Source organism: Meles meles, chromosome 2 (assembly GCF_922984935.1).
Source record: "Meles meles chromosome 2, mMelMel3.1 paternal haplotype, whole genome shotgun sequence".
Lineage (NCBI taxonomy): Eukaryota > Metazoa > Chordata > Mammalia > Carnivora > Mustelidae > Meles > Meles meles.
Window position 1 is genome coordinate 102,311,961 of NC_060067.1, and position 509,733 is coordinate 102,821,693.

Sequence of the window (509,733 nt, forward strand, 5' to 3'; positions counted from 1 at the left end):
CCCTTCCATGTCTTTCCTTGTCTGGTGAGTAATCTCCCTAGAATCAGCTTCTTTATTTCACACACTTTCTACCATCGACAGTCTAGAAAAACTTCAAAGGAGGACCAGGTGCACCAAGATTAACAGGTGTTTATTATTACAATTAATTTACCTGAAAGAATTTAGTTCCATAACAGTCCTAAGGAGATTGTGAACCCAACTGGAACAGTAAGCAGCCTATAAGCATACTCAACGAAGATCAACTCTACCCTACAACTCACAGCAAGTTGATCTTTTCAAAAGTGACGGGAAGGGAGAAGATTCTATTTCCAAAAATTGAAGGATAGAACTTGGGGATTCTAACTCGAGGTGAATTGCCTTTCTTTGGAATGCTGAATGAATTCCAATCCAGCTTGTGGTTTCGTTTTCTCCATGGATAGAACATTTTAGGACTAGTGACACTGTTTCTGATGGAAAAGGGCAGATATCTAAAGACTAGGTTTCAAAGGATATGGGAAATAAGTTCTCACAATTTTAGGTTATTTTCACTGAAGATCTGGCAGCAATTGGCCATTTTTTGCTAGTTCCCCAGCCTATCCCTTTCCAGAAAGTACTTAGATATTTTCAGACATTTTAAGGAAATGTGCTCTTAAATCTCTTTCTTAATTTTTTTGCTCAGCCTATGTTGAGTAGCAGTGTCTGCAGGGAAGAGTCGAAGACAAGTACTATACATGATGCCTTAGAGTAGTGTCACCCTAAAAGCAGACCAGAGGCCAACCCGATCTGAAACATCTGCTGTGCTTGTTCAAATGCAGGCTCATGAACCTCCAGAGCTTCATCAATCAGCATCCATGGAAATTGGGTCTTAGAATCTACATTTTAAACGAGCTCCTGGGTGATTTTTTTGCATGTAAACTACTGCTTACAGCTAAAAGTCAGTTGAATTTCAGATTATGAGAGCACTCCAGCTTGCAGAGTGTTCCATAACTATTTCCAGACTATTTAGTCTGGGGTTTGAGTGAGCCTGAGGTGTCTTACTATCTTTAGGTGTCCCAGTCCAGCCTACGTTACTTCTCCATGATCAAGTGTTAGAGGAAGAAACAAAGTATATCAGGGATTCCCCTGATATACTGAAATGCTTCCCTGGTGATCTAAATTGTAGCTGGGTGGATCTCCAACCCAGGTTCTCTCTGCCCAGCTGTAAGATTTTTCTATAAGCAGGTTCTCTCAAACTGTGGGATTAGAATGATCACTGCAAGAAAGAAGTGGTATGTCAGCTAGATGGTTGAGGAAACCCCTAAAGTTTCACCTAGATTTCCTAGGAACATACAAGGTTCCCAGGTGGTCCATGCCTGAAATGACCTTGCAACTGACTGGTCCTATCTTAGGTTGTTTTAGGACGTGCACCAGAATTGTGTTTTCATTTCTTAATTTCTACCCTGAGAAATGAGTAGGCTTAAATTTCCCATCTGTTCTGGTCAAGAGAGCCTATTCACCAAGCTCTAAATTCTCTGTGTTCTTATCCCATTATTGGTGTTTCTTTTGTCTTTCCCTTGTAGAAAATGAACATTTTTATGAATAGTAGAAGATGAAGGTTACCCAGGAAGAGAGCCATTATAATCAATGTTTATAAGTGAATATTAATGCTTATTTTAATTTAAGCTCCAAAGACAACAAGAAAATCAACTACTACATGTTCTAAACCACTTTTACAGTAAGTGTTTTTGTTCTTTTCAGATTCTCTATTTCTTGTCAACATAAGTTGAGTCTTTCACTTGAATCGGCGATGAGGTAACAGATATTGGGCAGGGTTTTCCCATTAACTTATACACCCAGCCCAGATTCATAAGCCATCATCTGGACACCTACATATTATGATCAATAGTTAATGGTCTCGTGTTTCACTTAATGTGAGATTTCCTCTTTGAGGTCCTGTATTTTTTAAAAATACACGAAGAATTTAGTTTCGCTTCAAAGGAGTAATAAAAAGAAAGTTATGCTTGGCCCAAGAACTAAATGATTTCCATCCTCATGAAAAGCAGGCAGACAGTTATATGTCCGGGCTCCTAATACACTGCTGTCAATTCTTTTCCTCTAGAATGACTGATTTTTGTCCCTATAAACTACTCATAATTAACTATACTCAGAATGTGGTAAGCTTGCCATTTGCATGGCAGGAAGTGAACACACAAATTTTGAGGGACAAGTAGCCACTCTCACCTAAATCTTAACCGTGGTCTTTATGCTCCCAATATCATCGATATGCAAACAGCTTTATTCCAGATGACTCAAGAAAAATTTTATTCACCTCAAAAAGCTGTTTATTATTTGGTGTTTCTGGATTTGAAGTGCCCAGATAATTGGCCGATTCATTTAACACAAAGTTGTGTGTTTAAGTGACAAAAGAGTAAATGGTGAGGTAGGGGACATGGCTCTTTTCAATATACGCTTTTTTTTTTTCCAATATAAGCACCCGTTTACAATCAGACAGGAGTGAAGAAGTTGCTGCCTGAGCATTAATGATGCTACATGGAGACAAGGTTTATTCCAAGCTCACACTGCTCCTAGCAAAGGTGAGTAGTTCTCACTGGTCATCAGTTTATGAAATTACTAAGGGCTTGTTTGCCCTTATTTTCCTAAAGGATTGATAGGAAATCAAATCAAAGATTATCACTACGTAATAAAACAAAAAATAGCACTTTTCAAATAAATTGTGCAATTTGCCTCAAGTTACATAATAATTCCCTGCTTGGTCTAGATTAGAACTCAAAACACAGAGGGGTCTGGGGAGAGAGCTTAGAGTATGTTCTCTGGGTCCATACCTTATCAAACAGGATCTAACACCATTCTTACAAGAATCCTGTGAGGTAAGTTTTCTTATATCCATTTTACAGGTGAGGAAATATGGACTTGGCATAGGTGATTTGACTACCTTCACTCGGTTGGAAAATATCACAACCCGGAATGAAACACAAGGCTTCTCTCTTTAAAGCTCATGGGTTTCAGCTCCAGATCTAGTGTTAACCCGAGTGTAACACTCTCCCCACTCTTCAGGTGGTACAAGGGACAACTCTGGCGCAGTAGTTCTCAAACTTTACTCTGAGTGAGAATCACCTGTGAAGCTCATTAAATGGCTGAACCCCCACACCCTTCCCAAGAGCTTCTGAGTCAGCACCACCCAGGCCGTTCTGAAAAAAGCGTTCAGATGGGTCTCACCGTGAGAAATGCACAGGGGATGAGAATGTAATTAGCACGACAAACCCACTTCACAGGCATTTCCCTTTCCAAATAAACTTAAGTAAAAAAAAGGGGGGGGCACCTGGGTGGCTCAGTGGATTAAGCCGCTGCCTTGGGCTCAGGTCATGATCTCAGGGTCCTGGGATCGAGCCCCCCCCATCGGGCTCTCTGCTCGGCGGGGAGCCTGCTTCCCCCTCTCTCTCTCTGCCTGCCTCTCTGCCTACTTGTGATCTCTGTCTGTCAAGTAAATAAATAAAATCTTTTAAAAAAAAAGCTGGGGCAGGGGACTTTACACACATTCTTTTTTAAATTTCACTTTATCTGAAGAAGAAAATGTCAAGGAAATGATTGTGGAGGTGGTGGCAGACCTGACAAAGATTGTCTGAGGTGATATTCTAACGACCGAGTTATCTGGTGAATAGCCCGTGACCGTGACCACTACCCAGACAGAATTTTGCGGCCACCGGGCAGCCCCTCAGTGTGCCCCTCCATGTGCCGCAGCCCACCATAGCCCCCCTCCCTCCCTCCAAAAATAGCCACCACCTGAGATAAGAGCAATCATTTCTTCAGAATTCTTTCTAGGTTTTCTCACCCAAGTGTCCATCCTGAGATACGGTCGTTTCATCTTGCCCATTCTTTAAAATCTGGCATATATTTTCAATCTCTTTTGATCTACTGGTTATCTTTTTCCCACTTATAATTTATCTTTTGAAGAAAAAAAAATCTCACACTAACTCAAGTTTCCCACAGACTAGATTTTGCTGATTGCATACCCTTGGTGCAGTTCATTTTGTTTCCCTGTCCTTGGTATTTCCTGCAAATTGGCAGCTCGGTCCAGAGACCGACCAGGTTCAGTCTGGCAAAGCCCTGGGGGGTGTGCTCTTCCATCGAGCAGCATATAATGTCTGATGCTGCCTCCTTTTGGATGTAAGTAAACCATTGCCTCAATGCCTGGATCTATTAATTCTTTAAATGTTACAAAATTGTGATCTTCTAATTGTTATCATTTTGTTTTCATTTGTTAGCTCTGCTGATTTTATAAGGAGATACCTAGTAGTATGGTTCAAGAAAGAAAAGCAGATAAATGATTGACCGTTTTACCTACCCAGTTTTTAAAGCAACAGTTTGGTCCCTGTTATCTTCAGAAGGTGACCAACTAGTGCTATATATAAATATATATATATGTGAGCTCACAGATTTAAGCATACTTAATGGATTTCAAGCCTTTGCAATTCTTATCCATTTTGAAACTAATGATCATTGAGAGTCTTGTTTTCACGGGGGTTCTCAAGTCCATTAGACATGACCCTACTCGTCTTTGACAGCTTCTTGGCTATCTGGTATTACGAGATCTTCCAGGCTCATCTAATAGGTCTCCTGCCCCAGACTTGGGATCAGCCATTTCCCAAGAAATTCTGGTTTCTTTCAGAGGAGAATGGTATTTCAAGACTACATCTGGGCCCTTGTAATACTCATTGTTTCTGAGTTGATTATTATTTCTAGGCCTTTTCAGAGAACAGTGCTAAGAAATACACACACCAAATATGTACATATGTTTTTAAAAAATACAATACCTCATAGATTTACACTACAATACAAATCTAGGACAAGATTTTTATAGGACATGTGGGACAATAGTTCTTGAGTTCTTCCATGTTGATTACAAATTTTGTGCCCCATTTTCCATGAAAGTCAGTTTTGCTAGATATAAAATCTTGGTGCTCATTTTCTTTCCTTGAGTGTCTTTATTTTATATTATCTCCTTCTGGTAAAAAATAAAAACACTGCTGTTGAAAAGTCTGTTGACAACCTTTTTGGATTTTCCTTGTATGTCATTTGCTTACTTTGTCCATTCACACAAAGGATTAGGGTTTTTTTTTAAAGTTCAGTAATTTTACATTTCCTTTAAAGTTCAGTAATTTTACAAGACTTTTTCTTGGTGTTGTTATTCTAGTTGATACCCCTTTTTTTTTAAGTCAATGTCATTTTATTATTTTTTTTATTTCTTTTTAAGATTTTACTTATTTATTTGACAGATAAAGATCACAAGTAGTCAGAGAGGCAGGCAGAGAGAGAGAGAGGAGAAAGAGCCCGATGTGGGGCTTGATCCCAAGACCCTGGGATCATGACCTGAGCAGAAGGCAGAGGCTTTAACCCACTGAGCCACCCAGGCACCCCTCCAGGTTGATACTCTAAGGTTCATGGTGTGCTTTGTAAAATGTTGTTTTTTTTTTTCCTGTTTCAGAAACATTTTCTTGAACTTCAGCATTTGTTCTATTCCTATGCATTGTTTTTCTTCTTTAGGGATTTCTGTTATCTTCAGGCTTTATTTTCTTTGTCTGTCTTTAAATATCTGCCCTATTATATTGAATCTTTTTTATTTCTTTCATTATTCATTTTTGAACTTTAGTCTTTTTCTCCTTTTTACCCTCTTCCTCTTCACTTGTATTTCTTCTAATTTAGTCTTCACTTTTTCTTTTATTTTGAATTTTTGGACACCTATTCCCTGACTTCTGAGTTTTTCAAAGTACAATTATTGTTATTTCATGTTTTTAATAATTTTCTTGAAATATTTAGCTTGTTTTGAAAGAGCACATTATAGTTTTTATCTTTTTTTACTTATGTCTTTCTAGTATGATTTATTGCCTGTAGAAATATTATTCTGCTCTCAATCTCTTTTTTCTTTCAATAGCTTTGTATAGAAGTTGACCTTAAAAATTTTTCTGCTGCCAATTCTTCTGTAAAATCAGTTTTCTGAAACTTTTCAGAAGGGTTTGGTTCATACAAATTTTCTAACTTCACAGAGATCTCTCTTCTGTTGTTTTTGTAGATCATTTAAAATATATACACATACGGCAGCTACGAATACCTGACTAGTACTCCTCAAGGTCATGACAAACCAGGAAAGTCTGAGACACTGTTAGAGCCCAGAGGAGTCTCAGGAGGCATGATAACGAAATGTAATGTGGTATCCCAGATGGGATGAAACAGAAAAGGAACATTGGGTAAAAACTAAGGAAATCTGAATAAACTACAGGTTTTTGTCAATAATAATGTATTAATATTGCTTCCTTAATTATAACAAGTGTACCATACTACGATCAGATGTTAAAGATGTTAGTAACAGGTGAAACTGGGTGGGAAGTATATGAGAACTCTCTGTCCCATCTTTTCCATTTTTCTATATCTAAAACTTTATTTCTGGGGGCGCCTGGGTGGCTCAGGGGGTTAAGGGTCTGCCTTCGGCTCAGGTCACGATCCCAAGGTCCTGGGATTGAGTCCTGCATTGGGCTCCTTGCTCAGCAGGAAGACTCCTTCTCCCTCTCCCTCTCTGCCTGCTGCTCCCCCTGCTTGTGCTCTCTCTCTCTCTGTCAAATAAATAAATAAAATCCTTTTAAAAATAAATAAATAAAATTTTATTTCTAAAAAATAAAGTCTATTTTACACACAAACACATCCACAGAGCAGCTTGCTTTCTAACATTTCCTGGCTGTTTCCGCCACTTATCCACTTTTCTGCACCTCTTCAGTGTGTGGCCTGTGCTGGAGGAGAGCCCTGGTTGTCAGTTTCAAGACTCACAGAAGCCTTGTTACCCCAGGCACTTAAAATCTTAACATGGGACCCTTGTATCAAACACCTGACAATTTCAGCTGTTATCAAACTGACCGGCTTAGTTTCCAGTTTTATCTATTTTGGGGCTCATCCATTATTCCCATATTTATCAAATCCAGCCCCATTACTTCCCTCTGTTTTCTTTTACACAGATGCCAGAGAGGTACAGATCTTATGGCTCATATTCTAGGGGTCACTGGTTTACCTCATTCCCTGTTTTTTGCATCATTTTCCATGGATTTTTGGCTTTATGATCTAGTTGCTCTGGTTTTTTTTTCCTTATAGTTTATGACCCTGAGTGTGTGTGTGTGTGTGTGTGTGTGTGTGTGTGTGTGTATATATATAATATATATATAGTATGAATATGTATGTATACATATATACATATGTATATGTATATATATACACACACATGTATATATATATATACATATACATATGTATATATGTATACATACATATTCATACAATTCACCCTGTGGTTTTTGTGTGAGGAATTTAGGAACACCCAAATCATGCTGCCTCCACTCTCTCAGCATTCCAAACTTTAAAGCAATCACCAACATTATAGACTACTGAGATAGTGAGGATTTTATTATGGTAGAAGATCCAATGTCTTGTTTAAATATAGGCTAGAATGTGCTATGATGGCAAAGATACGGTGCTGTGTTTTTCCACATGCTTTAAAAGCAGAAACTCAAGGGCTTCCTGCCCCATGTGGTTTATAACCAGTTCACAATTCCTGAAGGTGCTGTCTACGAGGGCAGTGTTGGCAATGACATTTGAAAGTTATCATTTATCCCAATAATCTCATTCACTTTACTTTATTGAATTTCTCTCAGTGGATTTTTTTTTAGGAGTCAAAAGAAAACCCAAAACACACACGAGTGTGATTTCATTGCCTTCTGTCAAGGGATGATGCCTGGGTGGAATCTTCCTCCTGTCACCCAGGAAACACAGCTTTGCCCTGGAGATGGTCTCAATAGTACAAAATTCAGGTGACATCAGAACAGCTGACAGACTGAGAAATAATCTACCTTATTTCCACGAGCCAGGTTTAGAGAGTTTTAATAAAAGAAAGAAAGAAAGAAAGAAAGAAACTCTCAAAGTCACCTCTGAGGTTCATTCTACCTTTCATAACTTAGCGTACACACAGAGACTATAATATCATCTCGAAGAGCATTTCCCAGGCCTATCTGACATGAAGGCTGTATTTTTGACCCAAGCCCCATGAAGCTGATTCTACTACTATTTTAAATGGACATTTTTAACAAGGTCTGCTCACATGACAGTCGGTGAACTGCTAACTAAGCAAAACCAAACTTGTTAGAAAGAATCCACTCCAAAAAAAAAAAAAAAATCCACTCAGCCTCCAACAATTTCTCCCTAAAGTATTAGTAAGTCTCAAGACAAACTTATATAAGTTTCATTTCATCTGTCCACCCCCTGACCATTCTTTAGGCAAAGTGCTAAAAGGCAACCAAGAAGAAGTAGTAACAGGGGCCCTCACATAATCCATAGCCTCAATAATGAAACCCTAAATAAAGGACATAATATTCTATTCTAAAGCCACAACTAGACCTTGTTGGAATTAGACAGGCGCTCTTTCTCCCCAGAACATTCTAAGGATGAGAGGCCACCCTCAGAATACCACCCTAACACAAACCGATCCCCATACACACCACTAGTCATGGTTTGTTTTCTTATATGGCAAAAGTTTATTTTGTTTCACTGCTCCATCAAAATTATTTATCTCATTTATCATACAGTTCCTGCCTAGTGTGTTTCGCCAGAACTAACATGCATGAAAATTATGTTAATGGGCCTTGGACTGGTTTTAATGTACTTCATATAATCAAGAAACTAAACAAACAGAAAGGGCTCTGAAAGGTGTTCATTCTTCTCAGAAGAACCACTTGCTCTCGTAAGACACGTTTTTGAGGAGAGTACCTGCCAAGCATCAAACCACCAGCCGTTCCCTTAGAAAAGACCTGTTTATTGAGAGAAGAAAACAGACTAAGGGACTTATCATTGTATCCCGCCCATCAAGTACCCTAGGTTTCCATTAACCAGTGGTGGTTTCATGGAGAGAGACTGAGAAGTGATTTGGAAAAGATTCTTAACACGAAAACTGACCAAAAGAAAAATTAATTTTCAATTTTTGAGGAGAAGCCAGCTTGGTGAAAATCATCCATTGCTTGATGAATTCAATGTGTGTGTGTACACAGGGGTGTCACTATAATGCTACCTTGGTGGTCTATTTCCAAACACACTGACATCGGGAAAAGCGATGTTATAAAGAGTTCTTTCTGCTACTTTTGAGAAATTGAATATCCCAGGATTTAGTACAAGATGAGCCCACACTATCACAAATTTTCCTCCATAAATAAGTTTTATGGAAAAATTCCATTAAACTTGCCGAATAACTGAAATTTTGAGGATGAGTTTTAAGTAGCTTTGTGATACTGCTTTGAAAATGTCTATCTACACACTATTTTTTTTTTTATAAAAAACTGCAAAAAAAAAAGTCTTGAGAGCCAGGATTGGGTTAGTCTCTGGGACACAAAAACAACCACACACCCACACATTGCTTATTAGCAATATCGAAAGAATGCTAAAACCAGATAGAAGGTATGTGTCTGAAATGAAAACAAAGACATTGGTCTGCTATTTTTAGTCATTTAAATGATAGTATCAGATAGACGGGTTGCCCAATCAAACCTATAGAGCTGGACTGTGGTTAAAAAGGGCTGAAGGACGTGATCTCGAAACGACTACAGTGTGTAAAATATGGAACTCTTGTTCTTATCTTGGATACCATCCAGGACACTGAGGTCATCTCTGTCCCAGTGACAGGAGGAACTCTGTGCTTTTCACAGGAGAAATGTTTGTTTTGTTTTTGTCTACTCTGTCTTCCATTGAGAACAAGAACTATTTTGCTTCCTGAAGAATAAGAAGGCAAAAACACAGCTGGACATCACCAAGTTCAGAAAAGCAGGCTGTAAATATGACAGCTGGCAGTGGGAGCAGGCTGCTGAAGCAGGACCCCGGAGATTGGAGACTGGCAAAGAGTCTGTGAGGAAAGGGGGCCTGAAACATGATACAATTTCATGAAGCACCTTCTCAAGGTGGCTCAACAACAGCAAAACCTCCACAACTGGATCGTTTGTTCTTTGACTCAATTAAACAAGGCTTTGTCTATGAAAATAAAAACATATACTCCTAAAGATAGGTGGTGCGTGAAACTTATCATTTATATGCACTTGAACTCAATATATGGTCAAACTCTTTTCTTACTTTTTGTTTAACTAGGAGCAGCTGAGGGGGTGGGTCGGAGTGGTGAGATAGAGAAGAGGTAAAGGGTGAGATGATCCAGAGTGCCTGGTGCCTCAAGTTGGTTAAGCAATTGCCGATCAGCTCAGCTTATGATCCTGGAGTCCTGGGATCGAGTCCCATATCAGGCTCTCTGCTTAGCGGGGACTCTGCTCCTTCTGTCCTCTCCCCTTTCATGTTCTCTCTCAAATAAATAAGATCTTTTTTTTTTTTTTTTTTAAACAGTGAGAACACCCTTGGGGAGAAAGAGAAATAAACCCGAAAGCACTGAAACAATTGAAAGAGAAGTTTAAGTGAAAAATAGAAATGGAACCCAAATTTTAACCATACACTTCCTCCTTTAGGCATTTCACAATCAGTCCTCCTGGTAGAACAAGATAATAATCCCTCTTCCCTCTGTTCAACTATGTGACAAATATCAGGTCTATACGTAGGCCACATTTTTAAATAGATGTTGACCAACTGTTGTACATCCATAAGACTGTGACTGGAGCAGTAAGAACATGCAGGATCCTTGCAGAGACTAATTCTGTTCATCTAGAGAAGATTCAGCAGAAGTGTGATAATTAGCTCAAAGTTTTTGAAGGGTGAGAAGGCAGATAAAGACGTAGGCTTAGAAGTGTTGCCCTTGATAACACAACCAAGACCAATAAAAGGAGAGAAATTGGGGATCAGTGCAGAATTTTCTGATATCCAGAATCCTCAGAAAGCAAATGAACTGCTTCGCAAGATAGTGAGGCCCTTATCTCTAGATGTACTCGAGTCAGCTGCTGAGTACTCATCAGAGTTACTAGAGAAAGGATTTAGATTAGTGAGAACTCTCAACTGCAAGCCACAGAAAACTAATTTAATTCAGATGGCTTACGCAAAAAGGAAATCATTTGGTTCAGTATAATTCTAGATTCAGCATAGATGGATCCAGAAGCTCAAGTGATATCATCAGAAATCTTTTATCACTCAGTTTTGCCTGCCTTTGTGTTGGCTTCATACTAAGGCAGGTTATTCCTCAGCTGGTGGCAAAGATGGTAACCTATGGTTTCAGTCTTACACTACACCAACTAGGTAACAGGAATGGAAGGAGTGTCTTCTTTCTTGAGAACCAGCAATTGCTGGAATTCACTTCAGGTCCCATCAAGTGTTTCCTCCGAACCTGTTGTCCTGGCATTGGGAAAGCAGCAATCCCACACGCAAGACCTAAGTCACATGCTCACCCCTGCGCAGTCATTGGTGGTCATGGCACACAGGTCTGCGTCATGGGCACACCCTTAGAGAAGGAGAGGAGGGTGGGCATGGGGTCAACAATCCCAGCCTCCTAAACCATGTAGACTGAGAGTTGCCAAAGGAAAATCAAGATGCTTTTGTCAAAAAAGAGGGAGGAGTTTCAGGATAGATGAAAATGACAGCAGCCATCCTGTAGCAAGGATAGGAGCCAGGCCCGCAAAACTTTTACAGCCTTTTCCAGTTAAAATGTCATTTATTGCTAACTCATGCTTGCTAAGTCAAGAACTGGGTACTCATTCTATAATTTAAAGCCAAACTGTTGACTTTTAGTGACAGAATCTCTTAGATATACAGTTACATCAGCTCAGAAAGTAAATTATTCCAGTAATAGCCTATTCATCACCTCCCTTCGTAAGATGTAAGATGGAAACCAGTGGTGCACTAGTAAAATGGCTCTTGGAAAATAATAGATTAGTGAGAATTTAGTAATTCTCGATTATAGTATTTGCCGATCTCCATGGTGTAAACACTCCCATAAAGACCAACTCCAAGCTACCAACATGAGGTCATTAACAACAGAGATGGGAAGAGATGCTCATGTTTGTCAATGCTGAGCTGTACCGCCCAGCTGCAGCACCTGACAAGAGTGAATAAATGTTCCAAGCCCATGAAAAATGATCTCAGATGATGGAGTCCAGATTCCCCCCTCCCATTTCATTTGGGGATATGGTGAGAGAGCACTAATTTAAAACATGCCATAAAAGACACAAATTACGTACATCCATTTCTCTACAGTGGATGCTATTAACCGTTACAGTGTATTTTTTCAACATGATATACCATTTCCTGGTGAAGTCTTCATAAAATCATTCTCACTTCTTATGACTGGATCTTAAGAGTCACGAAAGAAAACAGAGGCATTGTTAGTTGGTGGCTTATTATGATACCTCCAGATTTGTTTGAAAAGCCTAAGACCCCTCTCCACCTGGCAAAAAACGGTATACTTTTTGGCAAAAAGAACCACGTCTAATGGGAAAGAAAGCATATATCTACAACAGCTTATCCATGACTTGATTTGTCTTGTGATAAATGCAGAAAAATCCTACAAAAACAAATATAACCATTTATGAAAGTACATGGCAGGCATTCGGCAAGAGAGAAAGAGAGCACAGGCTGGCACAGAAATTCAATGGGAGAGCCATTCCTTACACGTGAGAGCACATTGAAGGCACCTCTAGCAAAGCTTCTTAGTATGTCTCCTCCCAAAAGGTCTCAGATCAAACTTCAAGTATCCCACATCCCAACAGACTATCGCAGTTATTTCGAAAGGAATTGCTTCTAATTCAATCTTTTCAAATACTGCAAAATCGAGTGTGGCTAAGTATATATTCCCTAGTTTGTTTACAGCATCCTGCTGGAGTTTTAGAAATTGATTTTGTCCTTACTGTCAGCAGCCTGAACTATTGAACCACTTTGAACTTTGAAAAGGGCAAGTTCAAGTCAACACTTGGAAATAATAATAGTTAGCAATTATGTAAACCTTCCTTTATCCCAGGTGCTGTTCTAGTTAATATAGGCCCTTTGATGCATTCACTCAACAAACAGTATTGCACTGGACTGAGGTCTATAGCTCCAGGAAGCAGGTTCTAAGAGGCCATCCAAACCGGTGAGACCTGACTCAGGAATCAGGAGCTGAAGCCAAAGTCAAGTCAAGCGGTTCACAGAATGACAGGAGCGGGGGAAGCATGAGGCCACCAAAGGAGGCCAGAGATAGGATCTTTCCTGGCTCCCGGAAGGTGTGTGTGTGGCTGGTTCCACTTAACATGTCATAGATGGAAAAAATACAGAATCCCTTTTGAAAAGTAGAAATCTAAATTGTAAAATGGATGGATTTTTTTAAGATTATTTACTTATTTACTTGAGAGAGAGAAAGAAAGGAGCACGAGTGGGGGGTGGGGAGACATCAAGAAGGGAAAAGCAGACTCTCCCCCTAAGCAGAGAGTCCAATGTGGGACTCAATCCCAGGACCCTGGAATCATGACTTGAGCCAAAGGCAGACACCTTATCAACTGAGCCACCCAGGTACCCCTAAAATGGGTGGATTTTTAAAAAATTCTGTGGGGAAGTTATTTTTATGGAAACTATAAAACCCAGAAACCATAAGAGGAAAGATTGATCTCTCAAACTTGTCTCAAAATTTAAAACTGTAAGAAAAAAATACCACAAAGTAAAAAGACAAACTTGAATAAAACTTTTATAATACATACTGCTTATTTAAAAAAAAAAAAGACTCTCTTGTAAATCAAAAGGAAGAAAAAAGAAAAAAAAATTTTTTTAAAGGAAGAAAGAAAGGAAGGAAGGAAGAGGAAAGGAAGAGGGAGGAGGAGGAGGAAGGAGAAAGGAGAAAAGGAAGAAGAAAGGCAAAACAGAAAAATAAGCAAAGGACAAACATGAAAATCTTCTCAAAATTTTATATACATCACTCATAATTTTAATAATGCAAGTGAATACAACAAGGAAGTATTCTTTTTTGACCTCCACATTTAAAATTAAAGCAAGCATGTCAGCAAGTGTGTGTTAAGAGATAAATAATGAAATGTTTCTCAAGGACAATTTGGCAAAACGCCAAAATTTAAAATACATATATCCTTTGACTTTGCAATTTGGTTGAAATCCAGCATCCAGAATAATAATAAATCAATAAAATCAGGATTTTTACTAATGAAGAAGCAGTCCAACTAAAAACGAACACTATTGTTCCTAGATGATTGATGATGTAATTTATAATATGAGAGAATGTGCATTTCTTGGACTGGCCTGATGGATAGCACGTCAACTTAGAAGAATATTTATAAGCAGAGCTAATAACAAATTCTGAGCCTACTTTGATCTGTGATTTGCTTGAATTGGTTTCTCCTTCGCCCTCCCCCGGACTGGTCATCTGGTAGAAACTGAGACTGCCCAACACCCAGCATATCACATAGGTTAGCAAGCCAAGAGCGGCACTGTGCTGGGACCCAGGGAGGAGAGAGTGTGCAAATGCTATGTGATTGCATGGGTGGGAAAGGCTTCACAGAAGCATATTACCAGAAATGGGCCTTGAAGAGGAAGAACAGAGGATTGGAAAAGCCAGTCCAAGTGTAGGGAAGAGCAAGATCTAGAGTCAAGAATGGACAGAAAGGGGCGCCTGGATGGCTCAGTGGGTTAAGCCTCTGCCTTCGGCTCAGGTCATGATCTCAGGTCCTGGGATTGAGCCCTGCATCGGGCTCTCTGCTCAGTGAGGAGCCTGCTTCCCCCTCCCTCTCTGCCTGCCTCTTTGTCTACTTGTGATCTCTCTCTCCTTGTCAAATAAATAAATAAAATCTTAAAAAAAAAAAAGAAGAAGAAGAAAGAATGGCCAGAAAAATTAGACACTTAAAGACAAATTTAGGAGATACTGGACCAGGAGCCAGGAAATTCTTAGCACTTACTGCAACCATCAGTAGATTGAAGAAAACAGATTCCCGGGGTCTCAAGGTGTCCTATATGAGTGGGTCCCAAACTTTATACATTCATGACTCTCGCTCCAAATTCTTGCCCTATTGGAAAATAGGCATATTTGCTCTAAATTTTTTCCTTTGGGTCTGCTCCTTTTGTATTTAGCCTTGTCCTAAGGAATAGTACCCACAAAATAGTAAGTTTTTATGTTAGAAATAGGTCTTCTAAGACAAGTTAAATAAATATATAGTTAATACCATATTTTTTTTCATTTTATAGTTAATACCATATTTTTAAAAGTTACCTGATATACTGACATAGGAACCAGAAAAGTGGCACATATCCTACCTTCAGAAATGCTGGTTGTCAGATATAGTCACTTTGAACTGATGTGAAAGCTGTCATTTGTTCATGTTTACATCACATGTGACAACCTAGACCAAACATGAAGCGTGAAATTGAGGACACCAGATGGCCTTTTTAAACCATGCTGAAGGATAACTGAGCAAATTACAGTACAGTGAGAAACTAACATTTGGGGGGCAACTATGATGTGTAGTCTATGTGCTGGTTATTTAAAATATCTTCTGAATGGACATGGAATTTTCACAAAATCCAATAATGTAACCAAGCAAGTAACCTGCAAATACAAACACTTTCATATTCCTAAATCCTGACTACCTGATATTAAGTATCATTTCAAAGTACTTTGGGCTCAGTTTTACTTCCAACCTTTGAGGAAGGTTGTTGGATCTCACTTGAAAGGATGACTATCCTTTAAGGAGGAAGACCACAATACCACAAGAAACAAGAAAAAAATACATAACCCTCAATTATCTTACAACATTTACTAAAGGCGGGAGAGATTGCAAAATAGTGTGACAGCTGTTTGGAAGCATGGCGTGGTTTCTCCTTTATCTGTTTAGTTGCTTAAGGTACATGTATTCATGTCTCCCACCAGCAGAGTTTTTGGGGTGACCAAAGAAGATTTTTAACTCAGGTTGTAATTGTGACAGTACGGACCAGTCTTCATAGAAAATGAAATGACTTCTCCTCCATTGGAATCAGGGATCACTGTGGCCTTACTCTCCTGGTTAAATGAGCTATGGTCTGGGGGATTGGGACAGAGTGTCTTTTTACTCTCCTGTTTATCCCTAAACCATACAAAACCCCTCTTCTTGATGCATCCAGTGAGGCTGAAATGGGATGGGGCTGAAGGTGCCAGGTGAAGAATGTTCTGGAGCACTGGGAGAGGACAACCAAAATGATTAAATGTTTGGGAAACAGTCCTCACAATGAAAGAAATAAAAGAATTTGATCACTTGTGTCTTAAGAGACGTTTGGGAGGACGGGGATAGGACTCTCTTCCCATGGGATAGGACTCTCTTCCCATGGGATAGGGATGGTTATTAACAGGCACATGGCAAGGATCCATCCACCACATGCACACAAGTGGAACAACACTGAACTTGACAGCAGATGCTTCTTATGAGCTGCAGTTCCCTGACTGCTTTCTGGAACATCACCAGTATACGAGAGGCAGGGCAGCAAACGGTGTAGACACACAGACTCTGCGCCAAACTTAGCCTCAGTCCCCTTGCCTGTAAAGTAACAATGATAAAAGTGCCCATCTCATTAAATTATTTGAGGATTATATTTGTTACTATATGTAAAATGCTTGAACGAGTTCCTGGCATGCAGTTAGTGCTATGCATTTTCTATTGTTGTTCTGTCAGTGTAACGTTAACTATAAGCACTTGCTCTATCTCCTTCAAGATTAACAAGTTGGGGGATTGGTCTTGAAATTAAGAGTGTTAAATGGTGACAGAAGGTAGCTCCGCTTGTGATGAGCATAGCATTAAAAAAAAAAAAGTTTGGAGTATCAACGAAAATGCACGAATTGGGAGGTAAGATGTTGAATAGAACAAAGTGGGCTACTAAGGAGGAGTGGGAATTTTATCCTCTAGGGGTGACCTATTTTTGTTGTTGGAGACAGACTTTCTGAGTTGGTGTGAACATTGTCCTTCCTAGAGTAAGGTGTATAAGAGATGACCCACTGAGCTCTTCCCAGCCAGCTGGTTTGCTATCAACAAGGTGATCACAGCATCCCTGGATGAAGAAATCTTTCCTAAATGCAGCTACAAGAACACCTCCTATCAAGGTCTGTGTTCTTTTTACGCACATGCATCTGGCCAACAGACCTTGCTATCTCCCAGTCAATAAACACGTGTGATGGCGTCTCTCCCCATGGCAGGAGGGGAGTGAAGAAGTGTCTCTGAATCCAGACTTTACAAAGGATGGAAGCAGGCTCTGTGTGTCTCTGCTATTCATGTCAGTCAATAAAATTAGGTCCTTACATCTCCCTTTTCTTGAAGGCATTTAATGAGTTACATATTCATTGTTTTGAGAAGCACACTCGAGTAACAATACCGCTTGAGAGCAGAAAAAAGAACTCCTCGGACTGGGTTCTGATGCCGTAAAAACTTGGTGATAGGAAGCAACCTCAAACACTGGTGAAATCTTCTGAACGAAGTGGGAGTCTGCCTGCTGAAAGACCGCACAGTCCCATCTGAGCGGGAGCTGCTTCGTGGTAGACAGATGTGGCTCCGTGGGAGTTAAAATCCTAGAGATCCCTGACATTTGCAGATTCGGCTATTCATAGTAGACCATTGGGGGAGCAGCCTCCATGGGCTATGCCACGTAATCATCTGTAATTCTGTTGCAAGCCTGGAGTTCCTAAGAGACCACATAGCTAGTGATGGGGACGTGGCACACTCTACTAGACCAGTCCACCACCCTGTCAAAATTGGGACAACTTTTAAGAGGAAAAGAGGGTGGGGTGCCTGGGTGGCTCAGTCAGTGAAGGGTCTGCCTTCAGCTCAGGTCATGATCCCAGGGTCCTGGGATTGAGCCCCAAGTCCTGCTCCCTTCTCAGTAGGAAGTCTGCTTCTCCCTCTCCCTCTTAATGCTGCTCTCCCTGCTTGTGAAGTCTCTCTCTCTCTCTCTTTCTCTGTCAAATAAATAAAATAAAGATCTTAAAAAAAAAAGAATAAAAGAGGGGGCTATTAATAATTACAGTAGGATAGCAGGCATAAACTGAGTCTGTCCTGGGCAAATTAAAATGTCTGATCACCCCACCCTAGGTCCAGCTTTTGGATCTCCTGTGGGTATAGGGCACATCTCCAATTAATTATTTTTTAAACAATATATTTACTTAAGATAGCAATAAAATAAGAAATAAATTTATATTTCAGGTTGGTTCACATACGAAGAGTTACAGGCAAAATGGATAACCATAGGAAAGCTCGGGAGCTCCAGAAATATGTCCATTTTGGAGATTCATCAAAATCTGGCCCTGGAACTTTGTGGGACTTCCAAGAATTTACTGACTTATGAAGCATAGCATGAATCTGAATCCTGTGTGTCTACCAAATGGGGTCGGGCCACTTGGACAGCAAGATGACCACCTGAGCACAACTCCAAATAACATCACCAAGGCTTGTAATTCGGATCACTAAAGTAAGTGATCACGTGGGTCACTGGTGACACCGATGTCTTATAAGGCACTCACTGAGAGCTGAAGTTAATTATTAAACTTAGAAAATTCTTGGAATCAGGAGCGTCATATAAAAACAGCCCTACTAAGGCTTCTGGGTAAAAGGAAATAATTGACAACGCACCACAAACTCAGAAGGTACGAGGCTCTTTTCTAGACTCTGCCTATATGCTCTGCTGTAATCTTCACAGCTCTAAAAAAGAGATAGAATCCCCATTTAGCAGCTTGAGAAATTAGAAAGTTTGCATAACTGACGCAAGGAAAAGTCACTTATAAAATCAGTAAATGTTTTTATACAATCGAGGTCAGGAGCTACGCTTAAATTCGGCAGCAGAAAATCAACTTCCACCCTCTTCTCCTGGGAAGGGGAAGAGCTATTAATTCTTCGCTGCCTCCAAGAAACCATGACCACTCAGGCCATCATGTACTAATAGAAATCTAGAGACTAATTAGACTATGACTGGTGCCTTCCTACAAGCTGTTTGTTGGCTGTGATTTTTTTTTTTTCTCCATGCAATTCCAGGAGAACTACGGGAATTCCGGGGCATCCTAAGCGACATAAACAGGGCAGTGGTTTACAAATATCTTATTACCAATAGTAAGAAAGCCCATGTTGGGTCATGGTTTTCTGAGTCTTCAATTCAACATCTGTGCTGTCATTAAGACAAAGAGGCAGAAACTGGCATTAAGGGGTGTAATGGAGAGACAGTAACTACAAACTGCGCCAGGAAATGACTAAAAAGCATTTTGTCACAAATGCAAGGATAAAGAAGAGAGGATGGCACCAGCCTGTTGAAAAACCAGGCACCGCTCTGCATATATGACTCCGAGATGAACTCGCTTTAGGGTAGAAGGTGAACAGACTGAGGTTTACACTATAGTAATTACCTATAATTATCATTTGGGATTTTTTTTTTTTTTGTATAAAAGGAAATAGGTTGTAGTTAGGCAGCAATAATCCCCTTACGCAGTTTTTGTTCATTCTGTCTGTGATAGGAGATGGGAGCGTGTAAGGGAGAATACGCGCCAGTTAATCTTTAAATGAAAATGTGTTTCAAGTCACCACAAGTTGGCTAAATACAATGATCCAAGGTTTTTAATGCATGTACAGAACACCGGAAGGTGGGCATTGGCAGATTTCTAAAGTAAAAGGAACAACTCGACTAATCTAGCCAAGGTTGCCTGGATCTGTATGTCCAACTGAGCAGACGAAAAATAGTGTTTGTGGCTGACTTTGTCCAGGACACACCTTTGCTCTAGACAACTCCTTTGGCAGAAACAGCCTTCTCCCACCTCCCAAGCCCGCTGGCAAATGCCTGCTCATCATTTAAAAAGCATCTCAAATGTCACAGTGAAGTTTTCTGTCAGCTCTGCTGTGCAGCCTTCCCTCAGCCCCAAGGCAAAGGTTTGTGATGTCTTAGCGGGCTCCTTTGTCCCCTTGTGCAGACATCCCTCCCCCCAACCCCCGCCCCCGCTCATCACACACCATGTTAGCATTCAGGAGTGGTCTGCCTCCAGCGTGTCATCCCCCTGACCTCCAGGGCTGATTCTCGTGACCTGAAGGATTAGACACGGGATCTCTTCCTCGTTCAATACCCAAGAAAATGACATGCACACCTAGTGGAAGGCTTCTGTTCAATACAGGGCAAAGAAGTAACTCACAAATAGGTGCCTGTTTGTGTGTGTATATTGTCCTCTGGGCTGGGAGTTGTTTGAGCCCAGGAACTGGAGCTTGTTGATTTTTGTAATTGGTGCTTACATGGTACAGATTATATGCACCTCATACCTCCATGTATGTTCACACAATAAATTCAGGGAAAATAACGTAACCGTCCTCCTTTCCTTTTCCAAAATTTTTGTTTTCAAGGACCCATCAAGACCTTAAAATGTTTTCATTTTTATTGTAATTAGGGTAGCTGCAAGTTTGTAAAGGAGGCCAAATTTATATGGCCAGGCCTGATGTCAAGACACATAGGAGCAACTTCTGACGTACTCTCCATTTCTACATCTAACAAGCATCTCAAGACTATCATGGCCAAAACAGAACAATGGACTTTACTTTCACCTCCCTCCCTGAAAGTGACCCTCCCCACTCTTCCCATTTCTGTATCTCCAGTACGTTCCTGGTATCCTCCATCTCAAATCTGCCTCCTGCTTGCCCTGGTCCCAGCCGCCAGCATCTCACCAGAAGGACCTTCAGCTAGTCTCCTGTTTCCATCTTTGTCCCCTCCACATAGAAACAACTACAGCACTCTTCTTAAAATATCAATCAGATCATGTTATTCCTGCACTCAAATATCTCCAGTGATTTCTCCAGATACTTGGTACAAAACCCAAACTCTTTCCTGGGAGCCTCCAGTGTTCAACAGCACCCGTGGCCTGCCTACCTCTCTGATCTCATTTCCTACCTCTCTCCACCATATTCATGGGGTCCACATGCCCTCTGTCCCAGGAACCTGTCATGTTCTTCTCCTCCTAGAATTTTGTATTTGTTCTTCTCTTTTGCCCACGAGGCACTGACCAGGTCTTCTGGGTGACTCTGTCTTGTCATTCTGGGCTTAGGTGAAGTATTAGCTCCTCAGAGAAGCTTTCCCTGAGCAGCTTTCTAAAGTAGCTCTCCAAGTGTCCTCTAGAACAATCCTCTTTTTTATTCACTTTGAAAAATTGTTGAGTTCATGGTCTATTTCCCCACCAGAACGCAAACCCTGTGAGAGCAGGGATCTTGCCTGTCTCCCTCATGGCTGTATCCCCAGCTTCTAGAACAGGGTGGGTGCTCACTTGTGGAATGAAGAGGGAGCAATTCTGGGGGAAAAGGCTGTCAACAAGAAATTTGAATTTTAGTACAGTCATCAGAAAGGGGCTGTCCTGAAGACACATGTGCTTCCTTTGTTGTCAGCCACGGGAGTATTGTGAGGCCTACACAGAAGGGACAGTCTAGTGACAAATGTGCAACAGTTTGCTCCACGACAACTTCCAAACTACATGAAAGTCTGTCAGTGTGCTCGTAGAACAGATGTTATCCCAGCTGCCTGTAGGGCCGGCACAGCTGTGTCAGACAGGTGGTCTGCTCAAAAGAGAGGAGGCGGGACTGTCACCTCACAGAATAGATAGATTCCCACTGACTGGAAGTTCCCCAGCAGCTCTAAAATATGCTGCACCAAATGAACACCCCCAACCCTTTAGTATAACAGGAGAAGGAAGAAGAATTGATCTATTTTATAAATCACAAAACTTGATCCTACCCTGATGGAAATCCTGGTCACGGTGACTCCTTAGCTCCTACTCCACTACGAGTATTAGCCTCTGTCTCTCTAATTCTATCCTCCCCGTACCAACCTCACACCCTCAACACCTTGTCACCCAGCTAAGATGGTGTTTATATACTGAAAATACCCTAAAGGCCATCGCACAATGAATTCCACTACTTTGGGCCATCTTCATGGCTAGCATGAAATACGGGTCAATCTGGGGAATGAATACGTAACAAGAGCTCATCACTGTAGTACTGAGCTACCAGCGTGACACTGACCATACAGGGATTTACGCGGTTCTGGCCACTTACAGATTCACCCAGCCTCTGCTCTACTCTTAGAAGCACGTGATGTGCTCTTCATTGAGAATCTAGAACACTCCCTCCTCCCACCACCCATTCCCCATCCACCTAAAGATATTTAATTTATCGCTTCCTAGTCATATCTTAGAGGACACGGTGGGGTGAGTGAGGGACTCAGAAGTCCTTATCCTGCTTCTGGTTGAGTCCTTCCTTTTATGTGGCGTGGAGGAAGCACGGGGGCTTTGAAATCATGCACATCATGTAACCCAGGCAAATGGGTGGACTCCTGCCATCTGTGGCTGCCTCTGAGGTTTAACGTCACTTTTTTGGGCCTTTTGGGATCCATGAGTCACAGTTTGGCTGTCACCTGTCACACACAGGAAATGCTGTACATCTCAAGAAATACCTCTCTGTGATGTTCCCTGTGTCACACAGCACACCTGCTCGTGACAGGTGCCATGGAAGAGAGCCACCTCAAGGTTCTGTGATGAGGTTCTTGGAGAAAGAAAACAGAGGGCCCACCCCACAGCTTTACTGGCTGTGAAAGAAATGAAGGACAACATGCAGCAGAGCTGAATTTTCAGTTGAGGTAGTGAGGTAGGTATTCTAGGTCTGGGATTTAAAAAAAAAAAAAAAAACAGGCTTTGCCACTTACTGGCTGTGTGATATCAGAAGACAAACAACCCTCCATTTCTGAAAATGAGAGAAAAAAATACAGCACCTACCTTGCAGGCTGCTGACGGATTAAATTAGGTAATATATGTGAAGCATTTAACATAGCTCCCGGCAGATGGGAAGTATGTCAACAAATCTTGGCTTTTGATTTGGCAGTATAGAGAATTTGAGTTTCCAGATGCCACTTATTGATAAATGGTAATTAAATGCATCTTTTTAAAAAAGGTTATTTATTTATTTGAGAGAGAGAGCACGAGCAGAGGGGGAGGGAGAAACAGACTCCCTATTGAGCAGGGAGCCCAATGCTGGGCTCCATCCCAGGACTCTGGGATCATGGCCTGAGCTAAAGGCAGACGTTCAACCAACGGAGCCACCCAGGCGTCCCTAAATGCATCTTTTTTTTTTTTTTTTAAAGATTTATTTATTTGACAGATAGAGATTACAAGTAGGCAAGTAGGCAGAAAGGCAGGCAGAGAGAGAGAGAGGAGGAAGCAGGCTCCCAGCCAAGCAGAGAGCCCGATGCGGGGCTCGATCCCAGGACCCTGGGATCATGACCTGAGCCGAAGGCAGAGGCTTTAACCCGCTGAGCCACCCAGGCACCCCCCTAAATGCATCTTTAGTTATACTCATTGTTTGATGATTTTGTTAAAAGTGCTCACATAAGATAGGCAGAGGCTCTTCCCGACCTGTATTTCCAATATTCCTAGAAGGGTTAGAGGAAGGAGGGAGTGTGCCAACAGTGGCATTCTTCCACAGAACTCATTGCCTGAGAGTCTACAGCACAGGTGTCCTGGCATGCGTACCGTGTGACAGAGCACTGATAGAAATCCACTTCGTAAGATAGCTGTGACTATTAAATGAGGTAAAGAATATGAAACTACTTAGAGTCTACGAAGTCATCGCCTTTTCCCCTTTCCTTTGCATGGTTTGGGGAAATGTCTAAAGTCTTTCTTTAGTGACTTACCCCAAATTTTTTCACACACACCCCCAAATCTTACATGACCATTTCTTTCCATGATAAATTCTTGAAATGCTATGTGTTTCTTAAACATTTTTTTCTAATAATCTCCCTTTCCTTTCTCACCCTTTGATCCTTTCTTTCCCTTGTAGTCTCTCCGTTTCTCACATTCCTTTAATTTACATTTTGTTGCAGAATCCTGGTACAAGAGCTTTATCGTGGCAGCAATCAGAGAGTGACTTTTTTCAATGGTCAGTTTCTACAGAAAAGAGTAGACTCCTTACAGGATGCATCCTGCAGTTCTCTGATACTCTTTTTTTCTGAATTTAAAAAAAAAAATGGCTCTTTTGGTATTCTATGCAAATGAACATTGACTATAAGTTAGAAACACATTCAGCTGCCTCCTCAAGCAAAGATGTCTTTTCAGTGTCAGAATTCTTGAAAGTCCTTGAATAAAAATTCACTTCCCTCTAGAGTTGTATTGATGTATTTTTAATATTGCTATTTTTCTTTTATTGTTGCATAGAGATGCATTCTAATTTTGTTTGTAGTTTATAATCAAAAGGAACCAAGGGGTAAAAACTAGTAAGGGTCTATTGAAAGAGTTAAATCATTTCCCTACAGCTTTCCTAAGCGGAACTGATAGTCTTAGTCTGACTTAGAGAGCTGGAATAGAAAGGCTGCCAACATCTGTTTTGGTCAGAGACAGATAAAAGAGACTAATTCATAGTGGGAATAACCCATGTGTGGCATTCTGTATTCCATTACCCTTTTCACAAAAAAAATACGCATGATACAGATAGACAGATATATTTCTCCCTAAACTTTTCCACAGTAAAAATAAAAGAAAGGTGAAAGGCTCAAAAGAGTTATTATTGATTTATTTACCTAGAATGAAGCCAGGAGGCACAGCATGTCAATATCCCCACCATTACCAGGCAAGGTTGAGTCTCAGCCATTTGACAGAACTGGTCTTGAAATCTAAAAATACAAAAGTGAAAATAACTTTTCAAATATCCATAGAAACATGGGTTAGGGCTGACATAAACAACTGAAATGCAGGACTAATGTAAAAATCTCTATTTTATCTATTAGTTTCAACCTTCTCTCCACTAAAACTAATTCAAGAACTGCTAAAATCTAGCCAAATAAATTTATCTGAGACCCGCTTCTCTCATTACTGGTAAAAATGTTAGCAGGCAGGCAAGAGAAGTCGTAAGCTATCTAGATTATTGATGAAATGAATTCAAAGAAATAATCAGGGCATGGCCGTATCAGGAGATCGATACGAGGGTGGGGGGGATGTTTTGCATTTGACAGGAATGCAGCTGTGGAGGTGGAGGAGAGAGATTTGGTTTCTTTGGTTGGTTGGGTGGTTGGTTGGTTGGCTCGCTGGTTGGTTTGTTGGTTGGTTGGCCTGGAATGAAGCCTGCAACTTCCTTTCTTACCTAAGAAAACACGAAAAGCTGCCAACATCCAGGGTCATCAAGAAACTTGCTCAACTCTAAATTACTTCAGGTGAGTAGCTTAACGTTTAAACTCTACTTTCCTTTTTGACACTAATCCCTGCATGGCCAATGGTGTTGTATGAGTTTTATGATATACCTTTTTAACAATGAACAGGAAAAGCTTGAGTCGAAGCCCCCCAGGAGACCAACTATATGCCACAGTTTTGACACCCAGAGTCCACGATTCCCATGAGAGGAAAAGTTCCACTTTGGCTACTCCACAAGTGGAAGGGTAAGTGTTCTTGTTCTTCCTGAGATTTGGATTCTCTTCTCCTGCTTAAAATTAAGCAAAAGCTCTTCATGACTAATCATACTCTTGTTTTTCTATCTCTTTTCTTTCTTTTCTTCTTTGTCGTCTTTTTCACCCGCCCCTTTCTCTTCCGTTGCCATGGAAATTGGTCATGGTCTGGGTGGGGAATATGCCTTACACCTGAATACTAGAACACAAGCTCATTGAGGTCTAAGACTATACAGAGAAGGTGCTCGAACATGCACTTTTAATTAAAAAGAATAAAACCAGGACCACGTCAAGGTCTTATACTGAGGAAGTAGCTATGTCAAAGGGGGAGCAGCCCCTGAACAGGGAAGTTCAGGCTGATGTGGCACATTGTTTCTCCTATCTCAGAACCCAAAAACATTTGCTTATGAGCGACTGTCTTGTTAAATAACAACTGTAGTCTTTGATAGAACGCAGTACAAATGTTTTTATGTTTCTAAATTCTTTAAGCATCTCAGAGCCTTCATTAAGCAGAACTTGATGAAATGGAACACTAACTACCCCCACCCTCCAAAAAAATACGTTTTTTTTCTTGTTGTTGTTGTTTTGTTTTGTTTTGGTCATCCTGCTTTTATGAGAAAGATCTAAATTTTAAGGGACTCACAGAGACCACAGATGTAATCGATGAAAATATCTCCATGTACACCTAGGACAGTAAACATTTAGGCCAATCTCTTAAATCTTCTACAGGCAGAGCATGGGATACTGAATGCCTAATGAACAAACGTATTCAGAATTTTAATCCTGAAGCAGAACAGAGCCATGATAATGGAAGAAATGCTGCTATCTTCTCTCTGTTCTTACTAAAGCAAGAAAAACTGCTACTGCCCTTCAGAAAGATTTTCAACAAGAGAGAATATTTTTTTTTCTTTGCATTCCAGATAATTGAATTTCTTTTTTCATCTGCCAAAGAATGTCAGTGCTCTGATCCTTCTAAGAAATCTGGGAGTAATAGCCTGGAATTATTTATGATTTATGCCTACTGCCATAAAGGATTTGAAGCCCATATTCAAAGAACTGATATGACCAGTATGCTAGACTCTGCCCTTGACTTTTTGACCAAAAATGTGTGCTTCTTTTACTCTAACTATAAAACAAAAGACAAAGAGTTATAGGATGATGGAATTAGAAGGGATCGTTACTACTGGAAACTGTAGATCATTTGATAAAAAACCAAGTTCCAGAAAAGTAAAATAACCTGTCCAAGGCCAAAGGGCTCATCAGTAGCAGAAGAAAGAGAAGAACCAGGTCCCCTGACTCCAAGTCTTTTCCCATTGGCCCAGAGAGTCTCCCCACTGCACCCCTCTCAGGAGGATACTGCAATCAGGATGAGACAGACCATTCTGTGAAGTAGAATACTAGAAAACATGCCCCGAGAGTATAAAATATTAAGCCCAATTTTCCTCTAAACACCAAGTTCTACCCTCTTACTTAGACTAACCCAATGGGCACCTCAAATGGGTTACAACCTAGCATCTCAGCTACCATGTGGCCTTTCCCTTCCAGTGTCCCCAGAGTTACTGTCCCTGGCAAATTATTTTTGATAAATGCAGTCCAAGTAGCACCTGCCTCTGAAAGCACCGGTGCCCATCATTAGGCTTCTGGATTGCTCTCCCTGGACGGTGGGCTGGGCAGTGGTGGTGGTGGAGTCCAGCTCACATACTGTGGACCAGAGCTGGTAGCATCAGGGTATACCAGATCATTAAGCCGGGAGAGGGGGCGCATATAAGAGAAGGAAGTATAATAGGTTAGTAAACTAAGGAGGGTCTGAAGCATGTGTTGGGAGTTGGAATATGGGTCCATGGATTCAAGTACTAGAGAAAAGGATTCCAAGGGAATGCAGTCCAAGGAAATAACTGGATTTTTTTTTCTCTTTCACATGTAGTTTTTGATGAATCAGGTCCACATGTAGGGCCTAGGGGTAGGGGTATGACTTTTTTTCTTCTCTTCTGGCAAAGCTATAGTTAATTTGGGATGGTGGGGGTGGTCTCAAGAGCTATCTCAAGCCATTTCACCCTCACTTCACCTCTCACCCCTGACCTCACCAGGCCGTAGATGGTCTTCCGGTATCTAACACAGAAGAAACTCTGGCTCTGGAAAAATAGAGCAGGAAACTCTGGAGCGACTGGGTGGCTCAGTTGGTTAAGGACTGCCTTCAGCTCAGGTCATGGTCCCAGGGTCCTGGAATCGAGCCCCGCATCGGGCTCCCTGCTCAGTGGAGAACCTGCTTCTCCCTCTCCAACTCTCCTGCTTGTGTTCCCTCTCTCGCTCTGTCTCTCTCTCTGTCAAATAAATAAATAAAATCTTTTTAAAAAATAGAAATAAATAAATAAATAAAAAGAGTAGGAAACTCAACTTCATTTACAGACAGCAGTGTGCTAGTAAAAGTTTAACAATCGGCTCAGTAGGAAAATCGTATACATAAATACCTGCATAAGTTTAATACAAATTTACTGATAAGAATGGCTATAATGTATAAATAAGACATTCAAGCCTCTGTATTAGAAATTCTATATAATCACTTGATTTCTCACAGAATGCTTTCCGTGATTTTTATCTTACTGTCGCATTCTTAGCCACCTATGGTTACAATTCTCAAACAAGTATAATTCTCACATGAATATTGGTTAATATTTTCATTTCTATTGAGGAGTAATAAACAATAAAGACAGATGTCAGAACAACCCTTGTTCATTGATGATGTAAGCTGAGTCAGATAATAGTGTCTAAATACCCAAAGATATTTCCTCAGTTTAGAGGGCTATCCACAATGTAATGAATACCAGCAGAAAACACATGAAATTTATTATTAGTTATGTTATTAATACTTTCTCCATCACGGGAGTGGGTTAACTCAGTGGGTCAAAGTCTCGGCCTTCAGCTCAGGTCATTATCCCAGGGTCCTAGGATCCAGCCCCGCATTGGGCTCTCTGCTCAGCGGGGAGCCTGCTTCTCCTCTCTCTCTCTCTGCCTGCCTCTCTGCCTACTTCTGATCTCTGTCTATCAAATGAATAAATAAAATCCTTAAAAAATATATTTTCTCCATCACTTTCTTACATCTAGATAATTGACAAAATGATAAATTAAGCCATGATTTGTAGCCAGTTTCTGTGATGTACTTACTCCCATCATGCAGACTTCCAATGACCCATGTGATGTCACTGAAAATGGTCGTGAAGATATGGGAAAGAGCACAAGATCATACAATCTGTCCGCCATACCATATAGGTATGAGAGATATAAATAACCTCAAGAGCACGGATCATGTTAAAATGCAGTAGAATAGGGGCACCCGGGTGGCTGAGCCATTAAGTGTCTGCCTTCGGCTCAGGTCATGATCCCAGGGTCCTGGGATCGAGTCCTGCACCGGGCTCCCTGCTTGGTGGGAAGCCTGCTTCTCCCTGTCCCACTCTCCCTGCTTATGTTCCCTCTCTCGCTGTGTCTCTCCGTCAAATGAATAAATAAAATCTTTTTTTTTTAAATGTAGCAGAATAATTTAGAAGTGGTGAGTTGGGGGGTTATTCATTACCTTTGCTTTTCATTTACCTTATGTAATTCTAAGTTTATACAATTTAATTCTTAATAGCGGCTGTATTTAACAAGTGACTCACAAAATGCCAACAAACTTAACAATCAGCTCTCGTAAGCGGGTACACATGGGCTCTAGCACGCCACTGAAGGGAAAAGACACTCTCCTGAAAACGAGTATCAGGAAAAAGATCACTAATTTATAAATGTTCTTATAAAAGATCACTAGTTTAGGGGCATCTGGGTGGCTCAGTGAGTTAAAGCCTTTGCTTTCGGCTCAGGTCATGATCCCAGGGTCCTGGCATCGAGCCCCACACCGGGCTCTCTGCTCCTCTCTCTCCCTGCCTGCCTCTCTTGCTTACTTGTAATCTCTGTCTGTCAAATAAATAAATAAAATCTTTTAAAAAAAAGATCACTAGTTTATTTGTTCTTATTAAGTTATAAAGCCAGTTCAGTTATTAAGAAACTGAATTTTCCAACCCTTGTCCAGTCAGTAGACTTGGCTTTTCTGGCCAAGTGTGTGTGGGGTGGGGGGCGGTTTGTATTCTCCTACTTCCCCCACAGCCTGTAACCACCCCCACCAACTCTCCCACAGACACCCACCGCACAGAAGGGATTCATTTAACACACCTCCTGAGATCTTCACCTTGTCCTATCCAAAATAACTCTTTCTGGAGCCAATTTTTTAGTGTGATTTATTCCAAACCTTTGATGGGGAAACTTGTACTCTTGAAGCTGTTCAGATGTGCAGCCAGTGGGGAGCTCGTGGGCCACATTGGCTCCCACAGCTACAGATGCTGTGGCCAACCCCGATGCCCAAGGACACCACGTGGATTTATAACATTCCTTGAGGGGCAGCCGATCCGTAGCCTATAAATGAATGCATTATGCTTATCCACGTACATGTTTTTCATCGGTGACAGGTATTTTTATGGATTGGAGGCTTCATTTAAATGTTACATAATCCTCCTTTAATAAATAATGTGAATATTCAATAGAATTGAAACAAGAAAGGCCGCCTTTGTTTCAGCATAGCTGGTTCAAAAACAGAAGGACTCTGCGCCCATTAGAGACAGATCATCAAAAAGATGAGTTAGATTAGATGGTATGATCACATGTCTATCAAAGTTTACTCATAATGAAAGAAATACAAATGGCTTAAGAATTTTTGCCTCCGTGTATGGTCATCCTGAACTCTTCAGGCCTAAGAAGCTGGAGAAATGCACCATTTGGTCAAATCACTAATTTGGCTTACCTAAAAGCAAAGTCAGGATGAGTTAATTAAAAATGCGAAGTTACAAAACACTTTTCAGAGAACACTTTTTAAAGGAAATTAAGTTGCATGACTCTGCAGGATAAGACATAAGTGAAATTCTATCCACACTGTCAGGTAGAGATTTGACTTCAACAGCATCAAGTGCACGAGACTGAGGTCAACCAGGCAATCTGTCACCTAATCTTAAAGAGTTTGTACCTCTAGCATTTAGCACAATGCCTGGCTAAACACTCAAAAGGAATTCCCAAAATGAACGAATGAATGAATGTCTTAATGACCGAAGACAGTTTATTAGCGTTATTTTTTAAAGTTCCTCCTGTTACATTGACTACAAAATATGTTCGTAATTTTACTCATGGTACTAATCTTTTAAATAAACATTTTCCCTATTAATGTTAATGAAATTTACTAAGTTATCATGTTTTCAATTATGGGAGTCTATAATTCAGAAGTTATAGTATGCCTCTGTTGTTTTTTTTCCCCATCCAGGATTCACCTCCCTTTCTGCCTTTAAGAGCCCCCTGACTTTCTCCTGGGAAAATTGCCCCTTCTCAGGGTACACGGAGGTATCTGACCCCAGTCCATAGATGGACGTCGGATCCAAACCTGGTGTGGTCAGCAGTTACTATCCAGGGGCTTTATACACAAATCTCCCATCTGTGTACCTGAGACATACTTAGGCAAGGATCTAAGTAGCTTTATTACACGGTGGTCCTCTGCTTGGTGAACTGTACATAACTATCAGTGGCATGGGAAACCTTGCTTGTCTATGCAAGGCAGTGTGCTAAGCCTTGGGTTACAAACACTCGTAAGACAGTCTCTACTTTCTAGAAGCATAGAGGCCAGCAGTGGAGCCAAATGCATCCCACACCAAGCACAGCATGAGAGCTAGGACAGATGGGCAAGCAAAGGGCTCTCTCGGGGGAAGGAAGAACTCATTCAATCTAGTTGACCTTCACTAAAAATGCACATTTCTGCACAATTTCAAAAGTGGCTTGGTTTTTAACAGGTGCAATGGAAGAAGTCTCACAAGAAAAAGGAAAAGCATCCATGGAAAGGTGCTGAATGGTGAAAATGAATAAGGGATGCACGAAGGGTTGGGGTAAGGGAATAAATTAGGATGGAGCCTTCATCAGACTGAGAGAGGGCTGAACACCCGGCAAAGGAGTTGGGCCTAATTCCACAGGCAATCCCGAGTTACTGCAGTTTGTAAATGAATGAGCTATAAAAACTAAGCTGAAACTGAAGAGGAAAACTCAAGCCGCAGTGTGAAGGATTTCATGAATAGGAGAAAGTGTGTTGGCAGGCGGAAAAAAGTAGGGAGGACTAGAGTTTGTCCAGGTAAGGAAGTTAGAACCCAAAACGTGCACACACCAGAAGGCACGGACGCAAAGAAAGATATTTCAAAGGCTTCTGCACACTGACTAAAAATACTCTTTGATAATAGATATGGGAAGTCAAGGGAGGTGCCACACTTCTTGACAGGATGACTTGGAAGCTGTTAATACTGCTAATCAAGTAGAAAACTCAAGTTGAAGAACACAGCAGGACACAGGCCCATTTTGTACTTTTCAGGTGTGAGGTTCTGGTGACATCGGTAAGAGGTATTGCAAGGCAACCGCAAATGAAGGTGTCTAGTCAGGATGACGTTTAGAGCTGGAGGTAGAGATTCAGGAATCAGATCTCTGGGGGCGTCTGGGTGGCTCAGTCAGGTAAGCGTCTGCCTTCGGCTCAGGTCGTGATCCCAGGGTCCTGGGTTGGAGCCCCAAGTCAGGCTCCCTGCTCAGCAGAGAGTCTGCTTCTCCCTCTCCCTCTGCCTGCTGCTCTCCCTGCTCCCCCTTGTGCTCTCTCAATCTCTCTCTCTCTCTCTCTCTGAAATAAATAAATAAAAATCTTTAAAAAAAAAATAGAAATCATGAGATCTCCCAAAGAGAAACTGTACGATGACATATAGGGGTATGTGGAAAAGAAAGAACCACAAGTGACTCAAAAAGTAGAATTCAAAACCAAAAAGAATCTAGAATCATTGAAGTGAAGGGATGGACAGTTTGAGGAAAGGCGCGATCCCCACATAACAGGTGGCAGACAGGAGGAAGGTGAAGAGCGTTTGTCCATTAAAAGCTCAAGTTTGCTCATTTGACTTTAACCAAAAGTTGGACATTTTTTATACAATATTGTTTTATATATACATATATTTTAGAGTTTTTTCTTCCCCAGGACCAGGGCCAACTAATACACTAGTAAAACTAGATATTACAGAAAAGTGATTTAAATGAGAATGATCATTAATATTCCTTAAATCCCAAACATTCTCTCCAATGTTATTTTCCTGGTTTTTCTCTCCCCAAATTACTCTTCCCCCCAAACTCCCCACCCCTCCCAAAAAAAGTAACATCAGTGATTCAGGCAACTTTTTTTTAGTCTTGCTCTTTCAAATGTTTTTCTGTTCTTTTATTTATTTTTATTATTATGTTCAATTAGCCAACCTATAGTACTTTCAATTATTTTAATCAACTTTACTTATAAACCACTAACCTAGGAATTATTAGTCTCCAAAACTTCCATTTGAAAAAGTATATAATCACTTGCATAATGATAGAGGACTCAAATTTACTTTAGAAGAGAGACAAAAGAGTCTTCGGTTTCCCGCTGTGTTCTGGAAACTCAGCAATGGGAGGGCATCCAGCCTATGAGGAGGAAGTTAAGGAAAACTCCTTGTTGGAGAAGTATTTATTTTGATAGAAGACTATCACAGGCCAGGAATATTGCTTGCCAGCAAAGATTCTCAGTGTGGTCCATACACACTTTCTGGACATGCAGAAACAAGGACTTTATTATTTTTTCCACAAGTGTTCATCTAAGTTTAAACGTTTCAAAAAATTTACATTCACAACAAAGTGTTTCTCCCTTTCTCTATGCAGTTGAGTTTCAACTGAGTGTGAACTTTTGGACCAAAAAAAAAAATTATCCAAAGTTCAAGGATTACCACCCATACTGTCATTTCCCCCAAGAAATCTGCAGCAATGAGGGCTTACACTCAAGTGTTTAGCTGCCACAGTCTTATACAGCATCTCTAGAAGAAGCCAGAGGCACAAATCCAAGGCAGTTACTGTCTCTTTGTGGCTCATAGGGCCAACCACAGCTGCTTCTAGTTGCCAGTGTCCCAGGAGCCACAACAAACCGAGTAGAACACTCTACGGAATTCGACCCCCACCCAAGCCCAGTAGGAAAGCCCACCAGTTGAATGGCCAATGGCAAAAGAGCAACATATCAAAAATGGAGCTGCCCAGTGTTCCTTCTTTTTCTTCTTCCTCCTTCCTCCCCTCCCTTTCTTCCTTCCTTCCTTCTTTCCTTTCCTCTCTTTACACTTTATTGAAGGATAACCTACTCAACTGCTCACTTTTAAAGTATACAATTTGATGAGCCTTGACATAGATCTAACCATAAAGCCATCACTACAACCAAGATAACAGACATTTCTGTCACCCATCAAGTTTCCTTGTGACCCTTTGTAATTCATTCTTCTCTCCATCTCCATGCCCAGACAACCACTGGTCTAATTTCTGTTACTGTAACGTGTTTGTATTTTAGAATTTATGTGAAGGGAATAATGCAGTGCTGTATATCTATTCCTTTCTGTCTAGCTTCTTTCAGCATAATGATTCTGAGATTCATTCATGTTGTTCTGTGTATGAATATTTTGTTCCTTTTATAGTAGTGTTCCATTACTTGGATATACCACAGTTAAACTGTTTACCTACTGATAAGGCAAAGCGTTGTTTCCAGTTTTTTGAGCAAAGCGTTGTTTCCAGTTTTCCAATTTGTTGTTTTATGAACAATTGTAGACAAGTATTCCTGGGGAAATATGCTTTCTTTTCTCTTGGGTAAATGAGGAATAAAATGACTAGGTTATATGGTAGATATATGCTTAATTTTTAAGAATGGCCAAATTGTTTATGGAGAATTAGTAATGTTTTTTCTTTAATGTTTGGTAGGAGTCACAAGTAAAGTCACATGGACGTGGGGTTTTCTTTGTGGGAAGACTCTTAACTAATTCATCATCTTTAATAGGTATAGAGTTACTTAATTTTGTCCTAAGGTTCACTGATGCTGTTTGGTCTTTTGTTCCTCTTTGTTCTTTTTGTTTGTTTGTGGTGGTCTTTTTTCTTTTTAAAAATTTTTTTTCAGTGTTCCAAAATTCATCATTTAGGCACCACATCCAGTGCTCCTTGCAATAACTGCTCTCCTTAATACCCACCCACCCCCCCACAAAAAACTCTCAGTTTGTTTCTCAGAGTTCACAGTCTCTCATGGTTTGTGCCCCTGACCAATTTCCCCCAACTCACTTCTCCTCTCCATCACCCCATGTCGTCTATGGTATTCCTTATGTTCCACAAATAAGTGAAACCATATGATACTTGACTCTCTCAGCTTGACTTATTTCACTCAGCACAATCTCCTCCAGACCCATCCATGTTGATACAAAAGTTGGGTATTCATCCTTTCTGATGGTTGAGTAATATTCCATTGTATATATGGACCACATCTTCTTTATCCATTCATCTGTTGAAGGGCATCTTGTCTCTTTCTGCAGTATGGCAATTGTGGACATGGCTGCTATAAACATTGGGATACATATATGACTCTTTTCACTACATCTCTATCTTTGGGGTAAATACCCAGTAGTGCAATTGCAGGGTCATAGGGTATTTATGCTTGACTTATTTCGCTCAGCATAATCTCTTCCAGTCCCGTCCATGTTGATACAAAAGTTGGGTATTCATCCTTTCTGATGGAGGCATAATACTCCATTGTGTATATGGACCACATCTTCCTTATCCATTCATCCGTTGAAGGGCATCTTGGTTCTTTCCACAGTTTGGCGACCGTAGCCATTGCTGCAATAAACATTGGGGTACAGATGGCTCTTCTTTTCACTACATCTGTATCTTTGGGGTAAATACCCAGCAGAGCAACTGCAGGGTCATAGGGAAGCTCTATTTTTAATTTCTTGAGGAATCTCCACACTGTTCTCCAAAGTGGCTGCACTAACTTGCATTCCCACCAACAGTGTAAGAGGGTTCCCCTTTCTCCACATCCTCTCCAACACACGTTGTTTCCTGTCTTGCTAATTTTGGCCATTCTAACTGGTGTCTGGTGGTATCTCAATGTGGTTTTAATTTGAATCTCCCTGATGGCTAATGATAATGAACATTTTTTCATGTGTCTGATAGCCATTTGTATGTCTTCATTGGAGAAGTGTCTGTTCATATCTTTTGCCCATTTTTTGATATGATTATCTGTTTTGTGTGTGTTGAGTTTGAGGAGTTCTTTATAAATCCTGGATATCAACCTTTTGTCTGTACTGTCATTTGCAAATATCTTCTCCCATTCCATGGGTTGCCTTTTTGTTTTGTTGACTGTTTCCTTTGCTGTGCAGAAGCTTTTGATCTTGATGAAGTCCCAAAAGTTCATTTTCACTTTTGTTTCCTTTGCCTTTGGAGACATATCTTGAAAGAAATTGCTGTGGCTGCTGTTGAAGAGGTTACTGCCTATGTTCTCCTCTAGAATTCTGATGGATTCCTGCCTCACGTTGAGGTCTTTTATCCATTTCGAGTTTATCTTTGTGTACAGTATAAGAGAATGGTCGAGTTTCATTCTTCTACATATAGCTGTCCAGTTTTCCCAGCACCATTTATTGAAGAGACTGTCTTTTTTCCATTGTATATATTTTCCTGTTTTGTCGAAGATTATTTGACCATAGAGTTGAGGGTCCATATCCGGGCTCTCCACTCTGTTCTACTAGTCAATGTGTCTGTTTTTATGCCAGTACCACGCTGTCTTAGTGATCACAGCTTTGTAGTAAAGCTTGAAATAGGGTAACGTGATGCCGCCAGTTTTGTTTTTGTTTTTCAACATTTCCTTAGCAATTCGGGTTCTCTTCTGATTCCATACAAATTTTAGGATTATTTGCTCTAGCTCTTTGAAAAATACCAGTGGAATTTTGATCAGAATGGCGTTAAAGGTATAGATTGCTCTAGGCAGTATAGACATTTTAACAATGTTTATTCTTCCGATCCAAGAGCATGGAACGGTCTTCCATCTTTTTATGTCTTCTTCAATTTCTTTCATGAGTGTTCTGTAGTTCCTCGAGTACAGGTCCTTTACCTCTTTGGTTAGGTTTATTCCCAGGTATCTTATGGTTCTTGGTGCTATAGTAAATGGAATCTATTCTCTAATTTCCCTTTCTATATTTTCATTGTTAGTGTATAAGAAAGCCACTGTTTTCTGTACATTGCTTTTGTCTTTTTTCTTTCTGTTTCATTCTGGATAGTTCACTAATATTTTCTTCTCTAGGGTTTAATCTACTATTAATCCCATCTGGTGTATTTTTTCATCTCAAGCATTGACTTTCATCTTTAAGGTTTGATTTGAGTCTTTTTTATAATGTCTTCCACATTTCTCCTTATCATGCTCATGTTTTCCTCTATCTTCTTGAACATATGAGGCATATTTATAATAGTACTTTTAATTTCCTTATCTGTTAATCTTAGAATCAATGTCATTTCTGTGTCTGTTTCTGTTTATTTCTTTTTCTCCTCATTATATTATGTATTTTCCCATTTCTTTGCATGCTTAGTCATCTTTTATTAGATGCCAGACATTGTGAATTTTGGGTCATGGAGTGATAGGTATTTGTTGCTGTGTTCCTTTAAATATTCTTAAACATTTTTGTAGGAAAGTTAAGTTACTTAGAAAAAGGTTGAGCCTTTCAAGGTTTGCTTTTAATCTTTGTTAGGTGGGTCCACAGTAATATTTAGTGTAGGGCTTGACCCCACAGCTACAGAAAGGCCTTTCTGAACAGCCTACTGAATGTCCTATGGTCAAGAGCTCTTTCCACTGTGAATGGTGGAAAGGTAAATTATTCTGGGCTCTGTGTTAGCTCCATAGATCATTCTACCTAAGTCTTCCCACTGACTCCAGAGACTCAGAATTTTCCTCGCATACATAAACTGACCAGTTCTCAGCTAAAGACTTGAGGGTACCCTCTTCAAATCTCCACAGCTTTTCTGGTCCTCTCTCCATAGCTTTCTCCTCTCTGGAGAGGAGCCCTGAGAATTCTGGCCACCTTGGCCTCCCCTTTCTCCTCAACTCAGGGAGGACGGCAGTACATCCCAGACACACTCACCAGGCAGTGACCTGGGCTAATCATGGGATTCCCTTCATTTGTTTTTCTTCTCTCAGAGATCACTGTCTTGTACTGGCTGTTTTATTTTTTTAAAGATTTATTTATTTATTATTTGAGAGAGAGAGAGCACACATGGGAGGAAAAGGATGGAGGGAGAGAGATCATCTCAAGCAGACTCCCTGCTGAGCATGAAGCCCGACATGGGGGTCAGTCTCACCACCCTGAGATCATGACCTGAGCCGAAATTAAGAGTCAGATGCTTAACCGAATGAGCCACCCAGGCACCACTTTTACTGCCTATTTTAAAATAACTAAACATGATTGTTTCACATATTCTTGCCCTTTTTTTAGTTGTCTAATATAGAAGGGCAAACTCAATCCCTGTTACTCCATCATAGCACAATGTGAAACTGATTTAGGAAACTTAATGTCAGGTTCAAAGAACTTAACTATAAATTCTAAGGGTTGATATTGAGCAATTGCTAGAAATTTGTCAGTCCAATCCAGAGCCACGCAACCCAAAAGTAATAGTGTGTGTTGCTCCATATTTTCAGATACCAGCCTAATGATTGGTGAGATTTTTCTCTCTAGTTCTGTGCATGCAAGCATGGTTGGGGGGGCGGGGGGGGGAGTGTATGAGTGTATATTTTGTATCCAGCTTTGTGACTGCATTTTAGACCCAAAATTTATAAGTAAAATTTCTTTAATGCACAAAAACAGGAAATAGCCACTTGTGAATTCATATGTTGGAATTCTGGTACTAGAAGTATTGTAAAGAATGATGCTTTGTTCACGTGAGTGAGATCCTGCTGTCAGTAGAAAAAAATATGGAGTGAGCTGCCTTCAGGAGCCACCTTGGACCTTCACTACACAGCCCACCAGTTTCATTCAAGAGCTCTCTGCATTTCCCATTTCCTAAGATTGAATTTTACTCTCAAAAGAGTAAGCTCTTGACCTGACTAGAGCCTTGCATGAGAATTAGCTGCCCGTTCACCTGCACCCACAACCCCCCCTCCTCTGACTCTGTTCCTAGAGCTGCCTTGGCTGCCTGCCCAGACCCTTGACTTCTTGAATTGGGGCCCATCGTGTTTCTCATGGCTGGCTGAACCCAAGGCCATCCACCTTTCCTTGACCTTCGGTATAAACTTTCTAGACTCCTGTCTGCCTGTCCACCTGGCCATTGCTTGGCCTGATGCCCAGAACATGTTAAAAGCAAAAGGCAAGATTTAGGAATCTACTTGTTTCTTCTGAACCACAGAAAGGTAGCTGGCAGTCAAGAGAGATGGATATGGTATGTATTTATAAAGTTAAGTGAACCAAGGACACAACTACAGTATTAATGCAACTCAGCAAAACAGTTTAATCCAGGCACTGTGCAAAGGTCTAGAATACAAGCTGAATAAGACATTAGCCTGATGAGGGGGACTCACCTAATTTGGGAGACAGACAAGCAAGTAAGAGATCATAATATAATACAGCTTGTGAGAGAACCACAGCTTCTCCTTGCCTGCCTAATTTTGAACTCTCTACTTTTATTTACATACACATTTGGATAACAGACGATATATATGACTACGAGATGACACCTACAACATGTCCATTTCTATTCCCACAGCTTATATGTCTGTCTTTCTCGCTAAGTTTTAAGTTCCCTAAGGATGAAGGCCATATCTTATTCCTGTCTTGGCACTTCTAGTGACTAACATAAACTTTCCTTGAATTGAAATACATGAAGCTCACATATATAAGGGTCTACTCTAAAGTATTTAATTATATAAGTAACACATAATAAATTAAAGCATGCCTCTTAATAAATAGCAATGATTCCAATTATCTTAAGAGATACAGGTGGTTACAATTCACAACGGGAAGTTAATAGGTTAATTAACTAAGTGGTTAAAAGGTAAAGCAAATGTATTAAAGTTTTTTAGTGCTTGTTCACCTTACCCCAAGTTTTATCTTTAATATATGTGTGCAGTAAGGTTATATCCACATATAAGCAATTATAACGCTGTCAGTGCCAAGCCTCTGGGTCCCTGACACGATGGCAGCTAGAATTCATATTTTCAAATAAGAAAAATTCTAGGTCTTGCCATTGTTACAGTTTTCCAGTTTTTTGGTCATTACCCTCATCTATCATACCTTGACTCTATATGCAGTTGTCTAGAAGGAGGATAACCCTAGATAGTTTTGGGCCTAGGAAGAGAAAGCAAGGGTTTAGCGAGCAGCCAAGGAGGGGTAGGAGGTAGGAAGGACAGTCAAGTTTAGGGTTTCTGCAAGGAATAAAAAGTCAAATATATAATAAAGGAAAGTTCTGTATGCTTCAGTGCAACTAGATTTGGAGACTCAAACAACGTCATCAGATCCCACGTCTTTACCTCCCAGCCTCCCCTCCTCTGCATTGGCTTCACTCTCAGCCTTCATCCAGCTCCCTGAACAATTTCACCCTTTGAGGAAGCTAAGCGCAGTGTCCTATTTTCCAGAAACTTAACATTGTATCTAATAGTGAATAAAGGATGAATGAAATTGTTTAACCACTCTCTGCTTTGATATGCTGCAACGTAAAGCTCATTGACAAAAGTATTAAAATGTGATCTAAGCAAGGGAGGGGTAGCACTTTCAATCTCGACAATTGCTAAGCTCCGTGGTAGCTTCAAGTGTCACAAACACACAGTGTATTATACTAAACGACAGAATTCTATAGGTTTGCTGATGGATCTGAACTTTAATAAGCAATACGTATTCAGTTTATCTCTCAAAGACTTTGACGGGATTTATAATCTAGTTTTTTATTACATTTTTTGTCCTCAGTTGACCATTTGTTATGGTGAAATAATATAATTTAGTTCTCGCCTTTGTCTTTGTCTGGCCTGGCCTGGCTTAACACATGTAATTTACAAGGTCAGACTGTGTTTTATTCAAGTATTTATCCCCATCAGAGTGTTTGTCCAAAGTAGGTGGGTTATAAATACATTTTAAATGAATTGCCTCCCTCTTCAACAGTCCGACTGACTCTCAGTCTCCAGTGCTTTGCAGACTCTGCCGGTCCCTGCATTCTTGCTCAATAACTCATCTGTCTAGTGCCATGCCTGTATCTCTCAAGATTCCAGATCATGTGCACGCTCTGTGTGTATGTGTGTATGTGTGTGTTTCGGTGAAGGTATAACTTGCATAGAGTAAAGCAAAAAAATCTCAATTGCTCAACTGTTCAATCTGATGAATTTTTACTAAGTGAATAGACTTGTGTGACCATCCACAAGCTCAATAAGTGAAGCCTTTTTTTATTTTTAAATATTTTATTTATTTATTTGACAGAGAGAGAGATCACAAGTAGGCAGAGAAGCAGGCAGAGAGAGAAGGGGAAGCAGGCTCCTTGCTGAGCAGAGAGCCTGATGCGGGGCTCGATACCAGGACCCTGAGATCATGACCTGAGCTGAAGGCAGAGACTTTAATCCACTGAGCCACCCAGGCACCCCAAGTAAAGCACTTCTGAGAGGCTTCCTTATGCCACCTTCCGGCGTCCCACCAAAGCTAACTGCTTTTATGACCTCCCTTGTTATAAATTATCCTATTTTTGAATTTCATACAAATATAAAGTCATACACTATAACAGTTATCTTTCCAAAATAACAAACCACCCCAAAACTTAATTGTTTAAAACAACCACCATTCTTTGCTCATAATTTTCTGGGTCAGCAGTTTGGCTTGGGCTCAGCTGGGACGTTCCCCTGTTTGTCTCAGTTTGGGTCACTCATGTGGCTACAGTTATGTGGCAACTCAGTTTAGTGGTTCATGGCCTAACGAGGCTCAAATAAATACCTAGTGGTTTTTGCTATCATTTGGTCTGTGTGTGTCCAGCAGGGCAGACCAGACATTTATCAGGTGACATCCGTGCTCTGAGAGGGTGAGGCCTAGACTGAGGCGTCACACAGTGGTCCTTCCCCTTCACACTCCCTACCCCCACCATATTCCATTGGTCAGAGCAAGTCACAAAAGCACTGAGATTCAAGAGAGGAATATATAAACTCTATATCCTGTTGAAAGTAGTTGCAAAAAAAAAAAAAGTGGCCGTTTTTATTTCACCACAGATTATATGTCCTATTTATGTCTGACTTTTTCACTCAACGTTATGAGATTCATACATGATATTGTATATATTATTAACTTGTTCTTTTTTTTGGGTGGGTGTTGAAAATACCACAAACTATGTATCCATTCTACTGTTAATAGGCATACAGGTTGTTTTCGATTTGGAGCCACTATGAAAAAAGCTGTTAGGAACATTCCTGTATGTGTCCTCTAGTGGACACAGGTACTCGTATCTATTGAGTATATAGCCAAGAGTGAAAGTGTTGGTAAATATATGGTATGTGTATATTTAGCTTTAATTATATTGATAAATATTTTTCCAAGTGGTTATTTTGCAAAACGCTGTGACCTATAAGTTTCACAGTGACTTGGAAAACTTTTTCAATACCATTCCTTTTATGTCTTCTTGGGTTCTCAAACAAAACTATGGATTTTTTTTCCCCTCTGTCGGTATTCCTATTTCTCTTATAATGGTAAAAATGATTTCAACATAGCCATCTCTTAATTCATTTGATCTAAACACATTTCCTTGAGCAATCAAAATATCAACCTCTTTTCTGAATGGCCTAGAGGTAGAAGACAAATCGAGTATGTCTAATTGACAGGGTGTACAGCAACTGAGTCAAAGAGACATGATCAGAATCACACCACCACCAAAGTGTGAGAGAAGGGTAAGGGGAGCGTAACTAACATTTATTGGAGACCTACTGTGCGACAGTCCCTGTGCTATGCATTCTGCCCATGGATCACTGAGTCCACAACAATACTGGAAGGTATGTTCGATTATTCCTATTTTAGATGAGTAATGGAGACTCATATACCTACCTAAAGTCACATTTCACCTGCTAAGTAGCAGAGTGTAGATCTAGATTGTCATATGCACTACCTAGCATTGTATCAAATAATTATGAAATAAAGATCTTTAAGGTGAACAAGATGTATGAATTGCCGCAGAGTAGATTGTAACTGATCCCTTGACCAGCACTCAAATACACTGAGGTCAGAGAAAGCCAAAATGGCAGGAGTTGCAAACTCTTCAACGTGTTCCCAGAATACACACTAAAAATGTCTCATATAGTTTATTATGAATTATTTTTCAAGCCAAATTTCCTCCCACTGCCTCAGGTACTGGGGGGTGAATAGCTCTTTCCACACAGCCAGGAGTGAGGACCACCATGTGGTTGAAAATAACCCAGGGCACCAGGAGAGCATATCTGAACCCGCATTCATGTGACCTTTTTCCTAACAGTATTCTCCCAATTCTAAATTCCTCTTGGCCGACACGTGATAACCTTTTGAGTTCCCAGATGAAGCTCTTTGTGTTCTCTTGGAGTCCCCATTTACACCTTCCCCATTCACTCCAATTCACTCAGCCCCCAGACACTGGACCAGTGTGTGTCTCTCTCTTGTGCATGCCTGACACCCCATAGGCCCTTCTGTCCTTGCTCAGCCCTCTCACTGAGCACAACACAGCCCATTCAAATATACACGTGAGGCCTGATTTACAATGAAGAGTATTTAATTTGGGCTTCCTTCAGTTTTGTCACCACAGAAAAACACTTGGTTCTGCCTCACGTACTATCAAAACCGTGTACCTCCACACACAACTGTTATTTCTCCCATTCGGCAACACACACACACATCTCTTCACAGAAGTTCATCAATGCCTTTTGTCTTTTTTAGTCTGTTATTAAGGCATTTTTTTCTTCTGTCAAAGCTACACATTTTCCATAAGAATAAAATAAACGAAATCAATAATCTATATATGCTGCAATTATCTCTGTCTTTGAGGTGCTTTCCCAAGCTGTGACTCACCATGGAGCTCTGAGATCACCCACCGTGGGCTGAACAAAAATGAATGTCCTTCTCCTGATTACTACCTAAAAGAACAAGGGCCTGAAATCTCCTGAGTTCTTAGAACTTTCACCCCTGGATGACACATGGGAAGTGTCTGTGAAAAAGCAACACTACTTGTTGGAACTTGGGGGTTTATTTTGAAGACAGAATGCATAATGAATGATTAAGAGAATAAGAGCTGGAGGTTTGAGTCCTAGGCCAGCTACTGTCCAACAGTGCGGACTTGGGAAGGTTACTTCACCTTCCAGAAAATAGAAATGATGTTATCTAGCTCATATTATTGCTGTGGAAATCCTTGAGATAGTAAAGTGTTTCTTACAGTGCCTACCTAGCATATAATAAGGTCTCGATCCTTGTTAGGTAGTATTATTTCAACAAACTCTGTCTGAATCACCATTGCACCTGCAGCCTGCCTCCCAATCTTCTTCCTCTTTCCTATTCCTGGACTATTGCCCTACAGGGAAGTTTCCACAGTTTGTGATTACTTCTCATACTCTATTTCCAATTTGGCTCAACTCCATCCCTCCCCACAACATGAATTCCTGCACCCCCACCAGGCTCTTTCACATGCCCTGTGGAACCTCTGTCTCAGTGTAAACACGCATTTTGTCCTTTCTCCTCAACGCTGGCTTTTCCCTGAAGGTATCATTTCTCTTACAACCCTTTCTAATGGTAACCACTCGTCCCATAACCCACCACCTTTGAGATGAGCATAGTTCAGTCACCTCCCAACATGTGCTTACCTCTGAGTTCAAAAACATCCATATATATCACTTTCCTCCATTTATTTTTTTTGCTGTCATGTTTCTTAGCTCTTTCATGAATTATACCTGATTTGCATTTTATTCTTACTCATGTATTTAACAATTATGCTGTATTAATAGGTGCATGGAACTCTACATCATGCCTTAGGAATATAAAAGTAAATAAGACATTATTCAGGTTCTGTGAATTAGCAGTCTGGTGGGAAAGCAGACGCCTAATAATAAGAGAACATTATTTATTATAATGAGTGCTATAAAGGAGGTAAGTACCGATATAACAGAAGTTCACACCCTGCAGTCACCTCCATGCCCATTATGTCTCCCCTTCTAAGCCCTGTGTCTTGCATACCCTGATCACCTCAACTTTCCTATTTGTCTGCTTTATAAACAGAAGCCCCTTTCCCCTTAAGATCTGGTTATCTGTAATTTGGAATTGCTCACCTCTAAGATCTTAAACTCTTAAATGTCCCTCATTGAGGATAACCTTGAATTCCTATGAAATCTGCTCTCTGCCTTCATTTTCCTCCATTTCCTAGAATACGCCCTACTCTTACTATTTGTTGGTCCCTTTTATACCATTTTAATATCTCTATCTAGTCCCATTAATTCTATTAGCCCATGTTCTCCGGTCTTAACTTACTTGGAGAACCCCTAACCTGAATCTTCAAACCATCCATAGTCACATTTTCTTCTCCCAAGCTTCTAACTATTATTGGAAACATTGAAAATAAAAATAACAATAATTTAAAACTGAATAGTTCCATTAAATCCAATCCAACCTCAACTGGCAACTTTTCCTACACAACAGTGCTTTCATTCAGTGAAACCGAATTGCATTCCCTACAAAGCCAATTCCACATCATTTCCTTTCTCCAAATCCTCCCACCACATTACCTCAGCTGAAGCCATAGGACAGCTCTTTTAACTTGCCCAATTCCTCTTCAAAATATCTCCAAACTCCCATTCATTTTTCCTTTCTTCCTACCCAGCACAGAGAACAGAATAGGTTCCCACTCTCCAGGGCTAACCACTCTGCTTGTGACACTGATCTTACCCAGTTCATCCTCTTGGAGTATCATATCAACTGTCATTGGCTTGATTCTTCCCTTTCTCCCTGTCCACTGATCCTTCCCCCTTCAGCCTATAAACAAGCTACAGTCTCTCTTCCCATCCTATAAGAGCATTCCCTTGATATGCTACCCCTCAAGCTACCATCCATTCTCTTTTCTCTTTTCTTTTTTTCACCGCCAACTTCTTGAAAGAAACCTATACTCATTGATTTCCACTTCCTGACCACCCTATGCCTGGGCAATCTGCCTTCCAGCCATGTGGCTCTAATAAGAGTGCCTAACTTAGCACAGATCACCAAGGGAAATACAAGATACTAGAGAAATAATTTGAAACCAAGATTAAATGGAATAGAGTTAGGCCTTTCCAGGGAAATTCTCACCAGAATTAAACACCACTCAATTCTCACAATTGTGTGTTGTTGATTTAGAAGGAGGAAAAAAAAATGTTCTTAATTGTTTTTCAGAGAAAGGAAGAAACTTCAGGATGTAAATTAGAAATCATGCGGATTCTTTTTCTTCTTTCCAGGAATACTCTAATTTTTAGAGCATAATGACAGTATATGGTGTTTTATATAACCATTTTGATTAATAATATATAAATCCATTTTGTGTGAAATGAAATATATCAAGCCTTAGAGTTCATACAGTAGTCCTTATTTATAAAAGTAGTTCCCAGGAATAGCAATGAATCAATTGAACTAATTCTTTCATTATTCTGAAGAAAGGTAAGCAATAAAAATGTGGGGGAACCATATCTAGAATCCAGATATAATATGTTTATAACCTCTAGTCCTTGCAGTCGAAGACCATGACATATACTCTTCTAACTATGACAGAATGAAATTCAAGATTAATAACATGTTTTCATGAGTTTTAGGAATTTTTTACATGTTGCTGTTTCTGTCCACACCTTTGCTATGACTCACTTTCACTGGGATTCTGCTGACAATCTGTTCTAATGCATTCTTATCTTCCAGAGTGTATCATTAGTTCTGCCTTGACATATCCATATTAGTGTCATCAATTAACCCCATGCTTGTCAGTTTCACAATATAAATGCTTTATAATTAGAATAATGACATTCAATCATAGTATAAGAATCAACTGAGCCTTCAGAAAACTGAGGGTGTGGTCTCTCTGTCTGGTCTCTCCAGGTTTAAGACAACTAAAAACATTTCTATTTCTACCTCATGCGATGCAGGGTGACATCTGAGAGTGTCTGAAGCATGAGTCTTTGTCATTTGAGACAAATTTAAAGTGTTAAGGTTTACACATTGAGATACCACCTTACACCAGTTAGAATGGCAAACATTAACAAGACAGAGAACAACAAATGTCAGAGAGGATGTGGAGAAAGGGGAACCCTCTTACACTGTTGGTGGGAATGCAAGTCGGTGCAGCCACTCTGGAAAACAGTGTGGAGATTCCTTAAGAAATTAAAAATAGAGCTTCCCTATGACCCTGCAATTGCACTACTGGGTATTTACCCCAAGATAGAGATGTAGTGAAAAGAAGAGCCATATGTACCCCAATGTTTATAGCAGCAATGGCCACAGTTGCCAAACTGCAGAAAGAGACAAGATGCCCTTCAACAGATGAATAGATAAAGAAGATGTGGTCCATTTATAGAAAGGAGTATTATTCAGCCATCAGAAAGGATGAATACCCAGCTTTCGTATCGACATGGATGGGGCTGGAGGAGATTGTGCTGAGTGAAATAAGTCAAGCAGAGAAAGTCAATTATCATATGGTTTCACTTACTTGTGGAGCATAAGGAATAACACGGAGGACACTGGGAGAATGGAGAGAAGAAATGAGCTGGGGGAAATTGGAGGGGGAGATAAACCATGAGAGACTGTGAACTCTGAGAAACAAACTGAGGGTTTTGGAGGGGCGGGGGTGGGGGATGGGTGAGCCTGGTGGTGGGTATTAAGGAAGGCATGTATTGCATGGAGCACTGGGTATGGTACATAAACAATGAATCTTGGAACACTGAAAAAATAAAATTAAAAAAATATATATAGAAAAATATTAAGTGTTATGGTTTAATTCTACTAGAAGAAAGGTAGGAGGAAAGTATGACTTGGAGGGTGTTAAAAATTCTTGGTTCACAGATTTTATTTCTTAGAGTGCCCCTTTTATGGGTGTATTCTTGTGCTTAAGAAGAAGGACCTCTTTACAGTGTGTCTTCACCATCATATCACATAGTTAAGCAGGAAAGAGCTGAATGCTGTTTGCAAGTACATAGAAAATGCCAGAGCCAGATAGCCAGGTCTCATGGAGGTTACCCTCTCTACCGCAAAATCACAAAGGGAACAAAGTACAGAGAGCCTGGGCTAGCTTTTAGTTTTAATGATCAAAGAATTGAGAGTTGAGAAATTGCCTTTTTCTTATATTTCACCAAGACTATATTCAGTTAAGAGCCTTAATTCTGTTAATTGTGGAACAATAATGCACCTTTCCATGGCTATTTCCTGACAAATGAAGAAGCCTAGGGTAAAACTCCTCTATACCGTAATTAAGGCTGGAATACATCTTGTCCCTTGTCCAACACTGCTTACTTATACAATGTTATTCACACACCAAAGGGAATTCTAGTTACCATGAAAAACAAGCCACAGGGACACTATAGAAATTTCCCACAATTATTTGTTCCAAAGTAAATACATTTCCTTTGATTTTGACAGAACCATAAAACACAGAAGTGTATTGTGAAGCTCTGTTTAGCTGTGTGTTTACCAATACCCTGGAGGCTTTACTCTTTGAAACGCAGCAAGATTACATCATGCTGTTTCATCTCTCATCACTTGGCATGCATGTATGTTATACCTAACAATCAAACATCAGCAGGGAGAAACAATGAACTAACTCATGAATCAGTATTCCGTTTTATACTCCATTTGTGAAGGATAACCATGACTTAGCTTAAATAAGACTTTATGTCTTGATTACAGGTTTTAAAGCATGGACGTATTGACCAAGTCTGGGTCCCTGGTAGAACACATGAAACACAGACTACTCGTACTTTCTTTGCTGAAGGAGCATATAGGTGTACCTCATGTAACAGGATAGGAAAAAACAACAGAAATACAGAAGACTGTCATTTCTCAATTTTATCACTGTTCTTCTCATCCATAATAACAATAGTTCACTGAACTTTCTTTTCTCTTGAGAAGAGTTTCAAATGTTTGATCTCCTGTAACTTTCTCTCCAAAATCAGTCACTTCAGGGAAGCATTTTTTTTCATTTTTGATGGCAAACTTGGGTTTTCACTTCATTTGATTATGGGTACAATGGGATTATAAAAGAGTGTTAAATGATCACAAACCACACAAGAAGTCCCATTACTTTATAGGGGGTGTGTGTGTGTGTGTGTGTCTGTGACTATCCTCTTATTCACTCAGTAAATATTGAAAACATCTAAACTGTGGCAGGCACTGACCTTCCAAGAAATAATACAGAAGGATCTTGTAGTTCTATGGTCTCCTTAACGCTGATTCATTCGCATCCATTCCCATGGCCACATTTTAGCTTTACATCACCTGGAATTGGGTCAAATAAGTCTCCTAAAAGCAAACCACACCTTTCTATCTATGCCCTTGCCCTGGTCCTTTACACTTTTAAAGCTAATCTTTGATATTGCTGACACCTTTCGTTTTTTGTCACTTGGGAGGCCTCCAAACATACCTGGATTCAGATACTAGCTCATCTAAAGCCACATTTAGTCTATGGCAGCAGGCTGGCCAGTACCCTTTCTATCCTTTCTAGTTTCCTTTGTATCTTACTGCCTTCACCATGACAAAGCCAACTCAGTTCAACCCAACCAGATTCACGGAAGCATCAGTGGAATGACATGGCCTCAGATAAAGTACTAGCCTTTGGAATCAGTCTGTGGTTTGTTTATGCCTTAGCGAGTGGTCAGCTGTATGACTTTATTAAGTTGTTAATCTCCACAGACCTCAGTTTTTCCATCTGTATCATGGAAATAATAATTACTTCATCACATACTTCACTATGAGGAATAGAGAATGGGCACTTTAATTATATACCATAGATCCTGGGATGAATAAATAGTAACTAACATTATTTTGTCTATTTCTGGTTTAGGTCTGCTAAACCCTTCTGGAGAAAATTACATATTCATGTTACTGGGCGCCATTATAAATTTATGAACTCCAATCTTAACTGGGCCCTCAAGGGTTTCTCATCTACTCCATTTCCGTTCTCCATAACAGCTGTTCCAAACCTTTACCACTTTCCTCCAGGGTCTGACCAGCTCCCTGCCTCCCCTACTCTCAGTGGGTGGCTTAACCTCCCCTTCACTGAGATAACAGTTGCCTTAGAGCAAGTCTGCTTCTGTCCTGACTTGTCCAATCAGCCTTGTCATCGCACCTCCTCTCCCACTTCACTTCTATCTCAGGAAAAGAGGTATCCTAGCTCACTCGATCACTAACTAAATGACTCAGAAAGTATTTATTGAACGTGAACTGAGCATACGTCAGGCCCTGAGCTGGCTGCCAGCCTGCCCTCAAACAGCTCTAGCCTTGTGGAAGAGTCAGACCCACAAACAAACTAGACCCAAACAACAGGATATGTGCTACAACAGATGTGAAGACAGATACCAGCCAAGACTTGCAAGGTCAGCTATGACAGCTTCTGGTAGGAGGTTGTATCTGAGCTGAAAACTGAAGAAGAAAAGGAGTAACCAGGGCTTTCAGACAAAGAAAGCAAGATATGTACCAATCATGGAAACATGGAAAAGTCAGATGCTATCCATGAGTCAAGTACCAAGGGAATGAGCAACTTCAATGTTTTTAAGTGTAATGAGACAAAAAATTCCAAGCATTAAGGGATAGAAACCAGTCAAGTGATTTCAGATTCTTTTATTCCTTTAAAAAATACTATTTAAACAACATTCAGATAGGACACAAACTGCACTGAGCCCTCTGCCTGAAGATAAGAAGATCTTCTGTGAAAGTTCCCAGACCTCATAGTGAGGGTGGATGACAGAGGATTGCCATAGCCCATAGCACGTCCCTGAAGCTTTTCCAGGATGTCTTTCTAGTAAATCATGAAGGTCTCCAAACTTTTTTATGCTTTCCAAAGAAGAAACTGTGGGTCCACATTATCTGTATTCCAATAAGTCCAAGGAGCGTTGTGACTTATAGTAAGAAATACATATCAGGTCTTCATCCCCACCTCTGGCACAGAGCCCTTAAAACCATTGGAATTTCCTAAGTAATGAGAGCAATAAAATTAGGTGATTTTTGTTATGTTAATGAGATGATTTTTGGAAAGCACCTAAGGAGGAGGGCTGCTTGCCAGCAGAACCAACCAATGTGACTAGGGGGTTAGACCTTTCAGGCCCACACCCCTGACCTCTGGGGAGCAGAAAGGGGGCTGGAGGTGGAAGCACTCGCCAACGTCGATGATTTAATCAGTCATGCCTATGTAATGAAGCCTCTGTAAAAACTCAAAGGGAAGGAGTTTCAAGAGCTTCTGGGGTGGTGAAAATGTGGAGACGTGGGGAGAGTGGTGCCCTGGGAGAGGGCATGGAAGTTCTTCACACTTCCTCACATCTTGTCTTATGTATCTCTTCCACCCAGTTGCTCCTAAATTATATCCTTTTATAATAAACTGGTAATCTAGTAAATAACTGTTTTTCTGAGTTCTGTAAGTCACTCTACCCAGTTAGCCAAATCCAAAGAGGGAGTCATGGGAACCCCTGATTTATAGCTGGTCCATCAGCAGCACAGGTGACAACCTGGGCTTTCTAGCAACACCTGAAGTGGAGGGTAGTCTTGTAGAATTGAGCTACTAATCTGTGGGATCTCATGCTATCTCCAGGTAGAGAGTGTCAGAATTGAGTTGAATTGTAGGACTCCCAGCTGGTATCCAAGAATTCCTTGGATGTGTGGTCTTCATCCTCAAACACTTCATGCTGTTAACAACCTCCTTTGTTGTACTTTCATATTTCCCCACGGTTTAGCATTATTGTCATTTTGAATTATCTACGAAGGGTACACTGATCTTTTTCATGGTAAGGGCCTTCCAAAAAGAAATTGTACCCAAATTCATCTTTGTGTCCCAACACCAAGTACGACACTGAGCACATATATAGTGCTTTGACATTTGTGCTTTTTTCCCCCATAATGTTATGGAGATCATTCCATATCATTGCATACCTCATTCTTCTTAATAGCTGCATAGTATTCTATTATAGGGCAAGTCTTAAAATTTAATTTCTGCTGATGAACACATCAGTTATTTCTAATTTTTCCTTACCACCAATAATGCTATACTGAATATCTTTATAAATATGTTTTTGTGCAGGTGTGTGAATGTGTCTGTAGGATAAATTCCTAGAAATGGATCCACTTTAAATTTTTCATAAATACTGACAAACACTTCTCCAAAAATAAATATTTTATCGGTCCACATTTCCACCAAAAGTTGTTTGAGAGTACTGATTTCCATATCCTTACAAACTATCATAATTGTGTTTTAAATTCTTTGCCAATTGGATATGTGAAAAATATATCACTGTGCCTTTAATCTGCATTTCATTGAATATAAAGAGGTCAAGAACCTTTCCATGTGCTTAATGGACATTTGTATTTGTTCTTTTATAAACCACCTGTTAGTATATTTTGCTTATTCTTTTTTTGCAGTGTTGACTTCTAATTAATTTGTAAGAATTTTTTTAACTTTTCTAAATTTTCTTTTGCCATAGTGCTTGCAAATAGTTTTCAATTCAGTAAAACATTTTTCAGTGCATAAAGGTTATATGTTCTGAGTGGATTTCATCTTTTATTAATATTAAAATAGCCCCTCTGTTCTTTCAGTGTATTTTGTCTTAAATATTTCCTTTCTCTTATATTTCACTCCTAATTTCTTTTTGTATGCATTTACCTGATATATCTTTTCATGTCTCTTTTTAAAAATAATTCTTTGTCATTAACTTTTAAGTAGTTTCTGTAAATGGAAAATAGTGATCTTGCTTTTTCACCTACTTGGAAAGCCTTTGTTTGTGAGTGTGTGCATGTGGTGTTGAGCAGTGCGGGGAAGGGAAGGAACTCATTCACATCCATTCTGCCCACTCATATATTCTTACTACTGACGTCGTCTTCTTGCCACCTTCTTTTTTTTTTAAAGATTTTATTTATTTATTTGACAGACAGAGATCACAAGTAGGCAGAGAGGCAGGCAGAGAGAGAGAGGAGGAAGCAGGCTGTCCGCAGAGCAGAGAGCCCGATGCGGGGCTCAATCCCAGGACCCTGGGATCATGACCTGAGCCGAAGGCAGAGGCTTTAACCCACTGAGCCACCCAGGCGCCCCTTCTTGCCACCTTCTTAATTTGTGCTTCAGTTTATTGTATCTGCTTTTTGCTTCCTTCCTTCTTTATTAGCTTGTGTTTATTTCAAATATAACCAAATATAACCGAATTTCTTTCTCTATCAAAGTCAAGAATTATTCAAAATCTATAAACTATCTCCATACAACCACAAGATCAGAATTCCAGCAGAATTTTAATTCCTCTCCCAACTCCTAGACTTCACTGAAGTAAACTTAAATTTTAGTTACAGATTGTTTTATTGTTATAATCTGTCTCCTCTGGCCTAAAAAGAAGTCCTTAAAATTTGCATTAAGCTTACAGTGACACTATCTCTTAGTTACTATGAATTTCATACTCACCATTCTATCTTTTATGACTTGGTTTGCCTTCTTGATGTCTTTATTCTGATTTATTTTTCATTTGGCTGGAGTATTTTCCTGAGTAACTGTTTTTATGAAAGCTATGTAGGTAGCATGTTTTCTATGTCTTCTTACGTCTTCACAATTGAATGACAATTTGGGTGGATGTGGATGGGACCATGGTCCTTTTTCCTTAGAAACCATCATCTCTTAGTTTATGCTATCTGCCTATGAAAAGTTGATTCCAATCTGATTATCTATCTTGGTGAGTAATCTGGGTTTTTTGCCTGGAAGCTTGGATTGAGAATTTTCAAAGGATATGAAGTAAAAAGTTACTCAAAAAAAATTAACGTCTGTGCCAAGGATTTAATGATTTCACAAAAGCAATTTAAGAATACTTTATATTCTACTTTAAAAAGTGGCTAAATTTTACCAAAGGCATAATAATTAGTCTTTTTTAGATGAGCAGCAAAAGAGCAAATGTGATTTATCTCTATGATTAAAAAAATTAGGTTATACCGAATGAATTATTTTCTAATAGCAAGGGTTTTGAGAGAAGTTTATGAAACTAAGCACTGCAAGAGAAGTTTCTTAAAAGCCCAGGAGGCCCACAGAATTGGGAAGGAATCCTAGATTCAGTTACATAACATTAAGCAATGGAAGAGAATGTGTCAGGCACTTCACTTACATTATTTTCTTCAGTGGTTCTCAAAGAAGTTAAACACTTAGTCGAGACCCCACCACTGGTAGATAAGTGGCAGAACATGAATTTGAACCCAACATTCTATGCCTCCAGTACATATCCACTTTTCAGCATACCGTATCATGAGGAGTGTCAACAAAGTTCAAGGCACTTGGCTAAGAGCTGTGAGGGACACAACAGTGATGTCACCAAGTCTCAGCCTTCAGGTTGGGTACATCTCCATAGTGGTTATCTACTTAATGAACTTAGCTTTTTAAAAAGTAGCACTTTTCTTCTTCGTAGTAAAAATTGGGCCATGAATCTGTGATTCAGAAGAAAAATGTCCTTATCCAGGTGCATTTTTATACATTAGCATTTAGGGCAAATTGCCCAGAAATTCAACCTAATTTACTCCCAGGATCTCAGCCTATAGTTACTGTTGGAATTTTTGGCAAGTAGATTTCCCCAAGGGTAACAGTCAAATTAAGAAGTATTTTTAAAGAAAAGGTGTGAGAGTCTTAGGCAACAGTTCAAAGCTTGGGGTTCAAAGGTGGGGATGGGTACTCAGCCAAGTGGTGTTTCAGCGGTAAAAGTGGTAAGAGGTTGCCTATATGCCTTTCCTAAACCTCTGCTTAATGGATCATTGGTGGAGTTTGATATGCCATGGTAAGAGTCATTACTTTGCACTCAAAATTAGAGTGGACTATGTTTCAACTCCTAACTCCAAAGTTAGTATAGCAGATTTGGGAGAACACGTCCAGGGTCAGTCTTGAACTCTCTGCCAATAGGAAATACCAGTGTGGGTTTGGCAATCAAGATACACATTTCCCACACCCCTGCTACTCTCTAGGAACAGAACCCAAACTGATGAATTCTGTCCCCATTGAACTGAGAGTACCCTTAGACCAACCAGAAAAATAATATTAGTAACAATAATATTGTTTTACCATTAATTTACCATTATTTGCCAATAATATTGCTTTGCCATTCGTTAATCCTCCCAACAATGCTATGAGCTTATATATCTATTTTATACATGAGAAAACTGAGGCTCAGTGAGATTAAGTGATTTCCTAAAGATTATACAGCAAGTAAACGACAGATCCAGGATTTGAACCCACATAGACTGGCCCTGAGCATTCATTACTAACCACCACCATTTACAAAGTTTCATATGGACACGTATGACATAGGACACACAGAGAAAATTTTCTCTCACTTGGTTCAATCATGCTCAGGCTGAGTGAGAATTTGGTTGAGGAAACTGACTCACTAGAGGACCAGCTCCTACAAAGTTAAGAGCTTTTACAGATTCCAAAGAGATCTAGAAGACGGAATGTCAAAATTTAAACATCAAGATGGGATGGGGTAGAGATCAATGGGAGGACAATATTAAGGGGAAGCTAGAACTGAATGGGCAGGTCAGTACTCATCCCCAACACCGTCCATAACAACAAGATTAAGTCATGCCCAAATACCTGGTAAGCCAAGGATACTGAACCTGCTCACTGACCTCCTCAGAACTGATTTAAGAATGGAGTATGGTTGAGCCAAATGGAAGCATTACAAGAAAGGGCCTGAGAAAGGGCAGAGGCTAGACACTAGAATAAACATAAAGGGAATAATTTTCAGGTCCATGGCCAATTCCAACTTGAGGAAATATCCACTTATACTTTCCCATTTCGAGTTAAATTTCTGCTGTCAAGATATCTGACCTACTTTAATGTCCCTTTCTTTTATACTTCACATAAAATAAATGTTTAATACAAACTTGTTAATTGATGTCAATTGTAAGGTAGAAAGGACAGCCCCCAGTGTCATTCCCATTCTCCCCCCCCCCCCCCCCCCCCGCCACCCCGTGATTGCCTTGGAGACTCACTTCCTCCTTGCCAGTTAGCACTCCCCAGGATAGGATATCCACTCTAGAAAGCTTGCAGTTGTACTCACAACTAAACACTGGCTAGATATGTTACAACTGATTCAGATGAGCTTGACCAGTAAGATATGGGGTGTGGCAAACCAAGGAATCCTCTGTCCAGCCTAAGACAGCCAATCTGGTTCTTTTTTTTTTTTTTTTTAAAGACTCACAGAAGAGTGTATCACGTTAACTAAAATTATCCTCAGCAATGTAAGACTGATGAGAAACCTAGAGGTAAGAACCATAGGTATGGAATTTCCTGGCTGGCTTTTTAACTTTATATGCTGTGAAAAACCCAAGGTTTTTTTTAGTTATTTGAATCTTCCCATATTCAAGGTTTTCAGTCAAGGATGTCTTTGGCTGTCAAGAGAAAATGCTGGCAGCAGGAAGGGGGAGATTGGCCACCTTTTATTTCTATCAGCCCTAGAGGCATTGCTTTGTGCCAAAATACCCACCCCACATGAAAGGATTCTCTTTCTTCTGGTTTTGATCGAGCTCTCTGGCAAGACAAATATGATTTTTTTTAAAGATTTTATTTATTTATTTGACAGAGATCTCAAGTAGGCAGAGAGGCAGGCAGAGAGAGAGGAAGGGAAGCAGATTCCCTGCTGAACAGAGAGCCTGATGCGGGGCTTGATCCCAGGACCCTGGGATCACGACCCAAGTTGAAGGCAGAGGATTTAACCCACTGAGCCACCCAGGCGCCCTGACAAATATGATTTTTCTTAGCACTTCTCTTCCTCCAGCCAAGGCATAGACTGTTTGTTTGGATACATGGTCTCATTTCTTTAATCCTTTAACCTGTGCACCAGAGTGGATGATGGGTCTGCTGGAGCTCCAGCTAGAGCAGCTGAGGAACCAGGGGCCCACTTGCTAAAGAGGGGACACATGTCTAGAGAAAGATATAAGCTCCATGAGATGAGGGTCTGTGTCAGTCTTGAACAATCCCATGTTCCCACCACTGGTCATAATACCTGCCGCATGTGGACATCCAGTGAATGAGGCTGGGCGTTCAATAATTTCTACAAACTTACTTTTGTACAGAAGCTAGTGATGCTAGATGGCAGTGCATGAGAGAATCTGGAAGAAATTTTATCCCATCTGTATTCTCAGTGGCCAGCACTATAGATTATAACATCTTTTCCCAAAGTACTTCATGAGACACTAGACTCAAAATGTGCTCAGCAAAAATTTGATTACCCAATCAAGTCAGTTTGAAATACTGCACACCACAGCCCCTTTCAAGAGTCCCTATTCACAAGAACCTATGAAGGAGACTTTACAGTTTTTCTGTAAAGAAACATGTTTAACTTTAATCCAAAATTTCTTAAAGTGTTTTTGATCATGGACTCTCCACCTTGCACCTTTACTACCCCATGGAAGTAGAGCTCCTCTGAACTCACTTTGGAATTATATTTGGAAACACAGAGTTATGTCATGACTAGACTTCTATTGCCCCCACTAGTCTTTGGAGTGGATATTCGAGATTTCCCTCTAAAATCATTAATTACATGAACTTGATGAATTATAATTTCCAAATCAGGTTGCATGAACATAGAGATAATGAGTCCCTTCTGCCTTCCTCTGAGGAGAGGCTGACACTCCCCTGTCTCAGAAAGGGAGGAGTTGACCAAGAGCAGCTTCTCCGTCAGCTCAGCAATCTTGTGCATTGCTTGGTGTGGAGCTCCCAGGGCCTCAGGCCCTACCTGGTGAGAGAGGGAATCAGACCCCCGTTCATGTGTTCATATGTTCAAGCCTCTGTTCAGGCTTCTTCTTGTGACTGCCTGTGTGTCAGCTTGGCTAGGCTAATAAACCCTTCATTAAATACCGGTCTACGTGGTACTGTGAGGGTACTTTGTAGATGGGGTTAACATCTGCAGTCAGTCAACTTTAAGTAAAGGAGATAGTCCTCAATAATCTGGGAGGGGCTTTTCCACTCAGAAGAAAGACCTTAAAAGCAAAACCGAGTTTATTTTCTGGGAGGAAGAAATCCTACTTGTGGTCAGCAGTTCCGGCCCCTGCCAGAGAGTCTCCAGTGTCCCGTTGGTTCTGGTCTCTGGTAGAACCCTGGCTGATATTCTGCACACGGTAGCTGTCCCCCACCAGCAGCCCTGTCAGTCAGGCTAACAAACTTTTCAAGCAGAGTAAGGAGCATCTTTCCCTCAGGCGTCTGAAAGGATCTGCCTCAAAGCAGCAGGAAGTGTCAGGATCCGCAATCTGTCCTGATAAGAAGGCTGGCAAGGAGAGACAGGAATGCCCTTTGCCCTCACCCTGGAGGGACATGTTCTCCCTGAGGCAATTTGTGTCTCTTCCACTGTTGCTGTCCAGCAGTGGGGTTGGGTAGGGGGCGGTTTGGAGTTTGGGGGGTTACTGGAGATGGGGGAGGTTGCTCAACACTGATGTATTTCCATGCCTAGGCACAACCAGATGAAATAATTTGTGGGAAAAAATAATACTTGCTTTCGATTTAATTATTTTTTCGCAGTTTCATAGTATCTCAGGGCATTTATTTTGCATTTAAGATGAAGAGCATAGATTTGTATACATTATGGAAATAGACTGTGTTTCTCATTTTGATAAAGAATGTGAAAGCCCAATCTACTCAGCGGCATTGACATGAGGGAGAGTTGGGACACGTTTGCTTGTGCATTTACATGGATGTTGTTTATGCTTTATACAGAGAGGACTTTAATCTTCACAATATAGTTTAAAACATTAAAATGTGCATACTCAGTGATTCCTGGTCTAAGAATTTATCCTGAGGATATTTGTAAAGTTGTAACTTATGAAAGATTTCATCATACTTGTGAAAAATTAGAAGCACTTGGGGCACTTGGATGGTTCAGTCAGTTAAGCACCCAATTCTTGATTTTGGCTCAGGTCATGATCTCAGGGTCATGAGATCATGCTGGCATTGGGCTCTGCACTCAGCAGGGAGTCTGCTTGTCCCTCTGCCTCTGCTCCTCCCTCGCTCATGTTCTTTCTCTCAAATAAATAAATAAAATCTTTTTTAAAAAATTAGAAGCCACTTGCATGTCTAACGGTAAGATTAGTAAATTATAGTATAATGATACATAATAGAATAAAAAAAATAGCTGCCATTCATTGAATAGCATGTCAAGCACTATTCCATAAGGGTTTCATATTATTAACTCACTTAGTTCTCACAACAAACCCACAAGGCAGGTTCTAGCATCTTCTTTTTACAGATGAGCAAGCTAAAGCAGAATGGCAGGATAAAGTACCCAAGATCACACAGTTCGCAGGTGGAGCTGGGATTCCAGCCTAAGCACTTTGGCTCCAGAGCTCATGCTCTGTGTCTCCACTATGCCTCATTCGCAGAAAGGATGATGTTATTTCAAACATCCATGTATTCAGAAACACACACATACACACACACACACACACACACACACACACACACAGCATAGCAACAACAAAAAATGAGAATTCTTCACTTTAAAATCAATGATCTTGGTGCGCCTGGGTGGCTCAGTGGGTTAAGGCTCTGCCTTCGGCTTAGGTCATGATCCCAGGGTCCTGGGATCAGGCCCCACATTGGGCTCTCTGCTCAGCGGGGAGCTTGCTTCCTCCTCTCTCTCTCTTTCTCTGCCTGCCTCTCCACCTTCTTGTGATCTCTGTCAAATAAAAAAAAATTAAAAAATTAAAAATAAATAAAATCAATGATCTTCCTTTTTTCTTTCTTGCTCATCTATATTTGCTAAATTTTCTACAATAAATTTAGTAAATATTTTATAGTTTAAAAATAGAAACAAAGGGGCAACTGGGTGGCTCAGTTGATTAAGCAGTGGACTGTTGATTTCAACTCAGGTCATGATCTCAGGGTCCTGGGTTTGGGGGCGGGGGTGGTCCATGCTCAGCAGAGAGACTGCTTGAGATTCTCCTTCTCCCCCACTTGTGCGCGCACGTGCTTTCTCTCTCTCAAATACATAAATTTTTTAAAAATTAAAACAATAAAAACTCGTGTTCTTATTCTGACTGAGAACAGATTCCTCATTTGTCTGGTCAAAAGATTAGAGTCAGCTCAATGAAGACTCAACATTCAGGACAGCTACTCAAGCCAATTCATTCAAGACAAACACGAAGCAGGCAGCATGAAAAGGGCTCCTCCAGGGCTCCCATGTCCAGGCCCCCATGTCATACGCACCATCAAGAAGCCAGTCAGCCAAAAGCCCTCTGCTAGGAACAGAACTAATCTGAGAACATCTCCTGTACCCTCCTTTAGCTAGTTTCCAAACCTCAGTTCTCTCCACACAGCCAATTATCATGATTACCAACAGTAACCGTGAGTTTCAAGTCTATAATCTTTTGAAAAGTCAGGAAATAAAATAAGTAATAAATGCGGTGAGCTGGGACTTCACAAAACTCCTTGTCAGTGGGTGTGCTCTGGATCTTCTGCAGTCAGTATACATGTTGAATTCTATGAGACATTATCAGGAATGGAAAGGTTAGAGCCGAATAGACTCTCACAGTTAAACTCCAAGTATCTTCACTTAACAAAGATCCCAAGGCTCAGAGAGGTTAAGTAACTTGTTCTCAGTTACCCAGACTGTCAGGGGCCAAACCAGAATTAAAAACCAAATTTTTATTGCCTAGTCCATACTCTCTCTGCCGACCCATGCTACTTCAGGGGTTTGGGTCCAGTTGGAAGGAGTAAAGGGAAGTATTAGAAAAAAAAAAAAACAATAGATACTTTATCAAAACCATCATATATTCACTTTTATTATACTATACAAAAGAGAAGTATGCAGAGTAAAATATGAAATTCCCTTCTATACATCACAACTCCTCCACCCCCCCCAAGAGGTAATTACCACAGGAAATAATTTGGGGTGTGACCTTCCAAACCCCTTTCCACAAATGCCATATGTGTATTTAGTGGCGTGCTAGAACCAGATCATACTGGTTCTTGAGAGCCAACTTAAATATTCAGGAAAAGTTGTGAGCTGGTTGTTAAACACAGTCATTATTAAAAATTAACTTATACAAACTTACAATTAAATTATATTAAAAACAAAGATAAAAAGTACTCAAGACTCATCACTTCCTTCACCCCCACCCTCAGCTTTTTACTATTGTCTACATTCCTGGGGTTTTTTGCCTTTATTGGGTCTTATGATGGAAAGAGTAATGGTGTGTTACTGTACATCTCTTCCCAGGTCCACGTGTTTACATTTATTGGATCCGCCATTGTGGGAGCCTTTACACCAAGGAAACTGACAAACACTACAAAACCGAGCAGCCCTCGCCTCCGCCAAGACCTCAAGTTTTGGGGCATCTGGTATATACCATATATATAGCTGGTATATACCAGAAAAGATCTTTTTTTCAAGTTTTTTTTCTTTATAGTAAACAGACTATTGACAATTTGTATAAATCTGTTAAATGCATTTCTTTTCCTTGGTGAAAACAGAGAAGCACTCACCGAAATATGTAAAATCTCCATTTTTTAAACTATGACTCATTTTCTCTTCCTCAATAACCTATTTGCTTGATAATGTAAACTTCTATTTTAACTAAATCCCTGTTTCTTTTAACTTTCCTCTTCAGGGATATTCTGCCTCCCCGCCTCAGTTCACCCCCACACCTGTCAAGCTTTCTTAAGAGAGAAAGAGCATTTTTAATGGCAGAGGTGAAGTTTTCCAAAGGTAATTACTTAATAGGCAACAAAACAAGAATGGCTGGATTTGCTTGGCCATGGTAAGCACCAGGTCCTCCTAGGGGCTACTTGGGCAGTCCTAGCTCCTGGATGTCAGAAGGAAAGCAATCTACTTAGTCCCTTTTGTTTACACACCAGAAGATTAGGTTTCCTTAAATTCCTAAGGAATTTCAGAAGATTAACTTTTAGATAGGAAACTTCATAGGCTGAGCAGGCTGAGAAAAGAAAAAAGAAAAAAATCATGTCACCCTCAAGCAGTTCCATCAAGGGATGAAATTTTAAATCACATCATGTCTCACACCCATTTCTTAGTGCAAAATAAATCACTTGAACAGAGGGCAAGCCAATTTTTACTTTAAAAATGTTGTGTCCTAAGGCTGTCTTCTTGAACTTCAAAAGCACACTTTGTAATTACTCTACCTATCAAAGGAAACTCAACATTTCACCTCCAATTTCTTCAGCTTGTGTTATCACTTTTAATTGTTAATAAACCACATTAATTTTAAACTGATTATTCTGTTTGGGAATTCAATGTTTTCGAACAGAATACCCTGAATTATATATAAGTGGACTTATTTATGTACCAGCTAAAGTTAAGTGGGCTTTTTCTCACTACCTGTCATTGGTTTAATTTTTAGTAATTCCTGCCGTTTTGGAGACTCACAGCAACTCATATCCCTCATTTTTTAAAGGAACTTTTCCAGGAACGAGAAAGACAAAAAATGCCAAGGATTTATTGGGGTATTTGCCCAACATTGATATCATTTGATTGCGGGACATGAGCCTGCCTGTGACTTTTTTTTTTTTTTTTAAAGAAAGTGAAGTGCTAAAAAATAATTTGCTAAACTTGGACCACACTACCAACCTTCATTCAGATTTGTTTAAACCTTTCATTTGCCTAACAAGATTTTCCCCAACCTGGGATTAATAAGATCAGTTCTTACCATCAACTTCTCTACAACTCTAGGCACTGACTGTGTCTACTTGACAGAAGCATTTATTTGCTTGCAAACCATATTTTTCCAGCTGGGCCAGTTTTTTCTCATGGTAACAAAACATTCTTGAGATGGAAACATGCCATGTTTGTTTCCACTTTGGTATTCAGGTCCGAATTCAGGAGCTGAGAGCAGTTCCTAGCTGACTAAAAATTCTCGGAACATTCTTCTCTCTACCTTCACTGTGCCCATAGTGCTGACCCCTTCCCATGGAAGGGCTCCTGCTCCTCTGCCCAGCAAGCCCAGTTCTGCAGCGCCTTTCCAGGCCTTCCACAGGGGAGCAATTCTCACCACCACACCCACGATCAGCATCGCCGTCATCATCCTCTCGCAGGGGTCTCTGTGATGTGAGGCACTGTTCTGGTTTATGTGTGTTGATTTAAGTAATCCTCAGCACACCCATTATTATTACTGCTCTGTAGCTAGAGACCATCAGGCACTGAGAGGGTGGTGCCCAGGGCCACTCTGCTGGGAGATGACAGAGCAGGCCATCCCCAGAGACCGTGGACTCCATCACTCTGCCATCCTTCCTGACTTCATCAAGCTACTTTGTTACCCCCATATTTGTTTCTCTACTGGCCCAAGCCCTCCCAGAGGGCAGGGACCATCTGTTATGCATTCCTACATCACCCGGGGTGCCTGCCATGGTGCCTGGTGAGGAGTAGGGACTCATTAACTCTTTATGGAATGAATGAATGGATTTTTCCTATGATTTCCAGGTATGTGAACAGGGAGATGTCTCCTCAAGGTGACAGCCCAAAGTGGCACCAGGGAAAGAGCTCACCAAGCTGGTGGCCCTGGAATGGTACATGCCCTAAAGTCAAGATCTGCCCACTTCTGGGCTACATACGGTGAGCAACATAAACTGATTTTGTCAATCAGGTAAACATTGATCAAGTATCACCTCCCCCAGGAAGTTATGGCAAGGAAAGTGCCACAGGCAATACTATGATGTACTGTAAGTCAGTGACTGAGGCTGGTGTAAGCTAGCAGTGTTGGTCCTGGGATGGTGGTCAAGTGGGGAAGGTTGAACATTAGCCTACCTTTGCTTCTGACTCTTCAAGCAATCCCCTAGCAAAATTTAAATTTAAATTTATTCAGTTATTTATACATACTCTATCTTTCCCCCAAAATGGTTTCTATATTCAGCAGATTTATAAATTGGAAGTGGAAAGAAATAAGAAAACAAAAGTAGGGACAAAAAATGGAACTCAGAATAAGGCTAACACCAAAAGAAATGTGTAATAGTCTTCATATATTTGCTATGGTTGGGACAGAAGATTGAAACGTATACAGTAGTTTATAACATACATTCACAAAGACTCTCATATTGGGTCCTCAAAGCAGCCATCCCCTATAGCTAATATTATGATGTGCAGGTTATAGGTCAGGAACTAGAAGCTCAAAGAAATCAAGAAGTTTGATCGAGTTCCCACAGAGAGTAAGTGTGACTAGAACCAAGGCTGAAATGAACCCTTTGGGGTAAGAAACTAATTCCAAAGCCGTTGCCTACGACGCATCGCAAATCAGCCACACCTGAACCATCTCTTCCAAATGGGAGAACATAATGAACCGTAGTTTGGGTAAAATCTTTATTTGTCCCTTTAACCTGCAATTACTTATAGCATAATAACAATAATTTGGCAGATGTGCAGAATCTGAGTTTGACTCTAGAACCAGTGTTTTCTGAACCTGATGGTGCATCTCCATACACCGCTGTTGACAGACGTCAGACTCCTCCTCACTGAGCAGGTCTAGGGAGTTTTCCTGAATTTGCTCTCTGGATAAGATCAGACTCTACCTCCCCCTCCTTTACTGTAAGTTCCTCGGGTTTGGGTGAAATATCTTGAGGGGAGGATTACTACAGGAGGGGTTTGCTCCCCAGGGCACAGCAGGTCTTCTCTACACAAGGCATGAGAAAATGTGTGAACCAACCTCCGGACACCTTGGCATAAACCTGATGCTGCCCTCCTCACCTCTAATTAGATGGAACCAAGACATGAATCAGAAGGGGCTCAGACTCAGTGCCTGAAAAAAGACCAAAAAGCAAGCAAAGGAGATTTCTGGTGATGAGGAAAGAGGACTTCCAGGCAGATCATTTCTGGGAGAGCTGCTTCCAAAGAGGTATCTGTATCTTAACTAGCCTTGGGGGACTCTCCTTTCCCTTTACCCCTCCGACCTCAGCACCCTGTCCCTCCCCTCCCCTCCTCCCACCACCACCTCCAGGCCTGTTCCCCACCTGAATAACCCTAAGAAAAGCTCTTCAGGGGTGCCTGGGTGGCTCAGTGGTTTAAGCCTCTGCCTTCGGCTCAGGTCATGATCTCAGGGTCCTGGAATTGAGCCCCGCATCGGGCTCTCTGCTCAGTGAGGAGCCTGTTTCTCCCTCTCTCTCTGCCTGCCTCTCTGCCTACTTGTGACCTCTCTCTCTGTCAAATAAATAAATAAAATATTTTTAAAAAAGAAAAGAAAAGCTCTTCAGACTCTGATCTGCCGCTTCTGTCCTCAACATGTATGGAAGGTTTCTCTGCGGGCTACCATACGCACTTAAACGTGGGATTAACTGCAGCCAGACGCACTGAAAAACAAAAATTCCTTGGCCTCCCTCCTGCTGACTTACTGTGTGAAGGAGGGGTCCTACTGATGTGTTAGCAATCTTTTCCGAACAAAACAATCTAATGCTTTCTGTTTGGGGAACAGATCACCACTAACAGGATCTAGCCAATGACATGAGCACCCTTGCTGCCCTCACCTTCCTGACTTTCTTTCCATGGCCCCCTTCTGACTGTGATAATGTATCAGCATGTACAGATATGGAGACTTCTCTTCAGAAAACTAATTGCAGTTCTAGGGGGAAACCCCAACACCATCTTCAGACTGTCTGAAGTCCAACAAATTTGCCTAGCTATAAAACCGTCTATGACCAATAGACTGTGCTTATTTTTTTTTAGTGCTTATAGAGAAACATGAAATAAAATCCAAAGATACCTCAAAAAGGAAAAGGGAAATAGTTTAATCATTCTTCTCAGTCAAATACTCTGATAAGATGACCACAAAATAGCAGACGCTTCATTTACTGGAACAAACTTGGGAGATAACGTAGTGTACCTTCATTTTATAGTTGACGAAACTGAGGTCCAAAGAAGTCAAGGGAACGCTCCCAGGCCACAGTACAAGTTTGTGTTATGACAAGAAATTGAATGGGCAAGACAGGCAGTAGCAGAAGAAAAGCGGTCAAGAAGGCAGCTCGAGAATCCAAGAGTATGGGGGTTATCCCAGCTGCTCCATTACTTAGAGACACACACATCCTGTCATCTCCTGCTGGACCCACACATTCTCTCCATCTCCGCTGCCATTCCCACTGTTCACAACTCTCTCACCCATTCAGGAGCGGGTGCCATTTCCCACTGACATCTGTGACAGGTAAGAAGACACAGAGTGGATGACAGTGGGTCCACTCTGTGGGTCCACTTTCCACACCCCCGGATTGGGTGTGGGGAAGAGTACAGCAAAGAGCAGCCATGGTGGCTTTATTTAACCTTATTTATATATGCCCTCTCCCTACACCTCCCCCCGCCCCAAAAACCTATCTTGTTGCAAAAAGATTTTAAGCCAACCTATCTTTTTTTTTTTTTAAAGTCTTAAGCACCAGGAGTTTATGACCGTTGGTGTTTGAATTTTTTTGAAAGTGCCACAGTGAAACATGAGTTCAAAGTGTCATCACCCTGTTGCAAGTGGAAAGCTAAAATGCCCTGGTCAACGTGTTTACAAAATTAAGTTAAAGAGACTTTATAGGTTTCTTGGAAAGAAGCCTATAGCACGTGTTACTGAATTTTAGGGTTTTTAAAAAAATGAATGCTATCACTTAAGAACTGGTTTCCTTTTTCTATAGTCTGGCACTTGCTGCTTGAAGTAACAGCTGGCCTTGGTGACAGCCCGCTAAGGAAGCCACGTCTGCCTCTGACGATCTTCATAGAGGCTGAAGACGGAGGCTGGAGGCCTTAAAGAAGTCCTAAAGACTATTCTAACTTACTGCTGACTTACTGACAGACTTTTTCCTAAATGTCTTTGTGATGTTTAGTTAATACAAAAAGTTGTTTTAACATATAAATAAAACTGATCACTACTGCCAGCTAGATCAAAGAGAACTATTAAACTATGAATCTTTGCAAAGAGGGAGAGGGTTGAGAGCCTGGAGTTGCAAAACGACATCTAATATTGCAAGTTACCAGCAACCAAACACATCTGGGGAAAGAAACCTACTGCCACTTAAAATACCTGCTCTATTCTCCAGCACATCTGTGGTGCAATTAAAGAACCTGCTGCACAATTAAAATTCAGGTCAGCACACAGCAACAATGGGGCTCTTTGATGTGAGGTCAGCTTTGGTCATTCTCATATACTCATTAAGCAGGTTAATCAACTTAGTGCAGGATATAGGACAGGAGTGACCGAAAATCTATTTAATTACCATTACCCTGAAAGCATTGGCAGAAAGACCTGTTTTATTTGTTTGACATAGCAACTATTGTTACATTGTCACTGCACGCTGGAGCTGAAGGTGCCACTTGTGCTTTGTTTCCAGCTAACGAAATGTAGATGTAATACAAATATGTGTTTGCATTTATTCTTAGCGTATTCTAAAAGCAGATGGTTTGGTGCATGCCTTTCCTTTTTCTCCCTGTCCATTTCTCTCTTGGTCAAAGTAACGATGCATGAGATAAATTGATGGAGTAGTCTCGTGCTCTTTGCGTTTGTTTGCCTTGCCTTGAGTCAAGAAGGTGCTAATGGAACATATTCAGTCTGGATGAGTAAACTTGACTCCTGTTCTCCTGATGGGTTTTATACAGCCCCTGCAAGGAGAACAGGTAATATGAACAAGTAACACCTGTTGTGAATGCTTTAGTAGAAGGGCCTGGACTTTCAGTCAAATAGACTGGGATTTGAATCCAGCTCCCTAATCTGCACTCACTAATGAAATGAAGGCAATAAGATACTTCGCAGCACTGTTGGGAGGATACAATAAAATAATGTAATAAGGTGCTTTGTGCAGTGTTTGGAATGTGGTAGAACTTAATGATGACTATTTTTATCATTAAGAAAATGCTTTAGTCACATCATTAATCAGGGTATAATTTTCTTCTCCTCCCTAAAAACAGTATTCAGTGTGTATCAAAACAAACCAAGTATTCTTTTTTTAAACAGTTATTCTTTTTTTAGTAACCTCTACACCCAACATGGGGCTCAAACCCACAACCCCAAGATCAAGAGTTATACACTCTTCCAAATGAGCCAGTCAGGCACCACCACTAGTTTTTTGTTTCTGTTTTTGTTTTTTTCTGATGATAAAACTGAACATACAATATATAATGTTAAAGGAAATAATGAAACTCTTTCTCTAAACTTTCAAATAATAGGGTCTAAATGACTTCAAGTGGAAGACACTGTGAGTGCGTGCCATGGGCATCCAAATGCTTCTTGCGTCATGCCCGAGTAAGATATAGGGAGTCCCATCTTTGGGGAGCAGGAGGTGACATGGGAACATTCGAGGTTAAAAAACGTAAGTAGCCCCAATAATATATCACTTAGGAAAGTATACTTGATTCCTGTTCTTTGTGGTAGTTCTGTTCTATAAAGTCACTATAAACACTGAATTAGCACATACTGAACCATTATTCCTGGGGGAAAAACAGGGTTCGGTTTCTATGAATCTCTTATCACAACATTTTTGTCAAGAGATCAATACATAACCTTGTTTTTTGTGTACTTCTGTTTAAAAACATCTTATTTATTAGGTACTGTCGGGTCACCTGGGTGGCTCAGTCAGAGCCTTTGGCTCTCGTCATGATCCCAGGGCCCTAGGATCCACTCACCGCCCCCCCACCCCGCCCGCCTTCCAGGGCTCCCTGCTCAGTGGGGAGTCTGTTTCTTCCCCTCCCTTCATCCCTCCCCTCTCCTGCTTTCTTGCTCACACTCTCTCTATACCTGAAATATATAAATAAAACCTTTTTAAAAAGAAAGCTATGTACTGGTGATTTATTAACATTAAACTCACAGCCAACAGCATTTCAACGCATGTCTGAACAAAGCTTATCCAATACACGTAGGTTCTTCATAAGGCATGGTCCACAGCCATCTTGCACACAGACAGTAATTCAGCAGTGTGCTTAGGGGCCATTTTAAACAGCAAAAACACCAAAAAGCACAAAAATACAAAAAGCAGGGCATTAAAATGACCACAAAAGGACACTTGTTTATTGACTGCAGCAGAAACAAGAACGCAGAGTATCGCACTGGTCAACCTCAGCTGAGAAACTTGTGTGCTGGGCAACTCAAATTTTTCACCATTCCACCCATGTCTATGAACGAGCATGAAAGTACCACCAATATTGATTTGGAGGTATAAATAAATGTTAACAAGTAGGTGAATTCACAAGTATAGACCATGATTTATGAGGCTTAACCATGTCAACTTGAAAACTGACCTGTCTCTTCTCAGTAAGCCCAACATAGCAAGTCTTCTCTTCTGTGTTTGACGGAAAGCTCTTTCTGTGGGAAATGACCAAATAAAGCCATTAGATTGCATTTAGGGGCCACACTGCATGAAAAACACTAAAATGAAACTTTAAACATGAGAATGAAATTCTGGAGAGTCTCAGGGCAAGGAGATCTAACTGTATGAGAAGCAAGAGTGAACTGAGACCCACTGCAGGACCAGAAGGATCAGGTCACCCATTGCCCATTTATTATGGAATAACTAGATAAGAGACTAACTGCAAAAGATGATAATAACTATGTCATGTTTATTATGTGCCAAGCAGAAGTCTAAGTTTAGCTTGTTAATTAAATATATGTTAATATAGTTATTTATTAAATACTTTTGCTGTTATTATTTAATGGTACAAGTTGTTGTTTTCCTCCATTTTTTTCTTTAGAAGAGTTAGTTTGGGTGATTAGAAGCAGAAAAGTATACCGGTAGGAAGCCTAGAAGCCACAGATTTCTAGAAGTGTTCTTACATAAGAGTATCCACTGATTCATGTCAAAAGTCACCACTACTCGGTTCAACAGGGTCAGCCAAGAGAAATCTTCTTCAGACAGCTAGATAATTCTTAGGATGACAACGTGTTAGACTGGATAGGAACCCAATAGTCACCTGACTGAACCAAAGAAGCTCACAGATGTTAAGTGACAGATCTAATCACTAACATACCTCTGAACTGATCATTTAGAAAAATTATCTGACCATGACAATAAATGGTGAAAGTAACTTGGTGAAACCCACTACTAATTTAAAAGAAGAGAGATGAGGATGGCCACTTGTCCTCTTACAAACTAAAATATGTTATAGGAGCACATTATTTTTTAAAATGTGGCACTGAGGATAGGACACGCAGACAAGACCAGTGGAGTGGAATACATGGGCCACAAATAAAATATTGCAAGTTTAAATGGATGTATGGGTAATCATCTATAGCATCATCTGAAATTATTTACCAAAATAAGTTATAAAGAACTAAATAAGTTATCAACCAGAAAACACAGATACAATATAGGTTGATTAATTTTACAATAGTGGAAGAAATTACAGAAGAAAATATCTACCATGTAAAATATTGAATCCTCTGTTTAAGAAAAATGACTAAAAGTTATTTTTTTTTTAAAGTTTCATTTATTTATTTGACAGAGAGAGAGAGAGATCACAAGTAGAGAGGCAGGCAGAGAGAGAGGGGGATGCAGGCTCCCTGCTGAGTAGAGAACCCAATGTGGGGCTCGATCCCAGGACCCTGAGATCATGACCTGAGCCGAAGGCAGCGGCTTAACCCACTGAGCCACCCAGGTGCCCCAAAAGTTATTTTTTTTTAAGATTTTATTTATTTATTTGACAGAAACAGAGACAGCAAGAGAGGGAATACAAGCAGGGGTGTGGGAGAGGGAGACACAGGCTTCCCGCTGAGCAGGGAGCCAGACTCCTCAGGGGCTCAATCCCAGGACCCTGGGACCATGACCTGAGCCATAGGCAGACACCTAACGACTGAGCCACCCAGGCACCCCTCTATTATTTTTTGATACAGACCATATTGAAACAAAATGATGGTTGCCTACCCAATACCCATTTTCTCCTATTTACTTACTAACAGAACTCCAATTTTGTCAAAGGAGCAAAGTGTCCAACTAAAAACCCTGTTTTAGACATCCTTTTTTTTTTTAAGATTTTACTTATTTATTAGACAGAGAGTCACAATCAGAAAGGGAACACAAGCAGGGAGAGTGGGGAAGGAGAAGCAGGCCTCCTGCTGAGCAGGGAGCCCAATGCGGGGCTCGAGCCCAGAATCCTGGGATCATGACCTGAGCTGATGGCAGATGCTTAATGATTGAGCCACCCAGGCAGCCCTGTTTTAGACATCTTTGCAGCAAGAGGGTGGCTATGTGGTAAGTTTAGAAAGAAGCAATGTGTCGGAGATATTAAAGAGGGCATCCAGAGGAACTTCATAAAAGAGACAAACTGTTAGTGAATGCCTGGGCCCCTCAGAAACCCTTTATCTGCTCTGTGTGCCCCATGCCCTCGTTTCCGTGGGTTCTGATCCAGCTGGCACCTAGTACTTTCTTCATCTACCCTTGAGCTATTAGAGCATCTTTGCCACTGTGATTGGGGCAGAAGTCTGAACGTGGGAGCTTCTTGGCTTTAAAAGGACACACACCTACATGATTTATGCTCAGAGTCCAACGTCAGGCTGTAGCATCCCCCTTGCTTGGCTTTACCTTCTTCTCTATGCTGTTTCCCTTACTCTCTTTATCAACTTCTCCTAGAAATACTTCCCTAGTCTGCTTCCAGGGAATCTGACCTAAGACATATTCTCAACTGGCCTGCCCATTCATCTTTTGTTCCTTCACACTGCTACATTTTCCCCTTTTTAGCGCATGGATGGAATGCCTGAAAGTCCTGCAGCCATCAGGCAACCACGAGGCAGTAAGTACCAAGTCACAGATCCAGACACTAGGGATCATATAGCAGAAAGATGGAGAGAGCCATAATACCTGACGGTTTAATTAAGTTGTCACAGTAGCCCTGGAATGACATCCCTAGACTTATTTTTGCATGAAACAAGTAACGCTTTGTTGATATGTCTGGTGTGGCACATAATAACATCCCCCAAAGATGTCCACATCCTAATGCCTTACCCGTAGCTATGCCATGTTACATGGCAAAGAGGAAATAAGGGTGCAGATAGAATTATGGTGGCTACTCTGCTACCTTAAAGCAGGGAGAGTATGCTGGATGATCCAGGTGGGCCCAGTGTAAACACAACAGTCTTTAAAAGTGGAAACAGGATGCAGAAGAGAGGTCCAAGCCAAAGATGATGTGATGGGGAACACCTGGGTGGCTCAGTAGGTTAAGCATCTGCCTTTGGCTCAGGTCATGATCCCAGGCCCTAGGATCGATTCCCACAAGGGGATCCTTGCTCAGCGGGGAACTTGCTTCTTTCGCTGCCTCCTCTGCTTGCCCCTCTGCCTGCTTGTGCTCTCTCTCTTTCTGACAAATACATTAATTAAATCTTAAAATAATAATAATAAGATGATGATGATGTGATGGTGGAAGCCGAAGTGGGAGTGACTACGTGAGAACGACCACCCACTTCTGCTGCCTGTAAAGAGGGAGGCCACCAGCCAAGGGACAGGCAGCCTCTGGAAGTTGAACAAGGCAAGGAAACAGATTCTTTTCCCTTGGGCCTCCAGAAGGGAACACAGTGCTGCCAATGCCTTGATGTCAGCCCAGTGAGACTCTTTTTGGACCTCTGAGGTCTAGAATCCTAAGAGAACAAATTTGTGTGGTTTAAACCACCAAGCTGGGTAATTTGTTACAGCAACAAAAGACAAGGAGTACAGCCATGTGTATAGGAACTTGGCCAAGAGAGTAGATCTTAAGCATTCTCATCCAAAAGAAGGTTACTGAGTGAGGTGATGGATATGTTAATTAACTTGATTGTGCTAATGACTTCACAGTGTATACATATATCAGATCATCACGTTGTACATTTCTAATATATACAGTTTTGTTTGTCAATTATTCCTCAATAAGGCTGGGGAGAGGGGAAGAAAATTAATAGACCTGGTTTTCTGTTACTTGCAGACTAATTCAGTCCTAAATGTTATTTTTTAACTAAAAACAGGTAATTTTTTTTTCAAAATTTTATTTAAATTCAAGTTAGTTCACATATAGTGTAGTAATAGTTTTAGGGGTAGATTTAGTGATTCATCAGTTACAAGTAGTATTTTTTATATAAGAAAAATCTTACTCAAATTAAAAAAAAACACTAAACCAATAAGTTGGTGGGAAAATAACATATGTAAAAAAAAAAAAAAAAACCCCACAGATGAGTAATTACAGGTGCTAAGAGATACCATGGAAATAGGTATTCCACAAACATACATGAAACATTTTTAAATATCCAGAGAAAATAATTATGTTAAAATATTACATAAAAAGCAAGACACAGAATTTATATTGTGTGTTTCCAAGTATATCTTTAAAATAAGCACTGAAAGACTTTAAAAAAGAACAAAAGGAAATATTTTGAGCTAGTGAGATTTGGGATGTATTTTCCTTCTATTACTTTTTTTTTTTAAAGATTTTATTTATTTATTTGACAGAAATAGAGACAGCAAGAGAGGGAATACAAGCAGGGGTGTGGGAGAGGGAGAAATAGGCTTCCCGCTGAGCAGGGAGCCAGACTCCTCAGGGGCTCAATCCCAGGACCCTGGGACCATGACCTGAGCCATAGGCAGACACCTAACGACTGAGCCACCCAGGCACCCCTCTATTATTTTTTGATACAGACCATATTGAAATGTCTAGTTTTCTCACTTTATTTAGTTATCTTTAATAGGAAAAAGAAAATAAACTTTGCCTTAAAAAATGATTACAACACAAATACAAAATAATTATAACCCCAAATGCTATTTGTAATAATACATGGAAGGAAGGGTAAGGCCAAGTGCTGGTACAAAGGAGGGGTGAGGCTTTGCCTGGGAACAGCGGGAAGGCCTCGCAGAGGAGCGGGCAGCTGAGTGGGGTCTCCCACAGGCCCATGAGGAGAGAAGGGCCCTGCAGACAGAGGAGTGCACGAGCCCAAAGTATTGAGTAAACTGTCAACAGCTGTGACAGCTGGAATGCTGCGTGGGAAGGAGAGAGCAGTGGAAGATTAGGTGTGACAGGTAGAAAACCCACCTGAAAGGGTTTACATCATGAATACTAGAGTTTGACCTTTCCTCTAGTGGGGATGTGACTCTTGGCAGGAAAGAGCCGTGATCATATTGGTATTTTTGTTTCAAGTTTCTTTTTTTTCATTTGTTCAAGTTTATTGCTTTTTTTAAAAATTTTCAAAGATTTTATTTATTTGTTTGACACAGAGAGAGAGATCACAAGTAGGCAGAGAGGCAGGCAGAGAAAGAGGGGGAAGCAGGCTCCCCGCGGAGCAGAGAGCCTGATGCGGGCTTAACCCACCGAGTCACCCAGGTGCCCCCATATTGGTATTTCATAAGGATTTTTCTGCCACAGTGTGAGGACAGACAGGGGACCAAAGGCAGTGGTAAGAGTTAGCTCTCTTGTAATTAAGAGGTCTGAACTGAATGAGGAGTTTATGAGCCAAGAGAATGAGTTAGAGGAAAGAAGGAGGCTGACTCCCAGCGTTGACTGATCTTCTTTTTACTAATAGTCCCCTGGTTTTTTAAATGAGAGCTACCATGCATACAGGAGGCCATGGGTATAAATGCATGGCATGTGCCGCTCCATGGATTATCTCAAAGGGAACCCATTCTTGTAATCACCCTGCAATGGATCATAGCTTGGACTAGTGGGGTCTCAGAGAAAGGCCCACTTGCTTGGGCCAAAAACCTAGAAGTCATCTTTTATTCTTTTCTACCCCTTGTATATCACACATTTAAGCCATCAGGAAACCCTGTCGGCTGTACCTTCCAAATATATCCAGAACTCAACCTCTTCTCCCCATCTCCACTGCAATCACCCCACTGCGAGCCACTGTCATTTCCAGCCTGGACTGTTGTGGTGTTCTGTTACTCCACTCATGCTCTCCACAGTCTGTTGTCCACACAGCTACTGGAGTGGCCCTTTTAATATGGGGGGAGGGTCATATCACATTGCTCCCTGTATCAGATCACCTTTCGTGACCCTAAGTCTTCACCCCTCTCTGCACTGGTGCCCTTTGCCAAGTAACTTGGGAGTGAACTCCCTTACTCTCTTTAATTCTGGGCTCAGCTTTGTGTTTTGCATAGTAGATATGACATAAAGAGATGTTTCAACTGGGTTTAAGCATTAAGGGTTTTTCTTTCGCAAAATGTGCTGAAGTCCATGCTTCTCCCAACTTAACTCAGGTCTGAATTTAAGCCTCACAAGATGCATCAGATTGGGAGAACCTAATTCACATCCAGAACTCCAGCTCTGAGGGTGTCCACGATTAGTAGGCTCTGCCATATGGGAAGGAGCACAAAAATCAGATTACCATCAACAGGAAGGGTCACTTCACGGTATCACCATGTCACCCTTTTCCAATGTGCCTTTCCAGATTGCCTTGCACAGTCTTGTCCCTGCACTAGCCCATCACCTTATGCTCCCCTCTTTTACACGCTGGCTAAAGGTCCTGGTCAGAATCCCACCTTTCCCCTGAGCCCTTCCCTACCCACACTGGCTCCTGTTGGTCTCTGTCCCACCCTGCACAGTGAGTTTTAGCAATCTCTTTCCAAACTCCACAGCTGGCATCAGATAAAGGGGAATCTCTGGTCTCTCTCACCGTGCACCTGTCCCCCTTCCTTCCCACTGTCCTCTGGACTTCACTCAGCTGCCCATTCCATCTTTGCCTTGTCATGGAAACTGACTGCTTAGCATCATCTCTTTGGCTAACTTCAAATCCTCAGAGTCATAGTTCAGATCAAAACAATCTCTTTCTCCTGATTTTTTTTCTCACTGAGTCACTTATTTGTAAACAGGACCAACTTATCCACAAGGTACTGCAGAGTACCTACAGGCCTTCAAAAATGTTTTTACACATTACTTTCTTTTAAAATTAGAAGAAAGGGGCACCTGGTGGCTCAGTTGGTTAAGCATCTGCCTTCAGCTCAGGTCATGATCCCTGGGTCCTATGATCAAGCCCCAAGTCAGGCTCCCTGCTCAGCACAGAGTCTACTTCTGTCTGTCTCTCCCTCTGCCCCTCCCCTCTGCTCATTCTCTCTCCCTCTCTCTCGCAAATAAATAAATAAAATCCTTAAAAATAAGTGAAGTGAGAAGAAAAAAGAAAATAATAATAATGAAGATATAATAATCCAACCTGTATTATATTCATCTTTGTACCTTTCACTTGTAAAATTTCATATCTACTTTTCCTTTCCTTTCCTTTCCTTTTAAGTGAAGGAAGGGATCCACAAAGATGAAAGCTGCTAAGGCCACCAAAAGTTATAATGTCCTAGCTGCTTTTGAATATGTTGCTATCTTCTGTGGGTATATATGTGCTTCAACTTAACTATAAACGCCTTCAAATTTTGTAAAATCTATTTTACATATTTGTTTTCCCTAGAGAAACTGTCTCTTTATTAGAAACTTGTTCTGGGACGCCTAGGTGGTCCACTCAGTTAAGTGGCTGGCTCTTGATTTCCACTCAGGTCATGATCTCAGGGTCTTGGGACTGATCCTGTCAGGCTCAGCAGGGCATCTGCTTCAGGATTATCACTCTCCCTCCTTCTACCTCTACTCTCCCTCCCCCACCTCACCCCAGCCCGTGCATAGGCTCCTATGCAGCTCTCACTCTTTCCCTCTCAAAAATAAATAAATAAATCTTCAAAAAAAATTTTTTTTTGTTTTAACTGGCTGACCAAGTGTAACATGCTCCCCACAATACAGAAAGCTCAGTAGCTGCATTTTCCTTTCTCCATTGTAGGATCAAAGCCACCAATGGCAGACTAAGTAAGGCCCACATAGTTTCTTAGTCTACATGAAGACAGTAGAGATGATCCACTGTCTTTCAATCTATTGCCTTTCTTTTTTGTTTTGTTTTTTTTTTAAAGATTTTATTTACTTCAAGGAGTCCAGTGTGGGGCTCAATCTCAGCACCCCAGGATCATGACCGGAGCCAAAGGCAGATAATTAACCGATTGAGCCACCCAGGCACCCCTCTACCATCTTTCAAACACTCCTGTGACTGAAAGTTCACAATCAGGTAAGCATTCTCACATGTTCTTAGAGGCAAATAAGAGGAGGCAGTAGGTTTTGCTCATTTGCTTACTCATTTATTCATATAGTGGAATCCTGGCTCCTTTTCTCTTACCAGTTGCACACCATTAGCAAGTAATTTAAACTCTCTTTGCCTCAGCTTTCTGTTCTAGAAACTGGAGAATAAATAACTATTAGTTTCAGAGAGCCATGATGAAGAATAAATGAGATCATCTACACCAAGACCTACAATGGTGTCTGAAAAGGACTCCAGAAATGGTGGCTGTCAATTAATTGGACAAAATTTGAGTGCCAATATATTTATTGAATGGATGCACATCAACAGAATGAACCAATACTGATCAAACCTCCAAGGGCCTTGTCTCTGCATTCTGTTTCTCCCCAGCTCTCCCCTGGTGAGCACACAGGCTGCTGAAACCTCAGGTCACTGTCACCCAGCTATGTAAATCAAGCACATTTGTCTTCACTGGTCTTCAGTTAGAATGAAGGCACCTCGAATGTATCTTACCCTGCCCAGTGTTGGCTGACTGAGGAGAGAATTTGTCCCCATCTCTATGGGGTTACAAAAGGAGCATCCCTGATGGTTGGGGGATGACTACAAAGGCACCCCTCTGATCTTCCCAGCTCCACTTTTGCCTCCACTTACAGACATACTCCATAGAGCCTCAGACCTATCTTTTCGAAGCTGTGCATTAAATCACACCACTTCCCCGATTATCCCTTTAACGGCATCTCTTTGTGTATAAAGTACGAACTCAATGGCTTGGCAAGCCCTCCTCTCCACGCCATCACTCCCATTTTCCCTCCAACTCCACACTCTGGTCTTGACCTTCATTTTTCAGTTCCTCAAGCAGCCTGTTCTCTTTATTTCACAGACTTTCTATCTGACTCCCCTTTGGAGTTCCCTCTGCCAATAGCCATCTTCTCTTTTCTCTTCATTGGCAATATCCCACCCTATCACTGGGAAATGACTCTGACCCCTAGAGCAGATTAGATCCCCTGGCTTTGCTCTCCTGTAGCACCTAGGGTTTCCCCAACCAGCACTGGAGTCTATTGTGATTATCTGTTTAATATCTGCTTTTCTCAACAGAGTGCAAGCTTGCTCACGCTCTCTCTCTCTACACACACACACACACACACACACACACACACACACACACACATATTTTTTGTCAGAGAGAGAGAGCGCGCGCATGCGTGGGCACAAGCACGGGGAGTGATGGGCAGAGGGAGTGGCAGGACCCTAGGATCATGAACTGAGCTGAAGGCAGACGCTTAACCAACTGAGCCACACAGGCGTCCATAAGCTTTTTTCTTTTTTTTTTTTTTATTGGGTCATCTCTATACCCAACATGGAGCTTGAACCCACAACCCCAAGATCAGGAGTCCTGTGCTCCACCAGCTGAGCCTCCTCCTTACACTCAGAGTGTAAGCTAATGGGGCCACTGTCATACCTGTCTTGTTCATGACTACTGTATCCTCAGCTCCTAACCCTGTGCTTGGTCCATACTATCTCTCAATACAGATGTGTTGACTGAAAGAATTAATTAATAAATTAAAGAATAAAGTCCCAAGGGAGTAATACGAAAATGAATCTCAATGCTGACAATCAGCCTGCCTCCATTAAAGTGACAAAATGCTGGGGCCAGAGAATAGGAGAGGTGTCTAGGTAAACCCCTCTACCCTTCAGTTTCCTCATCTGTAAATGGCGGACAGTTAAAAGCCTATCTTCTGGGGTCGTGAGGATTAAGTGAGTTAATAGAAATAAAACTGGCATTGTATGTGATTATTATTTTTATTATTCACAAGGGGTCTTTTTCCCAGGTGATGTACCTCATTCCACACAGTGAAGGCAGAGGCACTTTACTGAAACAAGCCTGTGTGGGAACGGCTGTCGGGGGACCGGCGGTGTCCAGTGCCCCACCCCAGAAAGGCAGGCAGCAAGAGTGGCTGAGGTCACTACTCCCTGGAGTGTCCCATTATCTACAACATGGTACAAAGTTGAAAGTTATGACCCTGCTCTGTGAAAATGCATAGAAGCCGCTGCTGCATTTTCAGCCCATCTGGAGAACTGGGCCCAATGAGTATTCCATCTTTATCCTCTCTAGTCCCTAAGAATAACACATCAAAGAGCATGTTTGCATCCCCGCAACAGATAACAGCACTGCCATAAGCTTCAGGGTCCACACATGCTACAGACAGAATGAATAATTTCACATATTTATAAAATATGAATTAACCTAAGAAATACATAACTCCAAGTAAAATGTCTGCTTTTTAAAACTGAACAGGGAAAGACACTTTGATAAATGAAAGGCTAGTACATTTTCATTATATAGTATCACCAAATTGGCATTTATCACAAGAAACACATCACTCAGATAAACAGATGTTGACAAAACGGACGCATCAGGTTATTTTCAGGGTGGGTGGGGGAATCCAGGCAACTGACTTTTGAAATTATATTTGATTATTTGGCTTTCTTTTTAACAATAGAAAAGCAAGTAATATGATCAGTAAGAATTCTAGAGGCTCTAGTGGATTTATATAAGAACAGTAAATTACTTGTAAAGACTGTGGCGTATTTACCTTTGTCTCGTGTATGATATACCATGTCTGTGTGCAGCCCAATTCGCTTTGATGGTACACAGCCATTCTCTCGGAAGCCCTGCCTTCTCTTGCTCTGCTCTGTGTTGAGAGCTTCCCTTAATAGCCGAACTGGTTTCCCTGGAAGAAGAAAGAGAAAGCAGTCTGAGAAATGCATGTGTTAGATTTCTTCCTTTTCCATAATACTGTAGTGACCACTTACATTCATAGTCCAAGGTGTAAAGATCCATACATCAGCTTTGTAAACAAGTGTTAAAAATGTAAAGTAGGATCCTATATTATCAATACCATAGCAAAGAAAAAATTTGCCAGTCTATTCTACAAGGACATAATATACTAAAAATCAACGTTCTTTCTTCTCATGTCCTTGATCCTGATACAGTACTATATCTGCAAGAATGCTTAAACATGTGGATTTTTTATTACTGGGGCTTGGGGATTATTTTGTTGCTAAATAGGCTTGAGGGGGGACTATGTATTATCTATGAGATGTTTCTAAACGTTAAGGGCACACCATTAGAAAAGAGCAACTTTGTAGCTTAATGTTCTACTTCCTTATAAAGAATTTTCCAACCGGAACCTGAAATAATGCTGTTATTATATATAATATACACATATAAATATATGTAAGTGTATACACACACACACACACTCACTCACACACCTACACAGACGCTCTATAACCACAACAGAAAAAATAAGATTTGAAGAAGAAGAAAGTATTAGTATCACCTCCAGGTAAAGAAATATGTGACCCAAGATGGAAGGCCTTTATATATAAAGCCAAGAATACTTATTTCCACATTGCAAAATGTCAAGTTTTGCAGAGATAATAGCACTGGCTGGAAAATGTTAATTACAATAAATCTCCCAGAAACCCCCTGAGCTAGAATCTCTCCCTGTAGTTCAGGATGGTCTGTGGAGCGGACCAAGGAGCTGGCTCCTGCCTTCCTCTCCTGTTCTCTAGTGTTTTCTGAATGCTCCCAGGTAAACTAGAAAATTTCCTTGTGGCATCCAAAAGGACCCGAAGTTACCCTTAGTGGAAACTCCCTAAGGACCCCCCCCCGCCCCCCGCAGCCACAGCCATGAGCACCCAACCAGAAAGTCACCAGAATCAGGCTTGAGAGACCTATCGCAACTGGGGCCACCCGGTCTGTTAGCAATGCCCACCTGGGCAGACACTCAAGCCCTGCCCCCACACACGGAGCCACCGAGAGAAGGGACAAGATCCTTCCTGCTCCACACTCCTCCAACCTCCACATGGATCTGAGCTAATGCGTTCTTCCCACTAGCACACTCAGGGAAAACCTGTTGAGTACAGAATCAAAGAGCAGTGCACAGAAAGAAGAGAAGCTGGAACAGTGTGGGGTATCGGCACTTGCTAGAACCCTCAGTACTGAAACGTCTTCATACCTGTTCCTTCACAGCATAAAGGGTGACACTGCTGAATTCCAAGCTGTGACCCTGAAGGATATGTTGCATAGAAAGCTTATTTGAAAACAGGGAAGAAAAAGAAAGAAGAAAAAACGGGGAAGAAGGGGGATGGCCAATGTATAAAAACTACCTTGAAAAAAAAAGTTAAGTAAAAACTACCGTTTTTTGGAAATTTCTATTGTACTAAGGACTCTGCATGCATTATCTCTAGACGTTTCTGTGATCATTCAATTCTACAGAGGATGAAACTGAAGCTCAGAGACATAAGTAATTTGCCCAAGATTACATAGCTGGTGATATCTGAGTTAGGTTTGAACCAAGATTTTTAAGACTCCGTGCTTTTAATCACTAAACCAAACCATACTGCTTTATCTTTACAGATTAGGCAAATGTGGACAGTATGAAAAAGAACCCACTTATTGATTTAACAAGCAAGACTTTTTATCAAAATACATGACAAGCTTATCGATAGTGTTTGAAGGAAAATATTATGAAGGTGTAAAGAAATGTGAGTTTGTCTTTATATTGTACACATACAAATATACACACAGTGGTTAACTTAATGGAATGGTGCAAACACAGGAAAGCACATGCAGGGCAGAAAGGCTGTATCACGTGATCAAATGATCTGATTCTGTGGTCATTAGGGTTTCCCTCCAGCCATATGACAAGAACCTACATGGTTAACCCCAGAGGCAGCAAAGAGCAAGATTGCTGCCTCCTTCTGTGGGTTAATCAAAGAATAATACTAAGTGTAGTGTAGTTTCCTGACCGGATTCTGGAACAGAAAAATGACACAAATGGGAAAACTGGTGAGACCTGAGTTTAGTTAGAATTAATGTACAATCAGTGTTAATTCCTTGGTTTTGACAAATCCCCCACGGTTATTTAAAATATTAACATTAGGACAAACTGGGTGAAGGGTACACAGGAACATTATACTATCTTTGGAATTTTTCCATAAACCTAAAGTTACTTCAAAATTTTTTAAAAATGTGTTTAAAAAGATAAGTAAAATTTAAATGTAAAAATAAGAGAAAAAGAAAGAACACAATGCTAGAGGCCAGGAAATCATCTTTTCTCATCATATCCAAACAGAAAAACCATGCAGGATAATTTTGCAAATGTTCCTAATAAGATCTCACAGATGCGAAATTATTGGCTGTATATTTACATAGAGAGAAAGATGATTTTCAAAGATTAGAAATATGCGTCAGTAAAGCAAAAATCTTGCTCTGTCTGAGTAACTCTCTGGTGAGCTTACCCTCTTGTTAGTACTTCATTACAAGAGATTATTTTATTGGAGTAAGTATCAAAAGAATCTGCTACTAGACACAAAAAGAGACTTGAAAAAAATTGCAAAAAAAAAAATACCATGTTCTTGGTCAAAGACTAACATCCTAAAATTCAATTCTCCCTATGTCAGTCTGTAAACCTGACATGTTTCCAACTACAAAATTAACTATTTCTGTGGGGGAACTGGATAAGCTGGTTTCAATATCCATAAGCAAGCAAGAATAGCCATGAAAACCTGGGGGAGGGGGAAGTAATAGAAGAGAGTGTGAGAACAAGCCAGATTTAAAATACATGATAAAACTATAGTTTTAATTTTTTTAAAGTAGGCTTCATGTTGGACTTGAACTCAGGACCCTGAGATTAAGACCTGAGCTGAGATCAAGAGTCAAACTGTTGACTGACTGAGCCACCCAGGCGCCCCTAAAAGTATAGCTTTAAAAACAAAGTGGTACTGGTGCACAACAGGTCAAACTGATCAATGAAAGAAAACAGAATGTTCATAAAAGACTTAAATTCTTGGGGTGCCTGGGAGGCTCAGTCAGTTAAGCGTCTGCCTTCGGCTCAGGGCACGATTCCAGAGTCCCAGGATCCAGCCACATTGGGTTCCCTGCTCAGTGGGGAGTCTGCTTCTCCCTCTCCCTCTGTTCCTCGCCCCTCACGCTCGCTCTTGCTCCCTCACTCTCGCTCGCTAACTCTCAAATAAATAAATAAAATCTTAAAAAAAAAAAAGACCTAAATTCTTGAGGTAAGTTAATACATAAGACTAACTGTTCAAAGCATTAATGAAAAGATGTATCATTCAATAAATGGCGCTGTGGAAAATGTTAGTAAGGCTGATCTTTACCTTGTACCTCCCAACAAAAATAAATTCCCAGATGTATCAAATATGAACTAACAGGCAGAGAGATGAAAACCTGGAAGAATTTTTTAAAATAACCTATTTTGGGGAAAGCCTCTTGTATAAAATAAAACTTTTAAGTCATAAAAGATAAAGACCTGGATATTTGTCTATATAAAAATAAAAATTTTCCACATAGGGTAGGGAGTGAAGAGATGAAATAAAAGAAAACACAAACGGCAAACTGGTAAATAAGTGTGTGATTCATCTCTTAGAAAAAAAGGCTAGCATTATTAATATATAAAGATCTATAGGAAATCAACAAGAAAAAGAATAAAGCCCAATAGGAAAGTGAACAAAAGATATGAACATATAGGTCACAGAGTAAGAAATGCAAACAGCTCTTTAAACTTAAGCTAAGATGTTCACCCTTACCAACAAGATAGGTATACATTAAACTACACGAAGGCACTATTTCACTTTCCAAACTGGCAAAGATCCAGACATTTGACATCACACTGTGTTACCAAGTTTGTGAGGAAAAAGGCATTCTCATATATGGCTGGCATGAGTATACATTGGTATCTTGTTAAGGGAAGAAAGCAAACCCAATTTCAAACAAAACCACCAGTGCTCATACCTTCCAACCTAGCAATTCCAATTCTAGTGATTTACCCGGCAGGCTCACTCTCACACTTCCAAAATCCCACAACTACAAGAACATTAATACCACACTGTTGTTGGTAGCAAAATATCAGAACTTACCTAAACACACATCCACAGAGGATGGGTTAAATAATCTAGGTAACACCCATGTAATGGAATACCATGCCACAAATTCTAGGTAGAGGCTGAGAAGGAAAGCCCTTCAGAATCTACTGAGTAAAAAAGGAAAACAATGAATAACATGCCATCATGGTAGGGGGAGGGTGTTTATACATGGATATAGGTGGACAGTTGGCTGAGGGTACAAATGTAGGAAGAGACTTGGTGACAGAATTTTGTAGGTTTTCTCTGTTGGCCTTGCTAATGATTGTACAATGAACATTAATTCCGTTTTAAATAAGGACAATAAACAAAGCTAATTTTATAAGAAACTCAATCAAATGCCCTGTGACTACTCAAACCCATTTCTGAGAAGAAAGTGAAATAAAACCACCTGGTTCTTGAAGCCCCCCTCCCAGATCGTGAGCGGTCCCCACCCTCTCCCTGGGAAAACAATGTAGTGTTAAACCCTCAAAGCCTCCCAGCTCAGTTGTTAAGGTAATTGTGTTTACTCTTTTCCAAACAAAGTAATTTGAATCAGAAAAGTAAATGTGCTCAGTCTTCAAGCTCTTTGATGTCATCTTCCTCCTTGCTCTAGAGTGTGCGACACCGCCCACAGCACGGCGGCCGGAGCGTGACACGCAAATTCTATAAGCATTGCCATAGCTACACCATGTTGCTTGTGATAATGATGTAAACCAAATAAAGCATAAAGAAAATCAAATTTGAAATCAAATAATACGCCCCAAAAAACACAAGCTGTGGGTTTTTTCTGCCCTTTGAACACTTGCGGAGATGATGAAACTTTGGAGTATTTTTCAATTTCGGAACAATTTTTAGTGTCGCAGAGTCCCCGAGACAAGACTATTTTCTTTCCTGAAAATAACATCTGATCAAGGCAAATGGTATGTTTGAAACATTAAGAGCCAGCCTCAGTACCTCCTAAGCCCATCAGTTGCTTTCCCTCTAGATGACCCTTGTTAAACATCATACCAGCTCTAAATGTGATTTTAGGATTTTAGGTTTCTAAGACTCTGAAGCTGGTGGCTGTTTAGTCATGCAGGCTGGATCTATGCAGGCAAAGGACAGAGCCGTCCATGCTGTATTAGATGAACCATCCGCGTCATCCAAATCAAATCCTCCGGTCTATGAGACACCTACTGTCTCCTCCACCTCAAAGAGCCGAGCTGTCAGTCCACTCTGAACACTTTGCTGAGTGATGGGTCTATCATTTGGAGCTCCAGTTTCCTTTAACTGTTTCCCCCTTTTTAACACTCCTTCCCCACCCCTACCCCCGCTTTTTCTTGTAAAAAACATATTTGAAGTTGGAAGGTATTTAAGAAGAAAAAAAATAGAGAAAGATTCAAAAGAAATCTGGTAGACTATCCTTTGCTCATTTAACACCCTAAGGTTAAGCTTCTTTAATAGCATTTAAATCCCTGGGTTTGGGGTTTTTTTGTTTTGTTTTGGTTTGGTTTTTTTCATTACTTTATGTACTTGCAATAAAAACATTCTTTAGACTTTAGAAATTCTAAATAAAACAAGAACAAAAGAGCGGTCCTTCTTTTCAGCTCTCCACCCAAATGTTACCATTGTAAATCAAGGTAAGAAAGTAAATTAACTGCTGGCATTTAAATGTTTGCTGTCCCAAATATTTATTCCTCTCCACTCCCCTAAATTTGTTTCATACAAAACAATGCTCATAAAAACAATAAATATTCATTCTTTATCTACTAAAATTTTTAGATCAAAGTACTGTGCGGCCCAAATCCTCAACAGCAAAAAAAGTAACATTGTTTGTTCAGCAGGAAGCCTTCAACTTCCCAACAGCAACCTGACGGAGCGTGGTTCCCATTTATCTCTAAGTGCTGCGATGCTCAGTATAGACATAATAATCTGATTACAAATCCATAGTTGCACAGACGCTTTGCAAACAGAATTTCACTTACCCTTTACATGCACACTGTGCTGGCAGGCCTGCTCATTGTTGCACACACCACACCAAGCTGTCTTTCTGTGTTTGCATGTTTGCTTCCCACTGCTAGAACGTACACTCTAGAGAGGAAGTCAGTCTCCTCTATCTCTGCAGCCTCACAGCGGGTTACGCCTTCTTGAGGGTGTCAGGGGAGTCCTTCGCAGAAGAGGTGACACAACCTGAGTCTTGAAGAACGTTCAAGCACAGGGAAGCCACATGACCAAAGGCCTAGAAAGCGGCGCGGGGTTCAAAATACCTGGAGCCTACCGTATGAACTTGGGCCAGACGGCATAAGACTGCTGCGTGGGAAAAGAAAGCCTGAGGGACAATCCACAGTGGAGCACAGGGACTTTTTAGTCCCCTTGCTGTAAGCAACAGAGGGTGTTCATTGAACACGTTTTCCTCTTGAAAATCTTTATCTTTATTCATGTTAATTGGGAAAAAAAACCATTATTTCATTTTTAAGAAAAAGCAAATAGTAAAAACGTATATAGAATAAAAAGCAAACGATTCTGCCCCATTCCATAGAGGTAACACTTTAGTGTTTATCATGGACTTGGACTTCCCAGTGAAGCATGTTTTAAGCAAAAAACTGTCACGATCAGATTCTGTACCAAAAAAAATCACTTTTGAGTATAAGGTAGTGTAATTGAAGACAGAGAGACTCTCCACGTGACTGGGGCAGTTCTTACAGACAGGATGAGAGCCAGTGGGGCGGGTAGCACCAAGGGGCAAAGACAAGGGCACTCAGGTCCTCATCATTTGCAAGGGTGACTAAGGCGGGCAGTCGAGGTAACATGTTAATTTGGGCTTCAATTAATGGGTTTGGAAATACAGAAGAAACACAGGTTTGTGGGAGGAAAGTAGGAATATAATTTTGGACCTGATGAGTCTGATGTGGCCATGGGCCAGCCAAGAAAGAATGTCTTGGATCTGGGGCTGAAGAGAGAGCTAGGGAGTCAATTGTGTGATGGTGAGATTGCTCAGGAAGGACAAGAGGAAGGCCTGTATTTAAGAAACAAACAGAGATGGGGGCCTTTACAGTGAGATGGAGAAGGAGCAGACCTAGACGGGAAGAAAGGAGAATAGAGTCACAGTCAGTAAGTCAGGACAGACATTCAGGAAGGATCAACAATGTCAAATGTGGTGGAGGGAACGAGTAATTTGATTCGAGTGAAAACAAGCTTTGTTCTTAGTGGTCATCAGGGAGCTTAACTGGAATGGGTTCAGCATGTCAGTTACATATATTATTAGAAAAGGACAGGAAGGAAATATAACACAATGTCAACAGTAATTATTTCTGGGCATTGGGATTATGGGTGATTGTTACTTCATACTTTCCTAGAAAAGAGCTGAGGAGTTAAGGGAGGAAGAGGGTACAATATTCCAACAGGAAAATATTTTAAAAATTATATGCATGAAACAAAATTATTTAACATGTTCAAACATTTATAGTCCCAAGGGCAGATACCAATTTTATAGGGAAGATGGCATAAAATAACATTGCTGCTACATGTCACTGTTTGCTGCTATGTGAAGGTGCCACAGGAAGCATAGCGGGAAACTCTCTGCTTTCCTTGGTGACCCCACAAAGCCAGCTCAGGAACCCATAGCAGCATGTTCTCCAAACTTCGGCCATTTATGTCCATGACTTGTGTCAAATCCCTTAACCACCATCGTATTATTTAGTAAACATTGTATTTAAACCAACTCACTTTTTAAATTTAAATGGATCCATTTATATCACAACAGTAAATGGAAAATCATTATCATAAAAAATGGAAAGTAACTGAAAAATAAGTATAATGAAAACAAAACTACTGTCAGTAAGTCTGGCAAGATGATTTCGACAACCAAAGTTTCCAGCCTGAGGCCTGAACTAGCACTCCAGTCAAAAGGAAGCTCTATTAGCACTAGAAGTAGATAAAACCTTACTGGTATTAACCCTCAAATAAGAATTCAGTTGCAAGTAGTTTACTTCAAAGGTGAAGGAAGCATTGGAACACAAATGAGGGAGTTAGGAAGAGAGACAGAAAAGGGAAGGTAGCCAATAAATGATGTGTTATCAAGCCAGCAATCACTCTGGGCAACTGAAGCTTACTTCCTCTGGGGAAACTCTGGGAGCCAGTGCGGAAGACACCTCAGCATTGGCCCACAGAAAGCATGAGAGAGCTGGGGTATTGACACACCAACCATTGCTGAAGGCTGATCCTGGGGCTGTTCGTTCCCCTGCAATCCTGGGCTACTTTGTAGTAGGCATCAGTAGGCTGTGGGCATCACAGCAGGCTCCAGAGGAAAGAGAAGACCTCAGGCAAAGAATACTAATGCTGCCCTTGCAAGTCTGTCAGGGGTCCTCTGACTGAAGAAAAATGAAGAGTGATGGGAGGGGCCCCACAGAGGCTGCTGGATACCAGACTGAGACTGAAAGAGAATAGAAGAAGAAACAGCTTTCTCCTTATTTGAGTCAAGGGAATTTATTCTGGGCCCATCAATCACTCAAAATCCTCTTCCATACAACCAAGCTACGGCTCCAGCACCCTGTGAAATTTCCAGGTACCCTGGAAGGTCCGAAGCAGCACAGGAGGGATGAAGTCTAACCCAACAATGCTCCTGAGGGGTCCGGCTGAATCTCATACAAACCTGGCCAGTGAAAAACAGATCTTCTAAAATATTTTAAAATTCAAGTGTACTTTCCTCCCTGTCAATTCAAAATAGCCTCATCATATCTGCTTGCCCAATAAAGTCGTCAAAGATTCTTCCCTATTGAAGAAAGCCATTAGAAAGAAATTGACCACCTAGACAAACGAGAATATGAATGGCCATTTTAAAAAGGAATTTTTGCTCTTAGGAAAGAACCGTCAAATTCGCCTAAGTAATATCTTCCCTGATTCCCTTAAAATATAGTTTATTAACCCTCCTACACTGTTGGTGGGAATGCAAGCTGGTGCAGCCACTCTGGAAAACAGTATGGAGGTTTCTCAAAAAGATGAAAAAAGAGCTACGCTGCGACCCAGCAATCACACCACTGGGTATTTACCCTAAAGATACAAATGTAGTGATCCAAAGAGGCACACGCACCTGAATGTTTATAGCAGCAATGTCCACAATAGACAAATAGACAAACTATGGAAAGAACCTAGATGTCCATCAACAGATGAATGAATAAAAAAGATGTGAGATATATATATATATATAGATATATATATATATATATGTATATATCTCAAAAGAAATGAAATCTTGCCATTTGCAATGACATGGCTGGAACTAGAGGGTATTGTGCTGAGCGAAATAAGTCAATCAGAGAAAGAAAATTATATCATCTCCCTGATATGAAGAATTTGAGAGACAAAGTTGGGGGTTTGGAGGGTAGAAAATGAAACAAGTTGGGATCGGGAGGGAGACAAACTATAAGAGATTCTTAATCTCACAAAATAAACTGAGGGTTGCTGGGGTAGGGAGGTGTGGAGAAGGTGGTTGGGTTATGGACATTGGGGAGGGTATGTTCTATGGTGAGTACTGCGAAGTGTATAAGCCTGACAATTCACAGACCTGTACTCCTGGGGCAAATAATACATTATATGTTAATAAAAAAATAAAATAAAATAAAAATTTTTTAAAAGGCAAAAAATATGGTTTATTTACAAATATCAAACTATCCACCCACCCATAGCTCACAATTATTATAATGGATAAAATACAGGGACTGTGTGCTACCAAACTGTGTATGGCTTTTTAGATATTCTTTCATTCAACAAATATTTATTGGACTATATACAAGAAACTATTCTAGGTGCATTGATAATAGCAGTGAAGGAAACACAAAAATCCCCTCCCTTCAGGGAACTATATTCTTGTGGGGAAGCCAATAAATAAATAATAGGTATGGGATGTCTGCTGGTAAGAAGTACCATGACTAAAACAGGAAAGGAGGACAGGGAGTACCAGTGGCTGTGGAGGGGTTATCATTTTAAAGAGGATGATCAGAGAAGACATTACTGACAAGGGATATTTGAAAATACCAAGAGAAGATGAGGGAGTAAGTTATAGAAAGAACCAGAGAAAGATTACTACAGTGAGAGGAAATAGCCTGTGTAAAGGTCCTGGGGCAGGGGCATGCCTGACATCTGAGAAATAGCAAGGAAAGTGGTGAGGCTGATGTAGAGCAAGCAAGGGGAAAAGCAGGAGTGAGACCAGAAAGTCAGGGATGAGTGTAGATCGTATAGAATCATGTAGGCCATGGGGCACCTGGGTGGCTCAGTGGGTTAAAGCCTCTGCCTTTGGCTCAGGCTCAGGTCATGATCCCAGGGTTCTGGGATTGAGCCCCACATCAGGCTCTCTGCTCAGCAGATAGTCTGCTTCCCTTCCTCTTTCTCTGCCTGCCTCTCTGCCTACTTGTGATCTCTGTCTGTCAAATAAATAAATTTGAAAAAAAAAAAAAAGAAGAAGAATCGTGTAGGCTATTGTGAATGGTAAACTATGGAGCATTCTGAGCAGAAGAAAGACACTGACTTAGGTTTAAGGGGATCACTCTGGCAGTTTTGCAGACAATAGGCAGTTAATGCAAAGGCAGAAATAAGGGGACCAGTTAGGAGGCTCTTGTCAAATCCAGATGAATGAGGACAGCAGCTTGAACAGGGTTGGTGGATAGTTATGTTTTGCAGGTAAAGGATTTGTAGATAGATTAGATGTGGGAGTAAGAGAAAGAGAAGGGTTAATGATGACTCGAAGACTTTTAGCTTGAGTGGCAGAAGAATAGACCTCCCATTTCCTGAGATACAGAACACTACAGAGGAGCAGACTTGGGGGATGATAAGAAGTTGGATTTCAACACGTTAAGTTTCAGATAACTACTGAACCTCCAAATGGAAAGGTCTGTAAGCAGTTGGATATAGCAAGTGTGTATGTCAGGGACTGGGTCTAGGGTAGAGATAAAACTCTGGGAGTTGTTAGCACCTATAGTATATTTAAGGGCATGAGACTGGATGAGGTCATCAAGGGAACAAATAGAAGTGAAGGGCTGAGAGGCTGAGCCCTGGGAGCACTCGACCAACTAGAAATCAGGGTGAAGGTGGGGAACAAGCAAAAGCGACTGAGGGCTGGTCCAGAAGACCAGCAAAGAACCAGAAGTTGATGACATCCTGAAAGCAAGGGAAGGAAGTGTTCCAAGAAAGAGTCATGAGCTGTGACAAATGCTAACGATGTCAAATAAAGAGACTGAGAACTTAACCCTTAGGTTTAGCGATTTGGGTGGCAAGGTAGGACCAAGAGCTTGTCCAGAGTGTGTTCAAGAAAAAATAAGAGAAGAGGAATGTATTTATATCTGCTACCTTCTTTGTGTTGGTGATTTTAGCATTGTTTAAGGCCTGATACCTGATTTTTAAAGATTTTGTTTATTTATTTGAGAGAGAGAGTGCATGTGTACATGAAGGGGGGAAGGGCAGAGGGAGAGGGAGACCCTCTGCCCATGCAGAACTCAATCCCTGGACCCTGGGATCATGACCTGAGCCAAAGGCAGACACTTAACCAACTGAGCCACCCAGGCACCTTTCTGATTTTTATCCCTGGCAAAATAACATATAATTGAATATTAATTCTGTTTAATTGATTAGCTGATTAATTCAGGTTTAAAAAAAAAAGGTTCCTTTTTTCTTTTGCCTAAGATGTGTAATGATTGGTTTGATTTCTGCTTTATTTTTTACCTGAACAAAATATCAGCTACCAACTTTAATATGTGGAATATATATGATGAATATTCTGCATATGTAGTCTCTGTAGTGACTTGTAGTACATATGTGGGTAAATTTCTCCTTCTCTCTTTTCCCTCTGGTGAGGCACCAATGATCTGGAAGGTAGGAAAAAGGAAACAATAGAAGAAAAAGAGGAGCAAGCAATACTTCTGATTTATCTCAACCTGACGATGGAGTTGGTTCCATTTAAACCCAGTTATCAACATAATGAACACAAAGTCACACTCATCAGTGTTCTTAGTGAGGCTCGCAATATAATTATTGACTCATGTACAATGTGAATTGAGTTACCAAAATAAAAAGAGAAGTTGCTCCTTTTTCCTTTTAAATTAAATCTTGTGTCATGCTGATCTGAATACAATCCTGAGTTTTTAACTATATAAATTAATTGTAATGTCTGCAGTTCCAATTTTATTTGTTTGTAAATTCCTTTCATCTTACTGAGACTAGAAGAAACTGAGGAAATAGGATATCTCTTACCTTCATGCATAACCAGAAGTGAGGGCATTTTATCCAAAGGATCGTAGTCTTAGGGTAGAAATATAATTATTGTTGTTTTATTTCTTTTTCACCTCCCTTTTTTTCCCTTCAGTAAAAAGGAACAGAAAAGAGATAGTACAGCTGAAAGAGTTCTCTTCATGAAATGTTTCTTCCATAGTCCTGGGAACCCTAAGATAACAGTCTTGTATTCAAATGTGAGAGGCAGAAAATGTAATTTATTTGAAGCATTACGTGAAACAGAGTAAGTTATTTTTAATCAACCATATTAAGTGGAATACTCACAGTATATAATGTACAATGCGCATTTGATTTTCAACCTTCTTTTTCCACTTTTAGTAATTAAAAAATAGATACAATGACAATGATTATCATTTAAAATTTATTTTGGCTGTTGTTGGACTTATAATTAATTATAAATACTAGCTCTTGCCTGGAAAATAAGCAAATAAATAAATAAATATGACTTTGGTATATAAGTGAAGGGTAGAGACTAAAGAAAAATAGTTATTAAACAAACTTCCTCTCCTGCTTCTTTTTCTCAGATTATAATTTAACTTTTATTATTGTTCTATATCTGACTGGCCTTGTTATAGAAATAAATCTTCTTTTACTATCTTAGTTTTCCGCTCACTTATGATTTCTTACCTACATAGCCGCTATGCAAAAGTGCTTCTTACCTAGGTGAGTCTTTCTGGCGACCAATTCACCACCTTGGGCACCAAATCATCTCTCCTATCAGTTCTTAATTCCCTTCATTTTCAGGGGTCAAACTATGAAATCCTCACGGCTCACCAGTGGAAACAGTTTATCAAGTGATTTCACACCCCACATGCTGCAGGGTCCATGAAGAAAGGGGGACAGATGAAAGGCATCAGGGAGCAAGGCAGCAGCTCAGAAGCGTTTTGCAGTCCATACTTGGGAGTAAATTATGAATGTTGTTTTCACATTACTGTTTTTTTATTTCCCTCACAGCATGCAATGTCTTTCTGGACTACCAGGATAGCAATCCAAGAAGTTCTGACACTTAGCTAAGAAATCATCTAACCCGAACCATATGGCAACCCATTCCCCAGTCCTCTTTTGGACAATTCTGATCTGCTTATTGATCAGCTTGTTTTGGCATGGGCCTTTGAACCCATGTTTAAGTTGATTAAATCTTCCCCTTCTTGGAAATCCAGGTTTATCTTCACGTTATAGGCAGAGAGACAGAGAAAACACAAGAACACCAACCATTTCACAATAAGGGGAAAAAACATCAGACTACATCCCGTCTGTATTTTTTAACACTTCCCATAAGAGAAATCCAGGAAATGCTTTTTTTTTTCATTGAGAACAATTTTGTGCTACAGTCAGAAACCCCTTCTGTTTGCTGTATTCAACCGTATGTATGCAATGGGGTGGATCAGACAGAGTCCAGAGGAATGCGAAAAGCCCAGGAGGCATGAGCTGGAGGCATGCACATTATCCACTATGTTGCTCTTCTGTGTTTCTACACCCACCAAAGATCCTCACATTCCCAAGTCTCTGGGACACAGCTGTCTCTGGAAATCACCCATCACTTCCTTCTCAGTTTACCCCCTGCAGCTCCTCCCTCCAAAACATCCATGTCTGTGGCAACCAAGACCTCTTCTGAGGTTTGTTGAGACCACAGACATCATTTCATCTGTGACACTGAAAAACAATTTACGATACACATATTTCACCGAATTTACTTGGTTGGTGTTCTAATACAGCCTTTCAATAGCCAACCCAACACTATGAATTCCATTTCTGCCCTTCTTACAAAGTACATTATTAGCGCATTTTCTGGAAAGGCGTATTTTAATCTGACAAGTTTTTCAGATTGAAAAATTAAATCACAGAATCCTCAAGGGATGTATCCAAAGCAGCCAGCAAGAAAAGAACAATCTAACACCATTATGACGTTTCACCAAAAATGTAGCTGAAAAAGTTGCTTCAAAATAAGTTCATTCCCCAGGGGAACTTCCAGAGTAACTGAAACGTTGTTATTTTGATACTTTAATTTTTAAAAAAATATTTTATTTATTTGACAGAGAGAAATCACAACTAGGCAGAGAGGCAGGCAGAGAGAGAGGAGGAAGCAGGCTCCCCGCGGAGCGGAGCACCCGATGTGGGGCTCGATCCCAGGACCCTGGGATCGTGACCTGAGCCGAAGGCAGAGGCTTTAACCCACTGAGCCTCCCAGGCGACCCAACGTTGTTATTTTTATTAGAGTGATTGTTTCACAGGTGTATGTATTTATCAAAACTTATAAAGATGTTTCTACAAAGTACTTGCAAGTTGCATTCAATACAGTGTTCTTTTAGTGAATGGAAGTGATACTCATTCTATTAATGCATGTAGTGAAATATTTTTTAAAAAATCATTGAACTATATGCTTGAGACCTGTGCATTTCACTGTGTTTAAACTCTGCCTTAAAAGTAAAAAAGGCTTTTGAAAATTTTTTGAAAAAAGCTTTTTTAAAGATTTACTTATTTGAGAGAGAGAATGAGAGATCATGCCTCAGCACTGGAGGGAGGGGAAAGGGAAAGGGAAAGGGAGAGAGTTTTAAGCAGACTCCTTGCTGAGCAGAGTCTGATGTGGGGCTCAATCTCAGGACCCTGAGATCACCACTTGAACCAATCCCAAGAGTCAGACACTTAACCGACTACATCAACCAGGCATTCCGAAAGCCCCCACTTTTTTAAGTTGCTATAAATGGTCAGAGCTCCTCTGTATTAATTTCTGCATGCCCACAATTTCAATGGGCCCTGAAATTGTGTTCCCTATGACATAGTGGCTCCAACACTGCCATTGATGTCTCATTCTCTTCTTTTCCTTGATAATTAGTTTGTTGCTGTTACTATTGTTAAAATTTCCTAGCACAAGCGCTTTTATTTTTAAATCTTTTTTTATCATATTACATTTTAATATTTTTTATCTTCATCCTTTAATCTTGACTTGTTGCATATAAATGTTTTTAAAAGCCACAAAGATGAAACTAAAAACCACCCAAGGCTCGACTACCCAGAGAAAACTACTGTCAGCATTATAGTGTCTATCCTTCTGTATATATTGAATGGATATTGACTGAGTGACCACGTTGTGGCAGGAGCTGCTCTAGGTACTGGGTAAACTGTAATGAGATAGCACCCTTGCCCTCATAGAGCTTACATGCTAATAAACGCTATGGAGGAGATTTGTTTTGTAATGAGGCACGATTGTACTTGCTCTTTTATAATCTTCTTTTTCCCACTTTTTTCTACATAGCACTAATATCTTTTCGTCCAGCAAATAATTATATCACTTCATATCTGCATAGTCCTCCCCTGTATGGCTTTTTAGAATGTGTTTAACAAATCCCCTAGTTTAAACGGCCAAGCCTTTCACCTCCAGGAACATCTCACTGACAATCTATTTAACATATTTTTATTTATTTATTTTTAAGAGTGTATTTTTTTTTTAAAAGATTTTATTCATTTATTGGTCAGAGAGAGAGAGAGTGAGAGAGAGAGCACAGGCAGGGGGAGCAGTAGGCAGAGAAAGAAGCAGGCTCCTCACCAAGCAAGGACCTCAATGCGGGATCCATCCCAGGACCTTGAGCCAAAGGCAGACGCTTAACCAACTGAGCCACCCAGGCACCCCACTGAATATATGTTCAGTGATCTCCTTGCTGGCAAAATAATTTCAGTTGACTTTCTTAATTGCATCAGGGTTTAAATCTCTGAAATGGGTGAAATGATTTTGTAACTGTAAAGCATCTGTCTAAGCCTTTACTTAATGCCTTATTAAGGTATTTTGGCTGAAAACTCTAGGCAGTAGACGAGATTTACTACCTGCCCATGTGTGGTTGAAAAGCAGTTGAGGAAGTATAACTGAAAATGAAGTCTGGGTGGGAGTGGGAGCTCTCCCTGTTATCTATCTCCTAAGAAACCTGTGATCTCAGATGACTTGTAGGGAACTTTGAGCTCAGCAATTTGGTCAGGGAGGAGAAAGTCATTCAAGAAGATATGCTTCAGGAAGTCAACTTCTATATTTCCTAAAGTTCAATGGTATATCCACTATTTAGAATGTGAAAACACACCCAAAGAAATAATTCAACTACACACTTGAACCACAACTATTTTTTAAGCCCCTATTATGTGCAAAGCACTATAAGATACTTAGGGTGATGATTACAATCTCCAGCTAGTTCAGACTTATTTCATTCTCCAATAAAGTTGAAAATCTGTATTTGCCATGAAAAATGGCCTATAACAACATATTATTATAATACTCTTTTATGCATTTTTCATCATCTACCATTTCAAGGGAACTGTGCAAGTTACTATTGTAGCAAGGGGGCTACCAAGATTAATCAGACAAACTTTTGCCATTACAGAGTTGACCGAATACAGCTACACTCTCTAATATGGTAGCCCTTAGCCACATATGCTGCTAAGCCCTCAGAATGCGGCTGGTCTGAACTGACAGTGCTGTAAGTAAACAAAACACCGAACTTCAAAAAGTTAATATAAAATAAAGAATGCAAAATCTTCCATTAATTAGTTTTTATAATGATTGCATGTTAAAATGGTAATATTTTGGATATTAAGGTTAAATAAAATATATTATTAAAATTAATTGAACCTTCCTCTCTCTAGCTTAATTTAAAATTACCTATGTGGCTTGCACTGTATTTCTATTGGCAGTGCTGATCTACACGGCTATAGCTATTACCTACTCAGGGCACCAGGTAGTTTTATATCAAATATATGCAATCTTCCATTAAGGAAGCATTACAGAGAAGGAAATCAAGGGTTCAAAAGCTGTATTAATTCATTATTCGGCATGTATCTAGTATATTTTCTGTTTACCAAGGACTGTTGTAGGCAGTGGGGATATAAGAAAACAAAGTCCCCACTCTTGTGGAATTTATATTCTAGTGGGAAAGGAAGGTAAAGAATAAGTAAGAAAGATGAAGAATATAAGAAAATAAGGAGAAAGATGAAGCTATAAAAAAATAGAGGGTGACCTAAATTGGGATAAGGTAGCAGTGAGAAAGAGTTGTCATCTGAGCAGAAACATGAAGAATGAGTCCTATGAATATCTACCCCACCAGGAGTTTCTGGGCAGAGTCAACAACAAATAAAGGACTGAAGGGTGTGTGTGTGTGTGTATGCACTTGAGACACTGGAGGAACAGCAGGAGAGCAGGGTTTGAGAGCAGTGAAGAGGAGTAGGAGAGGAAGCCAGGAGCCAGTCCACATAGCAACTTGGAAGCCTCCTTCCCACACTAGGAACTGTTCAAGGATGACTTTGACTGCTTTATGATGCATGGACTGTTGCGGGGTATGCATGGAACCTAGCAAGAGTGGAAGCCAGACACCAGCTGGAGGCTGCTGAAGTCGTGCAAGAGAGATCTTATAAGGTCTATGTGACTCAGCCCCTGGAGATTTGCTGTTCCTGCAATACGAAGTAAAATAATCTAAAAATTATTCAGAGAATTTGAACAGCAAAGGTCAAATGTCTGGATAAGTCAAGCCTCAAAATATATTTGGGATTCTGTACAGTTATCTGAACTGGCAGTCAAAAATCATTGTCTAACTTCATAGCATAGTCATTTAGCTTGGCCTCTTGCTTTCTGCCAGTTTAACCTAAGGGAAGTGGACTTGAGATCTGTAATTGGCAGAGTGGGATTGTAGGACCTTTAAATCAAACTCAGATCAGGCAAATTAACTTTATTTTTGCCAGAGAAAAGTGTTCAGTTGAGCCAGATGACAATTTTGTAGCCTAAACTATTTGCATTGGCTCTGTCTGCCTCCTGAATGACTCCCATAATTGCTAATTCTCAGTTTAAGCATAGCTACACATGCAAGACAAAGCTAAGAACTCAAAGCTGTATCTTGGTAAGTGTGGATGTTAGCCTGGATAACTGCACTCAGTGAGTTTGTTTTTATGGACAGAAGTACTTTAAAAAAGAAAGTATCCTCTAGGTCAAATGTTACATAGGCCAAGTCCCTTCTCTAGGAGGCAAATGAAGGTTTAAAGTAGGTACCCAGTTTCAAATGGAAACAAATACAAATCAGTCACAAGGACTTCTAAAAGTCCTATCGTGATACAAAGGAGGCTCCGTTCTGACCCTCCAGGTTGGTTTATTTACTTTGATGGAACTCACTGGAAAATTGTTCAACATGCTTCACTGTGCCTGTGTAGATGTGTTTTCTGGGCTTTGGAAGTCGTTCCTGTCAGGTGGGTACGTTCCTGGAGCACTAACATGTATAGATTACACTCAATCAAAGACAGATTGCCACCACTGTAGCTGAAATTTACACAAATCTGTGCTGTGAGTAACTGGATAAACAAGGAGACTAATGACCTTGTTCTGCATTAATCTCCATATGGCTCTGTTGGTACTGTCCTTGCCTTCAGGCAAGAAGGTTGTAGCTTTGGCTTCTCGCCTCAGACCAGGGATTAGACTCTGGCTCAATGCTGACAGAGCCCAGGGCCCTGCTTCTACAGTCTGGGAGGCCTGAGAAGACTACTGAGGCCATCCATCTTGAGAGGTGCATTTACCTCAATTCAAGAAACACCTCGTTATCATATCCACTGAGGAAATAGATTTATAAAAATAAGAAAAAATCCTTTAACCATGCTTCCCCATTCAGAGATTTCATTTTTTCCCACAGAGGACCCCAGGTTTTCTCTAAATATTTTCAGGCCCTCCTCGCCGCCCCCCAAAACAAGACAAAACCTTTAGTGCCTTGTTCCATGTTCTTTTCCCAGCCAGAAATACATTTCAAAATGGCTGCATCTATAAAGAAGGGCTTCTCAGGAAGACTCTGTACCTGGGCAGCCTGGGGCCACAGTAAAAGGAGAATGGAAGCAGAACTCTGGAAACCACTCCCTATTCCTGCTTTTACCATTTTGTACGCAGGTCTCACTGAAAAGCTTATACTAGGTGGTGGAGCCCAGGAAATGACTCCATCGGAGGAGATACCATAAGTTAGAAACGATGGCACATGAAGCATCCTCAGCTAGATGCCCTAAATGCTACAGATGTGGCAGCCCTGTCACCTCACAACCAGCCCTAGCCATAACCTTTATTGCCTTGTAAATGTGAGATACCTCAGTCTGAGGTATATATCACATTCTATTCTGAAACATAAATTCTGATGGTATTTACATGGTCCCAAGAAACACCTCTTCTACACCTTTCTAATCACTCCCCACAGTGTCCTTAATGAGTATTTTATCTATTGTTAGCCCCTTCATTGGCTGTCATACTACTAAGGCCGTTCTCAGACTTATTACAAGCTGTGTAAAATGCCTCACAAAATAATATTCTATTTTCAGTGTCATGTGTCTACATTCATTTATATCTGTTCGTTAAGATCCCATCATAAGGGAGCCTGGGTGGCTGGCTCCATACTTTAAGCGTCTGCCTTTGGCTCAAGTCATGATCCCAGGGTCCTGAGGTCAAGTCCCAGGTCAGGCTCTGCAGGAAGTCTGCTTCTCCCTCTGCCCCTCCCACTCATTCTCTCAACCTCCCTCTCAAATATATAAATAAAATCTTAAGAAAAAAAAAAAAAAAGAGTCCTGCATGAACATGAGGCAGAGTTAATGGAATGGTTTTTTCCTCATCAAGCTCTAGGGGTAACAAATGCTAAGATGTTTTTGGCCTCTCTGTAACACAACTGTTGCAGATGTGGAGATGGTCATAGCATGGGCATGTGTGTGAAATCATCCCCCTTTACTCCTGCGGTAGAGATGCCTAGTGCCTTAGAAGTTTTGTTTTGCAACTTACAGGTCTCCTGCAGAATCATCTTTGCTTCACGGACTAATAAGACCTTGCATTTGTACATACTGTCACATGCATCATCTCACTGCATTCTTACAACAACCTTGTCAAGTATGCTCTCATTACACCCATTCTGCAGAAGCAAAACTGAGTCTGGGAGAGGTTAAATGGCTTGCCTGAGGTCAGCACAGCATGACAGGAGGGGTAGAGCCCACCTCAGATGCAGGATTTCCCACTCTGCATTACACTATTTCAAAGCAGTCTCTTCATACCGGTTACTTCTGAAACAACAGAATACTGTATTCCAAAAGGGGCCTTGTGATCTTTCTAGACTCAAAGACAGACTTCCTAGCTAGTCGCCTGTAGGAAAATATTTCAGGACTCTGTCAGTAAGAGGATTTCGAATCATGGACACCAGATAGTGAGTGCTTTGTTAACAAATAATACTAAGGTTGGTTTTGCAGGATCTAACTTCTGAGGGAGAAAACTCGGTAGTGCAGCATATCGTGTGTAGCAAAAGAAGCACTATGCACAGTGAACACACACGCGTGTGTCAACCTTCTCTTCCCAAATGCGGCTACAAAAGAAAGTGTGAAGCATACTGAAATAAAACAATATTTATGGCTCAAGAAATTCGGCTTCACCTAACAGTAATTATGTACAAGATATTTTCCCTAATAAAATTACTGCAAGACAAAATCTGGAGGAACTAAGTGTTTCCCTATGTCCTCTTTATTTTATTCCATGTGCTCAAGAATGGTTGCGGGAAAGAAAGGGAGAGAAGAGTAAAGAGCAGAAAGAGAAAGAGAGTCATAGCAAGACGGCCTCTGCTAAGGATTGGTTTTGCTTTAGAAACTGGAATGCGTCCAGGCTTGATTTTTATTTTCAATTCACATTTCAGATCCAGCTCCCCAAACTCTTTGATCTTTCTCCCTGTCTCCTTACCCGGAAGAGAACCCTTGGCCTTCTCAGCTGGGAGCTGGGAGCACACGTGGAAAGACTGGCTCGGATCCATATTCTTGCCAAATTTAGTCACACAAAGGGGCCTGCAAGGGAAAAAAGAAAGGATGAAAGCTGCTGCCGCCAGGACTTCAAAGGCCATGCCGCCGAGCCGGGCCTTGCGCAGGCGCCGCCCTCCGAGGATATAAGGCGCGGCTCGCGCGCGCGGGGCTGCCTCTCCGCGCCGCTGCCCCGCGCGCGTCCCCGGCCTCAGAGCGGTTGAAGGGGAACCAGCTGTGCAAGGAGGGGCCGAAGGGGCGGGCCGCCGCGTGGTGCTATCCGCCGGCGGCCGGAGGCCGGTCCCCACGCCAAGTTAAGGCTCCTGAGAAAAGTTTTCATACAGAAGGGAAAAGAATTTTGCGTCCAGCCCGTTAGGCGAGCTGTCCCGTGGCCTGCAAATTTATCCCAGGTCGCACATCCATTCCATTCCATTCTGGGGATTCCCCTCTCCCGACGTAGCTCCGGCTCCTCTGCCCCGGAGTCCGGGTCCCCGTGGCGGGGGGAGGGAGGGTTGACAGAGGTTCCAGTCGCGGAGCCCAGCCGTGAGGGCGCGTGGCGGGGCTCTTTCTGGCCCATTCGGCTCCCCCGAACGTGTCCTTCGTCCCCGCGTTCCTGTCCGCGATCACCCCGGCTTGACTGCTCTCGGGTGTGGGAGACCCCGGGATGGGGCCCTCGCTTCCCGGTTGACAGAAACTCGGCCGGTCCCAGACGGGTTGGGATGTGGCCCTCCTTCGCGGGCCTTGGGGCGAGGACACGGCCCCCCGGACGGGCGCGCCTCGGGTCCCCAACCAGCGAGCCGCGGACGCCGAGCTCGGCCGGCACCCGCACGAGGGAAGCCCCGGAGGGCTGGAGGGGCTGGCGGCCGCGGGGTCTCCGTGGGCGGACCTCGCGAGGCTGTGCAGAGCCGCGGATGCCAACGGGCTCCTGCCCCGCGGGAACCCGGAGTCTGCACGCGGCGGAATTGGGGAACGACATTTTCACGGTGCTACGAGTTCTGTTACCCCGGCAAGGAGGGGCTTGAGTTTATTTGTCTTAGAAGGGGGCAAGAAGAGGGGGAAGAACCCCTGGGACACAAACTGCCATTTACCTCGCCACTCCCACCCCCCTTCTCCTTTCTGCGAAGTCCGTTAAACTGAAGGTGCCACAGCTTTAGTCTCCTGGCGAGCTGGGGTGGGAAGTCGAGGGTGTCGGAGTTCCAACCGTCTCCGCAGTCAACATCATTCGTTTTCCTAGTTCTTCATCCTTCTTGCTCTCTCTTCCAGCATCCTCTTGCGTAGGCCCCCGCCACCTCCTCCCTTTGGGATCCCACCAAAGTTGTAGCTGGAGGAGAGTCCAGGCCACACAAAGGGGAAGACCCGGAGTCAGGGTGGGGGTGGGGGGTGGTTAGGACCGAGGGGGCGGAGAGGGCTCTGAAGGGCACGGCGCTTTTCTCTCCTCCCTGTAATTAAGGACTCACTTGAGTGTCTGTAGCCTAGTCGACTTGGCAGCAAAACCGCTGGGGGGAGGGGTCTCTGCTTGGGGTGGGGTCATTCTCCTCGGTCCCCTGCCCGCACTCGCGGGGGGCTGGGTACCCTGCGGACTGCGAGGCTGGTCTCCGCTCCCCCACCCCCACGTCGGTTCCGGCTAGGGTGGGCGCCTTGTCCCCCACGCGCAGCGCCGGCGACGGCGCCCGGCACTGAGAAAAATGTTGATATAAAACAAGTCACTGTTTGCTCGCAAACTAAACCCAAACCAACCAAAGCCACCAAGAGGGGAAAAACCAACAGCAATCCAGCCAGCCCCTAGCAATTGTTTCACGGTCGGAATTAAATCACATCAAAACGCCCCCTGAAACCCACATCCTGAAGGAGTGAACCTGTAACAGCCAACCTCCAGTCGTTCGCTCGAGTTCACACGAACAACCCGCCTCTACATCCGAGCGAAGGGGGCGGCGGGCAGCGGCGTTTCTCCCGCGCCGCGCCCACCACATCCCGGACTGTGCACCCAAAGAGGCGGCTGCATTTGTAATAGCAGCCCCCACACGACTTCGAAAAGACCTCCCGGCGACAGAGTTGCCTTTGCCTGGAACATCTCCGAACCTGTCAGAGAAGAAGGAACGTCGTCTTCCCGGGGTTACTTCACCCCTCCCGAGTGCCCCTATTTCCCAACCCCCCTCCCTCTCAACCCTGGTAAAAGCAGACCTCACGTGGAAATGTCAACCTTCTTCCCAAAGTTCTAAATAAACTTGGGTGAATGTTTTCTCGCCTCTTAAAGCCCCCTTTAAGTTCAGCGCGTCTCAAGATTTGCAACAAAGCTGGGGACAGTCAATTCCCGCACGCCACGAGGAGGACAAACCGCCACAGAAACAGAGCAAAGCGCTGGTGATTTCGTTAAAAACAGTGTTTCCACAGGAGAGGGTTACCGAAAAATACCAAACATAGCCACCCACCCTCCGCCCTTCCCGTGAACAGTTCCTACTAGTTATTATTCGCAATTTCCCATCTTCTCGAGCTCCTAATCTCCAGGACACCTGGAGCTGAGTTCCAAAAGACTCTGGGAGTCCAGATAATTAACATGAAGGAGAAAATGGGATTCGAATTAGTTGTAACACTTCAACAGGGCGATGTAGGAGCTGTCATTTAATCTCTTTTTGGCTTCCAGAAAATATTCGCTGGCAATTCTGTGTCTCCTGCCCCCCCTCCCCATCCGCCCCCTTAACATTTTGATGAAAAGGAACCACCACTCTGGTTACTTTGGTGAAACTGCATTTCTCAGTTCTTTTCCTATCAGCCAAATTGGCACATTTATGGGAGGTCTGACTTTCCTTTCCCATTTTTTTTTCTTAGAACAGAGGGTCTTAATATCTTACATAGCTACATGTTCACATCACTAGTACTTTACATTCACATTGGTGCATAACTTCAAGGGAAGTTGACTACTGCCACCAATAAAAATTGGTTTCTTTCAAATCTTTTTAGTATTGTCTTATAGACACATTGTAGCAGAATATTCTTTTTGCTTTTCTTCTCTAAGGCTTTACATTTGTCCGCTATTGAAAGTGTATTTAATGTTTTACTCTTCCTGGCTTCCATCACCAGATCCTTAATTTTGCTTCAATCTCCCAAATAGAATATTAGTGACAACTGACCATGCTGTATGTGACCAACTCATAGTTTTTAATGTTGCTTTTTAGTGGATTTCCCATCCCTACCTGAAGTGTTAAGTGCTCACTGGGAGCACTGTTAAGGTTAACTTATGTAATGCCCAGCAGCGTGCAATGTTTTCCTTAGGAAAAGAGGGATCCTTGCATAACTATTCCTATAAAATAGAGTTAAAATCTGATTATGCAGAGTTTTCCTTATTTTTCAATTTAAGGTAGATGGAGACACATTTTTCCTGCCTCTTGTTTACTGTTCTGAGGTTTTACAGATGGCTAGTGTATTAGGTATAATAATTTTGCCTGGATTTTTAACTGAGGGGGTTTGAGAGCCAAGGAACAAAATGTAATGTGTTTTCAAACTTCAGCTTCCTTATACTGTAACTTTCACAAAGCATCTCCTTAAAAGTCCTGTCCGTGTACAAAATGCATCAAAGAGATGGTAGAGGCTGACGAATTTTTGAGGTTGGATTCAGATTTGCATCTTCAAGGGTCCCTTTGAGTGCATAGTCTGAGGTGCCAGAAACTACTTGGTCCTCCCTCCCTCTACTGGCATCCCTCTCCTGGGTCCTTTTGCCTTCTCTCTCTCTCTCCCTCCTTAGGTTGAGTTTTCATTCTCCATGAGGTTCCCATACATTGTGGTGTATACCTCCTAAAATCCACGAGAGACCTAGAGCAACTTTCTCTGTACATCCCATGGTGAGGATGTACAGAAAGAGATCTTGTTTAAGAAGGCAGTAATTAAGATCCAGTCTTCAGTTTTGTCTTCTTTGTCCTATTTTTCTCAGTAAGACTGGAGATTTAATTTTTGCTAGCATATGCTCCCTTGTCCTTTGACATTATATTTTAGGAAAGCCACAACTCTCTTACTTGTCCTTCTTATTTCCGTTTTCTTAGTTAAGCAATCTCTGTTATATTTTCCCCTTTTCCTTCTCTCTGTCCCCAATTCCCGCCTCATCCGCTCTGTCAGAGCATCTATCAATGTGGTGTCGATCACAGCTGCGGCGGCTTCTCTTTCATCTTCTTTGCCCTGCCAAAGGAAGGGAGGGAGAGAGAGAGAGGGAGGCGGGAAGCGGGGGGTAGAGACTGGCAGAAGAAGGTGTGGGGAGTACAGGAGAAGAGATACTTAGATGATGAAGTTAAACCATTCCCGCAGAGTTTCTTGTCAATTTCACACGGGCAAAGGGTGCTTCTCCGTGGGATACAGGAAGCGCCGGGTTCTTCCTTCTCTCAGCGAGTTGCTTGATCCTTTCCTCTAGGCGCGCGCGCGCGCGGGGGCGCGCGCGCACACACACACACAGCCCACTAGGACTCGTCCTACAGGCTCTGGGAAAAGGAAAAAAAGTCCTCAATCACCACCTCCTTCTCGCCGCCGCCCCCCCCGCAGCGGGCGGCCAAGGAGAGCTGGAGGCGGGGGAGGGGAGGGGGAGGAGAAGCGACGCAAGTGGGTAGCTTTTCAGCGCCAGCGAGGCGCGGGAGGAGGAGAAGCGGTGGGGAGGCGCAGCCGCTCACCTGCGGGGCAGGGTGCGGAGGAGGGACCTGGGCTGAGCACTCACGGTCGGAGGAGCCGGGACGCGCCGGAGCCTCCGAAGCGGGCAAGCTCGGGGCACTCCCCCTCCTTCCCTTCGGCCAGGCGAACCCGAAGGGTGCAGCTCTTTGCTTTGACAGAGCGGCCCGGCGAAGGCGTGGAGAGCGGCGAGCCAGAGCGCCAGGCTGAGAAACTCGAGCCGGGAACAAAGAGGGGTCGGGCTGTGTGTGTGTGTCGGCTCGAGCTCCCCGCAGAAGCATTTGGGTCCGAGGCCCCAGCTGTGACTCCCCGAGACCCCGCCGTACCCTCCACTGCCGATTCCCAGCGCTCGCCGGCACAAACTTTATTCTTGGCAAACTTCTCTTTCTCTTCCCTCCTCCTCCTCCCCCACCTTCTCCTCCTCCAGTAGATTAAATGCGCCTGGAGAAGGAACACTGAAGCGGAAGGGAAGGAAATAAGAAGCTCTAAAACGGACATCTCAACCCGGGTGGCTCTTTAAATTTTTTTTTTTTTAACCCTCCAGGAAGTGGACATTTCGTTATTTTCTGATTCTCCTTGCACCTTCTCTGCTGGGGCAAACGGAGCCTTTTGCCCAGCTTGCTTCCTTTCTCGGAAAACAAACTCCCAAATCGGCCACCGGGCAAGCTAGGGTGGAGAGGTTTGCGTAGAGACGCGCCAACGGACCCTCTGCACTTGGGAGAGTCTTGCCTCCTACGGAACCGGCGTCCTCCGTGCGCAGACCCTGGAGACGCTGGGGGCGTGGGGTGGCCGCCGGGGCAGCCTAGCCTAGCGCGCGCCACGCCGCTCAGACGCCCCCAGAGGCGCCGGCTGCGGCGGCCTTAGCAGCCCGGTGCCCTTCGGCCTCGAGGGCGGGCGCCGGCGCCGATCTCCGCGGAGCGGGAAGGCGCGGGCGGCTGCCGGGGCTCGGGCACCGCCACAGCTGCTCGGGCCGCGGGGCGCCGGCCCGGTTTCCGCCTGCTCTTCTCCCTCACACATCCTTCCAGTTCTCCTTTTCCTCCTCCCTCTGTCGTTGACCCCCTGTCTTTCCTGCTGTCGCCTCGGGTGCTCCTCCAGCGGAGCGGAGATTACAGAGTGGTCGGGATGCCCCAACTCTCCGGGGCCGGCGGCGGCGGCGGCGGGGGAGACCCGGAACTCTGCGCCACCGACGAGATGATCCCCTTCAAAGATGAGGGCGATCCTCAGAAGGAGAAAATCTTCGCAGAAATCAGTCATCCCGAAGAGGAAGGCGACTTAGCCGACATCAAGTCCTCCTTGGTTAACGAGTCTGAAATTATCCCGGCCAGCAACGGACACGAGGTGAGCGGGCCGCTGCCCGGAGGTCCGAGAGGCGTGGCGGGTCCCGGGGAAGAGCAGAGAAGGAGGGAAGGCGCCGGAGAGCCTCGACTGACGGGTCTCGAGGAGGTCCCCCGTTTGCTGGGGTGGGGGTGGGGTGGGAGGGTTGGATGGGCCCCTGGTCAACATTCTTCCTGTGTGTGCGCGTGTGTGTGTCCTGGCGCGTGTGTTGGTGTCAGTGGGAGGTGGAATGTGCAGGGAAGGTTATTCTGAGTGGATCAGTTCTGAGGTTCGATAACTAAATTGTTTGTGGGTCGGAGAAGCTGCCCTTAACCCATAACGTTTCGCCTGCGGACTTTTTAGTGGGGTTGAGAGGGTGCGACGCATTAAAGCCAGGATGTCTGAACCGACACTGAGAAGTTCTTCCGTGGAACGGAAAACAAAGTGCACCCGTTATCTCTCGCGGTAGATGTCTCTGCAAAAGTGCGTTAAACCACCAGAGGCTTAGGTAGAGATGAGCAGAGCCGCTGGCTGAGAGGAAGGGGAGGCGGGCGTGGGCCGGGGACAGGCGGGGCGGTCCCAACCGCCGCGGAGCGGGGATCGCGCGGAGCCGGCTGGCCCAGGGGGCGCGCGCCTGTGTCTCTGCGGCTGCCGGGGTCCCAGCGCCCGGCGGGCTTCTGGGAGCCGTGGGCGCAGGGAGCTGAGCCACCCTTACCCCCGGGCGTAGCTGGGTGGGGGAGCTCCCGGTACCGCCAGCAACGCTAGTTTTCTCCAAACCCGGCAAAGTAAAAAAGCGCTTATATTTGGGGTAAGTGTGGGCCCGGATCAGGCCTCAAATCTTTGTAGAAGAAAGGCAAGTCAGAGTCGAGATGTGGCGGAAGCTAGGGCACCCACTCAGGGGAGGATGGAAAGCGCTTTATCTGATCTCCTGGCCAGCTGCGGGCGATAGCGCAGGTAACCCAAGTAGAGTAAATAGAGACACGTGCGTGCTTGCGAGAGAAAGCCGCAAGCAGGACCGCGCGGAAGGGCTATTTCTGGCGGTGGAGAGTTTCAGAGAGGGGGGTGGGGTGGGCGGGTGGACCCTGATACCCGACACTCCACTGGCCACCCTCGTTTAACAACTGGGAAGCGCTTTGGAGGAAATCCGGTAGAAAAGTCCTGACATTCAAACGATTTCACCAACGCTTTTTCCCTCCAAAGAAACTTGGAGGGTATACCCTTTTCCCTTAAATGGCATCCTTCTACCCCCAAAAAGAAAGCGTGTGGTTTTGGGGGCGGGGACATTTTGGGTTTTAAACAACATGTTTAAGAACACCTCAGAGTTACCTTCTTTATACCAATGGCCGGGGTGAGTACGCATTTGGAAGGCTGGGGGCCTGGGTTCTAAGGAGATACACGCGGTTGTTTGTTATCCCCGAATCTTTCATCCGAACCTGCCAATTTGAAGGGGGCAAGGGTGCACCCACACTTACTTGAAAGGTTTGTGAATATGTATTGGGGGGAGGAGGTTACCTGGAGGACATATGTCCAAGGAACCGAGTAACATCCAAAACACTTACTTAGAGGCCAAACTCTTAAATTTGCAGAGCAGTCTCTTGTTCTTTCTGCTCATTTTGCTTGTCCTTCCTTAGTCCATAAATAAATTTGCCACCCACTTCACATTTTTCGTTTTTGCTCTGGAAGAAGGGTACTGCAGCTTGAAGCGTAGAACCCAGGGATGATTAGGGCTTTGTGAATCTTTGCCAAGGTGTAAGTGGGCATGAGGCAGACCGGGGAAGATAGTGAATGGGTAATACCACTGATTTGCACGTGGTTGAATCTGGGTGGATGGTGGTTACCAGAACTGATATTAGCTGGGCTACCTTTTAGATGTTTATAACCCAACTCTCAAATTTTCCTCCCTTTAACCACAAAATAGTTCTTTTTTTTTTCTTTTTTTTTGTCACCTTGGGCTCAGCCAGCCATGGTAGGTTATAAAGAGGGGGTCTTCTGCTGGGACTGGCTTGGAACAGTTGCCTTGAGACCCCTAAATGTGAGGTCCTAGTTTTTTATTTAAAATGTCTTTATAGTGATAGCAAAGTGGTATTTCTTCCCGACTTTAATCAGCTCTGATTGACCATGAACAGTGGTTTAAAGAAGCTAGCAAAATAATGAACCTCATTAAATCAAACTCCTATCATACTAGGTACAGAAGTAGCCTTGATACATTGTAGCAACTAGCACTCAGAGCAACATGTGGATCTTTCTCAAATTTACTATACTGTTACTGGTTTTGTTATTATTCTTCTTTATGCTTCCTAGTCCTGGGTACATAATAATCACTCAAAAATATGTGTTGAAAAGAAAAAGCAAAAGATTTTCAGGTTCTCAACCCTAGCCTACCCCTCTTAGATTGATAAAATAGGTAAATTGAGTTGCATCCGGTCCTGTGCCAGCAGACACACACTTAGTCACAAACTCAAAGTTGATTTTCTTTCTTTCGGGGATGGGGATTCTTGCTGTTAGGTGGCCAGACAAGCACAAACTTCTCAGGAGTCCTACCACGACAAGGCCAGAGAACACCCTGATGACGGTAAGACACTAATTCAACCTCCCAAGTTTGTCGCTTAATATGTGCAATTTGTGACTTTAGGTATATTTGTGGTTTTTGAGTCCAAGAAATGGGGACCAGATGTGATAAGAGTGTGCCCACTACTTTAACAAAATGGGAAAGAAGACCCAGGAAACTTACTGCCTGTTTCTCATGTATATTTACATGATTTTAAAACTGCCTTTGAATGAGTTAGGGGCCTTTGGATTTTAGTTGGCTTCCAGATTTTATGTGGAAGAGGAAATGTCTGTAATAAGTTTTACTCTTTTCCTTATTTTAACCCAAGTTCATGTTTGCTTAGACCTTTAGTATTTTTTTTCTGCGTTGTTCCAGAATGACAGTCTACACCAATTTATTTTCCAACAGAATAGTTTCAAGTGGATTTTCATTTGTTAAATTGCTGTTTCTTATTATAGTGAGAAAGCAGGGAGTGAATGCACAGACTAAATATGACTCAGTAAATCAATCTAATTTGTAAAAATATAAAACTCTATTCTTAAAATAGGAATTTTGCACATGGAAAATGACAGACTTTGTCCCCATACCTAATTCTTGCTCAAAACTTTAAAAATTCCATATATTTTTTAGATTGAACTAGAGCTCTCTGTGACTTTAAAATAATCAGATAATCTGTAGGGTTTTCTTGTCAAATAGTCTGCATTTCTGTTCTCTTTACTTATAATTGGCTTGACCAGAATGAAGTGTTGATACATACAATATGTCAGCCAGGAGAAGAGGGGAAGGGAACTATAATATCAGATTTCCTTCTGAGCTACAAAGTAGTTATACAGATTAAAGAGAAGAAAGGTACATATTAAACACACAAATGTCTTTGGCAGAATGGTGTAGTATGTAAAATTAAGTCTCCTGGAGTTAATCCTTCATAAATTTGGGTAGTTGCCCATATATACTAGATACAACTCTTTCCCTCAGTTAAATCTAGAAGCACAGGTAGAATTTTTGAGTTTGCTGATAAGGTGGAGCATAACTTCAGGTGTGTAAGTACTTATGTGTGTGTGTATAGCTAGATGGCCCAATATGTTTATAATATGGCTTTAGGTTTGTGTGTGTTCTTTCATGTGTCTGTATTTCTTGGTCCAGTTTGTTAGTTTTAGAACTAATTAAGTTAGATGAATAACACTTATTTTTGTAAAAACACTAGTCAGTAGTGGAAGTAAATTGAACCACATGTTTTTGAAACATGTGTTTCACTGCTAAGCCATTTAAGAGAATAAATACTGTCAATCTAAAATAGAGCATAATAATTCAGTTACAGTATTTTGTAAACAAATCTTTTATGTAAGGTCTGATTAGATTTTCAAATGAAAAATACGGTGATATAAAAAGGAACGCAATGCATCATTGATTGTTATTTGGATTCTCCCAGGAAAGCATCCAGATGGAGGCCTCTACAGTAAGGGACCCTCCTACTCAAGTTATTCCGGGTACATAATGATGCCAAATATGAATAATGACCCATACATGTCAAATGGATCTCTTTCTCCACCCATCCCAAGAACAGTGAGTAACACGCTGATGATGGCAAATTATTTTCAGAAATGCAAGTTAATTTGTATTTTCGCAAAATAGTTGTTTTTGAAAACACATCGGAAATAGTTTCATTATATGTGACCAGTCATTACTAAACAAGACCTGCTGTGAGGAATGGCTGCCTTAAAAGAGTGCCACCTTTGAGATCTTACACTTGGGACTTAGCTTTAGGCTTATTGGTTAATATAAATAAATAACAGATTGCCAGTTATCATGAAATCAAGGGAAGTTAAATCAACAAATTTATGCTCTTATGAGTATTGTGCTGTTGATGCTGATGAGAGGAAAAAATTGATTTAATTTTTCAGTTACCTAAGTACTATATAGCTTTCACTGCTCACTAGTTATCTAGAATCAGAACTACTTGACCTTATCTGGGCCTGAATTTAGAATGTTACTTCAGCTTTTAAGACCCTGTCTTGTTTTATTGTATTACATGATGTTTTTTGAAAATCAGTTGCTGGGGGGGCAGGCAGCGCCTGGGTGGCTCAGTCTGTTAAGAGACTGAGTGTTGGTTTCAGTTCAGGTCATGATCTCAGGGTCTGAGATGGAGCCCCAAGTCAGGGCTCTAGGCTTAGTCTGGAAACTTCTTGGGACTCTCTCTCTTCCTTTCCCTCTGTTCCTCCCCCTGCTTTCTCTCTCTCTCTCTCTCTCTCTCTCACAAATAAGTAAATCTTATTAAAAAATCAGTTGAGGGCGGGCACCTGGGTGGCTCAGTGGGTTAAGCCTCTGCCTTCGGGCTCAGGTCATGATCTCAGGGTCCTGGGATCGAGTCCCGTGTTGGGCTCTCTACCTAGCAGGGAGCCTGCTTCCCTGCCCCCCTTCACTCTCTGCCTGCCTCTCTGCCTACTTGTGATCTCTGTCTGTCAAATATATAAATAAAATCTTAAAAAAAAAGATTAAAAAAAATCAGTTGAGGGGAGGTGGGGATGAGTTGTTTTTACTTCATTGTTAATTGTTGAGAAAATATCACTTGAAGATAACCCTAATGAAAATCGTTCTTTTTATTTCATGGCTCAGTTAACTTTTAAAGTTCTAAAAATGCGGTGGCAACATAACTGCATCATTGAAATGTTTAGCACTGTGAAGAATTTCAGATATGTTATTTGATGATATTTCTCTTGAGAAGTGGAAATATCATTTATATAGTAGGAAGACGTCTAAAGGGTAACTTACATAGTATATGAATGTGAAATGTATGGGTGATAAAGTTCTCTCTGACAGACATCCCTCCTGTGGTAGTGATGGATTTTCACTGACCCATCAATATATTTAACCCTGTGTCAGCCTTTTTCTCCTTCTACCACCTAACTCCCAGTGAAGAACATGGATGTCTGCAGGGTCTTGGGGATTAGGGTTTCAGTCTGACTGACCCCTTAGGGAGACAAATCCAGGACTGTGAAAATGGAACCTATGGTCTTTGCCTTATTAGCGCAGTGCTTATGCTAAGTGGAAAAAAAAAGTCACAAACATCTGGGGAAAATACTGTGTTAATACCTCAATGAGCAGAATCTGGGATCTAAAAGATTCACCAAAGTAGCAGAGAGGACTCAATTATGAACAAGAGTATTTGCGTGATTATTTGTAGTCTTCAGTTAGAATGATAGGCATGTGAGGGGCGCCTGGATGGCTCAGTGGGTTAAAGCCTCTGCCTTCAGCTCAGGTCATGATCCCGGAGTCCTGGGATTGAGCCCCAGTCAGGCTCCTCTCTGCTCTGCAGGGAGCCTGCTTCCTCCTCTCTCTGCCTGCCTCTCTATCTAGTTGTGATTTCTCTCTGTCAAATAAATAAAATATTAAAAAAAAAAAGAATGATAGGCATGTGAAATACAACCACTTTGTGTGAGCACTATGATTTAGAAGTTCCTGTAATTATTTTTCCATAAATTTCAAAACGATATTTGAACTTTCAAGTAGGGAATGAGATAGTTCTGATTTTCATATAGTAGTTTATTTATTTTTTTTTTAAAGATTTTACTTATTTATCACAAGTAGGCAGAGAGGCAGGCAGAGAGAGAGGAGGAAGCAGGCTCCCTGCTGAGCAGAGAGCCCTATGCAGGGGCTCAATCCCAGGACCCCGAAATCATGACCCCAGCCGAAGGCAGAGGGTTTAACCCACTGAGCCACCCAGGCGCCCCTCATATAGTAGTTTAAATGGTGATCTTGGAGATCTTACCACGGTTGTTATAGGAAATACAATTTTCACATTTTATTTTAAAAGGCTTTTCAGATATTTAATGATAGAGATATCTGTGTGGTGCATATGAATCTCCTGCATAAAAAGTAATTAACTAATCAAAGCGAATACAGTTTAATATTTAGGGACCACCCCCAAATAAATGCTTCTGAGTTTTAAAATTTGTAGATTTTTATATTTGTTGAACTAAATATGCAAACATCTCAGATACTTTTATAGTTGGGCTATTTTGTTGTTGTTGTTTTTCTTAATGGTGAGGAGGAAAATATGTTTTAGGTTAGGAATAATTGAAGATTTCTGTTGAAAGACTTGAGAACAACAGATAATATTTCTGACAAATCTAAATTATAGTCTCTGACTTGGTAACAATAGAAAATAACCCCTAAAACGATCTTTTTTTCCCCCCCAAGATTTTTATATATTTATTTATTTGAGGGAGAGAGGGTGAGAGAGAGAGCCTGAGAGGGGAGAAGATCAGAGGGAGAAGCAGACTCCCCATGGAGCTGGGAGCCCCATGCAGGACTCTGGGATCATGACCTGAGCGGAAGGCCCGTTGCTTAACCAACTGAGCCACCCAAGCCCCTAAAACAATCTTAAACACTTTTCAGCTATAAACACAGTTAATACTTAATAACTTATTCCTTAGTTCAGCCAATTCTCCTTTCAAAGCAATTTATTAAAAGTCAATGTAATAAAAATCTACCGGTATTCATATATTATCCCTAAACATCTTGAAAATTAAGCATCTCTTCTTTAAATCAGCATTTTCTGCTTTAGGTCTCTCCAGCCACCTCCTCCCTCCCCCAATACTAAGCATTTTGAAATTCTGATAGAAGGTATTTATTGTTAGTACATATATTAAAATTTTGAGGTTGGTGAATTGAACAGTCATTCATTGTTTAGGAAAAATTTGTGGCCAGAATAAATGTTGGTGGGTGTAGAGTGGAGGAAAGGGGTGTGGTCAGGAAGCAGTTACCTTACCCTGTTATCTGCTGCTTTGGTTTATTCTGTTACATTTTAGGACATATTTATTTTAGGCACATTTTCTTGTGATATTCTGCAGTTTGCACAATTATGGAAGCTTTTCAGTTTTTAACCACAAAGTTATGTCCATTTTTCTTTTTAAGGGTCCAACCGAAGTGAGTGGCAGTCTTTGGTTTTTAATACCCAACAGCTGTTTTTAATGTGTCTGAGATCCAACACTTTAACCGGAAGGCAGCCTCTCTTATGCACCCTTACTAACCATGCTTGTGCCTTTTTGCTCTTTAACTCCGTCCTTTGCAGAATTCAGTGTTTGTGTAACTGACATCCTCAGTGATAAGTTTTCCTTTAGGGTGTCAGGAGCGGCGTGACCATTTGTGTTTGAGCTTAAGGTGGGAGCAGCCAGGAGGAATCCGGGTTACTTAAATTTGCATTACAAACAACTGCTTGTTTACTGCATCTGCTGCCTGCAGGTGTTAAAAACTAGAAAAACATCTGGGGGTGGGGGAGGGACCGCCAGGCTTCCTCACAAAGAATCTTCCATTTGTATGTAACTGTATATAAATTCAGCTATATGCAGCTAGGGCCAGTTGGCATGCACAGAAATGTTAATGTTGGTAGCTCACTTTAACGATTCTGTATGCTTTTGCTCTGCTTTAGACAAACACTGACTTAGGTATGCTTGCACAGCTTTTACCTGTAACCTAAGTACAGTATTATCTACTCAAGAGAACCAAAACACCTTTGCCAATCCAACTTTTTTTCCTTCTGAAGGGAAATTTTAGTTGGCTAATTACATCTTTCAGAACTGGAATTCTTAGAGGTGTGTTTATACCAGAAATCTTCTGAGTGTCTCACAGAATTTTAAATAAGAATTCTTAGTTCAGATAAAGCAGGCCTAAGAAGAAAGCACCTATAATCATAACACATTTGGTGTCAGTTCCTAAAACACAGTGAACCTTGGCTTGAGTTGGTAATTTTCATAGAAAGTAAGAAGATGCCGAAGCTTGTTAAATATTTCAGAGCAAGGACCCCAGAGAATTTATTAAAAGCATACTCCCAAGCCTTTCTTTCTGTGAGTCTTATTTATGGCAGTCCCTGTTGGCCAATGGTAAAGTATGAAGAGAAAAAAATAGTTTGTTACCCCCACTGGGTCCTGGCACTTGGGTGCCTGAATACTGTGTGAGCAGGAAGTTTGTCTGGCTTCAACATAGTGAAAGTTCCCATTGGCCTAATACGCTGTGGTTATTAATCTTAGGTGTCAAACTTACATCTGTCCTTTAGGCAACCCGAGTTTTTAACACCTTGGAGAAACATGTCATTTCTCTTCCGACGCAAAGGGAGGGCAGAGCAGCAGCCTCCATGCAGGAAGCTACAGCAAACGTCCTGGCTGGGTCACCGCGACCGCAATAACACCTGGTCAGCACCCTGCTGCTGACTTCATTGTGTTTGTTTCTTTGTGCTCTTTCTGCGGATGGGTTTTTAGGTGGGAAAGGAAGATTCTTGTATTTCATCTTTCCCTTTTCCCTTATTTTTAGTAGACGTTGCTCTTAAGATGTTTCAGGGGATCTTTAATTGTTTTGAGCATCTCAGTTCTACTGTATGGTTTTTACCTTAAGGGAATCATCATTTTGATTTCTGACGAAGAGAATTGTACCTGTTATGACTTTGTCTTAACCTACCCCCATGTTTGTATTTGCTTACAAAGAGTTTAAATTTGATTTTTGTCATTGTCACATCTCGAATTAGAAACTAAGTACGCTACGCTTATCAGTAAGCTTATTTTTATACCACTGTCCATCCCATTGCTGCATAGCTTTGAAAATACAGAAACAATTCAAGAGTAGAGGGAGACTATGGCTTCTGTTTTGAGCAAGATTTTTAAGATGGAGTGTGTTCACCTTACTGCAAAAAGGTACTTAATTTGACTTGGTGATAAATTATTTTAAATTTTCTAATCTAAGTGTATACTTCCTGAAGCTAAGTGTATTAAATTTTCCTCTTTACCCCAAGTGCAGGAGAAGCTAAATTTTAGAAAGTACATTTTATCTCACATTTGAATGTGGCTATCAGGAGATGTGTGGGGAAATTCCTCAGCGCCCTCAAACTCTTCTGTTTGATTCATTTTTAATTGTGCTGCTATAAAGCTGGGAAAGATCTCAGTCCGAATAATTGGAAGCTCTTGCCACCCCTCCTCCCCCAACTTTGTATATCTTAGATTATCTCATGAGCAAATGGTTTGCTTACTCGTGTGTCCCAGGGAACCATACTACCTGCATATGACCTTTCAGGAGCTAATACTCTACTCGCATGACTTGTGCTGCCAAATTATGATCATTAGTCAGCTATGTTTTTTTTTTTCTTTTTTTGAAATGACTCTAGAAATTTCTTGTTCATTCATAAAAACATGAGAACAACCCAATTTCATGGAAACAAGACCATTGAGCCAACCTGCAGAAAATCTTACTTTTTGAAGGACCCCTCTCCCTGCCCCATACAGGTCCTGACCTTGCTCTCATCAACCCCACTATTTTCATCTAGTCTCTCCCGTGGTCAAAGACTTCTGTGATTCAACAGGACAGAGATAGAACCTCACAAATGGGTTCATCTGGACTTGAACTGGTAGCCTCACATGTTTTCTTTCATAATATCAGTTGAGGAAAATTTCCAGCTTTTGAGTCTTGTTTTTTTATTGTATCTGTGTTTAACTAATCCTGTTAGTTCTTTAAGCAGAACCATTTTTGGTTTATATGTGACTGACATTTCTTTAGTCAGATTATTCCATTCCTGTCTGACTCCTTTGTTCCTCACTTATGTATTATAGACATGAATGGAATTTTATAAAACTGGTTTCCCTTTGATTTCAAGAGAGACTCAGCATTTAAAGAGAAAACAAGCCAGCACTGTCCGCAGGTTAGCAGAAAAGCACATGTTTTATTCCTAGGCAAAAGTAGACCTCAGCATTACATGTGCTATTGTCGTGGAGTGAGGTTTATTAAAAAGAAGATATTCACTTAAAACTTGTGTATCTTTAAAATTATTACTTAGGGGGCACCTGGGTGGCTTAGTCGATTAAGCAACCTACTCTTGATCTCAGCTCAGGTCTTGATCTTAGGGTCATGAGTTCAAATCCTGGGCTACTAAAATAAAATAAAATAAATAAGTGATTATGCCAAACTCAGAGTCTATAGAAAGCTAATACTGTAGTAATCAAGAGGCTTGTACTGCTTTGTACTGTTCTGACCGGTCCTTAGTCATTTGGAAAAGACAGCTTTTGGACTTTGTTTAAATAATTTAAAAAATATATTTCAGATCATGATTGCTTTTTCATTATTAATTATGACCAAATTAAGTCACAGTATAAGACCTGTAGACTTTGCTACAAGCTCTTACATCATTTTAGGCATATAAATGATTCAATCTTTGCAAAATTTAGAGATGCAAAGCCAGAAAACTGAGAGACACCACAAAGGTTGGGTGGGATATAGGGGTAGACAGGTAGGGACGTTAAATACACTGAAGGGGGGAGAGTGGGGAGTTGAGTAAAGGATGAATTGGAAATAGGGATTGCTAATTCCGGAGATCCGCTAATGTAGCCAAGCTACCCAGTACTGTTTGCGGAGTATTTAACAGGATGTTTAGGGGATTTTAAAATCTCTGTGAAATGACACATTTACACACAATACCTACTCTAGCTAAATTTTGTAAACCTGCTGAAATTAACTGCTTCCTGTATGTAGATCAGTCACAAAGCTCGTTGAGATCGTGTGGGGAATATTGCAAGGGCATTACAGAGCAAACAAGGATTTTACTTACCCATCCCATTTTTCCCATCTTAGGAGAAATATGACTGGAAGAGATGTTACATCACAAAGAGGCTAGAAATGCCTTTTTATTTTTGCAGCTAACTAGGAGCAAGTAGACACTAAAAAAACTTTTGATTGTTGGCCACTGTTTCTAGTTATGTTCACAAATAATTCTGTATGAAACTTGATAGTTCTTCAGAATCAAGCTTTGATCTTCATCACAGTAATTTGCTGTTGATGTTATTATGTTCGCTTTAAGAAAGAGGCCTATTGCTTTTTTACTCAGCATAGAGAAAGGTTGCACAAAGGGGTAAAGGGAGGGCTCTGTAATAAAAGAGGAGTGGCCCTGGTGTAGCTTTAATTTTCCTTTATTATTGTCAACTTTTGAATGAAGCAGTTACCAAAACAAAACACAAAATTTTTTCAAGTAGGCTCCATACTATATAGGACTTGAATTCAAGACCCTGAGATCAAGATCTGAGCTGAGATCAAGAATCAGACCCTCACCTGATTGAGCTATCCAAGTGCCCTCCCAAAACAAATTTCTAAGTGCTGACATACTAAGATACACTTATAAGTCTTTTTTTTTTCAGTCCTGAAAAATTTTACAGTAAAACCTATCAACTATTGGTCATAGTTGATCATTTGGTCTGTTGATCAGGGATTAGTGATGAATTACAAGATAGTTTCGTTCCGCCTAGCACAGAATAGACACTTCATTAGATTTGCTGAGTAAAAAATGTACTAGAAATTTTTCATGTATGTTTTTTGGATATTTCCAAGTAATCTGTTTTTATCAAATCAAATGCTTATGCGAAAACCAAAATCTGACAGTGTCTGCTAAATAATCCTCAGTATTTTATTATTTTACTTTTTCTCTGGTTTGTTACATCAGTGAAAAGAGAGAACACATTAGACGAGAATCTTTAACAAGAAAGTCAGAGTTGCTCCTTACAGACTGTTAAGTTTCCAAGTAACAGGTAAAAACAGTCAGCCAGGAGCTTGCTGCAATAATGAAAAAAGAATGGGACTGGACCCTCATATGAGGACAGGTCATAAGAAGCACTTTCTTCCTTAGTTCTAAAAACCTAATTGAAGAAAGGAGGTGATAGAAACACTTTCTTCCCAAGGGTGCTTGAGATGCACATACAATAGTAATAAAAAGAAAACCACCTTCAATTATGTTTTAGTATCATATGGTTAATGCTTTTCAGTTTATTTTTTTCTTTTCCAGACAGAAAGGACTTTTTTTTTTTTTTTTTTCAGTAACACTTGAAGTATTAAAAACTTCTGTGTGTTCTTTCTAAATAGATGTGGCAATATCTGTGCTGACTTTTCTAGGCCAGGGTGTGCTATGAATTGTGTTGTCCACTGTGCTTGAGTCCTAGGCAGGAGGAGGGAGGCAGTTCCCTGTGAAGGGGAGCCTGTGGAGAAGAGCAGTTCTGGGTGTGATGTCAGAGACCTGGGGGCTAGTCCCAAGTCCATCATTCTTCCTCAAAGCTGTAGAGAGGTGTTTAGCTTTTACCAGCCTTGGTTTCCTCATTTATAAGATGGCCTATTAATAGCTTGCTTGCATACTTTATGTGTTTGATGCGAAATTCAGATGGCACAGAGACTGTCAAAGTACTCTGTTTCTTAGGGAGCAAAGCACAAGTGTCAGGTGGTGTGAGTCAATGTGCGGCCCCCACCTGGTGAGAATTGTGTAGCCACGAGAGGTGTTTGGCTATACCCAGGAAGCTACTGAGGAAGGGAAGAAGGCTTTGGGTTTTACTGTGTCATCATGCTGACCTGGAATTTGGATGTTGTGTGAAGCCCTTACATTCACTTTGAGAAAATACTTGCACAAATAAGTTTGGGGATTGTCATTATGTCCTATATAGAGGTGACTTTCTTCTCTCAGGCTCCTTTTTCTCTCCAGTCATGTTAAGAGAGACCTGACTTTTCTCTTTAGGACCGTAGGGAATGAGATGTGTGAAGGAACAGATTTCTAAATCTCATATTTGTGAAAAATCTCATGTCATTCTAATAAACTTGATATGAAATTGCCAGATAACTCTGAACTCCTTAGCTGGAGGTAAGAATATTTTTTTTTTTTGGTTAGGAGACTTTTCTCCTTAATCCTTTAGGAGGCAAGTCTCTTCTCTCCACTGCAAAAGTTATATAGACAGGAGATCCAAGAGTCATGTGAACGTAGAAGATGACAGGCAAGTATTCCGCCCCTCCCCCCTTGAATTTTCTTCTAAGTTAAATCTTTCCAGCTTTCCTGGCATCTACAAGGATCAGGTCCAGAGGTTATGTTGGCCCAGGAGCAAGGAGAAATCGGTGGTTTCCTAGCCTTGTGGAAAATTCCAGCTTCCATCCTTTCAAGACTTTACTTTTTCTTTCAAAAAAACCCAGTGAATGTTAAATATATTTCAACGTGGAGTCAGCTTTCTTGGCAAAGAATTCTTCCATTTTTAACAGTATGTATTATACCTCATAATAATTATGATCACTTATCATCTTGATGCACTGGTTCAGATGACTTGGATCAAGAAGAAGGTGCTGTAGGGGCGCCTCCGTGGCTCAGTGGGTTGAGGGTTGAGGGATCAAGCCCTACCTCCGGCTCTCTGCTCGGCGGGGAGCCTGTTTCTCCCTCTCTCTCTGCCTGCCTCTCTGCCTTCTTCTGATCTCTCTCCCTCTGTCAAATGAATAAATAAAACCTTTAAAAATTTAAAAAAAAAAAAAGGTACTGTAATCCTAAGTGTGTTAGACTTTGTCTTTGACTCCAAAAATTAGGTTTTTTAAAAGTTTGGAATAAACCTAAAAGTACTGAAGTAAAAAATTGTTTACTGTTTACTGTAATTGGGCTAGCCAGTTAGCTAGCTTAGCAAGGTTGGGAAAAGAATTAAGTCTCTGAAACATCGCTTGAATTGGCTTTGCTCATTTGTGTATATACATTAAAACTCAAGATTTTTTTTTTTTTGAAAGGGAAAACAACTACCTTTTTTAAAGAAACTACTACTTTGAGCTAGATACTGTTCCTTAATTTAATCCTAACTGAAAACTGTGGGTGAGTTTTATAGTCCCCGTGTTGGAGATCAGAGCCATCCTCGGGGGCAGCAGTAACCTGCCTCAGTTTAATAAGTTGTAGAGTTAGTGCCCTTCCTTAAGGTATAAAGGCATGTTTATTTTCATTAAAAATAACCACATTTGCCATTCAGAACATAAAACACTTATTAAATGAATCATAATATTGATTAAAATGTAAAACAGAAAAATAGTTGCTATTTTGATGGTTTTGTTGGAAATTTCAGTAATGCTGAACTATTATTAGTGACAATAGAATACTTTTGTTTAAAAATAATATATGGCTACTAGAAAAATTAGAAAACTCAGATATCTAAGCAAGAGGAATAACTGCTAGAGATGATCCCTCCTAAAACTAGCTATGTAGCCTTTCAGGCCTCTTCCCGTGCATACAGAAATATACATGAGTATGTATTTTATACATTCATAGCAATGGGAACATAGTATACCATTACATAACTTGCTTTTTTCCCACCAAGATATTCTTTGTAACATCATTTTTAGTTATTGCCTAATTTATGTAATCAATCTTTTATTGAAGACATTCAGATGAAGTCACATTTTTCCCTGTCTTAGGCAACATTGTGATGAAATCCATATTGTTTAATAAATCTTTGCACAGATTCTATTTGCTTGAAATAGATTGCTAGTAGAATTTGCAGAGTGAAAGATAGTGAATGCACCTTATTTTTAAGTTGGGATTAACCCAACATTGCAATTTAACCTTAAAAAAAAAACACCCACATTTGTTTAAAGTCAATTGTTTAAAAGTATGTACTTGATTATGTTCAAGTTTGGCTAAGGTTGGTGTTTTGAGACTGATAATTTTCATGCCTCTGTGGTCAAGAATCAGTCCAGTACTAGTGAAGAAGTCAGACAGATGGAGAGCAGAGTATCAGTTTTTTTATTAAGGCTGGCTTGGAGAATGTAGCTTGAACCATGACATGAATTTGAACTCCCTTTGACTTCCCCAAAATGAACACATCACTAAGCCAGAGACTTCCCAACAGGCAGGGAACTCACCTCCCGTAGAACGGGAGGTGAGAACAAATCCATGCTTGGGCAAGCTAGCCCCCAAAGAAAGAACAGAGAATCAGTCCGTCCTAGCTCATTTTCTTCTCCAAATCACCAGAGATGGGTGGCTCTCCCTTGTGGAGAGTGGGGAGAGGAAAAGAACAGCAGCGACCCAGAGACCAGAAGTTCCTACTATATTGGCCAAGCTAGGAAGTAGGGAAGAAGGACAGAGTGGGTATCCCCTAAGTCATAATTCTTGAGAGACTTATCAGACTGTGGGCCAGAGACTGTAATGGTAACATACATACACGCATGTGATGGGAGTCGCCGCAGACTGCTGCTGGTGGAGTCCGAAGGTCTAGATCCCAGTGCTCTGTACTGACTCACTGTGTGTTCCTCAGCCAGTTACTTACTCTTTCTGGGCCTTGGTTTCTTCACCTATAACATAGACTGCCACCTGTTCTATTTGCAAAAATGTACAGGACTCTTGTGTTTGTGGTGGTGTTTCTAGAACAGGGACTGACTGCATCAGATTACTAGTGCTCTTGTTAAAAAGGCAGATGGATACCTGGGCCCCTCTGCAGGTGTCCTGAACCAGAGGCTGCAGGCAGGTCGTGCGTGTGCGCTTTTAACATGCTACTTTATTGATTCTTACTGTAAGTACGTTTTGGAAAAACACTAACCCTGTAGATGCTTAATAATTTAACTGGGTTTCAGAATACCTAAGTGACTTGCACAGATCTCAAACCAGGAGAGCAGTAGAGCACTGCGGGCACGTCAAGCCCCAGAGCCCACGTTCTCTCCGCTCAGCCCTATCCAGCCCTGTCGTACAGAGACCCCTGGCACTCAGTTCACTTCTAGTCAGCTCAGGTTTCCGTCTCGAGTGCCCTGATCCATTGGCTACAGAGTAAAACCCACATTCCTTAGCATTATTTTCAAAGCTTTCCACAGCATGGAACCATCTACCTTTCAAGGCTTGGCTCCTCACCACTTTACCCTGCATCTTACTGTTCAGCTCCATTTCCAGACCTGTACACTAAACCCTTTCCCAAATCCCCATCTTCACTTTCTTGCCTTGGCCTCCCTGAAATGCCCTGCTCCCTCTTCCCTGCCAGCACAATCTTGTTCATCCTGAAAGGTCCAGGCTAAAAGGTACCTCCTTCTTGAAGGCCCTCCTGATTCTACCACCAGATAAAACTAAGTGCTGTCTCCTGAGGGTTCCCACAGGACTTTCCTAACTGTTACCATGTCTTATAGTAGTTGGTTGTCTTTGTGTCTGTATGTCTCACTAAGCTGTTAGTCCCTTCAGGATAGGGCGCATGTTTTATTCGTCTCTATTACCCAGAACCTGTTATACTCCCTGGCATAGAGCAGGCTACTTCCCAGATGTTGGCAGAATTCAGAAAATTTTAATTTTAACCAATACCAGGCAATAATATCAGATGTCATTCCATATTTAAATGGAGACTCTTAAAAAAAAATAAGCTCATACATATCACAAAGCTGAAATTGCACTTAGAAATTATCTGAGCATTCAGCATGGAGTTCATGGACTAGGCATGAGCTATCAGTTTTGAGTACATCCTACATAGGAACGGTTCTGAGTACTTTGTATGTATTTGCTCACTTCATCCTCAGAATAACCTGATAATATCCCTAATATCCCAATTTTACAAATGAGACTAGGGCATAAAGAGCATTGAGAAACTGAGGCACAGAGGCTGTAGAAAGGATTAAGGACCACTGTAAAACAGATCAAGAAGTGGGAGGTCAAATAAAATAGGTCATTTGTTCCAAACACACAGCTAGCAAGCAGTAGTACCATAATTGAGGCCCAGGGCTTGACTCCTACTGCTGGGTGCCTTCTGCACCTTCAGTGTCTTACTGTCATCAGTGCCACTGGCACATGGAAGATGCCAGGTGACCATGCAATCAGTCAGCTTCTCACCAGTGAGATATAGCTGATTCTTATAAAGGTTTTGTGAGTATAAATGAGATAATATGTGAAAGTATAAATTTCTTTATGTTTGGTAGAAATAGCTGTTTTGCTAATGGGGACTATGGAGTTCAAAGGCAAACCAGTTTGATGCCCAGGGAGGGATATGTATAAAAGATGAGGGGACAGCATTAGTGGAAATAATGAATTTAGAAAGAGGAGCAAGTTTCAGGACAGACATTCATGAGTTTGGCTAAAGGATCGTCCTGTATTTCTATTTTATGCTAAGGAAAGAAACTAACCAATATCTGGAACCAAACATTTTATATTACGGCCATCATTTTGGTCCGTGATTGCTTGTTTTTTTGTTTTTTTTTTAAAGATTTATTTATTTGACAGAAAGAGAGCTTGCAGTAGTGAGAGGGGGAAGAGGGGGAGGGAGAGAGACTCTCAGACAGACTCCAAGCTGAGTGCTGAGCCCGATGTGGGGCTTGAAGCCAGGACCCCGAGATCATGACCTAAGCTGAAATCAAGAGATGGACACTTAACCCACTGTGCCACCCAAGCACTCCTTGGTCCATGATTTGTTTAAATCAGCAGTTCCTCACAAAATCATTTCATTTACTCTGAAGCTGCCTGGATTTTGACCAGAAGCCTCTGTATGATTATGAGACACAAAACTGTATTTTGCCTAGAGATAACGAGAGTTATAGTATCGATATACTACTATTTATGTATTATCTAATGAATGCATTTACATGCATTTTTCTTATTAAATCCTTGAAGTGAATATTACTATTCTTTCCATGTTTCCAACAAAGAAACTGGGGCACAGAGAAGTTATTTGATTGCTGTAGTCCCAAGGTTTAATAAGTGGTAGAACTTGGATTCAAAGCCAGGTATCCCTGATTCAGGAGCCGGAACCCAATCCATAAATTAGTTCCTCTCTTGAAAAGTTATTGAGAAGAATCCTTAGTCAATGTCAGTAAACTACTTTGAGGATTAAAATGTATGTTGTATGTGTGTTTTATTAAACAATGGAAACAGTTCAGCTTTAGTGGTGGCTCAATGAAACAGTTCAGCTTTGAGTGGTTCTCAGCATACTGAGAAATTGTCTTCTGTTTCATTCAACACATAACCATGTGATTGCTTTAATGTGTTCTTGAAAATTCCTGGGAATATTTGTTCTTTGGGTGTATCAGACACATTTTGATAAATGTCTAATTTTTATGGGAATCCTTATTGTTCACTTCTAGGGCCCAGTGTCCCCAAGTCTTAGGGACTAAATAGATTAATCAATAGCTGGGTGGCCAAAGGTTTTTTGACTCTTGGAATCTCTTTGATAAATGATGTTGCCTCTTTATTGCATAAGAACTGAGCATTTACAGGCAAAAATCTACTGCCAAAATGTTCTTTGCACAATAAGCAATTAAAATGTGGTATGTGCTTCATTTTTAGGAGCTGTTGGTGATTTTTGTGATATCATGATGTTAGGTTAAGAGAAATTAGTTTAGAATTAACTGGAATGATGATCATTCCTGAGAAGTTGCAACAGTGGGTTTCCTTTAAAAAGTGAAGAAACTTTCTTACTATGGAGATAATTATTAAGAGTAATCTTCTTTCTCTCAAAAAAAAAGTCTTTATTTTTTGGTTGTTTTTTAAAAAGTAATATTTTCTTTAAAAAATTGTGGGAACTCATTAAAGAATAGAAAAAAGAAAAATATCTGTATTTCTATCATTCAGATATAATGGTTTCATTTTTATATGTGTATACACACACATATATTCATGTTTCTTTCCACATCTATACTTAGAATATAAGCATTTATATAGGGGTGCCTGGGTGGCTCAGTCATTAAGCGTCTTCCTTCAGCTCAGGTCATGATCTCAGGGTCCTGGGATGGAACCCTGCCTCAGGCTCCCTGCTCAGCAGGAAGCCTGCTTCTCTCTCTCCCACTTCCCCAGTTTGTGTTCCCTCTCTTGCTGTCTCTCTTTGTCAGATAAATCAATAAATAATATTTAGGGGGGAAAATTCTCATAAATGGGCTCATAAGATTTTTTTAAATTGTAATCATGTGCTCATCTTTTCATGTGAATAAATATAGATTTGTATCAGTTGTTATAATTGGATACTATCCAGTTATAAGGATATTTCAATTTTTTTATTATATCTTCAGTTATGGATGTTAAAGTATTTTTTGTTTTAAGCAATGCTAAAATGAAACCCTGTTAAAAATACACATAACCGGGATGCCTATGTGGCTCAGTGGGTTAAAGCCTCTGCCTTCGGCTCAGGTCATGATCCCTAGGTCCTGGAATCAAGCCCCGCATCGAGCCTCCTTCCCCTTCTCTCTCTGCCTGCCTCTCTGCCTGCTTGTGATCTCTGTTAAATAAATAAATAACATCTTAAAAAAAAATACTCATAACTGGGTGCCTGGGTGGCTCAATCCATTAAGTCTCTGCCTTCGGCTCATGTCATGATCCCAGGGTCCTGGGATTGAGCCCCTTATCGAGCTCCCTGATCAGTGGGGAGTCTGCTTCTCCCTCTACCCCTCCACCCTGCTCTCTCTCTCTCTCTCTCACTCTCAAATAAATAAATAAAATCTTTAAAAAAATACATATAGGGGCGCCTGGGTGGCTCAGTGGGTTAAAGCCTCTGCCTTCAGCTCAGGTCATGATCCCAGGGCCCTGGGATCGAGCCCCGCATCAGGCTTTCTGCTTAGCAGGGAGCCTGCTTCCCCATCGCTCTCTCTCTGCCTGCCTCTCTGCCTACTTGTGATCTCTGTCAAATAAATAAATAAAATCTTTTAAAAAAATACATATAACCTATAATCTACTTTTTATAGGTGATATGGATTTAAGTAGATTTCTAAGGTTAGGTTTTCTCTGGTTATATAGATTTAAATAGAAATCTAATTAAATAGATGTAGATAAATAGGTATTTACATATTTATGTTTATATATTTATGTGGTTTACATGTTCATGTGAACTGCTTGTTCATATCCTTATGGATTTATTGGAGCTTTTTATATATAAAGCATGTTAATCATTTTGATCAACTATTCTTAAAATAATAATGGTTCAAAATAATTCACCAAAATTATGAATATTTTTCTGTTTCTTCATAACAACACAGTTAAGTTCTACCTGCTGGTTGTTGTGTGTAAACAACTAACTACTTCATTAAAGAAAATGTTTTCCAGCATTAGGTTGGCTCATCTCTTGTATTTTATTTTAGGAAAGAAGAGGCTTGTAAAACTCTTTGTCCCTAGTAGAATGGTACAATAACGAGAAAGGACGCTTTATCTGGTTTCACTGTTCAGAAGAAGATATCCATTGTTACACCTGTCTCAGTTGTCTCTGAACTAACCCTAAAATTTAGGGTTAAGCAAGTGTCCTGGTAGAATGAAGACAGACCCTAGAGAATGTTTATTTCAGGAATGATTTATCATTCATCCTATAAATATTCATTGAGGGTAACACTAGTTTTGAAAGTCATTGTGCTGAGCCGTACCGTGGACGTATGTCCATGAAGACTGTCAGCAGCCTTAGGGAGCTTATGGTTTAAATGTAAACTTGTGCAGACACCTCCAGCTTACTGTAGGGAGTGAGCAGGAGCTATGTGAGAGTACAGAGCCTGGGGTGCAGATCAGGCCTAGCCGAGCCAGGTCTGGAGGAGTGTAGACTGTTCAGCCATTCCACACAACTGCCGTGTTTACAATGTGTCATTCTTTCTTTACCTGCTTGCAGTTCAAAGTGGCCCATTCCAAGGATGACAGTATTTGGTTTACTTGTTTAAAAATGGTTGCTCGATAGCTCTGTTCTAGTCAGAACAGGAAAGTTGCTTAATAAATACTTTTTAAATAAAAGGTCATGCTTCTTAAGTAAACTAGATAAAGAAGTATTTCTAGAGCATTTTATTTTTTTAAATTTATTTTTAAAATAAAGTTAGTTTAACATATCCATCCTACAACATTTTAAATATAAAGGTTTATAAACATAGCTGCCAAGGGAACTGGTGGTGGTTGGTGAGAATGAAGGCTGGGTGTTAGACCTTCTTCTGTTTCATGCTATTGATGCTGTGGCACTCTTTTGTTAGCAAAGACACCAGAAACCTTCACTTGGAAGACATTTGCTCTGTGTGCTCTTTAACCATATTTTAAATAGTAATTGTCAGATTTGACTATAATTAGAATTAGGCAAACAGAATCTCATGAAGATAGACAAGTTCCCATTTATTTATATCATGTAGTGGTTTGAGCCCAAATCCAAGATCAGCTGCTTGCTAAGTGTCTAATGGGAAAATTACTCTTACGTTTTGTTTCTGTTTCTTTACTCACAATTTGAAACATTGCATGATGGTTGCAAACAAAACTTTGAAAATAGTGTCATGTAGTTAACATAGGAAATATTTGGGCAAAATTCATAGTGGGGAATCACTGCCTGCTAGGAATAAGGTGCTAAGATAGATCTGTGCGTTGTAGGCCTAAGGATGTTTGCTTTCATGCCTTATACACCATTCAAATAATTCTAATCTAAAACCAAAGTTATAATGCAAGATCATGTTGACTACATTTTATAAAGGGTTCTTATGTATCTAATTGGGGAAATTAGTCAGAGATTAAATTTTTTGAAAAGAAACGTTTCCTCCCAAGATGGTTGGGTATCAGGAAAGAACAGAGATCTCTGTGTAATGGGAAGAGAAATAAGACCATTAACCTACAAATGAGAAAACAGTTAATAATTCAGGGACATGTGAGATGTTTATTTTGTGTTTAATAGCTTTTTTTTTTTAAGATGTTTTTCATTTAGCGGTGCCTGGGTGGCTTAGATGATTGAGTGCCTGCCTTTGGTTCAGGTCATGATCTCAGGGTCCCAGGATTGAGCTCCGTATTGGGCTCCCTGCTCAGCAGGGAATCTGTTTCTCCCTCCCCCTCTGCTGCCCCCCCTGCTTGTGCTCTCCCTCTCTGTCAAAGAAAATTTAAAAAGAAAAAAGAAAATCCTTTAAAAAAAAAAGAGAGATTTTTTTCATTCATTTATTTGACAAAGAGAACATTTGCACAAACGGGGAGCAGCAGGCAGAGGGAGAGGGAGAAGCAGGCTCCCGCTGAGTAGGGCCCTGAGATCATGACTTGAGCCAGAGGCAGGCAGACGCTTAACCGCCACCCAGGTGCCTCTGTTTAATATTTTTTGAATGACTCGATAATGTGTATGCAATGTGAAGTTTGAAAATACTTGGCTACCTGAAGGAAAACGAATTTTAGAAGACTTTATTTTTTTTATTTTATTTTTTTTTTTAGTTTTGTTGATAATTGCATGGTGGGGCAAAATTACTGATGTGGAGTTAGACAAGTCTAACTTCACTAACTCTGTGTCTTTAAACATGTTCCTAATTTGTTCAAGCATAGTTTTCTTATCTGAAAGTGGTAATAACAAACTGTTGTGTGGACTAAAGGACTAAAGTCATGTGCTTTGCTGGTTTAAAGGCTCCCGGGCCTCTTGGTGCCAGACCTTTAGGCTGGATCAGAGAAGGAAACACATTTGCATTTCTCTCTAGTTGTTTTATCAGTCCTGGAAGCATCAGTATTGACTTCAGAGCTTTGGGAAAGGAGGTTTTTCTGCCATAGGAATAAAACAGTCTGATGGTATGAGAAAGGTAGAAAATTACCACACTACTGCTTTTGCCTGGCCCTGAGGGGGCGCATCTTGTGTGACAGTAACTTTTTGGGGCACCAAACATACAAACTTAATAACAAGGTGAGATCTGGACATGTAACTTGAGTAAATCATTGGGTTGAACTGTTTACCATTATAGGGCTGCCTGCAGAGAAACAGCCCATACCTGTTTTTTGCTTTCTTCTCTCCTCACACCCCAACAGATTTCTAAATTACTTACACACAGTTGTCATCCAGATGCTGCATTTTCATGAGTAAACATTTTGTTGTTTTAAAGTCACAAGGTACTTCTGTGGACAAGGAGAAAGCCACACAGTAGTTCTACTTGGGGAGATCACATCCAGGAAGTTTTTCCCCCTCGGCTTTTTTTTTTTTTTTTTTTTTTTTAACTGGGGGAGGAGGAATTTATTTACTTTTTCAATAAACATTTATTCAGCGGTCACCTATTTTTTAAATGGCTTTATTGAGATACAACTCATGTTACTGTACAGTCTACCCACTTAAAGTGTACAGTTCAGTGGTTTTTAGTATATTCATGGATGTGTGCAACCATAACCACAGTCAGTTTTGGAACATTTTCATCACCTCAGAGGGCAACCTACCCTTGAGCTCTTAGCCCGTATTTCCCCATTCCCTCACTTCCACCCCAGATCTAAGCACCTTCTGATCTATTGTTTGTCTCAGTAGATTTACCTGTTTGGGACATTTTATAAGAATGGAATCATAATATGTGGTCCTTCATAACTGACTTCTTTCACATAGCTCACTATTTTCAAGGTTTGCTTGTGTTGTAGTATGTATCACTACTTCATTCCTTCTTCCTTCTGACTTTTCATAGCTCTATGATCTTCCCTTCCTAAGGTTAGATCCTTTCCCTGATGCAGATATAATTATCAGTGCAGTGGGAATAGGAGTTGGTTTAGTCTACTTGGAGAGGAAAGAAAGTCAAAGTTAATTGATCATTCAGATATATAAATCAGTGGTGAGAATTTTTTTAATTGCATGTCCCTATCAGCTAAAGAAGTTGACCATTTTATAATTATTTATGGATTAAATATCCAAATTACATAATTTGTGGTCATTGATAATTATTTATGGATTAAATATCCAAATTACATAATTTGTGGTCATTGATGCAAATCCTTATATCAAATAAAATTGATAATTTCTCATTATTTTGGGCAGCTTCCTATTAGATATTACAGATTTTAGTTCTAATGCAAGCTCTTAGAGAGTTGGTATTAGAAGTAGGATAATTGCCATTTTCTTGATGTTTGCTTGTGCTTGCATTATTAGCATTATTTTCAATCTACTTGGCACTCTCGTCTATCTGACATACAGAGCAAATGCGGGGGGGTTGTCCCAGGGACAATCTGTAAATTAAATATTTTTGTAAAGCTTAAACTTTTCAGTATAAAAGCATGTATTGATGTTGTAGTGTTTTCTTCCCGCACCCCAATGGATGATGCTGTGTATGCTTATATAGTACACCAGAACCCACTGCTCTAGATGAATGGGGAAAGTAAACTGGAACTACATTCCTATTGTTCCAGTAAGATACTTCTGACAATCTGGCTGCTGTGTGTTTCATCTGAAGGTTTTTATGAGACCGGTAGATTATGCAGACTATGAAAATCCTTCTCATTTTGCCTGGTTGTGTCAGTTCTTTACTATGTAGGCTACTTGCCGACTGCTCAGAATCACCTGGATTTGCTGCACTCCCGGCGCTGGGCTGCAGCTGTGTGTGACCCTGGTGAGGCCCAGCTAAATTACATCATTTGAGGTTGTGCTTCATGCTGACCTTTTGTTGTCTCCTGCTTCCCCTTCTCATGGCCCTGCCTTCCAGCATCTGTGTGGGAATTCTGCTGTCTTCCTTTCCCTAGATTAGATGTCTGTGCTAGGGTGTTTGCTATTTTAAACCAAAAAGGCACTGTGTGTGCAAGTGATGAAACCGCTTGGAAAGAAAGACCTGTGCTATCTGAGACAGTTCTCATGCCTGACAAGCAGGCTGAAAATTGGGCACTGTCCAAATCTTGACAAGTTCTTGTGGAGCTTGATGGCAGAACTCTTTGCTAGTCCCCACAGAGATCTGTTCGATAAGAAGATGGTCATTTGACTTGGAGAAGGCAGGAGAGCTGTTTGAAACATCTCTTAGTGTTTAAGACTGTTTCCTCAGCCCAAGTTTGTGACCAGCTTTGTTCTTTGCTGAAGAAATATCCAAAGGAAATGGGCTTAAATTGTTGAAAGAATTTAGGTTGGAAGAATTACTTCGGAGGGAGGGATTAATAAACATTGAAATGGTTTATCAAAGGAAAGCATGGAATCTGATTATTTAAGGTTTGAAGAATAAATGTTTATTTGAATGAAGTGATTTAAATGCCTCACCTGGAGGGATCCTAGCCCTTAGGCTGTGCCTTTTGGTCCTGTTTCTTACCCAGCTCCCCTCACCCCCCCAAGTCCTCACCTCTGAGGCAGTTTTATTTTCTTTTCAGTAAGCAGCATATAAACCCTCCAGGTCCTCTAAAAGATTATACTCCTTCCTGAAGGGAAAAATAAATAGGCCAGCATATAGATTATGCTATATAACGAGTCTCCTGTGTAGTATTATAGTGTTGTCACCGCAATTCTCAATTATAGCAATTTTTGCTGAGGGGTAGTCTTAGGAGTGTGTGGGGCCCAGGGCTAGTGAGGCTGCTGAGAGTCCATGTGCTTTCCGTGTGTCTCTGTGTCACCACCGTGGTGTCTGTCTTGAGGTTGTGGCTGAGCACATGGTGCTGCTGTATCACCTCATATGCAGTTCAAGTGACGTAAATTCAGTTTTCTGAGGAGAGTCTTAAAGAATACTGGAGTCACTGGAAAGGACTGAGCAAAAGTGAAATTCTTGTTTGTGAGCAGGGGCCGTGGGTTCAGTTAGCCTCCACTGTACTCAGTTGCTTGGGTGTGAATGAAAAGGCTGGGATGCTGCCAGTGATTATTTTGCTTGTTACTTTGCTGGAGAAGGCTAATGATAGAATCATAAAAGAAAGGGGTTTTGCCTGATAATCTGAAATTAGATTGGGGCCTTGGGATATGGAAAATGTGATAAGCTTATTAGGAATGCAACCTAGAGGAAAATATTTAATAAGTGGAACTTATTTCTCACATTTTCTGAAAATGGTAAAATTAAGGAAAGACAGCATTTTTCTAAAAGAAAAAAAATCTAGACTTTGGAATGTTATCATTTGTATTTTCCTGCTGAATTTTGCTGTTGCAATTCTAAATTTATGTAGTTTGCACCTCTTCCTCCAAAAACAAAAAATGAATCCTAAATGAAACAGATATTGGAACTTTAGTGCAATAAACTGAGGTACGCAAACTGTTAAGAGTCTTCCAGGTCAGCTCAGTTTCAGACAAATTTTTCAGAGAAAATGTACAGTTTGGTACCTGACAATCAGGCCTGTTAATTTAAAATCCTATCGAACAGACAAAGGCAGCTTTTGTTCACCAATTACTTGGTGTTTCAGAACCAAGAGATTTTGTACAAAATGAAGGGAGGCAGTTTTTTCAGAGTCATTTCTTCGATTTCAGTGAATTTCAAAACTTCGTAGACTAGGACAAGTAACAAATTGATAGTTCGTTGACTAATATTTACATAGGCAATATTAAATCCTTGTGAAAAGGGCTTTAATAAATGGGATGCATTTAATTTTGTAAATTCTTTAAAAATTCTTCTGCTTTTCCAGTCTCTTCATCTTAAAGTCTTACCATTTGTTCATTTGGAGTTTCCGAACAGAGCTACATATATTAATTGGGGCAGACATTTTCAAAAACAGCAATTTAAGTATCGGAATGGAAATATCAGGGTATTCTGATAGCTGGGGAGTGCAGATCACTTGACATACGCAGCACTATATGTAACCCTAGAGATGCGATATAATGGTTGACCTGCTTGTTTTCTGTGATTTTAAATGCAGTATTGGATGTATTTACACAATTTGCTTAATAATAGCAATCAAAATGACTTCATTAATTTTTTTTTTTAGAAATCAGAAATACCTTCACTCTTATTTGCTATTTTAATAGTAGTATACTGGCACTGACATATTTAGGTTATTGTGTCCTTAAGAATTTTTCTGCCTTGTTTGGTGACTTCAGGTTTTGATTCAAATATCATGGCAGACTGAGTTGTGCTTGTGTGTCTGGAGCTGGAATTGAAAACCTCTTTTGACTTTTCTGTTCTTTCCTCTCTTGTTAATAAGGAATTATGCATTTACAATTTCCCAAATAACCTGTGATTTATTACAAATGCAAATTTTAGCTCTGCTTAATTGAAAGGGCCCCGGGGCGGGGGGAGGGGCCCTCCTTGAGCAGCAGCCCCAGAGGTTCACCTTGCATCAGGTGTCTGCAAAGTCTTCAGACTGAAAGCATGTTAAAGTCCCTTTCCCAATTGGAATCACTTACCCCATCATTTTCGTTTTACCCTTTAGGCTTGAAAAAGTGTGTATTTAACCATCAGTTCATTTTGTGTGGTCTGAGTTATAAAAATGCCCCTGCTGGTTTTTCCATATGAAAGACATGTTTTTCATTTGTGGAAACTTATATAATTTTTTTTTTTTTTTTTTTTTTGGCTGGCTTTCTTTTGTGCTGCTTTAAATTAAAAGCAAATGTACTTCCCTCCCCTTCATTCTTGCTTCCCCACCCCCATCTTTGCATGTTCCAATTACAGAGTTGTGAAAATAAGTCATCTTTCGGCTTTTGTTACTTTAAAACAGCTATCGGTGATGTCAGAGTCAATACTAAAAGCATTAAGAATGCTGGCAGAATGTAATGCAGCTGCAATCCAACATGATGCTGGAAATGGGGTTGAGAGCATAAAGGCTTTCCATATTCCCAGGGCGCACAACTGCTTGCGGCCTTGGCTTTGATCTCTTCAAAGGCTGCTGCCTCCTCCTAGATGGAGAGACTTGGCTGCCACTCGCATGCATTGAAAAAAGGCAGAGGTCTCTATTCAGGCAGAAATCAATCACTGTGCAGAAACAATTATGTGTAATTCAACCATCATGAAAACAGGACGAGATTACGGGTTTGTTACCTGAGTGACTGTGTGGAGACGGGGAGCAGAGAACACTGGAGTCCTGCTGACATGCCACATCTCGATGACAATTATAGACATATGAATGATGTCGCAGGCGGGGGAGGCATGATGACAAATGCTGGTCACGCTGTCCAGCAGAGCAGAAAATGAGGTTACAATTGGGAGATAATGTTTGCATATGTAACCATATTTCAGCAAGCTGAAAAACTTCAGGGAACAGACCCTCAAAAACTCTTGTGGGTATTTGTGTCTATATATACTAGCATTTGAATTTGATATTAGCTGAATTAAGGCAAAAATAATCCTAGTGATTTGAGAATTATACTGGAAGAGAGAAAGAAAGTGAACTTCAGGTTAGTACATCTGCTAAGTTGGAGTATATCCTCCTGACACCAAACGGAAAACACCACCAAAGTTTCTACCCTCATATATGAGTCTTTCTAAACATCTTCTGGTTCAAAAGTAATGTTTTTGTCTTGAGTTCATTTTTCTGCCTCAAAAAGGTATTATGTTTTTTCATCTTGATTTAAGCCCTTTGGAAAAATGGTTTTGTCAGTTGTACTATCTTCCCTTGTTTTCAAATGTTATTTTGCTAAAGCAACCTTCTGAAATGTGTTGAAGTTTCCTTTCATTGTGCATAAAAGCAGGGCCTTTTTTCTAGGTAGGAAATAACTTTTTGCTTTAAGTAGAAGTATATTTAATCTCAGAGCCCTGGCACACAAAGCTGTTGAGGCATTTTTTTTTTTTTTTTGAGGCATTTATTTTTATTTTAACTTGCTCTTGTCACCTAACAAAGGCATAGGAGTAACCTCACACTTTGCCAGCTAGCCTGGCTACGGGGGTGGGGGGGCAGGCAAAATAAGATGAAAACCTAGATGGCTGATTATAAAATAGTATTGCTGCCGCTCAGCTTGCTACCCAGGCCCGGGTTTACCTTTTATGCCGCTCCAGCTTAGACATCAGAGGCGTGAGAGCTGCTTTGAGTTACAGATCTTCAAACAATAAGTCAAAACAAAAAATCAATCCCCTCCGGTCCCTGGGTGCAGTTATCGAAAGATAAAAGAGAAAAATAAAGTTATGCTAACGCAGATAGAGGAAAGGAGCAGAGATGCCAAGGAAACTCGGAGGACAAGTGCAGAGTCGAAGTGGGCCTCATGTGAGCCAACATCAATGGATTTTTATCTTATCAAAAAGTTTTAGGGTTGCCAGTTCTTTTCAGACTGGATCCAGTCCGCTCCAGGGCTGCCTGGAGCGTGGGCTTCAAGTTGCCCCCCGCTCCAAATAGAACCACATAGGAATTAGATTGCATTTCACTTAAGGTATAAAACTTGCCACAGACTTCAACAGCAAATTAGAGGTTTCAATAATCCCTCGATATTTTGAATATAAATTGAGGAGAGGGTTTTTTTTTTTTTAATGTTTATTGAAAGCTGTAGATTTACATGAAAAGTAAGGCAAATCTCAATAGTGTGTGTTCTTCAAACCAAATTTTTAAGGAGAGCAGGAAAGCCCCCAGGAATTCTTTTTGAGGTAAGAAATCTGTGTTTTCCCTCTGTTTCTTGTTGGTAATGTCAGATATTTTTGGAGATTAACTTTAACTATCTGTCTGAGACATTTTTGCTAGCATTTTGATATATGAGCCAGCGAGCATTTTTATGAATCCAAGTTACAGAAAAAAATGGATCAGGGGGGCTGTTTATGCTTTTAAATATCTGTCACTGTAAACATTTTTGAGATTATTCAAGATCTACTTCCTTCTTCCTTCGTTAGCTACCCTAAAGGTGTTTCATAAAATGGCAGCTCAGCTTTCATTCTTACCCTTCCCTTAGTTTCTCCTTATTTTCCTCTCTGATCGGGTACCTGAGCTTCTGTCGAAGGAGGCCAGCTCAACTTCTGTCTCCCTAACCACTGTGGAGCCCAGTCTGCCCCTTGCTGGATAATCAGTTTCCAGATTTTAAGGGAGAAAGGGTAGTTAGCTTGGCATTGTAGAACTGGATACTCTGCTATTTAAAGAAACTTGTTTTATGTATAAACTACACTTAATCATTTGAGTAAAACCATCATAGCTTTCATTTGCATAGTTCAGATGACTCACTGTTTTGAAAATTAAATAAACTCAAATGGAAAACAACCACACACTGCGGGTTGCAACTTTTATTTCCTAGTAGAGAGTTAATGAGCAGAAAGATGGCAGGGCCACTTCCACACATCTAAGGCTAAATTTTTTTTTGAACTATTAATGAGTGTACTTTATTATAAACATCGAAGCTTGGAGTATGTGTTGTAGGCCCTGAGAGAAGAAGTGGAATGAGGATTCTTTCTAGTTTCTTATAATTAAGCAATGGTAGAAAATCACAATCTGTATTTTTAGACCTTTGTCCTCTGACTCTCCTTCAGGCTGGGTTCAGTTAGCATTTTCACTCCAGTCTCTCTCTACCATTTCCTATCTTTAATCCCTTCTTGTCATCCTTCCAGGCTCTTTAGAGGATGTAGTTAGAAGTGTCTTCATGTTTACATCCGAGGAAGGAAAGAAGGCAGGGGAGGAGAATGGGGCAAGGTGGTGAATGCCACACAGAGGTTCCGTGCCCCAACAAGCTCCGGTCTGGCCTGCGTAGAGGGACCTTTGAATTCCTGGCATCCCAGCCCTACCTTCTGAACTCCTTTACTCTCATTCAGCCAGCAGCAGCTGTGGGGACTTGATTGGGAAGTGGGGTGGCCAGGGGATGGGGGGCAGCCTCCATAATCTCTAGCGATAATATCCTTAACCACCCCAAATAAACATCCGTGCTAAATAAAACATTCTTCAGGATAGAACCTTTCATCTCTTCTTCCACCCCGGTTGCTGTTCCTAAAGCCCTTTAATGGGAATGTAGATGCTAGGTGGACCATCAGGCGTATTCACCTGTGTGTGGACATCTGGCTGGAAGATACGTTGTCTCCAGCTCATGAATCTGATTGCCTGTACTTGAAGCCTAGGTTCACTGCTTCGTGGCTGTGGGACCTTAAGCACGTTACTTAAGTATTCCAATCCTCCTTTCCTTATCCGTATAATGAGAGTAATAGTGGTAGCTACTGATGGGCTCTGTGTGAAGGCAATCCCAATGCAAAACATACTTGACATTTAGGTGCTAATAAATGTTAACTGTTATTGTTATTGCTAGAAAAGAACAGTCTATTCTCACAAAATTAAAACATTATTTTCATTTTCTTACTAACTTTTAAGATGTCCTGTCTTACCTATTTATGCACTTTTGATATTTGAATTTCTTCATGTCCCATTCCCAGAGTAGAGCCCAGGCTCTGGAGGAAAATGTTGAGTCTGGCCTGTTTTATCTAAGCCCGAGTTTCTATTGAAGATGCAAAAACAGAAGGTTTGGTGTGGTGGTCTTAAGGGCTGCATAATTGTGGGAGGAAATATATGGTTAATAATTCCTTAAACTCTAGGTTTTAATAATTTGGAATTTAGGGAAAAACTAATTCATATTTTTCTAGCCTGTTTAATATATTCAAGGAAAAATCTTATTTCTTTCAAAGGAAGAAAAATTTTAAATTCCATGAGTGGCATATCATATTTACTTGGATATATTTTGTAGGACAATATTAAGTTCTTATTATGGAGTATGTGTATATGTAATTCACTACATTTGGAATCATAAAAAGGAAAACCATATTTCAAATATTTTGAATCAAAATATGGGTTAAGGATCTAAAATTTATAATATTCAGGGATATCGTGTATGACACAAGCAGGATTCAGGTTACTAGGTTATTACAGTCCTTTAGGATAAAAGCAGACCGTGGGCAGCATGTAAGTAACTACTGTCTGTCCTTCCTACTCTCAGACTGCCCCCATTGCCTGCTAGCACACCCACCTCATGCCGTCAGACAGGCTGCCCTGCTTTATTTACCTTTCTCTCCTCAGCTCTTCGAGGGCACTTTTATCACATGCAGACTCTAAATTGAAAATCCGAGTAGTAGCATGATGGTAAATTTATGTTCTATCAAATACTACTTGGCCCTTCTGTTGTCATAGGAAATCTCGAACTTTGAGGTGCTTTGTGTCATTTTTGTAAAAATATGCTAAAAAAAAAAAGCCCCTTATTTAATGAATTTGCTCCTTTCTGCACTGTTTGAAGAATAATTATTTAGGTGAGGGACACCAAAACATATTTTAATTAGTATTAATTAAAGTTAATTTAAAAGTATTTAAAATGAAAACACTGAAATTTTGACAAGCCAAAGGAAACTTAGTCTGAGTTAAATAGCTCATTTCTTAGCAGAAATGATCAGATAACTTCTTCAGATTTTTTCCAGCTTTATTGAGGTAGAATTGACAAATAAGAACTATACATACTGAAGGTGTACAATGTGATATTTTGACCAACCTTTTAGAAATTAAAGGAAAACACACAGAGCTCTTATTGGGGGCTATTTAATTTTCAGTTACTACATACCTCTGGATAGATAACTTCATAAAAATTATTGGAAGGTATCTTTCATTTTACTCTTGGCTATTTAGAGTTAGAATATTATTTCAAAATCTTACAAGTATAGCAAACAATCACAAATATTTATGCTTTTGAAAAAATCTTATTGGAGGGCATGCGACTGTAAATTATTTTCAGACTTGATTAAATGTATTTCATAAAATATGTAAATCATAAGTCTGACTCTGTAGATCTGAGTCCTAAAAGGCACCACTCCGGAATTCCATCCTATGTGCATTGCTGAGTTCTTGAGATTTTGTGTGGCATATGGAAACCCAGAATGTTACTATGTAGCATAAGTATTTAAAGGTTAAAAACAAAAACAGGAGGAGTACCTGGCTGGTTCAGTAGCTAGAGCATGTGATGCTTGGTCTCAGGGTTGTGAGTTTGAGCCCCATATTAGGTGTAGAGTTGGGTGTAAAGATTACATAAAAATAAAATCTTTAAGAATAAATAAACGTATAAAAGCAAAAACCAAAAAAAAAAAAAAAAGGAAATTTGAGGAGATGTATTTCATTAAAAGTATTTTATTTGAACTGGCAATTTACCATACACATGTTTCCATAAAGATTAGTGTTTCGATTTTAGTATACTTGGTTGAATAGCCAGTGCAATTGAACTGTTGAAGGCTTGGGGGGAATATATATAGTAGAAGAACAAAGCAGAAATGGTAAAAAGATACAAAATTTTATAAAGGGCTAAACTAACATCATATGGAAATTTTAAAGAGTTCCTCATAGAATTTGTAGTACTTATGCATCTTAGAAAAGATGAATTGTGCTTTATAATTTTTAAGTTTTTAATATAATCCTCGGGAAATTATTTTGCATGTCAGTTCAGAGGGTTCCCCCCCCGCCTTACCTATCATGTTTTGTCTTTCTACCTGAATTTTAACCTCTGAAAGATTTAATTAAGCCTTCTTGCCTCAGATTCTCGCTTTCCTAGTTCTTGTTTGGTTTGCCTGTTCGTCTAATAATTTTTTGACTGGTTTTCTTTATAGATGGGTAAAGAAGAAGTCAGCCTAAGGAATTTTAAAGGATGTATTTAATCACACATATTGTTTTGATGTACATTTGGGGGTGGGAGGTGACTTGTGATGAAGCCAAAAAGAAGAGATCCCTTGGAGCCAGCCCATGGGGTGAGTGGGAGGAGGGTAGAAGGAATTGCAGGCTCCAAGCTGGGTTAGACCCTGAAGGATTCAGAGTGGATAATTACTGACACTGTAGGGCTTGAGGAGGGCTACAAGTCAGTGCTTGCCTAAAATTCTCTCTCCTGCTGGCAGTCCATTGAAGTGTCACTCAGCCAGCCTTCTTGTTCCCAGTTCCCTCTGTCAGAGGTTTTCTACAGACAAAGCAGGGGAGTTGTTGCCTACAGGCCCCTGTTCAAGGCCTGTAACCTAGACACTGGGAAGGGGAGGGCAATAGGTGGGGGGGCTGGCCTAACTTTCTGTGGCTGTTAGACACAGCACTGTAGCTTTCCCCGGGTGAGGCCAACCTTCTGCGGGAGTAATTCCTTCACTTCTCATGCTCCCACCATCCTCTTCCCCAGATGGGAGGAGCACCTGTAATTAAGGGCCATCACTGAAAATTAATGGAATCACTCTTTCATACGTATTTGAGGCTGCTGTGATAGCCTTCCTCCCACCCTTCTTCACTCTTCCAGGTGACCCACACGTACCTCATTTTTTTAGATCTCTGGTTTTGGAAGTTTTGCCTTCTGATCCCCCTCCTATTAGATGTTTTGCTTTGATTCCATAAAGTCTTGAGGTTTGAACCACTCAGTACTTCACACTGGGTTTGACCACTACAGTATACGGATGATCTGTGTAGCATCTTTCATTCTGGACATTAGAGTCCTATTAATGTAGCCAAGGGTTTTAGAGTTTTAATCTCCTCTTGACACCCGGACTCAAAGTTAATTTCAGGCAACTGAAACTTCTGTCTTCTTCCAACATGTTGATGTATGAACCTATCAACTTGCAAAGTTTTACATGAAATCTCCTCAGTGTCACTTGAACATTTTTAGCCATTTTGGATCCAGTGATCCCATTCTTTTTTTTTTTTTTTTTTTTTTTTGAAGATTTTATATATTTATTTGTCAGAGAGAAAGAGAGAGCACACAAACAAGGGGAGTGGCAGGCAGAGGGAGAAGCAAGCTCCCAGCTGAGCAAGGAGTCTGATGAAGGGCTCCATCCCAAGATCATGACCAGAGCCAAAGGCAGACGCTTAACCAGCTGAGCCACCAAGGTGCCCCAGATTCCGTCTTTTTTATTCTTCCTATTTTCTTGTCCTACTGGAATATGCAAGGCAGGCATCTTCATCCTCTCTGAAGTCATTGATTAAAATGTAAGTAGAACCAGGGCTAAGAACAGACTTACTGAGCAGTTCATCATCAGTACTCTTTGGGTATTTTGGAAAGTGTCTTTTTTAGACTTGGAATCTTGGTTTTACTGTTGGCTTGCTGTATGACCTTGAGTAATTCAACTTCTCAAGGTGTTAATTCCTTCCTATATAAAATGATGATACCTCCTACTTTGTAGAGCATTATAAGGATTGGAGATTAGGTATGTAAATCCTCAGAAATAGTGCCCAACACATAAGTTGTGATCAACAAAGATAAGTTCTCCTCTTTGCTTTGGAATCACAGAGGTAAAATTTAATCCTTCATCCCTGTGTCTTGAATTAACTGAATCATCTTGCCCGTGAGCTTCCCAAGTCTTCTCTTTTTTAAGTTTGAGTACTTCTTCTTTTGACTGCTCCACCTATGTTCTCCATGACTGCACATGGGGTTGACTTTTTCCCTGGTTCTCTTTCATTACACTGAATTGATTTATCAGTTGATAATTTAGAAGATGGTGACATGGAAGAGGAGGAGGCACACAAGGTGAGGTGAATGGGATAGTGGTCTTCAGATCATTGAGGAACTACTAATGTGGAAGAAGTAGATATACTTTGTATAATCACAGAGAATAAAATTACACAGGTCCACAGTCCTTTAATCATAAAGTTGGAATTGAAAATATCTGAGAGTTGAGATTTTTGGTAAATTTGGTGGCAAAATCTTACCCTAATGTGAAGTTATAGTCTTTTTTCCGGTAAGTATGAATGGTTATGTGTCTCACTTAAAAAAAAAAAAAAGTGTTTGATTACAGAGTACTGTCCTGGACCCCACTGAAGGAAATACGTAATATATAGTGTGTGTCCTATATTGCTTTCCTACTTCTGAAACATTAAGTTATAAAATATATGGCTCTAAGAGATTGTGGGCCTCTACCAATAGGTAAATAGAAGTCTGGGGAAGACAAATACCAGCTTAGTTTAAGGAAAACTTTCTCACATACTTGATAATAAGGTGAGATTATTTTTCACCACGATGATATCTCGAACACAGACCATTCATGTTGGGGGTAGGGAGGTGCTGTGCTACCATCTCTTAAGGATGTCATCAAAGGAGTTTATTGACCAGAAGACTGGACCTCTAAAGCCTCTTTCAAGTCTACATCAACTCTACCTTTATTTACTTAAAAGACACAGTTGAGGAGGGCCAGTCCAGCTTAGTCAGAAGAGCATGCAACTCTTGATCTCAGGGTTGTGAGTTTGAGCTCCATGCTAGGTGTAGAGATTACTAAAGAAGATAAACTTAATTAGGATGTCAGCAAATGGGGTGCCATGCCAAGAGCGCAGGCACTGATGACGGGGAGACTGTGATTGCTTTACATTTATTACTTAAAGTCTCATGATTACATAGAATGGGTATAGTCATTGTAGGGCTCAAATTCTAAATAAAAGTTGTATGATAAACTTTTTTTTTTTCACGAGGTTGAGCTAATCCAGAGGTTTTCACTGTGGTCCCTGGATCAGCAGCATCAGCCTCACTTGAGAACTTTTTAGAAATGTTTAATTTCTACTCCCATCCCAGATCTACTGAGAACTCTGTACATGAGGTCTAGAAACCTGTTTTTATTAAGCCCTCGAGTTGATTCAGATGCATGCTAACCAATAAGCATTATTGAGTACTTTTCATAGAGAAAACACCTGGAGGAGCCCATGGTGCTTGCACTCTAGGTGTATGGTTGATAGAGAGATCCAGCTTACTCTATGCCAAGATTCTATTTGAGAAGGCGTGTAAATCAAACTCATAATGAAGAAGGAGAATAGCAGAGAGGTAAAGGGATTCTAACTGAGACAACGAGAAAATCTCATGGAAAGAGTGTGCTTTAAGATATGTATAAGGCTTTGGGGGCTACACAATGGGATAACTCCTGGCTCCAGGGGAAAGAACAGTTAACCTCCCCACTGAGGAACTCATTTGTCTCTAGAATGTCAGTGGAGATATAGCACCAACAAAGAAGAATTAAGACAGTACTATCACCCAGACTGCTGGATTACATTTTTCAAATATTTTGGATATGAAGTAAATTCTCTTTGGACCCAAGTGCCTTACCTTATTTATCCTTGTTAAATTTCATCCTGCTTGAATAGACACATCAGTCTAGTCCTATAATGTTTTGGATTCCTGAATCTGTCATCCCATTACCTAATTAAATCATCATTCAAATCATCAATGAAAACTTGAGACTTGCATTTGAAATTTCCCGCCTGTTTGACCTAAATCCTAACACCATTTCATTGTGCTTTCTGAACTAGAAAGAAATAATCCTGATTTATTGTGTGGTTTGTAAAAAAAAGTCTCACTCCATCATCATACCATATACAAAACACACCTTTACTTTTTACTGGGAACTTTTTACTTTTTATAAGGTATCCTTTACATGATAAACTGCACAAAGGCAGGATTTGTCTGGTGTTTAGCCTGTCAGAAATTTTAAAGTCGTATTTATGTTCCCAAAGAACCCATGCCCACAGAATCCGTAATTGTGACTAGTAGCATATATTGGCTTTTGCCAGAATACCACCCAAAACAAAGGGTCAGTCTTCAACAGTCTCCTTTTTTAGACCACTCTGGCAATTTGTGGAGATGGACTTTTATGTTGTTACTTGAGAAATCAGTGCTTCCAATGTCTTTCTCTCAACCAAAGTTATGTCTAATGATATATGGAAATCTATTTTTATGATAGCTTCATGCATAATTGTGTAGGCATGGCCTGGGGACTTTTGAATGGTTTAAATTAGGGAAGGCAATTTCTATATAGCACTCACCACCACCACTTAATACTTTAATATTGTTTAAGATTTTAAAAAGTATACTTTATTCGTTTTCTTTTCTTCATTAGTTTGGGACAAGGCTAAGTTCCAGGAAGCAACTTGGGAAGGGTGAGGAAGGGAACATGTTATTTTTACTTCATAGAAAATTAACTGGACACAGACATGTACCCCTGGGGCAAATAATATATTATATGTTAGTAAAAAAGAAGAAGAAGAAAAAATTAACTGGAAAGCCCTTTTGAGGAACTGTAAAGAGTAAATATAATCCTAGGCTGACAACACAGCATTATAGGACTGAGTAACATAAAAGGGTATTCTTTGCCTTTAAGGATCTCATCAACATTATCCAGATAGATAGTTATCTGTCAAGCTCTTAATGGCTTCATTTAAAGAGAACCATATAAGCAGTCTTAATAATTGGTTCTGGTCACCTGTGTTTCAGGCTGTCCTTCCTCTTTTCTTAACCTGAATTCCAGCTGTGCTCTAAAACTCCTTGTATGAAGGGAGAGATTTGAAGGACTATTTCAACTCATCCTTAAACTCAAAGGAAAGTGTGTGAAGTATTGTTTTCCTGTAAGTGATCATTGGGACTGATGATGTTATAGAAGAAAGATATGGAAAATGAGATCACTTGAATAAATTGGTGACTACTCACTCTGGAAATAGCAATACCTCCCATAACATAGCTTACAAGAACCATATTTGTTCCCTAAACAGTTACTATTTTTTACTGGTACTTCAGACAGGCTAAGAAAATTATTCACAATGAATACACAATGTTGACTCCTAGGGTTGTACCCTAGTAAGTACTCAATATTGAATTCCCGTTTTTGTGCCTTGGATTTGCAACTACTTTTACTAACATAAAATTAAGTATATTTCTGAGAATTAGAATACCAAGATATGACCTGAATTAATTGGGGTATTTTGGTGTTGGATAGACTTACGGAGAACGGGAGGAAAAGCCATACATAATTTTGTTGTTTGTTCTTTAGGTGGAACACCCAGCACAGGATTTGTTGTGTATCTGGAATTTCCTCAGAATCTAGAAAAATGCTGTTTTAGTTGGATTGTTGTCTCTCCTCTGCCTCTTTATTATTCATGAACAGAGCATTCAAAATTTAAGCAGTCCATACATGGTTTGAGCTTCTAACTACTCCTTACCAAAAAAGTATGATTCTGAAGCTTAGAGAAACTATGATTCAAAGATTTTTTTTCTCCAAAAATTATGTAATTTTCTTTGAAATTCTAGTGCTCTTAGAATATTAGAGGCTAAGAGAGCATTTTAATTGACCCTTGGTCCTTGGGAATGGAAAGGATTTTTATGTTAATGTGTCTGGTGAGCTGGTTGGGTGATCTATAAATAATTTGGAATTGGCCAGAGTTCCATGTAATCAGCAAGACTCTGACGTGGCCAGAATCCTGTAAAGATCTTCAAGAAACTTGATTTTCTGAATTCCCTTTTTCTTCCCTTAGGAGGAACAGGTTTGGTAATGTCAGGAATTAGAGAAAGAGCAGAAACAGAATAAATATCCTGATTCCCTTTTGAGGGATTAAGGGAGAAGGGAGTGATGAAGATGGAATCCAGGTTTTACCTGGCTTTATTTTCCAAAATGAAAGTGTTGTGTATGATTTAATAGTTTCAGAAGTGTTCATTTATCTATATCTGTGATAATATTAATGTGATTACTACAAACAACCTTTAATGATGGCATTTTTATGGATTCTTTTCCTCTTTTTATTTTTACTTTGTATTAAAGCAACAACAAAAGAAATAAATGAGCTAAGTTATGCACAGCCTTACCACCCAAATAAATAACACTTTTCATTATTCATAATCTTTTCTAGTCCTTGCCCATACACATACATATTTTTTACATTTTTGCGATCTCATCTGTGCAGATTTGTATAAGTGTAGGTGCTGGATCTTAACTGTGTATTTTCTGTTTAAAGTGACCATACCTCATAATTTATAAAAGGACTTCTTCAGAGTCAGCTTTAAAATAAGTAATAGTTTGGGGCGCCTGAGTGGCTCAATGGGTTAAAGCCTCGTCTTCGGCTCAGGTCATGATCCCAAGGTCCTGGGATAGAGCCCCACATGGGATTGAGCCCCACATCGGGCTCTCCGCTCGGCAGGGAACCTGCTTCCCCTCCTCTCTCTCTGCCTGCCTCTCTGCCTACTTGTGATCTCTGTCTGTCAAATAAATAAATAAAATCTTAAAAAAAAATAAGTAATACCTTTCCACAGGGTAGAAAAAGTCTTTTTACTTTCAGTCATCAGTTTATCCTTTAAAAAAAAAAAAAAACAACCTTCTTTCTTTAATCCTTCCTTGATTTTCTAACAGTAACTGATCTCTTGCCAAGCTTTTCTGGATACAGTTTTAAAAATGACAACTAAATAATTTTACTTATATTGAAACATTGATATTTAGAGGTCCTGCTCCAGTTTCGTTCATCTTTTTGTTGTTTTTCTTGAACCTCTAACTTGTCTTTGGAGAGCAAGATGTCAGGTCTTTGTGAAGGTCCTGACTGCTGGGCCCTCTCTGTGAGTAGACGCTCCTTTGTAGGAACTCCACAACAGGTGAATACTCTCACTTTTGTAATACGGTTTGCACATGTATTGATATTTTAAAGTAGTACTCCCTCCTGAGAATGGTACATAATTAATTTATTTGTTGCCCCCCCCCCAATCATATATTATGAGAATGTTCTTTGCAGGTGTTACATTAGCAAATCTCCAATGACTGGAGAGTTAGAGAAATAAGGTTTGTGGGATTGAAATGTCCAACCCAGACCCCACAGAGAAGGTTCAGGAACATGGTGGAAGGTTCCAGAAAAAAGAGATAAAAGAGCAGACAGCAGTCTTTGAGCTGGTTCTCTTTGCTTGACTCAAAACACTTGAAACCTTAAATTCTGTTTCCTACCAGGCAGCCTTTACGACCTTGTACAGGATACTCCCTATGTCCATAAGTTCTCTCTGACTTACTTTTCCCCACTATTTACATTCCTAAAATATCTGGTCCCCTATAGTGGCAGAGTGCTATAATTTTCTGCTCAAATAGGTGAGAGTGCTACAAGACCAGTTGAGACTACATATAGTCCCAGTGAGGTGGTTTGACAGGTGGTTTTCAAATTCACAGAAAGAAAAAGAACAAAAAATTTGTGACAACACAGTCGTAATTATAAATAATTTGTTATCATTAGCGAACTGCTGAGCTTGCTTCTTTCTAGCCACCATTCCCTTCACTCTGTAGCCTGCCTCTCTCTAGAGGATCATGTAAGATTAAGCTTCAGCGATTTACATAGTATTTAGTCTTCTAGTGGTCAACATTGGCTTAGGAACAGTTTTATAAATGAAATAAGTAATTTTTAGATATCTTCCATTTCTTTAACAGTCCCTCAAATTTAGAGAGCTTTGAAAAGCATGAGGATAGGATAGAATATCCTCCCAAAATTGATTTGACGGGTGGGAAGTCCCAAGTGTAGTTGTGAGCCTATCCTTGGTTTCAGTGTGCTCTTCTGGACTCTGGGCCTTTTCTTGTGCTGTTCTTTTTGTCAAAATGCTCCTGTCACATGGAAAACTTCTACTGGGCCAACTGACCCAACTTCTATGTCACCTTCCCTAAAATGCCCTCTTCTATCTCTAGCTGGCCTTAATTATTCTTGTAGTATTTTTCTTAGGCCTCAATTAATAGCATTTTCCGCATTGTGTTAAAAGTGACTAATGTATATCTCCTCCTCCCCATTAGACTGTGCACAGGTTCTTCAGGACTGGGGCCATCTTTATATGAGTGGCCCCTAAAATAGGGCCCCTTATAAACAAATCAGTGAATAATGGAGTAAATAAATGACACTTTCTACCTCTTTTTTTTTTTTTAAGGTTAAAAAATCAGGAGATAAGTATGTTAAGAAACTACTAAAATGCAGTCATGATTATCCATTTGTGATTTATCTTAAGTTTGATCTTTTTGCCCACTTTTCTTCATCCCTATCATACCTTTATATATATACCAAAAGCTACAGGAAGGTCAAATTCAAAATAATTCATTTAAATCCTGGTTAAGAACTTTGATGAAAAATACTGACTGGGGAAATTGACGTAATTGACTAAAACAGCTTCTGAATACTTACTAAAAATATTCATACTACCTGGGGGTTTTTATTGTCAGATTACAGAATTCTTAGTGGAAATGAGAGAGTTTCAGAACACAGTTAAGACCAGTGGACTCTGGAATAGGACCATTTCTTCAAACAACAAAAACTACCCTATTCTAGGAAGGTTGTTTCATGTCCATCTAAGAACATAAACATTCAAAATTGGTAGATTATGGGTAGTTTTATGGGGTTTGGTGGTAAAAATAAATGATCAGGGTTCACACTGTTATAAGTAGTAACTTTTGAACTTACAGTTTTAAGTAATACAACATAATACATTTAGGCTCGTCTCACACATGAATCACAATGGATTTGACCAGCCTTTATGAATTACATTAAATTGAAGACTGGCAAGTCATGGCCTCTCTTCTTTGGTGGTAAGACTGCTCATTCACACTGCTGCACGTAAACCATCTGTTATGGGTCAGTTGTTTCCAAAATTTGGCTACTGTTTTCTCTTTCTTTCTTTCTTTCGATTTTATTTATTTATTTGACAGAGATCACAAACAGGGGACCTGCAGGCAGAGGGAGAGGGCGATGCAGGCTCCCCAAGGAGCCTGATGTGGGCCTCAATCCCAGGACCTTGAGATCATAACCTGAGATGAAGTCAGACAGTCAACCAACTGAGCCACCCAGGTGTCCCAGACTATTTTCTAAACTCATGTGCTTAACAAGAAAGAAAGAAAGAAAAAAGATTCTAATGTGGTATGCAGTAGTGAACAAATGATGTTTTGGAAAACCTCAAATTTGCAAAATCTCACTAATACTATATGAATTATCAATAATGTCTACATACCTGCTTAACTTGCACAAATTTTTCACTAGTTTGTCAAGTAAATTCTAAGACTAAACATTTCACCTGTAACAGTGGGAAATTTAAAAATGATAATGTGTGGAGGGACATATTTAAAAGCACTGGAGTCTTGCCATTTTAAGTAGTATTGGCCTGATAATGGCTGAGTTACATTGAATTGATAAGTACAATGAATACTCAGTGAACTAGTCCAGAGAAAAATAAATACCAGTCTAGAATGAGAAAATAAGTTAGTGTGTTAGAATTCACATTTAACAAGTAAAAGGTAATGTTTCCCACAGTTTGGTACCAGTAATTCTACATAAAAGTATATGGGAAAATCTGGTGATACCTAAAAAAGTATCACCTAGAAAGGTAAAAAAAAAACCTAGTTTTTAATCCTAGGTCCAAGTTGGACTCTGGACTCTAGATGAGCTCACAGAAAAAAGAGTGTGGAAATCCAAAAAAAGATCTGAACTCTGAAAATGTTTTCGTAACGTTTTTGATAGCCAAAGCTGAACAAAATTGATGTGAGACTGTTTATAGCCTTTATCTACCCACTCAACATGACTCTTGTTGAGTGCTGCTGAAGAAAATGTTCGTGTATCTGGTTAAAGGCTGCTGCCCCAGACTCTACTGGAGGTGTTACATCCTGCGCAGTGCACATCCCACATTACTTTTCATATATACAAAAGTTCTGAAAACTCAGAAATGATTGACCCCACAGATTTTAAATAACTAGGACATTGTGGACCAGAACCCTTATTACCTTATGTATTTTAGGGTCACAATACCATACTCTTTTGCTAACAGAACAGATTTTGATGTTAGACCCAGATTTGAATCTAGGTTTGCCTCTTACTGTGAGACCAGGGACAGGTTATTTAACCTCTAAAAGGATAATTCTTAGTTTGTAGGGTCATTTTGAAAGTTTCTAAAACACTGTTTGATAGATGATAAATCAGGATATTCCATAAATGGTGGCTTTGATTATTAGTGTTATATTTAAAACTGATGTTAGGCATTGGTGTGGTCTTCTAATTCTAGCATCATGGTAGATGAGATATTTTAACCAACCCCTCTATGAAATGAGCTGAAATTACAAAGATATGTTTTATTTAAACACACTCATGTACACAAATATGTGTGCATTCATAATATATACACAGAAGCATGCACACATACACATCCAATCTGTAAATGTTTTTAAAAGTATACATTTTGGGAGCCCAGTGGGGCTCACATTCACCCACATTTGGGTGGCTCAGTGGGTTAAAGCCTCTGCCTTCGGCTCTGGTCATAATCTCAGAATCCCAGGATCGAGCCCCGCATCGGGCTCTCTGCTCAGCAGGGAGCCTGCTTCCTCCCTCTCTCTCCGCCTGCCTCTCTGCCTACTTGTGATCTCTGTCTGTCAAATAAATAAATAAAATCTTTAAAATATATATATATATACATTTTGAATGTATTCATGAGTGGCCAGAAACTTAGGGGATACTGTGAGACCAATCAAAAGTATAAGTGTAGTGGGAACCAGTGGTGTAAGAGGCTCATGGAAGCTGGCTTTTGTTTAATGTTTAATTGTTTAATCAAGCTTTTGTTTTACATCTTGCAAGTTTCACAGAACAAAGAGCAGAGTCTAATAGAAAAATCCCAACCATAGCAGAAAGCTGGATCCCAAAGGCTATACCTTCACTATAAAGTTGAACTAGAAATAATCCCACTTTCCCAGGGAACTGCAAAGAAAATTTGTTGTCTGAAATACTGGCAGTGACTAGAAGAGGAAAAACATTCCACCTGAGAATTAAAACCACAGCTGGCTTTCACTGAGTTCACACTGTCCAGGTGGACTGAAAGATCTTAAATAGGGAATTTTCTATAAAGGAGTCCTGATACAGTGCTTCCCAATACATGACAGAAGCAAAGACTGATCCCCTCTGGAACCACTTACCTTCAGTATAGGCATCAAAGAATTTCTGTAGATAAACTTACAAGAAAAAGATAAACTGACAAGAAATTTCTGTAGCTAAACTTACAAGAAAAAGATAAGAAAGTCAGTCACAACACTCAAGGAAACATGGCTCCATGAGCCATAGGCAACAGATTCAGTTGAATCAGGCACCAGAGTCTTTAAATCAGTGTTGTTGTATGTTTTATCCAATGTGGTAGTCATTTGGCTATATGTGGCTTTTGAGCATTTAACTAGTGCTATTGAGAAACTGGATTTTTCCTTTAAGTAGCCATATATAAGTAGTGATTACTGTATTGGACAGGACAGCTTTAGAATATAGAATTATTACACACTTAGTTTAATATATTTAAGAAATAGGAAAGGGAACTAAAAAATATGAGTAAAGATCAAGAGAATATATAAAAATGATAATATAGTTTTGTGTTTTTTTAAGATTTTGTTTCTTTTGAGAAAGCATGTACATGAGTCAGCAGGGGGTGGGGGCAGTAGGCAGAGAAAGAGAGAAAACCCCAAGCAGACTCCATGCTGAGCATGGAGCCAAATGTGAGATTCAATGCTACAGTCCCGAGATGATGATCTGAGCCAAAATCAAGAGTTGGTCGTTTAACCAACTGAACCACACAGGCACCCTGATAACATAGTTTTGAAAAAGAATCGCATGATTTCTAGAAAGGAAAAAATATTTCAAGTCAAAATTTTAAAATGGAGGGGCACCTGGGTGGCTCAGTCATCTAAGTGTTTGCCTTCGGCTCAGGTCATGACCTTAGAGTCTTGGGATTGAGCCCCGTGCCAGGCTCTCTGCTCAGCAGGGAATCTGCTTCTCCCTCTCACTCTCCCTCTATGCTTGCTCTCTTTTTCTTTTTCTCAAATAAATAAATAAAATCTTTTTTTTTTTAAGCTAAAATGAATGTGTTTAAGAGCAACTTAGACTTAGTTGCATGTGGAATTAATGAAATGGAAGAGTGATCTGAAGAAATTTTACAGAATATATATGTAGAAAGACAAAAAAAAAAAAGGAAAATTATGACAATGAAGGAATAAAAAATACATTACATGCAAAGACCAATCCAGAATAAGCTGATGGAACTGAGATGTCAGACAAAGGAAAGTATAATTCTAAATTGTTATGCTTATAATATAGCTTCAAAATCTATTAAAGAAAGACAGAACCACAAGGAAACATAAACAAACTTACATTCTAGAGATTTCAGCATATCTTATTAACTGATAAATCACTAGATACTCCCCTTTCCCCCAAAATAATCTATAAAATATTTGAATAACACAGTTAACAAGCTTGATCCACATGTGAATTATATTCAACAACTTCAGGTTATAAAATATTGGGCCAAGAATCAAGTGTTACCAAACTTAAGAGGATTAGTTATCATACAAATGTATTCTCAATTGAAAAGCCATTAATTTAGAGGAACGTAAATAAGAAAAACCCTCTTTTCTCAATAAGGACAACTTTAAAATTCCTCAAAGGTCAAAGGAAGTATTTAGGACTGAATAGTAATAAAAAGTTTACAAATCAAAATCAGTGATGTGCAGCCAAAGGGACACTTAGAGGGAAACTTATGGCCTTAAGTACTAATAATAGCAAAGAAAAATTAAAGACAGTACATATGTGGTGGGGCATAGAGAATAAGGCATGAGAAATGATTGTAACACAGTGTAGGCAAAAGACTACTCTTTGCTGCTAGCAGTCATTATTACCTATATTCATAATTTTATTAGAAGTCAGCCTTCCAAGATCTTGGCCAGAAAATATTATGCAGGCTATAGAAAGGATTGAAAAGGGAGGGAGAGAGGGAGACGTCCAGATGGAGAGAAAAGGGAAATGGTTACTCTGTAATGCCTAAAATAATAGGACATGCTTGGGTTATGCTTTGGTATTTCTGTTCTTTGCCCAGTGCAAAAATAAAACCAGCTCCTTTACTTGGGTGGATTAGTATCAGCAGGTTTGGTTTAGAAGATATGTTCTCAAAGTAAGGTCTCTGAACTCTCGAATCCCTAAGATACTTTGGAGGGGTCTCTGAGATCAAAACATGTACCCAAGGGCCTAAGTTTAATAAAATAACTTCTACTGCCTTATCAAGTGACATCAGCATTTTATTGACCAAGGACATGATAGTAAAGAATATAATGACTTTCAGTACAGTGGGTACCAATGTCTTGACTTATGCTTAGTTGCCACCAATTTTACTCATCTTTGGTTTCATACCACTAGTGCAATGTAATGGCAAAAACAGAAAAAAAAAAAAGTTAACATTATCATGGAAACAGTTTTGACTTTCACCTTCCTATTCTCACCTTAGAATTCCATAAGCACAATTAAGAGAGATAGGAAGAGCCGGAAAGCAAGAAATCATCTTGCCACATAGCCATATAATATTCCAGAAAATGAAGAAAATCTCACCTTTCTACAGTTTGCTACTGTGAACGACATAGCTGACTGACCTCCTGGGAAGGCATGGACATTGAATAAAGTCCTCCTTTTAAAAGTCTGCTTTTATCTTTCTTTGTTTGGTAGAGGTTACTTGAATGTACTTGACCACAGACCACAGGCCTTAAGCAGAGCTCCCTCACAAAGACATGTAGCCGTCCTGTATGTGTTTGAGAAATATGGAGTTACAGTTTTCCTTCAACCAGGAGGAAGCTCAAGAACAGATCAGGCCATCTCAACAAATGTATGTCAAACAAGACCCAAAGACAGGTCAGTGGATGTTGTGTTACACTGTCTCATTAAAGAAGATGAGTCAAGATTGATCTAATTAACTCACGGATTCAGCACATTTACCCACCAGTCCAGGCTGCAGTGGCCGGCTCCTGCCACAGCTGTTGGTTTAAATTGCTCACATGAGTCATTCTGAGAGGAGACTCTGCCTTTTAAAAAATAAGTAAACAAACTATTTGAAATCTTTGTCTCCTACCTGATAATCATCTGAGAGAAGCGTTGTAATTACATGCTGGGGACATGCTGGGGAGAGTCCCTGGCCTAAGGCCTTTCCAAGCCTGAAATGGCCTCACGGAGAAATTTAGAAGAAATGTCTTTTTACTCTTCATTCGCTGGAACCCTAGTGTTTATCAGGTCTGTCACCTTCCTGCCAGTTAACCATAGCGATAGAGTTGGCCTTTCATATTTAGCCTAAACTTGACACTCAAGCTGTTATCAAAACCATTAGCCCGTGAACTGTGTGGAGGCTGACTACCAGCAAACTGATGTGTTGAGTATTTCTTTGTCACTGTTTAGCAAATGCAGAAAGTAGATTTGTAAAAAGATGACTAGAGAGATGAAAACATGAATTCTTTGCCACCTTCTCAGTTAGCAGGGAGTACTAATAAGCCCATCTTTGAAAAGGCTGCACTGGAAAGAAAAATCCTCACTCACTTTTACAGCATGCTTGCAAGGAGCCTGTCCTGTGGGGTCAGATCTAGATTTGACTCCTACCTCTACCACTTACTAGCTGTGGGATCTTGGGCAGCTAATTTAGCCTTTCCAACCCTCATCACTCCCACCCCCTAAAATGGAGATAATTATAGCAATCTCACAGAGTTGTCGTTGGGATTAAACATTTGTTTAGCACAGAACTTGGTGCATAGTAAATGTTCCAACTGGTAGTAGTAGTAATTGTGGCTGTTATCATTACTAATATTAAGTTGTATTTCACAAGTCTAATTAAGTCCTGTTATCTTCTTGAGCTTTGGTTCTCTTATCTCTAAAATGGGGAGTTGGTAGGTAAGCTCCAAGAATCTTCCAGCTAGACATTGTGAGTTGTGTTCTGGAGGTTGGCGAGCTGCCCACTGGAGGGTCCTGCCCCCACCCCCCCTTTCCTTCCCTTCCTGCAGCCACCCTGGCCAGTTAGTGCCTGGCAGGAGGTTGCTAGATCAAAGCCCTGGGAAAGGTCAGGCATTCCTGGAGCAGAGAGACACTCAGCTGGCTGCAGGACTGCCCTTTCCTAATCTAGCACTGCAATACTCCAGCCCCTAAATGGAGAGGCTTTTCTAGAAGCCACTTTCTGAACACTGGGGCCCTGCTGAGCTGGGGAGAAACTTATTAAAGGGGAATGCATGTTTCGGGGTTGCCATCAAAAGTTTTCATTGTTGTGCTTTTGTTTTCTTTTGGGATATGTGAAAGGTGAGAATAGGAAGGTGAAAGTCAAGCCTTTTGCTAAAGATGCTAGCAAGTGGTAAATTATAGTATAGTGAAACAGTGCGACCATTGATAAATGGTGTCGTAAAACATATAAGCAACAAGGAGGAATAGTCCTGATGTGTTCAGTAAAAAACTAGATTGCAAACATCATAGGTTTTTGTTTTGTTTTGTTTTATAAATAAAGGTATATGTGTGAAACTGTAATAGAGAAAAAAATTGGAAAGAAATTCATCTCAAAGATTTTTTCTGGGTGACCGTTACCAGTAATTTTTTGTTTAACTTTTATTTGGATTTTCTGAATGTTTTACATGAGTTAAAAAGTCTAATAAGGAGAAACAAAGCTTCTTTGATTTATTTTAAAGAAAGAAACCAAATTGTCTTTCAAATGAAAAGGTTAACCTTTTCAGAGAAAAGAGGATGTGTGAATGTGAATTGTGTGTAGTGACACCTTGAAGTGACTGTACCCTGTGTTCACATGTTGCCACCCTAAAGGCTTGTGGGCTCAAGCCAGGGAATATAACCAGTTCCTTTATTGGTGAACATGTACACACTGATTACTGTATGCCCGGCATTGCTCCTGGCACTCTTGGTCCATCCTGGTGCCCTCCTTTTACCGGAAGCTGAAGCTTGGGCAGGCTCATGCAGCTGAGCTCTCACAGACAGTAAGAAGGAAAGCCAACACTCAGAATCAGAACCCACACTTCAGCCACACACTGTTCAGAGTCGCCCTGAGCTGAGGCTCTGACAGCCACCCTGGCAAGCAGTTTTCAAGTTGGAGTTTACACGGGGAGCCATAGTGAGGTGAATTGCCGTACTGTGGACAAGTTCATTTACGGGTGGATGCAGGGGGCTCCTTGGACACCTTTCTCTTGCTGATTCTTTCTTCTGTCAGTGGAGTCCAGCCCAGTTCCCTCTGCCCTCCTCACTGAGTCCCAGTCTTATCCCCTCACAACCCCAATTATCAGCTTCTACTACTTATTTTACCTGAGAGTCAAAATTTTACCTGACTGGGTGTGAACTAGCAGTGAGTCTGTAGCTTTACTCAGGATGGAAACCATCATTTCTTTGCCTTCTGTTATAGTGCCTTCTATTATCCCTACAGAAATAACTTTTCCATGACTGCTTCTCAGTAGAGGAAGGAGAGTAGAGGGAGGGAAAGAGGAAAGTACAGGCACCTGGGTGGCTCATTTGGTTAAGCCACTGCCATTGGCTCAGGTTGTGATCCTGGAGTCCCAGGATGGAGTCCCACATCGGGCTCCCTGCTCAGTGGGAAGTCGGCTTCTCCCTCTGACCTCTCCTCTTCTCATGCTTGCTCTCTCTCATGCTGGCTCTCTCAAGTAAATAAATAAAATCTTTTTTTTTTTTAAAGGAGGAAAGTGCACCCTTAGTCTGGGGTCTTCAAACCACAGGAATACCTAAGCCATCTCTCTGTGTGTAATAAACCTCTAACCTCTCTGGGCCCCAGTTTCCCGATTGGAAAAATGCAAGGACAGAATTAAAGTAATTTCAAGGTCTGTCACTGCTATGCTTCTTTGAAAAGCTTCTGTGGAGTCTTTCAACATTTTTTGCTGCAGATTTTTTTTTCTAGCATATTCCAGAAGCAGAGAGAGATTGGAGTCATAGTGCATTAGTACCTCAGCTGTGTCCTATTGACTTGATAGCAATTATCTGTACTGTCGCATCTGTTACTAATCACTTTCCAATGAAGAGCTCAGAGTTACCAATTCTTGGGTTATTAGCAAACTGTTTCTAGAAAGACCATTATCTCTTCAAAGTGAGTCACTTTAAAATAATATTTAAATATTATTTGGGATAATATTTAAATATTAAATTAAATATTTAAATATTATTTGGGATAATATTTAAATTGGTTATAAAGCAGAGGAATGACATGGATTCACCATAGCCACTAAGAGAGGAGGTAGTTTCTTTTTTTTTTTTTTTAAGATTTTATTTATTTATTTGACAGACAGATCACAACTAGGCAGAGAGGCAGGTAGAGAGAGAGGGGAGAGGAAGCAGGCTCCCAGCTAAGCAGAGAGCCTTATGCAGGGCTTGATCTCAGGACCCTGAGATTATGACCTGAGCTGAAGGCGGAGGCTTTAACCCCGTGAGCCACCCAGGTGCCCCAGGAGGTAGTTTCTTAATATTAAACCAAATTCTGTCTAAGTTCTCTTTATCAGGTCAGCATACTCTTTCTACTTATTCCTGGTTCTCATGCTCGGGTTGGTCCTATGTTAAGCTGTGCCTATTGGTCTATGTATTTGGACAGCTCATTTCGAATATATATAAAATAGGGTGTTCACATGGCCAGCAGGACAAATACCAGTTACAGCAGTGTATTTCTGTATACGTATCATCCATTCCACTGAGACTGTAGATGGCACTTCTCTCAGATACTGCAAATATGGCGACACGTTATATGTCTCATAGGACATGTGCCTCTGACACTGGTCCTAACTTCTCCTCTTTGCTGTTTTTTGTTTTGTTTTGTTTTTTTAAGATTTGTTTATTTGACAGAGAGAGATGCACTGAGAGAAGGGAACACAAGCGGAGGGGAGTGGGAGAAGGAGAAGCAGGCTTCCCACTGAGCAGGGAGCCCAGTGGGAGGCTTGATCCCAGTACACTGGGATCATGACCTGAGCCAAAGGCAGATGCTTAACAAATGAGCCACTCAGGTGCCCCATCCCGTTTTCTTTTTCTTTTCTTTTTTTTTTTTTTTTTAAGACTTTACTTATTTATTTGAGCAAGAGAGAACATAAAGAGAGGAGTAGCAGAGGGAGAGGGAGACACAGGCTCCCCACTGAGCAGGGAACTGGATGTGGGGCTCGATCCCTGGACTCCAGGATCACGACTGGAGCCAAAGGCAAACGTTTAACTGACTGAGCCACCCAGGTGCCCCATTTCTCCCCTTTTCTCGAGTGCAAGCTGTTTTCCTTGCCCTTCAGCTGCTGTGCTGACTATATTCCATTTTCTCCCTTAATGTTATATCTCATCTCTTCAGCTCATGGTGTTTGCTCAACAAAATCATCTCCACATTTCATATTGCTTTGCACCGTCTGTCCAAACTGCATATCTTTTCACCTCTATACCTTTCTTGTTTTCCTCATTTTGACCTTTCCCCTTCAGCACAGGGACCCTCAGGGTGGTAGTGGTGATGGAAGTCTTCTCTCTGCAATAACCACTTTCTGGAAGGGCTCAGTTGACACTACTTTTCGTCCTGCTGTATCAACAACAGGGATGATGATGATGATGAGCATTTGTATGGCTCTTTGTATACAAAATGCTCTAGATTCTGTCATTGAGGCAAGCCTGGTTTTTCTTCCCAGCTTGTTTTTACAGATCTCTTCACCTAACTCTGAAAATATTTTTTAGGTTAGTTTGCTTACCAAATGGGTAAGGAGAGAGAAGCTCTGTGAAGGACAACTTTTCTTTGTGTTTCTTGTCTTGCTTGAGTGCTAAATACTCTGGGTTATTTCAGAGTCCAGAGTTCTTGGATGCTTGTGACTACCTACATATGCTAAATTTTTACAATGAAAAAAATGGAATTTTGATAACTTTTAATGAAATAGGTAAAGTTTTGAGTAATTGAAACTTCCTAAAGTTTTCCTATTTGCCTTTTAAAACAAAAAAAGAAATTCAGATTGCTTTAAACTTACTTGTTGCCTTTTTTTTTTAATTGTCTTCACATAGTGGTTTTTAATGAGTTTAGTGTCCAGAGCTTAATCTTCTGTAGCTGAAAGTAGAATAAACCAACTTTCAACTGGAATCTGTCCTTTTATTCAAAATGATTATTGTAAACCATGATAATGTCTGACCAAATGGTAGAAAGAGCTATATATTTCTTCATCTTTCCTGCCTCTCCTTCTCTCTCAATACACATCTCTATAGTTTATTCATGGCCCCAACCTCCCAACATGGTTATTGCTGTTTGCATTTGCTCTTCCTCCCATTTTAGAGAGTGCCAGGGAAATCTTCTTGAATTCTTCGAAGAGCAGATTTGTAGCTGTCTTATGTTTTGATATTTTGATAGCAGTAGGTGCAGGGTTGGGTTTAAGGTGCTTGTGATCTGCGGCAAAAACAGGATGTTTTAGGTGAGCCTGACTGTATAGCGGTAGGCTTGTGGCAGGGTGGGTGCTCCCTGACTTTGGTCATTGTTTCCCCCTCTACGCCCACAACAATTCAGTTTCTTTGTGTGCCTATTAGTTTCAGGGACCTGTCAAGGGGAAGTCATTCAGCAGATGTTCCCTTCTCCCCTTTAACACAGCTCCATGGTGCCCCGCTCCCCGACGCGAACCTGAATGGCTCTTTTCCCCTGCTCTTGGTCAACAAAAGCAACAGTGAGCCCCATGGACCTCTTTTACCTGCCTCCTTTCTGCCTTCATCAGAACCTCTCTGACCCATGTACTTTCGCTCTGATTTTCAAATTGAAAATTCTCAGTTACTGGATTTACTGGCTTAATGTATACTTTTTTTTAAGATTTTATTTATTTATTTGACAGTAAGAGAAAGAGAGCATAAGCAGGGGGAGCAGGAGAGGGAGAAGCAAGCTCCCCACTGAGCAGGGAGTCCTGCGGCAATGCAGGGCTCAATCCCAGGACGGTGGGATCATGACCTGAGTTGAAGTCAGACGCTTTACGGACTGAGCCACCCAGGCACCCCTGGCTTAATGTATTTATTCCTCTTTGGTCAAATACGACATTAAACAAAGAGCATGGTTTCTCTTGAAACCATTCATTTAACACAGGGTGTATTTTTCTCTGTAATAATATCTCACCTTTGGATAGCATTCTCTGGTTACAGAGTCTAGGCTATGGCAGCACCATGCTTCCATTTCTGGGCTCCTGCCTCTCCTGGTGTTGTTTCCGCTACCAACAAGGCAGTTTCTGATCGTGCTTTCTTGGCACTACCTAATGATGTACTTTATGGGTTGCTGGGGGACATCTTAGGGACAGATAAGACTTTACTCTGTAGAGTGAGACCCTGGCTTGACTCTCCCTTTTCTGAGAGGGGTATTTCTCTAAAAGGATTTAGGTTTAAAATAAGGAGCACACACTAACCATATTCATGCCAAGACATTTGTACAGGGTACAAATGACATTTTGTGACTGTGAAGCAACTATTGATTTATTTTTACATTTTTATGAGCGAGGAACTGATCCCAAAACTTAACTAATAGTAGCTCACTTAATCTTTAACCCTGTGAGCAAGAACCTGTTACCATAATCCTTATTTTCAAATGAGGCACAGAAAGACAAGTAACTTGCTCAGAGTCATATCATAAGTGGCAGAGTTGAGATTTGGACTTTGGCAGTCTGATCTAGACACTGTCCCTTTCACCACCATCCTATGGCTGTGAGCCTCCAGGCGGTGGGGTGGCCATAGTCCTGGGTACCATTTCCAGAGACACATTCTCTTTGCCTGTGAAAAACCAAGATCGGAATACTCTGTACAGAGAACTGGGGCACATGGTAAAAAACCGACCCTCAGTCCCGGGAGCTCTTTGTACCGGCACTGGCCTTTCTCAAGCCTCTTCTAATGGAGTAGATACCTCAGGCTGTCATCTGACCACACCAAAACTATCACAGGCTCACATAGTGTTCTAAAGATGAGAGTTTCTAAAGCCCCCGCAGTGATACTGGGTACACCAGTTCCTGACATGACAACATGGTCTAGGATGGTTGGTGTCAATCCACACTTCCAGCACCACTGAACCACTGTTTCATGTCTGTCATACAACCCAGCTCTTTGCCTACTCCAACCACTAGCTGCTGACTTCTGAAGGGGGAGTTAGGGCATGGGTTGATTTCATGGATGAGAAAATATAGCATGAATCGTCCTCTTTAAGCCATCAGCCACTCTTGTATGCCAACTAGTTTCTTGCTCATCTTGTTCTCTTCTACTTCATCCTTTCTTAACGTGCCTTCTTTTAAGGTAGGTGGTGGCAATAAATGACAGGGTCAAGGCTAATAATTTATATGGTAGTTACAAAAAGGAAAAATCTTTTTTTGTAGGCTCTCTTGTTTTTCCCCTCCTCTTCCCCTCTCAAGCAGGAGTTTGGGGACTCTACAGCATGGCCTGGTTGATGCAAGGTAACTTAGCCAACAGAGCAGTTCACTGGCTGGGTCCCCAAGCACACTCAGCAGGTGGTGCTTTCAGAAATTAGTTATAGGCCAGTGTGCTGGGAATTGTGATGAAGATAGGTTTTTTGTGAAGTCATTAAAGCTTTTGATAAGTTCAGGAGAAAATAGTGAGAATGCAAGAAAGGTAGAGAATCAAGACTGCATGAGTGCATCTCACAGGTGAGCATTCTTCACTTACCTTCATAGGGGTTCTCTTCAGATTACCATCATGAATAATCTTTTCTTCCTTTTTTTTTTTTTTTGTTTTTTTTAAGACTTTATTTATTTGAGGGAGGGAGAACAAATGGGCAGAAGGAGAAGCAGACTCCCTGCTGAGCAGGGAGCCCAATGCAGAGCTTGATCCCAGCACACTGGGATCATGACCTGAGCTGAAGGCAGAGGCTTTAACCCATTGAGCCACCCAGGCGTCCCACGACTCACATGTTCTTTGGTGTATTATGAGGAAATATTGGGGTGAGGAGGAGGTGAGGAGTTAACAAGCCGTATATTCTGTTTAGGAGAAACCTGGAGGAAATTATTTTACTGAATGTGTCCAATTGTTAAGAAACTCGGCATTTAAAAAGATGACCCATCTTTCAGTTTAAGGAATGCTTCATCCAGACAGATTTCAGAGACCTTATGGTTAGAGGACCCATCCAAAGTTTGAAACAATATGAAAGATGGCCATATACTTACTGAGCAACTGCTAGGACCATGAATTCTATATATTTTCCCCGAAGCCTTACAATAACACTGTGATGTGGATATTAACATTTCCATTTTACAGTAGAAGAAACAGAGCGGTGGGACAGACCTGACTCAGACGGGTGCAGAGTCAGGATTCGAATCCAAATCTGTCGGTCTTGCATACCAGAGGCCTGCATGGAGAGCCTGTGCTAGAGGAGGAGCATGATTTCCTGAGAGAAGTGGAAAGGGGAACATTCTTAGGAGGGTGAAGACATAAAGGACACTGATGTGTCTGTCTCTTTGTTGGAAAATAACCTCCTGTGTAGTTTTGTTAAAAAATGTCGGTAGCACAAAGTGTCAGTCTCAAAGACAATTATAATCATCCTATTAGCAACCTTCTAGGCAACAGACAAATCCTTGTATCACCAGGGACAGATTGAAGCTATTAAACTGTAGAGATAGCAAATGCCCACACTGTATGATGTTTGGAAGAAATTCTGACTTCAGAGAAATGAGTATAAAACAATGAAATGTGTTAATTTTAGAAAGTGAAAATAGGCCCCATAAGGAAATGATTATAATACTTAGTGACCCCTGTTGCTGTACTCAAAACAGCAGACAGAAAAATTTAACAAGTATTATTTGGAGGATGTTAATTTTCTACCTGGAAAACTGTTTAGCCAACATTGCCATCTGCCTTTCTTCCCCATCTCCCCTCCCCATTGGAGGCTACTTGCCCTTGCCGAATATAAACAATTGAAGGGAAAACAGTTCTAATACAAATCCTCATTACTTTCCCTTTCACACCCCTCCCCCACTAGACTTTAAAAGTGATAATTGCTTGAAATACTGGGAGAAAGTAATTTGTATTGTTAAAGCTCCGGTGAACTTCAAACAGATCTGTGTTCTGTAATGGTGACTTCTTTTTAATTATGGGGCTGGGCAGATGGGTATTTCTGTGGACCTGACCTCCCCACCCCATCCCAAGAGTCTGGGACTTGATGTTGTTGGAAAACTAACTTGTCTGGATTTTTAAAAATCTGTGTGCATACGACAAGAATCATCGTTTAGAAGCTCAGGGAATGTCTTGGTATTCAGGACCCTACATGGTTGGGCTCTGTTTTCTAGATTAAGATTCATATCAAACAAGAGTAGTAATGCCGAATGTTTACTGGCCGTGATTCTAAGCATGTCACAAACATTTATTTTTGCTTAACACTTGCATAGTACTTACAATGTGCCAAGCACTCCTCTAAGTGGTTTGCTGACATTAACACCTGTGCTCCTCATCTAGTACTTCAGGGGTGCTCTATTCTTCCCCATTTTCCAAAAGGGGAATCTGGGGCACGTGGAGATGGAGTGAACTTGCCAAAATCATCTAGCTGTAAGTGGGTAGGAGTGACATTCAAACCCAGGCAACCTAGGTAGTCTGGCTCCAGAGTTCATGCCTAATCACCTAATTCTCCTGGAGGACAACTAGGGCCCTCTTCATTTTTGGAGACGAGTCTGGATGACAGCCTTCAGCAAGTCAACAGGATTTAGTTTTCATCTGTTAATCATTGAAACAAATTGAGGAAGTGCTTGGGCTAAAACACTAAGGAGGAATAGTGGATGGTCTTACAGGGAAAGAATTTTTCTTTCCTCGAATTTAATTAGTTCTTCCACACAGGTGCTAACTCAAATATGCCAAAAGATGGCATGCCCACAGCAGATAAGTGGCTTCTAGAAGATTTAACAAATTTCCCTTTGTCTGCCAAGCTCCTTTGTTATCAAAACATCCCTAGGTATAAATGTAAGTTTTTACAGATCAAAGTCTGCCTCCTAAACTGGGGACAGGAGGGACCTATTGGATTCGATACTCGGTCTGGATCCAATCCTGTATTCGTGGTTGCAGATAGAGAATGAAAAACACACATAAGTCAGCTCTAATTATTAGGAAGATCTTTACTCAGATCCTTTTAATGTAATTAAGAGGGTTGATAGGGGCATGAGTGCAACTCAACAGGAAGGGCTTGTATGTTTGTTTTCTGTTTATTTTTAAACCTAATATTTAACTGTTAATCCTAACCTCATGCGAGTGTACCTTGAAATTGAGAAGGTAGTGATTTGTATGGGTTTCATAGGTGATCCTGTTTACCTCCTGGAAATGATCTGGTAGGATGAAGTGGGAGACTTTCCAGCACTTGACCTCAGTTTCTCCTGACCATGAGGCTGCTTGTATTTTGCTGAAAGTGTCCCCAGTTCCAAGGCCCTTGGGTATCTCCCATGTTTTGATATGATTGATTATACACATTCAGAAGGAAAATACCAATTTGTACACTTGTCATTGCTTTAATTTGGATAGGAAAAAAACCCAAGTCCAGTGAAACATCCGTGCCGCATCTCTTAACCAGGTCAGTTGCAAGGAGAAAGGATATACTATGAGTGAGTCAAATCTAGAAGAAGCCGAAAGTAAGAAAGAGGTGATATGGCAAACTGATCACAGATATGATGATAAACTGAGACCTTTTTATTACCAGCAAAATGTTACAGCTTGTTACAAAACTGTCTTCTCTTGCAAAGCACCTGAAGGTTGATGTGGAAAATCTGAGCCATTTGGAGAGGAAACCTCAAAGTTGAAGCACACTGTTATAAAGCCACATATCAAGGTTGAGGTCCTTTGCAGCTGTACACTTTCCAGAATGATTGAAGATATGGTTGGGTCTCGCTGATACATCCATCTGTCTCTTGAATTCAACTGAAGAAGAGTTTCACTTCGTGACTTTCTCTGTCTTACCCACCTCTGCCCAGCAGACCTGCCCCATTCTAGCCAGCTTTGCACTTTAGGTGTTTGGCTGTGGGTCATCAGAATGGTGTTTTCTGAGGATATCTTGGCTCCCACTGTAAGATCTTCATGCAGTAGTGGCCCCACGAGATATGTGCCTGTGCTAGGTTTTCTGTGTCTTGTTCTTTTCTCAGTGGAGAAATGGCACTGAGAGAACAGAGTGGGCTTGGGTGAGGAGTATTGCACTCCGTGATGGAGGGCACGATGCCCAGATGTTCTGCTTCAGTGGACATAATAAAATGTTATCAAAGTGTGTGTGTAAGTGTGTGTGTGTGTGTGAGAGAGAGAGAGAGAGAGAGAGAGAATAGAGAAGATAATCATTTACTTGATAGACACATAGAGGGAAATTGTGTAAAAAAACCTAAAAGTTTATATGTGAGGCTGACTTCAGTGGCTACCTGAAATAAAATTCATAGAATACAATTTCCTTCATATTAGAAAGCCCAAGTAGCACTAAAATTTCCCTTTTTTATAGAATAATATTTTTCCTTGACTATAAGGTAAAATTTTTGGAATATACAGAAAAGCACAAAAGACAGAAATCACCTTCAGTCTTACAAGTTAACATTGTGGTTAATATTTCAGTGCATATCTTTACATTCATTTCTGTTTGTATACATGATATGAAATTTCATTTCTCCCAGAACTGAGACTGCTACACCTGTGTGATCTTTTCAAAAAATGCTTTTCCGTTTCTATGACTGTGAACTCCCTCATGTTTACCTGCAGAGGTCACTGACCTCAGTCCCTCTTGCAGGCATAAGTCTGTACGTTCATGCAGAATAAAAATGGTGAAGGGCAGAGAGAAGAGGCTGTTCAAAGATCCAGTCAGTCTGTCCACTTTTATCTTAAGAGGCATGAGAAGTGTGGGGTTGGTATTTTTCATGTTTTCTAGTAGGACTCACATTACCAGCCCACTGGTGGGCTCTGGATGACACACAGTCTCTCCCGGCCTGCTCTCTGATTTCTACTTGTCCCTTGGCCATGACACATTTCTCAGCCAGTCTGCTTCCTCACCTACGTGCATTTCCTCCCTGCATTCACAAAAATCGAAAGAGAATAGAAATATGTATAAACTGACTTTTGTCGTTGGGTGTTTTTTGATGATCATGTGATGTTACTTTTTCTTATATACTTTTTACCAAAATGACTGGGCTTTGGAAAAATCATCTCTCTTTATGCAACTGATCTTTAGAACTTACCCATGATAAGAGGTAGCATTATGAAGTCTGTAGGATGGCTGGGGACCAGAAGAAGTCAGGCCTTGGAATCTTGCACGGCCTCTGCCACTTTCTAGCTCAGTAACCTCATGCAGGTCACTTTGTTAATTGTGTTTTTTATGAAATGAGAACTACAACACAAATAACCCTGGTCCGTACATGGATGTGTGCCATTATTACCGTTGCAGTTTGTTTTCAGCAAATGCTGGAAACCTGGCCTGTTAGCGCTGCTCATCTACCTCCCTTTCCCACTCCAGTCCACAAAGGCAGCGTCACGTTCTCTGAGGATTCTGTAGTTTAGAAGTCTCTGAGTGTTTTTCTCCTGGCCCTTCCTTTCAGCACCACACCCAGTCTGTCACCCCAGTTAACTCATTGTCTTCTGCCTCCTCTACAGTGCTCACACTGGTGACTGTTCCCTCTGTCACTGCCATCCCCCCCCATCCTAATACCTGCTGCTGGGTTTGGTCCTCTCCCATCTGGTGTAGTTTTGCTTTGAACATTCCATGTTCTCGGTATTTGCACGTGTGCCTTACCTCCTTGAGTTAGATACTGAGTTCCTTGAGAACAGTGATGAGGTTTTACTTATTTTTGTCCCCCCATTGCCCTGCTTCCTTGTATGGCCCTGCGCCAGCCAGGGAGGTGCTCATCCGAAAGTTTAATGAAGAGAACTGAATTGATTGGTTGTCTAATCTCCCTGAGCCAGATTTGGGCTCACTTTTGAGCACTTTTGGCAAATCTGGTAGTAGCACTGTGTCCTTGGGGGAGCACTGGATCCCAGAGTGGGAAGATCTGGAGTCTGGCTGCAGATGACCAGCTACCTAACTTCTCTGGAAGTCGCTTCCCTCATAGGACCCCGAGGGTAGTCAGACCCATGGGCCCTCAGGCTCCTTCCAGCTCTCAAATTCCACTTTAATAAACTGCTTTGCACTTGATCACTTTGAAGTGGCAATTTTTCCCCTCTTATGTGAGATAAAATGAATATTTCATCTCAAGCCCAGAAGCCATTTTGCACATATCCTATGATGGGAGGCTAATGAAACCCTGATAGAGACTTTTCAAGAGATGGAATCATTTTCACTGCTCTATCATAAGAATTTGACCAGATCATCTAAAGTAAAATGAAATAGAAGGCTTAAAAATCTCATTCATGACAGTAAAAATCATCTTCTGAAACATTATTGAAGTTCATTTCGAAACCCGTTGGGAAAATGGAGATATTTGGAGTAAAAGCGATATTTAAAATTCTGAGAGAGAAGCCTTTAAGCTTTTTATTCCAACCCTTGTAGTTCTCTTAAGGAGTACATTGAAGTAGACTCTTCACATACTTCTAAGTTTTAAAAATTATTGCATTTTTAAATATAGGAAAAAATAGAAAGCACAGTAGCACTCCAAGTTAAAAATGTATAGTATCTAGGTTATCGGTGACTAAAACCTGGCTTGGTACTGGGCCAGCAGAATGCCCTTGAGCCTTTCTGTGCCTGCCTTGCTTCAGGGTCTGCAAGATACTCTCACTTTAGCTCCCATGGCACTTGACCATCTGTCCACCTGGAAGCTGAGAGCAAGCTCACAGAGAGGGCCAGTTCCCAGAAGGTTTGCACGCACCCGCATCATTCTCCCGCAGGTTGGAGACTGCCCAGAAAGGCACATCTCCAGTTCACAACTGTCTCTTCCCTGGCAGTGCCCACAAAGAATCAGACCATGGCTGTTTATGGAGCAACTCCGGAGAGCACTCCTGGAAAGGGAGGGGCAAAGAAGGGCTAATAACAGCCTTAGTGCCATCACGGTGAGATAGGCCCAGGAACTGTGTCTGTGTGGGAAGGTGGGAGGCTAGCTGCTAGTTAGGTCTTAATATGATAAATGTGGGTATTGTCTCTGTCCCTAAATAAACGCAGTATGTCATGCTTTTGCTGGGAGCTGTGCTATGGTTATATATAATCCCACATTTGGCCTTCTGAGATTCCCCTGCCATGGCTGCAGCTAAAATTACTAGGTTCAAAGATACAAAAGACATACACAGTAGAATTTCACTTCAATTTGCCTTACATATAAAGTAAAATTAGCTCCCATTCAGTTCAAATCAGTTTTCGTGCCTTTAGTTTGTTTTTAAAAATTAAGGCATAATTCAGATAACATAAAATTCAACATTTAAATTGTACAGTTCAGTGTTGGGTTTTTTTTTTTTTTTTTTGTATATTCACTAAGTTGTGGAACAATCACCTCTAATTCCAGAACTTTTCTATCACTCCCAAAAGAAACCCTTTACCCATTAGCAATTAGTCCCAAATTTCCCTCTCCCATCAGGTTCTTAAAACCACTCATCTGCTTTCTGTCTTTATGGATTTGCCTATTCTGGACATTTCATATAAATGGAATCCCACAATATGTGACCTTGTTTGTCTGTTTTATTTCACTTCGCATAGCTTTTAAGGTTCATCCATGTTCTAGCAGATGTCAGAAGTTCATTCCTTTTTGTGGCTGGATAATGTTCCATTGTAGGGATATACCACAGTTTATCCATTCATCAGTTGATAGGCATTGGGTTGTTTTTGATTTGGGGCTTTTATGAATAATGCTGCTGTGAACATTTGTGTGCAAGTATTTTTGTGAACACATGCGTTCAGTTATCTTGGGTGTAATACTCGGGAATGGAATTGCTAGGTCATATGATAATTCTCTGTTTAACTTTCTGAGGAACTGAAAAGGTATTTTCCTATTTCTTTTAAATATTTTAGAGTCCTAAGTTTTACCTAGTTAAAAGTTTCGAAGAGAGGTAGTAGTTAAACAAAAACATAGAGAAAACAACTGAATTAGTAATAAGCTGAGAAGGAAAATTCCAGGTTTTGTTTAAAAAAAAAAAAAAAAGAAAATGTGTTGTAATGATTTATGTGTATATTTAATGTATGTAAATGTGTTGTAATGATGTATGTTATTTGCACATTTAGACTTTAAAAAGGACTTAAATAGGGTTGGAGAAAATGGAAATGACCATTATTCACATAAACTGGAAAATTAAAGGGAAAGTAAAAAACAACACTTAGATATCTCAAAATGATGATTCTTTGTCCTATGGATAGGAATTCTCTAAGTAGAATGATAGCTTTACATTCCTTCTTGACATTCCACTCATCAGCTTTGCTTGGGTGTCCTGAGGCTCATGAATAATTTCTTGATTATACTGTTTGTTAGCATGTTAAGATGATTTCAAAAACATGAACACTCTTGATGATAGCAATGATAGCATTTGAAGAGGAAAGGAATGTTCCGTGGTGGTTTCTTGTTTGGTTGTGCATTTCTGGTTTGACATTTTTCATGACTACCTCTGAGACTCTGTTGGCTGCTCCGGGTCAACTTTTCAGACCAACCAAGAGGGGCTGTTGGCCACTGAATAGTGGAGAAAATGGGCCATAGCAAGGTTTGATAAAAGGAAACAGGACTGAGTCCAGCCTCTTCTACTTCCTGTGTGATGTTGGACTTTCTGGAGCGTTCGTGTCCTTACCTGAAACATAAGGATGTTGACAGTACTTTCCTTCAAGGGGTGAGGAGGTCCGAATGAGATAAGGAAAATGAAAACACTTTGTTAACTAATGTAAATTTGGTTGTTTTATTATAGTTCAATTTTGGCTTCCCCCCCAAGACCTCAGTCTTTCCTTGGAGTGGCTTGTTCATAGCTGGACCAAACTGCCAACGCTGCATCCTCTTTGGAATAATGTACTCTGAGACCTGGAAGTGAGACTCCTGAAATAAAGCTGACTCTTCTTCCATGTTTGCTGTTATGTAGAACCATAGCTCTGTAACCATCCAATTCATAGAGCCAGGGGCACCTGGGTGGCTCGGTCGGTTAAGCCTCTGCCTTCGGCTCAGGTCATGATCCCAGGTTCCTGGGATGAAACCCCACATCGGGCTCCCTGCTCGGCAGCAAGTCTGCTTCTCTCTCTCTCTTTCTCTCAAATAAATAAAATCATTAAGACAAGAATTTCTCGAGCCTTCCGCTACTCAGAGTTACCTTACTTTGTCAGTGGAGACTTCTTGTGCAGTAACCTCTAGGTGCCTGCTGTCTTCCTGCCCTTCTGGCAGGGGAGTGCCACCTCCCTGATCACAGTCTTGTCCAGTTGGGTTTGTTTCTGAAGGTTAATTTAGTGTTGGAGATTCAAGGTAGATTTGGGGTGCAGGAATACCCAGCAGATCTAGGCTTTGCTGCAGAAAAGGAGAAGCACTTAATGGAAATTTGGCAGTATAACCCACCATCTCATCTGGGGGTTCTGTCCTGAGATTATGATTAGCACAGTCCTATAGGTCCTTGCACTGGGAGAAAGGTTTTTTGTTGTTTTGTTGTTGTTGTTGTTGTTGTTGTTGTTTTTGAAAGGCAGACTGCCATGTGCAGCGCCTCATTTGGATGTGTCTGGAGTCCTGGAAGCTTGACTACCCTACGTTCTCCTACAAATGGACCCTGAGAGCTTGTTTGGAGGTGCTAGCAGGGGAGCGCAGCTACTCGTATACCCTTGACCGAAGAACGGTCCTCTCCTCTATCTGGGAAGGTCGTCCTCTTCGACCGAGCACGCAGCTTCGGGAGGGACGCACATGGAGGGTGAGGGAGGAAGGGGACACCCGCCTAGCCAGCCAGATCAGCCAAATCAACCCTGGCGATCAATGGGGTGACAGATGTCGCAGCCAGATCGCCCTCACATCCGGGAGAAAGGTTTAATGACAACTTAAATGCTCCTGCTTTCTGTTGTGTATCTGTCCTATAAGCTTTACTGGTGCTCCTTGAAATACCAGTCCACACTGCCATTGAGCCTGTACCCCATCAGCAGTGTGGCAGTCTTCCCTCTTTAAAATATGACTTTCACACATTCAGGTAAATAAGTCATCTCTTATTGTACACAGTTCTTTTTCTGTTCTGTTTTGTTTTTTGGCTTCCTAACTTTCTTTTTTTGTAGCTGCTGTTAGAAAGTCATAAGTATAGAATATTAGAATATTAGACTATTGGAATTCAAAGCTTTAGAACCTTTGGGATCACAGGGTCATCCCTGCTGGAAAGGGCATTGAATATATTCAGGCCCACATGTTTACCATTTGTTGATGGCAGGAATCCAACCCTCAAGGTCACATTCAAGTTGTTATATCCGAGGTTCTAGCCTACCCACTCCTCTTTCTTGCCTTTGACTTTCTCCCTACCTCTTGTGTTTGTGGATCATCTGTGCTGCTTCTTGGCTCCCTAGTACATATATTTCCATTTTCTCTATGATCTTACCCAGCCAGTCATTCCTTCATCTGCCTTCACTCAAACATCATTAAAATATTGGTATTCAGGGACGCCTGGGTGGCTCAGTTGGTTAAGCGGCTGCCTTCGGCTCAGGTCATGATCCTAGCGTCCTGGGATCAAGTCCCACGTCGGGCTCCTTGCTCGGCAGGGAGCCTGCTTTGCTCTCTGCCTCTGCCTGCCACTCTGTCTGCCTGTGCTCTCTCTCTCTCTGACTAATAAATAAATAAAATCTTTTAAAAAAAATGAAAAAAAAATATTGGTATTCAGGTGGAGCAGGGGATACATATTAGAGAGGTGAATTCAAATATTCTCGATGGGCCGCCTAGGTGGCTCAGTCGGTTAAGCGTCTGCCTTGGGCTCAAGTTGTGGTCTCCGGGTCCTAGGATCCAGAATCGCTTTTGGCTTCCTGCTCAGCAGGGAATCTGCTTTTCTCTCTCTCTTTCTCCATTTGCCCCTCCCCACTGCTTTTTCTCTCTCTCAAATAAATAAAATCTTAAAAAAATATATGTCATCCATGCACTAGATGGACCATATAAAAAAACATTCTTAGGTGAAGACATTATCCTGGGAGGGCTACAAGCAGAGGCTACAAATCAGTAGTGAAACAGTAATTGAGAGGATGCTTTGAGGCCATTACTGTTTCAGCAAATGTCAAAGTTAGCTTTATTTGGTTTTCACCAAACTCTTACATTGTTGATTCAGTAATAACTTCCTCAATGTAGGAAATGAGTGTAATGACTTCGTTTGTCCAAAGTGGAATTAATACAGTGTTTACATGGTATTTTACTATTTGCAAAATGTTTTTCTATGCATGACCTCATCTGATCTTCACACAAACTTAGCAAGGGAAAATATTATCCTCATTTAATAAGGAATCTGAAACATAGAAGCAGTAAGTCCTTTGCCTAAGTTCACACAGCAAGTAGGAGGTAGGACCAGGAATAGTAAGTATCTAGGTCTTTTGACTTCAAATCCAGTAAGCTATTAGTTTTGCCCGAGAACTGGCCCCTACTGACAAACTTGGTCTCAAAACCTGGGCAAAAGGATTGTTAAAGCAAAAAGTTGAGTGTCTTAAAAGATGTTCTTTAGCTCTTAAATTATTTTTGCTTTTTTATAGCTCTCCCTAAAATTCATAATATTTTCAGATATCCCTGCAAAAATTTGTTGCATTTCCTGAATGGATGTGCTGCAAGGACGACAGCCTCTCAGCTCCTTTTTTAGTATTTAGTCCCATGCCTGATTCTGTGTGAATGTGATTCAGTGTGGATGGCCTGGATATTTGCACCCTCATGGCGAAAGCTGTGTTCTTTGATGCATATATGGCATCGTTTCAGTTATTTCTTTTTCTGCATAAGATTCATTTGTTAGAACTCTAAAAGATAAATTACATCAAGCATTTTTACATTTTTTTGAATACATTAATTATTTCCTTGAGAAGAGGGAGGAAAATGCCCATGAATCTTCTGCAAGTCTTCTCACTTCTGTGCAGTGGAGCTCCTTCAATCTGGTGACTCAGCCCTTGCATTGTTGAGGCCCAGATGTAAGGAACCAGGCAGAGTAATTAATGACCACAGGATGGCTACATGTTCCCCCAGTGTTTAACAGGACCTGGGAGCATAGATCAGGTCATTCTAGATCATGTCAACTGATGATCTTTGAAATTTCTTACTCTGGAATGGTTTCAGACAAAGATCAGAATTATGTCCCCGTTGCTTGTCAAAGAGAAATAAAGGAAGAAAATTTGTTTCACCTAGTTAGTTAGGAATGGTTTCAGTGTTTGCTAGTGGTGTGCTGTTACATGTTTAACAACCAGCTTCAGGGGAAGTGATGCTGACTTTTCACATTTGCCAATTTCCATGGTGTAAATAATCCCACCATGGCCAGTTCCCCTAGCTACCAACATATTAACAGGTTCTCAAAATTCTTGAAAATGTAGCAGTTCACTCTAGAGAGGTAGTACAAACCAGCTCCAACATACTACTGTAAATTAAAGGCAAGCTAGGTTGCTCTTAGAAAAGATTTATAGATGGGGCTTTCAGTATCTGCCTTTGAGTTCATCAGCATGTCCTCCCTCCCACAAAAAGAGGGGAAAAAAATTTCAGGGAGGAAATTTCCTCTTCAAAATAAATGGTACAAAATGAGTTTATCTTTGATTTTATGTTTGCAGAAGTATCCTTTTCACCAGCAGAAAATAGCTATTTGGGCTGCTATGACTTCTCTGTTGCTATAGAATGCTTCTCTTTCATAATATATAAGTAGAATTGAGAGTCTTTCAAAAGGTCTTTACATTTTGCTTCCTCTCTTTATACCATTGAAACGGAAGTTTTCAAGGAAGGTTTTCTATTCTAGTTTGACTTACTTGGGGCTTTAAGATGAATCAGAATGTGCAAGATTACATAAAACCTAATTTGTGTAATCTACTGTATTTTTCATTTAAGTTTTCTGCCTCCATTCTGCCTCAACTCATTTCAGGATCTTGTTTTTAAATCCAAAACAAAAGGTTCTTTTTCCTTGACTCATACAAGTATATCCTATGAATAGTGATGTCTGTGGCATCATTTTTCACTCAAGATAAGCTGTGGGGTTTTTTCAGGCAGTATACTCTGATGTGAGATGGAAAAGATGGTTACCCATCAAGGAATGAGTTGATCATTACCTTGTAATGAATCTGAAAATGTGTATTAGGTGAGTTTGTGTGTGTGTGTGTATGTGTTTTTTAAATTTTATTTATTTATTTGACAGAGAGATCACAAGTAGGCAGAGGGGCAGGCAGAGAGAGAGGGGAAAGCAGGCTCCCTGCTGAACAAAGAGCCCGATGTGGGGCTCAATCCCAGGACCCTGAGACCATGACCTGAGCCAAAGGCAGAGGCTTAACCCACTGAGCCACCCAGGTGCCCCGTATTTGGTGTTTTAAAAGGTGATCTGAGCTTACTGACAAGCTGAAGAAGTCATATATAACTGCTGTGCAATAAAACCATTTATTCGGAAGGCTCACTCTAACCTACGAAAGATATCATTTAGTAATTATTTTTCATACCATTATATGAAATGTTAGAGTTTTATACGACTTATCATATAAATATTTGGTTTTAAACTTCACTTGGCCCTAAGTATGGGATATTGAAATCTAATGTTTGCCAGCTCCTCCACTAAGCTTTTCTAATTTTCAGTTTCCTTATCTATAAGTTTCTTTTCCAAAAGGAACTTTTCTCAGTAAATACGCCTACTTCGTTGTTAAGTCATGTTGGTATATAGTAGGGAAAAGGGCAATCTTAGGTAAAGATTTTCAAATCCTAAAGCAGACCCACCTTATAGAAATATAATGTGAGTCACAAATGCAAGTGACCTATATAATTTTAAATTTTCTAGTAGCCACATGAAAAAAGTAAAGAGAAAGAGGTAAATTTAATTTTAGTAATAACTTTATTTAATGCAGTACAGACAAAATATTATTTCAACTTGTAGTCAGTATTAAAAAAGAGATACTAAGATTTCTTACATTCTTTCTTTCACATTGTTCGAAATTCAGTGTGTATTTCACACGTATAGCAGTTACAGCCACATTTCAAGGGCTCAAAAGCTAGCGACTAATGGCTACCATATTGGACAGCCCAGCTCTACAGACTAGCTTAGTGCTTATATCACAGTGCAAATATCACATTTATACATTCATAGAAAATGGCTTGAATTTCCTAACAAACTTTAGCTTAGTTAGAGTTTTAGTGTTAGTAACGAATGCAAAATGATTTGTTCATTGTATTTTTCTTTTCATTTCTGAAAGACTTTTAAGTAAAATCTGTAGAATAATGAGGATCCCCACAGACATAAATGTTACTCCTTTCACTCTTTAGAAGACCCAGTTTTTTGTTTTAGTTTTTTTTAGAGAGATTGTGAGCAGGAGGTGGGAGGGTTGGGTAGGGGCAGAGAGGGAGAGAGAGAGAGAGAATCCCAAGCAGGCACCATGCCCAGTGCAGAGACCCGTGCAGAGGCCCATGCAGGGGCCCATGCAGGGCTGCATCCCTCGTCCCTGAGATCATGACCTGAGCCAAAACCAAGAGTTGAATGCCCAACTGACTGAGCCACCCAGGAGCCCCTAAAACACCCAGTTTTAAGCAGAGAATCTTCACTTACGATATTTATTAAAATGAGAGAGATAGCTTGCTGGGACAAAATAGGCACAGAAGCCTTATTACGATTTTGTAAATGCTTTGCACCTGATCTTAAAACAAAAATCAATTTTATTTAAAATAAGGCAGATTCAAGGGGTGCCTGGGTGACTCAGTGGGTTAAAGCCTCTGCCTTTGGCTCAGGTCATGATCCCAGGGTCCTGGGATCGAGCCCTGCATCAGGCTCTCTGCTCAGTGGGGAGCCTGCTTCCCTTCCTCTCTCTCTGCCTGCCTCTCTGCCTAATTGTGATCTCTGTCTGTCAAATAAATAAATAAAATCTTTAAAATAAATAAAATAAAATAAGGCAGATTCTTTGCACAGTTACTTAAGTGTGAAAGGTGCCTTTCCAGTATGAAATTACTAGGTTTAAGTCTGCTGCCTTTGCCCTTGCAGAATTGTGCACCATCCATTTGTAGTCTGAACATACAAATTCAGAGGTCAAATAAAGCTGTATATCCTCTTAACAGGAGAGTTGCATTTAAATATAAAGGGATTTCTCTAAAAGTTTTCTTAAAAGGTAAATGATTGTCCAAAATCTGACCTGTTGATGTTGGAGAGAAAACCAAATCTCTTTTAAATTTCTTCAAAATAAATTTATTTACACCCTCAAAATTTTACATATATGGGGCACATAGTCACTTAAGCCTCCAACTCTTGGCTTTGGCTGGGGTCGTGATCTCAGGGTCATAAGATCAAGCCCCGCATCAGGCTCCATGCTCAACGTGGAGTCTGCTTGAGACTCTCTGCCCCTTCTTCACACTTGTATTTTCTTTCTCTCTTTCTCTCTCAAAATAAATGAATCTTTAAAAAAAATTTTATAGACATGCATGCACCGCATGGAACTTACACTTGGACAGCTGGTAGTGCAGGTGGGTCCCTCCTCCTCCGTATCCTGCCTCCTTAGTATCTAGTGGTCCTTTCTTTCACTTAAGCCTTTTTTTGACTTCTGAATTTGCCACCGTGTGGACTTATTTTTAATACTTCACCACTAGCACAGTGAGTCTCACACCTGCTTTGTTCTTTGGTTTGTTTATTAATCTCAAATGACTCCAGTTCTTTCCCCTCATTTTCAAAGGACCATCTTAACGTGGACAAAGGACAGTCTTTAACACAAAAAATAAATGCATGCACTCAGGGGATTAGGGATGTTGTAAAGGTAGGATATCAATCAAATAATAGGATGCGGCAATTTTACATCATTAAAAGTCCTTTTCCATTTTACTCTGATCTTCTCCCAGCTCCCAGCCTCAACCCCAGCCCCTCTATCTAGACACTCCAGTTACGGAAAAGCGTAGGTCCCCTTTTGGCTCCCAGAATCAATTATTCCCTTTTGATACCATTCTCTGTAGCCATTCAGCTCTTTGGGATAAAACAACTCTGTATTTGATCCACATTCAACCATCACAGGCTAGCCTCTGTGACCTGGGGCAAAACTTAGCCAGTCTGAGCCTTGGTTTGTGTCCTCATTTGAAAATGGGGAAATAAATTGGAGCACAAGTGTAGAAGCATCGCGTGTGGTTTCTAGAATATAGTAAACACTCAGTGAATGTCCCTTCCCTTGTCCTTCTCATTCCAGCAGCCAGGTTTTAGCTATGGCAGCCTCTACTCTCTCTCTTTTTAGTGATCTTCCCTTGATTTATTTCACTTCTACCATGTTTGTTTCATTCAGCATTTAGTGCATTATTAATGATTAATAAATGGTAAAACAGTTATATGGCTCTTAAGTCACCCTAAAGGGTGAGATAATTAAGTTAAAATAAAGCTGTATATCCTCATAACAGAAGAGTTGCATTTAAATGTAAAGGGATTTCTCTAAAAGTTTTCTTAAAAGGTAAATGATTGGCCAAAATCTGACCTGTTGATGTTGGAGAGAAAACCAAATCTCTTCTAAATTTCTTAAAAATAAATTTATTTACACCCTCAACTCTGTTTAGTGATTGCGCTTTTCCATTTCTTAAGCCGTGACTGTGTAGTTAATGTACAACTTTCCTTGCACATAGTTCTCCCTCATTTCCCTGCTAATTTAGGAGGAGGAAAAGAGAGGATGTGCTAATCCTGATTCTTGTCCCTTCCCTGCTGAACTGCAACACCTGTCAATTCTGATATGTGTGAGTAACATACCCTTGACATTGCGTCTCCTGGATTAAGAAAAGAAAGAAAAACACAAAACTAACTGACCCTCAGAACTTGGCAGTGTAATCAGAGTAACTATAACACCATAATGTTTGTAAAGGCACTTCCATTTTTATCTGCTAAAGATTAATTGGAGATAATGTTTTGTAAACAAGAAGAAAAATGAGGTTAAATGGGTTATCTTTGTCTTAACGGATGACACAGGCCTGGCAGCATCCTGAGCTTATCCTAGCTGCCCCTCCAGCCTCTCCCACTCTGACTGGTCACTTGAGGAAAGAGAGATTATGAGGTAGGCCTGACATGGTCACATGAGCCCTTAAAAAGCAGAAAGCTTTCTCCACTGCACAGAAGAGGAAGTCAGAGATTCAAAACAAGAAACATTTGGGGAACCTGGTTAAGCATCTGCCTTCAGCTCAGGACATAATCCCAGGGTCCTGGGATCGAGTTGCTCATCTGTGTCCTTGCTCGGCAGGAAGACTGCTTCTCTCTCTGCCTCCACTGCTTCCCCTGCTTGTCTCTTTCTCCCTCTCTCTGACAAATAAATAAAATCTTAAGAAAGAAAGAGAAGGAAGGAAGGAGGAAGGAAGGAGAAATGGAAGGAGGAAAGAAACATTTGACGTACCATTGCTGGCTTGAAGATGGAAGGAGTACTTGTCAGGGAATGTGAGTGGTCCCTACCTGATGATGAGCAAGGAAATGGTGACAACCAGAAGGAGCTGAAGTCTACTAAGCATGAAAGTGAGCTTGCAGAGTCTGCAAACAGGAGTTCAGACCATCCTGAACTGTGGTCACGTGAGCAGAGAGCCCGGTCACACCATGCTGGAACCCTGCCCCAGCAAAACTGTGACATAAGAAATTGTCATATGTCACGCTGCTGATAACTTTGTGGTAATTTTTTATGCAGCAATAGAAAATGCAAGGATCAATCCACATTTAAAATGTAAGGGTATGGGGGCGCCTGGGTGGCTCAGTGGATTAAGCCGCTGCCTTCGGCTCAGGTCATGATCCCAGGGTCCTGGGTTCGAGCCCTGCATCAGGCTCTCTGCTCCGCAGGGAGCCTGCTTCCTCCTCTCTCTCTGCCTGCCTCTCTGCCTACTTGTGATCTCTCTCTGTCAAACAAATAAATAAAATCTTTAAAAAAAAAAAGTTTATTAAAATGTAAGGGTATGAATTCTTTCTTGAAAGGAGTTGGCTTCTTAGTGTTGAAGTGCCTCATTCAGACAACTAAGTTACAAGAAATGGGTATTGACTATCTCTGCTTTGCCTAGACCTGCACTAGATGCTGAGGATAAGTCACCAAGGTATGGCCTCTAGTGAGAGAAAACAGATGCACAAACAAACAGTAACAGTACAGGGTGATAAATATTTAGAGTCAGGTGCAAGGGGTTGTACGTATAGTGCAGACAACGGCTGAGTATAACTGAGGGACTTGAAGAAGGCTTTTTAGCACCAAAGGGTGCAAATCTGTATTCCCAGCTACTGTGTATCTAGAATCCCTTTGAAGAAGAAAATTCAAAATTGATGAAAGAGCACAAGTCTGGGGTTCTATACTGACTACAATTAAGGGAGTCAAAGGAGTTTAAAAATTTCCAAATGCAATTTAAAAGGATGTGGCATATGTAATTTTTGTTTGCTTTTCAAATTTCTCTTGATTTGGTACATTTAGAATACTAGCAAATAGGAGGGGAAATGATAGCTTAGTATATCACAAAAACATTCCATATTTATAACCCATAAATCAGTTTCTCTCTGAATTCAGCTTAATTGAAATAATACTTTTCACTTTATTGGCCTCCATTGTCTACAGTCAATGACTATTTCTGTAGCATTCTTCACTCAAAGTGTAGTCTGTGGGCCCTTGGGACTTCCTGAGATGGTTTGACACATACGGTCAAAACTATTCCCACGATGACACTCACACATTGTCTTTTCCACCGTGTTGATGTTTGCCCTGAAGGTGCAGAAGAAATGGTGAGTAAAACTAGTACTTGTAATCATCGAATCCTGTATCCCAACACCCTCCCATGGGGGGAAAATGACAGTGTCACCTAAGAATATGAAGAAGCAGTAAAAATTAATAATTTCACTAAATCTTAACCCTTGATCACATACCTGACAAACTATGTTTCTTCCGACTTCGGTACTTGGCAGGTATTTTCTCGCAAATGAGCAAAGTGAGTCTCTCTTTAGTGAAAATAATTGACTGTTGCCAGTGGTAGAATTTGTGCTTTTGAGCAAGAATTAGAATTTTAGAAAACTTGTATTCACTACTGTGGGCCAGATAGCTCCCCAAATCTTTAAGGCTTTTCTTATGAGATCAGTGATGATATTAATGAATGTGATTTTTATATTATGTAACAAAATATGTCAACTCAGTTAGCCAGTATTTTCCAAGTAACCAATGTGTGATGGTATAAAATCATGCATGGTTAAATTCAAAATTCAAGATCAGTGGATTTAAATGTAGGAGTTGGAAAAGTAAATTGATACAGTTTTTCACTCTACACTGCAACTAGCCTTTTTTTTTTTTCAAGATTTTATTTTTTAATAATCTCTTCATCTAACATGGGGCTCAAACTTATAACCCCAAGATCAAAATTCACCTTTCCACCAGTTAAGCCAGCCAGGAGTCCTAACATTGCAACTAGCTTTTAGGAAATTACCACTTGTCAAGTTTTGGTATAGTATCAAAGGAGTTCCACAATAATCTGAAAAAATTAGTAAAGTAACTTCCCCTTTCAACAACACATCTGTGTGAGGTTGAATTTTCTTCATGTACTTCAACCAAAATAACATAATAGAACGGAGATTTAAATGCAAAAGCAGATAAGAGAATCCAATTGTCTTCTGTTAAACCAGATGTTAAAGAGATCTAAAAAAAAAAAAAAGTAAAACAATGCCACCCTTATTTTTTTATTTTTTAAAAATTTTTTTTATTTTTTAAGATTTTATCTATTTTGACAGAGAGAGAGACAGTGAAAGAGGGAACATAAGCAAGGGGAATAGAAGAGGGAGAAGCAGGCTTCCCACCAAGCAGGGAGCCTGATGTGGGGGCTCAATCCCAGGACCCTGAGAGCATGACCTGAGCCAAAGGCAGACGCTTAACCAACTGAACGACCCAGGCACCCCTAATTTTTTGATTTAGAAAAATGGTCACTTTTCATAAGAATGATTTTTTATGTTAACAATAAAACAAACATAGGTTTGTTGTTCTTAAATGAATTCATAAATACTTTTAAATTTCTCATTTTAATTTCTAATGTGATAAGTATAGATAAACCCACAAAATCAATAACTCAGTGGGATCCTCAGTGATTTTTAAGAGTGTTAAGTGCCCTGAAAGCAAAAAGTTTGAGAACTACTGCTATAAGAGATTTTTTAAATGAATGAACTAAGATTGTATTGTCTATTAAATCATACTCTGAAAGGGGAGACAAAGCAAGCCCATAGAAAACCTACGTGTACATGTATGCTGCTGCAAGGTCCAAGCCAGTCTAAACTCTGAAGTTTACTGTGTCACAGAGATGAGCAGTGTACACTTTTGGAAACCAAAGTAATTCATTTATTGGGCCTCTTTTTGCTTTCTTCTTTCCTTTATCCGCTTCACAAATATTTATTGAGCATATAATATATTCCAGGATCTGATGTTTTATTTGCATTTTTCACTAATCCTTACCTAATTCTGTCAGGTATTGTTTCCACCCATTTTGCATATGAGGAAACCAAGATTCTGAACAATTAAGTGAATTCCCTAAACATGAAACTAAGTGGATATGAATGTTTGGGATCTGAACTCTGTGCCTCCACTGCCCATGTACTCGAATCTTAAACTATGTGAGTTCTCATCTCTTCCACTTGGAAACCAGAGGATGGACTGCCCACTTTGGGCCCTTAGGATACAAGCTGTGGACTTGAGAGTTACTTGAGAGTTACTGGAACCGCCTTGGATTCCAGCCCTGTCTCTGCTACTCCACATCCTCCGTGATCTTGTACAGATTACTTCCCCTCTCAGAAGCTCGGTTTTCTTCTCGATAAAACAGAAATTGTAATAGCAGTAACTTCGGGGTGATTTCAGGATTGCACAGTGTAATGTATGGAAACCCTCCCTGTAAGGAGAGCTGTGAAAACTGGGTGAAGACCTGCTGGGGACATCCGGGTTCTCCCGTGGGCAGTGGTTCCTGTCCAGATGCTTCAGGGCAGTGGGGTCCATGGCAGGCCTCACTCCCCTGGCAGAGTGGTGGTTTGGAACACAGTTGGGGAGAGAGCTGAGGCATGAGCAGGGTGGAGCGGGAGGAGCGGGGACTTGGGTGTCGAACGAATGCCGGCACAAGTCCTTGCTCAGCTAATTATTACTTAGCCCTCTGTCCAAGAGAACTCTGCCTTCTCAGCATAAATACAGAGGTGATGCTGCCCATCACCAGAGATGTGTGGATGAGTGCCAGAGAATATAAAGGCATGGCCGTAATGACTAGCACTTACTGGGTGTCTGATCTATATTAATTCCTTTCCCTGTGACACGTTGCTTTTGCTCTTAGGAAAACATTCTGGGTCTCCAGTGGAGACCATCCCTTTCCCTCCAGACTTAGGCTCAGAATATTTGTCTGGCAAACCTTAGAATTTGTCAGTTCCTGCTCAGGAAGTCTTCAGAGCCTAGGCTCTAATTGTTATCTTAAAAAGCTGCTACATCACAGCCAGTAGTGGTCTCAGATTTGAAGGCCACCTCAGACCAGAAATCAGGCATTTAGCTTTGGTGGATCTTAGGAGATTTCCAGTACAAGTTGTTACTTTCGAGGTCGAGTTGGTACAAGAACCATTATATCTTTTCTGAGTAAATTAAATCTGCTCCTCTTCGTGGGAAGGCTTGAGAAGCTCAGATTCTCAGAAGAAGAGGGGAAGACACAATATAAAATTACACGGTTTCTATTTCATGAGTACCAGATTTCCTAAGAGTTTAATAAAAAGTAAAATGGCACCATAAAAATTGAGGCCAGATGAAATTCCTCATCTCAGTAAGTTGGTGGAGTGTTACCACTCCCTGGAATTGGTAATTACCCGGAGGATTATTGATAAAACACACAGCCAATTGAAATGGAACTCAGGGCCTTGACGCACAGCTAGAGCCCGCAGTGCAGGTTTAGTTGAAATCTGGGGATGTGCAGGATGGGGACTAGCTACTAGACCAGCAGGTTTCTCCCCGAGTTACTGCACTTACCAGCAGACCTTCGGCCTTAGCCAGCATGGTGCTGAACCTCTTTTTAGTCCTTCCCGGAACCACATCCTTGGAGGCTGACGCATTCATGACAGGCTGAGTTACTGCCAGTGGTGAGTGGGTCATTTCTGGGAATGCTGCTTTGGGGGTGGCTCTCAGGCTCCCTAAGTGGCACCCACTTCGTGTCCACGGGAGGTGTGGGTTTTATTGGCTGTGATGCCAAAGAGGTCCTTACCTGCAGGGACCAGCCTGGGTGGCAGCCAAGCTAGCTTCCTTGGAATGTTTTCCAGTCCTGGAGAGAAAGGCGTCAGTGGAGTCTCTGTAGTGCTAACCGCTTCTGCTGAGGTGCCTCTTTGTCTGATGTGACTCCTGTGCCTGGGACAGAGACCACACCATCATTTCATCCCTGTCACATACTGTCAGGTACAGCCCAGATGGTCAGCTCCGCATCCAAGACTTTATGAACTTGGCTCTTCAGGGAGGCTGCATGGTGTGCCATTAACGAATGTGGTCTCCAGAGCCAGACTTTCTGCCTTTGAGCCTAGCTTTGCCTCTTAACCATCTCTGTGCCTTTGGGAAAGTTACTTGACTTCTCCACGCCTCAGTGTCCTCATCTATAAAAGGAGGACACGAATAGGACCTGCCTCCAAGATACTTTAAATGCTTAGCACACACGAAGCCCTTGGTAAGTGTTAGTTGCTGTAGTTATTATGTGCTACGTGGGTAGGATGGCCTGGTGATTTTTCAAGCTTGGGAAAAGATTGCAGGCTTCCTACTGAATAGCCATGTGTGGGTGCTGAGTGTAGGTGAGAGGGTGTCTTCTGGCGTTTCCCTCACTCCCGTATATTTTCTGTCCCTTTTCAAGTACCTGCTCTTTCCATCCTTCTTTCTTTTCCTTTGCTCACCTGCCTGAGATTAAAGAACACATAGTTGGAAGATGAGGGTCTGTGGCATGGCTCACTTACTGCCGTGTGAGCTTAGGTAAGTTTCTGAACCTCTCTGAGCAGCAGTGGAAGATCTGGGATGTCTTAAAGCTGCCAGGTAGCTCACAAAGGGAGAATAGTAGTGGGTGCTGTGACCCTGGGATAATGAAACAAGGGACCCACATTGGGAATACCTCATGATTCTCCATGGGAAGCTCAGACTTCACTATAAATGTACCTGTGTAATACCAATGACTGCACCTGCGAATGTGCTTGACTGGATGTATGAATGAAAAAAGAGGGCACCTTGGTGGCTCAGTCATTAAGTGTCTGCCTTCGGCTCAATTCATGATCCCGGGGTCCTGGGATCGAGTCCCCACATCGGGCTCCCACTCTGTGGCAGGCCCGCTTCTCCCTCTCCCACTCCCCCTACTTGTGTTCCCTCTCTTGCGTGTGTCTCTCTCTGTGTCAAATAGATAAATAAAATCTTTTAAAAAAGAAAAAAGAATCAATGTGATTTTTACCCATCCCCTCTCCCTCACGGGGAGATGTGTAGCAGGAAAAAGCATGAGAATGGGAATCAGGAGATTTGGGTTCTGGTAAGTGAGATATTGGGCATCCAGGAGCCAACACAGAGCAGGAGCCCAAAAGATGGTATTTCTCTGCTACTTGATTCCACTCTATTGAGTTACCCCCCCCCGGGGGGGGTTTCATTTGCATTTTATTCACAGTGACCCTGTATCATTGGAGTTTTGTTGTGAACAAGGCTGTGTTACCAGCAGTGCTGACAGTAGTCAAGACTTCATCATCCATTTCCTGGTGACCTCTGTTTCTCAGCTTCCTGTCTTAGAAAATAAGAATCTTAAACTAAATGAAATTTCGTTTCTTATAGCTTTAATGGGATATGAAGGCATATAATGAGATATATACTGTCTCTCCTATCACCCAGTTCCTTTTCTTCATGGTACTTGATGCCATCTCTTTGTTTTGGTTCGGTTTTGTTGTTGTTTTTTTTTTAACATATTTACTCTTGTCTCCAATACCCCCGTCCTACTTCCAGGCCCCTAGAAAGGAAACAGCCTGAGAATAGGGACCTTGTCTCTTTTGGCAGTGCTGAAAGAGTGCTTGGCACGTTTTCGATGTTTAGTAAATATATTCATATGCCCTCATATAGAGGTATAATCATGCATTATAATATAATTACATAAATTTGTCCATGGTGGACGAATTTGACCAGGTAGCCAGTCAGTCGGTTGTTCTTCCCCTCCCTCACTCCCCACCACAACATATACCACACTGTTATTTGGAGATTGAAGGACTAGAATTAAGAATGGTTATATTGTTTGTCATAAAAATTACACAAAGTAGCAGTGCCTGGGTTCTTGCCTTGTGAGCGCATGTAATATCAAAGGACAGTAACTCCGGATATCAGAGGAAGCCCACAGTTTAGGGCTGCGGTCACTGGGCCCTGTGACCATGATGGCGATGTGTGTGTGGCACACGGCTGGGTACGTTTATATACGTAGTAGAGGTAGTCGGCAGGAGGCAGAATAGAAACCTCAGAATTGTGCTCACACATATTATTGAGATTTCATATTGCTTTTATTATTTGGCCACAAAAATGGACATAATCCTTGTTGGCTTTAACACACCTACTAGTACTGCTTTCAGTATCCATCTTGCAAAATATAAGACAAGGCCAGAGCTTAAATTAAAATCCTCAGCTTCTTATCTCCTTCCCACAGGAAAGCAAATCTGTGTTGAAAACCGTAAAATTAAGAGGAGAGCAAGGATAGCATAATTTAGCAAAAATTCATAGCACCAGATTCTGAGCTAAATGACTGGAGGGATAGGTCAGACATTAAGAAGATGCTGCCTGCTAATGCAGGTTCCTTAAGGTGGTGCTCTGGAAATAAGAAAGGCATGCAAAAATATATATATATATACATTTTTTTACATTTATATATATATATACACACACACATATATATATATACACACATTTCTAGAAGGTTTCTGCAATGCTTACTCTTTAGAAGCACTCTAAGAAAATACCTTTGTAGATTGCTTGGCAATTATGCTTCTTGTGAGACTTGTGAAATGAAACTCAAAGCAGTTTAGTGGAGTTGAAATATATTCATTTTAGCATTTGGGGCTGAGATTTTTGTTTCCATTTTAAAAAGGGTTTGTAATAATACCCTCCTATCCCTACCCCCACCCCCACCTCCTCTAACATTCTAAATTCCTTGTATTTAAGAAGCTCATTCTGTGTATTTGGCAAACTGTATCATTAACACTTGAAAAGAACTGAAACATTTTTTTAACCTTTTACGCATTTATATGCATAGATGTCTGTGCTAAGGTATATAGAGAAAAGGCATGGGGCTTTGATAATGGTGCTCTATTTAATAAATGCCCAGGGCTATATGAGCTGTGCAAGTTCTGCCATTAGAGACGAGCTGATCGTTATAAAACGGAAAATCTAATATGGAAATTATATCATTGTCTAAAAAAAGGTGATTTTTCCCCCTTCCTTTTTTTTTCTAAATAAGTTTTTTTAGGGTAGAGGTTGAAATAATAGGGTGTAGAGAATTAGTATTACTAGCTGTAAAGAGAATGAAGTGTTACTAGGATAATTGTTCCTAGTTTTCCTGAGGGTAGTCCTACCCATTGGAGCAACATACTTTTTACGTCTAATTTGTAAAGAAAAACAACAACATCAAGTTTAACACATGTGTCAGGTGCCACCACTATACACAATAGGCGTGTTACAGGGCCCACAGCCTTTCAGATACAGACCTACATTTTAAGCAGATGTCAGGTACTTACTAAATTTTTTTTTAAAAATACAGATATTTGCTTCTGGAGAAACAGATTTCACAAGCATTTTAGTTTATAGCACAGTAAAAATCTCACTAATTCAAACTAATTAAGGGGAAGACATGTCTGAACTAGTTAATTAGTGAATATTCAAAATTCATTGTATTTTATTCCTCTTAAATTCACAAGTTACTTATTATTGTGGTGTTTGTAAATAGAGATTTTCCTGGGACTGCTGTAATTAGTAGATGAGTTTAAAATCAGATATGTATTTTGCATGTATATAATTTGGTTGAGTTTACTTTCTTTTTGGAGGGAGGGGGCATAGAATTTATAAAAAAACAATTTTCCTAATCAGGTTAAACAGCCTGAGTTTTGTTTACATTACTTGATTTGCTTAGCAACCACTTTTGGGGGGTAGAGGGGAGAAAAAAATTCAACTTTAACCAAAAAAATAAACTGAATCTTTAAAAGTATTATTGGTATGTAATTTTAGACTTCCAAATTCAATAATAAAATTTGTTTTTAAACTAATATAAGACATAAAAAATGTCAAAATATATAAAATGTTAACAATTTAAAGTGTTCTTACAAGCCATATTTCATATTAAACTCAAGATAAGAAATTCCCTTTTATCAGTTAAGACTTCTAGAAACTAGAGAACCTGAAGATGAACTGAGTACTGCTAAAGCATAATGGATGGTCATGTTTGATTGACAAAGCTGTAAGACATGAAAAAAAAATACTGTAACATAATCCTTAAAGGTGTACAATATAGCATTACAGATTCAATAAACTAAGGGGCTATCAGTACAGCAAATTTATATTTATTGGGTTGCTTAAAAATTTTACCTTCTAATATTTATTCATTCATTTGTTCATTGAACAGTTGAGTGCCTTTTTATTGCCGGATATATGTAATGAATAAAAAGAGCTCATAAAATATTTATAACTTTTGCTTCAGTAACTCCTGGTTGAACATAACCTGAGGGGATAATCCAAAATGGAGTATAAATATGTGCATACAGAAATTCATGTCATATGAAATAATAGTGATCAACCTAAATCTCCAAAGGACGGTGATTAAATAACTGATTATCTCTTGATGAGATATTCATGTACTTGAGTATTTAACATGGAAAAATTCTGAAGATATAATGAGGACAGCAGATGAGTTCCGTTATCCAGGTTTAGAGGTGATTCTTGGGTTATGCTGATGTCCAGTTACTGCTATTGTCTGACCTTTTTCTATAGGAGAGGAGACAGGACCTGGGTGTTCCTATTAACCATTGACCTGTGGTTACTTTGCAGTCAAATAAGGTGCCGGTGGTGCAGCCATCGCACGCGGTCCATCCTCTCACCCCTCTCATCACGTACAGCGACGAGCACTTTTCTCCAGGATCACACCCCTCACACCTCCCATCAGATGTCAACTCCAAACAAGGTGAGAGACCCTGCCTTCCTAGGCTTTTCTCAGTAAGTGAGGAGCCACATCTCATTAGTCCAGTGCCTTTACAGGTGTCTTTGCTCTGTGTCCCTGCGTGAATCAAAGTATCTTTGTAGGAGACGAGTAATTAACTTGATAGCAATTTTTTATAGCCCACAAGAATTTGTTGTTGCTTCTCTTATTTCTCAGGATTTTAAAAAAGAAGAAGAAAAACATAAAAGGATTATTTTCAAAGTTATAGCTTTCAAAATCTAGGATCCACAGTATAAGCCAGTGTGTTATACAGATATTACACTAAAAATTCAATCCTCAGTGCCCCCTACAGTCTTCAGTTATGGCATGTACGAAGTGTTGATGTTTGAAAAATGTTAGAAAAGGGACAAAATAGGAGATTTTTACTTCAAATGTTACTTTTTTAAATCTTCTGTGATTTCTTTTCATTTCAGTCCTTTTGTTTTATCCTCTTTTTTTTTTTTACCAGCACCAACTTAGATAGAATAATAAAGTACAAAACCATCTCTGTTTAAATTCAGAGTAACATGATTCCCGTTTTGCTTCTCTTCATTATTACCCAGTTCTGCTTCTTTATCATTTACAGAAGAACATAAAGCATAAGAGGTCTGAAAAATCAAAATGCCTGGTTTCTCTAACCTGATGGGTATAAGTATGCATTGGTTGTAGGACTCAGTGCTCTGGTTCTCCAAGCCTTCTGGTTCAATCTGCTTGGACCACACTTTGAGGATGAATTTGTTCACAGGATGGCCTTTTTTCTCTCTATATACATATACACTTGGACCTCAACAGGATCTTTAGAAGTTCAAAATAAAATGTTAAACTGTGTCTAATGCAAAAAAATAAAATAAAATAAAAGATCCTATAGAACCATGTGAAGGCAGAGAATGTAAAGGTGTAAAATCTGTCATCACTGGCATTTCCCCCTTTTGCCAGCCCAATCATTGACCCACAGTGGACAATAAAATTTTTAAGTGTAAAAAAAGAGTGGAGTTCAGAGGCTGGGTGTTTTTTTCACTGCTGTGAGCTGTATTGCGTTCATTTTTCTACTATGTTAAATCTGTATTGCAAAAAAAAAAAAAAATCTGTATTGCATTCATTTTCATCCATTGTTAAAACAGCTTATTTGAGGACTTAGTCATTGTTGGACTTTGGCTTGAGTGAAGCTATGTACTAGGGAAGGTAGAATCACCTATACAGATGTGTCCAGGTTGGCCTTTTTGTTTTTATTTTTTTAAAGATTTTATTTGTTTATAACAGATAGCAAGAGAGGGAGAGAGGGAACACAAGCGCAGAGTAACTGGAAAGGGAGAAGCAGGCTCCCTGCTGAGCAGGGAGCCCAATATGGGGCTTGATCCCAGAACACTGGGATCATGACCCGAGCCCAGGGCAGACATTCAACAACTGAACCACCCAGGCGGTTCCAGGTTTGCCTCTGTTTTACTCCTCATTTCCAGTCTTTCCTCTACTTCCCTTTTATCGAGGACCTCCAAAGAATAAGAAACATCCAAGACAGATGGAGGACATATGGTGAGAAAGGGAACTAAGATAAGGTATTTTAGGAAGAAGATGGAGTTTAAGAGGGAAGATCATGACCTTGGTCATGGTGATTTCAGGTGCCTTACAGATATCTGGAGGGAGAGAAGGAGTAAGATAATTTATGGGTCACCATCCCAGAGCAGTATCTGAGCTGGAGATAAATATCTGGGAACCTTAAAGCTGTAGATAACAGTTAAAGATAGATGTAAAAGCCTCAAACAAGCTATTAGCAAAAAGAATTTAAGAATTTTTTTTATTTGTTTTTAAACGACTTATTTAATAATTATGTAGTGCTTACTATGTCATAGGCCCTGTTGTAAGCACTTTTGAAACAAACTTATTTAAAACAATAACACATGATGGTTCAGTAGTTTTTTCTTTCACGAATTCTAGGACAGTTCTATTTTTTAAAAAAACAAGTTTTTGACTAGCTACCAATTAACATTTATATTTTCTCTTTTGTTTCCATCTCTTCTGCTGCCCTACCTTGTTTTGCTTTACTAATTGTAATTTATATCACTGCTTCTCAAAAAAAATTTTTTTTAATTTTTAAACTCTCTAGAACTAGAGAAAGAACAAGTGGGCATGATTAGAAAATTGCATAGTCTTTGAAGTTCTTATTTTGGCCTAAAAATTTGTGTGATTTTTGCATTCTACTCCATGCATTGTATTTGTTTTAATACAAAGTCCTGTTTTTAATTACTTTTTTGTAAACAAAGACCTCACAGACCTTGTCACCATTTATCTCTGGGGATATGTAAACTTTGCTTTGAAAAGAACTAATTTACTTGATTTGGGGTTTGTATCATTACACTTGGTCATATTCATCACCAAAAAAATAAGTAAAAAGCTCATTAGGTCTCTCGTTTTTTCTCTCTTTCTGCCAGCCTTTTTAGTTCTATCACGTAGCTAAACTAGTTAGAACCTGGAGGTACTGAGGTCAGAGTTACTAATTTCAAAGTTCCTAGGAGGCTGGCTAGTTTTATTTAAAAGAAAAAAAATAGTATCATGTGCATACTCTAATGGTAGGTAGAACTATCGAGTAAATATAAATTGTTTGTCAGCAGAACTCCTTCTCACCTGTAGGAAAATAACTAGGTGAATTTCACAATAGGAGCACATTCATTTTTTACCTTCCTCCCAGTGTGCTGGTGTGAGGTATGTGTGCAGGTGTAGGAAAAGGAAAGGAAGCTGATGCCAGTCATTTTCTTCTCATTTTGTCCGGTAAAAATGTTAAAAAGAAAGATTTTGGGAAATCCTGGGTTTCTGTGCCTGTTTATATCTTTGATTTACCCACTGTATCCTTATCAATAACCAAAGACACTCACATAACACTTTTCTGTATTACATGTATTCACGCTTTATTCCTCACAACAGCCCCTATTCCATTTTTATCCTGATTTTAAAGAACCTTAATGACCAAGGAGCTTCCTCAAAGATACGCAGCTTCTGCACGGCAGAGCTGATAGATCCACACAAGTCTAATTCCAGAATCATTTCATCCATAGTTATCAAAGTGACTTATGAAAGTTTAAAAATCATTAAGGCTATGCAGTGTCTAGCCTCTCGTCCATAGTAAATATTCAATAAATACTAGTGAAATGAGTGATGTGAGACGTGTTTCCATAGCATAGCAGTTGGTGGAGAGGCACGCACTTGTAGGATCGTAACGTAATGACAGGCCAAATAAAAAACACAGATCCATTCTCTGCTCATGTAATGACCTAAGCCACATCACGTACTTGGATATCCATGAAGTGTATACATGCAAACCCAGAATGAAGAACGGGTCTGTTTAAACACTTTTAATTTGCTCGTTCATTTGTTCAGTCATTCAGAAGTATTTACTGAGGGCCTCCTCTGGAGACAACCATACTTTGACACCTAGATTGGTAAAACATAGACTCTTTTTTCCAAGCAGTATATAAGCTCATGCAGGAAATATTTTGCCCAAACTAACTGTAAAACAAAATGAAGAACATCTTAAGTACCATGTTGAAAGTACAAATGAAACATTGCAGATTCAAACAAGGAAGTTTTTCTCAGAGCTCTACACATTAGAGGGGCATATTTAAAATGTGAGTAGAAATTTATGTAGTAGAAACCATCAAACTAAATACCATCATAGAACTAGAATCTAGCAGGTGCCAGTAAGCAAATGTAGTTTCCTCTTTCCACCTTTGAGCAGTAAACCCAAATCCAACCAGCTGGTACGGTGTTTGGTTGCAGTCCTGCTACCCAGAATCACTGCTACAGGGCTCTAGGCTTACCTAGAACATGGATGAGAGTGGAGAGCAAAATTTTAGGCTTGTCTGCGTAGATAATGTGCTTGCAAGTTACTGTCTGTGTCCCAGTGATAAAATTCCAGGAAAATACATATTTTCTATGTACCCGAACAGGATGCCTAAGTAATCAGTAATCATTCCAGACCTTGGTTTCCCTATTTGCAAAAGAAAGGGAGTAAAGTAGACAATTCTGATAGTCTGTGACCTGTAGTCATGATTTTCAAGCTCAAATTTCCACAAAGTTTCCAAAGTTCTTCTGAGTTAGTCTGATTTGTTTTGTTTTGTTTTGTTTTGTTTAAACTGAGCAGTTCCCCTGCAGACCCTAGAGTTTGGGGAGGTTTCTGAATCTCAAAGATAGGGGAGGCAGCAGGTTGGCCCAGTGATGCTGATATGTCAAGAATCATCATTATTGTAGGTTCCCTTAGATTCACCCCTACTACCCAAACCTCCCCAGACCCAAGGCAAAAAAAGTCCCAGAATATGAAATTTGGGGTCTACTGTGCCCCAAAAGTAGTGGTATTTCTAGCCAAAAAGGCAGGGGGTGGCAGGGATTTGAAACAATGTTTAAAGACAGCAAAACATGAGATAATCTCCTGTAAGCTCTCCATTGAGGGATTAAAAACCTTCTTCCTATCTGCTTCCTGTAAGAGTTGAGTAATAGTTGGTCCTAACTTAAGAGTTGAATTAACACCAACTTTGAAGGCCATATTGCTTAAGTCATTCCCAAAGGTTCAAGACCTTAAATATCTAATAAGACCCAAACGAAAACCATAGACATTTTAAACAGTAAAAAAGCAGAATAACTAAAGAACATCTTTCATATGCTCCCCTGATTCCACATATTGGTCAGTATACAGCCACTGAATGTGTATTCTGGGTGTTAAACCTGGAAATGCGTGCTCATATATGGAGGTGGCCTTTTAAGGCCAGATTGGCTATATAAAGAAACTTTTGTGGCTTTTTACTAATCAGAATCACTTTTCCCCAAATACACTGAATCTAAGTTTTTATATTTTGCATTTTTATGCATGTGCCCCTTCTTTTCTGTACCCAAGGTAAAATATAAACAAAGAGATGCCATTTGAGACTAGGATTAGGTATAATCTTTAGGTGGTTTTTACAGTTATAGGGCAATGTGCCCTAGGGAGTGTGAGCTCAAGAAACAATTTGGTGGCATGCTCATTTTCTGTCGAATACAACTAATCCAGAACAGCTTGACCTTGGAGCCCAGAGGACTCAACTTGATGAAGAGCTTAGTTGGAGCTGAAGTGGCAGAGACCAAATGAATCATATCAACTGTGACCATTATGGGGTTGAAGATGATTCCTAATTAATCTTTGATCCTCTGAGGTATCACATTTCCCAAATCTATATGTCCATAAGGGAGCCAATGAAAATATGAAAGTGGCAATTTACCTAATCCTTGGGCACCATGTCAGGCCATCTACTCATGAAGGCTGTCATTTTCCATTCTACACAAAAACTACTGTCTACCATTTTCTTAACCCAAGTGGAATAATGAGGGCAAACTATGTAATTTAAAAATCTTCCTATGGTCACTGTTTTATTAGCAGCATATTTACTCTTTAAGGAGTTCCTCAAGGGACCTGTTTTTTCAGATTTTGAAATCTTGAGAAAGGCTAACAAACTGACCACAGTTAAATGCATCCTATAAGCAGTGTTTCATGCTAAGACCTTAAGAATTAATCGTATAAAGCATTTTATTGCTTCTCTTTTATTCTTGTAGTCTGATGTCCTGTGAATCTGAAAACTCTTCTTCTCCATTATTCTTTTGAACAGGCATGTCCAGACATCCTCCAGCTCCTGAGATCCCTACCTTTTACCCCCTGTCTCCAGGTGGTGTTGGACAGATTACACCACCTCTTGGCTGGTAAGATCCTTCCTGCAGCCTTCAGTCAGGCATTTGAGCATATGCTCTTCTTTCCATTCGTGGAAATTAGCTTTATGAATGATAACACTTGTGGAGTTGAAGAAATTTCACATCAACAAGCAAGGTGCTAACTTTATTTCATTTCAATTTGAAAGATTAAAAAATATATAGGCTTTGAAATGGATTGAATCCCTTTGCTAATATGTGTAGAAAATGATTGTAGCATTTACTTTGAAGCTTATAGTCTTATGGATTCAATTTGTGGCTTTGGGCATTTGCTATGCCTATACACAGGGCTCAGTGTGGTTCTTCTTGTCTACTTTTTTATGAACAACTTATTTTTGAAACAAACTTAGACACACTGGATATCAGTCTTTGCTATAAAATGAGCAAGTGAAGGAAATGGCAACTCAAAATTCAAAAATACAAAAGCCTCTTTTGGATGTTAATAAAGTAAGCACCAGTTTGAGTTCGGACAAGCGAAAAACTGATGTTTGGGCTTCCTTTTTTCAGAATCCAGACACTCATTATTTTGTTGTTTATATCTAGAAAAATTCTTACTGCTGTTTTCAAAATTCTTTAAATTACAAAGGTAAAGGAAAGGAAATGTATTTTTGGAAGAAAGACTTTTACATAGTGCAGCCTATTTTTATCATGTTATTGTTAGCACACAGCTTACGTCCGTCCCACTCCCATTTCTTGTCCATCCCTCCCTCCCCACTACTCACTCCATGGAAACACTGCTTCAACTTTAGCAGAGGAACCCTCTCCTTTCTTTATCTGACCTTCTGTCCTCAAAGCCCCCTATCACTCCCCCATTCCCTACCTTGACATCCTTATGTTATCTCTTCTTCAGCAAGAAGGGGGCATCCTGTCTTGGAAATTCCAGCTAGCTGTCTGTCTGTCTGTCTCTCTCTCTAGCACTAAATCTCCCAGTCAACTGTTTGAGATTAATTGATTATACATACACTTTCAAATCCACATCAATTATTCTGTCTGAACTTAACGACTTAGGGGCAGTAATCCTGTGCTGAGTGGCAGCTGGAAATAAAGACTGCGCAAATGAGAAATGTGAGATGTAGGGAAAAACAGAGATGGGATTCTCAGAGTGGAGAGGGAATAATTCCAATGAACTGGTCTTGTATTTCTTGACTATAGCATAGGTATATGAAGGGGTGGGGGAGTGCAATGTTTTTAAAATATTTGTTCATTAAAAAAAATAAAATATTTCTTCATTTTTATGTAAATTTTCCCCCGCTTTCCTTCCCTGAAGTTCTCAAAGATTTCTGAAAGGAGTATTTCACCATTCTCATGGTTCTGTTACATTATGTAAACGTGTTATATGTCTTATTTTGTTCAAAGCGTTAGTGGGATCGGGAGAGAGGAAGGGGTAAAAGGTAATTCATGGACTGGTTTGCTTCTCAAGTTGAGGGTGGGAGATTTTCTTCAAGGTAAATGGTGCTTTGGTTGGGTGGAGGGTAAGAAGGGAAGCAGTCCGATAACAAGAAATGCTGTGCTCTCTAATTACCCCCATGGGGTTCTTTTTGAATACCTCCCTCTTCTCCCCTCATCAAACTCTTATTGCTGGTTGGTAACTCGTGTTTTGTCATTGATGGGTTCCTTTCTTCTGTGACCTCAGGCAAGGTCAGCCTGTATATCCCATCACGGGAGGATTCAGGCAACCCTACCCATCCTCACTGTCAGTCGACACTTCCATGTCCAGGTAGGTGGAGGTGGAAACCGGGCACCCCAGGACAAGTTGCTCCTCTTGCGCTTGCATTTCGTGCGCCTCTGCTTGCCTCTCGGTCGGCTAGGAGGGTGCATACCTCAGCCCCGCGTCTGTCTGTGCAGTGTGCCTGGCTCCCACACTAGGTGTCGCAGAGATTCCTGGGTAGGAGCCAAACGCTGCACCCCCCCAGCACCAGCCACACCCCTCGGGGAGACGACGCAGCCACACCTGGGAAACTGTGCATCTGAAAGAACTCACTGCCACCTGACTGTGGGATGTGAAATGTCCTGAAAGCAGACATTCTAAGAAGAGCTTGTTTGATTCAAAATATGCTGGCAGTGGGGTAGTGGGGAGGAGAAAGACTGGTCTGGTCTGAGTTCCGTAATTTGCTTTCTTTGAGGAAAGTTGTATCCATTTAATGCGACAGTGTCTGGAAATGCCCAGATAGTCAAGAGCCTTCCTGGACCAAGGCTGTCCGAAGAGAAAGAACGGTGCTTACTGGCTGTCAGGCCATGCGGGGTGTGTGTCCTAGTGTGTGAATCAGGCCCTGTGTGGACACGTTGTAGTTCAAGCGAAGCTCTGTGAGGTCTGCCATGCCACACTGCTCTGTGTACTGCTTTTGCTTCTGGAAAGGATGGCGTCTGTGCTCGATGTACACACACATTCGTTGTGCATCATCTGTTTGTCCCATGTGGCTTGTTCAGGGGAGCTAGCATCATTGTGCTGGAAGTCAAACTGCTGGGCTAGTAATTGGTTGGGAATCTTCACTTTTGATTATTTGGTATGAAATTCACAATTTCTGTGGTGAATTTCAGCTTTTTAAAAAAATCATTATTTGCTCAGCAAATTGCAAATGTAGCCAGTTGGAGGAGATAAAATTAATATCCTTCCCCCCAAATATATTTTCACACCTTTTAATGTTGCGAGAACTCTCTGGTGAGAGGATTTCCCCCCATGCAAAGAACCAGCATCATGTATCTTTGCAAACAGTACACGTAGCAGAGCATCACTGCTTAATCAAAATATTTGTATTTTTCCCATGCCTCCTTAATGTTTAAAAATTTGTTTCTGATCCAAGCAGAGTTCCTTCTTTGCTTCCCAGATGCAGGGATTAACCATGCTGCTGCGATAAAAGACCTGAGAACACTGTTCTTGTTGAATTAGATGTTCACCTTAAAACAGCTGGAAAAGTGGGGCACCTGGTTGGCCCAGTTGGTAGAGCATGCAGAGCTTGATCTCAGGGTCGTGAGTTCTCAGGTCGTTGTGTGTGGAGCCTGCAAATCAATCAATCAATCCATTTGAAACACACAAATTTCTAAAGCTATTAAAATTTATCCAAAGCATTTATTTTTTATTTTTAATTTATTTTTTCTTGCATGGCAGTTGCCCTTCTTTGTGCTGTATGGTGGGGGACAGTTTAAGATTTTTTTTTTTTAATGCTCTACCAAGTGTACTTGGGAGAAAACCCTTTAGCATGTGCAGTTTTTACCTGGTACCGAAGTGTACCCTTCCCTTAATTTTATTATCCGTTTTTCGTAAGACTAGAGCTTTCAAATAGTACTTTCTTTCCGTATAGAAGATTATTTTAGAAGATGCTGACGGCAGCATTATTAAATTAGGGACTGAAAATAAACTTCCTGTGCCTTATTTTCTCAGTTGTTCTCTCCAGATATCAATAAAGAAGCCAGCCATTTGAGAAGACTTAATTTGACAGTTTACTTGGGCAGAGATATTTTAATGTGGTGTCTTTAGCTTTCATTTAAAAATCATTTAAAAAGCTAAATCTTAATAAAGTGTTGTTTCCAGCAACTACTGAAATTCTTCTTTGAAAACTGCTTTGCAAGAAAATTCACTTTTTTTTTTTTTTTTCTTAAACCTATGCTCCAGCGTCCTCCCAGGAAAAATGTCTGATTCTGTTAGTTTGGAAAAAAATTCTGTTATACAAGGAATAAGTATAAATGTTTCCACTTGAATACAGAGAGAAATTAATTATTGGCCCACTCTGATTCTTAGTTATTTCTCCTGTGTATAAAGGTGTGTTTTCACTTTCAGCCAATAGCAGTTAGTGGATTATTTCAGAATTCTGCCTCCTTTTTGCTGCAGCAGCCACTAATACATGTTTTCTTTTCTTTCCTTCTTTCAGGTTTTCCCATCACATGATTCCTGGTCCTCCTGGTCCCCACACAACTGGCATCCCTCATCCAGCTATTGTAACACCTCAGGTCAAACAGGAGCACCCCCACACTGACAGCGACCTAATGCACGTGTGAGTATGCCTCTGGTTTCACCTGTGAGCGCCTGAACAGCCTGAGGACTTAAACAGAGCTTCTGCTTGCTGTTGTTGAACACTTCCTCCCTCTCTTTTATTACGAAAATCAGTGTCTCTGCCTTGATAATTCCGCCCCTGAGGACTTCAAGCAGCTTGATTCTCAGTGCACTGATTTTAAGATTGGAATGGAACACAGACGTCAAAAGATCAAGGGACCCTTACCAAAACGGAGCAATCTTCCAAGTGTGGGCATTGAATAATCTTGAGCCGTTTAGCAGTTCACTGCCAGGTTTTAATTGGGTTCTGATTGTTGCACCTGATGGTACCGAGGGAAGTAGACAGGACGGCTCCATGCATTTTCTTTTGGACACGCACTTAACCGTGCTCTAGGCTTCAAAAGCACAGAATTCAAGGGAAAGGGGCAGACCAAGCCCAGGATCCCCTATCAGGCCAGGCTCTTCTCAGGATGTTATACCAGGCTAAATTTCCTCAAGAGATCAGTAATTGAATTCCTTAATCTAGGGTCTATAGACGGGGGCAGGAGGATGGGGTTGCAGGGGGCATCTGTGCAGAAAACCCCAGCACATGCAGGCAAAGCCAACATGCACTTGTTTAGGGGAGAGTGTCTAAAGTTTCATTAGGTTCTCAGAGGGGCCCTTGACCAAAGAAGCTAAGAACATCCGTTCTGAAAAGAGGAATAACCACCCATATTATGTGTTCAGCTTTTCTTGAGGTGACCAAGGAGCACGGACTCAGGACTTGCATAGCTATAGGTCAACTTTGTCAGACCAAAGGATCTTTGCTCCTCCTGAGTTGTTTTTCTAACCGGATGCTGTTCTGAGTGCTTGTAGAGCTCCTAGAGGACTGTCCCCGGCCTGAGTTCTTGTCTAGTGACAGGAACGGACGCTCTGCTTCTCTCCTCCCGTGTCCTCCCTCCCCTGTCTCTCCCTCCCCACCCCCTTACCACCCCAACCACCTTTTAGGAAGCCTCAGCATGAACAGAGAAAGGAACAGGAGCCAAAAAGACCTCACATTAAGAAGCCTCTGAATGCTTTTATGTTATACATGAAAGAAATGAGAGCGAATGTCGTCGCTGAGTGTACCTTAAAAGAAAGCGCAGCTATCAACCAGATTCTCGGCAGAAGGGTAAGTAATAGGGTGGGGTGTAAATGTTTATGGTGACCTTGAACTATCTTGTTAAAGGCCGTCATAGAATGCATTTGTATAATCACAGCCACTTTGGGAAGTAATAGAAGATAGGATAATAATCTTTAGGAGGATTAAACGATAGAATGCAAGGTTAACAGTTTAGATTGTACCTAGCACATAGAAAACCTCCTGTAAATGTTAACTGTTCTCCCTGTTATCTTTTATTGGGTGGCTTTTATGTGCCAGGTACTCTGGTAGGCATTAGATAATAACTGCTGAATAAAATAGATTGGGTCCTTGTCTTCATGGAGCTTAATGTCTTGTATGAGGATACAGATGCTAGACAGATAATTAATTACCTGGTGTATAATTAAAACTGTGAGAAATGCTGTGAATGTCAAGAGTAAGATTCTATGAGAAAGAATAATAGGGGGCTAGGGAAGTGCCCCTCTAAGAAGATGGTATTTAGGCTGAGACCTGAGTAAGGAGTAGAAATTAACCACATGACTAGTGGTGAGAGGTGGACCCTCCCCAGATGGAGTGACAGGTGTGTGCATTCATGTCTGAAGCAAGAAAGCACTTGGCCCACATAGGGAACTATGGGAAGGCCTTGCAGTACCAGCCATGCTTCTGGGAGCACCCAGGCAAACACAGGGGGCCACCCCTCCCAAGACAGAAGTAGATCTGTTCTACTCAGAAGCTATGAGGAAGAATTTATATGGGCCAGAGAAGTCTTTATTCTAGAAAAATTGCTCTCCGGGTCTTAAAGTGTACAGGTGCATGGTTTTTGCCTTGCCCCTTTTCTTTTCATTCCTTCTTTAACTCATGCCAAGATACTTTTCAGATCACCTGCTGTATACCAGGCTCTAGGCTACAACCAGGACAGACACTCTTAAGATTTCTTTATCCACCCACCAGCCCAGAGGCTATTAAGTCTTTCCAGGTGTTTTTCTTGGGATTGAAATGGTTTTTAAATATTGGGTATCTGAGGAGTGGTGGAAAAAATTGGAGTCTTTCTAATATTACATTATAATTTTAGAAATGCTTCATTTTAATTGTTGATGCTCTTCGTATGTGTGTGATAGTTATTTCAGTTATGAACTCATGTATTTGTTTTTGCAACCTTTCAAGGAATTCATGATTCGTAAATGAACATTTAGGCGAGGAAGGCCTAACAACCTTTGTAAAACTTAGATGATTGTGTTTTAGCTGTCGTTGTGGTTAATTTTTACCATGTTTGATACAAACCTAATAAATTTCATCATTCGTAATGGAAGACATGCAGGAGATTGCCAAGCCATGTGAACAGATGCGGGCAGCAGGCTTTCTTGTAGTATCGATTCCTGTTGGATAGAATAAAAATGCAGTTATTTTCAATCTGCAGGACACCAGGGTTTCAGGGGTAGGGTGTGGTGGCAGATTATAGCTCTCTTGGTGCCCCATGTACAATACTCCCCCCCCCCGCCCGTGGATTCTTAAACACTTAATAACAATAATTACAGTGATTTCCCAAGCCAGAGCATAGCAGATAAATGATTCCCATCATCTTTGAGGAACTTCACCTTAAAAGCTTAAAGACTGATGACCATTCCCCCTGACCCTTTAAAATAAGAAACCAGAGGGAAAGAAGGGTTGATGTTCTTTTTTCAGTTTATATAAAACTCTTAGCTTTTTTCCATTTTTGAGTTAAAAGTCCCCTGACCCTCCAGTGGGAATTATTTTCCTACTCAAGAGAGTAAGTAAGGATATGATACAGAGGTATGCTTCCTATTTTTAATGCACCTTTCCAACAATTGCTACTTTCTCAGCTCCCTTAACAATCCCCAGATCAGAGCGTGTGTCCTAAAAGATGGTTCTCATTTGGGATCTCTCTCTGTCTTTGATTTGGACACCTGTTTCTATTTATACGTCTCTGAGATCTTTGATTAAGATCAGGTTTTCTATCCTTTCATAACTCCCCTCTGGCAGGGTAGTCCTTGCTAGTTCTTTAAAATTTCTGCTTTAAAATCATGAAGTTTTACACTGGGATAATTAGAATTTTGAAAAGTAGAACTTAAATTCATTCTGGAACATTTTTAATTTTTGATTTTACTCATCTGTATTGTATCTCTAAAAAGAAATGTTCAGTCACATAAATTAAAGTTTTCTTCTTCATGTTTGTAAATAATAATAGCACAAATCTTATTTTAAAAGAAGCCTTTTCAGACCTTCCAGGCTGTTAAGCAAAGTCTATTTGTTGCAAATTTATTGCCAGAATTTTTTTTCTTTTTGGACTGTATACATTTTCCAAAGTTAAATTGGTATTTTCTCAACTTGGGAAATGCTGACAATAAAATCAGATTTTTTTTCAATAATTCAGTTTTTTCACAAGCAAAAGAAAGATAAGTGTTTTTAGCCCATTGTGTTTCAGAAATTCCTGTAAAGAAAGGCCATCTCTCTAATTTGTACTAGACTTTTTGTTTTCATTTACAAGGCTTTAATACCGTTGTTTTACTCTGGTAAATGATCTTTTATTTGTGGGAAGATTTTGGGCATTAGAAGTATCAGGGAACTAAGAGCAATTGAAAATTCAAATAAATAGTTTGTGGCCTGTTTTTTCTCCTTGCATTTGCTCATGTTTTGTTAGCTGGGATCGTTTTGTCAACCTAAATGTCCCGTTTTAAGTAAAAAATAACCGGTGTTTAGGTAAAAGACCTAATCTCCATATATATTTTGAGAGATATGTTTTATAAAACTTATTCCAGGTTTTCTCAGCAAGTTACAAAGCTGCCAGAAACTATGTAAAATTATACCGATGTATGTTGCATTAGTTCAAGAGAGTTCTGACTTGTCAAATGAATAAACAAATTTATAAAAGTTATAATTTTACTTTTTTTTCTGTCTTGTCTGTCCATTTGGTAACATTTTTGCCTCTTGTCAATCATGTTTAGCTCCAGAACTGTATAAATATTAATGATCAGTCTTTTCTTAGAAACAAAACAAAACCCCAAACAGACAATCAAAGTGGATCTCTTCCATAGTGTGCAGTTTGTTTTCCGCCCTGTGTAGGTCTCTAGTACTGGGTCAGTGTTCCAGATTTAGGAAGGCCTGGGCTTGGCAGAAGCCTGGTTTAAACTCAAAGTTCCGCCCCAAACATGCCTCCTTCTTAGGCTTGATTTCACTAAATTGTGTTCACCCTGCTGGTACAAAGAACTCTGTCTCAGGTAACTTATTTTGGGTTTTTTTTTTCCTGCCACCTCCCCAGTGTCCGTCCCCCACCCCCATCCTCCACCATTTTTTAAAGAAAAAGCAAATTACCTGATTTGCCCTCGGGTTCAGACCCAAGTCCTGCTGTATGTGTCCTGCTTCTTAACTACTACACTCTGCACTTCTAAAGCGATTGAAAAAGAAGCCATCTGTCCTATCCCAACGCAGAGGCCCAGCGGTTCTGGGGTTTCTGGAGGAACTGAATCCGCTGCCCGGCCCTTGGGCACCTCCCAACGGGAAGCTGGAGTGGGAGGGTGGGGTGTGGCAGAAAGTGCTTCAGCGTTCTTGAGGTCAGATCCCTGATCCTGGAACAAAGGAGCCCAGGGGTTTTCTTGAGGAACTAGCCATGCCCCAGGAGCCTCCCCCACCAGCGCTTTTCTCTCTCATTGCATCTCCCTTGCTCCTCTGTCCTTTCCCACCCCAGTTCAGCCACACCTTTCTTTTCTTTGTCCTTGTTAAAAACTAGGACAGGGAAATTAAAATCACTTAGAGGGCAGCTGAATGAGAAAGAATGCCTAGCACCCTGCAGCTGAGGCTAGCGGGAGTGGGCAGCGGGGCGGCAGAGCCAGCGTGTGCGTGCCTGCGGCGTGGGTCAGGTCTGCCCTCCCGTGGCTGTACCTCCGTGCCATCCTCTCTGGCTAGCTAGTTCCCCAGTCCAGCTGGTTCTCCTGGAAGTTTCCTCGGGAGATCCTGGCACCAAAGAACTGGGGAAAATACTTGAAAATCATCTGCTAGGGCACCTAAGGGGAGTCGTGTGCAAACATATGCAAAGCAACGTGCAAATGTAAGCTGCTTAAATTCCTGAATGGATGCCTTGCGTACATAAGCTATTTTGCTGTATATGATACATAATTATGTCTGTTATTAGAAGGGAAACGGAAAGTTGGCAGGGTATCAGGCACTCCATTCTCCACGTTCAATACTACGGTCTCCGGTGCTAGATGGCAAAATAAATCTAGATAGCACTCCTTGCTTTCCAGCAGAAGGAAGCCAAACACCATAGCCGTAAAGAGCGCACGCGTGACTGGACAGTGTTGTCAGCGTGCCTCCGCTAGACAGGTAGTGTGAGGAGAGGGTGACAGGACGGAGGCAGACTGACTCGAGGTCTTAGGAAGAAGGTTTCAGACTCTTGATATGACAGAATGTGACAGTATCCTTGTGAGGTGAGGAGGCATCTGTGCGGAAAAGACATCTGAAAATGATCACATTTCGCATAAATGAATGGAACTTGGTCTCAAATACCAGAATATGGTACAGACTGAAAAAGCACTAAGTCAGGTGTTGAGGTTCACCAGTGAAAGTTTTTTCTAATTTATACTGGAAAAGAGGAAGGGTGGGGGACAGATCATTTTACTTCGGATATTTAATTGCCTTTGATGTGTTTCATGTGATACGGGAGAACAGAATAGAGACCAAAGTTTGAGTTTCACTCTCGCCGCCAGACTCTGGGCTTCTGCAGCGCTTGCTCTTCTGCCGTCTAAAAATAAGTCAGAGTTTCAGTGCTTAATATTTTCATCCTTGAATGTTTGAAACGTGAAATATATATAATACCATTGCTCTTTTGCCTACTTTGATTTGTTTTCCTTCTTTTTGTTTTAGTGGCATGCCCTCTCCCGTGAAGAGCAGGCTAAATATTATGAATTAGCACGGAAGGAAAGACAGCTACATATGCAGCTCTATCCAGGCTGGTCTGCAAGAGACAATTATGTAAGCTCCTTCTGCATACCAACAGTTCTCTACCTTCACTCATTCTTCCTGTTATTTTTTTAAAGATTTTATTAATTTGACAGTGAGTGAGAGAGAGAGAGATCTGCACAAGCAGGGGGAGCAACAGGCAGAGGGAGAGGGAGAAGCAGGCTCCCTGCTGAGCAGGAAGCCTAATGCAGGGCTGGATCCTAGGACCCTGCGATCATGACCTGGGCCAAAAGCAGACACTTAGTGGACTGAGCCACCCAGGTGCCTCTCTTTCTGTTACTTTTGTGATGAAAATGTGTTTTAGAGTACAATTATCTCCCCCCATCCTACCTCATTCACTGGGGACACATTTCAGGACCCCCAGTAGATTCCTGAAACCACCAATAGTACTGAACCCTCTATGTACTATGTTTTTTCCTGTTCATATATACCTATGATAAAGTTTATAAAGGAGACGTAAGCAATTGACAACAATAATATAAAACAAAAACGTAACAATAATACTATACTAAAAGTTATGTCAATGTATTCCCTCTCCCTCAAAATATCTTATTGTACTGTCCTCACCTCTCTCCTTGTGATGATGTGAGATGATAACATGATGACACGAAGTGAGATGACTGATGTAGGCATTGTGAAGTTGTGTTAGACTTCTCTTGGCCTGCTGATGCCATGTTTTAGGAGGATTGTCTGCTTCCAGACCATGTTTGACCAGAGGTAACTGAAACTGTGGAAAGCTTTGAGCTGTCATAGCTTTTTACCCTCTGGTTATATAATACACTTTTTTTTTAAAGATTCTATTTATTTATTTGACAGAGAGAGATCACAAGTAGGCAGAGAGGCAGGCAGAGAGAGAGAGGAGGAAGCAGGCTCCCTGCTGAGCAGAGAGCCCGATGCGGGGATGGATCCCACGACCCTGGGATCATGACCTGAGCCACAGGCAGAGGCTTTAACCCACTGAGCCGCCCAGGCGCCCCACATAATACACTTTTAAGGTAAAACTTAATCCAAAAAATCCTCTAAAATGTTGGTGAAAAATGATTTTTTTAAAAAAGCCTGTAATCTCAGAGTGCCTGGATGGAGCAGTCAGTTAAGCAGCCAACTGTTGATTTCATGGTTTCAGGATCATGGGATCAAGCCCTGCCTTGGGCCCTGCACTGAGCAGAGACTCTGCTTGAGATTCTCCCTGTCCTCCCTCTGCCCCATTACCCAGCTTGTGCGTGCTCTCTCTCTCTGTAAAAGAAATACTTTTTTTATTTTTTAAGATTTTATTTATTTATCTGACAGAGATCACAAGTAGGCAGAGAGGCAGGTAGAGAGGAGAAAGCAGGCTCCCTGCTAAGCAGAGAGCCCAATGTGGGGCTCGATCCCAGGACCCTGGGATCATGACCTGAGCTGAAGGCAGAGGCTTAAACCCACTGAGTCACCCAGGCACCCCAAGAAATACATCCTTAAAATAAAAATTAAAAGCCCATAACCTCATCATGTAAAGGTGACATTAGTAATAACTAGTTACATTATCTTCCAGGTATTTTCTTTCTGTGTATATATGGTTTTTTAACTTGGATGTGTGTGTGTGTGTGTGTGTGTGTGTGTGCATACACTTTGATGTCATGCTCTCAAACATAAGAAGCATTTTTCCTGGGCACCTGGGTGGCTCAGTGGGTTAAGCCTCTGCCTTCGGCTCAGGTTATGATCTCAGGGTCCTGGGATCGAGCCCCACATTAGGCTCTCTGCTCAGCAGGGAGCCTGCTTTCTCCTCTCTCTCTGCTTGCCTCTCTGCCTACTTGTGATCTCTTTCTGTCAAATAAGTAAATAAAATTTTTTAAAAAAAGCATTTTTCGGTTTAGCATAGTGTTTCTATGTATCAGTTTTAATGGCTATATTATTTTCAATGAATGTCACAATTAACCATTTTTTCCTGTTTCTTAGACATTTAAATTACTATTTTTTTACAATTGGAAATCTACAATGAAGCTATCTATACATAATTTTTTTTTCTGTGTTTACGGCTATTATTTCTGTAGGATAGATTCACAATAGTGGAATTGTTCAGTTAAAGGATATAAACATTATAAAGGCTCTTTGATACTTACTGTCAAATTTCTTTCCAAAAGGATCTAATTCTTTTTTTTAATATGTTATGTTAGTCACCAGATATTATCTAATTCTTAAGAAAGAATGTATTCAAGTGACTGTTTTGCCACAGACTAAGTAAAGCTGGACTTAAAAATTTTTTTGTTTCATGTTACTGAACCTTGATGTCTAGTATGTATTTTATTCAGATGGAGTATTATATTTTTTAAGTTGTACTAATTGGCTAGAAATACCCCATTTATAAGGCCTGTTATTTTATTAATTTAGAATTTGTGGATTTTACTAATGTGTTCTTGATACAGCAATGACTATTACTGAGAAAGTATATTATAAATTATATATTTCAGTTTTATATTTTATTAAAGGGAATAATTTTGAATATTTAAGCTCCTAATTTAAAATTTTTGAAGATCATTTTCAGTGTTCCATGTGCACCTGGCATTAGAAAAGCCAATTAGGACAGCCTTAATATTACATAAATTGTCCCTTTTCAAAAGGGTGAGGGTGAAACCATTAATATATAATTTAATGTGTGACCACTGCTGTAGATGGTCCTGTGGGACCCCATGTGTGAGGTCAGACATCCCATATAACGGAACACCAGGACTTTTGGCACACATTTGTTTCCTGTAACGTGCTCCGACGAACGTCACCGCTGGTTGGGATCTGAAGCTTAAGCGTTGGCTACAGCTTTGCCACAGGAAGGAAGAGTCATGGGCTTGCTACTAAGGAGCAGCAGCTCCTCGGACTCTCCTGAGCTCTTGTTGGGTTGTTTTAATAAGTACCATATGCCTGTTGTCAAGAACTGTTTTAAATGTTTTCTGTGATATTTCTAATCCTTACAGTAAGTTAGGGTCATGAATAGTGTTATTGCATCTTAATGCAATATGGGGGAAATGAAGGGGTCAGACAGGTTGAGTAATTAGTCCAAGGCCATGTAGTGGCTAAATTGCAGTTATACCTGGGTCTCCCCAACTCTGAAAATCTATGCAGTTTGCCTTCTCCGCAGGAGACTAGCATAGTCTTTCCAGCGCCTTCTTAAGTCAACTGCTTTAATTCAAGAGTTTTCTCCCCTGAGCTGTGCTTCTGTTCTCTGGGCAACAATTAGCATCTTTCTGGACAGATTTGACCCATGGGAGAACTATGCTGTGCTGCGGATTTATATAGATTTAGCATTGCTTGCTGCACATCTTTGAGGGAAGTTTCCGTTCTGAATCTTAGGTAAAGGATAAAATTTTAAAAAGAGATAAATACATATTCTGTCCCTCTCTCCTTTTCTCCATGTGGGGAGATGAGAAGAAAGTAGTTTTGAAAAAGCCAGTATAATGTGAATTTACCTTTAAAGATGTTCTTCTGCAGAATTTTTAAAGGAAATTTTTTGGCATAACTTGATTGTGGGATTCCCCTGGAATGGAAAACCCAGCTTTGTTACATACAATTTTTATAACTATAAATATAAGCCTATTAATTACCAAGGCAAACAGAAGTCAATCAAGTGATAGTGCTTTAGCTAAAGAGATTATTTTTTTTTAGATCTTATTTATTTATGTATTTGATAGGCAGAGAGGTGGGTGGAGGGGGGGAGGGAAGCAGGCTCCCTGCTGAGCAGAGAGCCCAATGTGGGACTTGATCCCAGAACCCTGGGATCATGACCCGAGCTGAAGGCAGAGGCTTTCACCCACTCAGCCACCCAGGTGCCCCTAAAGAGATTATTCTTAAAATAGCAGCATAGGAAGGGAGTCTAAACAAGATGCATGCCTTGTATCTTAGCAGTTAGTGTCCTTATCCTCATATTAAATATTATATCAATTTTTAATATTAAAATGCTCTATTCTGTGGCATCATAGATTTTATAACTTCAGTACTTATCATTTTTTTGGTAACTTTTATAACCAAAGTTTTCATAAATCAACAATACACATATTTTCTTAGGTGAGATCAACCAGATATTTGTATTGTTACAGCTTTTTAAATTTAATGCTTAATATCCCCAGTATTATATATCATTTTAATGAAGAATATTTTTATATTAACCACATGCAAATGAGTTTTTTGTATAAGCTGACATGAGAACATCCAAACTACTTAGGTCTTTTTTGTCTGCATAAAATGTTGGTTCTCTTGAAACAGTGGTTCATACCGAGACTCTAATACAGGTCATTTCACAAAGGCACTAGCGGTCCGACACCTCAGGCCATGGTTGAGTATGCTGGGCCTGCACAAAGCAGCAGAGATGTGCTGAGATGCTCAGATGGTGCTCTTTGGAGCCAAGAGCCCTGTGGGGAGGGCCTGAGGGACCCGGCCTGCTGCAGCCACTGGAAGGAGCTGGGTTCTGGCAGTGAGGGCCACCTGAGGGAGGGGTGGGGACAGACCAGACCAGGGTGGATTGGAGGCGAGCAGGGCAGAGAAGATTCCTGGAAGAGCTGGCACTTGACATGAGTATTGAAGAGTAAATGGGAGCCCCGGGGAGAGAGTGAGAATTTCCTGACACAGGAAACAACCTCATAGTATCTTCTGAAAGCCACAGTTATGCCATTTGCAAGGAAAATAGGGGAAGCCCTTGAGAAGCATGCTCTCCTTCTGTCTGCTCCCCTCCTCCCAGAGTGCTTTTAATAACAGCGTTAAAGGCAACTCCATCATTTTTGATAGGCCATTTCCCAGAGGCACGAATATCTGCCGTTTCCAAGGATAGTTTGAGTCAAGCTCCCAAAGCTTTAAAGCTTCAGTGATCAGGCCACGGGACGTGTCGAAAAACTATCCTGAGGTGCATAAAAACATAGACTTTTATACATTCACACAGGATGTGCAATGTAATCTTACAGTTTTATGTTGTTAATGTGATTATCACAGCAGACAGAAGCTAGAACTATTGGATGTGGTGTGTGTTCTGTATAGTTCTGTGAAAATACTGTCCTAATTCCGGGTGGCCATTTACTGTACACAGAAACTGAGTATGTACTGTGTCTATTCGCTATTATAATTCCTTTTTAGGGGAAATTATGAAGAAAAACAGAAAATTAGACTACCATAAATGGGGCTTAAAGTTGTAAATCTATGCTGAAGGTGATTTCAAGATGTATTTAAGATTGCAGGAGTATTCGTGTTATTGTATCTATTTTAGGATACAAGGTCCAAATTCGCCAGAAGTATCTTTGAAATGACTTTCTCAGGTTCAGACTTATCTTTGTGCTGCTATCCTTGATGATGTCATACCTGTGCCAAGGGGGCTAAGGGTCTTCACCTAATGTCGTGAATTTTTAATGACAGGGTGGAATTGAGGAAGGGAGGTTTATCATGAACACGACCAGAAGTGGGTTCCAAGTGTGGTGGTTGATAACAGAATGCCTCCGTAAGTGGGCTTGGCTTGAGTGGGCATCTGTGGTCACAAGCCTAGGACATCACTACCTTAGTGTGTAAGTGGGAGGCCACTTCCACTGTCAGTTTTGATAGTAAAATACGAAGCAGGGGGTCAAAGTTCACAAAGACGTAAGAAGTCCTCTCTCTTTTGCTGTTTCTAGGTAGAGATGGTCCATTAGAGAGTGAGAATGAGGCATCTCTGTCTCTTTGTTGCCTGTCTGCCTTTTGTCCCGTTGTGTCCTTTCACGCCTGTGTGCACAGTCCAGTCTCTAATGTGACCGTGTGTCTGTCTCCTTCCAGGGTAAGAAGAAGAAGAGGAAGAGAGAGAAGCTCCAGGAATCGACGTCAGGTAGGCATACCATGTGACCTCCCAGCCCGCTCTCCTGCGTGCGACAAACACCTTCTAAAGTAGTCTGTTATCTTCTGGCCCTGTGACCCGTGGTTTTCTAAACTCTGCTTTCCTTCCTGACCGTCTTTAAAAATGTCTAAAAGACCTTTCTTTTCAATGTGACTGTGTGAAGGTACGTCTGAGCGCTCCTTCCCCAAACCCCGTCCCTGGAATCTTGCTTGTTGACTGCGGTGGCCTGTGTCTCATTGTTGCCGTCATCGTCTCTGTCCTGACACTTCTGCTGAGCTCCTGTCTGCACAGCCCCTCACAGTGACAGCGTCTGTTCTGATTTTGTGGCACACTGCCTTATGTGTCCCTGAGAATCTTTTCTGTGGTTTGGGTTTTCTGAAAATGCGAAACATGACAACAGGTTTTATCTTTCCTGGACGTTAATTCAAGGCATCAGCCAGTGAGGTCCTGTTTATTACTTTTTCTTTGGTTAAAAGGAAGGCCGCTACTTGTACTGCACAAATAAAAACGGCTGGTATAAGAACCATAAAAAGTAAAGCAAACGAGTCCACATGATGTTGTAGCTACTACGTATTTGGAATGTACAAAAACCTCTTCAATAAAAATTTGTTAAAGACACAATTTTCTGCAGGTACAGGTCCAAGAATGACAGCTGCCTACATCTGAAACATGGTAAGAACGATTCTCTGGTCCTCCTGCTGACGTTAGTTATAAACAGGGGCAACTTGCTTGTGAATCTCCTTGCTCGCGCTGATGCATTCAACACTGCTCCTTTAAAGAGGAAACTCCATCAAAATCCAATTAGTGCTTTAAAAAAATCGGATGGTTTTTATACCGGCTACGTTTTTGCAATATAGTATGTGTTTCTCTCTTCTTTTCTTCCTTCCCCTCTTGCCCCTTTAATCTTTCTTCTTTTCCCTTTCCCCTAACTCTTCTCAGCTGTTCCTTACTGACCAGTGGCAAATCTGCCTGCGGAAGGAAAAACAGGACAAAACCACCAAGGCCTCTTACTCTGCAAGCCCAGGGCTGTGTGTGAGGCGCCCAGACCCATTCCAGCCCAGGACTCAGAAGGGCTTGCTCCAGAGACTTCTTTCCAGTGGAGATGATATGTAGATACTTAAAAGTAATCTATTTCTAGTGAGGAAGAGGGGCTGTATGTACTTTTTCTATTATTTAAAAATATGGCATGGAGACTTGATTAACTATTCTGCAATCAGGTGCTTTTCTTTACTGGTGAGCATTGCTGGATCCCAGTCAAGTATTCATAGGTGATGTTTAGTTGTTGTTGTTTTACTGTAGTGACCATATTTTTGACCAACTGGCCACCAGCCCTGGTGGGAACCTGGCTTTGTAAGTTGACTTAGTTATGCTGAGCTTTGAATTCACATACATTGACATATTTTCCAGTGACAACCTGTTCCCTAAGGAGCTACCTTCAATTCTGCTCCTTCTCCAGCTGCCCACATCCAGGTTCCATTGGGTCTGTCCTCGTGGCCTGTGTTGGTTGAGTCCTTCTCTCATCATGGCCCCAGCCCCCACTTTACTGTCTGTCTGGATTATTGGAATAGCCTTTGCATGATTTTCCCACCTCCAGCTTCTTTTTTGCCAATTGAGCCTCCAGGTTGCTCCCAGAGGAATTTGCTAAAACACAAATCGATTTGCCACCTCCCAACTTGAGAACAGTCAGTGCTTTTTGTTGTCTGGAAAATAAAGTGCAAACCAGCTAGTGTGGCTCTGTCTTCCTGTACCATCTCTTGGCCTCTCCCTTTGGTCTCTCTTCCTCTCCTCCATCCTAGCCATTGAGAGTCCTGGGCTCAGTCCAAACAAGATTATTAGCCGTCCCCCACACACACCGTCGCTGCCGCACATGCTGCCCCTTGCTTGCAAAGCCCGCTTCCTCTGCCGAGAAAGGGAGGGTAGGTCTGCAGTGTTTCTGAGGAGAGACCAGTAGCCTGCAGATCATTGGATTCTTGCTAGAACCAGATGACCCCCACTTAATCTTCTAGAACTTCATTTTGGTGCTGAAATTTCAATGGACTTTCCCAGAGAAGCTTGTAGACATTTTGGTACCAGATAGACAGGAATTTCCAGTCAGCTGTTTGCCTGCGCCGTCTCCTTGAGCTGTTCACTGTCCACTTTCCTCAACTGTGAAATGGGAGTAACACCCACCGCCGACGGTTATTCATGTATCTTATATGCCTGCCTTCTTCCCTCCATCGCTGAGACCTAACCCAGTTGCCCTCCCCTCTGTGAAACGTTCCTGATCTTGAGTCAGATTCCCCAGGTTCTTCAAAATACCATCATTATAGTTTTAGGATATCAAAACTCTTCTAAGCTGAGGGGCAGCCTTTTCTCTGAAAAGAGGATCATCCCTTCATACAGATGACCAAATAAGATACCTGAAAACTGGTATCACAGACGAAGAAAGACAAAGTGCCTCCCCTGTGCACCCCGCCTCTGCCCCAGTCTCAGCAGCTACTCTGGTTGGTTGGTGTCCTTCATGTTATCAGAGTCTCTAGTGTTTCTCTTGCTGCCATTGCTGGGCTGATCCTGCAGCTTTTGAAGTCACTGACCTCCTTTCAGAGAGCCGCACTGCCAGCCATTTGATCAGAACTGCAGGGAGGAGCTCCTGATTTACATTCATAAAAATTTCAGTAAATTAGGAATGATACTGTTTCTGCCATTGCCCTTCCCCTTTGTTCTGGGACTTCAGAAACTTCTGTACATAAGGTGGTTGACTTGTTTCCTCAGTGGTCAGCACTTAGTGAGTACCTAACAGACGCCAGACAGCCCATGCTGAGCGAGGCTCTCGTAGTACTTACATGGCTGAGGGCAGGTACTGCATTAACAGGACATTATGAGCGCAGTCATAAAAATAAAACAGGGACTGACTTGGGGGTCTGCTTTAGGTGGGGTGGTCAGGAAAGGCCCTTCTGAGAAGGTGATAGCTGGTTATCCCTGAAAAATGGAGGGTATTCTGTGTGTGGTTCTGGAATAGAGCAGTGGCAGAGAAACGAAAGAAGTGGGGAGCCGAGCATTGTGCTGTGGAAAGGGCTTAGACTGGGAACGAGGCCACCCAGGCTCTGGGATGCACCTCCCACCCTCCCCAACCATGTGAGGCCTGGGGTAGGTCCTTTAAAGCTGGTAGACCTAGGTTCCTCGCTGGGTCCTTAGGCCTCTGAGCTCCCCCCTATCAGCTTGCCTCCCAGCTGCCAGGTCTGTTTAGCTCTGCCATGGTCTACACTGCCTCCCAGTGTCGTCGAAGTGACTTGGGTCTCTTGTATTTACTGATTTGTAGTCCTCCTTCTCTGAGTGGTTCTGTCAAAGCAGCAGTCTGGTCTGGAAAACGACATGTAGACAGTATGGCTGTTTTTCAGTTCTGTGTAGGTCACCTCTTGCCTCCCCCCTCCTCCCTGGCATGGGCACCTCAGAAGCACTGCCTCTAGTTTGGGGATTGGGTTTCCCACAAACGTGAGCCCCTGGTGCCTTGTTTGCCAGACTACAGCCGAACGAGTGCTGGCTTCCCAGTCAGAACAAGCGAAGCCCAGATCAGATGTTCCATTAGAGCTGATCCTGCCAACAGTGGGGACTGAAATCTCCCAAGACTGGTTTCGGGTCTGGAGGGAAGTTGCTGAGCATTAGCTAAGTCTTCCCCTCCATGAGGCAGAGCTGCTGGAACCTCATGCCCAGGAGGGGAACATCCCGTGACTCCGATACGCAGAGATTTTGTGAGAGCGTTTCTTTCTCTAGCTACACAACGAAACTTAACACTATCTTGGTGTCCTGTTGTATTAGCTCGTTGAGCTCAGGTGGCCACGCATGTCTCACCAAGGCTAGAGAATTCTCATTCTTCTGAACTAGTGCAGGACTAGTCACAGTAAGGAAAACACCCCCACTTAATAAGGAGAGGCTCTCCTCAGTGAACAGAAACATACTCCCCAAAACTTGGATTTCTACTTCTTAAAAGATCCATGTTTCATCTGATGCTTTCATTTTCTGGTGGGAAATATCGCTGCAGGTGCCCCATGCAGCCCGAGTAGAAACTAGCCTGTGAGCAGGTCCTCATATACCCAGCGAGTCCCCGTGTTTCCATATGTTTCTACTTCCAGGCTTTATAAACACACCCACTCTGGTGAAACCCAGTTGAAACAAATGAATTATCAACCTAGTCTCAGCGCTCTTCAACAACTTTTAGGATAATCGGAAATGGGCTCCATGAATGACATTCTTCCAGGTTATAGAGGTTAGACATTCCCAAGCTGTGCAGTCTTTCAAGAAAGCCAGATTCATCCTTAGCTTTTAGGACTAACTTGTCACTTGTCAGAATGCTGGAAGCCCAGGGTCCTGGGGAAGGAGCCTGCACACATTCTCTGTGTCCACCTGGAAGGCCACTATTGTAAACACCATCCCTTCTTCGTTTGTCAAACATCTGTGAGGACCACTTGCAAGGCAGGGACTGCACTAGGCAGTGGGGTTACTTACTAAATGGACTCTCCATGGACTCTTCCTGGAGGAGCTTTTAATTTAAGAAGATAAAGACATAAAAATAGGTAATTATAAAAACATTTTATGCTATAAAGGAGAGGGATGCCTTATGCTAAAATAGAATAAGAAGTACCTAAATCAGAGTGAAATCAAGGAAGCCTTCCTGGAATAAGTAACCCTTGAGCTGTCTGGTCACGAGAGGAATTCTTGGGTTTGACAGAACAGTGATCGAGTTGCCGGGAGTTTCCAGTGTTTCCGTACAAGTTTATTTGGAGAACGTAACATCTCAAGAGTTTGTCGGGAGTCCGAGATCCTCGTCAAATACTGAACCTCCCTTTCTTCCTGACTTAATCGAGATTCCTAAGGAGTTAAAGAAGCAAAGAATTTGCATTTTTGAAAAGCTGGAGAGAACTATCACTCCCAAGTTTACCAACTTAAAAACCTAAATGGCTTATTAACATTTACTTTAACAAAACAAATACAAACATCCCGTCTTAAAATCACATAAACTGAAAAGATATTTTTATGATACCTCAGAATACTTGATTATATTACGTCAGTGAGCTAGCTGAAAAGAAAGAACCAGCTATCTAGAATAGAAACACACAGAGATACACACAGGCACCCGTATGCAAACATACTTGCAAAAACATAGCTTTTTGACTTTGGTGTAATCTCTACCTTGCATAATTGACAAACTGAGAAAACTCTGTTTTTTACTTCTGCCTTATATCCCTGGGGCCAAGAAGTGTGTGGGAGAGGTCATTTCTAGTGCCATAGACAATGCAGCAGTTGGATTTACGTCTTTTAAAAACTCTAACTTTCCATTGGCGGGTGATGTTGGGGAGCCTGGTGAGCTGTTAATGGAGCCCTGGGGACCTGGGGCCACAGGGGCTTACACAGCCTCCCTACAGAGCGCAGCATAGGGTTGGAGGCCCCTTCAGGACTGGCCATGGGGCTGAGGCCTGAAGAAGGTCTTCCAGAACCCGTGCCCTCCTGGAGTCAGGGAGCAGTCTGTGTTTAGTGGTCTCGTTGAGAAAAAGTTTTGATGCTCGCCCTGGTGAGTTTGCCACTTCTGCCTCGTCTTTGCTCTGAGCTCTGTGCCCCAAGAGCAGATGTAGTCATTAGGTATCAGTAAGCCTGCAGGTATTTTTCTGGTTGACCCGTCAGTTAGAAAGCAAAGCCAAGCCCTAACAAAATAAGAAGGTCAGAAACAGAGGAATTTCAGCCTTGTCCAGTCTCAAAGTAAAAATTAATGCTTTGAAAATGGGAAAGTGAAAAAAATGACACCCTGCCTTCCGCTTTTCATCTTTTTGTCACATGCTTGGCACTAAGTCTGTTAAGCACTTAGAATTGTCACTGAACAAGCAGGAGACATGCTAGGGGCTCTGAGGAAGTTCGCCAAAGGCCTGGAGTCGGGGGGGCCATCAGATGGGGAGGACCCCGTAGGGCAGAGCAGCAGTGGCAGGCATGGCTGTGCTGCCTCCATTGGGCGCCAGGTGACACCCTGCTCACATGGGCCCAGTGTGCCCCTGCAGCAGGCCCAGCCTGGCGAGGGGCAGCAGGGGAGAGCAGAGGGGAGCCTCCTGCCTGGTATCTTGCCAGGTGGCTGCTGGTATGACATCTGATGTGGCATCTGTCGTGTCATGGTTGGCAGGCTGCTCTCCTAGAAGACGGAGATCTTGGCAGCCTGGGAGGCTCCCGAATGACGCCTTCTCTGTCTGAGGCAGCGGCCTTCTTTTGACTTCCTTCCATGTATGTTTGTCCACAGATTCCTGCTAAACTTGTCACAAGTTCGTAGAAACCTTGTAGAGGAGTCACAAGGCAATGACACTTGATTACAATGTCTCTTACTAGGAACTCTGTAATAAGAACATGCAGGAAGGAAAATCCAGACGTCTGGCAGGAAGGGCAGTCTTGGGCACACTGTCCTGAAGGGAGAGATGGCCGCATCACGACCCTGTGTGGCTAGACTCTGCTGGGTGGAATGCAGGTTTTCCAATTCTGACCGTTCTCTAGGACACGTTATACTGACTCAGACGATGGAAGCCTTTGATGGCCAGAAGAGACCGTCCATGTTGGAGTAAGGAGAATGGGGAAGCCCACTGCAAGGATGCGGGAGCATCTCGTGGGAGCCAAGACAACAGTGCACATGGCCCAGGGAGAGGACTAGAAGAGGGCCTGTTCTTACATCTGTCCCCCAGAATTGCTTCCTCCTCCCTTCTGTAGATTAACTTCCTCAGTTCGTAGATCCACATGTCCAGGACTCCCAAGCTTTCACATTGTTAGCGTCCAGGTCCCAAAGAGAAGATTCAAATTCCAAGGAAGGGACTCCGCTCAGCCCAGTGTGGGTCACACTTCGGCCTAAACCCATCCATCATCAGCTATAGCCATAGGGGACAGTCACATTGGGGCACATCGCTCTCATCACAGCTGTGCTGGAGTTGGGACAGTCCAGAGGGGAGCTAGGCAGCAACCCCACACGTGTCTGCTACCGCTCACCAGGAAGCAGCTGGCTCGGGTCTGCCAGAGCAGCGGACAGGGTGATCGTCTCTCGCCAGCCCTGCCCAAGCGAAGGCACAGGTGAGAGCTTTTAAAAATCTCTCCTGTGCTGCAGCGTCCTCTCTGTCTCCTTTCCCCTCTTTCATGGTCAGGAGAGCTAGAATTGTGTTTAAGTTGCCTGGGGAAACAAACAGGGAACGGGACCGTAGGCTACCAAGGTTGGTCACGTGCCTTTAACAAATAATAGGAGAGGGAGAGGCTCCTTTAAACCCTCTTGAGACATGTAATATTTAGTATTGTTCACGAAAGAGCATGCAATTGAATTAAGATCAATGCACTTAAGAATAATTTATAGAACAAGAAAATTATTTTGGACAAATTTGGTTTAAAAAGAATGGTTTTCTCAATGAGCCATCTGGAACTGTTGAGGAAATGAGCCCTTCTGGGTAATAGTTTCCCAGAGAACTCTGGGTTTACTACTTTAAGTATGAAAACATGTAATTTGTTTAACTCTTGAGTGCAACCTCGATCTCTTTCAACAGAGTACGTGGAAATTAAGGATTTCTTAATACTTTCTGCCGTTATTTTACAGAGCACATAGTGTATGCTAACAAGGAATGGGCGCTGTTTGCCGCTATGCTAAGTGATAGCAAGTAAGGTGGGATTTTAAGAAATCTGCTCTTCATAATTCACGTGTCTTAGTCGTCAGGGACTCTGCGCTCCCCTAAAGTGATAGGTTCCTCTGGTCTGTCGTGTAGATTCAGGAACAAGGAAAAGAAGCTTATTTGAATGATTTGTGAGTTAAAAATAGATGGGCTCTGAGTTGGGATATGGAGGACCCTCTTGCAAGGAAAGGTAAAGTGTGCTGGGTTTGTGCCTGAATTTTGCGATAGCACCCTGACAACTTGAGGCTTTTTTTTTTTTTTTTTGCTTGCTTTCCTCAACTGTCTTCTTTAGGACTGAGGCTGCCAACTAACTGAGATCCGTATGAGTGAGGGGGACCCTGCTTTACAACATCCGTGAGCTTGGTTCTTTTTGGCAGAAAGAGTGGAAAATGAGAGCATTTCAGTGGGACAGTACTGCTTACCTTTTTGCTTAAGTTTTAATTCATACTAACCTGACACTTTCTAAAATTTTAGGTATGTTCTTTGAGAATATAACAAATTTTTGCTGCCCTTTTGGGATTACTTTTCTCAATTACTGGAGATATTTTATATTTCCTAAGAGACATCTTGCAGAAGTCTTCTACTGGTCTTAATTTTCCACCCAAAGTTCTATAAATAGTATTAATCTTGCTTATTACCTCAGACATGTTGAGGTTGGGAGCCTCAGGAATAGAACAGACATTTCTGGACCATATTCTGTGTCGCGGGTGTTCTGAGAGATGCCCCTGCTTGGGGTCCCTCGTGCTGCTCTTGGGCCAGCCCTGGGCAGGGGAGATGTCAGGCCTGCAGGCTGGTGAGCAAACCCCAGGAACGGGGCCAGGGCCCCGTGGCCGCCATGCAGCAGGGTCGGGCTCCAGCCTGCATTAGTCGGTCTGTGCCCCCTCAGTCTCCACCTGCTGCAGTAACAAACCTTTATTATGTCCTGCAGATGCCGAACACTTGCCCGCTCACCACACACATGACCTCCTTTATGAAGGGGGAGCTTACTGTTTCCATTTTGCAGATAAGGAAGCTGGTAACTTACCTGAGATAACAGGGTAGTACAGCCCAGGGCTGTCCTCGGAGCTCTGCCCAGAGCCCACAGCACACTGGTGCCTCCCCGGGCCCCCCGTGCTGAGACACCTGAGTACATGCACACACGCACAGGTGTTTAACGGGGAAATCTGGGTCTGAAAAGAAAAAAACAAGGACGTGCTGATTCTGTTGCTTCATGTTTAGAAGGCGAAGTTAGCATCTCTGGTAGGGGAAGACGTACAGAGGAATGTGAATTGGATAAAGAAGTTGGAGGTGGGAGGATAAGGTGGGTCTACCTAGTTACTGTCTTCCTCAAGCACTTCAATTTATAGAACTAAAATGAAGTTTTGAGGATCTCTTATTCCACCCTTTATTCGAGAAGATCTCTGTACTGTTTCCAGAAGCAGCAAGGCTCTGGAGGACCTGCCCTGGGAGGCACAGCCCTCCAATGAGATCTGTGTGCCCACAGAGCAGGCGCAACGGAAACCGATCAACCGATCGCCGCAGCTAGAGATCTCCCCCCAGAGAAGTTAGTAATGATTCCGGGCCTGCCTCAGGGTCCTCTCAACACTGCAAAGTCTGCTTTCGCTGACAACTCACTTTGAATAACCTGTGGGCACGGGGGCGTGGCAGCTGCACAGATCCAGCACCCCTGCCTCCGTCTGTAGAACGTGGACCCGAGCACACATCCTCGGGCTGCTCCCCTCCTCCCACCCCTTCCTCCCAGTTCTGGGGATCCGCCCGTGTCCCAGCCTGTGGCTAGCAGACTGACTGGTCTCCCCGGCCGGGACTCTGGCTGACCTCAGCAGCAGAAAGGAGATCCGTGCCAGCCTTCCTCACCACGTAGTATCATTTTTCCCTTATTCCAAAATCCGAGCAGTGTTCACCTACAAGGAGCTGGAGTTGGTTTTTATAGGTTATACTTTACATCTTAGAGGAGATTTAAATTTCAGAGTTAACGTCTTATGCCCTTTGTCCTCGGTAGCATCCTGCTTTCTAGCAGAGCGTAACGTCTTGGGCCGGGCAGTGAGCTCAATGCACACCACCTCTGCAGTGCTGTGGACTGGGGACGAACAGGTGGTTGGAAGGTAGGCAGGGGAGAAGAAAGTGAATGATCATTTAGCTCCAGGATATGGTGCAGAAGCCATTATATTTAGGGTTCAAGAGAGAATGCTGCCACCCAGAGGTTGGGTGACCTTAGGCCAGTTGTTCAACCTCACACAGTGCCCCATTTCCTGATCTGTAAATGGGTAAGAATTCAGGGAGCCATCGTGATGACAGGACACCGTGCACACCGGGTACCTGTCCTGGTGTCTGGCGCATCAGGACTCCGCGGACATTGTTTTCCTTCCTTCTCCCTCACCAGCGTGCACACAAGGCCACCCTTAAGTCATGAGGAGAGCCATGAGGCTGTGACCCCCGTGGGTCCAGGAGGCCTGGGTTCTCTCCAGGCGCCACCTTGGACCGATCATTTAATGACCACGTGCCTCAGTGTCCTCCGCGATGCCAGGGCGGGTCACGCTGGGTCCTGTGGCGGCCTGCTCTAGCCCTGCACACCACACTCCTTCAGAGACACGGCATTGCGCAACAGGAGAGTTCACGTCCTGAAATAACAGGTTTCTGTCAGTTTGCCCCTGGGCCAGGCACCAGGACTTAGGTAGTTGGCGTGAGGCGTGAGGCGTGAGGCGTGCTGCTCTAAGGCAGTTTTTGCAATTAAAATCTGCCTCTGTTCACCTCTTGCAAAACTTCTCTCTGCTACTCTCCCCTTGAATTTCAGGTAATAACTAAAAACATTTTAAAGTTCTTCCTCTTTACTAGTAACATTTGGGAGGGGGGAGAAGGATCTATAATTCTAGCCCATCTTTTCGGGATCCTCAGCATTTCTGAACAAGGAAATGATATCACCTGAGTCACGGGGCTGGGGTCCGGTCTTCCCTGTGGTTCCTACAGGCCAGCTCTGCTGCCCCCAGTTTGGCCCCGACAGCTTGAGCTGACCCTCCTCTCCTCCTCATCCTTACTAAAGGGCTTGTTTCCTTGGCCTCTGCTGCAGGGGGACAGCCTGGGGCAGGGGGCTAGGCTGTGGACCCCAAGGAGCGGGCTGGTGAAGCACTCATCTTCCAACAGCACCTCACGTTGGAGCTTACAGAGAAGGAATCTCCCCTCCTTCCCTGCTTTTGCATCAAGGCCTGGACATTGCTAAAGCCTCGGAGTTAGTGCTGTTTATTGCCCAGAAATCGAGCCACTCGGGCAGTCTTCCTCAGCTGCCCCTTGACCACTGGGGCTCTCCCCATTTGAGTTCCAGGTTCCATTTGGTTGGTGGCCTCTTTTTGTCAAGATTGGAGTTTGGTCCAGGAGAACTTCAGAGCTTTTAGCTGGCCGGTGGGGGTGGGTGGCAGAGGGGGCTGTCGTGTGCCATCTCCAAACCCTCGAGGACTGGCCGGCGCAGGGACTCTGGCCGAGCCCAAGCCTTAACATCTGTACGATGGGCCCTGCTGCGCCGCCTTTGAAGCAGGAGCATAATTGCCGGCTTTGATGGCACCGACTTCACTGGTGGGTTGGGCTGCGCTGGGGCTCGCCTGGCCCGGCCCAGCCACAGCCCCCCACTGAAGCCTTAGATGTGGGAAGTCTTCAGTCTCCGGAGCCTCATGCCTGTGGTTTCTTGAAAAGAATCTTGATTTGACCTGTTTTATATCTATAGAGCAACTCTGTAAGGCCCCCGTGTCTCCCCTTTGGAGGTAAGACTTGGTCTGCCCCAATGGTCCTGCATCTTAAAGAAGCAACCGCATTTGGTCGGTCTTGTTTGACAGCAAAGACAAATTCTTGGCCTATTTATTTGAGTACTAGTTATGTTATTAGGAGGATCAGTAAGAGGACACTGAAATAATGAAATAACAGTGGGAAGTTAGGAGGCTGTAGAAAGCAACGGCTTTATTAGATGTTGAGATTTTTCCCAGGGAAGCGCCTGGCCACTCTGGACAGCCCAATTTGTCTTAGTAATCACGTGAGTGTGCTCAGCTCCAAAAAGGGAGAGGACAAGGCCCTGCGGGTTGGGTGGGCAGGGGAAGGCCAGGACGGCGTGGGGGCTGGAAGTGTGTGGTATTGCCCCAGACGGTGCGGCCTCCTTGAGCAGGAGCGGGAGGTGGGCATGGTCCTCAGCTGTGCTGGGGTGGGGCTGGATCCTGGCAGAGGGACATCCCGACTCCTTCAGCACGCAGTCCGTTCTGATCACCCCATTTGGCCCCAGCTGCTGGTGGCTCCTAGCCCAGGCCTGTAAGGCCGTTCCTCATCTGGAACAGCAGCGTGAGCCAAACCTTTGAAAATCTGTGCTGCAAAAGCACATGTGAATAGGGGTCTGTGGGCTGCCTTCCCCATGGGTCCAGGCTTTTCTCCTTTATCCTTGGAAAGGTAGGGTCCTTCTTGGCTCTTTGCTTCTCCTGTGTGCAGGCTCTGTATGCTGCTGAAATTTCAGACCCCACAGGGCTGTAGCAGGTGCTGGCCTGCTAAACAGGGAAAGGCTAGTTCGACAGGAGAATGGGAACTGGAATGGGCATTGCAGGCCTCCACAGTCGCCAACATTCTGTGGCTGATTTGCTCCCGTTTTGTGTTTTTCAGTAGCAGCCTACATACATAGATCATTTCTTCACAGCTTCCATCCGTACTCTTGAGGGACAGTGTTGATAGTAGTTGCATTAATGATAAGAGCAGCTCGCTGGAGTGCCGATGGCCCTAACAGTGCTCAGCCCACCAGGGGTTCTGTGCATTCCATGTCCCTGTGCACACGGGCTCACGCATGTGGAACCAAAGCAAAGTCTCCATTAAGTAAGACTTACCCTCTAACGTAGTCCGAGGACTTAGGGCTACCATAGGGCTAGCCATTTTAGCCATCACCCAGTCGACAAAGTGGACTAACTCTTAAGAGCAGAGATCTTAAGACACGTACTGTATACCACAGAGGCCAAAGGCCTGTGCACATGCACACTAATAGCATCTCATTTGTTCCTTCTTGAGGTGGAAAACGAAGCTCATTCCCAACGTGCAAAGCCAAGGCAGCGACCCCGGGACCTCTGCTGGAGATGGAAGCTTGTTGAAAACCCAGACTGTCTCCAGGGCTTGTCCAGTCGACCCCAGTGGAGAATTGACACCACCTTCACGCTGAGGTCAATGCTAGAGACGCTGTTCCATAAAGACAATCACTGCCAAACCCCCTTTCATCTTCTGCAAGAGCCAAGTTCCAAAATAAAGCATAAAAGGTTTCCTAAACAAGAAGTACAGAGCCCCCGAGAATGCTAGCAGGCCAAGCAGCTGCCCTCCCTCCTCTCCGCGTGCACTTCCCAGAGCGTCTTACGTCCATACCTGTAACCTTTTGGCAAGGACAGTAACTTGGCTACATCGGCCTGCCAGGAGCGACGGGAGCCGGCAGCCAGCCCGCCATCACCAGTGTCCCGGGGGGACTTTGTGGAAGAGTTCCCTCTTTGTTTCCATCTTCATTTCCCCCCATCCTCCTTTCTCCTAAAGCTTTTATTTAACAGTGCAAAAGGATTGATCTTGTGTTTGCTTTTTTTTTTAACTTGAATTTTTTTTTTAAATTTTCACTTTTTAGTTTAAACTTTCTTGTTGTATATTTTGCTAGCTATGAGCTTTCGAGTAAAATTCCAAGATCTGGAAAAGTCTGAAATAAAAAACGAAAAGAAGCCGCCCTTTTCTGAGCGGTATCTTGTCAGACAAGTGGCTTCTCTGTGAATTACTTGTGACAGTGGCCTCTCCGTCCTTGTAAGGTGTTTGATAGAGCTAAGTACACAGAACAGCCAAACCCACCCTGTCAGTAGCAGTCGGCAGTCCTAGTTCATTTTCTTTTTCTTCTGATCGCCTTTGTTTAGTGGTAAACCTTAACCGATACTTTCAGCAGGCCGGTTTGCAGTGAATTTTCATTTCTGTCCTTTTCACCCCCTTGTTGTAAAAAGCCCAGCACTTGAATTGTTATTACTTTAAATGTTCTGTATTTGTATCTGTTTTTATTAGCCAATTAGTGGGATTTTATGCCAGTTGTTAAAATGAGCATTGATGTACCCATTTTTTTTTTTAAATAACAAGGCACAGCCTTTGCCCCAAACTGCCATCTAACGTTTGTCATTCCAGTTTGAGTTAACGTGCTGAGCATTTTTTAAAAGAAGCTTTGTAATAAAACATTTTAAAACAACATGTCCTTTCCTTAAAGAGTGAAGTTCCTTGACACTCCAGAGCTGGTGGTGACAAACCGAATCCACGGGCCAGACCCAAGCTGGCTCTTCCACACCCGAGGGGGGCCGCCACGCAGCCTTCTCCCAGGGCAGGCCGGCCCCTGCTGTGGGAGGGCACCTTCCCCTTTCTCCAGGACATGCAGTCCTCACAGGTATAGACATAGAAGGGGGCCAGTGGAAAGAAGACGGTCACCAGGATGCAGATAGGATGTTTTTCCCTGAACACCAAAGACCAGCCTCATGGGCTCCAGCCGTCAGCGAGTGCGCAGGTCATTTTCCATCATCAGAGCTCATCTGTTCTCAAAACAGGACTCCCCAAAGCAAGGGGTCCTGTGCTGAAGGTAGGTTTTACCTCCCACTGCTCTCCCAAAAGTCAGTATTATCCCAGTTTGCAGTTTCTATTCCATAATTTTCTCTTAAGCTTTTATTAGGCTGGCACATGAATCAGTAGCTGATTTAGCAAAAACTATATTTAAAGTTTAAAACCAGTATCTTGCGGGTTGCCATATCTTGAACTAGTTTGAGAACCACCGATACCCCGGTCTAACTTTCATCTCTTGCTGAAAGCGTCGTCGGTTTCCCTTTCCCAGGCTCGGTACAGCTGGGGAACAGGTGGCAACCACACTTGTACTAACACTCCACGGACTGGACTTGAAGACTGCCATTAACTCACCCCTCCAATTTCTCTTCTCCAGGCTAAGTGATCCCAACTCCTTGAACCTTTCATCATCAGTCCTTTAATCATTTTCATTACTATCCTCTGGAACCTCTCCAATTCCTCATCATTTAGTCCCGAACTTGAACCAGGGGAAACTCCATTACGCTCAGGAGACCTACTTGTTAGAGAGGTTTCATATTCATTTGAAAATCATCTGACTCTTCTTAATAACACGAACCAGTCTCATGCTGCCATTCAAGCTCCTTCTGGGAGTTAACTAGAAAATCTAAACAAAATGGTGTAGGAGGTGATGCTTAAGGGTTACTTTAGAGGAGGGGGTGAGTAGAAAAAACTTAGACCAATACAGTGATTGGCTCCCCTTGGATCTTAGAAGGAAACTGATTAGTAATAGTCTCTTAAAAAAAAAAAAAAATTGTTCAAGTAAGAGCAAGGACGCGAAGCTGAAAATGGAACACCACCAAAGCCCCTTCAGTCATCTCTCCTTCAGTAGTTCGTCTACATTTTTATGACCTAAAACAGTAAACAGGTGCGCCTGGGTGGCTCAGTGGGTTAAGCCCCTGCCTTCAGCTCAGGTCATGATCCCAGGGTCCTGGGATGGAGCCCCATATCGGGCTCTCTGCTCAGCAGGGAGCCTGTGCCCCCCCCACCCCGCCTCTCTCTCTGCCTGCTTATGATCTCTGTCAAATAAATAAAATCTTAAAAACAAACAAAAACAGTAAACAATGCTGAAGAAATGGATTGTTTGGGGTTTTGAGTCATTCCTTCCACCAACTTGGTTCCCTTCTAGTTTTCTACATTCCTTCTAGAATAACCTTTTCTCCCAGATATCTTTGATGTCAGAGCTCGGTGCTCATTCCTGGCCCGCTCTGCCAAAACCCTGCTTTCTGCAGGCAGCAGGGCGGGCAAGGAGAGCTGGGAGTCTCCGAGGGGTACAGCCCCAAGGGAAGGCATCCTGGGGGCAGCTGTGGGCAGAGGGACGCACCACCGGCTCTGCCTCATTTGATCTGGGAGTGATCTGGCTCCGTTCCCTGCAAGCTCAGAGATGAACTTTGTGCCAAGAGGAGGAGGATGGGTCAGCCTCTCTGGAAACGCTGCCTTCCTCTGAGGTCACAGCTGGCACGCTGGTCCTTACGAAGGGGTGTTTTCCTCCTGGTTTTAGTGTATGCAGTTGCTAAGGTTGCTGGCAACTACCTGGTGAGCTGTTTGAAGGGGCCTTTGAACTGTTTCATGACTACAGATGTCCCAAGTACAATAATTTTTTCCTCCAGAGTTTGGTCTCAGGCTGCGACAACATGGAAACCTCTAATCAAGGGCCTGTGAGCAATAACAAGATGCCTGTGTGGCTTTCCTTTTAAAGGAGAAAAATCTGGAGGGAGTAATGCATGGTTCTGACAGAAAAGAGAAACTTAAATGTTCCACATGACATAGCAGTTGTTCTACAAATTACATTTACCACTTCTGCCACAGGATATTATCTTCCATACATAAAAACCTGGGGAATGTCAAGAGCTGCCCTGTGAAACTTGATTTCGGAGTTCTTCTAAAGGGTTAATATCTAAACTATATAAAGAACTCCTACAACTCCATGGAGGTGGGGGACCACTCTGATTAAACAAACAGGCAGAGTATCTGAACAGGCATTTTCCAAAGAAGACAAACCAATGGCCAACAGGTCCATGACAAGATGCTCTGTATCATTAGTCATCAGGGAAATGCAAATCAAACCACAAAGATACCACCTCACACCTGTTGGAATGGCTGGTAACAAAAAGACAAGAAATCACATGTGGGAAGGATGTGGTGCCCTCATGCACTGTAGATGGGAATGTAAACGGGGGCGGACACTGTGGAAAACCGTGTAGAAGTTCCTCAAAAAATTAAAAGAACTACCATATTGGATCCAGCAGTTCCATTTCTGGGTACTTACCCAAAGACAACAAAAACACTAATTCAAAAAAATACATGCACCCCCATATTCATTGCAGCACTCTTTACAGTCACCAAGATATGAAAGCAACCAGAATATCCACTGATGGAGAAATGCATAAAGAAAATAGGGTATAATATGCACAATGGAATTTCCAACAACATGGGTAGAACCTGTGAGGCCATTACGCTACCTGAAGTAAGTCCACCAGAGACAAATACTGCATGATCTCACTTAGATGTGGAATCTCAAAGAAAACCAAGAGCTTACAGATACAGAGAACAGATCGGGGGTTGCTTGAGGATGGGGAGGCGGGTAGATGGGGTGGTGGCAATAATGGGTGAAGAGGTACAAACTTCCAGTAATAACATACGGCTGGGATGGGGAGGACAGGGAGCCTGGGCGGCTCAGTCAGTGAAGCGTCTGCCTTGGGCTCGGGTCATGATCCCGGGGTCCTGAGATCGAGTGCCGCATCGGGCTCCCTGCTCAGTGGGGAGTCTGCTTCTCTCGCTCCCTCCACCCGCTATTTATTAGCAGTCACCGCTAATAAATAAAGTCTTTAAGTAAGTTCTGGGGATGCAATGTGCAGCACGGTGACTGCAGTTAATAATACTGCAGTGCATATTTGAAAGTTGCTAAGAGAATCTTGAAAGTTCCCATAAAAGAGAACTTCTGCAACTATGGGGATGGTGATGTGAACTAGGCTTATGGTGATCACTTCACAATATCTACAAATATCAAATCACTATATTATACACACACCAATAATCTGTTATATATTATACTTCAAAAAACCCCAGCTAAGTTCTAGGTATATATACATACACAAAAATCTAAGCTGTTTTTTAGTAGAAACTGAATAGTTTGACTACAGCTGAGCATCTTTTTTTTTTTTTTTTTTTTAATTTTATTTGACAGAGACACAGCAAGAGAGGGAACACAAACAGGGGGAGTGTGAGAGGGAAAAGCAGGCTTCCTGTGAGCAGGGAGCCGAACACGGGACTCGATCCCAGGACCCTAGGATCATGACCCAAGCCAAAGGCAGACACTTAATGACTGAGCCACCCAGGCGCCCCATACACATGAGCATCTTTTTTTTTTTTTTTAAAGATTTTATTTATTTATTTGACAGAGAGAGATCACAAGTAGATAGAGAGGCAGGCAGAGAGAGAGAGAGGGAAGCAGGCTCCCTGCTAAGCAGAGAGCCTGATGCGGGACTCGATCCCAGGACCCTGAGATCATGACCTGAGCCGAAGGCAGCAGCTTAACCCACTGAGTCACCCAGGTGCCCCACACATGAGCATCTTAACTGGAATAGAAAGATGTGATTCTAAATGTATTGTGGGCAAAAGAAGATCCTTGGCAGGCGGGCCATGGCTTATCAGGTACCGTTCTGGAAGCAGCTGTTCCAAACTTGAACAGTGCTCTACTGGGAAGACCTGCATGACCTCGCTCTGCAACCAGGAGTCGTTGGAATGGAGAGCAGACCGGGGGGGGGGGGGGGCATGCAAGAGCTACTACTTGGAATAAACATTGCTGGCACGAATCAACCTAAGTGAGCACTTTCTATGTGCTAGGTAATACAGAATTAATAACTTTCAGTCAGAGTCGAAGAACTCAAGTGAAAACTTGCTGTTGACTTACACTTGAAGGAATAATGCGAATGGTGGGTGTCGTCAGCAGACCCATGGGCGGCAGTAATGACCGGGTATGAAAATGCAATGATTGATGTGCCCATTGAAATAGTCTTCCCGAGCACCTGCCGATGGGCAAGACCCTAGAGAAAAGGTTTTCCACTAAGATTGTTCAGCATCTGCGAGTGTTCTCCTGTTCTCACGTACAAGCATCCTCTCTCTGACTGGTAATCTGGACTTTAAAAAACTTTAATAAAAGACTTTTAAAAAGTTCTTTTTTGCCTCTTTCGTTTGTTCTCAGATGGGAACACGCACGGATCTGTGTGATCATTTATCTCAATGTCTGGGTCTCTCCTCGTAACTTTCTCCAAGGAGTTAACGAAGGGAAATGGAGGACATGGTGACCGTCAGGGGCTCCCTTAGGCAAAACACGGAGGTAGCAGCTCAGAGGTTGCCCTGAGAAGCGGTGTTTTAACCGGGAAAGTTCCTGTTGACAACTGCCAAGTGTTCCAGGAGCTGGAGGAGGTCAGCTGGGACTGCACCCAAGGCAAGGAAACAGGGTCTTCCACTAGGACAGAGGGGACCCAGTGGGGAAAGCCTGGGCTTGGAGTCCCACAGAGGGGAACAGCATCCCCTCCCAGCGCTTCTGGGTGCTGTGCACTTGACCCCTGCAAACACGCTTCCTCCTGGGCTGAACAGCGAGGTCACAGACCCCCACGGGCTACAGGGAGCGGGAAATGAGAGCGCCACCTGGCCTGCACACAGGAAATGACTCACACATGCATTTCCCTTTGAATGGGCTTAGACTTTATTAAACATGTTTTGTACGGTATGAAGCATGTTGTTCTCGGATCACCTGTAGCCATAGAGCATATGAGCGTTATGTCTTCTGCCCACGGAAGCAGTTGGTAACCAGGACTAACCAATTTGTTTTGGACCAAAGGTCAACAAAATACCTCTACCCAAAGGGCAGAATCTGGATCGTCCTGGGTCATCTGCTCTGATGTGTTCATTCAACATCTCTCTTAATCTATCATAGCTGGAGATGTTCCGGGTTATACTGAGTTCCTGCTCCCCATTAAGTGTGCGGAGGAAGTCGGTAGGGAATGTATTATTCGCCAGATGGAATGAGAATACTGCATCCAAGTAGCAGAATGACTCTCACAACTGTTTTTCCTTTGTGGTCACAGCGGAATTCGTAGATGAGTCACTTTTCTTTTCTCCGTCTTCAGCTTGTCTCCGTATTTGAACTCATGGAATCATTGAATTATGTTCTATACTATAATGATATTTTCTACCATAGAAGGCATGAAGCAACCAAAGTAAAATGGAGTCCTACAAATTGGGCTGTTTGTTGTTAGTTTTTTTTTTTTCCCCCAGGTTTTATTTGAGAGAGCGAGAGTGAGAGCGTGCGTGCACATGAGCCAGTGGAAGGGCAGAGGGAGAAACAGGCTCCCCGTTGAGCACGGAGCCCGGCATGGGGCTTGACCCCAGGACCCTGGGATCATGACCTGAGCCAAAGGCAGACACTTCACTGACTGAGCCACCCAGGTGCTCCCAGGTCTTTTTTTAAAGACTTTATTTTTAATCTCTACACCCAAGGTGGGGCTCAAACAACCCAGAGACCAAGATTGATACACTCCACCACTGAGCCAGCCAAGCATCCCTTTTGTCACAGGTCTTTCCAGTCAGCTCAATCGGAGAAGGGGTAACTGAGTTTTAAAATCGAGCTTGCCCTCCATGTCCTGCTCTGGAGAGGCCCCTCGGTGCTCACCGAAGGGCATACAAAAGCCTCGAAGTGCCTGAACAGCCCCATCACTTTCGCACACACCAGCGTCGTGGCCGAGGCCTGCGGTAGACTCCCAGTTCTAAGACTCCAATGAGCTGGGACTCTACTCTCCTTGGTGCCTAGTCCAAGGGGACCAAACCCTTCAGGCAGCCCTTGCAGAAGTGGGCCTGTTTCCGGGAGCTTTCCACCTGAATTCCACCCTCAATATCATAGCCACTCCAACTGTATTGAGACTTTAGGATGGCAGTCTCTATTCCCTCCTTCAGGCTTTCCACCCTAACCCACCGTCTGTCCGGCAGGCTCAGGGAGTTCAAAGGGTAAATCAGAGACCCCGGAACGCAGAGGCCCAAGGAGGCTGTGGTTCATTTTGGAGGGGGTCGGGGGCCTGCAGACTGGAAGGCTCTGGAGGGAGGTGTGCTGTCCCTTACTGGCCTCCCGGCATTTGGGATTAGCCGTGAATTTAGTAAAAGGGCACTATAAACTCGTTCTCCCTCCCAGCAAAAGTCAACCCCTAACACGCCCAAGACTTAACAAAGACAACAGAGAAAATAAAAATACAAGCATGAAGAGACCTACCACGGGCCTAGGACTCGAGAGCCGGGTGCCAGCACCTGGACGAATCCGCCCTGAGACAGGGTGCTGAAAGGGAGCAGGTGTCCCCAGAGCCCGTGCACATGCCGTTAGCTCTCGGCCTGGGCCGCGAGTGTGGATAGGGTCAGCTGGTGCCAGCCGCATGGACGGACTTCACAGGGAGGGACGGCCCTCTGCCGTTTCCCTTCCCTGAGCCGCACATCCCCACCTGATGCCAGTTAAGGGACAGAGTCTCACCTGTTACCACGGTGGAGGGCAGACGGCCTGTTTCCCCACGGGGGAAACCGGGGTAGGAGGAGCAGGGGAAGTGGGGAGCAAGTGGGTACTGGGCAGCACTGGGCAGTGGCTTCCTGCTCGGTCTGCCTGGCCCACCACAGCTCCATGTGGAGGAGGGCACGCTAGCTTATACCTTCGCCCTTCTCTAGAGCTTTAACAAGGAGGCCGGAAGGTTCTGGAAAGTATATGCCAAGACCCCCACACAGCTCCGGAAGGAGGTACTGGGGGCTCAGTCCTTCAAACTGCCCCAAGCAGATACACATGGACTTCCTCCCCCCACTCCTGGTTTTGGAGACTTCTGGGTTTCCTGGCTTCTAAACCTGGGATTTCAGAGTCCAGTGGCTGCTTACAAGGAAGTAGCAGGAAGCACTTCCCATTCTGGGCTTTCCTTCCTAATTAATACCCACCTGCCCAAGAACAGCCGACATTTTCTGGTGGAACATTCCGGTAAGTGCATATACAGAAGTGAGGCTGAGGTGTCACGCTGAGACACCCAGAGAGCAAATGCCCACCACACTCCGGTGACAGAAGCACCGTGGAGCTGAGCCCCAGAACCCAAGTCTGCTTAACCCCCAAACCCAGGGTAATCATCATTTATACGGATTCGTTCTGCAACCGTTGTGGGCGGTGAGACCCACGCCTGCCTCGTTCTCTGGCCTGCAAAGGGGCTCTGCCTGGACAAACCACATTAGGATAAAATGGAGTTGAAGTTTCCTCCTGTTCGTGCACCACTATTTCTCTACCACATCTCTCCTGGGCACTTGTTTTCTTCCTGGGGTCTTCAGTCAGTAGCAGTCTGTCGCTTATTTGTAAGCAGCAGCAGCCGCCTCCCCCACGTCCGCTGGACGCCTCCCCATGCGCTCCCACTGCCCTCACAGCGGGGACCAGCACCTCTCTGGGGCCTGAAAAGACCCCCCCGGGGCGGCTGAGGGCGGAGGATGGGGCTCCGGCCCTCATCTTTTTACCCAGATGGCCCAACAGCTTAACCGCCAAGGCTCTTTCATGAGACTGGGGCCTGTTCTCAATCTTTAGCCCGCTCCCCCAAGGTGTAAAGGGTTTGGGACTCTGCAAGCAACAGGTTTTCGGGAACATTCCCTTCCAGATCGGTCAGGGATGTGGGGCACAAGGAGCCTAACTGGCTGGCGGGGTGTTCACCATTTGTAATCCATCAACCCATTTGGTCTTCAACAACCTCCCAAGATGGGTTCTGTCACTTTGTCCATCCTACCAGAGACACCCAGGCGACAAACAGCTCCCCTCACCACCAGGTTACACAGGGAAAGCAGGGTGGAGCACAGCACTAGAACCCAAGTCTGTTGAACCCCAAAGCCCATGCCGCTCATCATTGATGCTGATTAATCCTGCAACAAATACGGCTGGTGATTCTAAATAAAATGCCAAATAGAATTAGTATGTGTGATGGGACTTTTCTTTCTGGAACTGAAATTTGTTCTGTCACTGACCAATTTTTTTTTTCATACATACATACATACACACATACGTACATATATAGAGCGAGCACACACAAGCATGGGGAGGGACAAAGGGAGAGGGAGAAGTAGATTCCCTGCTGAGCCGGGAGCCCCATGTGGGGCCCGATTCCGTGATTCCAGGATCATGGCCTCAGGCAGATGCCCAACAACTGAGCACTCAGGCGTCCCCCATCGACCAATTTTAAAAAACAGAATTTACACAACCAAATGTGCTGAGAATGTAGCAATGTTTCCATTGTTCAAAGAAAAATGTTTTCCATTGTTCTGCTTTTCAGATTACTATTTATGTAGCATCAATGCCTATTTCCAAGAAGAAAATGAGCCCCACAAAATTACAGTCACACCTTTTACTTTTAGATAGACTTAATTGGTTCCCTAGGTTGAAATGTTATGGGGGCTAAAATCGAGGTGAGACGAGACAAAAGGCTGTTCACAAACGTGTGGGAAGTGTAGCTCGCAAACCAAGAGAGGAAGCACGCTCCGCACACGGAGTCTGAGCCAGGGCTCAGGCAGCAGCGTGATGCTGTCCCGCGGTGAGCGGCAGGGCCTCCTCCAGTGAGCTTCCCGAAGCTGACGTGGGACACAGCCAGAGAACTCACCGTACCCTGGCACCCAAGGGGCCCTCATTTTGTACCACCGGGATAAAGTAACAGAAGTTTCTCAGCTCCCAGATCCGGTCCCATCTTACCCCCCACCTCGCCATCCAACAGTCTCAGACGGGATATACACCTTAGGACGGTGTCAAGAGAAGTGAGCCAACCACCCTCCCCTCCATGAACAGTGAATCTTACAGACATTAAAGGGCCACAGCTTCGACTTTACAAAGACTTCTTCGAGAAGCACCGAAGCTGTGCTTCAGAGAACCCCATCCTGCTGGACAGAACGCCAGTCCAGGCAGATGGCTCAGCTCGGAGCTCAGATGGTTTTCCGGCGAGCCATTTCACCCATGGTGTGTTTTCTTTCTCCTCTCACATATTCCTTTCTCTTCTAGGAAGAAAAGTATCACTAGGATGGACGACAGGAGAGAGGGGGAAATAAGCATTCTCTTGACCGAAAGCCTGGTAGTTCCCTTCCAGATTCCAGCAGAGGTCCCCACTTGCTGCGTGGAGGAAGGGCCAGGGCCGGTGGCTCCAGCCAGACTCGCCCTCTCCCATGCAAGGGCCACCGAGGAGCCCCCGGGGTCCCTGCTGAGGCCCAGTCTGTAAGCATGGGTGCACCCCGGGAAGCGGAGGCCTGAGCAAGTCCAGCTGGGCAGCGACCAGCCTGCGGGGGACACAGAGACGAGGTGCACTGGACTGGGACAGTGGCCCCGCCTGCCAGGGGCGACAGATATTCACACTCCTGCCCAGCCCCAAGCATGGTGGAGGCGGCAGAGGCCAAGCCTGCAGACTTTTCGGTGGTCTAGAGGTGCACTTCAACACGTAGGCCAGGAACAGACATCCCGGCAGGGCAGCGGTCGCATCAGGGAGTTCTCGCTATCCAGGAATTCCATGGTCCGAGCGAGCCCTGCAGCTCCCGGGGTGAGCGTCCCAGTGCCCCGGGCCTGGCCCTGCCGTCAGAGCGGGAAGGAAGTGAGGGCTCCTGGCCGAGGTCAAGCAGCAGCACGAGCGCAGCAGGGCCCTGTGCAACCACAGGGGACTGGGTACTGCCACGGTGGTGGCGTCACAGGTGCTTCCTTTCTTTCGTTAGGAAATGTTTTATAAGAATACCCTAAAAGTTTCCTAAGCCAGGCTCTACGTGGGGTAGAAATGTACCGCATTATTTTCCCATGATGCTAGAGAGTCAGGAAAAGAGTTAACCAGACCATGACAAGAGGGTTGGGGGGGGTTTGGGAATCTCTCAACCATGAGAACTGTGACCCAGGACACCAAACAAGGACAGTCGTGTTGGGGACAGCCCTGTGTGAAATTGAGATTTTTCAGACGTGCTATTTTGCTCTGACCCAGTTCCGCGACCTCGGCCGCATCCCTTAAGCCCTGTTACTGGGGCCGCTGGACTTGAGGGCCTCTGATGTCTTTCTGCTTCAAAATTCTATCTTGGAAGACACTTTCTCAACTCCATGATGAAAAGAAGCTTATGTTACACTATTTCTCTTTGTTGGCAAAGAAGAAACAGATGTTCCTTAAAAATTGTTTTCTGTGCCCTTACTACTATTGCTTTACTGGTAAGAAGTCTTCGGAGTGAGAGCGGCAGGCCGGCTCCACAGAAATGCCTCCCGCCACTGCCGCGGTAGGAAAATAACAGGGGTGTGGGGGTGGTCAGTCGGTTTAGCGTCTGCCTTAGGCTCAGGTCATGATCCTGGAGTCCTGGCATCGAGTCCTGCACTGGGCTCCCTGCTCAGTGAGGTGGGGGAGGGGGAGAGTTCTGCTTCTCTCTCTGACCCTCCCCCTGCTTGTGCTCTGACAAATAGATAAATAAAATCTTTTTTAAAAGAAATTATAACAGGCCAAAGAAGATGGGGCAAGGCTTTTGCCTAAATCACCAACCTTTACTTCTGTAACCATTCAAGCATGTTACAATTTTAAATTATACATGTTTATTTCAGTTCAGATTTTCACAGATTAAAAGATTGCATTTTATTAGAATCAATTTACAGGCAGTCTGTAGCAATGATTTCTCATGGGGAGAAAGAGAGAGACAGCAGACAGACCATCATCACTGAGTTTCCGGATGTGAATGAAACCTCTTCCCGCAAACCAAGCACTTGGAGACAGGCCCACCGACAGCCCAAGTTGGGTAAAGACATGACGTCTCAGGTCGTGCCCCAAATATAGGGTAAGGCTTATAGCTGCGGGGAGCAACTGTTCTCGGCGTGGCCAGATGCGGGTGCTGCTCATGGCAGCACCTCCCAGACACGCCACCGGCAGCTCCTCACGCTCCCGCGCGGGCACACCCAACACAGCAGCACCCAGAGCAAGGGCCGGCCCCTCCACAAGTGAGGGAATCCAGGCACTTCTTTACAAAAACGGTAAGGTTTGAAAGAAATGTCTGCTCCAAGGCACTGAGGGTGTAAAGCTTTTCAGAAAATACACAGAAATGAACAGACTGAAAAAGGGAAATCAGTTCTCAATGGTGGAACCTGCCATTATGACAAGTAGTGTAAATAATTACGTCAGCTAGATTACAATCAAAATGCACATCGAACAGACTGTGCTGTGTGAGGGAACGTCTGACCACAGAACATTCCCGTGGGCACTTGGGGGAGCTGCTGGCACGTGCTTCCGGGGCTTCCTCCCGGAGCCAGACGAGCTGAGCCTCACTTGTACTTGTAATAACCTTCGCCAGTCTTCTTGCCCAGCTTGTTCTCCTCTACCAGCTTCTTCAAGGACGGGACAGACTGAAACAAGGGGTTCTTTGCATCTACTTCATGCCACCCTATTGAGAGGAGGGAAAAGGGCTTAGGATAGAGCGCTGGGATTATTCTGACATCTCAGCATCCCTAGGGCAAGGCAGGGGCTAGAGCTTGGGAGAAGGGGCCCTGCTCTGCTGTGGCAGAGGCAGGAGGCCACTGGGTGGACACAGCCGGACGAACTACGGCTGTCACGGCTGGCTTCACCGCGGCCCGGCCATTCATGCAGTCTCCTCCTGGAAATGGTTGATGCCCATGGTCCAAGGACAAACACAGAACCAATGACTCTGCCCCTCTGGACCCCTCAGTGGCACCGCGGAACGACTTCTGGAACACATGTTAAATACTGGGATTTGCTGCCACTGGGATCCGACATGCTCATTAAATCCAAAAGTTCACGCATCACTTAAACCCTTCTTGTTCCCCACAAATACTTAGGTATTCTTCATGAGAGGTGGGAGCAGGAGCTACACTAAACTTTCGGAGCCCAGTTTTCATAATTATCTTTACTGTCTTCAGAGCCACTAAATAGATTTATTATTGTCTTTCAAGGAGGTTAGAGCTCCATGGAAGTGGAGGTTACATAGATGAGCACTTAGGATGGACAGACGCAGTGTACCAATGTCCGCTTCCAGTGCGATCCTGTCCCATTAGGGGAAACCAGGGAAAGGGTACACGGGACCGGTCAGTGCCATATTTGAAACTTCCTCTGAATCTGTAATTGTTTCAAGATGAAGAGTTTTAAAAATAACTTTCCCTGTGAGGAGATGCTGGCAAGCACATTTTTCCTTTTCCTGCCATCTTTTAACTCTAATCTTTAAGTTGGTGGGGCAGAACTCTGGAAGGTCTGAAGTTATGGTTATAAACAGGCACTGTAATTCAGTCGAAAGAGACTACCTCAATTGCATTACAGAAAGATAAGAGAGAAGACCAATTCCTACCGTCCAAGATGAACTTCACGGTATCCAGCCCCACGTAATCGAGAAGCTCAAATGGGCCCATGGGGTAACCAGCTCCCAGCTTCATGGCAGTGTCGATGTCCTCCTTGGATGCATCACCTGAGGACAAGAGGGCAGCACTGAGCCATCACTGTATTTCCCATGGTTCTCCTTGTCATACTATTAACCCCAGAATTCAGTTTGGCAAATCTGCACATTCAAAAAACATCCAGAGTCAGGATTTCTGGCAATGGTAAGATTTCATCACAGAGGTACATGCCAAACACACCACAAGGTTTCCAAAGCCATTCCGCCAAGCTGTTCTGCAAGGTCAATTTCAGAGCACTGCTATGGTGTTCACGCAAGAAGGCCCCGGTGGCCTGGAAACATTAGTTATTTTTAATGGATTGGGATTTCCCAACATCACTTAAAGCTAGAGCATCAATTTTACTGATAAACAGGACTTTAAAACAGGAAAGAACAGGGCGCCTGGGTGGCTCAGTGGGTTAAGCCGCTGCCTTCGGCTCAGGTCATGATCTCGGGGTCCTGTGATCGAGTCCCGCATCAGGCTCTCTGCTCAGTGGAGAGCCTGCTTCCCTTCCTCTCTCTCTGCCTGCCTCTCTTGTGATTTCTCTCTGTCAAATAAATAAATAAAATCTTAAAAAAAAAAAAAAACAGGAAAGAACAAACCTTTGTATTTTTATATGTATTATTATGCATATTTTACTTTTCCAGCTTTTTTTGGTTTTACAAGTAATGAGTATTCCTCTGGAATTCCACTCCCATCAACCCTTTAGTCAAGATAAAGTTTAAAAAGAAGCCCAAATCTGACTTAGAATTGCCACTGATGTTTGAGTTTGGTAGACTAAGATAAGAGCCAGTGTGCTTTCTCCCTGGAATTTTACCCTTCATTCTTATGGTCCTCAGGCCACAAGAAGTCTCTCAGAGAACCTAGTTCCTTTTCTCCAAAATGAGGAATGGGAATAGTCTACAACAAGCGATTTTTATGTGGAATTTTGTTCCAAAATATAAAGAAATGGTGAATTACACCAGAGCTAATTGCAAGGAGAAAAAAGTTCAAATACTCCAAGAGAATTTTATACCTAAACATGTTTCCGATTTTTAGACATGAAGAATAGAAGCTACTTATACACACACACACACACATATACGTATGTATGTCTGTGTGTATGTGTGTGTGTGTATTTAAAAGATTTATTTATTCACTTTAGAGAGAGCAAGAGTGCAGGGGGAAAGGGAGAGAGAATCCCAAGCAGACTTTGTGCTGAGCACGGGGCCTGAAGTGGGGTTCAATCTCATGATCCTGAGATCCTGCCCTGAGCTGAAACCAAGAGTCAGACACTTAACCGACCACACCACCCAGGCACCCCCACACTCTATTTTTTAAGAAGTCTATGAAGTACAGTTGAAGGTGATTAAAATACCAACTGATTATTTCCTATGCGTGACATTATTAGTGCTTCAGTAATTTGTCAACCAGGGGGTGCTGAGAATCACAATTTTGAGTTTTAGGCTATAAGAAAGCAAAAAGAGCAAAAATGATCAAATACATCGGCTTCAGGAGGCATCCTTCCTTCCTTCCTTCAACTTTTATTTATGTCTGCTCCATACCAGGCACCAGAGACTTAGAATGAGACAGAGAAAAACCAGACCACTGCTCAAGTACTCATGATATAGTGGGAGGACTCAGATGTGTAAACCAAACAAACCAACAAAACCTGTTGAAGATTCAAGACCGACGTGCCTCGGCACGGGCAAAGGTGAGAGATTTAACTGCAGTGCCCACATTTCACCAAAACCCACTCACGGAGGCCGAGGTCCTGAAGGAGGAAGAGAATCCCAAGGGATTAGCAGGCAGAAAGAGCATGAGGCAGAGGGAAAGGCATGCGCCAAGGAGAAACGAGCAAGAGCACAGCAGCTGATAAATGGATTCTGCTCAGAGGCCTTCATTGGACCCTGAGACTTCTGTGGTGTTAAGAGTCAGAATGCTAAAAGACCACCTAGCATGCGCCTCTCCTGGCCCAGCACCTGCTGCTCCCTGAGCCTAGGGCCCTCCCTCCTCCAACATTTGACATTTGCTTCCCACATGCCTCTGCTCAAGTGTCTCTTCATCAGAGCACCCCACCCTCTCCCTGAATATAAACTAGCAACTATAAGAACTCCAGGCTAGGACTCCCACCATCCTCTTCCCTTTATCTCTCTCCAGATTACTGGTCACAACCTAACACGGTATCTACCACTTCATTCGCTGTGGATGGCTCCCTTCATTAGAATACTGGCTCCTGGGAACAGAAATCTCATAGCACAACGGTCCCAACTTACCTAAAGCCATTTCATCAAATCTACATTCGAGGACAAACAATGAACCCTGGAGGCAATTCTGTAATTCCAGATTCAGAGACTCACTTGAAGACTCTTTTATTTCAAAAAACAGCATGAAGATAAAGCATATCAAAGAAAAAGAATCTAAGCAGTGTTACAAAGCCAGCAACTCTAAAAATTCTCAGTAATACAGAGCAAAAGAGGCAAAAAGAGGGAGAAATAAAGCACACAGATTGCTGGTCCACGTGGAGTTAAATATGGAACTGTGCTTTAGACCAGTAATTCCTAAACTTGTAGAGAATCAAGCGCTTCACTGAGAAGAGGACACCTGCCCCCAATAAAACGCAAACACAAAACTTCACATCAACTTCAGGAGGTTCATGGGGCCTGCCACCTCTCCCCAGTTAAGAGCCCCTAACTCAGTGAGCCCCCCAGACCTCCTGCTCAGTGGGGAGCTGGGAGCAGCCGGACGGTTTCCTGTTTCCTAGGCTGGCTCACCAGCGCCACCTACCAACCATTCTCGGCATTAACAACAAACCGGGCGGCACCCCGACTCCCTTCTTCATCAACAGCTCCCTAAGTGCCTGTCCAGGCACTCTGAGTCACGATAAAGAGGAGAGACTTCCCAGGCCCCAAAAGAAAAAAAGAGTATCCAGCAACAGAGTGACACGCCCTGCCACAGGGAGGAGAGTGGCAACCACCCTGAGGGAGAGCCAAGCTGTAAAGAGAGGGAAAAGAACACAGATCAGGACCAGATTGGAACGCCAGGAACATCAGGCAGGGCCTTGTAATAACGGTGGGAGTAAGGTCCGTTGGCAGAGGGGGAGGCAGCAGGGGCAGCAAGGGCAGACAGGAAGCTGAGAGCAGCTTCCCCAGGAAGGGAACTGTATCCGGTAGGCTACAACAGAAACACTGAACTGCTCTTGAGCAGAGCCATGACAGGGCGCAGCGTGTCACACAGTGATGGGGGTCCCCACCAGCCCAGAAGAGCTGCCTGGGTCCTGGCAGGAAGGGGCATCCAACAGGTGTGGCAGTCTGCTACACGGCACCAGCCTGCTCAAAGATCTGGACAGAAAGCTGCCAAGATGAGGGGGACCAACTGCACCCACCAGGCCCCCCCCATTACAGCATGAACACATGAGAGCCACGCAGAGTGAGGCCAGAAGCCAAAGGACTGAGAAGGCAGGCCCGAGGAAGAAGCCACAAGGCCAACAGCATCAGAGAGCAGTGGCGGGGACGAGACGCAGTGCCCCCAGATGCCCCGGGGAGCTGGCCAGCAGCACTGCTGCAGGGCCCTCAGTCACCCGGGGGGCCCAAGTGTCAGTGACGGAGGTGACTGCTCTAATGCCAACACATCCCCCAAGGGGCCTCCCCTACTTGGAGTGGCACTTTGCTAAGCTTTGCGCATAGCACACACAGCCCGGCTTGACAGGCTCTGTGAGGGACCAAATGTGCGTGTCCCCAGAATGCATGTTAACCCCCTGCCTCCAAGATGAGATGAGATCGTGAGGGTGGAGCCCTATGAAGGGATGAGAGCCCTTCCAAGAGTCAGGAGAGCTCATTTCCCCTCTCTGCTCCCTGCCACGTGAAAATACGGGGCGGCAGCCGTGTGCGTCCCAGAAGAGGCCCTGGCCAGAATCCCAGCATCTGGCACCCCGGCTTCCAGCCTGTGGAACCATGAGAAATATAAATGTCTGTTGCTGATATACCACCCAGTCTGCGAGGCTGGTGTTACCGGGGCCCACACCGACCGAGATGGTGTCATATGTAGAGGGTCTCCCCGGAGAAGCTGGGAAGGGGCTGGGCAAAGCCAAGTGTCAGAGTGTCTTCGCCGCACAACTCCACTGCCGGCCCCGAGCATCCCCCCGCCGCCGTGTGCGGGAAGGTGCAGCAGGCAGGGTCTCCTCGCCCTCTCGGACGACGTGACAAATGGAACAGGTAGAGCGGACAGGAGAGGAAGGGTCCAAACTAGCTCAGGCCTCAGAGTAGAACGGACGTGGTTCCACCAGCCGCTGAAAGTGGACGCCCCTCTCACTGGGCGGGAACGGGGGTGGCAGTGGCGATCGGGGAAAAAGGCCTGGTAAGAAGCCCGAGGCATGGGGTGCCTGGGTGGCTCAGTGGGTTGAAGCCTCTGCCTTCGGCTCAGGTCATGATCTCAGGGTCCTGGGATCGAGCCCTGTGTCAGGCTCTCTGCTCAGTGGGGAGCCTGCTTCCCCCTCTCTCTGCCTACTGTGATCTCTGTCAAATAATGAATAAAATCTTTAAAAAAAAAAAAAAAAAAAAAGAAGCCCGAGGCAGGATATATGGAGTCCAGACCACAGTGTGTCTGCCAGGCCACACGCCCACCCCACACATGGCCCCAGCTGCTCCCAAAGCCAATGCTCCAGATCCCAGGCCCCAAGGAGCCGCGGGGAAAGAGGCAGAGGGGCGAACAGTACCGTGCTGTCCTGAGCAGCACCATGGGCAGTCTCTTAAGAACATGTCCCCCGGGGCTCAGACCCCCTATCCAGCCCCACCTCACAGGGCGGGGTGAGGGGTGCTGATGGAGAAGGTCAAAGGGACCACTGCCAGTGGGAGGGGAGCAAAAGACAAGAAAACGCCTCTCCACCTAGATCAGATACAAGGTGCATCTGAAAATATATCAAAGTGACAGTATGTTTTAGTGAGAAAAAAAAAATTAAGAAGTAGATTACCCGCATGCTACATTCTAAAACATTACACTAAAAAACAAACAAACAAACAAAAAAAACCCCTGCCTTTCAAAGTAGGGTAAAATGCTTCACGCACTCTTTGAGGTGTAATTAGGCATATTTGTTGATAGATAAACACAGAAGTGTTGGTTTGATCTTGGAGCAAAAGTGTGGCAAATGCTTCCATAAAACAGAAAAGTTTTAATATTTAAAGCAGATTCTGAGGAAGCAAATGTGCTTTCATCTCTCTGAAGAGCTGGTATAAATATTTTGTTTCAAAAATGACATCCTCAGGAGCAAGCATTTGTGAATGAAGTAATTGAAAACAATTACACTTGCTTTTTATCCAGTCCCATTAAGGCCTATTTGCCTTTTGAAGCTGACGTGATAGTTACCTTTCCAGAAATGTGGTAGGGAAAGGAGATAGGAGGATGCACACCATTTTACAACCTTGGACCATGTCCCAAGTTCTATAATTTTATAACAGGGGAAATCTTTCTTTGTAAATCAACAAGTATTGAGAAAAGCATTTGAGACCATTTCTAAGGTTAAAAAAAAAATCATCAAATCCTCATGGCATCATTTAGTAAGGACGGGGAAGGCTCTTAGAAATAGTCATTGTCCCCTATCAGCCTTGTCACTTACCTCCCATCACCTATCACGGAGTCACAAATTTCAGAACTTTAAGGATGTTAAAGGCCCCTTAGTCCAGTGATTTTTACACTATTATTATTTTAAGCAGGAAACTTTTCATCAAAAGCAGAGATTCAGGCTATAAATCCGGGCTGGCCATGCAGCTGCTCTGGCTGGCTGTAACTGGGTGCTTGGTGGGGAGAGGGGACGCTCCAGAGCCACATCTCAGCAGCTCAGAGACCTCACAGGGAACCCGGGGGTTGGGGGGGACACAACGACAAAGGTCCTGGGGTCCAGAGGGAGACTGATTCACAGAGCTAAAGGAACAGAAGCACCTCCCGTACCCTGCATGGCCTCACCATTCCCACAGGGCTGCTTGAGAACCAGAGAGCCGAGAGCTAAGAACCGCCGCCCCCCAGCCCGGATCAGGACAGCTACCTCGTTCGTAGAGCCTGATCGCTTCCAAGAGGTACGGCACCAGCAGACGGTTCACAACAAACCCCGGAGTGTCCTGTTTTAGGAGAGAAAAATCAAAGACAGGTGAATTTTCACTGAACTTGATCTTCTGCAAGTGAGCAGACTGCCCCTTCTCCCTCTGCATCATATGACCTGCACTGACAAAGCTCGGCATTCTCAAGGTTTCTTTTGAACTCCTAGCACGGCCCTACTTCTATGGTACATGACAATTTATCTGACAGTTCTAATGCTTAAAAAAAAAATGAAATAAGATTAAGCCTAGATGTCCCTACTGCAAGAATCCTGAAATAAGGCAGATAGAGGCAGAGAGGTCACTGGAAAGAACATAGCTCGGAGGGCAGGCTTCTCGGCTCAAATGCTAATAGTTTCCTACACTGAGACACTCTGAAATCAGGCTCATCACGGGTGAAATGAGAGTCATAATTTCCACAAGTTGTGAAGACAACTCAGAAAACACACAACATGCTGTGCACACGACCAACCCCAAACAGTAGCCCCTTCACCCCTCTCCCTGCCTTCACCCCTTTCAGGGCTCAGGAAAAAGCACGCGCCACCTTGAACAATCTGCATGGGCGCGCCACTGCCTGGACTCCCTGGGGCCATCTTTGGGCTACGTGGGCTGTTCTCACACTCCAGGACACAGTGCCAGGCAGTGCAGCTGGGGACAGGTGCCAGGGCAGAAGGTCCCTGCACCCCGGATGACCCCCCGCCCTGGACTGCACACCCCTTTCGATTTCCTCCTGATTACCATGCTAATCGGCTCTCCTGAAGGCCTCTGTGGGATGTGGTCTCTCTGGGGGAATCTGTGGGGCAGGCTGGGTTGGTAATTTTTTTTGGTGTTATTTCTATGAAGCTGATTACCACTAAGTAAATGGTATGAATTTTAACAAAAGGCTGCAATGTTCCTGTAGTCAGAATTCCTCGCCATTGCCCTGGGCCCTGTGTTCCCTTTCTAGCACACACACTAGGCCCTCCATAAATGTACAAATGAAAGCCAGCCTGCCCCCCTCATTAGTCTAAACTAGCCTGACTGCACGCTGTGTAAACTAGGCAGTAAAGCCACTGGATTTGTCCCTCCCGTAACTCTGCACAAGCAGAAAGTATGTCCTACTCCTAGCTGCACAGGACCACAGGGATGAGCAAAATAGCTGCATCAGCTTAACCACAACTGTATTAAGGAAACGATGTTGACTTTATAACTAGGGCCAAAGTGCTTTTCAACCTCAGAAAGTTTACTGTAGAAGCTCAGGACAGGGCAGACGAAGCACACCTCTACAAGGTTAGAAGTCAGAAAGTACCCTGAGGAAAATGTTTGCTCCAATCAGAATACATGGAGTTTTATACAGTTAATATCCACAGAGCTCAATACCAAAAAAGTGCTAAAACTCACAAAACATTCAAATTCACTAGTAATCAAAGAAGTTCTCATTAGAATAAAATGGCATTTTGCCAATAAGATTACTGGCAAAAGGTTTTTTTCCCCTCATACTAATATTCAATGCCGCTGATGATTCAGAGAGACATGTACTCTCATGATATTGGTATGTAAACTATACTGTAAAGAGACACAGTCCCTTAATAAAGCAATTTAATTTTATGTAACCAGATGCCTTATGCTTTTATACTCATTTATTAAATACACGTTATTTACTATACTATGTGCCAAGCACCGTTCTATGTATTTTACAAATATTAATCCACTTTCTCCTTATGATAACCCTGTGAGATAAGCACTATTATTACCTTTACCAGGGGGAGAGGACACTGAGGCCCAGAGAGGTTAAGTAACTTGCCCAAGATCACACAGCTAACAAGTGCCAGAGCCAGGATGTGATCCCAGTCATGCTGGCTCTAGAGTCCATGGTCTCACGCTCTCAAGAAGTCTCACTATGAAGAAACACACGGTCCGGGCGCATCAGCGTCATCTGCTATGTTGCGTGTTAGTCTGTTGTGATCCTACGGGCCAAATTCTGCCCCCAGCCTGCCTCTGTACTGTTCCACCACCATGGCACAGCCACGGGCCCTGCATGTACCATCTAGGCCGCCCCCCGCCGCTCCGCCTGCCCCCAACAACAGAGCTGAGTAGTTAGAGCAGAGACCATACACCGGAAAACGTTCATTATCTAGCCCTCTGCAGGGAAGTGTGCTGACCCTTGTTCTTCAGGGTTGCCTCACACTGTCTGGACACTTCATTGAGAGCCCAAGTAACTGACTCAGAAAGCTGGAAGGTATCACCCAGAAAGAGTTCTGAACATGATGGAACAAGGCAGTGTTATGAGATCAGGGAGTTCTCATTCCTGCATCTGCGGGGGCCACTCCAGTGGAAGAAGGGATCCTCACTCTCTGTGAATGAGTGATTATGCTGCTAAGGACAATCACTGCCTGCCCCACATTTCCACTTTCTTATCTAGTTTTTCATTCACTACACACAGATGCTCTTTCTCACACCGTTACTACTTTCTGCCATGAACAAAGCATAACCCAGTGAGAGAGTGCAACTTCTGGTTATTAATTGGATTTAAAAAAAAAATCCAGACGATGTAAAACCACAAAACAGGGGCGCCTGGGTGGCTCAGTCATTAAGCATCTGCCTTCGGCTCACGTCATGATCCCAGGGTCCTAGGGTCGAGCCCCACATCAGGCACCCTGCTCAGCGGGAGCCTGCTTCTCCCTCTCCCACTCCCCCTGCTTGTATTCCCTCTCTTGCTGTGTCTCTCTCTGTCAAATAAAATCTTTTAAAAAACTAAATACAAATACAAATTTAAAAAACTAAAAAGGAAAACCACTAAAAAATAAAAAATGAGTGCTAAAAAATGAGGCTAATAAGGCTACCCTCCTGGACTGGGGGACAGGCACGTGAGCCTGCTCTCTCAAGTTACAGGGGCCATGCCGACGGAGGACTCATTCAGAGGATTCAGAAATGGACCTTTCCACAGGTTACTCCAATACTGTGAGTTCGAGCTGGAGAGGAGTTTAGAAAGCAAAAGCATTCTGTAAGAAGAACCGCAATGACAGAAAAGATTATGGTCAAAAAAAGAGATGAACACTTATAAGACCTTTTAACGGTATGGCACAAGTGCCCATTTAGAAAAAACTGCCAAGTCATGCAGAAGTGTAGTCCTGAGCCTTGGGAGGACTAAAGAGGAGCTAGAGGCAACGGAGACTGAAGGAGAATGACCTCAGGTGACAGCAGCTGGGGTCATTTCACTTACACCAACAGAATGTCGGAGTGTGGCAAGAAGGGAAGAAAGGTGGGAGGCATGCTTCCCACAGAGCCCTGCTTCTTAATGAAAAACAAGACACAAAACCATAATGCCACACTCCCTGAGAAACAGCTTCATTAATCCCACCTGGGGAAGTGGGCTCTTCCCCTCTCTCATTATTTCCCTAGCCACCTGTTGCGCTCTTTCCCAAAGTGAGGCACTGGTTTTCAGTTCAGGGACACACGTATCTACGTCGCTGTTGCTGACACACAGGCGCCACAGCTTCCCCAGGCCCAGCAGAGGTTAAAGCCAATGGGACCACATAAACCATTTATGGAAACATAGCAGCCCATCCACAGAAAAAAAGCCAAGACCCACAGGGAAGTTTTCTCTTCAACTGAAGCCCTGGCTCTCCTCAGATCTCAAAAGATCCACCGAGAGCCTCGGGCAAGGCTTTGGGTCCAGCTCCCCTGCCGGCAAACTAGAGAAGAGGCCCAGCTTGCTCTTCCCAGCCCCCAACAGCCCTGTCATGAGAATGCCCCCAACTCTCACATCCTTCTACAGATGAATTCTACCCCAAATGAGTCAGTTCGGAGGAAAAACACCCCCTTCCCAAAGTACCTATACTCTACCTTACAAGAAACAGGATGCTTTCCCAGGGCTTTGGTGAAGTCTATCAGAGATTCATAAGTCTTCTGGCTAGTCATTGGTGTTTTAATGACCTGGAAATGCAAAGCAGAGGATTATGACCAGGGAGTCAGCGAACAATTGCAACAGAACAATTCAAGAAAATATTGACGCAAAGTGTCTATACAGAAGGGGGTAAAAATAGTTTTAGTTCCACAATACAAGAATCTCAATCCAGAAACAAAGAGTTTACCAAAATGTCCACATTAAGACAGTGAAGAAGTAGGGGTGCCTGGTGGCTCAGGCCATTAAGTGTCTGCCTGCGATTCAGGTCATGATCTCAGGGTCCAGGGATCGAGCCCCACATCAGGCTCCCTGCTCACGGGGAATCTGCTTCTCCCTCTATCCTCCCCCTGCTCGTGTGCACTCTCTCAAATAAATAAAATCTTTTAAAAAAGGATAATGAAGTACTACAGAATGTACAAAATCAAGGCTTAAAATATAAATGTGTATGTGTGTAGGAGAGTTTTACAGACTTTCTCCCTGAGACAGACCTGGGTTCAAATGCCCATCACACCACTTACTGGCTCTGTGACCCTGGTCACATTTCTTGAAACTGAGATGACACTAAGTTCACTCTCCCCACCTCAAGCAGCTGAGGTGAGGGGACAGTGGATTAGGTCAGGAAGGGAAGCATGAAAGGCAGCTGCTAGGAGGTAGAAAGGGCTCAGGACATGTCGGCTTTGATACTGTTTTACTCGCTACAGTTACTATACTTCAGGGAGGTAACGGGAGGTCTACTGAGTATGACAAGTGCCCTTATAGTACTCTGCCTGGAGTGCCATCTTCTGGTCCAGATGAGGAGACTGTGTTCCCAGAAAACAGAGTGATTTGCCCACATTATAGATCTCTGGACACTGAGATGAATATTCACGCCTCCCCCCCACCCCTCCGCCCCCAATACTCCACCCTCTCTCACACAGATGCCCCAAGAACAGGCTTATCCCAGAGGAAGGTTTCCATTTCCAGCACACAGGTGCCCCAGGCTGGGCCTACCACCTGCCATGCACCTGGGGAAGGCTCCTGGCATCCTGCTGGACCCCAGAGCTGGAAGCAAGCGAAGGGCCAGCTGCCCCGCTCACAGAGGCCACTGCACTCTGGGAGGTCTCACCAACCACCTCACCTGCAGCCAGCCCCAGGACACAGTCAGCACACCTGTCAGCAACTAGATTTTGGCAAATGGAAAGAGACCCAGGTAAATTTAAACTTAAACTTAAAAAAAAAAAAATGTATATATATATGTTTGTTTTTTTTTTTTTAATGCCAGTAAAGGAACTTCAATGGGAATCAAAGCAAACAGGCTTGGCTTCTACCTTAGACCCTTTATATGAGGTGAGACAACTCAGTCAACCCCCGTGCTTCACCTCTCTACTATGAAACAGGGATAATGATATCTGCCACGTCCTGCGTCTTGCAAGAGCGCTGTTTGGCTTAATGAGCTAGTGTCTGTGCAGGATGAAAGGTGAGATATAAATGGAGAGAATTACCACCACCCGTCTTTTAATGTGATCACAGTGTGGGGTGTGGCTGTATGTTATGACACTGAGGGAAGTGAATGAGAAGCACAGACAAAAGCACCAGGACGATGGGGATGAGGAATGGGAGATGGACCAGAAACTGCTCTGCAAACACCTTCAACCCAATAGCAATCTGAGAGTGATTCAGAAGAGGTGTGAAAAGGTCTCCAGCAGAATCCTGCAGATTGAACTAGGACGAAGGCTGCTAATTACAGAGTTTCAAATGTAATTTACTGATTTAAAGGAGTCAATAGTAAAGATTTTTTAATAAGAGGAGGCATATTTATTCGTCCATTCAACAAACAGCCATGTGCTACAGATACTCCGTTTATAGCTCCAATACAAAGTCTGGAAAAAAAACACATAGACACATACGTGTGAGTCCCGTCCCAAGTAGAGCAGAAAGGCTCAACTTGGGACATGATTCACTTTCATGCTCACCACCAGCGACACATATGTGAACATCCAGGAATAAAAACTGAATAAAGAGCACTTTTAGAAAACATTTTCTAGAAAATGGTAACATATGCTAAGCATTAGCCTTACCAACCAACACCGTACCTTCCCAAAGACACAGACCTACACTATTACATAACTGCAGTAGAAAACAGCATTAGAGTCTGAAGGAAAGGTATACAACGTGTCTTTATCTCCAAACACACATACCTGACACAGTGACTAAGAAAGTGATTAGTCCGTAAGCACCGAAAGGCTGAAAATCCCATCCCACTTCTTTGGTCTTCTCTGCTTCTTCTATTACCCCCACCCCTCCCCTTCATTCTTCAACTTCTTCAAAAACAACCTTCGGATGCGAGAGTACACTGGAAGCAGCTGAGGAGCAATGCTAGCAGAACAGATAAACTCCTACCACAGACAGCTCAGAGATGTCTTTGAGAGAAAACTCAGGACATACAGTAGTCATTCAAAGTGAATTAGAATTATAGGTGAACGCTTAGGCAGGGGGGTGCAGGGGTAAGGGCGTGCGAGATGGAAGGACGGAAAGGACTGGCAGGAGAAGGCACCAGGGGAGAAAGCAAACCCCAAGACTCTCCCTGGTGCCCCGGGCCCACCCCCGGAGGTCTGCCTGGCTTCACATCCCCCACACTTCGCACGGCAATAACTCTTCAACCCCAGAACAAATGCTACTTTAACAGCGGCTGCTCCTCAGACCCTGTAATTAGCCCCCTGTAAAAGGCAAGTTGCCACATTTCAGGTGCAAATTGTCTATTGTGACTCGTCTCCCTGTACCCAAGTCTCCAAGCAAGCAAGCAAGAAAGCGGAAGTGACCCCAACAGGATCACCAGGGGCCCCACTCCCCTCCAAAGGTCTGTGCTCAGGAGGTTCAGGCTATGGGGAGCTGCTTGAACAGCTACGATCAAAACACCGGGAGATGGGCCGCATCTGGAGACAACAGTAAGGCCTGGTTACCTGAGCCAGAATTCACCCCAGCGATGGTGGACAAGGGGGTGCAGTGGCTCCTGTGTAAAACAGGCTGATAAAATTCCATTCACAGCCTGGAGCACACTGACCTCACTGAGACCATATGAACACGTGTGGCTCTGGCCTCTGTGGTCTCCATGAGCCAGTGGTCTGCAGTGCTGTCTTCCCAGTCAGACACCTCTCCCTGCACTGCCCACCCTATACGGCAAAAAAAGTAAATGACATCCCAAGAGTTAGCAGCCCTCCCGGACATCACTGGTCAGACCACCTGGCTGTGAAGAAACAAAGCACAGAGGCCTCCTTACATATCAGGGGCTCTCTCTTCTTCTGGCTCCATGGCCCAAGACACTTTCCACCCACCCAACAAAATCCACCCGGAACCCCCCCCACCCCCGGATGGCAGAAGGGGCATGAGTCTGAGAGCAGGACTGGCGGAGCTGGCGAGGCAAGCAGACACACACAAGCACACGCCCACAGACCTCCACCAGCTTCATCATGGGCACCGGGTTGAAGAAGTGGAGCCCGGCGAATCGGTCCTGTCTCATGGTGGCGTTGGCTATGTTTGTGATCTGCAGAGAGGAGGTGTTGCTGACAAAGATCGTGTGTCTGCGGAGAGAGAGATGGTGGAGTGTCGGGATGAGTCCCGTCTTTGGCAACAAACAGGACTGCCCTCGGTGCAATGCACAAGGCCACTGCCCACTGCCCACTGCCCAGATCTGCTGTCCTGACCCCTGGAGGAAGTTGGGGAAGAGAGATGTTCACGCAAGAAGCTGAAATCAAGTGACCAGTTTCATGTCAAGGTTGAATCTTTAAATTAGGTAATTTAAACTTACCTGTTTCAGAAGTGTAGTTAATCTTTACCAATCTTCCATTTATTTTCGGGAGCAACATGTCTCTACTTGTATTTGTTAATTTTTATGGTATGTGGGGGAAAACTGAGATTGATTAAGTAGCAGCCTCGGTCACAAAATGAAACCCCAAGTGAGCACAGATTAATGACAGAAAGGATATGCCACAGACCCTCAAAGTCAACAAAAAACTCGAAAGGAACTAAGATCTTTCCCCCTCAAGTGAAAAGCTTTCATGTTCCACTGAATGGGAATTAAAATGAAAACAGAAGAAAAAGCAACACGGTCCACAAATAGTTTTAAGGTTACACAGGTAGATCTGGAGAAGGAAGGATACACGTTCACCTACAAGAAATGTAGCTCAAGGTACTCTGCTTATAAAATCTCCTTAAAAAGCAGGGGTGCCTGGGTGGCTCAGCCAGTTGAGCGTCCAACTCTTGATTTCAGCTCAGGTCATGATCTCAGGGTTGTAAGACTGAGCCCTGCATGGGGGTTAAGATTCTCTCTCTCCCTCTGTCTCTTACCCCAGCCTCGCTCACTCTCAAAAAAAGGAAAGAAAGAGAAAGAAAAAGAGAGAAAGAAATCTAAAAAAGCAGTACCATCTGTGTGTGTCTGCTAATATAAATTTCTAAAAATCCATACTGACTTAATCCAAATTCAATTTTTAAAGACCACCATAAAGTGGGGTGCCAAAGGCATTAGGGGCAAATCTTTAAAACAAAGACAAGCAAGACTTCTAGGCTTTCCTATAGCGCCACCTTGTGGGTACATAAACATAAAATACCTAATGCTAAAGAGAACCCAGGCCGAGTGGCCCATGACTGACCAGATTTGGGGGCTCCAGCTTACCCGAAAGTCAATACTACAATCTGCCTGCAATCAGGGGTGAGTCAGGGAGGAGCAGTAGGGGGGAAGAAACACAAATGTGGCTGGCACAGGCACCACGAGGCTGCACACTGTGACCACAGCAGCAGGCCGTAGCACCCCAAGGCTGTACGGGCAGGGGCTGCTACACTCATACTGGGGTGCCGTCTTATAGAACAATGGAAGGCAACTTCCCTGCAGAGAGGAGAGATGGAAGCAGACTGGACAGCACATTTCGTTAAAGGGTTAAGTTACATCAGAGCCCAGTCCCCGGTGTCTCCAATTTAAGATAATCTCAGTGAACCTTTTACCAGCAGGGGAAAGATGCCTCTGCCTCACAGACCTCTACCTCCCCCTCTCCCAATCAGCTCATCTGGCTCTGCTCCTAATAGCTCTCATACTGCCTTCTTTTCACACAAACACAATGTGCAGACACAATTTACAGGGGTGCCTTACCTTCCACGAAAAAGTACACCCTCACATTTTTGGGACACTGGACTCTTGGATGGTCTTTGGTTTTTCCCCTTCTGACGCTCGGACCAAAACACTACTTTCCTCTTACACGTACTAACAGAAAATCGACAGCACAAACATGATGATCACCGGCAACACCCCGAGGCCTAGTGTGGAAAAGACAAGAGGGCGCAGTGGGGAGTCTGGTGGAGCAGAGGGAGGAGGAAGGACTCAGCCGGGCGCTCTGTTGGCCGCGGCCCCCCTCTTCATCTGCACTTCCGCAGCCAAGGAAGTCGTGTTCTTTCCTAGGGTGCGTCAGGGGTGCTACTGGGAACCTCACCACTAGAACACGTTCTCCTCTCCCGTTACAGGAGTCATTGCAGAAGTCAACAGTCAAGGATATCTCAATCAAGCTACCTAAAAAGGCAACCACAAAACTGAGTAGGGGTTTAATAAAGGTGATCTGAAAGGAAAACAAGAGGGCACATGGGTGGCTCAGTCAGTTAAGCAGCTCCCTTCAGCTGAGGCTCCTGGGATCAAGTCCCACATCGGGCTCCCTGCTCAGCGGAGAGCCTCCTTCTCCCTTTCCCTCCCCCTCTGCCTGCAGCTCTGCCCTGTGCTCTCTGTCAAATAAGTAAATAAAATCTTTTTAAAAATAAATAAATAAATAAATAAATAAATGAGTGAAATGAAATGAAAACAAGAGTGCAGAGATGGCCAGCTGATGGCCAGAAGCAAGGTCACATCTATGGTGTGCCTCCTCTGGACTGCCCTTTCATAAGGCTCATCTGTGTGACAGGAACCTAAGTGGAAGAGCCTAGTGCAGTGCCTGACACACAGAAGGTGCTGGGGAAACTGAGCCAAATCGAATGAATACCCTAAACAAGTCTGCGCAGCAGGTCACCGCTGCCCCTGTTCTGCAGATCACTAGGGAAACTCATCTTCAGAAAGTCAGAACGGGGAAGGTCTTAGAAAGGTTTTACTCCTAACCCCTCAGTCAAATTACAGATGATAAACACTGAGGGCCAGAAAGACTTCATGACTGTCTGAGGACAGAGAGCGAAAAGGTGGGAACATGGCCCCAGGCCCCAGGCCCCCTGACTTTCCCCAAACAGTCCTTCTATTACTCACGCAGGCATGAGAGGGCAATTAGACCTGGCGTTGTCACCGTGGAATGACCAATATTTCAATAAAGGCCAAACTGCCTGGGGCCAGTAGGGTTCATGACTTATGAAGAGCATGAGCACACTCTGCAGCACAGCAACCTACAGGTGACCGGCAGGGCTCTCCTCTGTGTCAGGGGCAGGGCTTCTCAGACACCGGGCCATACAGCTATGAGGGCTGACGTTCCAGCAGGCGGGTATGCAAGCGTCCCTCTTCAGCCACTGCTCACTGGCTGAGGATTACTTCTGTCCTACAATCTTATTGACTTTTAGTTCTATCCAGGAAGGGTGATGTGTGGCTACACAAGCCCCAAGGAGAGCAGGAATAAGTCAGCCAGGTGTCACAACTGCCAAAAGCCAAAAGTCAAACACAAACAAAGGGTCCGGATTCTGAGAGAGAGAGCTCCACCACCAGTCCTGAGCCCCAGACGCCTGACCTGTGTGGGGCTGACTCTCCCCTCCCGTCCGGTGAGAACTCAGTGCTCCTGTAATGCTCCCAAGTGTTGAGACTTAAGCCAGATAAAGCTCAAAACAGGAAAGCCCAGGAAACTTTGTGTAGACAGACAGGCACTCCCCTCAACTGCACCACTCTGTATGTTCCACTCAAAAAGAGGGGGATACACAAACGACCCTGAGGTTCCTCGGCAGACCTCTGAGGACGTGCCTAAGCCTCTTCATCCTCTGGCCCAGACACTGCAAGAGACAGAGAACTGTCCCTGAAAGGACGCCCCACTTTACTGTGAGGAATCCCACCCTCATTTGGGAACAAGGATCAGATAAAGGCAGCCCAAGCCTGGGGAAGCCGACTGGGGGTGGGAGGATGGAGGACAAAGGAAAAAGCATCAGGTCTTCTGGAAACAGCTTGGAGAAGTGGGCTTGGTGTCAAAAGACTCCCTCCTGGGAGAAGAGCCCGAGCCCAGGGAGAGAGCGCCCAGACCCAACGAGAATGCCCACGGGTACGTACTCAGAGGCAAACTTGTCCAGCCTCTTGAAGAGCTCATTCTTCACCTTCAGATTCTCCACGATGGCCTCCACCACCAGGTCCGTGCTGTGGACTACGGATGCGGGGTCCGTGCTGGTGGATATGCTGCTCAGGGTCTTCTCCACAAATTCGTCACCCGCCTGACAGTGGGAGGAAGGAGAAGAGAGCGTTCACTGGACTCACAGGAAAACACTATATGAGATCTGCTGCTAAGGTATTAGGAAGAAGGCAGGTGAGGACAAGCGAACTTGCAACCGGAATGCACCCAGGGATTCTAAGCAATAAAACTCCCTACACGTCTGCTCAGGGATGGTGGCATCTCAGGTACTCGCAGACACTGGGGCAAGGATCAACCTGGGAACCTGCCAGCCGCTGGTCAAGATGGCTGTGGTGCACAGGCCGTAACCCTCATGCTGTTTGTCGGCTCTGCCCAGTCACCACGCAGCCCTCTCGCAGCACCTGTCTGGGCCGGCTTTCTCTCTGCACCCACCGTGAACAGACTGCCACGTGCTGTTGCAGGAAACAGGTCCTGAAATATGACCTTCCGGAAAAGAGGATAAGCACCTCACCCTTCATTAGTCTGAGATGTGGTGCTGACTGTTCATCACTAACAGGGGCAGAGAAGAGTTGAGTAAGGGCAAGAGAGGGTCAGCGTGCCAGACTCAGCTGTCACTCTGCAAGCAATCAGCACCCAGCACAGGCCAGCTACTGGGGTCACAACAATGCACCAGACACAGCCTCTGCTCACGAAGAGCTCGCAGTCCCACCGTGGTCTTATCTGTGACTCCACGATTCCACAAACAGACCTTAGTGTGGGCCGAAGACGGCACCTCTATCAACTGCCATTTTATCTAAAGATGGACTCTGTCCCTGGGGCATCAAAATGGGCACCATCAGCAAAGGCATCCAAAACGATGGTGCAACAAAACAACTCTCACAGCTGTTCCATAGAAATACACCATGAGAGGGCAGGTGATTTTCTACTGGCTGCATTATAAAGAGTGAACAGGTAAAGTTAATACTGTTTAACACAATCCATCTAAGGTACTACCATCTCAACATGTAATCAGTAGTCTGAATTCTGGGCTCTGTCTCACATACACAACGCGCCCCATGTCACATGCTCCCAGCCCCTTGTGGCCAGTGGCCGCTGTGCAGGTTGGTGCGGGCCAGGCGCGGACGGGGTGGTAAGCAGACAAGGCGAAGGGCTGCGTGCCTCCTCCACGCGCATGCTGGCTGGAGATGAGAAAGGCCGAGAGACCAGGCTCCTGAGGACTCACTTTTCCGAAGCTGTGCATCTTGAGTATAAGCACCTTGTTTCTGTTTTTTTAACCTTCCGAGTGGGGCCCAGAGCCTGTGCCCAAAGGGGATAAGCAGCAGAAGTTTGCAGAGTAAACACATGAAAAATGCAGATTATCTGGGTTCAGACTCACTCTGTCCTCAACTCCAACCTCTAGCCTAGGGCTCTTAAAATCCCACTTGCCTGGACCCTCATACATGCCCAACTCAGGTCTCCCTGTCATGGAGAATATAGGGGACAGGTGACAGAGATGTTAATCTGCCTGTGGTATTTAGTGTTTGGATTTCTTGGGGAGGGGGTAAAAATTAACTCCACTCCCTCCCCTCTGGTTTCTGAAAGGTGACTACATATTAAGAAAATGCATGGCGAGATACCACTTCACACCTCCTATGACGGCTGTGATGAAAAAAATGGAAGACTACGAGTGTTGGCGAGGACGTGGAAAAACTGGAACCTTAATATACTGCTTGTAGGAATGGAAGATGGTTCAGCCACTATGGCAAATAGTCTGGTGGTGCCTCAAAAAGCCAAACACAGGACTGTCTTATGATGCAGCAATTCTACATCCAGTACAAATGTGAAAGAACTGGAGAAGGACCTGGACACACAGTAGAGCAACGTTCACTGCAGCATTATTCACACTGACCGAAAGGTGAGAACAATGCAAGTGTCACTGACAGATGAATGGCTAAACAAAATGTGGTCTACACACACTGGAATACTATTCAGTCAGGAAAAAGAAATGAAGTTCTGACACACGCTGCAACCTGTGTGAACCTTGAAGATAGTACACCACATGAAATTAATCAGTCGTAAAAGGACAAATATCCTGATTCCAGTTGTTACATGAGGTCCCTAGGAGAGGCACATTCAGAGAGACAGAAAGTAGATTCGAGGTTACCAGGGGTTGGGAGGAGGAGGGAAAGAGGACTTACTGCTTAACGGGTATAGAGCTTCTCTTGGGAAAGATGAAAAAGTTTTGTAAAGAGTGGTGATACCTGCACAATAGCGTGGATGTAATCAAAGTCACCCAACTGTACCCTTAAAAACAGCTAAAATGGCAAATTTTGTTACATATTATTTTACAACACAAAATTTCAAAAGGGAATAGCCATACTCCTGTGATACCCGAGGTGACAAACACAAGAAAAGCCCCCCTTGCCCTCTTCTCTGCACATATATGAAGTGAAATTCCATCCAAGCCCCAAGGAGAGCAATCTCAAGCAACTTTAAGAGGGTAGCAAAGGTAAGGAAAAATTCACTTGGGTGGGCGCCTGGGTGGCTCAGTGGATTACGCCTCTGCCTTCAGATCAGGTCATGATCCCAGGGTCCTGTGATTTAGCCCAGAATTGGAAATCTCTGCTCAGAAGGGAGCCTGCTTCTCCCTCCTTCTGCCTGCTGCTCTGCCTACTTGACATCTCTCTCCCTGTCAAATAAGTAAATTAAAAAATTTTTTAAAAAATTTCACTTGGGTGATTTCTGCAGTATTTCCAATTAAACGTGAAGGTCCAATGAGAAAGGGTCAGAAAACCAGAGTTCCCGACCTTCTGAGTTCCTCAAGCTCTCGTACCCCCTCTGCTGCTGGGAAGTTGGAACAACACTCTCTATATTTCCCTCTCCAGTAACTACATTATAAATGTGCGGAAGACATCACCCAAGCAGTCCAGATTTTCTATCTTAATGCAATGTTTATTATATCATTCTCTTTTTAACTTGCAAGTACCAAAATTCTCTTCCTGTTTTGCTCTCTTCCATCCATATGACAAGACAGGTGTTCTTCCATCCCAAATTCCCAGTAGAAAGAATGAGTTCACTACCTGCACAAATCTTCTCCCTTACCTCAAAACCTCCCCAGCAATACAGTTGTTTAGTTCTGTTTTGTAGTCAGTCCTCACAGAATGTTCAGTGATCATATGTCATTTATATTGGTCTAAAGTTATATGAAAATGAGCTTTACTCGACAAATCAAAAAAGCAAGCAAAAGCCACCAAACGTGTTATGTTCAGAGGACAGGTCTTGGGGTCACATGAAACAAATTACCTTGGGGTTTTCTGCAAACTTCTTCTTGGCCACCTTCCTAAGGCTTTCCTCAATCCCCTTTTTAGATTTTGCCAGTATGTCCTCTGTCTGGTCCACCAACACTACTGTGTGGCCAGTTGCTGCAGCAACCTAGGGCAAAAAAAGAAAGGAAGGAAAGGAAACACAAAAGTTAGAAAAAACAGTAGTGTTTCACATTGCCAGATGAACTCTGCCACCATTCGCTTCCAAATACTGAGGAAACATCATAAGGCAACCTCAACTAAACACAAACTTCTCGCCAGGCACTGCTCTGAAGGCTTTAAAGTGTCGACGAATTCTCAGAAACACCTCATAAGGTTACTAAAGACAGGCAGGCAGCGGAGCTGGGATGTGACTCAAGGCTCTAAAGGCCACACCAGAACTACTTCCCACCTGTCCCACAAGGGAGTCACTAGCCACACGTGGCTACTGAAATAAACGGAAATTGAATAAAATGAAAAATTCAGTTCCTCAGTTACACTAGCCATATTCCAAGTGCTCAACAGCCCATTCACAGAGCACTTAACTCCCCACCATTCATCTTTTTTCCTTGAAACCAGAGCATTCTATGCAGCTTGACTGTTAGCCCATCTCTTCTGTAGTCCTTAAATCAGCAATAGGCAAGACTTTCATAATGGTGGCAAAAAGATTCCAAGGGCCAGGATGCCGGGGGTGGGGGGGTGGGGGGTTCAGTCGGTTAGGTGTCAGACTCTCGGTTTTGGGTCAGGTCATGATCTAAGGGTCATGAGATCGAGCCCCGTGTAGGCTTCACATGGAGTCTGCCTCAGAGTCTCTCTCTCTCCCCCCCCCATCTCTGCTCCTCCCCCATTCACACATGCTCACTCTCGCTCACTCGATCAAATAAATTTAAAAAACTCCAAGGGCTATTTAGTGACATGGCTCCCATGAAAGTAGGTCTCTGGTGACCAGCCAATTTAGGAAGGCAACTCCCCATCCCACCTTGGCTGAAGGTCAGAGGGTAAACTTAGTGCAGCGGCCCCGAAGTTCTCCTGGAGCCAGCTTAGTTCAGCCACATTCAGTGACAGGTCAATCCCTTTTTCATCATGATTTGCCAATAGCTTTTTAAAAAAGATTTTATGTATTTATTTGACAGAGAGACAGTGAGAGCAGGAATACAAGCAGAGGGAGTCAGAGAGGGTGAAGCAGGCCTCCCGCTGATCAGGGAGCCCAATGAAGGGGCTCGATCCCAGAACCCTGAGATCACAACCTGAGCTGAAAGCAGGCGCTTAACGACTGAACCACGCAGGCGCCCCTGCCAATAGCTTTTGCAAGGACTGTGGGACAGGTAGTGTGGCTAAAAGTGGGTCACTGGGTCACATTACAGGTAAATACTGCACTCCGTTCACACCGAAGGTAAAAGGACATGCAACAACAAACGTGAGTGATACAGGACACCAGCACGACTGGGATGCCCCTCGGAGTCCGAAAAAGGCCCCGGCAGAACCACTGCGCTGGAACGTCCTTGGATCAACAGTATGTAGGAGAGGGCACAGTCAGCTGAAGCAAACCTGACCAGAGAGGACAGTAAGACAGTTGTAACTCACCATCAGGATGCAAGGCTATTAAAACTGGGCAACTCAAACTCCAAACTGAAAACCAGAGAGGAAAAGTAACAGAAGAGCACAACTCCACAGCAAAGAGGTCCAAATCCCTGAACCAAGACTTCCTAAGAACACTTATAAAAAATGGAAGTTAATTAACAAGAGCATCTCTGGCTTCTCCCTGAGCCAGCTCCCTACAGAGACTGCAGGTCTGAGCCTGTGGGACCGGCGGGCAGGAGTCAGGCTGCCGGCTCCCTGGAGCCTGCCTGGGAACCAGGTCAAGGAAGCACTGCCAGCACAGGAAGGTCTTATCAGCCCGGCCCGGCTGGGCAACAGTGGGGATGGCATTTATTTTGATAAAAGGACAGAGGCAAGCAGTGAACTTGCCCTGTTGGCAGAAACGAAGGCCTGCAGGCGGGCAGCGAGTGCCCACCTATCCGGAGCAGGCCTTCTCCCTGAGTAACAGCCGACCGTGGCTCAGCTTGCCAACACTTAAATCACGTGACACGAATTGGCCCCTCTCACACATGCAAGAGCACATTTAGAAACTGTGGAAAAGGCGAGTCAGCAGGCCCAAGACTGTTGTCTTCAGAAAGGCCCTTGGCTGGTCCCGGGACACTCAGACTCGGAGACAGTGCCCATCCTTCCCGGAGGAGAGGGGCTTGCTGTGCCTAACCTGCTGATGCACTGTGGCCCCTGCTGTGTGCCTGCCTGCCTTCCAGGGGCCAGGGACTTGGGTGTGTGCCAGGCAGAGGTACCTGTGTGCCCAGTCCCAGTGAACACCCAGGGCCCTGGGTCTCCAACGAGCGTTCCCGGTAGGTGCTTCGCATCTGCCATCACATCCTGTTGCCAGAGGAACTGCATGTGTCCCATGCGACTGCACAGGGAAAGGATTCTGGAAGCGGCCCCTACTCTCCTTAGACTTTTCCCCTTGCCCCTTTCCTTCTGCTGCTTTCGTTCTGTATCCTTTTGCTGAAATAAACTGTAGCCATGACCATCATTAAGTGCTGGGTCTGCAACTCAAGCTGCAAACTCTGAGGAGGGGATGGATTTGGTGGAGAATCCGGGCACAGAAACTAAGGAAATAAATCTCCAATTCCAGATGCGTTAGAGATGAAATTAAATTACTCTGAGGCAGGCACCCAGGGGGAGCAACAGTTGAAAGGAGGCGTGATGATCACTGATGGGCACCTTGCCTGCAAGGCAGGGGCAGGCAGGGACACTAGCTTTAAGGACCTTCCATTTCTGTTCTGGCTCCTCTGAGAGTCCCTGGGGAATGACACAACTGATTTTCACTTTGTCCCTCTTAACCTCTGACCTAGATCTGAATAGGCCAGGAAGGACCCGCCACCCCCCAGATTTCTACCTGACTGGGTCCCGATCCTCTTTCCCCCTCTTTACCTCCAGTAGGAATCACTCAGATTTTTTTGCTCCTCAAGGAGTTGGAGAAGAAAATTCAAGTACATTTGGCACAAGTTAATACCAAAGCTGAAGAGGACAGAGATAAAGAAAGAAAATGAGGGCAGTGTCCTTCTGCTTAGGGACTTTATAATCACACTGAGAATACACAGGGGAGAAAACTAAGTATGTAAGATTCCATACAGGGAAGTCAAATAAAATAAAAATGGTCATTGTGAAGAATCCTGTCAGGAAGCTGAACTCAGCCTTGCTGGATAAAAGGAGATCTAGAATGGGCCAACTTCCCAAGGAATAAAAGAATTAACCATAAAGAAGTGAGGGGTGATTTCACACCTTTTCTCTAGAAACCCACTTTCAAGGGTATTACAGTCATGTTTGATTGTGATAATCATGGGGCATTTTTGTTTATGTAACAGATAAGCCACAATGCTTTCCTTAGACAGCTAACCCTTGAACAACTTGGGGTGAGGGGTGCTGACCCCTGCCCCTGCACTGCTGAAAATCCACATACAATTTTGACTCCCCCAAAAGTTAACTATTAATAGCTCACTGTTGACCACAGGCCTTACAGATAACAATCAATTCACACATATTTTGTATGCTTCATGTATTATATACTGTATTCTTACCATAAAGAACATGTTAAAAAACTAATAAGGAAAATATATTTATAATACTGTAAAAAAAAAAAAATATATATGGGCGCCTGGCTGGCTCAGTCAGTTAAGCGCCCGACTCTTGATTTTGGCTTAGGACATGATCTAAGAGTTGTGGGGTTGAGTCCCACATCAGGCTCCGCACTCAGCATGGAGTCTCCCAGAATCTCTCCTTCCCTCTGCCCCCTCCCCTGCTTACTCTCTCTCGAAATAAAATCTTTAAAAAAAAAATAATGTAGGGGTACCTGGGTGGCTTAGTTGGTTAAGTGACTGCCTTTGGCTGTCCCTGGGGCCCTGGGATTGAACCCCACATCAGGCTCCCTGCTCTGCAGGGGAGCCTGCTTCTCCCTCTCCCTCCACCTACTGCTCCTGCTGCTTGTGCTGTCAAATAAATAAAATCTTAAAAAACAAACAAAAAAAAAAAAAAACTGGGGCACCTGGCTGGCTCAGTGGGTTAAGCCTCTGCCTTTGGCTCGGGTCATGGTCTCAGGGTCCTGGGATCGAGCCCCGCATCGGGCTCCCTGCTCAGCGGGGAGACTGCTTCCCCCTCCCTCTCTGCCTACCTGTGATCTCTCTCTCTCTGTCAAATGGATAATAAAATCTTTAAAAGAAAAAAAAACTTTAAAAAAATCCATGTATAAGTGGATCCCCCCAGTTTAAACCCATGTTGTTCAAGGATCAACTGTAACTGTTTTAAACTGCAAGCAGATCCAAACCTAGATGAGAAATACCCCAAATGTTCAAGTAAACGAGAGATAAGTACATTACAAAAACACTAAAATGCAACCAGGAAAAACCATAGCCAGAAGAGCATTTTCAGCCTTCATGCTGACCTTTTATCCAAAGTCCTCTGACAAACTCCCCCAGCCACCCCCGGCCCCCACTGTAAGAAGACACTAGCCAATCCGATCCCTGCCTTGCTTCATCTGAGCTTCTGACCAAGCACATTGGAGACAACACGTGTGTAGACCCTGACCAACACAGCTATTACAACACAGCTCTCCAGACAATGTTCCAGGAGAGCCAAGTGCACCTGTCAAATGACAGTGTCAAAGGGACTGAGTGTGTAACATTTAGTTTCCTTCTCACCCAGGAGATGCAAGAGGTGCAAGGAGGGGTGACACCTGACAGAAAGGAAGACAGATCCTTCCCAGTGTGTTGTTACTGATGACATTCTCGCTCTGCAAAATTGCACTCAGCTCCACCGTGCCTCATTGGTCACAAAAACCTCAATGTTATCTCTCTTTCTCAAGTGACTGTGGTTTTCTATGCTCCCAAATGCCTCTACTGGTATTTCTGGTCCGGTGAAAAGGCCACAATTGTCTACTCTTAACAGTTATCCCCAGGAATCTTGCTTTGTTTGTTCTTGTAAATACTTTCTACTTCAGCTTTTCTTTAACTAATTCATAAAACTTCAAGAAAATATCAAGGAAATCTTACGGTAGATAGAAAGGACATTCCTGGGGGCGCCTGGGTGGCTCAAAGGGTTAAAGCCTCTGCCTTCGGCTCAGCTCAGCTCAGATCCCAGGGTCCTGGGATTGAGCCCAGCATCAGGCTCTCTGCTCAATGGGGAGTCTGCTTCCCCCTCTCTCTCTGCCTGCCTCTCTGGCTGCTTGTGATCTCTGTCAAATAAACAACAACAACAACACAACAAAACAACACACACACACACACACAGAAAGGACATTCCTATTTAAACCCCAAGTAGATATGGTTAGGTCTGAATAAAGACAATACAGGCAAAAATGAGAAAACTAAATTCTCCTGAAATATTTTCCATTTTATGAAGATGTTCTTTAGTGCAGGTCACAATTTATTTGTGTAGAAATAAATGAACATCAAATTATAAATTTAAATGTTGAAATACAATTACAACATTAAATTACAAATCCAGTGATTTCAAGTTATAACAACATTTACAGTCTACCCACCTTCAGAGAGCAACCCATCCCAATGTTCTAGTTTCTTGCAATCATTTCTTGCAGAAATACTCTATGGACAGACACCAGGTCAGCAATATCTTGAGGACAACTTCAAGCCTTAATTGTCTTTGTAACCCAAAGTGCCTGGCCCAGAGTCAGCACTCAATGTTTACTTGCTAAATAAATGGGCAAATAAAACACAATATTAGATACTTAGGATGCAAGCAGTCTGTCGCTTGCCCCCATGCATTCGATGTCAGACTCTCATCCCAGCTGCACGACTCCCATGGCAGACCAGCTCAATAAGCTGAGGCAGTATTAAGCACGGCTAGACAGCCACAGGCCACTTCATTAAGGCCAGCTTGTTTCTTTCTCAATTATTAATGCACTTGTCTTATTTCCCCTATGAGATTCCTAAGAGCTGGGAGAGCTTTCGGAAGTAACAGTCTCTACCCACAATTATCAGAAAGAACACAAACCCTTAAAAAAAAAAAACAAAAAAACCCAATGCAGCAAAATTAAGAGATGCAATGTACTGAGCATTTACCACGTGCCAGGCACATACTTTGCATTTTCCAAGACTATTTCTGATCAATCCAATAACCATGCTGAAGTAGACACCATCCTGTTTTGCAAAAAAAGGAATGAAAGAGGTTGAGTCACTTGGCCCTGTGAAGCCAGAGTTCAAATTCCAAGGCTGTCTGGCTCCAGAACTTTTCTTGTAATCTAGTTAGAGGAGGACAAGGAATGCTGCCTTATTTGTTGAGACAACCACCTTTCAACAGACAGTTAAAAATAAAATATCTTTTCACAAAAATTCCACGTTATTGACTTTTTTGTATTCTCTTTCCTCCATGCCTTCCTTAGTAACTATTACGGATGTGGTGACAGCTATAAAAATTCCTCTTAAATAACATGTCAGTTCTTCCCCAAACTGGAGTCCTCATACACATTCACAGTCATTACAAAATTGGCAGCACCATTCCATTTTGTAGATGAGGTCAACTGGGGCTCAAAGAGGTTCCATACCTTGTACACAGTCCCATGGTGAGGGTTAGCAAGGGGTGTGATAACACCCAGAAGCAGCCTTTGGTTCCATCAAACCACAGTCACGTTCACAGCAAATATGACTTGAAAACCAAGAACATCTATCCAGACAGATGACATCTGCCACATGAGCATGAAAGCCTCAAAAGACACCTGAAACACCTTGTGGTTCTAGGACAGCAGTTCTCCAAATATGGGGCCCACACCGGCAGCATCAACCGCATCTGGGGGCTTGTTAGAAATGCAAATTCTCAGACTCCATTCTCAACACAATGAATCAGAAACTATGGGTTGGGGCCAGAATTGTAACAAACCCTTCCTGGTGATTCTGGTGCTCTAAGATCTGTGCTCCAATCTAGCTGCGGGTAAGAATCAGGTGGGGAACATTTAAACTGACCAATGTCCAAACCTCATCTGTAGATACTCTGATTTATGTGGTCTGAAGGTGCCGGCATTTTTTTTTAAGATTTATTTATTTGAGAGAGAGAGAGCCGCGTGGGAGGGAAGGGGCAGAAGGAGAGGGAGAGTCTTAAACAGACCCTGCTGAGTGCAGAGCCCAACGAGGGGCTCGCTCTCAGGGCCCTGATATCATGACCTGAGCTGAAACCTAGAGTCGGACACTAAACTGACTGAGCCACCCAGGAGACCCCTTTTTTAAGATTTACTCACTTTAGAGAGAGAAAGTGCAAGCTTGAGAAAACCCTCCATGTGATTCTAATGTGCAGCCCAAATACTAACGCATCACTTGAAAATAAACCATCTGCCCTGATTCCTATCCCCACTCACCCCAGCCCTTCTGGGTTGCCAATTATCTCTTCAAACCACTGAGAGGCCAGCAAATCTCTGTCCCTAAATCCGTGGGGTTCCTATGTCTTCCTGCTGTCCTGTGGCCATGGGAAAGTTCTAGATGTGATCTAGAAGATACTTTCTGGAAAGAAGACTCCTCTCCTCTAACTTCTCCCCAGATCCCTGAAGGAAAAGTCAGGCCCCACCAAGCTGCTACTTCTGCCTAGGCCTCTTGAACATCAGGGACTTGCTACATCTCCCCTAAAGAGAACTTGCTTCTTAATTCTTTCTTCAAGGTCAGGTCTTGCACACCTGTTTCCCAATTGTGTTCCAGTCCCCTCCCTTGAAATGGCAGTCTTCTGGCCTTGATCTCTAGCCATATTTGCATATGTACTGATCTTTGATTCTTAACTGATGGCTCCTGGCTAACCCCTAACAGCCTTAAGGTAGCCACTCCCTCTCTTTCTTCTCCACAAGCTACAATGCTAAGAAAAATCCTCAGCTCCCTGGAGAAGAAATCCCTTGAAAAACTCCACAACAAACAGAAACCCGAGTCCACAGAGGTTTGCCATCCCTAGTAACAACTACAGTTTAGAGTCCTTCCTATATGCCAGACATCAGGCCCATCCTATCTCATTTAATTTTATTTAACCAAGTCTCAAGTATTATCAAGTGCCAATTTTAATGAGCTATCACTTTACAGTTCTGTAGTATTCTCTTGAAGACAATAAAGAGACCAAAACCTGCAATAATGGAGCACATATTATTTTTGACATCTGGAACGGGAAAATTCCTTATGCAGGTACCATTACTCCCACAGCTCATTCGAGACAAGACGCACGAAATACAAGTATCTGCAGCATGAGCATCCCGCTAACTGCTGGGAGGCTCGTGCTACTCGGCATTCAGAGCTCCTACATTTTTACCAAGTGCCAGGAACTGTTCTCTTCTCCCACTTCTCTTCTTCAATTTACAGCAGAGTTCTTGGAGGAGGTACTGTATCTTCCCTTGCCACAAATAATACTACGAGCTTAAGTGTACATACTGGTACTGATGCCTCAGATCTCATCAGTGATAACAATAAAAACACTCACATCACCCAGAAGAGGCTTAAAATTTCAGGATCATCAATGAAAGGAAAACACATCATTTTTAAAATTTCTTACAGAATTCTCAGGGCCCCCAAATCCTCTTTTCATAAAGACCTTAGCCCGAAAAACAATGACCTCATTTAACCTTTCTGGCAATCAAAAGATCAAATGTTAAGAAAGAAGGTTTGTACAGCTGAGTTACAAGTATCAAGAAAACAAAAGGAAAAAAAGGTCACACACTTAAACTGAAATACAGGGCTGACGCTTGGTTCAACAGTACTCCTCTTTGAGTCCACATAATAATAACACACTAGTGTAGGGGAACTACGTTAACAGCAAAAGCCTCCCACCTGAGTTTCCCCACTCTAAGCTCATCTCTCCCAACCTTACAGATGTTTGTTTCATTTTCTTAACGTGCAAGTGAGAAGTCTCCATGGGTTCACATTCCTTCCTCCACTAACAACCCAGGTCTAAAAGTGTCGAACTCCTAACTCCTAAGGCCATCCTACACAGTTCCTTCAAACCTCTTCTTTTTGACCTTAAACCCTCTTTCCTTTCTAATTTCTTTCCTTCTTCACTCTTTCTTGTAAGAACCATACCTATCCACTGCTGAGACCCACTTCTCTCCTATGACAGAGATGGTGGTTCATGTTTATGGCTTTCCGGTGACCCCTCCCCAGTGAAATCCAGAGTCCTTCAAGTGGTTAGAGCTTCATTCATGGCTTTCAGTTACACTCTGGTTTGAAGGCTAAGAGCAGAACAAGACTGCTGTGTTGTTCTTGGAAGCCAAATAATGTACTGGGGTACATAGTGGGGAAGTCTTTGAGAACAGTCTGGGTAAAAAACGCAGGATTAGAAAATGCTTTCAACAAATGATCCAAAGTCACAGACAAGAAGCTTGGTTTCTTGGAGGTGAGCATTCTGGATCCCCTCCCCAACACCTGTGCTCCCCTATGAATGCAGGGGGGCTACCAATCAGAATACCATGCTGGCCACATCTCCACATTCATTCCTTCCACTACCGCCTACCACTAACTCAACACCTATGTTGCTTGCGCCTCTTCCAGGCTCTGGGATGAGGTAGTGAACAAAACAAGTCCCCTGCTCTCAGATAGCTTTCACTCCTCATAAATTACCCAATTTCATCTTCATAATAGCCTTTGGGGTGGCACTGTAGCAATAAGCAATGTAAAGGTCTGCAGATGACTGGGATTTAAAGGTAGGGCTGTCTGCATTTGGAGCTCACGTGCTGGCTACTCTAGACCCAAAAGGCATGGCTGGGTCTAAGGGGAACAGTCAAGATCAAGATCATTAGGAGTTGGGCAAGAGCTAGCCCATTTGGTGCTCAATTACCAGCTGTAAGATAGGAAACTTTCCATGACCTTTGTGGGCCAAGTGGAGCCACAGGGTTGTTGAGAGGATTAAACGAGTTAATACATGTTGAACACCCAAAATGGTGCAAGCTGAGGGCAGGAAGGAGCAGAAGGAGTGACTCTTAAGCAGGCTCCACACCCAGCATGGAGTGCAACTCAGGGCTCAGTCTCACCACCCTGAGATCATGACCTGAGCCAAAATCAAGAGTTGGACCCTTTACTGACTGAGCCACCCAGGTGCCCATATACACATGCCTTTTTTCATATACTTTTTAAATGTCCCTTTTTCCTTATCATAAAAGAGGTATCATATAGATCAACTCAGATCTTATGTATTTAAAAGTCTTACCTTAAGGTATTTTTTTAAAGATTTACTTATTTCAGAAAGAGAGAGAGCTAGCGCAGGAGCAAGCATGAGCGGAGACAGAGGCAGAGGGAGAAGCGGACTCCCAGAGTGGGGACCTCCCCCAACTGCAGCCTGATTCCAGGACCCCAAGATCATGACCTGAGCCAAAACCAAGAATCAGATGCTTAACCAACTAAGCCAGCCAGGTGCCACTGACCTTAGGATATTTAAACCACCAAAACTTTCATCTGTATCAGGTCACATTCCAGATGTGACAGACAGGAACTCTATCTGCCTCCATTAGTTAGTCGTTCGTGCTTGTATTTCCTTCTCTGGACAGTGAACTCCTCAAGAGCAGCAACCACATATTACATTTTACCCTCCCTAAAACCCAGTCCATGTAAGACACTTAATATAGGTGAAAAGAACACATGAATAATAGATTTCTAAAAAGCCTTAGTTCATAAATTATTTTTGGACAGAGTTCTCAAAAAGTCATGACTATACAGAATGGCTAAAAATTAACAACCCAGGAAACAACAGATGTTGGCAAGGATGCAGAAGAATGAGAACCCTCTTACACTGTTGGTGGAAATGCAAACTGGTGCAGCCTCTCTGGAGAACAGCATGGAGGTTCCTCAAAAAGTTAAAAATAGAGCTACCCTACGACCCAGCAATCACACTCCTGAGTTTTTACCCAAAGGACACAAAAAATATAGATTCGAAGGGATATATGCACACCAATATTTACAGCAGCATTATCAACAACAGCCAAACTATGGAAAGACCCCAATGCCTGTTGACTGAGGAACGGACAAAGAAGATGTGGGGTGTAGATATATAAAATGGAATATTATTCAGCCATAAAAAAGAATGAAATCTTGCCATTTGCAATGACATGGATGGAGCTAGAGGGTATTATCCTAAGCAAAATAAGTCAGAAAAAGGCAAATACCATATGATTTCACTCATATGTGGAATTTAAGAAACGAAACACATGAACATGGCAGTGGGGGAAAGAGAGGCAAACCAGGAAACCGACTCTTAATTACAGAGAACAAATTGAGGGTTGCTGGAGGGGAGGTGGATGGGGGTTTGAGCTAGACGGGTGATGCGTATTAAGGAGGGCACTTGTGATGAGTATGTAAGTGACGAATCACTAAATTCTACATCTGAACGTTAACACTGTATGTTGATTGGAATTAAAAAAAAAAAACTTGAAAAAAAAGAAGTCATGACTATAACTTGAAACTATAACAACTTTTCCATAACTTTCAAGTTACTTATGAAAAATTGTATTACTTTGAAAAGTATAGTAACAACAATAGAAAGAGCTAATAAGCACAGTCCTTTAGTCAATTGGGGGGGGCGGGGCGGGGAATGCTACAAAAGTCTGTTATGTTGACTAGCACATTAACTGTTTTCTGGCACTGGTGGTTAAGATGGCAAGCAAAAGCAGAACTGAAGGGCAACTGCTGTGCAGTGTGAGTGATTTCAAAAATGAACTTATGCTTAATTTCCTTCAGCATGTGAACAACTCTTGTACCCTTTTATCAAAGGGGTTGTGGGCAAAGCTAGAGGCATGCAAACCCTGAATTTGTGACCATCTGTGAGGGGCACATGTGTGAGCCACATCAAGGATGGCCACAGACACACAGGTTGGTTCTCTATCACACTGGGGAAATGAAGGCACCTTAGTTACTCACAACTGCTGCACGGTCAGAGATGAGCAAAAGCATTTATTGTTCATGTTTATTAGCTATAGATGATTAGGTACAGATTTTTAGAGCAAAAAGACACCCTAACGATCATTCAGCGTAGTGGGTTTCAAACTTTTTTAACCATAAAATCCTTCTACAGGAATGCATACGGAAGAGCAGTAAGTAAAACAAGAGGTCAGGGGAGGGAGGTCTGGGAACCACTGAGAAAACTCAGAGAACCCTTACAGTCCATCAGAGCTTTAGTGTAAAAATCTCTCATCTAGTCACATCCATTAGGATGGCTATGATTAAACAAACGAACAAAAAACAGAAAATAAGTCCTGGCGAAGATATGGAGAAATAGGCACCTTTGCCCACTGCTGATGAAAATGTACAATGTTGCAGCTGCTATGGAATATGTCACAGCAATTCCTCAAAAATGGAAAAATAATTATATATTATCCAGCAATTCCACTTCTAGTTATATACCCAAAAGAACTGAAAGCAAGGACTCTCAATAGTCCTTGTTAGTCCTATGTATACCCATATTCATAGCAGCATCAGTCACAGTAAGTGGAAGTAACCTGAGCGTCCCAAGACAGGTTAGTGGAGAGATAGAATGTGGTATATACATCACTCCATTAAAAATATTCCAGTGAGGGGCCCCTGGGTGGCTCAGTTGGTTAAGCAGCTGCCTTCAGCTCAGGTCATGATCGCCAGGTCCTGGGATCGAGCCCCACATCAGGCTCCCTGCTCAGCGGGGGAGCCTGCTTCCTCCTCTCTCTCTGCCTGCTGCTCTGCCTACTTGTGTTCTCTCTCCATCTCTCTAATAAATAAATAAAATCTTTAAAAAAATTTTAAAAATATATTCCAGTGAACTATTATTCCTTAAACAGAAAGGAAACTCGGACACATGGTACAACACGGATGAATCTTGAAGATACAATATTAAGTGAAATAAGCTAGTCACAAAAGGAGACTACTGCAGGATTCCACTTAGGTCCCTAGAACAGTCAGAGACAGAAAGTGGAACGGTGGCTTCTAATGGCTGGGGAGGGGTGGGGGAAGTTATCGTTTAATGGGTACAAAACTTCAGTTTTGCAAGATTCAGAGTTCTGGAGATAGATGATGGTGATGGTTTTGCAACAATGTGTACACGCTCAAATGTCACTGTACTGCATACAGGTCTCCCCCACTATCTGGAAGTAGAGCATTCCCATGACACCTTTCATAAGCCAAAATGGTATAAAGTGAAGAAGCACTTATCATTAATTTATAAGGAAAAATTCTGAACCTCCTCAGACCCAAAAACTAACCTCTTAGCCTCTTTTGATATGTTAGGACACATCTTGCCAATGCGTACACAAAATAAACGGAGATAAAGCACAAGTGCTCGCAGACACAGTCCAAAGCCCTGGGGGCTCACGCTCAGCGCGCTCTGTTTCCGGGAAGGAGCCCCTCCCACGGTGCACCGCCTCTCTCACCACTGGCAGCCAAACAAGGGCTGAATGCTTTTTCACCTATTTTCGCAACAGCAAAAGTCCTCCATGAACTTTCGTTCAGTTACCAAAAAGAGACTGATGTAGATCTTTCAGAAAAGCAGTATGGCATAATGCAAGCTCTTGGAAGGTGGGGGAAACCCACATGTAAAAATGGCTAAAATGATCGATTTTATGTTATGCTTATTTTACAATTTTAAAAAAATAAAAAACAAAAAAACCTTTGTTCGATTCCAACACTACACTCATTTTCCTGAGGAAAGAAACAGAACTAAAGCAGAAAAACCATTCATGTAAGATCACACTACGGGCAGTAGCGTTCTACCCAAAATGTAACTGCATAAAAGGTACTCCCATCCATAGCACTTATTCCACCAAACTCTTCAGTGGCCCCTGGGAACCAAAGAATAGAACTTCAGTTCCCACAAACGGCTTGCGAAGCCCTCCACAGTGGAGACTCACCTCTGCTCCAGACGCACGGCTCCCTGATGCCGACCACTTCCCCACCACTGCAAGGCCCACGGCCTCCACGCCTACTACTGTCTCCTCTCCTGGCCTCTGCGGGGTCCACGCCGTTTCCGCCGCTTCCCCTCACTGAGCCTCAGTATCACACAGACAACGTCTGAGTTTCACACATACTGAGTGCTGAGTACACAGATAATAAGTAAGATCACTTCCCGACCCTCCACCCCAAGATCTTCTTAGCTCTGGGCTAGCTGTCCCTTCTGCGCTCTGGTAATGGCCCTGCACCCACCTCACTGCTCCCACCGTCTGTTTCAGCCTTGTCTTCCCGACTTCCCCACCGTAGGCTCCCGACAAATGTCATTTGTCTCTGTGTACCGGGCACCAAGACCCAGGAAAGACTCCCAGGAAATACCCACCCCAGGAAATACCGACCAAACAGAGCTGATAGGAAAGCCAAGATGAGATAAGATCTCCTGAAGGTCCAGGGTTCTTTTCATCAGTATAGCTGAGCCCCCCCCACCCCCCCCCCAATATGAAAGTAATTTTATTACCAGAGGTTCTTACTTAGAAAAGTATTTCACGTGTTGCGGATGCAAAGAAACCACACTCATTCTTCTTGAATTATGCAGCAGCGCCCCCCAAGTTATTCCCAACTTTTGAGGAGATGGCAGTGGAGAAATGGAACAGAAAAATAAAGGTCTTTTGTTCCCCTCGCATAGATGGCTGTTGTTCTTACAATAAGGAGGGCTCTGCCTACCATTTTAACTTGAGCAACCATAATTTAAGTGAGCCCATTAGGAACTCCTGTTTTATATTATAGTATCTGCCCACTGTAAGATCTTGAGGACAAGCAATCTGTAATGGAAAAAAATTTATTTGAAGGCTATGTCCTCATAGCTCCATGACTTCCCTAGTCTTGGTGGAAGGCAGGCTTAGCCAGAGAGAAATATTTTTAGACCGGGGAGCTTCAGAGCTGTAAAAATAGGCCAGGTAAAGAGCACACTTGTCAAAGTCCCAGAGTACTCCAGCCACTGGGCCAAGGAAGCAGGCCAAGCAGAAGCATGCTGGCTTTATGTATTTTTGCAAACATATCAACAGATTTGAAGCAGCTTCTCCAAAGCATAACCTGAATGGTAAATGTGTGAGAACTCCGTCACCTAGTAGAGAGCTGTCTCGTGCGCCCCTACGCGACAGGAGGTTCATGGGGCATCAGCATTACGCTGCCTCAGAAAACTATTCTGACTTCCTTCCAATTCCCAGAATAAGTGCACCGAGTGAGCACTCATGATGCTGACTGTAGCCCAGACATTGCTCTTCCTTTGCATCAAGGCCCGCCCTTGAGCGCATGATTGGATTCAGGAAGAAAAAAAGTCATAAATCAGATGTGTCTCTCAGAGCTGGCAATTCTGGGTTTATGATTATCTCCGATTGTGCAATCCCTTCAACTCTGCCATCCGCATGGGTTGTCTTTGCTAACTTCGACAATCCAAAAAAAGGCATTCCATTGAGGCTTTCAACCACCACTGCCACCATAACCAGCTAGTTTATTCTGTAATTCATTAGCTGGCTTTTTTTTTTTGACTTTTTATATTTCAAAAAGTATTTCTAAAAAGCCAAAGAAATGTCCATTCATTTTCAGATGAGGAACACATTTTTTTGAAAATTCAGTAAGCATCTGGATTTGGTAACATAGAGGAAAATAACTCCCCTCCCAGGACTCTCTCCTCCCATCTCCCACCAATTCCAGGAAGGAGAAGGGGCAACTGGACAACAAACCCTTGGTTTGACCTAGCTCTCCAAGATGTTGCCATGATGAATGCTTTCCGGGTAGAAAAGACAGTTACAAATCCAAACTGCTCTCCAGTAAGAAGAATATGGCAGCGTCTGCTAGAATGAATGGGGTTTTGCTGAAAAGGACCAATTAAGAGGCTCCCACAACGATTCGAGGATCAATGCCAGGTCCAGGAATTACAAAGGGGAGCTCAGGAGAAAGAACACTCCTCACAGAGAAAAGCCGCAGAGCCTTTTGCAGAATAGAGGAGACTCTGACCATGACCTCAGCCTCAGAGTGTATGTGGCTGGAGAAACAACAGTGGTAATGACAGAGGAAGGAAAGTCGCAGGGAAAGCTGAAAGGGGCAAAGGAAGGGAACTGGCTGAATAATTAAGTCTCGGCTGCAGTTTACGTCTATTCTTGGCAGAAAGATGGCATCAGGGCAGTCAAATAGAGATCACCAGTGAGTGATTCCTACTTCTAGTCTAGAGCTAAGGAGAGGTCAAGCTGTTATCTACTGATTCCAGATACCCACGAAAGATCCCCCCACCCGTGGAGACCACACTTCTCTCTACACACTTCTCTCTACTCTACTTCAAAGTAGAGTGCATCAGAGGCCAGAGGGCCAGGCAGAATTGTGCTTACCTCGGCTTCGGGGATCAGACACCTTCAAAGACAGTGAAGAGAACTGAGAATTAGAGATGTCATACCTGGATGGGTCTCACAAATCCACACAAAAGCCACATTTACCGGACAGTTACCACTGAACATGCTAGAGAAGTCGCCGCAGATCTTTGTGCGGTTGGCTCTCCCAACACTGTGAGGCAATCCTTGCTTGCAGATAAGGAAAAAGGCAGAGAGGGGTTAAGAGACTCCCCTAAGGTTCCTACAGCAGGGGCCAGGTAGGGCTGGGGGGCGGGCTCTGGGAGGCACCTCCTCCTCTGCTCACTTTCAAGGGTTGGACTACCACTCACCAGAAACGACTGCATTGTTCGTGTACCCTAGGCAGACTCAGGATAGACAGCAGCAGTACAATCTCCCTGTGGGCCCTGGAGAGCTAGGCAGTGAGGGGTGTGCCTAAGGCAGACGGGGAGAAGACAGAAGTGGAGGAAAAGAAATTAGAAACTCAAGCAAGAGGTAGGAAACAGTGAGGTTATATCTAGAACATGGTAGAGAAAACCCAAAACCTGACTGAGGTGCCATTTCGGCTCTACAATGGCCAAACGTATTCTTTGGCATTCTTTTTTTTACCTGTTAGCCCCACGTTTTCTCCAGGCCCACCCAAGTCCAATGACTAACATGCTGACAGGGCGTGGTTTTGCTGTCCCTCGTGTATCATGAAGATCAGAGAAGAGCCCAGTAAAGAAGTGAGCAATGCCACAAGAAAGGAGGGAAGAGCTTCCTGACAAATGCATCCCACACCCTTGAGGGGGAAGTTAACACTGGAGTAAAAACATTCCCCTCCATAAAGAACACCAAAAGGACAGCTGAGAGCCAGGTAACCGTGCCAGTCCCCTGTGATCTTGAAACTTATCCCGGGCCACTGCACTGTTTCCAAGCACAGTTAAACGGAGACATAGCCACTGTAGCAAAAAAGAAAGAAAGAAAGAAAAAAGTACAGTATAGAGCAGTTGTGACCACTCTCCTATTCAGCATCAGAAAATTCAGAGTTTGGGGCATAAACAAATTCAGTGGCTGGGAGGAAAAAAGCTCTCAGGTCCACTTCAGTCTTAGGGAGCATCACAAAGTAACAAGGCTTAGAATGCTCTCCCCCGCCATACTCCAACTTTGTTTTAACAGTCTAAGAAGCCCCCCCACCCCAGAAGAAATGTGTACTTTTTGTTTCTTAATGGGGGGGCGGGGAAAAGCTTTGGATGAGAAGAATCAGGCCTCCAACTTCTTCCACACTTTCTTATTTCTTGAAAGTAGAGTGCATTAAAAGGAAGGTTGTACCAGGAGCCCTGAGGAATCCATCTTCTGAAATGGCGGTTTCCAGGGAGCCCGTTGGGAGCCCGTTGGCTCCCCTGCCCCTGTCCAGTAACTTAAGGAAAGCTATGGGCTCTCTGGGTTCCTCAGATGAAAAAAAGGCAACAAAGCAAAGTTCAGAAAGGACTCATTCAATAAAGGAAAGAAATGCAGAGCTAGTAGCTTTCTTCCTTTTCTCCCCTCCTTTACAGAACAAAAAACAACCTGCCCCTCACTCAAGGGTCATTTAATTCTATAAGCTTCTTTGCTGGCCTAAGTATTCGGCTAAAGCTGAAATGGTAATCAGAACCAAGTCAGAAGTCTGTAATGGGCAACAACACAGGTTAACCTTGCTAAATATTAACCTGCAGTCTAAGGGATTTTTTTTTTTAATTTAAAACAAACAAAAATGACAGGCAAAGTAGATGCTCTAGGAGAATACACATGTACAAATGGTCTGTGCTCTGATCAATGTAATGAAGCACAAACCTCACTTATCTGAAACTGTTAAATTGCTTGAGAAATGTGTCAGGCTCCCACTAAATCTAGTAAAAAAATTTTTTATCCTACTCAGCATGAAGTGGGACACATGGCAAAAGGATACATTTTACAAAAAATTAAAATTGTAAATGGAACTACAGCCTGAGTAAAATCCAAAACTACTTCAGAAAAAATTCAGGGAAGTGAAGATAAACGCAGAGCTGAGATGCTAGTTTGTGCTTGTGTTTCTAAGGCTTCTGTGAGGATTTACCACGGGTGAGAGGACAGTAAAAAGCGCCTTCCCTCTTTCAGAGGTCCATTAGCAAACCAACCACAGTATCAACCAGCATTTGTGTTCAAGATTAAGCAAGTTGGGGGGTAACCTGGGTGGCTCAGTGGGTTTAGCCTCTGCCTTTGGCTCAGGTCATGATTTCAGGGTCCTGGGACTGAGCCCCACATCAGGGTCCCTGCTCAGCAGGGAGCCTGCTTCCCCTTTTCTCTCTGCCTGCTGCTCTGTCTACTTCTGATCTCTGTGTCCAATTAAAAAAAAAAAATTTTTTTTTTAAAAAGATTAAGCAAGTTGGAACCAAATCATGACCAATATTCTCCATCTAAAGAATACAGTCCTACCTCTGCAGCAACAATCAGAGTTGGGAGTGGATATGAGGAGAGAAGGTCAAATGGACAAGGATGACCACAATGAAGAGAAGTAATTGCAAAGGAGCTAACATTTTGTGAGCTCTTATTGACAGACACTGTGCTAAGTGCTTGAATTTTGCTAATTCACTCAATCCTCCCCATACTCCTACCAGGCTAGTACTAGTATTAGTCCTACTTTTAGAAATAAGTAAACTAAAAAAAAAAAAAAAAAAAAGTAAATTGAGGCCAGAGGCTAAGTAACTTTCCCATGTTAACACAGCTGGCATGTGAAGCTGAGCCAGCATAAAAATTATCCAATTCCCCATACTGAAGTGGACCCATTCTCTATTCAAAACACATAAACTAATTCTTCAGTGGCACTCAATCAGCAAAACGGATTTACCCAGTGCCAAAAACCATTGGGCAAGGAGCATAAAGAATGAGGTGATACTGCCTGGGACTGCATGCCACAGGGCAAAATGCAAACACAGATCCACTAAACCACCCAAAACATCAGTGAAACCAACCAGCGGCACCCAGAAAGGTTCTACAGGAAAGCATGGTTTCCCTCCACAGGATTAAAGCTGTCACCTGAAGTGGGTGAGGTTCTTTTAAACTTGTTATGTAAGAATGGAACTATGTTCCTTATGAATGTCCACTACTTGGACTTCTGGTCTTTTTTTTTTTTTCCTCCCCTGAGCCCTACACCCAACTTGGGGCTCAAACTCATGACACTGAGATCAAGAGTCACGGTCTGCTGACTGAGCCAGCCAGGCACCCCTAGACTTCTGGTGTTTATCAGCATTCAGAATGACAATTCCATTATGTTTCCAACTAGTGGGGTAAAAAACATTTTCCCCCTTAATGAAAAGGCACTCCCTGTTCCAACTACTCAAGGATTTGACCCCCAAGTATGTGTTCCCACCAATGTCAGTCATTTCTCCCCACTCCTTTCTCACGTGAATGCTCCATTACCATACCCATAATTTTAGGAGCTACCTCTGTGCCTTTCCATGCAATGTAACACCCTTTTTCATGGTATCCAATAATGGATGCAGCATTCCAAGAACTGAGCAATCCCATTTTGTACAAAAGTTGAGGTGATGCTTTCTACACAGTTTCTGGTCTCTTTCCACTGATGTCTTCAAGGTATTGTCCATTTCCTATACTGTTCTTGGAGGCTAAAGCCCTAATAACTTGTCACCAAGACACTGTTTAAGTGTTTTTAAGCCAATACATTATTTTACACCTGTCTGCAATAAATCTCACTCTCATAACCTTGGGAGATTTTGGTGGAGCAGGAGGAATATAAGTGTGCTCAAGCTAAGCTCTCTCCGAGTATGTTATATATAGTATAACACGTGGAACTTTTAGGTTAGAGGGACTTACACCTCCTCACAAAAAAAAGATTACAGGAACACCATAACCTAGCAGCCAGGGTATCCATACAACAAAAATGGCAATATATATCCAAAAACACGATCTCAGAAGAAAAAAAGGAGAAACTATAATAAATCAGATGATTAAAAACATTTTTAAAAATTCTGTTTTTAAGAGAAAATGTGAATATGCTGCAAAAAAATCTGCAGGGAGAATTAAAATATATAGTAATAATAAAAGATTTTTTTAGAGAGAGAAAAAGGGAGACAGGGAGGGGGAGGAGAGGCAGAGGGAGAAAGAGAATCCTAAGTAGGCTCCACACTCAGCGCCAGGTGGGGCTTAATCCCACAACCCTGAGATCAAGACTTGAGCCAAAATCAAGAGTCTGACTTAACTGCCTGAACCACTCGGGCACCCCAGAAGATTTTTTTAAAAAGCAAGCATGGAAGTGTGGGCTTGGTTGCAAACAGATACTGAAAAAATTAAACATTCTTGACTGTAGCCACTGCACTCCAGCACTCCCTTAAGAGAAACTTGGTAACTGTCCGCCCTACCCCCTCCACAATACAAGTTGCAAAGGGCTGGAACGCTAAGAACAAAGTCAGCTAAGAAAATCACAGTTCTCCAATATGAGCTGGAATGTGAGCGCTAAAAATAAATAAATAAATAACAAGTATCACAGCAACCAGGTAATCGGTTGCACAACTGACCCTGTACTATACAGCTCAGGCGAACAGGGCAGAGTCCTGAAGATGAACAATGAGATTAGACACTCTTCCTGGGCCCTCAGCAGCTCTACTCCCACTCTCCCCAGAACCCAAATCGCGCTGTTCTTTGCAAAAAGGGTGATCGGTCAAAGTTGCCTAGCCAACGCGCTTGCACTTGGAGTCGTCCCAGGGCCTCACAAGCTTCGGTTAGGTAACTTTACAAAGTGCTTCGAAAAGGATGGCTATTACCTTTCATTGTAACCCATAAGCAAAGGAAACACACGGCGGGGGCGGGGAAGAGAGATCATTCAGAAGAGCAGAAAACGGCTCTAACAAAGACTTGGAGAATTAGAAAACACGGAATAAAAACAAAGCTAACTGATCGCAGTCCGGGTCTCCGGAAGCAAATTCGGTCTAAACCGAGCAGCGAGCGCGCATGTTATTCCTCAGTATTGTGCGCACAGAATACTATTTACTCCGCACGGCCCGATTCCGAAGTGCATTCAGAAACACTTTCCACAGAGCCTCCGTCGGACCCTGGGGGCGGCTGGAATTGAGAGACCAGGAACCTGAGGCTCAATCCAAGGACATTCGTTCTTTGGGGGACTGCAGGAGCCAGGCCCAGACTCGAGACTTTCCGACTGCACGGATGAGGGGCGGGGTGGCATCTCCTCCGGTTCCCGCGGACGCTGGCCTCCCGGCGGAGCAGCCCCGCCGGGTCTCCGCTGGCCAGGACCAGCATGGAAGCGTGCGCAGCAAACCGAGCGGGGTAACCCGCCCACCCCGCCGCTCACCTGGGCGATGCCGGCGCCCATCAGCCCGCCACCGATAACCGTCACGTGCTTGACGATGATTTTCTTCGCCGACGCCGAGGCAGTGGACGAGGAGGACACAGAGCGCACGAGCTGCCGCGTTACAAAAGCCATGCTGCAGAGACAAAGGCGGCGACACCAATAAGACCTCGCGAAGTTATCCGCGGCGCGGGCACTGGCAATTAGGTGACCTCTGGGGGCGGAGACGGCGGCCGCCCCTCCGTCGCGCCCGCCCCCGCGTTCAGTGACGTCATCGACGGCGGGGGTGGAGTCTCGAGGTTCGCCCCGCCCATTGGCCCCGGCGGGCGGAGAACCGCGTTCTAACTGCGGAGCGCGGCTTCCGGCCCAAAGCGGACAGGCGCTGCTACGGCCTTCAGGCGAGGAAAGGGGCGTGGTCGCAGCGCCAAGAGGGCGAGGAGGGAGCGCGCGAGGGCGAGGAGTGGTGGCCTCCCTGCCGCCGCGGGGCGGGGCTTCGGTCCTCTAGCTGTGCAGGCCTCTCGGAAAAGGCGCAAGCGCTCCTGAGAGGAGGTACGGGCCGTTAGGTTTTTAAATCCTCGCCCTTGATGCTTGTGCGTATATCGGCACCGAATACATACTTGCAGATTCGCTGGAGCGATCATTTTAATGCGGCGGGTATTGACTGTTTCTACTGAAACGGAAGGAAACAAACAACTCACACCAAAACCAAAGGGCTAAGGACCCCTGAGTTGCAACACAGAGAACAGGCCCGCGGGACGGAAAGGGAGTTGACCTGTAGTTACCCATTTCGACGTCACCGTCTATCAGTGCAGTGAAAGTGGACGGTTGAAGGTCAAAAAGCAGCCATTGTGATGTACATAGGAAGCAAAGGAAAAGATCCCTCTCCAAGTAACGGAAGATGTGGATATCCGTTAGGTCAGTCTTCTCATTCATGTGAATAATTTCTGTTTACTGTACTTTAGTAATCTACAATCTTTATTATTTTTAAATACATAATAAGACTCCACAAACACACCATCCAAACAGAAATCGGCCTCTCCTGTCAGAAGTAATCCACATAGTGAACCCAGTGTTCGCCATTCCTTTGCTTTGGTCTCATTTTTTATCTAATTCTGTAAAATTAAGGGAGAAGTTCTGTTGCTCAGAGCTGTGTTAGGATTGGAACAATACTAGGATCTCTACTGCTTAAGGAGACTGCGTTACATCCAAGTAACTAAAGTCCATCGAGTAGCTAGAATGTAGCAAGTGCAAAAGCCAGTGGGACTGGAAATGGAGAAGAAAGATTACACAGAAGAAACTAATAACTTGAAAAACAACGAAGAAGAGAAAATTCCAGGCAGAAGAAGTAGCTCATTAAAAAGAAACAGAAGACAATATTGTGGGGGTGGTGGGACTGAGGAATTAGGTGTGGTTACAAGTGAGGCTAGGATGCTGGATTAGGAGGATGTGTGAATGTTTCTTGAGGTGGATTTTAGCTTTCAGTTCTCATTTACAAGTTGTGTCTCACGCAAGGCCAAACATCCAAACATATTCTAGCACTGCCACAATATACACTTTCTAATTAAAATGTGTGTAATGTAAAACAGTGCCCCAGGATGCTACATTTTCAGATCTGTGATCCGTTTTCCTCTGGGAAGAATAACTGGCCATGTTTTTAGTGGATCTCAAATCTGAGGCTGTCTATTAGCTAAACGTGTGATGGAAAGAATAGAGCACAGACATGGGTGTCAGGAGTCCTGGCTCTGTCACCTGTGTGCACTAGGACCCTTGCAATACTTGCTCTACCTGGGGTCCAGCATCCTTGTCTATCAAAGGAAACGGGGGGATACCCTCCCAGCTATTCCACACTAAGACTCAACCCCAGTTTACAGTCTTCTTGATGTGGAAAACAAAGGCAGAAGAAAAATGAATTTTCTTACTACCCCCAGGCCATGGACAAGTCCTTGAAACAGGCAGAGTGACATTTCTCTAAGGACTCAACTGCCTCGATATTAATGTTTTTGCTAAGGGCAAAAAGGCAACTTTAGCCCGACCCCCAGGATCCTGTAAGTCTATTTTTTAAAAGATTTTATTTATTTATTCTTGTGAGAGAGAAACTACTTTAACATATAAAAATTCCTTTAGAAATTTCCATTATCTCTAAACCCCCCAGATACATGTTGGCAATCACCTCCCAAGTCCATGGCCCACCAATATGGATCTGAAGGGTCTCGTCACTAAGGTTTTGTTAGAAAGTAATAAATGACCTTTTCTAACAATAGCTAGCCCGCTCAAGTTCCTGGAAACCTTGCTTCCAAAATGCCTTAGAGCCTTAACTATCCCTAATCCCCTCCCAACATGAAAGTATATAATGGACCACTCCTCATGACCCCACCGCACCTCTTTCTTTCCACGGGTCCTGTCCCCGTGCTTTAATAAAACCACCTTTTTGCACCAAAGACATCTCAAGAGTTCTTTCTTGGCCGTGGTCCTTGAACCCTAACATCTTTCCTACATCATTCCACTCTCATCATTTCCATCATTTCCACTCCAGCCCAGTCCTGACAAATGACAGTCACAATAGAATCACTTTCTTTTACCAAGACTGCGAGACTTTTCCCAAGTGTGGCCTTGGCCTTTCAGGGATCCGGTAATAGTTTCTGTGGTCCCTGACTGGCACCTTCACCCTGTTCTTGGGGGTTCTGCCATTTCTCTCTACAGAAAGAGGGGGTACTGGGAAGTATGACCCTGCTCACTGAACCAGTTTGGAGACAGCAAAGGGAAGGACTGGCACAGAGAATGGAGTAAGTGATGACTGCTTTTATTTTTGTCTCATAAATGGATCATTGTAATACTTAAAAAATACATATCAAAGAGCATTATTTGCAAATATACATCGTGGAGGCCCTGGAGAGTGGCAGAAGCAGGGAGGACAATAGGTCCTTCAGATGCATTGCAACTGCTCTCCACAGGGGAATGCGAGGGACTGTGGAGGAGGTTAGGTTGGGGTGAGTAGCAGGGTGTCTGTGGGGTGTCAAAGGGGTAGCAGCTAACATACTTGGTGAATGCTCAATTTGTTGACTCTTCGCTGATCACATTTTTGTTCTTCACCAGTGTGCTAAACTACTTCCTCAGAGTATGAGGGTGAGTAGAAGATTATCAAGTGGAAGAAGAGTTACAGTGATGTTCCAGACAGAGGAATGCATCTGTAGATGCATAGGAACACAGGAGAGAAAATGGTCTGGAAGGGCGCCTGGGTGGCTCAGTGGGTTAAGCCACTGCCTTCGGCTCAGGTCATGATCTCAGGGTCCTGGGATGGAGTCCCGCATCGGGCACTCTGCTCAGCGGGGAGCCTGCTTCCCTCTCTCTCTCTCTGCCTGCCTCTCTATCTACTTATGATCTCTCCCTGTCAAATAAATAAATAAAATATTTTAAAAAAAAAGAAAATGGTCTGGAAATACAATTAATATAGAATAACCATAAATATGAGATTGGAAGGTGGCATGGGCCAGATCAGGGTGGGGCTTTTTATGAGAGTCATGGTCACAGTTACATTTAAATTTTTATTTAGAAATAATTACAAACTCATAGAAAGATTATAAGAATAATACCCATATTTACCTATTGTTAATATTTTATACATTTGCTTCATCTTTTTTTTTTAAGAGAGAGAGAAAGAGAGAACAAGCAAGGGACAGAGGGAGAGAAAGAGAGAATCCCAAGTAGGCTCCATGCACCCCACAGAGCCCAAAGTGGGGCTCAATCCCACAGCTCCAAGATCATAATCCAAGCCAAAATCAAGAGACCCACACCCAACTGACTGAGGCATCCAGGTGCCCCTGCTTTGTCATCTTTTTTCTTATCATTTATCTATGTCTACCTCTCTACATATCTTTATCTATCCATAATATTTAAGATATGTATAATATATAGAGAGAAAGATATACTTCCTGAGCCATTTGTGGGTAAGTTACACATATCATGGTTCTTCATCCAGTATTTTAGTGTGTATTTCCTAAGAATTCGGTGGTTCTCTTATATAACACAGCAAAGTTGTCAACATTGGTAAATTCAATAATGTTACAACATTTCTATCTAATTGAGCACCAGTATTTCAATTTAGTTAATTGATCCAGTAATATCATTCATAGATTTTTTTTCTTCTAGTACTGAATCTACTCTAGGGTCAGATACAGCATTTAGTTTCATCTCTCTCTCTCTCTCTCTCTCTCTAAGTAACAGATTTATTGAGGGTTTAGTTAATTTGTTTTTATTTTTATGTTTAGGTGCTGCCTTTGCCATGAACATTGTGTTTGTGAACAAGGAAACTATATAAAGGACTTAAATATCCTTTGGAGAGATCTTTTAAAAGCTGTAATAATTGACAGCTCACTGCTCAGCCTTTGCATATGAGGTGGGAAGAGAGTCGCTACACAAATTCAGACCAGAAAAATACAATGGGGACAAATGCTCCCAAACAACATGATGGGAGAAGCACAGAATTTAGTGTCATCTTTTAGAATTAGAAATGCCAAATTGGTACATTCCTTGTGGAAAACTTTCTTTTAAATGAAGCACACATAGTACATAAAGAAAATCTGAGTAGTAAGATGGATAAGAAGAAATTATAGGATGTACAACCTTCAATAACATTGTTACAGTTGTTACATTCGTAATCTGAGAATTACAAACCATGTTCTTCTAGTCTGTTTGATTTGACATTCTGAAATTCCTTAGACTATTTCATAAATATACACTTTGTCATTTTTTTCTTTGAAATAAAACTGCAACTAGATTTGAGCCATCCTTGCAAGATGTATTTTGCATTATGAATATGTTCACATGATATGTCTGAGACTAGCTTCGCAATAAATCAGTGCAGAATGGGGATGACGGAAAGTGGGTTGGGTGTAGATGAAACAAGATTTGTGCTTAACTTCTGTAGGTATTGTCCATAATAAAAAAAATAAAAAGAGGAAAACTGTATATGGTATTAAAAGGTGTTCAATTTTGGTCATTACTTTTATTTGCTTGCATTGTGCAATATGGTTTTAAAATTTTCATCTTGGCTCCTGGATAAAATCATTTCATTATCCTTTATCTCAAACACAATGTTTGGCCTAAATGTTAAAAGTGTTTTATTGGAGAGAGTATTTATTATTTAAAAAAATGGTTTACATCCTTGTTTGTAGACTCCTCTTCAGTGAAATACCATTGAGTCAATTTGTTACATTCCTATTATATTTCAGATTATCATGTTAGTTGTTGCAAAAGAGATTTATTTCACATATCACACAGCTCAAGTGTGCAGTTCAGTGGCTTTTACCAAAATGGTGTAACCTTCACCACAAATCAGTTTTAAAATTTTCATCCCCCCAGTAAGACCCCTAATGCCCTTTTAAAGTTAATCCTTATTCCTATTTCCAGACCCAGGCAATCACACATCTACTTTCTGTTTCTGTATACTTACCTTTTATAAAACACTTCATATGAATGGAATCATTTAAATACATTGTCTCAGCAAAATGTTTTTTAACTGTGGCTTCTCCATGGTATACCATGTGTCAGTGGCTCGTTCCATTTCATTACTGAATAGTATTTCAATGTATGCGTCTACTCTATTTTGTCTATTCATTCATCAGTTGATAGACATTTAGGTTGCTTCTGGTTTGGGACTATAATGAATCATGCTGATAGGAACATTCTTTTGCAAGTGTTTGTTTCCCCAGATACCTGGGGATGGAATTGCTGAGAAGTAGAGTAGTTTTATGTTTAACTTTTTGAAAAGCCATAAAACTGTTTCCTTTTTTTTTTTTTAAGATTTTATTTATTTATTTGACAGAGAGAGAGCAGGGGGAGGGGTAGAAGGAGAAGCAGGTTCCCCACTGAGCAGGGAGCCTGACATGGGGCTCAATCACAGAACCCTGAGATCCGGACCTGAGCCAAAGGCAGATGCTTAACTGACTGAGCCACCCAGGTGCCTCACACAGAACTGTTTCAAAAGTGATGGTACCATTTCATATAATCACTATCGACAGACAGTGGTTTCCATCTCTCCACATCTTCACCAATACATGTTATTTTCTGTCAATTTATTATGGTCATTTATTATAGTCTCTATTTTCTGTCTTATTTCTCATTCCAGTGTGAAATGGTATCTCCATGGTTTTATTTTGGATTTCCCTAATGTTGAATATCTTTTCATGAGCTTATTAGCCATTTACATATCTTCTCTTTTAAAACGTCTGTTCATATCTTATGCACTTTTTCATTGGTTTTATTATTGGTTTGGACTCACAAGTTTCTAATTTTTCCAAAGGTGTATAATTCATTACTGGATTTAGTTATTTTGAAATTCAAATTATTCTAGATTGGGCCAGTGGGAACCTCTTCAGATGGTTTCTTGTGACATTCCCCCATTCTTTTCCCAACACCTCCTCACTTCCTGGCATAATGAAGCTTATTTTATACCTACACTGCCTTAGTTCCAGAAAGAGTCATTTTGTGATGTGCTCCAGTTCCTTTTTTTTTTTTAAAGATTTATTTACTTGACAGATAGAGATTACAAGTAGACAGAGAGGCAGGCAGAGAGAGAGAGAGGAGGAAGCAGGCTCCCCGCTGAGCAGAGAGCCCGATGCGGGGCTCGATCCCAGGTCCCTGGGATCATGACCTGAGCTAAAGGCAGAGGCTTTAACCCGCTGAGCCACCCAGGCGCCCCTCCAGTTCCTTTTAATGGAAATGATATTGGAGACCGAGTTCTGGGCACAGCTATACTTTAAATAAAGAGATTAGTCTGGAAGCTGTCTGAAGGATATATTTGTTCTCTATTGCTATGTGACAAATTATCCTAAAACTTAGTGGCTAAGGGTGCATGGGTGGCTCTGTCGGTTGAGTGTCTGCCTTTGGCTCAGGTCATAATCCCAGGGTCCTGGGATGGAGTCGCATCAGACTCCCTGCTCAGTGGGGAGCCTGCTTCTCCCTCTGCTTCTCTCTCGCTCATGAATAAATTAAGAAAATCTTAAAACAACAACAACAAAAACTTAGGGGGTGCTTGGGTAGCTCAGTTGGTTAAGCAACTGCCTTCAGCTCAGGTAATGATCCTGGAGTCCCAGGATCAAGTCCCGCATCGGGCTCCCTGCTCTCCCTCGGACCTCTCCACTTTCACGCTCGCTCGCTCGCTCTCTCAAATAAAAAAAAAAAAATTAAAAAAAAAAAACAAAAACAACAACAAGAAATTAATGGCTAAAGTAAAATGATTTAATGGTTTTTGTGTGTCAGAGAATCAGGAACAGCATAGCTAGGTGGTTCTAGCTAATGATTCTTCAGAAGGTTATAGTCAAGATGTCATGAAAGGCCATAGTCAACCAAAGGCTTCACTGGGGCAGGGATGTCTGATTCCAAGATGGTTCACTTACATAGCTAGGGGCAGGATGTGCCAGATTCTTGCTGACTAGTAGTAGGAGGTCTCAGCTCCTTGCCATATGGGCATCTCCAGAGGCTCACTTGTGTGTCCTGACAACGTGGCAGCTGGCTTCTCCTGGAACAAGTGATTCAAAAGAGAACAAAGCAGAAGCCACAATATTTTTCATGACTTATCTTCCAAAGCTGCACCCCAGTAACCTAGTGGTCACATGGAGTCAGCCATATTCGATGTGGAAGGGAACTACAGAAAGAGTAGGTAAGGGTGACCATACAACCTTAACGTCATAAAGACACTTTCCTACATTATTTTAGATCTCTTGCTTTACTTTTCACATCTAGGCCTGTCACCCTCTAGGTTGTTTTTTGTATGTGGTGTGAGATAAGGAGTCAGGGTTCGTTTATTCCCATACGTTGATATTCACTGGATGCAATGCCAGTCGTGGAAAATTCCATCCATTCCCCGACCGTATGACAGTGGTGTGTTTCATCACAAATCAGCTACCCTTATGTGTGTGAGTCTGCCTCACTGGTCTGTTTGACTTCATGCTGATCCCACACTGTCTTGCTTACTGTAGCTTTAGAAGGAGATTCGACATCTTGGTATCATTATCATTTTGGCTATTCTGGCTCTTTGCTTTTACAAATACTTTTTTTTTTTTTAATTAGCTTTTTCCACTTTTGCAACTACTGTTGCTCAGGTCTAACCCTGGTAAGACTCTGGTTTAACTGGTCTGGGGAGGAGTCTACGCATCAGCATTTTTATCAAACTCCCCAGGTGAGCCTCAAATACTGCCAGAGTTGAGAGTCACTAATGTGGTTGAACTCTGTTCTATAACAGCAGGAAAAATTGAGGCCCAAGGAAGTTAAATGCTTACCAACAGTTACACGGAGAAGGTAACCACAGAATCGGGGCTCCAACCCAGGTGCTATCTTCCAGTCCAGTCCTCTTTCCACCGCCTGTACTTATTCCTGGATATGTCCACCGTAGATGCATAGCAGAAAAGCAGGGAGGAGAAAGATGCCCAGAAACTTCACAATCCTTACTTGGGGGTGGGGGAATATTACTAGTTCATGGACACAGCCAAGATGCTCAACATGAGAGGCTATAAGGGCGGGACAAGAAACCTGTGCAGGGTCCTGAGCGAACTCTCTCCAAATCTTTGACAAATGAGGAAACTGAGGCCCAGAGAGGTCATATGGTCAGTTCCTGGCAGAGGCACTGGTGTCTGAAGCGTGCCATGCCCCTAGTCCCGTCCTCACTTTCCTGCTATGTTTGGCTTTCTTCCCAGGTACGCCAGCTTGAGCTTTGCTCCCTTAGAAGTTTTTGTCTACAACTTACCTCTACACACATCATGGGATGATTCCTGAAAGAAGCAAAGCCTCATTGTTTTCTATGCAATTACATGTCTTATTAACAGAACAGAAAGAACTTACCACTCACATGGCTAAATGGTATTAAGCTAATCTCGGGCCCCCAGAGAAATTATCTCTAATTTCCAATGTAAGTATTGCCTTTAAGATTTTTAATGTGAAGATCTTTATTTCCCCACAATGGGGCAGCAAAGAGCTTTTCAATACACAATTACTAGCGTGTTAAAAATCTGATAGTGGCAGTACTTTTTTATTTATTTATTTATTTATTTTTTTGCAGAGACAACTGAGCACTGTTTTTGTGCTCTTCTTTATAGTTATATTTCAAGTTCCTTCCAAAACAAGGCCCTAGAAACCCCCAGGTTCAAGTACGTCCCTGAGCTCAGTCCACTGCTGTCTTGTATCCATGCTGGGTATTCGTTCACCAACTTTAAATCTCAGGATAGAAGATGTAACACAGCAGAACTTCCCCTTCCGTGGCAGGAGTCCTTCGCTGACGTCAGAGGTGGTGGGGGCAGGTAACGTGGAAAACACACTGAACTTTCCCTTGGAACTGGGTTGTGATGACCAATGCCTGCCAGATCATCATCATTTTTTCCCCTTACCCTCCCTCTAGTTTCTGAAGATATAACAGAAAACATTCTTCTTCGAAGATACTGTTAACAATTCTAAGAGAAAAAACACACGCCACCGATGTGCTGTGCTTTCAGATATGCTGGGTTTAATTCAACTGTCGAATGAGCTGGTTGATGCGTTCACCTCGATAGCCAGGTAAGCCCACCTCCTTCAGGAAGCCCACTCTATTCTTGGTAGTGTGACGGGCCACTGAGAGATGGAAAGGACGTAAGAATGCAGAGATCTCCTGGAAATTCTTCCCCGGAAAGGCAATTTCATGAATGAGGTCTTCCAGGCAAATAACACCATACTTCCCCAGGTGCTCCTCAATCACTGTATTATCTGTCAAAGGGATTGTTTTATTCTTGACCTTGGCTTGTCCACGTTTCAAGATGAGTTCCGGACAGACTTCAGATTTGGAAACCCCCAGGCCACATAAGGTTCCACTACACGCAGCGTTTTTATGGTCTGGGGGTTACTCTGAAAAAGACACCACTGAAAATCTTCTTCAGGCCAAGCCTTGCAATGGTCCTCTGCACCAGTGAACTCACCCCATTAATCCTTTGGATGCGTACAACAAAGGCCAAGGAATGTTTACTGGCACTTGCAGGCCACGAGGTTTCACTTCTAGTCGTCTGAGGCGCACCCTGTCACGTCGCTGCCTCCAGGAATCATGTAAGAACCATTCTAGTCGCTTAAACTTGAGCTGTTTTCCTTTCTTCTGCTCCTTCTTGTCCGAAAGTGCCTGCTTTGCTTCAGTGGCTGTAAGGGCCTGATAAGCCTTCCTCTTTTTCAGGAGATTTTCTGGAACCAATGGGATCTTTTTTCTTTGCTCTTGCTCCGCCATGTTTCCAAAGCTGCGACGACTGCCCATGCGCAGCCCCACTACCAGTACTTTTTATTTTTTAAAGTAACTTCCTTAAGCTCTTCTTTTTCCCCTTAAGTGCACTGGCAAGGAACTACAATCATAGCTTTTCATTTAGACTAAATTCTGAAAGGTTTTACCAGAGCTTGGCACATAGTAGCCATTGAAGATACTTCTTAAATAAGAGAATAGCTTAAGATAGATGAGTATTTTAAAAAATACCACTTAGGGGCACCTGGGTGGCTCAGTCAGTTAAGTGTCTGTCTTTGGCTCAGGTCCTGGGCCCAGAGTCCTGGGATCAAGCCTGGCATCAGGGTCCCTGTTCAGTGGGGAGTTTGCTCCTCCCCCTTCCCCCTCCCCCTGCTCATGCTCAGTCTCTCTCTCTCTCAGATAAATAAATAAAATCTTTTAAAAATACCATTTAATTTAGGTGCTTGAAACGAAAGGAAATAAGAATCCTACCTTTGATGTTTTAGGTAAACCCTTAAAATTTGGCATCTTGCTCTCAATTTTCCTTGACCACGTGGTAGAGTCAGACCAGGTATCAGAACATGTGGGTTCTGATTCTGGATCCAAGAGTCCTTGGTTTGGTCATTTCACTACTGATTCTTCCATCTCCTGAAACTAAATGAAATTATCTCTAAACCTTTCAGCTCTAAAGTTCTGTTGTGTAAAAACCTTAACCTAAAGAAGATGTGGTATAGATAGATAGATAGATAGAGGTGGTATATAGATATCTATCTATCTACATCTCTCTATATCTATATATATATCTATATATATATCTATATATCTATAGATAGATATATCTATATATCTATATATCTATAGATAGATATATCTATATATCTATATCTATATCTATGGGTAGATAGATATATCTATATATATTCATCTATATATATTCATCTATCTATCATGATTCATCTATATCTATAGATATAGATATCTATAGATATAGATGTCTATCTATAGATATAGATATATGGACATATAGCTATATATCTCCATACATATATGTACACAATGGGATATTATGCAGCCATCAAAAGAAATGAAATCTTGCCATTTGCATGGAACTAGAGGATATTATGCTAAGTGGAGTAAGTCAATCACACAATCAGAGAAAGACAATTATATGATATCTCTGATAGGAGGAATTTGAGAGGCAGGGCAGGGGGTCATAGGGGGTAGGGAGGGAAAAAAATGAAACAAGAGGGACCAGGGAGGGGGACAAACCACAAGAGACTCTTAATCTCGGGAAACAAACTGAGGGTTGCTGGAGTGGAGGGGGAAGGGGTAGGGATAGGGTGGCTGGGTGGTGAACATTGGGGAGGGTATGTGCTATGGTGAGTGCTGTGAAATGTGTAAGACTGATGATTCACAGACCTGTACCCCTGGGACAAATATACATTACATGTAAATTAATTAATTAATTAATTAATTAAAAATAAAAATAAAAATAAAAAAACCTTCGCCTATTGTCATTTTAGACTAAAGAAGTTTCAGTTAAAAATGCTCAGTATGGGGGCGCCTGGGTGGCTCAGTGGGTTAAAGCCTCTGCCTTTAGCTCAGGTCATGATCCCAGGGTCCTGGGATCAAGCCCCACATCGGGCTCTCTGCTCCGCAGGGAGCCTGCTTCCTCCTCTCTCTCTGCCTGCCTCTCTGCCTTGTTGTGATTTCTCTCTGTCAAATAAATAAAATATTTAAAAAAAAAAATGCTCAGTATGGGGACACCTGGGTGGTTCAGTGAGTTAAAGCCTCTGCCTTTGGCTCAGGTCATGATTTCAGGGTCCTGGGATCAAGTCCCGCATCGGGCTCCCTGCTCAGTGGGGAGCCTGCTTCCCTTCCTGCCTCTCTGTCTATTTGTGATCTCTGTCAAATGGATAAATAAAATCTTAAAAAAAAATGCCCAGTATGCTTTCAGAGCTACAAAAGCTTTCATTTTACAGATGAATATTAAAATATCTTGAACCAAACAGGCTCGATGCTGTAAGAAATCACACTCAGGGGGCGCCTGGGTTGCTCAGTGGGTTAAGCCTCTGCCTTTAGCTTAGGTCATGATCTCAGGGTCCTGGGATTGAGCCCCGCATCAGGTTCTCTGCTCAGCAGGGAGCCTGCTTCCTCCCTCTCTCTCTGCCTGCCTCTCTGCCCACTTGTGATCTCTCTCTCTGTCAAATAAATAAAATCTTAAAAGAAAAAGAGTTAAAAAGAAATTCCCATTAGTCAAAAAAAGAAAAAGAAATCACACTCAGACCTCAACTGATTAGAGGTGAGCAATTTATAATCAGGTAGACATTTTCATTCCCTTACTCTTAAAGGAATAGATGTTCATTACAGAAAAGTTGAGAAACATAGAAGAGTTGAGAGCAAAACAAAACTTAACCGTAATTTTACTATCCAAAGTTCGGTCAGTTTGTTTTTTAGAAGTATAGTGTATTTAGATTTGTGTCCTCCTTTTAAACTTATAGTGCAATATTTGGAGCACTTTGGGTGCCGTCAAAAGTTATTAAGAATAATGTTTGTTAGGTAACACCGCATGATTCCACCTTGCCCCATTCTGATTATTCTGAACCCAGGACCAGAGAGAATCCATTCAGCTGAAAGTCGTATCATGTTCCTTCTCTCTTCAAAACCTCCGTGGCTCCCATCTCACTCAGACTGAGCCATTGTCCCTATCATCTGTGCTCTCTTCCAACTTTATCATGTCCTCTCCTACTACCATCCTTCCTCGTTCACTCTGCTGCAGATGTCCCGTTCATGGCCCCTGCACTGAGGCCCGGGGACTTCCGTCGTTCTGCCTTGAGGTCCTCAGGGTTTGCGCTCTGCTTCCCCTGGGTCTTCATTCAAGTATCCGCTTCCCAGTGAGGCTTTCTCTGTCCTCTCTACCTAAAAGCACAACCTCCCCCTGGTTTTTTGCATCCCTTCCCTGATTTTATTTTTGCCTTTCACATTGATGACTAATATCTACACGTATTATTTATCTTATTCACTGTCAGTTTTTCCTCTTTTGGAAATTAAGCTCTTTCATATCAGAGATCTTCATTTTGGTTGCTTCTATGCTGCAATATCCAGAGCGGGTCTCATAATTATTTTATGTGTGAATGAGTCTGGCTATGACATTGCCCATAGTGTTGAGCATTTGGACTGCTTGTCTTTTCCTTCCTTTCTCTTTTGCTATAAAGTATACAACTGCAACAAATAATGAATAACTAATCCAAAACTATTTTTTCTCTCATTGTTACCCATAGTTACATCTTCGAAGTAGAACTGATTGAGCCAAGTGGCATGAATATTTACTCAAGAAAACTTCTGGGAGGAATGAGTTTTGATTTACAGAGAAGTTGTAAAGGTAGTGCAGAGAGTTCATGCGTTCCCTTCCCCTAATTTTGACATCTTACATGACCATGATATACTTGTCAAAAATGAAGACATTAACACTGAAGACAATGCTGTTACCCAAACTCCAGACTTCCCTGGGATTCTCAGGTTTATCCCTTAATGTGGTATTCTGGCCCAGAATCCAATGTAGCCTACCAGTCTTCAGTTAGGAACAAACACTTTAAAAACCTTCATTTCTTTTTTTTTTTTCTAAAGATTTTTATTTATTTATTTGACAGAGAGAGATCATAAGTAGGCAGAGAGGCAGACAGAGAGAGTGAGAGGGAAGCAGGCTCACCGCTGAGCAGAGAGCCCGATGTGGGACTCGATCCCGGGACCCTGAGATCATGACCTGAGCCGAAGGCAGCAGCTTAAACCACTGAGCCACCCAGGCGCCCCAAAACCTTCATTTCTTAAATTTTCTCCAGAAATATAGTTTCAGTGTAATTGCGAACAGCAATATATGAACACTTCTCTCTAATCACTATTTGATATTTTCCTTTTAAGATGTATCTTTAAAATTTCATGGGCAAAAAAATGGTATCTTACTGTTTTAGTTGCATTTTCAATGAATTTAAACATTCTTTCATATATTGGTCATTTGTATTTCCAAAATTTTGTGTGTCTTTCACCTATTTTTGTTTACTTTTTTAGTAGGCTCCATGCCCAATGTGGGGCTTGAACTCCCGATTCTGAGATCAAGAGTTGCATGTTCTATCCACCAACACAATCAGGAAGCCCCTCCCTATTTTTAAAACTGGGTGTTCCATTCACTGAGTTATAAACAATCTATATATTAGGAATATTAAATTTTTGTCAAGACTGATATAATTATTTTTCATGATTTACCAACTGTCATTTTAGAACACGAGTTTTCCCTTTTTATGTCATTAATCTACTGTGCTTTGTATTTGTGATTGAATCTATTTTTTTATTAACATATAATGTATTATCTGTCCCAGGGCTACAGGTCTGTGAATCATCAGTCTTACCCAATTCACAACACTCACCATAACACATACCCCTCCCCAATGTCTGTAACCCAACCACCCCATCCCTCCTCCCCAACACTGAATCTATTTTTTTATGCTTAGAAAAGTAGCTCCCATTCCCATATCAAATGTTTCATAGATACTCACTATATAGAATATATATTGTTTCTGCTTTTTAGACCTAACTCTTAGATTTGGGTATATGAAAAGAGAGAAAATATGTTATTCTTTTTTTTTTTAAATTTTTATGTAATCAGCTTTCTTTAAGTTGTTCTCATTTCTTAAGAATGAATGAATGAATGAATTTATTCATTTATTTATTTATTTGTGACAGAGACACAGAGAGAGCACAAACAGGGGGAGCAGCAGGCAGAGGGAGAAGCAGTCTCCCGGCTGAGCACGGAGCCTGACACGGGGCTCAACTCCAAGAACCTGGGATCATCACCTGAGCCAAAGACAGATGCTTAACCAACTGAAAATGTGTTATTTTAATTTTCTAAATAATTAACCAATTGCCCTAGCACTTTTTTTTAAATGATATTATTTCCTGTTCCTTCATGGTGTGATGTCACTTTCATACTAGAGGATATGGTTTTATTATCTCTATTCTGTTTCACTGATTCATCTGAATATTCTGATGTCAGTATAAAACTGTTTAGTGATTCTGTTTTTTTAAAGATTTTATTTTTTTGAGAGAGAGACAGAGAGAACATAAGCAGGGGGAGGGCAGAGAGGGAGAGGAAGAAGCAGACTTCCTGCTGAGCATGGAGCCCCTTTTGGGGCTCAATCCCAGGACCCCAAGATTATGACCTGATCTGAAGTTAGACCCTTAACCAACTGAGCCACCAGGCACCACTAATAATTCATTTATTTAAAAATTTTTTTTTAAATTTTAATTTATTTATTTGACAGAGAGAGATCACAAGTAGGTGGAGAGGCAGGCAGAGAGAGAGGAGGAAGCAGCCTCCCCGTGGAGCAGAGAGCCCGATGCGGGGCTCCATCCCAGGACCTTGAGACCATGACCTGAGCCGAGGGCAGAGGCTTTACCCCACTGAGCCACCCAGGCGCCCCATAATAATTCATTTATTTTAAAAGATAGTATTGATCCAGAAATAAAAAGCTCATATATATGGTCAAATAATTCTCAACAAGGATACCAAGACCATTTGAGAGGCAAAAGATAGGCTCTTCAACAAATGGTGCTGGGGAACCTGTGTGACCACATGCAAAAGATTGAAGTTAGGGGGGCACCTGGGTGGCTCAGTGGGTTAAAGCCTTTGCCTTTGGCTCAGGTCATGATCTCAGGGTCCTGGGATCGAGCCCCACATCGGGCTCTCTGGTCAGCGGGGAGCCTGCTTCCCCCTCTCTCTCTCTGCCTGCCTCTCTGCCTACTTGTGATCTCTGCCTGTCAAATAAGTAAATAAAATCTAAAAAAAAAAAAAAAAAAAAAGCCTTAAAAAAAAAAAAAAAAGATTGAAGTTAGGCCTTACCTTACATCACATATAAAAATCGGCTCAAGAAAAAAAAAAAAAATCGGCTCCAAATGGGTCAAAGACCTAAACAAAGAAGCTGAAACTAACTGTAACATTCTTAGAAGAAAACAGGGGAAGTTTTGCAGCACTGGGTTTAACAATGATTTCTTGATAGGACATTCAGCAATAGAAGAAAAATAGACACATTGGACTTCATCAAAATTAAAAACTCGTGCATCAAGATTTTTAAACTGGCAGGAGGTGGAGCAGATTGTAGGAGCTGAGAGTTTAAAGAAATGGAGTAACCATAAATAGTAAGGAGGGCTTGGAGGAACTGGGTGATGAGTTTAGGCAGTGTCATGTGGGCTACTAGAACAAAAATACCAGACTGGCTCACCGACAAATAACAGAAATGTATTTCTTACAGTTTTGGAGGCTGGAAGTCCAAGATCAGGGCAGAGGATCTGCTGAGAGCCGACTTCCTGGCCCACGGATGGCTGTCTTTACATGACTCCTCACATGGCGGTGGGGCAAGGGAACTGTCAGGAGCCTCTTTTGTAAGGACACTAAGCCCTTCATGAGGGCTCCACCATCATGACCTAGTCACCTGCACAAGGTCCCACTCCAAACACCATCACCCTGGGATTAGGCCTGAATACATGAATTTAGGGGGGTTGCACAAACCTTAGGCTACAGCAGGGAGTTCTCCAGAAATGCCACTTCTGAGAGGAGGTGACCCCTGGGCTATGAAAGGAAGAAGAGTGGGACAAGGGAAAAGCCATCAGTGGGCTCATCTGTAGGCAAAATCCACAGGTTGAGGTATTTTAAAAAAACTCTCCTCCCAGAGCTGAGAAGTGATAGACACATACTCACTACTTTGCCACAGTGGGCTTCTGTAGACTCATCCCTCCCTCAAATAAGGCTGGATTTGGGCGTGGGAAATCAGAAACCTGAGGGGCAGCACAGTCCTGGAAGTAACTGTGTTCTGAGGGGAAGATTTTAAAAGAAGTACCCTCCAGTTTAAAAGCCATGTTTCTGTTACATTGTGACCATCTTTCTCTCTTTGGAGGTCTGCTCCCTCTTCCATTTCCTAACTGGACATAAAGTTTAAAAATTTTTTATTTAGCGGTTAAAATAAGAAATAAAAAACCAGATGTGATACTATTTCAGTTAAAAACTGAAATTTTAATGAAAGCACCAAAAATTATGTTAAAGATGAGGATTAAAAACTAGGTAGTTGGAAGATATATAAAACAAATTACTATTATTTTTATACATCAAATAAATCGAAAGGTACAAAATCGTAAAATGCCAACATATATAAGGAAAGCATTAACAGTCCTTTCAGTGACTTACCATATAAAGATGTTTTTAAAGTGCTACAGTCTGAGGCACTGTATTTAAGAGTTTAAGGAACATCTGATTTCAACAAAATCTCACAGAAGAGGTTTTTGTTTGCTTTTTTTTCCCCCCCAATTAAGCTACAAACTACTTGGTTAGGAATGTTGAAAATGTATGTATAAATTAAGGAGTCATGAACTTGCTAATGCCAAATTATTAGTGCAATTCAAATGCATATAAAATTCCAGATGAGGAACAAACTGTCCTGCTCAAGATACAGTATAACCACACATGCATCATCTCATCACAAATCTAGACCACAACCTCTCCGTTTGCTCACAATTCCTGGACAGTCTGTTTATTTGTTTTGTTGGTTTTTTTTTTTTTTTTTTTCCTGACAAAAGTCCTCCAGGCACCTAGAGATTTGCCTGGACTTCATCCATCTGCACTGAAAATGCCGAGCAGACTCCCATGGCTCAGGAGGCAGCAGTACAGAGCAGTCGTTCGGACAGAACTCTACAGTCAAAAGGACTGGTAGGTCTGAAATGAACAGCGGGACCTTCTAACTTAGGTACCTTCATTTGGCTGACGCTCGGCTCTTTCAGCTACAAAATAATGTCTTCTTACTAGAGTTTCTGTAAGAATTATGCAGGCCTACAAGGAAAGCCCCAAGTGTGGTGCCAGCAGGAGGGAAGGCTCCAAACTGTGGGTTAGCGTCTTAGCATCGTGGTTACTTCTCTGTCAGGAGGGCTACGGGAGAATCCAGGAGAGCGCTAGCCATGCTTCGGAGCATGCCCTTGCTTGGGAAATACTGGCAGAGGAGGCAGGATTATTCCTCCTGGTTCAGGTCCGCTCAGACTCTTAGCATCCTGGCCGCAGGGCAGGAAAAGGCCAACAGCTCCCTCATCATTGTGATAACCAGAGATGCACTTACATTTCCAAGTACCTCCTGAAAGGGGTCAGTGCCTTTTTTGAGAACCGCTCTTCTGGAGGGACCCTCCTTATTAAGGAGTGATGCAGTTCTCTTAACAAGATTCAGAATGTCTCTGTGTCTCTGAGAAGTACTAAGATGAGACAGACAAAGCCCCGTGGAAGGGAGAACAAGAAAGGCATATTCAGCACAGTCTGCATCCTTCCCCACGGAATCCCGGTATCACAATTCCCAAGCTCACTATTCAGGGCTCACGTGGAAAGGTAGAGCTACATCCTGTCAAACAACTCGGCAGAGAGCAACTAGGCACTGTGAAGCCACCTCTTCCGCCAGGAGTTAAAACAGAAGGCAGACATACACATCCAAACAGCCCTTCCTCTCCATACCCGACAATGGCACTTGAGTCCATGTCTACAAAATGTAAAAAACTAAATCACAAATGAAAAGACAACAGTAACAAAGCAAGCCTCCCCCCTCCCAGGACCTACATAGGATCCGTGGGAAGAAAAGCTCTAACTCATCATGACTGAAACCCACATCCTTCTCTGGCAAAGTATTCAAGTCGGAACCCCGCTTCCATGTTGTCACAGGTCTCAAGATGGCGGGTCTTCCTTCAGCTTCTGAATTCATTCTTCCATACTTAACAGTGTTTTGGTGATGTCAGGAAAGACATGTGGCGTTTGACCTTCCTTAGTGCTGAGGAGGGAGAGAAGGCACATTTCCTTAACCTCGTTGGATGCATGAATGACTGAGGCACTGAGTGATGAGGAGGAATGTTCACTGGTAGAAGCCACAGGGGAACAAATCCGGATCTCCTGCTTCCCGACCCAGCACCCGGGTCCCCATCCGCTAAGTCACAGATGCGCATTACTAAAGTGACAGAAGCACCCTGCTGAGGGATGGTCCAAGATGATGCAAGCTCCCGACGTTCTGGTCTCCCTCTCATCGGAGCCTGACCGGAAGCCACAGCGTTGCTGGGTCTGTCGTCAACTGCAGAAGGAAGAAATCTGTTGAGGAGGAAATGTATTTACATTCTCTTCTTGGGCAAGTTCTTTATCTCTTTGAAATGATTACATTAAATGGGTGTGGGGCTAGAGTTAGACCATATCTTCCAGTCATAATGGGCTTCTTAGAATCCTTGGGTAAAGCGAAGGTGAAACTCTGCATTAGACTCACGAACATCAGAAATAATTCCATCTTTGCCAGTTGTTCTCCCATGCATACCCGCCTCCCTAAAAATGAGATCAGAAAAAAAAGTTGGGATTAGAATACCCCCGCTCTTCCTATCTCGAGAAGAGCAATTTTATATATCTCAAGTAAGCGTTTTATATGCAGATATAGAGAGTTTTAAAATAAAATGGCCACATATACCTCATGGCTTCCCAGAGAATATGCTGCTCAGAATTTTTACGTACTTTGTTCACATTTTAACCCCTGCTCATGAAAACCTAGCCTCATTCTAGACAGGAACTAGAAACAGATCCAGGCTACTCTGTCTCCTTCAGACCTACTTTATCTCTTTCCTTTGCTCTTACCTGGAAGATTAAAGAGAGAATGAGTCAGATGAGACTCTCTGGAGCATTCCTCTTTTGTAGAAAGAATCCTGCATGTGCTCATCCAGGTGTCTAAAAGAGGGACTGGTGAGATTCCAGAACCCAGCCTCTCAGCCAGCAGAAGGTAACAAGATGCTCTTAACACCAATAACACTAGCCATATTTAAGGATTTAACGCCAATTGCTTTCATTTTGTTTTTAAAATCTGAGATGAATATAGTAGGGCTGTACTATCTTGGTTATTTACCTCTTCTCTTACATTTGTTTGCTAAGAAAGAAACATTTTTAGGGGCGCCTGAGTGGCTCAATCATTAGGCGTCTGCCCTCAGCTCAGGTCATAATCCTGGGGTCCTGGGATTGAGCCCTGCATTGGGCTCCCTGCTCAGTGGGAAGCCCAGCTTCCCTGCTTCTCCCTCTCCTACTCCCCCTGCTTGTGTTCCCTCTCTCGCTGTCTCTCTGTCAAATAAATAAAATCTTAGAAAAGAAATGTTTTTAAAGATTTTATTTATTTTAGAGAGAGAGATAACATGAGTGGGGGGAGGGGGAGAGACAATCTTAAGCAGACTCTATGCTGACTGAGCTCAAGCCCAATGCGTGGCTCCATCTTACAGCCCCAAGATCATGACCTGAGCCGAAATCAAGAGTTGGATGCTTAACAGAAAGAATTATTTTTAAAACAATATCATGAAATGACAAAAGATTCTTTTATTTCTACCTCTTTAGTTATGCCATTAAGAAAATAAAAGTTGAACTGACCTATTCCAAAAGGAATAAATGTTTCTTTTTTAATAAGTTGTCCTTGATCATCCAGAAATCGATTAGGGTAGAAATCGTCTGGTTTCTCCCAAATGGCTGGGTCTCTGTGCACTGACCACAAGTTGGGTAATATCACTGTGCCTTTAGGAATGGTATATCCTTGGAGCACTAAAACAAACAAATAAAAAAACCCAGCGTCATTCAACACTTTCTTACTAATAGTTCTCCCTGAACATCACTATCTGGGAAAAAAAAAAATCCACTTACATACCTAGCTACTTAAGTTGTGGAGACTAAACACTGAGGTGCTGGAGGGTAGGGGCCAGACCTTAACAACTGGCATCCTCGCCACATGCTCCCAGGACCTAGACTGAGGTAAGGCACAGGAGTTGCTCTAACAGATGCTGAGTTAATGAATTAAATCAAACCAGAAAAACATTACAACTAAGAGAAAACACTGAAACAGAAATCATAGGGCATTCCAGGTAAACTTTGCAAAGAATTACAAATTTTATGATACTAAGAAAAATCACAAGAGAAAATATATTTACAATACTGTAAGGTAAAAAATTTGCATGTAAGAGGACCCACATGGTTCAAACTCAGCTGCTCAAGAGTCAACTGTATTTTATGGTAGTAAATGATAAATTATATCTACATATATGGCTTATGCATTCATGATATCTTTTTTTAAAATTTCTTCGATATTTCTAGGCTACACAGTTCATCCTGTGAATTTTTTCAAATTGTCACAAATCTCCAAAAATGTTTCCAGTATTTTTTTGAGAAAAGTCAGCGTATAAGTGGACCCATGAAGTTGACACTGTGTTGTCCAAGGGTCAGCTGTACAGGGAAGTCAGTGCAGGCTCTTAGCAGCTGACAAGTTCCTATGCACACCCAGTGTATCAGTTTGAAAACATGAAGTGATCCAATGTCATTTATAAGGTATTGACTCCTACAACTGCCTTATGACTATATTTAAGCCTGTTACATCACGGCCTGTCTCCAGAGGAGGTAAGTTCCTTCTTATGAGGGAGTTTACATAGAGTCTGGGTCCTTACGTGTCAATGACATGCCAAAATGGACCCATTTCAGTGTAGGTGAGAAGTTGAAACAGGTGCCCTTAGAATCAGAAGGGCTCCTCTAAGTCTTTAATATCTGTGCTTTGGTTGTAGAACCGTAAAAGGTGAAGTAGGATAATTCCAAGTTAAAATCCTTAATTTCACATATAGACTAGCTCTTCTGATCCTCCAAGAAGACTGAGAGGGGCCTAGGTTAACTCGGGTGTTTTTCCTCCCATACAGCCATCTTAGATGGCAGCAGAACGTGCTTGACAGCGTTAAGTGTGCGTACCCTGACCTCTGGAGAGCCGTTTGTAAGACAAGCTGGACAGGACCACCAGGACCTGAATAACCGACAGCCAAAGGCTGGAGTGCTCCCTGGTAAGCTGGGTAACCTTTGCTTATCCACGACACGATGTTCAACCCGCACACCATCACTTCAACTCCTTTGGATTAAGAGCCTGGGCTTCCCTCAAGGGCACTCAAAGGAGACGGGTCACAGACTTGCCTGTTTTCTCCGAGGTCATGTGAGGAATGGCGAGGGGCACCACCACCGTCAGCCTCTGCACCTCCATGATGGTAGCTTCCGTGTAGGGCATCCGGGCCTTGTCAGTGAGGGAAGGGACTCTGTCAGCACCAATGACCCTTTCAATTTCTTCCTGAACCTTTTCTATTATAAAAACAAAAAACAAAACAAAACAAAAAAATAAACAGTAACAAATAATAATCCAGAAGATAAGCCAGGAGAACTGAGACTGCCATCCTGCGCATACTTGCCATCATGTCATACCCACAACTGCTAAGCAGGCAGGTCAGACCCGACTCAGCCTTGGGGATGGAAGCATTGGTCACACATTCCAAGTAAAGGCAGCTGGTCCCAGGGACCAAGTACCACCATGTGACTTTGAAAAGTGGCTAGCCCGACACATAGATGGGTAAAGGAGAAAGCATTCTGGAATTAGGGAGACCTCTCAATCATTCCCTCATATGACTAGTGAGCAGACTCTCTCAGCTCTTGTGTGACAACATGAGGTAGCCCAGCGTGGACCCCAGGGAACCCTGCGTCTCGGTTTCACATCCTCGTACGGTCCTTTCCCACCATCCTCTCCCACCTTGTACCACGGTGGTCTGTGTGATGCACAGAATAAAGGAGAAGAGATGGCGGGTCAGTTCTGAGCTTAGGTTACAAAAGACACAGTGGTTCCTGTCTCGGGACTTGCTCTCTTTTGAGGGAAGGCAGCTGCCAAGTCAGGCAGCCTTACTGGAAAGTCCCAAATGGTAAGGCCTGCAGCCAACAGTCAAGTGGACACACTGTCTTAGAAGTGGACCCTTCCATTCCAGTGAGGCCTGTAGATGGCTGCAGCTCTGGCCAACATCTCGACTATAACTTCGTGAGAAATCCTAAGCCAGACCACCTGGGTGAAGCTGCCCATAGATTCCTGACCCCCAGAAACTATGAGAGATAGTACATGGTGGTTGTTTCAAGCTGCTAAATTTGGGGATAATTTGGTACTTGTCAATAGTTAACTAATGAAGTAAGCAAGATCTTATTCATAATAGACAGGAGATGGCCCCACAGTGATGTCCACACCCCAATCCCCCAGAACCTAGGAAAATGCTACTTTTTATGTGGCAAAAAAGAGACCTTGCAGTGTGATTTGATTAAGGGCCTTGAGATGGGCAGACGACCCTGGATTTTCTGAGTGTGCACTAATTACATGGGTTTTAAAACCGAAGAACTTTTCCCAGTTTCGTGTCAGAGGGAGATCTGAGTAAAAGGAAATGCTCAGAAGAGTGGCAACATCTCTGGCTTTGAAGATGGAGGAAGGGAGCCAGGAGCCAAGGAAGTTGGAAATGGAACCTTCTCCAGAACCTCCAGGAAGGAATGCTGCCCCACTAACGTTTTGATGTTAGCTCAGTGAGACACAGACCTTTAAGATAACAAATTCATGTTGATTTAAATCACTAAGTTTGTGGTGATTTGTTATAGGGCAACGGAAAAGCAATACACTGTCCTCCTTGGTGGTCTTCCACTGTGAACTGCCAGACTCTACCTATCGGTATCGATGTGGTCGAAATAGCTCTGTGATCTCGGGAAAGTCACATAACTTCTCTGGGTCCCTGGTCCCCATTTTCAAAACAAGATGACTGGTTCAGATAATCACTGTAACTCCCATTAGCCCCGGATGGTCCTTCTTTGCTAGAAGTCTTCCACTAGCATACATTTCACACCCAACCAGACCTTAGAGATTTAAAGCAGGGGCAAGAAGATATGACATTAGCCCCACTGTCTAGAAACTTGGGAGCTGCACTATTAACACCTTCCCAACTCCCTATGGGATTTGAGTATTTCCACTTTGTTTACCAGCCTGAAGACATTGCTCAGTGCCAGGAGCTACAGGATCATCCAAGCTGCTGATACCAATTTAAATACTCTGGTTTGGCTTGAATGAAGGAGGTACAGGTTAATTACCTTGTACATCAGGGTTCAGTGACATATACAGAAGGCACCAAAGCAAGGAGTTAGTTGTGGTATCAGTTCCAGCAATGAAGAGATCACCAATGATATAAAATAAGTAATCTTCATTAAAGCTACTGTTGCTGTTATTTTTTCTCTCCTCCTCCACGTGGAGAAGGTACATGTCTATGAAGTCCTGAGGGTTCTTTACATCCAGAGACTCTCGATGGTCTTTGATGATTTTTTTAAGGAAAGTGGTAATATCCTTTTCAATTTGTCTTAATTCCTTAAATGGTCCAAAGGGAAGATAATAAAGCCAGGAGCATATGTTGACCAAGAGGAGCTGGGTGTTCAGACAGATTTCTAACGCTCGTGACATGAGATTGAGCATCTTCTTAAACTCGCTATTGGTGTAATCAAAGCGCCGGCCAAAGCACAGGGAGCAAATGATGTTAGAGACGGCATTGTTGACAATGGGGAAAGGGTCGAAGGGGTGTTCTCCGTGCTTCTGCATTTCTTCTTTCACATACCGAAACTCTTCAATAATCCTGGGCTCCAAGCTCAGCTTTCCCAAGCCAAAATGACGAAGAGTTGAATGCGAGAACTTCCTCTGTTGTCTCCACACTGGACCATAATGTGCAAATACAATCCCTACAAAAGGAGAGCGAGAAAGAAGGTGAGAGAGAGCAGTGCTTGATCCTACCAGGCAGGACCTACGAAGAGGCGTGTCCTGTGTTTGTCAAGTCCCTTGTGCAAAATTCAGCCCCAGGGAGAGATCACCAGCCAAGAAGAATGATTAGCAAATTGAATTATCAAGGTAGTACATGTTCCTAATAACAAAAATCATATCCGATAAAGCTTATTATGACAGGTAGGAACTCCCGGTGAAATGAAAAGCAAAGAATTTCAATTTCCAGAGTTGGCGTAAATTTCCAAATTTTAGGCTTCATCAAGAGTAAATCCAGGCTTAAAAAGTGCTTCAGGCTGGATACTCCCATATTCTCAGCATTCTGAATAGAATGAGGCAGGGGCATTACTGGATTGTGCCAACCATTAAGATCCCAGTTTCTGGCATCATTTTGGGGATATAGGAAGAGCGTGTCAAATATTAACTGAAAAAATCAACAGCCCAACTGGATTATAAACCCTGGCTATCAGTTTGGATCCAAATAACTGGCAGGTACTCTAAAATTGTCTATTGCTGGCAATAGCCCTAATTTAAAAACCTCTGAACTCAAGGTCTCCACAGCTCTACCTTATTTGATCCTCACTTATGTTATACATGTCCCACCACCAAAGCCCAACAGGGTCGTTCCAAGATGTGGTGTCAAATTGTTTTCAAATGCTCATTTCCCATCACCTATTTCACCCTCTTATCTTCCATGGGCCCTTTATTGTTCCAGCTGGTTCTCCTTTCCCACTTTTTTTTTTAAAGATTTTATTTATTTATGACAGAAAGAGACAGGGAGAGAGGGAGCACAAGCAGGAGTATGAGATGGAGAAGGAGGCCTCCCGCTGAGCAGGCAGTCTGACATGGGGCTCGATCCCAGGACCCTGGGATCCTGACTTGAGCTGAGGACAGACGCTTAATGACTGAGCCACCCAAGTGCCCCTCTCCTTTCCCATTTTTAATCGACATCATTTCTGGTACTTTTGAGGACATGCTTCACGTATTTAACAAATATTTCTGAGTGCTGACTGTGTGCCCGGCACTGGGATGCTGTAAATATGGACCCTTCTCTGTGGTTGAATCTCATACTCTTGAACACCTCCATAAAATGCCCTTCAAAATAGACATCCATGTGGTCAAACAAATCAGGCAATCTATCAACTCAGCTTTTCTCCTTGGACACATATCTGCTCAAATCCACAGTAGCTGCCTTCCCAGATCTTCTGTTCAGGTGTCTGGTGACTTCTGTGTGGCATTATTTAGGACTTTTCTTAGACTCTCCTGTGTTGAACACATTTCCGGGATTCTACTTCTTCCTCTTTCTTGTTTCTTTCCCTGATTTTGCTAAAGCAAAAATGCATCGGAGGCAAATTTCTAAGATTTTTTAGAAAACATATTTATTCTACCTCTTCTACTTCCTCAGAATTTTGAAGACATTGCTAAAAGTGGATTGATGAGTCATAAAATATGTACATCTTCTCTCACCTTCTTCTCGCTCTCCTTTTGTAGGGATTGTATTTGCACATTATGGTCCAGTGTGGAGACAAGAGAGGAAGTTCTCGCATTCAACTCTTCGTCATTTTGGCTTGGGAAAGCTGAGCTTGGAGCCCAGGATTATTGAATATGTACATCTTCGATGTACAGAAGACTTGCCAAGTTATGATATGAAGTGCTTAATGCACATTGTCTTAATCACTGTTACTTTTTTAAGATACAAATAAGACTTCATAGTAAGTCTTAACATCTAATAGGAAGTCCCCCCTCCTTGTTTTCTTTCAAAACTATTTTTTAAATTATTATTATTCTTAGCTCTTCACTCTTTTATAAAAACTTGAAGTCAGTTTGCTTTTCAAGTTCTATTTAAAAAAACTTTGGGGATTTTCACTGGAATTGCATTTAATTTATAGATTTGAAAACTGCCTTCTTTCTGATAATTGAAGCTGCTTGCAATGCAAGACTAAATCCAATTTTGGTTACAGTTTTTTATGGTTTTAATTGTTGGATTTGATTTCCTAATATATTTTTAAAAGATTTATTTATTTATTTGAGAGAGCAAGAGTAGTAGCAGCAGAGGGAGAGGGAGAGAAAATCCAAAGCAGACTGCAAGCTGAGTGTGGCCCAACGCAGAGCTCAATCTCACAACCCTGAGATCATGACCTGCACTGAAACCAAGAGTGAGATGCTTAACCGACTGTACCACCTAGGCGCCCCCCCTAATATTTTTTTCATGGCCAATAAATTTCCACTCTCATAATACACTTGTCTGAATATACTGGCCTCCTGAAATGAGCCAGGGTATACTCTTTCTCTCCAGAAGAATCTGTCTAAAATTATAATGATACATTTCTTTTTTTCTTTTATGCTTTTATTCTTTTCCAGATATGTAAAGTTGGTCATCTAACTCACTAGTTTTCAGAACTTTATCCCAATAAGTAACGTAAGAATCCTCTAAATACCACATAAGCTACAGTTCACAAGTATTGTTTGCATGCATTTTCATTATAATCGTGTTTAAAAATTTTTTGTTATAATTTTTTTGCTACCTAATTTGATTTGTCTTATACTGAATTTTGGCACTAATGAGGCTTGGTTTTTAGTCTAGTATGTGATCGATTTTAATAAAATTTCCAATAAAATTGAGAAGAATTTTTATCTAAATCAGTTGTTGGATACAGGGTTCTTTATATGTCCAGTAGAAACCTGATAAATGTTGGAATCAAATCTTTTGTATCCTTAGCAAATTTTTATCTTCTTGCTCTCTCAGTTATTCAAATACTAATGTTAAAATATTTTGGTATAATGGTACATTTACCAACTTCTCTTTGCAATTCTGCAAGTTTTTCTACAGAATTCTGCTATGTAGCTCTTTATATCTACATATCTATCTTTTCTCTTAGGTATATATATATACTGTTAGGTACATGCAAATTTAAAATTATCATATATTCCTCATTTAATAAAAAGCTTCCTTTATCATCATTTAATTCACTACTTCTTAACAATGAAGTTTGACTTAAAATATATATTGTCAAAAGTATATGTAAGGTAAATGTCAAAAAGACATCAGCTTTTCTTTTTAAAGTATTATCTCAGTATAACATTTTCCTTTCTTTTATTTTGAATTTTAATGTACCCTTATGTTTGGGATATGTCTCTTTTTGGAGGAAGGGTATGTCTCTTTTAAAATAGCATACATTTGGGGGCACCTGGGTGGGTCAGTCAGTTTCAGCTTGGTTTTGACTCAGGTTGTGATCTCATGGGTCATTGAGATCAGCAGGGTCAGGCTCCAGACTCAGTGGGATTCTGCCTGGGATTCTCTCCCTTTGCTCCTCCCCCTGTGCACATTCTCATGCATGTTCTCTCTCTCTCTAATAAATAAATAATCTTTTAAAAATTTATTAATTAATATTACATTTGGGTTTAAAAAAAATCCATTCTAACAAAAATATCCATTCCAGCAATCTCTTAGCCAGTCATTTTATTCCATTTACATCTAATATAATGACCAATTTATTTCTAATATATTATTTTGAACTTTGTCCTACTGTATCTGTTCTTTTCCTTTTCTTCTCTTGCCCTTTTTTGACTTAGAGAAACAGAGTGAATCCTCACCCTCAAATTTTTAACACATTTACTTAAAGTCTAGATTAACAATCAGCAAACTTCAGCCCACAGGGCAAATCCAGCTTGCTGCCTCTTTTTATATGACCAGTCAACAAAGATTAGTTTTTGCTTTTTAAATGGTTGGAAAAAAAATCAAAACAATATGTCATGATAGACGAAACACATGAAATTCAAATTTCAGGGTTTATAAATAAAGGTTACTAGAGCACAGCCAGTTAATGAGCCACTATAATTCAGTTACATATAGTCTGTGGCTCTTTTGCACTAAAATGGCAGGGTACTTACAGCAGGGATTGTTGGTAGGAGAGAACACTTTCTCTGCCAGGGCCCAAGCCAAGACAGACACATTTCCCTGTTTTCTTTTGCTGGTGGCCAGGTTTGTCAGGTGTTCTTTGTCAAATTCAATCTTTCACTCAAAGTGAAACTCTTCAAGAGTCCTCTCTTTTATCTAGAGGCAAATTTTCATCTTGTGTGATAGAAAGTCATATCTCCCTGCCCTCCCTCCACCTACTCCATCCACATCCTTGTCCAAGGGGTCACTAAGACCTAAGAGTGCCCAGAGCATTTACTTTCTGTTTTCTGAGGGAGTGGGTGTGGTGATAAGGAACTGGTCTAGCTATATTTTATATGCACTTCAAACTCAGTGGCTCATCCCTGTCTCCTGTAATCACTGGACCTCCAATTCCCGAGACTTTCTGGGGTTCTGCAGAGTAAACTGTTTCACCCTCCACTAGTATACTCCCCTCCCCCATGTAGACACTTAGGGAGTGGTCATCCTCCACTCTATGAATTCATTGGCAAATCCTAGGTCTACTTTTTATCTTCGAATGTTGTGGTGCAGGATTGTAGATTCACTTCACCATGGACAGAGTGTGTGCTTCTGTTAAAAGTCCCTCTGTTTAGGTGTGTGATTATCAAGACAAAGAAGAAATGGAAATGTCTGAACCATTCCTGACACTAAAACTCTCCCTTTATTCAGTTAAGTCCCATAAACTATTTCCTAGGCAACTGCAGCTTAGTCACTCTTCCTGGAATTAACCATGGCCAAGTCTTGCTGATTCAGCATTGAGACACTGGGTTCCCTTCTTTTTCCTCACTTCATGATTTGACACTAATTTTAACTGCTGTCTAATTTAAGATATCACGTATGACATCTGTGCTTTGTCCTATTTCTCAAGAAACTATTTTTCTTTTATTAGGTCTTCAGCCTGTATCATCTACTATCTTTCAAACTGTAAATTTGTATTTAAACATATTTTACCTATTAAAATGCCTCTTTTCTAACAGTTTTTCCAGTATTTCTGTAGAGTCCCTATGTGCCAGTTACTAAAGGAATATAAGACACAATACCTCTTTTAAGGTGTTAGTCTTGTGAGGAACTAGATCAACCAACAATCCATATCCACTGTTGTATGTTAGACTGTACTGAAATTACATACGTATTAAATGCTGTATGTTGGATTGTACTGAATTTGCAGAGGCAGAATATATGCTGTTGAATGTGGTACTGTTGGGCTGTGTTGTCTTGAATGTTTTCTGTTGGACTGTGCTGAAGTTGCATAGTTGGAGTGCACAGTACTGAATGTTTTATGTTGGACTGTATTAAATGTTGCGCTGTTTGGATATATTGATTGGATGCTGTATGTCAGAGGTGTACTGAAGCTATAATGTAGACAAAGGAAGGAGCCCCACATCAGCTGAGGGAAGGTGGCACTTCTCCGAAGAGAGGACACGTGAACAGATACCGCATTTGTAAATAAAGGTGTGTGTGTGAAGGCACATTTTAGAAAAATAAAAAACTTGAGCAAAGTTAAAGAGGATGTTACAAGAAGGGCTAAATTATCTTTAGAGGGAAATCAGGTTAATATAAGGCAAGGAGATGGAGAGAACCTACTCAGAAGTGGCGGATATTTGAAGACTGGGACATCTGACAACAAGTTGACAGGTATGAAATCCTAGACAAAAAAGGTGACCAAGGAGACCATGCCTGAGAATGCTAGGATGAGTGGCATGGACAGAATTAATGGCCTCAAGCTTCCAAACTTCACAAAACACTTATGTTCCAGAATGGCTTAAGTTCTTAGGACTGTCTGAAAGAGATTCAGGCCCTTTCTACAGTTGCTGACCTCTCCACTCCTAGCCCTGAAAAGCAACTGTATTCACGGATATATACAAGGGCTTCATTTCAAGGAGGATGATAACACTAAAACATAAAAATGGCTCCAAAGCAAAAATCAGGACTTGCTTGTTGGGAATGACAAAAATATATCCTTAAGTAGGTTTGACAAAAATATATCCTGAAGTAGGTTTGGCAAAAAGGCCAATTAGGCTGTGGAAACCAAAACCAGGAAAAGCTGGGTGTTATCAGATTGGAGAAGACTAAAGCCTACACAACTCTCTCTCCCTGCACCAATTTTTCACTACTTTCTGCACGGCTTCATTTCTTTCCTATTGCAAACCACCTTTTCCAAGCATCAGGAGCTATTTTGGGATTCCTAATCTCCCGTTTTCCCCACCAGAGAGAAAAGGCCAGATCGCCATTGAAAAATGCTGGAGGAGGATTCAAATGCTTCAGTCCAGTATTCCATGATGATAGCAATTTGGATACTTGAGGTTTATTTTGTGTCTTGAGGTTTCTGAACTACACCGTGAATATAAATTCTTGAGTTCTGTGCCCAGCCTATGGACGAGCCACTGGTACAGGGACGTAAGATATTCTGATCAAGTCATCTTTGATCTGGGTCTATCCCTTGACTAATCACTGTGGCCAGAGAGGGGAGTACATATAAAGATAGGGCATCTCATGTTCCGACGGCAGTCCGTGGGTACAAATGGGTGGTGAAGACAAAGAGGTCCTCAGCGGGGAGAGCTTGTCCGAGGAATAGGTGGTAAACAGTTGAAACAAAAATCCAGTTAAACCAAATACAGGACACGCTAAACTGACTGTGATACATTCTCACAAAGGAATGTTGTACAGCTCTTATGATCTTTGCGGAGAATACTGAATAATGTGGAAATATACTCAGAAAATGTAAGTGATAAAAACAATGTGAATATGACTCCATTTTAAAGAAGCAAATACATTTAAAAAAAATACATGTAAGGGGCGCCTGGGTGGCTCAGTGGGTTAAGCCTCTGCCTTCGGCTCAGGTCATCATCTCAGGGTCCTGGGATGGAGCCCCACCTCGGGCTCTCTGCTCAGCGGGGAGCAGAGCTTCCCCCTCTCCCTCTGCCTGCCTCTCTGCCTACTTGTGATCTCTGTCTCTCAAATAAATAAATAAATGGAAATCTTTAAAAAAAAAAAAACATGTAAAATGTGATGAGCACTAGGTATTACACACAACTGATGAATCCTTGAACACTACACCTGAAACTAATGATGTACTATATGTTGCTAATTGGATTTACACTTCTAAAAAAGGGAAAAAAATACATGTACAAATACAAATAGAAAAAATACTGGAAAGCTGCCACAGGCTGAATGTTTGTGTCCCTCTCCAAATTCATATGTTAAATCCCAGTTCCCAATGTGATGGTATCTGAAGGGAGGTCTTTACGAGGAGATTGAAATCATGAAGGTGGAGCCCTCATGAAAGAGGTCAGTGTCCCTAGAAAAGAGGCCCCAGAGATCTCCCTTGCCCCCCTTCCACCATGTGAGGCTTCGCATGGGCCACCTGAGGACTAGGAAGCAGCCCCCACCAGACACCAAGTCTGTTGGGGCCTTGACCTTGCACTTCGCAGCCTCCAGACCTGTTAAGAAATAAATTCTGCTGGGGCGCCTGGGTGGCTCAGTGGGTTAAGGCCTCTGCCTTCGGCTCAGGTCATGATCTCAGGGTCCTGGGATCGAGCCCCGCATCGGGCTCTCTGCTCTGCGGGGAGCCTGCTTCCTCCTCTCTCTCTGCTTGCCTCTCTGCCTAATTGTGATTTCTCTCTGTCAAATAAATAAAATATAAAAAAAAAATTTAAAAAAAAAAAAAAGAAAGAAAGAAATTCTGCTGATTCTAAGCCACCCAGCTTGGTCCTCTGTTAAAGCAGCTCAAATAGGCTAAGACAAAGGCAATACATAAATGATTCACGGACCTATACCCCTGGGGCAAATAATACATTATATGTTAATAAAAATAATTTTTTAAAATGCCAATAATTGTTATCTCAAAATAACAGTGATCATAGATGATTTTCAATTCTATCTGGAAAGAATAGAAAGGAATTCTTTTTTTCCTTTTCCATGTTTTATGATTTATAGTAATAAACATACACTAAAGTAAAAATACTCAGTTTACATTAAATCTGATGCAATTTCCATTCATCACACATATGTTTTTTTTCCTCCTGAAGCAGAGAAGGTGCTATCCATCCACTGATTATATTCATCCTTTCTTTCTGTGGGGTCAGAGAAGTGTTCCTCTTAGTGGGAATTCAGGCCTTCTTGATACGAATACATAATGATTTCAAATACTTATTTTACTGCACTTACTACAAAATTTGGTTATCCTGCTTTCCTCGTTCATTTTTAAATTCCCCAGATGAACTTTTGTTTTCTATTTTCATTTCCTAATTTCATTTTTGCATCATGTTCCCCTTTAAAGTAGTCAACACTGACTAGTCTATACTTTTAAACTTCTTCCAAATTTCCTTACTTTCCATTTTTATGGCTGTGCAGCTTACTTTCACTCTTGTTCAAAGCCTCTAGCAATCTTTTAAAATTAGAAAGGATCTAATTTCTATCAACAAGGAAATAAATAAATCAGCTAACAAAAACTGGAAGTAGAAAAGTAATTTCAAGGCACCTGGGTGACTCAGTCAGTTAAGCATCTGACTCTTGATTTCAGCTCAGGTCATGATCTCAGGGTCATGAGATCAAGCCCCCACACAGGGCTCCATGCTGGTTGTGGAGATGGGTTAAGATTCTTTCATCTTTCCCTCCCAACCCCCACTCCCCGATCTTGCGTGAACTCTCTCAAACAAACAAAAGTTTAAAAAAAAACATACCAAATGAAGCTCTGTATTGTTTATGAATCTGAAGCAAATCTGAGCGGTAAATAAATGAATTTATATTGCTCTCTGAACTTCATATTTGAAATATTTTGTAATAAAAATGTGATGCGCAAAACCTTTTAGAAGAAATAGACCATGCTTAGAGTAAAGCACTCTTTGGTAGCCTTGGTTCTGACTTTCTAACTTTATTTCCTATTCCTGCTCAGAAAAACAATTAGATAGATTAAAGAGTATGATGGCTGTGGCTAATGTGAAATATCTCTATGGCATATCTAGCTTACTATAGTCTTCATGGGCTTAAAAGAAGATCAACTTGTCTAAGCATGGTATTTTGAAAAACTCAAATATAATAAACAAAATAAACAACCTCCCACAATCTAGAACTTTTTGGCAATGTGTTGTGAACTATTTCAAGCCTACCTGCACACATCACTGTTTATAAAACATTCACTTCTCTGCTAGTCTTGCAACTTTAGCAGCAACATTCTCCAAAAATATCTTGTAATCAATAATGTTATTAACCTCTAATTCCTAATACTGTTTCTCTTTCTCCTATTCTCTACACATCTTTTTCCTAGGCAACTTCACATTTTATAATTCTACCATTGGAAACAGTAGCCAAAGGCAGCTGAGTAGCTCAGCCTTTAGCTCTCATGGCTTCTCTTCTTCAGGCTGATAACTTCAGTCTGTCCATTTCTTGATCTATAAAGTCTGCTCAGAATTTGTCTGGTCCTCCCACCTTTGAGGGACATCTTGAAATAAACTCACATTCTCCCCTTTTATTCTTCACCCTTGAAAAAGTTCCATTAAAAACATTCCTCAGCTATCTCCACTTTCCTATTCAGATGATCTGTTCTCTACTCTAGGTTAACCCCACAAGCATTTCCTTTGTGACTATGGTTTTTCCTTCACCTTCTCTTGTCCACCACCTTCACCAGCCACCAAATTCAAAAAATTGAATTTTTCTCAATTCACAGCCCATGATCGAACACACATCCATTAGAATACCAGAGCAGTATCACCTAAAAAATCCTGTCTCTTGCAGGAATGAATATTTTGAGATATTGAAACACCGAGTCACCCCAGGTTCCCAGTCTCTTCCTACATAAAGGATCTAATAGTAAGTTGTGACCCAACTAATACTTAGAAACTGCTTCTTACAGATTTTCAGCAAACCATAAATCCACCAAGAAGGACCTCAAAGAAGGAACTCTAACTCATACCTTTAAAAAAAAAAATCCAGAGGAAGATAGACATGCAAAAAAAAAATTACAATATAATGTAGTAAGTGCATCAGACACACAAAAAAGTTATAATGTGGTAAATGCACCAACAGATGCTTGTATGCACATAGCTACTCATTTCTTGATTACCTATTTATACCAATCAAGTGGGGGAAACAGTGTTTCACAAGACGAACCAAATCTTTGCCCTCACAGAGTTTATATCCCATTGGTAGGTGGGGCTTGTAGTAACCTAAATATTTGCACGGTGTTTAGTGACTGAAATATGAATGAGATAAAATAAGCTGTGATATTGGGCAGTGTCTAAAGTAGAACTGAAAGGTGACAACTGGCCTGAGAGAGGATAAGGAGTTGATTAAAGTGAAAAGTTATTCCACGTCCAAGGACAACAAACCCAGCAGACTGGAGTAGTCACGAGCTTGGCAGGAATCTGCTTAATTTTTCTAGAACAGGTAGAAATGTACAAGTAAAGGTAGAATCAAAAGAGCTAAAGTCAGAAAGGCAGGCAGGGAGCAAGTCGTTTGGGGCACAGTAAGTCAAGGATGGAGCTGGAGGCAAGTTTGATTTACGGTTTTTAAAAAGAGATCCCTTTGGCTGCTGTGTGGATAAAAAACTAGAGTGGAAGCAAGCAGGCTAGCTAAGAGGCTTCAAGCGTCATGGAAAATGACAGTACTGACTGAGGGTGCTGACAACGGAAATGAAAACAAGTGGACGGATGTCGAACTGTAGCTGCAGCAGGAAGGGATGAGATGTGCTGACTGACTGGCCGGGGGTGGGAGGGGAGCAGAGTTTAAAATAAAACAGTGGAACCACGGAGAAAGTGTAGCTCACCTCTCCTTGGTGGAGTGGAGAAGTATGTCAGTGAACACATTCTCAAAGAGGTGACTTTCAAGCAGGTATGAAGCAATGGAAAATAACAAGTGTGGGTGAGGATGTGGACAGACTGGAACCTGGTTCATTGCCTCCAGGGAAAGTAAAATGGCACAGCCACCACGGAAAACAGTAGGACAATACTCAAAAACTTAAATACAGAATTGCCATATGATCAAGAAATTCTATTTCTTGGTTTCTACCAAAAGAATGAAATGGAGAAGGACTTGAATGGATGTGTGCCATGTTCCTAGCAGCATTTTTCATAGTCGATAAAAGGCAGAAGTATCCCAGCACCATCAGGGGACAAAAGGCTAAACGAAATGTGTTCTAGAAATTCAACGAAATAGTATTCAGACTTAAAAAGGAAGGCAATTGGGCACCTGGGTGGCTCAGTTTGTTAAGCGACTGCCTTCAGCTCAGGTCAGGATCCCGGAGTCCCGAGGTCAAGTCTGGCATCAGGCTCCCAGCTCCATGGGGAGTCTGCGTCTCCCTCTGACCTTCTCCCCTCTCTAGCTCTCTCTCACTCTAAATTAACAACAACAACAACAATAACAACAACAAAAACCCTTAAAAAAAAAAAGGAAGGCAATTCTCAAAAAAGCTACAACAGGGAAGAACCTTAGAACATGATTCTAAGTGAAAAATGTCAGCCACAAAAGGACAAATAATGTATGATACACTTATATCAAGTACCTAGAACAGTCATATTTGTAGAGGCAGCAAACAGAACAGTGGTTGTCAGAGGCTAGACAGAAGAAGGAAGGGTTTTTTTTGTTTGTTTTTGTTTAATTTTGAGTAATCTCTATCCCCAGTGTGGGGCCTGAATTCATGGCCCCAAGATCACAGCTGAATGCACCACCAACTGAGCCAGCCATGTGTCCCAAGGAGGAAGTTTTTAAATATTTGTTTAATGGGTATGACGTTTCAGTTTTCCAAGATGAAAAATGTTCTGCAGATAGTTGTAATGGTTTCACAACAATGTGAATGACTTAATGTCACTGAACTTAAAAACAGTTAAGATGGCAAATTTTATGTTATGTGATCTCACCACAAATTTGTTTTTAATGAAAAGGGAGAGGGGCACCTGGGTGGCTCAGTGGGTTAAAGCCTCTGCCTTCAGCTCCAGCTCGGGTCATGATCTCGGGGTCCTGGGATCAAGTCCCGCATTGGGTTCTCTGCTCAGCTGTGAGCCTGCTTCCTCCTGCCTGCCTCTCTGCCTATTTGCGATCTCTGTCAAATAAATAAGTTAAAAAGGGGCGGGGGAAGAGAAAAGCAAAACAAAGCAAACAGGAAACCTCCAGGCAGCCTGAGATGGAAAGAAAATTCTAGGTAGAAGCAGCAGCGATGTGTGAAGGCACAAAGTTGTGAATTATGAACAGTGACATTTGTTTTTCAGTGGGATATTTATTTTATGTTTTTTAATTTTTCAATTTTTTAAAAAGATTTTATTTATTTATTTGACAGAGATTACAAGTAAGCAGAGAGGCAGGCAGAGAGAAAAGAAGGGAAGCAAGCTCCCTGCTGAGCAGAGAGCCCAATGCGGGGCTCATCCCAGGACCCTGGGATCATGACCCGAGCTGAAGGCAGAGGCTTTAACCCACTGAGACATCCAGGGGCCCCTTCAGTGGGATATTTAAAACACTATGATCATCATTTCTATTCATTTAAACTCCTGGTGCAGAACTCTGGCTTAATCAGATTCAAAAAGCCTAGATCTCTTTATGCCACATTTCACATTCTCCTAGATGTCAATCTAGTGGTGAAGACCCACAACCAGTTACAAAATTATGCAGCCCCAGTTTTGTTAAGTGCAGTAAAGGAAAAGCAGTTGTGCACAGAAATTGGTTCCAAAAGGGAGCTTAACTCGGATAGGAAGTGAGAAAAAATTTCCGGAGGGAAAGACATGTAAATGTAACGCCTGACTGATGAGAAGCAATTAAATTAACATCTGACTCAGACCAAAAAAAAGTCTGGGATCTATACCAGCCAGTAAGACAAAGGGTAGGACTGATAAACAAAGGGGTGGAGGGATGGAGTTAGGGAAAGGGTAAATGTGATCTTTTATTGCAGTGGGTAATATGCTTCCCAACCTTCAAAACTGCCCAACTTGGATTTCTAGAAGCAGACATCAGAAGCTACAAACCCAGTAAAAGAGGTTTGCCAATAGGCTCCTAACGTGTTTCCTGGACCTTTTATCTTATAAGCTCTCATTCAGAACTCAGAAGGTGTAAAGAATATCCCTGCCTCCTTCTAACACGGCCAAGGTTTCCCCCTGGGGACACAGCCTTGAGAATGAGGCCCTGCTCCGGGAAGGACAGAACACATCCCTTCCACCCCGACCCCTATCCCCATTACCCTGCCTTAACTTTCCGGTGGGTTTCCTACTTCCGATCTCCGACTACGATCGAGTCACCCATCCAGCAGCTCAGCATGATCTTAAGGGCCCGGTTAACGGGACGCGACGCCGCTCCCCTCCCACTTCTGGGCTCGGTGCCGGTGGACTCCGCGCGCCGGCTGGAAAGGGCGCAGAAGGCGCCCCATCGCGCGTTCACGCTGCCCGCAACCCCCAGGCTCCGGCTCACCCTTCTCCTTGGTTACGAGGGAGACCAGGGGCACCCGCGGGCGGTCGCTGAAGATCTCGGCCTGCTGCACCAGCGCCTCGCGCACGCTGTGGAAGTCGCTGAGGACCACCACCAGGTAGTGGCCAATGAAGAAGCTGAAGACGTTGCCGTAGACGCGGGCCAGGTCGGCCAGGAGCAACTGCGGGCTCAGGGCCGAGGGCTCCGTCCCTGCGACCCTCGCCCGCCGGTACAGCCAGCTCTTCCGTCGGAGGAACGGAGGCAGCAGCACGAAGCCGAAGTTGCCCACCACGGGCCAGGGCGTGGGCCCGGGGGGAATGCCCCGCGCCCGGTGCCGCCACAGCCAGCTCCAGCCGAGCAGCGCCGCGATGCTGAGCAGCCAGAGCGCGCCGCCCGTGGGGTCCAGCCGCAGCAGCCCGGGAGGCGCGGGCAGCAGGCGCAGAGGCCAGGGCGAGCCCTCGGCGGGGGGCTGCGGTAGCCCGGGGGAGTCCATGGCCGGGCGCCGGCGTCCGCAGCCTCGGCTTCCTCGGGCGGACCCCTGGAGACCGCAAGCTGACAGCGGCGCCGGCTCCCCGGGCGCCCGAAGCTAACTGCGCCGCGAGGCGGGGGGCGGGGAGAAGGGCGGCGGAGGGCGCCCCGGATTGGCCGCGCCCACCGCATTCTCCCGCCCGCCTCCAATCAGCTACGCCCGAGCAGAAACGGGGACGCGCTTGCAGCGTGGCAGAAGCGGTCCTCTGGGAGGCGGGGCGCGCGATCCGAAAGTTTGACCCCATAGTCCTGTTGCGCTTCTCCTCCGGGTCCGGCAGGGCAGTCACTGCCTTTGACACAAAGATGCTTGCGTTCCGATTGGCTGTCGGATTTCCCCGTGCTACCCATGTGTCATTGGAGTGTATGAACTGTGCCTGGTGAACAGGCCGCTGACATGACTCAGCCTCAACACCAGCGCCTCTACCCTAAGGGTCCCCGCCCCCCTCGGTAGCAAAAAGACGGGGTTTATCTGAAGCAGGACTCAGGGAAAGAAGAAGCCGTTTCCTCCCCTCAGAGACAGGAGGACGATGGGAAAGCAAACCGCAGAATTTGCAGGTGCAGACCGATAACGCTGCGGGAAGGATGGGCGGGGTGGGGGATGGGGCAGTAAAGCTCCCAGAACTTGCCTCTAGCAGAACGTTGTGCGGAGAGCGAAAGCTCAGTGTTTATTTAAGCATGTAGCCTGGGTAAAGCAGCGAACCTAATCCAGGGATAGATTAAAAAACAAAAAAAGGGGCGCCTGGGTGGCTCAGTGGTTTAAGCCGCTGCCTTCGGCTCGGGTCATGATCTCAGGGTCCTGGGATCGAGTCCCGCATCGGGCTCTCTGCTCAGCAAGGAGCCTGCTTCCCTCTCACTCTCTCTGCCTGCCTCTCTGCCTACTTGTGATCTCTGTCTGTCAAAAAAAAAAAAAAAATCTTTAAAAAACAAAAAAAGAATAGACTTGGAAGATTAAAGTAGCTAATAATATAAAAAGAAAATCGGGTGAAGAGGGATGACAATATTATTATTGGTATGAGGCCAACCCTGAAATGCTGAGATTGCGATATTAAGTATGAATTGTATAATACGTTTAAAGCAAAGTCCTTTAATCTTCCCCGATAATGGCTCCTAAGAGCTTTCCTTTCCATCTCCTATAGGCTAAACCCTCTGATTTCTCGTCAATGTTAAGTTGACACATAGAATTGTCGATAGCAGATGACTTATCTACTGAAAGGTCAGTTTCTAACGAATCAATTTAATTGATCGTAATGAACAATGTTCTTTTCCGAATTTCAGATGCCTTTTAATTCTTCCCCATACATAGACCCTAAAAGTTTGAACACCACGGTCTACTTATAAAAGACTGACTAAAGCATAATGAGTCCTCTCTATTCATTCTCTGATCCATTCTGCTGTTTAAATACCCAGTGCTTTAGCGCTTTGTTAGGGCTGCCCTCACAAACTAATAGAGTAGGCTAATTTTTCATAACACCATGGATACATGGATAAACCTTTTTAAAATTTTTTTAAAAAGATTTTATTTCTAAGTAATCTCTATACCCAACATGGGGCTAGAATTTACAACCCCAAGTTCAAGAGCTGCATACTTTACCAACTGAGTCAACCAGGTGCCCCTGGATAAACTTTTTTTTTTTTTTTAAGATTTTATTTGAGAGAGAAAGAGCACAAACAGGGGGAGCAGGAGAAGGAGAAACAGGCTCCCCCGATCAGGGACCCCGATGCGAGGCTCGATCCCAGGACCTGCCCGAAGGCACTGCCGGAAGGCAGATGCTTAACCAACCCAGCCACCCAGGCGCCCCTGGATAAACTATTTTAACCATGTAGCCCATCCAGTGCTTCTTAGGGTTAAATTTCCCCAAATTATATGCAGGGCTTTCTTGCCAGATAAAAGAAGACTTTCTGCCCCACTCTTCTTATTTTAAATGGGTGAATAAAATGTAATCCTTAGCAGTTAAGGAAGAGAATACTAAAAGATCTTTGAGTAGGGAGCAAGAGAAAGGAACACAAGGAGAGCATTGAGAAAAAAATCATTTTTATTAAATCCCCAAGGATAATTTTACACCAGTGTCTTTCCCACTGAAATCCTTCTTACTGTACATGAATTTCGGTCAGAGGTGTTGGTAACAGTATATCTAAAATATCTAAGTACTTACTGTTTTGTTTCCAAGAGTAGTGTTAAATTACTTGTGAAACAATAATTGCCCAGCTGGTTTATAATTCCCTGGAAGTAGAGACTGCACACTACACCCATCCAGTCAGTGAGCATGAACAGAGAGAGCTTATGGTTCAAGAAAAGTTTGCAAAATGTTGATGAAAAGAGAGAGTAGAAATACTCTTTATACTATTTAGAAGCCCAACTCCACAAGGCACTTAAAAATTATCTGCTTCATTTCCTTTAAGTTTCTATGATTTACTTTATATATATTCATTTGAACATGTTCTATGTATAGTGTTAATGGATTTCTTTCTGGTCTCTCTGAGCGTCTATGTGCTCTACATGAATTTGGGATAATAAATGTACTGACCTCAAGCATAAGAATTGGATGGAATAACTAACACAATGTCTAGCATTTAGTTAAAGCTTGGTAAGCACAGCTATAATTTTAAGAATTATCATCGGGGCCTAATAATGCTTTAAACTCTGTAAGTTGGTATTCTTACTACCCTTTTATTTCTTTTTTATTTTTTAAAGGTTTTATTTATTTATGTCAGAGAGAGATAGTGAGATAGGGAACATAAGCACAGGGTAGCTGGAGAGAGAGAAGCAGGCTCCCCACTGAGCAGGGAGCTCGACATGATGCAACACGGGGCTCAATTTTAGGACGCTGGGATCATGACCTGGCCTAAGGCAGATAATGAATGACTGAGCCACCCAGTTGCCCCTCTTACTACCCTTTTATCACCATTTTCAGCTTTTTCTACCCTTTCCAAAATTTGATTGTGAAACTGGACAGAATATTAACTTGTTTTCAAATTCAGCCTTTATGCCTTGTATTAACAAATGAACTTGCCAATCTTCAATGTTAGCAGTTTCATTCCTCTCCGGTTGCATGTGTATACTATGATTTTTCTGCAGAAGGATATAGTGAGGGAGGTCCTGAAAAATCTGAATATTGGTGGAAAACAGAATCTCAAAAGTAATGAAATCCAATTCCCAAAACTTCTTTTTGTTGGGATAAAGGGGTACCAGGACTAGAACATATATATTTTTTTTAATTTAGTGCCCAAACTGGAAATAGTTCATGTGTCCTTCAACAAAAGAAAGAAGGATACCGTGATGTGTTTATAAAAGACTACCACTCAGCAAGGCAAAAGGGATAAGCTATGATACACTCCATGATGTATCTTGAAAAACATTATGCTGAGTGAAAAACCCGGACATGAAAGTGTGTCATGGGCACAATATGAAGACGCACACAAGACTTTTGTCTTTCCACAGTGTCAGTTTTATTGAATCATAAAGCAAGGTTGATGTAATTACGAAAGAGGTGCAGGATTCCAAACTCAATGACATTTCACCATGTGGTGGAACTTGGCTTCTTACACAGCACACAGAGCAGAACGTAAGACAGACCACATAACAAACAAGGTAACAGAAGGGTGCAGGAACTTAAAGACCCAAACTCTGAAGTCAGTCTGTGGGCACTCGGTTGAGATAAGGCCTTGGTCCCCGCCAGGTCAGCTCTGGGCACTTCCTGCTTATTATGTCCAAGCAGTGAAGGAGATCAGCTGGGCAGAGCCTTTGGGGCCAGCTGCCTTTTTCAAGTGGGCAGACATGAGGTCATATCTGAAAAGTCTGACAGTTTGCTGCAAAACCCCTCCCATTTTTAAAAGGATTTAATCAGTCTTGGGCCCCTGCAGACCTCTGCTGGTTCTACTCGTTATTGGTTCTGGGGTGTCAGCTGACATGGGTCCCAGCGATATCGCCTAGCTACAGTACCTTTCACTGCTCGTTTTCCCTGCTTGACGCAGGCTCTTGTTTGACATGAGTGACAGTCCTGTTTGCTACAGAGTGCACACTGTATAACTGAATTAAATGAAGCCTTAGCACAGGCATAACTCATCTGTGGTGAAGAAATCAGACCAGGAGGTGGGAGTCACTGGGGAGAGGCATAAGAAATTTTTCTGGGGTGGTGGAAATGTTCTCTATCTTCATCAGAGGGTTGGTTACTCGGGTATATGCATTTGTTAATACCAAACTGTGTATTTCACTGTAGGCAGATTATATCTCAGTAGGACAATTTTTTTAAAATAAATCCAGTATCTTGGAAGGAAAAGGCATGGGGAAGCAAGAAGACAGTTACCAACTGTGAGTGCCAGTAGTAACAGGTACATGATAAATTGTTATTATAACAGTGACGGGTGGTTTAGTGTGTAAGTAAAGAAGAATGGAAGAGGAGCACTTGGGTGACTCATTTGGTTAAGGCTCCAACTCTTGGTTTCTGCTCAACTCAGGATCTCAGGGTTGTGCGATCAAGCCCTGGGTGGGGCTCCGTGCTCAGCACAGAGTCTGCTTGTCCCTCTCCCACCCCCTGTGTGTGTGTGTGTGTGTGTGTGCTCTCTCTCTCTCAAATAAATAAGCAAAATCTTAATTAAAAAAAAAAAAGAAAGAGGACTAGCAGAAAAGGTGACTAAAGACTGACACTCCTTTGAAAAAGTAAGTGTTCCCTTTCCTTCCTTTAGTTAGCCTGGCTGTAATTGCTAAAGATTCCTCATATTTGATTTTTGTAGGCTGAAGCGTGGACAAAATCCCGCTGTTCTTTTCTTCTCCCTCATTTGCTTCTGTTTATTGTGCATCAATCATTGTAGAAACCACACAGGAGCTCTGGCCAAGCCTAATTGGGTTGCTATGGACAAGTTGTTAATCTTCTGACTTGTTTTCTTCTCTTGGTAAAATGAGGGAGTTAACGTCAGGACTCTGAAGATTCCTACCGTCCTTGATGTTTGCCCTCTCGATCAGATTGTCAGGACTTTGAACTTGGCCCTGGTTAATAACGACACAATTAGTCAATAAAATCTGAAAAAAATAAAGTGTATTTACAAGGTAAACTATAAGCTGGTTGACTAAAGAAATTAGGGATCCTGACTTCCTACCACAGGTGTCATGGTTGGCTCTTCGCCTGAAAAGGAAGCCTCATTTCTAAGGGTCTTGAAGAATCACGTTTTAGGTAGGACACGGAAAGTTACTCCTTCCAGGGCACCTGGCTGGCTCAGTCAGAAGAGTATACAACTCTTGATCCTGGGGTCATGATTTCAGTCCCATGTTGGGTGTAGCTATTACTTAAATAGAAGCTTTAAAAAAATAAGTTCTATTCCTTCCTTTAGTCAAGAACATGCTCATAGTGAACCAGATATTTGAAAGTCAGTCTTTTATTCTGACTTTAAAAAGAGTAATACATAAGTTTCTTTTTAAGAAAATTTTGAAAATGCAGGAAACCATCAAAGAGGAAAGAATCACTTTAAAATTTTTCCCACTTAGGTAATTTGTAACATTTCTGTGTGTATATTTCGTCTTTTCCCCCATGTATCTATGAGATTTTAAATCTTTATTAATATTTCTATTTAGAGTACCACATATTTGATGAACATATGACCAAATATAGACCATTAACATTTGCATGTTTTTTCCCCACAAATAATTTTTAATTACTATATTCTAGTCCAGGGGGTCAGCAACATTTTCCTGTAAAGGGCCAAATAGTAAATATTTGGGGCTTTGCAACCCACACAGTCTCTGTGACAACTACACGACCCTGCTCTGGGAGTGGGACAGCGGCGGTAGACAATACGTGGAGGGAGGGGCATGGCTATATTTCAGTAACATCTTACTTATTAAAACAACAACAAAAACAAAAACAGCAGGGCATCATTATTTGCTGACCTCTAGATTAGGAAGAAATCCATAGTTTAGGAGTATATTTTTTAAATGATTTTATTTATTTATTTGACAGAGAGAGAGACACAGGAGAGAGGGAACACAAGCAGGGCGAGTGGGACAGGGAGAAGCAGGCTTCCCACCATGCAGGGAGCCCGATGCAGGGCTCGATCCCAGGGTGCTGGGATCATGATCTGAGCAGAAGGCAGACACTGAACTGACTGAGCCACCCAGATGCCCCCATCATTTATCTTGGAATTTATCTGAACAACATGCTGTTGTCGACACATAGTCTATGTCAGGGTTTGTTTAGTTTTGTTTTGTTTTGCTTGCCATTGTGAACAAAACTGATACATCTTTATTTCAGTAGGATAAATACTGAGAAATAGAACTGGTACTAAGGTTGTTTCTACATAAAACAAAGTACATGCGTGGGCACACACACACACACACACACACACACACACACACACACACACACTTTGCCTTTCTCCTTTCAGAGATGACCTCTGTTAAGGGTGAAGTTTGTCCTTTCGGAATTTTTACCTGCTATGACTCCCCCTCCCCCATCAATGTCATCACACTATGCTTTTGATTCCCTAACCCACCCTTTCCACATCACACTGTAGTTTGAGGATCTTGCCATGTCAGCGACTATTGATTTACCTCATCCTTGTTAAACAGCTGTTGGGCATTTTATTAAATAGATTTATTCTCTCAATAAATATTCATGGAGGGGCGCCTGGGTGGCTCAGTGGGTTAAAGCCTCTGCCTTCAGCTCAAGTCATGATCTCAGGGTCCTGGGATCGAGCCCCGCATCGGGCTCTCTGCTCAGCAGGGAGCCTGCTTCCTCCTCTCTCGCTGCCTGCCTCTCTGCCTACTTGTGATCTCTGTCTGTCAAATAAATAAATAAATGATGCACTGAGCATCATACTTTGTTCTCAGCACTGAGAATACCGTGTGAACAAAACAAAGTGCTTGCCCCTCAAGGAGCTTACTATCTAGTACAGGAAGACAGATGAAAGAGGAACAAATGTAAAGTGTCTGTTGGTGACAAATACCATGAAGGAGATAAAGCACACTGGGATTGCTATCTGTGTGTGTATGCGTATGGCAGGGGGTGTGTGCTGTCTTATATGAGGGATACAGGGAAATCTCTCTTGCATGGACAGCTGGTCACCTCATGAAAGGCTTGTAGGTATTTGGGGAAAGAGCATGCCAGACAGAGGAAGCAGCAAGTGCAAAGGCCCTGAAGATGAAGCATGCTGCAAGTTTTCCAGGAACAAGGAGGACATTTGGCTGGAGTGAAGGAGGTAAGGGGGAGGGTACAAAGAAATGACATCAAAGAGGTAGACAGACTTGTAGGGCATTGTAGATGGTTTGGCTTTTATTCTGAGTAAGATGGTCAACCACTGAAGTGCTTTTGAGAAGGAATACCATCATCTGGCTTAGGGTATTTTGTTGTTGTTGTTAAGATTTTATTTATTTATTTGAGAGAGAGAGCGCGCACAAGAGAGAGCACGCACACCCGAGAGCATGTGAGTGGGGGGGAGGAACAGAAGGAGAGGGATAAGCAGACTCTATGCAGACTCTATGCAAAGTGTGGAGCCTGCGGGGGGCTTCATCCCACGACCTTGATATCATGAACTGAGCCCAAATCAAGAGTTGGGCACTTAACTGACTGGGCCACCCAGACGCCCTTGGCTCAGGTTTCAATAAAGTCCCTTTGACTGCTCTGTAAAGGGCCAGAGGTGAAACCAAAACCATTAGGAAATCAATCTGGCATGTCACACTGTTTAAGCCAAATCTTTTGTTAATAAACACCTAGGTTATTTCCAGTATCTTTCTATTAAAAATAGTGCTGGAATAAACATTAGAGGGGATTGTTTTTTCTTTATTGTGGTTAAAGTTACATAAAATTTACCATTTTAATCATTTTTAAGTGGCATTAAGTACACTCCCAGTAACAGTCACAGTTATGTAGCTACCACTGCTATTTTCCAGAATGACATCATTCCAGATGGAAACCCTGTACCATTAAATAATAACTCCTCAGCTCCCCTAGCCCCTGGTAACTTCTCTACTTTCTGTCCTTTTGAATTGCCTGTTCTAGGTAACTCCTATAAGCAGAATCATATACTATTTGTCCTTTTGTGCCAGACTTAGCTCACTATAGGTTTTCATGGTTCATCCATGTAATATGTGAAAATGCTATTCCTCGTAAGGGCTGAATAATATTCCATTGTGTGTATATACTACATTTTCTTCATCCATCCATTCGTCAATGGACTGCTGGGTTATTTCCTCTTTGCACTATTGGCCATAAGGCTGTCATGAACATGGGTGTACAACGATCTGTTAGTACCTGCTTTTAATTATTTTGGGTATATATCTAGGAGTGGACCTGCTGAATCACATAGTAAGTTTATATGCAACTCTTTGAGGAATCATCAAACTGTTTTCCACAGTGGCTGCACCATTTTACATCTCTATGATATCAATGACAAGAGTTCCAATTTCTCTATATCCTCACCAATAATTGTTATTTTCCATTGTTCTTTTTCTTTTCTTAATAACCATCTTGTTTTTTTTCCATAGTAGCCACTCTAGTGGGTGTAAAGTGGTACCTTGTGGTTTGATTACATTTTTCTAATGCCTGATAATGCTGAGCATCTTTTTGTGTCCTTATAATGTCATTCCTATACATTCTTTAGAGAAATGTCTATTCAAATCCTCTGCCTACTTGTCAATCAGGCTGTTTATTATTGAGTTGTAGTTCTTTATATATTCTGGATACTAATCTCTTATCAGGTATATGATTTGCAAATATTTTCTCCCATTCTGTTTTTTTTTAAAGATTTTATTTATTTATTTGACAGAGAGAGAGCACAAGCAGGGGGAGTGACAGAGAGAGAGAAACAGACTCCCCACTGAATGGAGAGCTTGATGCAGGATTTGATCCTGGGACTCCAGGATCATGACCTGAGCTGAAGGCAGACTGAGCCACCCAGGTGCCCCTCTATCATTTTGTAATTGTCTTTTTACTCTCTTGTTATTGTTCTTTGTGCAAGGTTTTTAATTTTGATTAAGTCCAGTTTATCTTTTGTTTGTTTCCTGTGCTTTTGATGTCATGCTTAAGAAATGATTGCCTAAGGGCACCTGGGTTTTTCTGCTTTTTTGTTTTTAAAGATTTATTTATTAGAGAGCGAGCTCAGGGGGACAGGCACATGGAGAGGGAGAGAATCTCAAGCACACTCCCCACTGAGCGCAGAACCTGATGCAAAGCTCAATCCCATGCCTGAGATGATGACCTGAGCTGAAACCAGGTGCTCAACTGACTGATCCACCCAGGCACCCTAGTACCATACTATTTTGACTACTGTACCATTATTTTTGAAAATATTTTTATTTATTTGAGACAGAGAGATAGATCATGAGCAGGAGAGAGGGATAGAGGGAGAAGCAGACTCCTCACTGAGCAGGGAGCCTGATGAGGCACTCAGTCTCAGGACCCTGGGATCATGACCTAAGCCGAAGGCAGATGCTTAACTGACTGAGCCACCCAGGAGCCCTACTATCGTAGCTTTATAGTAAGTTTTGAAATCAGGAAGCCTGAGATCTCCAACCATTTCTTTTTTCAAGATTTTTTGGGCTATTTTGGCAAATTTGGCTACATTGGCAATTTTGCTCTTATTTTGACCCCTTGAAATTCCATATGAACTTTTGGATGAGTTTTCTATTTCTGTAAAAAGCACCATGAAGATTTTATAAAGATTGCATTGGATTTGTAGATTGTTTTGAGTAGTATCCTCTTAACCAAATAAATCTTCTGGTCCATGGACATGGGTTGTCTTCCCATTTATTCAGTGCTTTTAGTACAGAAGTCCTTCATCCCATTGGTTAAATTTATTCCTATTTTATTCTTTTTGAGCTATTATATTTTTTAAAAATTTCCTTTTCAGATTTTTGTTAAAATACAGAAATGGGACTGATTTTTGTGTGTTTATTTTGTATCCTGCAACTTTAAAGTTATTTATTAGATCTGATAGTCCATTTAAAAAATGTTTTTATCGGGGTGCCTGGGTGGCTCAGCTGATTAAAGCCTCTGCCTTCAGCTCAGGTCATGATCCCAGGGTCCTGGGATCGAGCCCCGCATCAGGCTCTCTGCTTAGCTGGGAGCCTGCTTCCTCCTCTTTCTCTCTCTGCCTGCCTCTCTGCCTACTTGTAATCTCTATCTGTCAAATAAATAAATCTTTAAAAAAATGTTTTTATCAATTCAAGATAGGAAACAATAATAAGCTAAACAGACTTTGGCTGCTTCTAGTAACATGGAAGCCACTTGTTTAACATTTCAGACAAAGGGCTCAGTAAGGAGCTGAGGTCTATTTCTAGGCAGTCCCTGCATCTCTGAAAAGAGAATTTATAAGAGAAGGCTATTTCCTCCTCTCCAAACTCTATGATATGTGTAAGACAATACAAAATGCAACAGAATCTTTGTTCTTTTGTTTTTTCTTTCTTTCTTTCTTTCTTTTTTTCTTTTTCTTTCTTTTTTTTTTTTTTGAGAGGGGGCTGATGGGCAGAGGGAGAAGAAGAGAAAAAATCTTAAGCAGGTCCCATGCCCAGCATGGAGCTCAATGTTGCGTTCAGTCTCACAACCCTGAGATCATGACCTAAGGTGATATCAAGACTTGTACGCTTAAGCAACTGAGCTATGCAAATTCTCCCTCCCCAGAATCTTTGTTCCTAAATATCTATATACTCATATATATCTCATGTATATCTTCTAAGTATTGACATTTGTATGACTCGGTCTCTCCTAAATAGGTAAATGCCCAGGTATACACACACACACACACACACACACACATACATATATATGTAAAATTTAATATATAAATTATAAATTTAAAAAATATATAATTTATATATTATTTAGACAAGTCTATATATGAAGTCTAGAAGTTGTTACAAAACTCATTTTCCTACTTGAATCTCCTATCAAGTCTATAATTGAGAAACCTGACCCTTCTGCAGGCTCTTCTGATCCTTCTGTAGGTCAGAAACCTGACCTGGCTCTTTCCTCTTACCTTGGACACGGGCTTTCAGTCCAATGGTTCCATCCAGTTTTCTCCCCACTGGAGCCGTATATGGGTCTTACGGTTCCAGGATAATGCAGATGAAGGAAAATAATCATTCCCAGTCCAAGCTCAGAATTAAGTATGTAAAGGACAAATCTCTCTTTTGGTTGATTGCATTAAAAAAAATGTCCAGACTTGTTACTTTTTTAATTCCAGTTAGTTAACATACAGTGTTATATTAGTTTCAGGTGTGCAATATTGTGATTCCACACTTCCATACACAACCCAGTGTTCATCACAAGTGCATTCCTTAATCCCCATCACCTATTTAACCTATCCCAGACCCCACCCTCTGTGGGAATCATGAGTTTGACTTTTATAATTAAGAGTCTTTTTCTGAGGGGGCGCCTGGGTGGCTCAGTGGATTAGGCCGCTGCCTTCAGCTCAGGTCATGATCTCAGGGTCCTGGGATCGAGCCCCACATCGGGCTCTCTGCTCTGCAGGGAGCCTGCTTCCTCCTCTCTCTCTGCCTGCCTCTCTGCCTACTTGTGATCTCTCTCTCTCTGTCAAATAAATAAATAAAAAAAATCTAAAAAAAAAAAAAGAGTCTTTTTCTGAGTTTGTCTCTCTTTTCCTTTTGCTTGTTTTATTCCTTAAATTCCACGTAAGTGAAATCATGTAGTATTTGTTTTTTTCTGACTGACTTATCTTGCTTAGCATTATACTCTTTAGATCCATTTATGTCATTGCAAATGGCAAGATTTCATTCGTGTGTGTGTGTGTGTGTGTGTGTGTGTGTGTGTGTATCACATCTTCTTTATCCATTCATCAATTGCTGGGTACTTGAGCTGCTTCCCTTATTTGGCTATTATAAATAATGCTGCAATAAATATGTGGGTAGTATCCCTTTGAATTAGGTTCTTGTATTCTTTGGGTAAATATCCAGTAGTGCAATAGGTGGATTGTAGGGTAGTTCTATTTTTGAATTTTTGAGGGGGTCGCCATAATGTTTTCCACAGTGGCTGGACCAGTTTGAATTCCCACCAATGGTGCACTAGGGTTTTTTCCTCCACATGCTTGCCAACACGTGCTGTTTCTTGTTTTGTTGATTTTCGCCATTCTGACAGGTGTGAGATAATATTTCCTGGTAGTTTTGTTTTGCATTTCCCCCATGGTAAGTGATGAACATTTTTATGTGTCTGTTGGCCATCTGGATGTCTTCTTTGGAGAAATGTCTATTCATGTCTTTTGCTCATGTTTTAATTGGATTATTTGTGTTTTGGTATGGAGTTGCATAAATTCTTTAATATTTATGTATTTGATACACACATACACACACACTCTTTATAGGGTACTTCATTTGCAAATATCTTCTTCCATTCTGCAGGTTGCCTTTTAGTTTTGTTGATTGTTTCCTTTCCTGGGCAAAAGCTTCCTATTTTGCTGAAGACTCAATAGTTTATTTTTGCTTTTGTTTCCCTTGCCTCAGGAGACATATCTAGAAAAAATTACTACAGCCAATGTCAAAAAAGGTTACTGCCCGTTTCTAGGATTTTTATGGTTTTAGGTCTCACATTTAGGTCTTCAACCCATTTTGAATTTATTTTTGTGTACAGTGTAAGAAAGAGGTCTAGTTTTGGGGCACCTGGGTGGCTCAGTGGGTTAAGCCTCTGCCTTCAGCTCGGGTCATGATCTCAGGATCCTGGGATCAAGCCTGGCATCGGGCTCTCTGCTCAGCGGGGAGCCAACTACCCCCCCACCCCACCCCACCCCACCCCGCGCTCTCTGCCATCTCAAATAATCTGATTTCTCGCTGTCAAATACCGATCTCTCACTGTCAAATAAAATCTTAAAAAAAAAGAGTTCTAGTATCTTTTTGTGCTGCTGTTCAGGTTTCCCAATACCATTTGTTGAACTAATAGTGTGTTTGTGTGTGTGTGTAATCTTTAGTCTTCTACATATAAGGCCATATTACATATAAGGCTGTATTACTTGTAAACAGAATTAATTTTGCTTCTTCCTTTCCAGTTTGCATGCTTTTCCCTTCTTTTTCTTGCCTAACTGTTCTGGCTAGAAGCTCCAACACTTATTGAGTAGAAGTGGCAAGACTGGGCATCTTTGTCTTTTTCTGATCTTAGAGGAAAAACACTGCCTATGGTGTTAGCTGTGAGGTTTTCATATATGGACTTTATTAGGTTGATGTAGTTTCCTTTCATTCCTGGTTTGCTGAGTGTTTTTTTTTTTTTAAGAGTCTCAAAAATCAGTAAAACTTTATTCGCTTCCATTCTTTCGCCATTAACAGAAAACTGGAGAAAGCAAAAATGTTTTGTGTTTACAAAGATAAACGGCCTCTTTACCCAGAGAAGATCAAAACCTCAAACGACAACGGGGAAGATAAAAGCGCCCTCCCCCACATAGCTGAGTGTTTTTATCTTGAAAGGATGTTGAATTCCATCAAATGCTTTTTCTGCATCATTTGAAAGAATTGGTTTCTTTGTTTTTCTCCTTCATTCTGTTAATGTAGTATGTTGATTTTCATGTTAAATCACTCCTGCATTCCAGGACTAAGTCTCTCTTGGTTTTGGCATATAATCCTTTAAATATGTTGCCAAATTCAGTTTGGCTAGTATTTTGTTGGGGCTTTTGGTGTCAGCATTCATAAGGGATGTGGGTCTGAAGTTTTCTTTCCTTGTAGTGCTTCTGTCTGGGTTTAGTGTCACACTCATTCTGGCCTCATAGAGCAAGTTAGGAAGTGTTCCCTTCTCTTCAGTTTTCTGGAAGAGCTTGAGAAAGATTGGTGTAATTAATTTTTAAATTTCATTTATTATTATTAGACAGGGAAAAAGTGGAAAGGGGCAGGAGGAGAGAGAGAATACCAGCCCTACTGTGGAGCTTGATCTCACAACCCTGAGACCAAGACCTGAATCAAGAGTCGGATACTTAACTGAGCCACCCCGGCACCCCTTGTGTTATTTCTCTAAATAACTGGCAGAATTCACCAGGGAAGCCATCTGGTCCAGGGCTTTTCTTTGTTGGAAGGTTTTTGACTACTGTTTCAGCCTCCTTATTAGTTATAGGTCTATTCAGATACTTTATGTCTTCATGATTCAGCACTGGCTGGTTTTTTGTTTCTAGAAATTTGTCCATTTCATATGGGGTATCAATTTGCAATTACTCATAGTACTGTTATAAACTTTATCTCTGTAAAATCACTAGTAATGTCCCCACTTTCATTCTTCTCACCCTTTTTCATAGTCATTTCAGCGAAACGTTTTATCAATTCTGCTGCTCTTTTCAAAGAACCGACTTTTGGTTCTGTTGATTTCTCTGTTGTTTTTCTGTTCCTGTCTCTGCGCCAGTCTGCTTTCTTCCACCTGCTCGCTGTGAATTGAGTTTGCTCTTCTTCATCTAGTTCTTTAAGGTCTACAGTTGGGCTATTGATTTAAGATCTTTCTTTTATAACGCATGCATTTACAACTATTAAATTCCCTCTTTCGCTGTATCCCATAAATTATGGTGTGCTGTGTTTTCATTGTCATTTGTTTCAAGGTATTTTCAAATTTCCCTTGTGATTTCTTCTTTGACCCATTAGTTCAGAATGTCTTGGTTGGTTTCCATATTGTGGATTTTTATGTTTGAGCAATTTCATTTTAAAATAGCTCCAGCAGTGGATTTCTTATTTCTCCTGGGAAGGCTGTTGATAGCAAAGCAGCCTTTAATGACTTTTTCTACTTTTGAGTTCAACTCTCTTTAATACAACTTAATCTCAAGGCGGTTTGGGAACTGCCCAAATTCTGGTATCCTCCCAAATATATAGGCAGGTCATGTAGAAGTCAGCCCTCTCCATTAGTTACTGGTGAAATCTAGTAACTTTGTTGGCAGCACAACATTGTACCAAACATTGATCCCACTGTGATGAAACAGCTGTCGCTTCCCATGAGTGAGATTAAATGATCACTCTTAATTTCATGGTCGGGGTGGTAGGGCCAGCGTGAGCCATGGATTATTTTATTGAATGAATTATTATTATTAGAAAATCAGAAAATAATTTTTTCCTAATAAAAACTAATTCCACAGTAGCAATTCACCATTCATTTTTTTCTGGATGTTTCTGGATAGAAACAATTCATGTGTCTGATTACTGAACAAAATGTGGGGAAGGCAGGCAGAGTGGGCCCTTTGGAAATAAACTTGAACACCTGGCATGTTCTCAACTGAAATCCAAAAGCTTGTGTAACATGACAAGTATTTGTGTCACATATGAAGTACAAAATGTTTCATTTTTAAGTTCTTAAAAGTTAGAGAACCCTCATATTTACCATAAAATTAAAAAATATTTTAAAATTCCATCAATTATATCTTCCAATTAGACTTTATTGTATATTAATATGAGTCAAGTATCAAGTGCTTTATTATATGCGTTACCTCTAATCCTCGCCATAGGAGATTAAGTTTCTTTACTCTTATTTTATAGAGAGGACACGATGTTCCAGAAAGATAAAGTAACTTGCCCAAGGTTAGATGGCTGGGAAGCAACTGCCTTAGGAATCAAACACAGGGGTCAAGTCCGAAGACTTTGGATTTTCCGCTTCAAACTTTATTTTTCAGTCCATATTTTTGACCAAAATATTGCAAAATACATATGATATGATGGCTACTGAAACAATTTCAAGTTATAAACATTTGGTGGTTTGGCAAATGTCCCTATTATTTCAATAGCAAATTATTTGGTGGCATCATGGGCAATTTCCTTTCCAATGAATCGTTAGGAGTTCTGTTAGTTCAAATACACAAAACATTTAAAAACATTCATTCAAGTATTTGCTTACTATCTTGTATGTGGTAAGAACTTTATTTGATACCGAAATGAATACAAAGACTCCCTCCTTTCAAGGAACTTTAATTTGGAATGGAAATGGGATTTATTTAAAAAAAACAACAACAAAACCTTATAGCAGTGATTTGAGCAATTAGCTTGTATGTGCATTAGAGGGAGGAATTCAGAGAACGTGAAGATAAAGTTGAAGTTTCAGGCAGGCAAGACCCGGATAAACATTGTAAATTTCAGTGCTGTAATCATGGTGCCTAAAACACCTGTTAACTGAATATAGTTTACACTTACTAAAAGTGTGTAATTACTATTTTTCATTTAGTCCTTCCGATAGCGCTGTGCGACATGGACTATTTATTATTTTCATCCTACAGATAAAGAGACTGAACACAGAGGTTAGGCAACCTGTTGAACTTCCTCTAACGCACAGCTCGTTCTGGAAGAACTGGGACTTGAACCCAGGCAGCACGGGGCCACCGTGGCAGGCTGCCTTCCGTGGGGGGTGGCGGATATTCTGCATGGGGGAGCACATTGTGCAGTAGGACTGAGCACCACCATGCAGAGGATGGGGATGACCAGAGGAGCAACCAGACCAGGCGGAAGGCACTGTTCGTTGAAAACAGTGTGGGAGGGCGCCTGGGTGGCTCAGTCTGTTCAGTGTCTGCCTTGGCTCAGGTCATGATCCCAGGGTCATAGGGTCGAGCCCCGCATCGGGCTCCCTGCTTGGCGGGGAGTCTGCTTCTCCCTCTGCCTGCTGCTCCCCGTGCTTGTACTTTCTCTCTCTGAAAAATAAATAAAATCTTAAAAAAAAAATAAATTAACAGTGTGGGAAAGTACCACCCACGGACTGGGCTCACAGGATAAAAGAGCGATGGGACCCAAGACACTTCAGACTTCATGCTTTGAGCAGTACATTCTGCTTTAAAAAGAAAGATTTGTATATTTAAGAAATCCAAGTATTATAGACCACATGTTCGTGTCCCTAAAATCTTGATGTTGAAACCCTAACCCCAATAGGATGGCACTAGAAGGTGAGGTCTCTGGGAAGTAATTTGGTTTAGAAGTCAGGAGGGTAGAGGCCCCATGACGGAGATTAGTGTCACTAAGTTGTAAGAAGAGGTAGCAGAGAGCTCTCTCTCTCCCTCACCCACCTCCCACCCCTCACATGTGAGGAAACCAGGAGGAGGTCCTCACCAGAACCCGACCATGCTGGCATCCTGATCTTGGACTTCCTCAACCTCCAGAACTGTGAGAAATAAATGTCTGTTGCTTAAGGCACCTAGTTTACAGTATTCTGTCAGAGCAGCCCAAGAGGACTAAGACACCAGGGAAATCTCCTTTTCCCAGTGTCAAACAGTCCCTTCAGCCACGGGCTGGGAAACTGGATGTAATAAAAAATATGTTCGGAAGTGCCATCTCCTCCCGGCAAAGAGCTGCATGGCTGGAGTCTTAGGTGTGCTCTGGGGGGTATCTGACAGACCCAGAGCCCCTCCGCCACTGCCCTCACACAGGTGTGCGATGGAAGGAGGGGGACGGGAGCAATGGGCTTTTGCCCCACTCACCACATCAAGGGTCAAAATGTGGGTCACAGATGCTTACACGACTCACTCTCACGCACTCCTCAACTCTGCTCTCCACAACACAAAACCTGGTTGTCAAAAGATTTCTGGAAGAGGCTTTTCTTCTTTTCCAGAATTCCTCACACACGGGTGACTCTTCTGTGACTTTGGAGCAACAGGAAAACTATGGTTTCGGCATTCCTGGCCTTGGTGTCGCCGTGTGCCTTGCCCCCTATCTACCTCTGAGTTCCCTCAATTAGACAGGAAAGTGAGGAGGCCTCCCCAGGATGAGGATGAGCACTGTGAGCCTTAAATACCAGTAAACCAATTAGAGGCACCTGACACATTGCGGCTAACTCAAATGATCTTCCCTTCTCTTTACCCAAAGAAACATGTCATTTAGGGAAGGCTGCAAGAGATAAATGCTTTATCCTGCACCCAGAAACTTGTCCAGAAGCAAGCGCCCATGTTGGCTTGGGCCGATTATTCGAGAACTCACCAGCTCATGGCAGGACCAAAAATTCCTAGGGATTCACTTTGGTCCTATGGGGAGTCTAGACTCAACCCAGACTACAGTGATTCCCAAGAACCCTGGTCCATCTCCTCAGACTGTTGCTGTTCTCTGAAAGCAGGTCATCCCATCTCTCCTCCTTTTGACCTTCCTCCAGGAATAACCCTGAGAGTCACAGTTAGAGATAAGGCCCTTACACACTTTGTTGTTGCCTGTGTTGACCTGTTTAAGACAGAGTGTATAATGGTGTGGTATCCTGTAAGTGATAGTCACAGTGAGTTTGCTTTCGTCCAGCAAATCTGTGAGCTCAAACTCTTGGGAATTCTTCTGCGTTCAAGGCTTTTAGTGCTGACTTTTCTCCCCTCTAATATGCAGTAAATTGCAAGTATAAGAAAAAGTAGTATCATTTGACAGAAAAACTGTTCCAAGGACCAGCTTCCCTCTTAACAAACTAACTGGCTGATAAGGGACTAAACTCCCCCTCAAAACACACACACACACCCATCTAACAAATGGTAATGGGGGCCGTAGTAATTATGACAGGAAGGCAGCAAAAGAGAGAAAACAAAACTCAAGTTCCAGCTCTGACACTTCAGAACTCTTTCATCTCACAAAATGGGGTCACCGCTCCTTTCCTCACCGACTTCACAGGGTTTTGTGAAGATTAAAGAATGTATGTCAAGCATAAAATAACTAAAATGTTATGCCTCATTACAGGTGCTGCACAGGAATTAAATCTGCATGACACAGACACACAGTGGCCCATAATCCATTCCTATTCTAACTGACATTCGTGAGTAATCCAGTATTCTGCTTCTGGAAGTCTCATCCATTAGAAGCAAAGGAAATGTTACATGTCAATTTTACAGAGCATGGCAGCAGTTCCTTGTGTAATGCCTTCTAGACGAGGGCAGTCTTCGAGCTTATGGCCAATGAAACCCATCAATGTTCCACACGGGAAAATGGGATCATCAGTGAAATGAGCTTTCCATCCAAGGCTCGGATGTGGGTGGCAGAAAGACTATTCCGATCTGTACCGTGTTCAGATCATCTAAAGAAAAAACGTGACCTGTAGCCAACACCTTAACCTTTGAACCGTATGATCTTACTTCCTTTGCCCCACTGAACCGCCTTTACGAAGTCTGTCCTTGCTGGGGCCAAGCCTTCATCTATCCTCCAGGCTCTGGAAACAACTTGCTGCCATCTACTGAGGCAGTGACAGTTGCCAAGTCTAGGAGAGGACATCACCCCAGTGCCCCATTTAGGGAACCCAGGAGGATGCCATTTCTTTTAGAACTGAGGAACAGAAAGGACTCTGCTTTCCTTCAAGAATTAATGATTTTGTTCTTTTGCGAACAGTGGAAATCAGAATCATGGAGTGTGTAGTCAATTTTTTTTTTTACTTCTCCACGAATGACCTTACATTGCTCTGAATTATTTTTCACCTTAGGTCCAAGGGTGGGAAAAATAACACATTCCAGTCTACTTACGGTTCTATTAATTGAAAGTTATTACCTTATTTTTTAAATAGTGCTTGGAGAAAATAATCCTCTTGTGGTTTTAATAAGTGCTTAAAACCAAACAAAAATTTAAAACCTTTAAAGAAAACACATTTTTTTTTTTAGGTAGAAAGAAACAGTAATACTAATTTTGAAAAGACTGTTGATGTCACTGTGGTTTATTTGTAAATACAAAGTATAGGCTCTTGCTTTTTTTTTTTTTTTTTAAAGCAAAGCCAAGGAGATTAGAAACCAAGTACACATATCCTCTTTAGAGTAGAAACATAAATTAGTTTTTAACAATTAGGCACTTAAAATGTAAATGTAAAACAGCATTTTTAGAAGTATAAACTATAGTTCCACTCCTTAATTCCTCCTGAAATGTTTTTACGAACACAGAAGCACAAGCACGGGAAACATTTCTCAACAAAGATAATTTCCTCTTTAAAAAACAGCAACAATTACAACAACAAACCTGAACGCAAATCCCATAGGAGAGGCAAGTGATTAAGGTACTGACTGGGGGTAGGAGAAAAGAGCTTCTGATATTTACATGTTTGATTAAAATATAAGCATTTAATAAAACTATTACAATAGCATACAGTATATATTATAATGAAAAATATGTCAAGAAAATAATGAATTCTAGACTTAAAATTTTACTTTACAACAAGGCACTTAACACATTGAAACAGTACAGTAAATTTCTGAAAGAATGCAACTGGCTAGCTCTCACACCTTGTAATGATATTTCTTTTATGAATATACTGTAACATAACCATACATTTTGCAGCATTAATCATTGCATAGGAGGTAAATTAAATAATGAATTCCAACTTGGCAACTACATTAGCTTATGTTTACAGTTTTTTCTTCTTTTAAAGGACAGTTTTCAATAATTCCATAATAAAGAACTATTCTCATTCATGATTCATTTAGAACACCACATAGTTAGATTAATGAGTAATAAAATAAATCAGAACTTATAAGGTGTGTATCTGTATAAAAACTTATCTTTGGGTACCTTTGACATGATTTTCAGTGTTTAGGTATTGAAGTCAAGAGCACTTCTTAATAGAAATATTCTTAGCAAGTAAGTCAAAGGAGTTAAATTATTGCAACACAATGACATTAAAAAAAATACCAGAAATCTTTATACATAAATATAGAAAAGCCTTCATCACATGGCATATTACTTATAACATGCTCAATTTAAAACCTGTAAACTCATTTATCAATAAATTCCTTCTCACACTTCCTTGCAGTACAGAAGTGAGTAGGTTAGAACCGGCTTAAATTTTTAAAGAGTTTTACAGTGCAAAACAAAAATGACAAATAAAAAGGAAATGCTTAAAATATCGAAGAAACAAGATGTGAACTTCTAATTAAAAAAGAAGCTGCTTGAGGCCTAGCATGTAAAAATAAAATACAAATACAAAATAAGAAAGACTGCCAACCTGGTGTTTCGGAGTAAACGAAGTATAGGTAGTTATAAAGGGAGACATTAATGATTGTGATATGAGAGGTAAAATGGTCTGCAAATTTTCTTTGATCGAATGGACAAAGGATTAGAATTGCAACTCCCTGGGATCTAAGCACATTTTCCCTTTGGGAAAGGTTTAAAAGACCTTTAAGACAATCCCTTTTGCATGGTGCTTTCAGATTATTGGTGAAAACAAAACAAGACAGAACACCACCACCACCAATGCCTTTTAAAAACTTGAAAATAGAAACTTTGAAGTGGCAAGTCTGCATTCCAAGTCATATAACATATATCCACCAGGGGGCACTGCTACACAGCAAAGAACCTTAGGCAAGGTCCTCCTTACACACCAGACCAGATCAGGCCTTCTTTACTCAGCACAACTTGTTTTCCAAGATGCCAGAAAATTAAATAAGAAATTTAAAATCACTCTGGGTGGAATCAGGAGCAATGCTTTATTTTCAGAGCTTTGGAGGAGCTCAAAAAATAGAATCTGAATTTCCACTTGAAAGAATTTAGAAAAAATATGCCATAATTTATGGGAATTCTGTTATAGATATTGCACAGGAGGACTCAATCCCAAGAAAAGCTTCGAACAGGACTACTGGTTTACAAAAAACAAGGATGATGGATCCGATCTCATATTGCAATTATCAAGGAAAAGGAGCTCCAAAAATTCACCGTTTCAAAGGCAAGATCATAATTGTTTAAATTTTCCATCCCAAAGGAGCATATTAGGTTAAGCCTCAAGTTTGCTTTGCTAAATGCAAATGAGTTTCTGTATTTCCTTCATTTTCCCATCTTGAAACTTTGATGTTTATCCTCCTTCTTTTCAAGTCATATGCTTCCTTGGTGTCTATTAGACACCTGTGACACATACATGTAAGGAACATGTGAGGTCAGAGAGGTTTTTAAAGTTCTTTAAAAGGTGATGGTATTTTTTAAAAAACTGCATCACTCGACGAACATCCAAGGTTTACTGTTTCAAGGTTCTCCAACAATCAACACATCGTGATTTAAAAATCTTAAATACTTTTCCTTATTTAACTTGAAGAAAATTAGGTTATCCAAGACACCGCTGAGTAAGGCTCTCAGGTCTATCAGGTTAGGAATTAGATGCTCAAGGATTAGATCAAGGTCAGGAGCACAAAACCCAGGCTTCAGTGTCGGATGCTTTTCTTCATAATTGGGACAGCAGGAAGGGAATTCAGTGTTTAAAGCATGACCCCTTACATATCACAAGTGTCAATATTTAGCAAATGAGAGACAGAATTCTGGCTTAAGCACATCAGTAAGCTATAGATCTATTTCTGATTGGTTTATTTAATAACAAATACCAGAAAACTCTTTGCATTTCAAAGCCTGCCAAGGATATTCAGGATTTCCATTCTTGTTTTAAATACTCTTTCCCTGCCTTTGAATTCAACTACCTTTCCTTTAGTGATTCTTCTGCTACTCAGAGAAAGAGATGTACTGAATACAGACACAGAATTTTAGCACCAAAAATAATGACCCTTCTGAAAAGATTTGTATTGTGCTTCTCTCAAGCAATCTGAAGATCAATTTTGTGTACCAAATCATGGCAAACTAGTTTATAATGACAAATTCAGGGGTATATTTCATTCCTATGGGGAGGGAAATTTTTACCTTCAATATACATGTAACTGCCCCCTTCCACACCTCATTGGCCTGTCCTCTGATTTAGTGTTGATGCTTCTGTAACCACAAATCTTGTTTTAGAGTTACTAGAAGGCTCAAGGAATGGACCAACTTGGGGGCACCTGGGTGGCTCAGTTGTTAAGTGTCTGCCTTCAGCTCAGGTCATGATCTCAGGGTCCTGGGACTGAGCCCCGCATCAGGCTCCCAGCTCAAACAGAAGCCTGATTCTCCCTTTCCCCCTCCCTCTGCTTGGGTTTCCTCTCTTGCTGTCTGCCTGTCAAATAAATAAATAAAATCTTAAAAAAAAAAAAAAAAGAAAGAAATGAACCAACTCTGACAGCATTAATCTGATTCAATTTTTAAAAACCCATATTCTTTTTGCATCACCTCAAAGAACTTTAGAAACGAATATCTCTCTTTACTGGGTCGCTGTCCCTGTCTAACAGACTGATTCCAACAGTAGATTATATACAGCACCGTGGTCTAATTTCAGGATCAAAGTGAAATTACTCAATTGTGGCATATGTCCTTAGGACCAGTTTATAGGATGCTGAGTCTCTTGCTAAAAAGCAAGGATACACAGCACTTTTAGACTCCATCTTGGTTTTTCCATAAAGTACAATGTACCTAGGAAGAAAGAGTTTTCAGTGAAACGTGACCAACTGTGTTTCTGAGTTCCAGTAAGCAGCTCTAGAACATCTCACACAGGGTAGGATGGGAGAGGAACGCCGGCTTGTCCCTCAAGTGGCACGAGCTTCCGTTCACATACACACGTGTTTTTAGCCTGTGCTGGAGCAGCTGTCTGCCCTGGGGCGGGGGGTGGATACAAATTTACCAGGCAGAGAGCACACACATGTGTGCACACAGACCACTCATTTAACAGAAATAGCTCCATGTTTCCTGTGTATCTGTCATAGAGATTTTAAAGCAGAATATTTACACACACATAAAAGCTGTGAGATGGGTCAAATTCCTCCACATTGGATCACCTTTCTTTCTTTTTATAAAATTATCAGTTTACAAAAAAAGTAAAAGTGATACATGGTGCAGTGGGTGGTAGCAGCAGGTGCACATTCCCAGACCTGACCTTGACCTTCCCCAGGACAAGGTGGAAACGAAGTTCCCTTCAAGTTCACTTACAACGGACAGATCTTCCCCTCCTTAAAAAGCCTAATGCTAAAACCACTCTCAACATGAGGTTATTCTATTTACACAGTAGCTGTATGTATCCAGACATTTTATTTAAAACATTAACAAATTCTTCTGACCTCGGAGGCAAAAAAAAAAAACAAAAAACAAAAAAAAAAAACAGAATCCTGAAAAAATTCTGTAGAGGGCTTTAGTGGCTAAAGTATAAGGAGAAGGGAGAGTAGGTTCTTTGGCACCTCTTTAACAAGCTCATTAATAAAATCCCAGTTTGGGGGCTTGTCACCAATGAAGGAAGAGCTGCAGGAGAATATACCTTTCTCAGGATGAATAAAAAAACAGTCAAAGGGTAATACTTCGTTCATCTCTCTAATTGTTTACGCGGAATTTGGTCCACTTCTTCAATTACCAGTCAGTTCTTCTAAAATAAAAACCCAAAACTATACCTTTGGTTACAGCGTTAACTCTTTTGGTTTAAGAGCTGATGCCTTTGTTTTTGCTCCTCAGGTAGATTTCTCATTATCTTCGCCGATCTTCTGAACCCGGGAATACTTTTTGCATGAAGACTTAAAGCAGCCAGGGGGCCAGGAGAGTGGCCAGGAGAAGCAGCAAGGAATTGAGCCTTGTACGTTTTTCTCGAAAAAATAAAAGATGGGGAACCACCAGGCTCGGGACAAGAAATTAGTCTGTGAAGAGACCTTCAAGTTCTGCAAATAGTTAAAAAAAAAAAAAAGAAAAAAAAGGAAAAATGAGACCCTATTTTTCATGATTTGCATCCTATCTTTTTTCTTAATTAACTTGTCCTTCATTGTACCGTAACAGAGAAAGCAGAGGAATCAGGATTACAAGGCAGTAACTGTCCTTGTTTTGTTTTGGGTTTTTAAAGATTTTATTTATTTATTTGACAGAGTGAGAGAGAGAGATGGAGCACACAGCAGGGGTAGAAGAAGGCAGAGGGAGAAGCAGGCTCCTCGCAGAGCAGGGAGCCCGATGCGGGGCTCAATCCCAGGACCCTGAGATCATGACCCGAGCTGAAGGCAGCTGCTTAACCTACTGAGCCCCCCAGTCATCCTGGCAGTAATTGTTTTTGTGTCTTTCCCTGATTTTGACATGTTTCTGGTCCTAGGCCCTTTTCCAGCTCATGTAAATTCTTCTGCCTGCAATCCTAGTGAGAGACTTGGGCATGGATGTGAGAATCGGCTGGGAGGACCAGATCTCAGGACCTGCACGAGCAGGTGGATTGAGGCTGAGGAAGGTGGAAGGGTCAAAGGTGAGCTCACGGGGTAGAGCAGATCTAAGGTGAAAGGTGAAGGTTTTGGGTGGATGGTGTCAGGAGACACCCAGATGTAAGTGCAAGAAGGACGGAAGGAAGGTGGAAATGGGAGTCTACAAAATGGGAGGAGAGCTACCCACTGAGAGGGCATCTATCCGTGGATACCACTAAATGAGAGCTGGAATTAGACCCTTTACAGATGACATCTGCTCACAAATTATATACATTGGACAATATGGCGAGACTATCCAAAGAAAAATCGTGCTACACGGGCTCACTCTCTGACACCAGGCACACATACACACACCTAGACTAGGAAAACACAGAGAAGGGGAGGAACCATCCCATCCTGGGATGACAGGAAGAGAGCAGTGGTTAGGGAGCCTTCCCAGAAGACATGGCCTTTCGAGTTAGTTCTTTCAGCATGAGCAGCAGAAGCAAAGACAAGGTCATTTGGGGACAGAAGGCAACAGTAACAAATAAGGAAGTATAAGAAGGGAAGCCAGAGAGCCCAGTATCACCAAAAGATATATCAAATCCAGGAATCCACGGACTACTTATTTTGCTTGAAGTTTAAAAATAATTGCTGTTTCTTTCCTCAAAATTAGGTTCTTTGAGGGCAGGGAGCACGTCTTACCGAGCTGCACCACAATGCTTCTAGAGAGAAGGTTCCCGTATTTCAAGTTAGCATTTATACTTTTTCAGTTCTAGTACTGATTAGTCAAATGAGGAAAACACCGTGCTCTATAATTTTACGGAACTTTGGTCCTTAAATGTCATTTATATTTGTGACATGATTTGGTTGAAGAGGCCATCATGGGTCTATGTTTAGGTGAACTGACCCAGACCACACACGTGAGTGGCCACCCCGTGGTCATCCCCACAAAGCTATCTGAACCCCCGCCGTATGAAAAAAGGGCCACTGCACTGAAAGGAAAGAAATTACCCAGGGATGACTTCACTGCTCTCACCTTTTCATTGGCCATTGAATGGTACCACCAAAACAGCCGTGTTGTAATGTAATAAGCAATGATCACATCAACAGTATAGTGTTCATGAGCTACAAGGATGCAGATGATCCCGGCCGCACTCAGCAGCCAGCAGATTAAATGATACCACCAGAAGTGACGAGGCGAATCTAGACGGTAGAAAAAGCATAGCGTTAATGGGATTCCCAGAGATGAATTTAACGATTACCAATTACCGTCTACACTAATGACCTTAAGTAGAATAATCTAAGATCAGGAAGTCAGCGGAAGAAGGAAACAGATTAACCTCCCAGACAGTCACTGTCAACCCCCCAGGATTTGCTGAGACAGGAAGGGAGCAGGAGGGGGACCCCTAGTGGCAGGTAGAATAGTCACTGACTGGGGAACAGTCCTTCTCTAGACATCCTAGACCTTGCCCACCGCTAAGTCATTCAATAAGGAAGAGAGCAGAGTTGTTTATTAGGTTGGTTGGAATTGGCTCATACCAGCTCATGGAAGGGATCCCACTGGGAAGAATAGCAGTAGGGGTCAAAAGCAAAGGTAGCTGTCAAGGAAAATATGGAGGAAAATGAGAAAGCCAGAGGCATTTCAGGTCATACATAAACTTACTCTGATTTCTCCAGGGGGAGAAAAACAGCATTGCGGCTAGCAATATTTTGCTTCTCAGCAGTTTTATACTGTTATTGCTAATAGCAACTATAAAAGCTCCCTATATAAAGCTTAGGATCCTGGCTCATTCACTTGTGGATTTTAGCTTTCCTAGTGAGTCCACTAAGAAGGTCATCCTATTGATCGGCTGTAAGAGAGAACCAGAGCATGCATCAGGTGAGGCAGGATCAGGCCCACAGCTTGCCCCCACAGGTGCCAAGGCCACACAGGTAGAGACACAACCTCTGGTTCATTGCCAATAGCTTTCTCTTTTCTTTAACAGTGGTTTCCTTTATTTTAAAGATTTTATTTATTTATTTGACTGAGAGAGACACAGTGAGAGAGGGAACATAAGCAGGAGGAGTGGGAAATGGAAAAGCAGGCTTCCCGCTGAGCAGGGAGCCCATGTGGGGCTCAATTTCAGGACTCTGGGATCATGACCTGAGCCAAAGGCAGATGCTTAACAACTGAGCCACCCAGGCATCACTGCCCCCCCTTTTTTTCTATTTTAAAGCCTTATTAGCTCACAACGTTAATACTCTCACAAACAGATTCATTTCCTATTTACCTGTGTCTCTCTATTCAAAGTGATATTTATTTCTAAGTGCAGAACTATGGTCAAAGACCAAGAGGGTCCATTTCCAGAAGTTCAGAGGAAATCCCAAATCAGGTATCTTTCAAATGAAAAACAGTTTTAGTCCCAAGTGGAACAGAAAGATAATAAGCCTGTATTTGCGACTGGAAGTCTGATTTTTCCATTTTGAAGGTGCTCCTTATTCCTTCTCAGTTGGTTCATCCTGCCTCTTAAGTTCTAGCAGATAACTGACAGACTCCTAGAATTTTAAAGCTGGAAGAGGCCTTACCCTTTATGGCCCGGGTGGCCAGATCCAGGTCCCCCAACTGTTCTGTTAGGTGGAGAATACTCAAAATGGAGCCACCATTTAGAAATCTGGAGCCTTCCCTAACTGTGCCTTCTGCAGAATTCCAAACTGCAGCCCTTCCCCAAGGTCTCCCACCCACCCAGCGTCCTCTGCTGATAGGTCACTTGGTACTTACTGCCTTACAAGTGGGAACGGATTGGGCAAACCAGGAGCATTTTGCCTTTGTTTCTCCACAAAAAGCAAAGCTGAAGCAGACAAGGAGTGAAGGGGCGGGCCGAACAGTAATTTTACTGCTTGTGGAATTAACGAAGTTTCAGGAAGGGCTGGAAATGCTGCCACTGCTCTTCCACAGAAGTGTGTTCCCAGTGACGCAGTCACCCTGGGACCACGGCTCACCAACTGAGCACAGTGGGTGATCCGAAGAAAAGATTTCGTATAAATTCTCTTGAAATAGAAATGGGAAAATGGTAACCCCTTTCTGCTTTCCCCTTCTTCCACAGGAAGAACACAGAGCTGAAATATGGTGATACAAATATTAATGTGTGGGATCCTAGCCCCAGCTGTCACTGAACAATCATACAGACAATGGATTTTCTGTAGTAGCAAGGTTAAAAAAAAAAAAAAAAAGGAAAGAAAGAAAAGAAAAAAATTTCCCCCTCTCCTAGCAAGACATTTGGTTCTAACCACTAGGGCTGACTTCTTCAGGCTAATTTTATAAGGAACCCAGGCCCCAGTGATAATATTTGCGTTAACTGTGGAAAGCCCACAAAAATGGTCCTGGTCCCACATTTTCATCTGTTCTCTTGACGCCATTCAAATCTACTCATGACAACCAAGAAAACAAGGAAAGAGACCAAACAGATCAAAAGGCGGGACAACAAAAAACGTAGAAAAGATGCATCAAATTCTAGAAGCAGACTGCTCAAAGAAGCCCTTGGGAGCACTGCTTACGCAGAACGACGACACATGGTATCATTTAGAAGGTGATGGTTTTTCCTAATTGCACAGGAAACAAGCACACACATGGAATGCTCTGTTCATCGGCAGAACCGACCCTAGAGCCAGGTTTGTATTAAGCATCACAGATCTGCCATTTCATTTCTCACCAAAAATTAGAAAAAGCAGAACATAATTCTTTCACAGCTATATGTAAACTTACACAGTTTTCAAAACCTCAAGCCAACAACGTGCCAGGGGAAGAAAATCTCTCTACACACTGGACTGCTATTGCTCTAAAGTAAAAGATTATCAGCAAGAGACACAGACTATTCTTTAGCAATTTTATAAGTTCAGATAACTTGGGTTCCCCAATATTCTAAACAGAGCCAAGAAATTAACAGCATAACCTCTGGGGTCAGCCTGGTTGAGTTGGAATATCCCGTTCTCCAGTTACCAACTGGGGACCGTGGGAAGTCAATCTCTTAATGTTTTAAGTTCCCTTCTGAAAAATGGGGAAAACAGGGCTTCTCTTTTGGGGTGGCTGCAGGAGTGAGTTTTTTTGCATCCAGGGCTTAGAATAGTGCCTGGCACAGAGTATTAGGTTTCTTTGCTATTGCTGATAACAGCCCTTGGTCTTTGGTTATTTTATAAAATTGGTCCTCGGTCTTCTGGGGTGGTTCTCTTCGTTACTTTGAACCCATAAGGGCTTTGCTCCAACACGCGATTCTTCCCCATCCTCAGCCTCACCTTTTCTGTAAGTTTCCTATGATTTTCAGATTAGAGAGAAGCTCCTACAACTCCAGTACACCTTCAGAATGGCAAATAATGGATCTTATACACCGGTGGAACTTTTTCCAACAAAAGTTAGAGTTAGAATCATAAATGACACAGATCACTCTATTAGCTCATTAGAACCAGTAACCAGGACTTAGACATGTAGTGACTGACACTTAAGGAAGAGACAACCCCCTGATTTTGGTGCAGAAACAGACTCCGGTTTCTTCCCATTACCGCCTCCCACAGCGTGAGGGTGGAGGCAGAAATAAGGGGAAAGTTCCAGAATGCCCTCTGCCATAAAAGAGATACAACGAAGGCTGTGCACTTAACATGCTACTCTCTGTACCCCAAGTGGGCGTGTGGCATTTACAAAGGAAACAACTCAGAAGCTACACAATTCTTACCAAAAAAAGACTTCAGTTCGTCTACTGTAAAGAACCTCAATTCTTTGTCATAATACTCTCAAAGCAGAACTTAAACCTAAAATGCCAGGAAACCTAAAGGACAAGAACTCCTTTCTGCACCACTGACAGATAAACTCTGACTCCACACTGCCACTGGGCGAGGTAGAACCTGTTTGGATGAATGACAGGCCAAGAGAGGGCCAAGAGAGGCCAAGAGAGAGCAGGACAACAGAGGGGGAACCATCCTTCTGCTGGTCTTTGCCAGAAGACTTCCTTACAATGCTGCCTAAGTGAAGAAAGTTGAGATAAAGCTCTAAGAAACACTGGAGAGGGTCCTGAAACTAAAGCGGAAGGTTAACCTGACCTGTGTTGCAAGGAAAAAGTATCACTTGCTTTGAAAGGACTTTGAGATAATGGGTCTAATTAAATCAAACCTCAGAAATCCACAACAAGGGGATCTGCCTGGTGGCTAAAATACAGAGCCCACAATGAAGGAGACCTTATACCAGCCCTGAAAGCTGATGGTATACACAAGGATTTTGTAGAATGGGAATTAAGTGTATTATTATGGAAGGATACTTCACATTCTTGCCTACACGTTGTTTTGTACAAAGAAATGATCAATACTGGCAAAATGTTCCTTAAAGATGCCTACTAAATCGGGGCACCTGGGTGGCTCAGTGGGTTAAAGCCTCTGCCTTCGGCTCGGGTCATGATCCCAGGGTCCTGGGATAGAGCCCCGCATCGGGCTCTCTGCTCCGTGGAGAGCCTATTTCCCTTCCTCTCTCTGCCTGCCTCTCTGCCTACTTGTGATCTCTGTCTGTCAAATAAATAAATAAAATCTTAAAAAAAAAAAAAAAAGATGCCTCACAGAACTCAGCGGAAAGTGGTGACACTGGAAAGGGACAAGAAAACATCGAGAAAGGGGGAGCATATTAAATTATCTGGAATGATGGAATGGGCATTCCATACAATGGAAATTTCACTCATAAGTCATTGACATTTCCTGTGCACTGATTCTGTTTGCAATAAGCCCAACAATTTTCTTAGTTGCAACACTATAATAACTTTTCATACCTTGAGAAGAGGAGGGAGAGAGACATTATGGCGGCATGCTAAATGCTAAAGAATCCAGGTTTTAAGCTTCCAGTGTCCAAATCACATAGGTCTAGTTGAAATGATTTAAATATGCACATACACACAGGTGCACACCTGTCTCTTTCACAGCTAGCCATCCCAATGGAACAAGGGTTCCCAGCCGTTTCCGGCCTTCAGGATCCCTCCCACGACAGTAGTCAACAGAGTGGGAAGGAGTTAGTACTCACATTCTTTGATGAACAAATAAGTAAGTGTCAGCACAACGGTGTGACCGCTGAAGAGGAAGTCTCCGCACAAGATATGGGATCCAGTTATGGACAGCCCACCACCGGAAATCAATCGTAGAATTCGCTGTATTTTCGCCTGAGAGTCTCCGTTGAGCTGAAAGACACAAGATCAGGAAGAAAATTTACAAGCCAGTAAAATCACACTTCAGCCTAATTTGTGTGATACTTAGAAAAAAAAGGTTTTGCTTTTCCTTTTAACTTAAAAAGTCAAAAAGAAGCCAAGGGGGAAGCTCCTCAAATTCAGTTTTATTGGTTGTACTGGCGAGTTTTAGTGACACGTTTTCAATTATTCAGTATGTTACTAATAATATGTTTCGGTGGTGGTGTGTCCTTGGGCAAAGCTTTTAAAAATATTAATAACCAATGACTTCACCACAGCTATGCACTAAAAAGATCAAAGCTACTTTCTTTCCTCTTTGTAGGGGGAAGTCAGGGTTTCGGATGGTTAATATTTGATTCAGCTGAATACTACATTACTGATATTCTAAAGTGTGTTTGGGGACCTTGTGTTAAGTGGGAAGCCTAAAGTGTGCATAGAGCTGTACTAATATCTGATCAAGACATTTACAGTTAAGAAGGGGAGCTGCAACACATTACATAATTCAAATAGGTTTGCAAATGTTGCATTAGAGATGTATTGACAGCTTTAAAAGTGAGTAGCTTTGGTCAGGAAAAACATCCCCTAAGGAAATAATCTGTTGTTGCAGAGGGTCAGAGGAGCACTCCAGGGGACAGTGGCACAGAAGCCCCTAGAAGCCACCATGATGACATAGGAAAGAATGATGGGCTAGGACAGGAGTTTGACCCAATAGCCAAAAGTTTATATCCCATTAAAACTGAAGCATATAGGAAGGAGTAGTAGACAGAGTGGGTCAAAATGGCAGGCATGGAAAACTGGAATACTGAAATGCTTGGGAGCCAGAAAGAAGGTTTCATATCAATCTAGTATCAGGTGAGCAGGCATAGAAAATCAAAGAATGATCCTCAGAAATATATTTGGGTAACATTACACATGAAAAGAGAAATACAGAACGACCATTGGGGATCTAAGGGGCCAGTTCTAAGACATGCTACCTTTTATACTCAATGATGATCCTTTAGGCAACTGGCCCCTGAAGCATGGCCAGTCCAGTCTTGGTGGTGGTTTAACAGGTGCTGAAAACAGGCAGGAGCCCAATGCAAGGGAGTAAAGGAGGGTAGATGTCTACGGGTAGATGGGAGGAGGGTCTGGGAGTAGAGAAATTCAGTTAGCCTCTAAAGCAACTGGAAAACCATCCTATCCAGGACAGGAATCGGGGCAGGATTCCCTGCTGAAAACATCACTCCTGGGGACCCTAGAACCTTCCTGATTAAAAAAAAAAAAAAACAAAAAATTCATATGGATCTGGAAAGCTTTCTGGTATTCAGATGACCCATGTAAAAAGGCAAACACACCGTGATTGGTTGATAGTTGAGAATAAGGCTCTGCAAGAGAAAATGCCGTAAACCAGGATTAGATGGTAAGGTGAGAAGTGACTTTCTTCAACAGTCTGCTTAGGCCGAGCACAGGTGGCAAAACCAGAACATAGATATTTTATCAAGACTTCATAGTCCTTGGGGTGCTCGGTTGCTCAAACTGTTAAGCAGCTGTTAAGCTCAGGTCATGATCCCAGGGTTCTGGGATCGAATCCCACATCCAGCTCCCTGCTTAGTGGGGAGCCTGCTTCTCCCTCTCCCTCTGCTGCTCCCCTCTGCTCTGGCTCTCTCTCCCTCAAATGGATAAATAAAATCTTTAAAAAAAAAAAAAAAGACTTGAGAGTCCTTAAATCAACATGCCAGGTAGCAGGTGATCCTGCCTTGAAAAGACAGATCTGGAAGGCAGCAGAGGATCCCCATGTGGGAAAGGGTAAGCACCGCTGAGGGAGAGGCAGGACCCGCTCCAGGCGACCCTCAGGGTGTGCTGTAAACTACACGACATAACGTGACACGCCTTGAGGTGGAAGACAGACTCCAGCTTGAGTTTTATCGGATCAGTCACAGTCCTTCAGGAACTTCTCATCACGTGGTTGGTACAAACAACCGTTAACACCGAGATCAAATTAAAAAGTACACGTGCTCCCCAACCCCTGTGTTTCCAGTTTAAAAGGACACATTCTTCTTCCTTTCACAACTCTAACATATTTTTTTTTAAATCTGCTCACCTATCCCAACTCAATACTCTAATTCTCTAAGGGCAGAAACACTTAAAGCCATCAGTCCCTTGACCCTGGATTAGACGGACGCAAAGTCTCAGCATCCAGGGGCTGAACTATTGCCACACATGGTCTTCTCCCCTCTTCCTTTCAGCAGCGAGGGTGAATGGAGATTTCTGAGAGCCCTGGATTCATCATGCCTTTGCAGAACAGATGAAGCACGCTCTCTTCTTGCTCTGTCTTTTCTCAGTTCATAATTCCTCAATCCTGTCATTGCTATCCTAGATGTCCATTCGTGCTCCGTGTAAATGCTAAATAGCACCTCAAGAAAGTGGGGGGAAGAGGTAGAAAGAAAACCGGGGAGAGTGGAGGAGGCTAATGGTGAGAGTTGGGATTAATGGTTTGTTTTTCTAATTCTGTTTTGGTTCACTGGGACCGCATCACTCACCACTTAAGACTCTAGTTCTTATTAATTTCCTCATTTTCTCAGACACCATCCCACGCCCTGACTGGGTACAAACTGAAGACGTAGATGACTAAGAGGACAGGCATCATTGATCACAAGCACCCAGAGCAGACAGACCTCGGTGCTCTTAAGGGTTCCTGGAGCTGTCCCTGCCGCACGCCATGTCCCACAAGAAAGTATAAGAGAGCCCAGACCGGCCGGTGTCAAACCAGAAAACTCGCCCTGCACTGTCCCTTTAGTTCAGAAGAAAAGTCCTCTGGGCACCCATGGCCAGGAATGCTTTCTCAGGGAAGGGACTAGAGCTATCCCAGCCCAGCATTCTTGCCTGTGGCAAAATGGGTTGGAAAGGCTCCATCATTTCATCCAAGTCCTAATAACAGGGCCAAAAATATATTCACATACACTTCTCCGAACACAGGTTTTTGTGACTGCAACCCAAAACTCGGACTGGTGGGCTGACAGCATCTATAAGCAAAAGCCTGGAAGGGAACCCCAGGCATAGATAAGGGAGAAGGCGAGGGGGGGGGGGGGGACCAAAGACCGAGGGTTTCCCCAATCTTGTGAAATCGCGTGTAGGGACTGTATTCACCCAGGAACAAGCTGTTTTAAGCCGTGAGGACAGTGTCTGACAACACCCCAGCCCCGCCACCGCAAGTGGTATCCAGACAGGCGGTCCCGTCATCGCTCACAGGCTCAGAGGGCAGTCCACTGAGTCAGCAACAGAGGCAGGTAGATGACCTAGGAGCCTCGAAACTGCAAAAATCTAAGAACTCAAGGCCTGTGGCTGGCCCACGTTCAGAAAGCAATCCTGACTCCTGCTCTGCACCACCACATCACCTCCAGTCGAAGTGATCTGTGTGTGTGTGTTACCGAACCCTTACTCAAGCACCCATAGCCAGCCCGCTTATGTGGCAGCAAGAGGTCTTGACAACGGAACGTGGGGGCGGACTAGTCTGGAGGCCACCAGGGCTTCCACTGGGAGTATTTGTAGCTTGGTTAGCCAGTTGTATGTGTACTGATGTGGCTTTTGAAAACTGCAACTTCTTCCAGGGTGGGTGACCTTTAATTTGCTTTCTTTCTGTAATCACAGCAATTCAGCTCTGCAAACCTCACCCATTACTGGGATGGGCTTGCCTTCTTTTCTGTGCTCCCTTCTTCATTTAACGCATAGCAATAACCCCCTTCGGAGTGTTTATTACGTTTCTGAACTTCTCCCATGCCTTAAATTAGTTTCACTAAAAATCGGCCAATGTTTAAATTCAATATGTACACTGTTTTAATTACAGATACTTTCTGCTTTGATGGCTTTGGAAAATTATAGCTTCTCCAAACCACACCTATATTTGGCAAGGGAGACTGTTGACTCCTTAGAACAACTCTGTTTTTCCTTCAACCTTGGACATCTGCATAGTGTTCAGTAAACTATGATGTTGGACTTCATTCCCTTGTCCAGAAATCACATGATTTGTAAGTTTCCTTTTTTTTTTTTTTTTTTAATAAGCCAGGGCATCCTGGGGTCTAAGATGATTAACAGCTCTCTCAAGAAATGACTACCTGGAGAGACCGTAAATCCCGCTCAAGACAGTTTCAGTATTCATTCCCAAGTGTATCCCAGCAAAAGGCCACTCCGTCTTTCCATGTGTTAAAAACTTTGGGGTCCTCCTTGGTTTCTCTTATGCTCATATCTGACTATTATCACATCCTATTGGCCTTACCTTCCAAATGCATCCTGAATCGAATGACTTCTCTTCACTTTAGTGGGCCACAAAGGGCCTAGGGGACCCACGGCCGGGGCCACCTCCGCCTTTCCCACCTCCACTCAGCCACATGGGCCCCCTGCCATCTCGAGTCCACTGTGACCTGGGGTGCCGCCCAACCACACGGCTCACTTCGCTGTGTTGTGTCTTGCCCCAAGGCTTTCTTACTACAGAAGCCTTTCTGATCTCTCTCTGAAGTCGTACCTACCCACAGCGTCCCCATTACCCTGGCTCACCTTTTCTGTTCTTCATCTGATAGTGACCTGACTTATCATCACGTTACAAGGGGTGCCTTTAGTTTTCGGCTGCCATCCCTCAACAGAATATAAACTCTCAAAGAAGAACGACTTTGCTTTGGTCACTGCTGTGGCTAGAGTGCCCAGCCTGGTACACAGCAGCAGCTTTAACACTTGTAGAATGAAGAAGTACATGAATGAGTAAATGAGAAGGCCAAAAAGCAGCGTTGAACACCCTGCCGTAACTTTTAGTTTTAGCAGCAAATGAATTTCTAATGCACAAAGATAAGGTCTTGCAAACACATTGCAATGTCTTCCCACCAACTCCAAAGAGAAACAAGAAACAGACCAGACTGCAGTGACCAGCTCTAAGAGTATCTAAAAGAACCTGCCACAGAGCGAGCAGGTGTTCACCAAGTGTTCTCTCCATCCCCTCTCCGTGCGAACTCCGAGGCGCTTACCTTTGGGGCACACTGGAAATGCATTCCAGGCACAGGGAGAGTGGTGACGTACATTGTAATACAGCGATACAGGTATAAAGTCCCAATGATAAAAAAGAATCTGCGTCCCACGATTGACCTAAAGGAAGAACAGGATGGGGAGAGACAAGCTGACTCGTCGTTCTGCTCCTAGTGCAATACAAAACAACGTTTAACCGAATATAGAATTACTACAGAGTGGGCACGGGCAGACCCACTTCAGAGCTCACACAGGCTTGTGTGTGGATGGCCCACCCCCCGTTCCAGAAATGAAGGTTCACCTATCGGAAAAAATCTAGGAGGGTTAGGACCCAAAAAGAATGTCTGTGCGGAGTGGGGAAGTTAGAGCACATGAAGGTTCTAGATAACCACCTCTCCTAAAAAAGGTGCTCTTCGCCAGAGAATTCACTGAACTGGTCTATGTTTTCTGTCAACACTCTGCATTAATAAAACCTTCTCTTGAGAACGTATCAAAGGTATAAACGAGCCACAGTCGCAGAGGAATTCAGTAATGAGCTAAGGTGATATTACATAATTGGACACACAGGGAAATGGGGCAACTAATTTAACCTGAGTTATATAAGCAAGGTTTATTTGGAGACAATCCAAAAGTATTTTCGCACGAACTATTCTGTCTGGGACTATATAGATTTTCAGAGGACTAGATTCTGAAACTGCCCGAAGTACCCTTGTGTCTTTGTGGGCATTTAACGGTGAGCTCTAGGCTGATCAGTTTACCTCGAGCTTACTCAACCTTGATCAAAAAAAGCAAAAAAAAAAAGATAAATCCCACAAGTACTTTTATACTTCATATTTTTTGGTGGAGACCGTGGTCTTGGACTAACATTAGCACCTGTCCTGTACCCCTGAGTCCTCACTCCAAGGCAGTGGTTCCTGGAGGTCTGACTTTGTGCACACAGAGGCTCTACCTGTTGGTGCTATGGCCCCATGGGTTATCTGAATGGGCTCTGAGGGTTCTGAGTGTCCTTATGTCCAGCTGAAGTGACAGCTTGTTTTCTGCTATGTAATTAGGGATGAGTCTATAAAGTCTGGGTTCTGGGGAGTCAGAGATGGGGGCGCCCTGAAAGCCCCTGGAATTGCTAGCTGTAACTTCCCTAGCACATACACTATATTCCTACAGGTCTCTCATTTTCAGAGTCTCAAACTTCATCAAAGTTTGATACCCATCAAAGACTTCTGGAAAACTAGGTGGTTTCAGGCATGTGGCATATTTTTAGTTTTCTCCAAGACTGTGGTCTGACGTGGATCAAAGTCTAATTCAGGTAACTGCTGGGACTTCTAATTTACAGAATTATGTATGAATCTAATTTTAGTTGCTTGTTTCCAGTAGCTATTTTCAGAATATTCCAGGGTTTCTGGGGTCAAAATATACAGTAGAAGACTACCTAGACTACTAAATGAGGGGCACCTAGGTGGCTCAGTTGGTTAAATGTCTGCCTATAGCTCAGGTCATGATCTTGGGGTCCTAGGATCGAGCCCCATGCTGAGCTCCCTGCTTAGTGGGGAGTCTGGTTCTCCCCTTCCCTCTTTTGTACACTCTTATGCACTCTTTCTCTCTCAAATAAATACAATCTTTAAAAAAAATAGACTATTAGGGCGCCTGGGTGACTCAGTGGGTTAAAGCCTCTGCCTTCAGCTCAGGTCATGATTCCAGGTTTCTGGGATCAAGCCCCACACTGGGCTCTCTGCTCAGCAGGGAGCCTGCTTCCCCCTCCCTCTCTGGCTGCTTGTGATCTCTCTCTCTGTCAAATAAATAAATAAAATCTTAAAAAAAAAAACAAAACTATTAGGTGAAAGTATTTATTTTGTGTAAGGCCATTTCTTTCAAAGGCTTGCTATACGAACCCTGCCTTTTCTACTACTGAAAAGGAATGGGTGATCATCAGGGCCAAGTCCCTCCATTTGATTAAGTGAAAAACAATTCACCCTTTGCTTCAACCTCAGGCCCCAAAAGAGTGTTGAACTGTGTGCTCCATGCTGTTAGACAAGGTGAACTAATAAGCAGGAATTATTATGAGTCAATTATATTCATTCCAGCATTCTGAGTTCAGCTGTATTCAGAACTGAAAATTAACTTAGAAGGTAAAATGTGCACTCTGAAACCTTATTTAGAAAAGTAACTACTGCTAATGATTTTTTCCTGTAGCTTTGAAGGTGCTTTTATAAGAGACAGCAAGTAGGATTTCTCACTCAGCTAGGATGTTCAAAGTAAGTTATAAAAATTATTCTATTAGTTATTGAAATGATATAATTCTACCTCAAAAGCAAAAAAAAAAAAAAAAAAAAGAAAAAAGAAAAGAAAAAGTATGATCTCCCCAACAAGTTTCTGATGAGGGATTGTGACCAAAACAGTGGATTATCATCACAATGCATGGCCAGCTATGTGACCACAAGTTCGTTTGTTTGGGGGGGGGTGGGGGACAGACAGAGGGAGAGGGAGAATCTCAAGCAGGCTCCACGCCCAGTGCAGAGGCCGACTCAGGACTTGATCTCATGACCCTGGAATCATGACCTGAGCTGAAATCAGGAGCCAGACGCTTAACTGATTGAGCCACCCAGGCGCCCCCACAAGTTTTGACACGGTAAAGCTTAAGGTGCTCATGGAGAGGCAGCTCATAATTTTCTAGAGAAAGATTCAAATAAATTGAGACTGTGCTCTGAAGCACAGTAGAAGCCAGCTACTTACCAGACCCTGGAAAAGGTCTCTTTTCATATATATACGCATGTCTATCCATATGTGAATATGAATATATACAGTCATATGTATGCATATATATGAACAAAAAGTTGATCTAAATTAAGGGAGAAAGCAAACACCTTTGGCTTAAGCAGACTCTTATTTTCAACAGAAGTGTCAACAGAAAGAGAAACGTTAAAGTTCAACAAATCTATTGTTTGCTTTTGGCATAAAGCATACCACAGCTTAACAACTCTGGCAGCAAAAAGTTCTAGTAAAAGACAGTTGGTAGCTGCCTTTTACTTACACATAGGAAATAAAATGTTTGGGAATGACTTCAGTTTGCAGAACAAGCTTTCAGAAATGCAAACTTGAATTTGGGGAACTCTGGACAAAAGAGACACTGAATTCCACTCTAGAAGCAACAAGCAACTGAAAGAACGGTAGAGCATAAAGTCTCTCTTCTAAACATGATCTGTGGCATGAATGCAGAAATCCCATTTTGAACAGTATGGACTAAGTTAGCAGACATCACATTTTCAAAAGCCTCCGTGTATGGGAAATGTTTTTATCTAACTTATATTTTAGTGATTTAATTGCTAGCATCTTAGTAGAGAACAAAACATCTGAAGGAGAAATGAGATGGAAAAGGAATTGAGGGGCCTTGTTCTTATGGACTAGCAGTCAGATCTCACAGGGAAGCAAAAATAACCACTTCAGAGCTACGTCCTATTTTTAAGCACCTTTAAAGCAAAAGTGTGTGGCCTCACTCCTTCCTCATTACCCCTGTTCTAAAACAGGGAGACCGAAAACGGTGAACTAAGAGGTCCTTTGTGGTGCCACAGGGAAGCTGGACAGCACGTTTACTTTAGAAACCTAAAACCCAAACTGCGGGGACCCACGCCTAAATGCAGTTTCTTAAACTCTTGTGACTCGATTGCCAACAGGCAATAGGAAAGAAATGTAAAATTTGTGAACTCAGAGAATGCTATTGACTACAGACCAATCCACTCTTCACATTATGCGTAACAGAGGAAAGTTCCCGGCCACTCCATTCCCCACCTGTTAAAAGCCTAAAATAACAAAAGCATGATGAAGTGAATGTTGTTCCTTTCCAAGCCTTTTGATTTATCATGCAGATCCCACAGCACCAAGGAGCCTGAAACCGTGGACTGCACCTTAAATTCGCCAACTCTGAATCACCAACCACAGTACATCTGGAATGTCCTGACGGTTACCTCTCATACACTGTTGCTCAATAAATGCTTATTTATTCAACACGGTAGATCCTTCTGTTGCTTCCTGTCATCGAATGCCTGGATATGACTGAATTTATCAGACAAAACTGAGAAAGACCATTTCAATTACACATCTACCCCCTCGAACACACACTTAGGGTAAGCTGCACCCCATCCCACCCCCAAATGGGTAAGCCTACTTACTTGTATCTCAGAAACAGCCACTGGGTGATCCATAATCCAACTAATATAATCCCATTTATTTCTGATACAGAAAATGCCCATTTTACTCGATCAATGTAATCAAAAAACTTGTCTGGTAGCGGGGGGCTGAGCTCCTTGGGAGGTACCCTTTCGTGTACAACCGTGATCATGACGGTGGTTAGGACGAGGTTGAAGAGGGCATACACGAAGGCAATGCCTGTTTTCCACCACTCCAGGGGGAATTTGTTCCTGGATTCAGTGGGCATAGCAATCTGGATATAGTCCGGGTACTTTTTGGTGCCCTTTCGCAACCCATTGGATAAGCTCTTAGGTTTACTGTTGCCATTTTTGTTTTCTTCTTCGGCAGGCTCGGCAGGTCTCGTGTAAGTGTTTGTGGGATCATTGGTCTGATTTTCCATATGTTCTTCGAGTTTTGCTGTCTCTATAATATCCATTGTCCCCAGTCTTCAGATCAAAAAGGAGATGGGAAAGTTCTTGGTTTTTGTGCAAACTTAACTTTTCTAAATCCTTCTACTTCCGAGATCAACATGGATTCCTATAACTGATTTTGTTTCCTAGCACAAAACGTAGAAGGGAACCATCTGATCACTGTTCCCTCCATGTAGCCGCCTGCGGTCCACTCACCACCTTCGAGAGAGGAAGCCAATTTTCTTTCTCCCAGAGGTGTTACTATCCCACCTGCAAAAATAAAACAAAAACTATGTTCAGAAATTGTGCTTGTCCAATTGTCAACCATCCAAAAAAAAAAAAAACATTATTAAAATAAGGAAGCAAATACCAGAGCCATTTGCTTTGGAGACATATCGTCAGAACATGGTTAACATTGTTGAGATGGAGTTTATTTGTAAAATATGGAGTTATTTTATCTTGGAGTTCTTGTCTCTTTTTGAGCTGATATCAGTATAAATAGGAATATTTTAATAATCAATTCCTTTAAAATTTCTTTAAATAAAAGTCAGGACCCACTTTGCAAACTCTTCACCAGATACTATTACTTGTTGCTAACCATGAAGTCATAATAAGCTAGAACCTCTCCAGAGATCACATCACTCTTTCCTAAGACTGCTGCTTTCCATGAACCTGGAAGAACACAAAACTGGGATGAGTTGCTCACATGCACCGAATAACACTTATTCTCTCCATTTGTCAAGTCCATTTTTTATTTCCCCCTGAAAAAACTGGAGCCTTCTCAAGTGACCACTTTCCAGAACAGATTCAAGAACCACACATTGAAGACACTTAATAGTACTGCCTCAGTTTATCCTGTGATAGGTAGAGAGCCACACGCTCTACACCAGGAAAGCTAACAGCCTTCAAAATAATACAGAGGAAAAACAAAGCGGTAGCTACGTCTCATTGAGGGAACGAATTCTACTTATTCCTCGAAAAGTAAAATCCTACGACTGGCATGGGCACTTAGAAAGGAACAACACTCCGGGACAGCCAGTGCAAGCTCTACCAGGCAACAGAAACTGACGCCCAGAGGACCCGCTCCCGCACTCACCACCATGACACAGAGGAGAGGAGAGGGTGTCTTTGGCTCAAGCTTCCCCAAGCTCCACGGAGAGCAAAGACTCTACAACACAGAGCACCAGCACCAACTCTTTTATACTGGGCGGCAACACGGCCCCAGCTGTTCTCAATTTAGGAAAGCCGTATTTTAGTCCCTGCTGCAGAGCCCAGCCACCTGAAGAAGTTTCCAGACCTCATAATTAGTCCCCACCCTGAGTACACTGTGCAACTTAAGCATAATTCTTCACATTTTAAAGGCCTCCCTTTCAGGGGCACTTTAGGAAAAAATAGGGACGGGGCGGGGGGGAGTTAAAAAATCAAAGTAAGCCTTTCTTTAATGAAAGAAAAAGGGGAAAAGTTAAAATGGCATAGTCAATAACTACAAGCAGTATTTGTTGACAGGATGGACAGCAAATAGAGTGACCACAAGTGTCTACTGTGCACCTGAACCCCCCAGCGCTGAGGGAGCAATGGGGCGGCAATTAAAAAGAGACCACAGCTGACCTGAACTTTCAATCCAAAGAGCTTGCAGTCTAACTGAAGAGACAGAACGCAAGTGACCAAAAAACTACTGGGGAATGATCACGAGGTAAAAATGTAGTTTTAGGGGCATCTGGGTGGCACAGCCGGGTAAGCATCCGACTCTTGGTTTCAGCTCAGGTCGCAAATGCAGGGTCCTGAGACCGAGCCCCGAGTCCAGTTCCGCACTTGGGTGGAGTTTGCCTGTGATTCTCTCTCCCTCCCTCCCTCTGCTCTTCTTTTTTTGTCTCTCAAATAAATCTTCCAGCAGAACAAAACACAAACAAACCAAACGTAGTTTTAGTTGGATCCCTGCTCCCCTGACAAGAGGTGTCCACAGAGAGGCACTGCCCTTTTCCGGGGAAGTGAAAGCACGACGAAGGTTGACCTGCGGAGCAATGGAGGGTCACTGGAGGATGGAGACGGGCTAAGAGATGATCTCTGAGAAGCCAACATCGCACCTTTCTCTGGTCCCTGTGCAAAGCCACAGACACTAATATGCTAGAGAAGGATGAGAAAGGACCAGTGCCCCTCTTGGGAGACCAGGATTGACAGACATTCTTTGTAGGATCCCAACACAATGTGGTAGGAAGGGTAAGTACAGTGAAGAGGTGCCTCAGTAAGATATTTGCGGAAACAAACCTCTGACACCAGGGATTACCACTTCTAACAGAGATGCCAAACACTAAGTCGGCCATTGCCTCTCTTAACCAAGTTTAGGCTAATCCACACAGAGCGTCTTACCAAACTCATCAAAACTCCCTCCGACTTTACTACTCCACATCTGCTCCTAGCCTGGTGTTTGTATGCCAAAGAAGCTTGAGATTTTTGAAGCCCAGGTCCACTGGGGGACATACTGGCGGTCTTTATAAGGTAGCTACCCGGTTCTAGAACATAGAATGTAGAACCAAAGAAAATCCAATTAGTTACCTGTTTGGGTTTTTTTTTCCCCTAAGAGGAAGCACTCAGCCACCCACCTCATGGGACAACTGTAAGGTTGACTGAAATAATTAATCATGAAGAGATTTGTGCTCCCGGGAGTAAGAGCACTTCGTGCATGCAAAGCCCATTTATCGTCATTAGTAGTAAGATTGATATTTTCCTTGGGATCTCATTAAGAAGACTGAATATACAAAGCACACTCACCCTGTGTCAACCAATCTTAGGACACAATGATCGTCATCAAGATGACGAGTATGGGGGCGCCTGGGTGGCTCAGTGGGTTGAAGCCTCTGCCTTCAGCTTAGGTCATGATCTCAGGGTCCTGGGATGGACCCCGGATCAGGCTCTCTGCTCAGCATGGAGCCTGCCTCTCCCTCTCTACCTGTCTCTCTACCTACTTGTGATCTCTGTCAAATAAATAGATAAAATCTTAAAAAAAAAAAAAAAAAAAAGACGAGTACAACATATTCATTCCTATGGTGATCCTTTCCTATCAGTAAGTATCTGGGAAAGTGACAAAGCCACAGGAGTTTCTCTCGGTGGATGGCAATCCCATCAGTTTGTTCGTTGAGGGTACTAATGCCAGAGCACAAGGCAGATGAAAAGCTTTCCAAGTCCTCTTACATTGCAAAATATCAGAAGCTAACCTAGAGACTATTTTAAATTAAAGACCTCTATAGACTAATCTTCCTTTGAAGGCAAGTGCAAAACTCTGAAAGTTTTAGTACACTGATATTGTTAGGGTTTTGGTGGGGGAACAAAGGATGATGCATTCCAGAGATGCAAGGAAGTTTTCCTTCTTAGGAAAGGGCTGTAATAAAACACAAACATATGTAAATAGAAAAGACAGGATTACTTGGAATGAAGTTGAAAAGGCATTTGATACAAATCAATATCCACTTGGTTTTGGGGAAAGAGAGTTATTCAATAAAGGGAACAGAAACCTCTGTAGAGCCACGTTCTTCAATGACAGGAGCACATCATATGTGTGCCGACTACCTAGTAGAAAAAGTCTCCCACTGTTACTCCTCTTTCCACCCTAAATGAAGTTTAGAATCCTTTTTTTGTCAAATTACAAGAAAACACATTCTTAGCTTCTGTTTTATTTCCGTCACCTCTATTTTGTAATACCATGTTCATACATACATTAGTCATTTCCCCTTAATAATGTCGACAGGATTTTACCTGTAATTTGATAAAAGTATTCCAAGGTTCACACTGGTAGGTATTAGGCTACATGACATTAAGTAATAATGGGGTAATGGCACCCAGTTATTCTCCTCTGAGTTCACCCAGAGGGAATAAGAATGTACACAACATATTTCTACAAGTACATTTTCAACAGTCATGTAGAATAGAAAATTGAAAATAATCTAAATATCCAACAACATGGGATTAGTTAAATGAATTATAGTTATCGTAACATTATAAAATACTATGTTTGAGGTAGTAATGATAAAAATATGAGACAAGTATATAAATACTACATAAGGAGGACGCATTATACGATTAAATACAAACTTAGATGACAAATCTCAATAATTCCCATCAGAGGCTATGGTTTTTAAACAATGGGAAAGGAGCCATGTGATAGATACTCAAGGCTATCAGAAAAGGTGCAAGTGTGAAACTCGTGCCGCACGCATCTTGTCAGCAGTCCTGGCCCATAGCTTACTGATGGCATCCTGGCACAGGGACTGAGTGTAGACATGAGCTCCCGTCAAAGGGCTCAGAAATGCTCTGCTGGCTAGATTTGTATGTCAGCCTCGTCATGCATTTGCAGTGGTTGAGAAGACATATTAAATATGTGAATATACTTTAAAAATTAAGGAAATTTATCTGAACTAAAATATGGATTTTAATGTTTAGAAAGAGGTCATCTGTTGAGGAAAGACGTTAGACACCAATGAAAGAAAATGCCTTTAACATTTGCAAGTTGGAATTATGAATAAAGAAAATGTATACATGGAGCTTAAAGGCTTAGGAAAAGCTAGGTCTTGAAACAATTTTATTGAATTGAAAATCCATGGAAACAAACATCCGGTAAGTTTCTTAACACACATAAAAGCTTTCTCAGACTTAAAAAAACTTAGTTGTCAAAACCATAGAGCCATTAAAAAGTCAAGTTGTAGAACAAAACAGCCACACACAGTTCTCAGAAAATACTACCTACCTAATTAGTCCTCATTATAACCGGAGGAAGTATTTTAAAGAAACTGACATAAAGTGAGATCCTCAAGGTCTGACACGTAGAAGGAAAAGAGCCCAGACTGGAAGCAGGACTCTCACCTCAGGAGCCCTTTTTCTTCCTTTTTTTTCTTTTCCCCTTAAGATTTTATTATGCATTTATTTCGAGAATCGAGGGGGTGGTGGTGGGGTGGGGTAGAGGGAGAGGGAGAATCTCAAGCCGACTCTGCAGTGAGTACAGAACCCGACCTGGAGCTCGATCTCATGACCCTGAGATCACGACCTGAGCCAAAATCAAGAGTCAGATGCTTAACTGACTGAGACCCCAAGGAGCCCAAGGAGCTCCTATTCTTAGTGGCACACCACCACCTCTAGTGCCAGTACATGTAAGAGGTCAACAATACAGTCAGCAAATAAGTAAATAAAAGAATGAATGAATGAATGAATGAATGAAAAAATGACCATCAGTTATGAGCTTTTTTTTTAAAAGAGATATGTAAATACACAGGAAAGTCTCCTAGATAACATCAGAGGCATTTTTAAATCTTTGTAATTTTGCAAAAATTTGTTAACACTTAGAAAAAATTTAATATTTATAATTCACCCCTCTTGTGGGAGGGGTGAGGGGAAAGGTGCCAATTAAGTATTTCCCATTATTCATACCTACCATTTAACTATAGCTACTGTTACTAATAACCTACGATTCAAGTTTTTATCACTTTATATTAATAAGATCCATTTTAGATAAGATATTACATGCCCATAGTGTTCTTCCAGAGACCAAGACATCTTAGCTTTTCTTAATTAACAATCTCAGAGCCTAGCTTCCTTATAAAACTCATCTAAAGTGAGTAAGTAATAATATGCTTGCAGATGACAAGGGCATCCTATCAGTCACGGGGCTCTATTTCAAGCACTCACAAAATGTGCTAAATATTTTCACTAATGAGTTGCTGAAAACTGAAAATAATCCATAGCTTACTAACAAATTATCACGTATTTTTGTGAAATACTTTCCCCAAAAAAGTAACATGAGCGCATGTCAGACCTTTCTAGTATGTCTTTATGCTGCCACTAGGTCCCCCGGCTGTATATGTGCGATGACAGACTTAAAACTAGGGAAATGGGCAGGCTTTGCAGACTGAAAACACTTTGAGAATGGAGTGGAAAAAAATTTTTTTAATCTAAAGATAAAACCGAACTTCTGAATTTGGGGAGAGAAATGCTTGGGTAGAAGATAGATGTTTTGATTTCTGGTGCTGATTTACTATCCCTTATTAGGGAAGACTGGACATTAGTTCTGTACCCCATTGTTAGAAGAGAAAGATCCAGCCTACAGCAGTGGTTGCCTGGGGCTGCTGGTGGGAATGCAGAGGGACTGCAAATGGGCTGGAAGTTTCTTTTGGAGGGGGGATGGAAAGGTCTTACATTAGACATGATGGTTGCACATTTCTGTAAATTTACTTTAAAAAAATCATTTAGTTGTGCCCTTAAATGAATTTTATACTATGTGAGTAATAACCCCATTAAGCTTCTTAAAAAAAAAAAAAAAAAAAAAAAAAAAACAGCCTGGAGATAAGTTGTTTCTAAGGAACCAGAAAACCAAGGGCTACTCCACACTATTATTACATTTCCAGGCTCAAGTCTCCCTGTCAAGCACAGTCCTCACTACTTGAGGACTTCTTTAGTAGTGATTCTGCAATATGCATTGTCTAAGTTTTCCACAGACAAAATCAAGAACCAACCAATGAAAATCAAACCACTTAAGAAAATTTGGGTCAACTATGCTCAAAAAAAAAAAAAAAAAAAAAACCTCCTGTAACTAAATAGTATGAAGTGACCAAAAAAAAAAAAAGGTTGGATTTTCTCTAACATAATTAATCAAAATTTACTGAGTAGTATTCAAAGAGAACAAGATGGTCCTTTTCTTTCACACACACACAAAAAGTCACTTTAACTGGCGAGGTAGACAATTTAATACCTTTTGAAAGGAATACTTATTTACACCGAGCAAACATTAGCTATGTAAACTGGCAAACAATAAACCGTGGGACTAGGAGTATTTCACAAGAAGGGACCATTTCCAGGCCACAGTGCAGCGTGAGAAGGGGATTAATTGCTCAACCGGCATTAATTATTTCTGACTTAAGTTTGATACAATAAAGTACCTTCCCTAAGATTTGATTTGCAAAACATTCCATAGGATGTTTTAAAATCTGGGTTCTGTTTTCTAACTGCCTTTTTTTTTTTTTTTTTTTTAAGATTTATTTATTTATTGGGGGGGAGAAATTGTGAGCGAGCACCCGGGGAGGGCTAGAGGCAGAGAGAATCTCAACATACTCCTCATTGAACACAGAGCCTGGCGCGGGGCTCAATCTCACGACCCTGAGATCATGACCTGAGCTGGATGCTTAACCAACTGAGCCACCCAAGCTTGGTGCCCCAAGCTGCTATTCTGCAGAACTCTAATGATCAGATCTGATTCCAGTGTGTTTTGAAAGACAAAACCGCCACCCTGGAGTTCAGGGACTGAGGTTCTCCAACAGGAGAATAGGGGACTTGGAGAGATGGAGTCACAGGGAAAGACAAAGAACAATGTGTGGGACAATGTGGAACATGGGGTGAGGCGGATAAATGAATAAGTGAATGAATGTGTATACCGGTTAGACAGACACACTAAACAGATAGGTACACAGACAGACAGACCAGGCACCTGCACAGAGAAGAGGGCTGTAAAACGAGGTCACAGACAAGGGGATATTTAAAACACCTCTTTAACTTCCTTTAGATTACTCTACACCAGACATTCTAGTGTGAAGGGGTAGATAGAGCTGAGGACACATCAAGCACTTTGCCCAAAGGCTGGCTTGTGCTTGCCCTAAGCCCCTCTCCCCACCTCCATTCTGGATACATCCAGGAACGCTTAGAGAATTTCCAGAGGGTGGGGATAGAGGGACGCCCTTGGTCTTGCCCTCTTCCTTTATCAGGTGTTTTCAGTGTTTCATAAACGAGGCTAGTTTTTTTTTTACCTCCCACTAAACTTTTCTGAACTCACTGCCAGTGAGGTATGATAAACCCGTAGTCTCAGAGAAGAAACTGGATTGAAGTCTTGCCTTGGTGTCAAAAATGCTTATCTACTTTAGCGCGGAAGCAAAGGAAGTCCCTTTCGTTTAAACAGAAATGTGTGCTCTTGATAATCTGAGCTGTAATTACGCCATAATTAGGATAGATTTTTGGTCGCTGGCCTCGTTCCCGTGCCCCCTCCCCCCAGGACTGTCACTACAACTCCCTGTTTAATGGTCAAACAAAAGCAGTCAGATCTTGTTTAGAATCAACACCCTGGGGCTTGATCAGAAAGGTTGTATCTACAGCCACAGTGAACAATAGCGATGATTACCTGCTTCTACATTCCTGTTTCCTTCTATGCCCCCAAAGATTTCTATACCTTGAAACTGATTCCCTTATGTTTTAGTACTTAGTACTCTGGACTAGGAGCACAAATCACCTATTGAAATGAGGGCTTTTCTGGGAACCGCAAAAACGCCACTTAATATTTTCAAAATATATTTAAGTCTGATATTGGAGCTTGCATTTTCTCTGAAGGACACGCAGCGGGTCTAAAAGAAAGTAGAAGCCGGGCCAAACAGGTTCACATACTCTCCAAACCACACAACATATTCCAAATGGCATTAGAAGACCTCCTTCTAGTTAAGTAAATAGATCACAGTCAACAGTGTACTCCCTCATCGACAAAAACAAATATGTATTTTAGATTTGGAAGCATATCTGATTACTGGAAAACTGTGATTAAAAAAATGAGAAGGCAAAAAAAAGAACAGTTCCTTAAAAATAATTTCGTAATTCTCTAATAAAGCTTCTTCATTCCGTGTCCTTCAGATTACTTAGAAATATACCTATCGAGGACTCTGGGTGGCTCAGTCAATTAAGTGTCTGCCTTAGGCTCAGGTCATGATCCTAGGGTCTTGGGATTGAGCCCCACATTGGGCTCTCTGCTCAGCTGGGAATCTGCTTCCCCCCCTCTGTGAGCTCTCTCGCTTTCACGCTGTCTCAAATAAACAAACAAACAAAAAAATTAAAAAAAGAAAAAAAGAAAAAGAAATAGACTTCTTGATTTCTCCCTCTACCACCTGGTGACCAAACTGCGAGGATATTTAATACAATTTCATAGCCTATTTAAATGGGTATTTAAAAACAGTATCTTGAAACTTCGCTTGCTGTTTACTAGAATATTACCACTTTGAGATCTGAGTGAAAATCACCTGCAAGCAAGAACGACAGAAGGGACTTTATGGATCTGGCTGGAGGCCAAGGTGAGGCTTCAGGAGAAGCCCTGAACCAGACGGTTGCAGTTGGGACATACTGTGGTTACAGCAGGGGACAGATGCGGAAGAACCGGAAGCTGACTCAGTCCCCAGCGCTGTTGGGAGAAATGACACCCAGATACACTCCAATACAATTTCCTTGAAGAGGTCTAAAGTCTAGTTTCGATATTTATTTAAAATACAAGGGTTATTGTATTTCTGCTTAGCGCTGTGCCAACAAACAGGTTCAAGAAATAGCTTAACACACACAACCTGAGAGATTTAGAGGGGCGGGCACTTCCTTGTAGCCAGAATTAAGCGCTGAAAAATTAAGAAGGAAGCTTCTAGAATCTGCACCTTCAACAGGTTTGCTCTGTCTGCTTGTTCCGATTTGGGTGTGGGGTTATACAGGCTTCGGGAGAGGGCAAAGGTGCGTGGGGAAGATAAAGGTAAGGCACGTCTTTGTGTTTAAAAAAAAAGTCCTGTGCTCCAGCCACTTGGGTTCCTCAAGGTAGAGCATGGTTTTCATTATAAGGCAAAGAAAAAAATAGTAAAGGAAAGAGACCGTGGAAGACCCAGAAAGGTCTGTATAAAGCCTACATTTCTCATTTTCTTATGCCAGCCACAAAAATGTTCTTTTGCATGACTGGCCAAACAAGCCACTGCTTTCAAATGGTATGAGGCTATAAAAAGCAGTACTTTTTCCAAAGCCATTAAGGTCACTCTATTTGGCTCCAGTTTCTCTCAGAATGTAAGCTGCTATGTTGTATTTAAATACATTACTTGTTTCTCAAAAGCGCTTGACCAATGCTCCTAATGTAGGATTTTGTTTCTGCAAAAAACCTAATAATGGTGATTTATGTTTATCCTATGTTTATTCTAATTTTGGGTCTTTGAAGAGGGACCCAGATTTCCAAACCCAATCCAATAGAAGGATTAGCACAAAATGCAGAAAAAAAGTAATTTAAAAGATTAAAATCCTGAGTCTAACAATGCCATTTTAACAATTTACAGGAATGCAACAATTTCAGTGTCATGTTGGTTTCTGAAATACATCTAAAAATGTTTACCTCTTGAATTTTCATTTATCCTAATGAATTAAAGAGAAACTGTCACAAAGTGCACATTTCCATAGTTATTACCAGAAAGCTGGCATATTAAAAATTCTCCAGGGGCGCCTGGGTGGCTCAGTTGTCAAGCGTCTGCCTTCGGCTCAGGTCCTGATCCCAGGGTTTGGGGAGCAAGGCCCACACCGGGTTCCCTGCTCAATGGGAGGCCTGCTTCTACCTCTCCTGCTCCCCCTGCTTGTGTTCCTTCTCTCTCTGTCAAATAAATAAGTAAAATCTTCAAAAAAAATTTTTTTTTCATCTGGAGGAAATAAAGAAATCTGGTTTATACATCATTATGTTTAAATATTGTCTTCGTAAATATTAGTGACTAAGCGTCTGAATAATCAAAATGACTGCCAATAGATACAGTCTGCTAGGGAAAAGGGGGCGCTTTAGAATAAAATCCAATGCATTCAGCAAGAGCAACTGATCCAGGAACCTTCAGCTGCATCAGAACACCAAGACACACTTCTCTCTCAAAACAGGACAGAGCTCACTCAAGACTTTTGTCCACTCTGCTAAGGGCCCCTGTATGGAGCTTGAGCACTCCACCCATAAAGCCGAGGGGCTGCTGGCATAGTGAGGATTGCAGAGTGGATGTGTACATAAACCACTGATTATGTAGCAATCCTTGGCCAATTGCCTGTTTCCCTTCAGCAAAAATCTAGAACAGGATATGTATTTCTTTCATGTACACCATAGCATGAGACTTTTAGTTCCAATATACCCAAGCTGTCCCTCCAGGAGATAATTAGAAAAAGAGGGAAGAGTTTGGGAAAGAAAAATGAGAGCAGAAAAAGAGTAAGAGGGACTCCTTGGGCTGAGGTCATGATCCCAGCGTGGGCTGAGGTCATGATCCCAGAGTCCTGGGATAGAGTCCCGCATCGGGCTCCTTGCTCAGTGGGAGCTTCTCTCTCTGACTGCCGCTCCCCCTGCTTGTGCTCCCTCTCTCTCTTTCTGATAAATAAATATTTTTTTTAAAAAGGAAAGAAAAAAAGTAAAAAATAAGAATTTTACAATGAACCTGTAAAAGAGAAAAAAAATATGGAAAAGTATAGATATCCAGGCTGCACTTAAATGGCTCTTTAGGGACCCAAAACAAGCTTTGTTCTCTGTAAGGGCATCTTATAGCTGGGGGAGTGCAAGGAGGCACTGGATGGGAGCCCCGATCCTTATTATCAAAGGCAGGAGAGCCCTGAGTATTTGGATGGGAAACCAAACTGGGAGGCACTGGGGATAGGCATGGAGACCCAGCAACACAGTGCTGGAAGTCTGGGGACCACCTAGGCTGGAACATTTCTACCATAGCAATAGAAACATAATCACAATGAAACTTAGCATGTGATAAGGGTCAGATGTTCATTTAGTCCAAACAATTATATGTAAACAAATGTATAATGATTACATAAATATATACATCTTCTACATAAAGAATATATAAAATATAATTACAATTCTTTAATCCAGGGTCCCACGTGGGGCCTTGGATCTCTGCTTTCTTTGTACATGAAGTCAGCTCTTCATTCTCACATTCTTTATGTTAAAGCCAGGTGATTTCAGGACACTCCCTGGGAAAAGTCCATCTTCAAATGTAATTGGGAATGCATGGAAAGAGACAGTTTGGGAACAGAGAATAACTTTCCCTGGGCTATCCACAGGGCAAGTGGAAAATGGGCAGGAAAGGAAAGACAAGGAAGGGATAAAATTGCCAGGACCTGTCTCATAGCCAAAACTCATTTCCTTACTTTCTATTTGGAGCTGATTTCCCGCACATCTCCTCTGACACATCCTAGGCAAAAGAGTTCCTGTGACTAAATATCTCCCAATTACTAATAACAAACACTTCCTACAGAATGTTTCATTGACAGATTAACATACTAATTTCTACTCTATTTCATCCCTGCATGAGAACATCAGAAAGTGACCTTGAAACAAAGTCCATTAAATTATAATTTAAACTGTAATTGGAAAGGAGCATAAAAACTGCAATGAGGGGCACCTGGGTGGCTCAGTAAGTTAGGCATGCAACTCTTGATTTTGGCCTCGGGTCATAACCTTGGGGTTGGGGGATCAAGCCTCATGTGGGGCACACTGCACTGAGCATGGGGCCTGCTTGGATTCTCTCTCTCCCTCTTCCTCACAGTCCCCCCCACCCTTTACATGAGCTCTCTCTAAAAACAAAACAAAACAAAAACAAAATCTGCAATGACTTGCTGATAGGATCAGAAACTGATATAATTCTTTTGAAATTGTCTCTTTTTAATCATGTCAAGAACCCTACAAATGCTTTTATCTTTTGACATAGTAACTCTACTACTGTGAATTTATTTTAGAACTTGTTTTAAAGAATACAGAAAAAACAGTATCCAAAAATACATTCAGTGAAACAACAACGTAAATGTCTAGAGGAGACATTTAGAAGCACCTGTGAAGTACATTAAAACATATGTAATACTTTAAACACATCTAAATGTCTACAGTAGACATTTTGACGCATCCATGAAATACATTCAATTTATTGTTTAAAAAACAACACTTGGGGTGCCTGGGTGGCTCAGCTGGTTAAGCTTCCAGTTCTTGGTTTGGCTCAGGTCATTATTTTGGGGTCCTGAGATTGAGCCCCAGGTCAGGTTTGGTGCACAACAGGCAGTCTGCTTGAGATGCTCTCCCTCCGCGAAAAAAAATCCTAAAAAAACCAAACAAAACACAACAATGCCCCCCAAACCAAGACCATATTATTTTTTAAAAAATGTAAATGTATGAATTTTTAAAAACCAAATTAATAAGTACGCCGAAAGAGTATCAGCTGTTAATGTTGGTGGTGAGAGTTACCAAGTATTTTTATTTTCTTCTATACTTTCTTTTTTTTAAAAAAAGATTTATTTATTTGACAGAGACAGAGACACAGCGAGAGGGGGAGCACAAGCAGGGGGAGTGGAAGAGGGAGAAGCAGGCTCCCTGCCGAGCAGGAAGCCTGATGCAAGACTAGATCCCACCACGCTGGGATCTTGACCTAAGCTGAAGGCAGTTGCCTAATCACCTGAGCCACCCAGGCACCCCTCTTCTGTACTTTATTTTCTCCCAGTTTTCTGGGATAAAAGTATTCACCCACATATTTGAAGTAGTATTTTCAAACAGTTCTATGAAGACTATGCGTATGATTTTATTGATGAGGAAATGCAGTATGATTTCAGCAACGTAAAGATGTATATTACATATAGAAAAAAATCTGAAAATATACCAAATATCAATACTGCTTAATGAATTTAAGATGATTTTAATTTTGTTCTTCCTCCATGTTGTACTTTCCTAATCTTCCACATTCATCATTCTTACAATCAAGAAAATGCTGATGACTATTTTAACTACAATAGTATTGACAGAGTTAAAAGGAAGAATGTACTAGTTTTTAAAAAGGTGTTTTGTGTTGTACAATTTCAAGTACGCAAAAAATGCATGCATAGAAGAGTCAGAGCACAAGTACACTAAAATATTAAGAATGGTTGCAAATGGTAGGAGTATGGGATTTTTTTCCTTCCTACATCTGTGTATAGTACACATTTCAAAATGTTTTCATTATAAATGTATTATTTTATAGCTAAAAACCATAAAACCATAGTTGTTGCTGTTGTTTTCAGGGAAGTACTTATCAAGTGAAATCTCTTTATTTCCTATCTTTCCTCAGCCTCAGTTAAGTGCAATAAAAAATACAAGTCTACAATGTTGCATTTTTTGAGTCTTCTGCATTGTTGCTGCTGCTGGGGAGAGCCTGGTAAACTAACAGTTATTTAAAGTGTTAACAGCCCCAACTTGACATACACATACAATGAAATTAGTCTCAGAGTCAATTTTAAAAGAGAGACTAAATTGTAACGCAGTGTAGTATCTTCTGGGTTTGTCTGCAATAAAGGAGTAAGGGCTGCTTTATAAATTTCCATATAATGGATGTTACTCAATATTTCACAAAACAAAACCAGTCACTAATTCGGTACTGTTTCCCCTGAATAAAACCAGAGGCCAGATAGAAGACAATCAAGCCAAACAAGATTTGATAGAAGAGACAATTCAGTCAAAAAAGCAAACCCCCCAAGCCCTCTTTTCAAATATTGGTAATTTTCACGCACTGTGGATGTTTTATAAGCTTGCGTACTTAAGCATTTTTAAAACCTTTTCCCCCAATATTTGGTAGATTTTTGTTTTATTGTACTCCATATCAGTTCATAGTTTTTTCATCTGGTCTCTGTGACAATAAAACTTTAGAAATAAACTGAAATTGCCTGACGATCAGTTAAATAAATTATGGTTTTCAGAACAACCTCTACTCCATATTAAAAAGTTGTTTTTATGAAAATTGTAAGAATGATTGGGGGTGCCTGGGTGGTGAAGTCGGTGAAGTAGGTTTTGGCTCAGATTTGATCTCAGGGTTGTGAGATCAATCCCCGAAGACGGGCTCCATATTTAGTGCAGAGTCTGCTTGGGTTTCTCTCTCCCTCTCCCTAGGAAACCGTTCCTCCCACCAACACTCTATTTAAATAAAAAGATAAACCTTTAAAAAAAGGTTTTAAAATAAAAATGGAAAGAATGATCAGGAATATGCATTTAAACCAGTCTACAAAAATCTATAAATATTACTGAAAATCCCAAGTACTACAAAACCCTAATTCCGTATCTTCTTTTTAAAAAAAAATTACATTAGTGCCTTTCCCCCTAATTCCCAAAGTTATATATATACTACACACTTTGACTGTTTTCCAAATCTGCTCATCAGAACTTTTGGGCAACAGATGCATTTTAAAATTTGGAGCTTTGACTTTCAGAAAAACTGTATGTAGGTATAACATTATATTAGTTCCCACAGCTCACCATGGCCCCCTTGCTGGCTGGGAAACACCAGATACTCAAACACTGATACATCTAAATCAGACATAAGAAAGTATTCACACCAAGCTGGGTAAATAAAGACTATAAAGAGCTTTTGGTGAATTCAAGAAGTGTTTAAACACCAACGGTTATTAAGGAGAGGTAAGGGACATAGGAGATGGGCGGGGGCAGGGGGGTAGGCAGACAGGAGGGGAAGGCCTTTAGGTTTTGGAAGTTTAGTTTTTGAAAATATAGATAAGTGATTCTGGGCCTGTAAGACTGAAACCACACTGTCCATCAAGATGGGCCTAGTTACATTGTAAATACGTTTTATTTGTACAATAAAACACTATCATACCATCATGCCACGTTAGGTGAAGAAAGGAAGTTGCAAAACGGTGTACATTTATAGCATGATTATTTTGTGTGGGGGACAAACTGTGCTGTGTGTGTAAATAAATTATATTGTTACTGGAAAGGTGATATTACATGGAACACTTTACCTTTTTGTACTAAAAAAATAAATTAGCAGCATGTTTTGATCCTACTGCCTAAAAAGACAAAGGTCATTATTTGCTCAAGGGTATTTAGTGTTTATTCTAGGAAATACTGTAGGGACACCACAGTTTTAAAAAAGTCTCTTCCCTCACTGAGCTTCCATTCTGCTATATACAACAACAACAATCAAAAGATTAAAATTATTATAAAAAAATGAAACAGGATGGGGCAAGAGAGTCACAGGAGGGATATTCAAACTACATCTTTGGGATGATGAGGTTAACAGTTCATTTAAACATTTTACTTGAATACTCTTCATCAGAAAAAAAACAGTGTCTCATCAAGTCAATGGTATATCAAGACACGTATGTTCCAACCTTTGGAGACACAATTCATGCAAATATCTTCTAGGAACCTGTACAAATAATAACTTTTTACAACTTTTAAAAAGGAATTCTACTGGAAATGCTCCAATCATTACTCCATTATGGATTTTTGCCTTGAGTTCTTTTCCCTTTTTAATAGACCAAAATAATGTGTTTAATATTTTAATTGTATTCATGATATGGACTTTTTTAAATTGCTCACCCCAATGCCATCTTCTAAGAAATGTTTAACCCACATGAGACTTTGAAGGAAAGGTTAAAGATGCAATTTTATAATCACGGAAAGAATAGAAACAAAGGCATTATGCAGGAACAGAAAGGTTGAAGGTAGCAAATACCTAATGAGGACCTGTGACACAGAAATTTCATCACTGAGTCCCAATAGGTAGGATAGAAACTACAGATATAGAATATTTCAAAAACCGTACCCCAAGGTTAATGACATAGAGCGACTAAACTCAAGATAAGCAATCCCCAAGGGTTAAATATGTGGTAACTGCTACACTTACTATAGAAAGCCTGGAAGGTAAGGCAAACACGTGGACGCCCAACACAGAAGACAGAATTATTTCTGGCCTTCCGTTCTGTGCAGAACTTGGCTCAAAGTGCAAAGGAAAGTAGCTGAAGAGAAGGCTGCCTCCTATTCTCAAGGGATTTTTTGCTTAAGTAACTCCACCCCCTCTCCCCATCTTTCCAACCAGAAGTGACTTAAAAAAGACCAAAGAGCAATAAAAACAACTTTTATAAATTAGATTAGAGCCTGAAATAACATGGGAAGTTTAGTAAAACCATACACTATGTAGAAGTAAAAGTGAAAAGAAAATTCAAATAATAAACTTAAAATGGGGGAGCAGGAAACATTGGAGATATAAAGATACAGATGTATATTAAAATATATGTAACAGAAATTTTAAAAGTCTAGATAAATAGATGAAAACTGAGAACATTTTTGAAAAGTAAAAAAAAAAAAAAAAAAAAGCCTTTAAAAATTCCAACCCCTACCTGGTGCTGTATAGAAGTGTTGAGTCACAACTTTGTACACCTGAAACTAATAATCACACTGTATGTTAACTAACTGGAATTTAAATATTTCTTTTTTCTTTTTTAAGATTTTATTTATTTATTTGACAGACAGAGATCACAAGTAAACAGAGAGGCAGGCAAAGAGAAAGGGGAAGCAGGCTCCCTGCTGAGCAGAGAGCTCGATGTGGGACTTGATCCCATGACCCTGAGATCATGACCTGAGCTGAAGGCAGATGCTTAACCCACTGAGCCACTCAGGCACCCAGGAATTTATTTCTAAGAAATAAAAAGGCCAAGCTCTACAAATCAGGTGTGAATAGAAAATCAGTTAAGTAATTATCCTATTCAGTTTAGCACTGGTCTACCCTTGGGAGTAAAACTGTGGTCAGAATTATTTTCTACAGAGTGAAGTGGATTTAGAAAAACACAGGGATGGGGCGCCTGGGTGGCTCAGTGGGTTAAAGCCCCTGCCTTCGGCGTGGGTCATGATCCCAGAGTCCTGGGATTAAGCCCCACATCAGGCTCTCTGCTCTGCAGAGAGCCTGCTTCCTCCTTTCTCTCTGCCTGCCTCTCTGTCTACTTGTGATCTGTCTGTCAAATAAATAAATAAAATCTTTAAAAAAAAAAAAAGAAAAACACAGGGATGATTAAAAGCACAGTCTCTAAACCTGAACATGATGCCATGAGGTAGCCATTAAACACTAGGAACTCAATGTTCAATTAGCATCAGGAAGCTGAAAGATGTAATTCCATACTTAATCTTACTTCCACTGAATCTAATTTTCATTGATGACCCTACATAAATAAAAGTATTTGACTATGAATAATCACCTGAAATTTTTTTTTTAAGGAATCTTTTTTTTTTTTTTAAAGATTCCATTTATTTATTTGACAGAGAGAGATCACAAGTAGGCAGAGAGGCAGACAGAGAGTGAGAGGGAAGCAGGCTCCCCGCTGAGCAGAGAGCCCGATGTGGGACTCAATCCCAGAACCCTGAGATCATGACCTGAGCTGAAGGCAGCAGCTTAAACCACTGAGCCACCCAGGCGCCCTGAAATTGTTTTTTTTAAGTTATACACTTATACTATCAAAAACCTATATTTCAAAAATTGAAACAAAGTAACAGGCTCAAAAAAAGGTTTTTTTGTGGGGTTATTTTGTGGGTTTTCCCCCCCCGAGTTTGGCCTTTTTTTTTTTTTTCCCCTCTTTTTTTTTTTACCTCTAACATCTCCTGTAGCATAATCTGCTGCAGTATTAGGAGATTAGCAGCCTTCTTTCAAAGTTTATGCTGAAGGAGACCAAAAATTACATTCTGGTTAATACGTATCTATACTTCAGAGGCACATTTTAAGAATGTCAAAAAGGATTATGGGTTGATGAGGAACCTTTGACGGAAAACAGCGAATTCCACCTGGGAAGGTTTACCGCAGAAATAAAATCTCAGCTATCATCTCTGCTTCCAACTCCTTCCTCCGCTCACTGACGATCACTCCAGGTCCTATCCATTTTCATCTCCATCATCTACTTAACTGCTCTCTCCCGCTTGGTTCAGGTCCCGAGCATCCTTCCTTACAGAGGGCAGGATATCAATAGCCACAACAAATTTTAAATGGATTAAATGATTAAATCCATCTACCAAAAGGATACATAAAAAATGATTTTTTTTTAATAAAAAGAAAGCCAATACAGTACTAGGAACATTGGGCACGACTGGTGTTTTGTACTATAAAGCCCCAAGTCAAAATATCGTGACAGGGGTTTGTGAAGAAGCTAGGAGGTCATGAACAAGACCGCACAAGGAGAAAGTGAAGGGCCACAGTATTTGTAGGGGAAGGACTGACCACTGGCTATTTGGGGCAGCCCTTCCTCCTGCTCTGGTTTTGTTCCCGGTCCACTGCCTGCTTTACTGGCTCCTTTAAAGCCCTTAAATGGCTCTTTATGGCCCAAATCCATTGCTTATTTTGACTTTAGAAACAAACTGACAACAGAACATTTCAAACATGTTCTACTGACAGTGGAGAGAACAGTGTAGTGAACCTTGTCAGCTACAACAACTGTCACAGGAAATCTTTTTCATCACCACCCCCCACCTGCCCTGGATTTTTTTGAAGCAATCACAAATATCTCTTCATCTCATCTGTAGGTATTTCAGTCTGCATCTTTAAGATAAAGGTTTTCTTTAAAAGCAACCAACAAAACACCTTACTGACCTCCTTAGTGCCAAACAAAATTACCGTAATTTCCATAATAATAAATACTCAGTCATGTGACCTTTCTCCAGTTATTTTTTTTCTAGACCTCAGAGGGTGTTGCCTCCTTCATTTGACAATGCTTGCAAGGACCTTTATAATCTGGCCTCTGCCTTCCTTTATGGGCTCAATTTTTGAGAATAGTTTTTTTTTTCCTTTCCCTAAATCCTGTGCTTCCAGTGACATTTACTTAACTTCTGTTCCCGTCACATAAGATATCCCCTCTCATGAGGCCTATACACAAGTTTTTTGTTTTTGTTTTTTTTAGCAGCCTAAACCTCCTCTCACCCCTGCCTCCTTGCTTATATCCCTGTCTCTCTGTGCCTGGTCTCAGAGCCTCAATGTCATTTCCTCCAAGAAACCTTTCCTGCTTTAATTTCTGGACTCAGAAATGAATTGTACATCACTCCTGGCCCAGTGAGGTTACAAAGCCCAGTCTCCCTTCAAGTCCCCAATTTTTTTTTTATGTTTTTAAAAATTTATTTGACAGAGGGGTGAGGGAGAGAGCACAAGCAGGGGGAGTGGCAAAGGGAGAGTGAGCAGCAGACTCCCAGCTGAGCAGGAAGTCTGATGCAGGACTGGATCCCAGGATCCTGAGATCAGGACCTGAGCGGAAGGCAGATACTTAGCAGACTAAGCCACCCAGGGTACTATCCACCCCTCCACCACCAAGTCCCCATTTAAAAACAAATTCTGATTTATAACTTATGGCCTGTTAGAAATTAACCTTCCTCCTGGGGTCCTTTGTGTCCAACATTTTCACAGTATGCCTACCATTCTTCACATAGGCCTCTGACCTACGTATTCACACACAATTATTAGGCAAACCTCTTCTAAATGATGTTCTATAGATGTAAGTCAGTTTTGCCCATGGTAAGAAAATCCACAGTATTTTAACTAAACATTATTATTTAATAATTGCAAAGTCTTTCGAAGGCGGTGACATATTTAGCAAATATCTGGGTGTAATAAAGACAGGGACAAAAGTTCCGGCGGAAATGGAAGACCCTAACTCTCAAGGCTCTGGACTCCTGCCCGTCGTTACAGGAGCTGAAAACTGCTCCACTTTATTCTCAAAGTAGGAGCCACCAACTCCTAAAACCAAAACGTACTTATAGTGTGCCTGGGTGGCTCAGTGGGTTAAGCCTCTACCTTTGGTTCAGGTCATGATCTCAGGGTCCTGGGATAGAGTCCCTCATCTGGCTCTCTGCTCAGCAGGGAGCCTGCTTCCCTTCCTCTCTCTGCCTGCCTCTCTGCCTACTTGTGATCTCTGTCTGTCAAATAAATAAATAAAATCTTTTAAAAAATCCACTTATCAAGGCCATTACTGTTCTTTAGCAGATAACGGCCTAAGTGAACAGACTTTCTCTGCAGAGAATTTCACCAAAGTGCAAGCAAAAAACCGTACTTAATTATGGACTATGAAAGAGTTTTCTGGGAAATGTTGGTTGACCACTTTGTGCAGCTTTTCTTCCATATGAAAAGAAGATCCTGCATAACGACTAAGTAAAAGTGAACCTTTCTCTGTTAGTGAATCTAACTTACCTTATGTTTTGGGCTTTGTATTATTTTAAGAAAGCTTTTCTTGGGAAAAGCTTTACAAATACATACTTCAAACAATGTTATCAACATGACGATCTTGCAGAGCTAGCTGGGATTTACCACTACTATGCTTGATTCTCTCTACCAATAAAATTAATTAATTAATATTTTAGTTAACATGGGTTGGAAAATTTAAGTGTTTAAAATTTTTTGAATTTCTATCCCATTCATGATTTAAATTTATATGACTCCATAACAAGAGCTGTAACTAACACTGATACAGTATTTACTATCACCCAAAAGCTACTGTAAATGCTTCACTTGCCTTATTCAATCTTCACCACAAGTATTAGATAGATATTTTATTATTACCTATATTTTACAAAGGAACACAGAGAAGTGAAATGAATTGCCCACTTCCTAGTAGTAGTTCCCAGCTACTAGGTAGAGGAGCCAGCATTTGGTACTTTGGTGGTTCTAATTCAGTATGTCCTTTTGCTACTTTTTGAGGGGAGAAAAAAAAAAAAAAAAAACCATCTACAAGTGAGCACAGGACTTCAGGATGAATTCTTGCAGCCAATTAAAGGAAATGTGATGGCACCCCCCACCACCCCCTGCATTTGAGGAGCTAACCCCAGAGCTCAGGAGATCCCCACAGGCAGATCTCCTGTGCTGTTTCCTCCTGACACAGAGTGAGAATGTTCCAGAGTCAACAAGGAAGACCTGACATTTCCGTTATGGCTGTGACTCCCAGGCTGGGTCAACTCGCCTCCCCCAACTTTTCCATTTATAGTCTCTTTCCGATACAGGGGACAGAAATGATCCAGAAAAGTCGAACCAGACGAGGTTTAGTTTGTTCTGCTAAGGACGTGCTTGGGAAGGAGCAAAGGGCCATACATTTCATCTGTGCTGTGAACCATACTGAAGAGAAAGTACATGGCAGGGCAGAGGCTCAGGGAGCCCATGCAGACATGTCTCCAGGCCCCCATCTTCAACTAATGGAGCTCGGCTTTTCTCTCTGTTTTGGATGGGTTACCCAAAACCTCATCTAAAATCTGGGTTCCGTGGCTGAAGGTTCAGCCAGGAATGTCATGGTGATGTGCCAAGGCCCTGGATCAGAACAGACCAGAATCCTTATCTCTGTATTTGGCCACAAAATAGGCCATGACTAATCGTGGGTACATAATTTGCAAAACTTGGGTTTCAGTTTCATTTGATACATCCCCATTATTTTACTTCTAAGACTCTTTGCCGTATTTAAAAAAATACATCATCCTATGAAAAGAAAGTAAAGATGCATTAGTGATCTCCACAAAGACAGCTAAAAAAGGCAAACAAAAATCCTGTTTCTCACATTGAGAAGGACGGTGAGGTAACTTATTGCTGAAGAATGAATGATTTAGGTACTCGGAATCATTCTAGGTACTTCGTCTTAGAGGTCAGGACCCCCATGAGATTGGTCCTACTGGTTAGGAATTGGTTCTGTCAAAGATATAAAAATGTCTGGTATTTTAATTTAGCCTGATGTAGACAATTATGGGTAACAGGTCTGCAGGGGTTTATTTATTAAGATCACAAATGACAAAAGTTTACTCAGCAACCATAGTCCCTACATGTCCTTGAACCTACATGGTAATATCTTGGAAATCTAAAACCACCGCTGGATAAGAAGTGAAGCAATCTCTTTGGCCCCCAGATCCTTTGGCCTCACTGCTCTCTCTCACATTCTCAAATAAGGGACTATGTCAAATGATTAGCCATTGGCATAGTACAATAAAAAATATCGTTTATCTTGTATCTTTGTTTCTTGTGGTCAGAAATCACATTTGCCAAAATACGTCACATGAAGAGGGAAATAAATTCATGGAAGAAATATCCATTAGGTTCTGTTCACTATTCAACCCTCTAAATGGAGTTAGGAGACTATGGGGATTGGGCGGCTGATGCAGAACCCTTTCCATACCAGGACTGAAGCCAATTAAATAAGATGTTAACAGAGAGCTGCTGATCTCAGCTTAATGAAAGAATAAACAAGACATTAAAACTGAAGAAAACAATTTTATAAGGTTGAAGTGAAAGGTCACATCACATAGAACAGTGATGGTTAATGTAGATGCAAGATACAACAACAAACTATTGGGTGAGCTCAGAGGCCAATACCAAAAGATATAAATGAATCAAGTATTATGCTTTATTATACGAATTCACCATTAAATGGATGCAGAGCCAATATTAAGAAATAATGTGGGGCACCTGGGTGGCTTGGTGGGTTAAGCCTCTGTCTTCGGCTCAGGTCTTGGTCTCAGGTTCCTGGGATCGAGCCCTGCATCCGGCTCTCTGCTCAGCGGGGAGCCTGCTTTCCCCTCTCCCTCTGCCTGCCTCTCTGACTACTTATGATCTCCCTCTCTGTCAAATAAATAAATAAAATCTTAAAAAAAGAAATAATGTAATACAAGTCAGTATAAACTATATTTAAAGTCATGTTTAAAAGAGAATTTTTCTAAAATACTTAAAATTGAGAAGTAAAAATATATCCCAAGTAACTTGAAATTGTATAATTTGATTTAAAGAGTATAACTATCTATTCTATTAGCATTAATGCTTGAAGGCAAAAACAATTTACAATATCAAAAAGAATTTGTCTTCTCTGGTAATGGATTAATAATCCTAGATTTGATTTTTTTTTCTGGGTAGCAGACTATTCCAGTTTTAACCTCAGACATCACATATTCACACACACACCCCCCCCAACATTCATACACACAGACACATATAGACAAACACACGCATGTGTGTGCAAACGCACACCCACAGAGCCAAATAAAAAGTAGATCAAGTATTAAAGCTTTGTTAATCAAAACAACAAATTTCTCCCTTAAATTTTTAGAACAGAGTTAAGTGAACTCCATCAAAGTTTATTTGAACCATCTGAAGCATTATTTATGGCCTCTTCTGTTTTGAATATAGGTTCTATATGTTCGGTCATCTTTTAGGAATGATTGATACAGTTTTTCATCAAGTCACAGAGATTTCTGATGAAAGACTGAAAATCTAAATTAACAAAAAGACTCTAGGTTCTTCATAAAGGCAAGCTTTAAAGTATTTCCCCAGGGGCACCTGGGTGGCTCAGTCATTAAGCGGCTGCCTTCCGCTCAGGTCATAATCCCAGGGTCCTGGGATGGAGTCCCACATCAGACTCCCTCTGCAGCGGGAAGCCTGCTTCTCCCTCTCCCATTCCCCCTGCTTGTGTTCCCTCTCTTGCTATGTCTCTCTCTGTCAAATAAATAAATAAAATCTAAAAAAAAAAAAAAAAAAAAGCATTCCCCCAAATTAACCTTCTACCCTTGAGTTATTCAAGGTATGAGACTGCCTATAAAACAGGGATTCTACATTCAGTGCTAAATTCAGTAAGCACTACTGTGGCTTCATGAAAAGTCAGAAAATTTTAGAGTTAAATAAGTTCTTCCCTTACATTTTATAGAGATCCAAAAATTAACCTGAGTTACTCAGCTGCTCTTTTGGTAATACATCCTATGGCAGCTGAAGAAAAAGGTGTTAGTTACTTAGATTTTGCCACTAACCCAGGCTTCCAAATTATTTTATTTATTTATTTATTTATCTAAATAATTTTTCAAGAAGGAATGTTGTTAGCATTTGAGATAACCCTGAGAGTCACTCCCCTAATCCCTTTCTTCCCCTTGATCTTATGGCAGATCCTTCCTTGGGGAAAACACTCCCACCGGACAGAACCAGAGAGACTCTCTGCAGGTTCAGGGAGAAAAAAGGCTCCCCATCTCACAGCACTGCTGAATCACTACAGAACATGGAACACCATGCCGGCACGGCTGTCCCACTAGTCCGAAGGGCAGCGACATACTCTCAACACAGTCTGATAACATTCTGGTTTTCCTTCAAGAAATACATTGGATGGAAGTTAGAACTCCTAAAAGATCACACTGGGGGGCCGCTGGGTGGGTCAGTCAGTTAAGTGTCTGCCTTCCGCTCAGGTCATGATCCCAGGGTCATGGGATTGAGCCCCACGTTGGGTTCCCTGCTCAGTGGAGAGCCTGCTTCTCCTTCTCCCACTATCCCTGCTTGTGTTCCCTCTCTCTGTGTCTCTCTGTCAAATAAATAAAAATCTAAAAAAAAAAAAAACAAAACAAATTGGGATTAATGCTAGGGCTTCCTCCCCTTACTTAAACTCCTCTCATTTCTTTAGTCCCTCACCAGAGAGCATGCAGTTCAAAGCCTAGGGGGCTGTCTCCTCCGTGGGGAGGGGGGGTGCGGGTGGGGGGGTACAAGGGCAGTCCCCATCTGACTGGGGTCAGTGTTGTTGGCCGCCAGCCAAGCGGCTGGGTTCTAGAGTTCTAGAGTGGCCATGAATGCATGTATTTGCTCACACACTCAAAGACACCAGCTCTAGCTCACCTTTCTCCAAAGAACCTCAGGTACCTTTCTTTTTCTAAAGGAGTCAGTAACGTAGCTGCATAATTAGCATTTCCAGATGTGCTACAAAGCCCCCCAAATTTTACCCGACTTAGGATGCTTTATTTAGTGTGACTGCATTCTTTATTATAATGTATCTTATTTAAGAAGGGGGATGTAGCATAAGGTATAAGAAATAGTAAAGCAAAAACCCGCACGTTGCTTCAGAACATGATAGATGGCTCAGAAAACCACAGGCAACCTCTGTGATTATATCCTCCTCTTTCTACATAATTCTAATGTAGTTTTTCAATATATAAATAACTTTCAAAAGCATATAATGCTGAAAACTCCAGAAGTTTCTTAAGGATGCTATGATTATAATTTCCATTAACTGCTGTTCTCAAAATTATGAAAGAATCAATGAATCCTTAAAAGTTCTCTTCTTCAGGTTTTCCTTCATTCCTTCCCAATTCTGCCCCTACCACTTAGATAGTTGTCTGGAGGGCAGGAGGCAGGGTAATATTCCCTGGAGCTTATGATAATAGACATTGGTGCTCCCCAAATATTAACATGTTAATATGCACAACCATTTTGTGGGGGAGGTACCGTGATCACCTCCGTCTGAGGCATGAGGAAGTGAAACCTAAAATCAATCTAGCAAGTGGGCAGAGAGGCTATGAACCCAGGCAATCCGGCTCCAGAGTTTGTGCTCTTAGCCACTGTTGCTATGTTGTGATTCTCCAAGATCTTGGTCATTTTTTACAATTAGGAGTGAGCAATTTTTTCCCCGAAGACAAATGGATTTCCTTCCTCATGAACCTTCCAGGGAGAGTTCTTCTTTCCTTCCTCTACCATTCCGCCCCAGTGAGCATGCAGGTTAACAGTCCATTTGCCCTGTGAGGTGACTTCCCTTCAAACATTAGCCAGCCCACCTTCTCACAGTTACTCGCCTGGGTCAGCTGATGCCTTCAAGGGCCTCCGCGAATGTTTATCCCATTCCCCATGACTTATGAGAGGGACATTTCCTGGAAATACTGTGGAGAGACATGTCACTGTGGTGAGGTGTTCAGAGCAGCTGAATCACTCCTGTTGCCTAGTAACCTGTTGGTGTTTGGCAGGAAGGTGACTCAGACACAGGTACACTCAGACTAGGACAGATAATTATTCATCACGACCTCCTCCTCCCAGCCCTGGATTGTTGATTTCATGTTTAACCTTCTTTCACATGTCCCTGTTAGTATAGGCTCCTTCAGTTTTTCCAAGTCAGGGGATTCAAAATACAGAACTCTGTGCAGAGCATGGACAAATCCCTTAACGCTGAAATACGGGCCACGTTATTTTCCCTGCTGAAATCTGAAGAAAAACTTTAAGCCAAAAGCAACTACCAGATTCTTACATAAAAAAGTGAATTGAAAGTATAGGCTGTCATGGAAGTTCCTTTCCATTCCGCTGACAATCAGCTCATGAATTCTGTGAATGTAACATATCCCTAAACAGCTCTGAGTCACTTATTTTGACCTGTTCCTGAAGAATTTCTCTCAGGCATACAGGGTTGACTCATTTGGCGGGCCGCACTCTCAGCCAGAAAATCTTTTTTTTTTTTTTTTTAAAGATTTTATTTATTTATTTGACAGATAGAGAACACAAGTAGGCAGAGAGGCAGGCAGAGAGAGAGGAGGAAGCAGGCTCCCCGCTGAGCAGAGAGCCCGATGCGGGGCTCGATCCCAAGACCCTGGGATCATGACCTGAGCCAAAGGCAGAGGCTTTAACTCACTGAGCCACCCAGGCGCCCCTCAGCCAGAAAATCTTTTACATGTATAACATACCTGGCTTTTCACCTGCACGAACTGCAGCCCAAATACAAGCGGCTTCAGAATAGAAGGGATTCACTCAAACACCAGCATGAATAGAGGGATGTCAGAGTGGGCCTGCGGTCACCTCACCAACTTTTGTCTTCAAATTTAAGTTATCATGTGTGCCCACGTCACTCCAGAAGCCAAAACACTCCAGAATAAAACACTGTGGACTTGTACTACATGTAAATGCTCCAACAGTTACTACTACTCCCCTAGAATTTTAGGGACCCACCATTTTTCCTAGGGATGTCCATTCTTTAAATATTCAATGGAGGAAAAGTGGTTCTGAAACAGGCACACGCATAACACACATACCAGAGAATGACGTGTTTTGGCTCTTCTTTTCAGCCATGCCTGCTCAAGACACAGAAAGTAAGACCCAAGAATGTACGTGAATGGTCCCTCTAATCTTGAATCCTAAATTTATTTAATGCTCACGGACTGAAGGAACAAATACAGTTTAGGAAGTCATCTTTTTTCTTCCCTGTATCCAATAATATTCATTCTAACAGAGGGGTTCCAGTATGACTACTATCTATATAAGTACCATTAAAAGTCTAATATGTGATACAAATTTTACTTTGTTCTTGACAGCTGTAAAAGGGGTATGTAACTATACTTTGCAAAGATTTTCATCTTAAACATATGATACAACTTAATTTTCTCCAACCTTTTTTTTTGAAAGGTATATTTTAGTGGGGGGGGGGGGGGAATCTTCCCTCGTCTAAAATTTCTTGAAGTCTGCCAGACAAACTCCACAGCCAACTTAAAAAAGGTGCTGGTTGACTGGTTTACAGTTACTACTGGCAAGCAATATGGGGGTGAACTGCTCTCCAAAGTATTTTTAAGTCCTTAACCACACCTGAAGTCGGTTCTCCCGATTTGGGGGTCACAGCTGTAAATGAGCCTGCTGAGCACTGTAACATGTTTGGACTTGTGCAGACAACTAGGGATAGTCAGCTCTGTTCCTCAGATTCCCAAGACAGTTATTCTTGGGAATGAAGCTTAGAATTTAAGTTCACGAATTTGTTGCTGAGGATCTGCTGCACGCAAGTGTCAGTCACAAAAGAACATTCCTTACGGTCAGGGGAGCAAGACAGACCTTTGCCCCTGGCCTCACAGAGCCTGCGCTCTAGCTGGGAAAACAAACAACTGTAATATAGGGAGAGAAATGTTTGGACAGTGAAAATCAAGATTCTAGGAACACATTGCAAAGGCATACCCTTTCATTCAAGTAAGGCTTTGAGAAAGGGCTTCTGAAGCCAGATCTGAAAGGTGATGGCAAGTCAGGCAAGGTGGGGTGGGGTTATTTAAGGCACAGAAACAGCAGGTGCAGAGGTCTTCAGCAACAAAGGAAAATGTGGTCTGTATGTATGGGAACAGAAGGAAAGTCAGCGTGGCTGAAAGGGAGAGGTAGGCTTTTACAGAACCTGATAACGCTTTTTTATGATATCTGGATTTTGCCCCAGGACAATGGCATCAGGGAGTGATGTGCCCAGTTTTGTATTTTGAAAGGATCGCATCAAGGATTCCTGACACTTAGAGACCAAGGGAATGAGCATTTCTTACACTCAGCAGAAAATGTTCAGGTCACCCTTATACCCAAAGGTAAACGTACAAGGTTCTTCATGTGACCTCTTTCCTGTAGCACCAGCGAGATGTTATCAAGTGACCCAGGAGAGCAGAGCGGCTAAGCGCTCAGCCTGTGTAGACAGATGACTCACATTCTAACTCTACCTCCATCCCGTTCTACCCAACACTTAACTCTGGGCGAGTCCCGAAACCCTCTGTATCTCGAAGTAGACTTAACAGTAGTAACCTTATAACGCTGCTGTGCAAATGAAACCCAAAGGTGAGCCAGGAAGAACAGCAGTGGCCATAATGCCATTCAATCTCAGTCAATACCATCACAAGTATGCTGGCCGACCAACCACAAGCCTTAAGAACCACCGCTTTAGACTACATTTAATATTTTTAAGCCATAGAAACCCTCTTCTCTAGAAGCTATCTAACTTCTTCAGGAAAAGTAGCTTGCACAAATAAATCCTTGTCTTTAACACTTAGCAGTTTTCCATTTGAATATTTTAACACTGAAAATGGGATGCTAAGATGATACAATTATTTAAAAATGAGCTTTGTTTCAATCTTGGGGCCTTATGTCATATTCGGACAAAGAGCTGCTGTCCTAAGTGAAGTTTCCAGGACTATTTGCAGGTAAGCTTCAGGATCAGAGCATAGTCAGAAATCAGACTGCCTAACTAAACTTCTATGGGCCAGGAGTCTGAAGGAATTTGAATAAATCCACTTATCTCATCATCAGATTACAGAAAATTCAAACAAAAAGGATTTAAGCCTAAATACAGACATTGAGAGGACCAAAGACCCAGTTGTGGATTCATCATTAAATGGAAACCCTCCATTACCCAGCAGCCTTCTTGCCGCCTCTATTTGTTAGACGTAAATGCTAAATCACTGTCCAGAAATCTGAGGACTTGGACGTTTTACAACAGAACACAGACTACAAGTCAACACACAATGCCAAAGGTTAATTAACTGCATTCTAAAAATATCTGTGTCACTCACTACTAATACTGCAGACAGACAAGATATTAAAATCTTTGCAGAGCTGATTTGAGTCGGGGTCCAAGACCACTCCCTGTTCAAGGATTCAGGAGGATAACTCCCAGGACCCTGCCTATACTCCTACTCATGGCTATGATTTGTTACAGCAAGAGGATACAAATCAGCAAAGGGAAAAGCCCCCCGAGGGATGAAGCCCAGAGGTGATCAGGAGCAAGCTTCCAAGAGTCCCGTCCCAGGGGAATCACACAGGTTGTGCTTAATTACCGAACACTGAGTTTTGACAGCTCCCGTGAAATATTGTCTACCCGGGAAGCCCATTAGTGATTCAGTGTCTGGGGTTTCTTTGGGGCTGGTCACACAGAAACCTGCCGTTGGGCTTGTACCCAAATTCCAGACTCCTGGAATGCAAGCAGGTGTTCAACAGAAACTGTCTCGTTTGCACAGTTTAGGCACAGTGAGCCACGCTAATGAAGGAATGGTGGGAACCCTCCCCGAACTAAGTTCCCAGAGGCCAGCAAAGGGCCAAGGTTGCCAGCAGGCCTTTCAAAGAGAGTGGTCTCAGGTGTGCTGTGTTAACTCATATTTGCATACTGTCTTATTTCAGTTAGCAACATAGGACCAAATTAAGGAGAAACGTCTTACTTTTAGCAGGTCACCCAGGTATAGCCTGAGAAGCACCCTTCCCCTATATATTTTCAGTATTTAAAATGTAGCATTTTTAGTGTGGACAACCATGGTCTTCAATTATGTAACAGAAGATTTAAGATGGTCTTTTGTACAATAAAAAGAAAACAAAACTGACTTCTAGTCCTATTTACTTTTCTAAGCATTTCTTTTATAAAACTCCACTGAAAATTGTGAACAAATAATGTTTCTAAACTGACACTACTCTCGGAAACCATTTAGCCTATGAGACTGGTGATGAAGTCAATCGGAGAAAGACAACTATCATATGATCTCCCTGATATGAGGACGTGGAGATGCAACATGGGGGGTTAGGGGGATAGGAGAAGAACAAATGAAACAAGATGGGATTGGGAGGGAGACAAACTATAAGTGACTCTTAATCTCACAAAACAAACTGGGGGTTGCTGGGGGGGAGGTGGGGTTGGGAGAGGGGGAGGGGGTTATGGACATTGGGGAGGGTATGTGCTATGGTGAGTGCTGTGAAGTGTGTAAACCTGGCGATTCACAGACCTGTGCCCCTGGTGATAAAAGTACATTATATGTTTAAATGAGACTGGAGATGAAATTCAGACCCAGATAACAGCTACCCCCACAAGTTTTTAGCAGGGATGGGAATAAGAAAAACTCCCTCTGGGAGGCAATTTGACAAGGTATCTTATCAAAATTATACATACAACTTATGACCTACAATTCTGCTCTGCAAATGTATACACATCAAATTGTGTCCATGCAGAATAACCTAGGTACAAAGTTATTTATTGCAGCATTGTTTAAGAGCAAAGGACTGGCCACAACCCAAATGTCCCATCAATAGGTCACTATTTAAATTGTGGTACATCCATACAATGGACTACTCTGTAACTGTTGAGGGAAAAAAAAAAAAAAAGAATGAAGAAGCTCTCTTAGTACTGATTTGTTACACCCTCCTACATATATTCAGAGAAAAACATACATTGCACAGACGTACAGTTTACTATCTTTTACCTTATGAAAAGAGCAAATGTGAGTATCAACTGTGTACAGAGAAACTCTGGAAGGATGCATCAGATACGATAACAGAGGCTGGAGGCAGAATTTGGGCATTATCTGTGAAACTAAAAAAACATATGAAAAAGACATACTTGACAAGTGCTGTTTCTTTGTTTCTAAGTCCAGGTTATATCAACCTGGCACCTTTTTGGCAGGTGTGGATCTCTTTACCAGGCGTCTGCAGCAGTTAAATGAGAGCTTCAGATCGCTTTATCTCACTTTCCAGATCGGGTTTCCACTCTTCCTTTTCGGAGAGTCTGCCTGTCAGCTGGAAGGGGGTTTCCCCAGGACACCTGCCAGTAAATAAAGTCCTCTGTGCCTTCCTTTGCCCATTTTTCTGCTGAGGAAATGTGGAAGTTTCTTAAAAGCTCCATTTCTGAAAACAGGGATTTTGTTTTGTTCACTGCCTTAGTCACAACCCTGAACAGAGCGCCTGGCACACAGAAATTGCTCAGTAAGTATTTGTTGAATAAATGAGTTCTTTTCTTCATCCAGCTTCAATGGAACAGACACTACCAGACAAAGAGGGAGATATCATCAGGGTCAAACGTTCAGAAATAGCTGTCATTCCTAGTATTGGCTCTATATAGGCATTCTAAATCTGAGCAACATTCCTAGAATTATTTTGAATTTTATAGAAGACAAACAAATAAGTCTACAGAATGCTGTGCTGAACCATGACACTTAAATATTCATAAAAATTTATTTTTAATTAACTTGGAATTACAAGACCCTGGAGTCCATCTTAGGGCTTAAGTCTTATTAGGCAAACACCATACTAATTTAGTAATGATAAAAAAAGGAATGTGTTTTAGAAGAGTCAAATAAGCCCCAGTCATAAGGCACCCAGAAGCTGTATAGAAGAAAAAATACTTTGCATTGAAAATGTAAATGCTGGGGTGCTGGGTGGCAAGGTCAGAATCTTGGTTTTGGCTCAGGTCATGATCTCGGGATCATGAAATTGAGCCCCACATGGGTCTCCAAACTCAGCATGGAGTCTGCTTAAGTTTCTTTCTCCCTGTACCTCCCCCACACCCCCACTCATGCTGTCTCTCTCTCTAAAAAAAAGTGAATAAATCTTTTAAAATAATGTAACTGCTCTTTTTATTTAAGAATAAAATTATCCTTCAGGGCACCTGAGTGGCTTAGTCATTAAGTGTCTCTCTTCGGCTCAGGTCATGATCCCAGGGAAGCCCCATACTGGGCTCCCTGCTCATCAGGGAGTCGGCTTCTCTCTCCCTCTGCTGCTCCCTCTGCTTGGGACTTTCTCAAATAAATAAATAAAATCTTAAAAAAAAAAAAAGGAATAAACTTATCCTTCAAATGAGATTCAAATTAGTCTAGATAGTGAAATGCATTGCACAATGTCCATCCTAAAAGAGAAAACTTTCTCCTCAGTGGGCACAGAATGGGTATTAACTACCACATCTTTTAAACCTTGGTTTAAATAACTCTAAAGACCAAATAACGTTGCTAGTAATAATTTCAGTATGGGGCCAAATCGGTGTGCAGCTGACAGATGTTTCTTTGGAGACTGTTAGAGCCACAGACTTTTCTGAGGGCATGGGTGAGGCAGTCCCTGGGGGCTATCTTTGGGAAGCAATGCAGCGTGGGTAAGAGGTTTTGATGCTACTCTAGTTCTCTTACTGTCATTTAGGGCAACAATCCAATGAATGAGGGGGCATCCACTCACCTGGATCAGCGTGAAATCTAAGACTCTCTCTCCCAAGGAAATTCTCAGCTAAACCATGACTGGAATGTCTTAACTGGAAAGGGAAGATAGCGGAGAAGTTGCCGGACAACTGCTAGGTAACCAGCCTTGAGCTGATGCAAATCCCACTCGTGACCTAGCAGCCGGAAGGAAGCATCGAACCTGCTGGGTGCTGATGGGATCATGCCGAACCCCACCTTGGTTCTCATACAAATCAACACCCCCTGTCTCAAGGCAGATCCTTTCGGTGGAAGAGTGGTATGGGGCTGAGGACGATGGCTCTAAAAAATGGAAAAAGTGAGAGGCTCAGTAAGAAAGATGCTCTGTTGTTATTTTCTTCCTGGAGAGGGAGGTGAAATGAAGAGCTAATCCTGCCCTCCCGGAAGCATCACCAGGAAAACACGGACTCCACCAGGCATCTGAGGAGGAGGAAAGCAACCCGGCCATTCATTCCACTGACATTTACTTAATATGTGCCAGACCCTGTTTAGAGGGAGAGCAGTGAAGGTGGGCAGATTCCCGTCCCTCACCATGCTCACTTTCCAATGTGGAAACAAGCAGGCAGATAAACAAGAAGACTGCAAGAGATGCCACCGAGAGAGGGCAGAGTCAGAGCAAGGCTGATGGCGCTCATTTAGGGCATGCGGTCAGGGATGCTGAGGGGATGCTACTTAAGACAATAACAGTGGGGCATCTGGGGGTGGGGCAGCCAGGGAAGAAGAGCGCTCCAGCCATAGGAGCAGCTGGTTCAAACGCCCCGAGGCAGGATGGAGCCAGGCAGGTTTGAAGAATGGCAAGGCAGGACTGCTGAGGACTGTCATCAGAGGAGTAGTGACATGCTGGGGAGGACAGAGGCTCTGCAGGCCAGGTGGAATGACTGCCCACACAGGGCACAGAGTTCAGTGTCTGGAAAGCCCCGGCTGCTCGGAGGCGTCACTCTGTGGCTTTCTGAGACAGTGCTGGAAGATTCTCTTTGAAATACAGACAGACGCTGCAATCTTTTATTGGATTTTTTGAAAGACTTTAACTGTTTATAAGTTGATATTAATGACAGTAAGAATATATTCAGCTTATAGATTTTTTCAATTACATCACTAACATGGTGCCTTTCATCTAGTCAAACTCGGAACGTGTGTCCCCTTGTCAAAAAGAAGAATGGGTAAGAGGGGGGTGGATGGTAGAAAGCAAATTCATGCTTCCTATGCCCAAAACTCTATGTACACATCCTAATGTTGAGTCATAGTAAGAAGGGACCCATTTAAAAAAATGTCACAGAAGCTCACGATTTATTTTAATTTGAAATATATGTATCATGCGTAACTTCATAAAGAAATAAAGTAAATGGTAGAACGTATAAAATAAAACGCTACTCTAAGAAGAGTAATGGAGAATGAGAGCCAGGTGAATACACACCAGGGGTTCTTGGTCACAAGTTACATTGGAAGAGGGTGGGGTCCCACCTGGGACGGAAGAGAGCCCCTCCCTGCTTGGGGGAGGGGATTACTGCTAAGGCAGCGCAGCTGGGAGGTGGGGTGGTTAAGGAACAAGGGCTCTGAAATCCAACTCCACACTCAGAACCCGTATGATTCCAGGCATGCTCCTTAACCTCTCTGTGCCTCAGTTTCCTCATCTATAATTGGGAATAACAACAGTACAAACTCCGGGAGGGGGGCTTTAAGAGGACTGAATAGGTTAATATTTACAAGAAGGTCAGAAACAGCACCTGGTATATTGTGCACCCTTGTTAAGTAACTAAAATAGAGAAAGACAAGGGGTAATCGAATGTACTAAGTCTTACAACGTGACAAAGACGGGCCCTGCGCTGGCTGCAGAGTTAGCTCATATTCTTTGTCCAGGGTAAAGCAGGAGAAGAAACTATGTTTCCTAAACTCAGAGAGAGACTGTGTATGTATCTCCAAACCTGTAATTTGGGAGAAAGAGGACTGGGGGTCTAGATTTTCTTCCCCAGGGGAAAAAGCTTTTCTTGACCCTGAGCTCAAGCATTCTGCTACGGTGGGTCTGCACACAGGAGGCGGGCCATGGGCAACAGCGCAGACCCGGCAGGCCATCGCATGACGTCATCCGATGGTTTTTCCGGGGGTCCCTCAATACATTCCGAAGCATAACTCTCTCGAGTTGCTTTGGTCAGAAGCCAAGGCGACATGGTACAAATAAGCAGCTATGTGGTCTGGCTCATTTCAGAGACACAACTGCACCAGAAATCCCTCCTGCACCTGCATTTCCTTCAGCCATGCTGCTGATAAGAGCTGAGGAGCAGACAGCTCCAGATTTGTAAAACAATTTCTCCAATATCAGGAGATGGACAAAAATGCAGTCACATTAAAAAACCTAAGTAACCAGAGGCGCTGAAAGCAACTTTCCCCAGAAGCATCTGTTTTTAAGTCCAAAGGACTTGAGAGTCGTTGACTGGCAAAGAACAGCCATAATCGTCTCGAGGGATTTAACAATTTAAAAGAATATTCCTTTTGTCATAGTCATCTCAAGCTCTACCTGGCAGTAATGCGCGGACCGTTTCCAAATGACAAAAGCCACATGGTTAAGACGCCTTTTATTGTAAGCTGGAATGTAAAATATAAGATGGAGAAAAGATGAATTTTTATTTTACTAGAGAGCAAACCTTAGCTAGAAAAGGACTTTCGGCTCTCCAGCTATTCCCATCCTCTACACAGAAGATGTGGGACCACTGAACTCCACAGTTATTCCACAAGTCCTGCGAAGAAGACGTGTCCCTGTGATCTGTCAGCCTTTTTCATTCCAGCAGGCCAAGTATGTTGTTCTTAAGGCTCATTAGTTAAGAATTTTTCTTTAGTGTTAATCTTCAAATTCTTACTCAACTCTAGTGGTATTATTTTCTTGTTAATACTTGTGAGGTATTAGGGTGCCTGGGTGGCTCAGTGGGTTGGGCCTCTGCCTTCCGCTCAGGTTATGATCTCAGGGTCCTGGGATCGAGCTCTGCATCGGGCTCTCTGCTCAGCAGGGAGCCTGCTTCCCCCCCCTCTCTCTGCCTGCCTCTCTGCCTACTTGTGATCTCTCTATCAAATAAACAAATAAAATCTTTAAAGAAAAATACCTGTGAGGTATTGTTAAGCCACCAAAGAAAGCAGAAATAGATGAATTCGTGTGCAGGTCACAGGCAAGGGAGAGCCAGGGACAGTGTGTATCAACTCTTCCCAGGCATGTGCAACAGCATCATTCCTTAGAGAAAGCTTCCTTCATTCCCCCAGGCTACATTAGGGCCCCTTTCACCAAGGCCACACTATCCCCTTTCTCCATCATAACAGTTCGGTAAGTATGATTATAAAGTCAACTGTTAGTAAAGATTTACTTGTCTCTTTTCTGGACACTTCATGAGGGAAGGGACCCTGTCTGTCAGGTTTTCTGCTGTCTCCTCAGCACACGAGTCAATGGGTATCTGTTCCCAGTCTAACTCCCTCTGTGTAAGACAGTCAGCTGTGTTCCCAAAGAGTCCCGTGTAAGCTCCCTGCAAGTCGGATAAGGAAGTCACTGAAAAATCCTCTAAAGGGCGGGCAGAGGGAAGCACTGTAATATTATACAACCAACAAATGTGATGCCACGAGTATTTTCAGAAGCAGAGTCCTCGGATGTACGTACGGCAGACACGAATGAGAGAGGGAAGGGGACAAGGAGGGGGAGGAATGACCCACCAATTTAGATGGCTACCTTAAGAGTAAAATTATGTTATGAGAACTCAAGTAGTGTTTTCTAATTATAGACTCTTAAATTTAAAATATCTTGAAAGGTCACTCTGTACTCCCTCTGCCTAATACAGACTGCATTCAAAATATCCCAGAAATAGGAGCCATTTTTTTTTTTTTTTTTTTTTTTTAAGGCTAGAGGGAAAGGTTGAGCAACAGATTAAAAAGCCCTGTCTTACAACCTCCAGTTTCTATAGTTTTTTCTATTAGGTCTTCCAGAAATATAGTCCTTTCCTTCATGAAGCAAAGGTATTACTGTTCTATCCAAACTCCTCAACAACTTAAGAGATTATGTCATGAATGTCATTAAGAAACGACAAAAAGGTACAACAGTGAAACCTAATTATTTAAATTTAAGAAATGCCTTCCGATCTTCTGCAACAAAAGAAAAGAACTCTTTTGTACTTTCATACCGGAAGTGGGAAAGTATTTAACCTTGCTGGTGAGCAAAGAAACCCATGTCAAAGTGAGATGTCATTCTTTCATAGATCAAAGTGGCTAAAAAACAAACCAAATCATCAAGCGTCTCCAGGACTACAGCAAAACCTTTCTTATGCTTTACAAACAACCTAGGAATGTGAATGGAGATTCAGCTCTGAGCCTTTAACATTGTTGACAACAGTAAAAAGCTGGAAATAGCTAGGTGTCCAACAACAGGGGACGGCTTAAATACACGGTGATGGGTGGACACAATAGGAGACTGAAACTCTTCCTTACCATGTTTAGTGGGGCATGACAAGAGGTTCATGAGATATTCAAGAGTACAAAATAGTACTGTGTATAACCCCATTTATCCTTTAAAGTTGCCTGTAAACACAATGCTGGAAAGAGAACGCAAAGGAGGAACAGGTGACAGATTTATATGTGACTTAAACTCTCCTTTCTTATCCAGGTTTAAATGTTTCTAAAATAAACACGAGTTGTTGTTACAATTAAAAAGTTAGAAAAGATGAGGCAAAAATCCCAACACACATTTCCAAGTATCAGTTACTATATTAACAGTCTCTAAAAAAAAATTTATCGTAAGCACAAAGTCTGTTTAATATCATTATGCACTAAGGATAAAAATAATAAACCCTGCTTTTCATTTTGGTCACTGTGTGTGGTAAGCAAATAAAAATGCTCTGTCCTAGAAACTTAGAAGTTTTCTTTTTCAGCAAGATGCCATTTGTGGTAATGCCCCACCAAGTACCAAAGAGGTCAGCCTCTCTGGTTAAATAGGCTTAATTATACAGCTCATAGAATGAAAGCAAAATGTACATATGTACCATGATTACTCTGGCTCAAATAAAATCATGTCTTTTAAACTAAAAATGAGGCTAGAAGTAGAAATGAAATGAGACACGAATAAACATGAACTAAGATGGAAACAAATTTGGGAGGGGGTTGTTATTAGGAAGAGGCCGCTGGAAAGTTCACCTCTGGTCAGGGAGAGGCTACATTGCTGGAGGCAGAGGAGCTCCTCAGGATACACGTATTAGAACCCAGACCAGCAGGATCCTACAGTACCCTGAACATACCCGAGTAGCTTCAGAGAATGAGCAAGATGCTACACCTGCGGCACTTAATCCAGCGCTAAACTGTGTGAACCCTCCATCTCTTGCTCAGGAACCTCCTTAAGATTCCCAGCCATTCCAGTCTCTTGGATCCGGGACCCTTTCCTCCAGTTTTTATTCTTCTCTCCCACTCTCTTGTCCTCACTCTTAAGATTTCTATGAGGTGGGTCACTCCCTACTTAGCCATTTGCTTCTCTTGTGAGAAACTGGGTTTTAAAAATGAGTAACTTATACTTCCTTCAACTCGTTTATGAAGAGTTTACCCAGGGGACACCTGGGGGGGGGGCTCTGACGGTTAAGCGTCTGCCTTCGGCTCAGGTCCACGGTCTCAGGGTCCTGGGATCAAATCCCACATGGGGCTCACCTGCTTCTCCCTCTTCCTGCCGCTCCCCCTGCTTGTGTTCTCTCTCTCTTTCTCACTGACAAATAAATAAAATCTTTTAAAAAAAGAGTTCACCTGGTTTACCTTTTGCATCATTACTGATGATAAGTCTCATCCAATAGGTTTCCAACATTCCTTCCAAACAACGCCATGGCAAATTACAGACTGGCATATGTACATAGTCCTTACTTCACAAAGCAGCATCTTTTAAGGTCTTTTATTTATTTTGAGAGAGAGAGAGAGAGATCGATCTGAGAGCATGCATGTAAGACTGAAAAGAACAGGAGAGAGAGAGAATCTCAAGCAGACTCCGTGCTGAGCCCAGAGCCTGAGGCAGGGCTCCATCCCAGGATCCTGAGATCATGACCTGAGCTGAAATCAAGAGTTGGACACTTAACCGACTGAGCCACCCAGAGGCCCCCAAATCTTCTTTTAAGTATGAGAGGAAGGATGATGTTCACAGAACAAAAGGAGAGTCAAGAAAGCACACTCGCATGACTCCAAAGAGTTATTTGGTGTCCAAACAGAAGAACAATTGAGTACCAGGAATAACTGGAAAAGAGGAAGAAGAAAGAAAGTGAAATGAGGGGCTGACTAAAAGAACATTTTGTAACTGAACCTGGAGCAAGAGAAAGGAAGATGAAGCAAAGCGCCCAGAGACCTGGGATGATGAACACATTTTGGGGGCAGGGGCCTGAGCTGAGCATTAAGATATAAGCTTGAAGTCCCGATGGTGGAAGCTGAGGCACCAGCCAGGCACTAATGAGCCCCCACAGAATGTGATGGGGATGCTGACCGAACAAAGGAATCAGCCACGTGATTTTATCTTGAGCTTCTAAGTCATGCACGGTCAGAGGTTACACCTCAGGCACAGAAAGTGAAAACTGGTGGAGGAAATATGAATATCATCATTAGTGACCGTGCCTCTCTCTCTTGCTTTCCAAGTAGTATGTATGGGTCTGGACACACCTCAGATGCCACCTCAGACCTTAGCAGATGCCACCTTAAAGAGGAGGAGGAGGGTCAGGACGTGGAAAAAGAACCCCAGAGTCACCTAAGTGTCTAAAAGCTTGCTACAGGGGAAAGTAAAGAGTAATCCTCGACTTATCGTTGCAGATACAGATATATATATATATATAGATATATATATATATATAATCCCAGTTTTCCATCATATCTTTTTTTTTTAAGATTTTATTTATTGATTTGACACAGAGAGAGAGATCACAAGTAGGCAGAGCAACAGATAGAGACAGAGAGGGAAGCAGGCTCCCTGCTGAGCAGATAGCCTGATGCCGGGCTCAATCCCAGGACCCTGAGATCATGACCTCCGCCTCAACCCACCGAGCCACCCAGGCGCCCCTGCCATCACATCTCTAAACAAACAAAATGAGTAAAAGAACTGCAGGCATGTCAAAGGCACTGGTCAAAGGCACTTTTCGCGGTAGTTTGGTTCAACTGTAATAGTATATTACAGTTATAGTAATAGTATACCAGTGGGTGAGCTACTCTCTAACTGTCAGCAATAGGAAATACTATGAAAACAAGAAGCAGAGGGGCTTCCTAGGGGAAACATCATGGGCAAAGAATATTCATTACAATTAGGAGAACTGGCTTTAATCTGGATTCTGATATTGCTAATTGTGATCTTTTAAAAAGTCACTTTAATAGGTGCATCAGGCAGGAAATCAGGGAGGACATAGTTGAACCCAACAATAAAAATCAATCAACAGTGGGGCACCTGGGTGGCTCAGTTGGTTGAGCGTCTGACTCTTAAATTTCCACTCAGGTCATGATCTCAGGGTTGTGAAATTGGGCCCCATGCTGGGCTCCATGTTTAGTGTTGAGTAGGCTTGGCATTCCTTCTCCCCCTTCCCTCTACCTCTCCCCCAGCATGTGTACTCTTTCTCTCTGAAATAAATACGTCAAGCAACCCTTTACCAAGAACCTTCCAACAGTGAATGCCAGGAGTTAGGGCAGGGGAATGAGAAGGTGAAGCACTGGGAATTTTTAGGGCAGTGTAACTATTTCAAATGACACTGGGATGGTGGATACATGTCATTACACATTTTTCAAAACCCATAACACAAAGAGTGAACTCTAATGTAAACTATGGATTTTTGTCAATAATAATGTATCAATACTGGCTCATCAATGATAACAAATATATGACGCTGAAGTAAGACATTAATGATAGGGAAAACTCCACAGTCTCTGCTCATTTTTTCTGGAAACCTAAAACTGCTCCAAAAAATAAAACCTACTAATTTAAAAAAGTACTTCTTAGATTTACCTATAAACTCATTCATATTTAAGATAGTGATAATGTTTAAAAAGTATTTAAAAAATACTCCAAATATTATGATTCAAGCTGTACAGCAATATTCCTACATTAATGGCAAAACAGCTCTGGTTATGTCCTTCGAGAACAAAGACGATTTGCTCAAACACAACCGCTGATCTAAATTTGCCCTATAATTCAAAAGCACTTAAGCCTTCTAAATGTAGAGAGCGTTCTAAACACTACTTAATGTGGACGGAGCAACCTCTGCGGTCGGGGCAGCACTCCACTTTGTGGTAGAACATGTTTAGATCTGCAACTTCATCACTGCCCCCACAGGTTTTCATATTCCGCAAACATATTTATCCCAACCAATATGGAGGCTGTGCTCTGGATACCAAATGGCAGGGCCCAGCTCATGCTGAAATTAAAGGCCTCATTCAGTGCAGCCTACGCACACGGGAGGAGGCACTTAGCACAGATCCATAATGTGCCATTTGCAAAACTGTACCCAGATGAAACCACACCTAAGAGAAGACTTGTTTTGCTTCCAGGAGGACATCTAAGACATCCCTTAAGAACATCCTTGTAGCCAAACACTCACGTTAATGGAGCCCTCGAATGGAAGAGTTCCCAAGCTGTGTCTGCCTCAAGCAACCTTCCACCAAGAACCTTCCATCACGTGAAATGCAGCTGACACGAAGCATATCTGCCAATAAGATGGAAATAGTGGCCAGGTCCAAGAGATATTTTTCTGCCATTCTGCCTCCTCCTATGATCTTAAACATGTCAATTTCAATCAGGCCTTCTTAAGGCTTCTGCGAATTACAACTTCAGTTCCCAACTGCACATGGAACCTGGTTACCCTGAATGCCTTCTGTAAAGTAGAACCCTACTGCATGACGATTTTACTCTTTAGTCCTAACCCAAAAGGTGTGGGACCTTGGAACCTCTTCCTGTGAAAGCAGCCTCTGTTTGAAGGCTGACTCTGGGGAGTCCGGGCCTCATACTTCCATTTCCAATGTCCTGTGGCTGGCACACCCTCAGCATATTTCACTTGTCATTAGCAACCGTGTCTGTGGCAATTCATAGCTGACACCACATTACTTCCACTACTTCTGTTTCCACACAAAACATTTAGACACTACTAGTAACACGTATGGTTTATAAACAAATAATAATAATAAAGGTGGCTTATCAGACAGCTATATTTGTTAAGTTCTGGTTAGGTTTAAAGACTCAACCCAAATCCTCTGTAGAAGATAATCAAATCTCATTTTAATGAATAAAAATGTTTTTGAGGACAAATGACTCAAAAAGGCATTTTATCAACATTTCCTTTTTTTTTTCATGTTGGAAGGAATCAAGGGATTCTTAGAATTCAAAACTAGGTAATTAATTACTTGTATAAAAAAGTATGTATCCAATCCTGACTGTTTCATAAATCGCATTTTAAAGATTTTATTTATTTATTTATTTGACAGAGAGAGAGATCACAAGTAGGCAGAGAGGCGGGCAGAGAGAGTGAGAGGGAAGCAGGCTCCCTGCTGATCAGAGAGCCCGATGCGGGACTCGATCCCAGGACTCTGAGATCATGACCTGAGCCAAAGGCAGCGGCTTAAACCACTGAGCCACCCAGGCGCCCCCATAAATCGCATTTTAGAAGCATGGTGCAAGTATATCATTTAAAACAAACAAATTTGGGGCACCTGAGTGGTTCAGTGGTTAAAGCCTCTGGCTTCTGTTCAGGTCATGATCTCAGGGTCCTGGGATCAAGTCCCACATCGGGCTCCCTGCTCAGCAAGGATCCCGATTCCCTGATCCCCACCCCGCCTGCCTGCCTCTCTGCCTACTTGTGATCTTTGTCTGTCAAATAAATAAATAAAATCTTTGAAAACAAACAAATTCAACTTCATTTTCTTAATGATGGCTGGGTAAGGCCAGGGCTCCCCTGCTTGTGCAAATGGGGCAAAAAGAACAGAAATGAGGTTTAGGGAGTGATACCATACTTCTACTTTCTGTCTTCTCCACTTTACCCTTTGGAAAGAATTTATAAATTACATCCATCTGGCTGTAGTTTCATAATTTTTCTACTTCTTGCTCACCTACTAAAGGTGCTGGACTTGTCAAGAAGGTCAACAAAACAACTAAAAAGCATGATTAGAAAGGGCTGGGGTCGGGGGCGGGGGAGTAGACTTGGATTACATCACTGAATACAGATCTTGAAAAAAAAAATTAAAATCTGTATGTGACTGATGGTGGATGAAGATACAGTAAAAGGAAGTAATGGCTGCAAAATTTAGAAGTTTGTGTCATCCACAGGATGGCACATTTGGAGGAGGAGCCTACCTCCAAAATTCATTAAGGCACAAGAGGAAATTACGAGACAGGTCATGAAGACAGCTACACCTTTCTCCAGTTTCCATGACTATTGGTCAGATAATTAGAACAAGCTTGAACGAAAATTCTCTCTCACATACGTGAACACACAGAGACTGACACAGAGAAAAAGCCAGACTAGAGGTTCCATCACCTCATTTCAGATATAGTCTCTGCATTTCTCCCAACCTTATATATTACATGAATTATCCTTGATAAACCCATGTCCCTTAGACATGTATGATCCCAACCCTAATGATGAAAGAATCTGAGTGGTAAAGAACAGTGACATCACCCCCTTAATTTCTTCTCTTAAAAAGCTTACTAGTATCCTCTATCTTTAGTTCACTTTTCTCCTAAGTTCCTGTAGAGCTGCCTTTTCTTTTAGACAGATGGGTGGCCTCGGAAACACGGAAGTGATTGCTAATCAGATTTTCCTTGTCATCCTTGTTTTAGAAAAGTATTGGAAGAGTGTGCCAATTTAATCTCCCTAGATGGGACTGCAACTTGGTGCACACATGCGCACATGCAAATTTTCAAGCTGAACAATAAAACCAGGACTGTTCCTGACGATCACCACCTTCCTAAATCTGCTCCTTACCAAGAGTGTCCTGGAAATGGCGCCAAAGTGGATTCAAGAGACTGGTTAAGCCCAGCCTTCCCAGTAGTCTTTGTTTCTTCATCTAAATAGGAAATTAGATGAACTAGGCCATTTAGGGTTTTTCTACTCTACTTTAGATGCTTTTATTTCACCCTTCCCAACCTCATGGATGCTTAAAAAAAAGTGTCACAGTCAGCGGCACACATTATTACTACTACTACTACTATTATTATTACTACTATTATTATTATTATTGCTATTATTATTGAGGTCTCTGCCTCAAGAAACTTCAAATCCAGTTGGAGATCCAAGGATATTATGTTAACTCAATAAAAGCCCATCTCTGACTGCCCTAAAATGCACCCTGCGGGGATAGGAGAAGAATAAATGAAACAAGATGGGATTGGGAGGGAGACAAACCATAAATGACTCTTAATCTCACAAAACAAACTGGGGGTTGCTGGGGGGAGGTGGGATTGGGAGAGGGGGAGGGGGCTATGGACATTGGGGAGGGTAAGTGCTATCATGAGTGCTGTGAAGTGTGTAAACCTGGCGATTCACAGACCTGTACCCCTGGGGATAAAAATACATTATATGTTTATTAAAAAAAAAAAAAATATTGGAAGGGGAGGCAAACCATAAGAGACTATGGACTCTGAAAAACAACCTGAGGGTTTTGAAGGGTCAGGGGTGGGAGGTTGGGGGAACAGGTGGTGGGTAATGGGGAGGGCACGTTTTGCATGGAGCACTGGGTGTTGTGCAAAAAGAATGAATACTGTTACGCTGAAAAAATAAATGAAATGGAAAAAAAAAATGCACCCCGCGGACAATAACTGATAGAGTTTGCATTCTCACTGGCGAAAAGTGGTGCTCTAAGGGTGGAAGAAATGGTTTGTGATCCTCCAAAGGGCATTAAAATTTCACACGGAGGAAGGGAATAGTTAAGAAAAACTATCTAAAAAAGGCAATAATGAAAAAAAAAGGTTGAGAAACACTGACAGAGGAACCCAGAGGGCATCTTGTTTGCTACTAATTGACTAAATGATCCAGAATAATTTAACCTGAGTCCCACCTTGATAGAGCAACACCATCATTGTTCTATCAACATCACACAAAGGACCAGCATCTTCTCAGCCTTCACAACTTTAATGTTCCTTCCCCAAGGGCTGTTTTATCCTGACCTAAAAAAAGTCTCCCCTCTTATTCTCTCTCAGCACTATTTCACAGTTGGTGATTATATACTTGTTTCCTGTTTGGTTTTTTTTAAAGATTTTATTTATTTGACAGACGGAAATCACAGAGAAGCAGGCAGAGAGAGAGGAGAAAGCAGGCTCCCCGCTGAGCAGAGAGCCCGATGCGGGGCTCGATCCCAGGACCCTGAGATCATGACCTGAGCCGAAGGCAGAGGCTTTAACCCACTGAGCCACCCAGGCGCCCCTTGTTTCCTGGTTTTAATCGGATGGCTCCCACACTAGACGGTAGGCTCCAAGAGAGGAGGGAGCATGTCTGTCTGTTTACAACAGCACAGCCAGCCTGGCACAAAATGGCACTGTCTGCTTCTTACCGAACCCCCCCTCCCTTCCACGGACTTATATTCCCCTGACACACTGAAGGACGTGCCAGCACCCTTCTCCAGAGATTATCCCAAGAGCTTGTTCTTCAATACTGGTAATTCACTAACTCTTACTTTCTTTTCAAGCCACTTCAAGATCCTCTTGGCCCCAGAACATAAACTCCCAGAAATTTCCCCAAGGATCTTGGGTTAATTATAAAAATTTTAATACGGCTTTCCGAGTTTTTACAATAATAAACCTGACACTAAGTGGGATGGGTCAGGGAAGGAATGTGTATATTTTTAAAGGTAAGTTTAAGTATCAAAATGGTACTTTTTACTCTTCAAGGTATCCAAGATTTTAAAAGACCTTTCTTTTTTTTATTCTAATGGCTGTTGTCCTACCTTTGGGTAGATCAATAACTGAGCTGCTAACAGATGATACAATGGGATAGTCTAGGATATACACCCAATTCTAACACAGGCAGGGGGTAAAAATCTAATGTTAACAAGAGGTGAGCATTTGTATTGGACAGAGGGAAATCAAATGAGATATGAGAAGTCATTTCAAAACAGAACAGTCAACATTTGGACATTAATCCTTGAAAATAGATCCTGTCCATATAGGAGGAGCCAGGTCAAGCATTATTATAGTAAAACGAATTTGAGTGAAAATATAACATAAGGGAATTACGAAGATGAGAAATTCATATATATGTGTGTATGTGTACATACATGTTTATACATGTGTGTATAACTATACATGAGTCTTTCTATAGCATCAAGACATTTGGCAAGTTCTAAACCATCAGTTGGAGGAAGTGAAAGAAAAAATATATACACATATATGTATGTGTGTGTGTATACAATCCACACATGTATACCCATCTCTAGCTATCTAAATATATGTATGTATATGTTATCTGGATTAAAACAGGAATATATAAAATAGTTCATTCCCTTAGTTTCCTATTAAATGTGGTCTTTAGGGGCACCAGGCTCAGCTGGTTAAGCATCCGGCTCTTGGTTTCCGCTCAGGGTATGATCTCGGGGTTCTGGGATGGAGCTCCAAATTAAGCTCCATGCTCAGCGAGGAGCGTGCTTGAGATTCTCTCCTTCTTCCTCTCCCACTGCCCCTCCCCCCAAGTAAATAAATCTTTAAAAATAAAAAAAAAAATAAAACAAATAAATGTGGTCTTTAATGAGGGTGACCATATAATTCAACATCCTAAGCAGGCCAGTTCTGAAAGTGTAAGACAGCCTCACTAGTACTTACACCAGGACAACAGTTTACACACCGGGGCTGTCCTGGGCAAACCAGGACACACGCTCAGCTTCATTATAATAAGTCCACGGAGGAGTCCCTGGATGGTGCAGCTGGCTAAGCATCCACCTCTTGGTTTCTGCTCAGATGGTGATCTCAGGGTCGTCCGATGAAGCCCTGCATCAGGCTCCGAGCTCAGCTCAGCAAGGAATCTGCTAAAAGTTTCTCTCTCCCTCTCCTTCTGCCCCTTCCCATGCTCACACGTGCTCTCTCTAAAATAAATAAATCTTTAGAAAAAAAGTCCATTGAAAACTATAAGATTTCATGAAATAGAAATGAGATGAACAATATTAAAATGTGTACCCTTTAGTAAAGTTTTTTTAAAAGGATTTTTTTTAATTTTAAAAAAGGTTTTAAGAAATAAATTTTAGGGGCACCTGAGTGGCTCAGTGGGTTAAAGCCTCTGCCTTCCACTCGGGTCGTGATCCCAGGGTCCTGGGATCGAGCCCCGCATCAGGCTCTCTGCTCCGTGGGGAACCTGCTTCCTCCTCTCTCTCTGCCTGCCTCTCTGCCTACTTGTGACCTCTGTCAAGTAAATAAATAAAATCTTTAAAAAAAAAAAGAAAAATTTTAAAAGATGAAGTCTATAAAAAATTTGTTCTATCTGGGACAACACCCTCCTGGACAAAGAATATAAACTAAAGAATGAATAGTAAAGTATTAAACTAGGGAATTAATCTCTAAGAGGACCAGAAGCTTAAATTAATATCTTCTTTAATTAAGAAAGCCAATCCTTTTTAAAAACATAAGCCAACCCCATATAGACATTTCTGCACCACAGTCTCTAGTACCACTTAGTTATTTTTGTTACTAGGAAACATTTGCACAAAAACAAGATTTATATTCTCCTCTTGCTTCTATTCTTCCACCTAAAGGAATAATCCTCCATTATTAGCAATGCACTTAATATCTCCACAGCAACTAGTATAATTGCGGTGTTGCAACAGGAGGATAATGAAGTGGAAAACAAAGTGATAGAAACAGCGTAGAAGAAGAAAATTTTCCACACAGCCCAGGTGGGAAAATAACCACACAAAGACACACACACACACACACACACACACACACCAGAAACAAAAACAAAAAAGTCCTCCAAACAAAACAAAAAAAGAAGAAAAGAAAAAAAAATTTGCTAAAAAGATTCCTCTTGAAGCTGCTATGATCAGTTGCTTCGAGGCCTTTAAGACACCAAGTATGCAATGGGGTAAAAGTGGTTGGTAAATTGTATGCAGTAACTGTAGATGACTTCTCCCAGAGAGTCTAAAAGTGGGGAAGAGATGTAGTTCCTGAAACAGGGACGTGATCTCCACAGGTGCTTGAATGTGGCTCCCGAGAAGGTACAAGGTATGAGTGAAAGGGCGAAGAAGAGAGGACCACAGGGAACCAGAGCTAAGCAAGGCTTCCAAAGCAGCCACTGGCCAGGGGCATGGGGGGAGGAGGGGGTAGTCCTGGGCAAAAGCTAACCTCAGCCCAGCAAGACCATGGCCATAGAAGGCAGAAGGGAATCTGAAAACCTGTGCTCTTCGTCGGCCTGTGCCTGCCACAACACAGGGGTAAATAACACAAGCAAAACCCCAGTATCCAATGATCCTCAACACATTGATTCAGAAAACATGTAGAGTGTCTGCATGATGCTAGGAAATACCAAAACAAAATACAAAACAAAACAAAAAAAACTCCACCAAACAAAACAAAACAAAAAAAATGATCTGTAAGTTCTGCTGTTAAGGAACTCATTTTGAAAGAACCTAATTTCAACAGAAAAACATATTACGCTATGGCAGTCCAGGGACAAAGAAAGGCCTCAGTACTCTGGAACAAAGAGAGAACATCTAGCCGTCAGGGGTGATGTAGAGAAAAGGGGAGAGGGTGAGGAAAGTTTGCTGCAGGAGACAGCGGAGGTCAATTTATTTGTGCCTTAAATCACGTCTCTAAAACACAAGGCCATCACCTACAGGAATCCTCCATACTGGCAAACCCAGCAAATACTGTTTTCCTCTTACCCAACTTGTCAAGAACTTACAACAGCACCAATTACTCCATCCTGCTCTAGACAGCCGGTTCCGTCGGCATCTGGGACATCCTTCCCTTCTGGTCTTCCTCCTGCCTCACTGGTTCCTCCATGGTCTCCTACTTGATTTCCCAACTGTCATTGCTTGAAGCCTTATCTCTCTCTCTTCTCTGCCTGTGAAGTCTCCCTAGGTGACGGTAGATTCCCCAAACAGCTCAGAACCCAACCTCACCCCTGAACACAGGTCACTGGTGGCTGACATCTGTCTCCATGAGAAAGGACTAACAGGCAACTCAAACTTAGCAGTGGCCAGAACAGAACACCATTCCCCACAACCCTCTTACCTACCTACCACCCATCTGGCAGTTCTGATTGACTTCTCCTACTCTCTAGTGTCGCTCATCAAAGCCTAACCATAAGTCTTGTCAACCCTGGGATGCCTGGGTGGCTCAGTCAGTGAAGTGTCTACCTTCGGCTCAGGTCATGATCCCAGGATCCTGAGATTGAGTCCTGCACTGGGCTCCCTCCTAGGTGGGGAGCCTGCTTTTCCCTCTGCCTGCCACTACACCTGCTTGCTGTCACTCTCTCTCTCTCTCTCTCTCTCTGATCAATCAATCAGTCAATCTTGTCAATCCTATCTCCATCCCTCTCCAATCCATCCAGGGCTCTCCCTCTTTAACACTGCCCCCTTACAGCTGGCCACATACCTTCTCAGGCAGTAGCTTCACAACTGATCTTGCTTCTACTCTTGGCCCCTTCTACTTCCTTCTTTGCCCAGCAGCCAGAGTATGCCACAAATCTAAATCAGATCATGCCGGCTCCTTCTCAGACCACTTCTTGACACCTTCTCACTGCCATTTGCAAGGAGGCTCATGCTCCGTACCAAGTCTGCAAGCCCCAATCGCCTGATCCAGAGGGGCCTGGCCACTTCTCACTCCCACTCCTGGTGTGACCAAGCACTCTCATCCTTCACCTGCTGCACACACTCTTCCTTCTCATCCTTTACACTTCAGTGCAAGTCCCACTGCTTCCAACAAGCCCCTCCTGACTGTGCTGGCACAGGCTTTCCCAGTCACTCTATACTGGGTGACCGAGCTGCCTTTGAAGAATGGGTCCAACACTGAACTTTACCTTGTTTATGTACCGGTCTTACTTGTTTACATTGCTCAACCTCTCTTTGTAGCATCTTTTCTTCCCTCAACACATTAACTCCAACAATCTCCATGAGAGTAGAAACCTCAGCTCCTGTTCACTGAATCCCTAGAATCAAGAATAAAGTCTAGGGGCACCTCGGTGGCTCAGTCAGTTAAGCGTCTGCCTTTGGCTCAGGTCATGATCTCGGGGTCCCGGGATGGAGTCCTGCTTCGGGATCCCTGCTCAGCAGGAAACCTACTTCTCCCTCTCCCACTACCCCCCCGACTTGTGTTCCCTCTCTCTTTGTCAAATAAATAAATAAAATCTTTTAAAAAAAAGAATAAAGTTTAGCACATAGCAAGTGCTCAAAACAGTGTGTCGAATGTACTAATCAATTTCAGAAGGAACTGAAGAGGGCCTGGGACCATGTCTCAACTCTCTGTATCCAAGAGGCATTTGAATAAAGTCAATACATCTGTGAAACCCAAAGCAACCCATCTTGAGAATTTCGTGACAACAACAGCTTGCCCAGTAGCTGGGGAGTTTTTTGCTATGAGCCCTCTGCTTTTAAGTCATTTTCCCACACAAGACTGTGCTCTTCCCTTCCTTCCTCCCTTCCCTCCTCTCCCTTTCACACCCACCATGCCTGTGCCTTCTTATATTCTAACCTTAAAGTTCCTGGCGCACGGATATTTGATATCAAGTAATGATTTCAGTCATCCTGTTTTTACAGGAGTCTTGCTTCTCAGATTGCTACGATAAGCAACGGAGTAAGGGCATAAACTAGAGAGCGGCATTATGGATATAAACAGGGCGAGGACAGGACAAATATAACAGGACAGGTGACGGATAAACAGGTCAGACAGTGAGGTGAGAGACGAGAGAAGTGCGGTTCTGAACCCCGAGGGGCTGAGGCCAGGCCAGACGCCCGCACACATCCCATGGATCACAGCTGTAAACTGTCATCTCTTCTGTTTGCATGAGCCTAATTACCTAAATAATTTTTTTCTAGGCCCAGACACACCTCCTGACATTGAAATTCACACATTTACATCACCAATAACTGTATAGGTGTGATCTACGGTACTGTTGAGCCTGCTCAGTCTTCTGGCAAAAGGCATGGGAACCAGTTTTCTCTGGCGCTCACCAAGGTGATTCCATGACATCATTTAGTTTTTGTTTTTGTTTTTTGGTTTTTTGCCACTGAGGCATTTTATTTGCACATATGTATTATATCCCTAGAAAAAGAATCGCAGGATTTTCCCTCCTGTGTGTCTTCATCTTGCTCCTTCAGGATCCATGATGCCAGCGGAGGCTGTCAGGACAATGAAACCAAACTGGCAGGATGGAAGCAGGCTATCCCGCCATTTTTCTAGATCTTTCAGTTGTACATCAGATCTCGGGTTGATCACTCCACACTTGTTTAACCTGCCTGGGAGGGTCACAGAAATTTTCCCTGCTCTCTGATCATCAATGATTTCAAATTCGCCAATGCAACCAGGCTTCGTCATCACGGCAAGAAACCAGGCGATGACTTTGGAGCCCGGCCTCCTAAGAAGCTAAAGTCTGCCTCTCTTTCCAGTATTGTTACTGCTCCTGACAGCATCTGCCGTGACATTCCTGCACACCATCATGGCGGCAAGAGTGACATCACTCAACTTTTACACAACACACCAGAATCACTGGATGGCAACTATTCAGGAATTCTCTCCAGATTCAAGGAGGGTATCCCTGCTTAAGGGTAAAGCTGGTTAGAGTGTCACTGCTTGGTAGGGTAGCTGCTAGCCACATGTGGTTACTAAGCCCTCAGGACATGGCCAATCCATGGAGAGATGCGCTATGAGTGCAGATTAAGGAAAAAAAAATGTATAAACACATCAAGAACTTTTAGATTGATCATAACTGATAATATGAAATAGAACACTTTGATATATGGAGTTAAAATATGTTCTTAAAATTAAGTTCACCTCGGGGCGCCTGGGTGGCTCAGTGGGTTAAAGCCTCTGCCTTTCGCTCAGGTCATGATCCCAGGGTCCTGGGATCGAGCCCCGCATCAGGCTCTCTGCTTGGTGGGGAGCCTGCTTCCTCCTCTCTCTCTCTCTGCCTGCCTCTCTCCCTACTTGTGATCTCTATCTGTCAAAAAAATTAAAAAAATTAAAAAAAAAAAAATTAAGTTCACCTTGTTAAACTCTTTGTAACAAAAAACGTGGCTATCGGAAAACTCAAATTATGTATGTAACCATCGTGTGTGGCTCATATACATTTCTACTGGACAACCCTGGGTTCTTAGTGGATGGTTATCTCCTAGAGTAGGGGTGGGAGGGCAGGGCAGCACACTGGTCCCAGGTCTGCATGCACAGAGCTGAGGCTCCGGAAGTTCCTATGCTAGAGAAGTGAGAGCCTAGAAAAATCTCTGCCCAGAGCATTGTAGAACACAGACCAAAACTTTCTTTCCTCCACATCGTTTTGAGTTTTTTCTAGACCTTCACGTTTATAAGAGGAAATCAATCCTACTTTTTTATACGTCTATAATTTCCCCCCTAAACTAACAAAGTGACTCCAAATCTAAAAGGGTATATTTAAAGGAAATGCAAATATGAATATGTCCTACCTCTGTGGTTTTTAGGAGTTTCCAATTTCTAATGCATTTCTATACAAGGCAGTCTCCTCCTCCCAGAAACTGTCATATATATATTTATGCCATACTGTTAATTTTCCACTCATAGTTCTTTAAAATTATTTGTAAAAATCTTACATTAGCCTTTGTTTCATTTTTTATATGGGAAAATTCCCAAGATTTTATACCCTACACTGTTATTTCTACACTGTAACAAAGGAGAGACCCTTAATTAATCAAAGTTGTCTCCAAATCACAATGTAAGATTAGGAGATTAGTTACTGCAGGAAGCCTTAAAACGACGACAACAACAACAACAAACACTAACCCCATCCATTAAAACTATTATTTTTAAATACCAATAATTGATACTTTGATTCCAAGATATCACCTACTGGGGGGCCCACAACCCTCTGGATACTTGCTATAGACGATCCAATGAACGATACTCTCTTTTATTTAATGCGTTACAGTTTGGGAAGTCTTTGCCTAGATGTATCCTTGCTCTCCGAGAATGCATATTAACATTGCTAGATAAGCAAAGAGCAAATTTTTAAAAATTAAAGCAAATCTGTAGTCAAATCTCAAGTGATCATCTCCACCACATTTGGGCTATCATTTTACCCCCAAACAAATGCTGGGTGGTGACAACTACTCTGTGGGGTGCAGCCACATTTCTGTCCAGCAACTCTGATGGGAAAGGCCCCAGGGCCACTACTTGCTCCAAAACCCATAGACTGTTTTTTGCTAAAATCTTGGAACTGGCATTTTAAACATTTACCAGGTGTAAAAATGTATAGAATTATCAGGTCAACTCCCTCTGCCCCTAAAGTGGCTAATTTTGCCACTTTGTAAAACAGGATAATAGGAAAATAGGATAGCCCCCAAAATGTAAGCACTCACCACACCTGATATGCGCATAACCATAAGTCATGAGATTAAGCAACCTTCCCGGGGCTGGCGAAGAAACAGAACCTAATTTGCCAAGTGTTCTGATAACTCTATTAGTTTCCCTTTGCTGCTTTAACAGGTTACAACAAATTCAGTGGCTTAAACAACACATATTTATTTTCTTACACTTCTGGAGGTCAGAAGTACAAAATGGTTTGCACAGGGCTAGAATCCAAGTGTCAGCAAGGCTGCATTCCTTTCTGGAGGCCCTCGGGAGAATCTAGTTTCGCCTTTTCCAGCTACTAGAAACTGCATCCATTCCTTGGCTCGTGGCCCCCTTCCATCCTCAAAGCCAGCAATGGTCCTTTGAGTTTTTTAAACTCAAAGCTTTGTTAGTTCTTACTCTCTGGTTCTGACTCTTGTGCTTCTCTTTTCCACTGGGTCCAACCAGACCATCCAGGCTAATCATATGGTAACATCAGCTGATTAGCAACCTTAATTCCCTCTTGCTGTATAACATAAGGGATACACAGATTCTGGGGCTTAGGATGTGAAACCTTCAGGGGGCCATGACTCTGCCTACCACCATCTCCCATACTTATGAGAAAACAGTCAATGAAACCTCACGTACAAGCTACTCTCCTCAACAGAACTTCCAACTATAATAGGTGAAAGAATTAAAACTGAAAAAGTAAGTGTCATTAGAGTAGCAAGCATAAGATTGCAGATCTTCTTACTGAGCTGAATGCACTAATCAGGGGACAGAAGAATGTACTTCTTTTCCAAACTCATCACCAAGCCTGACTAAACACTCAGAAACTTCTAGAGAAAAATGTCTGAGGGGCACCTGCGTAGCTCAGTGAGTTAAGCTTCTGCCTTTGGCTCAGGTAGAGATCTCAGGGTCCTGGGATGGAGCCCCACATCCGGCTCCCTGCTCAGCTCTCTCTCCTCCGACCCCGCCCCACTTGTGTTGTTTCTCTCTGCCCCCTACCCCTCGTGTTCTCTTGCGCTCTCTCAAATAAAATCTTAAAAAAAAAAAAAAAACTGTACTGAAAATTAAGTATTGCCATCTTTCAATACTGATACTGAAATATAGGACCTCATTTAACCCTCCATACAGTAAATCACAGGGATTTGATGGCATGTTTGGACAGGTGTGAAGATTCCTTTGATAAAACTGCACATGTAAGGACACAAAGGGGACCCACATTGTGAGATACATGCTAGATTCTATAATCAACAGTGTGGTGGTTCAACTCTGCCACTAAACTGTCTCCTTTCAAAACCTAATTCTGCCTCCTCCCAGCTGTGTGACCTTAGGCAAGTGAACTAACCTCTCTGTCTCAAATGGGGATCCTTAAGATGGGGATAATAACATGCACTTCAGTGTGTTTGGGGAGATGTAAATCAGTTCTAAGTGCTCAGAAAAAAAACCCCAACAAATAGTGAGTGCTTTAAGTATTCAGTAAATACGATTTTAAATGTTTCTGCCTGCTGCTTAAAACTTGCCAATCAAACTATATTTCAAGGGAGTGTACTTCTCAGCACTAACCAATCCATCATAAAGGATATATCATACACACACAAACACATACACAAATATAATTTAACAAAAACAATGCCCTCTGTTGCTATTAAAGTTTGGTAGCTATTGGGGGCGGGTGGTGGTCACAACTGGAGGTTAAACAACTTGCAGAACAAATGCAAATGTCAGAAAACAGTAGCATCTGTGTGAAATAAACCATCTCAGGGCCTCCTAGAGAAAGACTCACAGCATCGGGGAGGACAGAGGGGTCTGTGATTCTTAATGGCCCCAAGCATTTTCTGGGACAGTGGTGTTCATGGTACAATGCTCCTCAGAAGGCTGAGCTCTGTGGGGCACAGAGGCGGCTGTGCGACGTGAACGTTCCCAGCATCTGCTGAGAGGCCTAGCATATGGTGACTGCGGCTCTGAAAGCTTGTCAGCATTCACAGCTGACATGATATACTTCTTATGAAAGTTCTTGAATTCAGTGGTGGTGTACAAACAACTTCCGGGATTTTATTTTAACCTCCAGGAGAAGGACTAGGGAAGGCAGAGCGACAGAACCCAGACCCCACCAATAACGGGCATGATGTGACCAATGGCTATTTTATTACAAAAGAAATAACAAGCGATAATTTGATTTTTGAGATAATAGGATGGAACACTTTGTCTTTAAAAGTTAGAGATGCAGCTTGTCTGCCAAAAAAAAACAATGAACACTAAGCCACTGAGTAGTTATATGAACCAAGCATTACCCTCGGTGTTTCACTCACAAAGTTTTTTATACATCATATGGTCACCTTCTGAAGTAAATATTTTATTCCCTTGTTAACAGCCAGGAAATGGAGGTGCAGCTGAGGAAGCTGCCCAAGGTCACCTAGTGGTGAGCAGCAGTGTTGGGTCTCACAACACCCCACTGCCCTCCCCAAGGATTGCGTCTTTCTCTAGAAGACCCTAAGACCTGTGTGTTACACAGCTGCTCCTGTTTTCTGAGATTTGCCTTTGTCCTGGTGGGGCAAGCCTGTGTGGGTTCACCTCTCTGGCACTCCTTCATGACCTTGAATCAACTACCACCAGATAAGCATCCCGTAGTAAACATACAATCCCATATCAAAATGTATATCACCTGCCCCACCGCCTCAAACTGCCACCTCTCCAGAGCCCGTGGGAAGATTACAGAAAGCCCTGAGGGATATTGGGCAGTGCAGGGTCTCACATCAGACCCTCACTCTACTTCCTACCGGCTCTGCCGCCTTGAGGATGTTAGCCTTTCTAAAAATGGTTTCCCTACCTCCACAGCGGAGAGCACACAGTTTCTATTCTGCAGATCAGTCTGAAGATGAAGAGAGGTTCTAATGCAGATATAAAAATGCTATCTCCGAGTCTCTCCCATTATTTAACCATTACTATTTCACCGGATTTGCTCCAGCTCCGTTTTCAAAGGCTTGGCTTCACGTTCAACAACGGCAGCAAATATTTTCCTGAGAAGTCTCTGCTTCTCTTTGGAGACGGACTGTCATCTAAAGGTTTGCCTCCAGGGTACCTCAATTAGCTAAGTGGTCCATGATCCAAAACCACGTATTCTTTCTTTGACCCACTTCTCTAGACCTAAATGAGAACTCATTCTTTCACGTTTTCTCTAGACGTTAAGTCAGATTACCTACTTAAGGTAATTTTTAACCCCTTCCTATAGAATGTGTGTTAAGAGGTGCCCTCCCAGGATGAGTTTCATCAGCGGACGGCCCCAGGAGGCTTGTGACATGTGTCTGCACCCCTGCCAGGCCAACCTCTGCAGGATCGCTCAGGATCCCATTTTCAAGATGGAGGAGCCAATTCCCAGCAGGCCTCAGGATTAGGAGAGACCCCGCCAGGGGACACCTTGAGTTGCCTCTGGCACATTCCCAGCCTTGTTTCTCCAGTGGTCTCTCAACCTCCAGAGCTTCTCCGCCCTTCAGTTTCTTCCCATTCATGGAAAAGCTTTTCAAGAGTGTAATTCCTATCACATAGTTTGCACTTCTACTCATCTTAATAAAAAGAGGTCATTAAGTTCCAGGATGGACCGGCATACCCCAATTCTCCATAATAGGATGCCCCCAGCTCCACAGTTTCACTTGGAGAACAATCTGCCACTATTCCGACACTCATGGAGACTTTCTCCGTGAAGCGAGTACTGCCAGGTCAACTTAAGAGTCAAGGAGGCGGAAGGTGGGTATCTCAGCTCCTTCTCAATTCTGCCTGAGGCTAGCCCTGACAATTGAGCATGCTCCTTCCCACAGTTGAAACGTATCATGATAAATGAACCTCAGCACAGGCACTACCAGGGAAAGAAGTGACATTTACCTGAAAGGGTCCTTCCAGAGTCTTTCTCTTTGACTTTTAATAGCTGGCTGTCTTTTCTGACTCTTGGGCTTTGAATCTGTTACCTTCATTTCCTTTCATCCCCTCCTCTTTAAAAATTTTAGTATGTGGTTTTATTCTTTAACAGTACGGAGGGATATATTGAAAGAAAAGACACACATATACAACACTCAATCCACTTAATGCTTCTTTTAAAAAAAAAATCTAGGAATGTGTCAAAGTTTGGTTTGAAAATTTTAAGTGACATGATCAAACTAACAGACAGAATTGTAAAGCCGAATCTTACATTGTAAGCAAATCACCAAATTAGGTTTGGTAGCAGGGAAAACCAATCAGCAAATAACACCTTACCCTTTTTATACTTTTTTTTTTAAGATTTTATTTGAGAGAGAGAAAGAATGAGCATGAGTGGGGGAAGGGCAGAAGGAGAGGGAGAAGCAGAGTCTCTGATAAGCGGGGAGCCTGAGGAGGGCCCCCATCTGAGGACCCTGGGATGGGGACCTGAGCCGAAGGCAGTGCTTAACCCACTGAGCCACCCAGGCTGCCCCCCTTTTTAAACTTTCATTCTATGACCTGTTTCTTTACATTCTGCTTTGAATTACAAGTCATTGTTAGAAATTAATAAATGGAACTGATTCAAGTTTCTGTATGAAGAAGCTAAACTGATCATTACTCATAATCCAACACCCTTTACCAAAACCATGAGGATAAAGTACCTAGCATTGGAAATGGAAAAATAAGCTCAAAGCAAAATTTAAATTCTGATTCAGGGTAGCAAAGAGGGTATGATATTATCATAAAACTTGAGAATGCTTAAATGAAGAAATGTTTTATACCTACCATGAAAATTAGCAAATGGAAATTTATTGCACTTTCATTAAATCAATCCCACAAAGTCTTCCTGATAATATGCTTTTCAAGAGTTCAAACAAATGCATAAGGTTTTTTAAAAAGGTGACCTACTTAAAAGTGATGGAGCTTGGTTAAACCTAGTGTAGTGATAAATATGCTAAATGCAACGTCTGAAATTTTTAACTTGTCCACCTTTATGGGGACTAAGGAGGCAAACCGGGGAAGTAGAATTTCTTATAGAGAGCTACCTGACAAAATTAGTGGGGCTCCACTCTGCTCTATTTGCCCAAACAAAAGTTTGGCTTTCTGGCTAATAACAAAATACAAGCCCAAATATCTCTTTAAGAAAGCCTGTGTGTTCTGTTTTCATCAGATAAATCCCTTGTGTAATGAGCTACTGACCTATTGTGCAGCTCCACAGAGAATGTCGATCCTATTGCTGAAATCTTAAGAGAAACACTAAAGGAACACAGAAATTAAAACTCTTGAGTTTTAAAGAGAAAGCTTTCTAATTCTGAATATGATTTTTAAAAAGGCAGCTACATTAAACACTGTAAGCCACATTTTAAAATGCAAAATGACCAAAATCATCATGGCCAGACACACAGATACAGCTAGAAGAATACTTAGTGCAGAGTTGCTTAAAATAATAAAACTGGAAACAAACTGTCCCCAGGTAGAGGACTGGTTCAGTTGGGATGTAGCCGTTGAATAGAAAGCTATCAAAGCTGTTATCCAAAAGTATTTTATGATAAAGATGTCCACACCTGGATGAAAAAAAGCAAGTTAGAAAACCGTGAATAGGGAACAAATTTGGTTTTGTAGAGAACGACTTTCTAGCAGGTGCAACCTCAGGCAATCAAAATCAGTGTTCTCAATACACGTTAGCTCTTTGTGTTGTACATCCTCATAGGCTGAAAAACAATTTAAGGATATAACATTAAGTGATTTTCTGGGGTGACTGTTGGTTTGTTTAATCTGTACTTATAAACTTCCATAAGTAATATACTACTTACTATACAGGTAAAATTTAACAAATTGCAATATTCTTACCCCGTGATTATCTTCTTAAAAATCTACCACGGGGCACCTGGGTGGCTCTGTGGGTTAAGCCTCTGCCTTTGGCTAAGGTCATGATCTCAGGGTCCTGGGATCCAGCCCCACATCAGGCTCTCTGCTCAGTGGGGAGACTGCTTCTCCCCCGACCCCCTCCACCTGCCTCTCTGCCTACTTGTCATCTCTCTGCCAAATAAATAAATAAAATCTTAAAAAAATCTACCATAGTGCTTTGCTCACAGTAAATCAATCCTGGTATAGCTGAATTTACCCTTCAGATTTCATTTAAACAAGTTCACTCTGGTGTCCATTTAAAATTATTTTAATGGCCTCACTTGTCTCTAATATTTTTATTGGGCAAAGAAAGGCATATTTGCATTGTTCATCCTCATAAGAATTTATGAGCCCCAATTCAGGACTCATTGTAAAGCCGCTGGATCTTGCATTATCAGTGGCAGGCAGTCTACGGGAGTCTACTCACTTCCCGTTTCCTCCCAATTCCCCATCCTCTCCTCCTTTTTGGCTCCTTTCACCCCCTCCATAATCAAAAGCGAGGGGCACTCTCTACTGAACTGTAAGCTTCAAGGACAGTTACAAAATCTCCTTCATGTTAGCATTACCAGTACCTAGCATAGTGGCTAGAATATAGTAGCTGCTCACTAAACGTTTAAGAACGGAACAAAGTAAAAAAAAAAAAAGAACGGAACAAAGTGAATAAATGTCTGATAGCTCAGGTTAGAGGCTTCAATTCCTCCATAAGAGACTAAGTAAAGGTAGGCAGGCTACTCTAGTCCAAACCTGTCTAGAAGTCTCAGTAATTGTCACTCCCCCTCAAAAAACCTCACTGCAAAGTAGCACTTTTGTTTAAAAAGTTCCCATTTGTATTCCACTGTCTATTTTAATAGATGTAAGATTATTTCTATTTTTCCCTATATTTTGCTTAAAGTCCTTCCCAAATCCAAGAGTTTAAGTCATTTGCTCAAATATAGCAAGTAAGTAACCAGACAGAAAGCCTCAGGTCTTCTGGATTCCAAAGCCCAAGACCTTTCCACATCATGCAGTGTGAAAAATTCCCTGTGACCTTTGACCCCAAAAGCTGTCACACCTTTGGTTAAGAACAAATGTTTTCAATAATTCCCAAGCAAATACTTCCCATCCTTCCAAATATTTCCTTGAGCTTTCGTAAGATCCCAGGAGAAGAGAAACTGAGGCCAGGAGGCAGCAACCCAAGGGTTTCCAGTATTTCCCCCCAGGTTGCTAAGTCAATCTGCTTTACTTAAAAATGAAAACTAAAGAAACCGAATTAAATATTAACTTGCAAGACAAGAGTTCAACGGAAGACTACTGTGGGGTAAAACTAGCAACAAACCAAGGAAAGGACTATAAAAAGGAAATTCTGCACTGCCTACTATACAAAAAAGTTAAGGTTAGAGTTTTCCGACCCTCCAGTCTTCCTCCAGATTCCATGTTTGTCACTTTTTGGAGCTGCTCTCTGTTTAAACAGTAAAGGGCAGTTCCACTGAAATGGGGTGGAAACCAAAACCCCTTTCAGGTATCCACAATGAAATGCTTAACTTCCTGAAGAGCCAAGGAACTCGCCAAAGGATTTCCCACGTGAAACCTCAGCCCACCAATTTATAAGCAGGAAATTTTGTGGAAATTAAGTGATTATCACCCATGCCAGCTCTGGAACACACCGTGATTTATACATAAACAGTTACGACCGGTTGGGGTCCGGTTTGTGCCAGACGTTATGCTAGGTCTTTCTCACTCTAACACCCTCGTTACTACCATCTGTAGTGACAGTCCCATTTTAGCGAGTCAGTCTTCAATGTGACTGAGAACCCACCGTTAATAGAGGAGACTCCGCGTGACACCAAGGATTTGCAAAGTTAAGTTTAAATTGAAAATCCACGCCCAAACTAGAGTCACTAAACAGTGGGACCTCTTCAAAATTTAGCAAACACGTCAAAACATTTTGAGGTCACTTCAGAGCAGACGAGACGAAACAGAAGAATGGCACAGATTGAAAAGAGAAATTAGATTACAGAACGTTTGAGTTCTTTCAAGAGGTGGCCGCGGGTTACTGACGCTTATCCGACTCTCAGAGAGGTAGACGGGTCCATACCCACCCATTTGCGCGGAGAATCCAACCCTCCTTCCCCTTAAGCGGAGTGGCTGGGGAATGCCAAACGTGGAAAGGTTTCGGGGAGGGCAGCCCAGGGCCGGGCTACTGCGGTTCACACATCGTCAGTAAGTGGCTCTCGGAAAAGAAAAAGACGGTCCCTCCTCCACCTCCTGAACTTCAGTCCTGCCCTCCGGGGCGGCTCTGGACCTTGTATGGTTTAATCTGTCCTTCCAACGCCAGCACCGAGTTCCCCGAGATGGTCGCAAATGAATGAGACGAATGCTCAGAGCCAGGAGCCTCAGCCACACATCCACCCCCCTACCAGGCAACACCAACGAAGGATGCCCTGGGGCGGGGCGCGCGGGGGCCGAATTAGAGCCACGTCCGCGCTCGCCATCCACCTTCCCCCTCCCCGCGCGGCGCCCGACGCGCGGCTTCTCAGCCCGGTCTCCTCCCCGGCCCCCTCCGGGCGCTGCTCACCCGCTCTCGGCTGGGGCTCCTGACGCTCCCTGCCGAAGGCACCGGCTCCCGGGCGGGGATCCTCCAGGGGACGGAGCCCGCTGCCGCAGCCACCCCCGGACCGAAGCCGCTAGAAAGTTTGCTCGGGGTCTCGCCGTCTGCGCCGCGGGCCCGCTAGGCAAGCCGCTCTCCGGGTCCCCCCGCCGCCGCCGCCGCCGCCCCCGAGGCCGCTCCCGGCGGCGCTGCAGCACGGGCCGGGCTCGGCTGCCGAGGACGGCTCCGTGCGCGCCGAGGGCGGGGTCTCCCCGCCCGCTCGGCCCGCGGCGCGGCGCGGCGCTCGCTGTTTACCGCGGCCCGGAGGCCCGCTCTCCCCGCCCGCCGCCCTGCGCGCTCCTGACATCATTCATTCTCTCACACCCTCGCCCGCCCACTCCATTTCCAAACAGTGACTCACCCGCGGCCCGCTGGCGGCAGCGCTCGCTCCCGCCGCTGTGGCTGTCCAGGCGCAGAGCGGAGCTCGAAAAACCGGTGCGACTTCTTAAGAAGAAAACCCCAGCCGACCCTCCCCTCTCTCAGCCATTGAAGGTGCAGGGAAGGAGGGGCTTGGCCCGCTGGGCCGATTGGCTCCCGGCGGAAAGCCTGCGGGCCGGGAGCAGACCTCCTTCAGCGGTGACGGAGATCAATCTGGGAAAGTTCTTTGGGTCCCACTCCCGGCAACTTTGAAGAATGGGGCCGGAAAGGGATCCCCCACCCCGTACCTTGCCTTATTCAGGAACTGCTTCCTGACAACGGCATGAATGGGCTTGGGGACACCAGCTAGCGCTTATTTGAAGGGTGCCGCCCAGGCCTAGGTGGAAGAGGTGGGTTCCCAAACCTCACGAGGTTGCCTGGCAAGGGTAGTCCTAGGTCCGCTCTGTGGCTAACTCTAGGTGCGAGCTGGAAGGGTGCTCCAAGTGAATGAGGCTTGTTATACTTTCCCTTTGGTGACTAACTACCGTGTCATTCGTCCTGTTAATCAATGTGCTTTTCTTTAAGGACTAGCGACCGTAACCAAAATAAACAGTGAAAAACTAGTTCTTTGCTCAAGTGAACGTTGTGCTCTTCCGCAGCTTTTGGAACACAGGGCACCCGGGCTGTGGTTTCTTTGATGAACTCAGCAGTTATGTTTTTAGAAGGGTGTTGCCTTCCTAAAAGATAGTCAAGGCTCTAGATTTCTTAGAGCTGCTATTCATACACCTGCTGGGCAGTTTTCTAAACAATGGCTGTCTCAGATTCTAACTGGGATGAATCAGAATGAGGCCAAAACATTATTGAATTTAAATGATAAATGTTTTATGTTCATTTCTACTTCTGGACTGGGTAATGATGTTTAGAATTTGCACTGACTTATGGGCGATTCCGTACAATAAGCAAAAATCATCCAGAGGCATCTCTAGGTGCCTATTGCAGAAATCACGTAGGTAAACAATCACTCATCTATAGTAATTAGAAACTACTGTAAAAACAGCAACAACAAAAAATGCAGGACAACCCCCAAACACACAACTGTGAGAGGCCACTACAGAAGTTTCCCCCACTACAGAAGTTTCCCCCAAACGAAGATGCTCCTGAAATTAATCAAAGGTTCAGCATCACTATTGTGAAAAATGCACTCATTTAAAGCTACCGCAAGGTAAGGGGCACATGGGTGGCTCAGTCTGTTAAGCTTCCAACTCTTGGTTTCAGCTCAGGTCATGTTCCGGGGTCATGGGATGGAGCACCCTGCCCCCACTCCTACACTCCTCAGGCATTCTGCTTGAGATTCTCTCTCTCCCTCTGCCAATCCCCTGTTCTCTCTTTAATAAATAAATAAATACATCTTTAAAAGAAGAAAAAAACCTATGGAAAGGTAAGAACCCAGAAGAGAACACCAACAACTGAAGTTTATTTTCCTTGGGTTTATTTTTCCTTTTCAGTAGGAGTTCGTTTTCGGTTTTACAAAGCCCAGGCATTTTGCCCAGAAGACAATAGCAAATAGATTGGTTTGCTGGGATGCAGTCAAAGTAAATGGAAATTCAAATGAACAGTTTTTGTAAAGATTCACAAACCTAATCAGAAGCTTGAATATCCTGTCCACTGGTCATGCAGAGGGACTGGATTCAAGTGCATAGCCACAGGCAAGTTTGGGTGAGTATCTCACTGACTCCCGACTTTATAATGGTCAAATATTTGGACGTTATGGAGATAAGTACCAATAAGGTTTTCTACAGTTCTCAAAAAATGATGTTGTGGGCTTTTAGGCCTAAGCAGAAGGATGAAGTAAAAAAGCTCAGAACAAAGCCTGCCATCCTGCTGTCTTCCTCCATGATGCAAGTCCCACAGCTCCATCCCAGAGGGTCGCCTGTCTGGAAGGCAGCTGAATGGATAGTTCTGGATTTGTGGTTATTACTCGGTTTAAATATTGCGAATTAAATAATTATGTCGTTTTATTATACACTTAAATATGCTCCAATAAATGTAATAGTGTAATTGTGATTCAGTTGCAAGAAGTTTTTACATTTTTTTCATTGTTAGCATATGAGAAAGCAAATTATTCATCTTAATTTCTATGTCTTGAAAAATGGTGACTTATCCTCACAGAAAAGTGTTTTGCTTTTTATTTTTTTAACTTTTTGATCTTAGAATGTATCAAAGTTTCCTAAGTCCTTGATGTAGTCAGCTTCCAGAAATTACAGTGCTAAAGCCTCTAAGGGAAGGAAAGGGCTGGCCAGTGTGTTGTCAATTTTTTCTAAACCAGTGAATACCGTAAATACCATTTTACAGATATTTCTTTGTTATGATAAAACATACTGATTAAGTTAAGGAAACATTTGTACTTCTTATCTCCTCTTATAATAATGCCTACTCTGGATATAACATAAATCATTGACTTAACCAACAATGTTAATATATTGAGTTCCTACTTCGTGCCCATGCTGTTTATCTAAGAATCACCACATGCACTTCTAAACATTGGTCTCAGCAATGGGAAAGTTTTCTTAATTTACAATTTTTCCAGGATCTAGCATAGTGCCTGGCATGTAATACTCAATGAGTGAAATAAACAAATGAACAAGCCTTAAACAACAAACCAATAGTGAAGTGACTCCATGTTACGGGATACTATGTAGGCAATAAAAAAATAAAATAGTCCCATAGTCTCTGACTTTAAATGTGTCCTTTCTGGGGCACCTGGGTGCCACAATTGGTTAAGCATCCCACCCTTGGTTTCAGCTCAGGTCACGCTCTCCGGGTTGTGAGATTGAGCCCAGAGTTGATCTCTGTGCTCAGCACGGAGTCTGCTTAAGCCTCTCTTTCCCCCTCCTTCTGCCCCTCCTGCTTTTGTGCATGCTCTCTTGCTCTCTCGCTTTCTGAAATAAACAGATCTTTAAAGATTTTTTTTTTAATTTATTTGACAGATCACACATAGGCAGAGAGGCAGGCAGAGAGTGAGGGGGAAGCAGACTCTCTGCCGAGTAGAGACCCAAGGCGGGATTCAATCCCAGGATGCTGGGATCATGACCTGAGCAGAAGGCAGAGGCTTAACCCACTGAGCCACCCAGGTGCCCTGGATTTGGAATTTAGATACTCACTCTATGCCAGGCCCATCCAAGGGCCAAACACCTACCATTAATTGAATACTTATTGTATGTCAGGGACTATGCACATTGCTTTAGCTGTATTATCTCATTTAATCCTTTCAGAAATGACCTGAGGCAGGTGCTCAAAATGCCCTCCTCTTCATAGGAGGTAACCAAAGATAAGAAAGAGTATCATTTTGCTGAGATCATACCCAAGTTAAGTGGTATCACTAGGGCATAAAACCAATACTTGGGCTTCAAAGTGCGTACTTTGTTTTTAGATTTTTATTTATTTATTTGAAAGAATGAGAGAGAGCCTGTGTGCGAGTGAGAGCACATGTGTGTAGGAGCAGGGGAAAGGGCAGAGGGAGAAGAGAAGAAGCAGACTCCCCAATGGGCGCAGAGCCCGATGTGGGGATCCATCTCAGGACCCCAAGATCATGACCTGAGCAGAAGGCATAACTGACTGAGCCACCCAGGTGCCCTCAAAATATATACTTTTTGACTACTATTCCTTAAATTGCACCTACACAGATATAACTCTGATTTAACAACGCTTACTTTTCTTTAGTTTTTAAAACATGTTCATTTTAAACTTTAACAATAAGGTACTGTTACCATATTATAAAGCAATTGAAAAATGAAAAAACATAACCACTGTTAACATTTTGGTGTCCCTTCCTTAAACTTCTACTGTTTAAGATAATCCCAATGACAGGGGCGCCTGGGTGGCTCAGCGGTTTAAGCCTCTGCCTTCGGCTCAGGTCATGATCTCAGGGTCCTGGGATCGAGCCCCGCATCGGGCTCTCTGCTCAGTGGGGAAGCCTGTTTCTCCCTCTCTCTCTGCCTGCCTTTCTGCCTACGGTGACCTCTCTCTGTCAAATAAATAAATAAAATATTAAAAAAAAAAAAGATAATCCCAATGACATCGTACAGAGGATTCTTTTTCGGATTTTTATTTATTTTATTTTATTTTATTTTTTAAAGATTTTATTTATTTATTTGACAGACAGAGATCACAAGTAGGCAGAGAGGCAGGCAGAGAGAGAGAGAGAGAGAAGCAGGCTCCCCACTGAGCAGAGAGCCCAATGCGGGGTTCAATCCCAGGACCCTGAGATCATGACCTGAGCCAAAGGCAGAGGCTTAACCCACTGAGCCACCCAGGCGCCCCTCTTTTTCGGATTTTTAAAAATTCAGCACTATGTCATGTATTCTTTCCTCATAATTATCATATTAGTGGCTCTATTGTAGGCCCCCCAAAAGGTATGTGTTTGTGCAGGTATATGTTTGTATTGAACTTAGTCTCAATCTGGTAGTCTATTAATTTGGGAGTTCTGGATAATATCTTTACATTTTTTGTTTCGTGAAAAGTCTTGGACTCTCTTTTTTCTATTAGTACTACTATAACTTGTGTGCCAATGTTCTACATTAAATAAAAATGTTTTGAGTTTTCAGAAAAATGAAAGGTACCGTGTACCACATTTAAGATCAGTGTCCATCTACCTCCGACCTGAAGGAAGACAGGGATGGTGGAGGGAGGGGGGCTACGAGCTTTGCAGGAGTCCAGGTGCAGAATGTGAGCATCAGGAGAGGGTCTGCATGAGGAGATGGGAATGCAGGAAGTGGACTGGATTTGAGGTGTAATGAACAGCATTTACAGATTGATCAGCTTCAGAGATAGAGCCCAAAATGACTCGGACTCCTTTTTGCTTGCTTAAGCACTTGCCCTTTACCAAGACAAGGGATGCCAAGATAGGAACAGGTTTGTGAAGACAGAGACTGGAGTTTGAGATGTGGTTTGTATAAATGGAGTTGTCAAGTGGGCTGCTGAAGTTAGTCTGGAACTCAGAAAAGAGGCATGACCTGGAGATACAAATTTTAGGCTACTCAGCATGTGGATAATAAGGAAGCCACAAGAAAAAATGAGATGGCCTGGAAATAGCATCCAGAGTAGGAAAAGAAGAGGTCCAAGAGAGGCCAAATATTACAATACTGGTAAAGGAGAACATTGCAAGAGGGACCTGAAAATACATAACTAGGAAGAAAACTAGGGGATGCAGTGTTAAGAAACTGAGGAAAAGGCTATTTGAGAAAGATGGAATGGCCCATCTACATTAAATGCTCCTGAGTGAGCAGGTAAAATAAAGACTGAAAAAGTCCATGGCATTGCTGACATGGAGGTCACCCCTTAATCAGGGTGAGAGTGGGGGGTGGGTTTTGCCAAGGTGGAGTGGAATCTGATTGAGTGGGAATGAGAGAGAGCTGGAGCCCACAGGGGGCCAGCTGGGGTTGAAGCTGACCTGGCTTTCTGGAGAGGAGAAGGAACAGCTCCTCTCCTACAGGAGGGAAAAGGTGGGGGGAGGGGTGGGAAGCAGCATGGGAATCATGTTTGTGGATGCATCTAGGAAGTTGCAATCCTGGCCCTCCATGCTGCTTCTCCGTGAGTTCGGAGGTATGTATGAGCTTTCAATTGCTGCTGTAACAAATCACAGGTTTAGGAGCTTGAAATAATACAAAGGATTAGCTCCTGATTCTGCAGGTCAGTAGTCCTCCAGACTCTGCTGGTTTCTCAACTCCGGGTTTCCCGAGGACTGCAATCAAGGTGTTGACAAGCTGGGCTCTTATCAGTAGGCTCTGGCAAGCTTCCAAACGTGTTCTGGCTGTAAGCAGACTCTAGTTCCTCCCTCTAGTTGCAGAAGCAAGGTCTCTGCTGCCCTGCTGCTTGTCAGCTGGGGGCTCTCCTTGGCAGCCAGAGGCATCTGTCCCAGAGCCTGCAACAGAGAGCTGAGCCCTTCTCACACTTGGAATCCTTCTGATTTCTCCTTCTGCCACGTCTCTTCACCTCAGCTGGGGAAAGTTTCCTGTTTTTAAAGGACTCCTGTGACTAAATTGGGCCCACCTAGATAATTCAACATACTCTTTCTAGAGTAAAGCACATAATCCTAATTTTACTTACAAAGTCCCTTTTGCCATGTGATGTTACATATTCACAGGTTCCAGGAATTAGGGTGTGGACATCTTTGGGGGCCCATTCTGCTGACCACAAGGTAACATCGTCAACTGAAAATAAGGAAGTGGGAGCAGTGGGTGGTTTTAGAAAGAATGAAAACAGTTTGAAGTAGCCACGCTGGAGAGTAAGAACATTAACTAACTAGAAAAACAAATTTGGCAGATGGAATGAAGACTGAAGTCAGGGCCATGGAGGTAAAGAGTGTCCTTCTCTAATAGCCGGCACAGGCACAGAGAATGGGGCTGGTAGATGGGAGGGAGGGAGTCTCATAGTGTCAATGAAGCAACGGGTTAGGGAATAAAGAATGGGCAGGGAGAGAAGCAGAAAGAGGAGGGGGATGATGGATAAGGGAAAAGTAAAAGGATCCGTAGCCTAGAGATCCTGGAGACACTGCAGAGATGGGTACCAGTGGTAAGATATAAGAATCTGGAAGCACAGGGGACTGGGTGATGAGATTTACGAACTGCTTCTCTGAGCAGTTTGGGCAATGGCAGGGCCTGAAATGTGGCTGTGGGTGGGTGGATGGGGTGGAGGGAAAGAGAAGAGAAAAAGTTCCGGGAGCTAGAAGAGCAAGTCTCACGGATGCCAAAGTTACCCAGAATGAGGGCCAGACAAGGGGGAGAAAAGACAGCTGTGAGTCAGGTGCCAAACAATTAATAATGAGTTGGAGTGAGGAAAGGAAGAAGATAATACAGAAGATGTGAATGCCTCAAAGGAGCAGGGCATTTTATGAAAGCCTGGCATCATCTCAGTCCAGAAGTATCTCTAGAAATTAAAGAGACACGGACCCTACTTTACAACTCAAAGGTACATAGAGTGTGAGGAGATCACTGGATATCCTTGACAGGCTGCAGAGAAAGCCTGTCCCAAGACTGAAGTTAAGGCCAAAAAATATAAGGAAAACTTAGAGATACAACTGAGCAGATGGGAGAATTCATGATTATAAAGAGGAATTTCCAACGTTATAGGAGAAGGGTTTAGGAAGCCTTGGGTAGAGTCAGAGAGATCAGGGGAAATAAATCACAGAGTATTACAGAAATAAGTATATGGAACTATGTACATAGATGGAATAGGCAGGTGAGTGGGATGGGAGGAGGTTTTCTCTCTAAACTCACTCCCCACCCTTTCTGGAGCTGACAGCTGGACCTTTTCTTAAAGCCAGGGCAGTAAAAGGTAGTCTTGTATAATATAATTAAAAGCTGAAAAGGAGACATACTTATTTAGGGTAATAGAGTTCAGGAGATATATGAGATTAATCTCCGTGCAAATGGTCTCATTTCATATTGGTTGTCCCATTCCGAGACCAAACTACTATGAGGATCCCTGCTCCTCTCCTCTTCCTCCCTTAGGATCCAAAATACACTAACTGGCCCCTAACCACCTGCACTTAGATATACTTGACAAGGAATGACAAATCATGACAGTGTTTTGGGAATAGTCAGGAGAAAATGGGCTTAAAAGTTCTGAGCACCTCTTCTTGGGGAAGAGACAGAGATCCAGTAGGGGTGGAGGTTGGGGGTGGGTGGGTGTGGGGACACTTTACTGCTCAAGATAGGAAGCCATGGAGTCAATTAGGTAGTACAGAGCTGTGGATGGAGCGGGAGTGGGAAGGGAATCAACTGATTGGACTGAACAGTATCGAGTCCTCTCCCAGTACTACTCAGGAGAATCCAGTTGGTTGAAATATAGTACTTGAACCAGAAGTTAGGGCTGGTCTAACCTCTGGGGTCTGTGCATATGCTTGACTGGCTAATAAGGAGATTGCTTTGTTTTTACTGTATGGCACTTCTACCATAAAGGCGTAAGTGTTGGGACCACAAGGGAAAGGGCAGAGATAGTTCTGAGACTCTTGGTGGGTAGTGGGAACAGGTGCCTTAGAAAACGCAGCTGCAGCAGCACCAAAATAAATAAATAAATAAATAAAATTAATGATCATGATATGATTCCTAGATAGATTAGCCTGGCCCAATCTAGCACTAGCACTAGCACTAGACTAGCACTGCCCAAACTTGCCAGTTTCCTAAGAATCATCATCATGTGAAGCCCACCCATGACTTTTGTATCTTCAGGGGGAGGGATTCCAGACACCATTTTAAGTCAGTGCCTGAAATGATTCTTTTTCTTTTTTTAATATTTTATTTATTGGGGCACCTGAATGGCTCAGGTCATGATCCCAGGGTCCTGGGATCGAGCCCCGCATTGGGCTCCCTGCTCAGCGGGAAGCCTCTTTCTCCCTCTCCCACTCCCCCTGCTTGTGTTCCCTCTCTTGCTGTGTCTCTCTCTGCCAATTAAAAAAAAAAATCTGTTAAAAAAAGATTTTATTTATTTGAAAGAGAGAGTGAGCAAGAGAGAGAGAGAGAGTGGGAGGTGGGAGGGGAGGCAGAAGGAGAGGGACAAACAGATCTCTCAAAGAGCAGGGAGCCCTGGGATCATGACCTGAGCCAAAGGCAGACACTTAACTGACTGAGCCACCCAGGCGCCCCACCTGAGATGATTCTAATGTGGAAAACTACACTCTTCCTAAGGAAATACTAGCCAGAATTCTCGATCTGGGATCATGCCAACTTGGAAGGGGCTATCAGAATCACAAGGCAGTCTGGAGGTAGGTAAGAAGGAGAGGGGAAGGGAGGTGGAGGGGGCTTCAGTTTTAACCAGCTTCACCAGGGACACTGAGGCTCCTTTTCGATAGGGAAGGTCATCCCTCACCACTCCACTGCCAACCTTCTTCTCTGTGTGTCACGGGTCCAGACTAGTCTATAGGAAGAGAATTTACTAACAAGCTTAATAGTTGAATTCTAATGTTTGGAGTGTTCTGTGACTCTGATTCTTGTGAGTCAGTCTCCAGCCAAGTTGAATTTTAAGCCATCCAGACTAAAGACCAGACTTCACAGGCTGGTGCCCACACCAGGAAAGTGACCCCGTGGAGGACACATCTGGCAGCGTGCTCACCTCCCAGGCCACACAGACTCTCTCCATTGGCTGCCTCTCCAATTGCTCCTCGTGGTTCTATTCCAGTTAGAGTGTGCACACATACAACCTCCTCCATGCACTTTATTAGGGCACTGTATGGGATTGTATCACCTTACCCCAACTTGCCCTTTTTAAAAGGAATTGCAAATTGGACTTGAAATTGCAAATTAAAACAGGCTTTTTTTTTTTTTTTTTCTAATTTAAAACGTGAAGGAGGATGATGTTGCTGGAGGACTTTATGCCGATCTGACATTCCAGCTGTTAGTTCAAACCAAAATGTCTAACGAGCAAGTACAAAGTCCACCTGTTTATCCAAGCCCTTGCTACAATGAAGGGAGGTAATCACTGTGTAGTGTTGTGCTTTCTATGTGGAAGTATCCAGCCAATGACCTTAATTATGTAATAAATCCTGTATCAATCATACCTATATCATATACAACTTCTTAGTAACTAAATATAGTCAGGAATAAGGAGACATGGAAGGTGAATAATAACAGAGGAAAATCTCTGACTTCTCAGTTTTTTAATTCTTCCGATCTTTAGTATGTTTTTAGGCAGTGGCCAGTAAGATTATATTATATGTACAATTTGTAATATTGATGTGAAATAACACCTGCTTTTACACTAACGTTGTCACTGAAAAGAAGCCAGAATACTTTCATATATCATTAACTCACTTATTATATCTTTGCAACATTCTTTTAAAATATGATGGCTCCTTAGTCTGCATTCGATATTTAATATGAATGCTTTAAGATTCAGAAGAAAGTGATTGCCTATAATTTTTAAAAACATCTTCTATTTTTTGTGTGTTTTAATTTTTTAAAAAGATTTTATTTATTTATTTATTTCACAGAGAGAGACACAGCAAGAGAGGGAACACAAGCAGGGGGAGTGGGAGAGGGAGAAGCAGGCTTCCCACTGAGCAGGGAGCCCAATGCAGGGTTCAATCGCAGGGATCATGACCTGAGTGAAGGCAGACACTTAAGGACTGGGCCACCCAGGCACCCCTTACGTGTGTTTTTAAAATCCACTGTTTTCTGTTTAACTTCTTAACATTATATCACTTACTCCCACCCCTAACCTGGCATTCTTCATTCTCCCCTCTCCCCTGCCCTTGCCCTTTCTTAGCTAGTTCTCATAAATTAACCTTGTCCTTCTTTTAACCATCTGTTCCTTGGTCTGGCTTCATTTACATATTTACTTTTCTTCTGATTAAATCTGAAGGAAAAAAATACCTATTATATATATTCTAGGTTTCTCCACCTAGCAAACTGCTGCTACTCAATAAATACATTTGATTTATTGTACTTTTCATCTATTTTGACTCCTTCTGTCCCATCAACATTTATCAAGTACCTACTACATGCTGAGTTTTATAAGGGAGACCAAAGGTATAGTATATATCCCTGGTTTCAAAGTGTACTCAATACAGGACACCTGGGTGACTCAGTAGGTTAAGGGTCAGACTCTTGATTTCTGCTCAGGTCATGATCTCAGGGTAGTGAGATCCAGCCCCTCATCAGACCCCTTGCTCAGTCTGCTGGTCTGCTGGAGATTCTCTCTCTCTGCCCTTTCCCACCATCCCATTTGTGTTTGTTCTTTAAATAAACCAATCAAGCAATCCCTCCATCCTCAGAGTGTTCTCAATACAGCTGGGAAAATAAGATGAACACGTTAGAATTATATTTATCAGAATGGGGTCATATTTCACCCAGAAGTAACTGAAAACTTAATGTATTTATTTCACATTTGTTTTCAAAGCTTTTCATCCCAACTCATGGACCGCGTGACAATCTGCTTAGAGCCCACTTTCATTGTGTCTACCAGTGCCAACCACTCTGGCTTCCCCTTCCCCTTCATTTCTAGGATAACACCTTAGTCACATGCTAGTTAATTTAAGTGGTATATAACTAAATTAATAGAAAAAGTTAAGAGGAAAACATAGAATAATGTAATTATATTCATGAAAATGCTGTACCATAGGCATAGTGTTATCCATGTACTCAATGTAGTCAGGGTGTTGGCAGGACAAAGTTGTCCAACTCAAAGAGATTAAGTAAAAAAGAGTCTAACGAAGGGACTCTGTGTAAAGGAAGTAGCCATAGAGGCCAGTACAAAAAGGAAACAAGAAATGATGACTGGAAGTCAGTATCACCTCTGGGCCTAGGGCAAGACGTCTGCAGCACCAGGAAGAGCTAGCACTCTGAGAAGGGGCTGCTAGACAGAAGCTGTGGCCTCACGGGAAGAATGTAGCCATTCGGACTGCAGAGTCAGGTGAACAGTGATCCTGGGACCTCTCCCTCCTCTGCCCGCAGATTTCCTGCCAGTAACTGACCCGGAGAGAGGAAGGCCACATGGTGCAGTCAGTAAAGTTCAGGGTCCAGGGTTATAGAAGGGTGAGAATGGATCTGGAAGGGCAAATGGAGAATAACTACCACAGCTTGATACAGAGTTTTGGAAGTCTAGGAAAGGCCTGTTTACGATAAGGTATTTCTAAAGGCTGTGAACTCCATCCAGATCCTCCACTGGGAGACACAGTAGGGAAAATTAAAAAGACCAATGACAGGATGCCTGGGTGGCACAGTTGGTGAAGTGTCTGCCTTTGGCTCAGGTCATGATCCCAGGGTCCTGGAATCAAGTCCCACATCAGGCTCCCTGCTCAGCGGAGAGTCTGCTTCTCCCTCTGTCTGCTGCTCTCCCGACTTGTGCTTTCTCTCTCTTTGACAAATAAATAAAATCTTAAAAAAAAAAAAAAAAAAAGACCAACGACCTCAGAGTTTAGCTTAACCAATCACTCTCCCAAATCCCTCCCCTATACCAACTACTATACAGTTTAAATGTAGCCCAGGTTGTTAACATTGTATCTGCTGTTACCGAGATGGGAAAATGCTCTTTGGTCAGGCCTTATCTTTATAACAAGGGCCAATTAGGAGAAAAAGAAGCCACCATGAAGGTAAGGTGAGCAGTTATGCAGGTATACCCTGGATAATCCCAAGTTAAACCACACATCCAATAAAAACCATTCTAAGTTGTGTAATTCAAAGAGTCCCTAAATATCCTTTCCTCTGAAATTTGCAGATAACCCATACTCAGGATCTTAATTAGTTAGAATTAATTGTGGAAACATTCTAAGGGGTACAATGTCACACAAAATGATTCTTGAGCTTCACGATTTGCCAACTGCTTATTCAATTAAGACGCCGGGGCCCTAAAAAAAAAAAAAAAAAAGACTCTGGGGCCCTTTGCCTGTAGCAAACGACCTTCTTTTGGCTACGTTATCTGACCACGGATTCCCAGGCATTGTCTGTTGATAGCAGAGTTCTCAGAAACAACTGGGCTTTCATCAAGAAGGCGGTGAAAGGGGGCGCCTGGGTGGCTCAGCGGGTTAAAGCCTCTGCCTTCAGCTCAGGTCATGATCCCAGGGTCCTGGGATCGAGCCCCGCATCGGGCTCTCTGCTTGGCTGGGAGCCTGCTTCCTCCTCTCTCTCTCTCTGCCTGCCTCTCTGCCTACTTGTAATCTCTATCTGTCAAATAAATAAATCTTAAAAAAAAAAAAAAAAAGAAGGCAGTGAAAGGAAAGCAGCCTGCTCTTCCCATCTCCGCCCACTTCCTGGCCTCCAGTTCCATATCATCTGGACCAAACTGTGGTCATTTTAAATACGGAATCATCATGATCAATACTCTCTGCTATAGAGCAGGTGAGGACAGGGAAGCAAGTATTGCATTCGTCAGTGAGGTCACAGGTCCCCTTCACCACAGCAAAGCAGAGCTTTCTGCCTGGAGCGTACTACTGTACTATTTTCTTTGTTAAAGAAGAGACTGAGTTAATGGCTGAGAGGAAGAGAGGTAGGACCTCGACAGAGGGTTTTTCAGAGATAAAGATTTGAGGTAGCTGCTTCCAGAAAAGAGAAAGGAAGCTGGCAAAAGATAAGTAAAAATTGGCCAATGTTGAGAGCCAGGCTGAGGAAGAAGCTCATAAATATATCATGAAGCAAAGCCGCAGAATGGTATCTTTAACACAGCTGGGCCAGGACACCTGGCTGCCTGAGGAGAGGCCATTAGATGGTTAAGGACCAGCACTTGGAAGAGCACGTTTAGTAGAAGGGTAAACTGGTGAGAGTATTAGGGTGGCAGGTAATAAGAGGAGGGACAGAATTTGAACTTCTCAGAATAGGGGCCCTGCCTTATTTTCTCGGTCGTTGCTGTATCTCTGGTACCTGGAGCAGCAGTCTCTAACCTCATCTCTGGATTAGAATCTCCAGGAGAACTTTAGAAATCCCTGATGCCTAAATGGCACCACAAACCACTTAAACTGGAATCTCTGGGTGGGTCCCAGTCACCGTATTTTTTAAAGGTCTCTGAATGAGTCAGTGGACAGGCAAGGATGAGAACAACTGGTCTAGAACAGTATCTAACAAAGCAAAAACCTAATACATTTAGTTCAGTGAATGAAGTAATGCAATTCAGGGCTGAGACTAGGAAAATGGATAAATATCCAAGTTTCGGTGAACTTGAAGTGCAGGTTTGAGGCCACTGCTCTCAGAGGGAGAGAGAGGGATTGCAAATTTATCATCTTAGAATGGACACAGTTGCAAGAGATACGATTTAACAATGTTGGCCAAGGGGGCTTTGCCTGGGTACCAAAGAGTGACGCTTGCTACTGTAACAGCAGTTAAAGATCTGAAGTTAGGGTACTGGAAGGTTTGTGGAGTCAAATGTCAAAGCTGCACAGGGGACTGCCAGAGAGGAGGGGAGGAAGACTTGATGTTCATTGCTCTCAGGTTGGACATTGACCTCAAGTGAACTGATTCTAACCTGGACTTCCTCCTGTTAGCTTAATGACCCCCAAATTCCTGTTTTTCAGCAAATTCCTCAGGCCCTCTGAGTCTGAGATCACCTTTGCTTCCCTGGGACTGCACCCATCTGACACTAAGACAAACATACTAAAGACTTATTGGGAATTACTTCATTCATTTTCCTGCTTTCAAAAAAGTATCAGGCAAAGGCACTGAAGGCTGGTGATACAATCGTAAAAAGTGGGAAAGGCTGTCTAAATCCACTTCCTATCCTTCACCTACTAATTTTGCCTGAGGCTATTGTAACCCAGGTTTCTATTGAACAAAGATGGCGCCAGAAACAAAACCCATAAAACTCTCTCCCACAATGGTTTAGGAGAGAAATACAGAGGCCAATAACGTCTAAAATGTCATGTCTTATTTGCATAAGATATTTATTGCTTACTTATCTTATCACAACCCACGACTTCTGTATTGGATTATGCCGGGTCACATTGAACTCTCATTGGGAATTAAACGACTGGGGTGGGTTGGGTTCCCAGGAAAAAGCTAGATACACCCTCCCCATTGCCCAACACCCAAGTCTTTTCCAACGAACTATTTTTAAGTAGTTGGATAAAGTATGGTCAGGTGGTGAAGAAGTTGGTAACTCATTATTTTATTTCCCGAAGAAGTACTTGTACTTCTCCTCCCAGCGAGGTAAACATTAACTTTCTAGATGATGGAAAACTGCAGTCCTAGTCATCTCTGCAGCACTCCCGTCACATGACATATCTGGGGGCAGCTCCAGATGGCAGCACACAAAATGAATGGTATGAGCCTCAAGCAGTATTTGATTAAGAATTGTTCTCAGGGTGCCTGGGTGGCTCAGTGGGTTAAGCCTCTGCCTTCGGCTCAGGTCATGATCTCAGGGTCCTGGGATCGAGTCCTGCACTGGGCTCTCTGCTCAGCAGGGAACCTGCTTCCCCCTCTCTCTCTGCCTACTTGTGATCTCTCTCTGTCAAATAAATAAATACAATCTTTAAAAAGGAAAAAACAAAAAAGAATTGCTCTCTTTGTGGGAGACAATCAGCACTCAAACCGGCAAACTTGCTGTTGAACTCGCAGGAGCCTGCTGCCCTGGTGGGATGTTTTGGGAAGTTGCAGGAGAACAAAAAATACCCCTCATTGTGGTAGGTGAGAGGAGGTAAGCCAAATAAATGATCACAGGAGACTCTATATACTGGGGCGGGGGGTAGGATCGAGGACTTCAAACTGAGGCTGCGAAGTGCTCACCAAAGTGGCAGGATTAAGGAAGTAAGCGTACCAGGTCTCTTCATCCCGTTGTCCCTCTCCGGTCCCAGGCCACCACTTTCCATTCCTCACTTAGAACCTACAACAGGCAGCAGCTTCCAAAGGATTTCCTGCCTCTGGAGGTGGCCCGCACATTCCATGCCCCTTTCTTGTGGCCATTAGGCTCTTTCTAAAAGGCGGTTCTGGTTTTATCACTCCCCTGCCTAAGCCCATTACATGTCACCCATCTCTGACAGTGACTGAAAAGGCCTACTAGAGCTTGATTTCTGCTTACCACTCCAGTTTTAAAGCTTGCCACTACCCACTCTCATTCTTTGCTTTCTGAACCTTCCAGTTTGCTTAACCCAGTGGCTTCGCCTCTCTGGAAACAGTGTCTTTCACTTCTTTTTCTGGCTAACTCATTCTTACTTACCAGGACTCAATTTAGATATCCTAGTGGGTGCCAGTATAGCACCCTAAACTTCCCTGCCAGGAGTTATTACAGCCCTTCTTCGGCTGTTATAATAATCTGCCTTTCTTGCTGGCCAGTATTAGTGCACACTGACTATTTAATATTTGGGCCATAACCTATCAAGCATTTCCTTAGCATATCTCCTGTGATTCCCACAACAATCCTGTGAAGGAGATACTTGATTACAAATCATTAAGCCGTGGTTTATGTGAAGTCATTTGCTTAAGTCCTATAGCTAGAAACTTCCGTAGAGCAAGATGTTGGTCTTGCCTATCATTTGATCCCTAGCATCAAATGTATACCAAGCCTTTAGTAACTAGCACTTACGTTGCCTTTAGAAGGTACTGGCCATGTCACAATCTTGTATATCAATAGCATAAGGAACCTGAGGGATAAAGATTAAATGACATGCCCATGGTCACAGAGCTCAGCAGCCAGGCTAGGATTTAAACCTAAGCAGCTGGCTTCAGAACCACTATACTCTTAACCACTGCCCTATTTTTCCTTTGCATGAGCAGAAATATTAAGGAAATGAATTAAAGAGTCAATAAACCAAAGCAAATTGAGGCCACCATTTACTAAGGCAATTTGTTAGTCTTAGGACTGCCCCCTTGAAGTCCTTCACAGCACCAACAACAGAGGGATGAATGCACAGTTCCTATAAAATGAAAATACGTCTAAAAGAAAATATTTTTTTTAACTGGCAGCATCCTGGGTCACTGAGTAGTAAGCAGCGATTTAAAAAAATCAACTAAAGTTTCCTTCTTTTTTCTTTCTTTCTTTCTTTTTTTTTTGCACTGAAATATGTACTCAAATGACATTCTCTAGAGAAAATGGGGAGAGAAATCCAATAGAATTATGGTGAGAAGTGGAGGTCAATCAACTATACTGGAAGAGAACTGCTGTGGTCTAGGGAGAAAAAAAAAAAGAATGGAAAAATCCTTGCAGTTCCTAACAAGGCAAAAAGTTTAGTTTGGCCTTGTCAAGTACAAATAGAACTTGGGTGGCAGAGAGAAAAAAAGCAAAGGAATGCTTTCCTAGTTGTGTTTTTCTCCCTTCCCCAAATGGAAAATTTTATTGGTGTTTCTTCTGATTTCTGCATTGTTTTGGTGGTTTCTCCCACAGTGAATTGTTTTAAATGATCATCTCAGCATTTTTTTCTTCTTTATAAAATAGAAGAAATTTGAATTAATGGGAAATTTTTTTCTTTTTGGAGGATAATGACTTGGAGCCTATGAAGGCAAGAGTTAGGGGACCCCTCCCCCAATCATGAAAAGATATGTCTCAGTGGTGTTGGTGGCTTCCACATAGGAGACCCTTAGTAATTGTCAGGAATTTGATGCCAGGACCTTATTTGACTTGGTTGCTCTCTCTCTCTCTCTCTCTTTTTTTTAAAGAGATAGGAGACAATGGTTGTTGACTAAGGACTTTGGCCTGCAGGTGGGGAGGAGTTCAGAGATGAGGGTAGGATTTGTGGGTGTGTGAGAGATGTAAAATAGGCAGTTGGAGAGATGAGTCTGTAGACCAGGGGAGAGATGAAGTCTGGAAATATTTATGTGGGGGTGGAAAATAGTTAAACCAATGAGAATTTGAAGAAATTACCCAAGGGAAAGTCATGACTAGGAAAGAGAGGTTCCAATATTAACACCTGGGAGACCCCAACATTATGTCCTCAAGTAGAGATGAAAGATGGAGAAACCAATAAAGGAGGTGGGTGATTAGAAGAAGCAATGTGGGAGAAATCCAGCAGATGTCTGGAGAGGAGTGCTGCGTGAAGGATACAGGGACCAACAGAGTCCTCTCCTACTGGGTAGCTTGGTAAGATACATTTAAGAGCCTCTACCACACTGGCAATCACAGATATTTGCCGACCTTGGTAAGGACAGTTTCCAGGGAGATGGAAGCTAAGGCGGAGTTTGCCAGAAGGGCTTGAGGATATGAGACGGACTGTATCTTAATACATTTCCACCAAGTAAGAAAAGAGGAACAACAAGAGAAAATAAACCACGAAGTCAAAATTAACAGGAAAGGAGACAACAGCAGGTAAGACACTGTCGACACATTTTTGGAAGATGGAAAGCATATGGAAGATGGAAAGCATACGAAGCAGAAGCTGACTTGACTCAGCAGGGCACGCGGGGTATATGCTTAGGTAGCTGGGGGCAGTGGCAGGGTTGAGGAATTTTGAGGAGAAACAAATCAGTTTGCTCCGTAGAGCTCTTTAGATGCTCCGCGCTTGGATCCGGCAGGTACTTCAGAAGGTGGAGGTGAGTGCCTGGATGAAAATAGAGATGCTGGTTGAAGTTTTTATACAATGATGGAGCTCACTGATCCCTTTTCTTACATGACCCAGCAGACTACATTCCCACGTGCCCCCAGCCTGCCCAGGGAGTTTTATTCTCTGGAGAAACTGGATTAGGGAGAGACTCTTGACTTCAGGACATCTAGTCCAGTGAGAGAACAGGACACGGCATGGAGTTGTAGGCATGCAGATAGAGTGAAAATGTTCATGCTACATTCCCAGAATTCTGTCAACAGACTGGAAAGCAGATTGGAGGATTCTTCTCTGGAGAACCTAAATCAGCCCCAAGAAAAGACTGACAAAGGCTGATATTTTGTGATTCATCCAGTGAGAAGCTACTGCCTTAGTCTCCTCAGACCACTATACCCAAATGCCATAGACTGGGTGGCTTAAACTTGTGTTTATTTCTCTCAGTTTTGGAAGCTGGGAAATCTGGTGAGAGCCCTCTTCCTGGCTTGCAGACAGCTAGCTATATCCTCACATGGTGGAGAGAAGGATTTCTTTCTCTTCCTCTTCTTACAAGGCCACCAGGCTTATCCACTTAGAACCCTGCCCTTACCACCTCACTTAACCTTAATTACCTCCTAAAAGCCCTATCTCCAAATACAGTCACCTTGGGGGTAAGAGCTTCAACATGAATCCAGTGGGGGATAGAATTCAGTCTACTGCAGTAAGTAATAAATAAATGTCAATATGAGTCTTTTAATACATTTTGGGATCTATTATCATGGTGGGATGACCATGATCAATGCAAGGGGATCCAACAGAAGAGAAGAGTGAAGAGGTTTTCATGCCCCAAGCTGTTCCAGAGGGCAACTAAGCTCTTCCAACTAGAACAGAAGACAGAGGGCTTTAGGAGGGAGGTTTCTAGGTGAAAAATGGAATGAATGTGTTCAAATGTTTGGGAAGAATTATTCAAAGAGGTTCAGTAGATCTCTTGGAAAGAATTTAGAACAAAATAAATGGTAGACATATGGGAAGCTAAGAAATGGCAATTTTGACTCCAGGAAAAAAGAAAATGTTGCATGGAAAGGAAATATTGATTATATGCAACTTGGGTTGAGCAGTATATATTTTCTGGTTATAGCAATGTAAATGACTGCTGACAGCCAGAAAGTATAATAAAGCTATACCAAGAGGATGAAGAAGGGAAGGGGTGTGAGTGTGTGTGTGTGTGTGTGTGTGTGTGTGTGTACATCTCTCATGACATACCTTAACTTCTGTAATAGGAAGTATATGGAAAATGTTTAAAATAGATAAAAAAACAGCAGTATAATCATATAATATTAAAATATGTAAATAATTACTAGTAGAAACAACATGAAAGTTGAAAGTGGTTTCCACTTCAAGTGGGGTGGGGGGCAGGATTGTGGACTGGACAGTGGAGTGTTAGTATTCATTAAAGCCTTTTAGTACTGGCGACCCTGTACCTGATCAATGCAAGGGGATCCAACAGAAGAGAAGAGCGAAGAGGTTGTGATGCCCCAAGGGGTTGGCTCAGTTGAGTGGCTCAGTTGGTTAAGCATCTGCTTTAACTCAGAATGATCTCAGGGTCCTGGGATTGAGCCCATGTCGCTTCTCCCTCTGCCCCTCACCCCATTCATGTTCTCTCTCTCTTGCTCTCTCTCAAATAAATAAATATATAAAATCTTTTTTTTTTTAAGCCTTTTAGTACTAGCTGGATATTTAAAAACTGTATGTATATACTGGATAAAAATCAGTTATACACTGTAACTTTGTAAAATACATGAAATGAAAGGAGAGGAAAGGGGGATGGGAAGTGTGGAAAGCTCTTTCAGGAAGCTTTGCCCCCAAAGGGGAACAAAGGTATGTATGCAGCAGCTCCAGTATTCAAGGGTGGACTTAAGCATTTTTTAGAAATTAGAGTAATAATACTTAGTTAACAAATGAAATAGTGCAGAGTTTATAATGAAAAGCAAAGTTACCTGCCCCACCCTTCTAAGCTCATAGCTGTCCGTTCACTTATAAAGTTTAAACATTTAACGTTCTCTTTCAGTGAAGTTCAGATGTACATTTTCCCACCCCGGGAGAGGAAGGCTCACATAGGATATCTACAAAGGGAGAGGAGGGTCTCGCTAGCCTGGGAGCCATGGCTGGGCATAGTCGTTTTGCCCAGGTCTGACCACCGGAGCTGGGTGTCCCTTCAGAGGGAGGGACGCCCAGAGGGGAAGGTAGGAAGCAATCAGGACATTTCTGTGATCTCTCAGAATGGTGTCCTCATTAGGAAGATGCCTATTCCAAGGGGAAGGAAAAACCAGTTCCGTGTGTTGCACAGCTTCAAGCCGTGTGTTGCACAGCTTCAAATGAATCCCAGAGGGGAAAGGAAAAAGAGGGATTTCAAATCTCTGTCCTTCTTGAGAAAAAAGGTGAGGAGTGGCTCATAAAAGCTTTCTGTTGGTATCTTTGTCCAGACCCTGTGTGGCCATAACCATGAAGAGACACAGAAGAGTTCTTGCGGTCACAGCTCTACTAGAGTATTGTATGTAAGGACACATTTTAGCACGCTCCAGTCCTTATAGCCGTAACGGTGTGTTGTGAACACATACTGTTTACTTTCTGGACATTAATGAAGTTACCGTATTAGTTTATAAGAACAACCCAAACTACCAAACATTTCAAAACAAACCTAAAGAGCCCCTAAGGGAAATGATCTCACTGGCCTGCAGATCATTAACTAATGATTTTTAAAGATTACATTTTCCATTATTTGGCATCCTATGCTTCTCCTGTTCCCAGCATATTTAAAAGAATGGCAGATCTGCTGAGTTTAATGTAATATAATCCATTATAAAAATTACTGAACTCAAATGCTATAAGCAGGGCCAACCACAGGTAGGGGCCACTGCCCGGGGTTATGAATTCATTCTGGAGGGAGGTTGTCATAACCAACTTGGGAAGACTCAATCAACCGTTTCCAGAGGAATATTTCATAGGTACTGCCTAATAGAGACCCAGATCTCAAGTTTTCCAGGATTCTGTCATACTGACATGCTGGTAGGGGAGTAGAGTCCCTGCCTCTTTTAGCTGTGACACGTGGTCAAACCAGCCTGGAGGAGGGACACTCTGATGACTTCAGGGACCAGGTAAATGTAAGTAAAATGGGATTGATGTTGGGACCCAAGAGTACATGTATTCAATCAAACCTATACTTTTCCAGTAATCCCCCTTATCCCTGGGGCATACCTTCCAAGACCCCAAGTGGCTGCCTGCAAACTCAGATAGCAGCACCGAGCCATATCTACTATGTTTTCTCCTATACATGCATGCCTAGATAAAGTTTAATCTATAGACTAGTCACAGTAAGAGATCAACAAAAATAATAAAATAGAACAATTACAACAACATACTGCAATCAAAGTTACATGAATGTGGTCTCTTTCTCAAAGTATCTTTACTTGTCATTCTCCTGATGGTGGGAGATGATCAAAGGCCTGCATGATGAGAGGAAGGGAGGCGAAAGACATTGCTTGTCGTGACATAGCGTCAGGGTACTGTCGACCTTCTGGTGATGTCAGAAATCTCCTTTCAGACCCCTGTTGACTGTGGGTAACTGAAACTGTGAAAAGGGAAACTATGGAGAAGAGGGAGGAAGGCTGTACATACATAAATACATATACCTACCAAACTCACTATGTTCGCCAAACAAGAGTCCTTCTTAGGGGCTGCCTATCTGTGACCCTTGCTGAGCTGAGGGAATGCCACCCCTGTACAAATGCGAGGATCATAACCGACCTCCAGAGTTGCCGGGGTTTCTGACCCTATCCTGGGACAGAACTGATTTAGACTTAAATAGTTAATCCAAAATAATTGCCTATCCTTCAAGTTCTGTGCCAACTCCAACTCGTCCGTGAAATTATCCCTCTCTCCCTCGGAGGTGTAGCCTTGTGTTCTGCTGACCTTGCTTTGTATCTGTTACAGCAGTCACTGTCCCTTACCGCAATGGCTTGGGTATGTGTCAGTCTCAGCCCCTGAATGGCCCAGCCTGACCTAAAAAGTCATATAACTCTTTGTAGAATTTAAGTGAAGGACTTGCTTAGTATTTTCACTGATATATAGAAATTACAAAAAAATCCTGTATCTGTATCCAAACCAAAGAGTATCTTCCCCAAGTACTCTCTCCATGTTTCCCAAACTGGGGTTCCTCAGAACATTAGTCCTGAGAGATGCTTCTTGAAGAGTGCTCTGTGGCCAAACGGCAAACTCCATACCCCGATGAAGAGTCATAAAGCACACTGACATTGTGAAAGCTCTGAGATGATCAGGAGAGACTAAAGAAATGCTTACTTTTTTCATCCAGAGTTCTCTTCATATATTAGGCCACGAGATCCCTTTTTAATAGGATTACTTAATAGCTTGCTCTCAGAATAGAGCCTTTGCTGGGGCAGAGCGGACAGACTCTGGCCCCAGGCTGCCTACCATCCAATCCTCACCATTCATTGTCCTTGGTAAACTACTTGGCTGCCTGTTGCCTAAACTGTATCATCTATAAAATGGGCATAACAATAGGACGGACCTGTATAGAGCTGCTGTGAATATTAAGTGAGTTAATACGCACAAACTATGTATCTCTGCCTAGATGTGGAATTTAGGTTAGAAAATCAGGCTTCTGGGGGGGCCTGGGTGGCTCAGTGGTTTGAGCTTCTGCCTTTGGCTCAGGTTATGATCTCAGGGTCCTGGGATGGAGCTCTCTGCTCAGCGGGGAGCCTGCTTCCCCCCCTCTCTCTCTGCCTGCCTCTCTGCCTACTTGTGACCTCTCTCTCTGTCAAATAAATAAATAAAATATTTTTTTAAAAAAGAAAAAAGAAAATCAGACTTCTGGCCTTCAAATTCAACAATTGAGAAATAAGATACTTATCTAACTGGTGGCTTTGCTACCAATAAACGCTGTTTAGAGAAGGAAGTATGTTGATGGGTTTGCTAATATGTTCCACCACCTCTCTGCCTTACCCACACCACTTCACCCATTTTGATTCAAGGGTCTCAGTCTGAGGCCAGAACAGACATGCATTCCTTCTCTGTCGGGGCAGAGTGAACAGGGAAAGTGTTTGTCAATGGTGGATTCATTTCCTGGGGCTACCTTAACAAAGTATCACAAATGAGCAACAGAGCAACAGAAATTTACATCTTATAGTTCTGGAGGATAGAAGTCTAAAATCAAGGTATTGACAGGACCACAGTCCCTCTGAAACCTCTAGGCAAACAATCCTTCCTTCCTTTTTCCAGTTTCTTGCATCTCCGATGTTCCCTGGCTTGTGGCAAAGTAATTCCCACCTCTGCCTTCAACCTCACATGGCATTCTCCCTTTCTCTTCCTGTGGACTTCCCTCTATCGGTGTCTGTCTCTGTATCTAAATTTCCCCTTTTATAAAGACATCTGTCATGCTGATTAGAAACAACACCAAGGCCCTCATTTTAACTAGATCATTTTGGTAATCTAGACCTTATTACCAAATAAGGCCCCATCCTGAGGTGGGGTCGGGGGTAGAGGTATCTTCTTTTTTATTTTTTTTATTTTTTTATTTTTTATTTTTTTATTTTTTTTTAAAGATTTTATTTATTAATTTTGACAGAGAGAGATCACAAGTAGGCAGAGAGGCAGGCAGAGAGAGTGAGAGGGAAGCAGGCTCCCTTCAGTGCAGAGAGCCCGACGTGGGACTCGATCCCAGGACCCTGAGATCATGACCTGAGCCGAAGGCAGCGGCTTAAACCACTGAGCCACCCAGGTGCCCTAGAGGTATCTTCTTTATGGGGACACAATTCAACCCATAATATCCTGAGACCAGGTGTCTAAAATAGAGGAAAAGGGACTGAAGGTAAATTCTGAGACTTCATCACCAATCAGAGACATAATTTCTCCTTGCTTGGGAATCCAGAAGAGAATCCAGAAGTGCTTCCCAGTCCTTTCTCTCCTTCTAGGGCTGGAATTTATAAATTTACCCTTATCCCAATGGAAAATGAAGAAGTAGGGAAACGTTCTCCTCAGCCCAAGGATAACTTTGGGATTACATAAGTCTTTGGAACTGCTTACGGTCCTGCCTTAAAATTTGTGAGTTCCATGTCTCCTGGGGCTCAAGGGTATATCTGTGTGTACTGAAGAAAACATTGGTTACCTAGACACTGGAAGACTTGAGTATTCCTTGGTGCTGCACGTGGGGCCACCTCGATTGGCTCTGCCCTTGGGACCTACATTCTTTCAGGCCTGAATTTTTTTTTTTTTGGCAATATCCTCATTAGTCTTAGAAAAAATCTTTAGCAACTAATCACAACAATAATAGGTATTTAGATTTTTAATAAAGTTTTGGGGGAGGGGATGGCTATTTAATAATGAGAAGAAAGTGGAGTTACACATGGGGCAGATAGTGTTTCAAATAGCAATGTATAGAACAAGCCAGACATTTAGGTCCAGGCAAAGGAGCTGGCGAGTGCCCAATGTTTACAAAGTGTTTGACTCATATTGGCTCACTCAATCCTTATGTCCTGTAAAGCCTGATGGTGGGCTGTGGGTTGGGGCAACCTGTCTTCCGAGTTTGCCCTTTTAAGAACTGAGCTATACATCCTCCTCTGCATGAAACAGAGGACATTTGCTCTTATCCTTCTGCCCCGAGAGAGGTTTGTGTCAGTTCTTTCACAGTACTTGAGACATTTGGAATTATTCCCTCCCTTGATTGTGAGACCCTCTAGAATGGGAACTGGTCTACCCTCGTCTAATTTGTTGTCACCATGCAGGTAAGTTTTCAGTTAAATGAATGAGTAAGTTTTTGCCAAAGAATCCTTTGGGGATTTTCCTGATCCCCACAGATATTACACTCTTGAAAGTATAATGATTAATGAATTGTGATTGCTTCACACCCAGAAACAAAAACTTCTAGTCTAATGATCAGAGAAGAGACATTATGTTGACCATTCTTTGTCATTACCAGAACTTTTCCCACAGTTTAAATTAAGAAAGCCCAGTTTCTTCTTGGGTCTTTTTATGGAATTGTTCAGGAGCAGGTGCTCAATGCTGGTGCCTTAGTATCTTCAGGCAACCTGCTGAGTGGTCACTTACATGGGCTCTTTCTAGACTCAGTGGGATAAGGTGACTCTCTCAGTGATTGTCAGTAGAGAAACAGGCTAATACAGTGCCCCATTCAAACCTGAAGTTCGTTTATTTAGTGAATTTTAGAATGCAAGGAGTCGACTGACCTTGAGTTACAGTCTACTTCCTGTGAAGCATCTGATTTCTGGAGCCCCTGAAGCACAGACTGTGTCTAATCAATTCACAGAAGGAAATGCATATATTAGAAGAATCTCAAATCAAAATCTGATGGTAACTGACCCTGTGACTAACTTAGGGAAATGGAAGGGGGAGGAAGCCCTGCCTAATCGTTTATTAAACCCAGCACCCTGGTCCTTCTGTTACTCTAGACAATCTGTTCCTATAGAACAAGGGAAAATAATGTATTCATGGGAAAATAGGTACTGGAGGTTGGTTGGGGGCCAAATGTCAGGAATGGTGGCACAGAATGTATCTCTTCTGTTTTCTGAACTCAAGAGAGAAAAAATGGATTTGGCTTCTTGGTCTGGTGGTTTCTGACAGGCCTAGATCTTCAAATATTTGTTCAGTAGCTTCTGTTTCTTAATTTAGTCATTCACTTATTTATTAGTTTATTCATTAAATAACTTGAACAACAAACATTATTGTCTACCTACTGTGTGTCAGGCATGCAGGAGCACACTTAGAATATAGAGATGAATGAGACCTATTGCCCGTCTTCCAGAGTTTAGGGAAGAACGGAACTATGGAAATGGAGTAGACTAGAAAAACACCTTGGAGACAGGAATACGATTTACTCACTGGGTAACACCAACACAGTGGCATGGTGGCTGGCACAGAGTGGGCATTTAATAAATGTTTATTGAACGTCTTAACGAAGGTATTGGTCATCCATTAAGAAAGCAATTATCAGGGGCACCTGGGTGGCTCAGTGGGTTAAGCCACTGCCTTTGGCTCAGGTCATGATCTCAGGGTCCTAGGATCAAGTCCCACATCGGGCTCTCTGCTCAGCAGGGAGCCTGCTTCCTCCTGCTCTCTCTGCCTGCCTCTCTGCCTATTTGTGATCTGTCTGCCAAATAAATAAATAAAATCTTAAAAAAAAAAGAAAGCAATTATCACCTTTTGGTGTTAAACGGTAAAATACATATAATATAGTCAAGGACTTCAATAAATGCCAAAAAGTGATTTGCATGGTAGTAATTTAATTAGATTCGCTATCCCCCCACATCACCTATACAGTAAACATTCTTTAATATATCGAAACCTCAACTGTGCCACAGTGCTGCTGGGTTCGAACTACACTTTCAATGATTCATCCTGAGTTAAAAGTCTCAAGGTAGAGTACTCTTTCTTAATACTAGCTAATACTTCATTCAGCGGGGGCTCGACCTGAGCGAAACAACCAGATATAAAAAGGGCATCAATCGTTCTAGTTACCTCTGTGAGAAGAATAGCATGGCATGGGATGACAGCAGCTATGAGGACATTTATAACAGTGCTGTGTTTATATTCTTATTGATTTCTGATAGCACTTTTAAAATAGAAGCCATGAATTATGTATAGCCAAGACCTATTAGGAACTGCAAGAGAGCTACACTTAAAACAAATGGCCCAAGAAATGTACAGTCAGCTGGCTCAGAGGGAGAATTTCTAACAACAATTTATTCGTACCAGCTACTAGTCACGCTCATGGCCTTACTGGCTGCTGAGGAGTGTCTCTGGTGGGCTATAGCTGGGGGTTGGAAACTAGCTGTGGAGAGAGCACATATGACCCAGGGCGGCCAAGTACAGGGAGTTGTTAACAGTGATGGGACAATTTTGCTCATCTCTGTAGATGACTTCCTAGAGAGGGCCACAATGTCCCCTTCACGAGACTGCGTCCTTTATAACTGAGTAGCAGTCTCTTCATATCATGATATGGACGGAAGAGCACGAGATAGGGCCGCACACGTCCAACGTCAGGGCCAGTGACACTGCAGGCTTGAACACGCTTCAGCCGTGGCTTTCCCCATAGCTGCAGATGAAGGTCTTGAGGCAACAGCTGTCCCACAACCAAGTAGTGGCATGCACCTTAAGCTCTCCAGTCAGAGAACTCTGTGGATAAGGGATTTGACTTGGCACTTCTAGGAAGAGGTCTCTTTGGAGTTTAGGCTCAATGACATGTGACAGTTGGATTTGAGGCATTGCAAAGATAACATTCCTTAGCTTCCCCTATCATGCGAAGACATACAAACAGCTGCTGGAAGGGCTTGAATGTCTTCTAACTGTGCATGCGGAGGAAGATGTCCAGGAGGAAGTGGAAAAGTGTACAATCTGTGTGGAGACCAGAGGGAAGTATGCAAGCAGCCTTTATCATGCACAGGGACTTTGTGGCCACCTGGACTCAGTGTCCTCCTGCTAGCACCAGTCAGGGAATGAGCCAGTGGTTCTCTTGAAGGATGGTTGAATGACCAGGCTAGATACAATGTCTGGACACGAGCTGGTTCTATGACAATTAAAAGGCACATTCGGGCCCTTTCAATAGCATCATCATCATGGGGGCAGGGACCTGGAGTTAGGAACCTGGTTGGCCAATGTTCTGAGACCTTTCCTCCTGGTATGTAATGTGGAAGCGACGTGCATTCTTTCAACAAATATTTATTTATTGTTTGCTACATGGTAGTTGCCAGGATTCCAGAGGTTGGAGACCTAGATTACCTTGATAGAGTTTACTATTAGCCTAGTGAGGAAAAAAAAAACCAACTTTAAAACCAAATCATAAAAATAAATAAATACATATTTTCAAATAGTGATATGTGTTTTAGAAGAGAGGTATGGGATACTCTGAGGCATTGTTTTAAAAGAGGCTAAATTAAATTTGGGGGTTGGAGAAGGACACCATATTTTGAGTACGTTAAGCTGAGAGTTGAAGGCCAGAGTTAGCAGAGACAGAGAGAGAGAAAGAGAGAGGACTTGTGCTTGCATGTGTGAGGGATGGGAGATGAGTGCTGCGAAGATGGGAAGAATCCTGGGCTGAAAGAACAGCAAAGGTCTTGTGGGGAAAGTCTGGCCCTTCTGAGGAATGAAAACAAGCCAGGGTGGTTGTCCTGTGGTGCCTGAGACAGAGATGGGCATGACTTGAAGCTGGGGCTAGTTAGAGAACATGCCATTCATGGTTTCGTAGGCCCTGTTGAACATCTGTGATTTTCTCCTAAGGATGGAGTGTGGTTGTCAGCGACCTGTAGTGGGCAGATGGATTGGGGGACACCCCAGCTGCTAACCTGAATGGTAGTGCTTCTCAGTAGTGTGTGTGTGTGTTTAAAGGGATTGGAGTGTGACCTTGGGTACAATACCAGAGAAACAAGGTGACATTTTATAACCTATTACATGGACTATCAATGACAGTGATAGTGCTTTATGAAGATTGTGAGAAGGGTATGCAATCATGCAGGAAAATACTTCATGTTGACTTGATCTCCCACAAACCTCACTGCCAGGAGCACAATGGTAGACTTCCAGAAAGGAGGAGCCAGGAAACAGAGAAGGTCTCTGCCGAAAGGTGAGTCTGAAAGCAGTTGTTCAACTAATATCTGGCCCTAACAGAACCTCTCTTTGCAAGCTGCTCCCTCCCACCTGTCAGCTCAAGAAATTAAAAGGAAGTTTAAGTAACTCCTTAACTGACCGTTCTCTTAAGCTGGAAAAAATTTTTTCCTGTATGTTTCTTAGTAAAGAGTAACCAAGAAATACCAAACTGCAAATCTTTAACACTCCAAAGAATGCCTGTGGTGCTGCCCACATTTACAAAACCTGAGCTGGGATTTTGTTTTTGATTAAGATCCTAACAATAATCCCAAGAAGCATGTACTTTATAAGATGCTTTCTGTAACTATGTGTAATTCAACATGTTCTGCATTTCACCTGGGAAGTGATTTCTTTTACTTTTAAATTTGGTGTGTGGGAAGCCTATGTATAAGTAGGTGTCAAAACCTACAACCCTAATCAATCAGGGAAATGGCCATCATTTCAAGTTACATTTTTATGAGTCCAACCAAAAATATTAAAAAAGGAAGTTGTTGTCTAAAAGCATCATTTATAGACTACCTCATAAAATATATGATCTCTTGTTTACAGATATATTAGGTCAGGAGAATAATAAATTCTTGGGTTTTAAGTAAATATTAGAAATGACAACCATGGCTGCTCCAGAATGAATCTGAGTGGGTTGGAGAGGCAATGGGTTAATTGTTTCAGAAGATTGAGAATGAGAACAAAAAAGTGCTAGGATTGCACAATATATATGAACTCCATACACTGCCCAGTAGATGACTGACAGGCTCCTGTCCTAAGGCAGCAAATCTGAACTAATGCTTAACTTATTACGTGCCTTACTTCATAGAAAAATCACTTCACTTTCCTCTGTTACAGCCGCATAATCTTAAGAGAAATGGGAAAGTAATAATAAGCCACTTGACAAGTATAAGTGTGGTCACAAAGAAAAATGATTCTAAACCCTTTGGCAAATGGGGGTTGGATCCATGGAACTGAGCAGAAGGAGGCTTGAACAAATATTTCTCAAGTTCTATATGCCACAGGATTGTGCAGCTGGCCTTCTAGAAAGTACAGCAGGCCAGTCTCATTCCCAAGCTCATCTTGGACCATGAAAAGTGGATATAGCCAGCTTGACTAGGCAGTCTACCCATAAAATGTGATATGCACAATACAGTCTCAGTGTTATATAAATGCTTCATCATTACTGAGTCTTGATTGTCCACTGAGTCCCATTTTATTTTTTAAAAGATTTATTTACGAGACAGAGAGAGAGAGAGAGAGAGAGCAAGTGCATGCACGGTGGGGGGGGGGAGGGATAGAGGGAGAGGGAGGGTAAGGGAGAGAATCCTCAAGCAGACTCCCTGCTGAGCACATAGGCTGACATGGGACGCAGAGATCATGACCTGAGCTAAAATTAAGAGCCAGCTACTTAACTGAGCCACCCAAGCGCCCCCTCTTGAGTCCCACTTTAAAACTTCAGAGATTCCATACTAGAGTGCAAGGGAAATGAGCACTTCTTAGCTGTGAACATGATTCAAAGGTGAGAGGGTAAAATTTAGACTACCATTCAGAGCTCAGAGGTTCCCAAAATTTGAACCATAATTTAGTTGTTTGAAAATTAATTTTTCTTTGCAGTTAGTTTTTGAGAAACTTAAGGATCCATTTAGGTAACATACCAATATTTTAAGGAATGATCCCTAAAGGAGTTGTTCCAATGATTTATTAATTAGTATTTGAGAAGTGCTGGTAAAGAAGGAAAGGGCTCATCACTAATTACTGTTTTATTTAGTCCTGCATAGAGATCCCTTCTACTTTTATAATTTGTGTTGGTGCTTTGTATGGTGTTATAGTTAAAGTATGCTTGAGTATTATTAAAATGGAAAATGTTATTTAATTTCTTTGTTTTATTGTCTCACTTTAAATGAAGATTCTTTATAATCTCTAACCAGGAAATTATGAAGTCCTTAAAAATAAAAATAAGTAAATGCTGAGAGCATCAAGGTATATAACTTCTTCAATAAACTGAGTTTTGGGGGCACCTGGGTGGCTCAGTTAGTTAAGCTTTTGCCTTCAGCTCAGGTCATGATCCCAGGGTCCTGGGATTGAGTCCTGCATCCAGCTTCCTGCTCTGCGGGGAGCCTGCTTCTTCCTCTGCCTGAAGCTCCCCCTGCTTGTGCTCTCTCTCTCTGTCAAATAAATAAATAAAATCTTAAACAAATAAACAAACTGAGTTTCTGAGATAGCCATAATCAAGAAATGTCTAGAATAGTAACTATAAATCTACTTTGTATATCCTACATATTAATGTTTTACCTATGTTAATAAATTGTAAATAGAATGAAATTCAAAATTCTGTTAGTTATTTAAAAGGGAGGGACTTAAGGGAAACATCTAGAAGTTGATTTTTTTAGCTATAGAAACTGAGCTATTAGTTTTACATGTACAGTTGAGAGGCCCTGTCTTCCTGCTTTGTTCCCACCAGCTGCCTTTATCTGAACACCCTTCATGGGACACAGTGAAAATCAGAGAAAAGGGTATTCATTTGAAATGATTTCTTTGGAGTCTTTGGCAGAGGAAAAAACTCACTGCTTAAAATATGAATTCTTGCAGCAAGGCAATAATAAAGCTTTTTGATGTGAACTGTGGTTATTTTCAGATATGTAACACATTTCATTTGCTGAAAGAGTAGGCCTCATTAACAAATTTTTGTGTGTGTGTTTATATTATGTGTATATTATAAATTCTACCTGCTAACTGTGGGAATCAGCTTCAGTTAAGTAATTTTTTAGGACAGAAAGGACTTCCCCCACCCCTGCCTGCTTCTCTGCCTACTTGAGATCTCTCTCTCTGTCAAATAAATAAATAAAATCTTAAAAAAAAAAAAAAAAGAGACTGCAAGGACTTAAGACTTTTAAAATTTCAGATAAAGCACAGTAACATCACTGCTAGGCTACTGATTAATTTCAACACCTAAGATTATGTTTTCTACAAAGATCTATGGACTTTGGACTGTAGATTTTCCACACCCCAAGCTTCTATATCATTCAGCTCTCCAGAGGTCATTTCGTAGATTGCTATAATCTATTAGAAGAGGAAACTTAATCCACTGTTTTATTTCAGGAGTTCTAGAAATTGAGGAGATAATAATAGGAAACTCAGTAACAAGTTTCTTTCATTATACTATTTAAGGAGTTTTCACCCACACTTCTTTTTTCTCTTCATTCTCAATATTATTTCTGCAAAACTTTTGCAGGTTGCTCTGAGCAATAAAATAATAAAAGTCTAAAAATATGGTCTGTGTGTTCTGGGCAGTTTCTGTCTAAAGCAATTAGCAAGAATATCTGGACTTGGCAGAGACTTTCAAATGGGATTTGCCTCAGCCAGGCTTTAGGGAGCAAACTAGTGATCAATGGTTTATAAAATACTCTTGTTTGCATGCTGTTGAACAGCCTGGCTTACTTTCAGCCTGTAATTTACCTCTGGGACTTCAAAGTGGGTTTAGTTGTCATTCTGGACACAAATGAGTTGTGTAAATAAAGGTAAGGTGGAGACTGTCAGCTGCTCACCAAATTCTGTTCCACCCTTTTTTAAACTGTAGAGTTCTAGGTGGTCCCATAACTTACGAGCGAGAAGTGCCATTTCCAAACCCCCACCAACGGCCATTAGTGATGGTTTCCCTAAGAGAATGGTAGTGATGTGTGTCATTTCCAGGTTCAGACCCTGTAACATGACATGCAGATGCCTCCTTAGACCATGGAGGAGAAACAAGAATCATTCATTCTTGGGGCACCTGGGTGGCCGAGTGGGTTAAAGACTCTGCCTTCAGCTCAGGTCGTGATCCCAGGGTCCTGGGATCGAGCCCCACATCAAGTTCTCTGGTTAGCGGGGAGCCTGCTTCCCTTCCTCTCTCTCTGTCTGCTGTTCTGCCTACTTGTGATCTCTGTCTGTCAAATAAATAAAAATAAAATCTTTAAAAAAAAAAAAAAGAATCATTCATTCTTGCGCTAATATTTACTGAGAGTCTACTCCTTGCAGGCAGCATTCTAAATGCTGAGGCTGTATCAGTGAACAAGAGACCAGAATCCCTGCCTGCTCCCCTGCCTTGGGCTCAGATGGACAATAAAAATGGTAAGTAAATATTATGTACAGCGTGTTAGAAACAAGTGCAAAGGAGAAAAATAAGACAGGGGGGTGCCTGGTTGGCTTAAGTCAGTTAAGCGTCCGACTTTGGCTCAGGTCATGATCCCAGGGTTCTGAGATCAAGACCAGCTCAGCGGGGAGCCTGCTTCTTCCTCTCCCTCTGCCTGTCACTCCCCCTGCTTGTGCTCTCTCTCTCTGTCAAATAAATACATAAAAACTTGAAAAGAAAAGAAAAATAAGTCAGGGAAGGGGAATTCGAATGTTGGGTAGGTATTAGGCCATTATAGGAGAAGAAATGAGATGAAATACAGGTATAATAGACAAGGCAACAGGAGGAGAAGCTGCTGCATTCTGGATTTAAGTCGAAGGCCGAGCCCAGAGGATTTACTGAGGGACTGGATATGAGGTATGAGATAGAAAAAAAGGAAGCATCAAGGATGACATCAAGATTTTGGCATGAGGATCCCTCACAACCTGGGGCAGCAGCTCTTTCTGCCCATGGGTCCTGTCCCCGTGCTTTAATAAATCACCATTTTGCACCAAAGATGTCTCAAGAATTCTTTCTTGGTCATCGGCTCCGGACCTCAGCCCAACAAACCTCACCTAGGTTCTAGAACTTCATCATATGGCGCCCAACGTGGAGCTGTGAGTCTTTACATTTGGACTCTGAGCTTCAGTGCAAAATGGTGTTTCTCTACTTGGTGCGGAGACTCCATCGCTACAATGACTTCACCATGACAGATGATCCTGACCATGCACAGAGACACTTCTTCACTGTCAGCGCTGGATTCAGCTGCCTCTGCCTTTCGTAACTCCCCCACACGTTCCTCCACTGATCAATGTTGACCCGAGTAGGTAGGGACAGCTCTACCCTCCTATTCAGCAGGAAGAAGTTACAGAGGATGAGACCTTCCACCTTCAACAACCTTAAAGATTTAAGGGTCAAAATTGTTCAGGGGGGAAAGATGAGGGAGCAGGAGGCTGGCTGAGGACAAAGCAAAAACTGGCACCTTGCACCCCCTCTCCACCCGCTCCCCTCAGTAATATGTGTAGCATTCCTCAGGCACCCCTGACCACCATAAAGGAGAAACAAATAGTTAACTTGCCTGCAAGACAGGATCTCCCAACTATCTTGATGTTAATGGCTTGCCAAAAGACCACATTGATCAAGCCTGAAGACTTCTGGGATACTCCCAAGCACCTTGCAGGCCCTCTTTAGCATATGAAAGCTCCATTGAAACCTCCCTTCCCCTTACCTTCCCCCAACCACAGGGTACATAACCTGCCATCCCTCACAACCTGGGGCAGCAGCTCTTTCTGCCCACGGTCCCTGTCCCCATGCTTTAATAAATCACCATTTTGCACCAAACAAACAAACAAAAAAAAGATTTTGGCGTGAGGAACTTGAAAAATGGTATTGCCATTAATTTAGGTTGGGAAGACTACAGAAGAACTTGGAGGGAAATATCCAGAACTCGGTTTTGAACCTGTCAAGGCTGTGCCCATTAGATTCCAACTGAGGTGTTAAGGGGTCAGTAAAACTATGATCAAAATAAACTGAGTATTTATTTGGAAATCATCAATATAGATGTTATTTAACATAGCAACACTGTGTAAGATCACCCAGAGAGTGAGTAATGTAGAGAAACAAGACAATCTGAGGACTGAACCTTGTAGCCCAAACTTTAGAGACTGAGTTGATGAGGGAGAACTAGGCCTCCCAAAACTGAGGAGGAGAGGCAAAAAGAAGATAAGAAGTCTACCAGGTAATTGTGATGATCTGAAAGACAAATGAAGTGAATTAGAAAGATGGAGAGAGAAAGATGAATTAGAAAGATGGATCCTTGAATGACTATGTAAAGCACAGCCACCCCCTTGTTCACCCTGTGGGACTGTTAAATGAGAGAAAAACAGGCTCCATTATTTTTAGTCCACGGGGGTATTGAGTCTCTTCAGTAAAAAAAATTTTTTTAACTTTCCCCTACCGCCAGGTAAACTGCAAATAGTATCACCAGATAGATCTTCAACAACAACAACAAAATCAACATTCATAAAAATCTCAGATACTAACTTTGAAATGTGATGTGTGTGTGTGTTCATGTGTGGGTGTATTTGGAAGGGTGTGAACATTTCAATAATTAAAAAAACACCTACATCATCTGGAGTTGACTCTACTACCACTTTTAAGGTCTTAGGCTTAGAGAAGCACTTGTTTCTGGCTGAATGCAATCTAGTTACATGTACCTAGTAAGCACCACTAGCTTTGTTTTCTTCTGAACTATCCAGAAGGTACACTGAGATAGCGAGAAATGATTTATTTGAAGAGCTCTTATCCAGAGCTCTTTCCGTGATCTTCGACCTTAGGTTTCCTATGGTTTGGTTATATTACTTTTCTTGACTTTCAAGGGCCAAGAGGTCTACCTCCTCAACTAACTTCTACTAATCATTCTGTTTGAAGGAAATAAACATAGAAAGATAAACTTATTTCGATACCCATGACTTAGTTACATAGGAAACTTTCAAATTTTGCTTCTGTGCCTAGATATTTTTACAGTGGGCACATAGTCACAGCCCAATGACTAAATGTTTACATGAGGAAACTACTGCAAAATTTTGAGACAAAATCTATTGCTGTTATTCCTTTGCTCCCACATCCTATTATCAACTCTTAACTTAGAGGCAAAGTGGATCTTTGCCACCATTTTATAGCAGTGCTGATTTTTTACCCCCATAATCTTCCCTTTTGCCAAGGAATTTCTAGCATGGCCCCAGTGTTTTGCAGGATCCAGATGCTTTAAGGTACGCCTTTTAAAAGATGACAGAGACATGGAGCACTAGGTGTGGTGCAAAAACAATGAATACTGTTACGCTGAAAAAAAAAAAGATGACAGAGAACTCAACAATAGCAGTGAGAACAAAACAGAGGAAAGTTTCAAATGCAAAGCTGACTTTATCAAATGCACGCGGGGCAAAACTTCAATAGGAGCCACACCTTTAGATCTGGCCAAAATGGAAAGATCCTAGCTCAGAGAAATAAAGAGGAGAATAAAAAGTACTCTGAGTAGTAGATTGCCAAATTTCCTAACCTTCTATCCAAGAACGGCAGATTGCTAGAGTCTAGATGGCGTCATATCCCATGAGTCAGAAGACCCAGCCTGGGTTCCCCCATCAGCTTAAACACACACAGCTGCGGACCTTGGAATTCGTGGAAATACCAAAATCAAGGGCAGGAGCAAAACTGAAGGCCAGAGACGGAGCCCATTCAGAATGCTAGAAAGTGGTATCTATGCAGGTTGCCAAGACTGAAGGGACCAGAAGCATTTCTCAAAGCTCAGTTTGTGTAATCAGAAATGTGAAAGTCAGATGAAAAGACCAAGGGCATTCAGTGGCAGGCTTTCAAGGAGGGACTGTTCCAGGAAAATGGTCGAAGATAGGTGTTTATGAGTGACCATTATGAGCCAGATGTGGAATGAGCCTTGGGTGGGTGCATCTTTCCATATGGAACAATAAAATCTGTCCCAGTTCATTGTTTGAGTCTTCCTTCACTTGTACACGTATTCCTTCACTTGTTCAACAAACACTCGGAGGCAAAGGACCTGGAACTAGGCAGTGAACATAAAATGGCAAGTAGAGTAGATGTGATTTCTTATCCTCATGGAATTTACAATCTAGTAGAGACCCAGAGAATTTAATCAAATCATCCGTTTAACTTATGAACACACAGTGCTTGGTACTTGCCAGTTCCACTGTTCTAACCACTTTGTAAATACTAACTTATTTAATACTCAGCAGTCCACGAAAGTAGGTATCATTATTATCCTTGATTTATAGGTAAGGAAACTGAAGTACATAAAAACCTGCCCAAGGTCACACAGGTAGTGTGTGTTAGAGCAGGACTTGAATCCAGGCAGTCTGGCACCACGATCCATGCTGTTACGCATTTATTTACAAACTCTCTTAAGTGTTCTGTAGGAAAAGTACAGGGTGCAATATAATAGGTTATAACTAGGGGATCCGATCTAATTTGGGGGGAAGAAATGAAACTGCAACAGAAGTTCAAAAATATGTGTGGTCATTAGTGCTAAGTGCTCCATGAAATTTAAAACACGACATTGATTTTTGCAAAAGGGAAGTCAGTGGCAAATGTAGTAAGAGGAGTTTCAGGGGATATACATTGCTGCCAGCTCATGGTTAATAGTTAGGGCTTCCCAAAGAGGAATGGGTTGCTTTGTGAGGTGGGGAGTTCTTCCTTTTGTAGATTTCTTCAGAACAGGCTAAAAACCACCTACCATGGAATTATCACATAGTATGTGCTCAACAAATGTATGCTTTCTAACTGGCAGGGATGTTAGAGTGTTGGATTGTTAGATCAGTTCAACTTTAAGATCTCTTTCAACCTTAAGATTCTAAATTTTCACTAATTCTGACTTTGTGGTAACAGTGAATTTGGTTATACTGAAGTTTCTTTTCAAGGCCTAACAAAATGGCTTGATACAGAAATTTATAGTGGGTGTAATATTTTAGGGACTGTTCTAGACAAATTGTTTTCAAATCCTGGGAGTCCAACTTACATATAGTTAATGTGTTAATCTAAAGCAGGATACTTGGGGCGCCTGTGTGGCTCAGTGGGTTAAAGCCTCTGCCTTCGGCTCAGGTCATGATCCCAGGGTCCTGGGATCGAGCCCCGCGTCGGGCTCTCTACTCCGAGGAGAGCCTGCTTCCTCCTCTCTCTCTGCCTGCCTCTCTGCCTAGTTGCGATTTCTGTCAAATTAATAAAATATTTCAAAAAAAAAAAAGAGGTTTGGGTTTACAAAAACTTCTGACCCTGACCGAATCATAAATCATCTCTCATAACATCCGTGTTTAAAAAAAATAAATTAAATAAATAAATAAATAAAAATAAAGCAGGATACTTTGTATCTTTTATTAAAATTTTTGACATGATTCTTGTGGTAGTTTCATATATATTACTATAAGAAAATAATACAATTGTGTTTATTTAAAGTAAATACATAGTTTAGACATTGATTTTGATCTTTCCTATCTTTCCCTGATTAGTTACATTAATGAAAAAGGGTAGATAATTTCTAGAAAATGCACACAAGGGCTGGTTATAACCCCATTCAAAGATTCAAGGTAGATGTTGCTCAATTACTTTCCAAAAGATAATGTTTTGCTCACATTCTGAAATGTTTGCCATTCATGGTATAATACACATTATAACCCTTGTCCCTGAATCTCTCTGTTTGGGGAGAGTGGCTATAAAGGACTTTTATTCTTTTCCACATGCTTCCCCAATTTCTGAAAACCATAAAAATTCTGGAAGGACCCCCATAGTGACTCTGGTGTTTTAAAATGTGATTTGGGGGCAACCCTCTTGGGTCCCCTCCCTCTTCAGGAACTTTCTCTTGTTCCTCAATGAATTTTGCTTTGCTGCCTCCCTCCAATTTTTAAAAAATAATAAATAAAATGTGATTTGGATACCCAGCTACCACTGTCACACTGCATGAGAAACTGGAAGGCAAAGAGAGAATGTGACTCCTTTGCCACTTTGGGGAGAAAAAGGCATTTTTAAAAAAGATTTTATTTTATTTATCTGACAGAGAGAGAGATCACCCGTAGGCAGAGAGGCAGGCAGAGAGAGATGGGGAAGCAGGCTCCCTGCTCAGCAGAGAGCCTGACGCTGAGATCATGACCTGAGCCGAAGGCAGAGGCTTAACCCACTGAGCCACCCAGGTGCCCGAGAAAGGCATTACTTTAAGAGTAGCAATAGAAAGAAATGTTAAGGGTGGATTAATTCTATGGCACTCTTGGAACATTTAAAGAAAACAAATAATGACACAACTTAGCTGGTCGGTCCTCCATTTAGTTGTTCCTGCTGGGTTGGTATTACCAAAAAACGATTCTTATGATCTCTCGGTGATACTCTCTGAGGAAGCAATGGAGGGGTTTCGAAGGCAAACTCACAGAATGTGCTTTAGGCTAAGACAGCTCCTGCCAGTTAAGTCAGACATCCACTGGAATGAAACTTGATCAGGGCGAGCACCACTTCTATGCCCCCAACACCTGCAATAGTCCCTCCCTGATGGACACGTAAGTGGTTTCTAATTTTTCTCAATTAAAAGCACTACACTACTAACAGCCTTGTGCATAATTTTTGGGTACATATTTCAGTAGGTCTAAAGAAAACATCTCTCGAAATGAAACTGCTGATTAAAGGTTAATTATATTTTACATTTTTATAACTATTTCCAAAATGCCCTTCAAAGAAGTCACAGAAATCTATACTCCTGATATTTGTGTTTTAGAAATATTGACCCAAGAAGAAAGGCACTGGGAGGCAGTTATAAGCTATGTCTGTGTGTCTGTGTGTTGACTGGAGATGAAAGTATCCTTCATTAGATTCCTGTTTTAAGGCTAGCAGGCTGTCCATTCTCAGAGATCCTGGTTGATGGCAACTTCTATCTCTACACTCAGACTTGAGACATTGTTTCCTGGTGATTTGTTATTGTGTTTTGGTGTGTCTTGAAGAAATGCTTGGTTTGTCTGGTCACCTGAGTTTTGCTTCTTTTGCTAGGTTTGTTTGTTTGTTTGTTTTTTAGATTGTATTTATTCATTTGGGAGAGAGAGAGAGAGACAGAGAGCACAAGCAGGGGGAGAGGGAGAGAGAGAGAAGCTCCCACCAAACTGAAAGCCTGACATGGAGCTCGACTCCCGGACCTGGAGATCATGACCTGAGCCAAAGGCAGACATTTAATGATCTGAGGTGGTGCCCCTTGCCAGCTTTTTTTTTTTTTTTTTTTTGATAAGGGGAAGACAAGGTAGAAAGAATGATAAGCGTGGGGGAGATAGGAAAGGACATGTAACTCTATGCATTTGTGTGTACTTCTACCTAGAGCATTAGCTATGGAGGGGGGGCACAGAGAATGAGGAGGGAACCTCTAATAAAAGGTAGGTTTTGGGGCACCTGGGTGGCTCAGTGGGTTAAGCCGCTGCCTTCGGCTCAGGTTATGATCCTGGGGTTCTGGGATCGGGTCCCGCATCGGGCTCTCTGCTTCGACGGGGAGCCTGCTTCCCACTCTCTGCCCACTAGTGCTGTCTGTCAAATTAAAAAAAAAAAAAAAAAAAAAAAAAAAACTCAAAAAAAAAAAAAAAAGAAAAGAAAAAGGGCAGGTTTTGAGCCCACATAGAAGCAAGCACAGCAGGGTTGCCGAGTTCCGTATTTAAGATCACAGGCACTGGTGTACAGGTACCACAAAAAGATGGGAAGGAAACATGCAGAAAATCCTTGTACACTTATCTTTCATGGCTATGCCTTTTTACTAGTCAACTTTTTTTATATTTTAGGATTTTCCTACAGAGTGCATATGATATTGCAATATATTAGACTTCCAAATTGGAAAAGAAAAAGGGAAAGGAAAAGAAAACTGAAGAACTTGGGGTTTAGTTCTGGTACTTTCTAATTCTGTAATCTTGGGCAAATTTTTAAATCTTGAGTAGCCACAGTCCTCTCATTCTTAAAATATGAATAAATAAGTCAATCGTGAGGATTAAATGAGGTACTATAGAAAATGCTTAGTATGAAGAAGGACCTGGTATACAATAGGGCCCAATGAATGGTCTCGTCATCAAAATCTCTATTATTACTAGTTGTGGGGATGATAGTAAACATACATAGAAGGAGTGGACTGCTCTAACATATCGGTTGATAAGAACTTCAGATAACTCATAATTGAAAAAGCGTTGCGATTCTCAGGAAATGAAGTCCGAGGAGAGTAAAGATAAATGTGACCGTTTTCTCAAGAAGAATGCTTTCTTACTGGTGGCCTTTGCAATGAGGTTAATTTTAAATCTGAGGAAGACTTGAGGTATTTTTTTTAAAAAGATTTTCTTTATTTGACAGAGAGAGAGAAAGAGCGCGCGCGTGTACATGCAATAGGGGGAGGGGCAGAAGGAGAGGGAGAAGCAGACTCCCGGTTGAGCAGGGAGCCCAATGCGGGTCTTGATTCCAGGACCCCAGGATCATGACCTGAGCCAAATGCAGATGCTCCACCGACTGATCCACGTAGGCATCCCTAAACCTGAAGTATTTTTAATCAATATCTTCTAATATGTGCTACGTACTCTCTCGATTTCCCTCATGAAATGCAATTATTAGTTCTTGCTTTGCAATCAGACCAATATACCTTACTGCAGGTCATAATGCTAGCACTGATATTTATTGTTTGGGTATTCAAATAAAGCCCAAGATATTGTTTATGCTTTTCTTTTTTATTTATTTGTTTGTTTATTTATTTATTTTTTCAGCGTAACAGTATTCATTGTTTTTGCACAACACCCAGTGCTCCATGCAATACGTGCCCTCCCTATTACCCACCACCTGGTTCCCCCAACCTCCCACCCCCGCCCCTCAAAAACCTCAAGTTGTCTTTCAGAGTCCATAGTCTCTTATGCTTCGCCTCCCCTTCCAATTTCCCTCAACTTCCTTCTCCTCTCCATCTCCCAATGTCCTCCATGTCATTTGTTATGCTCCACAAATAAGTGAAACCATATGATACTTGACTCTCTCTACTTGACTTATTTCACTCAGCATAATCACTTCCAGTCCCGTCCATGTTGATACAAAAGTTGGGTATTTATCCTTTTTTTTTTTTTCTAAACATATAATGTATTTTTATCCCCAGGGGTACAGGTCTGTGAATCACCAGGTTTACACACTTCACAGCACTCTAGATAGCACATACCCACCCCAATGTCCATAATGCCCTCCCCCTCTCCAAGCCCCACCTCCCCCAGCAACTCCCAGTTTGTTTTTTGAGATTAAGAGTCATTTATGGTTTGTCTCCCTCCCAATCCCATCTTGTTTCATTTATTCTTCTCCTATGCCCCCAACCCCTCATGTTGCATCTCCACGTCCTCATATCAGGGAGATCATATGATAGTTGTCTTTCTCCGATTGGCTTATTTCACTAAGCATGATACCCTCTAGTTGCATCCACGTCATCGCTAATGGCAAGATTTCATTTCTTTTGATGGCTGCATAGTATTCCATTGTGTATATACACCACTTCTTCTTTATCCATTCATCTGTTGATGGACATCTAGGTTCTTTCCATAGTTTGGCTATTGTAGACATTGCTACTATAAACATTCGGGTACACGTGCCCCTTAGGATCACTATGTTTGTATCTTTAGGGTAAATACCCAGTAGTGCAATTGCTGGGTCATAGGGTAGTTCTATTTTCAACATTTTGAGGAACCTCCATGCTGCTTTCCGGAGTGGTTGCACCAGCTTGCATTCCCACCAACAGTGGAGGAGGGTTCCCCTTTCTCTGCATCCTCGCCAGCATCTGTCCTTTCCCGAATTGTTAATTTTAGCCATTCTGACTGGTGTGAGGTGATATCTCATTGTGGTTTTGATTTGTATTTCCCTGATGCCGAGTGATGTGGAGCACTTTTTCATGTGTCTGTTGGCCATCTGGATGTCTTCTTTGCAGAAATGTCTGTTCATGTCCTCTGCCCATTACTTGATTGGATTGTTTGTTCTTTGGGTGTTGAGTTTGCTAAGTTCCTTATAGATTTTGGATACTAGCCCTTTATCTGATATGTCGTTTGCAAATATCTTGTCCCATTCTGTCAGTTGTCTTTCGGTTTTGTTAACTGTTTCCTTTGCTGTGCAAAAGCTCTGGATCTTGATGAAATCCCAATAGTTCATTTTTGCCCTTGCTTCCCTTGCCTTTGCCGATGTTCCTAGGAAGATGCTGCTGCGGCTGAGGTCGAAGAGGTTGCTGCCTGTGTTCTCCTCAAGGATTTTGATGGATTCCTTTCTAACACTGAGGTCCTTCATCCATTTTGAGTCTATTTTCATGTGTGGTGTAAGGAAGTGGTCCAATTTCATTTTTCTGCATGTGGCTGTCCAATTTTCCCAGCACCATTTATTGAAGAGGCTGTCTTTTTTCCATTGGGCATTCATTCCTGCTTTGTCGAAGATTAGTTGACCATACAGTTGAGGGTCTATTTCTGGGCTCTCTATTCTGTTCCATTGATCTATGTGTCTGTTTTTGTGCCAGTACCATGCTGTCTTGATGATGACAGCTTTGTAATAGAGCTTGAAGTCCGGAATTGTGATGCCACCCACTTTGGCTTTGTTTTTCAATATTCCTTTGGCTATTCGAGGTCTTTTCTGGTTCCATATAAACTTGAGGATTATTTGTTCCATTTCTTTGAAAAAAGTGGATGGTATTTTGATAGGATTGCATTAAATGTGTAGATTGCTTTAGGTAGCATAGACATTTTCACAATATTTATTCTTCCAATCCAGGAGCATGGAACATTTTTCCATTTCTTTGTGTCTTCCTCAATTTCTTTCATGAGTACTTTATAGTTTTCTGCATATAGATTCTTAGCCTCTTTGGTTAGGTTTATTCCTACGTATCTTATAGTTTTGGGTGCAATTGTAAATGGGATTGACTCCTTAATTTCTCTTTCTTCTGTCTTGTTGTTGGTGTACAGAAATGCAACTGATTTCTGTGCATTGATTTTATATCCTGACACTTTACTGAATTCCTGTACAAGTTCTTGCAGTTTTGGAGTGGAGTCTTTTGGGTTTTCCACCTATAGTTTCATATCATCTGCAAAGAGTGATAGTTTGACTTCTTCTTTGCCGATTTGGATGCCTTTAATTTCCTTTTGTTGTCTGATTGCTGAGCCTAGGACTTCTAGGACTACGTTGAATAGCAGTGGTGATAATGGACATCCCTGCCGTGTTCCTGACCTTAACGGAAAAGCTTTCAGTTTTTCTCCATTGAGAATGATATTTGCGGTGGGTTTTTCATAGATGGCTTTGATAATATTGAGGTATGTGCCCTCTATCCCTACACTTTGAAGAGTTTTGATCAGGAAGGGATGCTGTACTTTGCCAAATGCTTTTTCAGCATCTATGCAGAGTATCATGTGTTTCTTGTTCTTTCTTTTATTAATGTATTCTATCACATTGATTGATTTGCAGATGTTGAACCAACCCTGCAGCCCTGGAATAAATCCCACTTGATCGTGGTGAATAATCCTTTTAATGTACTATTGAATCCTATTGGCTAGTATTTTGGTGATAATTTTTGCATCTGTGTTCATCAAGGATATTGGTCTGTAGTTCTCTTTTTTGGTGGGATCCTTGTCTGGTTTTGGGATCAAGGTGATGCTGACCTCATAAAGTGAGTTTGGAAGTTTTCCTTCCATTTCTATTTTTTGGAACAGTTTCAGGAGAATAGGAATTAGTTCTTCTTTAAATGTTTGGTAGAATTCCCCTGGGAAGCCGTCTGGCCCTGGGCTTTTGTTTGTTTGGAGATTTTTGACGACTGTTTCAATCTCCTTACTGGTTATGGGCCTGTTCAGGTTTTCTACTTCTTCCTGGTTCAGTTGTGGTAGTTTATATGTCTCTAGGAATGCATCCATTTCTTCCAGATTGTCAAATTTGTTGGCGTAGAGTTGCTCATAATATGTTCTTATAATTGTCTGTATTTCTTTGGTATTAGTTGTGATCTCTCCTCTTTCATTCATGATTTTATTTATTTGGGTCCTTTCTCTTTTCTTTTGGATAAGTCTGGCCAGGGGTTTATCAATCTTATTGATTCTTTCAAAGAACCAGCTCCTAGTTTCATTGATTTTTTCTATTTTTTTATTTTTGTTTCTATTTCATTGATTTCTGCTCTGATCTTTATGATTTTTCTTCTCCTGCTGGGTTTACGGTTTCATTCTTGTTCTTTCTCCAGCTCCTTTAGGTGTAGGGTTAGGTTGTGTACTTGAGACCTTTCTTGTTTCTTGAGAAAGGCTTGTACCGCTATATATTTTCCTCTCAGGACTGCCTTTGCTGTGTCCCACAGATTTTGAACCGTTGTGTTCTCATTATCATTTGTTTCCAGGAATTTTTTCAATTCTTCTTTAATTTCCTGGTTGACCCATTCATTCTTTAGAAGGATGCTGTTTAGTCTCCATGTATTTGGGTTCTTTCCAGCTTTCCTCTTGTGATTGAGTTCTAGCTTCAGAGCATTGTGGTCTGAAAATATGCAGGGAATGATCCTAATCTTCTGATACCGGTTAAGACCTGATTTGTGACCCAGGATGTGATCTATTCTGGAGAATGTTCCATGTGCACTTGAGAAGAATGTGTATTCTGTTGCTTTGGGATGAAATGTTCTGAATATATCTGTGATGTCCATCTGGTCCAGTGTGTCATTTAAGGCCTTTATTTCCTTGTTGATCTTTTGCTTGGATGATCTGTCCATTTCAGTGAGGGGAGTGTTAAAGTCCCCTATTATTATTGTATTATTATTGATGTGTTTCTTTGATTTTGTTATTAATTGGTTTATATAGTTGGCTGCTCCCATGTTAGGGGCATAGATATTTAAAATTGTTAGATCTTCTTGTTGGACAGACCCTTTGAGTAGGATATAGTGTCCTTCCTCATCTCTTATTATAGTCTTTGGCTTAAAATCTAATTGATCTGATATAAGGATTGCCACCCCAGCTTTCTTCTGATGCCCATTAGCATGGTAAATTGTTTTCCACCCCCTCACTTTAAATCTGGAGGTGTCTTCACGTCTGAAATGAGTTTCTTGTAGGCAACATATAGATGGGTTTTGTTTTTTTATCCATTCTGATACCCTGTGTCTTTTGATTGGGGAATTTAGCCCATTAACATTCAGGGTAACTATTGAGAGATATGAATTTAGTGCCATTATTAGCCTGTAAGGTGACTGTTACTGTATATTGTCTCTGTACCTTTCTGATCTACTACTTTTAGGCTCTCTCTTTGCTTAGAGGACCCCTTTCAATATTTCCTGGAGAGCTGGTTTGGTGTTTGCAAATTCTTTCAGTTTTTGTTTGTCCTGGAAGCTTTTTATCTCTCCTTCTATTTTCAATGATAGCCTAGCTGGATGTAGTATTCTTGGCTGCATGTTTTTCTCGTTTAGTGCTCTGAATATATCATGCCAGCTCTTTCTGGTCTGCCAGGTTTCTGTGAATAAGTCTGCTGCCAACCTAATATTTTTACCATTGTATGTTATAGACTTCTTTTCCTGGGCTGCTTTCAGGATTTTCTCTTTGTCACTAAGACTTGTAAATTTCACTATTAGGTGACGGGGTGTGGACCTATTCTTGTTGACTTTGAGGGGGGTTCTCTGCATCTCCTGGATTTTGATGCTTGTTCCCTTTGCCATATTAGGGAAATTCTCTCCAATAGACCTTCTGCTCCCGTCTCTGTTTCTTCTTCTTCTGGAATCCCAATTATTCTAATGTTGTTTCATCTTATGGTGTCACTTATCTCTCGAATTCTCCCCTCATGGTCCAATAGCTGTTTGTCCCTCTTTTGCTCAGCTTCTTTATTCTCTGTCATTTGGTCTTCTATGTCACTAATTCTTTCTTTGGCCTCATTTATCCTAGCAGTGAGAGCCTCCATTTTGATTGCACCTCATTAATAGCTTTTTTAATTTCAACTTGGTTAGATTTTAGTTCTTTAATTTCTCCAGAAAGGGCTTTTATCTCCAGAGAGGGTTTCTCTAATATCTCCCATGCCTTTTTTGAGCCCGGCTAGAATGTTCAGAATCGTCATTCTGAACTCTTGATCTGACATATAACCAATGTCTGTGTTGATTAGGTTCCTAGCCTTCGGTACTGCCTCTTGTTCTTTTGTTTGTGGTGATTTTTTCCGCCTTGTCATTTTGTCCAGATAAGAGGATATGAAGGATCAAATAAAATACTAAAAGGGTGGCAAAGACCCCAGAAAAATGAGCTGTAACCAAATCAGAAGAGACCCCAAATTGTCGGGGGGAGAAAGGGGATAAAAAGAGGTTCTGAAAAAAAAAGAAAAAAATTTAAAAAATAAAACCAATAAAGAAAAAATATAAAAAAGAAAGAAAAAATATATTCTAGATAAACTAGTCAAAAAACGTTAAAAAAGAAGATGGTAAAATTTTTAAAAAATTTAGCAGAAGAAGAAAAAAGAAAAAAAATTGAAAAAAAAATTGAATTAACCGCAAGACTAAAGAATTATGGGGAGAAAGCCATGAGTTCCGTGCTTTGCTTTCTCCTCCTCTGGAATTCTGCTGCTGTCTTGGGTATTGAACCTGCTTTCCTTGATAGATGAACTTCGTCCTGGCTGGATATTTTGTTGATCTTCTGGGGGAGGGGCCTGTTGTAGTGACTCTCAAGTGTCTTTGCCTGAGGCAGAATTGCACCGCCCTTACCGGGGGCCGGACTAAGTAATCCACTCGGGTTCGCTTTTGGGAGCTTCTGTTCCCTGAATGCTTTCCATAGAGTTCCGGAGGACGGGAATGAAAATGGCGGCCTCCTAGTCTCCGGCCCGGAGGAGCCGAGAGCCTGGGGTCTCACTCCTCAGTGCTCCCCCAGACAACAGCACCCAATCACTCCTGTATCCCCAGCCTCCAGCCGCACTCCAAGCTCACCCAGCCCGCAACCAGTTCAAGGTAACCCCGAGCTGAGAGTTCAGTCCTCGGCTCTGTCTCTGTAGCTGGCTTCTCCGCTCTAACACCTGCGAGCTCTGCAATACTCTGACACCCCCGATCCTTCAGTGACCCTGCGGGACCTGGGGGCCCACATTGGCTTCACCCCGGTTTAGCCTCTGGAGCAATGTCCCTCAGTGGAACAGACTTTTAAAAGTCCTGATTTTGTGCTCCGTTGCTCCGCCGCTTGCCGGGAGCCGGCCCCTCCCCCCGCGGTCTATCTTCCAGTTGTTTTAGATTCACTTCTCCGCCAGTCCTATCTTTCAGAAAGTGGTTGATTTTCTGTTTCTAGAATTGCTGTTCTTCTTTTCTTCGATCTCCCATTGGATTTGTAGGTGTTTGCAATGTTTAGATAAGCTATCAAGCTGATCTCCTGCTACCTGATGTAGTCTCAGCCTGCTACTTCTCCGCCATCTTGACTCCTCCCTCGATCTGTTTATGCTTTTCTAAGGTCACACTCAGCTTTTCTCAAAGTGTCCCTTTATGGATCAAGTCTAATTCATTTATTAATAATCAGGTAATTTCACTTAACTCTGGAGTATCTTTTTGCCTTTACAGTTGAATACGGATTATTATGTTTCCTTACAATTTCTGTATCAAGAAAAATAAAGCCACATTAAATTTCTGGCTGAGGAAGTTGGGGACTTTTCCTTAATTTTAATTTTTCGAAGTCATTTCATCACTTCAACTTTTGTCCTGGGGGTAGGTAGGCTCCTCTCTCTACCAATCACTAGCCGGAACCAGTTTCTTTGCACTTTCTTGCTTTTCAGCATTTGTGATTTCCATCTCTTTTGTGTTATGAGAGGTTTCTTGGCTTATTTGTAGTTAAGTGATAGACATTTTTTACTGTCAGGATTTTTCATTAAAACCTGATTGTTTACAAATCTGAGGGGAGGCTTTTTGGGCATCTCCTTTTGACTTTTAACTCTAATGATGACCTGAGTCAGTGATAACCTGAATGACCAGAGCTGTTGATCTTCATTTCTTATTAGGAAATATTTTAGCTGTTATTGCCATTCATGTTCTTATTTTTCAAAGTCTTTCCTTTTCAAATAGTTTTGTATTCTCAGAACCTAACACAGTGCCTGGCATGTGCAAGCCCTTTGTGAGCGTTTATTGCTCACAAGTAACCAGTTCCTCTGGTTAAGAATCTACCCAAGTATTTAATTGGTTAGATGCATATCTGTGTTATCAGCCCTCCTGCTCATTAAAACCATCACGGTGATTTGAAAAATGCCACTGTGTAGGCCCCACTGCCCGACAATTTAGTCAGAATCCCAGGGGGATGGGGTCCCAGGCATTTCATAGTATTTAAAAGCTTTCCAGGTGATTCTAATATGTCCTGGGGCTGAGAACCACTCATGCAGGTTACTTTTTTTTTTTTTTTTTGTAATTTATTTTAATGTTTACCTGATTACATTTTTCCCTTTTGTGGTCATTACATGAATATCCAATAACCCAGACTTCCTATGAGATTTAATATAGGTATTTGCCCTGTCTTGTATAAGCCAAGAAAAAAAAACAATTTTTCCACCTTCTCCTCCTTTCCACTTTTATTTAGTACATTTAAGAATTCAGCTTGAGAATGGCCCCTGGGTGGCACAGTTGCTGAGTATCCAACTCTTGGTTTTGGTGCAGGTTATGATCTCAGGGTTGTGATTTCAAGGTGGTAAGATGGAGCCCCAGTGGCTCAGTGCAGGGACTTTGCTTAAGATTCTTTCTCCCTCTACCCATCCCCCACCATCCTCTTCCCCTACCCTTCTCTCTCTCTCTCTCCTCCTCAAATACATAAATAAATCTTAAAAAAAAAAAAAGTCAACTTGAGAAAGAGAAAGACCTTGAAAGCAACAGGGTTGCTCTCATAGCCTTTGTTCTACCCACTGGGTGTATCATGACCTCCCCCTTTGGTCAACAGGATGGAAATGAGCTCTAGTGATGGTACTTGGCAAGTACATGAACATGGTCAGGGGCATCTCTTACAAATGCTGCTTGTAATCCAACAAATAGTGACTTTGGGACCTGAAAGCTTCAATGAGAGACTAGAGTTAAAATCTAAAAACTACTTAGAGTTCAAGGAATTTTTGCCTCCAAAGGCAAAGCAAAGTTAAATTAAGGGGTTCTGAGTGTGATGTTTTTAAAAAGACTTATTTTTTGTAGCTAGTTTAGGGCATAGTTGTTTTGTCTATGATTATAAACACTACCTTCTAATCTTTTTTCCCCCATAATCCTAGGCTGTTTTTATGACATAGGGGCAAGAATTTCCAGAATTAAAGGGCTTTTTGTGTCCTTTTGTAGTAAAACACTGCATTCTTCCCATAGTAAGTGAAGCAGTCACAAAAATGATCCCACTTGTAAGATAAATATTTGGATAATTAGAGTGGTTCTAAAAAGAACTATCCCACACAAGAATATAAGCAAGAAAATGTTTCTTTAGTGAATAAAAATACTCTATCAGGAGAGCACAAATTTTTAGAAAATATTTGAAAAATATTTTTTAAAAGGTATTTGTTCTATAGGAAGTAGCATTTTTGGAAAATCATGAAAAATAGGTCACTTCAAATTATAAACAAGTAACTTTGTACTAAGTTTATCAGCCAGAAAGTGAAGAGAAAAATGGACTATTAAGGGAAAATTTAGGAGGCCAAACTAGATCATTTAGATCCTCCAAATTCATTATAATTGCATTTACTTAAATTAGCAGGATAATGACCAGTTTTTAATGTATTTTTACATTTTATCTTATTTTTCAAAGATTTTATTTATTTATTGCACATTGAGAGAGAGGGTGCATGAGCACGGTGGGGAGGGGCAGAGTGAGAGAGAGAAGCAGGCTCCCTGCTGAGTAAGGAGCCTCACGGGAGGTTTGATCCCAGGACTCCAAGATTATGACCTCAACTGAAGGCAGATGCTTAACCGATTATTTTTTGTTAAGATTATAAAACTTCTAAATGAACAAATCAAACTACCTAATCATTTGGTCCGTACCTACCCACTGAAATGCTTTGAGGTTAGTAAGTCTAAAAACTAAACTCTGAATTAGCCTGTGTACATTAATTGATGCTTCATGCTATGTGTTCCCTCGTATTTTCCAATGCTTGTGTGTGAACTAAATGGACTCAGTGTTTTAAAAGTTTTGGAAAGCTAACCAGAAAGCGTATCTATAAAACAGTCAAACCATTGTGATTGTACATATATATCAAAAGTATCAAATAAGTAGATTTGGAAGAACAATCAAGTTACCTATGAAATGAACAGGAGACTTCTACTCGCAAATATAAAGTCATGGTATATTATGATCAGTTTTCTACTCCTTACTACATACGTTTTCAGTTTTACTCCCTTCTTTTCTCCTCTCTCCTCTCATCAAGTCTTCCTTCCCCTCCCTTCCCCTCCCCTCTCCTCTTCTCTTTTCTCCATCCCTGCCCTCCTCTCACTTCTTCTCTTCTCTACTCCCTTTGTGTCGTCTTACCTCCCTCCTTCCTCTCTCTTCTTTCCTTCCCACACTCTTTTCTTCTACGAAAAATATAGTGAGTCCATGCTACGTGCCGAGTATTGTACCAGTGGCAGGGACATATAATGGCAATTTTATATTCTAAGTTGGAAGACTCAGATGGACAATTGGGAAACTAAATGAGGAATTACAGTAGTGTCAAATCATTATAATAATCAGCAAGTATTTTCTGTACCAATGCTGTTCGAATCATTTTATTTGTATTATCTAATTTATCCTGTAGTATTGCCTGCCCTCTCCTACAGAAGGTGGAACTGAGGCCCTGAGCAAGTTAAATAACTTGGCCTGGGGTATGGAGCTAGGAAGTGGTGGAAATGCCAGTCAAACGCGGGGAGTGTGACTGTAGAACCGTAGACTTAATGGTTAAACTGTACCACACAGCAGAGAAATTCTTTAGTTGAAGAGAAGGGAGGGGTGCCTGGATGGCTCAGTTGGTTAAGCATCTGCCTTCTGTTCAGGTCATGATCCCGGAGTCCTGGATCCCGGACTAAGCCCTTTCATCGGGCTCCCTGATCAGCAGGGAGTCTGCTCTCCTTCTCCCTCTACCCCTCCCTCAGCTCATGCTCTCTCTCTTAAATAAATAAATAAATAAATATTTAAAAAAAAAATAAAGGCGAGACCTATACTTTAAAAAAAAATAGAGAAGGGAGTAAATTAAAGAGTTTGGTTGGTTTATTCTGACCATATAAACAACAAAAACAAAATGTTTCTCTGTGTCTTTTATATAGATATAATTTTAATCTAGCTTAGCAGTGAACCTTTCATCTTGATTATATGGTTACTATGGATTGTTTTCCTAGGGCTTAGTTCGTAGTTATTTTTTTGTATATGAGATCCTATCTGGCTTGAAATCATGCTCCAGATTTTGACTGCAGGACTAGGAGGTGTCTTGGCTGCAAACTAGAGTGATCAACTAAACCTTCCAAATGAATTGCTTTTCAAACAGGTTTGGCAAAGGATATGTGTTTAGTGAAGATAAATGTCATGTCTAAGCATTGGTAGAGTGTTCCCTTGGGAGAGATGGTTAATATTGCACAACTAGCATTTCCCATGGCAATTTCGAGATAAATAAGGGAATCTTTCAGTTTGGAAATTGATGTGCTATCTACAGTTACAGCCCTATCCAAGAGCTCATATTTCAGATGCTAAAGATAGGTGCTGCAGTTATAGTGTGCATGTGTTTTAGGTGTATCAAATGGTTTCTAATTTTTTTCATATGGAATTGTGCCAAATAATTCTACAGGGAAAAAAAGAGTTCTTTGTATAATTCGGATAACAGGTCTTTATCAGATATACATTTTACAAATATTTTCTTCCACTATGTGGCTTGTCTTGACATCACCTTTCACAGAGCATAGGATTTTAATTCTTGTGAAGTCCATTTATTGATTATTTTTCTCATAGATTGTTCTTTTGGGTTTGTATCTAGAAAGTCATCTCCAGGGGTGCCTGGGAGTTTTGGTTGGTTAAACGATGGGCTCTTGATTTCAGCTCAGGTTATGATCTCAGGGTCAGGGGACTGAGCCCCTCCTCAAGCTCTGTGTCAAGCTCTGGAATGAGCCCCATATGGAGCCCTGCATGGGGCTCTGCGCTCAGTGGGAAGTCTGCTTCTCTCCCTCCCTCCGATAAATAAATAAATCTCAAAAAGAAAGTCTTCTCCATACTCAAAGTCAATTAGGTTTTCTCCTATATTATCTCCTAGGAGTTTTACTGTTTTGCATTTTACATTTAGGTCTATGGTCTATTTTTGGTTAATTTTTGTGAAGGGTGTAAGGTCTGTACCTAGATTCCTTCTTTCTTTCATTTTTTTTTTTTTTTTTTTTTGGCATGTGGATGACCAGTTGTACCACTTGTTGAAAAGATTACCTTGGCTCCATTGTCAAACATCAGTTGACTTTATTTATGTAGATCTATTTCTAGGCTCTCTGTTCTGTTCCGTTGAAATATTTGTCTATTCTCTTCACCAATACCATGCTGTTTTGATTAATGTAGCTCTCTAGTAAGTGTTCAAGTCAAATAGTGCCAGTCTTCTGACTCTGTTCTTCTCTTTCAATATTGAGTTGGCTATTCTGGGTCTTTTGCTCTCCATGTACATTTTAGAATCAGTCAGTTGATACAACAAAATAACGTGGGGCTTCTGATTGTGACTGCATTGACCCTATCGTTCAAACTGGGGAGAACTGACATCTTGACAATAGTGAGTCTTCTTACACATGAACATGGAAAATCTCTCCATTTATTTAGTTCTTCTTTGGTATCTTTCATCAGAGTTTTGTATTTTCCTCACATAGATCTTGTACATATTTTGTTAGATTTATTTCACTTTTGGGGGTGCTAATGTAAATGCTAATGTGTTTTAAATTCAAAATCCCACTTATTCATTGCTGGTATATAGGACAGCAGGTGACTTTTATATATAAACCTTATATCCTGAAATCTTATTATAATCACTAATGGTTCCAGTAAGTTTTTTTGTTGTTGGTGGTGATTATTTCATATTTTTCCACAGACAATCATGTCATCCCAGTACTGGTTCCCATGGAGGTTTCTGCTCTGGTGAGTTGTAATTCTCTGTATCTAACTATCTGCCTCTCCAATTTTGGAGGGAGTGGCTTTGCCCTGTGACTTCATTTCTCTGAGGAATCTAAGAGGAGTTGTTGATTTTTCTGTTTGTTAAAGTTCTTGTTAGGACCAAGTAGCAACTTCTAAGTTCTTTATGTGCCAAACTAGAAATCTAGGTTTTCTCCTTACCATCTTTTCAACAGTTGATTCTTTCTCATATTTCACTGAAGTGAGTGTTTCTTTGTAAACCTTTGCAAATAACTGCATTCCTGTCACTATTAGAACTACATGTTCTGGGGTGCCTGAGTGACTCAGTCAGTTGAGAATCTGACTCTTAATTTTGGCTCAGGTCATGATCTTGGGGTTGTGAGATCAAGCCCTGTGTCAGGCTTTGCATTCATCTCAGAGTCTGCTTGAGATTCTTTCCTTCTCCCTCTGCCAATGCCCTGCTTGATCTCTCAAGTAAATTAATTAATTAAAAAAAGCTACATGTTCTAATAAATTGCTCCCTTTAGTTATTAATTCACAATTCTAGTGCCTCTCCACTGTTAGAGTGACTTTTAGTATAGGCATTTGTGCTGGTGAGACATACTTATATTCAAATATAAGTAAAAAATCACATTATAAAGCTACACAATATTTTGAACCATCTGCCACTTTGCCTTCCTATTTCTGTAAACATGAATTTACTATAAAATGAGACATTTAGGGGAGCCTGGGTGGCTCAGTGGATTAAGCCGCTGCCTTTGGCTCAGGTCATGATCTCAGGGTCCTGGGATCGAGCCCCGCGTCGGGCTCTCTGCTCTGCAGGGAGCCTGCTTCCTCCTCTCTCTCTGCCTGCCTCTCTGCCTACTTGTGATCTCTCTCTCTGTCAAATAAATAAATAAAATCTTTAAAAAAAAATGAGACATTTAATAAGGCCAGATGAAACTGTTATTATTTTAAACTGGAAATGAATGAAGCCTCTCTATGTTTTTTTTTCTCTTATTCCAGGGTGGTGGTGGGGGGGTGGGTAGAGACAATTTTGATGTTAACTTGTTATTGCCAACAAGCAGATTTTGGTTATTTTAGCAGCAGAGATAAAATAGCTAGTTTTCCAGAAGTTTTAATCTATCTTTTAAAAAAATAAAAGGTAGGAGCTCAACATATGTTCATAAAACCTTTTCAAACTAAATTGTCTTTTTAAAATGTTTGAATAAATAATAGTAGAAGAAATTTAAAATCCCCAAAGAGCATCCATTATAAATTATGTTTTTCCTAACCTCTTTGCCCAGAGGAAACCACTCTCACCAGTTTTCTTATAAATCTTTCCAGAGATAGTCTATCGATATTATATTTTCACAAATGAGGCTGATGATAATGATCACCAATGACAACATTTATGCCAGACACTCTTCTAAGTATTTTACACAAATTGATCTCTTAGATCCTCATACTATTTGTATGAAATATGCTTAACCATATGACAGTATCTTTTAAAAATAAAGAAATGTTAGAACAGAGAGGTTGGGTAACTTGTCCAAGGTCACAGCTAGTTGAGAAGAGCTGGGATTCTACTCCAGGTAGCTGACTCCATACTATATTTTCTGCATCAGTATATTGTCTGCATACTCAGAACACTGTTTTGGACCTTTCATCTTTCACTTAATATTTTACCTTGGAAATAATTTCTATCAACATATTTAGAATTAATCCATTCTTTCTAGTGGCGAAATACTATTGTATTATATCAGTTCCCAACTTGGAACACTGGCAATGTCTAAAGATATTTTCTGGTTGTCTCAACTGGAAGGGAAGCCCACTACTGACATCTAGTAGGTAGAGTTTAAGGACATCCCTGACAGCAAAGAATTACTTGGCTCAAAATGTCAACAGTAAAAGGTTGGGAAACCCTGCAGTATACAAATCAAACAGTAACTAATCAAAGCACAAAGTTGATTCATTACCTAATGAATATACTGGTGATCCAAAATGAGTTCGACTCCAGAGAAGATTGAGATCTCCTCATTTTTAGGTAGATAAGACTGACCAGCTTTGCCAAGTCTCCTGTTCCTTCTGGAGCAGTTAAAAAGAGCTGCTGGAGTGGACCATCTATGAAAATAAAGTAATAATTCCTTAATGAGTATTATTTAGATAATTTATATTTTATTTTTCAAAAATAAAAAATGGAATAATATGTGTTTGTGGAAATTCAAATACTACTGAAGGATATAAAGAAAAAAGTTACATAGTCTATATCAATTTCTTATGTATTTATTATAAGCATACACATATAGCATTTTCCCACAACAATGAGCTCCTCCTACTATCTAAATTTTCTTTCCCACCCTCACACCGCCATTCATCAGTTTATCAACCCAAGTCAACCCAAACAGATCTAACTCATTATTTTTAATCACCATTTAATGTTATATGCAGGTATACCAAAACTTATTCAGCTATTATACTACTCTGGCTCATTTAGATCATCTCTAGTTTTTACCATTAGATAATACAGCAAATAGCATATTTATGTTTGCAACTTCTATAATTATCTCTCAAGGATAGATTCAACAAGGTACATCTATTAGGTTAGAGGATATGCACATTTTAAATTTGATAAGTACTGTCAGTGCATATGATTGCCTATTTGCCCACAGTCTGCTGAAAAAAATTTTTAATGAATTACTGAAAAGAATTATAAATGACTAATGATAGAGACACAAATAATTATGGTACTGCAATAGATGAATTCTCATATGGATATTAAGAGATGGATTATTGTATAAATACTAACATGTGAAGTGCAGAGAAGGATTTACAACATGAAAATGTTTACAATACCAAGGGTAAAAACTAGAATGCTTTCTATGTAAAATTACATATGCATAGGGTTGAGAAATGGAAGAATACATGAACAAGTGAACACAGTTTGAGTGGTGGAAGTTGAGATAATTTTTTCCTTTTTTGTTCTTCTGTATTCTTATTGTTGTATAATAAATGCAATAAAAATGAGAACCTTTAAATAATTAAGAGGCAAGATCAATATAAAATTTTTTTATCATATTTATTGGCTTTTCTCAATCTAGCCTTAATTTGCTACTTATCTCTTCCAACAGGCAATGACAAATTATATATGTGTTCACATTGTTGGGACTAGGTGCTTTAAAAAGACGATCTTTCCTTTATAGAGAGTGGCATCATGCTGAAAAAAATCACTGGCACATCACATTTTGAAAATTAATGGTAGGTGCCAACCCAATAGATTGAGTACAGTCTCTTGAATTTGGACAAATGTTCATTTGTCTAAATTTCCTTTTTGCCCAAGTAGGTCATAAAAGGTGACTTTCATTCAATTTTTTTCTTCTGTAAGTTTTAATGATAAAAGCCAAAGTTTCAAAGATGATAAGATAGTAGGATTATGATAAGGAAAGTCTTTGTTCCTCTTCAAGCAGATTTTGAAGGACAGGAAGACTTGGGCCAGGTCCACAAGAGATGGGCCCAAGTCTTCAAGCAAGAGCTTGACCTAAAGGATGAAAGCAGGCATGGCCCAGGGTATGTATGCCTGGTTCTGAGAGAGCCATCCAACTTTACTGGAGTTGCCCGTTGTGATGTAATGGCAAATAAGGTTAGATAGGTAGAGGGCAGGGAAGGAGAAGAACAGGCATTGAAAGCCAGAGAGAAAAGAGTTTGTATTGAATGCATTAAATTGGATTGACTGAAATAAGGAGACACCAAGATCCTCAGCCAGGAAATGAGAAAAAGTGAACAGTTGTTATCTTTGCAAGGATGGAAAGGCATGTTCTTATTTAATTCTGGAGTAGGGGCAAGAGGGGCAAAACAGCATTTTGTCTCATTGCTTTAAATTGTTTTTAGTCACAAAGTTTGTTTTATTCTAATCTCCAAATAACACTGAAAGAATATATGGATTTGGTGGTTGGTTTTGTTTGTTTTAGATTTTATTTATTTGTTTGACATAGAGAGATCACAAGTAGGCAGAAGGGCTGGCAGAGAAAGAGGGGGAAGGCAGGCTCCCTGATGAACAGAGAGCCCAATGCGGGACTCGATCCCAGGACCCCGAGATCATGACCTGAGCCAAAGGCAGAGGCTTAACCCACTGGATTAAAATATGTTGAGAAACACAGAATGTAAGCCCATATATTACTACTTTTCACTAATTAAAATAAGGGAATATAATAGAAATACTTTTCTTGACAGTTAAATTTTTTAAAAATGACCCACTTCTCCCTGTGCCCAGTCTCACCTATCAGTTTCTGATACTTGCTCTGTCTTCTGGGATTTACCTTTCTATGTAAGAGTTCTATATTTATGATGCTCTATCTTGATATAGTATTTTATATGTGATCAACTGATCTTTTTACATTGATAAATGAAGATATAGCTCTTATACAACCACCCTGCTTCCCCTCCTTCCCAATATAATTGGACAGTAGGTACAGAAAGCTCTAGTTCTAATATATATAATATATAATATAACATGTTATATATAACATTATATATTATATAACATGTTATATATAATATATTATATTAGGATTATATTATATAATATATATTTTATATTATATATAATTATAAATTATATATAACATGTTATATTATATATATAATATAATCCTAATATAATTAAACCACAGATTTATCTGCGTTTTATCCCATATTTACATTATTTTGGCTGTCTACATATTTTTCACTGCTGAATCCAGTAGTGTACCATGATTATGCTATCTTCTCTTTCCCTGGAGTTAATAACTGTCTCAATTATTCATTTTGGAGTCATCTAAATAAGTTTTTTTTTTTTTTTAAAGATTTTATTTATTTATTTATTTATTTGACAGAGAGAGATCATAAGTAGGCAGAGAGGCAGGCAGAGAGAGTGAGAGGGAAGCAGGCTCCCTGCCTAGCAGAGAGCCCGATGCGGGACTCGATCCCAGGACCCTGAGATCATGACCCGAGCTGAAGGCAGCGGCTTAAACCACTGAGCCACCCAGGCGTCCCTAAATAAGTTTTCATATAACCCAATACTTGTCAGATAATCTGAATTCCATTTTTAATTTACTTCCAAGATTTTATTTATTTATTTGACAGCGAGAGAGAGAGATCACAAGTAGGCAGAGACGCAGGCAGAGAGAGAGAGAGGGAAGCAGGTTCCCCGCCGAGCAGAGAGCCGGATGCGGGGCCAGATCCCAGGACCCTGAGACCATGACCCGAGCCGAAGGCAGCGGCTTAACCCACTGAGCCACCCAGGCGCCCCCTGCTTCAATCTTGACTGATTGTTTTCTAGCCCCATTTTATGATTTGTCATTCTTCACTTTTGTTTGCTATTATACTGGGAAATTCCCTCACTCTCTTCTCTGTTGGATCCTTTGTTTTGGGAATTGTTTTCTTCTTTCAGGTTTTCTCTCTATTTGTTTGAGACTCTGAGTGCCTAAGAATGGCTTTGAGTCTGCACAGAATGGCCATTCAGTTTCAGCATACAAAGAGACTGGAGTCTTGTACCTGGCTGCAGGTGTTTAGGGACCCGGATAGGAAGGGAGGGCTAGTGATGGGTGAGGATATGTTTCTCTGATAAATACATGGACTCCTACTTAATCTACCTATTTTTAGCCCCCCCAGCTCCCCTGGAGCTTTCTGTGCCTACTGTCCTTAACCTCAGAATCTTTTTGATTCATGCTCTACAGGAATCAATCTTAAGTCTGAGAATGGGAGGGGAAGTCACCAGGCTCTTTGAGATCTAAATGTCTCTTAGGCAGACTTTTGAACTATCCTCTTAATCCCAGATCTGCACCTCACATCCCCTTTCTGCACGTTCTCAAGTTTTGCAGGTTGGTTCTCTTTCTTCTTGCTGAAGATCTTCTAAGTCAACAGCTTTCCATCCTCCAAAGCATACTGATGTTTCGTATTCTCTGTGTCTTCTCTCCGGTTTTTTTTTTTTTTTAATTTTAGGCCTATATATTTTAAATATTATTATCATTTTAATAGGCTTTCAGGAGAGAATGGAAGCGATGCATTCTGTTCACCTATTGCATCAGAAATCTCCATTTCTATTTAAAATCCTGTGATAGTACATTATTTTCTTTATCTTTCATTACAAAATTTGTTTTTCAAAGATAATTTTGGCAGAAATATAAGTAATGATTTTTTTAAATCATGAGGATTGAAATAAGAATAATATTATCATTCTTTGAGCTGCCTTTGAAAATGTGATTTTTAGTTGCTCACACATGACTTTTTCTCTTGAAAATCTTTTCCTTTCCCCAGTGCCTCCCCATGATCAGTATATCAATTGATTCAAATACAACATTCTTGGGGCGTCTGGGTGGCTCAGTGGGTTAAGCCGCTGCCTTCGTCTCAGGTCATGATCTCAGGGTCCTGGGATCAAGCCCCGTATCGGGCTCTCTGCTCAGCAGGGAGCCTGCTTCCTCCCTCTCTTTCTGCCTGCCTCTCTGCCTGTCAAATAAATAAATAAAAATAAAATATTAAAAAAAAAAAACAAAAAACAAATACAACATTCTTAAGTCTCTGCAAGGATCATCCTTCCCCATATTCTCCAATTCCTCTAAAACTGCATTTCTCAGTAAATTTACATTTGTCATTATAACTTCCCTCTTTAATTATATTTCCAGAGAATACAGTGGCTGATACAAAACTGTCAAAGTAAAAACAAGGCAATGGTTGGGTTACCAATTCCTGTACATATAACTCCAAGAATTTTATAATGAATTTCTTTTAAAAACCCCAACTTTAATATTCTGGAATTCATCTCTGGAATTATCTGTGTATTTATAGTATGTGAAGAAAGAAAAGGAGAAGTCATGGGTAAAACTGTGTTAATGAATATATGTTATATCAATATAAAAATATGGTGAGGGGCGTCTGGGTGGCTCAGTGGGTTAAGCCGCTGCCTTCGGCTCAGGTCATGATCTCAGGGTCCTGGGATCAAGTCCCGCATCGGGCTCTCTGCTCAGCGGGGAGCCTGCTTCCCTCTCTCTCTCTCTCTCTGCCTGCCTCTCTGCCTTGTTGTGATTTCTCTCTGTCAAATAAATAAATAAATAAAATCTTTAAAAAAATATGGTGATAATAGTTGATATATAATTTAAATAATTAACATTTAAGAAATTAAACACTAAAGCAAGTAACCAAAAGCACCTTCCAGGTACCAAGAGCTAGAATAGTCATTCTTTGGCAATATTTCTAGTGACCTAGGATGACAGATTATCTCTGTATGCTATCTAAATGGGAAAACAGTTGAGGTTTGAGATGGCCAACAATTGGTATTATTTATTTCTTCATTGAACTGACTGTTAGTAATGTATAAACATCATCAAATTTGCTATACGTTCACACTTGATGAGTTTAGTTACATGTATGAGGAGCTTAAGCTAGCTCTGTGTGTATATATATACATACACACACCCATTTTTAGAAAGCCATTAATATTGAAAAATTAAATTTTAAATCCACTACAGACTTGCTTATACGAGCTCCTCTGTATATATCCCTTATAGCAGAGTCACCCTGAAATACAGTGGTTGCTCAATACATATCTGCTTGCCTTTTTGGTTGTTTTTTTGCAATCTGTTCAAGGCTTTTGGTATATAAAAAGTAGCTAAGCCATAAGGGAATTTGTCTAAACAGGGTGTACATATATCATGTAAGAATTATTTTTTATGTGCTGCAAAAAAAAGCAAGAGTGGATTCACTTATTCTGCACTGGGAAAAACATTTTTCTGCTAGGTATGCTCTCATACACAGCTTCTAATTAATCTACTAAATTATCTGCTCACTTTTTATCTTCCACCTCCTACAAATAGTCTCCTTTCTCAGAACTTCAGATAAAAGCAAGCTCACTGCTTAGGCAGGATGCCCTGACCAGTTAAACCAGCCTCACTCTTAGCAGACTTCTCTGCTTTGTTGACCTTCCTCTAGACCATCCAACATAAATATCTGCCTTTTCCAAGTCTTACTTCCAGATAATGGAGCCCGGTTTGGAAAAAGGATACACAAAACTCATTGGCTCTGTAATTATTTGGGGGATTTCCAATATGAACTCGATTTTGCTCCCTAGATACCTTCCTTCCCAACTGGCCATATAGACAATGTGAAACTTCTATCACTTTAACCAGGCTTGTGACTGTTGACACACTCCCTTTCTCTCTGCCCTATCAGAGGAAACGAAAAAGCAGCTGCCACTTAATGAGCACTGACTTCCAAGCGCTTGCAACCCAACTGCACAGTGGGTCTCTTATTCCCCTTTTGTAGGTGAGACAAGTGAACTTCAAGGAGGAAAAGAAGGCAAGGGCATGCAGGTCAAATACACACAGAGCTCATCAGATAGCTCTGATTTATGCCTTATTATGTTTTGTCTTTGTTTTCCCTTTTAGTATCTCTTAAAAGATGCTCTTTCGGGCACCTGAGTGGCTCAGCGGGTTAAGCCTCTGCCTTCCGCTCAGGTAATGGTCTCAGGATCCTGGGATCCAGCCCAACGTCAGGCTCTCCACTCAGCAGGGAGCCTGCTTCCCCCCCTCTCTGCCTGCCCCTCTGTCTACTTGTGATCTGTCAATAAATAAAAAAAAAAATCTTAAAAAAATATACTATTTTTTTTTTTTAAAGATTTTATTTATTTATTTGACAGAGAGAGAGAGAGAGATCACAAGTAGGCAGAGAGGCAGGCAGAGAGAGAGGAGGAAGCAGGCTCCCCGCGGAGCAGAGAGCCCGATGCGGGGCTCGATCCCAGGACCCTGAGATCATGACCTGAGCCGAAGGCAGCGGCTTAATCCACTGAGCCACCCAGGCGCCATTTGATCGGGACAAAAAAGATATACTATATATCATTATTAATACTAAATAATGAAATGAATGTCCACAATCACTGTTTAATTTAGGAACTGGAACATAGGCCTGTTGGATCTACATGGGTTCTTCTCTCCCTCACTCTCTGGCCTCTCCTCTCCTCCCTCCCAGAGGTTTTGTATTTATCATCCCTTTGCTTTCTTTAGCTTTTTATTATTACTTTTTAAATTTTTATTTATTTTTTGTTCTTTGGTTTTTTATTTCAAGAAAATTCAAAGCACAGAAAAATTTTAAAAAGCTTACAAAAATTCCTGTGTACCCTTCAACCAGTTCAGCAATGATCTGATTCACCGTGTTTTCTTGTTCTTTCTTTTACGCATATTGTTGTCTCTGAAGCATTTGAGAATAAATTGCAGATAGCATGCTCATTTGCCTCTAAGTACTTGAGTGTATGTTTTCTAAACATGAGGATTGAAAACATTAGTTATCAAAATCAGAAAATTTAACACTGCTTACCTTACTCTATGATCTACAGTGTACTTTCAAATTTCACCAGTTACCCTGATAAAAATATGCTTTATAGCCGTCCCGCTCCACCCCTCGCACAGCCCACACCCTCACCACGGGATCCAGTCCAGGGTCACATATTACATTGTCTCCAATCTCACTTGATCTGGAACAGTTCCTCAGTGTCGGTGTTTTCTGACCTTCACATTTTTCAACAGTTAGGCCAATAATTTTGTGACTGTCCCTCGGTGTGGGTTTTCTTCATAGAATGTTTCTTCATAATTAAATTTAGGTTGTGTGTTTTTGGCAGGATCACTATGTTAGTGAGGTCGTGTCCTTTTCAGTGCAACACTCAGGAAGTCCATATGTCATTTTTCTCCATTTTTTGGCGATGGCAACTTGGATCAGTTGGTTAAGGTGATGTCTTCCAGGTTTATCCACTTTAAAAGCACTATTTTCCCCCTTTGGAAGTAATAAGTAAGTTGTGGAGACATCTTTGAGACTATGTAGCTATCCTGTTCTTCATCAAATTTCAACCCAATAGTTTTGGTATCCACTGACAATTTTGTCTGTGTCAATTACTACAGTGCTTGCCAAATGGAGATTTTCTACCTCCATGATTCCTGCATGAGATTCTGCTATAAGGGAAAAGTTTTCCTTCTTGGTTTATTTATTTATTATCAGTAGAAACTCATCTGTTTATTTAATCTAAGCTTGAAATTTCATCGCTGATCAGCATGACCACATGCGTCATAAATCAACTTTCCATGTGTTCTTGGATCTTTCTGGGCTCTCTTGTTCAGCTGGTCATTTGGTCTTCCCTTTGCCAAAGCAACATTATCAATTATCATGACTTCACCATCAGTTTCAGTGTCTGGTTGACCAAGTTCCCTCTTTTTGTTAAGGAATGCCTTGGATATTTCCCTTTGTCATATAACAAATCAGTATCAGCTGTCATGTTTCACAAAAACCTCTGTTGATATTTGGAATTATATTAATTCTGTAGGCCAATCTGGAGAGAATTCACTCTTATTGTATTATTTATATTTATGTGAATATTAATAATATTTGTTATGATATATATAACCCAAAGTCACCCAGTAAGTACATTTTTGTAACTTAAGTTTTGTTGTAAGCATCTTCTGTTGTCAACACTTATTTAATACGTCTAATTTAAATGTTTAATTATGAAACTGAATACATTTCTTTCTTTAACTGAATTAATTTAATATATTCTACCATATAGAATATACCACATTCCCCTCAATAAATCACCTTTTAGTGGACATTTCTGGTGGGGCTTTGTTTTGTTGTTTTGTTTATTGCTGCGACTCTAAGTAATGCCTCAATGGTAATAACTGCTAAATTCTGTGGATCTCACTATGTCCAGGTGAAGACCCTGTAGCTCCTCAGATTTAAGTGACCCACAAACTGCTGGTGGCTGGAAAATCAGGAAGGAGCTGAATCAGGATCTCTCCTGGGTCTGCGCTTGGCAGAGTAGGAGGCTCAGGGCCCCGGGGCCTTCCAATCCCACCTCCGCAGCTCCGTGATGCGGGGCTCGGGAAAAGTTACTTCACCTCAGGTTCCTCATCTGCAGAACAGGGTAACCCCTATCTCAGAGGGATGCTCTGAAGACCATAGGAACTAATGTAATAACGTATTTGGCCCTGACCCTAGCACACAATTTTTTTAAAAAAATTATTTATTTGACAGAGATCACAAGTGGGCAGGGGGGCAGGCAGAGAGAGAGGAGGAAGCAGGTTCCCCGCGGAGCAGAGAGCCCTATGTGAGGCTTGATCCCAGGACCTGGGATCATGACCTGAGCCGAAGGCAGAGGCTTAACCCCCTGAGCCACCCAGGCGCCCCACATAATGTTTTTTTAATTTAAATTTTAGTTAGTGAACATACAGTGCAATACTGGTTTCTGGAGTAGCATTCAGTGATTCATCACTTACATACAATACCCTATGCCCATCACAAGCACCCTCTTTAATACCCATCACCCATGAGCCCATCCCCAACCCACCTCCCTTCACCAACCCTTTGTTAATTCTCTGTCATTAAAAGTCTTACAGTTTGTTTCCCTCTCTCCTTTTTTTCTTTTTCCCCTTCCCATATGTTCATGTTTTCTTTATTAAATTCCACATATGAGTGATGTCATATGCTATTTGTCTTTCTCTGACTTATTTCTTAGCATAATACATTCTAGCTCTATCCATGTTGTTGCAAATGGCAAGATTTCCTTCTTTTGGATGACTGAGTAATATTCCATTGTGTGTGTGTGTGTGTGTGTATTGGACCTCTTTTTTTTTTTTAAGATTTTATTTATTTATTTGACAGACACAGCAAGGGAGGGAACAGAAGCAAGGGGAGTGGGAGAGGGAGAAGCAGGCCCTCCACTGAGCAGGAAGCCTGATGTAGGACTCAATCCTAGGACCCTGGGATCATGACCTGAGCTGAACGCAGACACTTAACCGACTAAACCACCCAGGTGCCCCTACACCACCTCTTCTTTATCCATTCATCTGTTGATGGACATTTATACTCTTCTCCATAATTTGGTTATTGCTGATAATGCTACTGTAAACATTGTGGTGCACGTAAGCCTTCAAATCTGTAGCTTTGTATCCTTTGCGTAAACACCTAGCAGCGCAACTACTGGGTCATAGTGTAGTTTTATTCTTAACTTTTTGAGGAACCTCCATACTGTTTTCCAGAGTGGCTGCACCAGCTTGCATTCCCACCAACAGCGTAAGAGTGTTCCCCTTTCTCCGCATCCTCGCCAACATCTGTTGTTTGTGTTTTTGATTTTAGTCATTCTGACAGGTGTGAGGTGGCATCTCATCATCGTTTTGATTTGTATTTCCCTGATGCTGAGTGACGTGGAGCATTTTTTCATGTGTCTGTTGGCCATCTGTATGTCTTCTTTGGAAAAGTATCTATTCATGTCTTCCCCCCATTTCTTAACTGGGTTATTTTGTTTTTTTGGGTGTGGAGTTTGGTAAGTTCTTCATAGACTTTAGATACTAACACTTTATCAGATACATCCTTTGCAAATATCTTCCCCCATTCCACAGGCTGCCTTTTACTTTCATTGACTGTTTCCTTCACTGTGCGGAAGCTTTTTATCCCGATGAAGTCCCAATAGTTCATTTTCGCTTTTGTTTCCTTTGCCTTTGGAGATGTGTCTAGTAAGAAGTTGCTATGGCTGAGCTCAAAGAGGTTTCTGCTTGTGTTCGCCTCTAGGATTTTGATGGATTCGTCTCACATTTAGGTCTTTCATCCATTTTGAATTTATTTTTGTGTGTGGTGTTAGAAAGTGGTCCAATTTCATTCTTCTGCATGTTGCTGTCCAGTTTCCCCCACACCATTTGTTGAAGACCTTGTCTTTTTTCCAGCTTTGTCGAATGCTGCTTTCCTGCTCTGTCGAAGATTAGTTGGCCTTATAGTTGTGGGTCCATTCTGGCTTTCTACTCTCTTCCATTGATCCATGTGTCTGTTTTTGTGGCAGTACTATACTGTCTTTGATGATTACAGCTTTGTAATAGAGCTTGAAGTCTGGAAATGAGATGCCTCCAACTTCGCTTTTGGTTTTCAGGACTGCTTTGGCTATTCAGAGTCTTTCGTGGTTCCATAAAATTTTTAGGATTGTTTGTCCTAGCTCTGTGAAAAATTCTGTTGGTATTTTTAAAAGTTATTTATTTTTATGATTTATTCATTTGTCAGAGAGAAAGAGAGAGAGCATGCACACAAGTAGGGGGAGTGGCAAGCAGGCAGGTTTCCCAATGAGCAAGGAGCCCCATGTGGACTCGATCCCAAGTCCCCAGGATCATGACCTGAAAGGAAGGGAGATGCTCAACCGACTGAGCCACCCAGGGGTCCCACTGTTGGTATTTTGATAGGAACTGCATTAAATGTGTAGATTGCTTTGGGTAGTATAGACATTTTAAAAATATTTGCATTAAATGTGTAGATTGCTTTGGGTAGTATAGACATTTTAAAAATATTTGTTCTTCCAATCCATGAGCATGGAATTTTTCCCCATTTCTTTGTATCCTCTTTAATTGCCTTCATAGGTGTCCTATAGTTTTCAGAGTACAGATCTTTTACCTCTTGGTTAGGTTTACTCCTAGGTATCTTATTGCTTTTGGTACAATTGCAAATGGGATGGATTCCTTGATTTCTTTTTCTGCTACTGTATTTGGTGTATAGAAATGAACAGGTATCTGCTCATTGATGAGACCTTTAAAAAAATTTGCACTTTCGGGGCGCCTGGGTGGCTCAGTGGGTTAAAGCCTCTGCCTTCCACTCGGGTCATGGTCCCAGGGTCCTGGGATCAAGCTCTGCATCCGGCTCTCTGCTCAGCAGGGAGCCTGCTTCCTCCTCTCTCTCTCTGCCTACTTGTGATCTCTATCAAATAAATAAATAAAATCTTAAAAAAAAAAGTTGCACTTTCCTTCCCACAAACATACTTCTCCATTTACTTAGGTCTTCCAAGCATTCTATTATAATATTTCATAGTTTTTTTCCTGTACAGGTCCTATACATCTTTTATTAGATTTAATTTTAAGCATCTTATATGCAAGCTATTTAAATAGGATTACCTTTTTAAATTGTGTTTTTTCTGTGCTTGTTGTTATAGAAATGTTTGCTGAGTATTTACTAGGTTTTATAGAAATGCAACTGAGTTTTGCATATTGATCTCCTGCTAAACTTGTATTATTGCTAATAGTTGTCCTTCAGATTTTTTTTTTTTTTAATTTATGTGACAGAGAGAAATCACAACTAGGCAGAGAGGCAGGCAGAGAGAGAGGAGGAAGCAGGCTCCCTGCGGAGCAGAGAGCCCGATATGGGGCTCGATCCCAGGGCCCTGGGATCATGATCTGAGCCGTGTCCTTCAGATTTTTATGGAGACCGTCATATCATTTGTGAAATAATGAAGTCCTTTGTCTTCTTTTCCAAACTTTTGTCTTTAATTTATTTTTTCCTGTCTTTCAGTGTAAGATTAATAAAATAAGTAGGAGAACCTGCACAGTCCCGGGGCTTCTGCTTCCCTACCCACATCCATCCTGGTCCCCGCTGCAGTTTGGCACCATCTGGTGGTGATTATCCACTCCAGTGAGTACACACTGATGGGAGTGACTTCAGGTCTGTAGCTGACTGAACTTCAGGAAAACATTGATGACTCTAGGAAATTCCTGGTTCCAACATGCCAGTTTTTGGGGTCCACTTTGGGAATAATGAGTTGGGAGATTACTGAGTAAGTAGGATTCAAACCGCCTCCCCCCTGGGTTTCAAGTTATTTCTCTGTTTGACTCCCCCCACTCTACCTGTCCCCTCTACCGTTTCCCCAACCTCAGAAGATGAGAACTTTATCCTCCTTCTTCCCTTTGTTCTACCTGTGGGCTTGGGTGCCAGACAAGAGCAAGTCTTCTATTTAAAATCTCAGAATTTATGGAATTTGGGGTATATTTTTACAAGGTTTTATATTTATTTGTTTATTTTGCTCTCTCCTTTCATTATAAAGTACGCTACAAAAGCTTGAGGATTATTTTGTTTTGTTTATAGCCATATCACAAATGAGTACCTAGCAGGTAGGCACTCAAACATATTTACTGAATAAAGTAAGTGGATAGATATTAAAATCTTGAATTACACAGTAGATTTGTTAATCTCTTCCTCTAACTCTATTACTTATTGCTCTATATTTTTATACCTATCTTATCAGATGCATACAAAATTAAAAGTATTATATCTTCTTGATCAGCTCAATCTTCCTTAAAATGTTTTGAGTTCTTTTATTTCCATTTAGTTGTAAAACCTATTTCAGCGCTAACATGCCACCAAGCTTTCCTTTGGCTAGTACCTGCCAAGTGTGTCTTTCACTTATTTTTACTTTCAACTTTTATATGTCCTTATGTTTTATGTCCCTCTCTCCTAAACAGTTTTTGGTTGGATTTTTTAATACAATTGAACAACCTATCATTTAACTGGTGTGTTTAGTTCATCTATGTTTATGATGATTAGTGATACATCTGAATTTATTTCTATGTGTCTTAAACCTATTTAAATTGCTTATTGATTTTTTCTAATTTTAAGTTACATTTTTAGAAAATGTTTTACTTCTTTTTCAGATCAAATTATTCCTGTTAGTCTTGTTTTGCCTGCTTATCTTTAATTTCATTGTTTAGTTCCATTGTAATTTAAATAATTTCATTTTTTATTATAGTATATGTATTTTTACAGATTTTACTTATTTGTCAGAGAGAGCGAGCACAGCAGACATAAAGAGAAGCAGGCTCCCTGAGTAGGGAGCCTGAGGCAGGGCTCTATCCCAAGACCTGAGATCATGACCCAGGCCAAAGGCAGAAGCTTAACCCACTGAGCCACCCAGTTGTCCTTAGTTCTGCTTTTTTATTATTTATTTATTTATTTATTTATTTATTTATTTAAAAGATTTTATTTTATTTATTTATTTGACAGAGAGAGAGACAGATCACAGGTAGGCAGGGAGGCAGACAGAGAGAGGAGGAAGCAGGCTCTCCGAGGAGCAGAGAGCCAGATGTGGGGCTCGATCCCAGGACCCTGGGATCATGACCTGAGCCGAAGGCAGAGGCTTTAACCCACTGAGCCACCCAGGCGCCCCAGTTCTGCTTTTTTAAATGACTGTGATTTTCAGCTCTCTTCATGTGGTAGTTGACTTTCTGCATTTCTTCTTTAGTTTACTGCTCATATCTTTCGTCCATTTTTTCCTGGAATCCTAAATGAACTTCGTATTAAAATCTCCTTGCCTTAACAACAATAAATATATTTTTATTTAATACAGTTCACATTTTACAAGAGATGAAATTCCAGTTACTGTTTTAATTTCCTAAAGAAAATTAGACAGAAGATTTATATAATAATTCTCTTTTCAAAGAAAATGCACCTCTGATCTCTCTCATCCCCACTTTGAGGAAATTCACAGCTATTGTTTTCCTGTCCCTAAACTCAAAGTTCCATAAGAAAAACATATTTAAAAAAGGGAGAAAAATGTGTTTATCCTTTTGTTATATTTATCATGTAAAATATCATTTCTGGATCCCTGTGAGATTAAGTGAAAATTTATTAGTTATGTCAAATAACTAAATTTACCTAAAATTCTACAAACAGAATATGACATAACTTAAAAAATAGACACAACTTGTATTTGTTATTTTAAGGAAAAAGTAAGCAAGATTCAAATATTTTTTTAGAAGGTGGAAATTAGTGATCATAAAAGATATAAATAGGAAGAATTAATTTTCAAGAATGGCAACTAGAGTTCCTTTATGGAGATGTCCAAAGGCTTATTCTAGTTTTAAAACAGCCAAAATGTTCAACAAATTCAAGAATTGTACACTCCCAGTGTGAGGCTTCAGAAACCTAGCCTGAGGAAAACAGCACTATTTAAGAATGTTGCCATCTAGTGTTCAGTTTTTGAATTAGCCCCATAAAATTAGTGTAATCTGGACAGATTATTTGAAAATGTAGTATAATCTTGAGTCTTTGACATTGGAACCAGAGATCAAGAGAGGGTTTCCTGAGGTAACTGAGCAGTTTTTAAAATTAAGAAAGGAGGAAGTTACTAAAGATGTGTGTGTGCATCCATGTGAGGACAGCAATGAATGAGGGTAGACAACAGGAGGCGAGAACGGCAATCACAAAGGATACTTCAGGGAGAATTAAAAAAATGTGAGAAGATAATTATTTTATTTTATAAATTCTATAAATTCTAAATTTATATAAAGATTGAGGGTCCAATGTTTGAAGTGGTAGGAAAATAGTGCAATTGGCCATTGAAATATATTGGATGGGAAATTTAAAAAATAACAAGTATTTTATGCTTACAACTTTTGAGGGTTTTTTTTTTAGATAATAAAAGCTCCTAATTCTTGAGTATTTAGTGAATGCCAGATATTTTAAGTGCTTTGGATATAATACATAGTTGACTTCTAGAATTACTGTTAGTAACCCCCACTTAAAGATGAAAAAATGAAGGTACAAATGGTACTTTGTCTAAACCAAGGGGCTGGCTCCAGTGTCCGTGTTCTTAATTCATGTGCTACTCTCCCTTTTAAAATAACTACAGAACTTAGGCTGATGTCACCATACAACATCAGATAGAAAGTTAAGTCAACTGCCTGAATAATTTTGACCAAATTTTATTATTTTTATTAGCTGGATCTGGTGTTAGCACTGGTAAACTCATCCAACAAAAGTGCTTAGTTGTCCCTTTTACATCTGCTATACTCTCAACAAACTTTAGTGTATATATATGCCTTCCATACACAAACATTATAGTGGGATGCCTGGATGGCTCAGTTGGTTGAGTGTCTGCCTTTGGCTCAGGTCGTGATCCCAAGTCTGGGGATCCGTTCCTGGGTTGGGCTCCTTGCTCAGCGTGGAGCCTGCTTCTCCCTCACCTTCTGCCTGCCCCTCCCCCTACTTGTGCTGTCTCTCTCCGACAAAATAAATAAAATCTTTTAAAAATAATGTTATAGGACTCTACTCTTATTGGTAAAGTATGTATATTGAATTCTTCTTTAGTAGTAGTGGTAAATTTCTTCTCTTCAACTCTTGATCCTCTTTCTGATCACCAGCCCAACTATGGTCACTATGATGAGTTGAGTTGTGTCCCATCCCCAATTCACATATTTAAGTCCTAACCCTCAAGACCTCAGCATGTGATTGTATTTGGAGATAAGGTCTTTAAAGAGACCTAATTAACCTAAAATGAGTTCATTTGGGTGGCCCTAATCCAGTATGACTCATGTCCTTTATTTATTTATTTCTTTGTTTGACAGAGAGTGATCACAAGCAGGCAGAGAGGCCGGCAGAGAGAGCTGGGGAAGCAGCCTCCCGCTGAGCAGAGAGCCCGATGTGGGGTTCAATCCCAGGACTCTGGGATCATGACTTGAGCTAAAGACAGAGGCTTAACCCACTGAGCCCCCCAGTCGCCCCGACTCATGTCCTTTTTTTTTTTTAAAAAGATTTTATTTATTTATTTGACAGAGAGAGATCACAAGTAGGCAGAGAGGCAAGCAGAGAGAGAGAGAGGAGGAAGCAGGCTCCCCGCCAAGCAGAGAGCCCGACGCGGGACTCGATCCCAGGACCCTGGGATCATGACCTGAGCCGAAGGCAGCGGCTTAACCCACTGAGCCACCCAGGCGCCCCGCAACTCATGTCCTTTTAAGAGGAAACTTGGACACAGATGGTTACAGAGGAAGACCGTGTGAAGGCACAGGGACAGCTATCTCTACTGCTATCTCTAAGAGGTCTCAGAAGGAACTGTCCCTGCCAAGACCTGATCCCAGACTTCCAGTTCCTAGAACTGTGAGAAAATAAACTGTTGTTTAAAACCACCCAATCTGTGGATCTTTGTCAATTTATTATGGCAACCCTTGCCAACTAATACAGTCACTGTATTAATCAGGGTCTTAGTTAAAAAAAAAAAAATAGAAACACCCTTGCCAGTTTAAAAAGAAAAGAAACATTTTTCAAGGAAAAGGAGACAGCTCACGAGAATCTTTAGAGGACTAGAGATCCACGTTTGGAGGCTAGGCACTTCTGAAAAATAATGCCTAAATCACATTCTGAGATTGTGCCAGTAACCACTCCAATGAAACCGGACGCTCTAATGCGTGCCACTCATTCTAGACATGAGATGGCCGAACACCTGTCTTCTGATCATGATGGATACAGGGACCAAGTGTGCAAGAGCACCTGGCTCCAGGTGTCCCAAACAGACCAGGTGAGACCATTTGCAGCAGACAGAATACAAAGGCAGAGAGACCCAGTGGTGGTGAAGCAAGAAAGGGATTATTCCCAGGAGGCCAGCACCAGGAAGACAGGGGGCTAATGTCTCAAAGCCCATCTCCAAACACTTTAAATTTATATGAGGAAAATGTGGGTCAAATGTTGGAAAGTACCTGCAGATGGCTGTGAAGTTCAAGTAGATCATTGTCTTGGGGGGAATTATGCAGAGTCTCACAGGCCAGTCATTATTGCTGGAGAGCTAGTTTGGGGTAGTTTGGGTTCCCATCAGGGGATGTTTTGCCCATGAGGTCTTTAGACTGAGTTAAAACATAAGCTGGAAAGAACTTAACTCGGTTAAAAAGGATAGCCTGAGGTCAAAATGAAAGGAGTTAAAGGTAGTTAAGGTCCTCTTTCTTTCTTTTTAAAAAAATGTTTTAAAATTTTTTAATAGGGGTGCCTGGGTGGCTCAGTCAGGTAAGTGTCTGCCTTCGGTTCAGGTCATGATCCCGGGGTCCTGGGATCAAGTCCTGCATTGGGCTCCCTGCTCAGCGAGGAACTTTCTTCTCCCTCTCCTTCAGCCTGTTGCTCCTCCTACTTGTGCTCTCTCTCTCCATCAAATAAATAAATAAAATCTCAAAAAAAAAAAGATTTTAATTAATTAATTAACTTGACATGTGAGAGAAAGAGAGAGAGAGGGAGCGAGCACAAGCAGGAGTAGCTGCAGACAGAGGCAGAGGGAAAAGGAGGCTCTCCGCTCAGCAAGGAGACTGACGCAGGGCTCGAACCCAGAACCCTGGGATCATGACCTGAGCCAAAGGCAGACCCTTAACCAATGAGTCACCCAGGTGCCCGTGCATTCCTCTTTCAATGAAAGATGACATCTCAGCTGTCACCTTGACAAAAACAAACAAACAAAAGGATTTTCTGTAGTTCTTGCCTTGTTACACAGCTCATTTCTGATTTGATGTCCATATGGGTGTGTATGACTGGAGAAACCTAGGTTCCATGCCTGCAACCTAACTGTGAGTTAAGCTGTGAGTTAAGTTAAGCTGTGAGTTAAGTTAGCTGGGAGAGTATTCTGGCTTCTGCTTTGGGGAAGTGGATCACATCTCTGCCCAGACAGAGAAAGGGTTCTCAAAGGGTAGTGGTATGCCAGAAAAGGCACACAAAGGGAATCAGCTTCAAAACCTCGGTGGTATGATTCTTGGACCAGCTGCTCAGGTGGTACATTTCTCTGAGACCTAGTTGTCATTTCCATAGTCCTTAACCTTTTCTTTAATCAATTTTTATTTTCACTGGATAAAACGCTCCCTGGTCTAGAACTCAAATTACTATTAAGCACAAATAGCTGGACCCCTCACTCCCCACCTGTTGTGTGTTTATCTTTGTAAGAAAGAAAAAAATCAGGCAGGTTAATATGAAGATGTTGGTTGCTAAGTGTTCATTCATTCCTCCTTATGTTGGTAAAAGGACCCCCAACTTCCCTCAGAGGGTCACTCCTTCCCCCTGTCTTTCCCTGTGGTTTTTGTGGGGATAACATCCCTGCTCTGCCACTCCTGCCCAAGTTCCAGAAGACATATGACTGAGTTTGGCCACAGAATGTACCATATAGCATCCCTCCTCCCCAGCCCTGGGATTAATTTAGAATAGGTAGGCACATTGTCTGGGACAAGCAAATGCCAATCCGTCCCAGGACACTTCTCTGGGTCTCTGGCATCTCTCCAGCTCTTCTCTTTCATCCGTGGTTGCTCAGCTAGGACAGAAGTCTTGAGCTGCCACTGACCAAACTGGTATTTCTTGATAGAAACTCTCCTGAGTGTAAAGCTGGCACAGAGGTAAGTAGAGACAAGGGATAGACAGAAACAGTCCAAGTATCCTTGGGCACCTAGAACCATCTGCGCCAACAGCCATTTTCAGCTTAAATCCATTTAAATGATTTCAGTCACTTTCAGCCAAAAGACTTGACTAGTTTGGTTGGTTAAGAAAAGTAGTTAATTGGTAAGCACAGAATTTTCCTGAAACATTCTGCTTTAACAAACATTTATAGCACCTCCAACTCGATGTCCAAATGAAAAACTTGGCCTTGTTTTTATACGGTATGAATGTATCAGCCCCTTCTTCCACCTCCACCCCCCGCCCCCCCATGCTGCACACACACACACTAAGGGAAAATGTAAATATATCAAAGGTTTTATTCATCTTGGTTTCCTTCTCTTCAGATAAAATGACCTTTTTAGGATTTGATGCGAGATAAAACATACTTGCATATATTTCTCTGTATTTTTGGCTTTATCCTGGTTTACTCTTGAATGTAATGCAGAATTTTTTTTCCCTTTCCTGCAGCCAGTGTTTGGATGTCAGTATAGTGTTAACTGCACATATTTTGTTTCTTTTTAACATATGTGGCTTCATTCTCTTCAGGTTTGACCTTTCAGTCTCTTTCCTACATTTTACTATTCCAAGGTAAATGCTGAGGTGTAAATACGTATTTCATAGAGAAATATTACAATTTTGGGCAGACTTCATCTCTCTATCTCCTTTAAGAATTCATCAGTTTGGGTGCCTGGGTGGCTCAGTGGGTTAAGCCGCTGCCTACGGCCCAGGTCATGATCTCAGGGTCCTGGGATCGAGTCCCGCATCGGGCTCTCTGCTCAGCAGGGAGCCTGCTTTCCCCTCTCTCTCTGCCTGCCTCTCTGTCTACTTGTGATCTCTCTGTCAAATAAATAAATAAAATCTTAAAAAAAAAAAAGAATTCATCAGTTCTGCCAAGTAACGATAGTACCCTACTTTAATTTGCTTCATCTTTTAGCTTGCAGTACCTGGTTTTAACTGTCCTTTGTCTTCCTTCCTCTCTCCCTTCTTCCCTTTTTTCTTTTTCTTTTCTTCTCTTTTTTCTTTCTTCTTAGTAGGCTCCACACCCAGCACGGAGCCCAACATGGGGTTTGAACTCATGACCATGAGATGGGAATCTGAGCTGAGATCAAGAGTCGGATGCGTGGGGCACCTGCGTGGCTCAGTGGGTTAAGCCTCTGCCTTCAGCTCAGGTCATGATCCCAGGGTCCTGGGATTGAGCCCCGCATTGGGCTCTCTGCTCAGTGGGGAGCCTGCTTCCTCTCTCTGTCTGTCTCTCTGCCTACTTGTGATCTCTGTCTGTCAAATAAATTAAAAAAAAAAAAAGGTCGGATGCGTAACTGAGTGAGCCACCCAGGCACTCCATTGTCCTTGTCTTCTAATCATGAATCAGATCTACTACACTAATCTTAAGAGAAACTGTTGTATTAAAGGAAAAAGATCACTATCACCACTTATATCTTTGGAGGAAATATTTCATTAAAGGAACTATACCTGAATATTTATGGACTTTGGTTCTTGAGTTGTGTTTCTGCATAAATTACAAACTGAGACATAAATGTGCCCCAGAGAAACAATAGAAATCAGCACTGTCTCATTTGGTTTGGGCTACTATGACAAATACCACATACTGGGTGACTTATAGACAACAGACATTTATTTCTCACAGTTCTGGAAGCTCCAAGTCCAAGACCAAGTCTCCAGCATGGTTGCCTTCTGGTGAGGGCCATCTGCCTGGTTCATAGCTGCTGCTTTCTTGCTGTGCACTCATGTGTTGGAAGGGGCTGGGGATCTCTGGGGGGTCTTTTTTATAAGGCACAAATCCCATTCATGGGGGCTCTATCCTCATAACCTCAGCCCCAAGGGCCCCACCTCTTAACACCATCACCTTGGAGATTAGGATTCAATACATGAATTTTGGAAGGATGCATACATAGAAAACTATGACATATTAGTTTGAAGGTATCTGTCTCTGATGCTCCACAATGCCTTCCTTTCTTCCAGTTTTTCTTTTAACAACATTAACTTTGTATTTTATTGGACATACTGTCATACTTAGTGTGTTTTTTCGTGTGATTTTGAAATGTGTTCTTGTAATTCCAAAATAAAACCTTAACTCCTAAATATTTTAATTCTTATTCTACAACACTGCTTTCACAAATTTCATATACTCACATATCTATATGGAATAAGTTCCATGTGAATATCTGGGAGTTGTGTCTAATAAAGCCGACTGAGAACACAACTTTTATGTAAGGAGTGAAGAATTCTGATTTAGGATCCTATGCATTTTATGCTGCTACACTGCTCAATGCAGAAAGGGAAAAATCCTAAAGGAGGGGATGATTTCTTGCTACAACATGGTAACACAAGGTCTGGCCTTCTGAGTGGCTTGTTTGAAATTAATGTCTGGGTTTCTCAGAATCTTACCTCACAAACACTCAGGCCAATGTGACCTACTTACTATCCTGGATATAGGGAGAAAAGAATTAGGGATGAGGGGAAGGCAGAGCAGAAGGCAAGGGGAAAGTAGGAGGAGGAAAGAGGATTGTGTTTAACGTGTTATCCTTTGTAAATAATTAGTAAGTAATTAGTATACCCAAGTTTGTAAATAAAGGATGATGTTCCCTGACTGAAATTAGGATCTTGTTTTAATGTTAGGAATTTTAAATTTCCTAATTGCTATTGATATTTGCAGGCTAAACAGAGCAGATGTGCTTTCAAATTAGGTTAGCCAATTATAAACAAATGGATGTCTCAAGTTCAACTCAATTTTTTCTTAGTTCCTTATTGTATGAAAGTATTTTAATTTTGTTTACCGCAAAAAGTATGCACAGTTAAATTGGCTTTTCTGTGATTAAATATTTCAAAACTTCCTTTATTTGATTTTTAATTTTTACTGTTAAAGTGGTTATTTCCAAAAAATAAACGAAGGTAAGTGATAAATACCTATACAGATAGGTCTATACATAAATAAATATAAATACATACCTATATTTCCTCTAAAATGGGTCATTTCTGAAACAGACACATGTAATTATGAATATAACTTAAGTACAATACATTGAGTTTATGCAATGAGTTTTCAAATTATTTTTATATATTTTTGTTTGCCCATTGCTGCCTAACAAACTACTTAAAAACAGTGGCACAAAACAGCCACCATTTATTATTCCTCACAATTCTGTGGACTGGGGTTTGGCCAAGACTTGCGTACTTCACTACTAGGACCAGAATGTCCAGGATGACTTCTTCACGCCCATGTCTGCCATTTTAGTTAGGATGGATTGAACGATGAGGTTTGGCTGGTATAATTTGCGCTGGAGTCAGATATCTGGGGCTTTGGTTCTCCCTGTTGGTTGGATTCCTTGGTCTTTTCCATGTTGTATCAGGGCCTCTCTTTCTCCATGTGGCATCTTTAGGTAGGACTTTGGGTGAGGTAGCCAGATTAATTAAATTGTCAGGTTTTTTTTTTTAAAGATTTTATTTATTTGATAGATAGAGATCACAAGTAGGGAGAGAGGCAGGCAGAGAGAGAGAGAGAGAGGAGGAAGCAGGCTCCCCGCCAAGCAGAGAGCCCGACGCGGGGCTCGATCCCAGGATCCTGGGATCATGACCTGAGCGAAAGACAGAGGCTTTAACCCACTGAGCCACCCAGGTGCCCCAAATTGTCAGGTTTAAGCCTGGAACTGACACAGTCACTTCTGCTACATTATGTTCGCTACAGTAAGTCATAGCAAACTGAGCCTAGGCTCAGTGTGGGAGAGGACCACACAAGGGGATGAACACCAGGAGGGGTGGTTCATCAGGGGAGAGGGGGTGCCTCGTGGAGACTAGCTGCTACAGCACATGTGTCCCCTGACAGCATCATTTCCCAGAACCCCAATCATAAAATCAAGCGTTTCTCAAGATGTATCTTTCATGTAATCTGAGGCTTAAGAAATGCTTCTCAGAAAAGGAGAAACTGGTCTAAAAGATTTGGGAGATGGTGCAAACTATAGCCCTTCTCTTGAGATTATAATGACATGCTAACAACATGTCACTGTTTTGTTTTTTGTTTAACCCACATTGCCCACATTGCACATTTAAGTGCACAGATTTTGTTTTTGTTTTGAAGATATTTCCTACACATGTCATTTAAAAAAAAAAAAGATTTTATCTAGTTATTTGAGAGAGAGCACAAACAGAGGGAGAGGGAGAAGCAGACTCCCCGCTGAGCAGGGAGCCCAATGCGGAGCTCTATCCCAGGACCCCGAAATCCTGACCTGAGCTGGAGGCAGTTGCTTAACCAACTGAACCATCCAGGTGCCTCTGTCATCATTTGTTTGTTTGTTTGTTTGTTTTTTTCTTTGCTTAACCCATATTTCCCACACATTTAAGTGCAGAGAACTTAGTAATCACTTATAAATATTTGTTGAGTCAGATTTTTCACAGGACCCTTTTCCACAAAACACACATTGACATTACAAAGAATTGGTATTTCCAATGGAAGGAACTTTGGGAAAATAGCTCTGTGAGAGGAGAGTATAAGATTCTGAGTTTCTTCCAGACCGACAACCCCCATCTAGGTGCTTTCTAATAAATGAATTGCTGTACCTTAGACTACAGAACTCTACCTACTGGTTACGGGTGATTAGACTCCAGATGGAAACCTGACCTGGAGGCATTGATTTGTAGGCTAGCCAGCAAGATAAAAGATATGATGGCATGAGAGCTTTTACTAAAAGGGGTAGCCTGAATTGTTTTATTTTTTATTTTATTTTTTTATTAACATATAATGTATTATTTGTTTCAGGGGTACATGTCTGTGATTCATCCGTCTTACACATTTCACAGCACTCACCATAGCACATACCCTCCCCAATGTCCATCACCCAGCTGCCCCATCCCTCACACCCTGCCAAGGGGTAGCCTAAATTGGATTGTGATAGATCAAATTAGATCCTGTCACTTGGGTAGTTTGTGAGGAAATCTGTCAGTTAGCAGAAGCGGAAGTGGAAAGTAAAGGAGTTTCCATTCTGTGGAACACTATGGTGCTATTTCTTTTTCTTTTTTTAAAGACTTTATTTCTTTGAGAGAGCGTGCGTATGCACGAGTGGGGTGGGGAGAGGCAGAGGGAGAGGGAGAAGCAGACTCCCTGCTGAGCAGGACCCCAAGATCATGACATGAGCTGAAGCAGAACTCAAATGACTGAGGCACCCAGGTGCCCTTAGTGCTATTTTTTTATTACCGTGTATTTTGGTGGCTGCAGAAACTCCTCTTCTTTCCCTTTCTTCTCCCATCTTGAGAATAAAACCCCATTAACTAAGGTGGCCGTCTATGTTTCTATTTCTTACTATCTGAAAGAGTCTGATTAGTACATGATGTCAGGGAGTGAGGCTTATGTTCTCTCACTCAGAATGAGAAAACACTCTATTCAACTGCATAGTCAGGGGAGTAGTGCACTATGACATGGCCCCTTGCCAGCATGCAGACACTGTAGGAGCTCCTCCTAGTGTGCCCTACAACAGGTAGGACAAGGTCAGCTGGCAATGAAAACTGCTCAGTGTTTTCAACTCTCACAGGAAACTCTTTGATCAATAGCTGCAGAAGAAACTGGCTACAGGGGACGATGTTTCTTTAAAGGATCTGAGAAATATATGATGAAAATTCTAGTTCTGGACATTTTATTCCCTCCCCACCCACCAACTACCAGAAAGAAATATCAGAAAATTAATTATAGGGGGAAGGTAAAGGAAGGAGTACATGGACACCAGGGAAACTGAACTGTGCAAATTTCATGACTTACTAAGGCAGAGCTCTCCTAGGAACAGTGGGAAACCACGAGAAATGGTTTCTGGCCTTTAGTCTAAGCCTATGGTGGAGTCAAAATGCAACCACTCTCTAGTGTATTGATTAGGGGAGAGTGGTGAGCAGTGAAGAACAGCACCAGAAAACTCAGGTTAGGTCCACAGCAATGCATGTCTAGGATGTCAGTGAGAAGAGACAGAATACTGACATTCAAACACCAAGTCAAACAGTAGGCACAGTTGCAATTTTCAAGAGGGAGAATTAAGTTGAGATGCCAGAAGTGAACAAAAACTTGCCTGCTGCTGTCCAGACAGGCTCAGTGAATTTGGGGATTTAGCATTTGTTGTCAGGATTCCTTTTTCAAAAATAGTCTTTATTTTTTAAAAAAACAGTTTTATACTTACAGATAAATTAAGCAGATGGTACGGAGAGTTCCCATATACCTCTACATTGCTTTCCCTATTGTTAGCATTCACCTTTGTATGAGACATTGTTACACTTAATGAATCAATACTGATACATTATTAACTAAAGTCCATGATTTATTTGGATTTCCTAATTTTTTGAATTTCTACCTTATTTCTTTTTCTGTCCCAGGACCCCATCCAGGACATCATATTACATTTAGTTGTCATGTCTTAGGCTCCTCTTGGCTGTTGACAGTTTCTCAGACTTGCTTTGTTTTTGGTGACCTTGGCAGTTTTAAGGAATACTGGTGAGGTATTTCGTAGGTTGTCTGTCTAATGGACTTTGTCTGATGTTTTCCTTATGATTCAACTGGGCTTATGGGTTTTTGAAGGAAGATCAAGGGGTAAAGAGTCATTTTCATCACATTAGACCAAGACTACACATTATCAGCATGATTTATTACTGTTGATGTTGATCTTACTTACCTGGCTGAGGTAGTATTTGTCAGGTTTCTTCCCTGTGAAGTTCCTGTTTGCTTTCTATTTCCATAATGTAGAGGAAGTGAGCAGTCCATATTTCAGGAGCAGAAATTTATGCTCCCTCTCCTTGAGATTTGACTATCTACATAAATTACTTGGAATCCTTCTGCATGGGATATTTGTCTCTTTTCTCTATTTATATATTATTCAGTCATTTATGTGTCAATATGGACTCAAAGATATTTATTTCATACTTGTGATAATCCTATACTACTTTATTTTTTTCCTCAAAAATTTTCTAGCTTAGGTCACTGGGAGCTCTTTCATTTGGCTGCTGTGCTCCTTTGACAGACCTACATGAATGCGGTGTTTTGTTGTTTTCATTTTTTTATTTTTTGTACTTCAAAAACACTCTGTCAGTCCCAAGACGTTCCAGGCTCATCATGTGTATTTCTTCACTAGTCCTAGAATCAGCTGTTTCTCCCAAAACCATGGTTCCTTTGATTGGAAATGGTATTAGAAAGCAAGATCTGGACTCACTCTACTGGGGTGCGGTTTCCTGTGAGCTCTCTCAGCGGACAGAGCCAAGAAACATGTGTATCACTTAGGTATATACACATATCTATAAATATTTCTCTACATAATCATCCGCATCTGTATTAAACTAAACATGAATTGTTCCTAATGTGTCCAATTCAAATCCAAAATCCATTGCCTTCCATGCTTACCTCCTCCCATCTCTCCTCCCCTGACCTTGCTTATCTGACTCTCACTCCCATGGTGAAAAAATGGGCTCCTACTTTGTGATCCACTTATATAACTGTTTAATTCCATTACACATGTATAGTGGTACTCGAATTGGTAAGCTGTTCCCTTATGTGGAATGACTTTATCAACTAGCACAGTGCTTATGTGCGGTTCCTTTTGCCTTTAGGTTCAGATTCCACCTATTTCCAAATTTACTTAGGTGTACCCTACTCCCCTTTAGAGGCACTATAAGGAAATGAAAAGGATGGAGGATTATGTTTAGAGATTAAGATCATTTTAAAGGGGCACTGGTGTGGCTCAGTCGGTTAAGCGCCTGCCTTTGGCTCAGGTCATGATCTCAGGGTCCTGGGATCAAGCCCCACATTGGGTTCCTGGTCCAGCAGGGAGTCTGCTTGCCTCTCTTCCTCTCCCTACTCTTTCCCTCCCTATTCATGCTCTCCCTCTTGCTCACTCTTTCTCAAATAAAATCTTAAAAAAAGTAAAATCATTTTAAAGACACAGCGCACCTTTTAAATTGTTGAGACCAAATTATACTGTCTAGGGATGTATTTTAAATGGTGAAACTTGGGGCACCTCAGTGGGTTAAGCCTCTGCCTTCAGCTCAGGTCATGATCTCAGGGTCCTGGGATCGAGCCCCGCATCGGGCTCTCTGCTCAGAGAGGAGCCTAATTCCCCCTCTCTCTCTCTGCCTGCCTCTCTGCCTGCTTGTGATCTCTCTCTCTCTCTCTCTGTCAAATAAATAAATAATCTTTAAAAAAAAATAAATGGTGAAACTTAAAAAAAAAAAAGGCAAAGAAGTTATTACTATAAAAGTAGCCACATAAAAAAAGTAACTTCTACTTTTGGGGAGATGAAGTATCAGTGATTGGATGTAATCTCCCACCAGAAACAATGAACAAAGCCCACTAAAATGATAAATGAAACAATGGCTTCCTAACATTGGTACCAGGCAGTTCAGGCCAGTGACCCTGAGAAATCGGGAAATAAATGAGGTAAGCCTTATGACTGCCTCAACTTACTATCTGGAGACAGTTTCCTGGCTACAGTGCAGGGAGGGGAACCCAGGGAATCTGTCATCCCACTGAGTTGAGAAGTTGAGGCTGGGACTCTGAGACAGAGGAGAGAGTACCTGAGAGGACAGAGTTATCACAGAGAAAGCTCCAGAGATGGCAGAAAGTGCACCGGAGCAAAGGCAAGTGAGGAAACTAATGTAGGACAGAGAAAAATACCATCCAAAAGGAGCAAAGGGGAAAATGCCCTGAGCTCACAACCAGCAGAGAATAGGTCACATTCCCACTAGCCAGAGTGGAAAACCATAGCTTTGGGCAAAGGAGTCAAAATGGTATTTTGAGTGGTGGGGCACAATTAGTCATAGGCTAAGGCCTTGAAAGGGCCAAACCAGTTCTGAATAACTTAACTGTGACCAAGAATAAAGCTGAAAAATACTTATGGGATGACAAAAATATGCAGCATTCAACAAGGTAAAATTCACAGTATCTGGGGTCTGGTAAAGAGAAGGAAAGGGCAGGGAAAAGAGGAAGATAATGAGCTAGACTGAGAAAAATGAATCAATACAAAGAGATAAAAACACAGAAAATAATTTATAAGTAAGGACATTCAAATGGTTATTTTATATACATTCAAACAAGTAGGAGAAAGATTGCTCATGTGAAATGGAAGCATGGAAGAGACATTTTTAAAGAGAGACCCATGTTCGGGCATCCGAGAGGCTCAGCTTGTTAAGGGCCCGGCTCTCGATTTGTGCTCAGGTCATCATCTCCAGGTTGTGAGACTGAGGCCTGTGTGGGGCTTTTGTGCTGGATAAGGGGCCTGCTTGGGATTCTTTCTCTCCCACTAGCCCCCCTAAAAAAAAAATGAAATAAAAAGAGACCCATGTTGAACTTCTAGAGGTGAAAAATAAAATGTCTGACATGGAATATTTACAGAATTTTCAAAACTCAGTAATAAGAAAGCAAACAATTCAATCAGAAAATGAGCAGAAGATCCAATCAGACACTTAACCAAAGAAGATACAGAGATAGCAAACAAGCACATGAAGAGATGTTTAACATCATTAGTCATTAGGGAAGTGCAAATTAAAACTATAATGAAATACCACCACACACTATTACCACAACTAAAATTAAGAAGACCAACCATACCAACCTGCTGGCAAGACTGTGGAACAACTACAATTCTCATACACTGCCAGCAGCAATGTAAAATTGTACCACCACTTTGGAAAATGGTTTGGGCTGTTTTTCAAAAAATTAAACATATGCCCACTACATGGTCCAGTCATTCCTCTAATACTGGTAAGCCTAGGTTTATTCCCTGGGTGAGGGGTCGGGGAAGAAAACATTTGCTCACACAAAGACTTGCATATGAATGTTCACGGCAATTTTATCTGTAAGAGCCCCAAACTGAAATTACCCCAATATCCTTCAGTAGATGAATAAACAAATCATGGCATGTGCACATGGTGTGAGTTTAACTAAGCCACTCACAGTACTTAAGTTGTTTGGCCAAGGGAACTGCAGGGACCTTACAGGGACACTAGCCCGTCATGCAAGCATATACCCCCATAACAACAGCCCACAGAGTCACATGCAAATGTTAAGTTCCTCATACGACTTCCCCAACTGCCCTTGTGATCAACAGTCTCTCCAGCTTTCCAGGACTTTCCCCTATGTGCCCCTTAGATGAGACCCCACAGGGGCGCCTGGGTGACTCAGTCAGTTAAGCGTCTGCCTTGGGCTCCTGTCCTGATCCCAGGGTCCCGGGACAGAGCCCCTCCTGGGGCTCCCTGCTTAGGAGGAGCCTGCTTCTCCCTCTCCCTCTGCCCCTCCCTGTTTGTACTCTTTCTCCCTCATGAATAAAAAAAAAAAAGATGAGACTTCTGCAGAGCTTACCAGAAACCCTGGTCTCTTTGATTTGAATTCATCAACCTGGCCTTAGTCTGGGAACCCCAGAGCATTCCACCTTGGGATTCTAATAAAGGCATTTGCCGCAGGTCCTGCCTCTTTCTTCCTTTCTCTGCCTGCACCCCTGCACCCCGCCTTGTGTGATCCCTCAAAGTGTGCCGTGCACTTCCTCAAGGACCTGGGAGTAATGAACTTTTTAAAAAAAAAATATTTTATTTATATATTTGAGAGTGTGTGTGGGGTGCGGGGGCGGGGTGGAGTGGGGAGAAAGAGCAAGGGGGAGGGGCAGAGGGAGACACAGACTCCCCAGTGAGCAGGAAGCTAGACCTGGGGCTTGATCCTGGGACTCCAGGATTGATTGTGACCTGAGCTGAAGGCAGACACTTAGTTAACTGACTAAGCCACCCAGGTGCCCCTGAACTTCTTTATTTCTTTTGTGTTCTGTTGTTGAGCTACAACTTACCATCCAGCACTTGTGCTCAACTTAACAAATGTTAATTTAACAAAATCCTAACGCCCTACAACAGAGTACAGGCCATCAACAAAATAACCCAGAAGTTATATGATTTACCCTTTTAATCAGTAGAAATTAGTTGTCTTTTAATTAGTAGAAAACCTAGAATTCTAGCACGTTATTTCTACTCACTATGAAAAAGAGCTCCTTTGAATTATCAACAAACCATAATTCTCAAATAGAATAATTTTTAGTAAGCTGGCTTATGAAAATCACTATTTGGGGACTTTTTTCTAAGATAAAAAATGGCAATAACCACCAAGGAAATGTTTCACATGAAATTGATAAGTGATTTTTAAGGATTTTTTTTTTAGTCATATTTCTCTTATTCAATCAAATCTCCCTGCTGGGGAAGATATGTCTTCATGTATTTTCTCCGCATATGCAAAATGTGAAGAAATGGGACTGCCTTGACCAGGTGGGTGATGTTCCCTACAAGCTGGCTTCTGGCAAGCCCAGAGACTTGATGTGAGTAGGAGGGAGGGAATGTTCCAGAATCTGCAGTGATTCCTTCCAGATGGAAATAAAATACCCTTGCTTGCCTCCAAATCATCTCACCAGTTTCTCAGCTGGTAGAGCTTCAACTAACAATAGGGAGGGTGGAGGGCGAATGGTGTCCTCAATGTGTGTTACCTTGTGCAGCAACTTTTAAGTTCTGTCCATCCCAGACCATCTTCTCAGAGTGACGTTTTGCTACTACTCAGGTGAGTGACTTACGATATGATGTCACCAAGCTTTTAAAAAGGTAACTATTACCCTCTTCCTGAGAAGACCTGTGTTCCTGAAAGGGTTAAGACACACTTCACTCTGGGTTTCCTAAATTTTTTTTTTTTAAAGATTTTATTTATTTATTTGGCAGAGAGAGATCACAAGTAGACAGAGAGGCAAGCAGAGGGAAAGGGAGAAGCAGGCTTCCCACTGAGCGGAGAGCCCGACATGGGACTCAATCCCAGGACTCCAGGATCATGACCCGAGCCGATGGCAGACGTTTAACGACTGAGCCACCCAGGCGCCCTGGGTTTCCTAATTTTTATAGTTCCTTGGTTCAGCTTAAAATACGTAATTTTCTCTTTTCTGTTTTGATGACTGTTGGAATGCATATTATGTTATGAGGATAAGTATCTCAGATAGCCAGGAATGCCCATTCATTATTTAGAGCTGTAGTTCTCAAAGTACCGTCCTCTCTCACTAATGGCTTTGCCTCATACTCACATGAGAAAATAAAAACCCTCAGTGGAAAGTCCTTCATCTTCCCACCTCCCATACAAAAGTGGCATCTAGGCCTGTCTTCTCTTTTTATTTTATTTTGCAGGAATTACCTACTCGGTGTCAAAGGCCCACCTTCACTTGTGCCCTGGACTCAAATCCTCAAGGACCTCCATCCATGAGTTAATTACCTTTGCTCTCTGTTGGGTCATTCTCATCAGCATATAATTTGCTCTAGTTTATCCTTTCTTTTTAAAACATCCTACCTTGATTCTGTATTGCTTCTCAGCTCTGTCTCATTTCTCTGCTCTTTTTTTTTTTTTTTAAAGATTTATTTATTTGACAGAGAGAAATCACAAGAGAGGCAGGCAGAGAGAGAGGAAGGGAAGCAGGCTCTCCACTGAGCAGAGAGCCCGATGCGGGACTCGATCCCAGGACCCCGAGATCATGACCCGGCTTAACCCACTGAGCCACCCAGGCGCCCCTCTCTGCTCTTTTTTTAAAGCCAAACGTCTTAGGGGTTTTTCCCACACGCTCACTTCATTTGACCTCTAATTCATTCTTTTAAAAAAGTTTTTTGTATGTCTGTGTCAAAATTATCTAAATAGTGTAGACTCAAATGACTATAAGGAATTTTAAGACAACGAGCAAATCCCTCGTCATCTTCATCTCCTCCCCCAGTTTTCCGAGAATTCCCTAGAGGCAACCATTCTGAAGTCTTTCAGGTGAATCTCTTGGTCCGTATCTCTGTGTCTTGAAATAACAGTGTATTGCTACTCATGGTCTTTATGTTTTAGGCAATATCTCTACTGGCTTCTCACTTTGGAAAATGAAGATTTATCCCTCTTTCTTCTTCTGTCACCATCATACACACACGTGTACACACGCATTCGTGTTTACGTTACTATGACCAAGTATGTGTGATTTAGAGCTGAGCCATGTAGTAAAACTATTACTATCCTTCCTTTCCACCATGATAGTTTTACTCTGAAGACAGTTTCTTTCTTTTCTTTCATTGCGTGTGTGTGTGGTTTTCTTTGTAGAGTTCTTTATTGTTTTTTCTCTTCTTAAAAATAAGAAACCTCTCAGGCGCCTGGGTGGCTCAGTGGGTTAAGTATCTGCCTTCAGCTCAGGGTAATGGTCCTGGCATTCGGTCCTGGCATTCAGCCCTGCATCGTGCTCCCTGCTAAGCAGGGTGCCTGGTTTTCCTCCTCCCTCTCTCCCCTGGTCCCCTGTTCATGCTCTCTCTCTCTCTCTGTCTCTCTCACTGTCAAATAAAGTCTTTAAAAAAAAAAAAAACCTCTTATGTAAAAAAAGAGATAGACATAAGCCCTTACCTTTTTTTTTTTTTTTTTTAAAAGATTACTTCACCTGAGCTTAGCCAAAAGGCCAAATACTTTGTAAGTGGTTACAGCAAACACTTCTGGTGCTGCATGCATATCCTCTCAGCCCTTACTATTGTGGAACATACCATCCTGACTTCCCCTGGTGAATAAACGTCCATTCTTTGCATGAAGGCTCTCTGTGGGACCAGTGCTCTTTCTGCTTACATGGATTGCATCCAAAATTACCAAGGAGAGAACAGTCCACTTCCTACGAGTAGTCCCTGAATAATGATTGGAGGGAGTGGTATAAATATGCCAGCTCTCTCCTCTCAGGTAATCTATTTGGAAGCACGTATTTAACAGTTTCGCAGAGCTACTCAGTGGGGTTAAGCTCCAGTTACCTACAATGGCTGCTTTATTGACTTCTTTCATGTTCCTGTGTCATGTTCCCACTCTACTAATGGTGTCTCCTGGGCTCACCTCCCAAATAAATGACTTGTACTCAAATACTTCTTTCCACGCCCTGCTTCTTGAATAACACAGATTAAGACAATCAGTGCTGAGTATTTCTTATTATATCATATTTTAAAGTGCCTCTTATCTGGTGCCCCAGTTTCAGAAGATGCTAAAATTGGTAAGTTGGTGCAGGTGGTATCAGCCTGATCCTCCATTATAAAATCACCTTTCCTACTTGTATTAGTCAGAGTTTTCCAGAGAAACAGAACCAATAGCATGGACAGATAGAGATTTAGTGTAAGGAATTAGCTCACGTGATCACGGAGGCTGAGATGTCTCATGATCTGTAGTCAGCAAGCTGGAGACCCAAGAGAGCAGTCGGTATGGACTCCAAGTCCCAAAGCCTGAGAATCAGAAGTGCTGATGGCCCAAGTTCCAGTCTGAAAGATAGCGGGCGTGAGCCCCAACAGCCAATGTTTCAGTTTGGGTCTCAACGGAAGAAAAGACCAAAGTCTTAGCTCAAAGAAGTGAGGGAGGAGTTCCCTCTTAAATGCAGAGGAGTCACCTTTTTGTTCTAATCACGCCTTCCCCAGACTGGATGAGGCCCACCCACATTAAAGGGAGCAATCTACTTAGTCTACTGATTCAAATGTTAATCTCATTCAGCAACACTCTCACAAACTCACCCAGTATAATGTTTAACTAAGTATCTGGGCACCTGGTCACCCATTAAGGTTGATACATAAAATTAACCATCACACTATCTTTCATGGAATACTTTTAACAGACACTAAGGGTTATTGACTATATTAATTACCTCATCAGGTGTTTCAAATGGCGATTTTTATTTCTCTTTTCTTTTCTTTCTTTCTTTATTTAAATTTTGGTTTCTGGAGTAGAATTCAATGATTCATCACTTATACATAACACCCAGTGCTCGTCCTAACAAGTGCCCTCCTCACTACCCGTCAAAAATGGTAATTTTAAAATGTTAACATTCTGGGGGGCCTGGGTGGCTCAGTGGGTTAAGCCTCTGCCTTCGTCTCAGGTCCTGGTCTCAAGGTCCTGGTCTCAAGGTCCTGGTCTCAAGGTCCTGGGATCAAGTTCCGCATCAGGCTCTCTGCTCAGCAGGGAGCCTGCTTCCCTGTCAAATAAATAAATAAAATCTTTTAAAAAAATGCTAACATTCCTTCTGCATTTATTAGTTAAAATTTTATTAGTATAAACTGTTCCTCATCAACTATTTGATTACCCTGAAATACAGCTTGTATGGAAAGGGTATGAGTGGGACATCTGAGTGGTTCAGTTGGTTGAACGTCTGCCTTCAGCTCAGGTCATGATCCCAGAATCCCAGGATCAAGTCCAGCATTGCATTGGGCTCCCACTCAGCAGGGAGCCTGCTTCTCCCTGTGCCTGCTATTCTCTTTGACAGATAAATAAATAAAATCTAAGGAAAAAAAAAAAGGAAGCGTGCCATAAATGAGTCCTTTTTGATGACTTACTTTTCTAAATAGTTATCACTAATATAACCCCAAACTCCTTTTCAGTTGTCTGAATCATTTTCAATATGGTCATTTCCATCAGAAGCTCTATTAATTTTGTCTTTTTTTTTTTTAAAAGATTTTATTTATTTATTTGACAGAGATCACAGGTAGGCAGAGAGGCAGCCAGAGAGAGAGGAGGGGAAGCAGGCTCCCCGCTGAGCAGAGAGCCCGACGTGGGGCTCGATTCCAGGACCCTGGGACCATGACCTGGGCCGAAGGCAGAGGCTTTAACCCGCTGAGCCACCCAGGTGCCCCTAATTTTGTCTTTTAAACAAGGCT

General features: G+C 42.0%; 4 protein-coding genes, 1 long non-coding RNA gene and 2 pseudogenes across 15 annotated transcripts; 2 read left to right on the top strand and 5 right to left on the bottom strand.

Moving 5' to 3' along the window:
- The first annotated feature begins 106,075 nt into the window (after positions 1-106,075).
- On the top strand, positions 106,076-223,166 carry LEF1 (lymphoid enhancer binding factor 1). 4 transcript variants are annotated; one of them, XM_045997886.1, is made up of 12 exons: positions 106,076-106,292; positions 108,774-108,840; positions 110,246-110,379; positions 187,569-187,701; positions 193,341-193,431; positions 195,071-195,154; positions 197,304-197,426; positions 198,413-198,575; positions 203,424-203,531; positions 209,274-209,322; positions 209,963-210,003; positions 222,006-223,166. In XM_045997886.1, exons 1-11 carry the CDS (start codon positions 106,077-106,079, stop codon positions 209,995-209,997), a joined length of 1,203 nt encoding a protein of 400 aa, XP_045853842.1. In that variant the 5' UTR covers position 106,076; the 3' UTR covers positions 209,998-210,003; positions 222,006-223,166. The 4 variants fall into 4 exon arrangements, with proteins under 4 accessions (XP_045853842.1, XP_045853841.1, XP_045853844.1 ...); XM_045997885.1 differs by lacking the exon at positions 209,963-210,003; XM_045997888.1 differs by lacking the exon at positions 195,071-195,154.
- Positions 223,167-234,136: 10,970 nt separating this feature from the next.
- On the bottom strand, positions 234,137-278,381 carry HADH (hydroxyacyl-CoA dehydrogenase). Its single transcript, XM_045996264.1, has 8 exons — positions 278,173-278,381; positions 256,551-256,679; positions 253,193-253,350; positions 249,380-249,506; positions 245,889-245,978; positions 242,015-242,087; positions 235,914-236,030; positions 234,137-234,998 (listed from the first exon to the last, which is right to left on the bottom strand). The coding sequence occupies exons 1-8, from the start codon at positions 278,302-278,304 to the stop codon at positions 234,880-234,882; spliced, it is 945 nt and encodes a 314-aa protein (XP_045852220.1). The 5' UTR covers positions 278,305-278,381; the 3' UTR covers positions 234,137-234,879.
- Positions 278,382-278,423: 42 nt separating this feature from the next.
- On the top strand, positions 278,424-286,973 carry LOC123935451. Of its 4 annotated transcripts, XR_006816913.1 has the most exons (4): positions 278,424-279,084; positions 280,870-280,952; positions 282,435-282,562; positions 286,860-286,973. It is a non-coding gene; the product is annotated as an uncharacterized LOC123935451 (long non-coding RNA). The 4 variants fall into 4 exon arrangements; XR_006816911.1 differs by lacking the exon at positions 286,860-286,973 and having other exon boundaries at positions 282,435-283,029; XR_006816910.1 differs by lacking the exons at positions 282,435-282,562; positions 286,860-286,973 and adding an exon at positions 281,263-281,378.
- A 392-nt stretch (positions 286,974-287,365) lies between these two features.
- On the bottom strand, positions 287,366-288,459 carry LOC123935465 (annotated as a pseudogene).
- A 7,011-nt stretch (positions 288,460-295,470) lies between these two features.
- On the bottom strand, positions 295,471-316,919 carry LOC123937616 (cytochrome P450 2U1). Of its 2 annotated transcripts, XM_045998592.1 has the most exons (6): positions 316,358-316,919; positions 302,382-303,017; positions 300,417-300,578; positions 298,848-299,015; positions 297,613-297,770; positions 295,471-297,528 (listed from the first exon to the last, which is right to left on the bottom strand). In XM_045998592.1, the coding sequence occupies exons 1-6, from the start codon at positions 316,845-316,847 to the stop codon at positions 297,481-297,483; spliced, it is 1,662 nt and encodes a 553-aa protein (XP_045854548.1). In that variant the 5' UTR covers positions 316,848-316,919; the 3' UTR covers positions 295,471-297,480. The 2 variants fall into 2 exon arrangements, with proteins under 2 accessions (XP_045854548.1, XP_045854549.1); XM_045998593.1 differs by having other exon boundaries at positions 295,471-297,770.
- A 15,505-nt stretch (positions 316,920-332,424) lies between these two features.
- On the bottom strand, positions 332,425-420,229 carry SGMS2 (sphingomyelin synthase 2). 4 transcript variants are annotated; one of them, XM_045997127.1, is made up of 7 exons: positions 419,397-419,726; positions 399,093-399,197; positions 357,069-357,767; positions 352,911-353,028; positions 347,760-347,913; positions 342,768-342,934; positions 332,425-341,230 (listed from the first exon to the last, which is right to left on the bottom strand). In XM_045997127.1, exons 3-7 carry the CDS (start codon positions 357,521-357,523, stop codon positions 341,027-341,029), a joined length of 1,098 nt encoding a protein of 365 aa, XP_045853083.1. In that variant the 5' UTR covers positions 357,524-357,767; positions 399,093-399,197; positions 419,397-419,726; the 3' UTR covers positions 332,425-341,026. The 4 variants fall into 4 exon arrangements, with proteins under 4 accessions (XP_045853083.1, XP_045853081.1, XP_045853079.1 ...); XM_045997125.1 differs by lacking the exons at positions 399,093-399,197; positions 419,397-419,726 and adding an exon at positions 419,830-420,229; XM_045997123.1 differs by lacking the exon at positions 399,093-399,197.
- On the bottom strand, positions 408,728-409,729 carry LOC123936656 (annotated as a pseudogene).
- Positions 420,230-509,733: the final 89,504 nt, after the last annotated feature.

What these genes read in the sequence shown, in the direction of transcription:
- LEF1 (XM_045997885.1), top strand. Translation starts at nt 106,077, where the DNA reads ATGCCCCAACTCTCCGGGGCCGGCGGCGGCGGCGGCGGGGGAGACCCG. An exon ending in AGATGTCAACTCCAAACAAG is followed by an intron (nt 187,702 to 193,340) that starts GTGAGAGACCCT and finishes TCTTTTGAACAG; the next exon opens with GCATGTCCAGACATCCTCCA. An exon ending in GCTCCAGGAATCGACGTCAG is followed by an intron (nt 209,323 to 222,005) that starts GTAGGCATACCA and finishes TTCCTTCTTGAG; the next exon opens with GTGGAAAACGAAGCTCATTC.
- HADH (XM_045996264.1), bottom strand. Translation starts at nt 278,304, where the DNA reads ATGGCTTTTGTAACGCGGCAGCTCGTGCGCTCTGTGTCCTCCTCGTCC. An exon ending in AGCATCCTGTTTCTTGTAAG is followed by an intron (nt 242,088 to 245,888) that starts GTAGAGTATAGG and finishes CTCCTAAAACAG; the next exon opens with GACACTCCGGGGTTTGTTGT. An exon ending in GATCAGGCTCTACGAACGAG is followed by an intron (nt 236,031 to 242,014) that starts GTAGCTGTCCTG and finishes TCTTGTCCTCAG; the next exon opens with GTGATGCATCCAAGGAGGAC.
- LOC123937616 (XM_045998592.1), bottom strand. Translation starts at nt 316,847, where the DNA reads ATGGACTCCCCCGGGCTACCGCAGCCCCCCGCCGAGGGCTCGCCCTGG. An exon ending in ACTGAACCCTGATGTACAAG is followed by an intron (nt 300,579 to 302,381) that starts GTAATTAACCTG and finishes TTTTTATAATAG; the next exon opens with AAAAGGTTCAGGAAGAAATT. An exon ending in ATTTATTCCTTTTGGAATAG is followed by an intron (nt 297,771 to 298,847) that starts GTCAGTTCAACT and finishes TCTCATTTTTAG; the next exon opens with GGAGGCGGGTATGCATGGGA.
- SGMS2 (XM_045997125.1), bottom strand. Translation starts at nt 357,523, where the DNA reads ATGGATATTATAGAGACAGCAAAACTCGAAGAACATATGGAAAATCAG. An exon ending in TGGCTGTTTCTGAGATACAA is followed by an intron (nt 353,029 to 357,068) that starts GTAAGTAGGCTT and finishes TTCTTCCTTTAG; the next exon opens with GTCAATCGTGGGACGCAGAT. An exon ending in ATTCAATGGCCAATGAAAAG is followed by an intron (nt 341,231 to 342,767) that starts GTGAGAGCAGTG and finishes AACTATTTGCAG; the next exon opens with AACTTGAAGGTCTCTTCACA.